Source organism: Caenorhabditis remanei, chromosome V (assembly GCF_010183535.1).
Source record: "Caenorhabditis remanei strain PX506 chromosome V, whole genome shotgun sequence".
Classification (NCBI taxonomy): domain Eukaryota; kingdom Metazoa; phylum Nematoda; class Chromadorea; order Rhabditida; family Rhabditidae; genus Caenorhabditis; species Caenorhabditis remanei.
In genome coordinates this window covers 1,352,799-1,884,568 of record NC_071332.1, presented here as the reverse complement: position 1 = coordinate 1,884,568, position 531,770 = coordinate 1,352,799, and the positions used below count along the sequence as shown (strand labels likewise).

The 531,770-nt window shown below is 39.0% G+C and overlaps 95 protein-coding genes and 1 pseudogene across 96 annotated transcripts; 47 read left to right on the top strand and 49 right to left on the bottom strand.

Moving 5' to 3' along the window:
* Positions 1–25,334: 25,334 nt before the first annotated feature.
* GCK72_016750 (uncharacterized protein) lies at positions 25,335–28,678 on the top strand (the record flags this gene model as incomplete). The annotated part of the gene is made up of 6 exons (XM_003101668.2): positions 25,335–25,405; positions 25,818–26,134; positions 26,194–26,453; positions 27,229–27,693; positions 28,221–28,400; positions 28,448–28,678. The coding sequence occupies 6 exons, from the start codon at positions 25,335–25,337 to the stop codon at positions 28,676–28,678; spliced, it is 1,524 nt and encodes a 507-aa protein (XP_003101716.2).
* Positions 28,679–29,753: 1,075 nt separating this feature from the next.
* Positions 29,754–30,189, top strand: GCK72_016749 (uncharacterized protein; the record flags this gene model as incomplete). The annotated part of the gene is made up of 2 exons (XM_003101642.2): positions 29,754–30,002; positions 30,055–30,189. The coding sequence occupies 2 exons, from the start codon at positions 29,754–29,756 to the stop codon at positions 30,187–30,189; spliced, it is 384 nt and encodes a 127-aa protein (XP_003101690.2).
* GCK72_016748 (uncharacterized protein) lies at positions 29,890–30,201 on the bottom strand (the record flags this gene model as incomplete). Its single annotated transcript, XM_053731664.1, has 1 exon — positions 29,890–30,201. The coding sequence occupies one exon, from the start codon at positions 30,199–30,201 to the stop codon at positions 29,890–29,892; it is 312 nt and encodes a 103-aa protein (XP_053580577.1).
* A 1,406-nt stretch (positions 30,202–31,607) lies between these two features.
* Positions 31,608–35,562, bottom strand: GCK72_016747 (uncharacterized protein; the record flags this gene model as incomplete). Its single annotated transcript, XM_053731663.1, has 10 exons — positions 31,608–31,721; positions 31,773–31,909; positions 31,966–32,113; positions 32,210–32,740; positions 33,130–33,266; positions 33,323–33,470; positions 33,569–34,105; positions 34,621–34,757; positions 34,814–34,961; positions 35,059–35,562. The coding sequence occupies 10 exons, from the start codon at positions 35,560–35,562 to the stop codon at positions 31,608–31,610; spliced, it is 2,541 nt and encodes an 846-aa protein (XP_053580576.1).
* Positions 35,563–35,963: 401 nt separating this feature from the next.
* On the bottom strand, positions 35,964–37,080 carry GCK72_016746 (uncharacterized protein; the record flags this gene model as incomplete). The annotated part of the gene is made up of 4 exons (XM_053731662.1): positions 35,964–36,086; positions 36,139–36,275; positions 36,332–36,479; positions 36,577–37,080. 4 exons carry the CDS (start codon positions 37,078–37,080, stop codon positions 35,964–35,966), a joined length of 912 nt encoding a protein of 303 aa, XP_053580575.1.
* Positions 37,081–51,945: 14,865 nt separating this feature from the next.
* On the bottom strand, positions 51,946–53,910 carry GCK72_016745 (uncharacterized protein; the record flags this gene model as incomplete). The annotated part of the gene is made up of 4 exons (XM_003101670.2): positions 51,946–52,199; positions 53,027–53,317; positions 53,370–53,527; positions 53,744–53,910. 4 exons carry the CDS (start codon positions 53,908–53,910, stop codon positions 51,946–51,948), a joined length of 870 nt encoding a protein of 289 aa, XP_003101718.2.
* Positions 53,911–57,798: 3,888 nt separating this feature from the next.
* GCK72_016744 (uncharacterized protein) lies at positions 57,799–60,740 on the top strand (the record flags this gene model as incomplete). The annotated part of the gene is made up of 8 exons (XM_053731661.1): positions 57,799–57,816; positions 58,514–58,788; positions 58,837–59,085; positions 59,133–59,237; positions 59,952–60,101; positions 60,149–60,458; positions 60,594–60,625; positions 60,680–60,740. The coding sequence occupies 8 exons, from the start codon at positions 57,799–57,801 to the stop codon at positions 60,738–60,740; spliced, it is 1,200 nt and encodes a 399-aa protein (XP_053580574.1).
* A 15,130-nt stretch (positions 60,741–75,870) lies between these two features.
* GCK72_016743 (uncharacterized protein) lies at positions 75,871–78,159 on the top strand (the record flags this gene model as incomplete). The annotated part of the gene is made up of 6 exons (XM_003101582.2): positions 75,871–75,925; positions 75,979–76,108; positions 76,905–77,253; positions 77,306–77,815; positions 77,863–77,944; positions 78,029–78,159. The coding sequence occupies 6 exons, from the start codon at positions 75,871–75,873 to the stop codon at positions 78,157–78,159; spliced, it is 1,257 nt and encodes a 418-aa protein (XP_003101630.2).
* A 2,168-nt stretch (positions 78,160–80,327) lies between these two features.
* Positions 80,328–84,983, top strand: GCK72_016742 (uncharacterized protein; the record flags this gene model as incomplete). Its single annotated transcript, XM_003101647.2, has 5 exons — positions 80,328–80,363; positions 81,713–81,821; positions 82,207–82,495; positions 83,214–84,153; positions 84,837–84,983. 5 exons carry the CDS (start codon positions 80,328–80,330, stop codon positions 84,981–84,983), a joined length of 1,521 nt encoding a protein of 506 aa, XP_003101695.2.
* A 209-nt stretch (positions 84,984–85,192) lies between these two features.
* On the bottom strand, positions 85,193–88,415 carry GCK72_016741 (uncharacterized protein; the record flags this gene model as incomplete). Its single annotated transcript, XM_053731660.1, has 7 exons — positions 85,193–85,380; positions 85,430–85,778; positions 85,839–85,935; positions 86,624–87,198; positions 87,249–87,348; positions 87,419–87,534; positions 88,293–88,415. 7 exons carry the CDS (start codon positions 88,413–88,415, stop codon positions 85,193–85,195), a joined length of 1,548 nt encoding a protein of 515 aa, XP_053580573.1.
* Positions 88,416–91,134: 2,719 nt separating this feature from the next.
* GCK72_016740 (uncharacterized protein) lies at positions 91,135–92,441 on the bottom strand (the record flags this gene model as incomplete). The annotated part of the gene is made up of 5 exons (XM_053731659.1): positions 91,135–91,392; positions 91,452–91,958; positions 92,014–92,186; positions 92,243–92,328; positions 92,374–92,441. The coding sequence occupies 5 exons, from the start codon at positions 92,439–92,441 to the stop codon at positions 91,135–91,137; spliced, it is 1,092 nt and encodes a 363-aa protein (XP_053580572.1).
* A 251-nt stretch (positions 92,442–92,692) lies between these two features.
* On the bottom strand, positions 92,693–93,814 carry GCK72_016739 (uncharacterized protein; the record flags this gene model as incomplete). Its single annotated transcript, XM_053731658.1, has 4 exons — positions 92,693–92,989; positions 93,040–93,370; positions 93,416–93,588; positions 93,638–93,814. 4 exons carry the CDS (start codon positions 93,812–93,814, stop codon positions 92,693–92,695), a joined length of 978 nt encoding a protein of 325 aa, XP_053580571.1.
* An 875-nt stretch (positions 93,815–94,689) lies between these two features.
* Positions 94,690–96,303, top strand: GCK72_016738 (uncharacterized protein; the record flags this gene model as incomplete). Its single annotated transcript, XM_003101680.2, has 2 exons — positions 94,690–95,099; positions 95,724–96,303. 2 exons carry the CDS (start codon positions 94,690–94,692, stop codon positions 96,301–96,303), a joined length of 990 nt encoding a protein of 329 aa, XP_003101728.2.
* Positions 96,304–96,335: 32 nt separating this feature from the next.
* On the bottom strand, positions 96,336–97,821 carry GCK72_016737 (uncharacterized protein; the record flags this gene model as incomplete). The annotated part of the gene is made up of 4 exons (XM_053731657.1): positions 96,336–96,493; positions 96,538–96,862; positions 97,272–97,465; positions 97,515–97,821. The coding sequence occupies 4 exons, from the start codon at positions 97,819–97,821 to the stop codon at positions 96,336–96,338; spliced, it is 984 nt and encodes a 327-aa protein (XP_053580570.1).
* A 795-nt stretch (positions 97,822–98,616) lies between these two features.
* GCK72_016736 (uncharacterized protein) lies at positions 98,617–100,917 on the bottom strand (the record flags this gene model as incomplete). Its single annotated transcript, XM_053731656.1, has 4 exons — positions 98,617–99,052; positions 99,106–99,347; positions 100,053–100,466; positions 100,552–100,917. 4 exons carry the CDS (start codon positions 100,915–100,917, stop codon positions 98,617–98,619), a joined length of 1,458 nt encoding a protein of 485 aa, XP_053580569.1.
* A 1,093-nt stretch (positions 100,918–102,010) lies between these two features.
* On the top strand, positions 102,011–103,069 carry GCK72_016735 (uncharacterized protein; the record flags this gene model as incomplete). Its single annotated transcript, XM_053731655.1, has 3 exons — positions 102,011–102,096; positions 102,148–102,903; positions 102,949–103,069. 3 exons carry the CDS (start codon positions 102,011–102,013, stop codon positions 103,067–103,069), a joined length of 963 nt encoding a protein of 320 aa, XP_053580568.1.
* Positions 103,070–104,236: 1,167 nt separating this feature from the next.
* On the bottom strand, positions 104,237–105,283 carry GCK72_016734 (uncharacterized protein; the record flags this gene model as incomplete). The annotated part of the gene is made up of 3 exons (XM_003101609.2): positions 104,237–104,366; positions 104,412–105,188; positions 105,237–105,283. The coding sequence occupies 3 exons, from the start codon at positions 105,281–105,283 to the stop codon at positions 104,237–104,239; spliced, it is 954 nt and encodes a 317-aa protein (XP_003101657.2).
* Positions 105,284–105,743: 460 nt separating this feature from the next.
* On the top strand, positions 105,744–106,367 carry GCK72_016733 (uncharacterized protein; the record flags this gene model as incomplete). The annotated part of the gene is made up of 2 exons (XM_053731654.1): positions 105,744–105,829; positions 105,878–106,367. 2 exons carry the CDS (start codon positions 105,744–105,746, stop codon positions 106,365–106,367), a joined length of 576 nt encoding a protein of 191 aa, XP_053580567.1.
* A 2,468-nt stretch (positions 106,368–108,835) lies between these two features.
* On the bottom strand, positions 108,836–109,039 carry GCK72_016732 (uncharacterized protein; the record flags this gene model as incomplete). Its single annotated transcript, XM_003101611.2, has 1 exon — positions 108,836–109,039. The coding sequence occupies one exon, from the start codon at positions 109,037–109,039 to the stop codon at positions 108,836–108,838; it is 204 nt and encodes a 67-aa protein (XP_003101659.2).
* A 174-nt stretch (positions 109,040–109,213) lies between these two features.
* Positions 109,214–109,459, top strand: GCK72_016731 (uncharacterized protein; the record flags this gene model as incomplete). The annotated part of the gene is made up of 1 exon (XM_003101639.2): positions 109,214–109,459. The coding sequence occupies one exon, from the start codon at positions 109,214–109,216 to the stop codon at positions 109,457–109,459; it is 246 nt and encodes an 81-aa protein (XP_003101687.2).
* Positions 109,460–110,866: 1,407 nt separating this feature from the next.
* GCK72_016730 (uncharacterized protein) lies at positions 110,867–112,665 on the top strand (the record flags this gene model as incomplete). Its single annotated transcript, XM_003101592.2, has 5 exons — positions 110,867–111,075; positions 111,140–111,271; positions 111,325–111,433; positions 111,481–112,319; positions 112,371–112,665. 5 exons carry the CDS (start codon positions 110,867–110,869, stop codon positions 112,663–112,665), a joined length of 1,584 nt encoding a protein of 527 aa, XP_003101640.2.
* Positions 112,666–115,622: 2,957 nt separating this feature from the next.
* On the bottom strand, positions 115,623–117,020 carry GCK72_016729 (uncharacterized protein; the record flags this gene model as incomplete). Its single annotated transcript, XM_003101653.2, has 2 exons — positions 115,623–115,781; positions 116,841–117,020. The coding sequence occupies 2 exons, from the start codon at positions 117,018–117,020 to the stop codon at positions 115,623–115,625; spliced, it is 339 nt and encodes a 112-aa protein (XP_003101701.1).
* A 7,313-nt stretch (positions 117,021–124,333) lies between these two features.
* On the bottom strand, positions 124,334–125,950 carry GCK72_016728 (uncharacterized protein; the record flags this gene model as incomplete). Its single annotated transcript, XM_003101595.2, has 5 exons — positions 124,334–124,384; positions 124,526–124,648; positions 125,445–125,566; positions 125,614–125,790; positions 125,932–125,950. 5 exons carry the CDS (start codon positions 125,948–125,950, stop codon positions 124,334–124,336), a joined length of 492 nt encoding a protein of 163 aa, XP_003101643.2.
* An 11,843-nt stretch (positions 125,951–137,793) lies between these two features.
* Positions 137,794–143,411, top strand: GCK72_016727 (uncharacterized protein; the record flags this gene model as incomplete). Its single annotated transcript, XM_053731653.1, has 7 exons — positions 137,794–137,826; positions 138,498–139,303; positions 140,641–140,884; positions 140,933–141,059; positions 142,237–143,064; positions 143,121–143,246; positions 143,299–143,411. 7 exons carry the CDS (start codon positions 137,794–137,796, stop codon positions 143,409–143,411), a joined length of 2,277 nt encoding a protein of 758 aa, XP_053580566.1.
* A 404-nt stretch (positions 143,412–143,815) lies between these two features.
* Positions 143,816–149,288, top strand: GCK72_016726 (uncharacterized protein; the record flags this gene model as incomplete). Its single annotated transcript, XM_053731652.1, has 11 exons — positions 143,816–144,034; positions 144,078–144,245; positions 144,294–144,605; positions 144,648–145,085; positions 145,129–145,296; positions 145,343–145,654; positions 145,704–145,970; positions 147,320–147,631; positions 147,733–147,972; positions 148,760–148,927; positions 148,974–149,288. 11 exons carry the CDS (start codon positions 143,816–143,818, stop codon positions 149,286–149,288), a joined length of 2,919 nt encoding a protein of 972 aa, XP_053580565.1.
* A 1,195-nt stretch (positions 149,289–150,483) lies between these two features.
* Positions 150,484–153,937, top strand: GCK72_016725 (uncharacterized protein; the record flags this gene model as incomplete). The annotated part of the gene is made up of 4 exons (XM_053731651.1): positions 150,484–150,696; positions 150,740–150,907; positions 150,954–151,265; positions 153,551–153,937. 4 exons carry the CDS (start codon positions 150,484–150,486, stop codon positions 153,935–153,937), a joined length of 1,080 nt encoding a protein of 359 aa, XP_053580564.1.
* A 2,013-nt stretch (positions 153,938–155,950) lies between these two features.
* On the bottom strand, positions 155,951–156,659 carry GCK72_016724 (uncharacterized protein; the record flags this gene model as incomplete). Its single annotated transcript, XM_003101602.2, has 3 exons — positions 155,951–156,130; positions 156,195–156,368; positions 156,417–156,659. The coding sequence occupies 3 exons, from the start codon at positions 156,657–156,659 to the stop codon at positions 155,951–155,953; spliced, it is 597 nt and encodes a 198-aa protein (XP_003101650.2).
* Positions 156,660–157,193: 534 nt separating this feature from the next.
* On the bottom strand, positions 157,194–159,253 carry GCK72_016723 (uncharacterized protein; the record flags this gene model as incomplete). The annotated part of the gene is made up of 3 exons (XM_053731650.1): positions 157,194–157,396; positions 157,447–157,753; positions 159,176–159,253. 3 exons carry the CDS (start codon positions 159,251–159,253, stop codon positions 157,194–157,196), a joined length of 588 nt encoding a protein of 195 aa, XP_053580563.1.
* A 9,387-nt stretch (positions 159,254–168,640) lies between these two features.
* Positions 168,641–174,258, top strand: GCK72_016722 (uncharacterized protein; the record flags this gene model as incomplete). The annotated part of the gene is made up of 5 exons (XM_003101683.2): positions 168,641–168,789; positions 169,822–170,002; positions 171,824–172,033; positions 172,478–172,638; positions 173,820–174,258. 5 exons carry the CDS (start codon positions 168,641–168,643, stop codon positions 174,256–174,258), a joined length of 1,140 nt encoding a protein of 379 aa, XP_003101731.1.
* A 1,497-nt stretch (positions 174,259–175,755) lies between these two features.
* On the bottom strand, positions 175,756–177,103 carry GCK72_016721 (uncharacterized protein; the record flags this gene model as incomplete). Its single annotated transcript, XM_003101632.2, has 5 exons — positions 175,756–176,039; positions 176,086–176,314; positions 176,359–176,540; positions 176,592–176,744; positions 176,797–177,103. The coding sequence occupies 5 exons, from the start codon at positions 177,101–177,103 to the stop codon at positions 175,756–175,758; spliced, it is 1,155 nt and encodes a 384-aa protein (XP_003101680.2).
* Positions 176,618–177,109, top strand: GCK72_016720 (uncharacterized protein; the record flags this gene model as incomplete). Its single annotated transcript, XM_053731649.1, has 1 exon — positions 176,618–177,109. The coding sequence occupies one exon, from the start codon at positions 176,618–176,620 to the stop codon at positions 177,107–177,109; it is 492 nt and encodes a 163-aa protein (XP_053580562.1).
* Positions 177,110–187,797: 10,688 nt separating this feature from the next.
* GCK72_016719 (uncharacterized protein) lies at positions 187,798–188,193 on the top strand (the record flags this gene model as incomplete). Its single annotated transcript, XM_003101617.2, has 1 exon — positions 187,798–188,193. One exon carries the CDS (start codon positions 187,798–187,800, stop codon positions 188,191–188,193), a length of 396 nt encoding a protein of 131 aa, XP_003101665.2.
* A 2,594-nt stretch (positions 188,194–190,787) lies between these two features.
* Positions 190,788–193,060, bottom strand: GCK72_016718 (uncharacterized protein; the record flags this gene model as incomplete). The annotated part of the gene is made up of 6 exons (XM_003101629.2): positions 190,788–190,863; positions 190,911–191,014; positions 191,063–191,338; positions 192,191–192,247; positions 192,433–192,480; positions 192,530–193,060. The coding sequence occupies 6 exons, from the start codon at positions 193,058–193,060 to the stop codon at positions 190,788–190,790; spliced, it is 1,092 nt and encodes a 363-aa protein (XP_003101677.2).
* Positions 193,061–195,878: 2,818 nt separating this feature from the next.
* GCK72_016717 (uncharacterized protein) lies at positions 195,879–197,193 on the top strand (the record flags this gene model as incomplete). The annotated part of the gene is made up of 5 exons (XM_003101673.2): positions 195,879–196,179; positions 196,226–196,378; positions 196,423–196,604; positions 196,649–196,877; positions 196,925–197,193. 5 exons carry the CDS (start codon positions 195,879–195,881, stop codon positions 197,191–197,193), a joined length of 1,134 nt encoding a protein of 377 aa, XP_003101721.2.
* A 258-nt stretch (positions 197,194–197,451) lies between these two features.
* Positions 197,452–198,799, bottom strand: GCK72_016716 (uncharacterized protein; the record flags this gene model as incomplete). Its single annotated transcript, XM_053731648.1, has 5 exons — positions 197,452–197,732; positions 197,787–198,018; positions 198,065–198,246; positions 198,303–198,455; positions 198,499–198,799. 5 exons carry the CDS (start codon positions 198,797–198,799, stop codon positions 197,452–197,454), a joined length of 1,149 nt encoding a protein of 382 aa, XP_053580561.1.
* A 1,002-nt stretch (positions 198,800–199,801) lies between these two features.
* GCK72_016715 (uncharacterized protein) lies at positions 199,802–201,154 on the top strand (the record flags this gene model as incomplete). Its single annotated transcript, XM_003101678.2, has 5 exons — positions 199,802–200,108; positions 200,152–200,304; positions 200,360–200,541; positions 200,588–200,822; positions 200,877–201,154. The coding sequence occupies 5 exons, from the start codon at positions 199,802–199,804 to the stop codon at positions 201,152–201,154; spliced, it is 1,155 nt and encodes a 384-aa protein (XP_003101726.2).
* A 1,204-nt stretch (positions 201,155–202,358) lies between these two features.
* GCK72_016714 (uncharacterized protein) lies at positions 202,359–204,571 on the top strand (the record flags this gene model as incomplete). The annotated part of the gene is made up of 4 exons (XM_003101623.2): positions 202,359–202,463; positions 202,560–202,622; positions 202,688–203,012; positions 204,450–204,571. The coding sequence occupies 4 exons, from the start codon at positions 202,359–202,361 to the stop codon at positions 204,569–204,571; spliced, it is 615 nt and encodes a 204-aa protein (XP_003101671.1).
* A 296-nt stretch (positions 204,572–204,867) lies between these two features.
* Positions 204,868–205,403, top strand: GCK72_016713 (uncharacterized protein; the record flags this gene model as incomplete). Its single annotated transcript, XM_003101648.2, has 2 exons — positions 204,868–205,047; positions 205,098–205,403. 2 exons carry the CDS (start codon positions 204,868–204,870, stop codon positions 205,401–205,403), a joined length of 486 nt encoding a protein of 161 aa, XP_003101696.2.
* A 5,534-nt stretch (positions 205,404–210,937) lies between these two features.
* Positions 210,938–214,226, top strand: GCK72_016711 (uncharacterized protein; the record flags this gene model as incomplete). The annotated part of the gene is made up of 3 exons (XM_053731646.1): positions 210,938–211,003; positions 213,194–213,371; positions 214,141–214,226. 3 exons carry the CDS (start codon positions 210,938–210,940, stop codon positions 214,224–214,226), a joined length of 330 nt encoding a protein of 109 aa, XP_053580559.1.
* On the bottom strand, positions 211,231–212,139 carry GCK72_016712 (uncharacterized protein; the record flags this gene model as incomplete). Its single annotated transcript, XM_053731647.1, has 1 exon — positions 211,231–212,139. One exon carries the CDS (start codon positions 212,137–212,139, stop codon positions 211,231–211,233), a length of 909 nt encoding a protein of 302 aa, XP_053580560.1.
* A 1,885-nt stretch (positions 214,227–216,111) lies between the features above and the next one.
* GCK72_016710 (uncharacterized protein) lies at positions 216,112–222,585 on the top strand (the record flags this gene model as incomplete). The annotated part of the gene is made up of 6 exons (XM_053731645.1): positions 216,112–216,372; positions 217,988–218,527; positions 219,358–219,727; positions 219,780–220,146; positions 220,767–221,063; positions 221,898–222,585. The coding sequence occupies 6 exons, from the start codon at positions 216,112–216,114 to the stop codon at positions 222,583–222,585; spliced, it is 2,523 nt and encodes an 840-aa protein (XP_053580558.1).
* Positions 222,586–224,010: 1,425 nt separating this feature from the next.
* Positions 224,011–230,932, top strand: GCK72_016708 (uncharacterized protein; the record flags this gene model as incomplete). The annotated part of the gene is made up of 9 exons (XM_053731643.1): positions 224,011–224,167; positions 225,445–225,801; positions 226,830–227,418; positions 227,632–227,765; positions 228,700–228,795; positions 228,854–229,250; positions 229,297–229,527; positions 229,884–230,042; positions 230,866–230,932. 9 exons carry the CDS (start codon positions 224,011–224,013, stop codon positions 230,930–230,932), a joined length of 2,187 nt encoding a protein of 728 aa, XP_053580556.1.
* Positions 226,811–227,105, bottom strand: GCK72_016709 (uncharacterized protein; the record flags this gene model as incomplete). Its single annotated transcript, XM_053731644.1, has 2 exons — positions 226,811–227,012; positions 227,059–227,105. 2 exons carry the CDS (start codon positions 227,103–227,105, stop codon positions 226,811–226,813), a joined length of 249 nt encoding a protein of 82 aa, XP_053580557.1.
* A 292-nt stretch (positions 230,933–231,224) lies between the features above and the next one.
* On the bottom strand, positions 231,225–235,339 carry GCK72_016707 (uncharacterized protein; the record flags this gene model as incomplete). Its single annotated transcript, XM_003092885.2, has 6 exons — positions 231,225–231,344; positions 231,398–231,527; positions 232,486–232,832; positions 233,682–234,002; positions 234,057–234,255; positions 235,272–235,339. 6 exons carry the CDS (start codon positions 235,337–235,339, stop codon positions 231,225–231,227), a joined length of 1,185 nt encoding a protein of 394 aa, XP_003092933.2.
* Positions 235,340–240,543: 5,204 nt separating this feature from the next.
* GCK72_016705 (uncharacterized protein) lies at positions 240,544–244,588 on the top strand (the record flags this gene model as incomplete). The annotated part of the gene is made up of 6 exons (XM_003092902.2): positions 240,544–240,679; positions 241,007–241,138; positions 242,153–242,492; positions 242,549–242,920; positions 243,368–244,121; positions 244,493–244,588. The coding sequence occupies 6 exons, from the start codon at positions 240,544–240,546 to the stop codon at positions 244,586–244,588; spliced, it is 1,830 nt and encodes a 609-aa protein (XP_003092950.1).
* On the bottom strand, positions 243,582–244,211 carry GCK72_016706 (uncharacterized protein; the record flags this gene model as incomplete). The annotated part of the gene is made up of 1 exon (XM_053731642.1): positions 243,582–244,211. One exon carries the CDS (start codon positions 244,209–244,211, stop codon positions 243,582–243,584), a length of 630 nt encoding a protein of 209 aa, XP_053580555.1.
* A 578-nt stretch (positions 244,589–245,166) lies between the features above and the next one.
* GCK72_016704 (uncharacterized protein) lies at positions 245,167–246,974 on the top strand (the record flags this gene model as incomplete). Its single annotated transcript, XM_003092898.2, has 4 exons — positions 245,167–245,207; positions 245,274–245,419; positions 246,235–246,726; positions 246,775–246,974. The coding sequence occupies 4 exons, from the start codon at positions 245,167–245,169 to the stop codon at positions 246,972–246,974; spliced, it is 879 nt and encodes a 292-aa protein (XP_003092946.2).
* Positions 246,975–250,900: 3,926 nt separating this feature from the next.
* Positions 250,901–251,593, top strand: GCK72_016703 (uncharacterized protein; the record flags this gene model as incomplete). Its single annotated transcript, XM_053731641.1, has 3 exons — positions 250,901–251,222; positions 251,266–251,357; positions 251,405–251,593. The coding sequence occupies 3 exons, from the start codon at positions 250,901–250,903 to the stop codon at positions 251,591–251,593; spliced, it is 603 nt and encodes a 200-aa protein (XP_053580554.1).
* A 1,433-nt stretch (positions 251,594–253,026) lies between these two features.
* GCK72_016702 (uncharacterized protein) lies at positions 253,027–254,494 on the bottom strand (the record flags this gene model as incomplete). The annotated part of the gene is made up of 4 exons (XM_053731640.1): positions 253,027–253,041; positions 253,106–253,337; positions 254,110–254,237; positions 254,285–254,494. 4 exons carry the CDS (start codon positions 254,492–254,494, stop codon positions 253,027–253,029), a joined length of 585 nt encoding a protein of 194 aa, XP_053580553.1.
* A 3,920-nt stretch (positions 254,495–258,414) lies between these two features.
* On the top strand, positions 258,415–259,735 carry GCK72_016701 (uncharacterized protein; the record flags this gene model as incomplete). The annotated part of the gene is made up of 4 exons (XM_003092879.2): positions 258,415–258,544; positions 258,596–259,017; positions 259,431–259,509; positions 259,560–259,735. The coding sequence occupies 4 exons, from the start codon at positions 258,415–258,417 to the stop codon at positions 259,733–259,735; spliced, it is 807 nt and encodes a 268-aa protein (XP_003092927.2).
* A 2,848-nt stretch (positions 259,736–262,583) lies between these two features.
* Positions 262,584–265,343, bottom strand: GCK72_016700 (uncharacterized protein; the record flags this gene model as incomplete). Its single annotated transcript, XM_053731639.1, has 5 exons — positions 262,584–262,643; positions 263,968–264,198; positions 264,927–264,991; positions 265,035–265,154; positions 265,211–265,343. The coding sequence occupies 5 exons, from the start codon at positions 265,341–265,343 to the stop codon at positions 262,584–262,586; spliced, it is 609 nt and encodes a 202-aa protein (XP_053580552.1).
* Positions 265,344–270,614: 5,271 nt separating this feature from the next.
* Positions 270,615–271,277, top strand: GCK72_016699 (uncharacterized protein; the record flags this gene model as incomplete). The annotated part of the gene is made up of 3 exons (XM_053731638.1): positions 270,615–270,704; positions 270,904–271,140; positions 271,191–271,277. 3 exons carry the CDS (start codon positions 270,615–270,617, stop codon positions 271,275–271,277), a joined length of 414 nt encoding a protein of 137 aa, XP_053580551.1.
* A 527-nt stretch (positions 271,278–271,804) lies between these two features.
* Positions 271,805–272,213, bottom strand: GCK72_016698 (uncharacterized protein; the record flags this gene model as incomplete). The annotated part of the gene is made up of 2 exons (XM_003092889.2): positions 271,805–272,091; positions 272,141–272,213. 2 exons carry the CDS (start codon positions 272,211–272,213, stop codon positions 271,805–271,807), a joined length of 360 nt encoding a protein of 119 aa, XP_003092937.2.
* A 413-nt stretch (positions 272,214–272,626) lies between these two features.
* On the top strand, positions 272,627–273,035 carry GCK72_016697 (uncharacterized protein; the record flags this gene model as incomplete). The annotated part of the gene is made up of 2 exons (XM_003092899.2): positions 272,627–272,699; positions 272,749–273,035. The coding sequence occupies 2 exons, from the start codon at positions 272,627–272,629 to the stop codon at positions 273,033–273,035; spliced, it is 360 nt and encodes a 119-aa protein (XP_003092947.2).
* Positions 273,036–273,802: 767 nt separating this feature from the next.
* GCK72_016696 (uncharacterized protein) lies at positions 273,803–277,414 on the top strand (the record flags this gene model as incomplete). Its single annotated transcript, XM_003092896.2, has 7 exons — positions 273,803–273,918; positions 275,303–275,625; positions 275,675–275,733; positions 275,790–275,870; positions 275,922–276,083; positions 276,192–276,281; positions 277,301–277,414. The coding sequence occupies 7 exons, from the start codon at positions 273,803–273,805 to the stop codon at positions 277,412–277,414; spliced, it is 945 nt and encodes a 314-aa protein (XP_003092944.2).
* Positions 277,415–279,431: 2,017 nt separating this feature from the next.
* GCK72_016695 (uncharacterized protein) lies at positions 279,432–280,163 on the top strand (the record flags this gene model as incomplete). The annotated part of the gene is made up of 2 exons (XM_003092884.2): positions 279,432–279,700; positions 279,746–280,163. 2 exons carry the CDS (start codon positions 279,432–279,434, stop codon positions 280,161–280,163), a joined length of 687 nt encoding a protein of 228 aa, XP_003092932.2.
* Positions 280,164–280,198: 35 nt separating this feature from the next.
* GCK72_016694 (uncharacterized protein) lies at positions 280,199–283,474 on the bottom strand (the record flags this gene model as incomplete). The annotated part of the gene is made up of 5 exons (XM_053731637.1): positions 280,199–280,345; positions 281,272–281,505; positions 281,549–281,616; positions 282,676–282,798; positions 283,309–283,474. 5 exons carry the CDS (start codon positions 283,472–283,474, stop codon positions 280,199–280,201), a joined length of 738 nt encoding a protein of 245 aa, XP_053580550.1.
* A 2,722-nt stretch (positions 283,475–286,196) lies between these two features.
* Positions 286,197–287,227, bottom strand: GCK72_016693 (uncharacterized protein; the record flags this gene model as incomplete). The annotated part of the gene is made up of 3 exons (XM_053731636.1): positions 286,197–286,394; positions 286,438–286,590; positions 287,150–287,227. The coding sequence occupies 3 exons, from the start codon at positions 287,225–287,227 to the stop codon at positions 286,197–286,199; spliced, it is 429 nt and encodes a 142-aa protein (XP_053580549.1).
* Positions 287,228–291,792: 4,565 nt separating this feature from the next.
* Positions 291,793–292,822, bottom strand: GCK72_016692 (uncharacterized protein; the record flags this gene model as incomplete). The annotated part of the gene is made up of 3 exons (XM_003092894.2): positions 291,793–291,839; positions 291,887–291,942; positions 292,281–292,822. 3 exons carry the CDS (start codon positions 292,820–292,822, stop codon positions 291,793–291,795), a joined length of 645 nt encoding a protein of 214 aa, XP_003092942.2.
* Positions 292,823–296,550: 3,728 nt separating this feature from the next.
* On the bottom strand, positions 296,551–296,832 carry GCK72_016691 (uncharacterized protein; the record flags this gene model as incomplete). The annotated part of the gene is made up of 2 exons (XM_003092903.2): positions 296,551–296,694; positions 296,740–296,832. 2 exons carry the CDS (start codon positions 296,830–296,832, stop codon positions 296,551–296,553), a joined length of 237 nt encoding a protein of 78 aa, XP_003092951.2.
* A 3,141-nt stretch (positions 296,833–299,973) lies between these two features.
* On the bottom strand, positions 299,974–304,727 carry GCK72_016690 (uncharacterized protein; the record flags this gene model as incomplete). The annotated part of the gene is made up of 4 exons (XM_003092882.2): positions 299,974–300,405; positions 301,520–301,600; positions 301,651–301,835; positions 304,433–304,727. The coding sequence occupies 4 exons, from the start codon at positions 304,725–304,727 to the stop codon at positions 299,974–299,976; spliced, it is 993 nt and encodes a 330-aa protein (XP_003092930.2).
* A 1,611-nt stretch (positions 304,728–306,338) lies between these two features.
* Positions 306,339–311,140, bottom strand: GCK72_016689 (uncharacterized protein; the record flags this gene model as incomplete). Its single annotated transcript, XM_053731635.1, has 6 exons — positions 306,339–306,498; positions 306,558–306,704; positions 307,920–308,707; positions 309,650–309,777; positions 309,886–310,075; positions 311,084–311,140. 6 exons carry the CDS (start codon positions 311,138–311,140, stop codon positions 306,339–306,341), a joined length of 1,470 nt encoding a protein of 489 aa, XP_053580548.1.
* An 8,926-nt stretch (positions 311,141–320,066) lies between these two features.
* On the top strand, positions 320,067–323,055 carry GCK72_016688 (annotated as a pseudogene). The gene is made up of 2 exons: positions 320,067–320,181; positions 322,463–323,055. Coding segments are annotated over exons 1-2 (708 nt in total).
* A 210-nt stretch (positions 323,056–323,265) lies between these two features.
* GCK72_016687 (uncharacterized protein) lies at positions 323,266–329,928 on the top strand (the record flags this gene model as incomplete). Its single annotated transcript, XM_053731634.1, has 1 exon — positions 323,266–329,928. The coding sequence occupies one exon, from the start codon at positions 323,266–323,268 to the stop codon at positions 329,926–329,928; it is 6,663 nt and encodes a 2,220-aa protein (XP_053580547.1).
* Positions 329,929–331,000: 1,072 nt separating this feature from the next.
* Positions 331,001–331,937, bottom strand: GCK72_016686 (uncharacterized protein; the record flags this gene model as incomplete). The annotated part of the gene is made up of 5 exons (XM_003092887.2): positions 331,001–331,133; positions 331,182–331,377; positions 331,423–331,623; positions 331,673–331,783; positions 331,826–331,937. 5 exons carry the CDS (start codon positions 331,935–331,937, stop codon positions 331,001–331,003), a joined length of 753 nt encoding a protein of 250 aa, XP_003092935.2.
* Positions 331,938–333,575: 1,638 nt separating this feature from the next.
* On the top strand, positions 333,576–334,999 carry GCK72_016685 (uncharacterized protein; the record flags this gene model as incomplete). The annotated part of the gene is made up of 5 exons (XM_053731633.1): positions 333,576–333,622; positions 334,127–334,313; positions 334,370–334,573; positions 334,692–334,860; positions 334,908–334,999. 5 exons carry the CDS (start codon positions 333,576–333,578, stop codon positions 334,997–334,999), a joined length of 699 nt encoding a protein of 232 aa, XP_053580546.1.
* A 198-nt stretch (positions 335,000–335,197) lies between these two features.
* Positions 335,198–337,205, bottom strand: GCK72_016684 (uncharacterized protein; the record flags this gene model as incomplete). The annotated part of the gene is made up of 5 exons (XM_053731632.1): positions 335,198–335,307; positions 335,376–335,553; positions 336,354–336,554; positions 336,602–336,879; positions 336,923–337,205. The coding sequence occupies 5 exons, from the start codon at positions 337,203–337,205 to the stop codon at positions 335,198–335,200; spliced, it is 1,050 nt and encodes a 349-aa protein (XP_053580545.1).
* A 1,020-nt stretch (positions 337,206–338,225) lies between these two features.
* Positions 338,226–339,849, bottom strand: GCK72_016683 (uncharacterized protein; the record flags this gene model as incomplete). Its single annotated transcript, XM_053731631.1, has 7 exons — positions 338,226–338,350; positions 338,399–338,576; positions 338,626–338,751; positions 338,804–338,881; positions 339,379–339,577; positions 339,627–339,705; positions 339,750–339,849. 7 exons carry the CDS (start codon positions 339,847–339,849, stop codon positions 338,226–338,228), a joined length of 885 nt encoding a protein of 294 aa, XP_053580544.1.
* A 2,750-nt stretch (positions 339,850–342,599) lies between these two features.
* On the bottom strand, positions 342,600–345,490 carry GCK72_016682 (uncharacterized protein; the record flags this gene model as incomplete). The annotated part of the gene is made up of 6 exons (XM_053731630.1): positions 342,600–342,703; positions 342,761–343,064; positions 343,115–343,192; positions 343,758–343,956; positions 344,008–344,086; positions 345,208–345,490. The coding sequence occupies 6 exons, from the start codon at positions 345,488–345,490 to the stop codon at positions 342,600–342,602; spliced, it is 1,047 nt and encodes a 348-aa protein (XP_053580543.1).
* Positions 345,491–346,623: 1,133 nt separating this feature from the next.
* GCK72_016681 (uncharacterized protein) lies at positions 346,624–348,921 on the top strand (the record flags this gene model as incomplete). The annotated part of the gene is made up of 3 exons (XM_003092900.2): positions 346,624–347,144; positions 347,193–347,429; positions 348,795–348,921. 3 exons carry the CDS (start codon positions 346,624–346,626, stop codon positions 348,919–348,921), a joined length of 885 nt encoding a protein of 294 aa, XP_003092948.2.
* A 2,767-nt stretch (positions 348,922–351,688) lies between these two features.
* Positions 351,689–355,232, top strand: GCK72_016680 (uncharacterized protein; the record flags this gene model as incomplete). Its single annotated transcript, XM_003092883.2, has 6 exons — positions 351,689–351,763; positions 351,816–351,937; positions 351,983–352,141; positions 353,357–353,597; positions 354,580–355,044; positions 355,101–355,232. The coding sequence occupies 6 exons, from the start codon at positions 351,689–351,691 to the stop codon at positions 355,230–355,232; spliced, it is 1,194 nt and encodes a 397-aa protein (XP_003092931.2).
* Positions 355,233–358,062: 2,830 nt separating this feature from the next.
* On the top strand, positions 358,063–366,697 carry GCK72_016679 (uncharacterized protein; the record flags this gene model as incomplete). The annotated part of the gene is made up of 11 exons (XM_053731629.1): positions 358,063–358,186; positions 358,980–359,516; positions 359,564–359,665; positions 361,882–362,084; positions 362,611–362,722; positions 363,070–363,257; positions 363,690–364,108; positions 365,364–365,430; positions 365,519–365,638; positions 365,682–365,768; positions 366,527–366,697. 11 exons carry the CDS (start codon positions 358,063–358,065, stop codon positions 366,695–366,697), a joined length of 2,130 nt encoding a protein of 709 aa, XP_053580542.1.
* A 3,023-nt stretch (positions 366,698–369,720) lies between these two features.
* GCK72_016678 (uncharacterized protein) lies at positions 369,721–370,228 on the top strand (the record flags this gene model as incomplete). The annotated part of the gene is made up of 2 exons (XM_053731628.1): positions 369,721–370,052; positions 370,099–370,228. 2 exons carry the CDS (start codon positions 369,721–369,723, stop codon positions 370,226–370,228), a joined length of 462 nt encoding a protein of 153 aa, XP_053580541.1.
* Positions 370,229–372,648: 2,420 nt separating this feature from the next.
* GCK72_016677 (uncharacterized protein) lies at positions 372,649–375,293 on the top strand (the record flags this gene model as incomplete). Its single annotated transcript, XM_053731627.1, has 5 exons — positions 372,649–372,761; positions 373,534–373,904; positions 373,950–374,151; positions 374,819–374,901; positions 375,043–375,293. The coding sequence occupies 5 exons, from the start codon at positions 372,649–372,651 to the stop codon at positions 375,291–375,293; spliced, it is 1,020 nt and encodes a 339-aa protein (XP_053580540.1).
* Positions 375,294–376,383: 1,090 nt separating this feature from the next.
* Positions 376,384–381,969, bottom strand: GCK72_016676 (uncharacterized protein; the record flags this gene model as incomplete). Its single annotated transcript, XM_053731626.1, has 6 exons — positions 376,384–376,712; positions 376,778–376,845; positions 376,894–377,053; positions 378,211–378,727; positions 379,835–380,260; positions 381,766–381,969. The coding sequence occupies 6 exons, from the start codon at positions 381,967–381,969 to the stop codon at positions 376,384–376,386; spliced, it is 1,704 nt and encodes a 567-aa protein (XP_053580539.1).
* A 2,228-nt stretch (positions 381,970–384,197) lies between these two features.
* Positions 384,198–389,522, bottom strand: GCK72_016675 (uncharacterized protein; the record flags this gene model as incomplete). Its single annotated transcript, XM_053731625.1, has 5 exons — positions 384,198–384,750; positions 385,747–386,015; positions 386,587–386,789; positions 387,328–388,351; positions 389,328–389,522. The coding sequence occupies 5 exons, from the start codon at positions 389,520–389,522 to the stop codon at positions 384,198–384,200; spliced, it is 2,244 nt and encodes a 747-aa protein (XP_053580538.1).
* Positions 389,523–390,534: 1,012 nt separating this feature from the next.
* On the bottom strand, positions 390,535–394,891 carry GCK72_016674 (uncharacterized protein; the record flags this gene model as incomplete). The annotated part of the gene is made up of 5 exons (XM_053731624.1): positions 390,535–391,075; positions 392,032–392,300; positions 392,584–392,774; positions 393,630–394,647; positions 394,694–394,891. The coding sequence occupies 5 exons, from the start codon at positions 394,889–394,891 to the stop codon at positions 390,535–390,537; spliced, it is 2,217 nt and encodes a 738-aa protein (XP_053580537.1).
* A 4,910-nt stretch (positions 394,892–399,801) lies between these two features.
* Positions 399,802–400,169, top strand: GCK72_016673 (uncharacterized protein; the record flags this gene model as incomplete). The annotated part of the gene is made up of 2 exons (XM_053731623.1): positions 399,802–399,969; positions 400,017–400,169. 2 exons carry the CDS (start codon positions 399,802–399,804, stop codon positions 400,167–400,169), a joined length of 321 nt encoding a protein of 106 aa, XP_053580536.1.
* Positions 400,170–400,685: 516 nt separating this feature from the next.
* Positions 400,686–401,093, bottom strand: GCK72_016672 (uncharacterized protein; the record flags this gene model as incomplete). The annotated part of the gene is made up of 2 exons (XM_003090881.2): positions 400,686–400,742; positions 400,794–401,093. 2 exons carry the CDS (start codon positions 401,091–401,093, stop codon positions 400,686–400,688), a joined length of 357 nt encoding a protein of 118 aa, XP_003090929.2.
* A 334-nt stretch (positions 401,094–401,427) lies between these two features.
* On the bottom strand, positions 401,428–412,193 carry GCK72_016671 (uncharacterized protein; the record flags this gene model as incomplete). Its single annotated transcript, XM_053731622.1, has 7 exons — positions 401,428–401,826; positions 403,516–403,905; positions 404,964–405,163; positions 407,158–407,670; positions 409,051–409,192; positions 410,784–411,092; positions 412,005–412,193. The coding sequence occupies 7 exons, from the start codon at positions 412,191–412,193 to the stop codon at positions 401,428–401,430; spliced, it is 2,142 nt and encodes a 713-aa protein (XP_053580535.1).
* A 761-nt stretch (positions 412,194–412,954) lies between these two features.
* Positions 412,955–418,367, bottom strand: GCK72_016670 (uncharacterized protein; the record flags this gene model as incomplete). Its single annotated transcript, XM_053731621.1, has 5 exons — positions 412,955–413,078; positions 414,639–414,811; positions 415,611–416,532; positions 417,412–417,709; positions 418,310–418,367. The coding sequence occupies 5 exons, from the start codon at positions 418,365–418,367 to the stop codon at positions 412,955–412,957; spliced, it is 1,575 nt and encodes a 524-aa protein (XP_053580534.1).
* A 403-nt stretch (positions 418,368–418,770) lies between these two features.
* On the bottom strand, positions 418,771–418,989 carry GCK72_016669 (uncharacterized protein; the record flags this gene model as incomplete). The annotated part of the gene is made up of 1 exon (XM_053731620.1): positions 418,771–418,989. The coding sequence occupies one exon, from the start codon at positions 418,987–418,989 to the stop codon at positions 418,771–418,773; it is 219 nt and encodes a 72-aa protein (XP_053580533.1).
* GCK72_016668 (uncharacterized protein) lies at positions 418,882–422,637 on the top strand (the record flags this gene model as incomplete). Its single annotated transcript, XM_003090962.2, has 5 exons — positions 418,882–418,970; positions 419,019–419,075; positions 420,086–420,203; positions 420,444–420,732; positions 422,159–422,637. 5 exons carry the CDS (start codon positions 418,882–418,884, stop codon positions 422,635–422,637), a joined length of 1,032 nt encoding a protein of 343 aa, XP_003091010.2.
* A 1,502-nt stretch (positions 422,638–424,139) lies between these two features.
* On the top strand, positions 424,140–427,712 carry GCK72_016667 (uncharacterized protein; the record flags this gene model as incomplete). Its single annotated transcript, XM_003090964.2, has 5 exons — positions 424,140–424,244; positions 424,294–424,360; positions 424,581–424,888; positions 425,460–426,150; positions 427,372–427,712. The coding sequence occupies 5 exons, from the start codon at positions 424,140–424,142 to the stop codon at positions 427,710–427,712; spliced, it is 1,512 nt and encodes a 503-aa protein (XP_003091012.2).
* A 3,223-nt stretch (positions 427,713–430,935) lies between these two features.
* On the top strand, positions 430,936–432,767 carry GCK72_016666 (uncharacterized protein; the record flags this gene model as incomplete). Its single annotated transcript, XM_003090963.2, has 4 exons — positions 430,936–431,102; positions 431,544–431,870; positions 431,920–432,199; positions 432,435–432,767. 4 exons carry the CDS (start codon positions 430,936–430,938, stop codon positions 432,765–432,767), a joined length of 1,107 nt encoding a protein of 368 aa, XP_003091011.2.
* GCK72_016665 (uncharacterized protein) lies at positions 432,426–432,776 on the bottom strand (the record flags this gene model as incomplete). The annotated part of the gene is made up of 1 exon (XM_053731619.1): positions 432,426–432,776. The coding sequence occupies one exon, from the start codon at positions 432,774–432,776 to the stop codon at positions 432,426–432,428; it is 351 nt and encodes a 116-aa protein (XP_053580532.1).
* Positions 432,777–433,490: 714 nt separating this feature from the next.
* On the bottom strand, positions 433,491–439,481 carry GCK72_016664 (uncharacterized protein; the record flags this gene model as incomplete). Its single annotated transcript, XM_053731618.1, has 8 exons — positions 433,491–433,925; positions 436,308–436,526; positions 436,749–436,914; positions 437,106–437,571; positions 438,455–438,654; positions 438,777–438,953; positions 439,025–439,228; positions 439,384–439,481. 8 exons carry the CDS (start codon positions 439,479–439,481, stop codon positions 433,491–433,493), a joined length of 1,965 nt encoding a protein of 654 aa, XP_053580531.1.
* Positions 439,482–439,820: 339 nt separating this feature from the next.
* Positions 439,821–442,622, bottom strand: GCK72_016663 (uncharacterized protein; the record flags this gene model as incomplete). Its single annotated transcript, XM_053731617.1, has 6 exons — positions 439,821–439,939; positions 440,207–440,420; positions 440,674–440,732; positions 441,127–441,160; positions 442,224–442,454; positions 442,506–442,622. The coding sequence occupies 6 exons, from the start codon at positions 442,620–442,622 to the stop codon at positions 439,821–439,823; spliced, it is 774 nt and encodes a 257-aa protein (XP_053580530.1).
* An 815-nt stretch (positions 442,623–443,437) lies between these two features.
* GCK72_016662 (uncharacterized protein) lies at positions 443,438–448,930 on the top strand (the record flags this gene model as incomplete). Its single annotated transcript, XM_053731616.1, has 7 exons — positions 443,438–443,510; positions 443,560–443,987; positions 445,111–445,242; positions 446,078–446,662; positions 447,696–447,844; positions 447,896–448,109; positions 448,832–448,930. The coding sequence occupies 7 exons, from the start codon at positions 443,438–443,440 to the stop codon at positions 448,928–448,930; spliced, it is 1,680 nt and encodes a 559-aa protein (XP_053580529.1).
* Positions 448,931–473,592: 24,662 nt separating this feature from the next.
* GCK72_016661 (uncharacterized protein) lies at positions 473,593–473,919 on the bottom strand (the record flags this gene model as incomplete). The annotated part of the gene is made up of 1 exon (XM_053731615.1): positions 473,593–473,919. The coding sequence occupies one exon, from the start codon at positions 473,917–473,919 to the stop codon at positions 473,593–473,595; it is 327 nt and encodes a 108-aa protein (XP_053580528.1).
* Positions 473,920–474,577: 658 nt separating this feature from the next.
* On the top strand, positions 474,578–475,147 carry GCK72_016660 (uncharacterized protein; the record flags this gene model as incomplete). Its single annotated transcript, XM_003092060.2, has 1 exon — positions 474,578–475,147. The coding sequence occupies one exon, from the start codon at positions 474,578–474,580 to the stop codon at positions 475,145–475,147; it is 570 nt and encodes a 189-aa protein (XP_003092108.2).
* A 479-nt stretch (positions 475,148–475,626) lies between these two features.
* Positions 475,627–476,598, bottom strand: GCK72_016659 (uncharacterized protein; the record flags this gene model as incomplete). Its single annotated transcript, XM_053731614.1, has 4 exons — positions 475,627–475,844; positions 475,896–476,082; positions 476,287–476,349; positions 476,449–476,598. 4 exons carry the CDS (start codon positions 476,596–476,598, stop codon positions 475,627–475,629), a joined length of 618 nt encoding a protein of 205 aa, XP_053580527.1.
* A 19,182-nt stretch (positions 476,599–495,780) lies between these two features.
* GCK72_016658 (uncharacterized protein) lies at positions 495,781–498,076 on the bottom strand (the record flags this gene model as incomplete). Its single annotated transcript, XM_053731613.1, has 4 exons — positions 495,781–496,065; positions 497,003–497,077; positions 497,129–497,489; positions 498,048–498,076. 4 exons carry the CDS (start codon positions 498,074–498,076, stop codon positions 495,781–495,783), a joined length of 750 nt encoding a protein of 249 aa, XP_053580526.1.
* An 8,454-nt stretch (positions 498,077–506,530) lies between these two features.
* On the top strand, positions 506,531–510,110 carry GCK72_016657 (uncharacterized protein; the record flags this gene model as incomplete). The annotated part of the gene is made up of 4 exons (XM_053731612.1): positions 506,531–506,764; positions 508,112–508,337; positions 509,439–509,649; positions 510,038–510,110. 4 exons carry the CDS (start codon positions 506,531–506,533, stop codon positions 510,108–510,110), a joined length of 744 nt encoding a protein of 247 aa, XP_053580525.1.
* A 1,814-nt stretch (positions 510,111–511,924) lies between these two features.
* On the top strand, positions 511,925–513,225 carry GCK72_016656 (uncharacterized protein; the record flags this gene model as incomplete). Its single annotated transcript, XM_053731611.1, has 2 exons — positions 511,925–512,175; positions 513,093–513,225. 2 exons carry the CDS (start codon positions 511,925–511,927, stop codon positions 513,223–513,225), a joined length of 384 nt encoding a protein of 127 aa, XP_053580524.1.
* A 459-nt stretch (positions 513,226–513,684) lies between these two features.
* GCK72_016655 (uncharacterized protein) lies at positions 513,685–518,869 on the bottom strand (the record flags this gene model as incomplete). Its single annotated transcript, XM_003092053.2, has 8 exons — positions 513,685–513,771; positions 514,290–514,740; positions 515,441–515,766; positions 515,813–515,861; positions 517,003–517,079; positions 517,145–517,237; positions 517,298–517,377; positions 518,635–518,869. The coding sequence occupies 8 exons, from the start codon at positions 518,867–518,869 to the stop codon at positions 513,685–513,687; spliced, it is 1,398 nt and encodes a 465-aa protein (XP_003092101.2).
* Positions 518,870–531,770: the final 12,901 nt, after the last annotated feature.

Here is a 531,770-nt window from a genome sequence, read left to right as displayed (position 1 = left end):
ATAGAAATTTGGGACGTTTTGAAACCCGGGACGTTTCGAAACCATGACTGAAACCGGAAAATTTATAATAGAAACCGAGAATTTTCAGAACTGGACGGTCACGATTTACGATATCAAAAAAAAAAGGTTCCCGGTTTGAAAATGTCTTGGTTTTAAAATGTCCTAGACAAATTTTGAAAACGCGTTCTCCACAAAAACAAAAAGTGCGAACAAAGTTAGCTTTTTAGATTTTTGGAAAGATAGCAACTTTTATAAAAGGTTTTTTTTGAAAAAAAACCAACAAAAAAACATTTTGAATATAGAAACCTCGCTCTACTGTAAAAAATGAAGCTGACTACGAATCCAATTTCTGAGACGCAAATACTCAAGTACTAAAACGGGGGGACAAAACGTTTAAGGTCATCGAAATGAAAAAATGCGGAATGAAAAAAGTTTAAAACTCGCGAGGGCAAGAAAAGAACAATGCAAAGTTGCACTCGCCAAAAAAGGGAAAGGCGAAAAAATATTGCAGAAAACCAAGGACCAGAATAGAAAACGAATCGAAAACGCTTCTCTTTGAACATACGTACACTTGTATGCATAGGCTAATCTAGAATGCTGATCGCACTTTCTAGGTTTCGAGACAAAAAAGTTGTGGACGGGGAATGAGAAAAGAATGGGCGTAGTTTTGAGGAGTGGAGACTTTTCAATGATTGACATACTCCGTCAGCATCATTACTTTTTCTGTGTCTTTTGCTGACACAAAGAATTCTAAAAAAGAATTCTAGAAAAAAGACGACGTCCCCGAACAACGGATTAGTAAAGAAAACCAGAGTTAAGGAAGAGCAAACCAGCAAAAAAAAAAGAGAGAAAAAACAAAGGGAGCCCCGGAATTGGACGAGGGGGCCAAAAGAAAAACACGTTTCTTATTCATCAGTCGAGTCAGACTTGACTGATTATTCAAACAGAAAATACATTCAAGGAGGGAAATTTCATTTATTGTGAGATTGAGTTCTCTTGAATACCTTCCATTTCAGTCTCGACTTTAGTGTCATAACCGGTGGAGAAGCGGATCGGCATCAGCGGGTCGACACGACGCAGACGGTGATGGGCGAATGTTGCTTTGTCGCTGGAAAAAAGGATTTTTTAATTAAAGACTTTTGGTGAGGCACATACCAATAGCAAATGGCACGAAGGACTTGATCATTCGGTGATAATGGTAGTCCGACGAAACTGCCGCCTGGAAATTTGGAAATGGAGAAACTGATATTATGAATTTATTATGAGTAGAAGATGAAGACGTGAGGATTCTGAATCTGTTTTCAGAATTTTTCAAGCTCTAACATAAACTAAGATACATCGGTTTTAGGATTTTAGGTCGTTAAAATTTTGAACCAATCAAAATTATGAAATCCTCAGGATTTCAGTTTTTCAGTAGTTTAAAGCCTAAACCACTTAAAAAAAATGTTTCAGAATCTCAAAAAAACTAGTCCGCCAGGCAGAAATTAACTAAAGTTTTTTGGAAGCAGGAAAATTTTTGAATTTCCGTTGAGATTAGGATCTGAGACGTTTCAAGACCGAGACGTTTTATAACTGGCCATTTTGAAACTACGACGATTCGAAACCGGAAAATATCAGAACCAGAAAATGCAAAATGCTTTGTTCCAGTTTTAAAGTGTCCGGTTTCAAAAAGTCTGGTTTCAAAACGTCCTGTGGCCTAGAAACTTCTAGTTATTGCAAAAAATAACTCTTCCACCGTAAAAAATCTCTTCCACCGTAAAAAACCTCTTCCACCGTAAAAAAAAACTTTTCCACAGTACAAAAAAATACTCTACCGTAAAAAATCTCTTCCACCGTAAAAAAAATTCTTCAACCGTAAAAAACTCTTCCACCGTAAAAAACTCTTCCACCATAAAAAACTCTTCCACAGTAAAAAAAAACGCTCCACCGTAAAAAAATCTACTCTACCGTAAAAAAAAACTCTTCCACCGTAAAAAACTCTTCCACCGCTAAAAAACTCTTCCACTATTATGAAAAACTCTTCCACAGTAAAAAAATCTACTCTACCGTAAAAAAAACTCTTCCGCTATTATGAAAAACTCTTCCACTGTAAAAAAATCTACTCTATCGTAAAAAAAACTCTTCCACCGTAAAAAACCTCTTCCACCGTAAAAAACTTTTCCACCGTAAAAAACCTCTTCCACCGTAAAAAACATTCTTCCACCGTAAAAAAAACTGTTCCACCGTAAAAAATCTCTTCCAGCGTAAAAAACCTTCTTCCACCGTAAAAAACCTCTTCAACCGTAAAAAAAAATACTCTACCGTAAAAAATGTTGTATAGCCGGGTTCTAAGGTTCAAGTTTTTTTTCAAAAGGCACAAAAACATCGTCATCTCGGCGGCATCTGACGTGAGTTGGCTATTTTCTATTCTATTCTCCGAATTCCAGACCGCCTTTACCCCCCAAAGCTCATAAATAACTTCTTCTAGACGTCCCCCCTTTTTCAGTCAACAACTACCTGCAACATGTTCCATCATCCTCTCAAACTCGACGATCTCCTTGACCGCCCGTCTCCGCTGATAACAAAGCCAGAAATATTCGAAGACGTCGATGACGAAGCATAGAAAAAGGAGACCAAGGACAAGCAATAGCATAGAAATCCAGTATATCACTGCAAAAAGGGGGGGTCTGAAAATTTGAAAATCCGAACAGGGAAGCAAAAACTCACTGTGTCTTATTCAATTTATGGAGGAAATAATGTGTTTATAAGGAAATGAGAAAAAGAAATAAGAACGAAATGTGTGGAAGCGTCAAAGAAGAGTCGCGGGTCACGCGTGAGGTCAAAATTCGAAAATTAGCGGAATAAGGAAGGGGGGTATAGTCATCCATTGTGTTTACTATTACTACACTAAAATGTTAATTCCATGGATCTAGACAACATTGAGATGGTTATTATGCATGCTGAGTGACTTTTTGGGGGGTCTGCACACACGGCGAAACGAACGTCTGGAAACTGGAGGAAATGAGAAACGGGATGGGAGAAATATAGAAGGGTATTACATTTTTGTGAGGAAAACCTTTTATGGAAATTGAATATTGAGGAGGGATTTGGTAACACGAACACAAACAATTATTGTATACTTAATTTATTGGTATACAATTTGTAAAGAGGAGTAAACAATAAAAAAGGGGGATCTGGAATAACGATAATTGGGGATTTGAAGGATTTCATTGATAAAAATTAAAGAAGCAAGATTACCAAATAGCATTCTTGTCAAGCCCCGGCCCTGGTAGGCCCGAAGGCCTGGCTTTCAAAGAATGAGCCTTTTTTTTCAGTTTTTCATCGAAAATAAGAATATTTTGATGATTTTTCAGAATTTCCTCTAATTCTGAATCATAGTCGAAACTACCCGGGCCTTAACAAGTATACTTTAATAATTAGAAAAAGTTCATGCTTGTTCTGGTATTTAGCGTCTCACTATCAGACTGAAAATATTTATAGTTTTACAAACAAGTACTGTAAAACCTGTGAGAAGGACACCTCACTCAATATCCGACACAAGAGGCAAAATATGTTTTATATAAGATCATCTAATAATTAATATATTTCTAATCAATTTCAAAATTGCTCGACTTCCTTACCATGTTCCCAGGTCTAAATTTCTTCTGGTGTGTTCAAAATTTCAAATTTCAAAGTTTTTTGTTTTTGACAAAAGTAACAAGCGTTTTTTCCTCAAGTTTGAAATACTATCGTTAAAAAAAAGTCCCTTTGTAGATAATTAGATCAATTAATTAATAACCTACTTTTGACGTATTTCTATTATACAGTACCGTTCAGTAAGCTATACAATTTTGTCTTATTTGTTAAAAATGTCCATCTTTGAGAGGGTGTTACGGTGTCGCTGATTGTCCCACAAAGTTTATTATGTGTAAACCATATAGAACAAAGGTAGAGCTTCATTTTTGTAGTTGACAACTTTTTTGTACGGACACTCCCTAGAGAGTTATGGTCATTTTAAGAGGACAGCTCAAAAATCATCCTATTTTCCACTGAAATACGACGTTTTGAGGTATACAGTAGCGAGCATAAGTGAGCACCCCTTCATACTTTCATGTGTAACTCAGCTGAATCATGTCCGTTTTGTCTAAACTTTTTTTGATAGGTAGCCAAAGTATTCAGAAATACGAATATATGTTTTTTGAAAAAAATTCCAATACTGATTTTTTCGATAATCGATTTTTCCTGATCTTGATTTGAAAATCCGAAAAAAAAACTTTTTATTTTTCTCTTGGAGTTATTGTGTTTTTTGTTTCAAAATGTTGGAAAATAATCAGGTAAACAAAAAATTGTGTTGAATTGGCTCTTCAACTCCTGAGCATCGTGCTAGAGCTCCAGAAGTCAAAAGTAGTGCCCTCGGAAAAATCTTCACAACTCATCAAAAAAGGCTTCAAATTAGCCGAAACATGCACCAAAAGACGTGTCTTGTGTTTTTCTACAAATCAACATTAAAAAATTACAGTTTAAGAAAAAATAATTTTTCTAATTTTTTTCACTCAAATTTTTTAAAATTCTTATTTTTTCTCAATTTCTGGATGAAAAACAAACATAACTTTTAAAAACTGCACTTAAATTGCTTTGTCACACACAATAAAACACATTTATGTGTTCCTTGTTCGTGTTGTAGTCACAAAATACCAGAAATTGAGAAAAAATAGGAATTAAAATAATTATTGAGTGAAAAAAATTAGAAAAATTATTTTTTCTTAAACTGTAATTTTCTAATGTTGATTTGTAGAAAAATCCAAGACACGTCTTTTGGTGCATGTTTCGGCTAATTTGAAGCCTTTTTTGATGAGTTATGAAGATTTTTCCGAGGGCACTACTTTTGACTTCTGGAGCTCTAGCACGACGCTCAGGAGTTGAGAAGCCAACTCAACATATTTTTTTGTTTACCTGATCATTTTCCAACATTTTGAAACAAAAAACACAATAACTCCAAGAGAAAAATAAAAAGTTTTTTTTCGGATTTTCAAATCAAGATCAGGAAAAATCGATTATCGAAAAAATCAGTATTGGAATTTTTTTTCAAAAAACATATATTCGTATTGCTGAATACTTTGGCTACCTATCAAAAAAAAGTTTATGCAAAACGGACATGATTCAGCTGAGTTACACATGAAAGTATGAAGGGGTGCTCACTTATGCTCGCTACTGTAAATTTTCAAAAAATGTTGAGTTCCGACGATTGCTTTCTTCAGAATTTGTGAGAAAAAAAATAACAAATTTCAGCGCTTTCCTGTATATTTTTGAATGAATCAAGCGTATCTGGATTATTTAACAAAGAAACTTATATTTGCACTGAAAAAATTCAAAAATTACGCTACAAAAAGAGAACACAACATTCTTGATAAAAACGATTTTCAGAGACTTTTAAGTGTTTTTTTTTAAGATTGAAAGTATGCAACTGTTATACTTGGGTGCAGAGTCATAACATTACCAATGGATTAAACACTACTCCTGACGGCATTCCCGCTCTTTTTCTAAAAAATGTTTGCACCGCAATAGCCCTGCCTCTATCCATAATCTTCCGTGAATCATTTCGTACTTCAATTGTACCCACTGCATGGAAAACAGCTATTGTCAAACCGCTTCATAAAAAGGGATCTCGAGCTAACCCTAACAACTATCGTCCTATTTCGTTAACCTCCTCTGTCGGTAAAGTTATGGAAAAACTCGTTCGCAAACAGCTAACAAATTACTTAAACAGCAACCGCTTACTTTCTAACTGTCAATATGGGTTCCGTTCGAGCATGAGTACGGAAGCTCAACTTCTGTCCTACCAAGCAGATATTTTAACTAATTATATTTGCAAAAAAACCACCCATAGTGTCTATATTGACTTCAAAAAAGCATTTGATAAAGTTTCTCTATCTAAACTAAAAATTAAGTTGCGCTCCTACGGGATTCATGACGATTTCTTCAACTGATTGTGTGCTTTCTTAACAAATCGTACACAGCGTGTGTGTATTAACAATGTTTTCTCATCTGACCGTTCTGTTCTATCTGGAGTACCGCAAGGCTCAGTTCTTGGACCTCTCCTTTTTCTCCTTTTTATTAACGACATTGGTGACGCTTTCGAATCAAACTACTTACTCTATGCTGATGACTTAAAACTGTTTTCTACTAACGCCGACTGCATCAAAAAAGATCTTGTTAGACTAAGTGTATGGTGTGACAACTGGCAAATGGGTGTTGCGCCTGAAAAATGTGAAGTAATATCGTTTAATCATTCTAAAAAACACTCTAACTCAGCTTCATTGAACTTTTCCATTAATGACGCAATTATTCCTCAAACAAAAATTATTCGAGACTTGGGTATCATTTTCAATTCTGATCTTAACTTCTCAAACCACCTTGATGTCACACTTCGCAAAGCCCATCAAAGAGTCAACATATTTTTCAATGTTCTCCGTCATGCTGACTTCGAAATTTTCATCAAATGCTTTAAAATTTATGTTCGTCCCCTTTTGGAATATGGGTCTACTGTTTTCTCCCCCACATCTAAAGAACAAGTTAGGCTAATCGAGTCAGTCCAAAAAACTTTTATTTTTCGGGTTTTTCGTAAATTTAATATTCCTTACATATCTTATTTTGAATCCATTAAACATTGTGATATTCTTTCTCTTGAACATAGACGCATTATTATTGATTTAGTTTTTATGTATCAGGCTGGTGCATAAGTTTCTTTCTTTTTTTGGGTAACTTCTGGACTGAAATTTCTAGAAGGCTAATAACTCACATAATGAGAATTCTAGTTGGTTAGTACCTATAACTCATTGTGATTATACTTGTCACTTGACGTCCGCCATCTGCTTAATCTCAGCCGTAGACAAGTCAAAACACTTGAGAAACCCTTTTTTGGTACCATTCTTCGTCTCCATTTTTTTCTCAAAAAATGTGGCCGAGAATGGGTGAGCTATTCAGAATTAAAACAAGCAAGAAAAGTTATTTATGAAAAGCAAATAAAGGCATTCCAACTGAGCAACGATAGTTCAGTGCTCGTCTCTGAAGAAAGGTGAAGATCAGCAATTTAGGGATGTGCGAGTATTTTCGATTTTTCTTTAACGTTAGATAGGGTAATCGGTGGAAATGTTTAATATTGAGTAGAGTAGACATTGATGTTTCTAAATTTACTTTGTTTTAGATATTCAGGTCATTTGTCTTTTTTTGCAAGAAGCGCAAAGTCAACTTCATCAAATTCAGATAATTTTTGAGTTTGATAAAGCCTTCTGCTCGTACCTCTAAAGCAATCCACTTGATTTTTTGCATAATTACTGAGAAATGTATTTACTGTTAATTACTTGCCACAAAATAATTCAGACTTGTTTGTGAGCGTTGAGAAGAGACCTTGACCTCACCCAGATCTAGTACACAAAATTTTTCAAAAGCGCAAAAACCATTGCAAGCACATCACCCAAGTTTTATCTTTTAATTTGATGGCTTTGTCATAAATTTTTTTGTGGCATAACTTACTCATGTTACCTTCTAACTTTTACAAACAATTTGGTATAAATGCGCTCTCAAATATTTCTGTAATCTGTTTTTAACCTAGTTCAACAATGATTTCTCGTTGTTGTCGAGAGTCTAATTGTAACTTTTTTGTTTTTAACATGTCGACCGAAAACTAAAGTGTGAGAACAAGATAAAGTATTTTTCTATGAATTCCATTCAACTTCTCGTAAAGATCTTCAAATTTTTACACCAATGCTGCTTGAACCAAAAAACTTTTCAAAACAGGCATTTGGTTGACCACCGAAAAAACTATTGTTTTCACGAGCGGACTGTCTATGCACCAACATGAAACACTATGTGTTAGCCACTAAAGAGGTCATAAAAATGCAGAATAGTTTGGGTTGAAAAACAATCTCATCGCTTAGAGACCGGGGGCCAAAGTCACACCTTCAAAAAAGAAAGAAACTTATGCACCAGCCTAATATAAGATTCTTGTTAGTAAAGAAGTAAGAATTTATAACGACGTGCACATAAGTCTTCCTCGTTTTAGTAATAATTTACGCCGTCACCCCTATTATATCAAATCTAAATTATCAAACAGCACTAAGAACACTTGCCAATTTTTTACCAACAGGATTATCTCCTGTTGGAATAAACTCCCCCCTCATATATTCCCCAGTTTTCCTAATTCCGATGTATTTCGATGTAATATTTCTTTTAATTTTGTGGAACCCTTTTTAATACTTAAACACTCTAATTTTTAAATTATAACTGTTTCTTTTTTTCTTATTTGTATAAGTGGTGAAAGTCCTTCAAATAAATAAATAAATCAACCAAAAAAATCTTTACATGATTTAAAATTTGAATCAGATTTTTTGATTTTTCAAATTTTTATTTTTAGCAAAAGATTTTGACACCGTGAACTTCTGCAAAGTTGCAACACAATCTTCCGTTTTCGGCTTCCGTCTTGCAACTTTCGAATTTCCTGTTGAACTTTGATCACCTACCACTGATCTTAGAAGAACCAATTCTAGAAAAATTGACAATTCCCTAATTGGCCACGATTATGACTGTCGTTTTATACACTTCATATTTTGTTTCATATTTTGCAAAAAACCTTCCCTTTCGATTTCTGATCATCAAATCAAAAATCTAATCCAATTGAATGATTTTCAAAAGTGTCTGGACACTTTTGACATCAAAACCACTCAACTTTTTTTCTTTTGTACATTTTCGCAGTGGTCAACTCTTTGAAAGTCGCGACCAAAACACAGTACCGCCCGACACATGCAAATATTAAGAAGGCATTAGAGTTATTGTCAGGTAGGTGAAAATTTTACACTTTTCGTCTTCCTCCATCTGCTTCGATGCTCCGGGGGCTCACAGCTGGATTTGCCACTTCGTATATTTTTTATACATTTATATTTTTCCTAGCATCATATAGTCATAAATCCTACGCAATAATGGCCATCACAATGATGATGCTTCCGAAAAATAGTGCTAAATGACGTCTTCTTCTCCCGAACCCTTAGTTTCCATTCTTTTTATTTTTCTTCATGAGAGAGGTGGCTAATGAATGAGAAGCTCCCTCTTTTTCTCCTATTCCGAGATAGAGCACAAGCGGTCTACTCGAATTTCACTTTGCGTCGAAAGAGCCGTCGAAGATGCTGCCCCCCGTCTTGTATTTGCTTTTTATTTCGGTTTTATCTGCTCGCCTAAGATTTATCCCAGATTCGGGGAGCACATCTCCACTGAAGTCCATTCATGGAGTGATCGTAGTCCAAATTCCGGGGAATGAACTTTTAGACTCGGCGGGAGCACTATTCAGCTAACCTTTGTCCCCCCGTGTCACACCCCAATATCCAATTCTACTCACTCCCAAGTATACCTGAAATCGACACCTTGACGTGCGAACATGCGTCGGCTCTCTTTGCTCTCAGATCCTCTCTTTTCGTCCATGAATCGATAAGGTGTAAGTACAAGAAATATGAAGTGTGATCCGATTCCTTTTCGTTACCACAAGTTGGCAAATAGAGGGGACAGGGGGAAAACGTGTTAGACTCTGATCAATCACAGTAACTCTTTTTCTTTTTTGAACTTTTTTTGTGTTGCTTCCTCCCACGTTTAAATGTTTTTGAGGGTTAAAGTGTACAAATAGGATTAGTTTGGGACTAGACTTTACTTTTTTAAACTTTTTGTTTTTTTCATTGATTTACAAAAAATATATTTCATGAAGTTATCCCGATACAGATATCTTTCTACGCTGTTATTATCAACTTTACAATAATAAATTTGTATTGGTAATGTCAAATCTATATTTTTGTAGTTGTCTACTACAGAAGTGTTTGTAAATATGAGCCTTTAAAACGTGAAAGTCACATTGATGTGTGAGAAAGTGAAAATTTTGACAGTCTATCCCGGCGTTACCAAAGTACTAATTATTTTCAATTATTGCAAAGACCAAATATAAGGCTTTATTTTTTGTAGTAGACAACTTTTTGATATCTCTCCTAGGTTTCGAGATATGACAGTCGGAAGATATCGACTTGCTTTTTGAGACGCTGTCCCGGCACCGTGAATAGTCAAATTTTATTAAACTTGTGATAATCGTAAAGAACAAACTTAGGGCTTCATTTTTGTAGTTGACAACTTTTTTGTAACTTTCCAAGATTTTGAGATTGACGGCTCTAAAGACGGGCCACCACTGATCGGCGCATTACTCTCTCTAAAATGAGTAATATGAGCTAAAAAATATATCAAAATGTAGATCTCGGGAAGTTCTATATCACTGACTTACTACAGGCCGGATGGCAAGTGGTTGATATCTAACGAGACGGCAAAAAGTGCCAAAAACGCGAAAATTGGAGCATAGTCATCCTAGCCCGGCCCGTGCCTCACGAATAAGCATTTTTAGTAGTATGTAGGTCAGTGGCATAAAACTCGCTGAGATCCACATTTTGGTATATTTATGAGCTCATAAAATTGAGTTTTAAGCGAGTTACGCTTCGGCCTAGATAAAATAACTAGAGCGTGAGAGAGAGAGAGAGGTTTGAAGGGCAGTAGATTTTGTGAAGGGGTGAGCACGGTTAAAAATTGTTGAAAATTATGAATAATTATACTGGCTGTCTAGGTCAAACCATAAACTTTATTTTTGTAGTTGGAAATTTTTTGATAGCTCCGCCCACTTTTGAGATATGCGTCTTCAAAGCTTAGCGACAGAGAGAGTGAGAGAAAGCAGACACTCTCGTTTCTCTGCGCCCACTTCCTCTCGTCTCTTAGGTTCTCACTGTCCGAAAACGTGAATATTGCAAATTTGAGAAAACCTCATTTATCTTTTGATCTCCCTTAATCTTCAAAAAACCACCCAATTCCAAGAACACCATAGTCCTGTGATGCCCTTTCCGTTTATGGTCACAAATGAGTTAAACCCTAATTCTCCTCTGCGGTTCCCAGAAAAATAATACGTTTTTCTGGGTGATGGTTGTGGTGGTGCTCGTGGTGCTCTCTTTCTCCAGCGCAACCCAATTTAGTGTGTCTGTTTTTCACACGCAGATTTGATGGGCTCCCGAAAAACCGCGCCTCGTTTTGGTTTACTCCTCCTACCCCACCCTGTTTTCTCAACTTTTCACACATTTTTTCTTCTTTCTTGTCAAACACATGTATATACATACAAAAAAGTGTTGGGTGGGGGGGAGGGCTCCATCAATTGTGAGATAATAGAGTGAAACATTTGAGTTCGTTTGAAGTGGATCGCATTTAACGCCACATTTTTTGGCGGCAGAGCAAATATTTGAGAGAAGAAGAGAGAGAGAGAGAGACTAACTGGGCAGAACAAGGGTAGAGGAGAGACTGTTTTTCATGTGGGCTCCAAGTTTTTTGAATTGTCAAAAGGCTAATGGTTGTTGGTTTGACTTAATTCTAGTTTGAGATTCACCAGTACTGAAGTCATATGAAGATTCCGTCACTCCAGAAAATTCTAAGAAACTTTTTATATTGACAGATGTGCTAAAAATCGCTCTGATTTTCGTTCTCCTGACTCAAAATGAGTTTTGGTGGAAGAGTTTTTCCTGGCGACCGTGTAGTCCTCTCGGACAAGATTCTTTCCAACAAGTTTTGGGAATTTTTTCAAATTTAGGATTTTGAACATCACAAAGTTGAAATTTCAAAACAAAATACCACTTTTGTGGGACAGGAGTCGTTTTAACAACAAAATATTGCATTCAACAATTGATTATTATGAGAAGCGTTTTCCCCTTTTAGTACCGTACGAGTTTCTATGCCTTAGAAGTTTGACCGGACATCTTTCAATTCTTCTGAAAATCATTTCCAGCTAATTTATACAAATGTGAAGCTGAATTCATGAGGATTCTGAATCTGTACTCCAAAATTTTCTGCGACATAAATGTCCAGAGATACAGGAGTTTTAGTCCGGATCGGGCTACTCAAAGTTGTGTAAATTGGGGAATAGGGGTTCTAGCATTCATTTAAAACATATCCAGAATCCTTGTAAATTCAGTTTGATCAGTCGTATACTTTCGTCTAACAATCCAACCAGTAAAGCTTTTAAATTTGAAATGAGGCTGATGCGCCCTACTGTACTCCATTCCAATTAACGTACAGCATGAAGGTCTTTTTTACTGTCGACAAAGGTACCATGATAGTAAATAAGTTTGACAGAATTTATATTATTAGAATGTTGAGATTTTGAGGATTTTGAATCTGTAGTCAAAAAATTCAAAATCTCTACGTCAGAACCCTTATAAGCCAATTTACACAACTTTTAATAAACTCCGAACTAAAACTCCTATATCTCGGGTGTTATTTGTCTCAGAAAAGTTTTGAGTACAGATTCAGAATCCTCATGAAGCCAGATTCACAATCTTATAAATCGGCTGGAAAATAGTTTTCAGTAAAGTTGAAAAACTTGCGGTTAAACTTTTAAAACACAGAAACTCATAATGGGGAAAACGCTTCTCACAATATTCGGGCAAGATTTTTGCTCGTTCCTAGTTTCCTCTTCTATTGTAGCTTTCTAGTCTTGAAACTCCCAAAATTCTTGAAATCCTGAACCAAAAATCTTGGTCTTTTATTTATCCTTAATTTACATGGGAAACCCCCACGTCAGTTTTCTCTCTCATTATTCTGATTATATCCGGTCACTGGTCCCTCTTCATGAAGGAAAACTCCATTAACTTTTTTTTTGCAAAAAAAAAGAATTTGCAGGGTACTCTTCGAAACTTTTCACTTATCCTTTCGCCCCTTCCAAACAGCCGCTAATCCCATTATCTCCTCCTCCTCTTCGTCCCCACCCCTATACCTATTTTCCCATCCTAATCCATCTCTCATCCTTCTTCTTCTTTCCTAGAATAATCTAGTGAGTTTTTCTCTTTCTAACTCTAATTGTGCTCTCATCACCACTGCAATTATCCCGCACTTTCAGACTCAGTCAAACAAAGTCAGCCAGCTGATCAAACAACATGTTCCATGTTTCTTCTACAAAACTATTCCGTTTTCCATTTAGCAACGAAAAAAGAAAAGAGTTCATATCCGGTGACTAACCAACACAAGTCTTCTGAAGCCCTTTTTCGCGTCGTCAGACACGAGTTGTTGATATATTTCTAGTCCCTGTATATGACACCCTGAGGTGTCATTCACAGAGAGAATATTACATTGTTTCGAGTGTAATTAGTAATTACAACATAGTTTTCAAATCATAATTATATGGAAATTTCATCTATTAAGTTAAAAAATCATTTTAATTGCCTGAGTATCCGGAGTCGCTACTCAGCGAATAATTTTTTTGACGTCCGGGACGTTTTAAAACCAGTTAATTTCAAAATCTTGCATTTTTTTTAGATCCGGTTCAAAAAACAGCACAGTTTTCCGGTGTCTCGGTTTCAGAACGTTCTGGAACCAGTTCCAAAAGCGGAAAATTTGAAAATTAAAGTTTTTATAGCAATCGAGGGATTCTACCGTACTTTTTTGAAATTTTTGAAATTTTTGGACCAAATGAGCTCAAATTCTTTGAAATGTTTTTAAATTTTGAAAAAAAATCGTATTCGAGTGGTCATCAAACAGTTGTCGGTCAAATTTTTGGTTTTTCACTTTAAAGAATTTTTATATTTAAAAAAAGTCTTTGTTTCTAGAATTTATGTTTCGAAATGTGTAGAAAAATATGGTACCGCTAAAAAATTCAAAAACCGCAAATTTTCAGCCCAAAAATGCTTGAAATAGTCCAAACGTCCATGAAGCTCGTTTTTAGTGTTGTCAACTTATCAATCCTGGTATTTCAAAAAACGGACGGGGACGAACTTCCCATGGCCTAGAGACACACAAACAAAAAGTTCGGTCATATTCCCAAATTTCTAAAATCCATGAAAAAAAAAACTAGAGTCCAGTCTGCAGATTTTATATTATAAAAATATATAAAAAGCATCTGGAAGAAGTGTCTCCACCAAAAATCCGTTTTCTAAATCCTTGAGGCGCAAATAATCCTGCAACAAACTTCACTTCCCCACCACCACCATCGTTCTCACTTTTCCTTTTCCTAGAAAAATTATTTACCCTGATTTTCATAACCCCATAAAAGGAAAGCTCATTGATCATTCCATTCCATTCCCAGTCTCCCCCAAATAATTTCTTGTCTTTTATCTTCTTTTTGTGCTCTTTCAACTCTTTGCTCCACTCTCAATCTCTCTATTTTCTCCCCGTCAGTTGTCATGTCTCCTGTTACAATATGCCTATCATTCGATGCGTCTTCACTTCTTTCCCGTCATTCGATTTTCGTCGAAAAGAAGAAAAAGAAGAAGCAAACGAAAAAAAAAGAATTAAAGAGTTTGTGTTCTTCTAATCGAGTTTCCCCCTTGTCAAAGTAAATTTGTGCTAATTTTTGCCATGATTGGAACCAATGAGAGCCGCCGCACCCCTCGAACTACCATTCAAGTCTATTGTCCCAAAAATAGGGAAAAAAGAATTTGAAAAGAAATATTTTTCTGATCAAAAAACACTCTCTATTTTCCCCCCTTCCACGAAGAATCTCCTCCAAAGCTAATGGGTCCGTGAGAAGAAACAAGGAAATTGTAGGTTCTTTTCGTTCCGAGTCACGCAAACCGCTTTTAGTGAGTGTTCTGTTTTCTGAAATTCCCTATAAAGTCATTTTCAATAAAAAAAAGATTCAACGGAGGAGTGTTTGTATAAAAAATATTTAGCCATGTCATCTGATGCTCTCCATTGGATTTTTATTTTTGGATAAATCACGTTCTCTATACTTTTTTAAAGTTTGGTGTGGCCCTACCTGAATATACTTTGTTTTTGAGAAGTACGCGCTTTCAAAATTATATTTGCTCCAAATATTTTGTGACGGACTCCTCTTACCCACTATTCCGAATTCATATTGACGTTGTAGATCAAAACAAGGGCTACATTTTTGTAGTTGACCAATTTTTTATATCTCTACATCCATACGATTTCAACCTACCTAGAAATTATATTTTTTGTGAAAAATTCCAAAAAAAAATTAAAAAGTTTGAAGAGTTGTAACTCCGCCAGATTTTAACCTATTCAAAAAATTTTTATTAAAAATCGTAGATCAAATCTAGATCTTTATTTTTGCAGTTGACAACTTTTTGATAGCAGGTCACACTTTCGAGATACGCGTCTTTGAAGATGAGTACCTGAGCGAGAGAGAGAGGAGAGACGCAGAGAAAGCTGCCGCTCTCGTTTCTCTGCGCCCTCTCCCTCTCCCTCTTTCCCCTTGTCTCAGGGCCTTATCTTTGGGGACGCGTATCTCGAAAGTGTGAAGAGCTATTGAAAAATGTTCAACTACAAAAATAAAGTTCATGGTTTGACCTTAAACACCGACCAAATCATTTACAGTTTCAAACAGTTCTTAACCCATAAAAAACCTGGCAAAAAACATGATCTGTGAGTTCCTATTCTAAAGTATCACAGGTTATTGATTCTCTAATAGTAAGCCACAAATTCTAAATTTCCGGTTGTTCGTGAAGGGGAGAATCCTGAAATCCCAACCCTAATTTTGTTTTTTTTCCACTCCCTCCTCCAGAAATTTATTTCATTACCGCAGGCGCCCCCTTCAAGTTTTTTTTCTACTTCTTTTTTCTTCCTCTTTTCAACCAGTAACAGATTTTCAAAGATTCGATTAGGTCCTTCAACCTGACTCATCGCAAAGAAGTATGTGTTCTTCCAAAAAGGAAAAAATCTCGCCGCCCATCTTGTTATTTTTTTTTGAAATATCTATTTGCATGCAATATATTTCTATTTTCGGGTGGTCCAACGTCATCAGATACTACTATTTTTGGGTGAAAAGGGACTCTTCCTTCTCCTTCTCTTTGCTTTCACCCCTCTCCCCCTTATTTTTCGTCCGGACCGTCGGGTAAATGAGTAGAGGATATTTTTATTTTTCTTCTTCTCTCTCTCTGTCTCTTGAAAAAAGAAATCATAGTATGAATTCTGAAGATGTGGGTGGGAGGTGGACGGATCATTCAAACAAATAGTGGGTTTTCTATAAGCTGGAAATCGTTCGAGACGTATTTCCGTCTGGATTTCGGGTATTTTAGTTATGTGAAATAAGAGGTCGGACGTCATAGGCTATTATTCCAAGAAAATGATTAAATTTTTCAACGGCATATCACGAAATTCACAATAGCTATCATGAAATCGTCACCTACAAAATAATCAGTTTGAAATTTTACATATTTTCTCTGTTGACAACGTTCTGATAGCTCCAATATCATTCGAGATATAACAGTTTGAAGTTAAAGCAACAGATGAAGAGACGCCGAGAAGTCAGACACTCTAGCTTCTCTGCGTCTCTCTTTCTCTGCTTCTAACTTGGAAGGCGCATATCTCAAAATCCTCAATAGCTATCAAAAAATTGTCACCAAAAAAATAATCAGCCTAGAATTCTACATATTTTCTAAGTAGACAACGTTTAGATAGCGCCAATCAGATCAGAGATATAACAGTTCGAAGTTAAAACAACAGATGAAGAGACGCAGTGAAGCCAGAGATTCTCGTTTCTCTGCGCCTTTCTTTCTCATCATCCAACTTTAAAGGCGCATATCTCAAAATCCTCACTAGTTATCAAAAAATTATCAACTACAAAAATAATCAGCCTAAAATTATACATGTTTTCTAAATAGACAACGTTTTGATTGCGCCAATAACATTGGAGATATAAAAGCTCAAAGTTATGAACTTGATGAAGAGACGCAGAGAAGACAGCCACTGTAGCTTCTCTGCGTCTCTCTTTCTCTGCTTCTAACTTGGAAGGCGCATATCTCAAAATCCTCAATAGCTATCAAAAAGTTGTCAACTACAAAAATGGAGAACTAGAATTGGTCTACATAACCAATATAAATTTTCGAATCTAGGACGAGTGTGACATACCGTGACGGGCTCTCAAAACAAGGACCCTTTTTTAACTTCCTGCTGTTCAACTTGAATCTTTGACAAATCAAAACTTCAAAATCCAAAGATAAGCCTTGTGTTTTAGTATCCAGTCTTCTTCCCCTTCCGTTCACGGCTTCCTCCTTCATCACCTTTTTTCTTTTTTCCTTTTTTTTCGATTCTCTCTCACTTCCTAGTTATTCATGGTTTTCAATACCAATTCCTGGTAGATGATCTTCTTTTTTTGTTGGAATTCTGAGGGGTCTAAGTGTTTCTTATTTTTTGAATGAGAGAATGTTCTTTTTTCTTTTTTTTTCCCTTGTTTACGTCTCCATTCTTTAAATATGTACATTGAATCAACCCGAGAGAAATTTATGATTTTCTTGGTCTCTTAGATTCTAGATTCCACCTAAAAAGATTGAATATTCTGAGGGTTTTTCCCGTTTCCGAGGGTGTGGGAAGATCTCTCCGTTCAGTTTGAATTCTTTATTTATTTTTGACGAATAGTTCTTCTGGGAATCGGTTTTGTTAAATGGAAGTCATTCACAATTCTCTCAACTTTTTTTTTATTCCCCAGTTGATTGGGTTTTGAGTTTGGAAAAACTCGAAATCAGACAAGAATTTCTTATTCGAGATGTGGAGAGGCAAGGCAGAAAAGTGCAAGTTGGCCTCGTGGTCTTATTTTCTATGGAATGTGTTAGACTTAGAGACTTGTGTATGTTTTTCTGGAAAAAAGACGGAGATTTTTGTTCAGAAAACTTTGAAAGCTCTCATAGTTTTGAAACTATACATCAACAGTGAGAGAGCGCAGAGAAACTAGAGTGTCTGATTTCTCTGCCCTCTCTCTTCCTCCCGACGGGAGGCTCCCGTGGATATCTGGGAATCTAGAATAGTAAGAAAAATATTGTCAACAAATAAAATGAGTAAAATTTTATGCAGATTATTTTTGTAGTTGACAACTTTTTGACAGCTCTTCACCCTTTTGAGATATGCACAATCTAAACCAGGTACCTCCAAGAGACGAGAGAAAGAGAGACGCAGAGAAACGAGAGTGTCTGCCTTCTCTGCGCCTCCTCATCTTTTGCATTAACTTTGAACTGTTATATCTCTGATGTTAATGATGCTATCAAAACGTTGTCAACTAAGAAAATATGTAAAATTTCAAACTGATTATTTTATAGATGACAATTTTTGATAGCTAATGAGAAGTTTGAGATATTTGCCATTGGAATCCCCCCAGATTTTTCCAACTAATAATGTCATAAATACATTTGATGAAAACTAGGAATTTCGTTCTCGTTGTTACCACCTCCAATTTTAATTATTATTGACAAAAAGAATAAAAAATCACTCAACTCTGAGAAGCTGTGAATCGGCAAACTTTTGACTCACTTTTCCAATAATCCAGTATTTCATAAAACAAGTCTAGATCTTTATTTTTGTAGTTGACAACTTTTTGATTGCTCTTGTAGGTTTTGAGATATGCACGATCTAAACCAGGTACCTCCAACAGACGAGAGTAATAGAGTGCAGAGAAACGAGAGTGTCTGATTTCTCAGCGCTCTCTCCTCGAATTCTCGGACTACAGTAAACTATCCCCCTCCGGACCTCGTTTTCTTGTTTTACCCAAAAAGTTTCTGAACTTTTCCAAAAAAGTTACTCGAACTAAAAGAAGTTTGATAAATGACCCAACAGGGAGCATAAATTTTTGAACTTGTCAGTTTTCCAGTACCCCTAACTATAACTACTCCCTAGTCGACACCCCTCCCTCATGAACTTAAAGTCTAAAAACAAAGTACACTAGACACTAACTTTTTTCATCCACTTTCTTTTCACTCCCTTCATTATCCATTATTCGCCCCTCTTTGACGCCGCGGACGGTGTCAATTATTCAACACGTCGACACACTCCCTTCTCCGACAAAAATCACCGGCTAATTCTTCTTTCTGCCTCAAACATATTGATGTTGACATGCAGTACCACCTGCTGAGTTCATGTTTTTGGGATGGGCGCCATCTTCCGAGTAGTACTTCCTCTAATCATCCAGCAAATTCTGGTTCTATTCTAAATTTAGGTTCATTAGGAATCGCCCAATTTTCAGCAGTGTCTACAAAACGAGTAGTCCTCTCTGGTTATGACGTTGCGGAGGCGGTGTCTTCCTTCTTCATCCCATCCCCACTAAACATCTTCTACTACTCTACTTCCACAACTCAAAACTCTTTCTTTTTTCCCTCATACATTTTTCAACATTTCCACTATGACGGCATCCGACCAACCGGTTTTCGTTTCCACCCCTCCCGTGCAAATCGGCTCCGTTACTGATAAATATAGAATGATCGTTGAATGACTACTATTTCATACCCTTCCATTTGATTATAGCATACAAAATGTGTGTGTGTTTTTGAGAGCGATGATTTTAGGGAGTGTGGGGGAGTAGGTAGACGGTGACAAAAATGACTGATCTTGAGGGGAAGTTTCAGATGACTGAAATTTTTTTCTGAGATTCCGGTTCTAAGCTTTCATACAGCCAGGCTGGAAACAACAACACATTTTTTGAGTTATGTAAAGCGGGTGCCAAGGCAACCGGACAAGATCCGAGGCATTTTGAACATTGTTAGAAAACTTGGAGCTTAGCCGCGAAAATCTAATGTCAGGGTGAAAAAATCAGCGGTAGAGTGGAAGCTAGGTCTGTTTTTTTACTATGAGCCGAGAGATTTTAAGCTTAGGGCATACTGTACGCTGCATGGTCCAAACATTTGCCATGTCTCGCCACTTTTGAGCTAAGACTTCAAATTTTGAGCTTAGATCAGTTTTTTTGAGTTTAGATCGTTTGGGAGCTGTTCCATTAGCCTAGCAAATTTCTCATAAACGCTCCATTTAAATTCCCTCGAATAATGTCACTTTTCTCTAAGTCTTTCAGTTTCACACGCAATTTTCTGTTGTTCAGGTAGAGCGCAGTTGTAAGACGCCTGTCGTCCAAATATGCTTATCCCGTTCATACCGTTCTTCACCTACTGTCTATCTTCTTTCGAAACCACTTATAATTTATAACGTTTACTTTTTTCAGAGGCTCTACTGCACCGCCCATCTCCAAGCCTGAAATCAAAGATCTGTTTCAGTATTTCTTCTCTTTTTTTCCAAGAATCTTGCCGTTCCTTTTTATCTCAAGCGTGTGTGTGTGTGTGTGCTCCACTACCTGATTTTGCGGGTCCCCCTTCTCCAACTTTTTCTCCTCCCTCCTCCCCATCCCACTTACCTCTTTTCGCGCTTCTTCTTCTTTTTCGGCGCCCCGGGCTATGCTGAAATCTTGTTTTTCATTAAAAATGTCTATACTTCTTCTTCGTTCCGTTCGTTTCCCCGTTTTCCACGAACGAAAGGATGTCATCCGATTCGACGGAGGCGACGACATCTTTTCAGACGTTCAGATGTCGTTGCGGAGGACACGGAGTGAAGAAAGTAAGAATGGGGAAGGGGGAGAGGAAAAGAAGAGCTCACATTTATTGTCAGAATAGGGAGGAAGGCGAAAGAAGAAGAAGAAGAAAGGAGAAGCACCGAGCCGACGCGGAATTTCATCCCTCCGTTGCGCTCACTCGGATGTATGCGGGCGAGCTCTCCATCTTGTTCATGCAACAACTCTTTTTATGGCTTTCACACTATAATAGACTATTTAGATTGTTTGTTTTTTTTTGTTTGTTTGTTTCGTTGAGTAGTCTCTTGTGAAGTTTCGAAAATCTTTTGGAAGACCAAAGCCTTTATTTTTTGGACAAAAGTAAACCAACTTCAAGGCGGTGTATCTCGGCAAACTTTGAACCTATATTAATTTCGAAAATAGTTTCAGAATTCTCAAAAGTTCAGCTTTCTAGTTACGCACATATATTTTGGTCATTTTCAAAGCTGGCCCCGTGGTTACTTCGATTTTTTTTAACTTGTCAATTTTCGGCCCGGCCCGACTCAGCCCGTCGGCCCGGCCTTGTCTATTTTGTGACCAATGTTTTAAAATTTTTAAAAACATCTGAAAAATCCAATTTCTTGGCGCATAACTAGTTTTTGGTTGAGTTCTGAAGTATAGTCAAAAATTCGACATTTTCGGAAAAAAAATTCAAAAAAATTTTGAAGCATTTTTTTTAAAAGCCATTTTTTTCATACTTGTCAACGGGCCGAAACGGGCCTACTACGGGCCGGATGGCTATTCGTTAATATGCCGCGGGCCGGGAAAAAGTGCCGAAAAACGCGAAAATGGCCAAAAAAGCCATTCTCGATCCTTACCAGTCCAATTACGTTTTTTTAAAAATAATGTAGTATAAATGGGCGGAGCTTAGGAAAACTGTGCGGCACAGGTTTTTACTCTTTCCATCTCCCATCGAGCTCATCGAGTGTCTGCCATTTTTTTAAGCTTCCGTACTAAAACCGCTGTATTTTGCGTCAAATTAATTGTAGACAAGTTCTAAATACAGATTCAGAATCCTCATGACTTTAGCAATCCATTCATTGAACATTTGACCACAAGTTTTTTTTTATATTCCGTCTTGATCGCTGGCTATTAGCTCAGCACAGTTCTTACAACTGTGCTCCACCGAAATCCCCTATCGTCTTTTCTCTGAGTCTCTCAATTTCACATGCATTTTTCTTTGGTTTCGGTAGAGCGCGGTTGTAAGACGTGTGTCATGTTAATAGTTACCTCAACAAATCCCCAAAACCTTCCACTCCTTCATCTATTCTTTAAAAGAAGAAAAAAACTTGTAGCCGGGCCCCTCTTCTTTATCTCCCGCCGCTGTCAAACTCAGTTAAACTTTAGGCAAAGTTGCAGCAGAGACACAGACAATGTTGCGATTTCCGTTTTAGCAATTTCTCAAAGACCAACTTTAGTAAAGATTTTTGGAAAGTCAAGTAGCACACAACAATTATCTTCCCCCTTTCCACCGTCATAGCTCTCTCCTTCCCTATTCATTCCCCCTTCACAAAAGCCCCTTCTTTTTATAATTGGTGGGAAAACTTCGTCGTCGAGCGCAGCTAGCCTTCTCACTTTTCTTATTTTTCCTCTTCGAGAAATCTTACGGTCTAATTAGTCAAAGGGATACTAAAAACATATCCCTCCCTCTTCTACACTGACGACTCTAATTTACCGAGCTTGCTCAAATTTGGCCAATTTTGAGCCACTCCGCCCCCTTTTTTGCCTTCTTTCCCTAAACTTCGCGCAAAAAAAGTTCATTCCAATTTCCGCCTGGTTTGACAAATTTTTTTTTCGGAAACATTTTTCTCCCTCAGTGTTTGCAAGCCGGACTCCGAATCTATCACTTTTTTAATATTCAAAATCTAGTATATACATATGAAATGAAGAAATTTTTGCTGTGTCTCTGAGAGAAGAGCGGAGCCATCCGGTTGCAATAACACACACACACACACACACACACATACTCGCTTCTCGAATTGAATGAATTCAATTGGATAGAGAAGGGGACTAGCGAATTTATAAAGAAAATATGAATATGGAAAGAAGGAATATTTCATCCCCACCACCCTTGCCTATGAAGTTTTCTTTTCCACCGCACGTTTTCCTTTTTCCACGTCATCTATGGGATAAGGTCACATTTTTTTGTAGGAGTAGGAGGAGGAGGACCCATCCAATGTCACAAATTCGGTTAGCTTTTAAATTTGCATTTTTTTGCCTTCAGTGTTTACATCCTTTTGCGCACGGACCTTTTCAATTCTTTTGCAAACTTTTTTTCTACCCAATTGTTCGTCTTCCCCCCGTCACACAGAGTTCCATTAAAGTGTATAGTGAAGGTATGGTTTTTGAATTGTTAGTGGAAAAAGGGGGATCGTTCTATGAAGCCAATTTTCCGCGGGGTAATACGCGAATTGATATTAATAATGAGGTTTTTTATAACTTTTTGAAATTTAAACTTTTTTGAGAGTCTTGGTGAACTTTAAACAGCTGTGATCTGCAGGCTGAGTAGCGACTCAACCGTAACGCCTAGAGTCTGAACCGTTAAACTTTTTTCAAAGGTTTTGGCCAAAAAAGTGTACCAAAGTTTTCAAAGGCCGTTAAGCTCTTGAGGCTGAGCCAATGTCCTAAACAGGTACGGGCTAACAGGCGGAATTTCACCATCATGATAAAAATGTCTGGTCTCTCTAGGTCTAGATCACTTTTCAATATGGGCTGGACCTTAGGGCTACCAAGCGGACCTACTGTTCAAATTTCCGGAAGACGGGCTCCCCGACTGAACTCTAAGCTGACAGGCAGATTTTAGCTATCGGATGAATTGCCTGCGGTCCAAACTTTGACCTCATTTCGAATACCAGGCCCTCAGGGTCAAAACTGACTATATATTTTGAATCAGCGTTTTCCCAGTTTTCCAACAATATATGTTGCATCCTAAAACGACCCGGACTGTTCTTCCGGATTCCCAAACTTCCTGAACCGATAGGCCGTACCGTTTTCACAGGTCCCTGATTTTTTTTCCCTTTTTCACGACACATGACTCCAAATGTTCTATGCACTACTCTACTTTCTACTTAATTGCTACATATCTACCCATAAACTTTTTCATTTATACACATAAAACACCCCATAAAACCTTTCTCCTTCCTTTTTCAATTTCCAATTTTGTTACATACCTCATTCCTAGATATTTCATGCTCCTACCCCTAAATTGACATGAGACTTCTTGTCTCCCTCCTCCTTCCCCCGGAATGAGGTTTTTTATCCTCTCCTCCGGAAATGGGTGTGCTCTCACCTGACATGTTAGGCTCATGGATCAACACATGACACATAAACACATAACAAGTATTTTTTCGAAACTTTTCCATATTTATCTGTAATTGGGGTGACACCCACGGGAATTTGGTTATGTCTGAGAGTTATGCCCCCCCCCCCTCTTCCAGATCCCATAACTTTTTTTGAAACTCAAAGCTAGAAAAAACAACTTTGAGAGAGAAACAGCTGAACGGAAGGACGCGGATGCTTGTTTTGGGTGTCTCACTCACTTTCTTCTTAGTGATCGACTAGGAAAGGAAGCTTCGGGGCGGCCGAGAGGGGTGAGAGTTTATTGCAGATGTGTATGTGTTTTGAGGTGAAAAAAGAGAGGGAGAGAAGTTGAGTTAGTTAGGGTTTTTTGAAATATATTTTTTGTTTTTCAAACAGCCATCGCATGTCTTTATATGTGACGAAGCTAACATTTATCATCATTATAGACAGAGTTCCCTTGTTGTCTCTTGTATAACTGTGCCGCACGTGGCTCCGCCCACTTAGTGCATGGATGTGGTTAAATCGTGAAATGTTCATTTTTTTGAGTTTTTTGAGTTATGACTTTAGTTATGTGACAAATATTTTAATTTCCCTTTTTTCTAATACAAAACTCTAATTTTGCATACTTGTCAATGTAAAATCATCATTTTCGCTGAAAAACTAAAAAATGTTTTAAAAAAACTAGGTCATATGGTTTTTGAGAAATGTTTTTGAGACTTTAAAGAAAGTTGTCTTTGACAGAGTGTCACGACCCTATATTTTGGTACAATCATAAATATTTTTTGGTGGTGTTATAGATTAAACCTCGATCTTCATTTTTGTAGTTGACAACTTTTTCATAACTCTTCATGCTCCCGAGATACGCTTCTTAAAAGACAAGCGGGAAAATTCAACCGTTCTTTCGCTTTTTCTAGGCGTTCTCTCGCTTTTTCTAGGCCACCACTTGTTGGTACAACTGCTTGAAATTTATATTAATTATGTAGATCAAATCTAGTTCTACATTTTTGTAGTTTATACATTTTTGATATCTTTTGAAGCTTCCGAGATACGCGGCTTCAAAGATTGGTTGACACTGAGAAGCTAGAGAAATATAGGCCAACCTTGACACCTTTTTACAAAGTCAGAACTAAAATTTTACATTAAAATTTTGTTATGACTAAATAGCCCGAGAATAGCTCTAGATTTTTGTAGTTGACAACTTTTTCATAGCTAATCACATTTCCGAGATACGCGCCTTTGAAGTTTTAGGCGCCGAGAGAGAGAGACAACTAGAGTACCTGACTTCTCTGCGTCTCTCCCCCTCTCTCTTTAACCTCTTTGAACTAAACTTGTGCTTTGTGTTCTTCAAATTAGAGCTCTGAAAAGAAATTTGTCACACAGGGAAGCTATTTTTGCACACACACATACACAACACGCCCCTGGATAATTACCGTCGAGGTGAAGAAACGACCATTTATTTTTCCAGGGACACAATTGTTTTGAGCAAGCACGAACACACAATTCTTACAAAACACCCTATCAATGTTTCTTGACAAATCTCTCTCATCCATTTCAAATGACTCTCCTCGTTTTGCATCGAAATCATTTATCATCGCTCTTCGCTCTTCAATATTTTATTTTTTTCCTATTTTCAGATGTTCGAATAGAGGAAGAGAAGTAGCGAAAGAGAAGAAAATAAAACGCGGAAATGGAGTTCACCGAGTGCAAAACAGTCCTCTTTCATTTGCCGGAGAAGAGTTTTTTCTACGATATTTTTATGTGAGTTTTAAAGTTTTTTCTGTTTTTTATTCACCCGTCAGAATAATTTAGTTGCCTTTAGAAGGAAGTATTGTTAGGAGGACTGAAGTCATATTTTCAGAAAATTTCAAGAAACTTACTGAAAATCGCTCTAAACGCCACTATTACCGTTTTCCTGACGCTTTGGTGGTACAATTTTTCTGTGTAGTACTCCGGACAAGATTTTTGCTTAAAATAGAAAAAAACTACTGAAAATTGTTGGAAAAAGCGAAACATCTTGTCCAAGAGGACTACACGGAAAAAAACTTCCGCCTAGGCTCATTTTGAATCAGGAAAACGGGAATTAGAGCGATTTTTAGCATATATTTGAAAGTTTCTTAGAATTTTCTGAATTATCGGAATCTGCAAAAATAAACAATATATAAGATTCCAGAAAAGTATACGATTTCTACCATCCCATCCATGCCTATCTATCAATTTTCCTGTGCGTACTTGGCACCATCGCCAACTTTTGCAACATCGTCGTACTCACGCGACGGACGATGCGAACACCCGTCAACATGATACTCACTGCGATGGCATCTTGTGATACTGTAGTGTTATTCTCGAATTTGATCTACACTACGCATTATTCCTTTGTGGCTTTCAAATTTTGCCATCCCAAACATTGGTCCTACTCGTGGGCCCTGTTTTTGATAGCGCATGCTCATCTGAGTTTAGTGGCACATTCATCGAGTGTATGGTTATCAGGTTGGTATTTTATTTGTTAATCTTATGTACCAAATTTTCAACAAAAAAGTTCTTTTCAGTGATGCTCGCCCTAATTCGATACATAACCCTCCGAAGTCGGGGTAATATGGGCGGAATGCAGGTGACACTGCGACATTCATACTACGCTGTCGCTGTTACAGTATCCCTGGTGGCTGTGTTAAATGCGCCCAACTTTTTGAATTATAAGATCAATGAGCAGCCGTTGAATGAGACTTGCAGTGATTTGGATCCAAAGTTTTGGAACTCACCGGCTTATCTGCCCGGGATAGCGGATATTGCCAAGGCGAATAGTTGTTTGGTGAGTTTTTTTTGAAATGTTTCTGTACATGGTCTGAAATGCTCTGAGGTGTCTAAATTTGCTTTTAAAACGTTTGTAGAACTGAATTTGGCCGAGATTTGGATAGAGAGTTAAAAAATTGATTAGTTAGTAAGGCCACCTTTTTTGAATTTCACAAATATGAATATCCTCAAAACGCTGAGAACATGAGGATTCTGAATATCCAGTCGAGTTTGGTTAAAAAGAATGAAGTCTGCGACCTGATTTTTTTTCAAGGCTTTGAATAATTTGTAATCAATCGAAAGTTGAAGTCATGAGAATTCTAAATTAGTTTTTGGAATGTTTCTAGCTCAAAATTGGACTGAGATACACTCTCACTATCAATTTGCGAGGCGCTTTTGCAAAAAATTCAATGTTAGACGTGTCTAAATAAGCAAACTTTTGAGGATTCTGAATATTTAGTCAAATTTACACAAGAGTTTGCTAGACTCTGCGCTGGGCATGTTGCGGCCTAAGAAATTTATTATGAATAAAAAGTTGAAGGCGTGAGGATTCTGAATCTGTTTTTAAAATTTAGCTATCACAAAATTAGACGGAGATACTTTATGTTGAATCTCCGTGACTAATGACTCCGTCAATTTTGACGCAGTAAGAAATTTGAAAACAGTTTCAGAATCCCTTTTCATTAGTCATAGGACACTTTTTATTATCAAAATAACAAAAAGTGACGAGAGTACCAAAAACCAAGCCAAATCACATCATCCTCTGCAATATATCAATTTCCGTTTCTTTCCAGGTCTTCCGATTATCATATTGGATCTCCGGTCTAGTCTTCAAGCTGTTACCATGTGCACTTCTCTCCCTCTTCGTCTGGCTCCTACTCAGGATCTTACGTGAAGTGCGTGAGAATCGGCAACGTCTTCTCAAGAACTCACAGCACCGACCGCCGACACAAACGACACGAAACGGTCAAAGACTGAGCATCTCGGTGCCCGGAAATGAGAAACTCGGAAGGAATGGAAGTTTACGGGGGAGAGGAGAACGAGTGGACCGGACGACTCATATGTTGTTGGCTATTGTGGCGGTGATGTTGATGACGGAGCTGCCGCAAGGAATCATGGCGGTGTTGAGTGGAATGTTGTCGGAGGAATTCCGAATTTACATCTATAACAACTTGGGAGATATCTTGGACTTGTTCTCGTTGTGCGGTTCATGCTGCTCGTTCATCATCTACTGCTCAATGAGTGGACAATTCAGAAATGTAAGTTATTGAGGATTCTGAAACAGCATTCGAAATTTGTAAGTTGTTGAAATGAGCCGAGTTATAAGAGAATAAATTTTGATGTCACAGAAATGAAATTCTGATGTTCTAAAGATTCTGTTGATATCAAAGTTAACCGAGTTTCAGCAAAGTTAGGTTTTCCAGTAATTTGTCATTACCTAAAAATGGATGTAACTCGGTCAGTTTTCCAATTTTGTAACCAGATTTAGAATCCTCTTGCATTGCACTTTTGAGAACTGTTTTCAAAATTCTAACAGCATAAAAACTGGTCGAGTTGCAAATTCGCTCAATGTTCAAGCCTCTCGGTCAGCTTTCATGCTGTCCATGACTTGAGTACAGATTCGAAAACCTCGAAATTTAAGCGTTCTAACTATATACACTTTTCGATGAAGCTATGCAATCGCGCTCTGTGGAACTTAGCAATGAAGCGCATTTGCATTGTTAGGACTTAGAGTCTGCAAAAGCTCATCAGAGCGCATTTGCCAACTTACACATTCCTTTTCCAGGAATTCCACCGAGTCTTCATTCCCACCAAAATGAAGTGTCTCCGAATGCCATCGTCATCTATCCGCCGCCCATCTGACGCCTACAGTACCACCAAAATGACATTCCTGAAGCCGAACGAGAAAATGAACGGAAACGGAAATGGCAACTATTCGGAAGATACAAGGTCAGCAAGTGTGAAAGTAAGCACTCCCAACGATCTGGTTGTTTAATACTTGAACAGTTTCAGATGGTCGGAATCCAAGTGCGAAGAAATAGTACTGAAGTGACGCGGATGACTGGTTGTGACTCGTTGACGCCGTGCTCCCCGATGCCCGCTTCGTTCCCATCGTCGCCACTTCCACCGATTCGGAGTGGAGAGGACGAGTCGACTGACGAGACATCACACCTTCTTAACAGCTCGGGACCCAATTCGACGGCTAGCGCTGATGGAATTCGTGGACATTTTCAGAATATTTGAATTCATCTCTTCTTTTTTGAAACAAAAAAATGCAATCGAACGTGACGTGTACGAAACAAAACCATTAGTATTTACGATTATTTACGGGTTTCTAACTCTGATTTTTGCTGTCACCATCATGTTGATTTCTTTAATTTCTTCCCCCGAGCGTGTTTTTTTTTCTTTCAATGAATTACTTGTTTTTCTTTGGCGTTTTTGCAGAAAAGGTTACATACGATTCGAAAGCGCGCTCTACTGATAAGTGGAAAATGATATACACCGTGACGGGATCATGTGACTGTACCAGAGTTACATGGAATTCCGACTTCCGACTTCCGGGCATTTTTTCCATTCCGACTTCCGACTTCCGTCATTCCATAACTGTGGAATTTTCGAAAAGTGCATTTCGCAAAACTGCATGGAAAAATGGTTTAAAAGGACAGAAAATAGGCTGTTCTTCAGCCAAAAACTAACTTTTCCACTGATTTTCGCGAATTTCATGATTTTTCTCTTTGAGTTTTTGAAAGTTTGAGAAAAAATCTAATTCCGACTTCCCGACTTCCGACTTCCGGGCGTTTTTTCACTTCCGAGTTCCGACTTCCGGATAAGGAAATTCACTTCCGACTTCCGACTTCCGGATAAGAAAATTTCACTTCCATGCAACTCTGGACTGTACCTATATTTTATTGATTTTTCGGGAAAATTCAAACAAATAAAATACACTTGTTCACGAGGAGTACACGAATGTAGTTATAGTTTTGTATCGTTTTTATTATGGAATTCTCAGATTTTTTCACTACTGATTTCCACAATTTTTTCATGGTCGCAATAGAGCGCGATTGCTGCGCAACCTTTTTTGAACAATTTATTAATTATTTGCGCTGGCAAACTTTTAAGCGTGAATTTTCCGAAAAAATTGTTCTCCAATTCACTCCCATTATTTTCAAATTCCCGCGTAACCTCCCCTCCCTTATCTTTCCAATCTTCCAACTCATCTAGCCCACTAGATCTAGAGCACCGATAAGGGAAACCCCATATAAGGCGCCCTTTTCCACTGAAACCTCACAGTTTGTCAAAAACTTCCCCTACCAACACAATGGCTCAATCCGTCCCACCAGGAGACATCCAGACCCAGCCAAGTGCGAAGATCGTCTTCAACGCGCCGTACGACGACAAACACACCTACCACATCAAGGTGATCAACTCGTCGGCTCGTCGCATTGGCTACGGTATCAAGACCACCAACATGAAGCGTCTTGGAGTGGATCCACCATGCGGAGTGCTCGACCCAAAGGAGGCTGTTCTTTTGGCTGTCTCTTGTGACGCCTTCGCCTTCGGACAGGAGGTAAAACCCCACGGAATCCCTGGATCCCGAATCCCAAATTTCCATGTTTTAGGACACTAACAACGACCGTATCACCGTCGAGTGGACTAACACTCCGGATGGTGCCGCCAAGCAATTCCGTCGTGAGTGGTTCCAAGGAGACGGTATGGTTCGTCGCAAGAATCTGCCGATCGAGTACAACCCATAAACGTGTCGCCATGAACGCCAAAAACAACACTTGTCTGCCCGAGAGTTTGATGTTGATGATGCAATCAATCAATAAAATGTTTTGTAGAGTATGGAATTTTGATTTTTGACCCTCTCACAGATTTATCTATCGTCCGTACTATATGACAGAGATGATTTGGGAGAAACATTTTACCTGAAAGCTAAAATTGTTTATTGCGAGTGCGCTCGACCGCTAACTCTCCGTGCTGCAGTTTTTCCTTCAACTTATCGGGGAAAAACTTGAATTTTGGAAAGAAAAAAACGGTAAATTGCTAGAAATACATGAGAATCGATAAGACTTTGCCTAATTTTTCACTGAGAAATTGCTCAGGCAACTCAATATCAGTCTAATCCTACAACCGCATCAATCTAATCTCAATCTCATTAGATTAGTGGATTTTGCTTGCGCACACTTCGTTCGCGCCAAGGATCCAAGAATAAGTCAGTACAAAACGCGCAAAATTTCTTTCAATTTTTATTTTAATGTTTTTTTTTCTAAGTTTTAATTCTCTATTTTTGTCTCGAAAGTCTGAAATCGTTGCGAACTAATTTCGTTTGCGGTTTTATCGACTTTTTCACGATTTTCAATTATTAAAAATTGTATTTTTCGGTTTCTATGGCTCATCAAGTCTTCAACTGCAGTCTTCACTCTTCCACAACTTCAGTTTGGTTTGGAAGAAAAGGCAACATTGCGATGAAATCATGAATAAATTCTTTGGTAATCAAATTGTTTCGCTTTCAATTAGCCGTGCATAATAGTTCATTGTTCAGGTATAATCGTGTACTTCTTCAACATCAGCGCTCTCTACACAAGCTTCGAAAAAGAGTCTTTTGTGAGTTCCGAAATCAAACAGTTTTTGGTAATTTCGTTCATTTTACAGCAAAATTCGCTGAGTGGACGTCCGGACGACAATGGACAGCAGCGGGGCAGAGAACAACTATGACTTTTTCCACTCCCATTGCAATGGATTTTTGACTAGTTTCTAATTTCTATTTTCTGTATTATTTTCTATATTTTTTGTACATTTCGATTGTAAAAACTCTTGTTTTTAATTTGAATAAATTTACTATTTCTTTTTTACCTAAAGAATTTTCAAATGTTATTACAAGTTACACAAGATTTCACATCAATCTAATGAGACGGCGCATTAATCTTACAAGATTGCTCATCAATCTAATTAGACGCGGCATTAATCTAATCATGCCAACATTCAAGCTAATCTAACTGATGCCGCGTCTAATTAGATTGATATTGAGTTGCCTGAGTGGGATTGTTAGCAGACGTATGCGTTACGCTGATAAATTGATTGAAAAATGAAAACGTTTGAATGAAAAATTGACAGTTTTAGAACAAAAATTAGTAGGCAAACAGAGAAACTTGTATTCTAATAATGAAAATTAACACAGAGAAAGACATTTTTTGAGTAATTCATTAGAAATCGATAAGTCCATTTCATCGGACATCACGGATCGAATATCGTCGATGGATGTGATCTCGGACATGCATTTTTCCTAAAAAGAGTATTTCAAATGAATTCAAAGCAGAGGAAATGTATTTCTAACTTTCAAAACTTTCAAATTATAACGAGTAGACAAATCCAACTTGACTTTCAGAGTCTTCTTTGATTTTTCCACCAAAAATTCTTCACATCGCTTGATAGCAGTCGGCGAATCGTAAAGAACTGCCAAATGAAGGATTCCTTCGATTGTATTGTCTGAAAATTTAAAATTAAATTGGCAATTAATCAATTTTTACCATCGATCGGCGATTCTCCATGAATTAATTCCAGAAAATTTTGAAAATCGTCCGGATTGATATCTTTGAGAACCACTTCCGATTGTTTGGATTCCGCAAAATCTCCGAGAAGAAGAGATTTGAAATATGACGATTGGAATCCGAGGAACTGAAAAAACAGGAGTTCGAAGGTGAGAGAGTGTGTGAATGGGAGAGACGCAGAGAGTGCGATTAGTGATTTTCGGGGAAAAAAAAGAAAATTTACCAATTTCAATGTATAAAACTTTCGATCTCTGACAACCAGCACAATATCCGAGAACTCCTTCATCGATTCATCGAAATTCTTCAAATTTTCCTTTTTAAATCCAACCATTTCCAGAATTCGACTTTTTGCTTGAATCGTAACGTCTCCGTGGATTGCAAAATCGTTTTCCAGCGTATCCCATGTCATAAATTCGGACCATCCCCAGCTTCTTCCCACGGGAAGGCAATCTTCATTTCCAAAACGACAAATTTCTTTCATTGTTTGCGAAGTTCCGTTTTTCGATAATACTTGTATTGTGGTCTCAGTTTTCACTTCAAAAAGATTCAATTGATTTTCCTTCAAACAAAACAAATTGATTGAGAGAAAACCATCTTGTCGGATGATTACTAACTTCCATGGAATATTAAAATGGTCTTCTTCGACACTGCGGTCATCACCTTCTTCCATACAATCAATATCTTCAATTAAACGTTTTATTTCGAACTCCTTTTGTGGAGTGTCCATTGCCGATGATTTGATTACTGCCAGCACCTGAAAAAATCAAATCAGATTTGAAAATATTTTCGGAAACTGATAAACACTCATCAATTAACGAAATTGATGACAAAGTTTCCCAAACAGAATAGCTGAAAACACCAAAAAACAAATCGGAGAGATATTTGAATGAAAAATTGACAGTTTTAGAACTAAAATTAGTAGGCAAACAGTAAAACTTGTATTCTAATAAATAAAAATTCTAATAATAAAAATTAACACAGAGAAAGACATTTCTTGAATAATTCTTTAGAAAGCGATGAGTCCATTTCGTCGATATTGCCCGAAACCAATGATCGAATATCGTCGATGGATTTGATCTCGGACATGCATTTTTCCTGAAAAAGAGTATTTCAAATGAATTCAAAGCAGAGGAAATGTATAACCTTCAAAACTTTCAAATTATAACGAGTAGACAGGTCCAACTTCACTTTCAGCGTCTTTTTCGATTTCTCAACCAAGAATTCTTCGCATCTCTTGATTGCAGTAGGCGAATCGTAAAGAACTGCCAAATGAAGGATTCCTTCAATTGTAATGTCTGAAATTTCGAAATTAAATTAGCATTCAATTAATTTTTACCATCGATCGGCGATTCTCCATGAATTAATTCCAGAAAATTCTGAAAATCGTCCGGATTGATATTTTTGAGAACCACTTCTGATTGTCTCGACTCGGCGAAATCTCCGAGAAGAAGAGATTTGAAGTATGACGATTGGAATCCGAGGAACTGAAAAAACAGGAGTTCGAAGGTGAGAGAGTGTGAGAATGAGAGAGACGCAGAGAGTGCGACTAGTGATTTTCGGGGGAAAAAAAAAGAAAATTTACCAATTTTGATGTATAAAACTTTCGATCTCTGACAACCAGCACAATATCCGAGAACTCTTTCGCCAATTCATCGAAATTCTTCAAATTTTCCTTTCTAAATCCAACCATTTCCAGAATTCTAACATTTGCTTGAATCGTAACGTCTCCGTTGACTGCAAAATTATTTTCCAGCATATCCCATGTCATAAATTCGTACCATCCAAAACTAAAACAAACGTCTGGATCTAGGTTAAACATATTTGCGTATCGATGATAGTTTTTAATTGTTTGCGAAGCTCCGTCTTTCGATAATACTTGTACTGTTATCTCTGTTTTCACTTCCCAATCATCGACAGAGTCTTGCTTTAAGCAATCCAAATAGATAGAGAGATAACCGCCTATTTGTTGAATTTCTAACTTCCATGGAATGTTAAAATGATTTTCTTCGACAGTGTGCTCGATACCTTCTTCCAAGCGATCAATATCGTCAATAAAACATTTAATTTCAAACTCTTTCTGTGAAGTGTCCATTGCCGATGATGTAAACGCCGTTAGCACCTGAAAAAACTAAAGGTAATATAAATCATCTTGAAAACTGAGTAAAATTTAGTAAGTAACAAAATGAACTGCGGTAATTTGCGGAAAATAAGCTAAAGACCCCGAAAAATGAGTCTGCTGAAAAAAACGCAAGACAATCAAAATATTTGAATGAATAATTGACAGTTTTAGAACAAAAACCAGTAGATAAACATTAAAACTTGTATTCTAATTTAAAAACACATAGAAATGCATTTCTTGAATAATTCTTTAGAAAGCGACGAGTTCATTTCGCCGATTTAAACGAAAGCAACTATTTAACAGAAAAATCGTGAAAAAAACAGTAAAAATTGTACAATTCATATGAAAGCTAACATAAATGAAGGAATTTTTGAAGTAATGCATTAGAAATCGACGGATCCAGTTCATCGGACACCACGGATCGAAGGTCGTCGATGGAATTGATCTCGGAAATGCATTTTTCCTGAAAAAGTGGCGTTTCTCATGGTTTTCAGCACAGTGAATCATGATTTAACCTTGAGAACTTTCAAGTTGTATCGAGTAGAGAGTTCCAACTTGACTTTCAGCGTCTTTTCCGATTTTTTCACTAAAAACTCTTCACATCGCTTGATAGCAATTGGCGAATCGTAGAGAACTGCCAAATGAAGAATTCCTTCGATTGTATTGTCTGAGAATTCAAAATTATATTGGCATTCAATTAATATTTACCATCGATCGGCGATTCAGCGTGAATTAATTCCAGAAAATTCTGAAAATCATCCGGATTGATATCTTTGAGAACAACTTCCGATTGTTTGGATTCTGCAAAATCTCCGAGAAGAAGAGATTTGAAGTACGACGATTGGAAGGCAAGGAACTGAAAAAATAAGAGTTCGAAGGTGAGAGAGTGTGTGAATGAGAGAGACGCAGAGAGTGCGACTAGCAATTTTCGGGAAAAAAAAAAGAAAATTTACCAGTTTCGATGTATAAAACTTTCGATCTTCGACAACCAGCACAATATCTGAGAATTCTTTCGCCAATTCATCGAAATTCATCAAATTTTCTTTTTTAAATCCAACCATTTCCAGAATTCTAACATTTGCTTGAATCGTAACGTCTCCGTGGATTGCAAAATCGTCTGTCAGCATAGCCCATGTCATAAAATCGTACCATCCAAAACGATTATAAACTTCTGGGATATCCACATTTTCGTATCGACAAATTTCTTTAATTGTTTGCGAAGTTCCGTTTTTCGATATTACTTGCAGTGAGGTCTCTGTTTTCACTTCCCAATGATCGACATGGTTTTCCTTGAAACATGTCAAATGTATAGAGAGAAAATCTGCCATTCGTTGAATTTCGAACTTCCATAGAATGTTAAAATGACTTTCTTCGTAAGTGAGCCCACCAAATCCTCCGATGCGACCAATGTCGTCAATAAAGCATTTCATTTCGAACTCTTTCTGTGAAGTGTCCATTGCTGATGATGTAAACGCTGTTAGCACCTGAAAACCCAATATACGTCGGAAAATTACTTTGAAAATGAATAAAAATGTATCAATAAACGAGATTAACAACAGAAATTCAGCAGAAAACAACGAGAAATTCAATTGAAATTGAAAAATCCATTGCCGATGATGTAATAGCTGTTAGCACCTGAAAACATCAAATCAGATTGGAAACTCTTCTTGGAAACTGATAAAGACTCATGAAACATGTCTTTTATGAAACAGCAAAATTGCTAACTAACTTTTCCAAAAAAAATAACCACCTGAAAACACCGAAAATCAAATTGTCGAGATATTTGAATGAAAAACGACAGTTTTAAAACAAAAATCAGTAGACAAACACAGTAAAACTTGTATTCTAATAATAAAAATCAAAACATAGAAATGCATTTCTTGAATAATTCTTTAGAAAGCGATGAGTCCATTTCGTCGATATTGCCCGAAACCAATGATCGAATATCGTCGATGGATTTGATCTCGGACATGCATTTTTCCTGAAAAAGAGTATTTCAAATGAATTCAAAGCAGAGGAAATGTATTTCTAACCTTCAAAACTTTCAAATTGTAACGAGTAGAGAGTTCCAACTTGACTTTCAGCGTCTTCTTTGATTCTTTCACCAAGAATTCTTCGCATCGCTTGATTGCAGTAGGCGAATCGTAAAGAACTGCCAAATGAAGGACTCCTTCGATTGTATTGTCTGAAAATTTAAAATTAAATTAGCATTCAATTAATTTTTACCATCGATCGGCGATTCTCCATGAATTAATTCCAGAAAATTCTGAAAATCGTCCGGATTGATATTTTTGAGAACCACTTCTGATTGTCTCGACTCGGCGAAATCTCCGAGAAGAAGAGATTTGAAATATGATGATTGGAATCCGAGGAACTGAAATAATAAGAGTTCGAAGGTGAGAGAGTGTGTGAATGAGAGAGACGCAGAGAGTGCGACTAGTGATTTTCGGGGAAAAAAAATGAAAATTTACCAGTTTCGATGTATAAAACTTCCGATCTCTGACAACCAGCACGATATCCGAGAACTCCTTGACCGATTCATCGAACACTTTCAAATTTTCCTTTCTAAATCCAACCATTTCCAGAATTCGAACATTTGCTTGAATCGTCACCTCTCCGTTAATTGCAAAATTATTTTCCAGCATATCCCATGTCATAAAATCGTACCATCCAAAATGATTATAAACTTCTGGGTTATCCACATTTTTGTATCGATGATAGCTTTTCATTGTTTGCGATGTTCCGTCTATCGATAATACTTGTACTGTTATCTCTGTTTTCACTTCCCAGTGATCACTTTGATTTGGCTTTGAACAAACCAAATAGATTGTGAGAAAATCTTCACTTCGTTGAATTTCTAGCTTCCATGGAATGTTAAAATGATTTTCTTCGACAATGCGCTCATCAACTTCTCCCATACAATCAATATCGTCGATAAAACATTTCATTTCAAACTCTTTCTGTGGGATGTCCATTGCCGATGATGTAATCGCTGTTAGCACCTGAAAAACTCGAATTAAATCAAAGCATTATTTTGAAAATGGATAAAATCTTATTAATACACAAGATTAACAACAAAAATTCACAAAAATTCAGCTGAAAATAACGAGAAAATCAATAAAAATTGCCACGATTAAAAAAATTATTTTGTCAGACTACGGTTGTTTTTGATATCTGCATTTGCTCGTGGCGGTGTTTACGGACCAAACGAAAAAATTTTTATTTTTGATGATGAAAAATGTCGTTTTTCAAGTGATTTTCAGAGTTTTTTTTTCAAATTTTTAACTGAATTGAATCTATTTCGTGTCGATTGTCTCCGCCAGTCGTAATTTTCACAGTTTTTCTTCGAATTTTTATATTTTCTTATGGGCCTACACTTGGCAAGCAAAAAACGTTTTTCACTGTTTTTTTTCGATTCACGGAACCAGAAAATCAGCGAAAAACTCAACTTTTCGCTGATTTTTAAACGTTTTTTGCTGGTGTTTTTACCGTTCGCTTTGGGCAAATACTCATTTGCTTTGGAATCATTTGCTATTTGATCACTTGCTATATTTGTCTCATTTGCTATCACCAGCTCATTTGCTATATCTGTCTCATTTGCTATTTTCTCATTTGCTATAGTTGTCTCATTTGCTATTTGGTCTAATTTTCAAATACTCATTTGCTATGAGATGGATCACTTGCTATGAGTTTGATCATTTGCTATAAAAGGCTCATTAGCTATAAGATAACTACTAAAAAATCCTAAAATCACATCAAGAGCATGATTTCAGTAGAATTTTCATGAAATTTGTGAACAGCACTTCATAATTGATATTAGGTTGAAAGTTTCAGAATTTCCAAGAATTTCAGAAAAATGCCATATAAGTTTCGAAGTCGTGATATTTACCGCTGAATATGAAGAATTTATTCTTGAAAAATTTTTTATCCACGAAAAGGATGCAAATTAAGAGAAAAAAGATGTGCCCTCCTTTGGCATGATAAAACAGAAAACTGGTTGAACGGTAGATGCTCATACGCTATGGGCGGCTGAAGACGAGGTATGAAAATTCTAGTCCCTAGCGATGTGTAGTTCTTGTGGAAAGCTTCCGCTGGTTCATCAACCAAATTTCTATTCATCAAATTTTGCATTTTCTGGCAAATACTCATTGACTACGGTACTCATTGCCTACGACTACTCATTGACTACTCTGTCTCATTGCCTACTTATACTCATTGCCTACGGTCAGCTCATTGACTACGCTTGGCTCATTGCCTATTTATACTCATTGCCTACGCTTGACTCTTTGACTACGCTTGGCTCTTTGCCTACTCTTGCTCATTGCCTACGCTCGGCTCATTGACTCCCTTTTTTTACTTTATAGCAGAGATTCTGGAACTGGTAATTGGTGAATACCTACAGGAGCCCAAGGAACGTTTCATGAAAGTTTGCAATAACAATAAGAAGTACGCAATTTAGAAACTGATACCAATATCCTGAAGGTCAACTCTCAATGCAGATGTTTGATGGCGTAGGTTTCTGTATAAGTTAATTCATTGTGGACTCAACTTCCATTTAGGGAGCTGCGTGATTCAGGCAATGTTTTTGGATAAGATAATACACAGCTGTAAAGCCTAGAATTATTATTATTTCTGGCTATGATTGTTCAATCGCTTCCTATTCACAACAACTTTAACTAGATCATTTGTCTAAAATCAGGACACAATCTGGAAAAATCTGAATTAGGTAGTTAAATTCAACTTCAATGAGTTCTGACAAGAGAAGGTCCCCGAGTGTACCCCCGGATTCGGCTTTTCTTTTTAAATTAAAAGTTCTAGAGTTGGACAGAACTTTGTTAACTCGAACCTATCTGAATGGGTGATTATAAAGTTTACATACGAAACTATAGGGTTCAAATATGAAATAATTTAACCAAGGAATAATTTAGGTATTGGCTATTTATCAAATATAGGAAAGTAGATAAATGTAGTAGTATATGAGTCATCCAGAGAATTGCTGCCGGATAGAGGTACCCTCTTACTGCAAGAAGAAAAGAAGAGGGAGAGCTTCTTTGTTTTCAGTATGAGACATTAATCTTGATCTACCCTATGATAATCCCACTGAAGTACCCATTATCAGAGTTCCGAAAATTACCAACTGGTTCAACTTATTCTATGATCAGGACCCTTCTTCGACTACTTTAGATTATACTTCACAATCTTGGGAAAAACATGCTCTTATGTCCCAACAACAAATCTCAAATTAACCAGAAACCTATACATAAAGTGTAGGTATTCACCAATTACCAGTTCCAGAATCTCTGCTATAAAGTAAAAAAAAAGGGAGTCAATGATCCGAGCGTAGGCAATGAGCGAGAGTAGGCAAAGAGCCAAGCGTAGTCAAAGAGTCAAGCGTAGGCAATGAGCATATATAGGCAATGAGCCAAGCGTAGTCAATGAGCTGACCGTAGGCAATGAGTATGAGTAGGCAATGAGACAGCGTAGTCAATGAGTAACCGTAGGCAATGAGTACCGTAGTCAATGAGTATTTGCCAATTTTTTCTCCTTTACTATTCCGTATTGGATTGCCATTACCTAAAATGTCAATCCTTTTCTTTCCCCTTCACAATGTATTACTTTACTCGATTCCTCAATCACCCGGTTCTAATTTTTTCTTTCTTTTCTTTGCTCCTTATAGTTGTACATATTCACAGATTTTTTTTCTTTTCCCTGCCCCTGTCTCCTATTGCCTAGTTCGTTTTTCCTCTTTTATCTCATTCCCATAACACGGTTTTCCCGTTTTTAGCAATTTCACTTGCCTCATTCGACCCGGTAATTGTCCTGCTCCTTGAATTGTTCTCTTTTTTTTAACCTGAAACTGCCTCATGAGGGACATACTTCAAATCTTATAAACCCCTCCCCCCTGTTATTGATTCCCACTGCGGTTGATAAAACAAACAGCAGGTGTCTTAATCCAATGTGACCGTGTCAACTAATTGTCTCTCCTTCCGTCTATTGTCTCGGCCATCTGCCTTCTTCACATACATGTCATCTGTCGTCATATCTCCTTGGGAAATCTCCAATTTATTAGGTCCCGCCCTCTTGTGCCCTACGGTCGTTAGAGCAGTCTTCAGTCATTCTCCTCTTATTTCGGCCTACAAAAAAGTTCTTCTCCCTGTTTTTTCTATTGCTTACATGTTTCTGCAACATGTTATATCACTTCCGTTTAATTAGAACATATTTATTTCAGCACCGCTTCCCAAGCACATCGGCAGATGAAAAACTTCAGTGAGACTAATCGATTGATGTCCCGACGAGGAGAAGCAAAGTGAGAATCGCAAATCCGTAAGTGCCCTATTAGGACATTCTTTATGTTCTTGACTCCCCCCACCATTTTTATCTGTGTCGGTTCCCTCACATTATCTTCCTGGCTCAGTCGTTCACTTTTTCTCCCTAATGGATGGTGACTCATCTAGTATCTTTTTTATTGACCACCTTTGAGATATCCCCATAGCCATTATTTGTGTCATACTTATATTCCCTATTTGCTCACTAAGATAACAAATTAATGTTTCCTTTTTCAGTGGTAAAGCGAAGCGAGAGGGAAAAAACCGTAGCGAAGAACGAGGAATGGTCGAGTGCGAGCAACGAGTGACAAGAGGACAATGGATCGAGGAGAATCAGTTAACGATCGTATGAAGAGACGTAAGTTATAAGCCCTAGAATATAGATATTTTATTGTTCTTCACTTCTCCTACCATTCTTATCTACGGGGAATTTACCATGGCTGAAGGCTGAATGCTTGCCAAAGACTGTTTACCTTTAGGATTGATTTTCAAAAAATTAGGTTGTTAAGGACGTTCAGTCAAGATAGGATAGAGTTGGGTCACTATAAATTAGTAGTTGTTGACTTTGTATTAGTGATCGGTGAATCATCAAGTAGCTTTGGTAGGGCGTTCTTCGGAGCGCGCCAATACTCAATTTGGTTCACTCGAAAACGATACATTTTTAGAGTTGGGTCACTATAAGTAGTAGTTGTTGTTGACTTTGTATTAGTGATCGGTGAATCATCAAGTAGCTTTGGTAGGGCGTTCTTCGGAGCGCGCCAATACTCAATTTGGTTCACTCGAAAACGATACATTTTTAGAGTTGGGTCACTATAAGTAGTAGTTGTTGTTGACTTTGTATTAGTGATCGGTGAATCATCAAGTAGCTTTGGTAGGGCGTTCTTCGGAACGCGCCAATACTCAATTTGGTTCACTCGAAAACGATACATTTTTAGAGTTGGGTCACTATAAATTAGTAGTTGTTGACTTTGTATTAGTGATCGGTGAATCATCAAGTAGCTTTGGTAGGGCGTTCTTCGGAACGCGCCAATACTCAATTTGGTTCACTCGAAAACGATACATTTTTAGAGTTGGGTCACTATAAGTAGTAGTTGTTGTTGACTTTGTATTAGTGATCGGTGAATCATCAAGTAGCTTTGGTAGGGCGTTCTTCGGAACGCGCCAATACTCAATTTGGTTCACTCGAAAACGATACATTTTTAGAGTTGGGTCACTATAAATTAGTAGTTGTTGACTTTGTATTAGTGATCGGTGAATCATCAAGTAGCTTTGGTAGGGCGTTCTTCGGAACGCGCCAATACTCAATTTGGTTCACTCGAAAACGATACATTTTTAGAGTTGGGTCACTATAAGTAGTAGTTGTTGTTGACTTTGTATTAGTGATCGGTGAATCATCAAGTAGCTTTGGTAGGGCGTTCTTCGGAACGCGCCAATACTCAATTTGGTTCACTCGAAAACGATACATTTTTAGAGTTGGGTCACTATAAGTAGTAGTTGTTGTTGACTTTGTATTAGTGATCGGTGAATCATCAAGTAGCTTTGGTAGGGCGTTCTTCAGAACGCGCCAATACTCAATTTGGTTCACTCGAAAACGATACATTTTTAGAGTTGGGTCACTATAAGTAGTAGTTGTTGTTGACTTTGTATTAGTGATCGGTGAATCATCAAGTAGCTTTGGTAGGGCGTTCTTCGGAACGCGCCAATACTCAATTTGGTTCACTCGAAAACGATACATTTTTAGAGTTGGGTCACTATAAGTAGTAGTTGTTGTTGACTTTGTATTAGTGATCGGTGAATCATCAAGTAGCTTTGGTAGGGCGTTCTTCGGAACGCGCCAATACTCAATTTGGTTCACTCGAAAACGATACATTTTTAGAGTTGGGTCACTATAAGTAGTAGTTGTTGTTGACTTTGTATTAGTGATCGGTGAATCATCAAGTAGCTTTGGTAGGGCGTTCTTCGGAACGCGCCAATACTCAATTTGGTTCACTCGAAAACGATACATTTTTAGAGTTGGGTCACTATAAATTAGTAGTTGTTGACTTTGTATTAGTGATCGGTGAATCATCAAGTAGCTTTGGTAGGGCGTTCTTCGGAACGCGCCAATACTCAATTTGGTTCACTCGAAAACGATACATTTTTAGAGTTGGGTCACTATAAGTAGTAGTTGTTGTTGACTTTGTATTAGTGATCGGTGAATCATCAAGTAGCTTTGGTAGGGCGTTCTTCGGAACGCGCCAATACTCAATTTGGTTCACTCGAAAACGATACATTTTTAGAGTTGGGTCACTATAAATTAGTAGTTGTTGACTTTGTATTAGTGATCGGTGAATCATCAAGTAGCTTTGGTAGGGCGTTCTTCGGAACGCGCCAATACTCAATTTGGTTCACTCGAAAACGATACATTTTTAGAGTTGGGTCACTATAAGTAGTAGTTGTTGTTGACTTTGTATTAGTGATCGGTGAATCATCAAGTAGCTTTGGTAGGGCGTTCTTCGGAACGCGCCAATACTCAATTTGGTTCACTCGAAAACGATACATTTTTAGAGTTGGGTCACTTAAAGTAGTAGTTGTTGTTGACTTTGTATTAGTGATCGGTGAATCATCAAGTAGCTTTGGTAGGGCGTTCTTCGGAGCGCGCCAATACTCAATTTGGTTCACTCGAAAACGATACATTTTTAGAGTTGGGTCACTATAAATTAGTAGTTGTTGACTTTGTATTAGTGATCGGTGAATCATCAAGTAGCTTTGGTAGGGCGTTCTTCGGAACGCGCCAATACTCAATTTGGTTCACTCGAAAACGATACATTTTTAGAGTTGGGTCACTATAAATTAGTAGTTGTTGACTTTGTATTAGTGATCGGTGAATCATCAAGTAGCTTTGGTAGGGCGTTCTTCGGAACGCGCCAATACTCAATTTGGTTCACTCGAAAACGATACATTTTTAGAGTTGGGTCACTATAAGTAGTAGTTGTTGTTGACTTTGTATTAGTGATCGGTGAATCATCAAGTAGCTTTGGTAGGGCGTTCTTCAGAACGCGCCAATACTCAATTTGGTTCACTCGAAAACGATACATTTTTAGAGTTGGGTCACTTAAAGTAGTAGTTGTTGTTGACTTTGTATTAGTGATCGGTGAATCATCAAGTAGCTTTGGTAGGGCGTTCTTCGGAACGCGCCAATACTCAATTTGGTTCACTCGAAAACGATACATTTTTAGAGTTGGGTCACTATAAGTAGTAGTTGTTGTTGACTTTGTATTAGTGATCGGTGAATCATCAAGTAGCTTTGGTAGGGCGTTCTTCGGAGCGCGCCAATACTCAATTTGGTTCACTCGAAAACGATACATTTTTAGAGTTGGGTCACTATAAGTAGTAGTTGTTGTTGACTTTGTATTAGTGATCGGTGAATCATCAAGTAGCTTTGGTAGGGCGTTCTTCGGAGCGCGCCAATACTCAATTTGGTTCACTCGAAAACGATACATTTTTAGAGTTGGGTCACTATAAGTAGTAGTTGTTGTTGACTTTGTATTAGTGATCGGTGAATCATCAAGTAGCTTTGGTAGGGCGTTCTTCGGAACGCGCCAATACTCAATTTGGTTCACTCGAAAACGATACATTTTTAGAGTTGGGTCACTATAAATTAGTAGTTGTTGACTTTGTATTAGTGATCGGTGAATCATCAAGTAGCTTTGGTAGGGCGTTCTTCAGAACGCGCCAATACTCAATTTGGTTCACTCGAAAACGATACATTTTTAGAGTTGGGTCACTATAAATTAGTAGTTGTTGACTTTGTATTAGTGATCGGTGAATCATCAAGTAGCTTTGGTAGGGCGTTCTTCGGAGCGCGCCAATACTCAATTTGGTTCACTCGAAAACGATACATTTTTAGAGTTGGGTCACTATAAGTAGTAGTTGTTGTTGACTTTGTATTAGTGATCGGTGAATCATCAAGTAGCTTTGGTAGGGCGTTCTTCGGAGCGCGCCAATACTCAATTTGGTTCACTCGAAAACGATACATTTTTAGAGTTGGGTCACTATAAGTAGTAGTTGTTGTTGACTTTGTATTAGTGATCGGTGAATCATCAAGTAGCTTTGGTAGGGCGTTCTTCAGAACGCGCCAATACTCAATTTGGTTCACTCGAAAACGATACATTTTTAGAGTTGGGTCACTATAAGTAGTAGTTGTTGTTGACTTTGTATTAGTGATCGGTGAATCATCAAGTAGCTTTGGTAGGGCGTTCTTCGGAACGCGCCAATACTCAATTTGGTTCACTCGAAAACGATACATTTTTAGAGTTGGGTCACTATAAGTAGTAGTTGTTGTTGACTTTGTATTAGTGATCGGTGAATCATCAAGTAGCTTTGGTAGGGCGTTCTTCGGAACGCGCCAATACTCAATTTGGTTCACTCGAAAACGATACATTTTTAGAGTTGGGTCACTATAAATTAGTAGTTGTTGACTTTGTATTAGTGATCGGTGAATCATCAAGTAGCTTTGGTAGGGCGTTCTTCGGAACGCGCCAATACTCAATTTGGTTCACTCGAAAACGATACATTTTTAGAGTTGGGTCACTATAAGTAGTAGTTGTTGTTGACTTTGTATTAGTGATCGGTGAATCATCAAGTAGCTTTGGTAGGGCGTTCTTCGGAGCGCGCCAATACTCAATTTGGTTCACTCGAAAACGATACATTTTTAGAGTTGGGTCACTATAAATTAGTAGTTGTTGACTTTGTATTAGTGATCGGTGAATCATCAAGTAGCTTTGGTAGGGCGTTCTTCGGAGCGCGCCAATACTCAATTTGGTTCACTCGAAAACGATACATTTTTAGAGTTGGGTCACTATAAGTAGTAGTTGTTGTTGACTTTGTATTAGTGATCGGTGAATCATCAAGTAGCTTTGGTAGGGCGTTCTTCGGAACGCGCCAATACTCAATTTGGTTCACTCGAAAACGATACATTTTTAGAGTTGGGTCACTATAAGTAGTAGTTGTTGTTGACTTTGTATTAGTGATCGGTGAATCATCAAGTAGCTTTGGTAGGGCGTTCTTCGGAGCGCGCCAATACTCAATTTGGTTCACTCGAAAACGATACATTTTTAGAGTTGGGTCACTATAAATTAGTAGTTGTTGACTTTGTATTAGTGATCGGTGAATCATCAAGTAGCTTTGGTAGGGCGTTCTTCGGAACGCGCCAATACTCAATTTGGTTCACTCGAAAACGATACATTTTTAGAGTTGGGTCACTATAAGTAGTAGTTGTTGTTGACTTTGTATTAGTGATCGGTGAATCATCAAGTAGCTTTGGTAGGGCGTTCTTCGGAACGCGCCAATACTCAATTTGGTTCATTCGAAAACGATACATTTTTAGAGTTGGGTCACTATAAATTAGTAGTTGTTGACTTTGTATTAGTGATCGGTGAATCATCAAGTAGCTTTGGTAGGGCGTTCTTCGGAGCGCGCCAATACTCAATTTGGTTCACTCGAAAACGATACATTTTTAGAGTTGGGTCACTATAAGTAGTAGTTGTTGTTGACTTTGTATTAGTGATCGGTGAATCATCAAGTAGCTTTGGTAGGGCGTTCTTCGGAGCGCGCCAATACTCAATTTGGTTCACTCGAAAACGATACATTTTTAGAGTTGGGTCACTATAAGTAGTAGTTGTTGTTGACTTTGTATTAGTGATCGGTGAATCATCAAGTAGCTTTGGTAGGGCGTTCTTCGGAGCGCGCCAATACTCAATTTGGTTCACTCGAAAACGATACATTTTTAGAGTTGGGTTACTATAAGTAGTAGTTGTTGTTGACTTTGTATTAGTGATCGGTGAATCATCAAGTAGCTTTGGTAGGGCGTTGTGGAGGCGGGCCATAAATGCGGTCGGAGACAGACCCGCTCCGGATAAAATCTTCCCTAACTGGTTAAAATGTGCGAATAAACGGCTATATGTGTGAGGATGAGCGATGCGACAACAGATCACAAGTTTTAAGACAATGACCCATTTATTTACGAAAGATTTAGATAATTTAGAGAGAGATAATTTAATATTTAGTGAAGCGTCCTGCTGGATGTGCCGCGGGTCCAAAAGTAGACGAAAGAGCGGTCACAACCGCGGATCGCTTGAAAATGGCCTAAAGGGGGCGATTATTCACTATCCCAAGCGTCAGTAGCGCGTGCAATAGGCTAAAATAGTCCGGAAAAATGATAGGATCTATTTTGCCGACACTTTCACATTCGTCACGTTACCGGACGACCGGAAGAGGCAACCTCACTCGTCGGGCTAGACTGAGCAACAACGACGCGCGGCGGCCGCTACGCGGCCGCTCGCGGCTGGGTGAAGCGCGTTTGTCAACAACAACTACTAATTTATAGTGACCCAACTCTAAAAATGTATCGTTTTCGAGTGAACCAAATTGAGTATTGGCGCGCTCCGAAGAACGCCCTACCAAAGCTACTTGATGATTCACCGATCACTAATACAAAGTCAACAACAACTACTAATTTATAGTGACCCAACTCTAAAAATGTATCGTTTTCGAATGAACCAAATTGAGTATTGGCGCGCTCCGAAGAACGCCCTACCAAAGCTACTTGATGATTCACCGATCACTAATACAAAGTCAACAACAACTACTACTTATAGTGACCCAACTCTAAAAATGTATCGTTTTCGAGTGAACCAAATTGAGTATTGGCGCGTTCCGAAGAACGCCCTACCAAAGCTACTTGATGATTCACCGATCACTAATACAAAGTCAACAACTACTAATTTATAGTGACCCAACTCTATCCTATCTTGACTGAACGTCCTTAACAACCTAATTTTTTGAAAATCAATCCTAAAGGTAAACAGTCTTTGGCAAGCATTCAGCCTTCAGCCATGGTAAATTCCCCGTAGATAAGAATGGTAGGAGAAGTGAAGAACAATAAAATATCTATATTCTAGGGCTTATAACTTACGTCTCTTCATACGATCGTTAACTGATTCTCCTCGATCCATTGTCCTCTTGTCACTCGTTGCTCGCACTCGACCATTCCTCGTTCTTCGCTACGGTTTTTTCCCTCTCGCTTCGCTTTACCACTGAAAAAGGAAACATTAATTTGTTATCTTAGTGAGCAAATAGGGAATATAAGTATGACACAAATAATGGCTATGGGGATATCTCAAAGGTGGTCAATAAAAAAGATACTAGATGAGTCACCATCCATTAGGGAGAAAAAGTGAACGACTGAGCCAGGAAGATAATGTGAGGGAACCGACACAGATAAAAATGGTGGGGGGAGTCAAGAACATAAAGAATGTCCTAATAGGGCACTTACGGATTTGCGATTCTCACTTTGCTTCTCCTCGTCGGGACATCAATCGATTAGTCTCACTGAAGTTTTTCATCTGCCGATGTGCTTGGGAAGCGGTGCTGAAATAAATATGTTCTAATTAAACGGAAGTGATATAACATGTTGCAGAAACATGTAAGCAATAGAAAAAACAGGGAGAAGAACTTTTTTGTAGGCCGAAATAAGAGGAGAATGACTGAAGACTGCTCTACCGACCGTAGGGCACAAGAGGGCGGTACCTAATAAATTGGAGATTTCCCAAGGAGATATGACGACAGATGACATGTATGTGAAGAAGGCAGATGGCCGAGACAATAGACGGAAGGAGAGACAATTAGTTGACACGGTCACATTGGATTAAGACACCTGCTGTTTGTTTTATCAACCGCAGTGGGAATCAATAACAGGGGGGAGGGGTTTATAAGATTTGAAGTATGTCCCTCATGAGGCAGTTTCAGGTTAAAAAAAAGAGAACAATTCAAGGAGCAGGACAATTACCGGGTCGAATGAGGCAAGTGAAATTGCTAAAAACGGGAAAACCGTGTTATGGGAATGAGATAAAAGAGGAAAAACGAACTAGGCAATAGGAGACAGGGGCAGGGAAAAGAAAAAAAATCTGTGAATATGTACAACTATAAGGAGCAAAGAAAAGAAAGAAAAAATTAGAACCGGGTGATTGAGGAATCGAGTAAAGTAATACATTGTGAAGGGGAAAGAAAAGGATTGACATTTTAGGTAATGGCAATCCAATACGGAATAGTAAAGGAGAAAAAATTGGCAAATACTCATTGACTACGGTACTCATTGCCTACGGTTACTCATTGACTACGCTGTCTCATTGCCTACTCATACTCATTGCCTACGGTCAGCTCATTGACTACGCTTGGCTCATTGCCTATATATGCTCATTGCCTACGCTTGACTCTTTGACTACGCTTGGCTCTTTGCCTACTCTCGCTCATTGCCTACGCTCGGATCATTGACTCCCTTTTTTTTTACTTTATAGCAGAGATTCTGGAACTGGTAATTGGTGAATACCTACAGCAGCCCAAGGAACGTTTCATGAAAGTTTGCAATAACAATAAGAAGTACGCAATTTAGAAACTGATACCAATATCCTGAAGGTCAACTCTCAATGCAGATGTTTGATGGCGTAGGTTTCTGTATAAGTTAATTCATTGTGGACTCAACTTCCATTTAGGGAGCTGCGTGATTCAGGCAATGTTTTTGGATAAGATAATACACAGCTGTAAAGCCTAGAATTATTATTATTTCTGGCTATGATTGTTCAATCGCTTCCTATTCACAACAACTTTAACTAGATCATTTGTCTAAAATCAGGACACAATCTGGAAAAATCTGAATTAGGTAGTTAAATTCAACTTCAATGAGTTCTGACAAGAGAAGGTCCCCGAGTGTACCCCCGGATTCGGCTTTTCTTTTTAAATTAAAAGTTCTAGAGTTGGACAGAACTTTGTAAACTCGAACCTATACGATCTGAATGGGTGATTATAAAGTTTACATACGAAACATAGGGTTCAAATATGAAATAATTTAACCAAGGAATAATTTAGGTATTGGCTATTTATCAAATATAGGAAAGTAGATAAATGTAGTAGTATATGAGTCATCCAGAGAATTGCTGCCGGATAGAGGTACCCTCTTACTGCAAGAAGAAAAGAAGAGGGAGAGCTTCTTTGTTTTCAGTATGAGACATTAATCTTGATCTACCCTATGATAATCCCACTGAAGTACCCATTATCAGAGCTCCGAAAATTACCAACTGGTTCAACTTATTCTATGATCAGGACCCTTCTTCGACTACTTTAGATTATACTTCACAATCTTGGGAAAAACATGCTCTTATGTCCCAACAACAAATCTCAAATTAACCAGAAACCTATACATAAAGTGTAGGTATTCACCAATTACCAGTTCCAGAATCTCTGCTATAAAGTAAAAAAAAAGGGAGTCAATGATCCGAGCGTAGGCAATGAGCGAGAGTAGGCAAAGAGCCAAGCGTAGTCAAAGAGTCAAGCGTAGGCAATGAGCATATATAGGCAATGAGCCAAGCGTAGTCAATGAGCTGACCGTAGGCAATGAGTATGAGTAGGCAATGAGACAGCGTAGTCAATGAGTAACCGTAGGCAATGAGTACCGTAGTCAATGAGTATTTGCCGCATTTTCTTCCATTGTTTTTTTTTGCTGCAGAGTTCAGAGAAAGATGATTAGAAGTCTCAGTGTATCTTAGACTAACTTTACAATATCTCAATTCTGGATTGAAAAAAAGATTTTCAATTTTATAGCAAATTAGAAAATAGCAAGTGAGACAATAGCAAATGAGACGACTCTCGGTAAGCAGTAGTATAACATTAAGAGATGAATATCAACATGGATATCTTTACTTTGAGGGTATTGTGAACCATTTCAAACTTCAATCTGATATGTATATACATTTTGTTGATAACCTCAAAGTTATACTACTGCTTACCGAGAGTCGTCTCATTTGCTATTGTCTCACTTGCTATTTTCTCATTTGCTATAAAATTGAAAATCTTTTTTTTAATCCAGAATTGAGATATTGTAAAGTTAGTCTAAGATACACTGAGACTTCTAATCATCTTTCTCTGAACTCTGCAACAAAAAAAAACAATGGAAGAAAATGCAAAATTTGATGAATAGAAATTTGGTTGATGAACCAGCGGAAGCTTTCCACAAGAACTACACATCGCTAAGGACTAGAATTTTCATACCTCGTCTTCAGCCGCCCATAGCGTATGAGCATCTACCGTTCAACCAGTTTTCTGTTTTATCATGCCAAAGGAGGGCACATCTTTTTTCTCTTAATTTGCATCCTTTTCGTGGATAAAAAAATTTTCAAGAAAAAATTCTTCATATTCAGCGGTAAATATCACGACTTCGAAACTTATCTGGCATTTTTCTGAAATTCTTGGAAATTCTGAAACTTTCAACCTAATATCAATTATGAAGTGCTGTTCACAAATTTCATGAAAATTCTACTGAAATCATGCTCTTGATGTGATTTTAGGATTTTTTAGTAGTTATCTTATAGCTAATGAGCCTTTTATAGCAAATGATCCAACTCATAGCAAGTGATCCATCTCATAGCAAATGAGTATTTGAAAATAAGACCAAATAGCAAATGAGACAACTATAGCAAATGAGAAAACAGCAAATGAGACAGATATAGCAAATGAGCTGGTGATAGCAAATGAGACAAATATAGCAAGTGATCAAATAGCAAATGATTCCAAAGCAAATGAGTATTTGCCTTCGCTTTGAGACCTGCGGTGTCGAAAAAGGCATGTGCCAGCGAAAAATAGTTTTCGCTGATTTTCTGGTTCCGTGAATTGAAAAGAAGCAGTGAAAAGCGTTTTTTGCTTGCCAAGAATAGGCCTATTATCTAAATTCTAATCATTTATTTTATTTTCTACTTTCAGCACTCATTTTCATCGATTTTTAACCTCCCGAGCCAAGTTCTCGATTTGAAAATAGACGTTTTTCCGTCGAAAAATCAATAAAATCTCATTTTTTAGTCACTCTCTTCGATCAGAGTCTTTGTGCCAACTTCGTGAATTTTCAGCGCCTTTTTCTGTTTCAATGTATATATTTTTGCCTTTTTTCTCTTGTTATTTGTACTTTTATCACATTTTTTACCCAGGAAAGAGTGTGGCGAGAATTCTTGCAGAAAAACTGCAAATCCACGTAGAATTTTCGACAAACTTTGCGTCTCTATGAACCCTATCGCCTATCAGCTGTGTTTTAGTCACATTCCTCGCATATTTCCTTTAGATTTCCGCAATTTTTCAGTTTTTGTGATCTCTCTGCGTCTCTCTGTATCCCATTACCTCTCATTATCTAGTTACCATATCTCTGATGCCCCCATTCCCCTTCCCTCTGTAAATATTTCTTGAAAATTTCGGCGTAGCAATGCTTTATTTGTCAAAAGTGGTGTGGCTAGTAGGAGATCAATTAACCGACAAAGTTACCGGGGTGCCGAATAGAAAAAATGAGAAAAAGCTGACTAGTTTGAAAGCATGAAATGGGAAAAATGACAAAAAAAGAGAGTAGAAGAAAACGCACAACCCGTTTTGGAATGTTCTTTTTTCAGTTTTCTGGCTACGAAAAAGTTAGAAAATTTATAATGAAAAATTAGAAGTAATCTACTTTGAAACAACAGCTCTTTCAGGTGTGGAGATCGTGACGTGGCGTTTCAGTTGGGTGCCCAGATTCCGGATAGGTGACATCGAGCAGTCACGGGATGGCACATTCGAAGCGAACTCTCCAGGAGCATTCGAATTTCCAGCTGGTCGATAGAAGCACACGACTGCCACACAGTTATTCGCCGTGTTCCAATAACGGGCGGCGCCGAGTTCAGTGGTGTCCTTCCAGACGACTTGAGAGAATCGTTGGCACTCTGGAAATGAGGATTTTGTGTGAATTTTTGAAATTGTAGCAAGCTCGCTCTACTGGACAACAAGATTTCTCCAGTGTTTTTTTTGGTTTTTTAAGATATTTGGATTGAGCGCGTTTACATTGACGGTTTTTACAAAAAAATTCGTGAAATTTTCAAAAAAAGAACCAAAAAGTGCGAAAAATCTGAAATTGGACAGTTTTGGGTTGTATTTCTGAATTTTGCTCACTCGAAGACAATCAAATCTGATAAAAATGCAAACGCGCTTTATTGAAGCACAGAAAAGTGGAAAATATGAGTTTTTGAAAAAGTCCACTGGAGCGCATTTGCATCGTCAAAACATCTTAAACGAATTTTTGGAAAAACTTGTGAATAGGTACTTTGAAATAGGCTAATTTTAAAAATCAGTTTGGTTTTCTGGGAAAAAGGCTGAAAACGAGGAAATTCATATTTCGAATTTTATAAAAATTTCTGTTTTGCGAAAATTCGTTAAAGAAAATTTTTGACGATGCAAATGCGCTCATTTTTCACTTTTTCCAATTTTTCATGGCTTCAATAGAGCGCGTTTGCATTTTCATCAGTTTTTATAGTTGGTGATTGAGCAAAATTCGCAAAAATACAATGCTGGAAATGTCCAATTTCAGATTTTTAAGCATTTTTTGGTTATTTTTTTTAAATTTCCTTGAATTTGCAAGTGAAAACCTTGGAAAACGGCAAAAAACTGAAAAAATGGTGCATCTGTCAGCGATAACGCGCCCTACCGAAAAATTATTGGATTTTTCCAAACTCCAATAGAGCGCACTTTCCCACTCCTATCTCCTAAAACTAACTCGGATTCCATCTCGGTTTATCGAAATCAAAGTACTGTGCTTCCTTCTCCCATTCCTGAATAACCTCCTGCCCGGTAGGCAGATGTGACTGCTCATTAGCCTCCTTCAATATCAGATTCTCGCCGATTCCCGGCAACTCCGGATACAGTATTCTTCCCCGATCCGCCAGTTTCACTGCCCATGCATGAGCCATCTCTGCCAACTCGGTGGACCAACACAAATTCTCGTTTCCATATCTCTGCCTACACTCGTTGTGAGCATCTAGACATGCTCGCTGGAAATTTACTTCGCCTGAAAAATAATTTTTTGAATTTAACTTAAATTAAAAATGAATAAAACTCACTTAAAGCGGTATATTTACTATGTTTAATCATGTATTTGACATCTGTAATCGTTTGCATCATATGCTTGTCTAGTTGGGCGTCGAAGTTCTTCCGCGACTCTTCTCCGATTGAGGAGCACACGGCGTCGTAGTCGTCACCGTAGGAGTGGGATACATTGCTGCAATAGGTTACTGTAACTACAGTACACAAATCCCCTGATCCCAGTTTTTGAGATATTAGAGACGCAGAGAAGCTCCCCTCCACTGTACGGTTATCTTTGAAGGCGCGTATCTCAAAACCTAGAAGAGCTATCAAAAAGTTGTCAACTACAAAAATGTAGCTCTCGATTTCGTCTACATAATCAATATTAATTTGAAACTGTAAAAAGACCTACTTTACTATATTCGTCGACTTTGACTGTGGAATCGGCACTGGTTCCGTTGGCACCGGCGCCCCACCCGCTGCTCCATTCTCATGTTCGTGTCTCTCTGGTTCCGTCTTCTCACCCGTGAAATCGCTCTTCGATTTTCGGAGTTTCTTGCGCGAAAAGAAGCGCTTCATGCCTCTGAAACAATCGAATAAATGGGGGAATTGGAAGCGGAAATAGATCGTAAAAGTCGGGGGTAACAAATTCATCTTGGAAAGTGGGCTCATGGAGCTAAGAGCTAAGAGGCCAAAATGTGTACTTGTAGAGGAGGAGTGGTGGAAGTTGAAGAGCAATTCCCCTTGGGAACGATTGCTCCAAACGGAAGGGAAAGGAAATCAGAGAAGTGCGCGCGTTATACCAAAAGTTAAAACAAGATGCGAGAAAAACTTCAAACAAAAAGAATTTTGGGGAGGACAAAAATGTTGAAAAAGAGAGAGAGGGAGAAGGGCAGGCGCCACACAATTTGTTCGACCGGAAAATGGGAATTAGACTTGTCTATGTTTAGCGGCTCTTTTTTGTTGCAGAGGGGAAAAAAACTACAAAAAAATGGATTACAGGGACGCCGCACAGTGCTCAGGTTTATCGAAGTCTCTGGCGCGCCAAGGGCACGCCAGACTACTCAAGAAATATACGAACACAATTTGGAGCAGCGGAGCGATGGAGGGTTCGAACGGAAATGAGCGGAGCAGCCAGATGTGGGAAGTGGTGAGGAGCAAAGAGGGGGGGGGGGGAGAAGAAGGGACCCCGAAGAAATTGAAATGAAGAGGAGGAGGAGGAGAAGAAGACGCTTCATTTTTCGTCCTTTTCGTCAAGAATATGAATTAGAAAATATCAAATTTCTGTTGAGAGAAGGACGGGGGAGTAGGGCTTTCTTGAACTCTATACTTTGTCAAAATGAAAAAAAAAGTATATACTCATATTAATAACGGTGGGAGTATTGGAAGCGCGCTCTATTGATAAAGTATGAATATTACATGAAGAGACGCAGACAGAAAATGGGATTGCGGTGGAGCGCAGATAGTTTTTACGTGAAATTCGTACTTCAAAACAGTTGTTCGCCAGTAAATCTGGTTAACAATCAAGCAAAAAAGAGCTCGAAGGAAAATCAATTCATTTTTTTTCCAATTTTTTTGTAAAAACTGTCAAACTTGGACCAAACGCCGTAAAAAATGTTGGAGAATTAGTCAGATTGTACAACTTTATTATACAATCCCTCCCCCATATGTTACAGTAAGAAACCACCAAACTTCTAAAAAACACGGTAAAAATGTGACTCTCTAATTCAACAGGCCGTAACTGCCTAGTTTCAGCTCGTACACAAAAAACTTATCAACTACAAAAATATAGGTCAAGGTTTATTTGATAACATACTAAAAATTTGGGCTCAAATGAGAAGAGACGCAGAGAAATCAGACACTATGCCTTCTCTGCGCCCTCTCTTCCTCAAATATACAACCATTTTAAGCATATTTGTCAACCGGGCCGAAACGGGCCGACACGGGCCGGCTCGTAACTCGCTTCAAAATGAATATTATGAGCTAAAAAATATACCAAAATGTAGATCTCGACGAGTTCTATGTCCGTGACCTACTACGGGCCGGATGTCTATTCGTTAATATGCCGCAGGCCAGGCTGGAATGGCTTTTTTGGCCATTTTCGCGTTTTTGGCACTTTTTCCCGGCCCGCGGCATATTAACGAATAGCCATCCGGTCCGTAGTAGGTCACGGACATAGAACTCGTCGAGATCTACATTTTGGTATATTTTTCAGCTCATAATATTCATGTTGATGCGAGTTATGCGCCGGCCCGTGTCGGCCCGTTTCGGCCCGGTTGACAAGTATGATTTTAAGTTTGAAAGCGTGTATCTCAAAAACTAGAAAAGTTATCAAAAAGTGATCAACTACAAAAATAGAGACCAAGGTTTGATCAACACAAAATAAAAATAAAAATACAATAATCTGACGTCCCGTACCGCCCGTTCAATAGGGGTTCCTGCCCAATCTTTGAAAACACATATCCCAAAAACTATAAGAGATATCAAAAAGTTGTCAATTGGAAAAGTGAGAATCTAGATTTAATCTTCAAGAAAAATTAAAGTGTTGTAGCTAATAACATTCTTAAGTGTGAGTTATAATGTTTCAAAATGAGGTAAATCGAAAAAACTAGAAGTAGATAACTGACTAATCTAAAATGTATACTTCCTACTTGCCATCAAAAGTACACCCTCCACAAAAACCTACAAAAGCTTGTAAATAAAAGTGTATGTATACACAGAGTGACCGCTCAGAATTGCAAAGTGTTTTTCGCCATGAAAATGGTGTGAAAGCGAAACACAATAACTTACTAAAACGGGGGGAGTGGTCTAAACGAGAAACACATGTACACACACACATACAGCGAAAAGCCGAGAAGAAGAAGAAGCAAGAAAATGTTTGAAGAGGTCCGGACAGCACTCTGCGTCGCTCTGCGGGGGGCGCCCTCTCCGGCTCCGGGAGAAGGGGGGAGAGTCGTCGTTGTGTGCTCCGTCCGCTGAGCCAAACCAATACAACTACTACCACCGCTTTCCTTCTTCTTCTTCTTCTTCTTCTTCTTCGTGGAAGAAGAAGAAGTCCTGGGAGGAGCGGCGCGGAGAAGACATACGTATCGATTTGTCTTCTTCTCCAGAAGAGTAAAAAGGGTTGGCCGGACGACGACGACGACACAAGATGAGTGACCAGCGGCTAACTAGATGGATTGTTGTTTGTGGTTGTGGATGGGGAGGACTCAGTATGTTTTTGCGTGTTCCCACTTTTAGTGGCTCCCGGGGAGGGGTGCAGGCACTAAACATGCTCCACTCTCAATCATGTCAAAGAAAAATGAATAGGGGATAGAGTTGAGAGAGAAGTGCGGTTTTTGGCCTTAATTTGTGGTAGAAGGCACTAAAAATGGTATCTTTTAAAAACTGGTATCAACTAGGCGGAAAGCGGAAAATGTCTTGAAATGGCGGAAAGCTGAAAACGGAAGGCTTAAAGTGGAAGATGAGGGAATAAGAGAGGCACAGTAATTCGGAAATCTTGCCAAAAAAGTTTTTGTCAAGTTTTCTAGGTACCGGTGTGTTAGTACCTTCAACCGAGACATTTTGAAACTAGATTACAATTAATTTCTCTAATTGTGTTTAACCAAATCCCGTTTCAAAAGCTACCGTTCCAAAATGTCTCAAGATCACAAAATTTTGGAATCAACGTTTAAGTTGATCCTCGTTAACGAGTGTTCATTCTGAATCGCTCGAAATTTTGTATTCGCTGAGCAGCAACCCAATTAAAATGTATCGCTGGAAAGCTGACGTTATGAGGTTCCTGAATCTCAAATCGAAATTTTTCTAGCGTTACAACAAACTAAGATATAAGGATTGCAATTTTCATCTACAGGTTCTACACTGCACGCTTCTTACAACGACGCTCTACCGAATCCAAAAAGAATTGTGTGCGAAATTGAGAGATTCAGAGAAACATAGACATTTTTCAAGGGGATTTTGGTGGAGCGCAGTTGTAAAAACTGTGTCGAGCTAATAGAATCCAGTTTTATAGATTTACTAATTTTTTTTTTTGAAATCTCTTATCTTCACACTTGTGTGACCCAATTCATAACCACCAATATTTCTTCTGAATAATTGGGCGCGGCGAATGAGAAAATAAGACTCAGAGGAAACACGAAAGAAAAATGCAATAAAAATAGAGAGGATGTGCTCTCTCCGTGTCCCCCTACCCCCAATACATCTTTACACACAACAACACACCAAACCCAATTCGTTATGAGACCCCGTCTGGTGAATTGGGTTTTCTAAGAGAATGGGATAGAGGGGACCCAAGTGCTGATTCAATTATGAATTTTTGTGGGAGAGGATGGGTTGGGTGTATTGGCAAAAGTGTCGGAGCAAACCAAACAATATTTCTCGAGGGGGGACGGGGGGATAATCTTTCAGGTGTGTTGTGAATGAAGGCAGATCTCTTCTCTCAAAGTGTGTAACGCCAGCTGACCCACCATGGGTCAAGATGATAGAGTGAGTGGCAAGAAAGACGAACTTTTAGTCTTCTCATGTCTCGCTAGGAGGACACAATGCGGACGTTTTGTTTGATTCTAGTCTTGCTGGTATTTATTCTGACAACTGGCAAGTTTTTTTTTGGGGCGCGGGTGTTTATAAAACTTGTCTTGTATACATTCAGAAAGCGCACGACACGAGAAACAACTGAGCAACAACATCCGTTTGGTCAAGAAGAGAATTCATGATGGACTCAAGTTTTCGAGGGTTAGTCGGGGGGTTCGGATAGTTTTAGGGGTTGGGTTAGGAAGAATAGGCTCCGCCCACTTTGAGACGCGGAGTTTGCTTATCTTGGAAATCTATTTTAGAATTTTTTTCTGAATTTTTAAATGTGGACCATCCCGAGGAAACCAAAATTTTCAAAAAATGGGTGGAGTCATAAAGTTTTCAACAAAACTTTAAGGAGTGTCAGTTTACACCGTATGCACCAAAACTGCAAAAGTGGGCGGAGCCATACCGTTTTCACGATGAGGCCAAGTCTTCATTTGCTGTTGCGCTATATTGACAAACTGTACGCAAAAATTCTAATTTTCACCGTCACGACAAGTTGTAACGACATTATCAATAGAGCGCGTCTGCGGAGTTTAGGACGTGGCCTCATGTGTCGATTTACGGCGTAAATCAACCTGTGCCAAAACATAAATCTCACATTTTGCAGGTGATACATTACACAAATGAGACGATTCACGGGATGAAAACCAACTACAACTCGAACAAGACGCAAGAGCTGTCACTCGACGTTCTCGTTGTCTCCGACTTTTTGACATATCAAGCTTTCCTGGAAATGACAAATGGAGATTCGCACAAAGCAGTTCACGATTTGAAAGTTTACCTCCAGGCGGTTTTCGATCAGGTCAAAATTATTTATGACGGAATATCGTTTAACAATGAAACGTTGCATATGGTGTTTGCAGGAACTTATATTTCTACTCAGTGAGAAATTGACTCAAAATACTGAAAATTATTAAAGTTTTGTTTCAGAGAACGAGACTGTCCTCTCTGGTTAAGTTGGGCGGAGGATGAGGAGGAGAGAGTGCTCAACGAAGAGATCCGACGGTTGGAAGAAGACGAAAGCCGATGGAATTCAACAGTTGAAGACGAGGAGTTTATGAACACAACGGCTCTCGATAGCAACTCAACGGAACAATTGATATCCTCGGAAAGGCGGAAGAAGTTGAGAAAGTTTGTAGACGTCACACTGGAGGAGATGCAAGAAAACAATAGTACAGAGTGAGTGGTCTGGGGAATTCCTTTTTTTAAATTTCTTTGTTTCGTAGGATGGCGCTGAAAATGGACTCAAAGAAGGCGGTGGATAAGTTCACGATTTGGTTGAAAGAGCAACAGGGACTTCCGAGGCACGAGCATGCGGTTTTGATCACGAAGTGAGTTTACGGTATTTCATCTCACAGGACTCTGAAAATATTTTCAGGTTTTGTTTTGGAGCCAAAACCTTGTATCTCTCTAAATTTTTGCCCTAAACAACATTTTCAAACAGGCTCAAAATTGCTGAAATTACATTTCTTAAATTATACAAAAGATTACTGAGTCGCTACGCAGCCAATTAGTTTTTGCAAGACGAGCCGGAACGGGCTAACTCAAGTCGTAACTCCTTTGAAGCTCAATGCTCTAAGCTATAAAATATACCAAAATATATGTAAATCTCGGCGAGTTCTATACCTGGTCTTGGTTTTTTCGACAATTTTTGTGTATTTTGGCACATTTTCTGGGTCTGCGGCATTTAATCGACTAGTCATTTGTCTCGTAGTAGGCGACAAAGATAGAGCTCGCTGAGATCTACATTTTGCTATATTTTTCAGACCTTCAAACTTAGTTTGGAGGAAGTTACGCACCAGTCCATGTCTTGGGCCTGATATGCACTAGTACGGTAGTCTCGGTGGAGCGCGCTTGTTCAAATCGGTTCCTGCAGTTATTGTATGAGATATAAATGCTGAGAAAAGGATGGTTCTGAGTCTGTATTTTTAATTTTTCTGACGTCAAAACACGTTGAGATGAACGATTTTTAAAATAGTTCATTTTCGGACTATATGAAATCTGAAAACTGATTTAGACCATTCCCCACAAATCCTTCCTTCCAGATTTGACCTAATCAGCATAAACGGGAACTCCGCAACCCAAGGAATGGCGTATGTCGGTAACATTTGTGAGAATGGGGACTCCAGTTCAGTTGTGGAAGACATTGGTGCGGGACTCACTTCATTGATCGTAGCACATGAGATTGGTCATTCGTGAGTTCTCCCGAATAAATATCGTACCCCTGATGCTCGAATTCCAGCCTCGGCGCTCTTCATGACGGTGCTTACGAGTCAGCGGATTGTGACTCAAATGACAACTATCTGATGGCAGTGGCAGTATCTGGAAGCGCGGATCACCAAAGTTTTCTAAACAGTCGGAAGATGAGTAATTGCAGTATAAACTCGATTATAGAGAATCTGAAGGAACCAACAGCGAGTTGCGTGAAGAAGTGGAAAACCAAGGGTAGTGAGAAGAATGCCCAGAAAGATTTCATGAAGAAACCAGGGGAGACTGTAAATCTGGCAAGACAGTGCCAGATTGCATTTGGACCAACTTTCAAGCCCTGCTTGGTAAGTTCAGGTCGGTCTTGAAGGTTACTGTATGTATTCAGCACATCGGGTACTTCCACGGCCAATCAATCTGTGAGCGGATATGGTGCAGCGATGGGGATAGCGACGAGTGCCAGACCCTTAACTATTTTCCAGCGTTTGATGGTACCGATTGCGGTTATAATATGGTAAGACTCAACATTTCAAGTACCAATGGAAGTGAACAACAGAAGTGATTTCAGTGGTGCATCGAAGGCCTTTGCGTTCAGAACACCAAGAAATGGATGGACTGCAAAGACCTGAATGCGAAGACGTGCTCCCGGTACTCTTCTTCGAAACTGAAACATTACTGCAAGTCGAAAGATTTCCGAGAGATTTGTTGTAGAACCTGTGCGCAGAAGGGAAAAGTTTATTAGAACACAAATTGGTGAATAAATTTTTATTTTTCGTATGCACAAACAAGTTAACAAAGTATAAATATACAATCGTAGAATCAGATCTAGTTGGAGAATCGTCTTCTGAATTTGTTGTCTGGACGAGCTGGGGCAACCTCGACCGGTCCGCTTCTGGCAGGGCATGGGCAGTAGGCCGCGTCGGTTCCTGGAACTCCATCCAAACCATTCTCTCCTGGTGTTCCATCTCCTCCTTTTTGTCCTGGTTGCCCATCTGGTCCGGCGGCTCCTGGAGCTCCAGCTTGTCCTGGTGCACCATCTAATCCTGGTGCTCCATTGTTTCCTGGTGCTCCTGGGGCTCCTGGCGCTCCTGGTGCCCCTGGCGCACCGTGACCGCGTTGACCGTTCTGTCCTGGACGTCCGTCTTGTCCTGGTTGTCCGTTGTTTCCTGGCGCTCCAGCGTCTCCTTGTGGTCCAGCTGATCCTGGAGCTCCTGGTTGTCCTGGGAACCCGTCTTGTCCTGGCTGTCCGGCTGGTCCTGGTGCTCCCGGTGCTCCGTCTGGTCCCTGTGGTCCTGGCTCTCCAGCTGGGCATGGAATACACTCGGAGGTGGAGGCGGCGATGCTAGCGACAACAGCGTTCTGTCCAGCGTTTCCAGGTGCTCCTGGCTCTCCGTCGTGTCCTTGATCTCCTGGTGCTCCCGGTGGTCCTGGTGGTCCGGCTGGGCAGTTGTTGGGTTGGGTGCCGCAGTTGCACGAGGCTTGTCTCTTGTTACGTCCGAAGATGGTGGCTGCGTTGAGGTGGCGGACTGGCTGGTTCATGGTGATCATTGAGTCCCAAGCGTCGTTGGCAAAGGTCTGGAAGTAGGGAAGGCGTGGTTGGGTAAGGAAGTTTAAGGGAGGAAGAGTAAACTTGGATTAGGCTTGGTTGAGCTGTCCAGATGAGCTAGGCAGACCAAATAAGGGTAGTCAGGAGTTAGTCAGGTAGGGACGATAAGGCCGAGTGGGCTCAGTTGGGTCGAGCGGTCCGAAGGTCTAGGTCAGACAGGCCTAGCCCGGTTCGAAAAAGCCTGTACCATGTGGCTGTGCCAGGATCTGGCTCAGGCTAGGCTTTTTGTTCAAGGCAGGCTATGCAGGGTCTAAATTGGTATCATCCATACTTGTCAACCGGGCCGAAACGGGCCGAAACGGGCCGGCCGAAACGGCTAGAATGGCTTTTTTGGCCATTTTCGCGTTTTTTGGCACTTTTTCCCGGCCCGCGGCACATTAACGAATAGACATCCGGCCCGTAGTAGGTCACGGGCATAGAACTCGTCGAGATCTACATTTTGGTATATTTTTCAGCTCATAATATTCATTTTGACGCGAGTTATGCGCCGGCCCGTGTCGGCCCGTTTCGGCCCGGTTGACAAGTATGGTATCATCCTAGGACCTGAGCGGACTGGATAAGGCAAAACAGGGTTTGTTTTTTTCCCAATTTTGTGGGAATCTCAAACTAGACCCGGATCAGATTAGGGACCTAAGCCTACTACGGATTCTGGTAACTTTAAAAACTCCCTTACCTGGAAGTCATTCATATCTCCCATCACATCATCGTAGAGTCCATTGATATCCTGATAAATGGAGCCCAAGAATAGAAGACATCCGAGAATAGCGACGCCCGAGACGGCGGTGACTCCAGCGATGAACGTGTTCGACATGGCTGCCTTATTTCCATCTCACCCCCGCAACCTGTCTCTTTTTATATCGTTTCTCCCGCGGTGCGCGAGGAGGCCCGCCTAGTTACACCGCAGTTTGTATTTTTCTGAGTGAAAAGACCCCCCTTCGATTATTTTTTACAGCTTGAGAGGGAAACGTGTAGTTTCTTTTTATTTCCTGGTCAATTAAAACGGAGAAATTACTACATTTACATAACAATGGTTGTGATCTGGGTGTCCTTGAGACCAATATGAGATTCTTCATTTATTGAACAATTAATACGAATTGCTGATGCAGCTAATATTGTGACGTCAAGAGCATTTCTGTTCCGGAGCTCTTTAAAATGATGCCAGGAAAAAGGAAGAAGGAAAAACAACGCCGTCCCTTGTCTGATATTTGGAATTATAGAAGAATTCTTGCATTCTCTACCCTTCGCTTTTTTAAGGTGTCAAACTTTGAAGAGATATATCTCAAAACGTTGAAAAGATATCAAAATGTTGTAAACTGTCAAAATTTGTAAAATTTTATGCAGATTATTTTTGTAGTTGACAACTATTTGAAAGATCTGCAGGCTTTTGAGATATGCACCTTTGAAATTGACGATAGAGTGTGAGAAGGAAGAAAGGGAGGGCGCAGAGAAACGAGAGTGCCCGACTGTCTGCGTCTCGTCTGTCGCTGTCTTTCCAGAAAGGATCTCAAGTACTAGAGATTGGTATCTAAGAAGTTTTCAACCACAAAATTATAGAATTAATTTAAGTTCATTTAACAAATTCCAATCTGGTAGCGCTGCGCCAAAAGCTCATATCTCGAAACCTAGAAAAGCTATCAAAAATTTGTCAACTACAAAAATGTAGCTCTAGATTTACTCTTTAAAGTAAATCTAAAATCTATACCATGAAAACGTTTTTGGCACGGTACCAACTTTTCAAAATACACCCTCTGTCATCCCCTCTACGTTCGTAACGTATCTTTAAAGGCGAATATCTCGAAACCTGAAAAAGCTTTCAAAAAGTTCTTAGATATCAAAATAAAGCCCTGATACAGTTCTACCACATTAATATAAATCCCATAGTACGGAAGTGTTTCAGACCCCCTTTTTCAGCAAAATCAATTTTTTGGAAGACTTTCAAGTTTTCACAGTATTATTATTATTATCAAATCCAATTTCAATGAAAAGGACACTTTTCTTTTTTCAAAACCCAGACCGGTTCCATAGAAAGTTTTTTTTCGTCTTCTTTGTTTCCACGATTTTTTCTCCCGCATTGTTGTTGCGTAAGATAAGGGATAAGGCCTAAGGATATTGTGTGATACGGAAGTAATATGAGATTTTCTCTTCTTTTCGTTCAACCTCCTGCAGCCATCAGAACAGTTTGTAGTAATTTTTGCGGCGGCAACACCGGTGAACATCTATCTGTCAATCGGGGAAAGGAGAAAGTGAAAGGTCATGTGAATGAAGAAAGGAAAATTGGTTAGGCATATTCAAAAAAAGATGGGAGGAGAAAAACATGTTGGTCCTTCTCCTTCCATGAGCCATCCTGAAAAAATTATTCGTAGTATTTTTTCTCTTTTTCAAAAAAGAGCTCATTTTCAAAAAAGGGAAAAGAAATACATGTCATTTGCAGTCGCGAGTCACTCAATTTTCCTCAATTCCATCCGTTTATTTGTTGTAATCGGAGATGAAATATATATTCCAGCCCGCATCGCTTTATAAATCGGTGCCTAAGACAACGGAAGCCGTCAAATAGTATACAAATGAGTGTTTACTACAGCTGCCCCTTCTTTGCTTATTTGTTTGTGATTTGTCAGTCATTTTTGGGAGTGGGAAAAGGAGAGAGAACTGCCCCGAGTTACTCTTCCAAACTATAGTTGGTTGAACTCTTGAATAATTAATAGCTGGAAAAAACGTAGATGTCAGAGTGTCCGAATTTTTCAAACCGCCCATATGTTTTTAGGTTAGGAGATGATAGATATGTATGTTTACCTATTTTGTGAATTCCGTTTGTGTCTAGACTCAAAAAAAGTTATTAAGTTTTGCTGATTGGATGGTCTAACGTGCACTTAGTAGAAAATTTTTTTGTCTGTTAGCCATAGTAAGCCATGAGAAAGTTAGGCCTTCATTTCTGCGCCTTTTCCAGAAGTTGCACGTTACATTATCCTAAATTTTATATTGATGAATTCTAAAGTTTTCTGCTATGAGGTGAAGATAAAAACAATATTGTTCAAAAGATTTTTGAGTAAAAATTTTCAATCTTTAAGAGCTCGCCGTGACATCCAGAATCAACTCACAAACTGTTTTTTGCATTAGTTATGTAGATAAAGTCTAAAGTTACATTTTTGTAGTTGACCACTTTTTGATAGCTATTCACGCTTTTGAGATACGGACGCGTAAAGTTAAATAACGAAGGAGGAAAAAACGATAGGACGCAGAGAAGCTAGAGTGTCTGACTTCTCTGCGCGCTCTCTCTCTCCTGCAGTCGCCCAACTTTAAACGCTCGTATCTCGAAAGCGTGAAGAGCTATCAAAAAGTTGTCAACTACAAAAATAGAGAGCTAGATTTGGTCTACATGCGCAACAAATTTGGGGACTGTAGGACAATTTCCATCACCGTCACGTGTAAATTTTTCAACTACAAAAAAAAATAAAAATTGTCAACTACAAAAATGGAGATCTAGGTTTGATCTACACAGCCAACATAAAATTGGTTTAGGATTATTCCTTCCATCACTGTGAGGAAGCTCAATTTCTACGTCTTTAAATTTTTAAGAATTCCAAATATCCGAGACCTACAAAACATAAGGTTTACATTTTTTTTTTGCAAGTTTGAACCTTGCTTCCTTCTTTTTTTTTACTCCTCGACCTCATTGACAGATCGGGACGAAACGTTGTGGGGCAGGACGTCCCCGGAGAACTCAAATCTCTGGCCTCCATTCAGTTCACGTCTTCTTTTTTGCTTCCTTCGCCTACATCCGAAATGTTTCTAGTTTTCTTCCCTCCCTTATCTTCCCAGGAAAAAATTCGGGTGTTTCGTGTTTTTGACTGAAATTCATTCTTTTCAGTGAATGGGAGGCTCCTTTCAGGATAGCTCCTCTATTCATCATGGCGAACGAATAAAATAAAACTAGCTAATCAAAAGGCTAAAAAAAACAACACACACACATTGAATAGATGTCTGAAATGACACAAACTGAGTGAGAGAGGGGGGCCTCATTTGGTCTGTTGGAATTGAGAAGAGGCGAACACATACTTTCGTGTTTTCCGTCTTTTTTTCCGTCCAGAAATCAGTTTCCCTTGAGTTGAGTTTTTTGAGATGGTCTAGAAGACCAAATGCCCTGAAAACTAGGCCACAGTCCTGGTAGTTGTGAGGTGTCTCGGTTTCCAAACGTCTTTGAGCCAATGAGTTGTAAATCCGCATAATTTCGAAGCGTGTTTCAAAACGTCTTGGTTATTAAGTGTCCTAGTTTCAGAGTATTGGCTTCTTGTTCCCGAAATTTTTCAGTTTCAAAGTGTCTCGGTTTTAAAACGTCCCTGATCCAAGACACGAAATTCTGAGCTCAGCAGTTCATAATGGACCTCAAAATAGTGAAACTTTAAATGCGGTTATCAGCATTTTGGTTTCGAAATGTCACGGTTTTAAAGTGTCCTAGTTTTGAAATGTCCTGATTTCGGAACGTCTCCAGAGCGTTTTGCTGTAACTACGTTGGCGGTGACATTCATCAAATACATGAGGGACTAATTTCTAAAAATTTTGGGTTGCTCGGTCATCTGCTTGATAAAAGTTCTTCCAACCCAGTCTACTTTAGAAGCGATCTAGTAAGATTGAAGACGTTTTGAGTCGCTGCTCAGCAAATATAAAAACTCATCGTCCAGAAACTTCCGGAACTCCCACATGACGAATTTCACAACCGTCTTCTCCTCCTTTCCCAGGAATTCGCCATCCCCGATCCTGTTCCAGTCATCATCAATGACTCTTCCCTCTCCCATCTATTTCTTGCCGTTTTCATCAGAATCACAACAATGTCCCACGTCTGCGTCTCCACCGTTTTCCACACTCTCTAGCCGAGTGGCACAATTTAAAATGCAAATTCGAGGCGCGCATTCGAGGAGCCTTTCTTTTGCCGAAATTCTCACGTCCGGATTTGTGTGGCGCGGTGTTTATTGAACACGTTACAGCATCCCCGACGACGACGACTTCAGAAGTGGTTCTTCCTTTTGGTCCACTCCTATTTTTGGGAGAGCTCTCACTCATCTCACGTGTTGAAATAAAACTTGGTCTTATTTCTAGGAGATCAGTTTAATATAGTTCAGACACGCGATGATTACCTTGGCGGGCGTTTAGACAGAGATCAAGTTTCTCTGGAAAACAGAATTCGGAAAAATTTGGAAGGTTACTGTACTGGAGCCTAGGATTAGATTTTTATGAAAATCCGAGGTTAGGAGGTTAAAAATCGTAAGGATCCCTTTTCTGACCAATTTTTTTGAAATTAAATTATCTTGCATGTAACCTTGTTATCCAGACATAATTTGCTAATACAATTTTGTTATTCTATGTTTCTGTGATGAACGTTTTTGCACGTATAACGATCCGAACTTAAATTTGCTCAACTTTGACAACGCTAACATTTCCGATATTACATTGGATGAGTAGATCAAACCTAGATCTTTATTTTTGTAGTTGACAATTTCTCGATAACTTTACTAGATTTTGAGATACGAGCGGTCAAAGTCCTATAGAGAGGCGGAGAGAGCGCAGAGAAGCTAGAGTATCTGACTTCCCTGCGTCTCTTGTTTTGGTGGCCGGTGTTCATAACGGTATATCACCAAACCTAGCGAGGCCATCAAAAATTTTTCAACTATAAAAATTTGTAAAATTTCATGCTCTACATTTTTGTAGTTGACAACTTTTTTATAGCTCTTTACCCTACCGAGATATGCGCCTTGAAAGATTAGGGTGAGGGGTAGAGAGCACAGAGAAGTTAGAATATCTGACTTATCTGCGTCTCTTTCGCACTCTCACCAGTCGCCCAACTTTAAACGCGCATATCTCGAAAACGTAAAGAGCTATCGGAAAATGGTGAACTACAAAAATGTAGATCCTGACTTGCTCTATGGAATTGTATTAAATTTGGCCTTGTTAAAGTTTTTTTATGGTACAGTACTCCCCAAATTTTGAAGCGTTCTCATGACCCACGATTCTCTAACCTCTTGGAAGACACGCATCTTTGAAACCTACATAGATACTTATTTCGAAAAAACACTTTTTCTATTCTAAGACAGCTATTTTTAAACAAAAAGAACATTTTCGGGGACTCATCTGCAGAAATGAATTGAATACCCTCTCAAGTGCACAATGCACACCAAAACACACGCATTAGTATCCCATTTCTTATCGCATTTTATCTGAAATTCGAACACTCGCTCCTTTTTGAAATTTGGTACTTTTCTCCTTTTCACCACTCAAATCCACTCAAGACTCTACAATTTTTTTGTCTTCTAGTAATGTGATACATTTGTGGTCATTTCGATCGACTCTCCTCCTCTTCCCAAACAAATCTTTCTTTCGGTGCACAAGTATAACCCAAACCCAATTTGAAAAGAAGGCAACAATGTCTCGTGTTGTTGCCCTACGAGTTCTCCTCATGTTCTTCTTCTCCTCCTTCTTTTCAAATTCACTACTATTACAAACTATTCTGGGGTTTTTTTTTGGGTAGTGGAAGGAGTTGAGAGTGATGTCATTGAGATTTTTCTGGACTCTGCTGTTGGCCTAACCGGTAGCAAGTCTGATTGGCGATTTCTTGATCACTGGTACAGTACCAACAAAAATTGCGTACTTAGCGTTTTTTTTTTAAATTTTGTTATTTATCGTGTAGTACGGTACCGAGGAATTTCTTAATCTGTCAAAAGTGGTAGGCCTTATCAAGATCTCTATTTTTGTAGTTGACAACTTTTTCATATCTCCTCTAAGTTTTGAGATATGCGCTTTCAAAGTCAGTGTAGCAGGGGGAGCCATAAAACGCAGAGAAGTCAGACACTCTCGCTTCTCTGCGTCTCTTTTCCTCTACCCTTAACTTTGATGGCGCATATCTCGAAAGCTAGAAGAGCTATCAAAAAGTTGTCAACTACAAAAATGATCTGCATAACATTTCACATTTTTTCTAGTTTTAAACTTTTTGATAGCTCTGATAGCTTCTGAGGAGTGACGGTTCAAGATATGAACTTGATGAAGAGACGCAGAGAAGTCAGACACTCTCGCTTCTCTTCGCTCTCTTGCACTCTAACCTCCCGATTTCAGACGGTCATATCTCAAAAGCTATAAGAGCTATCAAAAAGTTGTCAACTACAAAAATAGAGAGCTAGATTTGGTCTACATGACATACAAATTTGGGTATAATTGGCAACTGGAAACATTTCCTTTTTAGAACTATAACTTTCCAAGAACCGTTTCTAAAAAAAGCCGGTTTGCTTCAAAAAGTAAAGTTCATAGATTCCTTCCCCGTTATCCATCACCACCTCTTCTCCTTTTTTCTTCTTCATTTTTATTGTCTGCAAATCAAATTTTCGAATCTTCACGCGCCTTATTCCTCCCCTTGTTTTGTTCACTTGCTATTTTAAGACACGACTTATCGTTCCTGTGGATTCGTCATCTCAGCAAATGATGTGTTCCCAATATTTCCAGGAGTCTCTACAACTAAATAGTGTGATTATCCGGTGTCAATGATTTCATTTCTTTTTGGAGATCCTTGGTTTAAGAGGGGTACTATAAATATGGACGCCTACTATCCTTATTGCGGTTTTCTTTTTTTCAATTTCGCACGGAAACTGCACGATTAGAAAATGAAAAAAAAATACCCAAATAAAATTTTGTTTCGGTCAATTCAATTAATCTCTGTGTGAAAAAAAACGAAGAAAAAAGAAACCTTTTTTCCTCTTTTTTCTTCTAAACGAATTCTGTTCGAAACATGTTTTCGTATGACTGCATCGTCATCACTAACACCTTGAATATTTTATCAGTAGCTGTTAACGGATTCCGTCGGTTTCTTTTTTGAGTGGTTTTTAGTCACAGGTCTAGGGGATTATACTTTTTTACTTCCTAGTAAAAGTGATTTTCCGAAAATAGAAGTCATTATTGATATACCAAGAAAGGGCTTCTTCACAAGATATAATCCGTAAGGGTATTCTTGTTTTTGACTTTTAAAAAACATTTGGTAATGGCTTCTATTTTCTTTCTATTTTTGAGAGTTAGTATCTTATGATTAGTCAAAAAAGTTATCAATATAAAAACGCTCTATTTTTGATTAAAATTGACTTAATTTACCATTTTCCCTTATATAGCACTTCTGAATGCAGTTGCTGCAATTTTGGCTGCAACTTTTGAGATTTCTTTCCTAAAGTCTATTATTTTCAGATATTTATATCATGTTTCAGAATAATTATGTGAATGTACGTAAGTAAATAACTGAATAAGACTGATAAACTCATTACCGTCGGAAAATATGATGAAAAACGTGTCAATGTTCGTGCGTTTTTTTGGGTGGGTCCTGTTTATCCGGTTTCAAACCGTCCTAGTTTTGAAACGTCCCTATTCCAAGTTGATTTCTAAACGTCTTGGAACCAAAATCCAGTCCCAGTCTTGAAGAGGAAAACACGAAAGAATACATAACTAAAAAACCTAGGCCAGCAAAATGCTCTGCTCAAACTTGAACCCTTAATAAACGCAAAAAGCACCTAGAAACTTAAAAACAACATTTTCCAAAAAAAATAAGTGATCTTTTATATGTCAGCAACATTCTCCCCTCGAAAAGTCGGGGGTCACCACAATTGCTCTTTGATTGTCACGTGTATTTATTTGAGGAGGGGTTTCGACGTCTTGTTTTCTTTCGTTTTTCAACAAAACGACGACGTCGGCGCACCTCAAAAATATGTGTCTTGCTTCTTTTGCTTCTTGTTCCTCCCCTAATTATCATTCGACTGAATCTGCTATGCCACGTAAGCATTTTTGTTTTTTCAGACAGATTCAGATTCACAGCTTCATCTGATTCTAAATTCGTGACCATTAAATAAGTCTCTCTTCCCAAAATATCCTTCCATCTTTTTTGCAGTGAAGATAATTCGTTTCTTTTTTCCCGGCTCCTAAACATCCTAGTGGTAACTCTTTTGGAAAAACAGAATAAAGAATAATTTTTTTGACAGGAACTAAAAGGAATCCAGAATATGAAAGACAACAACATATTTATTGTATACTATTTTATACTGCGCCGACATGAGAGTTCCGCTTTGTGTTGTTTTGTTTTCAAGCATCTGAATCTCTGACATTTTTGACCCATGTGAGCTCTTCACACTACAGTAGTCCCAGATGGACATCTAGACTGGCAGACAGACAGACATCACTACTAAAATTAAATCTGGTGAAGCTATATAGTCCATACGCACTTTATTCTTTTCTTTGTTCTGAAAATTTTGTCTTTCTATACGAAAGCAAAGTTTCAAAGATTTTTCAAAATCCTGGAAGTTCCCCCTCTAAGCTTCCGTCCAGATTTTAATTACCTTCATTTAGGCGGAGTCGTCTCTACGCTTCTATTTCTCTTCTTTTAGACATTCTAGTTTTGAATTTCACCCCGAAATCCAGCAGACTTACCTAAAAACCGCATATCTTTTTTCTAAGCTATCTGCTTGTTTTGATAAATATACCAAACGGAAGGTCTTGAAATTTTCTACAAAATGATGTGGACAAAAATAATATTAGCTGATGAATTTTGTGACTTCAAAGTTCCAGCGCTACAAAAATAAAGTTTTGAAGACCTTTTTAAAGTAGAAACACCGTTTTTTGGTTTTTATGTCAAAAATAGGAATAAATGTAAAAATAGTGGATATTTACCATTTTTCTTATTAAAAATACAGTTTTCTTGCTTTTATTCTCAAAAATTCCCAATTTTCCCGGCTCAAAAGGAGCCTAGGAGGAAGAGTTTTCCCACGCGAAATTTTGACCCCGTGTAGTCCTCTCGGACAAAATGATTTTTTTTAATTTCTCGGTTTCTCGTTTTCAAAATTTCGTGTTTTTTTCAATTTATATCGTAAAAAAAGAAGAAAAAACGCGAAAATTTGTTGAAAAAAGCAAGAAATCGAGAAATAAAAAGAAATAATTTTGTCCGAGAGGACTACACGTGGCAAAAATTCGCGTGGGAAAACTCTTCCACCGTTTTCCCGGCTCCTTTTGAGTCGGGAAAATGTGAATTTAGGGCGTTTAGAGCGATTTTTAGCACATGCTCCAATGATGAAAGTTGCTTAGAATTTTCAGAAGTATCATAATCTGAAATAAAAAATATGACTTCAATCCTCCTTTAAAGGGTTTCTGAAACTTAAAATCTTAAATTCTTATACCACTTTACTGTCGAATTCCCATCACACCTGTCAAATTTAATTTTTTCAAAGAATGCATATTTTGTAGAGAATTTCAAGAGCTTCATTTTAATATATTAGCTCAACACAGTTCTTACAACTGCGCTCCACCGAAATGCTCTTGAATCTAAATCAGTGTTGTTGGGAATTCCGACTTCCGACTTCCGACTTCCGACTTCCGGATAAGAAATTTCACTTCCGACTTCCGACTTCCGACTTCCGGATAAGGAATTTTACTTCCGACTTCTGTCATTACATAACGGTGAAATTTCGGAAAAGTAAATTTCGCAGAAATACATGGAAAAATGGTCTAAAAGGACAGAAAATAGGCTTTTCTTCAGCCAAAAACTAATTTTTCACTGATTTTCGCCAGTTTTATGAACTTTTTCTAGGAGTTTTTGAATCTTTGCGAAAAAATCTAATACCGACTTCCGACTTCCGGGTGTTTTCTACTTCCGACTTCCGACTTCCGACTTCCGGATAAGAAAAATCACTTCCAACTTCCGACTTCCGACATCCGGATAAGAAAATTTTCACTTCCCAACATCTCTGATCTAAATGTCTCTCAATTTCACACTCAATTTTCTTCGGTTTCGGTAGAGCGCGGTTGCAAGAAACGTGTCGTGCTAATATTCATCATCGCATTACTCCCAAAAGATAAAACCTAAAAATAGTTTGTCAGGGTTTAGTCTTGGATCCTCAAAATTTTTGCTCAAAAATAAAACGTCACCCTTATCACTTATTTCCAGCTATTTTGACACCAGACGTCCATTTCTCATAACCCCGACCGGATCTTCGTCACCACTCTCTTCCTTCCCGTGCCGCTTCTTCCTTCGGTTCCTGTTCCATCTCTAAAAACTCAAAAAAAGAAGAAACGAGTCACTCATTCCAACCTGAACACACTTTTTCTTCTTTTCAACTCTACTCCCATCGCCTTATTTCATTCAAAACCCACATTTCTCTAAATTGCCCCCCTCCCCCCCCCTCCCTGAAACAAGTTTGGGGAGAGGGACCCCGCCCAATCAAACAAATTTTGCTCCTTCCTTCGTCTTCACTCTTCTTCTTTTTTTTCTTCGTCCGTCTTGGAGTTTCGACACGGAAAACTCAATTTGGACATCTTTTCCGGGATCAAATTTTTTCCTGAAGTTCTTTGACCTTCTTATTCCGGAAGAGGACCGAAATAATATGCGAATGGTGTCAAATTTCATTTCGAACAATACACATTGTTAGAAGTCACGTCATTTTTGGAAGTTCTTGAAAGAAATTGATATGGCTAGAAAGCTGAAGACGTGAGGATTCTGAAACTGTAGTCGAATTTTGGAAATAGTTAAAATTAGATGAGATATAAGGATTTCAAAATTACTGTGTTGATTGCGAAACCTTCGATTTTAAAAGCGGAGAAAGGCTACTTTGGCTCAAAAAGTTCTGAAACACTCAATTTCAAAATTGGGACGTTTCAAAACTAATACGGTTTGAAACCAATACATTTTGAAACCGAGACATTTTGAATATCCGCAAAAACCGTAAAGTCCGATAAATTTGTGTATTTTTGGATAGGTAACATGTAACACTGGAAGTTTGTTCACAGGTGAGTCGCGAACGACCCGTTACGGATGTACCGCAAGTCGCGCGCGGTCCGCATAGGAATCATATGTGGGTCCGTATGCGATCAGTAACGGATCGGATCGCGAACGGAGAGAATGTAACGGCGAGCGCTTCCTCCCTTCTATTCTTGTTCTCATTTACTACAAAACCCCGGTTTTTCCAGTCAAACCATACAACATGGATATTTTATTTTGTTTATTCTGAAAAAGATAACATTTAATACATAAATACATGATTAATACATAAATAAATACGTAAAAATCACATAACATTGGGATAATTAGGTTCACAAAAATAGGTTCGAATCTGGGACGGAGACGGCGGATGACTTCTGATTTGACCGTTCTTGTACCCCTGAAATCGGAATATTGAGAGTACGGTACAATTTTGTAGCTCCTTTTACCGTATTGTTCCATTCGAACTCTGCACCATTTCCCTCGTTAACTGCCGAAATTCTGAAAAAAATTGATTAAAATATTATTTGGTATTGGCGATACTTACTTCCATTGTTAGTCGTTTATCCATTTTATGCAGCTGGCGGAAGCACGAACGTCCATCTTTTCCTTCTGTCGCCGTTAATCATTTTCTGAAAAGTAATAAATTTAGGATAATTCCATGGAAAGTCAAATGTATCGACGGCTTCTGATGCAATCCTCATGCGAGTAAAATTTTTTAAACCAAGATTTTGAACGATCGCAAATGAAAAAAGCTCAAAATTAGAAAACAAACAAGAAAAATAAATAATTCAGCAAGAAAAAATTAGATGGAAGAGGGTGCAGTCTTTAGTCCCTCAGACCTCAGCCATCGGTAACGGATCCGTACGCGAATCCGTATAGCATCCGCGTGCGAGGCAATTGCGTTTCTGCGCAAAAGTACAGAGCCGTATTCTATCCGTTCCCGATTTTTGGAAACGGACCGTACGCGACTGGCCAGTCGTGAAAATAGCCGTAACGGATCAGTTACGGACCAGAAACCTGGTCCATCCGCATACGGTTGAAGCGCACTTTACCTGTGTTACAAGTATTAGATTCCGAAATTCGACACCAAGACGGTTTTAAAACCGAAAAAGTTATTCGCGGAATTCAGCACACTTTGAAACCGGGATGTTTTAAAGCTGAGAAATTTCGCAATTAGAGAATTTTAAAGCGACAAAAAAGTGATTTATGTAACTTTTTCCTAAAGTTATCGAAATAACCGGTTTCAAAACGTGCTAGCTGCAAAATGTGTCGTTTTCAAAGGAGGACTGAAGTCATATTTTTTATTTCAGATTCTGATACTTCAGAAAATTCTGAACAACTTTCATCATTGGAGCATGTGCTAAAAATCGCACTAAATGCCTTAAATTCACGTTTTTCCGGCTCAAAAGGAGCCTAGGTGGAAGAGTTTTCCCACGCGTATTTTCGTCCCCGTGTAGTCCACTCGGACAAAATTATTTCTTTTTATTTCTCGATTTTTCGTTTTCTTGCTTTTTTCAACAAATTTTCGTGTTTTTTCTTCTTTTTTTACAATAAAAATTGAAAAAAAACACGGAATTTTGTTGAAAAAAGCAAGAAAACGAAATATCGAGAAATAAAAAGAAAGTCCGAGAGGACTACACGGAGGGAGAAATTCGCGTGGGAAAACTCTTCCATCTAGGCTCCTTTTGAGCCGGAAAAACGTGAATTTAGGGCATTCAGAGCGATTTTTAGCACATGCTCCAATGATGAAAGTTGTTCAGAATTTTCTGAAGTATCAGAATCTGAAATAAAAAAAATATGACTTCAGTCCTCCTTTAATTGTCCTGGTTTTGAATTGTCCCAGGCCCCTTATATTTTTGTCCGTTTTGAAAGTTTTTTGAAATTTTCTTAAATTTAAAGCCCCGCCATTTCTTAAGCGTCGTAACTCGATTCGGATGTTCTTTTTATCTATAATTTTCTTTTTTTTCAAAAAACTTGAACTTATACCAAAGTTCCCCCCGCTCCCTCCCGTCTATTTACTTTTCTCCTCCACATTTCTTCTCCATTCCTAGAAAAAAACAAAACTTTCTTCTTCTCATTTTTGAGTTCTCTTATTTCTTCTGGAAGAATGGAACATAAGTGACCAACTCATCCACTCTCTGCTTGTGACCCCCCTAGGTAATTCTCCCCTCCATTTGCTCGCAGACCGCGTCTAACCGAATTTTCGTTTTGAAGAAGGAGACGTTTCCGAAATCCATTTGTAACCAACAAAAAATTCGATTTCTTTCTTCATCCATTCCATGTCGAAGTTGCTCGAACATCCTTTTCACTTCCGTGGTCTCCATCCAGAAATAAAAAATTTCAAAATTTTTTTTGAATTCTGAATTCCAGATCGTCTTCTAAATGAACAATGGATAATGAAAGCACGTCGTTCGACCTGGATGTCACGACAAATGAAACCAACCGTAAGTCAATTTTCCTTTCAAAATAGAAAAAAAACTTCCATTTCTTCTTTTAGAAGATCCGTGCGCCTACATGGAGCCGGTCTACGTCAAAGAACGCTTCTGGATGGTGGCGATCTTCGGAACCGCAGTGTGTATTCTTAATATCATTGAGAACACATTCTTGTCGTTCATGTTGTTCAAAAAGTGAGTCGGTTCTGGTGTAATGACATCACAAAATGAGAAATAGAAACATTAGTTATTCTGCATTATGACGTGACGGTGTTTGCACAGTGAGACAACCTGAGTACAGTAACCAAGCAGTATATGGTTGATGAGTCCTTATAACGGAAAGCTGAAAGTATGAGGATTCTGAAAATATTTTCAAATTTCGTGGTAACCCAAAATGGGCCGAGATAAACAGTTTTGAGTTGAAGTTTTGTAATAAAATTTTTAAATCCGTGTAGCTCCGCCCATTTTAAGCCTAGAAACATTTCAAAAACGAATTCAGAATCCTTACAAGTTCAGCTGTCTGATAATAAAAACAAAAAAAGTTGGTCTGTCGAAGTCCTAACTTCAAGACGGCGCTTGTCTCTCGTCAAAACAATGAAAAATCTTAAAATTTTCAACAAAATTTATATGCTCAAGAAGCTGAAGTAGTGAGGATTCTAAACCGTTCACAAATTTTTATTGCCATGAATTTGAATTAAGATACATAGCTTTGAAAACCGGAAATATCAACATTCTACAAAACGTCGTGTATCTCAGCCAATTTTGGACGTAGAAAAAGTTTGAATGCAGTTTCAGAATCCTCATCTCTTCAGGATTCTAAAACCATAATATAATTTTCATTAAGTGAAACCAAGTTGATTACCTATCAGCACGAGACGCATTCCGGTGGAGCGCAGTTGTAAAAACTGTTCCAAGCCAGTAGAATGTGAAAAACCGCAAAAACTGTCCTACAGTAATCCTACAAAACCTAAATCTCATTTTTCTATTCCAGAAAATCCTATCGATCCTCCCATATGCTCTATCTCGCCCTATTAGCCTTCTTCGACGTGTGGATGGCAGTCGCCTATATCCCCTTAATGAGTCTGAACCTTTTCGTCGACTACTACAAATCCGTGGTGTTACTCCGCGCGTGGTTCGCCTACATGTTACCCATGATCACAGTATCCCATATCGCAATGACTGCCTCCTCGTTTCTTATGGTAGCCGCTTCACTGGAGAGATACGTCATCACTTGTCATCCAACCAAGACAAGATGGCTCTCGAGGAATCGAGTCTGGATTGCCGCCTCTGCTATTTTATTGGGCGTGGCTTCCAAATTTTCGCTGCCGTTTGAGATGGCGGTGAGTCTAGAAAACTTGTTCCAGTAATTAAGTAATTATGATATTTTTATAGATCCGCTACTCCCCAGAGTGCTCGGGCACCATGAGAGAATACCAACTGAATCATTCCTCGTTGGCTCTCCACGGCGCTTACAGCTACTGGCGTGTGCTTTTCCGCACGATAGTGACCATTCTCATCCCATTCTTCCTATTGGCTTTCATCAATGTCCGGATAGTTTTAGTACTCTCAAAAAGTGAATTCAAGTTCCTGCACTCAACGAAATTAAGCGAAGCAAAACGCAAGTCCGCCATCCGAAATGCGACGAGAACTCTGGTGTTCATCGTGTTCACCTATCTACTATCCAACGTACTCAACGTGATTATCATCCTTTGGGAGTACATTGACATTGAGATGCTCACCGTGCAATTCGAGACGTTTTATATGTTCGCTGTGGATGTGGTGTCCCTATCGACAATTGTGTTCGGAGCACTACGTCTGCCGATTTATGTGATTTGTCAGGCGAATTTAAGAAAAGAAATGTTTGCTCAATTAAAGAAGATAGTATCGTTGAATAGTTATTCGGTGGGTCCCTTAATTTTAGATTGTTTTATTTTTCTTTTAAATTGCAGGGTTATATCTCCTCGCCCACTAAGAACATGACCGTCGAAGATATGGATATCGACCGCCGCACTCCCGAACCTTGTGGCGATGGTGAGAGACAGTATCCTCTGTTACTATCATTAGGTAGACTCCTTGGTTTCACTAACACATAACCTATAACCAATTAATATTCAGGTACCGTCTTGATAGTGGAGTCCGATCAGAAGAGCGAGCCATCGAAGACGTGTACAGTTATCCGGAAGAATAGTGTTCATCGGTTGAACGCAGGATTTAGTGATATGAGCGAGAAAGTTCAAATTGTTTGATTTATGCTGGTTTAATTCCTTTTTTTGTAATTCGCTGGAATTCGGAGTGCTAGTCAGAAAATTTCAGAAATAGGAGAGGTTGTAAAAATTTTGGTTGAGGTTGTAAAACAAAAAAAAATTTCTGATAGCTCGCTTAGCTTTTGAGATATGCGCCTTTAAAATTATAGTGTTAACCATGAGAGGAAGGGTGAACGCAGAGAAGCTAGACAGTCTCGTTTCTCTGCGTCTCTCATAGCTTGAAAACGTTATATCTGAAATTTAGAGAAGCTATCAAAAATTTGTAAACTAATAAAATATTCTTCAAATCCGAATCTACATTTTTGTAGTTGACTACATTTTGATAACTTTGCTATGTTTTGAGATATGCGGCGTAAAAGTTGGCTTTGAAAAAAGACAGTGGAAGAGAGTGCAGGCTTTGAAGCGTTATATCTCAAAATCTTGAAGAGCTATCAAAAAACTTTCAACTACAAAAATGTAGGGCCTAATGTTCTCTACCCGATAAACCACATTTCAAAAAAATCGACATATTTTTGACACCAGATGACGCGCTCTGAAAACTTCCGACCAGCACTCCAATTCCCTCCCGCTTCTACCAATAATCATGTCTCTCATTTCTACTCCCGATTCCAGTCAAGTTTTAACATTTCCTCACGGGTTCATTGTTCGTTGCCTACCATCTCTTCTTCCTCCTCTTCTCACCCCCACTTTGTGTCTACTTCTCCTGAAAAAAAAAACAGAAATAAACTTGTGTGAATTGAAGCGATCTATTGGAGACGGGGGGCTTTGCATTCATAATAGGAAAAAAGAGGGGGTGAGGGTGGAAGATTACTGTAAATAGACAGATAGTGTCGTCCGACATGAAAACATGACGAATTTTCGGGAAAAAAATTTTGCTGTTTGGTTGTTTGGGAAGCTTGGACAATTTGGAACCAAAGGTATCTTAGGCTTCGTATCTACTGTCCAGGTTATAAGTCGCTACGCAGTCAATACACAGTATCTCGGAATGAGAACAACCGGAGCTTATGGAAACATTGCAAGAGCTCTCGATCGATCTTTGAAAATTAAAAAATGGCAGAATTGACTCCGTATCAAAAATTTTTGACCGAAAATGGTGAAAAAAAAAGTTTCAAGAAAATTATCTGAAAAAATGAGTTTTTCGGAGGCAAAATCTTGAATTTGTACGAAAACTGCAGTTATTTTAAGAAAAGACTCCAAATTAATCGAAAAATCACTATTTCTGTAACTTAATTTTTCGAACATTTCAGTAACATTTTTCGAACGGTTTTTTTTCGAAAACTATCCCAAATTTTTCATCGGAAAAACTTTTCGAGCAGCTCTGATCCGTATACGATGTCAAAGTCACAAGTCGCTACGCAGCAAATTCAAAACTTTTGCAGGGCTCCCGGCTCACAAAAATTGCTCCGACCTCAACTTATCTCAAAGTTTTCTGAGCCAAAGATTGCTCCAGCTCAACTTGAAAATGTGTAAATACTGTGTGAACTCTGATTCATCTCTACAACTTTACATAAATTATGAAGGTGGAGGATTATTATTGTGTGTGAGGGTGTTAAACAACTTCCGGCCACTTCAATTTAGACCGAATTCCTTTTTCGGCTCTCACTCTTGACCCATCTTGTTATCACATCACTAAGTGACTAACAACCCCAAAACAAACTTTTCTTGTTTTGTTCCCGTGGGCCACCCCGACTCTTCCCACTTGTATCCTCCCCCTCTCTATCTCTCTCAAAGTCTCTGGCGGCATTTCTTCCTCTCTCAAAGGCGGAGCACCAGAGGGAGCCTCGTCCCCCATTATCTTATTCTCTTCCTTCTCCTCGGAGTCTTATTCCCCCACCGGTGTCTTCTACCTATATATTCCAACGTCATCTCTAGCCTCAAATGGAAAGTGATCAGGTGAGGAGTACCGGGAACTGTCTCTCCCTCTCTCTTTATTTTCTTTCCGCAAAAAAAGCAATTTGTTTAGTCTCGGGCCCCCAACAAAAATTCTCGGAGATTACGATCTTCTTCTGAAGACAGGGAGCGGGGCGCTTGGAGAGGGTATTGTGGACGGTGGCGACACGTTTTTAGACACCCCCCTCCCATTCTTCACACTCTTGTTATTATAACCTTTACTTTACTGCCTAACCTCATCTTTACAAAGTTCTTCCCCGATGATTATTGATCTGTCCGATTTGGACAAGCCAGTGGTAAGTCTAAGTCCAAAGTGGACATATTTATGTCCGTATGATACAAGAGTGTGGACACTGTCCACTCCATTGTTTGCCGAAACTCTTATCACCAGTCATGATGTTCAACACATCTTGAAAAGAGATGAAAAGTTTCCCCTGACAAGAAAACATACAGGTTTTTTGAAAAGAGGGTCTCTTTCCAAGTTCTGGAATTGATAATCATGTGAAACTATAACAAAGAAATAACATGCAAAAGTTTCTATTCAGTGTTCGTTCCGATGAAAAGTTTGAAAATTCCAGAAAAATCTGTGAGTTTTTTTTTTTGCTTTCTGGAGATTATCTAGTATACACAACGTATTTTGTGATCCGCGACTTATCCGGATCAGAGTTTTTACCTCTACAGGGAATTGAAAAAAACGAGACTTCATATTTCGTCACATCTTTTATTGATCTAGTCTTTATTGTGAAATTTTGATGATTGTGAAGAAGACTAAAGTGGTAATTTTAAGAGAGGTGACGTTACAGTTGTAAGTATGTAATTATGAGCATTCTGCATCAGTTTTCAATTTTTTTCCAATGCAGAAACTGACTGAGATATAAGTCTTTGAATGAGTGACATGATTTTTTTTGGGAAACTACCGGAAAGTTTGAAGGCTCGTATCTCGGCTCAACTTGGTTGTAGGCAAATTTCAAATGCAGATTCAGAATTCTCACGTCTTCAGCTTTTTAAAAATATAGAGGTATCTAAAAAAACTTGAACTGTCTACACAGGGTAGGCGCCGTCACCTATATTGGGGCACTACGCTGTAATGTCTGAAAGCGTCTATCTCGGCTCAACTTGGTCGTAGGCAAATTCTAAAAATATATCCAGAATCCTCACGTCTTCAGCTTTCTAATAATGTACATCTTCAAAAATTTCAATTTATGAGCGTGTCCACACAGGGTAAACCCCGTCACCTTTAGCATCAAAATGGTGCAATACGCTGTAATGTCTGAAAGCGTCTATCTCGGCTCAACTTGGTCGTAGGACATATTTCGAAAACAGATTCAGAATTCTCACGTCTTCAGCTTTTTAACAATGAACATTTATCTCAAAAACTCAAATTTATAAGCCTGTTGCTGCAGGGTCACCTATATCGCTGGCGGTTGATTCCAGTCAAAATTGAACAAAACCGATTCAGACTTCAAAGGATTTAGCAATGTGTAGTGACCAGACTCCTGCTATTTTGCATATGTAATAAAAGTGGTTGACCTTCTCCCCCCTCCCTTCAAAAATTACACTGCGCGAAATCCATCCCTCCCTAGACACCACAACAACAATAACTTCCACCCTCCCCCCTTTTTCATTGTAAACCTCAATACTTCAGAACGCCTCACAGCTCATCCATCAGGTGCTCCATGACGCTTTTCTCGCCGCAGACCTTGGCAACTACACAGAAGCAGTCAGCCTGCTCGACAAACCGCCCGCGTGGCAAAGTGAGTTTTGCATGGATGTGTTTTGCGGCAAGACATTTCCAAAACATCTGGAAGTGATTGATCAGTTTCATTGGTTTCTTTCCCGCAACAGCCACTTCCTCTCTCTCTCTCTTTCTCAAGTTTTTGAATCCATAAAAAATTGTACGAACTGATCAGAACAAACAGAGAAAAGTTTTCTTTTCAAAAACCAATTTGATTGTTATCTATTGCGATAGAATAATTCCACGAATTAGTAACATAAACATTAGGTGACGAGATGTAAATCAAACGTGTTCCCCCTTTTCTGTTTCTCTCCCATTGGACTTTGTACAAGAAGACTCAAAAGATGACGTCAATTCTTCAGAATTCTTCAGACAAAATTCAAGATACAAATCTATTGTTTCAGCATGGGGAATCGGTTTCGCAATCATCTCGGGATGCAGTTTCTCCGCTCCACTGGGTATACTGCTCCTCCCGTTTTTATCAAAATCACTATATGAACGGATTATGACATTTCTGGTGGCTGTTGGAATCGGTGCACTTTCTGGGTCGACGATATTCATTATGCTACCCCAGGCATTCCATTTGACCTCGTTTGAGCACTTTGAGTATCATACGAAGTCACTAATTATTCTATGTGCGTTATACGCATTTTTCACAGTGGATCGGATGTTGCAGTATATTTTAGAGTTTAGGTGAGTCGTGGTGTTTGCAGACAAAATGTGTTTTGATTTACGGGAATATAAAATTTTGTAAAAAATCTTGTCCGTGAGGACTACATGACCGCGCGGAAAAACTCTTCCACCAAAGCTGCTTTTGAACCAGGAGAACAGGGCCATAATACTACCTATTTTAAAAATTAAAATTTATTCGTGTTTCACCGGTTTTGAAAAGTCTGGTTTCGAAATATCCCGGAGCTACATTTTTGTGTCAAAAACTTGTCCGAGAGGACTACACGATAGCACGTGAAACTCTTCCACCAAAGCTCCTGTGGAGTCAGGAGAACGTTTAGAGCGCTTTATAGCATACGCGTCAGTGTCAAAAGTTAAAAAAAAAGAATTTTCTGAATTAGCGGAATCCATAATCCCCTTTTAAGCAGTTTTCCAAGAGCACGCATTGACAACGGTCCAAATTTCAGCAACTCTGAGAACCGTCCGACTAAGGCTACCCTGTCCCCCGTTCCTAGCCCCTGTTTCAATCTTTCTTCGTGTGTCGATTTACGCCGTAAATCCACATCAAAACTACTTAAAAAGTAACTAATTTGGGCCCCCTGTCCCATGATCCAAAAATTACTCGCACGATCAAAGTTTCCCGCCACCTTTAAAGATTCTTTTTCGATACCAATCTTTGAAAATGTTCCCAGATGTTTCTTAAAGATAACCGAACCTTTCAAAAGATCAAAAATCATTTCAGACGGCGCCGCCAAACAAAACGACGAATTCACGCCTCCACTATCGCCTCTCTTATGAATACCCCAACCGCAAAACGGAGAGATAACGGTCACAATGTCACGGAGGAGACCATCGCTCCATCGGATCCCCCAACTATTACTCATTTGACTGTACCGGATCTCCACAATCATCATAGATTTCGTCGCGAGTCTGAGCTCTCCGATGTGGAGAGAACTGAGCAGCAGGAGAAGGAGATGGCAGAACTGGCGAATGATTTAGAGATGGCATTGACCAATAATGTGTTGGCAAGAACGTTCTCCACCCGCCGTCGTGTCGCCGTTGTGAGCGGTGGCCTCGACGACATCGAATTCAGAAACCCCAGACACCCCCATCACTCGAATGGACACACTTCCCAATTCCTCGACGTTGTCAACAACGAATTCCACCGTAGAATGACACCACTATCATCGAGACCTGGTAGTCCTGTGGCTATAAATATCGACGACCATAAGGAGAGTTACGAGATGAAACCGAAGCATTCTACACAGGAGGACAACGACGCGATGTCAGTTTCCATCAGGGTAGTAGAGAAAAAAGTGATCGAACCGGCAGCGATGGAAGTGGCCTCTGTAGCCTATATGATAATTTTCGGGTCATCCGCCAACAATTTTGTGGATGGAATGAGTATGGGCGCCGCGTTCTCCGACAACCTCCTTCGTGGTCTCAGTATCGGAATCGCTGTGATTTCGCAACAATTCCCACAGGAACTTGGTGTGCTGGCGATTCTGATCAAGTCAGGATTAGGTATAAAGAAGACGTTGCTGTTCAATATGGTGCCGATTGTGTTGAGCTATTTGGGATTCTCGGTTGGTGTGATGCTGGATAGTGTGGATGATTCGTATGATGAGTACATTTTTGCGATATCGTCTGGAATGTACATGTACATCTTTTTAGGCACTTTGGTGAGTTTGTTATGTTAAGAATTGAGACAGTGAGGGAGAAAGAGAGAGTGCAGAGAAGCCGGACATTCTAGCATCCATTCGATTTCAGACGCTTATCTTCAAAAGCGCGTATCTTAAAATCTAGAAGAGCTAGCAAAAAATGGTCAACTACAAAAATGAAGTTCAGGATTTGAAGAACATATTTGTGGTTTATTACAATTTTCTAGCTTTTGTTGTTTTTGAGATATCCACGCTCAAAGTCACTACCTTAACAGGCGGGGAGAGATAGACGGCGCAGAGAAATCACACACTCTAGCTTCTCTGCGCTTTTTGCGATTTCAAACGCTTATCTTTAAGAGCGCGTATCTCAAAATCTAGAAGAGCTATCAAAAAGTTTTTAACTACAAAAATGTAGATTAAAACTTGAAAAACACGTTTGTAGTTAATTACAATTTTCTAGGCTTTGTTGTTTTCAAGATACGTCCGCTCAAAGTCACTACCTTAACAGGAAGGGAGAGATAGAGGGCGCAGAGAAATCAGACACTCTAGCTTCTCTGCGCTCTCTCCTTCTTTCACCATTTTTGACGCTCATCTTTAACACGCCATTTCTCGAAAGCTAAAACGCCTATCGAAAAATTTCCAACTAGAAAAGTGACTAGCTAGATATTTTCTTTACAATTTGCTAAAAAATTTTTATTTTTCAGATCCCCGAAATCCGAGAATCCACCAACGAGCTCATCAAGGAGAACCTGGCGGAGAGCATACTAGTATCCATCCTTCAAGCCTGTGGCATCCTCTTTGGAACCACTTTTATGTACTTTATGAGTCGGGTGAACTCTGTTGATTTCTGATTTCTTTTTTCTTAAATTGAGCAGTATCTGCTCTGTCCCTCCCTTTCTCTCAAATCTCCATCATCATCCCTGCTTTGTTATATACCGTACGGGTTTTCTAGTCATTGTAGTATTCCTTGTCTATTTTGTTGCTTCTTGAATAAAATTTCTATATATAAACAAAACAGCACCTAAAACAAATGATTCACAACAAAATGATATATATATATTTACATGCGTGTGCACTTGTCCAACCCGTTTTCTAGCGGTGAGATCTTATCGGTCGCCGATTTCTCATTTTCTGTTTCTGACTCTGAAGCTGATGCTTCTGCTCCACCGATAGCATTCTTCATCTCCTCGTCTCCAACTCGTTCCGGTACTACATTGAATATAATTTGCATGAATTTGGTGGTCTCTTCTAAAGAAAAGAATTTGAAACATTTTGTACCAGATATATAACGGCTTACCATTAATACTATGAGAGGCGTTCTTATAAGCGTGAATCGATGGAAGCGCACGATCCCAGATAAAAATAATGAAGATGATAAGTCCACCGAGCAGAATTCCGAGTCCCACTGCAGATGACGTAAAGTCATCAATAATACTGATAACGACCATTGAAGTACACACAAAGAAGAATACAATCGGCATGATGATTGGCAATTGGATACGGTCTGGATGACGTGGACGGCCACGGATACGGAGGTAGAGGAGGGCCGACATGGTGAACGCACGTTGGGACCATTGGGCGAACGCGACGTAGTTGATCAGTTTGTCCGGGTCGCCCATGAACGAAACCGCCATTGAGATAAGGATCTGGAAATAGGGAGGAAGTGATGTGAGAGGAAAGAAGACGGAAGTATTTAAGTCACTTACATGAACCAGTAGAGCGACACGTGGAGAGTCACAGTTCGGGGCGATTCCAGAGATGGCACTTGGGATGTGGCCTTGGCGGGACACGGCTTGGAGGTATCTGAAGCATAAAAGTGGTTACTGGAAGTTTAACAGCCCCAAATTTTTTGAATTTTACATTTTGGAAATTTTCTAGCTTGGCTGTTCATTTGACAACTTTTAAATATCATCAATTTCCAATTTCAGCCGAAAATTTTGTGTCTGGCGAGCCTAAGACGCTTTTTTTGTTATCTGGGGTGCATTTGACGCGTTTCAAGCCAGGCTGAGGCGGGTTTTGAAGCTAGTTGTAACTGTCTGACGCGCCTTTGACGCCCCTCTAATTGTCTGGCGAGAAAAATGTGAAATTTGAAGTTACAGACCACTTTTAGTCCGAAAAACTCAATTATGGTACACTTTTAATTCTAAAAACGGAATTCTTAGTCTATTTTCTTGTTTTTGGGCTACTTTTGGTGTAAAAACTGGATTTTGTGATATTTTAAATCAATTTCAGCCAATTTTGATGCGAAAAATCTTTTATTTGACTACATTGCGTCTCTCATCTGCAACACTATAACTTTGCAGCCGCGTATCTCAAAAGCTGGACCGCCTATCAAAAAGTTGTCAACTACGAAATTGTTTCTCGAATCTAGATCTATATTTTTGTAGTTGACTACTTTTTAGTAGCTGTTTACGTAATTGATATATGCGTCTCGAAAGATAGACACACTCTCAAAACGTTTGAACATTCAACTCAAGCTTAAACTACTAACCTGCTAGCTGAGAACATTGTACTATTCAAGGATCCAACCAAAAGGATAGCCACCATCACTGGCATCACAAAAGCAGCAGTCCCCAACGTCTTCTGAGCGAAATCTATAGCCACCGCATCCGAGGCAATCATCTGAGCAGGCGACAAGACCACACTGTAAGCGATATTCACTGCCACGTAGATCACAGCGATACACGTCATTCCGATGACAATAGCCAGTGGCATAGTTCTCTTTGGATTCTCGATTTCTTCGGCTCCAAAATTCAGAATATCCCAACCGTCATAAGAGAAAAGTCCTGCGAATAACGCGGTGACAAACGGTCCGGGACTCCAATGGGATCCGGTGAATGGGGCTTGGAGATTTTGAGACCAATCTTTGAATATAAGAAAATAGAATCCGGTGACGATGATGAGAAGGGTCGCAGCGATTTTGGCGATAGAGGCAAGGATGGAAAATCGTTGAACAAAAGTTTTTAGTGAGAAGAAATTCATAAACATGAGCAGCATGATTAGGGAGAAGCCAAGAAGCTTCTTTGCCCAGAAGTCAGAAGTTGAATCCAGCTCCACTCCAGCTCCCTAGAAAATGTTCTTTAAAATTAAAAACTTGTACTTTTCTCTCTCGTTACCCGGAAGACATATTCAGCAAATGTCTGCGCCTGGACGGCAAGTGTCGCCGGATAGTTGATAGTACAACCAATACACATAAAGGCGAAGGCGACTGGGTACCTGGAAAAGAATCAAAGAACTGATCAAAATGTTGCTGAATGTGAAATTCACGTGCCATTTCATGAAGCACAGGTATGCAAAGTCTCCGCCGGAAAGGCGAATTGATGTGCCGAGTTCGACGTAGCAGAATGAGCCAAGCATTGAGATAAGAGCCGCCAGGATCCAGATGATTAAGGAGAGACCGACCTAGAAAACGTGGAATTGAAAAATATTTAGCTAAGAGTTATGGAACGTGACCTATATCACTGAAAAGCTGAGAAAACGCTGATTCCAAATATATATTCAGTTTTTGCCCTAGAAACCTGGTATTCAGGAAAAATGAGATCAAAGTTGGGAACCCTTGCAAGTCATTATCGAAAAAGATTTTGAACTTTAAAGTATCATAAAAACAAAATCAGTAAAACAAAAATTGTTTAAAATAAAATTGACTGCGTAGATCAAATCCAGATCTTTATCTTTCTAGTAGAAAATTTTTTGATAGCTTTTCACATTTTCCAGTTTGCGTTGTCAAGTTAGGTCACTGTAACAGGGAAGAAACGCAGAGCAGCAAGACACTCGCCTGCCCAGTTTCTGTCGGCTATCTTTGAACGGTTTTTTCTCAAAAACTAAAAAAGCTATCAAAAAGTTGTCAACTACAAAAATAAAGTTCAAAATATGAGGATAATTTTTGTAGTTGACAATTTTTTGATAGCTGTTTTTGTTTTTGAGATACGCGCTTTTAAAGGAAAGGACGGGCAAACGAGAGATGAAGAGAGACGCAGAGAAGTCCGACACTCTAGCTTCTCTGCGTCTCTCTTGTATGTTTTGTTGATTCTGGATTCACCAAATGTGTGAAAATCAATTTAAAAAGATTCAGACCTTTACTATCTGAAAATGTTTTTAATATTCAACATTTCAATATTTTTCTATTTTCCCAAATTTCATTTCCAAAAAAATCCACTTACTGAGTGTACATTTTTAATAATCGAAGTCGGTGTGATGAAAATTCCCGATCCAACAATATTACCGACAATATACGAAATGGCACCCAGCAGGCCCATTTTCTGGGAACGGGAGTCATCGGGCATCGTTGCGGAGACTCCTGAAAACCTTAAAAATATATTTTTCAGAAATTTTCAGTCTTTACGAACACATAGACAGAAAACGACCTGATAAAGAGACCAAAAGTTTGCGAATTGAGAATTTTGAGGCATGACTTGATGCCGCTTCATCATCTTCGCTTCTACTGGTCATTTTTGGAAAATTGGAAATAAGATTACAGAAAATGGTGACTTTACAAGAAAAAAATTCTCGCGTGGCCTTGTTCATCACGTCTAAAATATCTATCACATGCGCCTCCGGGAACAACGAATTAGTGCAATCAACAAAACGATTAGTTATCATTAGAAAAGAAAAGAGAGCAAGAATGAACAATTTTCAATCAGGGTGCATTTTGTAGTGGGTACTTGATCGATGACATTAAAGGGAAATATATAGTTTAGGCTGTCAAGATAGTCACTAAAATGAAAGGGAGATAAGAGGGTGATGATTTATGGAAAGCTAAAATTATGAGGATTCTGAAAATATTTTCAGATTTTGTCTATACCCAAAATGGGCCGAGATATACAGTTTTCAATTTTGGAGCTTATGAAGTTTCCTGAAATTTTTTAAAATCCGTATAACTCCGCCCATTTTAAGCGTACAAAAATAAAAAAAGGGTATTAGAATTCCTAAAATTTCAGCTTTTAAGATATATAAATAAAAATATTCTTGAACATTTTCTGAGAACTACAGACCTTGGTTTTCAACAGGGGTCAGTTCTAGAAAAACGTATTACCCGAAATTTTCAAAATCGCATGAGGAATATCTAAAATTCAAAAAACTTTTTCAAAAAGTGAAAATGTTGAATTTTAGTATCAAAAATTATTCAGAAAAACTGTTTCTTTCACCACAAACTCAATTTTAGAGGACACTTGCACTCAAATAAACCTTTTTGATGTTTTTTTTCACACCATATGTATATTTTATGTTCCTCTTGTTATTATTCTTGGCCACAAAGAAAACATAAAACCATGTGAATAAATACATAATACAATACGAAAACTCATGATTTTTCCTTTTTTTCTCAGTTTTTGGATATTCTAACAAAGTTTTATTATTGACGCATATTGCTCTAAACGCCTCAATTCCCGTTTTCCTGACTTTGGTGGAAGAGGTTTTTGTAGTCCTCTCGGACAAAATTCCTCAGTTTTCCAAGAAGTAATTTTTTGTAAAAATTAAGGAAACGAGGAATTGACCAAAAATCTTGTCCGAGAGGAGTACACGGCCGCACGGAAAAACTCTTCCATCAAAGCTCTTTTTGCGTCAGGAGATTGTGACGTTGGTGTAGCATATGCGTCAATAATGAAAGTTTCCAAAAAAAAAATTTGAATTATTGGAATCTGATATAAAAATTTGACTTCTGTATAATTTACCTGTATAATTTACGGCACACCTCAAGGTACAAAATTCACTGATAATTTATGAGAAAGAAAATGTGAAAACATAGATCAAAAAGGGTCTAGTTCACAACTTTCCATATCAAAACATAAAACCAAATTCTTCAACCTCCTCCTCTCTTCAAAGAATGCAATAAAGCAAAAGGTGCTAAAACAGTGGAAATGAAAATTGAAACCACGCGCGCGCGTACATCAAGACTGATTGATAAGAAAAGGAGCCACGAATTTCCAATTTTTTGGTGATAAAGTACATGTGTAAGTCGGAGCTAAGCGCCCCCCTCTCGCTTATCAGACCAACGGTTGGTTGGTTGCCTGTCGATTAGAAGACGGGAATGGAGAATGTTTTATAGAAAGAAGAAGAAGGGAAGAGTGGGTTGATTGAAAAGGAGAAAGTTGATAATCTGATATTCAAATAAAACTCACCAAAACAACTCATTAGAACGGATGGGGGAACAAATAGAAATGGACGCTGATGCCGCATGTAAAGAGATGACACTAAAACAGGCGAAAATATTGAACCCAAATACTATATATGATTCAGATTTTAATAGGGAAGGATTAAAGGGATTAAACGGGGTTGTGTTTTTATATTGTAGTGTTTTTGATTTGTTGTTCCTTGCTGTTGAAAGCGCGCTCCATTGAAATTTTTGTTTTGTTTTTTAGTAGAGCGCATTTGCATAGGTAGCTGTATCTGCCAGTACATTTGAAGATTCGGCCACCAGTCAATCAACGTCAACTGCTAAGATTACAGAGTGAAAGATCGCCGATGCAAATGCGCTCTATAGACAAACACTGATTTGTGTGAAGCGCGGTTAAAACAATTGCGTTGAAAAAAAGATCTCACTTCTCAGTGGAGCGCGTTTACCTATGCTGTATCCGTGGAGTTTAAGGATAACCAGGGTTACATAAGTTAGAAAAGTCAGCTTCTTCCCACTTTTCCAAATTTCGCAGAGTATCGACTCTCAATGTGTTGGCGACGATACAAAGACTATTTTTATGAGTTTTCCGGTAAATATAGAGTGAATTTCAACTTCAGACATAACATTTTCTAGTTTTTTTTAGCCCATATCCAGTTACATCAATGCGAAATTTGCTCCCTCCAATGCTCAAAATGAATTTCTCGTGATTTCAGCCTGGCACTACAGTTTTTGGGACGATTTTCACAGATTTTCAACTTCACAACTTCAGCTAGGCCATTTCGCTGAATATTGACTCCCAATGTGTTGGTGACAATGCAAAAATGTAGATTTTCAAACTTGAAAGAGAAAACTTTTTAAAAACAATATTCATTCATTTCATTCATCTTATTTCATTTTCCTGGAACATATCGATACTCGAACTCCAAAATCGGGGTACGGTCGTTTCCATATTTCACAATCACAAACGGATTATTAGTCGAGGATCGTGTCTTGTTCCACAGATTATCATCATCACAGCAGACCAACGGACTAACAATCCGACGATCAGTTTTGTATTTCAACTCCACTCCATTATAATCACAGAAATCATGACAATGGAATCCGTAGAGTTCGGTGATTCTCACCTCGATTGTGGATCCTTCAGGCGCCTAAATATAATTTGAGTTATTTTATACTCTCCCAGGCTGCCTGGTCCAGGCAAACCAACCGTCACATGGAAAATAGTGTTTTGTGGCATAGTGTTCGGATCGATTCCCTTCTTGTTAATAGTCCTCGCTATAACATTTTTCCATTCAGTTTCCGCAGTTAGTACTATTCCATCGAGCTGGTCACACAACTGTCCTCCAAATCCATCAGTACACAGACAAGCATCACAGTTCGCCGGATTCTGATAGCCTCCGTTCTTACAGTCCAGTTTAGTCGGGTGGCTATCACAGTTGCATTTATAGTAGTCATTCAGAAGGATCATATCATAAAACGCGACTCGCAGACTTCCCATGGTGTAGTTGTACTCTGGATCCTTTGGCCAACGGAATCGATCCCTCCAGTACAACATAACGCTTCCATAGTCGAATGGCACTGAATTGATAGTATTCTCTTCTATACCATCATTATGATCATTGGAATCCACTACGATATATTGGTCCCGATCGCTTCTAGCCTGTCCGTGAGCTATACCAAGTGCATGCATTGTTTCATGGAGGGCTACACCGAACTGAAATTTTAGTAGCTTATAGATAAGGGCACCCATTGGACCACCCAAAACTCACCGCCGCACAGTTGTACGCGAAATTCAAGTCCTGCTGAAATCCATAAACCATGCCAAGCTGGGAGTTACACAACCGTCCCTCCTGAATCCGGACTGCAGATTCTGCTGTTTCATCATACTTGAATTTCAGGCAGGAATGACTGCTGAGGTACTGGAAGGTGTCGCGGAACATGGCTTGCATTTCAAGGGCTGAAAATTTCCAGATCTAGATTTTCTGACTAGGGGCTTACGCAAGTTGTGGTAGTAGTAGTTCATAGTGTTATTAGTCCATTTGTTAACATCCGATAGAGCTTGTCGTTTTCCGCGGTTTCGGTTTCTGAAAACTTTCAAAAAATCTTAAATTATGTAGAATCCCTCTTACTTGTGATGTGGCGACCCGGCGAAGAGACCAGTGGCAGCTACCAACAGTAGGATTACTGTCAACTTCATTGTGTTGCTCAGAATGTGAGTGAGTACTGTACTATTTCGCTTTTATAACACACCTCCGTGGAGTAATAAAAAAGTGATAAAACGGTTGTTGGACTCGGTGATATACTTACTCGAGAAAACCAATAAAACACCTTTTTCGGAGGAGTGGTACAGAGAACGCACACTTGCTAGGTATACTGACACGGACCTGACAGGTTTGATGAAGACAAAGAGGAATATGCGGATTTGAAATATTCATTTTGAATGCAATATTAGTCAGAAGCTATTTCATTAGTTACCTCTGAAACAGTTGAGTTCCCTGGCACATATCGATACTCGAACCCAAAAATCGGGGTACGATTGTCTCCATACTTCACAATCACAAACGGATTATTAGTCGAGGATCTCGTAGTATTCCACAAGTTATCATTGTCGCAGCAGACCAACGGACTAACAATACGGCGATCAGTTTTATATTTCAACTCCACTCCATTGTAATCGCAAAAGTCGTGACAGTAGAACCCATAGAGTTTTGTGATTCTCACTTCAATTACTGATCCTTCTGGTGCCTGGAATATGAACTCTTGATATCTGAAAACTTCTCTCAAACCATTCTCACCGTAACATGGAAAAAGTGGTGAACTGGCATTGTATTGTTTTCGATTCCTTTTTTGTTCCAAATTCTTAGTCCATTACTTTGCCACTCTGTGGATGCTTCAAGTACAGTTCCAACTAGCTTGTCACAAAGTTGCCCTCCAAACCCATCGGTGCACAGGCACTCATTGCAGTTAGCTGGATTCTGATATCCTCCATTTTGGCAGTCTAGTTTGACTGGATGGTTGTCACAGTTGCATTCATAGAACTCATTCAGCAAGATCATATCGTAGAAAGCAACTCGCAAACTTCCCATTGTGTAGTTGTATTCTGGGTCAATGGGCCATTTGGTGTCACTGAAACTCACAATTAGAACATATTCTATTTGAAAAACAACTAACTCTCTTGCATATAACATAACACTTCCATAATCAAATGGTACCAGATTAGCAGTGTTTTCTATTCTGTCATTATGATTATTTGAATCAACTACAATGTATTCATCACGATCAGTTCTAGCCTGACTGTGAGCAAACCCAAGTGCGTGCATAACTTCATGAAGAGCCACTCCGAACTGAAATTTTTTGGACTCAAATTAATAAATGTTCATAGAAAACGCTTACAGCTGCACAGTTGTAAGCAAATAACAGATCCTGCTGCTCATCCCGCATTCCATAATATGACCAACAATTATTGCCCAAGTTGATTTTAACGGAAGATTGGGCATTCTCGTCGTAGTTGAATTTCAGACAAGAGTGGCTGCTTAGGTAGTTAAATGCATCTCTGAACATTGCTCTCATCTCGAATGCTGAAATCAGACTTTATAGTTTTTTGAGTTTTGAAGACTTTAAATCCATACGCAAATCTTCAAAATAAAAATAATTCATAGTGTTGTTTGTCCATTTTCTGTACTCTGGTAGTGCTTGTCGTTTATTTCGCGGACCGAAAACAGTTATTAGTTTGCAAAATATCATAGGATCCAAACTCACGCATAACTTCCAATTACAGTACCAACGGCAAGGGTGAGTAGAATAAAATTCATGACAGAACTCATTGAAGACTGTAAACACTCTGAGGTTTATATAGTAAAATTAAACATGAGTCATGTGTGTTTCAACAATAGTTATACAAGAAAAGTCCATTATTTTGTTGTATAAGAATTTGAAAAGCGCTGGCAGGACAATAGTTTTTGACTTTTTGAGTGATGGCATTGTGCTCTATTATGCAGAATTTCTTGCTCAATTGTAATTTAAACTGCATCAGTAAGTCCGATGCAAGCTATCAGCTGTTTCATTTTTTGCGTTTCCTTCTTTTTTCCAATTTGAAACTGATCATGTCTTATTTCAATAAAATCGGTTTTCTTGAATACGCCCTCTCATTGTACTTTGTGCTTTTCATTATTCACTTTTTATTATACCTCCCGTCCCTCAAAAGAGTATTACTGTTGTCATAAAAAAGTATGTATGTATATAAAAAGAGAAAGCCCCCCAGTGAGTACCAAAATGATTCCTCTCCTACTTCTTCTATGCCTTCAAGGAAATATTGCCAGAATTATAGAGAAGCGACAAGTATTTCAACGTGGACCGGACCATGAGCAATTCAAATGGCCTAATAATACGGTGCACTACTATTTTGATGACAACCTGTTTGGTGAGATTAGCAGGGTTTTCAGACAATGAGACTTATTCCAGATCTCTCAATGTCGGAAGCCGTCCTACGTGCCATGGAACTAATCTCCACTCACACTTGCATCAAATTCTCCACTGAACCTTCCGATGTCATGATTCGAATGGAGAGTGACCCCACTCAAAACTTCTGTTACGCGGAAATCGGTCATGTCCGACCACATCAAAAATTTAGCTTTGTGTCCGCATGCTATTCCTCTGGAGCAGCCGCGCATGAGCTCATCCACAGTCTGGGATTCATTCATACTCATCAGCGATCCGATAGGGATCAATACCTGGATTTCAAGATGAATTTAGAGGATATGACGCCGGATATGAGGGATCAGTATAAGATATATGAAGGTCAAACTCTGTATGTGCCCTATGACTATGGAAGTGTGATGCATTACCCCGATGAGAGGTGAGTTCGGATTGAATGTCAGAAACCGCCCGTGTCAGAACCACTCAGAACAGAACAAAAACTGCAAAATGTAGGTTTAATGACTAGTTTTGATCCGGCCGGTTGAATTTTGAATATCTAGGGAAACGCGCTCCACGAAACTTTAACTATAAAATGCGCTCTATCGCCATCTTCGTAGACATACAGCTAACTCCAGTAGAGTGAGATTACAAGATCAGCTCCAGATATTGAATCAAGCCATCATACTCGAAGGAGCGTAACTCGCTTCAAACTGAGTTTTATGAGCTGAAAAGTATAACAAAATGCAGATCTCGGTGAGATCTATGTCTATGACTAGAATGTCTACAATGGGTTTTTCACCATTTCTCTTCTTTTTGGCACTTGTTCCCATCCCGCAGCACACTAACAAATAGCCATTCGGTCTGACCGCCACGGGGCGGGATTTAGAGTCAAAAACTCGAAAAAAGTCGGAAAATGACACTTTAGCCCGGTCTGTGTTGCCATAATATGTCACAGACAAAAATCTCGCCGAGATCTAAAATTTGGTATACTTTTCAGCTCAAAAAACTCGGTTTGAAGCGAGTTACGCACCTAAAAACTGAAACCTAATCCAACGAATTCCAGTGGCAACTACTACCCAATCGAGAAAAACATCCGTATGACGGACACAATGGGTACCGAGATGCTGGCCTTCTACGACTACCTGATGATCAACAAGTACTATGAATGCTCCTGCGACACCGACCTAAAATGCCAGAACAATGGATACCCCAACCCCGCTAACTGCTCTCAATGTAATTGCCCATATGGTTACGGTGGAGATGATTGTAGCCGGCGCGCTGAGCCAGGGCAGACTGTAATAGCAACACTGGAACCCCAGACAGTAACCATAAAACTGGATGCAGGGTTTAGAAATGGAGATGAACGGCAAGTGGATTTCATCTACAGTTATCTGTGGATTGAGGCCCCCGCTAACAAATCTATCGTAACTCGCATCGAGCTTGTCTCCAAAGAAAAATGTGTCCCTGGATGTAGTCGTGGAGGTCTGGAAATCAAGATCAATGATGATGACAGGTTGACAAGTCGACGCTTTTGTTGTGGTACTGGACAATTCGATCGGTCATTTCATTCACCAACAATTGTCATGGCGTATAATTCGGTTGGTATGGATGAGTACATTATTCATTATAGACATGATCCATAATATAGAATAATATAATATAAAGAATAAAGATGTTAAGCCATTGTTCTAGAAATACTCTTCGCTGATGCAACTTTCCCAGTCGTGAAGGTTCCTGTTATACTATCACGAATGGGTCTTGTGAAACATATCATGATAATTGTGGCGGCAGTTCCATGGTATGGCATCAATATGAGAACTAATTGGAAATGACCTAAAATTTGAATTCAGGTGCGATAGAGCGCGTTTTCCACTCACCACCATCCGTTAGTTCGTTCCCAATGGCAAACTTCAAAAACTCGGAAACTGGGAATATAAAAAACAAGGAATTGATTATTGCTTGAAGAAAGACGCTAACAAAAAACATTTTCTGCACTTCTATAGTTTTTTTCGACGCTGTTTTCTTAAGAGCCCGAATTCGGAATGGTATAGTTATAACTGAGATAACGACCAGGAATAGAGTGGTAGTGGTGACAGAGCACATAGATACAAGTGACGTCATGTATTGGTTATCTGTGATTGGTGGGAAAATGAATACATTTGGGCATTGGATGAGGTTGGAGACGGGGAGAGAAGGGTAGGCCTGAAAATTGGAAGGTGTTTTTTTAAGTACGCTCTACCGTACAGGGTTGAGCGGAATGCAGTTTTACCCAGCTACCGTACTCTCGTTTAGAGACAGCGAGCTACCGCATATTATAGTATCCTTGATTCTGTCTCCATGCGTTACGATTTTGAAATAAATTTTGTCCAAAACAAGAGAAAAAAGAGTTCTAGACTCCTCAATGCATGACAAACACGATAAAAACTATGACTGAAAACCCAAAAGTATGAGTTCATTGGTTTTTCTCGCTTCTCAACCGTACATTTTTGTAGTTGACATGTTTTTTTTGTACGGGAGATTAGTTTATCTCACAAAAATTGGGAACTGGGTCTTTGACTACAAGTTTTGCCATTACCGTACTCGGAGTGGTACCGTACCAAAACATACATACCTGAGAAAACTGAAACTTGTACTCCTTCTGCTTCTCAATTGCATGTGGTGTGCTGCTGGTCAGATATAAGAAAATGACTATTAAATTCAACCGGAATAAGTAGACCAGAACTTTAATTGGGTCAAATTTACTGCGGTCCGGTCTTGCTGCCTCGAGACGGAACCGTAATAGCTCAATGGTGGATAACGCGGAATCTGAAATTTCATCAACTAGGTTAAATTAATAAAATCTAAAAATCCTTACGTGTTATAAGTATAAGTTCCAGATTCATTACTAAGACACCTGGCACGTCTAAATACATGAAGACCCCAGCGCTTCTGTATACTGGATAAGGGAGGTAGGACACTGGTAATGCAAGAAATGAAAAATACATTTGCGACACAAAACTTCCAATTGTGTGCCATAAAAGGAGTCGACTAAACGAATGGAAATTCTCATTTTGCTTTTTGCAAAGAGCTCTGAAAGCTAAGGAATACAGGATTATAGATAGAATATGAGGGTATCTCATGAGAGATGCATATGGCTCGGGTGCTGACTCGTAGCAGTTCATTTTTTGTGTACTGGAAGAGTGTTGAAATTGTCGGTTTTGTCGCATTGATCTAATCATCCTAATCCAATCAATTTACCAGCATGACTATTGAGTCAGAAGGAGGGAGAGGGGGCAAGTCACAGATTTTGTGCTTGATGTTTTGACTCTTGGCGGTGATTAACTTTGCAAAAATTAGGAATTATGAAATTTTCAGTCAAAAAAGTTTGAAAGAGTGTCACCAGGTCCCATGAGCATATTTATATTAATTAGATAAAGCAAGGATAGATCTTTATTTTTGAAGTTGACAACTTTTTGATAGTCCTTGTGGTTTTTGAGATATGAGCCGTGGAAGTTAGCGGTAGGGGGAGAGAGACGCAGAGAAGGTAGAGTGTCTGACTTCTCTGCGTCTCTCTTGATGCTCTCTATCGCTTTCAGTGGCTTGTCTTTGAAAGCGCATATCTCGAAAGCGTGAACAGTTATCAAAAAGTTGCCAACTGCAAAAATCTAGCTCTCGATTAGATCTACACGAAAATATAAAATTTGGGTCCCGGTCACTCACTCAAACTTTTTGTTGCGGTTTTTTTGAACAGAGCCATCTAGTATCTATAACTTCAAACAAAAATGAAGACAGTAAACTCATAAACCTCATTCGATAAAAAATGTTGTCTGGGACTTCTCTTATCTCAATTTCAAAACCATGCATATCAAAAACTATGAGAGCTGTTTAAAAACTTCCAACTACAAAAAAGAAGATCTATTTGTTATCTACACAACCATAGAAAAAACTACAAAATTATATTCAACTATTTATTAAAATCAGCCAATGCATTTAGCAGTATTGTTAGCCTGACATTCAGTTCCAATATGTATGGTTCCAGCTTCCTTCTCACATTCCTCATTCTCAAATGTCTCCTCAGTAGAGGTGGTGCACTGGCATGTCTCTGTTTCGGTAGATGTGAAGTGACACTCCTCAGTGCATTGGCATGAAGTTTCTGGCTCTTCTGTTGTAGGTGATCGAGTTGTAGGTGCTGGTGGAGGAGTAGTCCTTGTTTTAGTTGTGGTGGTTGGCTGAGTAGGTGGCTTCGTCGTGGTACTGGTAATGGTCGTCGTTGTGACTGGCGGCGTATCTACATATTTATAGCTGATTGTCACTCCACTCTTCCCCCTCCTTTGATGCATAACAATCGGAGTTGGGTTCAGCTTACTCAGCACCACGGTCTGCATCATACTTGTGTCGGTATTGCAGCAGTATCTGAAACAAGCCCATATTGTTTAAGTACAAAGATTCTATAACTTATAACCCACATCGGATTCACAATTCTCGGATCCTCATCGACTTTCACCTCCACTCCATTATCATCACAACTGTCGAAACAGGAAACATTGACAAGTTGCTGGATTTTTACTTCAATTTGTTTGTCAGCTGGGGCGCTGATCCAAGCATAAGCCATAAGGTAGGTGTTGGTGTAAGAGCCATCGTTATAACCGAACTCGATGAAGTCTTCAGTCCAGTTTGGAGTGGCCGTGTAGAGGAGGGCGCCGGGTGGCTGGAAGAGTAGAGGGTTGAGTCGCTACGCAGTCAATTTCTTTATGTGGAAGATACATAGCATAAACTATTATTGGAATGACAATTTCTTTGCGGTGGAGAGCTTCATTGAGATTTCAACAACAAAAAGTTCAAAATAGAGAGTTTTACTTATGGCCCGCATACTTGCAAACAGGGCCAAAACGGACCGACACAAGCCGGGTCAAAACTAGCTTCAAACTCAATATTATGATCTGAAAAATATACTAAAATGTAGATCTCGGCGAGATTTTATTCTGTGACATATTATGGCACCGCAGACCGGACTAAAGTGCCATTTTCGGACTTTTTTCGAGTTTTTGACTCTAAATCTCGCCCCGTGGCGGTCAGACCGGATGGCTATCTGATAGTGTGTCGCGTGATGGGAACAAATGCCAAAAAAAGGAAAATTGTGAAAAAACCATTCTAGCTCGGCCCACGGCGCATTTATGGATAGCCTTCTAACCGCTAGCACGCCAGTTACATTGATCTCGCCAAGACCTACATTTTGGTATAAATTTCAACCTATACGATTGCGTTTTAACCGAGTTACGCCCCTGCGAAAATAATGGCCTGATTAACTATCTGGCACTGATGATGTAATCCCGCTCTGCGATAGAGCGTAGTTGCTTACTTCTCACAGGTGTTCCGTAGAGCGCGTTTTGAATACCCAGATTTAATCACCTACCGCTTCATCACACAGCCGCCCTGCATACCCAGCAGGACAAACGCATTTATCACAATTCGACGGATTCGTGTATCCTCCATTCTTACAATCCAAATTCATTGCACAACTACATGAGTACAAAGTGTTGATATTCACCATATCATAAAACGAGATACGCATATTTCCCATGGTCTTCTGATATCTCAACTGCTTTGCTGTAAGTGATCCTACTCCCAGTGAACTTCCTCTATAATGCATCGCACTTCCATATTCATAGGGAACTGCGTTGAAGGTGCCATATTCAATTTGCATATTGTGAAGGTATCTTTCCGGGATCATTGTGAAATTCACGGTGACATACTCATCCCGATCGGATCGAGACATGGTGTGATGTACACCTAAGGAGTGCATCACCTCGTGCACGAAGATACCCATCTGAATAATTATCTGATATGGAATTTCCGCGGGAACTCACCATTTGACACTCGTCATCCAGAAACAACTCTTGTTCCCCACCAACCATTCCAACGAAAGAGGAACATCCACCTCCTTTACTCACAAATTTGATTCGGTTTCTTTCTGTACTACTTTCCACGAATTTGACGCATGTTCGATTAGAGATATGCTCCAGGGCATATTTCATCAAATCTCGTTTTGCTTGACTAAACGCGTCTTCAAAGTAGTAGTTAACCACTCCACCTGTCCATGTTCCATATCTTATTATCTGCCGTTTAACTCGGTTTCCATTGAGATTCTGGAGTTGTTCGTCAGTCATCCGGATGTCTCCCTCAACAAGGCCTTCAACTCCTTTATTGGCTTCCATTATATCCACATCTCGTCGAATTGCAGAACCAGCTACAGTAATACAAAAGAGAAGAAACAGCATCTCGGAGTGAGCTTTTTCTCAGCTTTCCATATTTTTATACAGTCATTTTCTTGAGAGAGAGAGAAAGAGGTATTGAATATTCATGAGGTTCCCATGATTATGCGATGGTGGATTTTGCAACTTGATTTTGTGACGATGAGAAATTTGAAAAAAAGCGCTGAACTTGGAATTTAAACTCTGAAGTTCATTATTAGAAGAAAACTTTCTGAAATTTTGCAAAAGTTTTAACTGGAAAAATATTATCTACATGATTTAGAAGACATTTTAAGCACAAAAAAGTTCGAAACAGTGAGATTTTTGCATTGAGAAGCCATAGAAACGCAAATAACTTTTTTCACTAGATATTTAGCAAAAACAACAAAATTCAGACTTGAAATCGGCGCAAAATTTCCGTTCTAGGGATATACAGTACCGTGCAGTCATACAATACCCCTTTTTTCAGTTGAAAATGCCCAACTTTGAGAGTGTTGTTATGGTAAAACAAACATTCCCACAAAATAAATTTTTAATGGATTGAACAGACCAATAATAGAACTACATTTTTGTAGTTGATCACTTTTTTGTACAAACCCTCCCTAGAGAGTTGCATATCGACAAATTCGACCAATTTCAGTGCAAAATAGAGCGATTTTTGAGCTGTCGTCTTGCAATGCCTATAACTTTCTATGGAGCATCCGTACAAAAAAGTTGTCAACTACAAAAATGGAGCTCTACTTTTAATCTGTATGGTTTATACCTAATTTACTTTGTGGGACAATCAGACATACCGTAACACCCCTGGTCATTTTCAACTGAAAAAGAACAAATTTTATAGCTTACTGCACGGTACTGTATATATTTTGGCCTGTAACTCTATCTCGACCTGGGACATTTTCCCAGAGAGGCAAATTGTCCAACAGCAGGTTCTATTTGTCTTTTCTTTCCTAATTGCCTTTCGTTATTCAGTTGGTCAGCAATAGGTGAGAAGAGCAGTCAAATACAAACAATAGGCAGACTATCCCATGACCTAATCTCACTTGTCTCTTCTAAACGATTCTGTGGCATTCTATTCTTTCTATCGATTTTTTTCTCTTTTTGGTTGATATATTCAATAATGAAAGATCCAACTGAATTCCCCCTACTTCATCTACCATTGCTTGCTATAAAGGAAGTTTTGAGCACACTGAGCCCATTAGATCTGTAAGTTTTTTGTTTTTTCAGCGCCTTTGAAAACAAAAAGATAAATTTTAGTTTCAACTTCTCCCTGGCCTCTTTAAAGTCCAAAAAAATTGCAAAGTACTTTTTCAAACAGCACCTGAAATTGCAATATAGGTTGTGGTTAGATATTGAAGAAGAGCTCGCAGTGGGAATCATTGGAACAGAAAACATTTATTACTTTAAGTTAATATCTGACAAAACTAAAGATGGACTTTGTGAAGAGAGAAAATTATTCAAGTATTCAGAAGACCCACTTTCTGATTTCAAGAAATACGTGGAGTATGCAATCGATAATTTTTGCTGGCCAGTCAGTAGCCTTTATTTTAATTTGGGGGCATTCATAGCTCAAAACATCTCAATTATTGATTGGCTCAAATTTCATGTCGAGCCTTTCAGCTATTTTTATTTGAAAAGTAACATTGTATCAGATGAATATGTGTCATACTTCTTAAATAATATCGAAGTTGATTCAAATTTAGTACTAGCAACCAAAATTAGTGATAACTTCCAACTGGTTTTGCCTCGGAGCATTGAAATATTGGAAATCCATCAATCAGATTTCGTCACACTCGATCAACTGTCTAGCTTTGATTGTGAATTAATCACACTTTACAACACTAAAATATCGAATCAAGAGCTCAACCAATTCTTCAAAAACTGGATGACATCGAAGTCTAATATCAATCTTCAAACTTTTTCAATTCACATTGAGAACATGGAATCACTCGAAACGATTTTTGATCTACCCCATGAAGTTGTGGATCCAGGAACTGTTCGAACATTGCGCAGGTAAGTTTCATGCTGGGAACAATAGAAATTCAAGAGATTTTTCAGATGGATACATCCATTTACTGTCACTGGAGGAATCGATATTAAAAGAGACGATGGCAGAATTGCTACTTTTTTCATAGAGCCCTATATGGAGTTCTTGCATCTTGTTATGCTTGCTCACTAATTGTTTATATTTGTTCTTCCATGGTCTTTTGATAATATTTCTAATAATAAACATTGTGGGACAATCATGAAGGATATGATCAGCAATCTACAGTACCGTGCAGTAAGCTTTACAAAATGGCCATTTTCAGTTGAAAATGTCTAAGGGTGTTACGGTATCACTGCTTGTCCTCCACAAAGTAAACAATGTATGAACCATACAGAACAAAAAACGTGCTTTATTTTTGTAGTTGACAACTTTTTTGTACGGGCACTCCCTAGAGAGTTACATATGAACAAAGTGATTTCTCCCTCAAATCGTCTCATTTCAGTGCAAAATAGTGCGATCGTTTTAAAGTGACCATAACTCTCTAGGGAGTGTCCGCACAAAAAAGTTGTCAACTACAAAAATAAAGCACTACTTCTGTTCTGTATGGTTTATACATAATTTACTTTGTGTGGGATAATCAGTGACCCTCTCAAAATTTGCCATTTTCAACTAAAAATCCAAATTGTTTAGCTTACTGCACGGTACTGTACATATATCTCCTTAAGGAGTGCTTGTACAAAAAAGTGGTCAACTACAAAAATGGAGATATACTTTTGATCTATATACTCTATTGTCAAAACAAACTTTCTTGACATTCGGTGTTTGCGGATCTAAATTCCCGAGCTTAAAATAAGCCACGCCCTCTTTCCATTGTCTCGGCCATGATATTAGTCGAACTCGCCGATCTTTTCTAAGTATATAGACGAGACAATGGAAAGAGGGCGTGGCTTATTTTAAGCTCGGGAATTTAGGTCCGCAAACACCGAATGTCAAGAAAGTTTATTTCGACAATATAAATATTATAATCATGGGACAGCCAGATGTGTCATGACGCCTTCTCAAACTTTGTATTTTTCTTTCGAAAATACTCTAGATTTATTCCAATCTTGTCTCATTTCGATAATTTTGTTTTTTTTTTAAATTTATTTAAATTTAATTATTAGAACAAAAAAGAAAAAAAACAGAGGATTCAGGTTTACAAGGTATGATTTTAAGGAAGGTAAGGAAAGGATGAAATTTTCAAAACTCTCTTTTCAATTTCAAAATTGAAAACAAGACTTCTGAAAAAAATTTTAGACAGTAAAATTATTATGAGAAGGTTCAACACAAAACGATGATTGCATAGGAACAAGAAAATTCTTAGAAGTTCAAATGAACAAGCATAGCAAGATATAAAGACCCGATACAAACCTGTGTGTAGCAAGTGGCCACGACACCGTCATCCCTTTTTATATCGATTCCTCCAGAGACAGGAATTGGATGGTTAAATCTGAAAAACCTATTTAATTTCTACTTTTCCTAGCATAAAACTCACCTGTGCAATGTGCGGACAGTTCCTGGATCCACAACTTCGTGGGGTAGATCAAAAATAGTTTCAAGTGATTCTAGATCCTTGATGCCAATAAATAAGTCTTGAAGATTCTGATTAGACTTCGACGTCATCCAATTTTTAAAGAACTGGTTAAGCTCCTTGTTAGATATACTGGTTTGGCGAAGATGGATTGATACACAGTTGAAAGAAGATAGTTGATCGAACGTGACAAATTTTGAGTTAGTAATTCCCAAACATTGAACAGTGTTTGGAACTGTTAATTGAAAGTTATCACTCATGGTGTTAACCAAATCGAAATGCCCAGAAACTTCTAAATTTTCTAGGAAGTATAAAACATATTCATCTGAGACTCGGTCACTAAATAATGACACTGAACAATGATTAATAGAGCGAACACGAAGTTTCAGCCAATTAATAATCGAATAATTTTGATCATTCAAATCGTCAAAGTTAAAGTATAATAGACCCAGTGGCCAATTGAAAACTTCCATTGCATACTCAACGTACTTCTTGAATTCCGTAACTGTGTCTTCTGAATATTTTGAATATTTAATTATTTCGTTTTCTTCTCGAAGTCTTCCGAGATTTTCCGTTTTGTAAGAAACTATTTCGTATTCATACAAAACTTCTCCGTGGAATATTTGAACTCCAAGTGGTTCATAGATATTCAATAGTAAATCATATTTTGAAATCGGTGGTTGTTTAGAAAAGTGGCGTGCGATGAGTCTGGTTTTCAGGGAGACCATTGAGAAGTTGATGCTGCAATCAATAAGATATCCACCAGAATAAAATTTAAAATACACTTACAGATCCAGTGGAGTCACTTCGCTCAAAACTTCTTTTATAGCAAGCATTGGTAGATGAAGTAAGGGAAATTTAGAAGTATTTTCCATTATTGATTTTGTTCAGGGAGATAGAAACGAATGAGAATCTTGTAGGAGGTCCACTGTGTGATTTTGCAGTGTAGCAGACTATTTGCCTCTTACTATTTGTCATGAGACCTGACAAAGTGGATTGCTCCAGGGATAGCCTTCTAAATAAGTAACAGATGTGCTGTTCTCACCCGCTGTTTGCCTTAACCATCATACTGTCACGTTATGGGTTTTCATAGAGGGGGGGGGGGGGGAAGCAAGAACCGTATCTGGCAGTTGTTAAAATTAAGACAGCAAACAACATCTTCCAGTCATCGACCCCCACCTCTCTCTTTGTACCTTCTCGAAGGTTCTGTGGCCATCTATCCATCCAACTTATTGATTTTCCGCCACTCGTTTCTTCTACTTATAGTCAGGCCCTTTTCCTTCAAACTTTCTAATAATGGAAGTACCTAAAGTTCTTCCCATACTCCGACTATCATATCTGGTTATTAAAGAAGTTTTGAGCATAATGGATCCGCAGGATTTGTAAGTTTTATTTATTTAACTGAAACATTTAAAAAACTGCAATTCCAGCATCAGCATCTACAAAATCTCACTGAAATTCAAAAAAATTGCGATTGTTTGTTCGAAACAGCATCCGATTTTCAAATATTGTCTAGAACTTGTTATTGATAATAAGCCAATGATTGAAGTCAAAAGAACAGACAAAGACTTTGTGTATAACATCGATTTGGAAGATGAACGTCCCGAAAAAGATTTAATCGACGAATTCAAAGAATATGCGGAATATGTAATGGAAGTTTTTGGTTGGCCTGTAACTCACATTGATTACTCGTTGGATGATTTTCCAGCTCAAAATAAATCGATAATTGACTGGTTCAAACTTCATGTCAAGTCTTCGGATAATTGCAATTTATGGGGTGGCAAATTAGCAGAGGAGCCTTTAACTTACTACTTGCACAATATGGAAATTAGCAAAGATTTGACCATTGGTGTCCAAGTAAAAGATGATTTCAGACTAAACTTACGTCAAAATATTCCATGTCTGGAAATAACTAACTAATTTTTTGACTTTTGACCAACTCATATCTATTGACTGGACACAATTCGTGATGATCTACCTCATGAAGTAATAGAACCAGGAACTGTTCGAACCATAGAAAGGTACAAAAGTTTGAACTTATTTGAAAAGAAGAAGAAGTGAATAAACTTAACTATTTACAGAGGAGATCTTTCATTCCATGTAAAAGAAGGATTTGATATCAAGAGAAATGACGGTGCAGTCGCAACTATATTCACAGAAATAACTAGGAATGGTCTCAAAGTTTATATGCTTGTTCTTTAATTATTTGTTGTGTGTTTTATGGCTTCATAACCGAGTTCTACTTTCATCAGAGCACGAACTTGCAGAATATAACGCGTTCTCTGTAAGACTCGAGCACGGTCACAGTACATAGGGGCCTAGAGTCTGTAGAGAAGTCAGAGTTATGATTTTAATATAAACAAGTATTATGTGTCTTGGGTAATCCATATGCATAATATTGGGTCGCTGCTCCTGGTTACTGTAGTACGGTAGGTGCTCAAAGGTGCAAAAATGAAATTTTTTCAACGTTGTCGTAGGAAGCTGAAATTTTTACCACATAATGTAGGCTCATAAAATAAACTTTTCACAAAGTTTCAAAAAATATGAAAAAAATTTCCCACGTTATAGCGAAAAAACACTTAATTTTCAATATTTTTTGGGTTTAGAGTAAAAAAAAGTGTCATTTTTGAAATAACACCTGTGAGGATTTTTTTTCGAAACAAAGTACGTTTAGTTATCATTGTTTTAAAAAATTACTCAACTCATATCATCTTGTCCGGACGGTCGAAAACTGGCAAAGTTTGAAATCGTGTTTTTCAAAATTGCAATATTTCACATTTTTTTAACAGAAATGAATAGCCCGCGTTTTACTGATAATTTTTTGTATTGGTACTTGCTACTTAATTTTACTGTTTTCTACTGGAAAATGTCATTTTATAAAAAAAACTGAAAAAATTTTTGCTCAAAATTTTTTTTAATTCTTCGGAAAAAAGTGAAACATGGCTTCGGATAACTTCGGATAATAATCAAATGTTCTAATTCTCAAATATTTCTGATTCATACATCGTGAAATATATGGTTCGTGTTTCATTTTGGAGACTTTTTCCAGTTTTTCAAGTTATAAAGCCATTTCAACGTACCCCTATACGTTCGAGTTTTCTACTGAAAACGCAAAATGACAAATAATGGTCAAATGTTGTTAAAACATGCCAAAACACAGTTTATGAAAATAAGAATCATGTTTTGGTAACTCTACGATTGCCAGAGACCTTTTTTTCGAAAATAGCCACCTTATGATTTCATGAGTGCTGTCAAATTTTAGGTTTTCATTTGTATCTTTCCAGATTTCAGGTTTGGTAATTTTGTCCAATTAGTTATTTTGTAGTCCACGTTTTAAGCTTTTTACAACATTTTGAATTTTATGGAATCTTCCAAAAAGAACAAAGTTACAATGTCTCAATGTGACCCGACCAAAAAATTTTGAAAAAAAAAGAAAAATGTTTGTCATTCGCTGGAAACGAGTTTGTTGCACCTGAAACATATAGTGTTGTTCTTGTCTTGGTAAGGCCTATCTTTGGTGAAAACCTCGTTGGAAATATAACGTATCACTCAGGGTCATTCCCTTGTCAGAAGACATTTATGACAACAACAGTGAAGAAAACAATGATTTTGAGAATCTTATTGCTCTAATCGAGAAAGAAAAATCAAAAATATTTAAGAATTAGAACATTTGATTATTATCCGAAGCCATGTTTCACTTTTTTCCGAAGAATTAAAAAAAATTTTGAGCAAAAATTTTTTCAGTTTTTTTCATAAAATGACATTTTCCAGTAGAAAACAGTAAAATTAAGTAGCGAGTACCAATACAAAAAATTATCAGTAAAACGCGGGCTATTCATTTCTGTTAAAAAAATGTGAAATATTGCAATTTTGAAAAACACGATTTCAAACTTTGCCACTTTTCGACCGTCCGGACAAGATGATATGAGTTGAGTTATTTTTTAAAACAATGATAACTAAACGTACTTTGTTTCGAAAAAAAATCCTCACAGGTGTTATTTCAAAAATGGCACTTTTTTTTACTCTAAACCCAAAAAATATTGAAAATTAAGTGTTTTTTCGCTATAACGTGGGAAATTTTTTTCATATTTTTTGAAACTTTGTGAAAAGTTTATTTTATGAGCCTACATTATGTGGTAAAAATTTCAGCTTCCTACGACAACGTTGAAAAAATTTCATTTTTGCACCTTTGAGCACCTACCGTACTACAGTAACCAGGAGCAGCGACCCAATATTATGCATATGGATTACCCAAGACACATAATACTTGTTTATATTAAAATCTGGCCCTGGGGCACACGCTGCTCGAGTCTTACAGAGAACGCGTTATATGCCAACAGTTATTTATTCATTGAACAATTCATTTACTCAGAATAAAAATATCTCAATTATCCTTCTGTCTGCTTCACAAACTTTGGGTTTCCAGTGACACCAAGCGGACGAATCTCTCCGGGCTCGTCCATGAAGGCTCTCTTGGAGAGGTAGTCGTTGACTGGACCCAATCCGTGTCCAGATTCTCCTTCTTGTTCGGAGGAGATGACACAGGTTGCCATACCAATGATAAATAGAAGGGAAAAGATGAGGAGACGCATTGTCGAATGCTTTCTTTGGTTTCTGTTTACCGAGGTGCTTCTTTTAAACGACAAGTTTTTCACATGGTTAGCATTTTTGCAAAATATGCAAATATGAATTTTGATGCTATGCTAACCATGTGAAAATCAAGTAAAATATAAAGCTTGTTCAAAACTTCAAAAGCGTCATCCACCATGAATACCCTCTCCATTCTCTTCATCCTCACCATCGGATTCTCATCTGGAGTCATAAGTCTCCAACTCGTCAACGACGAGCCCCAATTCTTCATGGACCATGGAGAAGTCGCAGTAATCTCTCAAGACAGACCAGATGTTCCAGGAGAAATCTTCGGACGAAACGGCGAGTTTCCGACTCATGTCACGTTCAACGACAATGAGGTCAATAAGGAGAAACCTACTACCAAAAAGATTTATCAGTAATTCTTGGGTTTCTTGTAAGAAATAAGAATAAATGTTTCATATCCAAACTTATCATTGCCATTCTGCGTATATTCCAGTTTCGTTTCCCCTCTCACTTCCTCTTTCCGCGTAATTGCGTATTGTGTTGTGTAATTTCAATGCCCCCTCCCCCCAAACCGCCCACTTCACAGGTACAACCTTGGAAACGTATTCTATAAAAGACGACTTGCCCCCCATTTCACCGTCAGTTCTCTCTGTAGACATGGAGTTCGAACAACGCATCAAAGCCTACCGCTTCGTCGCCTACTCGGCTGTCGCATTCTCTGTTGTTGCCGTTCTCTCGGTATGCATCACTCTTCCAATGGTGCACAACTATGTTCATCATGTCAAGAGAACCATGAATCAGGAGGTGCAATTCTGTCGTGTAAGTTATTCTTCTAGAAGTTTCTTTCCTTATCAAAAGGTTTTGTAGGGATCCGCCAAGGATATCTGGTCGGAGGTCAACCAACTCAAGAGCATCCAACACGCTAACCGTACCGCACGTCAAGCCGGTTATGACGCTGGAGTAACCGGAGGATCCGCGTCCGCCGGAGGATGTGACGCTTGCTGCCTTCCAGGAGCCGCTGGACCAGCCGGAACCCCAGGAAAGCCAGGACGTCCAGGAAAGCCAGGAGCACCAGGACTTCCAGGAAACCCAGGACGCCCACCACAGCAACCATGTGACCCAATCACTCCACCACCATGCCAACCATGCCCACAAGGACCACCCGGACCACCAGGACCACCAGGACCATCCGGAGATGCTGGAGGCAACGGACAGCCAGGACAGCCAGGACAAGACGGACAACCTGGAGCGCCAGGAAACAAGGGACCATCGGGACCAAACGGAAATCCAGGAGCACCAGGAGCACCAGGACAGCCAGGACAAGACGCACCATCCGAGCCAATCACTCCAGGAGCACCAGGACCACAAGGACCAGCTGGACCACAAGGACCACCAGGACAACCAGGACAACCAGGACATGATGGACAACCAGGAGCACCTGGACCAAAGGGACCAAATGGAAATCCAGGACAGCCAGGAGCCGATGGAAATCCAGGAGCACCAGGACAATCCGGAACTCCAGGAGGTGCTGGAGAGAAGGGAATCTGTCCAAAGTACTGCGCCATCGACGGAGGAGTCTTCTTCGAGGACGGAACTCGTCGTTAAGCTGTCCAATTTTTCTAAATCAAATAAATATTTCGAATCATCTAAATTTTGTGTTCTATTTTATAGACATCAACTGCCCCATTAAGACTTTTTTCAGTTCTAAAACGTTTCGTCCGTCTTTTCATCCTGCTTCCTCACAAGATTGATATCTAAAACTCAAAAAAAAAGTTCATGAAGGAAATTTTCGCAAAAATCCTTTTATTTCTCTATTCGTTCAAATGGACAACATGATGCCACGACTTCCTAGATACTACTATAAAATTCTAGCCGCACTTTTTGTAATTTCCCTGTTTGCATTCAAATTTTATTCACTTAATCATCACATTAATAATCTGGATAAGACAAAAACACTACCCGGTAAAGTAGATGCCTACCAGTTTACTCATACATTCGTTCATTCCGCGTATTACTATCCGAGTTCCAAGTCGTAAGTCACCCTAATTAAGTCATCCTAATTAAGGGGGGGAGCCAATTAATGTTTTGTGTTCTAGACTTGGTGACAATGCGGTAGCCCTGGTCACCACAATGAATAAAAGAACCGTCTGGAAGATTACCGATTACAAAATAAATCTGATTGGAACAAACCAATCAACTTCAGTAACAAGACAGGCATCGGTTACAACGTAGCCCAATTTTTTTAGGTATAGATTCGAAATCCCGTTTATTTTTCTTTCAGAGAGCACCGGCTATTTGAGAGATGCGACTATCTACTTATTATGGCTCAATCAAACTTGTTGGATAACATGGATAAACTGGAGATCGAGGCGGAAGGAGTTGTAGTGGAGGTGACAAAAGTGCTCTCTAATGATAAAGTTTGATGATAAAGTTTCAGATCCCTATCAAAAAACCTATTTATATCGCCCCAAAACCTGTTGTCTTCTGTGTCTCCCCACAGTTTGCCGCTGAGCAATGGCAAACTTTTTTGGTGCAAGTTCACGTCTCTAAAAAGTATGGCGCTCACCTCCACCTCTACATAGTGTCCATGGTGGAGTCCTACTTCAACTTGATCCGAGAATACGAAAAGTTGGGATTAGTCTCCATAGAGCCGTGGCTCACTATCAAGTTCCCTGTGACAGACGGCCCATATCTGGAGCCAAATCGAAATGTGGAGCTCCGAAATCAGGCGGCGGCTCACACGGATTGTCTTCTAATGTACAAGGAGTCTGCGAGTTTTGTGGGGATTCTGGATATGGATGATATTCTTATCCCGTATAATGCCAATTCTTATTACGAAGAGTTCGAGAGAGAATATGCAGGAGACTGGCTGATAAGTGCACTTCACTATGACAAGTATGACTACAAAACTATAAAAATGGCGGATTTAAACTCTCAAAGTTTATCCGCTATAGTTAAAAACGCTGAGCGTCTGAATACTAAGGACACTGGGAAGTCATTTTTACGACCTGAAAGATTCAATTCGACATGGAGCCATTGGTCGAGGGCGGCTGAGAAACAACCAATTTATTTTGATGAACATGGACAGAAACTTGAGAAACCATTGTTTAGAAAATTAAAAACTATTGGAACCAATGGGATGTTTCATTTAAAAAATATGAATCTGAGAAGTCTGGAGGACTTGAAAGGCTCAAAGATCCCTCTGAACCCAACGGATAATGCTACTCAAGTTATTAGTGAGACGGACTTAGCAGATATCGACGAAGATATGAAAAGGTATGTATAGTAGGTATAGTAGTCTTAAACAAGTAAAATGTCTTATTCCAGAATGCTATCCCTCCCACAAATCTCTCAATTCGCCACTTACCTTCCCAGAGAAGAATTCTACATGCCGATCATTTTCAACTGCTATAACCAATCCTTCTATCACATCAGGGACATGAATCAAATGCGTCCGGATATTCTATGTGTGAACGCTTATAGTTGTGATCTACCACAACGAGAGGATATGCCATGTGTACATTCGGATGCTAACTATCACTCGGGTCCCGCAATGTGGCCGATTACTTATCATTTTGCGACAGAATCTTACTTTTCGAGAGATATAGGGTGTTATCAATAAAACAGAAAATAAAACGTTTGGAATGAAAATTGATTTATTTGATTGGCAAGAATTTGAAAGCTTAACGACGAGTTCCGTCCTCGAAGAAGACTCCTCCGTCGATGGCGCAGTACTTTGGACAGATTCCCTTCTCTCCAGCACCTCCTGGAGTTCCGGATTGTCCTGGTGCTCCTGGATTTCCATCGGCTCCTGGCTGTCCTGGATTTCCATTTGGTCCCTTTGGTCCAGGTGCTCCTGGTTGTCCATCACGCCCTGGTTGTCCTGGTTGTCCTGGTGGTCCTTGTGGTCCAGCTGGTCCTTGTGGTCCTGGTGCTCCTGGAGTGATTGGCTCGGATGGTGCGTCTTGTCCTGGCTGTCCTGGTGCTCCTGGTGCTCCTGGATTTCCGTTTGGTCCCGATGGTCCCTTGTTTCCTGGCGCTCCCGGTTGTCCGTCTTGTCCTGGTTGTCCTGGCTGTCCGTTGCCTCCAGCATCTCCGGATGGTCCTGGTGGTCCTGGTGGTCCGGGTGGTCCTTGTGGGCATGGTTGGCATGGTGGTGGAGTGATTGGGTCGCATGGTTGCTGTGGTGGGCGTCCTGGGTTTCCTGGAAGTCCTGGTGCTCCAGGCTTTCCTGGACGTCCTGGCTTTCCTGGGGTTCCGGCTGGTCCAGCGGCTCCTGGAAGGCAGCAAGCATCGCATCCTCCGGCAGACGCGGATCCTCCGGTTACTCCAGCGTCATAACCAGCTTGACGGGCGGTACGGTTAGCGTGTTGAATGCTCTTGAGTTGGTTGACCTCCGACCAGATATCCTTGGCGGATCCCTACAAAACCTTTTAATAAGAAAAGAAGGTCCCAGAAGAATGACTTACACGACAGAATTGCACCTCCTGATTCATGGTTCTCTTGACATGATGAACATAGTTGTGCACCATTGGAAGTGTGATGCATACCGAGAGAACGGCAACAACAGAGAATGCGACAGCCGAGTAGGCGACGAAGCGGTAGGCTTTGATGCGTTGTTCGAACTCCATGTCTACAGAGAGAACTGACGATTTGTGAGTAGGTGGACACTCCTTTTATACATCTTCTTTTTTTCTTAACATCGTCAAAATATTACACCGTCGGCGGGGCGGGCTGTTCATCCCTCCTCCTCGACTTCCTTTTTCTTGGCGGGTAGTGTCGCCGCCGCCGCGTAAGGAAAGTCATATAAGTGCAAGTGAAATTTCTCATTATGGCAGCGGCGGCAAGTTCAGGTGGCGCTATTCATTGTGTCTTATGCAATTCAATTCGCAATGAAATATGTATACTGGATTGTTGTTGAGGTTGGGGACACACAAAGAAGTTAGTCATATGTAGAGAAAAAACATATATCGGAATTCAGGGACGAATTCATTAGGTGTACGGTTGATTAGCTATCAGGAACATTGATTCTTGATTCTAGAGACCACCCTAGGTTTCATGTTTCTGAATGCATCGAACCGAATTCTAATTAGTTATGTAATACGGTTCCTTGTTGCGTTTTAACCTTCAGAAAAATTGAGGAATTTTTCAATTACTGAGAGCTTTTTTGATTTAAAATGCGGTTTAACAATTGAAGAAAAAGTGGAACTAGAAAATATTTCGGGGATTCTCAAAGCACCTCTAAAAACACGGAATTTTGATTAAAATGGCTGAAATATGGACAAAATTGGCTGGCCAGAATTTGAAGAAAATTACTGAAATACCAAAATTGGGTGTAAAAAGTCAGCAAAAAATCGCTGAAAACTGATTAGACCAAAAAATGATTGAAAACCCCCGATTTTTGGAATCTGTGCGTGTTTCTGGTTATCCGGAAATCCAAATTTGGGAGACTCAGTTGAAAAATAATAAAATTCGAAATAAGCTGAAAATCCGACTGAAACTACAAAAATTCGAAGGGATTCGGCTGAAATTCTTTCAAAATTTAGCACGAAATTCGAAAGCTTACCACGATGTCATTTTTTGTCTCAGTTTTTCAATTTTTACAGTTATTGGTAGATCAAACTTAGATCTCCATTTTTGTAGTTCACAACTTTTTGATAGCTATTCATGCTTTTGAAATATACAGCTTCAAAGCTAGCGTTAGGAGAAGAGACGCAGAGAAGTCAGACAGTCTCGCTTCTCTGCGCTCTCTCTGTCCCTCTCCTTCTTAGTTCCGGCTATACATTTTCAAAGACTCATATCTCAAAAGCGTGAATAGCTATCAAAAAATTTTCAACTACAAAAATAAAGATCAGGATTTTATCTACACAACCAATCTGAAATTAAAGCAATAAAAGTCAAAATTAAATCATGACGGAGGGTCAAATCTCGCTGTTTAATTTTCCGATTTTCACATTTTTTAACTTGCTACTTCGCGTTACTGTTTACTATTTCTTGCAAAATTTGCAAAATTCAAGGAATCTTTAACTTTCATACTCTTTTATTATTTCCTTTTTCCCACCAACCAGTAAATATTCCCACCAGACTGACGTAATACGAATGCATCACACCGTGTTCAAATCTCTTATTCCGATTTCCGAACGAACAACCTTCAAAGTGAATGCCATCGGCTTCTTCTTCCTTTTTTGGCATCTTCAAATCCAATTAGCCACCTCTTTCCCCAATAAAAATCTGCTAGCCTAGCAGGTGTTTAGTCGATTTTTTTATTTCCTTTATATCTTTTGTCGTATTGGAAAAAGGAAAGGGAAAAACGACCACAATGACGAGGGATCCAATCTAAGAAGGTCATCTTTTGAATTGAAATGAAAATGAGGCGAATTTCCGATCAGACATCAAGTTTCAAAAAAATTAAGTTTATTTTTAAATTTATGTACACCATTAGAATGCAGTAGAATATTATTATGTATAGTAAAAAAAAATTATAGAAAAAAGATGAAGAAATGTATTGTAAAGAAGAAGTGAACTGATTCTTTTTTTTTCTGATTATTTTAATTATCAATTACCAATTACACCGGGTAATTAAAGAGTGTTAAGTTGAATGATGAGCTCATCGAGGAACATGATTATCTTATCCATCGAACACGGGCAGTGTGCCTTCTGGAGCTGCTCGAAGGCGTACTTACGCTTGCCTGTCACGTCCTCCATGTCTTGGATCACGTCGAGATCGATGTCCACGTTCTGGAATTCAGTATGGTGTCACATAATTTGAAATTCCGCTCAAGAAAATAGAAAGAGGAGAACCTTGTGAATTTTTTATATTAAATGGAGTTCGTGTGTTCTTTTGAACAAACTTTTTGCAGAAAAAAAACGGAATTGAAAATTGAATTTTTGCGGAGGAAATGCTCTGGAGGTCAGGAATGCAAAAAAGGGAATTTTTTGTAGTTGACAACTTTTTTGTACAAATTTTCACTGTGTCTTTACCAAAAAAGCAATCTGAAACTTTAGATATTTCAGTTGGCACTAAAATCTGGAACTTCCAAAAATTGAATTATTTTATGTCATTCAAAAGTTGAAATACTGCAGAATGTGAATATAGTTTTAAATTTCCACAAAATTCGCAGAGATTTGAGAAAAATAGGCTGAAAGTCGCGACTTCATGTTCAAAATAAGGTCGGAATGCGGTCTACTTTGAGACCTTCTCCCGATGCCACAATATGTCCTACTGTTTTAACTTTATAATAATTGTGTAGATCAAGTCTTTGTCATCATTTTTGTAGTTGACAACTTTTTGATAGCCATTCACGCTTTTGAGATATGCGCCTTTAAATTTACGCACCTCGTTCTGGGGAGGAGGAGAGACGCAGAGAAACGAGAGCAGCTGTCTTCTTTGCGTTTTTCCCTCAAGGTACCAATCTTTAAAGGTCTTTAAAGGTGTATATTTCAAAAGCGTGAAAAACTATCAAAAAGTTGTCAACTACAAAAATTTAGGGCTAGGTTTGATCTCCATTTTTGTAGTTGACAACTTTTTGATAGCGATGCACGCTTTTGAGATACACGTCTTCTAAGATTCGGAGCGGAGATGACAGACGCAAAGAAATGAGACACTCTAGCTTCTCTGCGCGCTCTCACTCTCTCATCTTTACCTAGCCGTCTTTGAAAGCGCATATCTCAAAAGCGTGAATAGCTATCAAAAAGTTGTAAACTACAAAAATAAAGAGCGAGATTTGATCTACATGACTATACAAATTTTGAAACAGTGGGGCTAAATGTGACAACGTGGCAAACCGTTAAACTCACATTATTCTCATTTCCATTGAACAACTTGGTCACCTCCGTCTCGATCCAATTCTCCACCTTCATCCGTTTCCTGATCAACGCCATCTGCTGCTTACCGTACTTCATCGTCAAAACACGACTGCGATCCTCCATTCGTGACTTGGAATCGCCGAAACGAGCGTGCTTCTCACCAAACGGCATTTTGGGTATCTATTCGGATTCTGGAAAGTAGGGGGTATCGATGAAGGAAAAAAAGGAAAGAAGAAGGAGAGAAATCAGATGAGAATACAAAGTGAAGCGAAGTAATTGAGTGAAGTAGGCACATGGACTATAATCGAATCGTTTTTCTCTCTTTTTTTGGTGTTGATTCGGGAAGGGAAAAATAAAAATAAAGAAAAAGGGGAAGGGAGGTAAACATATGAAAAAAAAATTTTGGGAAAAAGAGAATATCATCTATTCTGGAAAAAAAGTTATGTAAATATGACATGACATTTTGAGTCAAAACAATTTTGAAAGATCATGTCGCGAGAGTTAGCTCGCTGAGAGAGACGCAGAGAAGCTAGAGTGTCTGACTTCTCTGCGTCTGTTCCAGATCGCGTTTTCAGGGTGTTCCCTTTGAAGGCGCATATCACGGAAGCTAGAAGAGCTATCAAAAAGTTGTCAACTACAAAAATGGAGGTATAGAGTTAATCTACATAACTAATGTAAGACTGAAAAAGTGGGAACAAAATTGGCAAAGTTACAGTCGTTCAATTAAACGTTTGAGATTTGAAGGTCTAGTTTTTTGCACCTTTTTTTAATTGATAGCTACTAGTTCGATTTGAAAAAAACAAGCAACTTTATACTGGTTGCATAGAACAGGTCAGAATCTACATTTTTGCAGTTTACACTTTTTTGATAGTTCTTCAAGCTTTCGAGATATTCGGCTTCAAAGATAACAGTGGGAGAGTGAAAAAGGAGGAGGGCGCAGAGAAACGAGAGTGTCTGCTTTCTCTGCGTCTCGTCCAGATCGCGTTTTCAGGGTGTTCCCTTTGAAGGCGCATATCTCAAAACCTAGAAGAGCTATCAAAAAGTTGTCAACTACAAAAAGAAGATCTAGATTTAATCTATAAGAAAATCTAAAAATTAGAATAAATAGGGCAAACATGAAAGCGGGACGTCACGGTCATTTTGGAAATCTAGGAAGAACTAGTATCTTTGTATTTTTTAACAAGTTCTGAAGTTGAAAATCTGTGAAAATCAGTGAAAATAAACCCAAAATCTCATAAAAATGGTCAAAACTGGAAAAACGAGACTGAAATTACGAAAAATCCATTTAGAGCAGCGGAGGAATGAAGCAAAAGTATATGGGTGAAAAAACTGAAAATTTTCAATTCCCAAAAACTAATGAAATTGGTCAAAACTGGAAAAGCGAGGCTGAAATTTCGAAAAAAATCCATTTATGTTCTAAAAAATGTCTTTTCCTCAAAAAAGTGAACCTTCAAAAGCCAGCCACCCCCATTATTCAAAAAATGAAAAAAGAAACCGACTCTTTTCATACATAGGTAACGAGCACTCTCTGAATAGTTTAACTCATCCATTCATAAAGGACACCCTTCCCCTTTTAAACTCTTAAACTCACAGGGGGGACTTAAAATCAAAAGAATCATTCGAAACTAGAAAAATCGAGGCAAGTGATCAATGTATGCAAAAATATGTGTGTGGTTAAGAAAGAAAAGGTGCGTTCGTTCACTCTCCATCGCCTATTTGTTCATAAGATTCTCCACATTTTTTTATTTGATGGAGGATGAACGAATCGCCTCATTTCTCTCATTTCATTTCACACAGCTAACCGTTTTTTCTCTTATACATCAGAAACGGGATAGAAAAATTTGTCGAAAACAACACCACAAAAAAATGTATTCAAATATATAAATTCGACGACATTTTTCTTTCTTTTTTGTGGCAGGCTGATTCACCGCAATTGAAGGAGGAAAGAAGAAGAAGACATGAAAAACGGCTCCATCTCCAGTAAAAACATGTAACATATACGTGGGAAAAAGGGAAAGGGGCCATTAATTAAACATTGTTCAATTTTTTGTGGTGGGGAATAAAAGGTCCGTGAGAGGCGGAGAGGTCATGTGATCTACGCCTACGTTGGAAATTGAAGTTTGAGAGAAAACTGGGTTACTGTAGTTGGACGTGTCGGTGTTTGCACAGAATGCATCATACCTTACGACAAATTTTTAGCAGAGTTACTTTTCAGAGTACCGTAGTGAATTACTCGGGAGATATCAATCCGTGGTGGTGTTTGCAGAATATGTATTAGATCTCACGACAAGCTTCAATTATAACTACAGTATCCTAATGTTGTTTGTGAATTTTTACGTCACGGTGTTTGCACAGAATGTACCGTATCTTACGCGCATGTTCTCTATGACTACAATAAGATTGGACGGTACGTTTGGTGCAGTCAACAACGTTTGCACAGAATGCGTAATATTTAACGATAATATTTTAAATAACAGAACATTTATTAAAATTAATTTTCAAAAAAACATTCTGTGAATTCTGACGAAACAGTACCTGCAGACAATGCATTCTATTTCACGACAATTTTTTTTTGTTCAAAATCTTTACGACGAGACAAATGACCTACTAAGTAACTAGGCTTAAGAGGAAAGTAGGGAGTGGGTGGAGTAGAAACCCCCTTAGGATTAAATTTTTGACCAATTTGTCAAAAAAAAGACGTCACTTTAAAAACTGTTGCCTTTTAGTAGGGAAAATGCTGAAAATTGCGCGATTTTCAGCCAAAAATCATCGATTTTGAGCGAATTTGAGCGATTTTCAAGGAGGGGTCAAAATGTGTTAAAAATATGGAAATTAGAGGAAAAACTGGCTGAAAATCGAAAAAATCTGAAAAAAAGCCGAAATCCAAGCATTTTTGAGAGAAAAATGCTGTTTTCCACATGTTTTTCGTTCATATTTACCAAAAAATAACAGATTTTTTAGGTTTTTGAAATTTCCCAATCTGAAAATGTCAAAATAAAATGTATCTGGGGCACCTTTGACGCGTTTTAAAAATGTTTTGTAATACTCGAAAAAAATACTCAAAAACACTGAAAACTCTTCAAGCCGCTAAATATGGTCGAAATTCGAAAGTGGTGTAGCCGAACTTTTTTGTATTTGTGTTTCTAGGCCACGGAAAGTTCTTCCACCAGTTTGTTTTGGGAACCAGAACGTTCATTAAGTTCATTAAAAAAAAACCCACCCGTCTGTGTCGGGAATCGGGACGTTTAGCAACTATGATAACATGGAAAACTACCTGTTGAGTTCATTGATCAAAAACTAAATTCTAGAGAATCTTCCAGATTCTCTAAATGGTCTTTTTTTTCTTCAAAAAGTAAAATCTAATCCAATTCGAAACAAAACGAAAATAGAAGGGGCTTAAGCTTAAAATAGAAGGCCAGATGCACCAAGTGGGGGAGTGAGCAAGTGAAAAAAGGAAAATAGAGGATCATCAATTGTCTTCTCGTCCTTTCCAAGAAGACGTCACATCTTCCTGGAGCAGGACGCAGAGAAGAAGAAGGGGACCATCAAAATCTTGAGGAGTTGGAGGAGGGGGATGTGTCTGATTGAAACTTTGGCGACAAAGAAGATGAAAGATGGGAGAGGAAGTGTACACACACGTCGTTTTCTTCCCTTTTTCTCTTCGTTGACTTTTTGCTTCTCAGCCACTCTGCTTTTTGAGCCTTTTTTGAGTAAAGAAAGTCAGTTGGCTGAAAATAATGTGGGGGAACACTCTGACAGTAGGCTAGTAGAGGGGGTTACGGTAGTTACCCTAAGGAGGCAAGTGCGCTCTACCGAACATATAAAATTGCAAGCTGGGAGGTTATGAACAAGTTTGAATCAACGGTAAGAAAAGTGCGCTCTATTGAACACTTACAGGGCGTATCACGTCACCAGAAACATTACCCCTATTTGAATATCATTGTGACCCCCCCCCCTTTCTCTGAAACCACACAAACATAATAATAGAATATCACAGACAGTTTATGACGTTGGGCAAAACCTGAAACATCAATATTGAGAGATAGAGAGAAATGATTCATGCTTTATGAACACTCATAATACTTTTACTGTTACAGGCAATGGGGGGAAGGGAGCTCACAAAAAATGAAATGGTTTAAAAAAGGGGGACGGTTTATCAGGGAGAAAAGGGGATTAATTTTGGTTATGTAAAAAGGAAAATGATAAAGTAAATTAACTTTTGAAAAAACTTCAAAAAAATGAAACAAAATTTTTTCGATTCAACTTACGTTTTTTTTTGCAGGTTTGAACCTTTTTAAGGGAATTTTTGCAATTGTGGCCTAGGAATCCAAATTTTGGGTTTTTAGGCCACCATCCTCAAATGCTCCTAAATGATAATCAGGGCTCAAAAATCGAAAAAAAAAAAACAAAATTCAGAAATGTTGCGGAAGTTTACGATACTATCATGGTCCCTGTTTTTGCCCCTATTTTTCAGTTTTTATATTTTACATACCAATTGCTAGGCGCACAAAAATCTGTGACACAACTCAATAAATAAGAGAACTCCAGGAAAGGGGTGGAGCCTAAAAATGATTAAAAAGAAGACAGAAATGTTATAAATCTAACGGTCCCCAAGTTATTGGAAATTTATATATATAGAGTCACTATTTTTGTGCTTTGAAATTAAAACCATTGTGTAGATCAAATCTAACTCTCCATTTTTGTAGTTGACAACTTTTTGATAGCTCTGCTAGCTTTTGAGATACGCGCCTTTGAAGTCAAGCACCTGAAATGGAATGAGAGAGACGCAGAAAAGTCATACAGTCTTACTTCTCTGCGTCTCTCCTCTCTCTCGTTTTCAGACGTTTATATTTAAAGACGCATAACTCGAAAGCGTGAATAGCTACAAAAAAGTTGTCAACTACAAAAGTGAAGAACGAGGTTTGATCTACAAGAAACTATAAAAAATTGTAATAAAAAACATGAATAAAACACGATTTTCTCAAAAGCTAGAAAAGTTTTAAAAAAATTATCAACTACAGAAATGAAGATCTAGGATTAATCTATAAAACCAATTTAAATTAAAACCCGTCAAACTATATACCGGTGCTCAATAATAAGAAGTCAATACTCCAAAAACATACAATTTTTGTTACTATTTACATATTTGACTTCCAAAAAAAGTATTGGTCATTCTCATATAATCCACAAGTAGGTTTACGACGGCGGTTTTACACCACCTGGCATAAAATATACGGCGATGGAAGGTCACTTCTCGAAACACCTGTCCCCTGACTAAATCGGTTTTTTTCACGAGTAGAAAAAAAAAGTCAAAAATGAAATAAGAGAAAAAAAGACGAGGAGCAACATGAGATATCTGACGAGATGAGCAATGATCCCAAGGGGCATTTATTGAGGTTTAATTGGATTGTGACTTCACATCCGAGCTGATCTGCTCGAGGGGCACATCGCCAAATGAAGTGAGCGGCTACATATTTTTTTGATGGAATCTGTTCCCCCCTTGATGGGATTGACGTTTTAGTGTTTTAGATTCAGGTGGAACTCTTTGTGACGGGGGACAGGAAAAAGCTTTCAGGGAAAAAAGGATGGGAAATTTTCTGGAATTCTTGTTTTCTATTTTCCTACCAACCTGCTTAAGATTCTGATTCAATTTTTTTCGAAGGCTCTTCAGAAGGAAAGGAACTAAATTTCTTTCCAAAAAACAGGCACAGATACAAAAACGATACATTTCTCAAATATTGACATACATATATATATCTCTTAGCGCTCTTGAGACTTTGGGGGGAAAAGGATGGGGAGAAAAGAAAAGAAAAGAGAGATGAGAAAAGGTGAATTGGAAGGAAGGAAGGCAACATGAAGAATATAAACGTAAACAATGGAAATTTTTTTTTGTTTTGTTTTGGGATGTTGGGAACAGGAAAATTCACTTTTTGTAAGCATGGGAGGGGTACTGTACAAGCAACAAATCTGAAATTTTTTTAAAATATGGCTTTGGGTCTATGTTACGGTCTCAATTTTTATCCAATTCTTTCAATTTTTACATTTTCATACAGATCAAGCCTGGAGCTCCATTTTTAAAGTTAACAACTTTTTGATAGCTCTTCTAGGCTTTGAGATATGCGTCTTTAAATGTAACACTCTGAACACGCGATATGGAAAAGACGCAGAGAAAACAGACACTCTCGTTTCTCTGCGCTCTCTACTTTTTTGCTTTTTGAAATTTAAGCAGTAATAGCTATCAATGAAAAAAAGTACAAAATCTGGGTCTGGATCAAATTTTCAAAGCTGAAATGTTTTGTTGAAGACAGGTCAAATTTTGATAACCACCATTTTAATGGGTTCCCGCAGTCCCAAATCTTTCCCGATTTTTAAAATTTTTATATTTTCTTGTAGATCAAACCTTGGTCTTCATTTTTGCAGTTGACAATTTTTTGATAGCTCTTCTAGGTTTTGAGATATGCGCCTTTAAAGACAAGCAGCCAGAAAAAGCGCGGAAAGGAGAGAGAAGGAGAGCGCAGAGAAACGAGACTGTCTCGCTTCTCTGCGTCTCCCCTAGAAGTACTCATCTTTCAACCCTCGTATCTCGAAAACTTGAAGAGCTATCAAAAAAGTGTCAACTACAAAAATGGAGATCTAGACTTGGTCTACACAGCCAATATAAAATAGAAGAAATCAAATCTAAAATGAAATAATGACGGAGGGTCAAAACTCTTGCTGAAACTTGCAAAAATCATGAATATCTCAAAATAAAATGAGATCTCTGAAGCCTATCATTCTTAATTCCAGTAAAAAAATAAATCAAAAAGAAAAATGGGATTACACTAATCAGTGCACTCTTCCCATCTATTATTATCTGAAATCCCCATCTGTAAGCCCCGCCCATAAAACATTTTTTGCGGGAAAAATATTTCATAAAGCAAGAAAAAAAGGTATATAAAGAAAAGATTGTGAGATTCATCGTGTTGAAGCTGGAAAGCTGGCATGGCGGGGCGGGAGACGGATTCAGAATTCAGGATTCAGAATCATCACACCTTGACGACCATCTTCTCGTGGATATCGAGTGTTCCCACAACCTGAATATGCCGTTTTCAGACCTTTCACAGATTCTTGGGACCTGACACAAAATCAAATCACAAATATCCAAAAAAAACCTTTTTACTGTGTTAAAATTATTAGAAGAAACAATTGAAACGCACGAAAAAGACAAAAAAAGGTTAGAATTATATATATAAACGCACGATGACTAGATTTTTAGGAGAGAATAAATATATATTTATAGCAAGATAGTGACAGAAAGAGAGAAATTGGGAGAGGGGGCTGGAGGACATGTACAAGTGACAAATCTACGGGGGGCTCAAAAATGGGGCTTAAAATTCTGATGGACTAGAAGTCATGTTTGAACGGGGGGAAAATAGGAAAAGGCCGGGTTAAAGCTGAGGGGGCGGGGCGAAGTTTCAGGATCAGGGTAATGGACAGTCCATCGCTTAGATGTTTTCGAGAACCATCTTCTTGTGCACCTCGGTGTGCTCAACGACCTGAATTTGAATGTTAGCGAAAAAAAAACTCCAGGGTTAGTGAAGCAGCGTCACTTCACCAGTCACTTCACTTCACTTCAAATATCAAAAAAAGGAAAAGAAAAAAGGAAAAACCACAAGACGATTCGGTAGGGAACTTACATCGCAGAACTCTTGGAACGAGATTTTGCCGTCGCCGTCCTTGTCGTGGAACAAGATTGTCTTGTCGACGATTTGTTGGAGTTGAGAGTCTTTCAAGTTGTTACCAACCATCATTTTGAGCACCTAAAAAGATATAAAGTTAATGGGAGAAAAATGTTTCACGAACTTTGACACTTTGTTACAGAATTAGATCAGATGGTTTTTCAAAATTTTTTTGTTGCATAATATAGATAAAGTCTTTGTCTACATTATTGCAGTTGACAACTTTTTGATAGCTCTTCTAGGCTTCAAGATACGTGCTTTCAAAGGTAAAACCCGGTATGGAAGAGACGCAGAGAAAGCAGACACTCTCGTTTCTCTGCGTCTCCTCTCCCCTCTCCTCGCCTTTAAAGGCGCATTTCTCAGAAGCGTAAAAAGCTATCAAAAAGTTGTCAACTACAAAAATGTAGAGCATGAAATTCTACACATTTTATTAGTTGACAACTTTTTGATAACTCTTCTAGGCTTCGAGATATGCGCCTTCAAAGGTAGCACCCTGGAAACTCAAGACGCAGAGAAAGCAGACACTCTCGTTTCTCTGCGTCTCTCCTCTCTGCATTCTCTACGCGTCTATCTTGGACACCACGTATCTTGAAAGCGTAAAGTGCTATCAAAAAACTTCCAACTACAAAAACATAGAATTAGTTTTGATCTACAAAACTAGCCTAATTTCAACATTTTTTAACATCACACAAATTCATGACGCGCTCTCAAAGTTTCTTACTAGTTTGTTGAAGAGCTAGTTTTGTTCTATAAGACGTCTCCATCTCATCTCAAAGATGGTGGAAATTTTCCGATTTTTCGACTAGAAAAGCCTTTGAAGGGATAATCCCTAGCTTGCCAGCTCGCGTGCCACCCACTGCACCCCTCTAATACCCACCTGGAAGAGCTCCCCATTCGAAATATGTCCGTCGCGATCCATATCGTAAATGCGGAACGCAAAGCGCAGCTTCGTGTTCTTATCGCCCTTCACACTGAACTGTGAGATGCCTTGGATGAACTCTGGAACATTTTTTTGAGTTTGAGACAAATTTTTTAAATGGGGGTACCCCTGAAATCGACTTCTCCATTGCCATCCTCATCAAAAATGTCGATGACTCGCTGAACCAACGGATTCTGCTGGAGCTCCGGAAGAGACATGAACTCCTCGACGGATAGAGAGCCGGAGCCGTCGACGTCGAGCTTCTTGAAGCGACGCGTGAGACGACGGAGCTCATAAGCGTCGACTGGAAATCAAAAAGTTGATATTAGCACGCCACGCGTCTTACAATCGCGCTCTACCGAAACCAAAGAAAATTGTGTGAAAGGGCATTTCGGTGGAGCGTAGTTGTAAGAACTGTGCCGACCTAATACAAAAAAAAACTCACAATTGCTGCACATTTCCATAGGAAGAGATGCGTCGGCTCCCTGTAACATTTGACAGTGTTTTACATTATTTGGTTAGCTGGCAATACATTTGTATGTAAATAGTAATTCTTACCATGTTTTGTTATTGGAGAGTTGTTCGGGCAATCGGCGCGCTGAAATAGTAAAATAAAACAAAAATCAACAAAGAGATCAAGAGTGAGCGTAAAAAGGACTAATTTGTAAGCTAGAAAGGCGGCGTCGGGACTCGTTTTTCGTTTTTTTTTTCTTCCCGACGCAGTCACGAAGGCGAATGAAGAAGAAGAAGAGAAAAGGAGAAACCAGGCAGGTTTGAATGAGAAATTGATAAGTGTGAGACGCAGAGATCACGCAAAACAACGAGACGCCAGACGGCAGAGATGAAGGAGAGAGTCTGAGGGACCTTGCGAGAGACCCGAGAGACCATGAAGCGCCGTGAGAGACGCAGAGATTCTGCGGCAACGACGACGAATCGATAGGCGGCTCCTGGAGGCACCCGCCGCACGGACTCTCTCCGGATGACGCACTATTTTTTTCTCTGGAGTTTGGCGGGGGGCTCGCGGAGCAAGAGAAGGGGGAGAGAGAGAGGAAGAATAATTACTTAACAACTCTACTATGCAAGACGCCGATTGCTTTGATTTTTTGGTGTATAGAATTGAATTGAATTGAGAATATAGAATGTGTGAGAGAAAGTCATTCAGGGTTTATAGAGCTTGAGCGTCCAAAAATCGCAGTGAAGGGAAAAAGAAAGGGATTTGATAACGGGGAATGAATAAAATGGAAAAAGGAAACGTGATTTGGGATTTCAGGGGAACGCGGTTAAAAAAAACATAAATGTGGAAAATTATCAGGAGTTTTATGAAAAAAAAAGTCTCGATCTTCATTTTTGTAGTTTTCAACTTTTTCATAGCTATCCACGCATTCGAGATATGCGCCTTTAAAGATGAGCGCCTGGAAATGAGAGATAAGAGACGCAGAGAAGCGAGACTGTCTGACTTCTCTGCGTCTCTCTCACTCCATTTCCTGAAAACAACTGGGAAACAGAGTTTTTTGCTCCTTAATGCGAAATTTGAGTGTCGCAAATGTGGTTTTTGCAGAGATTTACCTATTTCAGACGGAAATGTGTCAAAAATGGCAGTTTTTTGCTCAAAATTTGAATTCTGAGCTGAAATTTTCAAGTTGGAGCTCAAAAAAAACGACGTTTCTGAACGAAAATGGGATTTTACACGAAAAACGAATTTTTACTCATTTTGGCTCAGAAATTCTAAATTTGCATGTTCCGAGTAAGAAAGCGAGAGAGCGTAGAGAAACGAGAGTGTCTGCTTTCTCTGCGTCTCGCGTTTCCAGGGTGCTACCTTTAAAGGCGCATATCTCGAAACCTAGAAGAGCGATCAAAAAGTTGTCAACTACAAAAATGGAGTATAAGTCTAGACCTATATAGTGCAACAAAAAATTTTGAAAAACCAATCGATCTGATTCTGTAATTAAGCGTCAAAGTTGGTCGATTTTTTTGAAAATGTTCGGGATTTGGTAAGGTTGGTTGAATCGCAGAGCTTTTATAGTTTTCAATAGTTTAATATATTTGAAACTGTTGCTGAAAACCATGCTCAAACCCTGCGCCCAAGGCGCCCCAGATTGTTATTTTCCTATGTAAGGGGGCTCACAATCTGGGGTACTGTAATAAAATACAAAAAAGTTGTCAAAAGAATCTAAAAAGCTTCCAGACACGATGTAGGTCTCAGTTTCAGAGTTTCACATTTTTTGCTATCAACATTTTTTTGCGATTTTTTAACTACGCCTTCATTGATGACTAACCCAAAATCAGTCAGCTGTGCAAAGTTGGAAAAAACCGCATACTTCTTTCAAAATGTTTCAGAATCCTTCCAGATTTTTTCTCCAAAAATTTGATTAATTGTAACTTTGTCAGATTTTAATATTCTTCATTGATTTTTAGCTCACAATACACGGAATATCATGATCTACACTTTCTCTGTTGACCAAATTTCAATCAGACTAATCTTTGAGTCAGTAAATGCGCTCAAATGATAACATTTATAAAATTTCAGTTCTAAAAGTTCAGACATGTGTAACTTTGTCAGTTTTCAACATTTTTTACTGATTTCTAGTTTAAAAAACGGAGAATTTTATGATCTCTTTAAAAACTTCTGAAAACTAGCATTTATGTGTTTCTCTGAATCACCCCCCCCCCTTTCATCAAGATAACAACCTTCTAGGTCTTCCCATTTCCCAACGGATATGTTTTTTGATTTCAAGGAAGTTGTATGTTGCTCAGAGTATGTGTGTGTGTGACCATTTTATGTAAGTGATCATACATATTTTGTAAAAAAAAACGTGAGATCTTTTGCCGAAAACTTTTTTGGAATGTCCATCCCCATGGGTCCACTTCTCAACTGAACCCAATAAAATTCTCCATTTTTTTTATTTTCGCTGGTTCGGGTTCATTCTCCACCAAAAATCTCTATACTCCTTGTAACCCGACACACCCTGGCCAATTATTTCAGCTCTTTTTCTAGATAAATCAAAAATTCCAAAAAAGAATTGGTAACCAGACTCCGCTTTTGTCAAGACACGGACTTTGGAACCAGCAGCCCTCTCCCCCACCCTTCAAAAAAGTTCCCGGACAATGGGTTATTGAATTCTTCGAGGGCCCCCTGTCTTACCTTCCCTCACTTTTTGCGTCTTCTCAAAGCCTTCTATGGGCCCTTCAAGTGTCTCCCCTTAATCGGATGTGACATTCTTGGATATTTCTATAATTCAATTTTGAAACAAGACGAGACGACACAACGCTCTTAATCAATTAGTCGTGTCCCCTCATTGCACGTCATTTTTGACTCCTTCGGTTTTTATTTAGCCCCCCCCCCTTTTCCAGAGGAGCAAGACGAAATAAAATGAGACTAGGTTGTCAGCAATGCATGAGAAGTTTTTTTAGTGGAGCCCCACCGCCTATTTATGCTGCTCGGGCTCTGGGCTCATCCCCAACTCGAAGACACCAATACCAATTTCGATTCCCCCATTTTTTTTTGCTCCTTACGACGGTCGCTTAGGGATCATCAAATATTCAGTAAGAGCGGCGCTTTTTTCCTATTTTTTGTTCCGCAGAGGTACCACGTCATCATTTTTCAATAAAGTCAGGAAATTCTCATTCCCACAAATCGAATCGACTAACCAAGTTCCTGGTTTTGTTTAGATTGATTTCCATTTTCTAGTGTATAATCCATCTCCAAAAAGTTTTTGTGGTTAGTTTTCAAGATTTCGATTAAAAATACAAACCGTTTTGTACAAGTACATTTGAGGCATATCACGTTTTTACACAATTTTGTACCTAACTTCAGATTTTTGGAGAATTGAGAAAAATGAAGAAATCTGGGAAAAGTGGTTAGAAAAATAAGATTGATAGGCTAAAGCCCCTTCGATTCTGCATAGTACGGTCCGTCATATCAATATGGCCCTATTGAAACATATTCTGATATTGTCTTGCAGAAGGGCTCCTGCACGGAACGACCTGATAAGTCATAGGGTGCCAAAGAATGGTCTAAAACGCATCCTACCGTATCTTTGTAGTTTGTAGTTCACAAGTCATCAGAGTGCAATTTTGAAAACTAACAGATTTGGGCGGTTTGAATGAGTATAATCATGGCGTGTTTTGCAGATTTTCGAAATTTTCAAAACATATTCATGATTATACTCATTTGAACCGTTTTGAAACCCTAAATTTATAGATACTGTCAAAATTTGATTTTGAGCAAAACTAACCAAGCTATGCGCAGTTTAATAAAAACCAGTTTTTGCAAATTTTCGAAATTTCATTACTTTCTCATTTTTCAGTAGTTTAACTTGATTTATAAACAGGAAAACAATCCGTCTGGGATCACCGGAGGCGTTTAAATCGGTTTTGGCACGGTTTGACACGGTCGGAAACGGTCGAACCTTTAAACTACGGTTGGAGAGTGTCTGGTACTGTCTGGAACGGTCGGGCACAAGTTCTTAGATATGGAGATTGTCAGACACGGCAGGAAATGCTCGGTCGGAGACGGTCGAGCCGTTCAAGTACGGTCGGAGACCGTAAAGTCGTACAACTATGGTTGAAGACTATCTGGTATTGTCTGGAACGGTCGGGCACGAGTTTTTAGACCTTGAAACGGTCCAGCTTAGTCCGACGAACTCTGTGAAGGCCTGACACGGTCAAAGACGGTCTGCTAAAGACTGACATTACACGGTCCAGCAAGATCCTTGACGAGTTTTTGACGCTCGCCGCCAAATATTACAGCTAGCGCGCTCTACCGAACCTCTCAAAAGTTTCAATAGAGCGCCCATGACAAACTTCTTCATCAAAAACCGTACAAAACCGTTCATCGGAATGTATTTTTTCTCTCACGTGTGTTTGCTCACCTTATCTCCACCTCCAAAAAACTTTAATTCGAACTTTCTTATTTTTATTATTTTCTACCACTTTTACCAAAAAACAAGGCTATTTATACCCCAACTAATCACATCACCTCATTCTTTTGAGAAATCTGATATTTATCCTCTCCACGTGAGCGGCGCTCCTGAATTTTTTATAAATGTATAAATAAGGTTTTGCAAAAAAAGAGAGTGAGAAAAAAACGTGTGTGCGTGGGAGAAGATTCAGGAAGAAATTGAAAAGAATATATTCTTTTCTTCTTTGCACCCGGCCCCACAACCAACCCAATTTGTATCGCCTCATCATTTTTTTCCCCTCCTTTACACCAATCTTTTATATTTTTTATATGTATACACGTTTTCTCAGAACTCTCAGAACTCTGAAGGCACTAACCTTCCTTTTTTGCGGCATTTTCAAGTTTGAGTAAAGTAAACTAAAAGGGGGAATTCTCATTTCCAATCATTTCAATTTCCCCCTCTCCTCTCAAGTTTGCCTCTCATCCCTTTTCACTTGAATCAATTTCCTCGTGTGTTGTCTCTGCTCATTTGAAGGTCCGCCCGCTTAGTTCAATTCGAGGTTTAGGAGTTTAGAACGCCAGCTTTTGGTTGGTTACTTGCGGTTAAGATCGGTCAGAAAATTTATCTTTTTTTCAAATTTAAAAGCCGAAATCGTGATTTTTCCATTTCTGTGCTCAAAATTTTGTCTAGGCAAAAAAATAGCTGAGAAACAAAACGGTGTATTTCGATGAATTGTGGTCCTAGTGAAATTATAAAAAAAGATTTTGAATCCTCAGGACCTCAGTTTTTAGCAATATGCAATATACCAGATTTGAAATACTCATTATCAAAACCATACTTGCAAACCGGGCAATTCGCTTAAAACGTAATTCTATGAGCTCAAAAATATGCCAAAATGTAGATCTCGACGAGTGCTATCTCTGTGACCTAATACGGGATGTGCCGCGGGCCGGCCTAGAATGGTTTTTCGGCACCTTTTCCCGGCCAGTACCACTTTACCAATCCGCCACCCGGCCCGTATTAGGTCACAGAGATAGAACTCGCTGAGATCTTCATTTTGGTATATTTTTTAATCCATAAAGTTGTTTTTTCAGCAATTTTTCGCTCATTTTTATGTTGAAAGAGTGTTGAAACTAGATTCAAATTCCTCACGTCTTCAGCTTTCTAACCGTATATAGGTTGACCTAACTTACCAGAAACCCGATCTAGGCAGAAACTAAACATATTTCTGAATTTGGACCGTTTCCAGCTTTATATGAGTATCATAAGGGTGAATCGCAAATTTTATGCAAAAAAAACTCTGAAAAATGAGCTGAAAATGATTATTATCGTCTGAAATCGTGGATGTTTGGAATTGAGAAAATTCTACTTAAAATTCTTGATTTATAAGAAAAAAAACGTCTGAACCGTTTGAAGTCGCTGATTTTGACTAAAAACCTGTAAAAATTTGCTATTTTTTAAGCAGAATCCACTTTCAAAATGATCTCAGATTATTCCCTATGTCTATAACGTTTGCAATAATCAGAATCCAAAAACTTTCCTGTGCAAAAAAGATAAAAAACATAGTTTTGAAGTTTGAACTTCCCTGAGTCCCAAAACTTCTCCAAAACGCCTTCCCTCACGTTCAAAGTATTACAGTAGCCTCGATTTCTCAGCTACCGTAGCCCCTAAGCTACCGATTTTGAGATATGCGTCTTTAAAGACAGTTAGGTTAAGTTGAGAGTGCGCAGAGAAGCTAGAGTGTCTGTCTTCTCTGCGTCTCTCCCTCCTCAATTCCTATCCCTAAGCTACCGTAAATACCACCCAGACAAAACCTTGTTTTATTTTAACACAAAAAAAGTGAATAGTAGTAAAAAGTCGCTCCCTCCTTCTCGACCATCATGCTTTATTCATCACGGGCTCGGCTCGTTTTGTTCCTTTTCGTATTTCATATTTTGGAAGAAAAGGGAAACAAAGGGAGTCTCCAAGTATATTTTTTTGCAAACCTGTTGTAAAAGTGCTGGCCTAACTTTTGCATCTAGTTCCACGGCCACCGTAAACACTTCCTCAACGTCATTCCTTTTTTCTTTGTATGATGTTTTCTCGTTTTTTTCTTTTTCTGAAATCTCATCATGTACATGTCCATTCGGTCTTAGTACACTCCGTTCCTTTCTTTTCTTGTTAACGGAGGAGATAATCCTTAGTTGAGGGTGGCAGTGGCTTTGGAAGGAAGACGTGAGAGAGAATGAGATGCGCCTTTAAAGGGGGAAACGAATTACCATAATTTCTTTCCCATGTTTGTTTTTCATCGAGTAGTAGTCGAGTAGTCTGGAAGAGAGAGAGAGGGGAAAGGAAAAGTTATGATTGTATTCATGTGGTCGCGTGATACGAATAACTGTTTCTGTTTCCAATACGTCTATTTTTTGTCTATAAGAATCAAACACCACTTTATTAGCTACCATTTGAAGAGAGATAAACAAAAATGGTTTATTGAGCTCTTTTTAAGCGGCTAGTTTTTATTCTTTCGGAAATTTTAAGATCTGTTTTTTGAATTGCCAAACTCTCCATTTCTAGCTCTACATTTTTGTAGTTGACAATGTTTTGATAGCTCTCATGGTTTTCGAGATATGCGCCTTTAAACATTGCTTACCGAATTGAGGGAAACGAGGCGCAGAGAAGCCAGACACTCTAGCTTCTCTGCGTTCTCCTTCTCTCTCCTCTCCGCGCTTTAAATGAAGGTCCAGATGTGATCTACACAGCCATATAACAATTGTGAAATTTGAATTAAAGAGTGAGCCATTATGAGCTATCAAACTTTATCAATTTTCAAATTATGAACACTCTAGCTTCTCTGCGTCCTCCGTCTCTCTCCTCTTCCCACGTTATCCAGTTGCTTGTCTTTAAAGGCGCATATCTCAAAAGCTAGAAGAGCTATCAATAAGTTGTCAACTACAAAAATGAAGGTCTAGACTTGTTTTATCTGAATTTCCAGAAATTTTTTATATCCGCCAAACCGTAACACTCTCTCAACCTAGTCGATCTGAAAATCACAGGTACTTGACTTCGAATAGGTTCCTCTATCCTTTCCTCTTTTTTTCAAAAAAAATTAAACTTTTGAACATTTTGTTTTCTGTTTTTCGCCTTCTCTCTGCACTTCTCCTTTAACACCCGACCCTTTTAAATTAAAATTCCTTTTTTTTCTATTTTCCCTTGAAAACTTTCTCACTTTTTCTTCAACTAGAGAAGATGATCACCAAAAGTTCCAGAATATTTCTGAACTATTACTTGAAACTTCTTCAGAAATTCATGTATTTTTCTTATTTTTCGGTGTTTTCCTTTTCCAAGACTCTTTCCGAATTCTCGGAATACTGGAAGAGAATGTTATGAAGATTTCATTAGGCGTGGGAGAACGTCCTGGTAGGCTTATCAAAGATCCGTTTTTTTCTTGGTGGATTAGGCAAAAAATATTGATAAACTTTTATGAAAATAGCAGAGAACTGTACTTTTAGTTATTACGAGTGACATCAACTAAAAAAAAGAACTTTGAGAGTCCGGAATAGGGTCAGGAGGGGTTTTGGAGTCAAAAGTTTATTGGAACGTATTAAGCTAGTCCTGATCTCTATTTTTGTAGTTGACAACTTTTTGATAGATAGCTTAAGTTTTAAGATATTCGTCTTTAAAGATGAATAGTTGAGAGAATGAGAGAAAGAGAGTGCGCAGAGAAGCTAGAGTGTCTGTCTTCTCTGCGTCTCCTTTTTCTACATAGTGCATTTTGGAAACACAGAAAGATATTAAAAGTTCATAAGAGGCAAAGGGAGATTAAGAGAGCGCAGAGAAGTCAGACACTCTCGTTTCTCTGCGCCCTCTCACTCTCTCACCTCCACCTGCCTATCTTTGAAGACGCGTATCTTAAAAGCGTATAGAGTTATCAAAAAACTGTTAACTACTAAAATGTAGCTCCAGATTTTATCTACACAGCAATATACAAATTGTGGGATTTGTACCTTTCAAACTTTACCAATTTTCAGCCTATATTTTGATTTTAGAATTTTTGGCAAATTTTCAGTAATTTGTGAGTCATATTACCACAGCAAGTCAGAAATTAGCTAAAATCGCCAAATTTTATATCAGACTATCCTAGCTGCACCATACCTCACGGCAAAATGCACAATTTTCCGAAAAACTCAGAAAACATGTTTCGAACTAAAAAAAACGTCAGAAAACCAGTTTTTCACGTTAAAATCGTAATTAAAAAAGCTGAGAATCTCAAAGTTCCACTCTAGGCTACTGTAGATACACCATATTCCACGACAAAATGCACAAGTTTTCAAAAACATGTTTCTAGACCGAAAAAAACGTCAGAAAACCTATTTGTAGCCTGATTTTTGCTGAAACAGTCCCTACTGTTCCAAAAATTTTCAATTTTATGTATTTTTCTTTTTCACTAAACGTCTGTTTTCATTGTTCTCGTAACCCTAATGCATTTCGAATCCAAAAATGTTGTCATCATTCTAAATGTATGAATAAAACATAGAATACCTCCACACATTTCTTCCAAAATTCTATTTCTGGCACATAATGCATCTAAAAATAGGTCGGCCATTGGACCCTCCACCCCCACCCTCTATGTTTGTATATAAAAATGAATCATAACTGAAATTTGAAATCTTTTTCTTTTTTTTTGTCCCCTTCGAAAAACACTTGTGGACGTCTTCCGGAAGGTGTCAAGTAGCACGCAATCGGGACTTTTTTTTTCGTTTTTTTTTGGTTTTTTTTTTTGAGATTCCTTGTCTTAGATTGATAGACATGACCCTGAGAGTTGCGTGAGCATCGCTCAGATTTAGACACCTACATGGCGTGCATGTCAATTGCATCCGTTATAGGAAAACGTGGTAGATATCTTGTTTCTTGTTTCACTTTTCCCGCCCAACTCATCTCATCTTTTAATTCTTGACTCTTGCATTTTCCATTTTTCTATTCATGCAGCCTTACATGTGTTTTTTTGTCATCTGGGGGGTTTCAAGGTTTCAAGAAACATATCTCCACTACGACGACAACACAAATTCATTAATCCCGCGACGCGTCTTCTCCGTCCCCTCCTGAAAGCTAAAGCTTCTTAGCCGTCGTCACATATAAGACTAATTCACGGCTCGTCGTGTCAGTAAGAATGTGTTCCAGGGGTTAGGTTTAAGAGGATCATGACTTCTGCAAGCTTGTGCTAGGATTCAGAAAACTTTGGTATCGAAAAGCTGAGAGTAGCGTATTCTTGATATTGCGCCACGTTCCACGGATTGAGCACTTTTCTTTTTTCAAGTTGTTTAAAATGAGCATGTAGATAAGTTTCAGATCTCCCTTTCTTTAGTTGACAACTTTTTCCAGCTGTTTTAGTTCATGAGATATCTAGTCCATTTGAATTCAAATTATTTTCCCGCAAAATCGGAAGTCTAGTGAAGCGCGTTTGCACACGACTTAGCTGATTGCCAATTGAGCCGCTGCTCAGCCAAATTGTGTGCTTAAAACGTGGACGAACAATAGGGAGTTAAAATTTTTGAATGAATCTCTTTTTCTTTCATTTTTCTCGTTTTTTTCGGTAAAACTCGACCCAAAAAAATCGAATACCTCAAAAAAAAGGAAAAATACTAATTTTCAAAACACAAAAAAGTTTTGGATAGTTTTTTGAATTTCGCGCAAATTTTACGCAATTTTTTTTTGGAGCGCAGATGTTTTATATGAACTTTCTATGAGCCTCTGGGTTTGCGTGCGCCTTTTAACCCTATCACTCTGTCAGTAGGCAACTTTTACAGTGTTTCACAGCCCTGAAACTAATTAAGAACTTAATTTTTTATATAAGCAAGAAGATTAAATCTGGGTCTACATTTTTGTAGTTGACCACATGTTTCCAACTCACCTAGGTTTTGAGATATGCGCCTTTAAACCTAACTACCTGAAATTTCTGCTGAAAATTTTTTCAATATTTGGAGGTGCCTCACGGTCTCAAAATTAATTTAAAATGTGAATCCTTTATATTCGAGCAAGTAGATTAAATCTAGGTCTACATTTTCGCAGTTAATCACTTTTTCTAGCTCCCCTAGTTTTTGAGATATACAGCTAAAATCTGGAACACTTTTTTTAGTTGTCTACTTTTTTCTAGTTTTTAAAGATTGGTACCCGAACCGAACGGGAGAGTCCAGAGAAATAAGGGTGTCTGACTTCTCTTCGTCTCTCCTCTCCCTTTTCCGTTTGCTTTTCTTCAAATGCTTATATCCTTAGAACGCAAACAGCTATCAAAATATTTTTAACTTATAAAATGTGTGAAATTTTATGCTCTACATTTTTGTAGTTGACAACATTTTTCTAGCTTTCCTAGGTTTTGAGATATGTGCCTTTAAAGATAGGCTACGGTGTGGCAAGAGAGTGAGAGAGCGTGAGCGTGCAGAGAAGCCAGACTGTCTCGCTTCTCTGCGCTCTCTCTAACTCATTTTTTCAACTGCAAAGTATCGGCGTTCAAAATTCAAAAAATCAAAATATTTCCAGGGGGAAACTTTAAGAAACCTTACAAAAAATTGCGTGTAGATCAGAAAATTAAAAACAAAACTAATCCCAAATTCATTCAGGGCTTTCCCCTCCTGGGATTATCACACAAGAAACAACATTCAAATTCCGAAAAGTGTCAAGTCTTAACCTATCCTAACCTCCCCTATCTCCACCCACCCATCTCCTCTCATCTCTGATCCTTGAACCCACACACTTTACTATGATGATTCAAGATTCAAACGTTCTATTTTCGATTCAGGATTTTTCAGCAAAGCAAATATTAAAACATTTTACGTCCCTAGGCTAAGTTACTCATACCGCCCCATAGGGCGGGCAGAGAATTCGTATCATCATCTCATTTCTATTCATTCATAGCGGCGGTCATGCGCGGCAGCCAGTATATAGAACTTGGTCTGGAAAAAAGGAAAAAAAGAAAAACCGTGAGAATTTACTCTAGCTCGAGAACATGAACTTTTTCTCTATCCCCCCCCCCCCATTCTGCCTGCCCTCATTCAATTAAGAGCCATCCTTTCTATGTACACTCCCCCCTCTACCCCCCATTTCTTCACACCCACTTCTTGTCCGCTCCGCCAAGCCCAGAGCCCTTGAGCCTTTGCACTGGCTCCGCCGAAAAAATATTTATTTGTTGACTGACCACTGGTCCTGCTCCTTGACACCTCAAGCCTTATCAGATGACGTGATGGGGGGTTTTTTTCTTTGAATGTTTTGTCTCAACTTGCTTGCTCACTCACGACTTACTTTCAATTAGTCGACGGGGTTCCGCCCCATAACGTTTTCCCTTTTGCTCAGGGAGTTTTCAGCCAAACTTTTTTCCCAATTTTCAGCTCTACATCTGCAACAATGCCAAAAACATAAATTGTGTGTGTCAAAACATGTTTTCTAACGATACTCAACAAATCCTGCAGGTATTTTTAAAAATTTTTGAAATTTTTGAATTATACGGCGCGTATCTCGCTTGAAACGCTACATTATGATCTGAAAAATATACCAAAATGTAGATCTCGACGAGTTCTATGTCTGTGACATACTATGGGTTGGTTGGTGGTTCGGTAATGTGCCATGGACCGGGCTATAATGACGTTTTTAGAAATTTTTGCGATTTTTGCCGTTTTTTGTGTTTTTTGGGCGTTTTTTGCTTTTTTGGCATTTGTTTTTAGGCCGCGGTACAAACCGGTCGGATGGCGGATTGTACACGTGTCGCGGGCCAAAAAAGGGACCAAAAAACGCCAAAAACGCCAAAAAACGCCAAAAAAATCTCAAAAAACGCAAAAGTAGCCAAAAAATCCATTCCAGACCGGCTCGCGCCGCATTAAAGATACGGTATCAGGCCTGTTGTAGGCCACAAATATAGAACTCGTCGAGATCTACATTTTGGTATACTTTTCAGCTCATAATATTGCGTTTTAAGCAAGTTACGGGCCGGCCCGTGTCGGCCCGTTTTGGCATACTTATGAAATTTTTCACAATCTGTAGATTGTGATTCCTCTCAAAAAAAGTGAAGCCTAAAATAACCTTAAAAACCTTTAAAAACATTAAAAACCTTAAAAAGTTTGCTTAAAACTAAAAAAACTTCCAGGATGACCCTACAACATCCTTCCAATACAACGCGTTCCACGCCTTCCTCCTACTCCTTATCATCCTGGTAGTCTTCGGCAACACAATGGTCATATTCGCGGTGGCCGTAGACCGCAAACTTCGGTCCGTCACCACTAACAAGTTTATCGCCTCGCTAGCAGTGTCTGATCTTCTGGTCGGGTTGATCGTGATGCCCCTTTCTCTCTACTACAAAATGCACAACGATCATTGGACGTTGGGTTACACCTGGTGTCAATTTCACCTGGTTTCAGGAGTCTTCTCCACTACAGCAAGCATAGTACATCTGGTGGCGATTAGTCTGGACAGATATTTTGCGATTATGTTCCCAACAGAGTATCAGCGACATTCAGTGTCAACTTCTACCGTGCCATATGTAGTGATGATCTGGCTGATGGCTCTCGCAGTGAGCTCCACTTTGTTCATGGAGCAACGGGATTCTTTCGATGGTATTTGCTGGATCTCCAACCCTCAATACATTGTGTTATCCTCATTCTTATCATTTTTCCTTCCTGGCGCTATCGTCGTCTACCTCTATATGAAAATCTTCAAGAAGCTACGCAACCATCAGCTCTACATGTTCGGCCAGTTGACGCATCGAGGCGGAGACCGCGAACGTCGTCACTCGTTGCCACGTGTCATCATCGAGGAAGTGCGATCACGTCGCGGCTCACGGATGTCACAAACAGGATCGCAGTCTGGCAGTCCCACGAGAAGACAGAGCGGCGGAAGCAAGGAGCGATCTCCGAGCCAGCCGGACATCCATATTGTGGCGAAGCCTCAACAGAGGTGAGTTGATTGGATTGGTGCTTAGGAAGCAGGCTGCCTAAACTCTCTCCCAATTTTATGAGCTTTCTCTTATTTGGTGGAAGAAAAGAAAAGGGAAGGAGGAGAAGGAGAAAAAAACCAATCAAGAACAAATTGAATCGGTTCGCCATAGAGTTGAGTTGAGTGGATAGATGAAAAGGAGGCCCTTGGGGAAATTTATCGCCTGTTATATCTTTTCTCGCACTTGATCACGTGTTGAGGAGAACAAGGATGAATTGAATATGGAATAGGAGAGAAAAAATTGGGAATGGGTACGGTAGCACACTGAAATTTTGAAAATTGAAGGAATCGGAATCCATGCAATTGCGCCCTACTGCAAAAGTTAATAGATTTAAAATCCGCGTTTCTATTTTATCGATCTAAATATAATAGCACAGACTTGACAAAAACTGATTGAATAGAAAGTTCACTGAGTAGCGACTCAAGAATGGTTGGAGCAAATTCAAAACAAATTCAAAACAATTTACGTGTATCTCGGTTCGTTTTACTCTTAGAAAATTTTTGAATGCAGATTCAGAATCCTCGTGAAAACAGCTTTTCAAAAAAATGAAATACTTTTTTTTAAACTATCTTTACTCCAGTTTTTTTCATAGTCGATGCCAATACCTGTTAAACATGAATTTCTCATTACATGGCTAAAAAGCAGAATTTGTAAGGATTCTGAATCTGTTTTCAAATTTTGTCTAGATCAAAAACGTGTGGAGTTACAGAACTTTTAGTGTGAAGATTCAAGACTCTGAATAAGAGTTGTGTAGCTCAGGTTAAAAACGTAGCTCGAAAAATTTGAGACCAGAATCAGAATCCTTATAATTTCAGCATTTTAGTCATATGCTCCATGATTTGCTCCAATCATTCCTGAGTCGCTACTCAGTGAACTTTCTTTTCAACCAGTTTTTTTCAAATCTGTGCTAATTTAGATCTTTGAAATACCCTTCATCTGTCAGAAATCAAAAACCGCATTCCAAGAATTTCTATAAATTCCTATCTATTCAAAATTCGCAGGTGGTTTTCCATTTTTCCACGACACAAATAAGAATGAGGCTCTAAATGCCATCTAGACTAGCAGCAAAAGAGAAAAATTGCAACTTCAACTTTTAATTAAATTTCTCTTTCTCATTCTTGCTTATTTATTCAGCAATACTGCCCTCGCTGCTAGATGAACCACCACAAATTCGCAATTTTCGACTCAAAGCACATACACACATAGAAACTGACATAAATGACATTAGGGCACCAAAATTGGGGATCAAAATTAAAATTGTGAATTTAATTTCAAATTTCTCACGTTTCACTTCCAGATGGCGATCTCCCACAATCTGTGCAGAGACTCTGGCTCACGACCGGCTCCTGGCAGCCAAGAAGCGGGTCTCAATAGTTCCAGACCCACCATCGATGGATGTCTCGGTGAATATGGCGTCGATGGATCAGATGAAAGATGAACATCATCATAATTTAATGAGGGAAGAGGAGCTGTTAGGGTGTGAGGCGGGAAGGAGAAAGCAAAGTGAGGAAGAGGTCCGGAAGTTGAGCGATGAGCGGAAGGTATTCCAGTCAGAATCAAGAATCCCTTGGTTTACAAATATGTTGCAGCGTGTGATCTACGAGCGCCGAAGGTCGAGCACCTCCGAGAATCCGAACGGTGTGCCTATTATGCAAGCGTTTCAAAAGGCTTATCAAGAAGTGCGCGCGGGGAGAAGGAGATCTACGATACATGATAGTGAGTCAGAATTTGTATTCAATTCAGCTAGTGAATGGGATCTTAATGAATGTGGGAGTTTTCGTGGAGTTTATTTCCGTGTCTAGTGTAGTCCTCGCGGAAGAGCAAACGGATTAGGGAGAAGGTCCCCGAGTGACCGAAAAGTTACAAGACGTGACCTATGTCATTAGAAAGCTGAAATCACGCTGATTCCATATATATATTCAGTTTTTTTCTCTCGAGGCCTGGTATTCGAGAAAAATATCGGCAGCGTGGTCTATGCGATAGTGAGGCGGTGTGGCATGGGGAAGGGTCAAAGTTCACCACCACCTAAACCATGCATTTTTCACACTTCGGTAAAGTAATGACTTGTCAGTGATCGAAACCTTGACCTCATTTTTCTCGAATACCAGTCCTCGAGGGCAACAACTGAATATATATTTAAAATCAGTGTTTTTTCAGCTTTCTAATGATATCGGTCACGTCCCATAACTTCACGGTCACTCGGAGCCCTTCCTTACAGTATACCATGGAGTAAGGGTAGGGTGTCAGATATATTTAAAAACCTGAAAACATTCCGATTTTAAATATTTTATAAGTTTTCAACGTTGATACATGGCTTTTGAAAAAAACAGGATCAAATGATCGGAGTTGGTTCTGAGTAAGAATATCACGGCTCCGATTTTTTTTTTCAATTTTTAACACTTCAAAACTATTTCTCTCACAGGGTATTGTGGAAGTGAGAGGAAATTTCAATAGACATGACAAATTGCAGGAGCAAAATGAGCAATTTGAGCCAAAAAACCCGAAAAAATTGCTGAAAATGGCGACTTTTTAGCTGAAATAGTAGAAAAAACGACTAAAAATGAAAAATTGCAATTTTCTATTAAAATTGGTGGATGTAACCTAAGCTTTAGTATTTTTATTCATTAAAACCGAAAATTAAAAAAAGCGTTCACCAGAGTCCGTTTGGCTATGCGCCAGATTACATTTTACTTGTACTGGCGCGCATTTGAAGCGTTTCCATTGAAAATTACTGAAAATGAAGATTCTTAGCGGAACTCAGCAGCAATGACAAAATTTCAATGCATTTTTGAAATCAGCGAGTTTTCAGCTTTCCTAAATCTTATATCACATAGTTTTTGCTCCCACGGAAAACTTAGGACTACACTCGAAACCCGCACACAATCCCCTTCAGTTACAGCGTACCACTTCCCATCGCTCACCACTGTCAACGAGCCAACTACCCCACCACCCGGTGAAGAATCCGAGGAGAAGGACACCGAGGGATCCGCCATCATGCACAAGTTATCCAGTGGCTCTAGCATCGCTGAAACTGTGATAGCGATGCTCCCCAAGACCTCCACATCGCTCTCCAAAACCGATTCTCATGAGGACTCGGTGTCCACTGAAGCAAGCCAGAAACCATTGCTAGGACCACCTACTCATCACTACACAAAGAAATCTCAACAACAAAAGGAGCCGCGGTACTCGCCATCAATTCCTGCGCCAACATTCCTTATGGTCCCTGCGATGATGTCGGTGAACACGCCACCAGCGACACCTAACACCAAAGAGGCTCCCACCAACTGTACTTCACTTCTTCAAGTGCCAAGACTCTTCGATTGCCCATCCCCTTGCAGTGTACCCAGTAACTCCAGCCACTCTTCCTACACCTCTGCCAGCGGGTCCAGTGACACCTACCGTAGGATTTCAATGAATAGCTACGGGAGCAGTTTGACAGATGGGACCGAGTCCACGTTCGAGTGTGACTCCAGAAGATCCTCTGCGTGGTCCACAATCCGCGCTGCTGTATTCGATAGGCAGCAAGTGCGAGGTGGCAAGGCTAGTGTGGATATTACGGTGGATCGTACAGGCTCTCCACAGAAGAAGATGTCAACCATAAGTCGGGGGAAGTTACGGAGGATTGCCACCCAGGTGACAAGAGCCATCAGAAGAAAGCGACGGGAATCCATGGCGATTCGTAGGGAGTCAAGGGCTACTAGGGTGGTCGCTGCTATTCTAAGTGAGTCCTGAAAACTGTGTCTCAATAAAAAAACAAAAAATAATCTAAAATTCCAGTCGCCTTCCTGATCTGCTGGATTCCCTACTTCTGCATTTCCATCTTCCGCGGTGTGCTAATGGGATTCCATGTTAACATCAACACCCCATTGCATCTCACATTGTTCGTCTACACCTCATGGCTAGGTTTGTTTTTTAATAAGACCCCCCACCTCCAATACATGTTTTCCTTTTCCAGGTTACGCCCACTCCTGCTTCAACCCTTTGATCTACATGTGTCTTAATAAGAACTTCCGGAATACGATGAGAAAAATGATGCAGAAAACGAAGGCTACTGAACATGAGGGTTGAGAAGTTTGCTTCGTATCGAAGCCCATTGATCTCACTTAATTTTATTGTGTGTTGCATTTTTGCCGATTTGAATTTGACTGGTATATTTATTATGTTTTTTTTTTAACATACGGGAGTTTTATTTGAAAGTAAAGCTAACTATGAAATAAATCTTTTTTTTGAAATACTTTTCTTCCCAAGGCAAACAATTATTCTCGATGACTGTCACCGTGTCAAACGACTATTTAGTTTGGTTGATTCACTATTATTTCATAGATATGCGAAAATCGGGAGATTAGAATGAGAAGAGATTAAATGTTGCGGTTATTTACAAGTTGCAGGTCTCTCATTGATCTTTTGAACAAATCTGTAAATTTTTTGTATAAATATCGCACGCACGGAGGTCGAACTAACTATTGTTTGAAATGATCAAGTTAGTTCTCATTCTTTTAAGTCCAGTTCTGGTGAAGTCTTCGATTGTTCGCAGCGACGGCACTCCTCCAGTTTGTCTCTCGGAAACTAACAATGCTTGTCAAGAAGAACTGAAGCAGAAAAATGAAACTCTGATAGAAATTACTAACACCTACTACCCTCCGCTAACAGATTCGCTCAAAAATTATACGGAGCAATGCCGTAATGTGATGGTAAGACCATGATTCTAAACGAATCAATTTAATTTAATTCAAGGAATGCGCTTCTGGGCTCGAGTGCTTCCAAGGGAAATCACAGAGGGAAATTTTTGAAACGTCTTGCGATATGGTCGGTTCAAGATGGTATTATTTCGATTCATGCTTCTTTCGAATTTTATTAAAGATTTATTCAAATGATCACAACTGCACAGCAGGGTTTAGCTTTGTTAGTGAAGGAGATGTTACATTGTTTTCCATTTATTCGTCGTTTCAGGAAAACTTATTCACTGCTGATACAATTTTCAAAAAGGAGAAACAATGTGTTTTGAACATTGGTCTGGGTGTCTGCAAAACCGAGTTTTTTAACTATTTACAAAATAACTACGATGAATTGATTGAACTATACACAAACAGGCCTACTTCGGATATTGATCTATGGGATCATCCCAGTGAAAAATTCTACATGCTGCATTGTGATGTTTTGCGAACCGATTTTGAACAGAAATCAAAAAATATTAGTATATTATCCGTCAACCAGGAAAATGCTGATGTTCAAAAAGTTTCAGTGATTGGTCAATCCGCTCAGGTAACTGATTCATATAAATTTCTAAAAAATATCAAGTTTCAGAAATGCATACAAAAATCTTTGATTATTCATGGAAATGACAAATATTACAAAATATTCAAGAATATGCATGCATTCGTTGCCGTTATGTCCAATATTTTCAAACATCGTCCCAGACTCTTAGAATACCCGTGTCTTTCTTCGGTCAGTTGGTTTACGGTTTATTATGAAGTGTGTGAATGTATGGATGTCGGAGATGCAAAGAAATGTGTATGGTCTTTCATCACATTACATTGTCAAAAGGAAATGATGACAGACTTCAAAAATCAGACAGTTACTTTGACACCACGCAATGAATCTCCAATTTGTCGTTCGGAAACTAATAATGCTTGTCAAGAAGAAATGAAGAAGAAAAATGAAACTCTGGAAAGAATTTATCACATACACCATCCGCTAACAGAATTATTCAATATTTATACGGATCAATGTCGTAATGTGATGGTAAGACCATGATTTTGAACTAATTAAATTAAATTTATTCAAGGAATGCGCCTCTGGACTCGAGTGCTTCAAAGGAAAATCGCAGAGGGAAATTTTTGAAACGTCTTGCGATAATGTCCGCTCAGGGTGGTATTCATTCGATTTTTGCATATATCACATTTTGGAGAAGATTTATTCAAATGATCACAACTGCACAGCAGGTTTTAGTTTTGTTAGTGAAAGAGATGTTCTCTTGTTTTTATTTCTCGTCGTTTCAGGAAAACTTTTTCACTGCTGATACGATTTTCAAGAAGGAGAAACAATGTATTTTAAACATTGGCCAGGATATCTGCAAAACCGATGATTTTAATTTTCTACTAAATAACTACGATGAATTGATTGAACTATATACAAACAAGCCTACTTCGGATGAGGATGGATGGGATCATCCCAGTGAAAAATTCTACAGAATGCATTGTGATGTTTTGGGAAGTGATTTTGTACACAAATTGTATAACATTACGACACTATCTATAAACCAGGAAAATTCCGATGTTCAAAAAGTTTTAGAGACTGCTCAAATGGCTCACGTAACTGATTCATGATAACTTCTAAAGATCTAAAGATATTAAGTTCCAGAAATGCCTACAAAAGTCTCTTGTTGTTCGCTTTGACAATTATTACAGTCAGTTAGTCAGGAATATTCAAGCATTCGTTGCAGTTTTGACCAATATTTTCAAACATCGTCCCAGACTGTTGGAATGCGTGTTTCTTGACTTTTACCGTTTGGAGGTTTTCCGTGGAGTAATGGATTGTATGGATGTCGGAGACGCAAAGAAATGTATATTGGCTTTTCTCCACTTACGTTGTCCAAACGAAGTGTTGGCACATTTGAAAAATCCCACAGTTCCTATGACACCACACAATGAATCGAATTTTCCCGACTTTTCATTTTCAATGTCTAAGAATAACCAGAGACGCAAATTTGTTTTCACTGTGAACAATAATTAATAAAGTTATGAATGAATGAATAATACTGTTATATAATTCTTTGCATGAATGAACAGAGTATTGTACAAGAAAGCACTAACCAGGGAGGCAAACGCTAGAATTCTCACTTTATTGACTAGTTCAATGAATAATATCATACTTGCGAACCGGACCGAAACGAATGATGAGAAATAAGTTGCATTCGGAACATTTCTTCGCATAGAACCTAATTTTAATGTGTGTTGCATTTCTGCCGACTTATTTTGACTATTATATTTATTACGTTCTTTTTTTTTTACTTCCGGGAGGTTAATGAGTCATGAAATAAAGAAGCAATTAGACAAAACATACTTAAGGCTGCGAAACGAGCGGAGAAAGTTAGTCATTCATTGGGACATTTCGTGAGAAAGTGTTAATTCGCGTTCACTCCCCGGTACTAGAAAATAGTCATGAACTATTACTGTTCTTTTCGGAATGAGTCAAAGTGATCTCATCTAAAATATTCTGAATATTCTGCACGTTCAAGCAGATTGGGTGGGCGCTAAGCTGGATTGAAAACGAAATTTGACCGAGGCAAACAATCATTCTCGATGACTGTCACCGTGTCAAACGACTATTTAGTTTTGTTGATCTACTATGATTTCATAGATTTGTGAAAATCATGGAATTAGAATGAGAGGAGATTAAATGTTGCGGATATTTACATGTTGCAGGTTTTCACTGATCTTTTGAACAGATTTGTGAATTTTTGTATAAATATCGCATGCATGGAGGTCGAAGAAATGACTGTTTGAAATGTTCAAGTTAGTAATCATATGTTTGATTCCACTTCTGGTGAAGTCTTTTATTGATCGAAACGGCTCTCCTCCAATTTGTCTTTCGGAAACTAATAATGCTTGTCAAGAAGAAATGAAGCAAAAAAATGAAACGCTGAAAACTATTCCTTACTACAACCCTCCGCTAACAGATTTATTCAACAGTTATACGGAGCAATGTCATAAAGTGATGGTAAGACCATGATTCTAAACCAATTAAATTAAATGTATTCAAGGAATGTGCGTCTGGGATCGAGTGCTTTAAAGGGAAATCGCAGAGGGAAATTTTTGAAACATCTTGCGATACTGTCGGCAAACACTGGTATAATGTCGATTCATGCCTTTATAAAATTGTGATGAAGATTTATTCAAATGATCACAACTGCACAACAGGTTTCAGTTTTGTTAGTGAAAAGGATGTTCCACTGTTTTTATTTCTCGACGTTTCAGGAAAACTTATTCACTGCTGATACAATTTTCAAGAAGGAGAAACAATGTGTTTTGAACATTGGCCAGGGTGTCTGCAAAACCGATGATTTCAATTTTCTACAAAATAACTACGATGATTTGATTGAACTGTACACAAAAAACCCTACTTCGGATAATGATCAATGGGATCATCCCAGTGAAAAATTCTACAGAATGCATTGTGATGCATTGCAAGACGATTTTGTACAGAAATCATTAGGTATTATGATAACCTCTGTCAATCAGAAAAATGCTGATGTTCAAAAAGTTGTTGAGATTGGTCAATCCGCTCAGGTAACTGATTCATATGTACGTCTAAAAAGATCAATTTTCAGAAATGCACACAAAGATACCTCCCTGTTCAAAATGATGACCATTATTACAACATGTACAAGAATGTGCAACCATTCGTTGCAGTTATGACCGATATTTTCAAACGTCGCCCAAGACTATTGGAATACCGGTGTCTTAGCTCGTTCGGCTGGATTGACTTTTTCGATGGAGCAATGGAATGTATGAATGGCGGAGACACAAAGAAGTGTGTATTGTCTTTGATCAGAAAATATTGTCAAGATGAAATATTGGCTGATTTCGAAGATCTGACAGTTACCATGCCACCAAGCAAGAGATCGAATGTTCCGGGCGTTTCATTTTCAATGTTTAAGAATAACCAGAGACACAAATTCGTTTTCACTGTGAAAAATAAATTGATAAATTTCTGAGTGAATGAATAATATTGTTATATGATTCATTGTATGAATGAACAGAGTATTGCGGAAACGGACGATGTGAAAAATAATTTTAAAACTCTCATATAAAGCTCAAGGGAGCTTTATTTAAAAATATAAACAACTATGAAATAAATCTTTTTTTAAACACATTTGCAGGTGCTTTCAGAATCTTTGAAATTTCAAGACAACAAGCAAAAAATCTTGACCCCGGCAAACAATCATTCTCGATGACTGTCACCGTTCTCATCAAGTATTTAGTTTGGTTGATCTACTATTATGTCACAGATTTGTGAAAATTATGTGATTAAAGTGAAAGAGATTAAATGTTGCGGTTATTCACATTTTGCAGGTCTTTCATTGATCTTTTGAACTGATTTGTGAATTTTTGTATAAATATCGCACGCATGGAGGTCGAACAAACTATTGTTTGAAATGTTCAAGTTAGTACTCATTTTTTTAATTCCACTTCTGGTACACTCTTATGTCCATCGCAGCGACGACCGTTTTCCAATTTGTCTTTCGGAAACTAACAATGCATGTCAAGAAGAAATGAAGAAGAAAAATGAAACTCTGGAAAGAATTTATCACATACACCATCCGCTAACAGATTTATTCAATATTTATACGGATCAATGTCGTAATGTGATGGTAAGACCATGTTTCTAAACTAATTGAATCAAATGTATTTAAGGAATGTGCGTCTGGGCTCGAGTGTTTCAAAGGGAAATCGCAGAGGGAAATTATTGAAACGTCTTGCGATGATGTCGGCACATTACAGTATTCAATTGATGATTGCTTACGGAATATTTTGAAGAAGATTTATTCAAATGATCACAATTGCACAGCGGGGTTTAGTTTTGTTAGTGAAAGAGATGTTCCACTGTTTTTATTAATCGTCGTTTCAGGAAAACTTATTCACTGCTGATACAATTTTCAAGAAGGAGAAACAATGTATTTTAAACATTGGCCAGGGTGTCTGCAAAACCGATGATTTCGATTTTCTACAAAATAACTACGACGAATTGATTGAGCTGTATACAACAGCCCAACTTCGGATATTGATCAGTGGAATCATCCCAGTGAAAAATTCTACAGAATGCATTGCGATGTTTTGCACAACGATTTTGTACAGAAATCAAAAAATATTAGTATACTATCCGTCAACCAGGAAAATGCTGATGTTCAAAAAGTTGTTGAAATTGCTCAAACTGCTCAGGTAATTGAGTCATATGAACGTCTAAAAAGATCTAGTTCCAGAAATGCAATCAAAAACCTGTCATTATTCCTGGATATGAAAGATATATCAAAATGGTCTCCGAGAATATACAAGCATTCCCTGCAGTTATGACCAATGTTTTCGAACGTCGTCCCAGGATGTTGGAATACCGGTGTCTCACCTCGTTCAGTTGGTGGGGGGTTTTCCGTGAAGTAGTGGAATGTATGGATGGCGGAGACGCAAAGAAGTGTGTATTGTCTTTCATCAGATCACATTGTCAAGATGAAATATTGGCAGATTTCCAAAACCTGGCAGTTACTATGCCACCACGCAATGGATCGAATGTTCCGGGCGTTTCATTTTCTATGTTTAAGAATAACCAGAGGCGCAAGTTTGTTTTCACTGTGAACAATAAATTGATAAATTTCTGAATGAATGAATAATATTGTTATACGACTCATATCATGAAGGAACATAGTATTATGCAGAACAAGGGGAAGAAAAGTACAAGCTCAGGAAAGCAGAGTACTCAGAGAAAACATGAATAAGGCTGCAAAACGAGCGAAAAAGGTCAATCCGTCTATAGGATGTTTTGTGAGAAAGAGTTTTAAGTCAATAATGCCAAGAATAGCGTATTGAGCAGATCCCCTCAACGCTCCCTTCTAATCAGCTCTCGTTTCCTATAAGTTCTCCCGAATGGTGTTCTTTATAATTATTGCAGTTCCAATCATATCAATTATTGGAATGACACAGGCTTTCTACATTGAAAAGAAACTATTTTTACCTTGGAAGTTTAACACACTCAATACTTGAATAATTCGTTTTTACTCCCCGGTACTAAAAATTAGTCATGAACTATTACTGTTCTTTTCGGAATGAGTCAAAGTGATCTCATCTAAAATATTCTGAATATTCTGCACGTTCACGCAGATTGGGTGGCCGCTAAGCTGGATTGAAAATGAAATTACAGGCGACAAACAATCACTCACTCTCGATGACTGTTACCGTGTCAAACGACTATTTAGTTTGGTTGATCTACCGTGATTTCATAGATTTGTGAAAATCATGGAATTAGAATGAGAGGAGATTAAATGTTGCATTTATTTACATGTTGCAAATTTTAACTGATCTTTTGAACAGATTTGTGAATTTTTGTATAAATATCGCATGCATGGAGGTCGAAGAAATGACTGTTTGAAATGTTCAAGTTAGTAATCATATGTTTGATTCCACTTCTGGTGAAGTCTTTTATTGATCGAAACGGCTCTCCTCCAATTTGTCTTTCGGAAACTAACAATGCTTGTCAAGAAGAAATGAAGAAGAAAAATGAAACTCTGGGAAGAATTTCTCACATATACCCTCCGCTAACAGATTCGCTCAAAAATTATACGGATCAATGTCGTAATGTTATGGTAAGACCATGATTCTGAACTAATAAAATGAAGTTAATTCAAGGAATGTGCGTCTGGGCTCGAGTGCTTCAAAGGGAAATCGCAGAGGGAAATTTTTGAAACGTCTTGCGATGATGTCGGCACAAGACGGTACGATTTCGATTCATGTCTATATAAAATTGTGACGAAGATTCACTCAAATGATCACAACTGCACAGGAGGGTTTAGTTTTGTTAGTGAAAAAGATGTTCCCTCGTTTCCATTGCTTGTCGTTTTAGGAAAACTTATTCACTGCTGATACAATTTTCAAGACGGAGAAAACATGTGTATTGAACATTGGCCAGGGTGTCTGCAAAACCGATGATTTCAATTTTTTACAAGATAACTACGATGGATTGATTGAACTATATACAAACAACCCTGCTTCGGATATTGATCGATGGGATCATCCCAGTGAAAAATTCTACAGAATGCATTGTGATGTTTTACGAAGTGATTTTGTACAGAAATCATTGAATATTAGGATATTATCTGTCAATCAGAAAAATGCTGATGTTCAAAAAGTTTTAGAGATTGGTCAATCCGCTCAGGTAACTGATTCATATGAATTTCTAAACATATCAAGTTCCAGAAATGCCTACAAAAATCTTTGATTGTTTATGGAAATGACAATTATTACAAAATGTTCATAAAGAAAATACAAACATTCCCTGCAGTTATGACCGATATTTTCAAACATCGTCCCAGACTGTTGGAATACCGGTGTCTTTCTTCGTTCAGTTGGTTTGAGTTTTTCCGTGAAGTCGTGGAGTGTATGGATGGCGACGACCCAGAGAAATGTGTATTGGCTTTTATCACACCAGGGTGTCAAGAAGAAATATTGGCGGATTTCCAAAACCTGACAGTTACCATGAGACCACGCAATCAATCAAATGTTCCAGACTTTTCATTTTCTGTGTTTAATAATAACCAGAGACGCAAGTTTGTTTTCACTGTGAACAATAAGTCAATATATTTCTGAATGAATGAATAATATTGTTAAATGACTAATTTCGTTAATGAACAGAGTATTGGGAAAAATGTGGACAAGAAAGCAGTAACTCAGGGAGGCAGACGCTGGAATTCTCACTTTACTGAACAGCGCAATGAATAATATCATACTTGCAAACCGGGCAGAAACGGACGATGAGGAAAGTTACGAATAAAACGAAGGCCACTGAACATGAGGTAAGAACTTTGCGTTGTATCAAACCTAATTTCATTGTGTGTTGCATTTTTGCCAATTTCCAATTGATTTGTATACTTACTTTGTTCTTTTTAATTCACGGGAGCATCTCACGGAGTGAGCAGGTGATCAATGTCAAGGAATTATTGGGCGAAACTTAGGCAAGACATACGTTATAACGGATGGAGAAGACCAGTCAGTCTTTAGGATATTTCGTGAGAAGTGGTTTTAAATCAATAATTGTACCTTATTTCTCAATTCATAATGTCTTCTATTTATTCCCCTCATACCGGTCATTCTTTTATTTGTTGCCCCACATCTCTCACTTTAACCCACCCTTTGAATGGTCTCGTGAGGGACTCATTCTCAGCCTCTCGCCCCATATATATTGATAATATTTGATAAGAATAAATGCAAAATACAAATTCCGGGGACAGAGCATCGAGCGAACCCTCCCAACGCTTCCTTCAGATTTTCCTCGTTTCCTGTTAAGACAGCTATGGTGTTCTCAAGAATCACTGTGATTTCAGTCATAACAACTATTGTAATGACACAGCTTTTCTACATTAAAAAGGAATCATTTTAACAATCTTGACCAAAGTGAACAATCACTCTCGATGACTGTCACCGTGTCAAACGACTATCTAGTTTGGTTGATCTACTATGATTTCATAAATTTGTGAAAATTATGAGATTAAAATGAGAAAAGATTAAATGTTGCGGTTATTTACATGTTGCAGGTTTTTCACTGATCTTTTGAACAAATCTGTGAATTTTTGTATAAATATCGCACGCATGGAGGTCGAACAAACTATTGTTTGAAATGATCAAGTTAATACTCATTTTTTCAATTCCACTTCTGGTAAACTCTTGGATTTATCGCAGCGACTACTCTTTACCAATTTGTCTTTCGGAAACTAACAATGCCTGTCAAGAAGAAATGAAGAAGAAAAATGAAACTCTGTCAAGGATTTCTTACTACTACCCTCCGCTAACAGATTTACTCAATAATTATACGGAGCAATGTCGTAATGTGATGGTAAGACACTGATTTTGAACTAATTGAATTAAATGTATTCAAGGAATGTGCGTCTGGGCTTGAGTGTTTCAAAGGGAAATCGCAGAGAGATATTTTTGAAACGTCTTGCGATAATGTCGGCACCAGAGCGTATTCATTCGATACGTGCATATCTCAAATATTGAAGAAGATTTATTCAAGTGATCACAATTGCACAGCGGGGTTTAGTTTTGTTAGTGGAAAAAGATGTTCCATTGTTTCTATTTCTCGTTGTTTCGGGAAAACTTGTTCACTGCTGACACAATTTTCAAGAAAGAGAAACCATGTGTTCTGAAAATTGGCCAGAGTGTCTGCTACACCGATTATTTTAATTTTTTACAAAATAACTACGATGAATTGATTGAACTGTACACAAACAACCCAACTTCGTATATTGACCAGTGGAATCATCCCAGTGAAAAATTCTACAGAATGCATTGTGATACTTTGCAAGACGATTTTGTACAGAAATCATTGAATATTAGGATATTATCTGTCAACCAGAAAAATGCTGATGTTCAAAAAGTTTTAGAGATTGGTCAATCCGCTCAGGTAACTGATTCATATGTACGTCTAAAAAGATCAATTTTCAGAAATGCACACAAAAATACCTCCTTGTTCAAAGTAATGATCATTATTACAAAATGTACATGAATGTGCAAACACTCGTTGCAGTTATGACAGATATTTTCAAACATCGTCCGAGACTGTTTGAATATCGGTGTCTTACCTCGTTCAGTTGGTATGAGTTTTTCGGTAAAGTCGTGGAGTGTATCGATGTTGGAGACGCAAAGAAATGTGTATTGGCTTTGATCACATTACGTTGTCAAAAAGAAATGATGGCAGATTTCAAAAATCAGACAGCGACTACGATACCACGTAATGAATCGAATGTTCCGGTCTTTTCATTTTCAATGTATAAGAATAACGAGAAGCACAAATTTGTATTCACCATGAACAATAACTCAATATACTTCTGAAAAATGAATAATATTGTTATATGACTCATTTCGTGAATGAACAGAATATTGAACAAAACGTCGGCATGAAAAATACACATTCAGGAAAGCAGACGCTTTCATTCTCACTTTTAAGAGTTTTGTTTCTTATCGAACCTAATTTTTTTGTGTTTTGCATTTTTCCCGATTTAAAATTGACAGTTATATTTATTATGTTTCATTAACTCACAGGAGCTTTATGAATAATGAATTTAACTGTTTTTGAGTATATCTCACAAGTGTGAGCAGGTCATTTGTGTGAAGGAATCATCTGGTAAGACACATGTGGCCACCCCTTCTGTCTCCAGAAGGCCGCCGGTAATGTGTCGAGTAGGGTGGGAACATGAGCCCGATTTAAGTGGTTCAGGGTATAGGAAGCGCCCGAGGTGCTGATAACTCAAGTGTTTACAAGAACCGTTTTATTAGGATAAAAAGCATGTTCCGCGAGGAACTGCACACATAAACCTTTTCGGTTCTGCCTTTTACAATACAAGAGAGAAATAGGGGAAAAGAGTTATCGAGGGAACACAATAGAAACTCTGCAAGGCTCCGATACACATGAAGGAGGCTCTCGAGTGACTACAGAACGCTCTCAAACTACTTCTCTTACAAAACACAATAACAGAGCGGTTAGAAGAACACACTTAAAGCGACACAACACTAAATTATAAAAAGCTTAGGCCAGTCGAGGGGAGTCGGTCGGGTACGGTCACAGTCGTTGAGTAGGTGTGCGCGTGGCGAGACCTGCTCACGTCGAAACAGCGTGCACCTTGACTGGAGAGACGCAGACACGATTTAGGCGGCGATTTGAATGATGGAAAATTACTTCCGCCTGAAATTGGGTTAAAGAGACAGGGAAGAAGGGAGTTAATTAACAGAAAGTAAAATACGTAATAAGTAGTAACTAAATTCGAATAATTTAGTGATACAAATTACATTTTAGTTTGGAGTGGGACAGGAACCTGATTCGGGGACCAGGAGACTGTCTACAACACACACATATTAGTACGGCAAGCAGGTTACAACCGCGCTCTACCGAAACAAAAGGAAATTGTGTGCGAAAATGAGAGATTCAGAGAAAAAGAGATATTTCTCAAGGAGGCGCGCAGTTGTAACAACTGTGTCGAGCTAATAAAACTGCAAAACCGGCGGAGAACGGCAGTCAGTTAATGGGATGTTTTGTAAGAAGGGGTTTTAAAGCAATAATTCTGGGGGAGAGCGCATCAAGCGGATCTTCCCAACGCTCCCTTCAGTTTTTCTCGTTTCCTGTAAAGCTGGCTATGGTTTTCTCCGTAATCATTGCAGTTCCAATCATAACAAGTATTGGAATGAATGACACAGTATTTCTACATTGAAAGGAAACCATTTTTACGATGAACACTACCCATACTTTGGTTTGTTTTTGTTCAACACTACCCATACTTTGGTTGTTGATGTTACCTCCTAAATGAATAATAATACCTCCTTGTTCAAAGTAATGACCATTATTACAAAATGTACATGAATTTGCAAACATTCGTTGCAGTTATGACCGATATTTTCAAACATCGTCCCAGACTGTTGGAATACCGGTGTCTTTCCTCGTTCAGTTGGTATGAGTTTTTCCGTGAAGTCGTGGAGTGCATGGATGTCGGAAACGCAGAGAAATGTGTATTGGCTTTTATCACACCAGGGTGTCAAGAAGAAATATTGGCAGATTTCTAAAACCTGACAGTTACTATGACACCACGCAAAGATTATAATGTTCCGGACGTTTCATTTTCTATGATTAAGAATAACCAAAGGCGCAAATTTGTTTTTACTGTGACCAATAATTAATAAAGTGATGAGTGAATGAATAATATTTGGTCTAAACTACATACATCTGTATAGAACAATTTAGAATTTATTTTGACATTCAAATTTTTTTTAAATTTAATTTCGAACAAAACAGAAATGAATGAAATTCAAAAATAAGTTCAAGATGTTGTAACAATCTGTATACTACTACTGCAACTACTGTTTTACGTCCAAAGTATCATAACGATGTACTGTAGTATGATAAGCTCTTGCGTAGTCCGTAAACCCAGTTCTCGGATATCTGCAAAACAGTCGGAATTCCTTTGTGTAGTACCAGATGGATGTTTCAATGGAGAGAAGGTAAAGGTAGACGTGGATTATGATATTGGCGGTGGTCTGAAAGTTCTAAAAATTCAAAAAAAAATTTCTTAAAAATCAACATAACCATTTTCAAACTTACACAGTATGGCCACAAAAAGTGTCCAGTTAAACCGAAAAACAGAGTGATAAAGTTCATAGATTTCCAATGAATTCTCAACGGTAACTTTGGTAGCAGTATAGTTTGATACCAAACCATTCGAATCGCTGCATAAATTGAAAAGACCAAAGACATGATTCGAGCGTAGTACAGATTCTGAAACAATCAAATTATTTTCTGAAATATCTCTTATCTTTTACTCACCCATCCATCTTGAACATGCAAAATATTTAGAATATTACAGATGAAACCACATTGAACCATTCCAAAAAGAACAGTAATAGTTACATGACTCTTTTCAAGTACCGGGGAAAGAACCCCAATTACTAAATTATTGATTGTGGTGTATTCCCAGAATACCAATGGTTTTTTGCCCTCGATATAGACGTGTTGAGTCATTGCGATTAATACAATGATTGGAATTGCAGTGATAACAGAGAACACCATCGGGGAACAACTTACAGGAATAGACGAAAAATGGTTTGCAAGTCAGTAAACGTAATTGTCGACGGACTGTGCTAATCCTTTGCTCACTCTATACGTGCAATTTATTGATTTCAACGGTTTCCCAGGGGACAGTACTGTAACCAGACAACAGGTTCACACTGTCATGCAGTGCTCGATAGGGGACGACGTACCGCGCGTCCCAGATGGTCTAATGGATCTCTTTACGTGAAAAATCGCGTCTCTAGATATGTCTTTAAATTCTGTGAAAGTTTGACTATTATACGACGGAAATTGTTATAGCGCTAATTGCACGTAGACCAACTTTCAAAATTGTCTCAAACGGGCACCACAACTTTATTTTTGACTGGATTTCTTTGAAATTAGGTCGTATAGATAGAGAAAAACGCGGGCTTTCTTATGGTATAAACATCTTTAAGATTCGTCCAAAACTGACCGAGTTATGATCCAAACCGTTTTGGCAGAAAAAAGGAAAACATTTATTGAACAAATAGCAATTTATCCCTTACTTTAGAGTCAATGAACATTTTGACCTACAAGCCTTGCCGAAGAAACTATAACAGATATCGGATTAGTGCGGATAACATTTTGACGTGGAAATTTTCCCAATGTTATCATTTTGACCAAATGATTCCTATAACTCTTATGCACCAGAATCATGCAGGTGGTTCCAAGCAGCCCATGAAATGAAACAATGAATATAAGATGATTGTTGATCTCTGAAATTCAAAAATTCAGAATTTCAGAAATGTCATGACTCAATGCACACCTTGATTATAATATCCAGTATTTACCGAAAACCAAATATATAAAATTGGGTTCATAAACAATGTAGATGGAATCATGATCTGCATCAACGAGCCCAATAAAAACCGGAATTGCATTTTTCGAGTCTCCGCTGAGACTCGAGTGCTATGAGCGTAGACAAGGTGGTACCAAGTGTGAAGAACGTAAAATGTGCCTTGAGGCAGTAGGATGATAGATTGGATCGCCATGAGCATTGTAGCGAGAGATGGCTTGTTGGTGACAAAGAATAGGCGGGGGTCGAAGAATTCCGGGACAGGGCAGGGGATGGTCTGGAAAAATGTGAAGTATGAGTTTGGTTTTTCGATTTGAGGCAAAACTATACAAATTTGGACTGTGGTATGTAAATTTATCAAAACAAGAACTTTTACTGGGGGGCTTTTTAGGGAATGCCCCCGAGTGGCCTTTTAGTTATAGGACGTGGCCTATATCATCGGAAAGCTGATAAAACGCGGATTCCAAATATATATTTAGTTTTTGCCCTCGAGGTTTGGTATTCAAGAAAAGCGAGGTCAAAGTTGGCAAGTCATTACTTTACCAACATGTCAGATGGTCCAAACTTTGACCTCTTTTTTCTCGAATACCAGACCTCGAGAGCAAAAACTAAGTATATATTTGGGATCAGTGTTTTCTCAGCTTTCTAATGACAAAGGTCATGTTCTATAACTCCTTTCCTAGTAAAGCGATAATGCTCAAAATTATAAAAATGAGAGAGCGCAGAGAAGCTAGACTGTCTAACCTCTCTACGTTTCCTGAAGAACCAAACAAAAGTGTAAAGCTACAGTAACCATTAAGCATCAACAAATCGTAAAAGCAAAAAAAAGAAGTTGAGAGAGAGAGAGAGAGAGAGACGCAGAGAAACTAGACTGTCTGACTTCTCTGCGATCTCTCACTCACTTTCTTCGAGTCTTTCCTGGTAAAACTGTGATTTCTCAGTGACCTTGTTATCAAATTCTCTGAAATTTGGCAGAAATACAAATTTGAGTAAGCTGAATCAGATGCACTTTACCGTTTATCAGTATCTCCTCTAGAAAAAAAGTTAGAGCTCATTTTCTGTTTTGACTTGAATCACTATAGGAAGGTTTCTTTAAAATGTGAAACTGTGATTTCTCAGTGATTTCGTTACAAAATTGCTTTAATAAGTATTTTTTCAAATTTCAGGCAATTTGACAACGAAATCACTGAGGAATCACAGTTTGAAGTTTTTGAAGAAACCTCCCAATTAGGCCAAATCAGAACGTAGTCTGTAACTTTTTTCTAGAAGACAAACGGTAAATTACATCTGATTTAGCATGCTTTAGTTTGTATTTCTGCCAAATTTCAGACAATTTGATAACAAAATCACTGAGAATTCACAGTTTTACTAGAAAAGGGTCATGTGATCATTACAACAGTAAGAGATTACTGAGAAGTTAGGCAGTTTAGCTTCTCTGCGTCTCTTTTTTAACTAATGTTTTCACTTTTGCGGTTTTTGATATGTACTGTAGCTTTACACCTTTACCTTATTTCGTTAGTGAGGAAACGCAGAGAAGTTAGACAGTCTAGCTTCTCTGCGCTCTCTCACGTTTCAAATTTTGAAAATCACAGATTTACTTTCTGAAGAAACCTCAACTTTGATTTTTGGTACATTTGTTTGACAGGAAAACTAAGAACATAAGGATTTTCAGAATCTGTTCTGAAATTTTAAAAAATACCTTCAAAATCTCCATAGCCATCGCTTGCACATCAAACTTCTCCAAATACGGTGGTATCACCGTCACACATGCCACCATATAATTACAAATATTAATCACAACCCGCACCCATCTTCTTTTAATCTTCCATCTAGTCTGCAACGCATTTTGTCGGTTTTCCAACAACCCGATCGCCGCCGACGCGAAAACTGATACCAACGCTTGAATGAGATAAAGTAAAAACCAGGAAGGGATTCCTATATACTGCCCGTATCCCAACATGATACCGGAGACAGATGGGAAAAAAAGAAATGGTAAAGATAGTACATTAAATACAATATCTAGCACAACAGTCCAAAGATGAACGTTTAAAAGCGCCCATTTCGCATTTTTCAGCTGTCTTGGAGTGATTTTTATAACACAATAAGACCCATATAAAGACAATGGAATAGATATAGATGTAACAATATGGACAGAAGTGCTAACATAATCAGAAGAGGAGAAATAAGAAGACTGAGAAGGGCATGAGGAGCGGTAAGTTGTATTGTAGTATTGGTTCATGTCATTTTGAAAAGTAACTTAAAGAAAATTCACCTGACAATTCAAAAAATGAAAAAAAAAATTCAGCTGCTTTGAAACAAGATCTTTAGCCAGAAAAGGGAGACTATTTCTCTGAAAACCTCAAAAATTGAATTTGGAACAAATATTCACCAAATAAAATTTGATATAAAAGCCACCCTTAGAAAAACAGATTCCAAAATTTATGGCACAGTCCTGAATTTTGTAAATCAGAAGTCCCAAATTCACAACGCGTCGAAGATACGCCAGACTCGAAAACCACTAGAAAGTCTGAAGTGGGGACAGCCAGAAATCTGCGCGCCAAAGGCACGCCAGATCATGAAATTTCAAGTCAAAAATCCTAACGACCGAATGCGCCAATGGCACGCCAGCATCCATACATAGGCTAAAATGTTGAGCTAGAAGTGTTCATAACAAACATCCTACGCGTCAACGTCACGCCAGAGCCAATATTTTCAAAGCGTCAAAGGCACACCAGACTCGGAAACCAGGAATTTAGACTTAGAAAGTCAGACATCCGAATATCACAGATTCGAAATCCGTCCGCTTAAAAGCTTGAAATCTCATAACAAACATTCTACGCGTCAACGTCACGCCAGATTCGAAATTAAAGCTGTGTAGTAATTGAGAAGCCGATATCTCCAGAATCAAAATTTTCAAAGCGTCAACGGCACGCCAGACTCGGAAACCTGAAACCAAAGTGACATCATGCTACCAAGATTGGAGGTCTCTCTCCTTCTCATTATCATAACTTTCCATGAAATCCGACCCCTGCTATACAATTTATGTACATCTGACCAACCACACACCACTTTAGTTTTCGAAAGTCATTTTACAAATTTTGAACCCATGATTTGATCCTTTTTTGCATAAAACATCCACATCCGGTATAACGAACGGAAATTGATATTTTCCGTTCTTATCATCCAGTGAACTTTCGAAAATCATAAATCCTTTAGAAAGATTTGATGCACTGAGGTCAGCTGAAGGTCTTCTATGTATTAGAAAACATATATGTAGATAAAAAAGGAATTACGTGATAATGTATTCAATTTTTGTGTTTTGCTTTGATTATGGAGTGTCTCGAGTCAATCGTTTTATGATTTTGAATGAGGTTTGGCAAAAATAATGTCTAAATATAGTTTTGTTAGTTTGGCTTGACTATAACCATAAATTGCCAAAATTCTGGATTAAAAATCTGGATAAAAATCACGAATCATGATTTTCTTGAGATTACGCCAAGTGCCGCATGAGACTTTTTTAATACGGTTGGTATCGGCTCTTCACTTTTTTCAAATTAAAAAAAAATTAAAATGGCTATTAAAGATCCAACCTAGATGTTCATTTTCGTAGTTGACATCTTTTTGATAGCAATTCACGCTTTTGAGATATGCGTCTTTAAAATTAGTTGCCTTAAAATGAGAGAGCGCAGAGAAGCGAGAGTGTCTAACTTCTCTGCGTCTCACTTTCAATCTATGCTTTCAGTTTTGCAGTTACTGCTCTTCATGTGTACTGTAGTTGTTAAATTCGACAGTATTTAGTGAGAGAGGAGGAGACGCAGAAAAGCAAGACACTCTAGCTTCTCTGCGCTCTCTCCCTCTCAAGCCACCTATCTTTAAACGGGTTTATCTCGAAAGCTAGAAAAGCAATCAAAAAGTTGTCAACTGCAAAAATGTAGTATGAGACTAAAACTATATAATGCAACAAATTTTTTTAAACAATCTGATCTGATTCTGTAACAAAGCGTCAAAGTTGGTCGATTTTTCGAAAATATTTGGAATTTGGATAATATTTTTTGTCAGTTTTTTAGTGCTTTCGTAGTTTTTGGCCATCTGACCAAGTTCTTCATGCTCTAAATGTGTAAGGCTTCCCGATTCAAATGTCTCACCCTCCCAGTACAAAGATCTCCCATCCTGCAAAAAATTATGCATTCTGATATGTAGTCTGTCCATATGAAATCTTCACATGACTCAAAGAAAAAACTAGTTATTATTTATATTATTACTACCAAACCTTTTTCCCACGCCATACCTAATGACTCAGTCTGTAATTATTTTCTTTATTTTCAAAAATATTTTCTGCTGAATTTCTGACCATACACCAGTAATAATAGATAAACTTTTGGAAATTGCATAAAAAAGTGCGTCTGAAATTCCATTCTAGATTTTCACATTACGTCTGGCAATATATTCTTTGGAATCGCCATAATTATATATTGCAGGGATTTTTGATCTAGAAATTCAAACATGTTTCAAATAAATTATTACCTATATATGTATACTTCCTCTAGATCATAATCTTACACTTTTTCACCGACCACATTTCATCACGTGCTCCATACCCAGTATCCCAAAAGTGTCTGTCCACCAGATTTTTCATATATTTGATTAAGGTTCTTTCTTATTTTCAGTAATCATAAATTCTTATGGGAAAACTCCCCCTAGCTATATATTCGATTATTATCAGTTGTAATCCAAAACAAGATAATATTTTCATATAGTATTGTTTTTAAGTAATGTAGGTGGCGAAAACAAAATCAAATCATGGTACTGATAGTCTAGACACGTTCCTTAGAGGGAAGCCTAACCGTAGAACATGCATACTTAACGTTCCACAGAATTCCAAATGCGTTTAGTTAGCAACGAAATGTTAAAAGTATGAGGATTCTGAATCAGTTTTCAAGGGCCCGCCAAATTAAAAAAAAATTATTCGTATTTACACAAGTCGCTTCATTTTGACAGTAGAGAAATCTTGAAAACAGATTCAGAATCGTCACGTCATCAGATTTTAGGTACATCTCGTAAAAGTTTTTGGGCCTGATCTCTAAAAACCTGCCAGATCATAACTGTGAGTCGCTACTTAGTAAAGTGGACAGCCCCGACCCGGTGAATCGAATCAGTATGTTATGTACGTAGCCGTCAGAATACCAAATCGGTTACCAAATCGGCGTAACTACATATTTCGAAATTCTGATCATCCGGTTGAACTAACTGACATATGTACTATACCCCTCGAGTCCTGTGCGCACTATTAGCACGGTACGCTTCTTACAACCGCGCTCTACCGAAACCGAAGAAAATTGTGTGCGAAATTGAGAGACTCAGAGAAAAAGAGACATTTTTCCAGGCGATTTCGGTAGAGCGCAGTTGTAAAAACTGTGCCAAGGCTAATATAAGTTCTGCTTGAGTTCCGTGGCTAGTGACCGAGATTTTGTAATAATCCAAAACTAGGCCAGCACAACCTAGGCCACCTCGGTTTCCGTTCCTAGATCTGCTAGCAAACCGAATAAATGTGCATAACTTCTGGCAAAAATATGAAACCAGAAGCCCGAATCATTTTGAGCCCCCACCCTGAAATTCCTTCAATTTTCAATTACTGGCGTCTTTGTCAAAGACACCACGCTATCTGAAAAAAACGGAAATTAGTCGCCCAACTTTTCAGCTATTTTGTTTTTGTTTCATTACCCTAGTCACGCCCTTTTTCTTCCCAAACCCCACAATCAAGACACCCCTTTGGAAAAAAAAGTGACGTCACCCCAAAAAGTTCATGGGAATGTATAAAAATACGGACGGCGCAGATTCCTTTTGCCGCCCGACTCAACTCCCACCCAGTCAAGTCTCTCCGAAAAAAACGTAATTATTATTCGGGGGGCTCTTCTCATCTTTTTCTTCTTCCCATCAACCTTTTCATCATCCAACTATTCCCCCCTGCCGGAGGATGCTTGGTGCTTAGAAATGTCATCAGCAACTATTTGGTTTCCAGAAACATCTCGTGTTTACCTGGGCAATGAATTATTTAAGGATATGAAAGGGGGGGGGGGGGGGGATTGCGTGAATCTGCACTTCCACCTGTCTCTTGACACCTACCTGTTTTAGATTTAGAAACTTGGTGTTTATAAATAAAAACAAAATTCTGAAATTCACGTTTTTTCCCAACTCCACTAACCTTGGTCCGTGATGTGAATCTTAATACTCGGTCTAGTCTTGTTTTGGTGGAAATGGGGTTGACTTGGTTCAACGGATATAAATAAGTATTGAGAATCTAACTTTCAGTTTTTTTTTGATTTTCAGATAAATTTTGATTTTGGACATGTCTATATTGTTTTCTAAGCGTAACTCGCTTCAAACTCAATATTATGAGCTAAAATATACACCAAAATGTGGATATCAGCGAGGTCTATGTCTGGGTGGGATCTACTACGAGCTAGAATGACTATTTGACCTTTTTCGCGTTTCGGCACTTTTTTCCCGACCCGGCGCTTATTAACGTCCAACTAATTGACCCGAGGATATAGAACTCGCCGAGATCTACATTTTGGTATATTTTTTTCTGGGGACCAGTGTAAAGTCATAAAGTCATGGGGTCATCCCCTCCCGTCAGGACGTCAGGACGCGTATCTCCAGACAGCCAGTTGTCGAGAAGTGTCAAAACTATTTTCTGGGAACATGTGTCTTATCTTCAGGTACACTGATATGACATTGGTGACTGTGAGGTATTGGTCTAGATTTACGGTGAGGTTTCGTAAATCTACACGTTTTTTTTTGTGAATGACGCTAGCTATATAGTTGAAAAGCTAACGTGGTGAGGATTCTGAATCTCGTTTCAAATTTCAATCGGAATTTTGGTGAACTGACTAGAGAAGGCCTCCAAGTGATCGCGGTTTATGGAATGTGACCTATATCATTAGAAAGCTGAGAAAACGCTGATTCGAAATATATATTCAGTTTTTGCCCACGAGTCCTGGTATTCTAGAAAAACGAGGTCAAAGTTTCACACGTCGGTAAGGTAATGCCATGTCAGCGGTCCAAACTTTGACCTCGTTTTTTTTGAATACCAAGACTCGAGGACAAAAACTGAATATATATTTGAAATCAGCGTTTTCTCAGCTTTCCAACTATATAGATCACGTCCCTTAACTCCACGGTCACCTTACGGTAAGGTCTATTAAATCGACACAATGTCACCATAAAAATCCCCTTAGTTGGCTTCATGGTAAAAAGCTGAAATTTGGAAAATTTCGAATAAACAAGGTACAATAGTTTTTAGTTGAACTTTTCTAAATCTTTGCCAATTTTGTAATTGGCTAAATTTTCAATTTTGCTGAGTAGCGACCCATAAACATTTTCAATGTTCTCTACTCTCCCAGCCCCCCCCTTTCTAACCCTAATTAAGTCCACTACGACTCAAAAAAGCCCTAATTAACTTGACCTGGAGCAACGTTTTAACTTTTTGAACCCTCCCACAAAGAACATATAAACTCCTCAACTCAAAAACTTTCGTTCAAAAGAATCAAGTGATAAAATCAAGACGTCAAAATCAACATTTTCTTCTTCTTCATCCTCTTGTCACCCATCATTCATCTCTCAGTGTGGACTCAGAAATTGTCATGTTGATTCTTTTTTTCTTGTTCTCCTCCAATCCCATGTTTCGGATTCCTGTCACTTTATATCCTTCCGTTTTCTTCTCCCTTTTTTCAGCTAAATTGGTAGGAACGGATACTCGAAAACAAATCTAGTTTCTTTTCTCTCGGCTTGTTCAAATATTTTTAGTGTGATTACTTCTTCCGTTTTCGTTTTGCATGTACGCTTATGAATTTGCAGTACGCTCTACCGCTAATGGTTAAGTACACCAAAAAATCAACTTAAAATCTTCTTCTGGAAGTAACAACAATATTAATGACGCCTATTCACTTATCTCAAAAAAGGGCAAAACAAGAAAACATAGGTAGGTTGATTTCATCTGGCGTTTGATCGTTTCCTTCCCTTATTTATATAAGACGCGAATAATATAAACAAGACATCGTTGTTGTCTGCTCTAGTAACTGCTTTCCTATGTTCCTTTTTCAAAAATAAAGCGACGAAAAAAATTAATTCCGCTATTCAGGAGGAGGAGTATGGATATTGTTGTGCATCACACTTCAGAGGAGAGGCCTGAATCATTGTTGCTTTTGCTATTGAGAGTGATCAGAATACCAATTGCTCAAATTGATTTCAGTGCCGAAAGCTTTGCCCATGTCTTGCCCATAGTGTTTACCTGAGACTTGTACCCAAACTGTACCACTACTTACGGAAGGCTAAATGATGATTTGCCCGCCTACGCCTAATTGTAAGATTACCCATCCGTTATTTAGTTAGAGCCATGACATAACTGTACCGCTAGTCAAAACCGTGGAGTCTCAAGTTTTTCAAGGTAGCAATCTCACCAGCGTAACCCCGGACTTTTCCTATACTTTAGTGTGTCATAACTCTGCAGATTAGCTCCGCCCACCATTTTTTCAAAATCAAACTCCAAAATATCTTTTTTTTTAATTCCACCTGCTGTTTTCAACCCCCCTCACTTTTAAAAATAAAAATTCTTACATAGACATTCTTAAATTCGATTTGTTATTATATATATATATATATATATATATATCAATTTAGGTCAGAAAAAGTAACAGATTAGATTGACCAATTCGCAATGTTCTGATGTTTTTTTCTAAGATTCTAAAATTCAACTGCGCTCTTACTAGAACATTCTATTAGCTCGGTACAGTTTTTACCACTGCGCTCCACCAAAATCCCTTGAAAAATGCCTCTTTTTCTCTGAGTCTCTCAATTTCGTACACAATTTTCTTGGTTTTGGTAGAGCGCGGTTGCAGCTAGCTACGCAACTACGCTCCACCGTTCTGGAACATTCTATGGCGTGATCAAATTACTTCCTTCATTTCCTTTTTTATTCATTTCCTCCTTCCTCACCAAAAATATCTCCTCTCATTCTATATTAATTTACCGATTGTCTTCCTCCATCTATCTTCTCCCGAGAAACTCATAAAACCGAAGGCAATTGTTCTGTCAAATGGCCGTAGCTCCTTAAACTCTTTTGGCTTATCCCTATCCTTCTCTCTCCCCTTCGCCATTTTGTTCTTTGTGTATGTCTTGGTTTCCTTCCCCCCAAATAAGATTACCTGAAAGCGAAACAAAAAATAGACTCCAACAAGTTCATAGTTAATCAGATTGTGTTTCTTTTACTTCGGATCCGTTTCACTGGGTTTTGGAGAAAGCTTTTGTTTCACTTTTAGAACACAAAAACACAAATGTTTGTTAGAAAGTTCGAGAGTTCACTTTTTGAACAAAGTGTTATCATTAAGCTAATCCTGATTCTTAGAACATCTGGGGGATTATGGAAATTTGTTCGTTCTGATTTGAGTGGGACTAGATTCATAAGAAAGAACATTTTAGCAAATGAACAGCGGCATACTGTACCTGGCATAACTCTTTACCATGACGAGCGTGAGTAACGTTAAGCATACCAAAATGGAGGTCTTGAAATTTACAGCACAATAAATATATTTGAAATTTAACTATCACAGCTTCAGAAGCCAACCTATGGCTACGTACTGAACTGTTTGGGTCCGGTTATCCTTACGGTTCAATATGTAGTATTTACGGCATTGGTTGACTTAATTTTGAGCTTTTGGTCAGTCTGGAACACGTATTCAGTAAGGTCCGTCAAGCAGAAACCTCCATTTCTGAAATTCTGAAAATATCAGAAATCTGACAAAAGTTTGACCTTCAACGTGTTTTGGTTCTTATTCTCAGTGCTGTCAGAGTCTCATGACCTACTAAAAAACGAACGTCATGAGAACCTTGAAATTAAGATACAAAATTCTGATTCCGAGAAATAATTCTTACGGTTTGGTGTATCTTGGTGCTCCGGGGATTGCTGGTCCCGAAGCTGAAATTCTTAGGACTTTTTTCTTTTTTTCTCAACCTATCTAAGTCATCCTTACTGTAAGCTCTTAGGTGCCAATTGAGTCGGGTCTATCCGAATTTGTCCTATAGTTATCAGGATCTGGGAACTTATTTCTGTAAAAAGCTGAAAATGTATAAATTCTGAAACTGAAACCAAAACTTGTCTAGTTTGAAAGGATAGCTGATGTCGTGACTAAACCGACACTTTTCACACGTCAGTAAGGTAATGTCAGCGGTCCAAACTTTGACCTCGTTTTTTTTCAAAGACCAGGACTCGAGGGCAAAAACTGAATATATATTTGGAATCAGCGTTTTCTCAGCTTTCCAATTGGATAGGTCACATCCCTAGTAAGACTTCCCCAAGACTCCCAGTTACGATCTATAGACCAAACCTCATAGACAGTACTCACCAACATTCTCAGAATCCTCAAACAAAACACTTCCCTATCCAGACAATCCCCTGGCGGAGAGTCTGCTTTGTCTACTATCATCAATCTTTGGTCCCAGATGTTACCTAAGTTTTCCAGCGTGCCGTTGCTGACCTCAAACTTCTATCCCCTTTAGTACAATCCCCACAAGTTAAAGCCTAGACCTCAAAAATCTATTGTCCATGCCTTCATTAGGGGACAGTGATGTTGACCCTAACCCCAAAAAGGCATTCATCATACTTTCCAAGTACTGCCCCTGTCTCCCTTACTAATCCTTGTGCACCTTTTTCTTCTTTCCTTTTGTTTTCTCTGAATTCCACCCACCTTCATATGTACATTTACTTTTTTTCTTTTTTCTAGTTAGCTCCCCCCCCCCTCTTTTCAGCAAAACTTCCAGCAAAATGTGTCATCTCCAGAAGCTACTGCATACTTCCAGCCTCTTATCCATTCTTCTCCCCCTTTTTTTGCTCCATCCCCCACTTTTTCCGTCAGAGTACTTGGGCTCCGCCTCCTCTCCTCCACTTTTGGGAGGCTCTCCTCGTCATTTCGCTTCTTCTTCTTTTCACTCGACTTTTTTTGCATTTTCTCGTCAAAAATAGCTTTTTGACTATAATTGTTTCCTTTTCATTGTTCTTTTTCAGTTTTCAGGACTAGGAATAACAAAAATTTACGAAATCTTTACTTCCCATCTCTCCTTAGCCATTTTAATTGAAAAAATTCAAATTTTTTGTTGAAACCTTTTTCAGATGAATCTCACCAACTCCAGCATAGAATTCCCACCGCCACCGTTAGCGGGCGCCTCGTTTGCCAAAACGGCGATACCGTACTCGATATGTTTTGTTGTGGGAACACTCGGGAACACCGCTGTGCTAAGCTACGTGTTTTTCATCACGAGGTGCGTTTCTGCGTTTTTTTGGGTACCATATGGGGCCAAGAGGGACGATTAAAATTTAATGAATGAAAACAACACACGCAGTTCTTGGAAAAGTAGGAGGAAGTTCAAAAATGAGAAATAGAAAAACACTTCCTGGCGAGACATAATTGGGGTCAGATGGATTCAAATGTTGCGTGCTTTTGAGGGGCGTGACCTTTCGAAAAAAAAAATGAAAAGGGGGGATTTTTTTGCACTGGCCTAACTTTTCAAATGAGGGAATCTCGGTCATCATAATCACTATTGTCGCTTTATTGTTATAGGCTCACTGTAACAGGTGGCCGAAGACATGAAAAAGTTCGGCCACCATTTTTTGGCGCTTTTGCACGCAAACGGCTTTCAGACGTAAAAATTGGTAAAAACGGCGAAAAAACGAGAGAAATACCCAAAAAAAAAACTCTGAAAACTAGCCAAAAAAACTACAAATTCTGGAAAAAATCGCAAAAAACCGCTTTATCATTATAGGGGTACTGTAAGGTGGTCGAATGTGTGAAAAAGTTCGGCCATCATTTTTGGTGCCATTAAACAACAAAAACTCAAAAACCCCTCTAAAGCACCCTAAAACTCGAAAAAAACCGAGCTAGAAACGCTCAAAATAACCGAGAACTCACTCTCCCCAGTTCATAACTTTGCTGCGTAGCGACTCCAACGGTCAACGCAGCGAGGATCACAAAATCATCAATAGAGCGCACTTACACCTTCCCCTACCCTATATTAGCACTACACGCGTCTTACAACCGCGCCCTGCCGAAACCGAAGAAAATTGTGTGCGAAATTTAGAGACACAGAGAAAAAGAGACATTTTCAAAGGGCATTCCGGTGGAGCGCAGTCGTAAAAACTGTGTCAAGCTAATTCTCAAATTGACCGTAAACTCGCTCTCCTCATGGCGTACATTCCCTGCGCATCTACTCAATTACTCTTGGCGCCAAAATTCATCGAGTCATTAATGGAGCGCATACACCTCCCCCCCCCTTTTTACATTTCCCATATTCCAGATCCCTGAAATCCTCCGTCACCGCACTCGGGAACACCTTCATCTACATCGTCGCGTTATGCGCCGTCGACTTGTTGGTCACCGTGTCCATCCCATTCTCCCTCTCCAACAGTATCCTCAACAATTGGGTATTCGGAGAGCTGGCGTGCAAGATTCATTGGATGCTCGAGCTATCGAATAAGGTTTGTGTGTGTGAAGTTTGGTTTCTTAAGGATTTGTGGGGAGGGCCACCCACACCGAATTGTTATCCTTCATGACTTTATGACACTGGCAAGAAAGTGAGAACAAAGAATTTGAAAATGGCACGCAACTTTTGTGTTGTGTGTGTGTGTGCTTTAATTCAAACAAGATCCACCCCTTGCTCATTGCTCTTAGGCGAGCTTCCGCCTGCAGAGGGCTCCGCTGTGCTCATTTTATGTTCCTGTCCCCCCCCCGCTCCTTCTCGGAAAAGAAATTGAAATTGGATTCTTCTGACGAAAGGATAAAAAGAAGAAAAGAGAATGAATTTACATTGGGGATACTAATTTCGATGTGTCATCATCATCATCAAAACGTTTTTTTGATTCCTTCAAGATTTTGAAACTTATAATCTTGATGGATGATATGAATGTGCGAAAATTGGGGGGCCGCCTATTGAATAGGTCATTTTCATTTTTATGAATAAGTAACGGAAAAGTGTATTCCGGAAAGAAGAGGAAAAGGATGACTGCACTAGTAATTATTTTTTCGCAAGTCGTCACATTCAGAATCCAGAAGCACACACACACGCACACACAGAAATAGAAGAAAGGGGGACGCGGATTGTCCTGACAATTGAATCAGCCAATCTTTTTTCTTACTCGAATCTCGTCACTTTTTCTGGATCTTTTCTGACAAGGATTTCCGAAAAGGGGGAACTTTCTGAAAAGGGGGGGGGGGGGGGAATAGATAATGGGTTAATTAAATTGTGGAATAAGCAAGGGGGTAATGATCAGAAAACAATATGTATAGCCGCTCTAAAAATAAGTTACTGGTGTCTTCATTTTTGTAGTTGACAACTTTTTGATAGCTATTTTAGGTTTTGAGATATGAGCCTTTAAAGATAGGTGCATGAGCATTAGAGAGGAAGAGGCTGCAGAGAAGCGATAGTGTTTCGTTTCTATGCTTAGTTACTATATCTCAAGGTTTTTTCAGAAATTTGAAGTTTGTTGGTTGAACAAAAATGGTTGAAAAAACAAGGATCATCGGGAATTTCAGATTTATTCGAATTTTTAGTGAAAAATCGCCCAACTTTGACAAGATGACACGCTATTAATAATTGTTCAATTAGTACAAAACTAACATGGTTTTATAGATCGAATCTAGATCTACATTTTTGTAGTTGGCAACTTTTTTTATAGCTATTCACGCTTTCGAGATACGCGTTAGCTAAGATAGGCTACACGACAAAAAGAGACGCAGAGAAGTCAGACGCTCTCGTTTCTCTGCGTCTCTCCCTCTCGCCTAATCTTTAAAGGCGCATATCTCGAAACTTTGAAGATCTATCAAAAAGTTGTTAATTACAAAAATGAAGATAAATTCAAGCTAATTGAACCATAGGTGACATCATGACTCATTTTCACCGTTTTCCATTCATAAGTCTTCCAGGAAAGACCACCAACTTAAATATTTGTTCTCCCTCATAGGACACATATTCTGAATACCTAACTATCTTGACCTATGTTCTTTCATAAAGTATTTTCTTACCTAGTCTTTCCTAGACACCCATATTCTATGGGTTCATGATTTTTGGACTTAGGCTCACTATTTCTTTAGTACGCTAACCCAATTATTAACAATGTTCACTTATGCATTCTGACATGATATGTACGAAGTCCGTACTACGGACATATGATACGTTACACGTTGGCAATTGGGAAACTTGATTCTAGAACTTGATTCCAGAACTTGATGACTATAACTTCTAAATATGGGATTCCAGAGCTTCTAGAAATTCTGAGACTTTTTTCAGTTTTTTTTTTCAGATGTGCTCCACATTTATCCTCACCGCGTTAGCATTCGACAGGTACATGGCTATATGCCATCCTGAAATCAAAAGGATACATGAGATGCGTCACACCATCTACATCACCACAATCCTTGCATCATTGTCATTTGTCTTAATATCTCCATTCTTCCTCTACGCGAGAGTCACAAGTTTTGGAAACTTGGGATACTACATAAGCTCGAAAAATGTAAGACTGAGATAAAAACGGAAGTCTTTGGAGACGCGGCTTTCAACCGATCTAGAAATTTTTTCATAAGTATTTTCGACTACGGGGAGTCCATTTCTGCAGGCAAAGCTTGCTAAATGTCTCTGCGAGCCGAGTTATGAGCTCTCAAACTTTTTGACATGGAGTTCCAAATCGGCCGCTTATACGTCACCGCTGCGGTTTACCTGTGCTTGTACGTTGCAAAAACGAGTATCTCTTGGGTATACTATTGGAATCCCATGTGAAAAAGCTTAAAGTTAGAGAGCTCATAACTCGGCTCACAGAGACATTTAACCGGTTTTGATGGCAGAAATGGACTAGTCGAAAGTACCTATAATCAAATTTATAGATCCTTTCAAAGCCGGACTTCCCTTGTAAGGACTGCCGAATAGAACAACAATCTTTAAATTATACAATTTCTTGCAGGAACGACATCCCGTCACTCGCCTAATGTGCACCGACGGGCTGGGACGTGAATGGAAGCTGTGGGTGTCCGCATTTCTAATATTCTTCGCGTTCGTCTTGCCGTGCACTCTACTCACGTATTTCTACGCGAAAATCGTGCTTCGTCTGAGGAGACAAAGAAGGTACTTTTCTGGAAGACGATGATGAGTCAGAGCTGAGAATAAGAATCAAAGATTTATGGAGACTAGGGGTGGTGAAAAGAATGGGAATGTACAAAAAGAGGGAAAAACAAGACAAGGGTTACAATGAGTATGAAAAAAAGAAGAATTTCAAAATAGAAAAGAAATAGGGGAAATTACTTTTTTCGAAAAAGGGGACACACAAAATTATTTCTAGGAATTGGGGGAAAGGGGGTACAGTAGTCCTTGGGAGAAAATAAGGTAAGGATTTTGAGATGGGGCAAACGCGCTCTATTGATAGCTCGGGAAAATGAAGGCTAGGAGTTCAGTGGAGCGCACTTGTAATAGGATCGGGGGCTAACTCGGTCGAATTTTTTTCGATTGACAGTTAGTCGACCATGGTCTGACGGCTATATCGGGACTTTTACCTCATTTTTGAAGAATGAACTTAATTTTTTGAAGGACGGACTAGATTTTTTGAAGGAGGACTAGACTATAACAAAATGTTGTCTACGTGACTTATTGGACCGTCTCTGACCGGATGTTTTTAACTTATCACCGGTTGAAACGGCATGTTAGATCTTGGCAAAAATTTATTGGCACAAGGTTGCCATCTGGCATTAAAATACCTATTATTCGAAAGCTCATGTCTTGAGAAGTCTGAATCTTTCTAGGATCAAATCAGGTCGAGATACATTGAGCAGGCGTGTCACAGCTTTGAATTCCTGTTTTCCGTGATTCTGTATATTGCTGGAATTCTGACGTCACCCGGATTCTGAATCTGTATTCAAAATTTTGCTAGGACCAAATTGGGCCGAGATACAGCTCCACAAAACTGCTTTCAAACCTTCGAGCACAGTATTTAGTTTCATAGTTTCAAAACACATTTAAAAAATAATAAATACCGAAAAATGTTACATTTCAAAAAAGCTGACGTCAAAAGGATTCTAAATCTGTATTCAAAATTTTGCTGGCACCAAATCTGGCCGAGATACGCACGATTTCATTTGGATACCGGAAAAGTCCTATGAATCGTTCTGCCAGGTTCTACTTCAACCCATTGTATCTCGGTCCACCTTGGTTCTAGAAAAAAATTGTATACAGATTCGGAATCCTCACGTCTTCAGCTTTCTAATCATCTAAATCCCTTGATAATACCCAATCTCACACTTTCTTTCTTCCAGAACAATGCTTCAATCCCGAATCCCCCTCCGCCGCATCACCATCTACACCATGGCGGCCACGTTCTTCTACCTCTCCTGCCAAATCCCCTTTTGGCTCCCACAAATCTACGGAATATCCTCCATAGTGCTCGGCTTCAAAGTCAACCCAAGATTCATGACATTCACCTACTATTCACACCTTCTTCCGTTCATCTCTGCCGCATTCAATTGGATATTTTATGCAAGACTTAACAGTCAATTCAAGAAAGGATTGGTGTTGGTGACGGAGCGGATGATAAGGAAACGGACGAGAAGTTTACATCAGAGTGAGAAAGGGGGGTACAGTGAGGCTGCAGTGGAGCTCACGAGCAAGTTTGACGACGTTCCATTGATGTGCCCACACTGTGAAGCTCAGCTGTCTATAAGGTCGAGCAGCAACGGGAAGAAGGCATCGCGTTGAAAGAATCGAGTTAATTGGTTTCTTAATTGGTGTTAATTAATGGTCTCAGCTCTGAATCTCACATAATATCGGGAAGTGTCATTAAATTCCATTTTTTGTTCTCTGTGTGCGGGTCTTTTTCAAAATAAATTTTTTGATCTTTTTCACGGAGAAAGTCATCTGGAAAGATATATAAATAGATATATAACATTTGCAACATTCGGAAAGTCTGCGAACCGCATAAATGATGTCATTTTGGAACAATTTAGTGTGACCGGGGCTATAAAGTTACCAAATGGAAGTATGCTACCCAATTTGAGAGGCAACTTTGAGAGAAATCCAAGTAGGAAGTGTTTGTTTGAAAAAAGTCATTTGCAGGAGGAAAGGGGACCAATTGTTCATTGGAAAACTTTTTTCTGAAGGAGGAATGTTTTTAGTTTGGTTTGGAGATGTTTGAGGTATTGAAATGGGTTGAAAAGATTGACCAAAACAAACTTTTTGTTGTTCTGAAAAGTATTTTTCCGATTTTGGGTGTTGGTGCCTAACTCAGAACATTTTCCAACAGGTGCTCAGGAATTTTCAGAATGTCAGTCATTTTAAGGATTTCAAACACATTTTTAGGCACAATCGTAATCTGGAACAAAATTATTCAAAGCTTGGTTACACTCTCTTTTTGCAGAAACCAGAGGGGACTAACTTTTAAAAAAATTTGCGGCTCTAAAAAACTTTTTAAGCTCTCCATTTTTGTAGTTGACAACTTTTTGTTAGCTGTTCAAGATTTTAAGATAATAGTCTCCAAAGCTAGCAAGTTGTATTTCAAGACGAGAAAGCGCAGAGAAATTAGAGTGCCGGACTTCTCTCCGCGTTTTTCAGTGCAATCGCATTTTTTTAAAGAAAATGTCAAATTTTCGATCGAAAACTAACTTTTTAAGCCGAAAAGTGCGTGAAAATCAATTTTTAATTCAAATTTTGGAGTTTTTGGCAAAAAATTGATAATTTTATCTCATTTCTCGGTTTAAAATCTCGTTTTTCGCTCTGAAACCTCGATTTTGCAATATAAATCATGGAGCAGACTCAAGATTAAAAAATATATAGTAGCTAAAAAAACTAAGAAAAGTTTTGTTCTTGGTGAAATGATTCTAGTAACATTTAATCATGGTTACAGCTCCAATTCCACATAAATTAGATTTGTATCACCGCGTGATTATCTGAAGCTTCACTCCTTTGTATACGGATGTATCTTGTAACTGTGATAGCCAAATAAAATTGAATAGAACGTAAAAGACAAATATAGTGCAATTAAGCGTGGTTGCAAACAATGTTCTAAAATACCATATACTTGACAGTTACATTTTTCAAATTGAGAAAGTTGAAGGCTTTCGGTAAGGGTTAATTAAGCATGATGACAAAATCATGTCCTTTGTTTTCAACACGACATCTTCCTTATGGATGTATATGTGTTATCAAAACATTACTTCAAACAGTCATAAAGAAATTAATGATTTATTCCAACTTGATTTAAATAACAGCGTTAATAAGAACAAAACCAATTTGATCAAGTGGAGCGAATCCCAAATCCTTGGTGGTCACTTCCCAGTTTCCAGAACTAGTCAACTCGGCAATCTTAGCTGGATCGTTTGCATAAGTGAACTGATTCACAGCTGTCTTGTGCTTAAACTCCTTCAACGCAGCCAATCCCTTGATTCCTCCGCATGCTGGTACATTCTTCTTGAATGTCCATCCGCCCTGAGCAATAGCTTGCATTGGAGCCACGACGCCACGGGCGATCAAAACACCGTATGCTGAAATAAAGAGCATGTAGAATAAGGCAAGATCAATAAAACTTACATTTTGCAGAGTCACTTGCTACATAAAGGGGCATGAGTTCCCCGCAGACTGCGCTCATTCTTGTTAAGTCGGCGGATATCCCTTTTCCGATAACAAAAATTCCAGTGTTCTTCGGAATGAATCCAGGTTTTGCAGCATAGGCGTCAATAGATGGTGGAGCACCTAAGGTATACTTGTTGTTTCCAGAAGTAAATTCAACAAGTTGGTAGGCAGGGTAGAATGAATGGGTCTGAAATTTCACTTTTTCTAACATTCCAACATCTCGCCCCTTACGTAGTTAGCTTTTCCAATCGGCTTCACAAAGTCCGGAGCGGCGTTTGAGAGAACAAGTCTATCTGTTTCTCCAGAAAGGGCGTATCCAACGAGACGTGTTGGGTTGTATCTTGAAGTGTCGATAGTAGTGGAAGCGATGTTGACCAATTGGTTTGGTTGCGCCTTAGACCAGTAGGCGTATTCTAGAATTGGTATCTTACCTATTTTGTTGAAACTGTGTGAAGTAAACTAACGTTGCAAAGCATCTGAGTACATCTCAATGATCGGGACGAGATCGTTGGAGCTACAGTATCCTGGGTATGGAGCGACGAATCCGATTGGCTTGGCGGTGGTGGCGGCGGTGCTAGTCTTCAAGGCAGAGTCGATGAGGCGAGTGGTAACTTTTCCTGGAATTTTAAAACTGGTTACTGTCTATAACTCTGAAATTCCGGAACTTACCATTGAGGTTAGTGGTATGCTCGTAGATTCTTCTCAGCTTTGGACACTCGGCGGTGGTACACGAAACAGTGTCAGCAGCATAATCATCCTCATAAAGGTATCCAATAGACTCGGCGGCTGTCTTGAAATTGTCTACTTGAACTTGATCGTAACTATCCTTGACATAGTAGGTGAAGATCTTGTCATTGCCGGCTTTGTTGGTGAAGGTCTCAATCTTGATCCGATTGACATAGAGTCCCGAGTCCTCTTGGGCGGCACAGAGTGCGAGGAGTCCAAAGAATGGAAGGAGTTGGAAGAAACGAGTCATTTCTGATGATAATGGGGTGATTTTCGCCCCTTATATTGGGTTTTGTGGCGTGTTGGCTTTCGATGAGTCGATTTGAATAATTTGAATTGATAATCAACTGTTAGTTGATTTGAATAACCAGCGAGCAGAGAGCAATCGGGGAAATCAGAAATGAAAGAAGGTTTCGATGAGGAAAATGAAAAATCTTGTAGGTCATAAATGTTGAGAAAGGTGGAGACAGAAAGTTGGAGTTTTAAATGTGAGAGTTTCCAGAATATAACTTTTTTCGTGACACAAATGGATGTAAATGCGTTCCCTGGGCTTTTTGACCCTAGAAACGGTACTTACAGAAAGTTCTCAACTACAAAAATTCTGAAACACTGATTCTGAAAGAGTCCTGTAATTCAAGATTTTCCAATTTTGATCAAAAGTTCAAAATAAAATCAAGAGATCAAAATACAGTTCATTTTTGTTCACTGATCTTTTATGCAAGTGTTCAAAAAGTCAATTCATTGGGAATGATTTGAATTTTCGAACAAAAGGAGATCAAAGTAGATTGATTTTTGAATAGGAAAGGATCACTAGAGTCCTTGGAGACTCTGAGTCAAGTTTTGTGAAGGAAATCTAGAAAATTTTGGGAGTTTGAGATACTAAAGAATAGTTTATTTTAGCAGTTATATTTTGGTTCCGTTTTTGATGGGTTGAGAGAATCCGAATTCCGGTAATTTTCAGTTTGCTTGGATGAGTCAGTCTGTGAAATGTTTCAGTTCTGGTCAAAAAATTGCACTCTAGAACATGTTTGTCGTTTGCAGGATACTGTACTGCTCAGAAAGTTATATATCAGGATATATGGGACATGACATGTCGTATACAGTACTGGCCATAAAGAATGCGACACTTGCAGTTTTTAGTTGAAAATGGTCAATTTTGTGACTGTGAGATGGTCTTCCTGATAGTCTCACAATATTGATTGTTTATGGAGTGTATAGATCACAAGTAGTGTTTCATTTTTGTAGTTGACAACTTTTTTGTACGAGCACATCCTAAGAAGTTATCAATCGTCAAAGAATTTTCTCAAAAATTTTGCCCTTTTTCAGTGCTAAAAGAAGACATTTTTGAGCTGTTTACATTGACTGCCTGTAACTTGCTAGGGAGTATCCGTACAAAAAAGTTGTTAACTACAAAAATGAAGCTCTACTTTTGATCTGTATAGTCCATAAACAATCAATATTATGAGACTATCAGGAGGTCCGTCACACAGTCACAAAGTTGACCATTTTCAACTAAAAACTGCAAGTATTGCATTCTTTATGACCAGTACTGTATCATTGAAAAGCTGAGAAAACGCAGAATCCAAAATTATATTCATTTTTTGTCCTCGAAGCCTGGAAAAAAATTTTTCTTGTGTTTTTTTTCTCATTATCATTAAACGGGAAAACTTTTTTGGACGTTAGATTCGCTGATCAAGAAGTTACTAATCACGCTACTTCTAATCACCGGGGGATAATCATATTCATGAATTCTGAGTATAAATCGGGTGCCGTTCTATTACAGGTGTCGTAATAATACAGTATTTACTGTACGTACTGATTGATTTTTAAGACGTGTAAGGGTTTTACTGATGATCCCAACTTAGGGTCGTGTAGATTGAATATTGATTCAGTTTTTTTTGTAAATATACATACCGTAAAAACTATAATAGAAGCGCCCCTCTAATAGAGGCGCACTCTGTAATAGAGGCGCCCCCATGATATGATTGAAATAGTTTTTCTGCTTTTCAATCATTTTTTTCAAAGTTCATAAAAAAACATAATAAACCCCAATTTTTTCGTTCAAATGGTGCAAAATTTGGGGTTTTTGTGAAATTTTGTCAGAAAAAATGTTGGCTTGGTTGAAAAATAAAAGCGCCCTCTGTAAGAGAAGCGCACTTGCGAGAGAGGCTCGAAAAATTGAGGCGCATGCGCCTCTATTACAGTTTTTACGGTATATAGATTTGTCCACCCTACAAATATTTTCGTTTTGAGACAATTTAGAGCACCATGAGACACTTTTTAAGTTTGAAAATTTGCCCTGAAGCCAATCCTCCAATTCCAAAACCATCTGTCACTCCATGTACTCCCAGAAAAAGTAGTAATCCCGAAGACATTTGAGAAAAAATCTTCCAGATGAGCACATCCCCCTGTTTTTCCTTCATTCGATAGCACGCAATTAGCCATGCGTGCATTGAAAGAGAAGCCAACCGCACAGTTTACGGAAAGGATGACCATTCCCCGAGAAAATTGGCGGTTTCGATAAATGTGCACTAATGGATGTGTCGTCGAATCGAATCTGGTAGCCAGTTGTCACCATGTATAAAAGTGTAGAAGTGTATTTTCAAAATACATAGCTAATTTTCCAGTTTCCTGAACTCGTACCTCCATGAATTACATAAGGGGTGGGGGGCACTATGAATATTTCAATATGGGACACTCGAGTAGTACGAAATTCGTTTGAGAAATGTCCCTCTCAAATTGGCATAATAATCATCATCGTCTGTCTCGAGTCTAGAGTCACAAGTACGTATTTGCCCCCCCCCCCTTTTTTTCTGCCTTGTATGGCCATTCGTTTGCCTTCCTCATCAATCACACACCACCTTCCCTAGCAGCGTCTCAATTGACATCTAGTGACCACTTCTTTCTCTCTCTCTTATACTTTTTGCCGTTATTGACTCAAGCTGCTGCTCCAAAAACCTTCTACTTGGTAAATAGTAGAAGGCTTACCCTTAGGTAGGCTAACTTGTACCTGTGCAACCGTAATCCCTGTATACCACATGTCTTTGAAGTCAAGCGGAACCCCTCTAGACTGTACAAACAATGACTGACTCTGAATTTTCAAAGATTACAAAAAAACGGGAATGAAAACCGTGACCTTCCAAAAAAAGCGTCCCCAAATATGTGTGGATGTAGCTGTTCGTATGGAATGGCAGGTGTCTAAACAAACCGGTGCTCTGACACATTGAGGGCTCCGAGTGTTGATGAAGCTGAAATATGATACGTTATGGCGACCCGCTGTTCGAGAAATGGATGAGTGGGATGGTATAGAGAGGTGTTCTGATTTGAATTTGGATGAGTTGGACCTGTAGTTCAAACATTGTGTGTACGGAGCACCTACAGGTACTATAGTGTAAGCTAGGCGCCTGAAAAGTAGCTAAGCTCTTTTTCAGCGCTATGTACTAGCTCCCAGTCGGCATTTCATAAGAATTCCCCTCGAAAATTGAATAGGCGAGAATAATCGGTTTTCAGCAAATGCCCAGGGTGTCTGAAGTTAGGTATTCGGAATAAATTAGTTGGCTTATTACTTTTTTGGCAAGATTGGATTTTTCGAGGAAAAATATGTAGAAAATAGCGGCTAATAACATTTTAGGTCATTTTTTTCTGCATTTTCGCGGAAAACCAATTTTCTTATTTACAGCCAGCCAAATATAACACTTTTGGGGCTTTTCACTAAGGATTTTACATCGCGACCAATGTAAAAACGTCGTTTTTCAGTTGGACAAGTTACTTTTTTATTTAATTTTTTTTTTTGAAAATGTTATACCACTAGAATGCTGATATCTCAAGGATTCTGAAACTGTATTCAAAACTGTTCTGCGACAGAAACTGACGGATATACACGAATTTTGGCGAGCCAAGCTTCGAAAGTTTGACCTGAAACGCAGTCAACGCTTTTCCAGACTAATCAGTAGCGCATTTTGAATAAAATGACGTGAGGGGGAAGCTGGAATCTCAAGGATTCTGAATCTGTATTCAAAACTTTTCTGCGGCAGAAACTGACGGAGATACACGAGTTTTGTCGAACCAAGCTTCTCAATGATTTGTATAGGCTTTAAAAGCTCATGTCTCGAGGATTTTGTATCTGTATTCAAAACTTTTCTGCAATTATCTGCAAAACTCCATAAACACCCGTATTCCTCCCCAAAAACAAGTGTTTCTTTTTCAAAAATAACTCAATTACCTACCTTTTGTCACAAAAGCTCCAATTACCCCTTACCTCCCAAGTCCCCCTTTTCCTTTTTTGAAGGAGGGGGACCGGACCGAAAAGTCAAGATAACAAACACATGGAGCCGGCTGAACAAACACATCTTCATCACCACCATCATGATGGCAACATGATACTTTTGTTAGAACGAAAACGAAAAAGAGCCTCGCGGAACCGGATGACGTCCTCTTTTGTCTCTATACGTCGAGATAAGCGGTCCAATTAGTGTGCTGGCTAGTCGGTTTGATCCCCCGTCCCAGCAATTACAAGGACACCAAGAATGAGCCCCCTAGTAAATGGTGGAGAAGGAGGACACAATTCAATTTGGTTGTGGTGCGCCTTCGGAATTGAAATTTTCATTTCTTCATTCTCCGGAATGAGACAAGAGATGCGCGCGCGGCGCTAAATGATGAACCAATGAATTGTTAATTGAAACTTGAGAAGGCTAGGCTTTTCTGTAAAATATGTATTCCATATGAACTTGGATTAAGAATCGAGAACGGGTATGTCCTTGAGAATTCATTTCATCCGGAAGCGACCTCTATTTCCGCCCGGGTCTCGATTCCTGATCCCCCTATCCCTTTTCACGCCTTTTCCTTTGACACCCTACCGCCACACACACGGATATAACAGTGTGTGTCACTAATCCCTGGACCGACCGCCGAGGGGAAAATGTGTACTAATTGCCTCAATTATGCAAGTTACGTCAAAAAGAAAGAGGAGAAGAATTGGAGATGATGATGATGATAACGGGAAGAGCAGCTGGCTTAATGGGCGGTTATGGGATGCGCGGAAAATTTGAACTGTAGATTTGATTTGTTAGGACAGGTTTATTTCTTACATTCTGTAAAAAAAGTTTTCGTAAAATTTTCTAAAAGTTATACGAATAGAAAGCTGAAATTATGAGGATTCCAAATCTATTTTCAAATTTAATCTACAGTCAAAATGAACCTTATATGTCTCGGCGGGTTTTGTTTCTAGAAAAATTTTGAAAACGGATTCAGAATCCTCAGGATTTTAGCTTTTTTACAATATTTATAACTTTTTTAGAAATCTTTAAAAGTTAACCCTTTAGCGCACCCGGTAGTAGTCTAAGCCATCTTGCCGACGGCAGGTTTTGGCCTGTACAAAATAGCTGTCAAAACTAAAGTAACCTCAAAATTTTTCAATTAAAAATTAATTTTGCAAAAAGCTGAGATCATAAGAATTCCAAAACTATAAATAAATTTAATATATCATCAAATTGAACCGAGATGCAAAGCTTTTTAGTTAAACATGAAATTTTGGATGGGACGAATTTCGCCTCTCTATCTCAGCACATTTTGACCCGAAACAAATTTTGAGCACAGATTCAGAATCCTCACGTCTTCAGCGTTCCAACAATGTTTATTTCATTTAAAAAATCTGAAAATCCTGACCACCACAGGAAACACAAAAACTCAATGTTAAAAAGATTGGTATCTCGAATTATCTCCAATATTTTCAAAATCTAAAAACAGATTCAGAATCTTCTACTTCATCACCATTTTTATTACATTCTTCAATTTATGAGACATCCCCCCTGTTGCCACCCAGATGTTCCTAAACGGCAACTATCGCCCCCCCCCCTTTATGTATGAGTCGCCAATTAAGTCTATATCCGGCAATTAAATAGTATACTATATATTCTTCCATTCCCCGCACTCTAAATTTATGTCTATCCTAAACTAAAGGATCCATCCGCCCTCCTGGCGCCCACATTTTCATTTTCATCTCGGTTTCGACCATCCCACTTTCAAATTCAAGGGCTTAGGGTCTCATCTTTCCAACACACATTTTGTATTTCTTAATGTCTCTCGGGAGAATGGGATAGACAGGTGTCAATTGCCCCAGCCTAATTCGATGTTCCCTGACTGTAAGATGTCGTCCCCCCCCCCTCTCCGGTTCAACCCCTTAATTAGGTTCGAGAGCATTCGACACGTGGAGAGACGGCAGACACATACAGCTACTGTAGTCAAGGATTTTTTGGATGATGCTGCATGTCCTCCCCTCCCCCTCATATATCTTGCATACTCATCTCAATTGTATTGCTTTTTGACCATGTGTCACTTTTTTCTGCGATGTCGCTGTGTTTGACACGACGCCTGAAATCTTCATTCTCTATTTTTCGAAAGATTCTTGAGCAGCAACAACAATGCCAATTCAAAATGCAATTTTGAAAAGAGAAGTGCACTCGGTGAATTCTGGATTCCGGTGTTTCGTTGCGGTTTTTAATGAAGACTTCTGTCGTGTTGGATTAAAAGTGATGTGTATGATGCGTCAGGACTGGTTTTACTTTTGGGATGAGTCAAGGGGTGATATTACTATTTTGGCAAGAGTCGGTTATTTTTGAGAACGATATGTTATAAAACAAGTCTAAACCTTTATTTTTGCAGATGACAACTTTTTCTCATAAATCCTTCATGTAAAGATATGAGCCCAGGAAATGTTTCGCATACCTAATTTTTGAATCATATTTCAGAACATAAACTTTGAAGTTATGCTACACTTGCCCCAGGTTTACAAATTCTTGATATTTGGTAAAACAAGTCTTGTTCACCATTTTTGTAGTTTACGACTTTTTGATAACTATGCTATTTTTTGAGATAGAGACGCAGAGAAGTCAGACACTCTAGCTTCTCTGCGCGCGCTCTTTCTACTAGTTTTTAAAGGCGCATATCTCAAAATCTGAAAAAACTATCAGGAAACCGTCAACTACAAAAATAAAGCTTGAGACTTGTTCTATTTAGATATTGTAAAATTTCAATATGAAAGTAAGATTTGACAAAACGACGAGGATTTGAAGTTTGAGCATGCCTCTGTAGAGGACGGCTGTCCTTAAAGGCGCATATCTCAAAATCTGAAAAAGCTAGCAAAAATTTGTATATAGGAAAAATATACTTCTAGACCTGTTCTTATTAGAAATGTAATTCTGTCAAAAGGAGGAGACGCAGAGAAGCTGGAGCGTCTCGTTGTCTGCGAACTCTCCCTCTCTTCCTTTTTGGTGTCTATTTTTAAAGGCGCATATCTCGAAAACGTGACGCACTACTAAAAAGTTGTCAACTACAAAAATGCAGCTCTAGATTTGTTCTCCTACCCCTGCCTTTTCTTGTTTTTTGAAATACCCCAATTCATCGCCCCCTTTCATTACCACTTTCAAACCCTCCTTCATGTGTAACCCAAAACCCAGCATATAGTATAGCACCCAGCACTTTTTTTTGTTTGATCAAGTTGTTCTTTTCCTTTTTTCTCCCACCATCACGCAACCTTTTCCCCATGTTTGGTATAACCTTGTCTTTTTGACACCTTCGAGCCCCCTCACACACACTTGTAGAGGGACGTCTTCTTTTCTCAAGAAGACTCCTTCCTCTCGGTCATACATTGTCCTTCATTCTATTGTTCTGTGTTCGTTTCGAGTATTATGGTTTTACTATCCCCCAATGCCGACGGGGAGGGGATTTTTAGTGGTGGTGGTTATCCTTTTTTCCCTTTTGTGAGTCATTGATTCCGATTCCACCTTTCAAAAACAGGCGCCTCGACAAACAGGACAAACAGAGCTCTCTCATATTAGGGTGGCTAAAGTTTCCCTTCCATCTAAGGCCCCGAGATTTGACCTACCTCCCTCTAACAAATCAAATAAATCTCAACCTTTTCAAGTGCACCATCGGCTACTCAAAAAGAGAAGCGACCCCAAAAACATCTCCCTCTCTGTGTCCACAAACTAGCCCCCCTGCCCCAGGCCTATTGAAATGGACACCACTGTCTTATTTATATTCTCCGTCTTCTTGTTCTTCGGGGTTCTTCTTCCAACGAATTTTTCATCGCGTTTCCGACACATTGTTGTCTCGCTGAGGTGTCAAGGAACAGCAGGTGGCAAGTCGAGGTCAAACTATTTTTTTTTGTTTTGCAATAGCTGACATGAAGCATGTTGAGAGAAGAAGCATGTTTTCGAAAACAGAAAACAGGAAACTCATTTTCTCTCAGAATCATAACTTTTTTCCAGACCCTTCTTGAGGAAGTCAGAACGCGTCTTTTTCATTTTTTCCATTTTTTTCTTCTTCTTCTTAGATGGGTTTTGATGTGACCAGGCTTTCTTGTCTCAAAAAGCATGGCCCGAACAAAAAAGTCGTAAATTATTATTTTTCTGGTTTTAGGATAGTGTTGCAGGACCTTAAAAAGCTTAACATTTTAGTGATCCCCCTATTTTGAAGGTTGGTGTAAAAACCGTCTTTAAGCTTGACAGTCCAGTTATTTCCAAAAATTTGCAACCGTAAAATCATACTTTTGAATATTTATTTACAAAATTTGTTTTAAGTTTTTAAATTTTTTTCATTATCTGTTCACAAGGAACTTTAGGCCATCTCAATCGTTATTCCCAAATCGCGAAATTAAAGTTTCCGACCCAAAACTTTGCACCACTGTGCCTGTAAGCATAAAAATGCTCCAGATTTTTTTGTGACAGAAATTGTGTTCCCAAGTTTTGGAAAGTCGATTCCCCGCTATTTCATGGTACCGTCCAAAATATTTTTCCTTGGAATTTGAAATTTCCCCCCACCCGCCAACGATCCCCGTAAAACAAATCTAGCCTTCCCCCTTTTCGGTTATCATCTTTCCCTTCCCCCCTTCTAACGACCCCCGTGTCCCCCCGGAAGTGTCAACAGTAATTGAATGGTCCTCTTACCTTATACGCCATATTTGATCAGTACCACACCAAGAAAGGTCCAACCGGTTTCTATGTGTGCTTATTGGATTAACCTGTAGCTCTGGAGAGCCATAGCTAGATGGCTAGCAGAGACCCCTGTATGTAGATCAAAAGTTTTTTGTTGCAACACTAACTTTTTTTCGGAGCGTCGTATTTCATCGAACTTTGGCTCGTTAAGAGCGAAACGACGTTTTCTTGTGGGGTCCTGGGGTCCCACGAAGCGGCGACGACGTCCGTCTTCCCCCTTTTTTTACTCCAACTGCTTCTTTTTTTTCTCTTTTCCATTTCCACACACACACATACCAAATCCCCTCCTCCCGCAACATTAGCATTTTTTTTCTATTCAAAAACGTAAGAAAACACATGAAGAGACCACTCTCCGTGAAGGCTGTTTTCTGGTATTCTTCTGAAAGTTGTGAAGACGTGACTCACGTCATCCAATTCGTCAAAGTTATGCAATCCGGTTATCACTACACAGTTTAGGTGTCCTAAGTTGATAAGGTCTCTAATCTGTAATGGGTGGTAATGAGACAACAACTAATAAAGATTGTGATTTTTGGTTTGTGGTGGTTTTGTTGTTGACGGATAGGGGAAATCCGGAAAATGAGAAATTTATTGAAAGTTGTGAAATAAGGAAATTTTTGTTGAGAAGAGGCTGTCATTAAAGGGTCAGGGCCTAGGAGGTCAGGAAAATGTTGTTTCGAAACTTTTCTTAGATGACGTGACCTACATTTTTGACCGGAGACCCGGGCTGAAGTCTTACGGAGTTTCAAGTGTTTTTGTACAGAGCCTGGCAAGGTACTCTTTAAAAAATTTGTTTAAAAAATATCTCACAAAATTTATAACCCTTCCAAACTGGAACTTCTGTCAGAGGCTACTAAAAACATAGAAAATTTTTTAAGGGAGCGTAGAAAATTTTTTAAGGGACCGTAGAAATTTTTTTAAGGGACCGTAAAAATTTTTGCAAGCGCGCTCTAGGGAACCTTAACCTCCAATATGAAGCTATCAACTTCAAAGCTAATGATATAATGCCGAGGTCCCCCTGTACCCGACTTCAGAATCCCTAGACACCCCGCCGTGCGGATTTTTTGAAATCCGCACATGAATAAGAAAATTAAGTACACCTCCTCGTCCTTACTTTTTATTATTCATAATTTCAAATCTTCTTTATCCCTCTCCTCCCGCTTCTTCTTCTTTCTCCATCTCTCAAAAACTTTTTCCATTCCCCATCCTAAGAAGTTGTCGTCGACTCGTCGATTAACTTTTCGAAATCATCCCGTTCCGCTCAGAAGACAGAAGGGCTCTATTTCCTGTGAGAGGGTCTTCTCTTCGTCTTTCGAAATTCTTCTCCCCTATTTGGAACAAACTCAATTTCGTTCGGGTCCCCCTCCCCTTCTTGTGTGCAGAGGGGGTAACAAGACACACCTCCTCTATCCCTCTCTCTCTCTTTGGCATCAAGCCAGCTGCCCACCCATCTCGGGCACACAGGCTCCGCCCCTTCTGTGCACTTTTTGTTGCTCTGTGCTCGCGGAGAGAAGCTCCGCGCGATTGAGCACCACCACCACTACCACATTTAAGATTGTGGAGTCGTCGGTTGCATCATCACGCGACACATTCATTTTTTCTTCTTCTCTTTTCTCATTTCATCTCTTTTCGCGCAATTCGCTCAAGAAGAGTTCATTTTTCAAACAGCGCGCCATCTGCTCTCTACCCCCTATTCCAAAATTTTTGGGCTCCATTACTCAACCTTCCGTTGGTGACACCCACTTCTTTTCTCGCCTCATAAATATTTCCCCTTTTCCTTTTTCCACCCTTCTTACACACTCCTGAGACCCCCCCCCTTCTACCCAAAAAGAATTTTTTTTGCTCATATGAGAGCACTGAGCTCTTCGCATAATTAAATTTTGCTCCCCCTCTTCTTTTTGCCTCTATCTACATAAAATTCTCATCTTTTTCTTTCTCTGTTTCCAGAAAAGCCATGAATAGCCGACTCGTGTACGCCTTCGCCATGCTCGCCGTAGTTTTTGTGACAGCCGACGAGGACTGGGATCCCACTGTCCGGGACCATGCGCAATTCTGCGCCACCATGGCAAAATACGCACCGGATGGAGACGTCTACTGTGAACATTTCGCACTTTGCTGTAACAACAAGTTCGACCCAAACAACGGAGACAAGTGCCAGGTTAAGGAGTCGGAGTGCACGATTACGGATGACGGACGGACCGGTGTGGGCACATGCAAATTGTTCAACTGCACCGAACTCGTCACGACTACAACCACCACGACTACACAAGCCCCTCTCTACGAATCGATCAATGCCGCTTACCAAGGTAATTATCCATTAATCCTTGGGGTTGTTCCGTTGTATCATTAATCAAGACCATTTATTTATGACCGAACCGGAGGGCAGGTGCTGCACCACTATGTATAGCATATCTCGGTATTCCATCTAAGAAAGATGAGCACCGGAAGGCTAAACCAAACCCATTGGGATTTCGGAGAAGGCACATCATTAGAATTTTGAAGCTCTAGGAGGTGTCCCCCCTTTTTCGACGAAGAAATTGAAGTGTGGAAACAGAGCGTCCCCTTTCCGGAAATTGCGTGACAATTGACTATCGGGGACGGGGGGAAGACAAAAGGACATGAAATAGACTGGCTAATAAGCCCAGACCCCCCCCCCCCCAAACTGTTTTGCCGCATGATCAGTCTCGTTTAGTCCTATAGGGGCCAACACAGTACAGCCTAATTAGGACGGTATTGAAATGGTCCAGGTGGAAAAAAGGGGGGATTTTTTGAGATTGCATGGATTAACGGTGGCCGAACCGGATTAAACGGGGGGACAGGTGAATGGTCATTAGTAGTGGATTTAAGGGGAGGGGATGGATTGTATCATATTTGGCTCATTAATAAAATTGAATAATTTTTTTTCCAGCTGTCACTATCTTGGCCCCAATCGCCGCCGCCTTGTACTGCGTGATGTAAATCGAGATGAATTGGATGAGATAAGAAAGGTAAGGATTTTTGAGTTTTTCATAGCCAAAAAAGTGGAAATTTCTGGAAATCAGACCAGTCGTCGTCAAAAATTGAGTACCTGGCGCTTTAAACGGTACCGTTCGTTTTAGACTTAGGCTATTGTAACTTTGCTTAGGGTACAGGCACCTTCTGAGACATTTTCTTGAAAATTGCGTAGTTTTTTTTTAAGTTTTGCGGGTACAAGTTCTGAAATAACTGTGTGCAGTACTGTTTTATCAGATTGGCCTTTAGGCTTAGGCTAGTGACCTAGGATACAGGAATTTAGGCTTAGGCTAGTGACCTAGGATACAGGAATTTAGGCTTAGGCTAGTGACTCGGATACATGGATTTAGGCTTAGGCTAGACTTATGATACAGGAATTTCAAATTTGACTTTTTGTGGCACTAAAACTTCCAGTAGCTTACGTCCAAACTACTTGATCCCACTTTTCACAAAAATTTCTATTTTGACAGTCTTACGGCATCGTTGAGTACACATTTTTATGTAAGCTGTAACGATTAAATGGCTGGTCACCAAAATGTTTGGAAAATAGATCTTAGTGAGATTACAGAAAATTTGTAGTAACCAATTTCCAATATTTCCAAAATATTGTAGCCTCTCCTATATCCCAATCTCAGATTTTCCATTAGTACCTTCCCTTTTCCATTTCCCTTTTCCTTCTACACTAACCCTAAATTGAACATATGTCCACAGCCCTGTCTAATCCGACTCCATCTAAGGGGCGAAGACGTCTAATGTTTCAAGCCTTCCCCCCTTCATACATATGTCATATCTTTCAGATTTCCGTCTCTTCATCTTCATTCAAATCGTCAAACTACATCTTTCCAAATCAGTTCAGGGATCTTTCATTTTCTTTATTCTTTAACAACAAAAAACCGAACCCATGTTATAGTACTGTTGTGTAGCCTCCTCATCCACTCCAAGCGTCTTCAGATTCTCAATGATTTCGCATTTTGTACGGTGCAAGCACCGCTCTATTTTTCTAGAGCTGTGAATTCAAATTTATTATTCTGAATACCAACAATATATCAAATGCTTTCTTATATTTATCGTTCACTTTTTTCTTACTTTTTTGGTTAACCCTTTGTATTTCCTGTTTTTTTTTTAAATTTTCTCTTTCAAATATATGTGTGCTGAATCAAAAATAAATAATTATGCGATATATGAATGAAATCTTCTTAATCAAGACCGGGGACTAGTTTTCACATAAAATTGGTTTCCTAGGCCACCATGTTAGGCCATGGCTGAATTTTGACGGAAATTCAAGATTTTTTCATCAAAAATCTGTCCAAAGTGCTCGGGGACTAGATTTTTCAAAATTTGGGTTTCTAGGACACCTATGTGGAAAGTTAGGTAGTTTTTAGTCGTTTTGTGAGAAATTTTCAGAAATTTTCATCTTGAAAAACGTGTTTTTTGACGTTTTTGGGTAAAAGGGGTGTTATTTTCATGATTTTTGAGTGAAAAATTTTATTTTTTAAGGCTTTCATACGTTTTCAGGCAAAGATATGGGGAATCCAAATCGACAAACACGCTTACATCTGACGGGTGTGTCCTAACCATAAGTGAAACTTATAAATACAAATTTACATACCTGAAAAGCCAAAAACATCAGGAGTATGAATCTGTGTTCTATATTTTTCCAGGAGCAAAATGAACCGAAATACGCACGATTTTAATTGGATACCGGCACATTTTACTTCAACCCTTTGTATTTCAGTCCACCTTGGTCCTAGAAAAAATTTGAATACAGATTCAGAATCCTCACGTCTTCAGCTTTCCAACCATCTAATTTCCGTTTATTAAGCAAATCCTTTATTATTAGTTTTGTAGAAGAAAAGAAATGACTGAAAAACAGGAAAAAAACACATAACAAATTTCCTTTCTATATTGCACTTCGGGTTTTCGAATGAGATGGTATTTCCTTAATCGTTTTCCTTACAATTGACGATAGGTGTAACACGAGATGTCTCCTTTTGTCTCTTGGCAATAGAGCTCAGTGTTGGTCACATAGCTGCAAATGGTTTAATGTAATGGGTCATAAAAATCAGCCTCTCTCACCTAAAATCGCCATTTGCGCAAATCACATCAAATCGTCCACCGAATTGCGCCTCAGCTGCCAATTGGATCATTCTCTTCGAGCTGTTCAATTGGTCGTCAATGTTCTAAAATAGGTCTTGGGGTCAAACACCTTACAAACTACTATAACTCACATCGATCACAACTTTTCTCAAGTCATCCGAGTTGCAGAGTGGGTCATCGGTGAGATGAAGTTCGCTGATATCAACCTCCTTCTCGTTGGTGTCTGGGACGACTTCCTCTCCAACTGGGAATTCGGTGGAAGTGGAAGTAGAGGCGGTCTTCATTGCGGAAGAAGCAGATGGGGTTTTGACGGTCTTCATCATTGTGGTCTTTCCTTCGTCCTTCTTCTTGATTGGCTCCTCTTCATCCTCGATGACTTCGGCGTTCTTCGCGGCGGCGGCGGCGGCCTGGAGATTTTGAAAATTGGATAAAGAACAGTTTTTAGATTTTCAGATTGTCCGAAGTTTAGTGATCTGTTCACCGTGTTACGGAAGATTATCTTAATTTTTTTAGTTGTTGATTTCTTAATAGATCTTCAAGATTTTGAGAAATGCAACTTTGAAGTTAAGAGAACTCGAACAAGAGACAAAGAGGGCGCAGAGAAGCTAGAGTGTCTGACTTCTCTGCGTCTCATACTCCTCGACGTTTATTTTCAACGCTTGGTGTCTCATTAACCTGCAGGGCTATCAAAAAGTTGTCAACTAATAAAATATAGGAAATTTTTCGGTCATTATTTTTGTTGTTAAAAGTGTTTTACTAGCTTTACCCATTTTTGAGATTTGCGGCTTCAAAGTTTGGCGGTCTGGTGACACTCGCTTCTTGACTTTAAAGGCTCATATCTCAAAAGTGGGCGGAGCTTTCAAAAAGTGATCAACTACAAAAATGTAGCTATGTGAGCTTGTCACGGCATTCCTGAGGATCCTACAGTTTTAAATGTAGAATGATCGTGTAGATCACATTTTCAAGCTACTTTTTCGTAGTTGACAGTTTTTTTGATAACTTTTCACGGTATCGAGATATGGATCTTTGAAGTTGAGAGTGATAGAGTGAGAGGTAAGGAGAGCACAGAGAAGCTAGAGTGTCTGACTTGTCTACGTCTCTCGTGTAACCTTAACTTTCATAGCGCATATGTCAATAACAAAAAGAGCTATCAAAAAGTTGTCAACTACAAAAAATAAGATCTAGGCGTTATTTTTGAGAATGTGCAAAATCCCCCATATTTATGCAAGAATTGTTTAGTAAGTTCATGCGAGTGTTACCTGATTTCCAAGCTCAGAGGCGTGCTGGGCCGCTTCGACCACATTGGTGCCAGTGTTCTGAAAGTGAAAAAGAGAGCATGCAGTTAATAAGCCAGGAAAGGAAATCCTTGTTCAGGAATCATCGGAAGTAGTGTGCGAGTGGTTTTGGCAGATTCTGGCAGATTCAGGCAGATCCAAGCAACAGAGAAAGCGAAAATGTTAATTAGCAAAAAAAGCCTAAAATAAAAAGCAAGCACTCATACCTGATAGTTTGGCTCTTCACGCGCGAGGGAGGCGACTACTTCTTGTTCCTAAACAATCAATCAATAATTTTGATCTACCATTACCACCTCAACTCACCCCGGTATAGGCAGCAGTGTCAGTTGGCGCTGGGGCAGCAGCAGTCTCTTGTTGAGCCGGAGCGACTTGAGCTGGAGCTGGAGCATCCTGGTAGTTACCTCCGGCTTGTTGAACTTCTTGGACTTGAGCAGACTCCACTGGTCCTTGAGTGTTGACTTGTTGAGCTGGCGCCTGGTATCCTCCTTGCGGTACCTGCTGCACTGGCGCCTGGTATCCCCCTTGTGGAGCGATTTGAGCTGGAGCTGGACCGGCTTGATATCCTCCTTGTGGTTGGTATGGTGCTGGTGGTGGTGGTCCTTGTTGGTACCCACCTCCTTGCTGTGGGAATTGTGGAGCGGCGGCGTAGCCTCCTTGCTGTGGCGCTCCGACGTACCCTTGAACGATGCTACCTCCAGAACATGGAGCTGGAGCCGGGTGTGGCGCACACGCTGGAGCTGGCTGACATCCACAACCTCCGCCACCGCCGCCGAAGAAGAAGGCAGAGGTGGTGTGAGCTAGGAGAAGTGAGGAGAAGACAAGTCGGAATAGCATATTCTGGAAAAGTTGTGAATGAAAATGACAGAAGAGAAAGAAGGTGGAGAGAAGGCGCTGGCCGACATGCCAATTACTTTTACAACTATTGCCACATATCCTCCAGAATCCATCTCATTATTGAGAATTGAGGTGAGATGGAATCTGGGTCAGAAGCATTGGTCGCTAGCAAAGCCGAGTGAAAGGAGGGATCGGTTAGCGGACGGAGACTTGATTGATAGTGATAAGCGACGATTGTCCGGTTTTTTTTGGAAAAAGAAGAAGAAGAAGAAGGGATTAGGATTAGAATAAGGAGGACGGGAACGACATCCTAGGAGGGGGGGGCGGTTATGTAATAGAGATAGCGCAAATCAACGACTACTCATTATACTCAAGATGAATGGCATGGCAGAAATGGTGGTGGAAGAAGACGAGTTTGTTTAGACCGAATGGTTATGGCTTCAATTTAATGGGTTGGACACGTCATGGACGGTTTTGGGTAGGAGTGCACTGCTACTTTCAGATATTTCAGACATTGACAGAATTTTTGGACAGCAACTCTCCGATAACAGGGCGAAAAGACTTATAACAAGGCCCCTGGTTCTACGGCACCCTGTAAACAAAGTGTCCTAAATTCTGGTACACTAACTAGGGAAGGTCATGGACTCAATTTGGAGTTATGGGACGTGACCTATTTCATTTGCAAGCTGAGAAAACGCTGGTTCCAAATATATTTTCAGTTTTCACCCTCGACACCTGGAATTCGAAAAAAACGAGGTCAAAGTTTGGACCTCTAACAATTACCTTACCGATGTGCGGCTTGTACTTAAGTCATCCGAAAAAAAGCGAGAAAAATGGAAAAAAGTGAGCGTCATTCGAAAAATTTAAAACCGTATCGTTCGTCCACGTTATAAGCACGCGATTTGACTGAGCGGCGACTTAATTGGCAACCTGTAATGTGGTATGGAAACGCTTCCGGTTTCGCGGGAAAATAATTTGAACTCAAATGGACTACTTTAGATTATCAGCTATTATCCATGAGCGTGATTTCTTCTCCAAAAAAAAGGTTAGCATAAATTACCTTAAAATTCTAATAGCGTAAACTACCGTATGCTCTTGTTTACAGTAATCTATTAAGACTAAACCTAAATAGGCCCGTTATTTAGTTTGAGTATGTACCGGTCCTACAATAACTTAGTCAATATTTGGGACACTTGTTACCATTTGCCGCAATAGCAAGAAAACTCCATTTGAATAAAACGTGAGCGAAATATTCTGTGGCCATTTTATTAAAAATGTTCTAAACTACTTACACATTTATTTTCAGCAAATTCTACTATACGAAACTTGCTAGCCTGATATATCAGGCTAACTAAGCCTATCTCATGATATATAATACAAATAAAACAAAAATTTTCAAAAAATCCATCAACGGCATTCGTCGATTACATCTCGTTTCCAGGTGAATCCCGAATGCTTTTATATACGCCGACCGTCAAAAATGCGTTATCATTTGTAGTCACCAGTGGCACTCCTCCTTAAAACTTGCTAGCTTCCTCTCTATCCATTGTTCTCGATTTTTCATTATTTTTCGGAGAAAGAAGATGTTGTCGGTGACTTCTTCCTATCCTACCTGCGCAATCCCGCTTGGTCTTATCGGGGGTTGCTAACCGATGCTTAAGAGACATGCAATATTCGGGAGGGATATGTGTTTTTGATCAAGATATCTTTCCCCTCTCTCGTATAATGGTCGAATGGCAACAACAGGTTTCATATTGGCATATTATAGAAAAGAAGCGATGAAAAAATACAATTTTTGAAACTGTTTCGGTTAAACAGGAAGGGGGACGCTAATGTTATTGTTAGGTGGGGGTAAAGAAGACCAGGAAGAATATTTTTGTTTCTTGACAAGGATTCGTACAAATTATGCAATTGGAGGAACCGGTGTGGATTTGCAAAAGGTACGGAAGCGGGGGATCAAAGGAGGGAATATTGTAATTTGGAGTTTTGGAGAATAATGTTAATACCGCTGGAAACCTTTTTATGCAAAAGCCCGTACATGAGCCCCCATACCAGGCCGATTTCCTAATTTTCACCTACCCCGGGCCGGCAAACAACTTTTTTTTCGGCCCTGACCGTGAAATGACAAGTATGACCACAGCAAAGAGACCACGCCGCCCATTTTATCAGCAAGATGGATACCAACAAGGACCACCACCACCAACACCATACCAACCACAAGAAGTGTATCAAGCCGGTCCAGCACCAGTCCAAGCTCCACAAGGGGGATACCAGGCGGCAGCTGAAGAAGCGGTAACTCTGATGCTCCAGCTTCAGGTGGAGATGCTCCATTACCACAAGAAACCGCCCTGAGTTCCCCGTTCAGTGGCTGATCATTTCCTAGAACCTCTCCATGAAACCCAAGCCTAATGGTTTGATGATCATGACACAACACGCACACACACATCAATGTTATCTCATCTTCGGAAGAATGCTATTTCAAAACCGGTTTTTACAAATCTGATTGAGGATTTGGATCTTTTTTTGTCAATTTTTCCCAAACGGAAAAAACACTGACAAGAGATCTAAATCTTTTTCTGAAACTAATTCACTTAATTCATTGAATTCCTTTGATTCAACTTTTACTGAAATGATCCCTATCCATCTGATTCTGTCGCTCAATTTCACAACCATATCATATTCAATTGACTTCTGCTCATTTATCCCTATTCTTATCAAAAGAACAATTGAATATTCAAATATTCAAATTAACTGATATAAAGCCAACATCCCTCAAACCCCACAAAAAGGGTGCAGAATCCTTCATTCAATATTCAAAATGAATCGCTCCTTCGTATTCTTACTTACCCTTCTCACCATTTGTGTTGCCCAAGAGGACTCCGGCCTCTATGTCAGCCGGATCAAGATTGAGACCTTCACCAATAAAGCCGGCAATGATAAGACGTTCACCTACTATGTCAAGGATAGTTACGATCAAGTTCAAGTAGACAATTTCAAGACAGTCGCCGAGTCGATTGGATATCTTTATGAGGATGATTATGCTGCTGACACTGTTTCGTGTACGACCGACGTGTGCCCAAAGATGAGAAGAATCTACGAACATACAACTAATGTCAATGGTAAGTTATTTGAGCTATCAGATATCTAAAAAGTCTTAAATCTCAGGAAAAGTTACCACTCGCCTCATCGACTCTACCTTGAAGACTAGCACCGCCGCCACCACCGCCAAGCCGATCGGCTTTGTCGCTCCATACCCAGGATACTGTAGCTCTAACGATCTTGTCCCGATCATTGAGATGTACTCAGATGCTTTGCAACGTTAGTTTACTTCACACAGTTTCAACAAAAGATACCAATTCTAGAATATGCCTATTGGTCCCTGGCCCAACCAAACCAACTGGTCAACATTGCTTCCACCACAGTCGACACTTCAAGATACAACCCAAAACGTCTCGTTGGATACGCCCTTTCTGGAGAAACAGATAGACTTGTTCTCTCAAACGCCGCTCCAGATTTTGTGAAGCCGATTGGAAAAGCTAACTACGTAAGGGGCGAGATGTCGGAGTGTTAGAAAAAGTGAAATTTCAGACCCATTCATTCTACCCTGCCTATCAACTTGTTGAATTTACTTCTGGAAACAACAAGTATACCTTAGGTGCTCCACCATCTATTGACGCCTATGCCGCAAAACCTGGATTCATTCCGAAGAACACTGGAATTTTTGTTATCGGAAAAGGGACATCCGCCGAATTATCAAGACTGAGCGCAGTCTGCGGGGAACTCATACCCCTTTATGTAGCAAGTGACTCTGCAAAATGTAAGTTTTATTGATCTTACCTTATTCTACATGCTCCTGTTTTTCAGCATACGGTGTTCTGGTCGCCCGTAGCGTCGTGGCTCCACTGCAAGCTATTGCTCAGGCCGGATGGACATTCAAGAAGGAAGTATCAGCATGTGGAGGAATCAAGGGATTGTATCCGTTAATGGAGTTCAAGCACAGATACATTGCAAACCGGTACACTTATACGAATAGTATTGGTGGGATTGACGAAAACTGGGAATTGACCACCAAAGACTTGGGATACGTTCCACTTGATCAATTCGGTTTTGTTCTTATTAACGCTGTTGTTTAAATCAAATTGGAATGAAGTATTATTTTCATCTTTGCTGTTTCTGGAAACATTTATAGGTCCGTATTGGTTTTTCTTAAATTTGGCATACTTGTAGAGGTAATGAGGCTCTTTCGATTGCACCAAAGGGATTCTCAATATTTGACCTACTGACCAAGTTACGTCAGAATAAAAATGTTAGAATAACAAGAATGCTGATCTTATCTGTGTAATTAGCATCACCGATGTAAACATTAAAAGAGAAGCAACACTTCATTGGATTCAAATAGTAGCGTTAACAAGAAGAAAACCAAATTGATCAAGCGGAGCATACCCAAGATTTTTGGAAGTCATTTCATATGGATCAAATTCAGGTGTCGCAGCAAACTTTGTTAGATCGTTTGAATAAGCGAAGGAATTTGTTTCACGGTGCTTGAACTCCCTCAACGGGGCTAATCCCTTAATTCCTCCACAAACTCGTCTGTTCTCTTTAAACGTCCATCCCGATTGAGCAATAGCTGTAAACGGAGCCGGAACAGTACGTGCGAATATGGCACTTTGGTCTGAAATAATATCAAGTCATTGCACGATGCGAATCTGTAAATTGTATGACTGACTAGTTTGAGCGTTCATTGCAGTATAAATTGGCATCAGCTCTCCACAAACGGCTGAAAGTCTCGTGAATTCGGCAGCAGTGCCTTTTCCGATAACAAAAGCCCCATGGCTTTGAATACTTGCAAAGTTATCTTTCTTCAGAAAAGCATCAATTGCGGCAGGGGCGCCCAAAGTTACCCTGGTGTACCTATTACCAAACCACATGTATTGGTAAGTAGGGAAGAATGAATGAGTCTAAAATAATATAGGATCTCCCTTAACTTTGGTAAATTCTTGTTACGTAGTTAGCTTTTCCAATTGGCTTTACAAAATCAGGAGCAGCGTTATAGAGAAATGTTCTATTTGAGTCTCTAGAAAGTGCATATCCAACTAGACGTGTCGGTACATATCTCGCAAAGTTCTCACGATAGGACCCCCAATTGAACACTTGATTTAATTGTAATGGAGACCAGTAGCCGTACTCTGAAATTAGTATCTATGTTTCAGTATATAATAACTTTGGTAACAGTTGGACTAACGCTGCAAATAATCGGAGTACATTTCAATTATTGGAACAGTATCGTCGGAGCTACAGTATCCTGGGTATGGAGCAACGAATCCGATCGGCTTGGCGGTGGTGGCCCCAAGACTAGCTTTCAATGCAGGGTCGAGGAGGCGAGTGGTGACTTTTCCTGTGATTTTTATTACTGACTAGATATAACTCCTGTAAATTACCATTGACAGTAGTGGTATACTCGTAGATTCTTCTAAGCTTTGGACACTCGGCGGTCGTACACGAAAAAGTGTCAGAAGTATAATCATCCTCATAAAGATATCCAATTGATCCGGATTCTATAGTGAAGTTGTCCTTTTGAATTTGATCATAACTATCCTTGACGTAGTAGGTGAAAGTCCTATTGACCCCCCAAGCGTTGGCAAAGGTCTCAATCTTAATCCGATTGATATAGCGGCCGGAGTCCTTTTGGGCAGCACAGATGATGAGAAGGGTAAGTAAGAATACGAAGGAGCGATTCATTTCTGATAGAATGGAGGATTCTGTGTTGGGGTTCTAGGGTGGTTGATTCTTTGATTTGTTGTTGGTTTCATTTATGAGTTAATTTGAATATTTGAATATGTGAGTGTTCTTTTGATCAGAATAGGGATAAGTGAGCAGAAATCTGTTGAGAAACAAATGAGGGAAATGGGGGATCATGTATAAGACTGTACTGAAAATGATATTGTTTAAGACGTAAAAGAGAACTGTCCGAGCTATTCTGCAACAACGTTCAAACAACTGCGCTCTATCTTACTACAGTTTTCTTTAACGTCTTAAAAGTAAACCTCCAGGGGTCACAAGTTTGGAATCGTTCCAAATTGCTACCAGGCATTGAGGACAGTTCGAGTAGGCAGATCCAAAATTGTTGTTTTATGCTCGTCACTTGCCGCTGAGAAAACCGTCTCAAAGTTTTACCCCTGTAAAACTTTGAGACGGTTAAGTTATTCCTTTTTTTGGCCTTTCCTTTTTTTTGGCCTTTGTTACGGTTTTCTCTTCCCCCTTGCCATTATGTCTGTATTTTCTACCTTCCGCTTTTCTTCCTTATTCCCTCGATTCTTTATTTCATGTCCCCTCTCTTTTTCTTAACTCGAAACTGTCTCGTGAGGGACCGTTTCTAGTCTTTTGTATCTATAGTTTTTCCTTTCGTCCCAATAAATAAATAAAGTCCACAAAACAAAAATTTGGGATCTGACTAAATAGAACTGCCCTCAATACCTGGTTGCAATTTGGAACGATTCCAAACTTGCGACCCTTTGAAGTTCCCTTGTTAAATAATATCATTTTCAGTACAGTCTTGTACATGGTCCCTGATATCCATCAACCACCGATCTCTGCTCCTTTATCTCTATTCTAGTTGATCAAAAGAACAATTACATATTCAAATATTCAAATTAACTGATATAAAGCCAACAACCAAATCAAAGAATCAACCCACCCTCCAACCTCATAAAAGGACACAGAATCCTTCATTCTCCATCAGAAATGAATAGCTTTTTTCTATTTTTACTTACCCTTCTGACCATTTGTGTTGCCCAAGAGGACTCCGGCCGATATGTCGATCGGATCAAGATTGAGACTTTTTCCAAAACCAAGTTTGGTCTTATACATGATTCCTACACCTACTACGTCAAGGATAGTTACGATCAAATTCAAAAGGACTACTTCCCGTATGAATTTCTATCAATCGGGTATCTTTATGAGGATGATTATGCTGCTGACACTGTTTCGTGTGCGACCGACGTGTGCCCAAAGCTAAGAAGAATTTATGCGCATACCACTACTGTCAATGGTAATTTACAGGAGTTATATCTAGTCAGTAATAAAAATCACAGGAAAAGTCACCACTCGCCTCCTCGACTCTGCATTGAAAGCTAGTCTTGGGGCCACCACCGCCAAGCCGATCGGATTCGTTGCTCCATACCCAGGATACTGTAGTTCCGACGATCTTGTTCCAATAATTGAGATGTACTCCGATTATTTGAAGCGTTAGTCCAACTGCTACCGAAGTTATTTTATACTGATCATAGAAACCAATTTCAGAGTACGTATACTGGACTCCGTTAAGACCACACGATTATACAATTTGGAATAACTATCCTGACGACCTCTCCAGATATGTACCAAAACGTCTAGTTGGGTATGCACTTTCTGGAGACTCAAATAGAACAGTTCTCTATAACGCTGCACCAGATTTTGTGAAGCCGATTGGAAAAGCTAACTATGTAACAGGAATTTACTAACGTTGAGAAAGATCCTTAAAAATTTTAGACTCATTCCTTCTTTCCTACTTACCATTCCATGATTTTTATTAAAAACCGCACCTTAGTACACGTGGCCTCCCCTGCCGCAGTTGATGCTTATTTAAAGAAAACAGCCGAATTCCCAATTAATCAAAAATTTGGAGTTTATGTTCTCGGAAAAGGAACTGCTGCCGAATTCACGAGACTTTCCGCGGTTTGCGGAGAGCTGATGCCAATTTACACTGCAATGAACGCTCACAAAAGTAAGTCCTACAATTTACAGAATTGCTTTTTGCTATGACTTAACATTATTTCAGACCAAACTGAATTTTTCGCTCGTACCGTTGCTGCTCCGTATACAGCTATGGCCCAATCGGGATGGACATTCAAAGAAAACAGACGAGTTTGTGGAGGAATCAGGGGATTAGCCCCGTTGCGGGAGTTTAAGCAAAAGACATCGGGACACTTCGTTTATATGAACGATCCAGACATGATTGCTAAGGAACTTGGAGATCTATATGAAGTGACTTCCAAAAATCTTGGGTATGCTCCACTTGATCAATTCGGTTTTCTTCTTGTTAACGCTACTATTTGAATTCAATGAAGTGTTGTTTCTCTTTTCTTTATTACACAGATAAGATCAGCATTCTTGTTATTCTAGCATTTTTATTCTGACGTGTTGTTTCTCTTTGAATGTTTACATCGGTGATGCTAATCACACAGATAAGATCAGCATTTAAGTTTAAGAGTCATCCTGTTCAAATCGTCTAGCTAGCGCTCAAGGCTTTTCCCGTAATTAATTGGACTTTGTTTTCTCAGAAGTGATTTGATTTTTTTTCAGCAGCAAGTTTATTTTGGATGTCTTCCTATACCATCTCGTAACAAAAGTGGCCCTCTCACAGAATCTCTTCTGGAAGCTTCTAAGCATATACACTTTATTGATAAATCTCATTAGAGCGCATTTGCAATAAGAATACGACTTATATGAATAAATCGATAGTAGTTGTTAGTGTAGGCGAACACTGTAACATGGTATTATGGCCGAACTTTTTTCTAGGCCACCATTCCTCTGAAAAGTACTCAGTGCAACCCGACCGCCCATGCCCTAGAGATGTGCTCTATCTCAGAAAAGTCCGGTAGAGCGCATTTGCAACAACACTCTGAAATTGGCTGAAAATTTGTTTATAGACACTTTCGAATACGCTGATTCTAAAAATCACAATAAGTTTTTGTGAAAAAAGTTCTGAAGCCCGAAAAAAGAAAAAAAAACGATAAAAGTGGACCGATGCACCATCTCTAAAATTTCGGTTTTTCGCTATCTACTCACTTATATACTGAAAAACCGCTGGTTATGACAATTTTGTGAAGAACACTGCATTTTAAAAATAGAAAAATTAACAAATATCGAGTATTTATGCAATTTTCTTTTTTTTTCCTCCATTTTTGAATTTTCCAACAAAAATTACATGAATAACCACTTAAAATGTGTCAAATTTTTTGCTGATTTTTTCTATTAAAGTTTTTTCCAATTTTCATCTGAATCTCCATTTCCACGTCTTCTGAATCGGAGTTTCCGCTCAAAAGGAGTACGGTCGACAACGCGGTGTTTGCGGATGCGCACGATTTTACGCAAAACTGCATACGCCGCGTTGGTTTTGATGGCCGATTTTTATCGCGATTTTTATTGGTTTCATCGATTTTTCAATACTAATTTTGATCGGAAAAGTTAAATTTTTGCTGAAAAAAAATTCTTTATAATTTAATCAATTGATTTTCCGCAGGTAATCATCCGAAACGGTATGAGATCGCTCGTCATCTTGCTATCCGCGGTGGTTCTCGTGAACTCGTTGAGGTTCTACGTGCCGCCAAAAGAGAAAAAGTGTTTGAAAGAGGAAATTCATAAGGTAATTGTGGAAATTTTTAAAAATTTTTGGAAAAAATCGTTGAAAATCGAAAATTTTCGCGAAAAATTGGTTTTTTCACCAAAAAAATTATTTCAGAACGTCGTTGTCACCGGAGAGTACGAGTTCAGCGCCGGAATTCAATATACTGGAAGTATTCATGTTAGTTTTCCCTTTAAAATTCGATTTTTTGGTAAAAAAATCGAATTTTTACCTTTTTTTTCCAGGTCACCGACACCCGTGGCCACACTCTCTACAAGCGTGAGAATTTCGCCGATTTGAAGGGAAAATTCGCGTTCACCGCCGACGAGTACGACATCTTCGAGATTTGCGTTGAGAATCATCCACCGGCCGGCCATCCCGGCGAGAAACGCGAGGTCTCTCTGATTCTGAAGCACGGAGTTGAGGCGAAGAACTACGATGACATCGCCAAGGCGGAGAAACTGAAGCCATTGGAGGTTGAGTTGAGAAGATTGGAGGATTTGGCCGACTCGATCACTAAGGATTTCGCTTTTATGCGGCAGAGAGAGGAGGAAATGAGAAATACCAATGGTAAGGGTTTGATGTAATGCTCATTTTCAGCATTTTCAGCGTTTTCATCTGGAAAACGACAATTTTATCAATTTTTCCGTCTCAAACTTGGATTTTCGGCTTAAAAAACCTGTTGAAATCGATACTTCTTGCTCTAATTTTGCAAATCCGCCAAAAAGACTTTTCGGAGTCGATTTTGAAGTGGAAACCGAATTTTCAGCACTAAAAACGCGTATTAGCTTGATTTTTGGATACTTTCATCGTAACAATGATTCAAAATGCAGTTTTGAACCGTTTTGGAGCGAAATGAGATCTCATTGTCTTCCAGAACAGCTCTCTGGTGGCTTACTGCGTTTTGTCATATTCTCAGCTCCATTTTTATCAGAAAAAGCCAGAATTCGTCAAATTTTCCATAAATTACTGTTTGGAACTGTTTTTTTTGCAGTTTTAGCGACTGATTTCACAGTTATTTTGTTTCGATGTGAAAATCGTGGGTTTAGGATGAAAAAAAACTCAATTTTCGGTCGAAAATTAAAGTTTTTTTACTGAAAATCATCGCTTTTGCGCTGAAAATCATCAATTTTTTGTCAATTTTTCTTCCAAAATCATCGAATTTTCATAAAAACTGGTCATTTGGACTGAAAATTGCCCCCTTTCAACGCAAAACCCGCTGAAACGAGCTGAGTTCTTCTTTTTGACTAAAACTCGTCAAAATTTCTGTTTTTATCTCAAAAATGTCAAGCAACTGATTCGGAGAACAATTTTCGTCAAGTTATGACTCAGAAATCTTCACTATAATTATAAATCTAATCACCGCTTCGCCAATCACAAGTAGTTTCTCTTATACTTCCGTATTCATATCATAAACTGCTGGAATTAGAGTTTCTGACGGTGAATCACCAACCAAAAACCCCCCAGGGACCTCTAGAATACACACTAAAATCGAATCTCGCGTTTTTTCGTTGAAAAAATGTCAAAAATACAGAAACTTCGATGACAGAGTTGTTTTTTTATAAAACCGCGCCGCAGTCTTGAAAAAACTGGGCGGTGCCTAAATTTGCAAGTTATTTTGAAAAACCTCAAAAACAGCGAAATCGCTGAGAAAATGGGAAAAAATTGGCGTTTTCATCGAATCGTGCCCCAGAAATTGCCAAAAGGGGCGGAGCCTAAATTAAACTTGTAAATCTTAGCTTGAAAACATCAAATTCCGCCGAAACTACTGCCGTTTTCACATCATAAACTGCTGGAATTCGAGTTTCTGACGCTGAATCATCAACCAAAAACTCCCCAGGGACCTCTAGAATACTCACTAAAACCAAATGATCACATTTATAATGCTCTAATTGAAGTCTATAGACTATAGTCTGAGTTGTTTTCCTCTGGGGGAAAAATCGTATACTCTGCCTAATCACGCCCTCATTCACCTTCTCGATTTCGCCCCATTTTTTACGTTTTCAGAATCGACAAACAGCCGTGTCCTCTACCTGTCGGTCTTCTCGATGCTCTGCCTTCTTGGTCTCGCGCTCTGGCAGGTCCTCTTCCTCCGTAATTATTTCAAGTCGAAGAAGCTCATCGACTAAATTGATCCCCCCCTTCCCTCTTATTTATTTTTTTTCTAATTTATATAAATTTAATTTTTCGGTTTTTCTCTTCTTTCCCCCAAATCCTCTTGCTTTTTTCCCCTCATTTTTCTTTACTAGATGAGTGTTTTTGTTGGATTTATAGCTACATCCGCCAATGGGTAATATGTATAGTGTAATGTTTTTTTTTCTCCCCGCCGTTATTGTTTCCTCCCGTTTTTTCCTTTTTTTGAACGAAAAAATTTTCCAATTTTTTCACTTTTTTAGAGATTTTTCCAATTTTCCAAAATCCCCCAATGCTAATCCTCCACCTATTCCACTATATCGGATTCACCGGCGCCCAATTATTCAATGCGATTCTAGTGCTCCTGATCCTAAAAAGAGCCGGAAAGCTCTTCGGAGCCTACCGCCACGTGATGCTAGTCTTCACATTCTGCTCAATGCTCTATTCGGGCGTTGAGATTGTAACACAACCTGTAATTTTTTTGTTAACTTTTATATTTCAGACTATTTTCAGAATTTCTAGGTGCTCCATATGAAGGGACCAATGTTCGTGGTCTACCTGGATGGTACCGCATTTCCAGAATCACTCGGATCGTTTATAGCGTGCCTTCACTGCGGAACTTTCGGATTCCTGATTTCCGTTCTAGCCGCACAGTTTTTCTATCGATACGTGGCATTGTGTAGATCGAATCTTCTGAAATTTCTAGATGGAAATCGCATATTTTTGATATTTCTCCCATGCATTTTCATCTATATTTTATGGTTTCAATTGGTTCGATGGGGAATGTCGGCGACGATCGAAAAACGCATTTATTTGAAGTTTGTGTGATGAGAAAGTGCGCTCTACCGAACAGACAAATTTCAGAGATGATTTGGGCGGTGCGGACTCGATGACCGCCTCGTTTATAGCTCCGTTATACTGGCAAATCGGGGAGAATGGAGAAAGAATTTGGCGATTTTCAGATGTGACGTCGGCGATGATTTGCACGCTGATTATTGTAAATGAGAAGAGAAAAAATCTGAAATTTTGAAATTTTGAGTCGAAAAATCTGAAAATCTCTGCGTTTTTTAGTTTAAAAATGTCAAAAATGCCGATTTTTTCCAAAAAATGACCCAGTGAAACCGCGCCGCAGAAATTGCAAAAAGGGGCGGAGTCTAAAATTGCAAGTTGTTTCGAAATACTTCGAAAAACGGCGAAATCGCTGAAAAATCGGAAAATTCGACGTTTTCATCAAATCGTGCCGCAGAAACTGCAAAAGGGGGCGGAGCCTAAACTGAATTTTTTCGAAAAACCTCGAAATTCGAAATTTCGAAATTCTTAGTCGAAAAATCCAAAAATCTCGCGTTTTTCGTTAAAAACTGTCAAAAATGCTGATTGTTTCCAAAAAATGACCCAGTGAAACCGCGCCGCAGAAATTGCGAAAAGGGGGCGTGGCCTAAAATTGCAAGTTGTTTCGAAATACTTCGAAAAACGTCGGAATCACTAAGAAAATCGGAAAAAGCGACGTTTTCATCAAATCGTGCCGCAGAAATTGCAAAAGGGGGCGGAGCCTAAACTGAATTTTTTCGAAAAACCTCAAAATTCGAAATTTCGAAATTCTTAGTCGAAAAATCCGAAAATCTCGCGTATTTTTCACTGAAAAAATGTCGAAAATTATCATTTTTCCAGAAAAAACGACCCAGTGAAACCGCGCCGCAGAAATTGCAAAACGGGGCGGAGCCTAACAGAATTCAATTTTTAATCGAAAAAACGGCCGAAAACTGCTGAAAATTTTCGAATTTTTCGTGAAACCGTATCGTGGAATTTGCGAAAAGGGGCGGAGCCTAAATGAAATCTGATTTTTTTTTCGAAAAACCACGAAGAAATACGAAATCGCGACTAAAAACCGGAAAAATGGCAAAACATTTTCAAAGTTTTAGAGAAACCGTGCCGCAGAAATTGCAAAAAAAAAAAGGGGCGGAGCATAAATTTGCAAGTTGTTTCGAGAAAAACCGCGATGTTTCGAAATTTCGAAATTCTTAGTCGAAAAATCCGAAAATCTCGCGTTTTTCGTTAAAAACTGTCAAAAACGCTGATTTTTTTCAAAAAATGACCCAGTGAAACCGCGCGGCAGAAATTGCAAAAGGGGGCGGAGCCTAACAGAATTCAATTTTTAATCGAAAAAACGGCCGAAAACTGCTGAAATTTTTCGAATTTTTCGTGAAGCGGCGCCGCGGAAATTGCAAAAGGGGGCGGAGCGTAAATGAAATCTGATTTTTTTTCGAAAAACCTCGAAAAATACAAAATCGCAACAAAAAATCGGAAAAAAATGGCAAAAACATTTTCGAATTTTTTGAGAGAAAGCGCGCCGCAGAAATTGCAAAAAGGGGCGGAGCCTAACTTAAATTCAACATTTTTACAATGAATCACCGAAAACGTACAAAATTGCTAGAAATTTGGAAAAACCCGTTTTTTAAACATTTTTCGTAAAATCGTGCCGCAGAAATTGCAAAAAGGGGCGGAGCCTAATTGAAATTTCAAAAAAAAATCCAATTTCAAGCTTTTTACGCCGCAATCTTGCAGAAAAGGGGCGGAGTTTCTTAACACCAATAATAATCTTTTTTCAGGTGACACTATCCAGCCTCATATTTTTCTTCGCTCTCAAAATCTTCTTCCACATGAAAGCCGAAAAAGATCATATGAGTAGAAGGACGTTGGAATTGAACAGACAACTTTTTATTATGCTGACTGTGCAGGTAACCGCGCTCTACCGAAACCGATGAAGCGAAATTGAGAGAGACGCAGAGAAAAAGAGACAAGGGGCGTTTCGGTGGAGCGCACTTGTAAGAACTGTGCCGAGCTACAGTACCGGTATCAATTTTGGCTGTTTTCAGTGGAAAATGACCAACTTTGACAGTGAATTTCGGTGTCATCTGATTGTCCGATAAACTCAAGTTCATATGGGTTGGATAGAGCAAAAATAGGAGATCATTTTTGTAGTTGACCATTTTTTTGTAGGGACAATATCTTGAAAGTTACAGGTAAAGAAACTATTACGGTAGTTTTGTACCTAGAGCCCCCCCCCCCTGAAAACTTCGAAAAGTTACCTCAATTGCAAATCTCTGTATCTCAGTCATTTTTTGTCCTAGAAATTTTTTAAATATAGATTCAGAATCCTCACGTCTTCAGCTTTTTGGGAATGTAAATTTTATAAAACAAAAAGCAAAATGAACCAAGATACACCGTTTTTAGTCGGGGTTACCCTTCTAAGATAGCACCTTAAATTCATAGCCCTGTATCTCGATTCATTTTAGTCCTAGAAAAAGTTTAAATACAGAACCGGAACCCTCACGTCTTCACCTTTCAGATTATATATATATTTCACGTAGATAACACATTTTATAGAAGAATTACTGTACCACTGGTAGTTGTCGTCACTCAACTACTGTACCGCTAAAAAAGTTATCAACTTTGACAGTTTTCAGTGGAAAACCAACTTTGACAGTGTATTTAATAATAATAATTTATTCATATTTTTGTTGTGGGAGAGAAAAAGAAAGAACCGGGCAAAAAATATAAGAACATACAACAAGAAAGGTGAATAAATATGTAAGATGAGCTATAGGACCCGCAAAGAGTCCAGTGCTCAAATTTTAGGAAAAATGGTCTGTAAAGGCAGTTGGCGGAGTCGAGACGCAAAAGTTTGTTCGGTTACGGTTTTAGGGAAGAAGGGTACGATTTTATCCCAGGTCGAAAAATGTTTATGGAGGAATGAATCGTTTTTCTTACCGCAAAGTACTATTCTATATGGGAACCGGGGGGATAGCGCGGGTTTTACATATAAGGCAAGATTGGGGAAATGACACTGGTGGGTTACAATTTTAAAATAGGTTTTAAGAATTAAAATGATGCGTCTATAGTACATGGACATTTGGGAGGAGATTGCTAAGCGTCGCTCATAAGGGGAAAGGTGAGCATTGGATGAAATTGGTTGGAAGGATAAATTACATCTATGGAAGACTTTTCGAGAGAAGAAGCGAAGGGGAGATTCTAATTGATTTGTAATGTGAGAGGTTGAAGGGTGAAACAATTCGCAAGCGTATTCGAGTGTTGGACGAATGAAGGAATTGAACAGCTTGAAGTAGAACTTTGGATTGTTTGATCGGAAGCTATTCAAGATTCTTCTACAATTGAATTTTGCGTTGTTGACTATTTTTGCTATGTGGGTTTCAAATCTCAGATCACAATCGACAAGAAGACCAAGATCTCTGGCAATATTGGTAGACGCTAGCTTAGCGTTTCCTATAAAATAATCTATGTGTGGGTTGCTTGCACCAAGATGCAGGACTACTGTTTTATTTTCAGCTAGTTGTAGTTTCCACTTTTCGCACCAATCAGAGATAACGTTAAGAGTTTTCTGGAGACTGGAGGGGTTTTCGCTGTAGATCTTGAGATCATCAGCAAAGGCAATAGAGTAAACATCTGTTGGAAGGGACTGAATCAAGTCATTGATATACACCAAGAACAGGAATGGACCCGTTACTGTACCCTGGAGAACACCCGAAATGTTATGAAAACTGTTTTCTGATATGTAGTCATCTATTTTGATTTTGGATTTGCGATTGGACAGAAAAGATTTGAACCAATCACATAGAGCCGAGTCGAGTCCAAAGTTCATCAGTTTCAATAACAGCAGATCATGTGGAACCGAATCAAAGGCCTTGCGGAAATCGATTAGAATGACATCCATACATGCTTTAGGTTTCGAGAGGGTCAGATGGTATTGAGAAACAGCATCGATGAGGGCTAGTGGGCATGATCTGTTGCTTAAGAATCCGTACTGTTTCTTGGATAACTGAGCAGCGAGTTCTGATTTAATTGGTTTCAGAACAATTCGCTCAAACAGTCTGGCTAGTGGATGAGTTAAGGAAATTGGTCTAAAATTAGATGGATCCAGTTTACTACCTTTTTTGTGCAACGGAATAACCGTTGCAGTTTTCCAGCAGTCGGGAAACTTCCTGGCAGACAGTGATTCTGTAAAGAGTAGCGAAAGTGGGACGGAGATAGAGTTTGCACATTTCTTGATAATATAAAAGTTGATCCTATCTGTTGAGTATCCGATTTTGGGCTGTAACTTAGAAATGGCTAGGAACACACTAAGGGGAGAAAGATCCACGAAAATGTTTTTGGGTTTTGGATGAGGGAGGGCAGGATGCGGTGGGGACGGAATTGTGAAACTATCTGCAAACGTTTTGATAAATTGGTCGGCAATTTCAGAAGGTTCAGTGACCAGACTACCGTTAATAAGGAGCTTTGTAATGGAGGAAGAAGATGTGAGCCTTCTTTTAACGAAGCCAAAGAGCCTTCTAGAATTTGCCGTTCCAATTATCTCGTTTTCAGATTTCCTTATCCTTTTTCGTATGTTTTTCAGACAAGATTTGACTTTGGATTTGAGCTTGATAGGATCAAAGGATTTGTTCCGACGCTTCAGGAGTTTATAGGTATACTTCCGACTTACTACCGCGGACCTAGAATTTATTTTCATTAGAGGGGTAAACATATCGATGCTTTCATTAAAGATTTTTAAGAAGTGAGAAAGCTTTGTATCGAGAGTTGCAAAGAAAGAAAACTGTTTTGCCCAATTGAAACCAGCTAAATATGAATTCAGTGAATCAAAGTCGCATTTACGGTAGTTCAGCAGTTTCTTGACTTTGTGACGCGAACTTGCTTCTTTTGCGAGGTCGGTTGAGAAGAGAACGGAGTTGTGGTCTGACATCATCAAGGGCTCACTTACTTCAACGTCGAAGCAGGCTTTAGGATTGCTGGAGAAAATAAGATCTAGCATGTTTTCTGCGCCATGTTGGGAGATTCTAGTTGCGGATTTCACTAGCTGAATCATATTGTGAGATTCAGTCAAATCTGATAGACCAGTATTATCAACACGAGAATGGTGCGCCCATTGGATTCCCGGGAGATTGAAGTCTCCTAGTAATACATACGACTTTTGGGGACAAACCATTAGAGTGTCAAGTTGGTTGAATAGGTTCAGTGTCTGAGAACTTGAGGTGTCTGGTGGGCGATAGATAAGAATGTAACGGACGTTGGATTCAGTGTGGTCCACAACGAGAATGTCGCAGAAATGGGTGGAATAAACGTTATCGTCAAGATCTATTTTAACTAAGTTTATGAACTTACGGTAGAACAGTGCGCATCCGCCTCCTCTGATTTTTGGATGAGAAGAAGAGCGATCAGACCGAAGACACGAGAAGTTGCTAGAATTGCAAATGGATTCGGGGACGGCGGACGATAGGAAGGTCTCCGTAAGGAAAGCTAGGTGAATACCCTTTTTTTCCAGAAGGTTTTGAAGGAATGTTATTCTTTCAATGGTGGCGATTGATCGGATGTTTGAGAGAACACAAGAGAGTCTGGATGATTTGGAAGAGGTTGGGGTATGGGCCTTGGGAGGAGGATGGTAGGATGAATGCGATGAGGAATGAATGACAGATAGCGGGCAGGGAGACTGAGAATTAGGCGGTGATGAGAAAAGTACATGTGAGATAGGGGCCGCCTGACAGTAGGGAGCGGGGAGATTGGAAGATTGCGATGAGGTAGAGTGATATGAGGGTTCAAGTGATTGGGTTTCAGAGGAAGATGGTGATGAGTGGCGGCCGCGTTCCTAGGCAAGGGAAGCCGGAGCTGCAGGAGCAGCGGTTGAAGAGGCCGGAGGCAAAGGCTTGGCTGGAGGAAGAGGGCGCGGGGTTTTGAGTTCCACGATTTTTAAATCGTGAACGACAAACTTGATTTGACCAGCCTTTGTGTTGGCATCGTAGACCTCCTTCCGAATGGCGTATAAAACATTGAGTTCTTCCCTAGTCATATCGCGCCGCGCTTTAACAGGACGGGGCCCCATTTTTCGACCTGCGTAGTTGACCCAGCTTCCGTAAAAACCTTTCAAGAAATCGTCTCTTTCCACTTGGCTACCAAAACGGACCTTAGTGGGTCTTGAGATACTGGACTCGTTTTTGCATTTAACACGAAAAATTTCTGTGGGAATAGGGAGAGAACAATCTGAAGAAAATTTAGAAATAAGAGACTTATCCTGATCCTGTTGATTTTCTTCCTTGCTATCCGGCAAATTCTCTATGACAGCGGTGCAGCTTTTCTTGTTGAATGCAATAATATCAGTGACTAGATTCAGACGGTTCGATACCTCCACGACTTTTGGATTTCTCTTGGCAACCTCATTATACAGTGCACATTGCTTTGGGCTGGTTTTTCGTGTGAGTGAACTCATGAGCGGAGGAAATTCGCGGAGGAAATCCTCATTATCAATTCCAGTGATCTTTGACATTCCTCGAATCTCCGCGATTATCTGTCCTTGCTCTGTGATAGTCTTCCGTTGCTCTTCGATAAGCAGTTTCAGCGATATGACCGTAGATTCCAGAGATTTGAGCCTAGCGGGTATTGTTTGGCTGGTCTTCGCGGTTCCTGCGCCGAACTTTCTTTTTTGTCCTCCACGGGGTTTTTTAGCCGTTGGCGATAACAATTCCCCTTCGGGATCCGATTCATGAAAATCACCTGGCATATTTTCACAATGTATCCAATAATCCGTCGATATTTATAGCACAATAGATGATGATGGTATTATAGCACAGGTAAGAATAATTAAAAATCAATATAGGACGGCAGACGGAGACGGCGTTCTCGCAGGGAGAAGGGAGACCGTATATTTCGGTATCACCTGATTGTCCGATAAACTCAAGTTTATATGGGTTGGACAGAGCAAAAATAGCACATCATTTTTGTAGTTGACCATTTTTTTGTAGGAACACTATTTTGAAAGTTACAGGTGGTCAAAGTGAAAAACTCAAAAATTTCGCGTCCAGGGAGAAATGTCTTTGACAATCTGTAACTTTCATGGTAGTGTCCCTACAAAAAAATGGTCAACTACAAAAATGATCTCCTATTTTTGCTCTGTCCAACACATATAAAATTGAGTTTGTCCGACAGTCAGGAGACACCGAAATACACTTGGAAATACTCAATTTTCCACTGAAAAAGGTCAAAGTTGATAACCTTTTAAGCGGTACTGTATAGTTGATCACTGGTACTGGTACTTTTTTTCTGAATATTTGTAGTTTGTGCCTTATGATTTGAACACGAAGGGTCAGTCTGTGTGTCTGTCATCAAACTAACGGTCTCACTCACTAACGAATACCTTCAGTACCGTTCAAAAAGTTATCAACTTTGACTGTTTTCAATGGGTCACCTGATTGTCCAATAAATTCAAGTTTATATGGGTTGAACAGAGCAAAAATAGAAAATTATTTTTGTAGTTGACCATTTTTTTGTAGGGATACTACCAGAAAAGTTACAGGTGGTCAAAGTGAAAAACTCCAAAATTTCGCTAATATGACTTTGACATCCTGTAACTTTGATGGTTGTGCCCCTACAAAAAAATGGTCAACTACAAAAATGATCTCCTATTTTTGCTCTGTCCAACACATATAAAATTGAGTTTATCGGACCATCAGGTGACACCGAAATACACTGTAAAAATTGGTCATTTTCCACTGAAAAATGTCAAAGTTGATAACCTTTTTGTCCGGTACTGTAATACAAAAAAAAAAAATTTCCAGACCATCGTCCCTGTGGTTACCATGTATATCCCGGTTGGCTTGTTCATTGCTCTCCCATTTTTCAATATTGGTCTGGGATCATTTGTGAATTATCCAAGTGGTAGTATGGCGTTGTATCCGTGCATCGAACCGCTCATCGCTATTTGGTGTATTAAAGATTTTCGGATGGTTGTGATAAGTGAGTATGCAAATATGCTCTATTGATAAACCAGAATTGCAAAAAGGGGCGGAGACTAACATCACGGGGAAATCACTTCTTATCGCTGAAAAATACAGTCAAAAATACAACAAAAAAAAGACACCGTGCCGCAGAAATTGCAAAAAGGGCGGAGCATAGATTTGCAAGTTGTTTCGAAAAATAATTCCGAAATTTTGAAATTTTGAGTCGAAAAATCCGAAAATCTCGCGTTTTTCGTTGAAAACTGTCAAAAATGCTGATTTTTTCCAAAAAATGACCCAGTGAAACCGCGCCGCAGAAATTGCAAAAAGGGGCGGAGTCTAAAATTGCAAGTTGTTTCGAAATACCTCGAAAAACGTCGGAATCACTAAGAAAATCGGAAAAAGCGACGTTTTCATCAAATCGTGCCGCAGAAATTGCAAAAAGGGGGCGGAGCATAAACTGAATTTTTTCGAAAACCTCGAAATTTGAAATTTTTTTAAACAAAAAAAATCCCCAACAAAACACACGAAATCGCTGAAAATTTTGAAATTTGAAATTTTTTTTAAAATCAGATTTTAAAGTTTTTGCGCCGCAGTGTTGCAAAAAGAGGCGCGGCTTACGGCACAGTTCTTACAACTGCGCTCCACTGACATCCCCTTCTCGTTTTCTCTGTGTCTCTCCTAATTTCGCACACACTTTTCATCGGGTTTCGCTAGAGCGCGATTGTAAGAAGTGTGGCGTGCTATTTGGAGCGCATTTGCACACACAGCCAGTATACATATTTCAGAACTGCTCCCTCGATGCAAAACTCAAGTCACCGAAACCGTGAGAAGTGTCTACAGCTCGAATGGAACAAAGACCATTGTCCAGTGACCAGTAATCCTTTTAAAAAATTGAAATAAAAATTTGTTGCACTTTGAAACTTTTTCTCGTCATGAAATGTCTAGGGTGTTTTGGGATTTGTAGTCTAGTCTGAAGAACCCGGAAGTGTTGCTTTAAAGTTTTTATACTGATGTGCCTCAAGATCAAAGCCACGTATCTCTGTTCATGTCAATCCTAGAAAAACTTTAAATACATATTTCGAATGTTCACGTCTTCACCTTTCATATCATACAGTACCGGCAAAAAATCTATCAAATTTTGCCTTTTTCAGTTGAAAATGCCCAACTTTGAGAGGGTGTCATAGTAAAACTAACTGTCCTTCAAAATACATTTTTATGGGATCGAACAGAACAAGAATAGAACTTCATTTTTGTAGTTGACAACTTTTTTGTACGGGCACTCACTAGCAAGTTACATATCGAAAAAGTAATTTCTCCCTCAAATCGTCCCATTGCGATTTTTTGAGCTGCTGTCTTAAAATGACCATAACTCTCTAGGGGATGTCCGCACAAAAAAGTGGTCAACTACAAAAATGAAGCTCTACTCTTGATCTCTACGATCCATTAAAAATTTATTTGATGGGACAAAAAGTATCACCATGACACACTCTTAAAGTTGGGCGTTTGTAACTGAAAAAGGCAAAATATGATATAATTTTGGCCGGTACTGTATATGTAGAGTTCACGTAAGCAAACTATTTCAATAGAGAAACCGTACCACCGATAGGCAGGGTTGGGAAATCCCGGGTTGGTCCGGCCGGGCTGACAGAAATTTTTTGCCGGCCCGGCATTTTTTTTTCGAAATTTTCATTGAAGTAGCCGGGCCGGGCCGAGGAAAATTTTTGAGTCGGCCCGGCCCGGCCATAGTTCGATATTTCAATATCGACATTTCATCAATCCTAAATCAAAAATAAATAATAGCATACTTGTCAAGACACGGGCCTTAAGACTCGAATTTTGGAAATTTTTTGAATTTTTTTGTTGCAAAAAAGTCAAAATCATGGGTCGCGCCTTGACAATTATAAATATTAGTGAACACACAGACAGTCTCACGGCCTCCCTGTCATGCTAGTCACAACCTACAAAACCACAAACCAGTGATAAAGCAAACATGACAAACCATTCTCCAACAAATGATGACAAGTTTTATTTTCTTCCCGTTCGGGTTTAGCACTTCCCGTCAAGACCCCCCCCCTTTTGCTCCTCCAATCGATTTCGTCGTCTGCGTCTCTCTGAACTTTCTCTCTCTCTTCTTCTCCCGGCGGGCTCTCTGATTCTCTCCCACCCTCTTATTACTCTTCTTTTCTCAATTTTCTCAATCTTTCTCTTTCGAGTGTAATTTCTTTTCCTCCATCGTTTTATCTTTTTTGTTTTTGCCATCATTTGCTCTCGATTATGGAGGAGAACCCTTTACGATGTACGATTTGCAAAAATGTGAGTTTTTTTGTTTTGAAATTTAAAAAAAAGCAAATGAATCATCTACACGCTTCTTACAACTACTGAAACCGAAGAAAATTTTGTTGCCCACAAATTGGGCCATGCGGCCCTCAGAATCGGCATGGTGTTTGATCGAGATTCTCTATTATCTTCTGCTTGAATTAGTAGCATAAAATAAAAAGACGATAAAATTGAAAAAGAAACGAAATAAATAAGAAAAATTGTGGCGGAAAATCAGAGTGTGCAGTAGAGCGCGATTTCTCAACTTGTGCCCACTCCGTGCCCATGCTGCGCCCATTCATCCTCACCAAGCGCCCAATCTGTGCCCACATCCACCAAGTATTTCCTATCTCTCAACCTGTGGCCCAACCTGCGCCCAACCTGTGCCCACTGGGCCATGTGGCCCTTTTTGCGGGCTCTGTGCCCTATTCACGGGCCACATGGCCCAATCGAAAGTTTCGTTGCCCAATCCCTGCCCAAAAATACCTGAGAACAAGATAATTCAGGAATTCGAAGAGCCCATCCTCCTTAGCTGCCAGCACACCACGTGTAGAAAGTGCTCGAATGGGTCGCCGAGTTGCAAGACGTGCTCCCCGGGGCCATCTACGTCAAGGAGCCACACACCACAACCGGATAGACTCGCCGCGTTCTTGTTGGACGCGTCGAAAGAGGAGATGGAGGAATGTGCGAATTGTGAAGAGGTTAGTCTGGATTTTTTCAATTTTCGAAAATGATGAAACCCTTCCTCTCAAGGAATTTCAAAAAATATGTACATTTTCCCAAGATATTACGGTAGCACTGTGCCGCGTGACGTCATTTTCGTGGTTCAGATCCCACGATGGCTCCTCTTTTTATACCGAACTAACAAGAATATAAGAATTTTGGTCACTGTAGTAATTTGGTCAGTGTAGTTTGTCACTGTAATCGGCTGGTTGGTGGGATGGCCGAGTTGACGGATCCTAGGCCACGACTCACCTTTTTATACCAAATCTATAAGTATATAGGAATTTTGGTCATTGTAGTTTGTCACTGTAATCGGTTGGTCAGTGGGATGGCCGAGTTGACGGAGGCTAGGCCATTGGCTATTGTTAGATATCAGATATCAGAAAACAGAAAAAATTAGTTTATTACAAAAAATTAAAAGACCTGACTCTTGAATTTTTCCTAATGACTGTCATGGCGTCGAAAATTACCTTTTTTTTCAAACTTTAGTTTTTTGAAGAGATTGAAACTAGACCGTCATAATTGTAGTTGACAAGTTTTTATAACTTTTACAGTTTTCGAGTTAATCGGTTTTTAAGACTTCTAGAATAACCCTGCAGATACACTCTTCAAAAAAATACCACAGAAGATGTTAGTTTTTGGACAAATCACAACAAAATAAGAAAACGTTCTACAGACTTGAGTTTTTAATATGTTATAGAAAAAGTCATGTTCTTCATTTTTGTAGTTGAGAACTTTTTGATAGCTCTTATAGTTTTTGAGATATGCGTCTTTGAAGACAGGTAGTCGAACCGCCGAGGATCCCGATTTTTGGACCAACTTTGACAGATTGCCACAACATAAAAAATTATTCAAATTACTTACATTTTTAATATGTTATAGAAAAAGGATTGCTATTCATTTTTGTAGTTTCCAACTTTTTGATAGCTCCTATAGTTTTTGAGATTTGCGCCTTGGAAGACAAGTGACTCAAAGCTAGAGTGAGGGAGGGCGCAGAGAAGCTAGAGTGTCTGGTTTCTCTACGTCTCTTGCGTTGCCTATCAGTTAAAAACAATAAAATACGTCAAAAAACCATGTGTTTTATAAAGAAGAAAACCAGAAATTTCCAAAATTTTCTAAAACATAAATTTTTTTGCTCATCTTTGAAGACGTGTCACGAATTCAATTATTGTACAAGCATATTGATGTTATATTCATTTTGTAGATCAGATCTCGATCTCCATTTTTCTAGTTGACAATTTTTTGATAGCTATTCAGGTTATCGAGATATGAGCCGTCAAAGATGCGATATTAACGGAAGACGGAGAGACGCAGAGAAGTCAGCCACCCTCGGTTCTCTGCGTCTCTCCCCATCTCTTCTCTCCGCGCTTTATCCATCGCAATCTTCCAAGGCGCATATCTCGAAAACCATAAGAGCTATCAAAAAGTTTTCAATTGGAAAAATATAGCCCAAGACTTTTTCTATAAGGTTATTCAAAAATTGAGTGACCAAAACTTTTTGTCGCTGAGATACAATCTTTCAAAGTTGACCATAACGGAGACCCCGATGTCCGATAGTTAAGCAGACCAAATCCCAAACAACTCAATTTCCAGATTTCCCTCCCCATGTTCTATTGCGAAACATGTCAACAATCACTCTGCCTTTCGTGCCGAAACGTGACTCATCAGGCCCGTATGTTCTCCACTCACAAAATAATCAGTTCAGACGAGCGGAGTAAAGTGTACAGTTCCGCGTTATGCAAAGAGCACAACGAGCCGTACATCCTTTACTGTTCGGATGTCAGAAAATTAGTCTGTATCCAATGCTTCAACGGGCGGCCCCTAGAAGAGCGTCACAGTTTCATTTCCATCGAACAGGGCCATCGAATGTGTCTCGAGAAGATCGAGCAGTCCGCTGCGAAGCTCCGATTCTATCAATCGGAGAGACAAGAGGAATTGAATGTCCGGCAGAGGATTCTAGATGAGAACGCGTCGAATTTCGATGATGCGAAGACGGCGTTGTATCAGTTGTGTCAGCAGATAATGGATACTGTAATGACTACGAGGGAGACGTTGGCCAAGGAATTGGTGAGGCAACAGGAGCAGAGTGATGAGCAGTGTAAGCGGCAGATCAAGGAGATTGAAGCGGTTATGGTGAGTTTTTTTGAGGGAAATAGGCTCCGCCCCTTTTTTGGGTGGGGCCAAGAAAAGCCAAATGAGCAGGCAGTGTCCGGTTCCCGGTTACGAAAAATGAACCATTAATTTTTTTATTTAAATGTGAAAATTTAAAAAGATTTTTCAGAATTTCCTCTAATTCTGAATGTTAGTCATCAATTTGACCATTTCGAAACATTTTAAATTTCAACTTTGGCGCCAAGTTCCATAGAGCACACTTCCAAACCAGGTTTTTTTCTAGAAAAAAGTTCAAAAATATCCTTTTTTCAAAAAAAAAACGACCCAAAATAACGATGACAGAATTTTCTTGTAAAAACGCGTTTCGGCATTGTAAAAAGGGGAGGAGCCAAAAATCTCAGAAAATTAAAAAAGTTTTCTTCAAATCGTGCCGCAGAAATTGCAAAAGGGGGCGGAGTCTTAATTTAATTTTTTTTAAGGAGCCTAGCAAAACTTTTTTGTTGAGAAAACACCCGAAAAACTGCAAAATTCGACAAAAAATTTTCGAGTTTTTGAGAAACCGTGTCTTGAAAACTGCAAAAAGAGGCGGAGCCAAAAAGTTTGAATTTTTCGAAAAACCTCGAAAAAATACGAAATCGCATCAAAAATCGGAAAAATGACATTGTGTGATAAAATTGTGCGGAAATTTTTGCAAATGTGGGCGGAGCCTGTTTGAGCTTTCGGCTACAGGATTTTTGGATAAAGACAACTAGACTGTATCTGAACATCTCAAATTTTCAAATTTCAAAAGTCCGAACAAGACGTAAAAAACGCGCTCTACCGTACAATTCATGAAATTTTCCAACTTCCAGGGCCCAGTCCGTCTCTGTCTCTTCTCCGCTCAAATCCTGTGCACTTCCGCGTCGAAACTCGACGTCCTCCAACTTTGTCCTCAACTTCAAAAGCGAATCTCCATTCTTCTCGACAAGACAGTCGACAAACTTCCCGTCTCCTCAACTCCAGACAGTATAGAGGTCAGGTCGGATCTTGCAAAGTCGTTGGAACCTTATCTAGGCATGAGTGCTGCCTGGTGTCCTATCAGTGTGTCCCGTGAGGGGAGCTCATCGAATTCTTATAAGAGAGGCTCCGGGTCTCACAAGGGTCCAATGCCAATGCTGTCAAAGTTTCAAGCGACTATCGACTTGGCAGGAGCGTTTGGACAGTTGTTCGGAAAAGTTGAACGTAAGATTTACTTTCATAGCAATATGTAATAAAAAAACGTCTCTCTTTTCAGACCCACTGCGTCAGTTGATCGTGGAGCTCTCCTCCATCAGTCAACAAGTCCTCGAAACCCAACGAGACTTGACCATTCGGCGATGTATAATCGAGAAGGAGGACGTGGAGAAGCTTGTGAAAATCTGTAAGAAAATCGAGGCGAGTCTAGGCATGCACTCGGCAGCTCTGGATGGAATGCAGAGTGAAATGCAGGAGATTTGGCAGGAACAACTGGATCGAGTGAGACGGCAACAGATTATATATAGGGAGAAGGTGGAGGAGATTCTGAATTTGAGAGAGACGGCCAGACAGATTCTGACGGCGGCGAAACAGCTGGTACCCTATGTTTCGTGTATTTTGAATATGAATGCGATGATTGATCCGAAGTGAGTCTTTTTGAGTTTTTTTGTTGTTTTTTATAAACCGCAACAAAATGAGAAATTGTTCTACAGATTTAAATGTTTAATATGTTATAGAAAAAGCCTTGCTCTTCATTTTTGTAGTTGACAACTTTTTGATAGCTCTCATAGCTTTTGAGATACGCGCCTTTGAAGACAAGTACCTCAAAAAGAGAGGAGGAGACGGAGTGCGCAGAGAAGCTAGAATGTCTGCTTTCTCTGCGTTTCTCTCTCTCTTCCCGATTATCTTTGTGATGACTTTCGTAACGTACGAGTCAAAAGTCTATGAAAACTGATGAAGAAGAGGGTGCAGAGAAGCAGACACCCTCGTTTCTCTGCGTCTCTCCTCTCCTTCCTCTCGCACGGTGGCGCCTCCAACTTTGAGCCCCGATATCTCAAAAACGTAAAGTGCTATCAAAAACTTTGTAACAACAAAAATGTAGAGAAAAAGAAGGGCTACATTTTTGTAGTTAACAACTTTTTGATAGCCCCTCAGGCTTTTGAGCTACACGCTTCCAAAGACAATCGCCTGTAGGAAGAGACGCAGAGAAGCAGACACCCTCGTTTCTCTGAGTCTCTCCTCCCCTTTGTCATATCAAAATTTCCAGACGCTGCCATCCACCCGACCCGGCACCAATGGAGAGTATCTGCCTGGAGATCACCGGTATCGAGCCAAACAGTCAGAATCGAATTTTGGCTATCGAGAAAGAGGAAGAGAACCGGCGGCTCAATCAGGAAGCGAAGAAAAAAGAGGAGTTGGCTGGTCAAAGTGCGGTGATGAAAACGTTGAAGCATGGGAAGATAAAAAGGAAGGAGATGCATCATCGGATGATGTTGAACACGAATCGAGAGAGGAGTCCCGGTGGAACGGATACCGCTTTGACGAGTCCGTGTATAAGAAGATTGTGAGTGTTTGTATTGAGAGAGAATGAGTAGTTTGTAGTTTGTAGATGGTAAACGAGTTATTCCTTTTAAAAGAATCACTTTTGCCGCAGCCGTGCTCTCGTGACCTACCGCCTTCCGTTCCAAGCCGAAAATATTTTTATTCCGGTAGAAGCTTCTTGACACTCTCAAATTTTTTCGAGTAAACAACTTCCAGTGAGCATTTCGAGACCGCCAATTTGGTATATTTGTCATAAAATTATGCCAAAAATTAAACAAATTCACATTCGTCAGAACGATTTGAGCCAGATACTCCGGTCCTGTGGCTCTCTGCTCCAAAATTTCCAGTCAAATTATGATGAACATGATTGATACTTTTATGTTGTAGAACTTTTAAAGACTTTCATTTTGATAAATTTATTAGATCAGGACTTCAAGACGTTTAATTTGGTATATTTGTCGTTACATATGAAGTTCCCAAAAGGCGGAATTTGGTGAGCCCATATGTGCTCAGAACGACAAACGTGCTATTACCCATCCGCCGGTGGCTGACACGCCCCGGGGACGAGGTGTGGGTCTCTCTCTACCGTACTTTACACATTAAAAAAAGTTTTAATACTACGGTAATCGCAACGCGACCCACACCTCGTCCCCAGGCCGAACTTTGAGTGAGCGGTCAGCCACCGGCGAATGGGTAACAGCGGATTAGAACTTTTACGCCTTCACATCTTATTAATTTTCAATCTTTGATTATATCATATTATAGAGATTCTCACGAGCTTTCATTTGGTATATTTACTGTTAGATAACTCCCAAAATGTCAAAAGTTACGAACATGTCTATGATTATTTTTTCAGAACCACCACCGCTGTCAAAGAAGAAACCGCTTCGGAACTCGACGCCGAGGAGTTCTTCGACGAGATCTTCGAGCTCAGCGGTGAGCAATACGAGGAAGTGGTGGACGGCACGCTCACCGAAGAAGATCGTTGTAGCTCCGCCCTCCTTCTCTCTCTCGAAGACTCCATCTCCCCACTACCATCTCTCGAACAACTACTCGGAAGGATGCCACTGGCGACACGTGTCACTTCAGACATCGGCTCGAGTCGTGGTGCAATGTTGCAAAGTTTGAATGACGTGTTCGCCCTACAAAAGCCACCGACACCCGAGAATATAAGCGTGTCGGAGGAACGGAATGTATTGGCGTCGGCGGTTCGGAATGCGGAAAAACGAAAAAGTTTGCCGACGATGTTGGAGGGGATGATTGAAAAAGAGGAAATTGAAATAGCGACACAGGATAAGTCACAAGGACAGGAAAAAGAAAAGAAGAAAGTGATCAGACGACGAGTCAAAAAACTAAATGAGCAATCCGAGGAATCCGAAGTCGTCACGTTCACTTTCAGCGCACCGCCCGATTGTCCTTTCGTTCCGCAGGATATCTTTGAGAATAATGATAATGAGAAATTGGGGACGTTCGAGGCGAAGGAGAGGGTTTTGCAGAGTTTGAAGCAGAAAATGAATCAGAAGAATGGAAGTTTCGAGGAATAGGCGCAGAAAAATTGTTATAAGGAAATAATTTAATATGTAATATGTGAACGATTCGAGATTTATTATAGGTCATAAAACTAGAAGCCGGTTATTCTTTTTTTTTCTGGAAATTTTGTAATTTGAAAGAATAAAGTTACGATGCATAATGTTGGATATTGTGTTCAAAAAAAAATTCTTTAAAAATCGCAAAAGTTTGAAAGAGAATAACTACATAGTGTGATGTCCAACAATTTCAAAATTAGGCTAGTTTTGTTGATCAAAAATAGGACTAAATTTTTGTAGTTGGAAATTTTTTGATAGCATTTTACGCTTTTGAGATACGCAGTGTCAAAGATGGACGCTTTGAGCAGGCGGAGGGGAGAGACGCAGAGAAACGAGAGCGGCTGACTGTCTGCGCTCTCTGCCCCCTCCCTGTTTTTCCGCCGCTAATCTTTGAGGACGTGTATCTCAAAAGCAATGAGAGCTATCAAAAAGTTGTCAACTACAAAAATGTAGGGCTAGATTTTTTCTATAACATACCAAAAATTTTAATTTCTTGGAAATTTCCTGATACTGTGGCATGCTGTCAAAGTTGGTTCAAAAACAGAAGCCTTCAGGGTTAGACAACCTGCCTTCAAAGACGCTTATCTCAAAACCTAGAATTGCTATCAAAAAGTTTTCAACTAACAAAATAAAGATCTATATGTAATCTACATTATATCAAAAATTCACATTTATAGATATACACCTGATTTCATAACTCTTTGTTAAAAGTGCACAATTATTTTACTTATGGTACTTATCCAAAAAGTACCGTATCTCTTTAGGAGCGCTTTGTACAAAAAGTCGTTAATTACGAAAATGAAGATCTAAGTTTTTAGTATAACAAATCACAATTTTGAGATTATAGGACAATTTTGGCCGATGATGAAAATTTCTGAAAATTTTCAAAAATCGAAAATTTCTTGGTTTTCCGAAAATGCGCTAGCTTTCAGTTTTCTCAAAAAAAGTTATCCTTTAAGAGTGAAAATTATTTAAATGTCAATCTTATAACTAAGATTATGCAAATGCGCTCTACAGACAATTTCATATCTAGTAAGTTTAGAGCGCATGACCTCCCCAACATAACAAAAGTGAAACCTTTACCGCTACTTTCTTACAAAATGTAACAAATTTATGCAATTGTTTACCCCCTCCTCTCCCCCTTCTTATTTCGAAATCTGCACCTATAAAACCATCGAGCCGCGACCACCATCTTCTTCGAATCCATTTCCAATCGTAAATATGGCTACCTGAATGATAAAAGGCTAATGTTTGCCGAGGGTAAAAAGGATTTCATTCAATTGTGACTGACCCACAATAAGAAAAAGTGGGCGGGGCTTGATTTCTTTCCGGATGGTATTCTTTTTCCGCGCAAAAGTTATAATTCTTCATTTCTGTCTTCTCATGATATTGCGTCGCCTCCTTCCGCTTTTTATTCTAATCGCTACCGCCTATGGATGTCAGGATACGGAGACCGTGACGTTTTTTGTGAATGGAGATGCAAAGTTGCCCCAATCAGCGACAGCATGCTTTAATTCGTGTGCTCTTGGCAATTGTACAGGTACATTAATCCCAGAATTGAAAAAAAACGGTTTGACCGTTTTCAGTTGAAAATGTCCAACTTTGAGAGTGTGTTATGGTAATACTGATTGTCCGACAAGTAAAATTTTTAATGGATCCTACAGAACATAAGTAGAGCTTCATTTTTGAAGTTGACAACTTTTTTGTACGAGCACTCTCTAGCAAGTTACGCTCTCCCTAAAATCGACCAATTTCAGTGGAAAATAGTGTGATCGTCTTAAAATGTCCATAACTCTCTAGGGAGTGTCTGTAGAAAAAAATTGTCAACTACAAAAATGAAGCTCTACTTTTGATCTGTAGGATCCATTAAAAATCTACATGCGGTAAAAGTTTCGCTATTATTAGGGAAGAATGTTAGGAAGGAATTAGGCGCTCCACCGATAGTCCTGCTAGATATGAAATTATCTATAGAGCGTATTTGCATAATCTTAGCTATACGGTTGACATTTAAATCATTTTTGCCCTTAATGGAAAATATTTTTTGAGAAAAACTGAAAGATAGTGCATTTTGGGGAAATCAAGAAATTTTTTTTTTTTTGAAAAATTTCAGAAATTTCAACATGTTGCCACAAAATCAATAACTGTCCTATAGGTTCAAGATTTTGATATGTTATAATACATAAGAAGATATTTATTTTTGTAGTTGACAACTTTTTTTTGTACGAACACTCCCTAGGAAGTTACGTTCTCTTTTAAATCGACCAATTTCAGTGCAATTTTTGAGCTGTCGTCTTAAAATGACTATAACTCTCTAGGGAGTATCTGTAGAAAAATGTTGTCAACTACGAAAATGAAGCTCTACTCTTGATCTGTATACTTCATTAAAAATCTATTTAATGGGACAATCAGTATTACCATGACACACCCTCAGACATAATTTCCTATGTGTGACAATCAGTCATACCGTAACACCCTCTCAAAGTTGGACATTTTTAACTAAAACCGGCCAAAACTTTTGATGAAAGTCATTTTGGCCCAAAACACCCTTTGAACCAATCTCAAAGATGGTCCAAGCGTTATTAAAACTTTATTTTTCGCGAAACTTTTCAAAAATTAGGCCATATCGATAGAGAAAAACGAGAGCTTTCGGATGGTATAAAATATTCGCTGATCCGACCAAAACTTATAAAGTTTTTATACTTTTGAGCAGTACTGTACGTAACTTTGTAAAATGAAAATTTACGGAATCTTTAGTTACATATACAACCTTTTGACCAGTACTGTAGGTACGCTAACCTCCATGATTCCTAATTTTAGGTGTACTCTTCCAAGACGACAAATGTATAGTGATGGACAAGACCAACTATTTCGGACGTGTCGAGGAGAAAAACTACATTGAGAAGAAATGTGTCAAAAAAGCACCACATAAGCTGCTTGTCATGGAATGGGACGATCGTATACTGGTTGATAGAAGTCGGTCTGTGAAGAAAGCGGATACGAAACTCGAGTGCCTGAGTCTTTGTGCACAGGAGAAGAGTTTTCCGTGCTTGTCTGCAATGTTCTACAGGGAGAGCAAAGATTGCCTGCTGAATTCTGCGTCGAGTAGCTCGGCGAAGCTGAAAATGGATACCGGGGGATTCAAGGTGTCGTATATGGAGTTGCATGGGTTGAAAGGTAATTGCTAGTTTTTTTTAGTAATTGTAATTCAAAAATAATTCAGAAACTTTGCGTTATTTTAGTATAAAAATCTCAAAAATTGAGTAAAAATTGAGAAAGTTGGAAAATTTTGACTTTTTCAAAAATACAAAAATTTTGAAAATTTTCGATTTAAGTCAATTTCTCACCAATTTTTTGGATTTTTAGCTTAAAATAAAGGTCAGAATCTGAATTTTCAGAAAATTTTACTCTTAAACTTTATTTTCTCAAGCTCTCTCTTCCAGGCGTAGTAATATGTGACCTTTGACCAAGACATTTATAACTAGGACAGATCGAAACTGAGACATTCTAAAACCACAAAGTTACTGGACGTTGTGAAACTATGAAATTTTTAAAGCGCAATTGCAGTCATTCAGAAAATTTGCGTTATTTTGGTATAAAAATCTCAAAAATTGAGTAAAAATTGAAAAAGTTGGAAAATTTTAACATTTTTCGATTTAAGTCAATTTCAGACCGATGTTTTTGATTTTTAGCTCAAAATAAAGCTCAGAATTTGAATTTGCAGAAAATTTTAGTTTTGAACTTTATTTTTGAAACACTTCGCAACCCGAGACGTTTCGAAACTCAAAAACTAAGAAATTTCAAAAACTGTTTAACCAAGCCCCCCCCCCTTTAAAACCAGAAAATTGAGATTTTTTGGCCCGGAAAGTGTAAAAATCGCAAAATTTTGGCACTTCTGAACTGAAATCGAGTAATCCCGATTTTCAGACGATTTTCAACATTTTTATGTGATTTTGACCCTACTTTTATTGTTAAAATCGTGGTTTTTAGCTCTGAAAGTCTCCAAATTTTTACTCGTCACGCTGTAGATTTACGGCGTGAATCCCGTAAATCCACAACAACCTCTTCTATTTACATTCCTCCAAAAACCTATCCATCAAATTCAAACCGTTCCGTCCCCCTTTTCCTTTTCACACCTCTCCTCCCTCGCCCCTAATCCGGTCCCCCCTTCTTCCAAGCCTACCAACTATACAACAATGTTGCAGAAGCGGTCCACTGCCTCAATTCGTTCAAGATGATCGCCCACGACGCCATCGAAATCCGCGGCGAATCGCGCATTTACAACGGCTCCGACGGTCTCGCGGCGTGCATTCAAAAGTGTGCCGACTGTGACATTGTCATGTATAACGAGGCGTTCGCCGAGTGCTACTCGGTATGGTATGACCCATCTGGACAGGTGCTGGATTTTGTGAATGATGAGTATCAAGTACTCACAAATGCTTGCTCTGACTACAAAAAGGATTGCAAATCCAAGAATTCATTGTACATCTCTTATGGGAATCCGGACCAGAAGTTAAAGGCAGAGTGTCTGGAAAAGTGCACAATGTCTGAAAATTGTCAGTATGCATATCAATCTAAGGATCTTAACACCTGTGTGATATCTCGAAAACGAAAATCTCTGCCATTGCTCGCCCAAAAATTATGTATTGATGTGGATGGCTTGACTGATGGCTCCGCGATTTTATTTGATGAAATCGGAGGCTGTAAGACACAGACATCCCAGGGGGGACACCAGATGTCTAACGTAGAGTTACACGAATGTATGCAGTTGTGCACGACACATCCGACGAGAAGGTAAAAAATTTGCGTTATTTTGGTATAAAAATCTCAAAAATTGAGTGAAAATTGAGAATGTTGGAAAATTTTTGACTTTATCAAAAATAAAATTTTTTATACTTTTTGATTTAAGTCAATTTTAGACCGATTTAATTGATTTTTAAATCAAAATTAAGCTTAGAATCTGTATTTTCAGAAAATTTTACCCTTGAACTCCAGAATTTTTTCCAGTTGTGAATCCATCAGCTACACCAAATCACGCGAGTGCTACTTGCATGACGGACCCGTTCCAACTGAGGAGCTGAACTCGGAATGTTCAGTGTTCACACTGAATGTTATTACTTTTGAGCAGGAAGTTGAGACTAGTAAGTGTGTTAAAAAAGCCTTGGGCTATATTTTTGTAGTTGACAACTTTTTTCTAGCTTTTTTAGTTTTTGAGATATAAGTGTTTAAAGATAGGTTGAACTGGAAAAAAATAAAGGGAAAAATTGCAAAAGTTTGAAAGTGTATAACTTCTCAGTGTGATGTTGAACAATTTTGAAATCAGGCTAGTTTTGTAGATTAAAAATAGGGCTACATTTTTGTAGTTGGAAATTTTTTGATAGCAATTAACGCTTTTGAGATACGTGATGTCAAAGATGGACGCTTTGAGCAGGCCGAGGGGAGAGACGCAGAGAAACGAGTGTGTCTGACTTCTCTGCGTCTCTCCTCTCCCATCTTTCCAAATGAAATTTTTCAAACGCTTATATCTTAAGAATGCAAAGAGCTATCAAAAAGTTGGCAACTAATAAAATGTGGGAAATTTAATGTTCTACATTTTTGTAGTTGACAACTTTTTGATAGCTTCTTTAGTTTTCGAGATACGCGCGGTCAAAGATAGATACTCCAATTAGAGAGGAGAGAAAGTGAGAGACGCAGAGAAGCTAGAGTGTCTCTCTCCCACATTGGTCTTCGGCATCTATTTTCAAGCGATTTTATCTCAAAACCAATGCTATTAGAAATTTCAAAAACTACAAAATATAGCACTTTCCTGACATATTTTTTGTCTGACGTTTTTCGACAGCTCGCCAAAAAGCTAAAACTTGTCCCACAGCTTAAAATTAACGGCTATATCAAGCAAGTCTAGCTCTACATTTTCGTAATTGACAACTTTTTTCCAGCTTTTTTAGTTTTTGAGATACGCGCTTTCAAATACGGGTACCTCAAAACAGGGAAAGAAAGAGAAGGACGTAGAGAAGCAAGACTGTCTCGTTTCTCTGCGTCTCTCATTTTATCAATCTCAAAACCTTGAATTTCCAGCCACGATTCCTCCAGGCGATTCGAAAGTCAAAAAACCTCACAAAGCGAAAACATTCTCCAGTGGCAATAAGAAGGATCAGAAGAAAGTTGAAGAGAGTAAGAGTCGATTTACGCCCGTAAATTCACATTTGATCGCGTAAATCCACAATTTCAGAAAAACTGTACGTCAAGAAGTCCCCAAAAACTTCTTCATCTCTAGCCGATATCAAAATCCACACCCAATGCAATTTCGGTCACATCTCCGTCAAAATCACTCCTGACACTCCAGGAAATCCACAGATGACTTCCGGCGAGATTTACGTTAGAAACGGTCACTCAAACTGTTCTGAAACCATCGATTCCAGAGGGGAGGCCACTCTGAAAATCTATCACAACGATACCTCGTGCCCTATTACAAAAAATGGGGAGATCTACGAGACCGTGGTTGTTGTAACCCAAAATATCGAGGGGAACGCAACGGTGATCACGATCGACGATCAACTTTTTAAAGTTCGATGTGATTACTCGAATCAGAAGAAAGCGGTCGCCGTGGCAAAAACAATGAATTTGAGGTAGGTAAACAATTTTATATTGAAGAGTTCACTAACCACTTTCCAGAACTACCCAATACAACAAACTTGATATTTACGGAAAAGTAAATGTGAAACCTATGAGTATGGAACTTCGAGGAAAACGAGAAATCGTCAAAGCGCAGACTGTAAAAATCGGTCAGAGCCTGGATTTGGTCTTCACCGCGGAAAATTCCACCTCGGCTAGACAGGTTTTCGTGCAAAAGTGTACAGCGTTGGATCGAGATGGAGATGAGAAGATTGTGCTTATTAAGAAAGGGTGAGCTTTTATTACGGTAGCAAAAAAGAAAATTAAAAGTAGCCTCAGTTAGTCAAACCTCAAAGGGTGCTTCTAATCAGGGGATTTCAGCTGACACGCATGAAACCATCATAGGCGGGAGGGGGGGGAGGAATCGAACCCGTGGTGTGTTGCGCGGCGAGCGAACGCGCTAACCACTCGGCCACGAGTGACATCATCGAGAGAGGGTGGAAGGGGAATGACAAGAGTGCGAGATGGCGAGAGGGAGAGGGGAGGTGGAGACGCAGAGAAATGACTAATAGTATAGTAGAATAGGGTTTCTCATGGTTTTTATAGTTTTTTTTTAAATGAAAATAAATTGTGATTCGAATTAACAGATGTGCTACCCAACACGCGAAGGAATACGTTTTACGAGACGAGATCAAGGAGACCGAAACGGGTTTTATTCTCCCGTTCCGCGCGTTTCGATTCAAACAGGGAGACGCGGTGAAGATCGAATGTGAAGTTAGATATTGTGAAAAGTGCAAAAAGGTAAGGTTTTTTGAAAGTTTGGACAGCGCGTCGCGGCTCGACCACGCGTCGCGGCTCGATCACGCGAAAAGTGATTTTTTTCATTTTCTGAAATTTTTTAATGTGAATTTTCTCAAATTTCCATAAATTTTTGTGAAAGATAACTGTGATTTTTGAAATCAGTGTGTTCGAAATTGGGTATACACAAAATTTCAGCTAAATTGAGAAGGTTAGACCGAGACGCGACCGCAACTCGCGGTCGAGACGTTGCGTTGCGGTCGCGTCGCGGTCTAACCAAAAAACTGGATTCTTGATTTAGCTGTAACTTTGGGAATATGAACTTCGAGACCTGCTGATTCCGAAAATCATACGAAAATTCAATAAAAACCACTAGGAAACAATATAATTCGCGTCAAAATTGTTGCTTTTTCCAGTATGTCGTCTTTCATCAATTTTAAAGTGAATTTTCTCAAATTTCCCTAAATTTTTGTCAAAAATAACTGTTATTTTTGAAATCAGCGTGTTTGAAATTGGTTATACACAAAATTTCAGCAGAATTGAGGGGCGGGTTTTTTGGTTAGACCGCGAGGCGACCGCAACGCGCGGTCGAGACGTTGCGTTGCGGTCGCGTACGCGTTTCTACAGTAAAATACAGTCCAATTTTGTTGAAAATTTGTGCATAGGTACTTCGAGACCTGCTGATTCCGAAAATCATACGAAAATTCAATAAAAACCACTAGGAAACAAGATAATTCGCGTCAAAATTGTCGCTTTTTCCAGTAAAGTGAACTTTTAAAGAAAAAAAAACCGCAACGCGACCGCGCCGCCTCCATAAACTCAATTTTTCAGCCAAACTGCTCCTCCCGAAACCGCCGTTTCGCCAGTACTGAAGACGTCGACGATGACTCCCTGCTAACTGAAAATCTTGAAAAAGTCCGTGCCGAACTTTTGGTACAGACCAATTCCATAGACTCCGAGCCCCTAGGCCAGTACTGTCTGGGAATCGGATATTGGATTTCTCTACTTTTAATTACTGTGTTGATAATTGGTTCTCAGTTAATTGTGGTAATTTACTTATGCCTTCAAAGTAGGTTTGCGGGAAAGGGGTTTTGAGGTGATGGGTCCCGTAATAATTATGTAAGTATAGCTAATTTAATAAATTGTTTCTTCATTTTTCATTTTTCTCATACTTATATACAACAAATTTTTCACACATTCAAAATCTCCGCTGCACAATTGATTTTCACTGGGAACCACGTGTTCGATGGGTTCGTGAATTTCAGTGTGTACTCTCCAGGTGTCACACATCTCTCCCCGTATTCTGGTAGCTGGAAAATAAATGGTTGACAATGATGTCAAAAACTAAAACAAGAAGACGAACCTTGAGACTTGTGACAGTAATCTTTGGCCAGATTGCAATCTCCTTTCCAGCGTCGCGGCGGACTATTTCAAAGTCGATGTCGCCGCTGGCCGTGTAACTCCAAACTAGTTTTCCCGGCGTTGTTGTTTTACTGAAAACGAGTGGGAACTTTTTTGGGGAACGTTATGATGGTAGGGGTCTAAGACTATTGAAAATTGTTCTTTACTTTGAAACCGTGTAACTCAGGCAAATTTTGTTTTATTTCTTTGAGATTAATATCATCGTAAAGTACAAATCAAGAGCTACATTTTTGTTGTTGACAACTTTTTGATAGCTATTCAGGTTATCGAGATATGAGCGGTCAAAGATGCGCTACTGATAACAGAAGAGACGCAGAGAAGTCAGCCGCCCTCGTTTCTCTGCGTTTCTCGCCCTCTCGTCACAAGTCGCTTTTCTTTAAAGGTATATAATTCAAAGGCCAGACGAGCTATCAAAAAGTTTTCAGATGCAAAAATATAGCCCAAGAGTTTTTCTATACGTTTATTCCAAAATTGAACGATTAAAACTTTTTGTAGCTGAGATACAAGCTTTCAAAGTTGATCATTTTTCTTTGCGTCGTGCATCCTACTATTTACTAAAAGACGTGTATCTCTGTCAGTTTTGGTTCCAGAGAAATTTTGAAAACAGATTCGGAATCCACACGTTTTCAGCTTTCAAATAATATAACTTCTAAAAAAGACTCGATTTTAACCGGACCGAGAGCACAGAGTTTCCAAGGAACATGCGGTGGAGATGTTCAAAACTCTGTCCTGGCACAGTGGCAAAATCTAACAAAACCAAAACTTTATACATATAGTTAAGTTAGTTATATTAACTATGGTTAGGCAGAAAAATCTCATTGACTGATCTTCATCAGGGCTGAGCGGAATTCCACCATTCCGCAGTCTACCAAACAATTTTGAAATTCCGCCTTCCGTCATTTCAAAAACCGCAACACCCCACCCTTAACATTGAGCTAAGCACAATCCTCGCGGCCTCAGCTTCTCATGACCGTGGCCTAGAATTTTCCTAGGCCACACCATCTCCCCCCGCCCCTCTTCCAAACTTACACCGAGTATTCCACTGTCTTAAACGCCTTCACCGAGAAGCTCTCGCCCTTCGGCGCCTTCAACATCCCGTTCTCATTCCATATGTACTCCTGAGCCTTGTACTCTTCTTTCGTGATTTTCTTTGGTGGTTTACATGCTCCTTCTGGCGGATCCGCATAACCCGTATCGTCACGATAGGTGCCTCCATATTCGACTGGAATCGAGTCCGGCTCGAGATACTTTTTCAGGTCCTCCACGTTGTTTAGAAAGGCGAGCTTCTCGGCTGTATTGGAATCGACAAGACGTTTTGTGACTTGCCACATGACCGAGATGATACCGGGTGGGTTGATTAGCAGCAGTTTGCAGAGCTGAAAATATTTTTTTCTGTGAAAAATTAGTCATTGAGAAGAATGCGTCACTGGGTGTCAATTCTTTCAAAATGTAGCTTCTAGGTATTGAGATATGCGCCTTTAAAGATAGAAACCCCCGAAGAAAAGAGACGCAGAAAAGATAGAGTGTCTGTCTTCTCTGCGTCTCTCTACGATCAGAATCAAGTCTACTTTAAAGGCTCATATCTCGAAACCCAGAAGAGCTATCAAAAAGTTGTCAACTACAAAAATGTAGAGTTAGATTTGTTTTATCAAGTTTCAAATTTTCAGATCAATAGAGTCAATTTTGACTAAGGGACAATCCTTTTTACCTTTTTCACAACTAACAATTTTCACCCATACGGGTTTTTCTAGAGTTAAGAAGCCTTACAAAGTGAACAAGTTACTTTTTTTCAAAACAGTAAAATAGGGTGAGAGACGGCACAGAGAAGATAGAGTGTCTGTCTTCTCTGCGTCTCTCTCCCCTACCATTCTCCGAGGTCCATCTTTGAAGGCGTATATCTCACGACCTAGAAGTGCTATCAAAAAATGTGCAACTACAAAATTGAAGAGCACAAAATTTTACAAATTTTATTAGTTGACAGCTTTTTGCTAGTTTTCTAGGCTTTTGAGTTATGAAGCTTCAAAGATAAGCGCCTTCTAATGAGAGAGTGAGGGGGAGAGACGCAGAAAAGTCAGACACTCTCGTTTCTCTGCGTCTCCTCTAAGGCATCTTTAAACGCTTATATCTCAAAAGCAAAAAGAGCTATCAAAAAGTTGTCAACTACAAAAATGGAGAGCTGGAATTTATCTACACAGCCAATATAAAATTAATGCTCAAAAACTCACATGCTCACTAAAATACTCTGCCCAAATCTGCACAACAAGCCTAGCCAACTGCGCCGGTCCTGACAACGGATTCATAAAATCCATCAAATTCAGCCCCTTCAAATCCAGAATACACACTACGGACGACGTCTTCCCGGTCTTCCGTTCCGTATGTGCCATAGCTCTCGAGAAGTTCTCTTGGAGCATGAAATACGAATGGAGCACGTAGCTTAACGGCATAATTTTCAGAATCTCTTTTATATCCATCCCATCCATTCGCTGGACGAAAACGTGCAAGTTTCGAGACGTGACTTCATAGTTGAGTTGAGAGATGTGGAAGCGCTGGAAAACAAGACATTTTATATCAAAAATTACACAATTTTTTGGTTTTCTCACCTCAAAACACTCTCTGCCAATGTCAACTGTCGTAAATATATCGAGATCACTGATTTTGTCATAACCCATTAGCTTCCGGTGCTCGAAGAGCTGCAGAATCTTCTGACGCGTCTTCTCGACATCTCCGTTATTGGCGTTTAAGAATCTGGCGAAGAAGAAGGGGGAGTCGAGTTTTTCTGGTACGGTGGGGATGGCCAATCTGAAAAAAAGTGAACAATAGAGATGGGGGAAAACCGGTCTGTTATAAAAAACATGGTGATGATTGCGTTGAATAAAAAATATCGGATGGAAAGAAAAACATAACTGTTCAAAAATCGTTTTTTTTTTGAACAATTGAATATTTTCATGTAAAAAATTGACAATCTTTTGGGTCGGTTTTATAACTTTTCACTGGAAAAGTGGAAATTTTTAATTCTAATTAAGTTTAATTAACTTGATTAATTAAGTTAGGTAGTGAAAAATGTTGAATCGGTTAAACTGATTAACTCAATTGAATAAGGTTTGGCCCAGCTAGTTATATTTAACTAGGTTCAAAATTAAGTCCAAAAATTTTCAGTCGCGCCGGAAATGCGCTGAAATTTGACCAAACAACATCAGACTAACTCGAAAAAAAGCTGAAAACGTGAAGACTCTAAAACTGTATTCAAAATTTTTCTCATGTAAAAACTGACCGAGATACGCAGCTTCAAAAAAATTTCACCTGACTTTCTAGGGAAAACCTTCGCAGTGACCAAAATCCCCCGTATCTCGGTCAGTTTTAACGCTACAGAAAGTTTAAATAGAGACTTAGAATCCTCACGTTTTCAGCTTTTTAGTCATATAAAATTTATATAATCGAAATTTCAAAAAGTGTTTCTTCGGCCTCAAAGGTGACTTTTTTCTTGGTGTCGGGCATCTTCTTATTTAATAAACAACGTGCATCTCGGTCAGTTTTGGTGCTAGCAAAATTTTGAAAACAGATTCAGAATTCTGACGTCTTCAGCTTTTTTGCAACATAACTTTTAACATATATACGTTTTTCGACAAATCGGGAACACGCATAATAGTTTCAGAAAATCACTGCAAAGTTTAAAAGTCGAAATGACCAAGCTGGGCCAAAAACCTCCATCTTTAGGCTAAAAAAACTGCAATTTTGCACCAAAAACTCCATTTTTTAAATTCTTGGAAATTTTCAGCGTTCAACTGACCCCCAGAGACCAACAAACCAAAACTCACTTCAACTTCTCGGCCTTGTCCAAAATCTCGGCGCTAAACTTTTTTGCAATGATCATCTCGTCTATCATGTTTGCTTCTTTGGTCGTTGTCTGTCTCAGTCTCAGATAATCAGACACCGTCTTGTCACCACAGGGGGGGTGGTCTCCTAAAAAACACAGAGAAAGATATAAACCGGTTGTGAAGAAAGAATAATAATAATAAGCAAAAAGGGGAGAAAAAACATAAGTGGTGGTGGGACAACTGTTATCAGGGCAAGCCACTTGATTATATTTGATTATATGAAATAGTTATGTTATCAGTCTTATCGATATGACGTGCCTATATAGACATGATATTCGGCGAAGCATCAATTCTGTGTTTTGTGATTTTGGAAGTGCGACAATTCTCTAGAAAAATTGGAGGCGTCAAACCTCAAGGTTAGACCCGAAAAAAAAGGAAAAAAAGTGGGCAACCGAGAGGAAAGTAAAAGAACAATTTTCGATTACTACGCCGACCAGTACTTCCGACTGAACAGTAAACAGGAATGGCATGATGGTCAAGTCAACAATAGGTGTCTCGTTTAATACGGTGGTCATACATAGAAGCGGCGGCTATTGTTTGTGTGTCAGTGTCTTAGAAAACTGAAGAAAGGAGAAAAGTATGACCGTAATACTATATAGTAGAGGGGGCGGACTCACTTTCAGATTGTTTTTGAGATTGTTGAATTGAATTGATGAATTGAATACCTGAATCACGAGGGTGTAATTGGATGAGAGAATACGAAAATACGAAAAAAATAAGGGTCACTGATGAAGAGAGAAGGGAAAGGAAGTGGTGGTTGGGTTCTGGACACAGAGATAGCGGGGAGGTTGGAACGGATGTTTGCAAGGGGGGATGTGGAAATTAATTGGCTTGGTTATGAGGGGGAGCATTTTCAAAAAATAAAGAATAAATAGAGGCTGAACATCTGAAATGCATAACGAAGTGAAGTTTTCATACATTTTCTTTGATTTTTGAAAACCGGCTCGCTCTAATTTCAATATCATGGGCTGAAAAGTATACCAAAATGTAGATCTCGGCGAGTTTTATGTCTGTGACCTACTACGGGACGGATTTCAAATTGTTTACGTGCCGCGGGTCGGGCTAGAATCGCTTTTTTGGTCATTTTTGCGTTTTTTGGCACTTTTTCCCAAGCCCGCTGCACAGTAACGACTAGACATCCGGCCCGTAACTCGCTTGAAACGCAATATCTGAATGGTATACCAAAATGTAGATCTCGGCGAGTTCTATGTCTGTGACCCACTACGGGCTGGATGGCTATTCGTGAATGTGCCGCGGGCCAGACTAGTATCGGTTTTTCTGCCATTTTTACGTTATTAACAGTTCGCTGTCCGACCTGTCGTTAGTCACAGACACCGAGATCTACTTATTGGTATATTTCTCAGCTTATAAAGTTTAGTTTGAAACGAGTCGGCACGGTTAGCGAGTATGGATTTTCGTGACCGGCAGTTCTTAAATTCGTACGTTTTGTACTTCAGGAAAATTGATAACCAACAACCAATGCTATCGACAATGTAAACTATCATTCTCATAATGGAGAAATGCTGTAATTTTTCCTTGAAATGATATTGACAAACGGTAAAATGTATAAGAGACATCATATTTAAAATATCTCTGTGCCAAATTTCAGAACAATCGATAACAAATTAAGTGAGAAATCAAAGTTTTACTTCTTCCAGTACTGTGACACAGACCAAGCTGTGCCTCATTCTGTCAACTTTTGTGTAAAAACAAATGAAAATTCTTTAGAGAGTTATAGATCGAGAAGTTATTTTCTCTTAAATTGATCCAAGGTCACAAAAATTGTATCCAGATGAAAAATTTCAGACAGCAAATCCCCCCGGACCATACAACACAAAATATTCTTACTAATCAATCTTATCCATTCACTTTCCCATTAACCCAACCCAAATCCCAGAAAAAAAATTATACCGGAAATTGGACGTCTTCATGTTATACCACCACCAATTTATCTTCCCCCCCCCCCCTTTTCTAATCCTATTCCTTTTCTTCCCCCATCCTTCACTCAAGTAGTAAACAAATCTGAAACCTTTTCCCCCCATCTTTCCCACATCCCAAAAATATTCCAAGCCCACAGGGTATTCTCGTCCCTTCTTCTTACTCGACACACACTTTTTCACGCCTTTCCCCTTCAACACCACCACAGAAATATAAGAATTTATGAAAAATTGGCGCTCTCCATTTTTCTCTTACAAGGGGGGGGGGGGCTTTCACCCCCAGAATTTCTGAATTCTTCGCCACTCAAATTTATCCGTTTTTATTTTTTCTCCCGTTTCTTTCTTTCAATTGCCTCATTTATTTGGAGATGAGCACATACTTGTGTATGCCTATGGTTTTGTTGTGAATATAGAAATTTGGGCGAGGAGGAGCAAAAATTCAGAAGAGACATACATATTGAAAGGGGCGCTCTATGAAGAGAAAATTGCATTTGGTATTTTTTGAGCCCTAAGGTTAGATATAGTTGCAATTGGGTGATGTTGAGACGTTTTGAAACCGAGACATCTCGAAACCAGTCTTGGTTTTAAAATGTACTGGTTTCAAGATCTTCTTAATATAATTATTGGTTCAAGGACGTTTCAAAACCGATTCATTTCAAAACTGACTCAATTTGAAACAGGCCGGAAAAAATGTACCAGTTTTGAAATGTCCCTGTTACATATTTTTGAATCTGGGACGTTTAAAAACCAAGTCGATTTCAAACTTTTAAAAAATTACTAAAGGGTCTTCCTGTGTAGTTTTAAAGAGTCTCAGTTTCCAATTGTCTCGGTTTTGTAATGTACCAGTTTTGAAGGTTTTGAAATGTCCCTGGTCTCAAAACTCTCGGTTTAAGCTTGGTTATAAAAAAAGTCCTACAATATGAAAATTCAAAAATGAAAACTTTTGGTCGAACTTTTTTTCCAAGTTTTTCGTCACTCAGATTTCATGGCCCTGTAGTTCTCCGGATTACTGTAACTACAGCTTCCCCTTCTGAATTCCATCAACATACACCCTTAAACTTTTCATCTCTCTTCTTCCTCTCCCATCCGCGATTCATAATCTTCAAACTTTTCTCTTTTCCTATACCAAACTTTTTCACCCGCCCGCTCCCAGAAAATCCAAAGGGGGGAAGACCCATTGAGATACTTCAAAAGAGCCCACTTTAAGCCTTTTATTGTATTTATGGTCTTTTCTTTTTCGTATGCATCTTTTTGCTTATACACATAAAGTAGTGTAAAGCGTATAACATTTTTCATCAAAACTTTTTTAAGGAGAACAAATTCTGAGGGAAGGAAACTGCGCTCTAATGAAAACCTTTAGAAAGGAGGTGAGGGGGAGAGCGCAGTTGCAGTATTCTTACAGTAAGACACAGTCGGCTCGTGCGGTAGAGCGTAAATGCTATAGTCTTGCAGTGAGACTGTCAAAACCATACTTGCAAATCGGGCCCGCGTGTAACTCGCTTAAAACAGAATGTTATGAACTGAAAGATATACCAAAATTTAGCTCTCGGCGAGATCTATGTCCATGACCTACTAGAAATGGGATGGCAGAGCGTTAATGTGCCGTGGACCGGGCTAAAATGGTTTTTCGGTCATTTTTGCGTTTGTGGTCTTTTTCCCGACCGGCGGCACATTAACGATCCGACATCCGGCCCGTGTTAGGTCACAGAGATAGAACTTGCCGACATCTACATTTTCGTTCGTTTTTGAGCTCATAATATAGCGTTTTAGGCAAGATACGGGCCGACCCGGTTCACAAGTATGGTCAATACCATGTTGATGTGCAATCGTGCTTTATCGTACCACACCCTTCTGTTTAGTGGAGCGCGTTTGCTCAGGCTTTTGAGATTACTTGTCAGCATGACTAATCCCATAGGATCCCGCTTTCAGATAGGACGCAACTTCCCCCTTAACCTGTATGTACGCAAGACCAGAACACCTAGGTCATGACCCATGTGACACCCCGGGTTCGGTTCCCCCCCCCAACAGCTCAACCCATCTGTCTCCTCCATCTTCCCCCTTTCCCTCACCCTCCTTCATTCCCGTCGGGAAGCACACAGCTGCTCCCGCGCCGCCCTCTGTGCTCCACCTCTGTGTATGTCACTACCCGTTTCTTCTTCTTCTTCTTATCTCAAAGCGGGACCCCAATCTCTTTCCCTCATCATCTTCATCAGTAGTGGGGAGGAAAGCACTTTTCATGTGCATCCCCCTCCCATTTCCCACTAGAAACCATTCACGCCCATCCTCTTCATCTTTTTGTGTCGTGTCTTTGTTTATGTCAACGAAGCCACAAACTGCTTCTTCTCACCACCAGAAGTGAGAGCCCTCAGTTGATTTTGTAAATGAATTGAGAGAGTAAAGCCTCCCCCCTTGTCTCCTAATGCCCTCCGTGTTGTCTGGATGCACTTTGTGAGCAAGTAATCATTAAAATGTGTGGTGGTGGATGTAGCAACACACACATAATCTCATTGAACTCTCATTTTATTGATGGGATTTTTGTTGGCGGCTGTGTTTAGTATAGTCTGGAAATTTTTTATTCCAAATCCTGGTAGGCTAGGTTGAAAGGCTTGTAGATTTTTCGAGATTAGGAATTTCAACGGGCTTTTTGCATTTTCAGTAATTTTTATACCGTATTGAAGATTTTGAGATCCTCTATAATGTAAATATGCCCAAGACTTCAAATATCGTATCGCCACGGAACTACAACCTTACCAAAATGCCTGTCCCCCAATTCTGAGTCCCCTGTTCCTAGAAATTCAAAGTTATATGTATTTTTATTATTTCATCTTATAGAAACTCTTAATACCTCTATTTTTATGTAAAAGCCGTTTTTGAACTCCTCAATTAAAGGATTTATGATAATTCTTGAAGATCTGATCTTTTATTTCAACTCTTTAAAATTTTAATCTATATTTAATGTCGACCGTTTCAAAACCTTAATTTTCATATAAAAACTATTCTCTAAGTCTTTTTCCACGGAAAGTTGTAAGACTTGACCGGCAATGTCGAGATTATCTTGGAATCCAGGTCTTTGTAGTCTCAAATTTCTAATTTTCTAAATTTTTTATATTTGCATTTTGTAGAAAATTTCCAGACCTTTGATTTGGTATATTTTCCACCTCCTAACTCCGATTTTCCACAAAGTTAGGAGAATTCTACCGTACCCCATTTTTTCAAGTTTTCATCAAAACCCTATCAATTCCAGTTTCCCCTCTAATTACTAATTACAGGTAATTATGGTAGAGGCCGCTGCGGTGGCCGAAAGGGAGCAATGGTCCTCGTGGGCCGATTTCATAATGAGTTGTATCGGCTACGCCATCGGACTCGGCAACGTCTGGCGCTTCCCGTATCTCTGCTATCAGAACGGAGGAGGTATGGTGCTGTTTTGTCAAAATATCAATAAGTGGGGGGACCCGAAACTTGATCCCGGGGCTCTCCCCTGCTCAAAGATTATCTCTCAGGGAGAGAGTCGTCAATCATCTTTCCTCAAAATATATATGTCTGTGTGTGGGGATTAATGAGACAGACAAAAGGGTGTGAAATTTCGTAAAGATTTGGAAGAAGAAGACAATTTGTCACCGGAGACGAGGCTATCCCCACGCAATTTGTCACTCCGGGAGATATCCTATCCCCCTCTCCTGTCATGTCTTGCTCACCGATTGCTCCAGAGAATCTCATAAATCACTGAACAATTTGCAGGCGCGTTTCTCATTCCCTACTGCATCTCGTTGGTCTTCTGTGGCGCGCCGCTCTTCATTCTGGAAACGTCATGGGGACAACTACTGTCGGTCGGCGGTCTCGGCATGTTCAAGATTTGTCCGATTTTCAAAGGTACTTGGGGGGGGGGTATTGGATGTGGAAAAATGGAAAGGAACAGTTGTTGTATAGGGGGGACAAGAAACACAGAGTATGATGGGAATGTGTTTTGGAGGTTTTTGTGGAGAGGTGTCAAGAAATTTAGGATCTTTAAAAACATCTCAAATTTTTTGGCCCCTGACACGATGCCAAACATTGAAGTTTAACGAACCGAAATGTTTGCCGGAAAAGCTTTAAAGCGTCTAGCAGAGCGCATTTTCTGATTCCTGGCACAGTGCCAAACACTCAGTTTTGATAAATTGCTAGGAAAAGTCCGGTAGAGGACATTTTCAACTGCGTCAGAGCCAACCAACTCAAACATTTACATCATGGGCTTACTAGGGAAGGTGACCGTGGAGTTATGAGACGTGATCTATATCATTGGAAAGCTGAGAAAACGCTGATTCCAAATATATAATTAGATTTTGCCCTCGAGGTCTGGTACTCCAGAAAAACGAGGTCAAAGTTTGGACTACGCTACAGCACGCTGCCGGTATAATATTTTTATGCGTTGGAAAGCTCCAAACTTTGACCTCGTTTTTCTCGAATACCAGGCCTCTAGGGCAAAAACTGAATATATATTTGGAATCAGCGTTTTCTCAGCTTTCCAATGGTATAGGTCACGTCCCATAACTCCACGGTCATTCGGAGGCATTCCCTAGTTAGAATATGCGCTTTTATATGTACCTCGAAAAAGTTTTTTGGCACTGTGCCAGCTAAAAATGTCTGCGCACATTATTTGGCACGGTGCCAGAAAAATATTTTAACCAAACAAATAGCACATATGGTACTGACTACATAGTGAGATTGGACTTCTGGTCGCGTTGCAAAGTGCTAGAACTTTTTTCTCGGCTTTTCCAACAAAAAAAATGCAGTAGAGCGAAGTTGCAAATCCTGATAAGCTCGTAATGTTGACACCACGCCTTGAATTTCTGGTGATTTGTCTATTTTTGAAAATTTTGAATTGCTGCTTAAACAGCATTTTTCCAGGCGTCGGAATCGCGGCCGCCGTCATGGCCTTCTGGCTCAACATCTACTACATCGTCGTCCTCTCCTGGGCGGCCACCTATCTCTACAACTCATTCACAATGTCGGATGTACCATGGAAGAACTGTGATCATGAATGGAACACCCCAAACTGTCGCTCGGAATACATCAAGATTCCGTGTGACAGTAACAGGACAATTGCTGATTTCTTTAATGTGAAAGTGCTAACACACGACCATATCCATGAGTATAAGAAGCAATTTTTCGTGGGCGACAAGATCAATTGGACCGTCTGCTCTACAGCGGACCTATCAGTGGTATCGCCAGTCAAGGAGTTCTGGAAGTGAGTTCTGGAAGTCTTCATTGGTCTATATGTACTTAACCCCTCCAAATGTTTAGCCACCGCGTACTAGGAATCTCCGCTGGTCTCGACAGCCCAGGTGGCATCCGTTGGGACCTTGCATTCTTCTTGCTCCTCGTCTGGATCGTCTGTTACCTTTGTATTTTTAAAGGAGTGAAATGGACAGGAAAAGTTGTATACCTCACCGCCTCCTTCCCCTACATGATGCTTTTCTGTCTCCTGATCCGTGGACTGACTTTAGAAGGCGCCGGTGTCGGTCTAGAATTCTATCTGAAACCCGATTTTAGTAAACTTCTGGAATCCAAGGTATGGGTGGATGCAGTGACTCAGGTCTTCTTTTCATATGGTCTTGGGCTTGGAGCCCTTGTTGCATTGGGAAGTTACAACAAGTTCAATAACAATGTTTATAAGTGAGTTTGCCTAGAGCGCACTTGCTCCATACTTGCAAACTGGGCCAAAACGAGCTGCCGCACAACTCGCTTAAAACACAATGTTATGAGCTGAAAAATATACCAAAATGTAGATCTCGCCGAGTTCTATATTCGTGACCTGTTACCGGCCGGATGGCGGATTCTTAAGGTGCCGCGGGACGGGCTTTTTCGACCAGTTTTGCAGTTTTTGGAACTTTTTCTCAGCCCGCTGCGCATTAACGACTAGCCACCAGGCTCGTAGTAAATCACGGATATAGAACTCGCCGAGATCTACATTTTGGTATATTTTTCAGATCATAATATTGCGCTTTAACCGAGTTATGCGCCGGCCCGCCTAGACCAGTTTCGGACCGGTTTGGAAGTATGATTAGAGCGCATTTGCTCCATCTTACATATTCTGCCAAAACCCTGTCTTCTCCTTTTCAGACAAGCCCTCACCGTCTGCTTCGTCAACAGTGGAACCTCTGTCTTCGCCGGATTCGTAATCTTCTCCTTCATCGGATTCATGGCGACCCAACAGGAAAAAAGTGTGGCCGAAGTTGCTCAAGCCGGTCCTGGACTCCTCTTCCTCGCCTACCCTTCCGGTATCCTTCAGCTACCGTACACCCAATTCTGGTCTGTCCTTTTCTTCCTGATGGTTCTATTCCTTGGCGTCGACTCTCAATTCTGTACTATGGAAGGGTTCTTCACCGCCATCATCGACGAGTTCCCACAGATCCGTCGGAAGAAATATGGACGTGAGATATTCGTTGGTGTGATCTGTATCATCTCCTATTTGATCGGTCTGACTACAGTAACTGAGGGAGGATTCTATGTCTTCCAACTCTTCGACTTCTACGCCGCGTCTGGATGGGCTCTCCTCTGGCTTCTCTTCTTCGAGTGTATCGCTATCTCCTGGAGTCTTGGAATCGATCGTTGGTATGAGCACATGAAGAGCATGATTGGGTATTATCCGAGTGGTTGGTGGAAGTTCTGCTGGGTCTTCGCCACTCCATCCGTCTGTTTCGGTGTCTTGCTCTTCGGACTCATCAAGTATCAACCACTTCGTATCGACGCTTACAATTATGACTACCCGGTTTGGGGACATGTGTTCGGATGGTTCTTGTCTCTGTCTTCGATGCTTTGTATTCCTGGATATGCGATTTGGATTTGGTTCAGAACTCCAGGAACTGTTCAAGAGGTAGGATATAGGTTGGAGAGAGAGGCAGACAGCAAAAGTGTCTCGTTGTCTGCAACTCTCATAATCGTCACAAGAGAGTGTGTCAAGCATAGAGACGCAAACAGTAAGACTGTCTCGCTGTCTGCGCCTCTCACCTTGATCACACTTCCACCAATCTTTGACCGCTCATATCTCAAAAGCTAGAATAGCTATCAAAAAGTTGTCAACTACAAAAATAAAGCCCTAGTTTTAAATTTTACTTTTGTAGTTGACAACTTTTTGATAGCTTTTCACCTTTTTGAGTTATGCGTCTTTAAAGTCAGGCAAAAAAAAAGGAAACGCAGACACCTAGACAGTCTCGTTGTCTGCATTTCTCATATCTCTTTTTTCAGAAAATCAAGCTCCTCTGCCGACCGGATATCGAGATCAAAGGTGCCATGGAAAACGCCGAAAACATGGAACTCGTTGAAGACTTCACACGTACCTAAATCTTTTTTTTCTTTTTTTTCTAATTTTCAATTTTTTCTCTTTAAATCTAATCTAATCACTTATAGGAATGGATTTTACTTGATCCTTGACTCCGCCCACATTCTTCATCCTCCTCCTCCAAAACCCCCTCCGATTTCTTCTTTCTGACATTCCGATGCCAAACACTGTCTTTTTTCGTTTTGAGTCGCTGCTCAGCGAGCTCTTCAATAGATTTATTATACTGCCACGTTTTATGTCGTATCCTTAATTAGACTAATTAGATTATTTCCATTTTTTTTTCTCTTCTCCATCAAAAAAATTGATAAATTTAACTTTTTTCTTCCAATTTTTTGAAAACAGGTGAAAAAAACTTGACTCTACTTATGCTCAACTTATACTGCATGTTTCTGGAAACATGGCAACGATGCCAGAACTGCAAAACTATTATTTGACCTACTATCTGTTGCAATGCCCGCGGAAATCAAATTTTTTCGAGACTGAAAAATTTTTGCAAATCTCTGCGGCCACACTATTCTCTATTACCACACCTATCAACTTTTTTGGGATTTACTGCATTATTTTTAAGACACCGCCGGAAATGTTGACTATCAAGTGGTGTATGTTATACCTTCATACGTTGTGAGTTTTTTGTCATTGGAGCGCACTTTCAAACTTTTTTTTTCAAAATTTTAAACAAAAGTTCAGAGCAACATTCTCCAGCATATGGCTGACTGGCGCCATGATGCCATTTGTTTATTTTCCGGCGTGTGCTGGGTTTACTGTTGGATTACTGCCCTATTTAAATGTGTCGACTGAGATTCAGGGGTACATTGGTATTGGGTGTTTGGGGAGTGAGTTTTTTTTTTGGTTTGATGAATTTTGGAAAAAATATATGAAAAAATATACAGCTGCAAAGAATTTTTTCGTATGATCACTGAAATTTTAGTGCCCTTTTGAAAAATTAAGAGCTCTCGAGACTTTATCGATACTATACAGAACGGACGGTTTACTGTAGCTTACTGTAGAATTTGTAGAATTTAAATTCGTTGCGAGACCCAAATGCTATCAATAGAGCACGTTTGCATGCTGGAACTGAAAAATTTCTAATTTTGTCGTTTTTTTTTAATTTTCAGATTTTTTCACAAAATTACCCAAATTCAGCGGTTTCTATCGGAAAATTCGTTATTAGTGGGTTTTTTTTTTTGAAAATTAGGTTATTTTCAGCTCCGAAATGTCTGAAAAGGTCGGAAACTTTAATTTTCTAAAAAAAAAGCACGTTTGAGAAATCGGATTCTGTCAAAACTTAAAATTTAGGGAATCTGAAAAATTTACGGAATCTGAAAATTTAGGGAATCAGAAAAATTTACGGAACCCGAAAAATTTACGGAATCTGAAAAATTTACGGAATCAGAAAAATTTACGGATTCTGAAAAATGTACGAAATCTGAAACATTTAGGAAATCTGAAAAATTTACGGAACCCGAAAAATTTACGGAATGGAAAATTTACGGAACCCGAAAAATTTACGAAATCTGAAAATTTACGGAATCAGAAAAATTTACGAAATCTGAAAAATTTAGGAAGTTTAGTTACATCAATGTGACAACGTCTTACACCTCAATAACGACTATAAGTCGCTACTCAGTGAATTTGACCTAATTTCCAGTGCTTGCCCTCTCCCTGCCCATCCTATTCGAAAACCGTCAACGCTACCTTGTCGACAACTACAAAATCACTCATCCGATATCCCGATGCCTATTCTACACCCTCAATGTCCTATTCGTTCCCTTATCACTATTCGGTGTCTTCTCAATAGTGCCCGAACAAGTCACCGCCCGTCAGGTAGTACTTCAACATCTACCATGCCCAACGGACAATTATTTTCTTCATTCTGTATTCGTGCTGAGCCTTAACCATATCCCTATTATAACCTATTTGAGTGCTCTTTCTACAGTAGCCGTTGTTCAGATTCTGTTTTTCGGTGGTCACTCTTTAACTTATCTGAAGACAGACGCTAAGAAAATCTCTGTGGCGACAAGGAAACTCCAAAGAAGATTCTTCATGGTTATAAGCGTACAGCTAGTGGTTCCATGTATTATACTACTCATTCCAGTTATTTATTTTATATTTTCAATGCTCAGCGGGTATTATAATCAAGGTAAGATTTTTCAGACCGGTTTTTTGATAGTGTTATATAAATTTTCAGCCCTCAACAATATCAGCTTTGTCACCATGTCACTCTACGGTGCCACCGCTACACTCACCATGTTATTTCTTCATAAACCTTATAAGAAATTTGTGATGGGTGTCTTCCCAACACGTGATAAGACACTGGTCGATGTGAGGAAACCACGAAGATGGGTTAGGAGGAATGCGGTGTCAGTTACAACACCGGTCTCATTTTGAACTTGTGGTGTCACTTCATAAATCATTTTTTACTACTATCATGTTGAATGGGGTGGCAGCTGCAGAAATATGTATTACACAGTGAACGAATGTTCTTAGGAGTTGGTGTCGTTCAAAATGCAATAACTTTCACAAAAATTTGAATTTTTGGATAAATGTTTTATGAATGGAAAGCTGAAGACGTGAGGAATCTGACACTGTTTTCAAAACTTTTTGTAAAGTCTCAAAAAACCGAGATACAGTACTTTAAGACACACTCTCTGTGAAACTCGAGCATGGCGATGAACAGAAAAAAGTCAAATCGGTTTTTATGAGTTGGTATTATGCATAGGCGGTACCTAGACACTTAATAACACATTGGTCCATATTTCATTTGGCTCCGCCCCCTACCGTCTAAAATAGCCCCTATGGGGGTGAAAATTCTTTTTAAAAATCTGAAAGTTTTTTCGATTAAATTTTGACGGGAACCAATAAAAAACCTTATTTTAAGCATTTTTCGTGTTTACCATATTTTTAGCACTCCATTTTCACCGAGAAAAAATGTCATTTTTGTAAAATTTTCCGGTTTTTTTCAAACTTTTGTTTATATCTCAAAAATCTTACGTTACGGGAAATGAGATCTTTTCAGATTCGAAATCTTCATAAAATTTGGAGTAATATAGGCAGTGTCCGGTCAAAAATCTCGGGGTACCTATTTTTGCTACAGAGCAAAATATGCAATTTTTTGAAAAATAACAACTTGGTACTCGAGTTTCACAGAGAATGTGTCTTAAACTTTAGGTACTTCATCGCAAACCGTGTAACTCGGTCAGTTTTGGTGCTAAGCAAAAGCTGGAAATTGGTTCAGAATCTTCACATCATTATCCTTCCAGTCATATAAGAGTTATCCCAAAATTCCTATTTTAAGTGAAAATTATTGCATTTTGAACGGCACTATCTACAATAGACATTCATCCTCCCGATGTAATACATGTTTCTGCAGCTGTCATGTGTTTTATGTTGGTTAGACTTTCAGGCACTACAAATGTTTTTGAAAACGGATTCAGAATTCTCACATTTTCAGATTTTTATAGTTTTAATTTTGGTATGGACCACTTAGACGGTGAGGCTTTGTTTGACAACACCAAACCATTAAAACAACATCGATCTCCGAGCAGTGTTCAAAAGTTCAAAATCCTTCCTTAAATTTATGCAAAACGGGATGCGTGCCATTTGGACAATATAAATGAGGAGCATGTTTTATCGCTATAGAAACCCGGGCGGTGCACAAAATATATTCGATGGAGTGAGTGTTTCATGTTCATTTGACATTTAATCCGGAGCCAAACCCCATGTTTCTCTTCCTCCTTTTCCATGTTATTCAATTTTCTAAAAGTTACGAGTTATCCGGAATCTCTGCGGCCCGTTATGATGTCCCATTTGAGTATCTTGTCACGAGAACCCCTATTTATACGGCATCGGCTGATGAAAGCTTTAATTGGAGGGATTTGTTGGTGAAGAATTGTAAAGAGCACATATGTTTTGCAGTGATTTATGAAGGGAATACGGTATGTTGACGCCATGAGGATTCTGAATCCGTTTTCAAAATTTTTTGAGGTCTAATTTGATAAAGGTTTAAGGTTTTAAGGGGTTTTTAAGGTCTAAGGTTTTAAGGCTTTTTAAGGTCTAAGGTTTTATGGTTTTAAGGGTTTTTAAAGCTTAAGGTTTTTAAGGGTTTTTAAAGCTTAAGGTTTTTTGAGGTCTAATTTTTTTAAGCATTTAAGGTTTTTAAGGTTTTTAAGGTTTTTAAAAGGTTTTCAGGTATTTTTAAGGTTTTAAGGTTTTTAAGGTTTTTAAAGGCTTTTGAGGTTTGTTTTTTAATGTTTTTAAAGTTTTTAAGGTTTAAGACGCACTCTCTGACTCGTTCGATCACCCATGTTCACCCGAAAAAAGTCGACCATCTCCGATTTGCCAATCCTTTTGATCAAAGATAGTACCAAGTGTTCTTAGCAAATTGGGGTACTTTTTGGTCAGGTCCGTCACCTGGGTACCTAGAAAAATCAAAAAATCGATATTTTTCGAAAATTTTTCCTGAAGGAGTTAGGAATGAAATCTCAACGGGAAATTAATGTAGACACTATTTTAAGCATTTTTTGTGTTCAGAACAAAATTCCAGCTCAACACCTTCATAGTGAAAATTTTGAAAATTTATGAAATTTTCGGGTTTTTTTCATGAAATCGCTTTTATCTCGGCAGGGACACGAGAAGACGGGCTTTTTTATTTTAAATTCGGAATCTACATAAAATTTGGTATTGGATCCATGTTGTCCCTACTGGTATCTCTTTCTCCAAAGAACACTTTTTACGGGAAGTATGAAAAAAACTGCGATTTTAACTTTCAAGTCCTTCCAGTAAATTTATTTTGATGTTTCAAAATAATGGTTTTTTGAAGTTTTTCATTCAATCATGCCATTTTTATTTAGTTCCGGTACAATTTTCGATCATACCACAAAATTTTTTTTCGAAAATATTGAATTTTTTGATTTCTGAAAATTTTCTCCCGAATTGAATCATTCCGACTGAAATGTTAAGGATAGCATTATAAAATCAGGAGAATATAAATGGAATATTCTTTAGGTTCATAAAAAACTTGATTCCCACTGTCGGGTCACCTGCTACTTACGTGTTCATGGTGAAAATCAGCGAAATTTTCAACTTGGGAAGTTGGTGCAAAGAAACTTTATACTTGCAACGTTATTTGACAGGGAATTATGATGAATATGACAGGAATAGTGAGAAAACGGCAAAAATTGATAGATTCTGCAAGATTTTCAAAAAAAGCTTCAAAAAATTAGGACTCATAAATGTTCAATGGTCTGACCTTTTTATGGATATCAGGAAAAAACTATTCAAGTTTTTTTTTTGAAAATCTTGCAGAATCTATCAATTTTTGCCGTTTTCTCACTATTCCTGTCATATTCATCATAATTCCCTGTCAAATAACGTTGCAAGTATAAAGTTTCTTTGCACCAACTTCCCAAGTTGAAAATTTCGCTGATTTTCACCATGAACACGTAAGTAGCAGGTGACCCGACAGTGGGAATCAAGTTTTTTATGAACCTAAAGAATATTCCATTTATATTCTCCTGATTTTATAATGCTATCCTTAACATTTCAGTCGGAATGATTCAATTCGGGAGAAAATTTTCAGAAATCAAAAAATTCAATATTTTCGAAAAAAAATTTTGTGGTATGATCGAAAATTGTACCGGAACTAAATAAAAATGGCATGATTAAATGAAAAACTTCAAAAAACCATTATTTTGAAACATCAAAATAAATTTACTGGAAGGACTTGAAAGTTAAAATCGCAGTTTTTTTCATACTTCCCGAAAAAAGTGTTCTTTGGAGAAAGAGATACCAGTAGGGACAACATGGATCCAATACCAAATTTTATGTAGATTCCGAATTTAAAATAAAAAAGCCCGTCTTCTCGTGTCCCTGCCGAGATAAAAGCGATTTCATGAAAAAAACCCGAAAATTTCATAAATTTTCAAAATTTTCACTATGAAGGTGTTGAGCTGGAATTTTCTTCTGAACACAAAAAATGCTTAAAATAGTGTCTACATTAATTTCCCGTTGAGATTTCATTCCTAACTTCTTCAGGAAAAATTTTCGAAAAATATCGATTTTTTGATTTTCCTAGGTACCCAGGTGACGGACCTGGCCAAAAAGTACCCCAATTTGCTGAGAACACTTGATACTATCTTTGATCAAAAGGATTGGCAAATCGGAGATGGTCGACTTTTTTCGGGTGAACATGGTCTGTTGATCGATGCTCGAACGAGTCAGAGAGTGCGTCTTAAGGTTTTCAAAGGTTTTAAAGGTATATTTTTTAAGGTCTTCTTAAAGAAAACTTGAAAACAGATTCAGAATCCTCCTTCCAGATGTTTCAACTAATCTCCGACGTCCCCAACAACTGCACCACTCACCCACACTGTCTTGGCTTCACACCAGCCACCTTCAACCATTCCATAATTTTCATGAATACGGCTAACCATGCTTGTACTCAACTTCTGGATGAGAAATTCAAAATGCCAAAGTGCCCAACCGGCTGGAATTCCTGGACCCGTCCAACTGGGAGACTCTGGTGCTATATGATTTCAGACGTCGCTCAAGTTTGGAATTCCGCTGAGTCTTACTGTAGAGATACGTGGAATGCTTCGTTGAATGGATTTCAGACAAATGAGGAGCGTGAGGACTTTTTTGGTAAGTGTTCAGTTGGGAGACAGTAAACTTTTTTGTACTACAGGAAAAATGGAAAAGCTGGAGCTCACTCAAAAATGGCTGTATCTCGGAGCAAAGAGATCCTGTGAGACTGAAACCTGTCCGAAGTCTGTAGAGGTAAGGAAACGTGCTCCATTGAGAATTTTCTATATTTCTTCTTTCAGTTCCTCTGGCAAAACGACGTCTCCACCGACCAATCCTTGGCCAACGACAACTTCTACGCTCCCTATTTCGATGGAAGCGGCGACTGTTTAGCCATGATGATCGAAAATGGACAGTACGACGATATCAGTTGTGTAGAAGCCAAGCAGACTACATTTTCTTGTGGAAAGTGGGCGGATGTTTATGATTAGAATTTTTTTGTGTTGGAGATGATGATGAATAAATTGATAAATGGGTTATGACAGTAGTTGACGCTGTCCTCACGCACGCAACGCGAGAAATGGGCGAACATTTTTTGTGTCTTTGGATATTATGTTGAATGAACTGATAAATGAGTTACAGCAGTGAGCCTTACGCACGCAACGCGACCGCAACGTCTCAATCAAATTTTGTAAAAAATGAATCATGTATACGCGTCTACAAATCACACGGGATATGTTGGGACGGATGATGCGCGCGCGCTCTCCTGATAAAAGCAAACAGTAGGGTTACTGTAGAAGTTGGCACCGTGCCAAAAGCTGTTGTAAAAAACAGAAGCTGTTGTAAACCCGTGTATTATGAGAGTACTCTTTTTATTGAGCTATAACAAAAAATAATGACAGAAAACAAAAAAAACGGTCGAAAAGAAAACGGACAGATGAGGCTTTAAAGGACGGAAGTCACTGATATCTTTAAACCATGCTGAGCCCATAATCCAAAGGTACATCGAAAAAGGGTACATCTAGGAAAAATTTGATCATAGGGTACATTGAAGCAGAGGGTACATCGAGAAGCTATGGGGTAATCATAGGATACTTTTTTTCTTAAGCCTCAGAGTTTTCATTAATTTTTGAGAAACGCTTTACAGACGGAGTCCAGGGAACATGTAACTGCTTTTCTCAAGAATTGATGAAAACTCTGAGAATTCTGAAATTTTATGAGAACTCTAACTCAAGCTGTCAATTTTTGTCGGAAAGTAGTCAAACTTACACAGAACCTGAAGACATAGCTGGGGACGAGATTTCCAAAGTTTCAAGAATAAAGGTTTATTTTTTACCGTTTTATGACTACCCGGGACGCGCGGGACGCGGACGTCCCAACTCGTCCCATTTCGTGCGCTAACCCTATAATAACCCCATGAGCGTACCCCATGATCATAACTCTTCGATGTACTTTCTGATTCAATGCACCCTCGGATTATAGGTCACCACGCGGCCATGTGAGCAGTCGAAGTCGGACAGAGTTGAATCCAATTTAAATTGGGTGCCGTGTGATGATAAAATTTGCGGAAATAAACAATGTGAGGAGAAGCGGGGAGATGGCAATCTGGAAAAAGAAAAACAACTGAACTGAACTACACTTGGTGACAAATTTTTCTTTGATTTTCAGTTTTCGAGATACACGTTTTATAAAGATCGAGTGAAATAAGTTGAGAGTGTTATTCACTTTGGCCCGGCTTCGAAAAATGAATCAATTTTTTCAACAAAAAAATTTCTGAAATTTTTCCAGTTTTTCCTCGAAAATGTGACCATTTCTGATGATTTTTCAGAATGTCTTATAATTCCAAATGGTAGTCGAAAATTTGATTTTTTGGCGCCAAAATACCCGGGCCATGACAACTATGCTTTTAGGAGAGAGAAAGCTATCAAAATTCTGTCAGCTACAAAAAAAATTATTTTCTGATCTAACAAATGGACCCAAACTAGAGGAAAAAGTACACTTACCCAAAAGTCATTGGAATTCGCCACGGTGTTATGTTGATAGTTTAGTGGGGCAACATCATCCATATAAAACTCTAACAGCTCTTCTCGACTTTCTTTCAAATTTAAAATTGACGATTCATTGTTATCATTATTGTTAGTATCAAAAACATCAGTCACCACATCATCTGTATCGAAATTGCTGATCCACTCGAACGCATTTTCAGTCTCTTCCAGCTCAGCATATTTTTGTTTACTGCAATGTTTGAGGGTGTATTAAAGTCGTTGAATGTTATAATTTTCCATATCATAATGTACAGTACCGCTCAAAGGGCTTTCAACTTTGGCTGTGTATTTCGGTGTCACCGGAATGTCCGACAAATTTAATTTTGTATGGGATAAACAGAGAAAAAGAAGCACATCATTTTTGTAGTTGACCATTTTTTTGTAGGGACTCTATATTGAAAATTACAGGTCAACAAAGTTATTTCTCCTTGTTTGCAAAATTTTGGAGCTTTTCACTTTGACAACTTGTAACTTTCAAGGCAGCGTCCGTACGAAAAAATGGTCAACTACAAAAATGATCTCCTGTTTTTGCTCTGTTCAACCCATACAAAATTGAATTTATTGGACAATCAGGCGACACCGAAAACACTGTCAAACTTGCTTATTTTTCACTGAAAACAGGCAAAGTTCATAATTTTTTGAACGGTACTGTACGCGTTCTCTTGAGTTCATTTCTATATTTTAAAACTATTTTGATTCGGTTAAAATCTCACTAGGAGACGAGTAACATAAACACTCGAAGTTATAGCAAAAAACTACTGAATAATTAGTTATCAGTAAATTGACCAATTATAGTAAATGTTCATTAAATTTCTCAAGGGTCCATTCATTGCCAATACAGCCCCACAGGGTCATAGAATGTCCATATGAAGCAACTGCGCTCCAAAAAAATTAGCGTAAAATTAATGCGAAATTCAAAAAAAAAACCAGATTTCTGTTCTAGACCCCGCACCCTGACTCACCTTGTTTGAAGCGTCGAATAAACACCATATCCGAAATACGCAATTGATACAGGTATCGCCAACAAATAACTGTTGCAAACAAAAAGTCTCCAAAAAACAAACAATAGCATAGTTTGCAGTACGGTCATCTGAAGGAAAAGTGAGAGTGGGTCTATAGTGTAAAACAGAAACTTACAATACAGTAATCGATGATTTGAGTCTTTACCAAGTCACGCTCACCGTCCTTCCACATCTTAATAAGGGTGAACTTCAGTCTTCTCAGTTCTGAACTTGCTTCTACTCTGGTCAGATCTTGGCCGAATCTCTTCTCGTATCGCTCGACTTGTTCCATCAAACGCCCGACGGTTTCTTCCAATTCCATTTGTTTTGGACCAGAAAATAACATTTCTTTGAAAAGAAATGAGAACAGGCTTTGGTTTTCTTCATCATTATTGGAAATGTCAGGCATATTTGGCGTTTCTAGAAAAAAAAACTATTTTCTTTAGGTCATGAGCGTTCTGTTTATTGATTCTTTAAGTCAACACAGGAGTGCGAGGGGCAAATTTAGCAACGAACATAATTGTTTTCGAGTCGCGGTTTATATTGTAAGATACGACAAGCTAAAGGTAAAATCCTTGGCACTGTGCCAAATTACGGAGCGCGTTTCCGCAATCTACGAAGACTGCCCAACGCTGTCTACGACGGAGTGTACAGAAAAAAGATTACAATCATGAAAGAAGGACTATGGGAAAGCAAACAAATAGGGCGAGTTTCTCTGTCATCTAGCTATATCGAACGTCAAGGACGGCACCCTATCACTCCAAAAATTTACTTTCGAAGCGTCAGAGCGACGGAAAAAGCGTCAGAAGTCTATTGTGAGCATAAGCTGATAAAAATGCTTCACAATCAGCTACTTAGTGGGGACGAGCGTCGATTGACTTTTGTTCTTGGCGGAATAGCGGAGTTTCGTTGCGAAATATTTGAAGGTGCAGCGCGCTAAGTTCATAGGCGGGAAGTGGAATAAAAAAATGCCGAAAAGCAGAAGACTCTTCATCACAATTTGGAAGAAAATGACGGTTGCGAAACGTCCGGTTTCAAAACGTCTGGTTTATTTGTTACCAAGAGAAAAAAAATCAATAGTGAACACTGGACCAGACAGGGGTGGGACAACAATGGTGTATGATTGAGAATAATAGTGGCAAGATAGAATCGGAGAGAAGGAAAAATAGACTGACCGTTATGAGTGTAATGGGGAGCAATGAGGAGGAGAGGGGCAGATTATAATCCATACACTGATTTTTCAAGAAGGGAGATGAAAAAATAGTCATTTACAGTACTGGCCATAAAGAATGCGACACTTGCAGTTTTTAGTTGAAAATGATTAACTTTGTGAGTGTGAGACGGCCTTCCTGATAGTCTCACAATATTGATTGTTTATGGACTATACATATCACAAGTAGAGCTTCATTTTTGTAATTGACAACTTTTTTGTACGAGCACATCCTAAAAAGTTATCAATCGTCAAAGTAATTGCTCGCAATTGTTGCCGTTTTTTTTCAGTGCTGAAAGGAGAACTTTTTGAGCTCTATATATAGACAGCCTGTAACTTCTTACGTTGTGCCCGTACAAAAAAGTTGTCAACTACAAAAATGAAGCTCTATTTGTGATCTATACACTCTATAAACAATAAATATTGTGAGACTATCAGGGAGGTCGTGTCCCAGTCATAAAGTTGACCATTTTCAAAAATTTCAATAAAAATTTTTGAAAAAATGAGTTTTTTAAAAATCTTGAATTTGTATGAAAACTGTAAGTATTTTAAAGACAGACCCCCCAGAAAGCTGTTGTTGAGTACAAAATTAGAAAAAAATTCACGAGAAATCGAAAATCTCTACTTTTGTATCGCAAACTTTCACAAAAAATTTTTGGCCCACTGGCGGCCCATTGACGAAACTGACATATGACTAAATATGGTCAGCCAGAATGGGAGATACGAGACACACAACAAACTACATTCTCTTATTAGAAGATGTGTAGACACATTTTGTTTTTTTAAAGATGACCAAGAATAGTAGTCATCCACCCACCTTTAAAAATTTGGTGACACCGAAAAACAGGTGAAATCTCCTCCTCGATTTCACAGCTCAAAGATTTCTGCTATTTTTTGTTTTCAAAATTTTCGGTCAATGTTCTCTAACAGACTTTTCTGACATTTTCATCTCAAAATCTCCCCACTCCGCTAAATTAAATCATATATATCACTCAAACTCGTAGTTTCATTTTTTGTCATTTTTCTTTTTCATATCAATCCAAAAAGTATGCCAACGAACTCATGTATCCAAGAAACTTATCTCGATACTGCCGAATTTTTAAATTTATATTCACATCTTATTTCTATTGTTGCATTGCCGGTGAATATATTGGGTATTTGGTTGATATATTATAAGACACCTGTCCGGATGAAAAATATGAAGGGTGTGATGTTGAATTGTCATGTTTGGTGAGTTTTGGAGGGGATTTGGGTTACTGTAAATAGAAAAAAATTGTTTGGGTTTTGGATTTAGAACGTTTTGAAATATATCCTGTACACAAGTTTTGAGTAAATCCCAAAAGCTAGGGGTCCGGCTTATTTTATTTACAGTATCCGAAATGAAGTACGTGAACTACTGTCGAAAAAATAAAGTTTGGCCAAGGATTTTCAAAAAAAAAATTCGCGCTCAAAACGCAAGTGCGGCTGGAAGTTGTGGGCGGAGTCAAGGCGGAGCTTAACGCAAGCGCCGCACCTGAAATTTCTCTTGATTTTTTTTACGAGCGGCCAACAACAGTAAGAGGAAGTCGTGTTTTAATCGATTTTTTCACCGTTTTTTGCCGTATATTTATATTTTTTAAAATGAAAATGTATAAAGTTTTTACTTTCGCCAACAATTTTCGCTTTCGCTTACAAATTTTTGTCATTTTTTCACATTTTTTCACTTCAGTTATTCATTTTTTCAGGAAACAAGAAAACGACGTCCAAGAAGTGCTCTAAATCAACGATTACATCATTCTTCGATTTTTTTCGTTTTAGTTTTAGAATAAACAAAGTGGTTCTCTCCGGTCGAACGTTTTTTCAGGTTTCAAAGATGATGGAAATCAGGAAAAAGCGACGTCATCGTCATTCACAGCTGTTCGGATTGTTGTCGAGTTAGTTTTATGATTGAACTAAAACTGTTTCTCTCCGTCTGAATTTTCAGATTTCCCCGTGCTGCCTCTCCAGGTCAACGACAACAACACATCGTCAATCGCCAGTAACCAGAGATCTGACATATTTGTTTAATTATTATGATGTTATATTGTTGTTATTTATTATGTGTTGCGATAAATATCTTTCTGTAGACATACGGCAAAAAACGGTGATAAAATCGATTAAAACACGACTTCCTCTTACTGTTGTTGGCTGCTCGTAAAAAAAATCAAGAGAAATTTTAGGTGCGGCGCTTGCGTTAAGCTCCGCCTTGACTCCGCCCACAACTTCCAGCCGCACTTGCGTTTTGAGCGCGAAATTTTTTTTTGAAAATCCTTGGCCAAACTATTTTTTCGACAGTACAGTCTTCCCACGGAACAAGATATTAGTTTTTACAGAAATTTCTATAAGAAATCATTAACATTTTCGAATTCCGCATGTTTAAAAGTACCTGCACACAAGTTTCGACAAAATTACAAAAATTAAGGACTCGATTTTTCATTGTACATAAGTCTTTCTGGCAATGCTGACGCACTTGCTGACAATAATTTATCAAACGGAATCCCGCGTAGTCTGAAAATTTATGTAAAAAACAAAGAAGTTTTTTTGAATTCAGCACGTAGCTGTACTCAAAATTTAAGAAAAATCCAATGGCTCGGGGTCCCAGTTTTCTAATTTAAAAAAATCAAACAAATTGTGTTTACTGCCGTCCTACCATTGAATGAAATATCAGTATTTCCAGGAATTTCTATGAAAAGTCAATGGAATTTTTGAATTCAGCATGTTTAAAAGTACCTGTACACAAGCCTTGAAAAAATTGGAAAATCCGGGAGGTCCGAGTTTCCTTTTCAAAATTTTTTTTTTGAAAAATGCGTTCACTGCCGGTGTCCCACGCTATGAAGTATCAGTTTTTATAGAAATTTCAGTGAAAAATCAGTAGGATTTTTGAATTCAGCATGCTTCGAAACTTTTTGATAGCCGGACTTTGAGCAGTCGCCGAGCAGGACTGTCCTACTGACTAAATCCTCCCAAATTTCAATAACTTCTCCTATCCTCCCCCCCCCCCTAACATTTTCATTTCCAGGGGTCTTCTCGGAGACGTGATGCTTGGAACCCTCACCATCCCCTATGTATTCTTCCCTGTTATATCCGGAACACCACTGGGGATTCTCACACGGTTCTTTGGTATAAACGCATTCCTTCAAACCTATGTAGCAGTGGCGTGTATTGCAGGTTGGTCACAATTCGATTATCTTTAAGTCTTTGAACTTTCCTAGTTTTCAGAAGTCGGTTCCTCCATAGTATTTATGTTTGAAAACCGCCAGAATCAAACAGTAACCTCATCATGGAAAATAACTTCAGAGAAAGGTCGCAAATCTTTTTACACCATCAATCTCATATTCCCATGGCTATCAGCCACTATCTCCTTGTTACGGATACCCGACCAGGTCTGGGCGAAACTAGAAATGCTCAAAACGATACCATGTCCGACAAAAGAGTTTTTCGAGCTTCCCGTCATAATAGTGACGACTGAGGCAAAGTCAATCGGGTTGGCATTAATGTTACTCGTGTTGTTCTATGCAGTTCAGATACTATTCTTTATTGTTCACTCCTCGTTATATCTGTGTATTTCTACAAAGTCATATGCGGTCTCAGAGAAAACGAAGCGGTTGAAAAGAAAGTATTTTTATGCGGTTTGTATACAGGTGAGTTGAAAAAAACTTGTATTTTCGGTAGTGAGCGCGCTCACCTCAGTTATAATGCGCTTCTAGACGAAGGCTTCCGAGTGACCGTGGAGTTAGGAGACGTGACCTATATCATTGAAAAGCTGAAATCACGCTGATTCCAAATATATATTCAGTTTTTTCCCTCGAGGTCTGGTATTCGAGAAGAACGAGGTTAAAATTTGGAACGCTGCCTCATTACCTTACCGACGTGTGAAAACCAAACTTTGACCTCCTTTTTCTCGAATACCAGGCCTCGACGGCAAAAACTGAACTTATATTTTAAATCAGCGTGATTTCAGCTTTCCAATGATATTGGTCACGCCCAAAAACTCCACGGTCAGTCAGAGGCTTTCCCCAGTTAGGCAACCTGTAAATTCTCTATTTTCTTCCAGATCATGATCCCATTTGCTATCATGGCAGCCCCTGTCAACTACTACGTGTTCTCCATTGTCACAGACTACTATAATCAAAGTGAGCCACCCCCTCCCCCCTTTTTCCATATCCAATATCTAAAATTGCAGGCGCCAACAATTTCTGCTTCCTCATCATGAGCATCCACGGCTTCTTCTCCACCGTCGCCACCATCGCCATCTACGAAAACTACCGAAACTACCTGCTCCATGTGCTCCGAATCCGACGGAACCTCAAAGTGACACTGATTCAATCAAGAAGCATTGCGGAGACAACCTATATTTAACTTTATTGGATTTGGGTGAAGTAGAGAAATGAAATTTTTGAGGAATTGATTATTCATAATTACTGATTGTGGGAGTGGATAGACTTTGATCAAACGCGAAACAAAAATATTGAAAAAACACCGATGATAATTGTTTCTACTCAATTGATATGGGTGCTTGGTCAATCAACTTTGATCTCGGCTGGAGGGAAAGAAGGATTTGATTATCTTTGAGCATTTTGCACTAAACATTTTGTTTTGAACAAAAATTTGTATTTTAAATATTTTAAGAATTTTCATCTATTTGCTTGTAAACAAACACTTTTTTGCGCTGATCTTGAAAATACTACAGTAGTCCAGCTAACATACAGACTACCATCAATGAGGCTGCCAAAATTCGAATAATTCTTTTTTTTTAATCAGACGCCGACTTTCCAGCATTTGTCACTATGGCACGGGGTAATGAAATAATTTAATTTTATACTCGACGAAAAAAATAACACTTTTTGATAACTTTCATAGGTTTTAAGATATACGTTCATTTGGAAATTGAGGGTGAGACGCAGAGAAGTCAGAAACTCTAACTTCTCTGCGATCTCCCTCTCTCTCTCTCTCTCTCAGTTACAGTGTCCTATCTTTAAAGACGCATATCTCAAAACCTGGAAGAGCCATCAAAAAGTTGTCAACTACAAAAATGAAGCTCTTGATTTGATCTACACAATAAGTCTAAACTCAACTAAATGTGTTCAAACATGGCATAACAACATCCTTTCCACTCCAAAAAAAAGTGGCAATTTGTACATGAACAAAATAAAATAATAATTGCCAAAACGACTTGACTCACAACCAATCAAGTTTGCGCTCAAAAACAGGTGTATTTTTCGCAATTTTTCACAAATTTTTGATTATTATTTTTTTCCTTAACTTTTTTCCCTTCTTTTCAAACTAATTTCAACTACATATTCTACATGACATCAATCTCCCCAAATTGCCCATTTCATAGCTATTATGAGTCAGCACAATTCCATCAGATTTTTTCATATTCCTTATCCTTGATGACAGCGCCGGTCAACTTTTACGGTGTTTACCTGATATTGTTCAAGTCAGAAAAAACACTGAAAAATGCAAAATGGGTAATGTTAAATTCTCAAGCTTGGTAAGCCCAAGTTCCCCTTTTCTAATACTATTTTTATTTACAACTTCAGGAGCACATTTGCCAGTCTCCTCCTTAACACATTCCTTATCCCATTTCTAATTCTACCAGTCGTTGGTGGCTACCCTTTAGGCTTATTCACTCACTTAGGGATACCTGTGACGTGGCAAGTGTTCATTGGATTCGGCTCGATAGCGCGTTAGTTGTTAACTCTCAAAACCGAATTAAATAAAAGAGTGTTTTATTCTTATTCCAGAAATTGGTTCCTCAATGGTAATTGTGTTTGAAAACCAGCAAAACCATTTAGTGGGGAATGCTATCAAGTTGGAGTCTAAAGTGCATCGAAGAATTTTTGCAGTGGTGAATATTATTTTGGGTTTCTCATATATCCTACCAGTTTTGTTACAAGTGCCAGATCAGGAGAAAGCGAAGAGGAATGTTATGAAGGTAATTCAGGTTGTGAACGGTGGTCTAGACTGGGAGGTGTTACAGTACCGTGCAGTAAGATATACAATTTGGTATTTTTCAGTTGAAAATGACCAGAGGGTGTTACGGTATCACTGATTGTCCCACAAAATAAATTATGTATAAACCAGAGTTGTACGGAATGCCATTTTTCAGTTTCCGGAATCCGGAACCGGAATGAAAATTTTCATTTTCCGGAATCCGGAACCGGAACCGGAATGCCGAAAAAACCCGGAATTCCGGAATTTCGGAATCCGGAATCCGGATTCCGGACAACACTGGTCTGGACATCCGGAGACCCCGTGCACACAGACAGACCTCATTTTCATTGAAAACCCTCTTAAAGTAGGCAACGGTTGGGCATCTTGCCGGAATCCGTTGGAATCCAAATTTGGTCATCCTTATCCTGCTTTTCCAAAACTGGGATTCCGGATTCCGGACAACTCTGGTATAAACCATACAGAAAAAAGGTAGGGCTTCATTTTTGTAGTTGACAGATTTTTTGTACGGACACTCCCTAGCAAGTTACATATCGACAAAGTAATTTCTCCATCAAATCGTCCCATTTCAGTGCAAAATAGAGAGATGTCAGCTTCAAATAACCATAACTATCTGGGGAGTGTCCGTATAAAAAAGTTGTCAACTACAAAAATGAAGTTCTACCTTTGTTCTCTATGGTTTATAGATAATTTAGTTTGTGATGGACAATCAGTGATACCGTAATACTCTCTTAAAATCGGTAATTTTCAACTGAAAAAGACCAAATTGTATATCTTACTGCAGAAATCGTCATGGGGACCATGCGGGCTGGAAATGGTTCGGATCAATTTAAAAATTGTAATAATCCTATTTTTGTTCTCATTTACTACAAAACCCCGGTTTTTCCAGTCAAACCATACAACATGGATATTTTATTTTGTTTATTCTGAAAAAGATAACATTTAATACATAAATACATAATTAATACATGAATAAATACATAAAAATCACATAAAATTGGGATAATTAGGTTCACAAAAATAGGTTCGAATCTGGGACGGAGACGGCGGATGACTTCTGATTTGACCGTTCTTGTACCCCTGAAATCGGAATATTGAGAGTACGGTACAATTTTGTAGCTCCTTTTACCGCATTGTTCCATTCGAACTCTGCACCATTTCCCTTGTTAACTGCCGAATTTCTGAAAAAAATTGATTAAAATATTATTTGGTATTGGCGATACTTACTTCCATTGTTAGTCGTTTATCCATTTTATGCAGCTGGCGGAGGCCCGAACGTCCATCTTTTCCTTCTGTTGCCGTTAATCATTTTCTGAAAAGTAATAAATTTAGGATAATTCCATGGAAAGTCAAATGTATCGACGGCTTCCGATGCAATCCTCACGCGAGTAAAATTTTTTAAACCAAGATTTTGAACGATCGCGAATGAAAAAAGCTCAAAATTAGAAAACAAACAAGAAAAATAAATAATTCAGCAAGAAAAAATTAGATGGACGAGGGTGCAGTCTTTAGTCCCTCAGACCTCAGCCATCAATAACGGATCCGTACGCGAATCCGTATTCCAACCGCGTGCGAGACAATTGCGTTTCTGCGCAAAAGTACAGAGCCGTATTCTATCCGTTCGCGATTTTTGGAAACGGACCGTACGCGACTGGCCAGTCGTGAAAATAGCCATAACGGATCAGTTACGGACCAGAAACCTGGTCCATCCGCATACGGTTGAAGCGCACTTTACCTGTGTAAGCTCCTTTTCATTAACGTTCCTTTAGATGGCGCTGGTCAAAAGCATACTGAGTCTAGATTAGAAACCCTCATAATATGATTTTGCTGCGTAGTGACTCATATCAGTAGGGGATTGTTCCTGGCTACTCCAACTCTTTGCATATTCCAGTGGCTCATCTGTCCCTCCACGGAATTTTCAAACTTACCCTTATTCATCCTTGCCGAAGACTCATACATCTTCAGTTGTGTTTTATCTAGTATCCTTGCTATATACATACTCGAAGCGTCGTTTTTTATATTCCACTGTGCCTACCACTTGGTATTGAAAACTAGGAAACTATCAAATCGTACCAAAACCCTCCAACGAAAGTTTTTTATTGTTGTATGCATCCAAATATTTCTTCCATTTTCTGTAATTGGTATACCTGCATCTTATATGATATTCTCAGTGTCAAGCGGGTATCATAATCAATGTGAGTTCAATTTCCAGTGCTCCCTACTTATGTTGAAAATTTTCAGTTCTCAACAATATCTCTATGATTCTGATGAGTCTTCATAGCTTTCTAAGCACAATATTTATGATTATTATGCGGAATAATATGAAGAAGGAAGGAATTTTATGTTGCTCACGGAATAACGGAATCACTAGTAGTTATCAATCCACCTAATCTTCAATTTTCTATCCTTCAATCTTCCACACCCCTTTGAATTGATTAAAATGTTCCATTTGCGTTTTTTGTCGTTGATATGTTTCTGACACACTTGAATTCCGAGTCGACTCGATTTTTAGAAAACTCATCAACTTTTGTTTTTTCTTCGGGTGGAATATAATAAAGAACCATGGAAACAAAGTGCAGTCGAGGTTCCAGAACTAAAAAACTTCATCTTTTTTGATCACTTCTACATGGACTTACCACATTCATCACAAAATAAAACGGCGGTAGGTCAGCTGGGTCTTTCAGTATTGCGACAACGGTAAAGAATACCATAACTGTGAATTTTAGCGTTAAGCCGCATATAGAAGCGGGTAAGAAACAACGGATCATGGAGACAGATGTGGATAGCTCGAAGCGGCGCTCCAAGGGGACTACACCGACAGTGTTGGTGAAGACAACACTGGTGTAGTGGTAGAGTTTTAATTCTATCTGGAAATTTGATTAGAGATGTGTTGAGTGGACTGGAGAAGTGTGAGATGCACTAGGAAAGGCTTAAAGGACCTGGAGAACTCAATGGAGTCGAAAACACCTAGACTTCTCAGGAAATCAGTACTGGCTCAAAGTTGGTCAAAAATGCCCAGGACTAAGAACTTAAAGAGACAATTGCAGCATAGGATTTTCTAGCAGATCGATCAAACCTAGACACCCTTTCTTAAACCGGCAAGGAAGGCTTTGAGGATCTCGGTACCACATGGTCATCCAGAAATTTCTAGGTAGTGCATAAGCGTCTCAGAGACTGAAAGACCTCTGGGTGAGGTGACAATACAAAATAACCCGTAGCTGGTTTATGGCGCTATGATGGAGCCTAAAAACTATGAAACGGCCTAGAAACCGTGATAATCTAAATGGCCGCGGAATATTAGTACAATATGAACCATCAGATTGGCACTGCCAGAAAGCTCAGATACCCTAACTAGGGAAGGCCCCGAGAAATCGTGAAGAAGCTATATCATTGGAAAGCTGAAAAAGGCCTGGTATTTGAGAAAAATGGGGTCAAATTTTGGGCCCCTAGCAAGTCATTACCTTTCCGAAGTGTGAAAAACATCGGGTGCGTAACGTAAAAACCCGAAGCCTAAACCCTGGTCTGGTCTAAGAATCCAAAGAAAAACTAGTCCTTTCAAACGTCCAGAATTTTCAAATTTCCAAATTCAACCCACCCACAAGTTCATCACATTAACCAGACATATCGACGCGAACGCGATGGACTTTCGAAAGTCCTCATCTGGAAAGTAATTCAATTTGGTTGTGATTACGTCACCACTCACGATGAGCCCATTCCACATAGACTGCGCTCAGAATAAATGAAAGAAAAATAGATGTATAGAAGTAAACTTTGGTGCCCCGGCTTTGTGATCGGAATGGACGGAAGGCGAGGAGCAGGCGGTCTGAAACAAGAAAATTGATGAAATGGTAAGTGCGCTCTATTGAACTATTGACAAACCTAGATTAACAAGCAAATGAAAAATGACCACCGTAAACTCCCCATAGTTATGGAGCTTTAGAGGAATCATTCTGGCTTCCCGGCACTCTTCAACTTCGAACATTGATCCATAGTGCAGACAAATTACAGTCATTCCCAAGAACGTCACCAGAATTAATTGGTATCCAAGAGACAAGAAAAATAAGTGAACCCTTCCAGTGACATAAATCTTCTTATCAAACGCAGTGGTTTTGATGAATATTAGTTGAGAGAACAGCCCGAAAAAGCATAAAATAACTTGGAATATGAAAAAGAATAGCCAGGGAATAGAGGTGTCTTGTTGCATTATATGAGAATAATGAAGGAAAGAGAAGAGTTGGACAATGGCTGAGCAGAGATGCGTGAAAAACTTCAGAAAGCAAGACCGATGTTGATGATGAGATATAGGTCAGGTTGACTTTACAGATGGTTGGGTTTTCGTGATAAGTAGGGAAGGGATAACATGAAAAATAAAATATGTGCTTTTTTTGTTTTGGTCAAGGCAATGTACTTTTTCGAGTACTTACTAGGGAAGGCCTCCAAGTGACGGTGGAGTTATGGAATGTGCCACATATCATTGGAGAGCTGAAATCACGCTGATTTCAAATATATATTCAGTTTTTGCCCTCGAGATCAAAACTCAAAAAAATGACAAGTCATTACATTTCTGACACGCGAAAAACCGATTGGTTAAGAGAGTTTTTGCATATCTCTTTCAATGTTAAAGGGGAATGCAATAACTTTTACTAATATTTTAAATTTTTTAAAGGAGGACTGAAGTCATATATTTTTATTTCAGATTCTGATACTTCAGAAAATTCTGAACAACTTTCATCATTGGAGCATGTGCTAAAAATCGCTCTAAACGCCCTAAATTCACGTTTTCCCGGCTCAAAAGGAGCCTAGATGGAAGAGTTTTCCCACGCGAATTTTTGCCCCGTGTAGTCCTCTCGGACAAAATTATTTCTTTTATTTTCGCGATTTTTCGTTTTCTTGCTTTTTTCAACAAATTTTCGTGTTTATTTCAATTTATATCGTAAAAAAAGAAGAAAAAACACGAAAATTTGTTGAAAAAAGCAAGAAATCGAAAAATCGAGAAATTAAAAAGAAATAATTTTGTCCGAGAGGACTACACGGAGGGAGATATTCGCGTGGGAAAACCCTTCCACCTAGGCTCCTTTTGAGCCGGGAAAACGTGAATTTAGGGCGTTTAGAGCGATTTTTAGCACATGCTCCAATGATGAAAGTTGTTCAGAATTTTCTGAAGTATCAGAATCTGAAATAAAAATATATGACTTCAGTCCTCCTTTAATTTTTGGATACATTATTATGACTGAAAATTTTAATACGTGAGGATTCTGAATCTGTTTTAAAAAGTTTTGTGAAGTGTGAAAAAAACCTAGATGCAGTACTTTAAACTTTAGGTACTTCATCGCAAACACCTTTTACAACATTTAACTCCGTGTAACTCTGTCAGTTTTGGTACATAGCAAAATCTGAAAAGTGATTCAGAATCCTCACGTCTTCGACTTTGCAGTCATCGAAAATTAATCCAGAAATTGCCAGAATTATTGCATTTTAAACGGCAAAGAACATTGATCCTCCTCGATGTAATACATGTTTCTGCAGCTGTCCTGTGTTTTATGCTGGTTGTACTTTCAGACACTGACGTCATATTTTTTATTGCAGATTCAAATTCCGATACCTCAGAAATTTGTAATAAACTTTAATCATTGACGAATAGGCTAAAAATTGCTCTAAACGAGCTTGGGTGAAAGAATTGTTCGCATTGCCGTGTAGTCCTCTCGGACAAGATTTTTGCTCCATTAAATTTTCTGACGTCGTTTCTGAAGATTCTGAATCTGGTTTCACGACTTCCAAATTTTTGAGTGAGTTCCCGCTCGAGATATTTGGTAGTTCTGTGAGTTAACACATCAGAGAAACATTTAGAAGAACAACATCAGAACCACATTTAATAATTGCTAGTTGGTCAGTTTTTTTTAGAACGGAAAATACCGAATTCCTTCTAAGATAACATTTATATTCAGAAAATCTCTCTCTTGTTTCCTTTTTTTGTGAATTTTTATTTTATTGTAAGCTTTATTTGTATTGATCTGAACGAGATTTTTTGATAGTCCTAATTTCGAATGTTATGTTTTTGTCATCACAGAAAAGCAAAATCTCTTACAAGGGAAGTCTTTGGAGACGACACTTTCAAACGACTTATAAATTTGGCTATAGGAATTTTCGACTACGGGGAGTCCATTTCTGCAGTCAAAACCTGCTAAATGTCTCTCTGAACCGAGTTATGAGCTCTCAAACTTTTAATATGAATAAGCCTGTTCACATGGAATTCCGAATCGACAAGTAGTATACGCAAGATATTCTTATTTTTGCAACGTACGAGCACAGGGTAAACCGCTGGGGGACACAAATGGAACTGGCGGATATACCGACGATTTTGAATTTCATGTGAACAGGCTTAACCATATGAAAAGTTTGAGTGCTCGTAACTCGGCTCGCAGAGACATTTAGCAGGTTTTGACTGCAGAAATGAACTCCCTGTAGTCGAAAATTCCTGTAGCCAAATTTATAGGTCGTTTGAAAGTGGCGTCACCAAAGACTTCCCTTCTCAGGGAATTTTAGGCGAGGTTTCGGCGCCTTGCCGGCATTTTGCCTCTATTTTCGGCGAATTGCCCTCACTTTGGGCAGGTTGCCCACTGGGCGAGGGTTGGGCAAGAGTTGGGCGAGGGTGAGGTGGAAGGAGTGGGGGTGTGCGTGAGGATGGAGTAGGGCAAGTTGCCCATTTGTAGGGCAATTCGCCCACTTTATAAACATGCGCTCTACTGCACTCTGAAAATCATCAAATTTTTTGCTGCGTCATTTATTATTTTAATTTATTCGTTTTAAATACACTATTCTATCAAATGCATGTTTTTAAAATCCCAGAAAAGATGCTATTCGAAAGTAAAGGAGATCTTCGTAAGTGAAAAAAACTTATTAATCCAGAAGAAAATAATTTGGGACTTCAGAACACTTGTTCGATGGAAATAAAAACCGTCTCTCTACGGAACTTCTCACCGCCAGCTATTGATCTGACTGTCAGCACTTCGACTTTCTGATGCTAGCCACATGGAGTTGACTCATTCAAGTAAGTTATCTTATAGTGGAAACGACAGCTCATGATTCGACGTCTCCCTTCGCTAAACCGTCTCTTAATACAAGTTTTATGATGAAAAGCGAAATCTTTTCGAAGACGAGGATCACTGCTGCTACTAACGAATTCTACTATTATAAATATCATTTCAGGTCCCTCGCCTCGTTATTATGAAACGTCGAAACACCTCCTGCCATCCGTTCTCTCCACTCATATATAACTTGTTTCCTTCTAACCCTTTCTTCGTTCACCAACTCTTCTCACATACATATTTTTGATTTTGATTTTTTATTTTTGAAAAAATTAATAAATGCTGATTAAATCCATAGATTTTCTTCTGTTTTTCACTAAAATGAATATATTGCCACGAGGGGAGCAAGCGAAGCGCACGCTAGAAACAACATAAAATGGGCGATTCGCCCTCGATTTGGACGGCCTTGCCGCCATCGTGGCGGCAAGCCTGCCCAATTGGTGGGCAAATCGCCCAAAACGGTGGGCGAATTGCCCAAAATTCCCTGAGTTGTTAGGTTTGTCACTCAACTCTGATTAGTCTTCACGTTTGACGGAATTTCCGTGTTGCAGGTAGTGGTTGTTGACGAGTCACCAAAACAGAGAAGCATGGTGACTAGTTCTAAACTTTCACGAAAAATAACAAAGATTTTCAAGTTTTTCTCATTCTTTGAAGGTTGTGGTCAGAATTTTTATTGCAGATTCCGATTCTTTAGGCAATTCTAAGAAACCTTTATTATTGACGCATTTTCAAAAAATCGCTCTAAACGCCACAATTCCCGTTCTCCTGACTTGAAAGGAGCCTTCGTGGAAGAGTTTTCCCACGCGACCGTGTAGTCCTCTCGGACAAGATTTTTGCTTAATTCCTTGTTTTTTATACTTTCAAGTTGAAAGTTTCAACATTTATATTTAAAAAAAAAGAAAATACTACGAAAATTTGTTGGAAAAAGTGAGGAATCTTGTCCGAGTGGACTACACGGCCGCGCTGAAAAACTCTTCCACCAAAGCTCCTGTTAAGTCAGGAGAACGGGAATTCTAGCGTTTTGAGTGATTTTTAGCATATGCGTTCATGATAAAAGTTTCATAGAATTGTCTGAAGTATCTGAATCTGCAATAAAAAAAATGACTTCAGTACTCCTTCAAACACTGCCTAATGAACTCCAGTGCCTAACAAATCTGTTCAGATAGCAACAGGTGAAAACTAGAAATTTCTGAAATTCCTGCAAAACCTTCTCGCGCCTTGAACCTTAACACATTCTGCCCATTTTAAACGTTCAAAGCCCAAAGTTTTTTTGCAGCTGCAGTGATCCATTCATAGCACCAATTGCCTCAATGACCTGGGACTACCTCCTTATCCTCCAATATCTCATTATTATTTTTGGTATAGCTTCTCAATGCTTACTTATCAATTATTTGGTACTGAAGCCGGTATTACAGTCGTGTGCGAGGTTTGTTTACAGTACCGCTCAAAAAGTTAGGGCTGTTTTCAATCATGAAAAATTACCAAGTGTATTTCTGTGTCACCTAATTGTCCCACAAATTTTATTTTGTATGGGTTGGACAGAGCAAAAATAGCACATCATTTTTGTAGTTGACCATTTTTTGATAGCTCCACCCACTTTTGAGATATGCGCCTTGAAAGAAAGACACCGGGAGAGACTCTGCGTCTCTCCTCTTAGATGCACTCGCTTTAAAGACGCATATCTCAAAAGTGGGTGGAGTTATCAAAAAATGGTCAACTACAAAGCTGAAGCCCTTGTTTTGATCTACAAGAAAAATATAAACTTGGGACAAGTGGAGCACAATGTGACACCAAGGGGACATGTCAAAGTTGGACAGTTTTTTCAAAAATTTCGAAATAAAAACGCCTACATATATCTCAAAAGTGGGTGGAGCTATCAAAAAATGGTCAACTACAAAAATTATGTGCTATTTTTGCTCTATTTAGCGCATACAAAATTGTGTTTATCGGACAATTAGGTGACACCGAAAAACACTGTCAAAGTTGGTTCGTATCTTTTTGCACGGTACTGTACATACATACGATGTCTTTTTTCCAGAACCTGCATAGCCATCCTCTCCATCTCTATGGTCTACGTCTTACTATTCTATGGCTGTGAAACTTTGGTGTGTTTGATAACCGGAACCATGTTTGAGGAAAAAGTTTGCACTGAACAACTCGGAAAACGTTTGCTTTATTGTATCCGAGAGTATTTTCAAATGGTTATAGTGCAATCTCATCTTACTCTCACTATCGAACGGCTCATCTCAATTAAAGCACCAGAATTCCACAAGAATCCAAAATTCAGGGTATATTTCTATCGAGTCTTACTGGTGGAGCAGTTGTTCGCCCTGTTTTTTACATTCGCTCATAATTATGACTCGCAAATTTTTAATGGGGTTTGGCAAATAGTATTTCATTTTTTGATTATTGTGAACTGGCCGGTAAGTTCTGAATCTTCTAAAAGTTCTGAATGAGTTCAAGAAGCCACATTTGTTTTTCTTACAGATTGTGATCTACACCAAGAAAACATGTCGTAGCATGTATAAAGCGGATGTAAAGTTTTATGACTTGGCTAGGAAGCATGAGCTCTACAAGTCTTATGAAATCACTAAAAGCTTGGTGACCGCCCTTATAGCAAATGCTATCCAACAAATGCTCACTTTTCTATTTGTCGGACTGCAATACCAGGGGTTACTGTTTCCAAAAACGGATTATTATAAGACACTTTTCATTTTGCATATGGTAAGCTTTTTAAGTTTCTAAAATGTGATGTATATTTTCAATATTTTCAGCTCTGGAACTCAAACTTTTCAATTTTTGCCTGGGTCCTTCTACTATCCCACCGATCAAGTCGTCTTAAAATTTTAGCCGCTTCCTAACCAAAAATCAGTATTACCAGCATAGATGGAACGAATATTACTCAGATGCCGACACAACAGGAGCATTTTCGGGAGTTGAGAATTGCATGGTCGTGACTTTTTTCTGATAAACTGTAATATAAATTTGTTGCATTATAAAAATGAACTGTATGCATGAAATGTGGGACCCAGAAGTCAAAACCAGGAGACCGCAGATTGAAATTCGGTATTTGGAATATAGAGTCTGGAGTCTAGATTTCTAAGTTTTAAGCCAAGAATACAAAATCTGTAATTTGAACTGCGGAGCCTGAAAACACTACCAAAGCCGAAGAAAAAAGTGCGCGAAATTGAGAGGCCCAGAAATCGGAACTTTAAAAGTCTACACTGGAATCTAAAAACTCAAATTCGAGTTCGGAATACGGGATTTTGAAGACACAACTCAGATTACCGGAACTCTGAACGCTGGATTCCTGAATTATTCAAGTTAGCCTGTTCGCAATTTAAAATGATTTATTTGTTCCAGAATCACAACATCACACATTTCAAATTTATTTATCAATTTCCTCAATTCTTCCTGCAGCAATGTTAGCATCAAAGTTGGCCTTCTTCTTGGCGATAAACGCTTCATAAGCGGCTTGATCAGCTGGCGACTGAGTCTTGATGTACTTGTCAACCTGGTCAAGGAATTGATGGAACACGGAACGGACGGCTTCACGATCATTTTCCTCTTTTTTGGTGAGCTTCTTAGCTCCAAACTCATTGGCAATCTTCAGAATACCATCAGCAGCTTGTGGAGAGATTCCGGCAGCTGCCATTTCCGCTCTGTCTTCCGCGGCTGGAATTTTGTACATATGTATGTTATAATTGGTTACTGTAGATCTTACCGTTAGGGAATCTTGGCGGAGCACTGTAAATAGCGAGAGTGAGAGCAGTGAGGGCGAGGAGTACCTTAAACATTTTTTGGATGTGTTGTACTATTCACTTATCCATTTTATACTGTTTAATTTTGTGACTAAAATCACAAGTATAACAAGTAATCATTCACCAGTACCCAATTAATTGAACATTTGAAATTTATGACTTCGAACACAACAAACAGTTACTAAACAACTGTTCAAACATATCTTGCTACTACATTTGTGATTTTCTGTTCACGCGGTCACAAATGCAAACAAAGTTTTGTAATGTTCTCTGCTGGATAGTATTACTCATGAAACTGTTGTTTAGACTGTTTGTTGTGTTTGAAGTCATAAATTTCAAATGTTCAATTAATTGGTTACTGGTAAATGATTACTTGTTATACTTGTGATTTTAGTCACAAAATTAAAAAGTATAAAATGGATAAATGAATAGTACAACTCATCCAAAAAATGTTTAAGGTACTCTTCGCCCTCTCTGCTCTCACTCTCGCTGTTTACAGTGCTCCACCGAGATTTCCTAACGGTAAGATCTATATTACCCAATAATAACATACATATGTACAAAATTCCAGCCGCGGAAGACAGAGCGGAAATGGCAGCTGCCGGAATCTCTGCTCAAGCTGCTGATGGTATTCTGAAGATTGCCAATGAGTTTGGAGCTAAGAAGCTCACTAAAAAAGAGGAAAATGATCGTGAAGCCGTCCGTTCCGTGTTCCATCAATTCCTTGACCAGGTTGACAAGTACATCAAGACTCAGTCGCCAGCTGATCAAGCCGCTTATGAAGCGTTTATTGCCAAGAAGAAGGCCAACTTTGATGCTAACATTGCTGCCGGAAGAATTGAGGAAATTGATAAGTAAATATGAAATGTGATTGTGATTCTGGACTGCTGAATAAAGCATTTTAAATACGCGATTACAGTCTGTCCCAACTCCTTTCCCTAATTAAGTTAAAGAATTTTGATAGAATTCTTATAATTTTTATAATTTTAAGGAGAAGGCATGCGTGGAAGACCGCGAGTGTATCAAATGTCCACGACGGCACAGCGAATTGAAATCCAGAGAAATCAAGTTTTCAGACATGTCTAGTGGAGCGCAATTGCTAATCGGTGCTAACTGTCTCACTGGTTTGCAAATTTTGAAAAACACGAGAATTTTCTGTAACTTCAACAATCTTTGATTGTTGAGCTGCGTATCAAATGTACACGACGACGCAGTGAATTATGAATTGTGGAAATACCGCATACAGCTGCTCCCTCCTAGAATGTTCCAGAACACACTATTTTGATAGCAAATGAAAACCTCACAGACCAAATTTCTTTTTGACGTGTGCAAGCAGTGATGAATTACGTTCGTTTTCTTTGATTTCATTTCTTCGTTTTCGTTTTCTTTTTCCGTGTTTTGACAATTTTCCCACCAACTCATTCCCACTCTCTCCTTTCTCGTTGTCAGAACTTATTCGTGTATTTTTTCAAATAGAAGTCAAAAAAATATTCTCATCTTTCCTGTCTACCCAGAAATCCCTTTCGCTTCATCAACTCTGTCCTCTCATTTTCATTAGCGCCAGAGTAGTTCTGGTTCTACTCATTTGTTTTTTTGTTACATCAAAAAAGAATATTTTGGTAGTCATGATTTGGTATTTTCTTCTTTCTCTACACTTTGTCGTTGAAATTGTTGGTGTACTGTCACATTTGATTTTTCTACAGTTGGTGGTGTTTCGAGGGATTATGGATGTGTATTGCAGGTATTTATAGATTTTTGGGATTAAAATTTTAATGGTTTGGTAGATCAAGAGTAGAGCTTCACTTTTGTAGTTGACAACTTTTTGATAGCTCTCATAGCTTTTGAGATATGCGCCTTTAAAGATACGGTAGCTGAGAGAAAGAGGGAGCAGAGAAGCCAGACTGTCTGGCATCTCTGCGCTCTCTTATCTCTCACGGCTATTGTGAACTTCCCAATGATATCGAATGATATCGAATGCATCGCTGCCGGATACAAAACCTTATTTTTGAAAATGAGCCAGCTCTGACTTAAAAACTCAAAGCCTTGATAACTTACAGACCTAAATCACATTAAAAATAACATTCTTTGAAAGTTACATTGGTCGGAGAGAGACGCAGACACTCTCGCTTCTCTGCGTCTCCCTCCCTCCCCCTCTCTCTCCTTCTCCTTTAAAGACGCATATCTCAAAAGTGTGAATAGCTATCAAAAAACTGTCAATTACAAAAATGTAGCCCTTGAATTTATCTACATTTTTGTAGTGGACAACGTTTTGATAGCTCTCATAGCTTTTGAGATATACGCCGTTAAAGATAGGCAACTACGGTGGCTAACTGTTTCTCATGTTGCATGTCTTCAAAGGTGCTTATCTCAAATTTCAGTGGACCTATCAAAAAATTGTCAACTGCTAAAGTCAAGGTCCTAATTAGTTTTATCACTACAACTTAAATGTCAAATGTCTCCATTTCTTCTTCAAAAACTAGAATGTATCAATAGTTCCTACTAGATGATCAAAAGCACAGGATGTGACTTTTCTAAAAATTCTTGCATGTTACCAAACAACAAACAAAAAGTGAAGTTAGTCAACTGAAACCTGGGGCGAAGGGGAACCAAAAATCTTTTGAATCTGACTTTTGACTTCTAGAAAGTGATCGAACGAAAACCCTTTTTTTGACAAAACTAATATTGTCAAATAAAAAAATCATACCGGGCCAAATGGGCCTGCCCGTAACTTGCTTGAAAATGAATATTATGAGCTTAAAAATACACCAAAATGTAGATCTCAACGAGTTCTATGTCAGTGAGCTAAAACGGGCCGGGGAAATGTTCCAAAACCCGTTAAAATGTCGAAAAAGGTATTCTTACCCGGCCCGCTGCATATTAACGATTTGCCATACGGCCTGTAAGTCACAGATATAGAACTCGTCGAGCTCAAAATATTGCGGTCTAAGCGTCGAGCTCAAAATATTGCGGTCTAAGCGTCGAGCTCAAAATATTGCGGTCTAAAAATATTGCGGTTTCAGCTCAAAATATTGCGGTCTAAGCGAGTTACGCGCCTGCCCGGTTTACAAGTAGGGTCTGTAATAAAGTCGGTCCTGTGGCACATTCCTAAACTTATAATATTCCAGAATAAGTCTCGGTATGATATCCATCTCTATGATTGTTATGCTTGTCTCTTATCTCGTGGAAACCCTTGTCTGCTTATCAATCGGCACAATCTATGAAGATGCTCAGTGTGCAGAGCTTCCCCTGAAAACCATCTTGCTGTGTATTCATAGATATGCAGAGGCATTTTCCCTAGCCGCTCAGATGTTTTTCACAATTGAGCGTGTCTTGTCTATCCAGTTCGAGCATATCCATAGATCCATATTTTTCAAGATTTTTTTCATTGCGGGATTTCTGTTCTCCAATTTCACAGGTCTGGCTTATGTGTATACAAGTGCTATAAAAGGTAAGTTGGACCTGGTAACTGGTGCAAAACCTACAGTAATCCTTTCCAGGGGAGTACGGTACGTTCTGGCTCATCGCCTTCCAGCTATTCGTCATTGCCAATTTTCCGGTAGGCTAGTCTCTAATCAAAATAATCTCTACTCAAATATTTATTAATCATTTCAGTTTGTTCTTTACGCCAAAAAGATTAGCACCGTGAAATATAAAGCTGACGTGAGAACATACTCGTTGAAGAGAAAACATAATGTACGAAAATAAGTCACCACTGAAGAATTTAGACCAATTTTTATTTTTCAGCTTTACAACTCATACGAAATCGCACGAAGTTTTTTGTATGCCGCTGCGATCTACATGATCTCCCAGTTGGCGTGTTTCGGATTGCTATGGGCATTCCAGTTTGGACTTTTGTTTGATGGGAACCGCGCGTACTTTCCCAGGCTCTTTTTTGTTATTTCCTTGGTGAGTTGGTGTCAGACTACGTACTTCAATGATGTAGTTCAAAAAGAGGTGTCTGGCTCATTGGCTCAAAAACTATGACTCATTTTAAAAAAGTTTTAAAAATTCCAGATCTGGCACGCAAATCTCACTACCTTCCCATGGATTGTGATGCTGATTCACCGGAGTCAGAGGGAGCGAATTTATAAAGTTTGGATGCAGGTGAGCTATTCTCATGATGGTATTAACACGGCACGCTTCTTACAACCGCGCTCTACCGACATCAAAGAAAATTGGGTGCGAAATTGAGAGATTCAGAGAAACAGAGACAGTTTTCAAGGGCACTACGGTGGAGCGCGGTTGTAAGAAGGGTGCAGAGCTAATAAGATGACGAGGAGAAAGGTATAAAGTGCGCTCTAATGACAAAAATTTCAAAATTTGATTTGGTGTAGTCCTCGTGGACAATCAGATAGTTTTGGGCGTTCGAAATGTTTTCAGTTTTTAGTTTTCTCGAAAAAATGACGATTTTTGACTGAAAAATTGTGATTTATAGTCATTTTTAAGTCGATTTTTTGAATTTCTAAATTCCGGATATCGAAAATATGAAATATTCTGGATTTTTCGTAATTTTGGGTTTTTTTCTGAAATATCAAGAGTGAAACCAATCTTTTTGGTGTTTTCTAAATTATTTTCAGCAAAAACCCAAATTTCGATTGACTTCCGTTTTTTTGACGATTTTTTTTTGAATTTTCAGCAAAAAATATATAAAAATATATAATTTACAATGTTATCAGTCAAAGTCTGTCCACGTGGAGTACACTTTGAACTCGATCTACTCGAATCGTCGACTACACCGTGAGGTTTCAGTAGAGCGCACTTGCTAGAATTGTAAAAATGGTCAAGCAAGTACGCTCTACCGAGAATTGGCGTGAAATTGTTTTGCAAAGGGACATCCGGACACCTGAATACACAGATTGACAACCAACATGATAACAATAATGTCCGCCTGTGCGTCCGGATGTCCAGAAATTTGCGAAACCACAGTTTTCGGGCATTTGGGCACACAGAGAGGTTCAAAAGTCCAAAAAATTGAAAGCAGCGGACATCCGGTCATGACGATACACAGACCGACAATCATCCATATCAAATCGTTGTCTGTCTGTGTGTCCAAATGTCCGGATGTACAAATCCGAAATTTTTGAGACGGTTTGTTCGTTCTTATAAGAATGCTAAATTTCCAGATGTTTCCTGAAACCAAATCTCCAGCGAAAATTCTCGGAATGAATGGAAAAGAGCTTGTGGCCACACCAACTCAGAATGATTATTTCGACCAACTTCAGCAGTCGTGGAAGTGACAGGTGAAACTAAATTTCTTGTTTCGATGGAATAAGGCCAAAATATTTTTTTTTTTAATAAACCAATGTCTTTACACGAAAAATTGTTCGAATTCCTCGACACTCATAGAAAATGTTTAATGTTTTGCGATACCCAACTAGACTATTCGAATCTTTCCGACATTGTCGAATTCCACGAAACAAATTATTTCACTGCCTACCGTATTATACTATATACCATCGGGGTTTTAACCAACATTTTTTTTATTTCCACCATGTTCATATTGCTGCATTACGGTAGGAGTTTAAGCAATACTTATCGGAAAATTATGATATTTAATACAATTCTCCCTGCGATCATCTCTAATTACGTGTGTTTCGGTTTCCAGCCATATGTTATTAGTCCTCATTTTATTATCTATTGTGTGGGCCCAATAAGGTAAGAAAAACATTGTCACTAGGGCGTATTTGCATTTTCCACATTTTCCAGAATCTCCTACTACTCCACCATCATCTGTGTCATAGTTTTGGTCTTACTGTTAGCTCCGTTCACGTTTGTTCTATCATCCCAGCTGTCTTATCATGCATTTATAGTAATTAGTCCGCAGAATACATTGTAAGGATTTTTTTTTTTGGAATTCGGGATAATTATTCATGTGTCTAGCTGCTATTATCCATTCGCGTTTCTCATTGCGAAATTTCGATTTACGACGGCTCTCTACCGTACTTTACCCATAAAAAATTATATAGGTACGGTAGTCGCAACACCTCATCGGAGAACTGCTGATAGCGTAGTTCACGTGAACTACACGAAACAGTTTACTTGAAATTCAACCGCGCTCTATTGATTTTGTTAAAACTCAACTCCTGGATTCTGGCGGAATTTTAGTCAATTTTAGCCTAATTATACTTAAAAATTGAAAAATTCGAGATTTTCAATGAAAACTCGACAAAAAACCAGCGAAAGGTGCAAAATTCTCGAAATTTCAATATTTTTGGGATAAATCTATCAAAAACGCGCCAAAGGCACGCCAGATATCACGATTTTCGGAAGTTCGGATAGCCGATCGTACTTCATTCAGAAACGGGCCAAAGGCACGCCAGACTGCAATATTTCCAGATGAAAACTGACCGATTTCGAGCGGAAAAAGCGCGTCTCGGTCGCGCCAGACATCCAGAAACCAACTTATTGGCTATTCTCTCGTAATTCTAGAAATTCAAGGAATTTCGGTTTATATGTACAATTTTGTATTTTTCAGTTAAAAATGACCAACTTTGACAGTGTATTTCGGTGTCTCCTGATTATCCGAATATTTTCAAAAATCGCACATCATTTTTGTAATTGATCATTTTTTGTACGGACACTATCTTCAAAGTAATAGGCCATCAAAGTAGTTAATTCCTGAAATCGACTGCTCATTCACAAAATTTCGAGCATTTACAGCCTGTAACTTTCAAGATAGTGTCCCTACAAAAAAATGGTCAACTACAAAAATGATGTGCTATTTTTTCTCTGTCCAACAAATACAAAATAGCATAGTTGTCAAAGCCCGGCCCGGCCCGGGCCGGGCCGGGCCTTTTCAGCGAAATCAGGGCCCGGCCCGAAGGCCCGGGCAAATCGGCGCGAAAGTCAAATTTTCAAATTTTTTCAAATTTTTTGAATTTTTTTGAATTTTTTCGCGAAAAAGTCAAATTTTCTACTATCAGTCAGAATTAGAAGAAATTCTGAAAAATAGTCAAAAATGGTCACATTTCCGATGAAAAATTGAAAAAATTTCGAAAAAAAAATTGGAAAAAAAAGGGTCATTTTTTGAAGCCGGGCCTTCGGGTCGGGCCGGGCCTTGAAAATTTTCTACCGACCCGGCCCGGCCGGGCCTTCGGGCCTTGACAACTATGCAAAATAGAGTTTATCGGACAACTAGGTGCTGAAAACAGCCATAACCTTTTGAGCGGTGGTACTGTACGTACAACCATTGGAGCGCACTTACTGCCAACCCAGAACACTCACAAACGCGCTCCATTGATGAATTTCAGAAACATGTTCTGGGTGAACACCGTCTGGATCACTGGTACCATCCTCTCCATTGTTTTCAACGCTATTGTTATGTTTCTGGCCATCGACCGTCAACATCATCGGCTTGAATCTAACATCCTGGTGGTAGACCCAAAATTCCAATATGTCATCGACACCTACGCCCCTTATATAATTGATATGAAATCTGCAACTATTCCAATGAATATTCTATTGCTAGAAGGGCTCTGGGCGTTTTTTTTGTTCGCTGTGATAGTTTTTTATACAATATATCGGTCGGTCTACATTTCGAAGTTACCTCAAATAATAAGATGTTTCAGAGTGTTCTACGCATTGTACACAAACCGAAGAATTGTGTCCGAGAGGGTTACAAAAGCCCAAAAAAGTATAGTGATCACCCTATTTATCTATGGAACAACATTTTTTGGACTCATCGGATTCCCTACTGTCGGAGCGAGTTCCGCAATCGTTGCTGGTGTGGATTTGCGTTATTTACCTTTGGGTGGAATATATTTTATATCGATTTCAATACCGGCTATCTTGTTTTGTCTAATCAATATTTTAACGGTTAGCCCTTATCGGAGAGCTATCAGGAATCTATTCAGACGGTTGATCAGCCCACTATCCCTGCAATCCTCTATAGCAACTGTATCTGATAACCGACAAGCAGTGGTGGCACCGGTGCCACAGTCATTATTTACAAGACCACGGGAGACGCCGCAACAAAATAATTATTAATCAAATTCAAATTTAACATAACAATTAATAAACATTCATGACCATGACAACTGCAACTGCTCGAAGTATTCATTCTGTGTCTGCGTGAAACTGATACGGTGTCCGTTGAGTTGTCGGACACCGTCGAAGTTTTGATCCTCCTTCATTTCAAACTGTTGGTTGAACGGGTTGATTTTGACGAACTGGAAATGTGAGAAGCTTTAGGACAGCGTCTACTAGGCTATGAGTAACTTCGGTGTGGCGCAGTTGTAAGGCCTGCGCCCCCCCCCCCCCCCTTAAGCGATAGTGCATTGCCCCTTATTAGATAATACTGTTCTTTTCACCTATTATTTGTTCCCGAACTCTTGCTGGATCGTGTTAAAGGCGCATGAAATTTATTCTGATGGGTCTCGTAATTGAAATGGATGAAATACCGTATTGTACTACGGTTTGACATGTTATCCACTGCAAGACCCATTCGAACAAATTTCATATTCTTTTCAGCTCAGCACAGTTGTTACAACTGCGCTCCACCAAAATACCCTTGAAAAATGTCTCTTTTTCTCTGAGTCTCTCAATTTCGCGAGAAATTTTCTTCGGTTTCGGTAAAGCGCGGTTGTAAGAAGCGTGCCGTGCTAATAACATCACTCAGCAAGTTTTCCCCAATAATTCTTACTAGGGAAGGCCAGGGAGTCAGTTTGGAGATATGGGTCGTGTCCTATACCATTGGAAAGCTGAGAAAACGCTGATTCCAAATATATATTCAGTTTTTGTCCTCGAGGTCTAGTTCGAGAAAAACGGGGTCAAAGCTTGGACCACTGACTCGTTTTTCTAAACTTTAATCTTGTTTTTCTCGAATACCAGACATCGAGAGCAAAAACTGATTATACATTTGGAATCGTCATTTTCTCGCCTTCTTTCTAATGATATAAGTCACGAGCCATATCCCCAAACTGACTCCATGACCATCCCTAGCTAGACTTCATGTACCAATTCACTGAGTAGCGACTCACCTTCCTCCTTATCCTCCTTGACCCTATCAAAAACAAGATTGGAAACAGTGTAGCAGTAAGGTTCAATGTCTGAAGCAAAATTTCTAGTCGAACAAACTTCTAGAAATCCAACTCACCATATTCGCCAAAACAAAAAACTCATTCCACCTCTCCTGCGGTATAATATCAAAGAGCAGACACCAAAACGAGATGAACAACACTATATTTATAGCAAGACTTGAAATTGTGGCGGGAAGTGAGCTGCGACACAACTCGTAGCTCTCGGATAGCATGTAGCGTCTGGTCAAAGAGACCATGCCAAGTGTCTCGTAGTATCGACGACGTGCCGCACAGAATAGGTACATTACAAGCTAAAAAATAAAAATGGAAAATGAAAAGTTGTGAAAAGCTTACCAGAAAAGATAAAAGGTAAAGAGCAGATGCGAAGACTGTGGAAAACACCACCGCGAAGGAGGATTGTGCTGAAAATATAGAACTAGTTATTTGAAAATATGAGAATTTTGGGCTCTATTCCAGTTTAGATGTCCTTTAAAAACAAGAACGTCCCTTAAAACACTTAAACGTCCCTTAAAACACTTAGACGTCCCTTGAAACACTTAAACGTCCTTTCAAACTCTAATTTTTTTTAAACGTCCTTTCAAAAGTTTAGACGTCCCAAAAAACTTTTAAACGTCCCATAAAATGTTTAGACGTCCCTTGAAATCCCAAAGTATAGTTCTGAATATTTAAACGTCCCAAAAAACATTTAGACGTCCCGAAAAACATTTAGACGTCCCACAAAACATTTAAACGTCCCAAAAAATATTTAGACGTCCCTCGAACACTTTCAGTGGCTTTTAGTGTTGAAAGGACGTCTAAACATTTTTGGGACGTTTAAGTGTTTATTGGGACGTCTAAATGTTTTTTGGGACGTCTAATTTTTTAAAACCAAATTTCCGGACTTCAAGGGACGTCTCAATATTTTATGGGACGTCTAAACGTATTTTGGGACGTCTAAATGTTTTTTGGGACGTTTAAACATTTTTGAACATATTTGGGATCCGAAAGGACGTTTAAATGTTTCAAGGGACGTCTAAGTGTTTCAAGGGACGTCTAAGTGTTTTAAGGGACGTTTAAGTGTTTTAAGGGACGTTTGAGTTTTCAAAGGACATCTAAACTGGAATAGAGCCGAATTTTGAATGTGCCTCTAGTTTTACAATGGTTTCTGTAGAAAATAGAAATTAGAAAATAGATTTTGAATCTTCTTGTCTTCAGCTACCTAATCATGTAAATTTCTCTAGGAAAAATTGTGAGCTAAATACCCTGAGTCGCTACGCAGGGAGCGCGATTCGTAGGCGACCCCGTTTGTAAGTGTTGTATCTCGGTTTGTTTTGATCGTGGAAAAATGTTGAAGACAGATTCAGAATCCTCACAACTTTATCTTCACAGCCAAAAAAAAACGCACGATAAGTATCCAAGACTTACATAGATTATGCTAGTTTTTCTTGTAAGACAATGGATCTGTAAAAAAGAAGACTCACAGGCATTCATCATGTACATGTAGACAAAAACCAGCACCAGCCAAATGACTATAATCAGGGAGAACCATAGTTTGTAGGTCTCCGATAACCGGAATGTTGGGAAGAATACGGATGCGTATCTTTCTGGAAAAAAACTGTTTTTGTCTGGAAACAGATTAGGGGATGTTTTCAAACTCGGTTACACTTGTTTATTTCAGTTCACATTGAAATATGAACAGATAGCTGAAATTTTGAGGATTCTAAATTTGCTTTAAACTTTCGGTTAGGCTACAGATGAACCGAGATACAATGTTTTGAAAATGTGAAAAGTTCAAATAGTGAGATAAACACTTTAAGCCGTGTATCTCGGCTCAAATTGATATCTGATCAAATTGAAAAACATATTCAGAATCCTCACATCTTCAGTTATCTAACCATATAAGTTTCTTAGAATGTCCTCAAGACACTGAGTCACTGCGCAGTGAATACACGGAAGCCAGGCTGAAAATGCAAGTTGAGCCCATCTAGTGGCATATCTCGGCTCAAATTGGTCTCAGATCAATTTCAAAAACATATTCAGAATCCTCACGTCTTCAGCTATACGGTCATAAAAGTTATTTATCCGAAACCCACCAAAAACCAGTATAAAAATACCGCAAACAATCGAAATCTCTCCATAGGAATGTAGTAGGAACATGAAAATGTACATCCCATTTTCCAGACATGGTCCGGAGTTGAAGTAAGAGCCATAAGCCAAGCAAATGGCTGTGGACGTCACATTGGAGATTATAAGGGTAGTGGTAGCGGAGGCTATGACCATAGAGGCTATTCTGGAAACAAAATCATGTCGCAATGATTATTTTCTTACAACTGCGCTCCACCGAGATCCCTTCTTTGGTTTCGGTAGAGCGCTGTAGTAACAGTGCTAATATTGATGGGTCATCAATTACCTTATATACCCATCGAAGGATGTGTTAAACACCACTAGTTTCAAATACAGAATATTTGCAACAAAGCCAACAAGCGCCAAAAGATAATTACTCACAATTATGACCTCCCAGAATACCATTATACAATTTTTATAAAGTTCCAGTTACCACTGGCAGTATATGTAATTTCCTCCTTGAAACCTTTGCACCTGGAAAAAGGTAGAGAGGTTATTCAATTAAATGTCAATCACGGAAGGAAAGTAGAGACACACGCTGGCATGTGATTTATAAGATTTATAGCATGTTTGATTAATTAAATGGACTTTAGAGGGAAATGTGGGGGAAGACCACAATATGTCTGTCTAGTTTTGAAAAATGAACTCATTATTACAAGTACGCCTACAATTAAAGTCTAACCTGCAAAAAACTAAATCTCTGAAATTCAGAGCTCCGCCCACTTTTTTCTAGTTCCTCAAAAATTCCATAATCCCAATGAACTCTCTCAAATGATGAGTCTTAAATTCGAAACAAATTCTGGTCGACCGAGTAGTGATGAGTCTAGTCTACTATAGAACACTTGCAGACATTAATGATCAGAATCAATGAATGAACAATATTTGAAAGATGACAGAACAGTGATTCACTTTTTTTTGTGAATAACTGAAAAATATTACGCCTGCAATAGAGATCGAACATTTTGTGTATTGGGGTAAATAATATTAGGAAAATTTATAGTGATTTTTATTTTTTGGTTGTCTGGGAAAGTTATTTTCACCTGTGGTTTACTAAAAGTTAAATTTCGAAAATTCCACTTTTACCAAAAGATGGTTACAAGTGATTGTCCGACAAACTCAATTTTGTATGTGTTGGACAGAGCAAAAATAGCACATCATTTTTGTAATTGACCATTTCTTGTAGGGACTATATCTTAAAAGTTACAGGTTGTCAAAGCCATTTCTCCCTGAAACCGGCTAATTTCAGTGCAAATCAGCGAAATTTTGGAGCTTTTCACTTTGACAACCTGTAACTTTCATGGTAGTGTCCCTACAAAAAAAATGGTCAACAACAAAAATTAGGTGCTATTTTTGCTCTGTCCAACCCATATAAAATTTAACTTATCGGGCAATCAGATGACACCAAAATACATTATCAAACTTTGTCATTTTCCACTGAAAACAACCAAAATTGACAGCCTTTTGAGCGATATCAATATAGGTGTGAACTGAATCCTTTTTAAATCAAGTATTGTCTGATATTGAATTTATTTATTCGAAGTCAGATGGAGTTCAAACAAAAACAAAACGAGACCATCCACAAATTCAAGTTACGCCGAATCAGGTATTAAACCGTTCTAGTGAAAACACTACGTTACTGAAAAACTGAAGTTATAAAGACTCCGAAATAGCTTTATGGTTTAATATGTACACCTAAGTGAAAGAATAAATATAACGATTCAGGAATATTTCAATCGAAAAACCGGAAGATGAACAACATTTGACCGTAAATACTGTATTATAACTGTATGTCTTTATATTTTTCAACTGCCTCGGAGAGGAGAAATTTTGTGGTTTCAGAAACTCATTAAAATCAAACGAATCAACTTTTTTGGACGTTCTATTCTTTGATCAGGAAGTTACTAATCACGCTGCTTCTAATCAGAAACAAGAAAAAACGGCACCGCGACAATTCGCAACTGCGACATTCCGCAACTACGACGTTTCGCAACCATAGAACTAGCAATAGTTTATCCTAGTTTTGTCTAAAAATGGGTCAGATATCTTTTTCTTCTATTTAATTATTTTCAAATATGTTCCCAGACCCTTCGGTTTCAACATTTTCAACTGACCTAAATATGCAAATGCGGTGTGGTTGCGAAACGCCGTGGTTGCGAAACGTCGTGGTTGCGAAATGTCATAGTTGCGGAATGTCGCAGTTGCGAAATGAATAGTTGCGAAATGTCGCAGTTGCGAAGTGTCGCAGTTGCGAAACCTACGTGAGTTGCGAAATGTCGCAGTTGCGAATTGTCGCGGAGCCGAAAAAACACCGGGATAGTCATATTCATGAATTCTGAGTATGGATAGAGGGCCCTTATAAAACAGGTGCCGTTCTATTACAGAAATTGTAGTGAAAAAGAGCTGGACCGATCCGGAATTTAACAAGTGTGTATATAACTTACAAAACAAAACATTCTAATCCACCTAATCTTGACGCTATCACTAAACATACTTCCGGAAATGCCAGGTTCAATCTCTATAATCTACTTTATATTCTCCGCAATTATGACTTGAGATCGCACATTTCTCAATTGAAAACTAACAAAAAAAAACAAAAAAAAATGGAAAAAATCTTAGTAGTAGGATGTATGTAGGTTGGGTCTATATATCCATATCCTCTAATTAGTAAATAACTAATAACCAGACACTCCCCAAGACCTAAAAACAAAAGGGGAGGTTATTTTTGAAATATTTAACAATCAACACGGTTTTTGAGTTCTGAGGAAAATTCGAGAATTTTCCGTTTTCAGAATCAAAGCAAGTTTATTTCAGAGTATGTTCTCACCGCTAACTAATCAAAAAGAAAAAAAACCAAACACGAAAATTGAAAAAAAAAAGGCTAAGCCCACGAAGACTGCAACTGTTGGAAATACTCCTCCTGAGTCTGAGAAGTGCTGATCTTGTTTCCATCCAGTTGACGGACTTCCAGATTTCCAGACTGATTGTGTCCACTTTTTATAGATGTTACCTTGCACCTATACTTTTTTGCGTCTCGGAGAAATAGTATAGGGAAGAGAGTCGCCGAGATGTTGAGGGTCTGGAAATTAGGGAAATGCGCTCTATTGAGAACTCTGACTCACCATGTCATAAACCATAAAATATTGATATAACACGTTGTATGGAATAATGTTAAACACAAAAAGCCAGAAGGATATAAACAAAGCAATATTGATAGCCAAGGCGCAGAAAGTGGCGACGAAACAGGTTTGGCATAGTTGGTAACTTTCGGATAGCTGAAAATACAACGGTTTCGTTAGGGAGCTGCGTATCGAGTCACCATGGTGGCGCAGCGCAACAAGTTGAATTCTTGGTCTACGGGAGCGCGCTTGCTTCCTGACTCACTCGATCTCTATGAACCTGTGCTAACTTCCTATATACCAACTAAAAGTGTCCATGGTCCAAAATCTAAATTGTTACATCTGCGCCCCACTGAAATTTCCTTGAAGCTCCGGTAGAGCGCGGATGTAAAAACGACTGCTTAGCGGCTAAATTTTTACTAAAAATCATATTTCTAAAAGTCCAATAAAGCGCATTTGCATATCACCTTCAAAGTGAAAATTCGCGCCGCAGGCACCCCAGATTTGTCTGCCGATCTCAACTTTCAATATACCACAGCAATGAAATTTTTGATCCATTTTTAAATTTTAAATCATTTTTTGTATGTCTAGATGTCCCCCAGCCTAGATAGCCCCACAAAACTACATTGACCAAGTTATATTGACCAACTCAAAAAGTCTGATGCGAATTTTGTTAAGCTTCGGTAGAGCGCGGTTGTAAAAAACCATGGCTTACCAAATATCTCTCCTTCAGTGGCAACTTCCCCAACGTCGCATAGTATCGTTTCTTAGCCGTAAAAAATAAATGGACCATTATGAAAAATGATAAGATGAACAACAAACTGACAAAGAAGAAACCAGATAGCTGATTGACTGGGTTGGGGTCTGAAGTGTATTTTTTTCAGATTTTTTTTTCATTAAATCCCACTTCTTATTCTTAAATAAATGTATGTGTATACTCCTATCAAGTAGAATAATATGATGCATGAGAACAAGAATTTGTATTTGGAAGTTAGCCGGAATGAAGGGAGCAAGACTGATCCGTAGCGTTCTGTGAAGTTCAATTTTGTACCGATGGCCTAACTTTCCCAACCTAGGCCACCATGCTTACCAAAAACCATTATGAAAATCCCCGCGGCTACTGAGAACTCTCCATAGCAATTGAGGTATTCCATATATTCATAAAGTGCTGAAGTTTTTTTTTTAATATTCGATAAATATGTTTCCCCTTAAAACTTACCAGTTTTACCACAATGCTTTGATGCAAAATATGAGCCATCGTACATCAAACAAATAACCGATTGCGTGATATGAGACAAAATGAAAAGGTACATTCCAGAGAAAATGATGAAGGAGGAGATTCTAAAAGTGTCCGGTAGAGCGCACTTACCAAATTTGTTTTCAGACGTAACTCGGTCCTTCAAATTCGCCTAAACTCTATAAGGTACTTCTGAACACGCTGGTTCCGAATATGTGATCCATTTTTGCAGATCGCTTCACTGAACTGACAAAGGAAGTCTTTGGAGACGCCACTTTCAAACTTCCTATAAACTCGGTTATAGGTATTTTCGACCATGGGGAGTTCATTTCTGTAGTCAAAACTAGAGTGTCGCCTCGCGAGACGAAACTCGCGAAATTCCCGATTTCCCCGTTTCGGCTCGACTCGGTTCGTCCCGGTTCGTCTCGCACTCTGTCTCGGTTCGGTTCGGTTCGTCTCGGTTCGGTTTGTCTCGCATTCGGTTCGTCTCGATTCGCAAAAAGTTCGGAAAGTTCATTTCCCGCAAATTACTCGCAAAGTTCACAAGACAAAGTGAACTATTCGTATTTCACGCGTTGACCGTTGATTTTCTGAAAATAATAATTTGGTAATAAAAATCGTGAACTTTTACTAATCTCATTTCCATTTATTTTTTCTGAAATTTATTTCATTATTTTGGAAAAGTTCACGACTTTAATTACCAAATTATTACTTTCAGAAGATCAACGGTAGAAATGATCAACGCGTGAAATGCGAATAGTTCACTTTGTCTTGCGAACTTTGCGAGTAATTTTCGGGAAATGAACTTTCCGAACTTTTTGCGAATCGAGACGAACCGAATGCGAGACAAACCGAACCGAGACGAAGCGAACCGAACCGAGACAGAGTGCGAGACGAACCGGGACGAGCCGAGACCGAATTCACGCGGGATTCGCATGAACTCTTGCTACTCGCGGGACAGGGTATCTTGCGAGGCGAGACTCTAGTCAAAACCTGCTAAATGTGTCTGTGAGCCAAGTTATGAGCTCTCAAACTATTCAAATGTTTAAGCTTTTTTTTCATGGAATTCCAAATCGGTCGTATATACGCCACCGCGCGGTTCAGTTTCTGTTCCGCAGCGGTTTTCAAAAATGAGAATATTTTGCGTATACTACTTGTTGATTTGGAATTACATGTGAGAAAGCTTATCCACATGAAAAGTTTGAGAGCTCGTATCTCAGCTCGCAGAGACATTTAGCAGGTTTTGACTGCGGAAATGGACTCCCCGTAGTCGAAAGTACCAATAACCAAATTTATAGGTCGTTTGAAAGTGGCGTCTCCAAAGACTTCCCTTGTGAGATATATGCATTTTGAGTCATATTCACATCAATGCAAAAAACACGTATACACAAAGAAAATTCGAAAAACTGGGTCTAAAATTGATTTTGAATTTTTTGAAAATGTTGCATACATCTCGGTTCAGAGAAGAAATTGAATCACATATTCGGAATCAGCGTGTTGAGAAGTACCTTATAGGATATGAGCCAATTCGAAAGACCGAGTTACGTCTAAAACAAAGTTAGCTTACCTCCAATAACCATCATAAAACTTATTAAGAACCACCAACTTAAAATAAACCATATTTGCAACTATCCCAATCGCAGCAATAATATAGTCAACAATCAATACAGCGGCCCAGAAATCCATCGCTTTCTAGAATACAAATGAGCAGAACTTGTCTAGCCAATAGCACGTGAGTAACTATACTAACTATATAATTTATCCTTAAATGGGGATAGTCTATGGCGTAAGTAGTGATAAACAAGATTTGATCAGAAAAAAGTGAATAAGAAGTGAGTATTTGTGTTGTTTTCGAATTCAAGAACTCCAAAATGACCGCCTCAATTACTACGACAAAATCGTAGTAATTGAGGCCTTCCGGGGGAATGGAAATGTTAAAATCAGAGATCATAGGTATCAAGCAACAAACATCGGATTGCAGATAATTCATTTTTGGAAGAGCGATTATGGTAGAAAGAAAAAAAGAAAATTGGGATTATGTTCCAAAATGTATAGAACATTATGGACATTCCTATGGCAATACGAATTGTCAGCTTGAAAAATGCTCGAAACAGTCAGTGTTGACCGAATTTTTTGTTTTTGTGTACTTCTATGCCATTTCGATTTCATCCTTAAATTTTAGCTTGTTTTCAGTGTTTTAACGGAGAATAGGTCCAGTGCGGTTCAATCAGTCAAAAATGATCTCTAAAAATGATCTCTAAAAATGATCTCTAAAATGACCAATTATTTTCAACTTTCATCTCACAATACCAGACGAGGCCACCTCTATCATTGGAAAACTCCAAGATCTAAAATTCGTGAGCATTTTTTCACTCACCGCGTCCTCAGTAAAATAGTTAGTCCTACGGCTCCATAAAACATTAAGCTTTCTCCAGTATTGCGGTACAACTGACATGAATAAGTAATCGCCCATTCAATAACATTAACAATTCATTTACCTTCCACGTGTTCACTATTCTCCCTCTATTTCATTTCAAGTTTCCCCCCTCCCCCCCCTATTGACCTTGCCACGTACTCTCACGTACGTATTTTAAATAAAAATAAATAAAAATAAAGTCGTACATTGCTAGTCGTGTGACTTGTCTGAGTCTTCATTTTTGTAGTTAGCCACTAATTTTTTTGTACTTCCAGACACTGTGGTGACAGCAGAATGACAAACTGCGCTGGTCTGAGAGCAACGGAGCGATAACTTGATATACCGTAAATACTGTATTATAACGGCATGCCGTTATATTTTTCAACTGCCTCCGAGAGAAATTTTGTGGTTTCAGAAACTCATTAAAATTGAACGAAAAAACCTTTTTGGACTTTCTATTTGCTGATCTAGAAGTGACCAAACACGTTGCTTCTAATCAGAACCGAGAAAAAATCCCCTGATAAACATTTTAAGTGATTCTGAGTAGAGATGGGGTGCCGTTATAATACAGGTGCCGTTCTATTACAGGTGCCGTTATAATACAGTATTTACGGTAAATTGTTCGTGATCTGAATAATCCAAGACTTTTTTCTGACTGTATAAAAGTCTCACAAGGTGAAGTTTTTGAAGACGTCACTTTCAAACGACCAATCAATTTGGTTATAGGTATTTCCGACCACAGGGAGTCCATTTCTGCTGTCAAAACCGGTTAAATGTCTTTGTGAGGCGAGTAATGAGCTCTCAAACTTTAAGCTTTTTCACATAGAATTTCAAATCGGCGGTATATACGCCACCGCGCGGATCCATTTGTGTTCCCTACAGGTTTACCTGTACTCGTACGTCGCAAAAATGAGAATATCTTGCATATACTACTTGTCGATTTGGAATTCCACGTGAAAAAGCTTAAAGTTTGAGAGCTCATAACTCGGCTTGCAGATAGGGCTGTTACTTGCGGCAATCGCCGGCAAGCCGGCGCCGCTTATTTTCACGTTAATTGCATGAAAAGCAAGTTCATTTCCAAAACGTGCTTCCATCGCCGGTTTTAATTTCCAAACCGGCGTCCAACGCCGCTTTTTTGAGTAGAAAATATACTGAAAATGAATGAAAATGATAAAAACCGGCGTTAAACGCCGGTTTAAAAAATTGTAATTGCCGAAATCGCCGGTTTCATTTCCGGCGTGGGCGGCAATCGCCGGTTTCATTTCCGGCGATTGTCGCCCACGCCGGAAATGAAAACGGCGATTGCCGCCCGAAAACGCCTGTTTTAACAGCCCTACTTGCAGAGACATTTAGCAGGTTTTGACTGCATAAATGGACTCCCCGTGGTCGAAAATACCTAAAAACCTAATTTATAGGTCGTTTGAAAGTGGCGTTTTCCCAAGCTCAAAGTTTTCTTGTGGTCAAAGGTGATATCTTTTCAAAACCAGATCTTTGAAAAATAAAACTTCCAAAAATTTTAGAGAAGTGACATTTGTCAACTCAGCTTTGGGCATAATTGCTGGTATCCACAGTGCGTGACGTGAGTTGACGTATTATGTCTAGTTTCATCAGGTGGACTAGAATTCTGGATTTCTAGGCCACCAAGTGTACAAACAAAAACTTCAGATGACCAAACCAATTTATCTTCTCAATGTATAGACTTAATTTACAGATTTATAGAAATACTCGGCACCACAATCGGTCTTCCCTTATCTGAAAAGTTACTGTAGTTGGATAGACTAAATCAGTCGCTGACATACTTCCACTCTTCCAAATCACCAAACGCATCTCTCGATTTGACGCGAAGATTATTATTCTGAAAATTTCCATTGAATGGAAATCTTTTTTTAAAAATCACAAAAAATGGTCGGAGAAATCGAGTTTTCAGCTAGGAAACCTTGAAAACCCCTATTTCTGCATCGATATCTACTAAAAATTGTGATTTTCGATAGATTTGGCAAAAAAAAACCGAAGAAAATGCGTCTAAGGCACCCCAGGTCTGTTTTTTTGGTGACAAACTTTGGTGACAAACTTTGAAAACGCGCAGAAGGGGCGTCGTTGGCGCGTTTTCAGACAAAATTTTAAGTATCTGGGGCACCTTTAGACGCGCTTTTAGGAAGAAGAATCTGACGCTTGTTTGTGAAAGCCACTCACCCCTCCAACGCTTGCATAAATGCCCAAAACGTGGAAAGAACACATAAAACAACATCATTCACAAATAACGGAGCCATCACATAATAAGCGGCCAACCCCGCAAAAACCGATGTCCCTTGAAAGAAGGTCTGCTTGATGAAATAAATTTCTCGTTGCCTCTGCTGCTTAGTCATCTGAATCTGATTCCCGGGGGAGCTCAATGATCTCGAATTCCTGCCCGCTCTATAAGCAGACACCAAATTCACGGTTACAATCATCACGCCCAAAGAGTTATTCGGAATGAAATCGGTGTACCAGTTGACGTCATCACAGAAGTCTGACGAGAGTGATGAGAATGTCCAGAACGATTCGTAGTACTGGAAATAGCAACCGATGATTTCATAGAAGGTTAGACATTTGATAAATGCCAGGAACCAGATTGTTGTAGTGGTGATGTGAGTCAGTAAGTTGGTAAAGATTTTTCGGTAGTAAAGAGGAAAAAAGACGGCGCAGAAACGGTTGAAGGCGAGGTAGAAGTGGAACATGATAGAGGCATGGTACATTGTAGTGGCGATGACTCCGATATAGTGGGAGTACGGTATGAGCCAGTGGAAGAGTCTGGAAGAAATTAATTATGTTGGTGGACTCAACTCAGCTGAACAACAAAAGCGCGGCAATTTGAAACATCAAAAATTCCGGTTTGCGTTACTAGCCTCCCATCACTAGGCTCGCTGCGTAGCGACTCAGCATTCTTTTTGAATTTTGCTAAAACCGAAGACGTGAGAATTCTGAATCTGTTCCCCAAACTTTTCTATGACGAATTACAGCCGAGTTACTCCAATTTTAGACAGAGACCAAGTCCCTGTTCTACTATTCGGGCGTTTCCTGCGTAGCGACTCAGGATCTTCAGCACAAAAAATTTTTGGAGAAACTTATATGGTTGGATAGCTGAAAACGTAAGGATTCTGAATCTGCTTTCAAAATTGATCTAAGATTAATTTGAGCCAAGGTATGCCACTATGAGCTCAACTTGCACTATCACCCTTATCTCCATGTGTTCACTGCGCAGCGACTCAAAGCCTTCAGCACAGATTTACTTAAAGAAAAACTTATATGGTTAGATAGCTAAAAACGTGAGGATTCTGAATCTGTTTTCAAAATTTCGCTATGATCAATTTCAGCCGAGATATGACACTTTGAGTTTAGACGACTGTCAGCCTAGTTTCCGTGTATTCACTGCGCAGCGACTCAGTGCGCTCAACACAGAATGTTTCTAAGAGAAACTTATCGGTTAGATAGCTGGAAATGTAAGGATTCGAAATCTGTTTTCAAAATTTCGCTATGATCAATTTCAGCCGAGATATGACACTTTTAGACATAGACCAAGTCTCTGTTGGGCGCCTGTACGCCCCCTGCGTAGCGACTCAGGGTGTACAGCACGCAAATTTTTTAGAGAAACTTATATGGTTAGATAGCTGAAAACGTGAGGATTCTGAATCTGTTTTTCAAATTTTGCTGTGATCAATTTGAGCGGAGATACACGGAATGGGATGTACATTTTCATGTTCCTACTACATTCCTATGGAGAGATTTCGATTGTTTGCGGGATTTATATACTGGTTTTTGGTGGGTTTCGGATAAATAACTTTTATGACCGTATAGCTGAAGACGTGATGATTCTGAATCTGTTTTTAAAATTGATCTGAGACCAATTTGAGCCGAGATATGCCACTAGATGGGCTCAACTTGCATTTTCCGCCTGGCTTCCGTGTATTCACTGCGCAGCGACTCAGTGTCTTGAAGACATTCTAAGAAACTTATATGGTTAGATAGCTGAAGATGTGAGGATTCTGAATATGTTTTTCAATTTGATCAGAGATCAATTTGAGCCGGGATACACGGCTTAAAGTGTTTATCCCCCAATTTGAACTTTTCACATTTTTTGTATCTCGGTTCATTTGTAGCCTAACCAAAAAATTTCAACTGACTCAGAATCCTCATAATTTCAGCTAACCGTCCACATTACACTTACCCCAACTGCCACGGAAATGCACACAGTAAAAACACGAAACAAAGAATAGTGTTTGATGTCGCTTGATTTTTTGTTATAATTCCAAACGAGCTATTCATAGACACAAGTTTTCGAGCAGCATATAACACGAGTATGTTAGTCGCAACGCCTAACAGGGAGATCTGAAAAAAAGGTTTTTAAGAAACTGGTAGTGTATTAGCACGGGACGCTTCTTACAATCGCGCTCTACCGAAACCAAAAAAATAGTATGCAAAATTGAGAGACTCAAAAAAAGAGACATTTTTCAAGGGCATTTCGGTGGAGCGCAGTTGTAAGAACTGTACCGAACCATTCAGTACCATCAGAGTGATAATAGCCACTGCGCCTTGGTCGTCCATTGGTATATGAATATGATGCAGGTGTAACTATACTAAACGAAAAAAAATTTGAAGACAAAAGATAAGCTGAAAACCAAAATTATACGTTGGACTAATGACATGTTTACTTTTTGTTAGAATGGTCTGGAGATTTGAAAATTGAACTTTTCGCGCCAAAACTAATTCTAGAAATAGAATCTTATCGACTGAAAGTTAGTTTCGTCATACATATCAATATCGAGTCATCATGTTTTGAAAGTTTTGAAACAAAAACAGCAAAAGTTAACATTTTGCTAAAAAAACATGCGAAATGATAATAAGAAGTAAGGTTTTTGCCAAAAACAAATATTTTAATGATAACCGTAGTCCTTAATCCCAAACGGGTAATACTTATCGCAAAGGACAAGTCTGGGTTGGTGAACTGGTTTTGTCTATAAGCTAAAAATAAATAAGAACTTTTTGGAGCAATCACGCTCTACCGTATGTAGTCACAGTCTGGTAGAGGGCGATTGTTACTCTTTGAAGTTAAAATGAAGCATGAAGTACTTTTGCTTTAACTTCCTGCAGGCATCTAGGCAACCTGAAAAATAAATGAATGAAACCTTTTAGACATTTTCAGGTGCAAACTTTTAATTGAAACATATTTCACTTGCAGTTATTACAAATATTTCCTCTTTTTCGACAATAAAAACCAAGAAGTCAAATAAATTGTGGATTTTGAAAAATGCTGTAAAAAAGATTCTGGAGAATTATGAATATTTTCTGCCGTCTTTTTTTCAAAGGATTCAAGAAATCCGCTCAACAAAGTTTTATGAAAAGCAATTACAAAAAATTGCAAACTCTGGTGCGCCCATTGAAAGCTATTTTACCTTCACTAGTCAATTCTTGAACTTTCAGAGAACTGTCGGCTGCTATTGCTATAAAAAAGATCTTGGCGTTTTCAGAATATTAGATTTTTCCATTTCCAGATCGTTCGCCGTCCCCTCCTTATTACCTATCTCCTTATAGTTAACATTGAAATAGGGCTGTTTCATTCATTTTTAGAATGGTTTGAAGTGTTCATTGTTTGAATGTAAAAATAACAAGTGTGAAAAATTGGGCGTGTTGCATGTTCCTATATGTTATAAAATTTGATAAGGCGCGCCTATGGCGCGTTTCATTCTACATGTTTTTTATCTGAAAATAGTTTCTTTACGAATTTTTACCAAAAAAATGATAGACCTGTGCTTCTTGTGGAACTTATCATTATGTCAGACGAATAAAACAGTAATCCATATGAAATAACCATTGTTAACCTCTTCCGGTTGGCGAGAAAGGTACCAGGGCCGCGCATTGTTTTCTGGACTAGGACAGGGCATTGTTTGAGAGGTCAAATAAATGGAAGGAGGAGAGCGGGGATGGTGCAGAGGGTGATGAAAAGGAGGAAGACGAGAAGACACCGGGGGAGGTGGCAGATGGTCGACTGAGAGCAGGAGGGGAGGGTGCACCAATGTGTGGCACTATAAAGATACATCCACTGCGCAATATTCTAATACAACAACTTTTTTATACACTGCCATTTTTATTAATTGGGTTCATTTTGGATATCTGAAAGCCTGAGAAAACGCAGTCAGTTATGTTTTGTACCAGTTCTGATTTGTATGGTTCTTATTATGTTACCACCTGTCTACCGGACTAACGTTCCGGAAACATGGGTCTCTAGGATAACGCCGTAACTCGGTCGATGTTGATGTAAAAACCATCATAGGTGTATTAAATCAATCATACGACTTGTCAATAAGTGTAACCATGGCCTAACTTTCTGAAACTTGGGATTTTATCCCATTAGCTTTGTCAAAATTGAAACCAGAAAGATTCAAAGTCAAATCATTTTATTATTGTTTCTAGGATAATGTGCTACATATTAAGCATGCTGCTGCAGAACCTCATTATCTTGATACGACTGATATGCATAGTTGTTCACCAATCTCCCCGTCCAGACATGATATAACTCAAGAACTCCGGAAACAATCAAAAACGACCACATGTTGCCCATATAGTAGTAATTCTGGAAAATTAAGAACAAGTTTCAAACAAAAAACCGAAAACTAACTTGTTTCAATACCGACTGAACACCGTATCTCACAAACCAGAAAATGATGAAAGTGGGGATAGTGAGCCAGTTATAATCGATGAAGCACGTCATAGCTGTGTTCCCAGCGAAATATCCGGCTATTAGGGCAAGTAGACATCGGGAAGTCGTTGATATGATGGACCTCGTCTGAATATTTTCCATTCACAGCCCGCAAACATTCCAAAAAATAGTCTAGGATTTCTAGGCAACCGACTTTGAATTGTCATAATTTCGTATCAGTTCGTCAAATTTGAATTAAAAAAAAAACTAATTTATAACGCGTTCTAGGTGCCCAAGTCTCCTTCCGGTCAAAAGTTTAAAATAGTGAGAACGCGATAAAAGTACGCCAGATTGTGTTTTGTTTTTCAATTGTGACATCTGACGTACCTTTGACGCGTTGCAAAACTATGTTTTAAAATAAATTTTTTTCAAAATTAGGTCATCAATTTCCTACTAAAATCAACGAAACTACAGTCTGGCACGCCTTTGTCGCTTTTCAACTAGACCTAGTTTTCTATAATAAGGTTTCTCTCCGTTTTTTTCCTTAGTTGTCAAGGCCGGTAGAAAATTGTCAAAGCCCGGCTTCAAAAAATGACCTTTTTTCCAATTTTTTTTTCGAAATTTTTTCAATTTTTCATAGAAAATGAGACCATTTTTGACTATTTTTCAGAATTTCTTCTAATTCTGAATGATAGTAGAAAATTTGACTTTTTCGCGAAAAAATTCAAAAAACTTCAACAAATTTGAAAATTTGACTTTCGCGCCAATTTGCCCGGGTTTGACAATTATGGTTTTTTCGAAATGAAAGACGTAAAAATAATAATGCGACGTGGCCTAACATTCTCAAAGTTTAGGTTTCTAGGTCATCGATCTCACTGATTTGTTCAAAAAATCAACCACGCCTACCTCCGTATGCGGCTCCATGAAAACTGCGCACAAAATACCAAGAACTGCATAAAAAATTCCGTAAACATAGGCGACAGTCATCTCATTCCGACACTTGACGAATCTCGCGGGCACATTCTCATTTTTGAAGGAATATGCACCTCTAACGGCGAAAAGAATAATACAGACAAGGAACAGGACAAGTTGATGCCAGATGTGTGTGGGCGCGGTGTTAGGGGAGAGATAGGTGTCTGATATGGTGAACGAGGCGATCGTAGCAAGAAAGAAGAGAGAGAAATATTGCATTTTGGGGGGGGGGAGTGAGCAATAGTGGTGAATTAGAATATGAAGAGGGGGGCTTGGGTGGAGAGGGAGGGAGACAGAGAGGGTAAAAGGAGTAGTATACAAAGAATGAGGCAGATGTTGCTCCCACGGAGGTCACATCGACCATCTGTCGAGCAGAGATGTTGGGAAGTAAAAATTTTCTTATCCGGAAGTCGGAAGTCGGAAGTCGGAAGTCGAAAGTCGGAAGTAAAAAACACCCGGAAGTCGGAAGTCGGTATTAGATTTTTTCGTAAAGATTCAAAAACTCTTAGAAAAAGTTCATAAAATTCGCGAAAATCAGTGGAAAATTAGTTTTTGGCTGAAGAAAAGCCTATTTTCTGTCCTTTTAGACCATTTTCCATGTATTTCTGCGAAATTTACTTTTCCGAAATTTCACCGTTATGTAATGACAGAAGTCGGAAATAAAATTCCTTATCCGGAAGTCGGAAGTCGGAAGTCGGAATTGAAATTTCTTATCCGGAAGTCGGAAGTCGGAAGTTGGAAGTGAAAAAAAACCGGAAGTCGGGAGTCGGAAGTCGGAAGTCGACACACACTCGACTGAAAAATTCAAAACTTAATATACTTTTGAGCGGTACTGTTTCTTTCAGTTTTAGGCGAGTGCAGCTTCTCGACCTCGGTTCTTCCTGAAATTCTGAATCGTCTACCTTTATCTCCACCCAAACACTCCCTCTAATTCAATTCATTTTCCAACATGAAAAAAATTCCCTTTGATTCACATATTCATAATAACGTAGACATCTCCCCCCCCTTTCGCTAATTACAACTCTCGGGAATCGGTTTGTGTCGTGACTCAAAGCTCATGTTTTCGCGGCTCTCTTTATACTCCCTGATTCCCTGATCGACGTCAATGAGTGTCTCATGTAGACAGTTTCTAATGTTTGGTTTTTTTTTGGCGATAAGTTTATTATAAAATCAGTCGGGAGTACACAGACAAGAAAAGAAGATGAGAAAGATCTGATTAAGACTGGAATACTGGATGTTACTGAAAGTATTGGAAGTTATAAATGTGGTGGTGGATAGTCAATAATTCAAATTATGATGAACAATAAAAAGATGCACGGAAAAAAGGGCCTGACAGTAAAAGTAGGGACACGTGGTAGCAAAAATTTAAACTGCGCGACGACCCCAAAAAATATCGCATTTTTTCGAATTTAGGCTAGTTATGTAGACCAAAACTAGATCTACATTTTTGTAGTTCACAACTTTTTAATAGCTATTCTAGCTTTTGAGATATGAGCGGTCAAAGATGTGCCACGGAGAAACTAGGGTGTCTGACTATATGCGTCTCCTGCCTCCCCGTTTTTTTTCTTGTCTGACTTTAAAGACGTATATCTCAAAAACGTGAATAGCTATCAAAAAGTTGTCAACTACAAAAATAAAGTTTGAAACTAGGACTTCATTTTTGTAGTTGACAACTTTTTGATAGGAATGCTAGGTTTTGAGATATAAGCTGTCAAAGATAGGTGCCTTGAGATGAGGGACGGGAAGAGGGAGAGGGCGCAGAGAAACTAGAGTGTCTGGCTTCTCTGCGTCTCTTTTGTGGAAATAGTTTAGTTTAGGCGCTAACATCAGGAATATTCAAAAATGATCAACTAAATACAAAGATGAAAGTAGATTATAATGAAATGGAATAATGACAGAGAGGACGATGGTGGGACAGAAAATAACAAATTTTGAGATAGTAGCACAATGTCAATCACTAGAATTTTATATTTATTGTGTAGATAAAACTAGATCTACATTTTTGTAGTTGACAACTTTTTGTTAGGAATGCTAGGTTTTGAGTTATAAGCGGTGAAAGATGGGCCACGGAGAGTGAGAGAGGGGGAGGGGAGAGGGGAGAGGGCGCAGAGAAACTAGAGTGCCTGGATTCTCTGCGTCTCTCTCCCTCTCATTCTCCGTGGCCCATCATTGACCGCCCATATATCGAAAGCTAGAATAGAAGTTGTCAACTACAAAAGTAGAGATCTAGTCTTGCTGATTCTACTCCAATATCTCATGTGACTCCAGAAGTCGTTGCTCACTGATAGTCACCGCCTTCTGCTTCTTTTCCTTCTTCTCCTTGACTGGTCCTGGTCCCTTGAATAGATTCGCCAAATACTTGTAGTACTCCTCAGCCAGCCATTCTTGAGCCAATATCTCTCCTTTCGTGCTTCTGGGCTCCTCATTTTTAGCAGCTCCCCGTCGTTTTCTCTCGACATGACGCTGAATTCGTTCGTGGTAGAAGAGGAAAGCAGTTGGGAAACTGATTGATTCGAGGCCACGGAGGAATCCAAAGATGAGATGGGCGTTGAGAATGGTTTGTGGGGGGAATTGGATGGGGAGTTGGTGGAAAGTGATCCAAGAGAGACTGATCAGGAATCGGAATGTGGTGACGAACAGGACAACGGAGAGGGTCTCCTTGGCTTCGAAGATCTGGAAATGTGGTGGAATTGGGATGTTTTGAAACTAAAAACACAGAAAGTTTGACATCTCGAAACTAGGACGTTTTACAAAATCACAAACTCATCAGCTATGTGTGTCGGGAGACCGAAACTAAGTCTTTTTCCAATCGGTCGGTTAAGAACTAGGTGCAGGACGTTTTCATAACTAAAGCCCTCTTTCAAACGACTCAAAAATTTGGCCCCTGATAATTTTGAGTCCGCTGATTCCGAATCTGAAATCAAATTCTGCTTCTGAATTCTTCCGTGAACCGAGTTAAGAGCTTTTTTCACATGGTATTCCCAATCGGTCGCATATACGTCACCATTCATTAAAAAAGCTTAACCATAGGAAAAGTTTGACGGCTCATAATTTGGTTCACAGAGACATTTAGCAAAAATTGTATTTCAGATCCAAAATGACGGACTCGAAAGTATCAGTGATCAAATTTTTGAGTCGTTTGAGAGAGGACACCTTGAGGATTCCCATTACAAGGCATTCTGCAACTGGTATGACTCAAGCGATTACGTAAGATAACGCTCTTACGACTAACGTGGTTATGACGTTTATCAACCGGGACGTTTTGAAACTGATCCGTTTCGCAACCATCCCGTTTTATAACTATGACATATCGTAACTTTCTTGAAACCCTAAACGATGTTAAGATGATACAACAAAAAAACGCTACAAATTTTTTTTGTCAAAAAAATTTGTTTCTCACTTCTGACTTTCCTAGTCAGAATCAAGGCTATGGCCGTTCCGTTTCGCAACTATACCGTTTTGCAACCAATTTGCTCTACTGCTTCGTTCAAATGTTAGAGAAAGAAACGCAGAGAGGTTAGAGTGTCTGGTTGTCTGCGCTCTCTCCTCAACTCCTCAACTTCAGAGCGTTTTATCTCAAAAACGAGCGGAGCTAACAAAAAACTAAAAACTACAAAAATGATCAGCATAAAATTTTACACATTCTGTTAGTTGACCACTTTTCTCTAGCTCCGCCCCTTTTTGAGATGTAACGCTTTGAAGTTGAGGAGAGAGCGCAGACAACCAGACACTCTGACCGCTCTGCGTCTCTTTCTCTAACATTAAACTGAGACGTTTCGAAACTCACCAAGAACCTCGTCTGCAAATCCACCTTCCCATGAGTTGTGATGATTGCCCTTTTCTTGGAGCAGAAGACGATGACATTCAACTGAAAACATCAAAATTTTTAGAATTCTTAAAATTTCTACGACCACGTACCACCAAATTCAAACTGGTTATCCCAAACAAGACATAAGCGGATGGGTGGTTTTCATCGAATCCTCGATACGTGAACTCAGGAATCAGAAGGCTCATGTAGCCGAGGAAAATCGATAAAAAGACAATAAGGAATCCGAATTTCGGGTGGTTTTTGAAGATTCGTTTGTAGTCACCAAAGTAGGCGTCTGAAGAAGATGAAATTGCGCTCTAGCGAACTTACCCTATATCATTGGAAAGCTGAGAAAGCGCTGATTCCGAATATATATTCAGTTTTTGTCCTCGAGGTCTGGTATTCAAGAAAAAACGGGTTCAAAGTTTTTTTTTCCTGAGACCCAATGCTCCAAGTACCATAAAACGTAGCTTATATGAAAAATGAAAAACCAAGTCAAGACCTTCAAAATTGTATTAATACCTTAAGATTTGGTTGTGTTTTCAGAGAATTAGAAGGATTTGAAAAAAACGCAAAATTTTTTTAAGTACAAAAAATTTCGTTACACCTGTTATGCCCCGTGAGTCACTATAGATCATTTAGTGCTCCTTACGTAACCCTTCTCTAGAACTTTCCATGTATTGACGTAGCTCCTGTGTGCCACTGATAAGAACTACTATTTAACCGTTGCTCCCGACCATTCGTGGTCGGTTCCCTTATCATGTTTTAAGAGATGATGATGTTTCTATGAATAAATATCACACATTCGAACCGCTACACCGAAGGCCGCAGAAGCCTTCCATTACATGGAGGTACCACCTTCGCGTTGAGTATACTTCTCAACGTGAACAAGGGAGCAGAATCCATAGTCCAAACTGAAATGAAATTTGAACACAACTGTTCAAATAATTCATTATCAGTAAGAAACTACATCTACGAGGGGCACCCATTGAAGGCTGCTTCTGCTAGAACTAGTGATCTGAAAAAGAAGTGAAAATTGCTTCTAATCAGAAAAGGTAAGACCACTTCTATAAAAGTTTACTCTAGTAACCTAAACCAGAACTGGCAGTATAAAATGAAGAACGAGCTTTCTCCGGAAAAACTCCGTAACTTCATATACCAAAAAAGGTAGAGAAATGAGACATCCAGATGCTCAAATTCGAAGTGAATTCTTTGATTGAAGTGACGTTAAACTTGTTCAACATACCTCTGTTCTCTTATTGGGAAGTTCTGAGGAACTGTTGAAAAAAGGGGCGAAGCAGGAAGCTCGTAACCCAGCAGAAGGAATCTGCAAGCTCACCGAAGATGGTGCAGCCGAGTTATGTTGAATCGCGGTCTCTGAGCGCTTGTACCCACTACACGGGGCGGCAACCGTACCAGCCTTGACTCTGGTCAAGGTCTACAGGCTGAAAAGTCCGACGACTTTCTCAGAGATATCTCGTGACCATTCATGAGAGTAATCGATCCACGTCAGAGATGAGAACAAAAATTTTTTGTTATCATGCTCGAGCGAGATGATAACGGTAATAACCTGATGTGGCGAGGGAGACCGAAGCTACAATCAGAGGATCAGCCAAGATGACGAGCACTGAAAAGTCATTTCTGAAAAACCAGACAAGCTAAAGCCTTAAAACGTAGCTAATGCACAAAAAGGCCGGAACCCGACCAAAAAAAAAAGATTGATGACCGTTCAACCTGTCTCCACTGACAGCAACGGAAATTCCACTGAAGAAATACTCTGAAATATCAGACTATTGAACTTCAGTATAACAAAAGGAAAATATTCAAAATACTGAAAACTGATATTCAAGTCTCAGCAAGATAATGTGTAATTCTCAATCATTCATCATACTTGATGAAACCAGAGAAAAACAACTTGCCACCGTGAGACGTATCGGTAAAGCATTTTGAATTATTCCAATACTCGGACAATAGCAAAAAGCTATTAAACGAGGGAGAGACTGACCGATTCTAGATAAGAAAGTTTTCTAGATAATAAAGCGGCAGCAAACAATGAGACTGTATAAAACACTCTCAAACAAGACATCATTATGGACATTCTCTGGAACATCGCTGCTGCCAAATCATCGACAACAACATTTGAGTCAAATGCGTGTCGTCGAACCAGAGCAACATCACGAGCATGGTAACAAGAAGCTGCAGGGTGGTGGAAATAGTGATGCTGACAGAGAGCTGCATAGTCAAAGGAGGTCAACGTATCAAATGGCACAAACTGACATCAACAACAAATGCGAGAACACCTACAACTGGAACTATGCTAAGTGACTGACTTTCTATATTTTATTTGAATTCATTTCTTGTTATTTTATTTTAACGCTCGGGACGAGCTTTCCGAAATGAGGGGGATGTTATGCCCCGTGAGTCACTATAGATCATTTAGTGCTCCTTACGTAACCCTTCTCTAGAACTTTCCATGTATTGACGTAGCTCCTGTGTGCCACTGATAAGAACTACTATTTAACCGTTGCTCCCGACCATTCGTGGTCGGTTCCCTTATCATGTTTTAAGAGATGATGATGTTTCTATGAATAAATATCACACATTCGAACCGCTACACCGAAGGCCGCAGAAGCCTTCCATTACACACCAAAAACACAAATTTTGGGGGTTATCTGTCTGAAAAATTTAAAAATTCATCAAAAAATGGTGCAAAAAATTTTTCTTCTTTGATTTTCGCCTAACTTTGACCTTGTTTTTCTCGAATACCAGACGTCAAGGGCAAAAACTGAATATATATTTGGAATCAGCGTTTTCTCAGCTTTCCAATGGTATAGGTCACGTCCCATAACTCTGCAGTGGAGCGCGCTTGCATCCCGATGGATCCCGACTTACCAATAAAGAAGAAAAGCTTCAAAAAGTTTATGATAAACTCGACGTGAACATTCGTAGCCTCCAACTTGAGTCTCATAAATTCCGATTGTCTCAGCTGAGCCACTATCATGGCCAAATTCCCGGCTACCGTAATCACGTAGCCGCCGGAAATCAGACCGAGTAGAGCACGTGAGAACGTCGTGAAGTACTCTCGGATAACGGCGATTTTGATGAATTTGAAATGGAAATAGAGGCAGATGGGCAAAGTGAAAATGGCACCGACCAGGAATAACTCCTGGATTCCTTCCGTTGCCATGTTCTCTGAAAAATCGATAATATCAGTTTTTTTTTGGAAATGAGAAAACGCGCTCCATCTCACAAAACCACGTAGCACGCGCCGCGACCGCAGCGCGCGGCTCTATCACGCGGGCTCTGAAATTCTTAGAATTTCAGCGGTTTTTTTTTTAAATAACCCATATAAAATGTGCCTTGTGACCTGAAATTCTAAGAATTCGAATTCGGAGATAATCCTCTACAAAAAATGATACAAATTTTTTTTTGAAAAAATTTTGTTTCTCACTTCTGACTTTATCTTCTTTATCTGACAATAAGTCAGAACCCCGAGCTCAGCACGTTTTTCAGTGAAATATCGTCGAGCAGAGTAAACGCGCTTCATCGCACACAGATGAGATCCGCGAAAAAGCGCGCACTTTTAAAATTTCTAGAAGTTTACGCATTTTTCATAGAAAAAATGGTTAGAAATTGCCGAGCTTGAGCTAATTTGCTGAAGGAAGAGCAATCGCGCTCGGTGAAAACCGCGACGCACGCGCCGCGACCGCAGCGCGCGCTTTTTACGTTTTTTGAATTTCTCAGATTCTAAATGCAAATTCGTTAAAAAACCGACTAAAATGTGAATTTTGACATAAAACTCCGAGAATTTTAAAAAATTACAAAAAAAAAAAATTTCGAAAAAAATCTCGAAAACTCCCAATCAACTCTTCTGACTACATATATACAAGTCAGAAGCGTCTCAAACTCAAAAAACTCTTTTTAAGTCACCCACTGATTATCACCCTCGGGAGCTCCTAAATAGAGCTCTAGATAAGAGAGCGTGTATCATGGCAACGGGTGCAGGGGGCGGAGTCTCGGGTGAAAATTGAGGAAACGATAACAACCAGGAAGGCTTTACGTTCGAAAAAGCGAAAAAAAAACAAAAACAAAAAAAAGTTTTGTCGGAGGAAAAATCGAACCCGCGACCGTCCGCGCGGAAAACGATAGCTTTAGCCAGTCGGCCACGCGGACGTCTCGAAGGATTTAGGTCGGAGGGCATAGAAATGATTGCGTCCGGCAGGATTTGAAAAGCGCGTTGGAAAGTGCGTCAGCTAATGTGTTTTCGTTGTTTTACATCACAATTTGAATAAAAAAATAAAAAATGTATTATTACCCGGCACACTTTAAAGAATACCATTAACAATTTGATGGAAAAGAAAGAAAAAATGAGCAAGAAACAGTGAAAAAGCGGATGTGTGTTTGTGTTTGTATGTGAACAAGAGGGAACCCGTGTGTGGTAGAAAAAGTAGTACAGTCTCATTATGCAACCGGAGAGAGGAAATGGGGGGAAAACACCAATTTTTACAATAAAATCAGGAAAATTAGCACGGGAAGCTTCTTGCAACCGCGCTCCATCGCAAAAAAACGAGAGAGTATCGGCAAGAGAGACGCAGAGTTAGGCACAGTTTTTTTTTTCTTATTTTCGCCTAATTTACCAAAAAACCTTTGAAAAATAGCGAAAATAGAGAAAAATCTGTGTCTAACTCTGCGTCTCTCACCGATACTCTCCCGGGTGCGGTGGGGCGCAGTTGCAAGAAGTGTGCCGTGCTAATAAAGGCAAGAAAAGGGAAAGAGAATCGATATGATTGAGAAAATTCTATAAATTCTGACTATTCGATGAGGTAGTTGAGGTGAAAGTGGGCGTGGTCGTCGTGTTGAATTGAATTTTCGTGTTGAGCATCGAATGGAGCACCGATGGCTGTTGAGCCGACACCCGGACTAGTGGCGTTTTGTTGATCTCGCACAGTTGGCGGTCTCTAAAAATTTTCGAAATTTTTTTGAAAAAAAAAATTCAAAAAAAATTTTTTTTTCTCACCTAACATCACCCCAACCACCGTTCTCCTTCGACGGCTTCAGGGATCTTCTGGAGGTGTCAGTGACTGTCATACTACTTGGGAAGAGGAGATCCTTGTACTGTTGGAAGAGGTCTTGAGTGGATTTCAGCGCTTTGTGGGCTTCGCATCTGCAAAAATATGGAAGATTTTGAAGAAAAGGGTGATTTTTCGAAAAAAAAAAGCATTTTTCGAAATTTGAGAGACGTAAATTCCGGAAATCAGAAAAAAGAAATCTCTGGATTTTTCGGGATTTTTTTCCCAAAATTTCAACAATAAACCACTTTTTCAGTCGATTTTTTTTAATTTTGGGCAAAAAAATCGAATTTTTGAATAATTTTCCTACTTTTTTCGAATTTCAAGTGCTCTTTCGGCTAAAAATTTGACCAAACTGCAATTTCTTCGAAAATTTCAGCATTTTATGTCTAAATATTGGAAAAAAACATCGACGGAAAAAGTGGTTTTTTGCTGAAATTTTGAGAAAAAATCCCGAAAAATTGATTTATTTTTTCCGATTTCCGGAATTTATTAGCACGACACGCTTCTTACAACCGCGCTCTGCCGAAACCCAAGAAAATTGCGTGGGAAATGGAGAGACTCAGAGAAAAAGAGACATTTTTCAAGGGGATTTCGCCAAAAATCGCCATTTTTTGCCGATCTCTGAAATCTTTGAAAAATCACAGAAAATAGTTCAAAATCATCAGTTTCTATTAGCTCAGCAGAGTGCTTACAACTGCGCTCCACCGAAATCCCTTTGTCTCTTTTTCTCTGCGTCTCTCAATTTCGCACACTATTTCCTTCGCTTTCGGTAGAGCGCGGTTGTAAGCTATCTGTCTAGCAGAGTTGCATGGAAGTGAAAATTTCTTATCCGGAAGTCGAAAGTCGGAAGTGAATTTCCTTATCCGGAAGTCGGAAGTCGGAAGCGATTTTCCTTATCCGGAAGTCGGAACTCGGAAGTCGGAAGTGAAAAAACGCCCGGAAGTCGGAAGTTGGAAGTCGGAAGTCGGAATTAGATTTTTTCTCAAACTTTCAAAAACTCCAAGAGAAAAATAATGAAATTCGCCAAAATCAGTGGAAAACTAGTTTTTGGCTGAAGAAAAGCCTATTTTCTGTCCTTTTAGACCATTTTTCCATGCATTTCTGCAAAACGCACTTTTCGAAAATTCCACAGTTATGGAATGACGGAAGTCGGAAGTAAAATTCCTTATCCGGAAGTCGGAAGTAAAATTCCTTATCCGGAAGTCGGAAGTCGGAATGGCAAAAATGCCCGGAAGTCGGAATTCCATGAAACTCTGCTGTCTAGCAATCGCGCTCCAGTGAACTTTTCCCAAAAGCGGGGCACTTACCGATGCGTATGCACTCCACAATCCCCAATATGAATCACCCGTGGACTCTTCGTAAAAACGACTCGAAACCTTTGCGGCAAACATTTCGCCGACACCTGCATCAACGACCAATCCCAATTATAGTCATCCCAACTACAAAACATCCCGGAGCATCCCTGAATCTTCTTCCACGTCGCTTTTTGCAGTGCCATTCCCATGTTATGTTTGCTACTGTACCACGGGTGAACACCGAGGTGCGCAATGTCTTGTCCATATTTATTAGTAGATTTCAGATAGAATCCAAGTGAGATTATCTCACACGAGGCGCAATACGTCGGACGGTTCGAAACGATTATATCAAGAACGTGCAACGCGTCTGGAGCCAACATATGGTCCTCTTCTAAAAGTAGTACCCATGGATCATTCATTTCGAATTTATCCACAATTCCATCGAACACAAAATTCATTTTCCACCACCAATGGTGTTTAATTTGTGTTAATTGGGCGACCCGATAATTGCCGTACTTATCCGGAGAGCTCCAATTAGAGCAATTAGTCTCTTGCGCACGGTCTCTCTTCATTTTCTCCGGACAGTCTGTGGGCGACTGACCGGGAAAAACAGAGGGGAACAGTTGGAGATTATAGGGATAGAATATTTGATAGACACGGGCGAATGTGATGTTTCGAATCAGTTCGTTGTTGATTCCAACGTTGATATCGTGGGAGAAGACGAGCAATGTTTCAGAGATTCCTTGCGTATTTCGCATTGATTCGATGAGGTATTGGAGGTAGACGGGACGGTCGTGCACCTGGAAATTTGAATTTTTTAATGAAAATTTTCAGAAAAACCAAAAAATTCCGGCAGAAAAGAGTGCTCTTCAAATCTGAACAAAACGCGTCTCAGGCGCGCCAGATAACAATTTTCAGAGGGTGGAATAGTTGAAAATTCCCATTTTTCCATCAAAATTCGAATTTTTCAATGGAAAAAAAACCCGTTTTTCTGGGTGAAAACGTAATTTTTAGGGATATTTATGAATTTTTTCAAAAAAAATCTGATTTTTTGATCAAAAAATTCCGTCTCACTCGGTCTGGCGTGCTTTCGGCGCGTTTCCCAGAAAAAAGCGTCTTAGGCGCGCCAGAAAATAAACTGACGCTCGGGGGTTCCGTTGACGCGGTTTGTTTGAAAAGATACTCGAAAACCGCGCGTCAGAGGTGCGCCAGTCCCTAATTTTGTCATCAACGCGTCTGGCGCGCCTTTGACGCGTTCAAATCGTAGTTTGTTGGTTTTTTTTCTCGAAAACTCTGATTTTTCTATGATTCTTCAATTTTTCGATAATTTTTGACCGAAAAATTCTAATTTTCTGCACAAAAAACCATATTTTATATCGAAAAATTGAAGAATCGTGGAAAATCAGAGTTTTTCGAGGAAAAAACCAGCAAACTACGATTCGTTACGCGTCAAAGGCGCACCAGACGCATTAATGACAAAATCGGAGGCTGGTGCACCTTTGACGCGCGGTTTTCGACTATTTTTCGAACAAAACGCGTCAACGGAACCCCCGAGCGTCACTTTATTATCTGGCGCGTCTGAGACGCGTTTTTCTGCGAAACGCGCCGAAAGCACGCCAGACCGAGTAATTCTGGCGCGCCTGAGACGCAAAAACATTCATTTTCAGCCTAAAATTCACGAAAAACCCATTTTTGGGGTCCTGGACCCCCAAAATGACGATTTTTCACTGAAAAACGCTCACCTGAATGACGAGAATCGTCTTGACACTGCTCAAATCTCCAAACTTGGCCGTATTCAAAATATCGAAATTCTCATTGAGAAAACTGACGGATTCGACGATATCCGCACCGTTGAGTGGTTTTCCGTCGGCTGGAAAAATCGGCTTAAAAATCGTGTTTTTAATGGAAAAATATACCAATTTTGCCATTTTTTTCAAATTTTCACCAGAAAAATTCCGATTTTCTCCAAAAAACTCACCCTTAAAATCCCATCCACTCAAATCGGATCTCTCCGATTTCGATTCGTTTTTCAATAAATCCGCCACTTCTTTATTCACTCCGTCCCAATCTTTCGCCGACCAACCCGCATTTTGTGACACTATCGGAACACCGTCACGTATTCGTTGCTCTTCTGATGGGGCTTTTAGGAAGATCACAATGAATCCGAACTGGAAAAAAAAGGAACAAATGAATTTTCACAACAATTTTCGTTAAATTTCGACATTTTTAAGCGTTTTTTACGCAGAAAATCACAATTTTTAGGTCAAAATCATCGAAAAAATCAAAGTTTTCGAACACTTCGAAAAACGCGTCAGAGGTGCGCCAGCCTCCAAATTTGCATTAGTATGGATTTGCACTAAAAACCCAAAATTTACCGTTTTAATGCATTAATTCTCATTAGAAATGTTGGAAATTATTGAATTTTGACCAAAAATTTTCCAATTATCCAATTATCATTTTGCACTGAAATTCCAGAATTTTAAGGTTTTAGCTGTGAACGCGTCTCAGGCGCGCCAGCGTCTAATTTCTGATTCAGTTGTTTCTTTCAAAATAGAAAAAGTGTTTTTTTTTCGTTTTTTTTTCTGAAAAAAAAAGAAAAACTAGAAAATTTCATGTCTGGCGTGCTTTCGGCGCGTTTCGCAGAAAAAACGCGTCTCAGGCGCGCCAGACAATAAAGTGAAAGCGATAACATCGTGTGACGCTGGGGTTCCGTTGACGCGGCGTTTTGTATGAAAAATATTCGAAAAACGCTTCAAAAGAGCGCCAGCAATCTCCAATTTTGTCATCAAACGCGCCTGGCGCGCCTTTGACGCCTAACGAATCGTAAATAGTTCGAAAGCTTCGATTTTTCATGACAAAATTGGAGACTGGCGCACCTTTGACGCGTTTTTGGAATATTTTTCAAACGAAACGCCGCGTCAATTCCACTACAATCATAAAAATTTTATTTACGCGTCTGAGGCGCGCCAGATAATAAAGTGAAAGTGATAACATCGTGGGACGCTGGCGTTCCGTTAACGCGTTAAAAATATATATTCGAAAAACGCGTCAGAGGTGCGCCAGTCTCTAAAAAAACACATTTTATCAGTGTCAGACACCGGGAATTCCATTTTTTTGTTCATAAAATTAACAAAAAAATCGATTTTTTTGAATAAAAATGATATAAAATGCCTTACCAAACAACACACGATCACCGCGTTCGCCAGCCGATGCATCCGTCGATAGACCATCATAATGGACTGGACTAAACGGCTGGGGAGCCGTTGTCGTGGGATGGCGCACAGCGAGGGGGCGGGGCTTCTAGAAAAAAATATATATATTTGTGTGTAATTTTGCTAATTACAGCAATAAAAAATATACGAAAAAGAGGGAAAAAATAATGAGAGGGAGGGGAAGTAGAGATTTTTTCTATTTTATCAAAAAATTTTTGCCTAAAACGCGTCTCAGGCGCGCCAGATAATAAATTAAAAGTGATAACATCGTGCGACGCTGGGGTTCCGTTGGCGCGTTAAAAATATATATTCGAAAAACGCGTCAAAGGCGCGCCAGCAGCCTCCAATTTTGTCATCAAACGTGTCTGGCGCGCCTTTGACGCGTAACGGATCGCAGTTTGCTGGGTTTTTTTCTCGAAAACTCTGATTTTTCCATGATTCTTCAATTTTTCGTAAATTTTTTACTGAAAAATTGTGATTTTTCGCACAAGAGGCTCCATTGCTCATGGCAGAGGAGGAGGAGTTTTCTAGGCCATGTTGCTCAGCGCGGAGCTCACCGATTTGCACTGAAAATCCGAAATTTGTCGTTTTAATGCATTAATTCACATTAGAAATGTTGAAAATTATTGAATTTTGAGCAAAAATTGTGAATTTTGTTGAAAAAATCACATTTTTTGACTCAGAATCACTGAAAATCTAAAATTTCCAGGTTTTAGTGCAGAAAATCACAATTTTTCAGTCAAAAATTTACGAAAAATTGAAGAATCAAGTTTTCGAGCAAAAAAACCAGAAAACTACGATTCGTAACGCGTCAAAGACGCGCCAGACACGTTTGATGACAAAATTGGAGATGGCTGGCGCTCCTTTGAAGCGTTTTTCGAATATTTTTCATACAAAACGCCGCGTCAACGGAACCCCAGCGTCACACGATGTTATCACTTCCAGTTTATTATCTGGCGCGCCTGAGACGCGTTCACAGCTGAAACCTTAAAATTTTGGATTTTCAGTGCAAAATGATAATCGGATATCTGAAAATGTAATCCTGAGCCGAAAAATGTGAATTTTCTAACCAAAATTCCCAATTTTCCGGCTGAGAATTACATTTTTTATGTGCGGGGACAGTATATGGTGCATCGAAACGGCTGAAAACCGAAAATTCTGGAATTTTCAGGTTTTCAGCAGTATTGATGCACCATATAAATGGAATTTAGCCAAAAATGTGAATTTTCTGACAAAAATTCACAGTTTTTCGACTTTTCAAAAGAGAATTGATGTATAAAACCGCAAAATTTCAGATTTTCAGAGTTCTGGATTTTCAGTGCTAAAACTCAATTATTAAACTAGTTTCATGGTTTCCTAGAATTTCTAAACGAAAAATCATTGAAATTACGTGTCGCGTCGTGTTGCGGCGCAAAAAAAAGTGAAGAAACGAGATGTTTTTCGTCGTCTCAAAAGAAGAAAGACACCAATTAAAAAGGCTTCTTCTCCCTTTTTTTTCGCCATTTTCCTCTCTTGGAAACACAAAAAAAAATGGTGTCTCATCAGAAATGTAGAAAATTGGATTCTGGCGCGCCTTTGACGCGTTCATTGAGCTGAAATTCGACGCAAAATTATTAGAAATCGACAAAAATCGGCTGAAACCCGTTGATTTTAAGCCAAAATGCGCAAAAATGAGTGAAAAATGCTTGAAATCTACTAAAAAACCTGCCAAAACAGTCGGAAATTTAGTGTCTGGCGCACCTTTGACGCGGTTTTCAGCCGTTTTGATGCACCATATAAATGGAATTTAGCCTTGGCTCAGTAGAATGTAATTCCGAACCGAAAAATGTGAATTTTCAGACCAAAATTCACAATTTTTAGGCTCATAATTGCATTTTTTTACAATTCTAATGCGCCGAGTCTAAATTTCATTCATATGGTGCATCGAAACTGCTGAAAACCTGAAAATACCAAAATTTCAGGGCAAAAGAGAATCGGATAACAAAAAACGTAATTCTGAGCCGAAAAATGTGAATTTTCTTTTCTTGGAAACACAAAAAATGGTGTGAACCTCCTAGTGTCTAGTCCTCCACTCATCAGTCCTTCCTATAAAGCGGAAAGAGACGAGAGAGATAGAGAGACGCAGACAGAGAGAGATGGAGACAGCTGCCCTAAGCCCGATCGACCCCTCTCCGTCCAAATGTCTCGTAAATCGACACTGGCTTGTTTGTAAACTAAACCGAATCGAAAGACGTATTGCTGGGTGGCTAGAGACCACCACGGCGCGATTTTCTGATTGATTGGTTTTTTCTTTTTCTCTTTTCATTCCTGCCGTCTAGAAGGTTAGAAGACGTTCTATAGACGCAGCAGGTGAAGAGAAATTTGAAACGTTGTCTGTCGACGGGGGAGAGGTGAGGTGAGAGAGGGCGGATTAGGTTAGACGGCTAGTTGGCACCATGCCAGTAACATCGTTATTCGGAATGTAATGGAGAAAGTGGTAGCTTGAAGACGTGAGGATTCAGAATCCGTCGTCAACTTTATTAGCACGACACACTTCTTACAACCGCGCTCTACCGAAACCGAAGAAAATTGTGTGCAAAATTGAGAGACTCAGAGAAAAAGAGACATTTTTCAAGGGAATTTCGGTGGAGCGCAGTTGAAAGGTGACGACGTGAGGATTCAGAATCCGCCGTCAAGTTTAGAAGTACTACGAAAAATTTCAGAAAGTTTCATGAAATTTGTGAATTTTCCATCAGAAGTACAGCTGAGTTAATGTTTAAAGGGTTTAGCTGTCTGAAATATGGTTTTTGTGCAGAAAATCACAATTTTTCGGTCAAAAATTATCGAAAATTTGAAAAAAAAAAACTACGATTTGTTACGTGCGCCAGACACACGATTTCATTTGATGACAAAATTGGAGACTGGCGCGACTGAGACGCGTTTTGTTCAGATTTTAAGCGCTCTGTTCTGCGAAACGCGCCGAAAGCACGCCAGACCGAGCGAGACGGAATTTTTCAATTTTCGATTAAAAAATCAGAATTTGAAAGCTAAAAAACAGCGAAATGCTACGTTTTTCTAAAACAAAAATCAGAATTTAATGAGAGAAAATTTATAAATTTTAAATTTAAAAAGAAAAACATAATTAAACATGTATAACTATGGGAGTTTGAAAATAGATTCCAAATCCTCACAGTTTCAGCAATCTAGAAGCACAAGATTCTTTCGGGAAGTTACAAAAACAATTGATGGAGCTTCGAGACCCTTTAAAAAACCGACAAACTCAATTCTACAAAAATCTTGAAATCTTGTTCAGAATCTTTAAAATTTGAACTTTCCAAGTCAACTTTAAAATCGGGCGAAATCTCACTGAACGTATAGAGTTCAATTCAAATCCTGGACAAAAATCGGAAGTAAATTGAGAATTCACACGACAACTCAGCTTTGTCTGAGAATTTCGATTTCAGCTCGTAACTCGCTTCAAAATGAAAATTGTGAAGTGAAAAGTATACAAAAATGTAGATCTCGGTGAGCTCTATTTCTATCACCTATTTTGAGGCGGATTACAGATTGTTATTGTGCGCTCATGACATTATAACCATCTGGGATTCGGCTCATAATAGGTGACAGAGATAGACCTCGTTGAGATCTACATTTTGGTACATTTTTCACTGCACAATTTTCATTTTGAAGCGAGAATTACGAGCCGAAATCAAAATGTTCAAGTTCTCGACAAATCATCATGCCGGAGTCAATTCAAATCCTGGACGAAACTCAGAAGTTTATCGAAAATCCTTACGACCTCAGCTTTTCAGCTCATGAACGGAAACACTCACAACGACTGCGGTGCTAGACTATTATATTCTATCGAAAATATTATCCAACTGAGCATCACAAAACCAATCTATTATCCTCCCATCCACCTAGTAAACATCACTCCCAGGTGACACGAACACAAAAATATTTTTATTTTCTAAACATTAGAAACTTTACGTTTTCCATCCGCGCCATTCGACGACGGCTATTGTTCTCTTTTCACTTCTCTCATAAAATCAAAATTGGCGTCCCAGGGGGCTTCTACTAGTGGTGGTGGTGAATTGGTTGTTGCTCTCGAGGATTTGTTTTTGCAAGAGAGCTATTGGAAGGAAAAAACTAAGAAATTCATGAGAAACTGACTAGATTAGCAGTGGAGCGCTGGTGCCAAAACTAGGTTAGGGAAAAAAAAACAAAAATTTGAAAAAAACTCTCGTAACTCCCGTCAAAATGAAAATTGTGAAGTGAAAAATATACCAAAATGTAGATCTCGACGAGCTCTATCTCTATCACCTATTTTGAGCCGGATTTCAGATTGTTATGGTGCTATGAGCGCACAGTAACAATCCGGATAATCCGTCTCAAAATAGGTGATAGAGATAGAGCTCGTCGAGATCTACACTTTGGTATATTATTCACTTCACAATTCTTATTTTGAAGGGAGTTACAGGCTGAAATCAAAAATTTGAAATTTTCACCAAATTTTCCTGGGAACGATTCATCGGAATATCGGGAATCCGGGTTTTCCAGAAAATTCAGACATGAAGATTTGTCGAAAATTTCGATTTCAGCCTGTAACTCCCGTCGAAATGAAAATTGTGAAGTGAAAAATATACCAAAATGTAGATCTCGACGAGCTCTATCTCTATCACATATTTTCAGCCGGATATCAGATTGTTATTGACTCCATAACAATCTGTAATCCGGATCAAAATATGCTACAGAAATAGAACTCGTCGAGATATACATTTTGGTATATTTTTCACTTCACAATTTTCATTTTAAAGCGATTTACGAGCGGAAATTAAAAAAAACTCTCAAATTTTCGACAAATCTTCTTGGGAACGAATTTTCGGAGTATCGGGAAATCCGGGTTTTCCAAAAAATTCCGACATGAAGATTTGCCGAAAATTCGAAAATTTCGATTTCAGCTCGTAAATCGCTTCAAAATGAAAATTGTGAAGTGAAAAATATACCAAAATGTAGATCTCGTCGAGCTCTATCTCTATCATCTTTTTTGAGCCGGATTTCAGATTGTTATGGAGTCAATAGCAATCTGTAATCCGGATCAAAATAGGTGACAGAGATAGAGCTTGCTGAGATCTACATTTTGGTACATTTTTCACTTCACAATTTTCATTTTGAAGCGATTTACGAGCTGAAATCGAAATTCTTGGATAAATCCAAAAACAGTCGGAATTTTCTAGAAAACCCGAGTTTGTCGAATCTAAATAAAACACTCATTTTTGACAAAAAAATTGAAAATTTAGAGAAAGTGCTTAAATTACACTTATGATTGAATTTTTTAAATTTTTAGTCGAAAACTATACATTTTTGCTGAAAATCGAGTTTCAGATGTTTTTTCAACGGGTTTGGCTGTAAAAATGAGGCTTTTGAGATGGAATAGTCTGAAAATTCAGAATAAACTCCGTTTCCAACTGAAAATTGAGTTTTTTGACTAAAAAATAGGCTGAAAACGCTGAAAAATCTGATTTTTATCACAAAATTTCTGTTTACCCCTATGAATCGATCAAAAATCGAGTTTTTTTCGACAATTTCAGAATATTTTCAGCGTTTTTCGATTTAAAAAATAGGTTTCTATAGAAAAATGCGAAAAAGAGACATTTTTCAAGGGCATTTCGGTGGAGCGCAGTTGTGAGAACTGTGTCGAGCTAATATGACTCAAGAAAAAACTAAAACAAGTTCCGGTAGAGCGCTCTTGCTAGTATAGCGTCTCGAAACTGAAAACTGAAAACAACGACATCAAAATTTCAAGAAAAGACAACATTGTTGTTCGTCTTTCGTTTTCTTTTATACACTCCTCCCCAATGGATATATAAATTTTTTCTGTTTTTCGTATTCACATTCCATTCAGAGATTCTTAGGGGAGATATCGACGGATGAAACGGTCTCTCGGATAGAAATTTCTGGAAAAAGATAAAAATCGGAGGGAAACGAAATAGGACGAAGAAGGCTTAAAGTGCTTCAACCTGTTGGAGGGGGGAAAAGAAGCCGTGAAAAATGTCACATTTTCAATTCAACCACGCCCTACAAACTTTTCGTTTTCTCGAGAGGAGAGTGTGTACTCGTTCGAATAAGCTCAATTTACGTAAACGGGCGGCCCCCTCGCTCTCTCTCTCTCTCTTTCTCCTTCCCCTTCATCGAATATGTATGCAAATTTCAAATTCGCCACGAAAGGGGGATTAGGGGGACTAGGGAGGGGATATATATGGCTCGGGAACAGCCATGAAATGAGCTGAATGAGTGAAAGGAATGGAGAAAACATTTGGTGGCCTAGGTTTTGCCGAAAATTGGTTTTCTAGGCCACCGAGTCAAAACAGCGATTTTGAGCCGCTACTTTTCAGCGACGCATTTTGAATCTAAGAACCAGAGTTGCGCGGAAGTCGGAAGTCGGAAGCCGGAATTCAAAAAATGCCCGGAAGTCGGAAGTCGGAATTCCGCGCAACTCTGCTAAGAACTTTCCTTTTCGTGGTGGCCTAGGTTTCTCCAATATTTGGTTTTCTAGGCCATCGAGTCAGAAATATTAATTTTGGGTCGATTTTTCGGATTTTCACGATTTTTAGTGGAATTTTAGTGGAAGAGTGAAAAAAAAGACGAAAATTGGCCCGTTGGCTCTGGAAGTTTGCTGTATACACCAAATTTTCCATCGGTTTATTGTGTTGCCTACGACCATCAACGATGGGAGAGTGAGGTGTCGTATTACAAAACGAAATAAAATAAACTACACCACAATTTTGCAGACTTTTTGCACAAGAATTTTATTTTTGGCACAAAACTGGAAAGAAATCGTTGAAAATTATCGAAAAAGTGGAGTTTTTGTCGAAAAAACTTTATTTTACGCTTATGAATGCTCAAAATCACTGAAAAACGTCGAAAAAATCTTCAAAATTGGTGAAAATTCAGTGAAAAATAAAAAATAAAACAAAAAATTGTATTTCGTGGCGAGACCCGGGGACAGAATTTTCAATGTTCCTTTAAAAGGGGTACGGTAGGTTTCACATTTATTTTTCAGAAAAAAAATCAATTTTTGGGTGTTTTCAACAAAAATTTGGTGAAAAAAAACGGATTTTCAGACAAAAACTAATTTTTGAACTAAAAAATTATGTAAAAAATTAGAAAAATCGAAAAATAACAATTTTCGTGGCGATACCTTCGAAAAAAAAATTTGAATACTCCTTTAAAGAATTACGGTACGAGAATAAATTTTTTTGCGATTTTTAAAATGAATTTTCAGGTTTTTTTTTCAGCTCAAATTCAGCATTTTCAGATGGAAAATTAATTTTTCGGTTGAAAAAATTATTTTAAATGAAGAAAACGATTTTCGTGAGAAGACCCGGCTAAAATAAGCCATAGAAAAAAATCATGGAAAAAATTGAGAAAATTTTGAAATTCGACACTTAGGAAGACTAAGGTTGAGCTTACAAGAAAAGTATTAAAATCCACTTAGGACGAAATTCAGAATTTGAATGAAAATGTTTAATATTTATTTATGACATAAAAAGTTATACAGTAACCAAAACTCTCCAAACTACACACACACTCCAAATCCCCCCAAAATCCCTTCTGATATAAAAAGAAAGCCCTACAACAAGAGACACGGATCATCACATACACACTGGTTAGTCATCGCATCGTCCTTATACACGAAAATACAATAGACATGACACATTTCGGGGGAAAAATAGGGAAAGAGAAAGAGAAAGAAAAAGAACTACAAAAAGTAACCAGCAAGTGAGAAAGAAGAAGGGGGAGAAAGAGATAATTGAATAAGATAGAGGCAGACATTAGTTAAAAGAAAAGAAATAATGAGGATGGCGTCGGAAGAAGTGTTTCTTTTTTCTTCGTCTTCCTAAAAACACTTTGAAGAAAATAGACACGGAAGCCAAAAAAAAAGGGGGTGGAATAAATATTTTAAGAGAAAGATTTTGGTCTATGTTTTGTTTTTGGGATGTTCTAGTCGAGGAAGGGTCCAAAAATTGGATTAAAAAATTTCCTTGAGATGCGCTCCGTACGCGTCGCGGTTTTACTTAAAGATACGTCAAATAGGCTAAAAATTTGAATTTGGTTTCCGTTGTGCGACGGAGCGCGTTTCCGCGACCTTACGCCTCGCACTGCTGAAAAATCTTTCATTTTCAAGCAGCCGCGCCCTACTGGACCCAGCAGAAACTTTAGCGCGAAATTTTTAAAATTTAAAATTTATTTTTAGTATTTCAGTAGTTTTGGTATCAATCTCAATCGAAAGACGACAGTTTCAAATTTGCCTGAAAAATGAACGATTTACAAGTAAGCTGCGTATCGAATATCCACAAGCGCGCAGCGAATTGAAGCTTGTCCGGTGGAGCGCGTTTTTTCAACAAAAACAATTTTCCCATCTATTAAGGGCTATTAAAGAGGCAAACTTGTTACAACTGCGCTCGACTGAAATCCCCGCTCAAGCAATTTTAACAGTTTCGGTAGAGCGCGATAGAAAATTTAAAACTTTTCACTAGCCACTATACATATAATTTTTTTCCACACAATATAAAAATTCTCTGAAAACAACGACATAATCTTCTGAATAGATAGATGATCCGCTTAGTTTTCCCCCTACTGTTCACATTGAAACTAAATAATGTGTACATATTTACACAGAAATGATGTCAGGGGAGACCGCCTAATTAGTTTTATAAATAAAAACTATCTTTAGAAAACATGAGAGAAATGGCAGTGCTCATATGTTTCTATTCTATGACATGACACACCAATGACAAAAACCAGTTCCCGTCCTTGCGCCACAGACCAACAACCATTGTCCTCCTGGGCGCTCGTAAAAAAGGCACTTCCATGAATCGGATATTCCCTTTCCGGCTTTTAACGACTTGGTATAATGATGTTCAAAATTACGAATTCATGAATACTTTATCATTGAGAAGAGTATATGGTGGTCCTACTTTCATTACAATGTATCATTATCAGTGGTCTCACGGCGGACAAACATCCGGTAATCGAGCACAAAGAGCCGAATTGCTCATTCCATAGGTCTGCTCTCCGCTGTCGCAACGTGTTGAGTACAGTTTTCCATTGTTGACCGTAGGAGGTGTGTTGATCAGTATACCGACACATCCTTGCGGTAGGGTGGAGAATCTGGAAATGGGAATCTTGAATCTTGGCCCTATTCAGAACTGTTCTGATAAGGCAACGGTTCCAAAACGGAAGACACTCTCTAACAGGGTTATGAATGAAAATGAGGTCTGTCTTTGTGTTCGCAGTGTCCGGATGTCCAGATGTCAAAATTTTGCGATTTTCGCATCAAATAGTGCCGAAAATTGAGATTTCTGTGTTTCTGCAGTGTCCGAATGTCCAGAAACTCGAATTTCTGAGCAAAACGAGCCAAAAATAACAAAGACTCATCGAGGTTGGCCTAACTAATACCGATCAGCCACAAAAACTGGGCCGTGCGTAACTTGCTTCAAACTGAATTTTTTGAGCTGAAAAATATACCAAAATGTAGATCTCGATGCGGTCTATGTTTGTGATAAGTAAGACATGGGCCCGATGGCTAGTCACTATTAGGCCGCGGGCCAAGAAAAAGTGGCAAAAAATGTAAAAAATTCATCCCGCCCGAAGTAAGTCACGGACATAGAACTCGCTGAGATCTGCATTTTGGTATATTTTTCAGCTCATAGCATTGCGTTTCAAGCGAGTTACGTGGCATCCAGTATCTGCTCGGTCGATAAGCATGCCACCACTTCTTTTCAGCCGATTCTGACACCATAACTGGAGTTGACGTTGTCGACTTAGTATGCCGACCAAATTTCAGAAACTTACATCACTGGCTGCCCGTTTGCCCATAAATTGTTATGTTGAAGGATGTCGATGTAATAAGTTTGCCCATTGTCCTCGAACTCGTATGCCTTAATTAAAACCTCACTTTTTAGAGAAAAAACCCTCTGAAAGCTATTACCTTGAACAAGTAGCAACTATCCGTGGAATTACTGGAGATACAATAGGATTTCCTCTGCAACGCGATTGTCACCAACACCTGATTGTCGGTGGTTGAGGAGAAGTTCACCGAGTTCTGCGCGAGTTGGACTATCCAGTTGTACTCGGTGATGTTCTCGATGCCAGATAGGTATCCACCGTTCTGTTGGCACAATGCGGATGATTGGTTGTAGGTCATGTTTTGCTGGTTGAGCACTTTGAAACAATACGGGCGGTACGTGGTTCGATTGAACATTGACCAGCCGTCAGCACATTTCAGTTGACTTTTAAGGCAGACTTCTTGAAAATTTAATTTTTTTTTTAAAGTTCAAGTTAAAATCATGCTTGCAAACCGGGAGGGACAGCTCACTTCAAACGCAACATTATGAGCTGAAAATATACCAAAATGCAGATCTCGGCGAGTTCTATATCTTTGATCTATTACGTGCCGGGCCGATTTGCCGTCCGGCCCGTTGTGGGTCATCTACATAGAACTCGCAGAGACCTATATTTTGGTATATTTTTCAGTTCATAACATCCCGTTTTAAGCGAGTTAAGCGCCGGCCCAGTATGCAAGTATAACTCACTCTTGGTAGTTGTCGTGGGTGTAGTTGGAGTCGTCGTGGTTACTGTAGTCGTTGAGAGAGTTGTGGGCGGAGTTGTAGTCGACCCTTCCGGACAGACACCTTCATGTCCACACACCACGAGTTTCAGCACAACTCCTGAATAGGACACGGCGGATTCGCAACTCAATGACCATAGCAACTCCTCGGATCGTCTGTCGACGTTCGGGAAAACCTTGATTCCAACACATGCTGCTGTTTGCTCGGCGTCTCTGAATTTATAGAATTCAGAGATTAGTCTCAATCCCGACTCACGTTTGCACTCCAATTGAATTGAACTTGTTATCGAAGATGTAGTTGCCGGTGGTGACACCGTCGAGCCAGTAGAATCCCTAGAGGTACGATTTTTAGTGAAAAGTTGAAAAGTCGCAAAGTCTCACATTTGGCAATGCGCATGGCGGATCCGTGGTGTTGACACAGTTCATGGTTCGTTGTGCTCCTAGAACCATGATAACTTGTTGGTAATTTGTCAAATGACCAACAATGACTGGGTCCGTTCTGGTTTGATCTGAAAAATCAAGGAAATTCACAATTTTCTCCCAGAAGGTCTCCTTACCCAACAACATGTTGTATTCCGAATTATCTTGCGGACCGGAGACCACCGATTTGACGTTTTCACAGAAGTTAATGGCATCTTGGTAATGAGTGATGAATTGGAAGAACACTCGAAGACACCACACTTTTCCATCTCTCAGTGTTGGAGTGAATCCGTATTGACAGACTTTCACAGGACAGTCCGTGGTTGTAGTGGGTAGGTATGTCGTCGTGGAAGCAGTTGTCGTTGGAGGAGGCGGTCCGGTAGTCGTCGAAGGAATAGTAGTGGAGGTAGATGGTGCTCCTGTCGTGGAAGTAGAGGGAACTTCAGTGGTTGAAGTTGTCGGAGCTTCGGTTGTTGAGGTCGAAGCAGTTGTGGTTGGTGGAGGTGGTGCTGTTGTTGTGGTTCCAATTGTCGTCGAGACCGTGGAAGGAGGAGATGCAGGACACTGTCCACGTTTTCCACATACAACCATTCGTGATTCCAAACCGTCACTTCTCTTGGCATTGTTGCAGTCCAGAGAGTACACTTTGTTGAGAGAATTAGTCGGGTTAGTTTTGAAGAACTTGATACCAGCACAAGCACGAACTGCATATGTTGAAGTTTCCACTCCCGGATTTGAATTGAAGTTGTTGTTGACCAAAGTGTTTGAAGTATCTCCGAGTCCGTCTTGCCAAATGAATCCTCGTGGAAGAGAACATTCAGGTTTAGTAGATCCATCATTGTTGGTTCCATTGTTACTCGTACATTCTTCTGTTCTCTTCAATCCAATCATAATCATTGAATAATCATACGATGTCATGTTGGTGACCACATCCGGATTGTTACGAGCTTGGTTCATGATTTCTGCGTATTCTGGATCAGTGTCGGGTCCTGTTAGGAATGCTTGTTGTACATTGTAGCAGAAGAGCTCTGCATCATAGTAGCTGCTTGTGTCGTGGTAGAACAACTGCAACCATAGAAATTAGCATCACTTAACAGTATAACAACTTACTCTCATGCAAAGCGGTTGTCCTGGATTTCCTCTGACTGTTCTGAACCATCCTTCATCACATACTGCATTGGCACACCCTTGGGTTGTCGTTGACTGGATTGTGGTAGATGTTGAAGCAATAGTAGTTGAAGTGGATGGGTATCCTGTCGTAGAAGTAGATGGAGCTTCGGTCGTAGAAGTAGACGGCTCTTGGGTAGTCGAGGTCGATGGAGCTTCGGTAGTTGAAGTCGTCGGAGCTTCGGTAGTCGAGGTCGATGGAGCTTCGATGGTCGAAGTTGTCGGAGCTTCGGTTGTAGAAGTAGACGGTTCTTGGGTAGTCGAGGTCGATGGAGCTTCGGTAGTTGAAGTCGTCGGAGCTTCCGTGGTTGAAGTTGTCGGAGCTTCAGTGGTCGAAGTTGTCGGAGCTTCGGTTGTAGAAGTAGACGGAGCTTCGGTAGTTGAAGTCGTCGGAGCTTCGGTAGTTGAAGTCGTCGGAGCTTCGGTTGTCGAGGTCGATGGAGCTTCGGTAGTTGAAGTTGATGGAGCTTCGGTAGTTGAAGTCGTCGGAGCTTCGGTCGTAGAAGTTGTCGGAGCTTCGGTAGTCGAGGTGGTTCGAGCTTCGGTAGTTGAAGTCGTCGGAGCTTCGGTAGTTGAAGTCGTCGGAGCTTCGGTAGTTGAAGTCGTCGGAGCTTCGGTAGTTAAAGTCGTCGGAGCTTCGGTTGTTGAAGTAGACGGAGCTTCGGTTGTCGATGTCGATGGAGCTTCGGTAGTTGAAGTCGTCGGAGCTTCGGTAGTTGAAGTCGTCGGAGCTTCGGTCGTAGAAGTTGTCGGAGCTTCGGTAGTCGAGGTGGTTCGAGCTTCGGTAGTTGAAGTTGTTGGAGCTTCGGTAGTCGAGGTCGATGGAGCTTCGGTAGTTGAAGTCGCCGGAGCTTCCGTGGTTGAAGTCGTCGGAGCTTCCGTGGTTGAAGTTGTCGGAGCTTCGGTTGTAGAAGTTGTCGGAGCTTCGGTAGTCGAGGTGGTTGGAGCTTCCGTGGTTGAAGTTGTCGGAGCTTCGGTAGTCGAGGTGGTTGGAGCTTCGGTAGTTGAAGTTGTTGGAGCTTCCGTGGTTGAAGTTGTTGGAGCTTCGGTAGTCGAGGTGGTTGGAGCTTCCGTGGTTGAAGTTGTCGGAGCTTCGGTTGTAGAAGTTGTCGGAGCTTCGGTAGTCGAGGTGGTTGGAGCTTCGGTAGTTGAAGTTGTCGGAGCTTCGGTAGTCGAGGTGGTTGGAGCTTCCGTGGTTGAAGTTGTTGGAGCTTCGGTAGTTGAAGTTGTTGGAGCTTCGGTAGTTGAAGTCGTCGGATCTTCCGTGGTTGAAGTTGTTGGAGCTTCAGTAGTCGAGGTGGTTGGATCTTCGGTAGTTGAAGTTGATGGAGCTTCGGTAGTCGAGGTTGTCGGAGCTTCGGTCGTAGAAGTAGACGGCTCTTGGGTAGTCGAGGTGGTTGGAGCTTCCGTGGTTGAAGTTGTCGGAGCTTCGGTCGTAGAAGTAGACGGCTCTTGGGTAGTCGAGGTGGTTGGAGCTTCCGTGGTTGAAGTTGTTGGAGCTTCGGTAGTTGAAGTTGTTGGAGCTTCGGTAGTCGAGGTGGTTGGATCTTCGGTAGTTGAAGTTGTTGGAGCTTCGGTAGTCGAGGTGGTTGGATCTTCGGTAGTTGAAGTTGTTGGAGCTTCGGTAGTTGAAGTTGTTGGAGCTTCGGTAGTCGAGGTGGTTGGAGCCTCAGTGGTCGAAGTTGTCGGAGCTTCGGTTGTAGAAGTAGACGGTTCTTGGGTAGTCGAGGTCGATGGAGCTTCGGTAGTTGAAGTCGTCGGAGCTTCCGTGGTTGAAGTTGTCGGAGCTTCAGTGGTCGAAGTTGTCGGAGCTTCGGTTGTAGAAGTAGACGGAGCTTCGGTAGTTGAAGTCGTCGGAGCTTCGGTAGTTGAAGTCGTCGGAGCTTCGGTAGTCGAGGTGGTTGGATCTTCGGTAGTTGAAGTCGTCGGAGCTTCGGTAGTTAAAGTCGTCGGAGCTTCGGTTGTTGAAGTAGACGGAGCTTCGGTTGTCGATGTCGATGGAGCTTCGGTAGTTGAAGTCGTCGGAGCTTCGGTAGTTGAAGTCGTCGGAGCTTCGGTCGTAGAAGTAGACGGTTCTTGGGTAGTCGAGGTGGTTGGAGCTTCCGTGGTTGAAGTTGTCGGAGCTTCGGTAGTCGAGGTGGTTCGAGCTTCGGTAGTTGAAGTTGTTGGAGCTTCGGTAGTTGAAGTCGTCGGAGCTTCCGTGGTTGAAGTTGTCGGAGCTTCGGTTGTAGAAGTTGTTGGAGCTTCGGTAGTCGAGGTGGTTGGATCTTCGGTAGTTGAAGTTGATGGAGCTTCGGTAGTCGAGGTTGTCGGAGCTTCGGTCGTAGAAGTAGACGGCTCTTGGGTAGTCGAGGTGGTTGGAGCTTCCGTGGTTGAAGTTGTCGGAGCTTCGGTTGTAGAAGTAGACGGCTCTTGGGTAGTCGAGGTGGTCGGAGCTTCCGTGGTTGAAGTTGTCGGAGCTTCGGTTGTAGAAGTTGTCGGAGCTTCGGTAGTCGAGGTGGTTGGAGCTTCGGTAGTTGAAGTTGTCGGAGCTTCGGTAGTCGAGGTGGTTGGAGCTTCCGTGGTTGAAGTTGTTGGAGCTTCGGTAGTCGAGGTTGTCGGAGCTTCGGTCGTAGAAGTAGACGGCTCTTGGGTAGTCGAGGTGGTTGGAGCTTCGGTAGTTGAAGTTGTCGGAGCTTCGGTAGTTGAAGTCGTCGGATCTTCCGTGGTTGAAGTTGTTGGAGCTTCGGTAGTCGAGGTGGTTGGATCTTCGGTAGTTGAAGTTGATGGAGCTTCGGTAGTCGAGGTTGTCGGAGCTTCGGTCGTAGAAGTAGACGGCTCTTGGGTAGTCGAGGTGGTTGGAGCTTCCGTGGTTGAAGTTGTCGGAGCTTCGGTCGTAGAAGTAGACGGCTCTTGGGTAGTCGAGGTGGTTGGAGCTTCCGTGGTTGAAGTTGTCGGAGCTTCGGTAGTCGAGGTGGTTGGATCTTCGGTAGTTGAAGTTGTTGGAGCTTCGGTAGTCGAGGTGGTTGGATCTTCGGTAGTTGAAGTTGATGGAGCCTCAGTGGTTGAAGTTGTCGGAGCTTCGGTTGTCGAGGTCGATGGAGCTTCGGTAGTTGAAGTCGTCGGAGCTTCGGTAGTTGAAGTCGTCGGAGCTTCGGTCGTAGAAGTAGACGGTTCTTGGGTAGTCGAGGTGGTTGGAGCTTCCGTGGTTGAAGTTGTCGGAGCTTCGGTTGTAGAAGTTGTCGGAGCTTCGGTAGTCGAGGTGGTTCGAGCTTCGGTAGTTGAAGTTGTTGGAGCTTCGGTAGTCGAGGTCGATGGAGCTTCGGTAGTTGAAGTCGCCGGAGCTTCCGTGGTTGAAGTCGTCGGAGCTTCCGTGGTTGAAGTTGTCGGAGCTTCGGTTGTAGAAGTTGTCGGAGCTTCGGTAGTCGAGGTGGTTGGAGCTTCGGTAGTTGAAGTTGTCGGAGCTTCGGTAGTCGAGGTGGTTGGAGCTTCGGTAGTTGAAGTTGTTGGAGCTTCCGTGGTTGAAGTTGTTGGAGCTTCGGTAGTCGAGGTGGTTGGAGCTTCGGTAGTTGAAGTTGTTGGAGCTTCCGTGGTTGAAGTTGTTGGAGCTTCGGTAGTCGAGGTGGTTGGAGCTTCCGTGGTTGAAGTTGTCGGAGCTTCGGTTGTAGAAGTTGTCGGAGCTTCGGTAGTCGAGGTGGTTGGAGCTTCGGTAGTTGAAGTTGTCGGAGCTTCGGTAGTCGAGGTGGTTGGAGCTTCCGTGGTTGAAGTTGTTGGAGCTTCGGTAGTTGAAGTTGTTGGAGCTTCGGTAGTTGAAGTCGTCGGAGCTTCCGTGGTTGAAGTTGTTGGAGCTTCGGTAGTCGAGGTGGTTGGATCTTCGGTAGTTGAAGTTGATGGAGCTTCGGTAGTCGAGGTTGTCGGAGCTTCGGTCGTAGAAGTAGACGGCTCTTGGGTAGTCGAGGTGGTTGGAGCTTCCGTGGTTGAAGTTGTCGGAGCTTCGGTCGTAGAAGTAGACGGCTCTTGGGTAGTCGAGGTGGTTGGAGCTTCCGTGGTTGAAGTAGACGGAGCTTCGGTAGTCGAGGTGGTTGGATCTTCGGTAGTTGAAGTTGTTGGAGCTTCGGTAGTCGAGGTGGTTGGATCTTCGGTAGTTGAAGTTGATGGAGCCTCAGTGGTCGAAGTTGTCGGAGCTTCGGTAGTCGAGGTGGTTGGATCTTCGGTAGTTGAAGTCGTCGGAGCTTCAGTGGTCGAAGTTGTCGGAGCTTCGGTAGTCGAAGTTGTCGGAGCTTCGGTTGTAGAAGTAGACGGAGCTTCGGTAGTCGAGGTGGTTGGATCTTCGGTAGTTGAAGTTGATGGAGCTTCGGTAGTCGAGGTCGATGGAGCTTCGGTAGTTGAAGTCGTCGGAGCTTCAGTGGTCGAAGTTGTCGGAGCTTCGGTAGTCGAGGTGGTTGGATCTTCGGTAGTCGAGGTGGTTGGATCTTCGGTAGTCGAGGTGGTTGGATCTTCGGTAGTTGAAGTCGTCGGAGCTTCAGTGGTCGAAGTTGTCGGAGCTTCGGTAGTCGAGGTGGTTGGATCTTCGGTAGTCGAGGTGGTTGGATCTTCGGTAGTTGAAGTCGTCGGAGCTTCAGTGGTCGAAGTTGTCGGAGCTTCGGTCGTAGAAGTAGACGGCTCTTGGGTAGTCGAGGTGGTTGGAGCTTCCGTGGTTGAAGTTGTCGGAGCTTCGGTAGTCGAGGTGGTTGGATCTTCGGTAGTTGAAGTTGATGGAGCCTCAGTGGTCGAAGTTGTCGGAGCTTCGGTAGTCGAGGTGGTTGGATCTTCGGTAGTTGAAGTCGTCGGAGCTTCAGTGGTCGAAGTTGTCGGAGCTTCGGTCGTAGAAGTAGACGGCTCTTGGGTAGTCGAGGTGGTTGGAGCTTCCGTGGTTGAAGTTGTTGGAGCTTCGGTAGTCGAGGTGGTTGGATCTTCGGTAGTTGAAGTTGATGGAGCCTCAGTGGTCGAAGTTGTCGGAGCTTCGGTAGTCGAGGTGGTTGGATCTTCGGTAGTTGAAGTCGTCGGAGCTTCAGTGGTCGAAGTTGTCGGAGCTTCGGTAGTCGAAGTTGTCGGAGCTTCGGTTGTAGAAGTAGACGGAGCTTCGGTAGTCGAGGTGGTTGGATCTTCGGTAGTTGAAGTTGATGGAGCTTCGGTAGTTGAAGTCGTCGGAGCTTCAGTGGTCGAAGTTGTCGGAGCTTCGGTAGTCGAGGTGGTTGGATCTTCGGTAGTCGAGGTGGTTGGATCTTCGGTAGTCGAGGTGGTTGGATCTTCGGTAGTTGAAGTCGTCGGAGCTTCAGTGGTCGAAGTTGTCGGAGCTTCGGTAGTCGAGGTGGTTGGATCTTCGGTAGTCGAGGTGGTTGGATCTTCGGTAGTTGAAGTCGTCGGAGCTTCAGTGGTCGAAGTTGTCGGAGCTTCGGTTGTAGAAGTAGACGGAGCTTCGGTAGTCGAGGTGGTTGGATCTTCGGTAGTTGAAGTTGATGGAGCTTCGGTAGTCGAGGTGGTTGGATCTTCGGTAGTTGAAGTCGTCGGAGCTTCAGTGGTCGAGGTCGATGGAGCTTCGGTAGTTGAAGTCGTCGGAGCTTCAGTGGTCGAAGTTGTCGGAGCTTCGGTAGTCGAGGTGGTTGGATCTTCGGTAGTTGAAGTTGATGGAGCTTCGGTAGTCGAGGTCGATGGAGCTTCGGTAGTTGAAGTTGATGGAGCTTCAGTGGTCGAGGTTGTCGGAGCTTCGGTCGTAGAAATAGACGGCTCTTGGGTAGTCGAGGTGGTTGGAGCTTCCGTGGTTGAAGTTGTCGGAGCTTCGGTTGTAGAAGTAGACGGAGCTTCGGTAGTCGAGGTGGTTGGATCTTCGGTAGTTGAAGTTGATGGAGCTTCGGTAGTCGAGGTCGATGGAGCTTCGGTAGTTGAAGTTGATGGAGCTTCAGTGGTCGAGGTTGTCGGAGCTTCGGTCGTAGAAATAGACGGCTCTTGGGTAGTCGAGGTGGTTGGAGCTTCCGTGGTTGAAGTTGTCGGAGCTTCGGTTGTCGAGGTCGATGGAGCTTCGGTAGTTGAAGTCGTCGGAGCTTCCGTGGTTGAAGTAGACGGCTCTTGGGTAGTCGAGGTGGTTGGAGCTTCGGTAGGTGAAGTCGTCGGAGCTTCAGTGGTCGAAGTTGTCGGAGCTTCGGTCGTAGAAGTAGACGGCTCTTGGGTAGTCGAGGTGGTTGGAGCTTCCGTGGTTGAAGTTGTCGGAGCTTCGGTAGTCGAGGTCGATGGAGCTTCGGTAGTCGAGGTGGTTGGAGCTTCGGTAGTTGAAGTCGTCGGAGCTTCCGTGGTCGAAGTTGTCGGAGCTCCGGTTGTAGAAGTAGACGGAGCTTCGGTAGTCGAGGTGGTTGGAGCTTCAGTGGTTGAAGTTGTCGGAGCTTCAGTAGTTGGAGTGGTCGGAGCTTCAGGTGTTGTAGACACTGAAAATTATTACATCTTAGTTAAATTTACATGTGTTGATTCTTACCTCCTGGGAAGTCAGGACCGGGTGGTCCAGGAGGGCCATCAGGACCAGGAGGTCCGGGAGGTCCGTCAGGCCCTGGGGGACCTGGAGGTCCAGGCGGTCCTTCATATTCCTCACTGTCTGCTGTAATAGAGAAATTTGTTATTGAGGGAGGGGAGGGTAATGTTAGCATGAACAATTGTAATCGATTAAAATATTGAGTCATGTAGTACATTATGAAGATCCTGTTGCAGTAACAATGTCACCTAGTTGAAAGTATTATAGAAAAAAACTCACGTTCATAATATTCATATATCATATCGGGCGGTGGTTGATAAACCGGTGGTGCAGGTTTGTTGTACCCATTGTGTCGGTTGTATTGGTTCTGGTTTCCGTATCTAGCAGCGATAGTGCATGAGATGAATAAAGCAAATAGTATGATACGTCTAACCATGATATTTCATGATGCTCCTCTAGTTTTCTTCTTGTTTTATACCCTTTGGGTTATATTGATATTGCGTACGTGATCCAATCACTGAGACAACCACAACATCTGAAAAGGCGAATCTGATTCAATGATACCTAGTCGTATTTTGTGTTGTTTTGGGATGAGGGGATGAAGAAAGTCAGAAAGTCACGTAAACCTTTGTGACGAATGTTGCTACCGTAATCCTTTGAGGGGAATCCCTGGAGGTAGCACGTACGAAAATGATGAAAAACTCTATAATTTCTTCCGGGTAGTAGAAAAGCGAAGGGGGGATACTGTAGCCGAGTATTTTTCTGTTTGAGCAAACTATAAAGATCCGGGTACAGCGGGTACTGTAGCTAAGATTAAAAATTCAAAAAACAATTTTCGTTTCCAAGATTACGGTAATCGGATATCCCCGAATCACAATACACATTAAAACATGACAAGTTTGAATACGGTAATAAATTTCTCAGTGGAGCGCACTTTCACAACTTCAGTTTTGAAGCTTCTAGACTATTTTAAACCGATTTTTACGAAATTAAAGCTATTTTTAACATCTGAAAATCAAAAAAATCAGAAAGAGACCCTCTTACTCAATTCACGCCAATTCACTTGGTTCAGAGCAATCTTAGCGTCTAAAAATAACTCGAGACGGATTTTTACAAAATTTAAGCTAATTTTCTGCCAATAAAACTAAAACAAATACTGTAATACCATTTATTTTTCACATTCGGTTAAAAAAAAGTGAATTATTCAAAAAACACAAGGCGCCAGCTTCCCGCACATGAACAATTTCGCCGGTCTGTAATCCCAATCCGAGCATTTATAAGAGTACAGCTTGTTGTCCTTCGTCCACACTCCGAAACACATTTTTTTCCCGACATCTCTGGAAAAAATTTATTTCATTCGGGATTTACCCCCCTTTATGACTCACGGGTTCGGTTCCCGGTTGGCAAAAAATCCGGGCGTCTCAAAAAGCACTGTCCCACTGGTGACTCCATCCGTCCATTGATTCCCTTGAGTGTTCGAGCATGCCGTGGTGATTTTTGGGCACGAATCTTTTCTCCTTGCACCAATTATCACCATTGGCTTGACGGTACTGATCCATGGGAAGTTGGATTTAAAGTTGTCTGAAATTTTTTTTTTTAAATTTGAAAATTTCCTAAAATTCTTACTGTACACCGCCATATACTCTGTATGATTCTGGAATCCTGTCAACACTGCTCCATCCTTTTTACACTCAATATCCAGATTTCCAAATAAGTTCATGGTATATTTAGTGGTGGTCCCTTTCATCTTGATACACCAGATGTGCTCAGCGCCACCGTAGTTTCGAGACGATGTGTAGTAGCCGGTAGGACATTTGTATTGGCAAGCTGAAATTTTTAACAAATTTTATAACTATTGTACCTGAAATAGGCTTACTAGACTGCCCCGCTGGTCCTGGAGGCCCCGCCCCTCCTGCAACTCCGCGGACACCGGCTCTCCCTGGTGGTCCAGGCTTCCCTGGGGGTCCACGGATGTAGCGGATCTCGGCTGGAAGGAATTATCGTTAATTAGCCAATTAAATAATCTTACGCTCAAAATTCTCGGGGTAGTACATAAGATTGTCGGATGGAGGGTGTGGTCCGTAGGCTGCCGCTGCGGACAAGAATACGGTAGCTGTGAAAACCAAAACTTTTTGGAGCATAATTTTTGTTGGAAATATTGAATCCCTTGGCCCCCAAGTTTGTGTCCTTTTATACTGTGTCGCTGATCTTTCGAGTCTGTTCTATTGCGCTTACACACGCATTCGATAACATTTATGTTTTGATTGGTTTTTTTTGATAGAAGACATTGTCAAGAAGGAGATATTCTATAGCAAGTCACGTATGATCTTGTGGCGGAGTTTGTGCTCAGAGGGGGACTTGAGAGGGGGGGGGGGGAGGACTTGGAAAGTTTTCGAGGTTTTTTTCTCGACTTGATTTTCAAATATGTTCTAAAACCTAAAAAAAACAAGAATTTCAGAAAAATTTCGGTTTGGTCGGTTCGTTGTGAGGTAGATGGTGCTATTTCTTTAGATAAACGCGTCAGATGTGCGCCAGACAGTCAAAACTCGGTTTCAAACGGAATTCCTTCAGCCTCCATATTGCAAACTTTTTGTACTTTTTCAGAAAAACGCGTCCAAGGAGCACCAGCACAGAATGCCTTCAAAATCTGTCAAGTTTTTCAACTGATCGACTTGGCATCGTACGAACTTTTCTCTGATAGAATATTTTTCATAAAGTTAATAAGAATAAAAAAATTGATTAAAAAAAGTTTCTTCAGTGCAAAACTGTAACTAGGAATTGTTTGACAAGATTTTTGGTTATTTTCGTGAAATTCCTTAAAAATTGAAGTTTCCTTTAAATTTCTTTAAATTTCTTAAAGTCCCTTAAAATTTTCATTCCTTAAAATGTTTTTTCCAAGGGGATACCGTACTAGTAACGAAAAAAGTGTATATTTAATGAATATAACAGTAGTACTCTGTTCACAAGTGCGCTCTACCGAAATCCCATTATCTGCGTCTCTCACGTTTCAAACGTCATCTTCATATCAGTTCCGGTTGCTCAAGGTTTGTGACATTTCTCGAATTTCAGCAGTCATCCATAAATTCTTTAAACCTGACATTTCTAATTTTAATCCCAGCTTAAAAGTTTTTTGATCCCCTAACTTCTCCCTGACTCACCCAACATTTCCAAAGTAAATATGCACACCCCTCAATTAATCTCAACTCCCTTAAGTCTTATCCCCCCCTCTCCCCCTCATACTCTAATTATGCACACAGCAAAAACGAAAAAAATATTCGATTTCCCCTTCCCCCATTTTCTCTGCGCCGTCTCTCTCTCTCTTATATATTTTTTTCGCTTTATCTTCACGAGCACCACCTGCACACATAAAAATTTTAAAGCATGTCAACTTTATTGAACATTTTTCACAAGCTAAGCGGTGTTGTTTTGACACTGACCTTCGTCATCAACTACACTCTGATCTACCTAACAATATTCCACGCGCCAAATTTATTCGGCACTTATCGCAATTTTATTGTCACCTTTGCAGTGTTCGGTGTACTTTTTTCCAGTTTGGAGTTTCTCATTAAACCGGTGAGCCATCAAAGAAATTATTACATATATCACAGTCAGAATTTCAGATACTATACCTTAATAGTTATTCCGTCGTGATTTTCTCAAGCGGATTCTCGATTTTAGAATCTTACTCGTTGTCTACACTAATGTTGTGTTAGTTTATAGGAGAAAAATATTTCAAAATATCCCAATTTTCAGCACTATTCACCGGGTTTCATTGCTCAATGTTGAGTCTTATCTCGATTCAATTTTTGTATAGATACTGGTCGATGTAGGTTATCACAAATGGGACACAAGAACGTGGCCTAACTCACGAACCGGTGGTAAAAGCAATCGCGCTCCACTAGACTCGGCGGGGAATTCAAATTGTGTTGAATAGAATTCGCTGCGTCGTCAAGGACTTTTGATACGCAGCAAATTTCTTTGCGCTCAGTCCAGTGGAGCGCGAATGCAAATGACTCACCTTTATTTGAGGCCCTACGGAGTCCGTGGAGGAAATTTTTCGTAGAAATATGTTCTGTGGTAAATGGGCGGAGTCTGCTTTGCAACATCACCGCACAATTTTTTCTGAAAAGAGAGTGCCGCTACTTATTTGTGAAATAACTATAACAAAATTTCATTGCCTGAAAAAAAAAACGCGGTGATGTTGCAAAACAGACTCCGCCCATTTTCTACGAAACTTCCCATGGAAAATTTCTTGGATCCAACATTTTGAGTTCCGCGCTTAAACCAGTCTGGTGGAGCGCGGTTGCCTACTACCAATTTTCTATTTCAGTAGCTCCAGCGTGCTCATATTCGAGGCTCGCCGATTTGCCTACTGGATTCTCGGCGTGATTTTTGGTGGATTTCTCTGGGCGGTCTTCACTTATAACACTATTTCTTGTGACTCATCCGACAAAATTTTGCTGAAATATGAGCTGGAAAAGAGCCATGATATGGATATCGGGCAGTGTATTAAGCTGGTGAGTTTTTAGATGGATGGTACAGTAGGAAAGTCAAAAATTAATTTTTAAATCAGGAGGTCAAAAACCGGGACGTGGCTGGTTACAACCTGGCTGGTCTTATTTATCTGGTTGTATTCAGTATCATTCTGGTGATAAAATTATTGATTATGATGTTCTGTGGTGTCAAAATGGCTATTCACGTTTATAGGAGGTCAAATTTCCAGTCATCGAGACACCATAAGCAGCACTCATTGTTTTTGAAGTCTTTGTTGGTTCAGGTAAGGAATGGCCGAACTTTTGTAAAACTCGGCCATCAAAAATCTGCTTTTTTCTTCAAAAATCTCTGTTTTTTCTTCAAAAATCTCTGTTTTTTCTTCAAAATTTTGAATTTTTCAGATCCTGTCCCCCCTCCTTATCCTCTACCTCCCTACATTCCTATTATCCTACCTACCATTCACCAACTTTTCTACCAACGGAATTATCATGCCAGTCCTTACAGTATACCCATTCATCGACAGTATACTGGTACTCAACGTGATATCTGAATATAAAATTGCCATGAGAAGTATGTTTTTGAAAAAGTTGGTTTTGATAGAAAATGTTTTGTTTCAGATGTGTTGAATCGAATGTTTTGGTGTCTGGGCAAGGAGAAACAATACGAGACGACACCTGTCACGATGAACACTTTATTTTCAGCGATTTGAGAAATAGAGCGTACTTTTCTATTATTGTTGTTGTATATAGTGGTAAACCGGAACCAGAATAATGTTAATGTCTAGAATAACATCTCATTAGGAATTTTAGTTTTTCCTTTTACCAAGAAATGAAAAACAAGATATAAAACTATAATGTTAGTCCTGAGGGGCATTAAATTTTTAGAAAGATCTCTGATATAAGCAAGTCTATATCCTCGGACTGACTGTTGAGCTCCTCGGTCTTCTTGGAGTCACCTCATAATTCTGAGAATCCGTAGACGACGATCTCCAAGTAGACGGGCGTAGACACACCAAACCTGAAACAACAACAGAATATGGCTCCAGGACCCTAGGGGCCCCAGTGCCCCCAGGACAAATTACTTACTGCACAAAGTTTTTCGGTACGCCGTGATAAGGAATAAAACGGCGAGTGGGTCGACACCTGGATATAACTGCCCCATGATTGTTTGGTAGTTGGCGAGGGGTCCGAGTTGAAAGTTGAATAGCGGGCAGGCGTAGAGGAAGAGGAGGGGAATGTACATAAAGATAGTGGGGATTGTGGCCTGGAAGATTTAGGGAATGGGGATGGTAAAATGAGGCCTAACGGACGTGACCTATACCATTGGAAAGCTGAGAAAACGCTGATTCCAAATATATATTCAGTTTTTGCTCTCGAGGCCTGGTTTAAGAGAAAAATAACACGCAAAAAATGTTTTTAATTTCAAAAACGTAAAAATTTGCCATTTGTCAGAACTTTGACCTCATTTTTCTCTAATAACAGGGCTCGAGGGCAAATATTGAATATATATTTGAAATCAGCGTTTTCTCAGATTTCCAACGATAAAAGTCACGTCTCATATCTTCACGGTCACTCGGTGGTCTTACCTAGTAAGTCTTTAGCACAGTCTGTGAGTCGCTACGCAGTAAAAGTATTAGTTCAAACAACGATACTAATAAACTCTTAATATCGACAATTTTGGAGCAACACACTCCGTTTTGAGTCGCTACGCAGTTTATTTCTAATGACTAGCGAAACTGTTAGTTCGGTTTATGTACAGCAAGTATTTTGAGCAATCTTTCAAAATCACCTAAATCTGAAAATCCATCAACATTGAAACCAATTGGATAGCTCTGTGTAGAACTAGCCAATTTTACTGCGTAGCGACTCAGAACTGCCCTTTCGGTAAGCTACTTGATTATGGTTTTACAATGATAAAAATGTTGTCTGTAACATATCAGCACTACGTTAGTACGCGTGACACGAATACCTTGAAAATTTTCAAATCTGCAATTCCCAATTCGAGGTGACTAGCTATGTATCTTATATCACAATTTCAACTGCGTAGCGACTCAGAATCCATACCTGCACCACCAACGCCCTAAAAAGTTGCATTTGCAGCTCCTTCGTCTTCACCGACATCCCCTTATGCTGACTAATCGTTGAATATGTTTTAAAGGCGCAGTAGAGCAATGTCCCAAAGGAAATCGCCATAATTATGACATGCTGTATAATCCCAACAATATTTATCATAATGATTCTCCGGACACCCTCATCGTTTTCGAACTTAAAATGTTTACTACATAATGAAAGATACCTGAGGTTCTACTTACATATCGATAAGGCACATAATCCACAAAATTGGGGTCCAGACCGTAAGAATGCTTCACGATATGAAGAAACATTTTTTGGGTCCGTGAGCTCTGTGGGAACAAGAAGAACGCCGCCGCTTCCCAACTAAGAGCCACACAAAATGCACCGAAAATCCAGAAAACAAAGCGTACACCTTGAAATAAATCGGTGTATAGAGGCTTACAGGTTGCCACGTAGCGATATAGAAATTGGAGAGCAAACAGGACAAAACTCATGGCGTAGCACCCGCAGTACATTGCTAAAATTTTTAATTTGGTGTGGATTTACGGGCGTAAACCTACTTGTGGTGAGATGAGAAACCATCGCCGACATTTCAAACCACTTCCTCTGCATCACAAAAAGTGTGTCGTCATAGATATGAATAATCGGGCGGAGGAACAACTCGACAAACGAATAAAACATGGTGAAGGCGCAGAAAAATATAAGAATATTTTTATAGGCACCTTTTACCGGCGACATTTTACACATCATTAGTGCAAGGAGGGTACAATTCGAGGAGATGGATAAGACTAGTCCAAAGGTTCCAGTGGTGTTGGTCACCTGAATCCAGACGGCGTCAGACATGGCTATGGAGTGGAATAGAATAAGTGGAGGGAGGGAATTGGTTTTTGTGATTGTGATTATATTGGAAATGTTATTACGTCTATGGGGGACACTGGTTCGGAGAATTGGTTGGTGAACGATTAGAGATTAGCACGATGGACTAGAAAGTGTACTTTCGAAAAAAGAAGGGAAAATAGTAATTAAGGAGTTTCCACTGGAGAGTAGAGATTACGCGAGGTAACATAACATAGGACTTGAAGATTGTGTTGATGCTCACCAAACAAATTTTGGTATTTACGGTGTCACATGGTTAAAATATAATTCAGAGCTGCGGAGCGGTTGCGTCACGGTTAACCAAACATTGACATTTCAAGTAAGAACTCATCCTGACGGCGGAGCGTGTTGCGTCGCGGCTGAACTTTTGTCTGCGACTAAAAGTATAAGAACGGCTTTTTGTAGGGTGTCACATGGATGTCCGCTTGGAACTTGTTTAAAAAATCTTCTGCAAAGCGTTCAGCTAATCACCAGTTTTAAAGTTAGAAGTCATCCGGAACGGTCGCGTCGCGGCGGCCGGAATCGCATATTGATAGCAGAGTTGCATGGAATTCCGACTTTGCCGTTTTTCATTTCCGACTTCCGAGTTCCGGGTAAGGAAAATCGCTTCCGACTTCCGACTTCCGCATAAGAAATTTTCACTTCCATGGAACTCTGATTGATAGCTGGCAAGATGCCAGACTTTCCAAGTTTTAAATCTTTGCGGAGCGGTTGCGTCGCGGTATCGTAATATCAGACATGAATACAAAATTGTTGGCACCGTGCAAACCCCAGTAATTGGTTCAGCGTCTTATGTTTGCTAATCAAAAAATATCCATAGAGAGCACTTATTATTTACCCTTTTTCACCTTCTTACTCCACTAAATTGATCATTTTCTATTTTCCACCACCTTCACGAGACATGACACTATGTTTTGATTCTATTATATTTTGTCTACATTTGAATGTTTTTATTTCAAAGAGACCAAAATGATTTCTTAAAATGAATCATATGTTTAATATCAACACACTCGACGTCAGGGATGGCTTGACCTTCACCAAATTGATACTTGTGGATAAATTATACACAGATGTTTCACTCCGAGCGTAGATAAACCGCGGGCAGAATTTCGCTGAAATTCCGACGCTAAAAATTGTGTTATTATTTTCTACAATCCTACAAAGAATAGTCTTCCTGTAGGAATCTATAATAAGCAACACCACAAATGGATCAATGCCAGGATAGAGTTGCGCCATAACTGTCTGATAATTAGTGATCGCGCCGAGTTGTAAGTCAAAATACGGGCAGGAGAACATGAATCCGATTGGGATGTACATCATGAACATTGAGAGGCAGGTCTGGAATTATTTTTTTTGTATCGAATGAGTCGCTACTCAGGTTGGTTACCTGCACCACAAGCGCCCGGAAAAGCTGAAGTTGGAAATTGCGGGTTTTCGCCGACATCCCTGCGTGCTCCTTAATGTAGAAGTATGTCTTGATACCACAGTAGAATAGGGTGCCGAAGCTGAGACTCTGAAATAATAGAGCTGGTGACATAACTTATTTCTTATTTTTATGCACTCACTATAACAAGACCGTGTTGTAAGACGCCAAACAAGCTGAGCACATTTACCCATCGGACATGATTCTCGTCGGTGTCGAACTGAAAGAATGGAGGGTGTAAAAGCTAGGACGTTTTGGAACCGAGACACTTTAAAACCGGAGAAATTCGACAGTGTGGATGGTCAGGTGTCAAAAATTCAAACTTCGAGTTGTCACAGTTATGAAGCGTGTCGGTTCATATTTAGGTGTTTTTAAATGTCACAAGGCTAATGGCCGAGAAACCGAGAAAGTTAGGCCACACATTCTTGGCACTCGACGTCCCCGCTTGCCACCATAGGTACTGTGGATAGCTTGGTGGCCTAACTTTCCCATATCCCCAAACACCAACCATCCCTCGTCTAAAGACTATAGACGCCTTTGAAGCCAGACCCATCTGAATAGGTTCCTAACTTTTCCAACCTCGGCCACCAAGCCCAGCCTCTTGACATGTTCAAACACTACCGACACTGTAGATAGGTCCTTACAAAACCTTGCTGGCCTAACATTCCCCATCCTTGACCTCCAGCCATCCCCTCTCCTCTTGTTGGGGGAACTCACATATTTATACGCCACGTAATCCGTCCAATACGGATTCAAATCATACGAGTTCTTGATAACATATAGAAAACTTTCCGTGGTTCGATTTGTCTGGGGGAACATGAAAGCGGCAGTGAGTCCCCAGCTAGTGGCAAGTGACAGGATAAGTGCCAACCAGTAGTAGAAGTAACCGCCCGTGAAATAGGTGACGTATTGGGGTCTGGAAAAGAAAAAGTGAAAGAGAGAGGGTCCCGGAGACAGCAACTCACTTGCAAACCGCTACGTATCTGTATAAGAATTGAAGGGCGAACAGGCAGAAGCTCATGGCATAGCACCAGCAGTAGGTACCTGAAATTAGAAACTGCGCCCTATTGCACCCGCCGTAAACTCACTCGGTATCAACCTGGTCAACCCCTTTGCCATATCGAACCTCTTCCTCTGAATCAAGTACAACGTGTCATCATAGATATGAATGAGCGGTCTTAGCAACATCTCCACAAGTGAATAAAACATTGTGAAGACACAAAAAACCACTAACATTCTTTTGTAGGCACCCTTGATAGGGGAGCTACGTGAAAATATAAGGAATAGAAGGACTGAACTTGAGAGGATTGTTAGGGAGAACCCGATGGGGCCAGCGATGTCGGAAATTAGGATCCAGTGGCGGTCCGACATGGATATGTGTGACTAGTTGTATTTTTGAGTGTCACTGAAATAAAATGGCTGAAATTTATTAAATTGGGAGCTATTCAGGTGAAGGACTAGACTAGAACACAATGACGAACACGTCTGGTGCTGCGTCATAAGTACTAAAGACGCTAAAAATTTCCCAGAAAAAAACTATACAAACCAGAAATTTCGCGGATCAATACGACACTAATGAGGCGGGAAATTTGAGAAAACGTGTCTCTTGATAATAAGACCCCTACATAATTATGATGTCTGTTTTTAGAGTTTGTGACGTGTACTAAGGTATACTGTAATTATGTTAGTCAGAAAACCGACTAAAAACATGAGGACACAATATCCTTTGATAATAAGTTGAGATTTGGCTCAAAATGTGGGAAAACTGTGAACTTTGTCGTGAAAAACTACAGTAACCCGGAGTCCTGATTTTTCGAAATTTTTCAAACCTAGGCATGATTATACTCATTTGAACCGTCTTTGAGAGCTGATTTCAAAAATATTCAATTTACTAGTCTTGGATCTAATCTTACCAAGTTACGGTAGTTTTAGCGATTTTCGGACTTTCGAAAAGTTTCGAAAATCTATAACTTTGTTAGTTTTTTTACATTTTCAGATGTTTTTCAGCGTAAAATGTTTGAAAAGTGTCGAAAATAAATTCCACCGTAGTATGACAACGGAAACTACAGTAACCCTAACGTTTTCGCTGTGAGACCGGATTTTTCAACTCCTGACGAAGTCTGAGTTTGTGACGCCCAATGTATACTGTAACCAAAACATTTATTAGTTAGATTAAACTTTATCAACAATCTTTACTAATAATATTCAACAGAGTATGTCTGTCGATTTATTTGTTGCATGTCATAACTCTCTCCGTAGTGGACCGATTGTTATAAAAACTAGATAGATAGATTGGGAATTTCCCTTAGATGATGCCCGAACTTTTCTTTTTTCAAAAATATCAAATTTGACGTCTTCTGGAGACGATGTCGATTTCAACAGTAGAAATCGTTCAGAAAAGGTGTGTCCCGACAGGGTGGTAGAAAGTTCAAAAAATCAATCATACTCGGTGTTTCTTGACTGCACTCTCAAGAGCGCCCCGGCCGCGCGTATTTGGTGTAGCGGTCTACGCAGATGACACTCACCCATGGGGTAGTGAGTTCGTTCCCGCCAGGTCCTTAAAGTTTTTTGGTTTTTTGTTTTGATAAGAGCATAGATAGTCAGCATATGAAAGTTGTAATTATGGTCGAGATTTTAGAACAAAAGGGTGGAGTAGCTATCTTTCTGTTGACTCTGCACACACCGCTACAATTCTGTCAGAAGGGATGATTGAGTTCCAACAACTTTAAAAATTCACAATCCTACAAACACCGAGTCAGAAACTTGATAGTAGTTAACAATAAACCTTTCGTCCGAATCTTCATGGGGAAGTCATGCGGCATTGTCGCCGATCGTTTAAAACTCAAAAAATGTTTCTTTGTTTTTTTTAGTTAGTTAGTTTTTATTCGAGATGATGGACCAAAAGCCACTAACACAATTACAATAGAGAAAATAAAAGAAAACAATCAGGAACTTAGTAGGTAGACATGTTAAGAGTGAGATATTTCGGGGAATCAAGAAGTTTTGTTTTCTTTAAGAACTTTGAGAATTTTTGTGAAGCACTCAGGTACGAATGAAAAGGATTGAAATCGAAATAGACTGAATAAGGGGCTTCTTTAACTTTTGAACTTAGAAATATGTGAAATAGTTTTAGTTTCAAAGTATTCTAGAGAAGAGAGGCGGCATCGCCGCCGAACAGTCCAAAATTTAGGAAGCAGAACGTTTTGGATTAAATTAAACTAAGAGAAAATTTCCGTGTATATGAAAAAAAATCTTTAAAGAATTTGGGGGAGGGAGGCGGCATCGCCGCCAATAAGTCAAAAACTTCAAAAGACTACTTTCAACGCATCTTTTGAAGATGTGAAAAGGAAATTCTCTTTTGGTGAGGGGTTTCTCAGTCAGACAAAAAACACATTCCCTGTATTTAGTACAGTTAATTCTGAGACCCGTGATTTCTGAATGAGGAACTTTGTCGTAGCTCTGTTACCTTCAAAAAAGAAGCAAATTCTAGAATAAGAATTTGTTTAAATATGGCCTTAGTTTGCCATATTTGCCATATTCAGAGGAGGGCGGCGGCATTGCCGCCGATCAATCAAAAGTTGAAACCTTATATTTCGAGGATCACCTGCCTTTTGATGAGGGGAAAATAGAGTTACCAAGTCCCTGTTCTACTACAGTAATTTGTCGAAATATTTTCAGAAAAGTAGGAGTGTTTAAATTGTTCTCTCTGGAACGGGTTGCTCAGCTAATAAAAACTACCAACAATCGAAGAAAAGTTACAGGACCAGAAGAGAAAGAGAATTCTGATACCCCGATTGTTTGTACCATGTGAGAAGCGCCGCAGGCGCTGTAACACCTAGAAGGGTGGAGTTGAAAAGGAGGTTTAGTCGCCGTTAGGCGACGTGAACCGACTGGTTCAATATGTTTGGGGATTGCGCTCCACCGCACTCAAAAATAATTTAGTCAACCGATATCAATGCGTTCGACGAGACCGATGGCTTCACTTTCACCGTTGTTGTTGAAAATTCCACCTGAGACGGCATCCCACTTTTTATCGTATTTCCTGAACATATGAAACCTGAAATTTTATATTTTTCGGATCTCATTCAAGTGAACTCACTGCAAATAGTTCGTCTATACGAATCTATCAAAAAAAGCACAACGAATGGATCAATGCCAGGATAGAGTTGCGCCATAACTGTCTGATAATTAGTGATCGCGCCGAGTTGTAAGTCAAAATACGGGCAGGAGAACATGAATCCGATTGGGATGTACATCATGAACATTGGCAGGCAGGTCTGAGCAACTAGCGCTCGGAAAAGTTGCAGTTGTAAGCTTCTTGTTCTACTGGACATTCCAGTATTTTTCTGAATGTTGACATAGGTTTGGAAGCCACAGTAGAATAAGGTCCCGAAGCTGAGACTCTGAAAAAAAAATTATATGGCTGGTGACCTAACTTCTTTTGTGCACTCACTATAACAAGACCGTGCTGTAAGACGCCAAACATGCTGAGCACATTCACCCATCGGACATGATTCTCGTCGGTGTCGAACTGAAAGAATAGATGGTGGCCTAACTTTTGCATCTACGGCCACCAAGTCCAGTTTTTAAAAAACACTTCCATATCGGCAAGTCTTTTTTGGTGCTTTTGTGGGTTCATTCATATTGTTAATTTTAAATGAAACTCGTGGTTTTGCAAAAAAAAGTGAGGGTTTTTAGGTTTACCGGGATCCTATATCTGAGTTAACAAAGTTTTTCGGATTTCTGACCTCTTAAAACCTCCATTAAAAAAATTAAAAAAGTTTTGACCCCATGTGGAATTGAACCCTGGTACCTTAGGGTGAATTGGTTATTGTCTACCTTAACCACTCGGCCTACACTGAACTTTTTGAAAATTATGGAAAATTCAAGATTTTTGTGGGAATATGGTGTTTTAACCTCAAAAAAGACAAAATCCATAGCAATAACTCTGGTTCCTTGCAACACTAAACCTTTTTTCTCGTAATTTCCATTTTTTCTATTCCCCAATCACTCAACAATTGTAGATAGCTCCTTACAAAACCTTGGTGGTCTAACTTTCCCTATCCTCGTCTACCCAGCGATCCCTCTCCACTCACATATTTATACGCCACGTAATCCGTCCAATACGGATCCAAATCATACGAGTTCTTGATAACAAATAGAAAACTTTCTGTGGTTCGATTTGTCTGGGGGAACATGAAAGCGGCAGTGAGTCCCCAGCTAGTGGCAAGTGACAGGATGAGTGCCAACCAGTAGTAGAAGTAACCGCCCGTGAAATAGGTGACGTATTGGGGTCTGGAAAAGAAAAAGTGAAAGAGAGAGAGGGTCCCGGAGACAATAACTCACTTGCAAACCGCTACGTATCTGTACAAGAATTGTAGGGCGAACAGGCAGAAACTCATGGCATAGCACCAGCAGTAGGTAGCTAGAAGTTTTTATTAGAGGAGGCTCACTAGGGAAGGTCACCGAGTCAGTTTGGAGTTATGAGACGTGCTTTATATCATTGGAAAGCAGAGAAAACGCTGATTTCAAATATATATATTCAGTTTTTGCCATCGAGGCCTGGTATTCGAGAAAAGTGGGAAAAAAACTTTTGTTGCTATTTTCAAATCTTTATAACTTTCTGAAAATAAACCAAATTTTGGGATCTTTGAACATCTAGACATTCAGACACACCGACAGACAGATAGACACAAAATGTGTGTTTTTGGTGCTAGGCCTGCCTTAGGCTGAAAAGTTGAAAAAATAAGTTTTTTCAACGAAATTTTTTGTACAAAAATTTTTTTGCGTTTTTTTTCAAATTCATCTAACTATCTGAAAACTCAATCAAATCTTAAGGTATTAATAGACTTTGGAAGGTCTTGACTTGGTTTTTCAAATAAACAAAGTTTTAAGGTACTTGGACCCTGAGGTTTATAAGCCTTAGATCTAAAAATGTAACAACTCTCTACTTTCACAAACTTTGACTCCATTTTTCTCGAATACCAGACGTCGAGGGCAAAAACTGAATATATATTTGAAATCAGCGTTTTCGCAGCTTTCCAATGATATAGGCCACGTTCTATAACTCCAGACCAGCTCGGTGACCATCCTTAGTCAGTTATGTGTACCAGAGTTGTACGGAATGTCATTTTTAAGCTTCCGGAATCCGGAATCCGGAACCGGAACGACATTTTTCGATTTCCAGAATCCGGAATGCGGAACCGGAATGAGATTTTACATTTTCCGGAATACGGTATCCGGAACCGGAATCAAATTTTTGAAATCCGGAATACGGAATCCGGAACCGGAATGACAAAAAAACTCGGAATTCCGGAATCTCGGAATCCGGAATTTGGAATGAATTTGCAAGGCCAAGTCATTTTTTCGAGTGTTTTCGATGATATATAAAGTTTTAAACTACTTTTGAAAAAAAGGAGGCTCAAAAAACCGGAATGCGGAATCCGGAATCGGAATAAAAATGTTCATTTTCCGGAATCCGGAATGCCAAAAAAACCCGGAATTCCGGAATCCGGATTCCGGACAACTCTGATGTGTACCACTCACTCGGTATCAACCTGGTGATCCATTTCGACAAGTCAAATCTCTTCCTCTGTATCAAGAACAAGGTGTCATCATATAAATGAATCAACGGCTTCAACATCATCTCCACAAATGAATAGAACACAGTGAAGACACATAGAACTATCAGCATATTCTTATAGGCACCCTTGATAGGGGAGCTACGTGAAAATATAAGGAAGAGGAGGATGGAATTTGAGAGAATTGACAAGGAGAACCCGATGGGTCCAGCAATGTCGGTGATAGTTATCCATTGGCGGTCGGACATTTTTATAAGTGGAGGTTAACCTATAACAAGTCTCTTTTTATACTTTTTTTTCTTTTCTGCAGTGAAGTTTGTGTTCTATGACCAGGTAGGCGGTTAGGAAGCTCAAGGAAATTAGTGCGCTATTCAAATCTCAAATTCTGGAAACTGGAATAGATTTTAGGAGGAGCAATGTAACAATCTGATGAAATGATCAATGGAAGATTGTTAGCTAATCCTTTCCGGAAATAACTCTTAAATTTTCGGTGATTGATGGGTTGTGGGCCACTGGAGCAAAGTTTGACTAGGTGAAAAAACATATATGTGAGTAGCTTCTTAAAAATAATATAAATGTTTTCAGTAAACGGAGACCAGGAAAATCACTTATAATTAACCCCATGGGTACCCCGCAGACCAAATTCCAGTCGCATTCAGTTTTTAGTTCTTGATATACGTATAGTTTTCTGACTGACAAGAAACTACAAAAATATGGACTAGAGACAGAAAATGATCACATATACATACTGTCTGGAAGGTGAAATCCTGGTGATTCTGAATCTGGATTCAATTTGCGTTTTAAACTTCATTAAATATTGAAAAAGTGAGCATTTGACATAAAAGTACCTATTCATACTTCACAATAGACCATTCTCACTCTTTGTCACACTCCGCAACAAAAAAATCAGAATTTTCAGACGAAATTTACATTTTTCGAAAGCTGAAATCATGGGGATTCTGAATCTATTTTCAAAATTTGAATCCAATTTCACCATAAAAAGTTACAGCTTCTTCTAACCCGTACTCTTCCCAAAACCCACTAGTTAAAAAATGTGAAGATGTTGACTATATCGTAAGCCATAAATTGAATTGTCATCATTACAGTATACTGCTTCGGTATAATATAAGCATACTGTATAGTCATCATAACCCAGAGGACCGATAAAGAGTGTACAGTATACCCAATACAGTATACTCAAGTCACAACTGGATACCCAATGACAACAAGACCTCAGCTTCTGTTTTATGGCTTCCCAGAACCTCTGCGTCTGGAAAGGGGGCGGGGCTAGAAGGTATCGTGTCCGACCGATCCTCCATCTATTCATTCGTCTTCATTCGACAGTCCCCATCACGTCGTCTATCTATTCCTCTCTACCGGAATGTCCTCCTCCATCCGAGTTATTCTCTTCCTCTATTCCCTCTATTCATTAGCCTCTGCCACTGGACATCTCCGTCTCGAACTGACTGCTTCCACCAACTGTAACCTCCGTCTTCTCACTGATTCCAGTGACGAGACACTCCAGTTGCTTATCGGAGAGAAACAGATCACAAGCTTCCATCCTCGAGGGCTCATCAGAGACACAATTCGTATTGGATTCTCCATTCCCAATGGGAAAATGGGAAAAGTCTTCCAGTTCTCCATGAAGAATTCCGGTCAACCCCAACTTCCAAATGTTTTCGAGGATGCCGGAGTCGTTGTGTTGATTCAATCGATCTATGAGTGTAACCGAGGATTCCATGGACTGACTTGTGAATTCGTTGGGACTTCTACTACTCCAGGTATTTCTAGTAGCACCACTACAACTACCACAACTACAGTAACCACCACTACCGAGATGAAGAAGGATACTCCATCATCTACTATCACTCTTCCAATCAAGTCATCCGGAGACTATGACAAGTAAGTTCACTTCTTTTTTAGTAATAATAATTACCTATTTGTTTTCAGCACCATCATCATCATCCTCGTCGTCCTCATCGCCACTCTCACCATCCTCATCATCGTCTTCGGAACCCTTCTGATCACATCGTCTCGCTCTTCTCAAGAACACATCATTTACCCTGGAATTGCAATGAAGAAAGTAGAAGACTCAAAGAAGTGCAAGACTCTTTTGGAGGAAGGAATCTATGAGGAAGTTGGAGAAGAGGCAAGATACACTGCTGCTCCATTCAAGGCTTCGGATTTGTAAGGAGCAATAATTTTGTGTTCGTATTCATTTGTACTTTTTCATGATTTTTTTTGCTAATTTCAAAGGTTTACTATAAAAATATTTTTAAAAAAAACAATACCAAAAGTTTAGCATTATCATCTGTGTACAATTTTCAAATTGTTTTTGAGAAAAAAAAGAATTGGGGATTACTCATAATATTTCAGTCATGTGTCTTTCAATTTCGCAGACTAAACTTTACTTATATATTTTTCAACTCCCAGGGAATATCTGTGGTTTCAGAAACTCTTTGAAGTTGAACGGAAAAACTTTTTCTATTTGTTGATCATGAAATTATTATGCACGCTGCTACTAATCAGAACCAAGAAAAAAACAGCGGGATAATCATACTCTGAGTATAGATTAGGTACCTTTATAATACAGGTGCCGTTATAATACGGTTTTACGGTACTTGCAAACTAAGCCGGGTCGTAACTCTCTTAAAACGCAATGTTATGTGCTGAAAAATATACCAAAATATAGATATCGGCGAGATCTATGTCAATGACCTACTACGGGCCGGATGGTTATCTGTTAATGTGCCGGTAAAAAGTGTCAAAAACGCAAAAATGTCTCGAAAAACTCTGGAAATAGAGCAACAACTTCCGATAAATCTTCAAGTCATATCAAATTTGCATTTTCTGAGAATAGTGCTCAGAATTTCAAATATATTTGACTTCATTGCGTAATTTTTTTCAATTTTGGTCTCTCTTATATTTTTACGATTCCATACTCATACTCAATAAATTTTTAACTTCCAGATTTTCATTTTTGTAGTTGCCGATTTTTTAGAGCATTTTCAGATATTATTTCTCTTCTTACTTACTTACATACATGATCTGAGAATACCGTAAAAACTGTAATATAGGCGCATGCGCCTCTATTTTTCAACCTCCTTCTGAAAGTGCGCCTCTATTACAGGGTGCGCCACTATTATTCAAACCGCCTTTTTGGGTGCGCCTCTATTAGAGGGGCGCCTCTATTAGAGGGGCGCTTCTATTACAGTTTTTACGGTATCATCAGGAAGTTGCATTCTACCCGAATCCGGAACTTCTCGTGTTCTTTAAAAACCCCTGGCACCACAGACACTTGAAGAATACGCTACTTTATTTTTTATGTTTTATTCGGGAAAATCAATTTTGATTGACAAATATTCTGACTTAAAAAGCAATGAAAAAAAAATACAAATGATTATGAACACGAAATTATTGCTCCTTACAAATCCGAAGCCTTGAATGGAGCAGCAGTGTATCTGGCCTCTTCTCCAACATCCTCATAGATTCCTTCCTCCAAAAGAGTCTTGCACTTCTTTGAGTCTTCTACTTTCTTCATTGCAATTCCAGGGTAAATGATGTGTTCTTGAGAAGAGCGGGACGTTGTGATCAGAAGGGTTCCGAAGACGATGATGAGGATGGTGAGAGTGGCGATGAGGATGATGAGGATGATGATGATGGTGCTGAAAACAAATAGGTAATTATTATTACTAAAAAACAAGTGAACTTACTTGTCATAGTCTCCGGATGACTTGATTGGAAGAGTGATAGTAGATGATGGAGTCTCCTTCTTCATCTCGGTAGTGGTGGTTACTGTAGTTGTGGTAGTTGTAGTAATGGTACTAGAAGTGCCTGAAGTACTAGAAGTCCCAACGAATTCACAAGTCAGTCCATGGAATCCTCGATTACACTCATAGATTGATTGGATCAACACAACGACTCCGGCATCCTCGAAAACATTCGGAAGTTGTGGTTGACCGGAATTCTTCATGGAGAACTCGAACGCTGTGGTTTTTCCATTGGGAATGGAGAATCCAACACGAATTGTGTCTCTGATGAGCCCTCGAGGATGGAAGCTTGTGATCCGTTTCTCTCCGATAAGCAACTGGAGTGTCTCGTCACTGGAATCAGTGAGAAGACGGAGGTTACAGTTGGTGGAAGCAGTCAGTTCAAGACGGAGATGTCCAGTGGCAGAGGCCAATGAATAGAGGGAATAGAGGAAGAGAATAACTCGGATGGTGAAGGACATTCTGGTAGAGAGGAATAGATAGACGACGTGATGAGGACTGTCGAATGAAGACGAATGAATAGATGGAGGATCGGTTGGACACGATACCTTCTAGCCCCGCCCCCTTTGGTTCTGGGAAGCCATAAAACAGAATCTGAGGTCTTGTTGTCATTGGGTATCCAGTTGTGACTTGAGTATACTGTATTGGGTATACTGTACACTCTTTATCGGTCTTCTGGGATATGATGACTATACAGTACACTCACACTATACCGGAGCAGTATACTGTAATAATGAAAATTCAGTTTATGGCTTACGAGATAGTCATCATCTTCACATATTTCAACTAGCGGGTTTTGGGAAGAGTACGGGTTCGAAAATGCTGTAACTTTTTATGCTGAAATTGGATTCAAGTTTTGAATATAAATTCTGAATCCACATGATTTCAGCTTTCGAAAAATGTAAATTTTGTCTGGAAACCTTTGTCGAGTGTGACAAAGAGTGAGAATGGTCTATTGTGAAATGTGAATAGGTACTTTTTGTCAAATGCAACCCTTTTCAATATTTAGACGACAAACTTTTGTATAGAAACTATTTTGAAAGGACATGACTTCTTTTTAGATACTATATCAGTAACTCCCAAGATTCAGAATCCTCACATTTTCAGCTTTCCAGTCATGTAACTTAATTTCTGGTACCATCGCTGAAAATGCGTCAAACCCGGTTCACCATTTTTAGTCTTTGTACATACAGTGTCCATGTTTCAAAGCCTGGTATCTCGGTCAGATGAAATCCTTTTCGAAATTTAAACATTGGTTCAGAATCCTCATAATTTCAGATTTTTAAGCATATACTTTATTTTTTGATACTACACCTATAACGGCCAGGTCCACCACTTCCAGTCGGGTAGTCTCTGTGTACAAAATTTCTAAGGCTTGTATCTCGAGCAGCTAGAGTCTTTGTCAAAATTTATAGACAAATTCAGAATCCTCATTATTTCAGCTTTCCAGTCATATACAGTACCGCTCAAAAGTATATTAAGTTTTGCCTTTTTCAGTTGAAAAGGTCCGACTTTGAGAGTGTGTCATGGTAATACTTATTGTCCCCTCAAGTAGATTTTTAATGAGTCATACAGATCAAAAAAAGAGCTTTATTTTTGTAGTTGACAACTTTTTTGTACGGACACTCCATAGAGAGTTACATATCGAAAAGGTCTCCCTCAAATCGACCCATTTTCAGTGCAAAATAGTGCAATCGTCTTAAAATGACTCTAACTAAGAAAAAAGGTAAAAAGAGATATCATTTTGGCCGGTACTGTATAACCCGGTACCAACCTAAAACGGCAACTTCACAGTTCACATTCTACACCCATCTCCTCCCTACCTGTGTCCGGAATTCGGTGTCTGTGTCCACTTTCAAAAACCTTCTCCGTAACTTTTTTTTTGATTAAACAATTAATTGTCTCTGCCACTCAATTATTTTCTAATTTTCCATGATAACACTTACCAAATGCCATGTGCTGCTGGCTGCTGCTGTACGCACTACTGATAAGCCGGTTTGTCCTGTTTCATTTCGCTTCCTTCTCTTTTCTCATAAGCGTCTGTCTCCACTTTGATCAAAAATGGTCAACTGGACCAACGCTCGAGATATTGTGGCGTTTTGGTGAGTTATTTTCAAAAAATCAACCAGAGACGCAGAGATATCAGACACTCTTGTTTCTCTGAGCCCCCTGCCCATTTTAAAGGCGCATATCTCACAAGCGTGAAGAGCTATCAAAAAGTTATCAACTACTAAAATGTAGAGCACAAAATTTTACACATTTTATTAGTTGACAACTTTTTGATAACTCTGCTAGGCTTGGAGATATAACGTTCTGAACTTCGGGCCCCGAAACAAGAGACGCAGAGAAATGAGACACCCTCGTTTATCTGCGTCTCTCCTCTCCGCCTGCTTGAAACGTCCATCTTTGACACCACGTATCTCAAAAGTGTGAAATGCTATCAAAAAATTTCCAATTACAAAAATGTAGCCCTATTTTCGATCTACAAAACTAGTTTAATTTTAAAATTTTTGGACATCACCCTATAAAGTTATACTCTTTCAAACTTTTGCAATTTTTTCAAAAATCTCATAAACTAAAAGAGTTATCAAAAAGTTGTCAACTACAAAATCAAGAAATCTTAATTCAATAATTTTGAGGCTCCTCGGGTTATGCAACAATTACGGGTATGTGATTATGCTATCGGCTGCCGAGGACATTTTGGACAATCAGAAGGGGACGACGAGCACGAATACCACTAGTACCTGTGAGGTTTTGAGTTCCAGATAGGTTTTATCAAAAAAATATCTTTAATTTGTTTCAGACAAGTCTGGATAGCCGACACTGTAATTCGATATCTGCGGGTGCGGTACTCCTGGCGGATAACCTTCCCGCCTTGGTGGTTCAAACCACTTTTCCATTTTTTATGCATCGATTTCCTTTTGGGTACATAAGTTTAGATTTTTTTCAACTTAGAAATCAATATTCTAGATTCCGTGCCATCCTCGTCTTCATTCTGCAAGCCGCCTCATATTTTGTCGTGGCGTATTCTGGAAATATAGCAATGTCCCTTGCTGGAGTGTGCATGGCATCACTGGGACAGGGAATTGGGGAGATCACGTTTTTGGCAATGGCGGCACATTATGTTCCGTGAGTTTTCAATTAAAAGCGGATTAAAAAGTGAAAGTGTCTTTTTATCGAGGTGTGGCCGGTAGTACTAGATAAGAAAAATTGCTCCGGGTTGTGGGAGCCGGAACATTTCTGGTTTAAGACAACTCAAAACGAAATTTATATGAATAAACAGCTGAAATCATGAGGAATCTGAAAACGTTGACAAATTTAGATTTGGACCTGAGCAGACCGAGATACAGCTAGCTATCCGAGTTGTTAGTAAGTTTTTGTACTGAATCATCCGGAGCTGCTAGACTAAAACGCTTGTTTCTCGGCGAGTTTTTATGTTACAAAAATATTGAAATCAGATTCAAAATCCTTATTTTTTCAGCATTCAGAAAAATAAATTTTATTTGAAAATAATGGGAATTCGAGATAGTAGGAGCTGACAACGTTTTGGCAGCTACTTGAGTTAGTGGTCAAGCAAATCTGAAGTACCTTGGTTTTGGGTGTAATAACTACATTATTTTTAGCGTACCAAAAATGAATGTTATATGAATAAAAAGCTGAAATCATGACGGTTCTGAAAATGTTTAAAAATTTTGATTTGAACCAAAAGGAGCCGAGATACAGCTATCTGAACTTTTTGTAAATTTTGGTATTGATTCCCCCCGGTAGTGACAGACTAAAACGTCTGTATCTCGATCAGTTTTTGTTCTACAATAACTTCGAAAACAGATTCAAAATTCTCATTAAATTTTCTATCTGCTCATATAAATTTCATAATTGAAAAAAAAAACTAATTCATGTGAAATTAAGGTCAATAGCTTGCATACGCGCTGTAGGAAAGGTCAAATAGAAGAGCCCCGAGTTTGAAATGTCGCCACTTTGTCATTTTTGATCTGATGAAAATAAAAATTATATACTTAAAAAGCCGAAACTATGCAAATTTTGAAAATGTTTTCAATTTTTTGCCAGTGCAAAAACTGATCGAGATACACAGCTTCAAACATTTGGAGGTTTTGGGCGGAGAGCGTATATCTCGGCGGATTCTTGTCCGACACCGATTTTGAAAATATATTCAGGATTCTTATGATTTCAGCTTTCTAACCATATAAAATACATTGCAAGTGTCTTATCGATAATTTGCGGCAATCCAAGTGTGTCTCGCTAAGGAAATTTAAAAAGACGGCGTATATCTCTCATTGATAACAAAAATGTATAACTTCCTCATCTCATAATTGTGACCTTCAGAGAAACCATCGCTTCCTGGTCATCAGGAACTGGCGGCGCCGGTCTCATCGGATCCTTCTCCTACGCATTCATCACTCAGGCTGGACTTTCCCCGTCGAACACTCTACTCGCTCAACTGTTCATTCCAGTTCTCTTTGCAGCCGCATACTTTATTCTGTTGACTATTCCAGAGACAGTGTATTCACCAACGTTCCATCCAAAAACATGGATCATACCGGAGAATTACGATAAGGATGTTTTCGTGAGTTTTGGTTTTTTTTGGAACACTCTTTTCTCAAATATTTGAACAGCTATCAAAAAGTTGTCAACTACAAAAATTTAGAGCACAAAATTTTACACATTTTATTAGTTGTCAATTTTTTGATAGCTCTTCTTGGCTTCGAGATATTGGGGGTCAAAGTTGGCACTCTCCCCCACAAGAGAGTGAGGGAGGAGAGACGCAGAGAAGTCAGGCGCCCTCGTTTCTCTGAGTCTCTCGCCTTCGCCGCGCCCATCTTTCACACCACGTATCTCAAAAGCGTGAAATGCTATCAAAAAATTTCCAATTACAAAAATGTAGCCCTATTTTTGATCTACAAAACTAGTTTAATTTCGATATTGCTGGACATCACACTATAAAGTTATACTCTTTCGAACTTTGGTAATTTTTTCAAGAATTTTTCTTTTTCTTTCAATTTAATAATAATAATAATATTAATTTCTCATTTCTAGATGGAAACTCTTGTTTTAACTTATGCAATTTTCACTTTTTTTTGAAAAATGAAATAAATTTTTTTGTCAGTGACCTCTTCCAAGTGGTAAAATTGGTGAACGTTGAAGTGGTGTAACTTTGTTATTTGGTGTCCAAAAATGTTGAAAGTAGGCTAGTTTTGTAGATCGAAAATAGTTCTACATTTTTCTAGTTGGAAGTTTTTTGATAGCAGTTCACGATTTTGAGATATCGGGGCGCAAAGTTGGAGGCGCTACCGAGCGAGAGGAAGGAGTAGGTAGAGACGCAGAGAAGTCGGCAGCTCTGGTTTCTCTGCGTCTCTCACCTCTGCCGCCTATCTTTCACACCACGTATCTCAAAAGCGTGAAGTGCTATCAAAAAATTTCCAATTGCAAAAATGTAGCCCTATTTCTGATCTACAAAACTAGCTTACTTTTGAAACTTTTGAGCATCACTCTTTAAAATTATACTCTTTTAAACTTTTGCAATTAATTGAAAAATAATTTTCTTCCAGGAAGCCGCCGAAGCCCGTGGCGACGTGATGAACACCAAAAAAGTGCCACAACGGGAACTAAGCCCTCTCGACCGTCTGAAACTCATCGGTCCCCTGCTCTACCTCATGATCCCCCTAGCTACAGTATACTGTGCAGAGTACATGATAAACCAAGGGCTCACCGAGCTTATCATATTCAACTGCTCTCAAGGCCTGAATCTCCCTCTTTCCAGTCAATATAGATGGTACCAGGTGTTGTATCAACTCGGCGTGTTTTTGTCCAGGTCATCCGTGAAATTCTTCGAAATGCCGTTATGGATGATATGGTGTCTTCCGGTTCTTCAGTGTGCCAATATGATATTTTTCTTCTTTGAAGCAGTCTACTGGTTTACCCCAACAATTATTTTAATTTTTGTGCTCATTGTATTCGAGGGGCTCCTAGGAGGCTCTGCCTATGTCAACACCTACAATAAGATTCATAAGAAGGTACGTTAGGGCGCACTTTCCCCCCTGAATTCAAAAACTAAGAAATTGTGTTGCAGGTGAGTCCGGATGTCCGTGAGTACTCGTTATCCGCTGCGTCGATGGGCAACTCGCTGGGAACCAACATCGCCGCATTCCTCTCGATCCCCCTTTACAATTGGGTGTGCTCCATGAATGCTCCGCATCGATGACGTCCTAATTATTTTGAATTCTATGTAATTATTAATTAATTGATGTCTGAAAAGTGATTACCAACCAAAAACCAGTAAAACAACGGACAGATGATATTTTTCCAGCTTGATTCTGAGTAGACATGTAATTAGGGGAAGTAGAATACTTGGAAAATGGAAAAGGAGATCAAAGTTTACTAGGAAAAGGTCAGAAGGCTAAGTGAGTTATGGGTATAATGTGTTCAGAGGAAAAATTGATTCTGTAACCGAAAAAAACGGGAAAGAAAAAAAAAGCAAAAAAAGTTTGCCACCGGTGGGGGTCGAACCTTCGATGCTTTCCTCCCCAGCCCTCGCCAGGACCACTCGGCCAAAAGTGCATTTTTTGAAATTGGTGGAAAATTATGGGAAATTAGGGTTTTTGGGGTTGAAAATAGTTGAAAATTGTGTTTTTTGAGATATTTGTTAGGGAGACGCGGTTTTTGAAAACAAAAACAACTCCAATTCACTAGAGAAGGACATGAAGCCAGTGTGAAGATATGGGACAAGACCTATATTGTTGGAAAACTGAGAAAACGCTGATTCCAAATGTATATTCAGTTTTTGCTATTAGAGGAAAATGAGGTCAAAGATTGGTTTTCACACGAGAAAAATGCAAAAAACTCAAAAAAATTTGCGTGTCAGAAAGGTAATAATTTGTCATTTTTCAGATTTTTGACCTCATTTTTCTTGAATACCAGACTTTGAAGACTGAAACTGAATATATATTTGGAATCGGCGTTTTCTCCGCTTTCCAATGATAGAGGTCACGTGTTATAACTCCATGGTGACTCCACAACCTTCCCTAGTCAGAGGTATGTTGTCTATACCTTCGGAGCCACGCTCCTCTTTGGTGAGCTCGTAGATTAGCTGCTCTACTGGAATATAAAAAATAATTGGTATTGTTGGAAAGCTGAAGACGTGAGGATTCTGAATCTGTTTTCAAATTTCTTTTAGAGCCAAAATTAGCGGAGATACAGAGCTCTTAATGGAAGTAACTTTTTCACTCAGAAATTCGATTCGAGCTTCAGGAATCAAAGTGTCGTATCTCGGTCCATTTTGATCCTAGAAAAGTTTTGAAAATAGATTCAAAATCCTCACAATTTTAGCTTTTAAATAATGCAAAATTTAACTTTTTTGAAATAAATTTTGACAAAAAAATTGGCATGCAATATAGCACGCATTTTGGCACAGGTCGGAATGGGATTAAAGGTTATTTTTTCTCAAATTTTGGTTAAACTCAAGTAAAATTTATATTACCAAAAAGCTGAAGACGTGAGGATTCTGAATCTGTTTTCAAATTTATGCTCAGAACAAAATTGACTGAGATACAATACCGTTCAGTGTCAAAGTTTTCGAGCAGCCTCGTCATTGATCCCGAGTCAAGATGGAGTTAAAGGTCGAGAAATATATCACTCGAACGGAAATTTTGAGCTGATTTCAAATCTGCATTCTGTTTTTGCTGGACGATCTCCTGAAAAAAGTTATTCGCGTTTTTGTGGCTTCTCAGTGCAAAAATGAGCTTTTCAAAACTCCCAAAATTAACGTTTTTCATATTTTTCTCGAATTTTTTTGTTTTGTACGTTTGTGTAAAGATGATTTTGTCATAGTTTGATTTCAGAATTTATTTTCAGAAAATTTTTTGTGGAGTCTCTTAAATTTTCAAAAATGACGCATCTACAAAAAGATTGTCTGAAAATTTTCTAAAGTTCCAACACAAACAACACAATTTACATAAGTGGAAATACACGTACAACACAAAAAAATTTGAAAAAAATAAGAAAAACGTTACTTTTGGGGGTCTTGAAAATGCTCATTTTTGCACAGGGAAGCCACAAAAACGCGAATAACGTTTTACACAAGATCGTTCAGCAAAATTCGAACACAGATTTGAAATCAGCGCAAAATTTCCGTTCTAGTGATATATATCTCGACCTGTAACTCCAACTCGACTCGGGATCAATGACGAGGCTGCTCGAAAACTTTGACACCCTAGTTAGTTCCAAATTTCACAACCCCAGAATAGATTCAAGCATCTCCTATTTTCTTATATTCTGAACAAAAAATTTAAAAATAAAAAACCCATGAGGACTCATCCTTATCCCGTCAGAACCTAATGAGGTGAAGCCATGCAGAAGGAATGATATACAACAAAAAAAACACGAAAGCAAAAAATATATATATAGACACAAAGTAATCTTTGAAAATTCGTTGCCTTCCTCCCGCCTTCTTCCTACAAACTATTAGAAATATAATTGAATTGGTTTAGTGTCAAGACACCTGCATCTCTAAGTCATTCTTTTCCATTCCACATATTTCATTATTCAAAAAAATATTTTGCGTGTCTCCATTTGATGGAAACCCCCTTTAACCTAAAACTAACATCATGCAATTTTAATCAATATAAACATTGGCAAAACGTCGCTGTCCTCTGGGCACCGGTCTACAGTTTTCCAGTTTATGCCGCGGCGGTTTTTCTGTTAAAGTATTATTCGGACACACAAAGTCAATATATTCGGGCGGCACAGTTCATTGCGGTCATATTGTGAGTCCTTATGGTTCAGGCAACCGCGCTCTACCGAACTAAGAAAATTTATTTTGATTTCGGTGGAGCGCTCTTGCTATTAGCTCGGCATAGTTCTTACAACTCCGCTCCGCCCCTTTAAAAAATATATCTTTTTCTCTGAGCCTCTCAATTTTGCACACTATTTTCTTCGATTTCGGTGGAGCGCAGTTGTAAGAGCTGTGCCGAGTCCATACTTTTCTGCGAAAATTTAAAAACATTTGTTCCAGAAATTTCCTGGAACTCATCGACATGTCTACACTATTCTACCCACAATTCGTGGTTCCCGTGTTGGGACTCCAAGTGGGCGGAGTCTTGGGAGATGTGTACCCAAGGGTGATAACGTATTTGATAGCAGCGTTGGTGATTCATCATGGTGAGCTTTTATTTTTGAAAACTGAAAGTTCGAAAAAAAAATCCAAAAAATCCTTTAAAACCCAAAATTTTTTTTTGAAAATCCGAAAAACCTTAAAAATCCTTTCTGAAAAACCAAAAAATTCAAAAATCCCAAAAAGCTATGAAAGTCCAGTAGAGCGAGTTTTCATTACAGGGAATTTTTGAGTTCTTGGGTGGCCTAGAAATCCCTCGAACTTTGGAAAACTAGTCCCTCAAGCAGCAAATAGGGTTTTTTTCACAAAAAAATGAATTTCATGTAATTTCCAATAGAGCGCGGTTGTACCACAGGAGATTTTTAAAAAATTTAAAATTTTAGTATTAGTTTTTTCAGTTACCAAATCTAAATTTGCAAATTCGCTCTATTGAAGTCGTCTGAGAAAAAATCACTGATTGTCTGTGTCTCTCAAATTTCTACGCTCTATAAGCTCGGCACAGTCTTAACAACTGCGCTCCACCGAAAAGCTCTTGAAAAATATTTTTTTTCTCTGAGTCTCTCAATTTTGCACACAATTTTCATTGGTTTCGGTAGAGCGCAGTTGTAAAAAACATATCATGCTAATATTCGTCTCTCGATTTCAATAGAGCGCGTTTACTAGCAATTAGCAATTAGAGTCTGTAATCGCGCTCTACCGAACATTTTTGAAAAATGTGGGTTTAGCGCGTTTTCTTACGCCATCATTTACATAATGACCAGACCTTCCGCTGAAATTTTTTTGTTCTCCGAACTTTGCCCAATTTCTCCTATTTTATCGGCGTCAAACTTCTCCTTGCAGGCATTAACACAACTACACTATTCATTGCTCACTGCCGTCTAATGCTATTATCTCGTTCTCTAATTCTCCGAAAAAACTCGACGAACGTGTTATTAAAACGCGCCCACCAACTGGCGGGTATCAATTATTTTCTGATGATTGTCAGTGTTGCAAGTATACTTTTATTGTTCAACGTGGATAGTCTAGAATATCAGAATACGTGGAAGCAGGAGTATTATCAAAAGTATAAATTGGATTTCATCTGGTGTCCAAAGTACTACGTCCTCGACCCAACCGTTTGGGAATTCGAGGTTATGATGGGCGTGGCTTGCTCCGTCACCGTACTATTTGCTTTTGTATTTGTCCTATGTAGTATTACAACCATCGCCATCGTCCAATCTGCAAAAGATACCATGTCTGTCCAAACTATGAGATATCATATGCAGGTTGTCATCTCATTCCTCATTTCTTGTGGGATTCAAGCGTTTTTTGTTGTACTCCCAGTGTTTCATATGCTGCTATGTGTTTATTTCGAATTTGTGAAGACTTATACGGGTGGTGAGTTTGGAATGGGGAAAGTACGCTCTAATAACTATTTTTTAAAGGTTTACTTTTTTATTCGGTGTTCACTCAAGCACACCAGGGAACCGCATTCACGTTGTTCTATGTGCTATCGCATAGAAAGACAAAGAAGACTTGGAGGAAATGTGAGTTTTTGAAACATTTTTAGAAAAATAAATGCAAAAGTTTGAAAGAGTATAACTTTATAGTGTAATGTCCAACATTTTCAAAATTAGGTTAGTTTTGTAGATCAAAAATAGGGGTTCATTTTTGTAGTTGGAAATTTTTTGATAGCATTTTACGCTTTTGAGATATGAGGTGTCAAAGATAGGCGGCGGAGGCGAGAGACGCAGAGAAACAGGAGCGGCTGACTTCTCTGCGTCTCTCTCCTCCTTTCGGTGACACCTCAAACTTTGAGCCTCGATAACTCAAAAACGTGAAGAGCTATCAAAAAACTGTTAACTACAAAAATGTTAAGCAAGATTAGATCTACAGAGTAAACGTAAAATCAAAATTGTGGAGCAAAATGCAAAAAAGTTATGCGTCTTCTAAGTTGAGCAATTTTTTACATGTTTTCACTGGAGTTTTAGCAAAACCTAGACACGCTATCAAAAAATTGTCAACAACTAAAATTATCAGAAAAATATATTTTTTTTAGTAAAAAACTTTTTTCTAGCGTTTCTGAGTCTTGAGATATGACGCAGAGAAGTTAGACAATTGTACTTTCATCACTCTTTCTCGCAACCTGTTTTTCAAAGTCTATATCTCAAAAACTAATTCGAAGATTGTTAACTATAAAAATACTAATTATAAAATTTCACACATTTCGTTTATTGACAACAATTTAGTAGCTGAAATGCATTTTAAAAACTTTCTGGGCACCTCCCTTTAGAGACACATATCTCAATACCTAGTGAAGCTACTAAAAAATTGTCAACTACAAAAATGATCAATCTAACATTTTACGTATTTTTTTAGTGGACAACTTTTCTAGAAATATTTTAGATTTAGAGATATAACGCATAAAAGTTAGTCACCCCCCCCTGTTCTCTGTGCTTCTCTCACTCGCCCAACTTTAAACCTCATATCTTAAAAACCATTTGAGCTATCAAAAAGTTGTCAACTATTAAAATAAAGCCCTAGGCATTTTCTATAAAATAAGCCAAGAATCAAAAAATTTGGGTCGTATTTGACAGAGTTATCTCTGGTCAAAATTTACCAAAATTCAATGTTTTCAGTTGCCCGAGTCGCGCGGAAAATCAAAACGGATCGATTGTTCAAGCGGAGTATATGACATTTAACATAACTTTTTTTCTTTTTGCTATGCAACCGCGCTCTATTGGATAGTGCGATAGAGCGTAGTTACCACTTTCTAGAAAATCGTGTATCTTTGTTACATATCTGAATTTTTTCAATTTTTTTTCTATTTTTTGTTGTTTCTCACTTCCTGTTTTTCTATTTTTCTTCGAATAAACTTTGTCGACACCCATTTCTTCCCATCTTTCATCTCAATCATCAGAGCTCAGACACGGCTCTTCCAACACCACTTCCCAAGGGACCGTTCACGCCTTTCAACGCCTTGATTTCTTGCCGCACAAGAGAGTGTGTAGATGAGAGAGACGCAGAGAAACGATTTGTATGAAAACTTTCGGCGAATGGAAGGCACATTTCTATTTTTGACCTACACAAATGCTACACCTCCGAGAGCTATGCGTTTTCCTGGCTATTGGGAGTGTGGCGGCTGAAAATTCGGCTGAAAATTTCAAATTTCGAATCGAAAACGTAAAATATCAAAAGCCAGGCAGCACACGGATTAAACGGGATGCTTTTGTGAAACGGTAATTATTTTTTAAATTAATTATTTTTGAAGTTTGAATTTCAGAGAATCCGGTATCGCACAAAACGTGACACACCTGCTGAATGATGTCCTCAAAAATTATGATCAACATTTTCGACCGGGATTTAAATGTAAACTTCTGAGTAGCTTTTTTAACGGTTATATTTTCCTAATATATCAAATCCAGGGCTACATTTTTGTAGTTGACAACTTTTTGATAGCTCCGCCCATTTTTGAGATATGCGCCTTTAAAAATAAGTACCTGGTAAGGTTCGCGCACAGAGGAGTCAACTTTAAAGGAGCGTATCTCAAAAGTGGGCGGAGCTAATGAAAAATTGTCGACTGCAAAAGTGTAGCCCTGGATTTGATATAGTAATAAAATATAACGTTAAAAATTTTAAATGCAATGAAGGGCCATGAAGGGCTCTTAAATTTTCAAAAATTTTCGAAAGTTTTTTTTAACGTGTAGTACTCAGTACATAGGTCAAAACCTGTCGAATTCTTACTTTGCCCATAAATTTTCAGCCGGAAAACCCACAAAAGTCTACATAGACCTATTCATCCGGACTATGGGCCCAGTGGCCGACCTGGCTTACACCTACTCGTTTAATTGTTACTTCCGACAAATGTGGACGGATGATAGACTGGTTTTCAATAATAGTGGGATTGGGTTCAGGCAGTTGTCGTTGAGTATGGCGATGCTGGATAAGATTTGGAAGCCGGATACGGTAGGTTGACGCAGGGAGAGCCGCAGAGAAGTCAGACTGCTCGAAGCGTCCATCTTTGACGCAACGTATCTCAAAAGTGTAAAATGCTATCAAAAAGTTGTCAACTACAAAAATGTAGAGCATGAAATTTTACACATTTTATTAGTGGACAACTTTTTGATAGCTCTTCACACTTTTAAGATATCGGGGTTCAAAGTTGGCCAAGGAGGAGAGACGCAGAGAAGTCAGCCGCCCTAATTTCTCTGCGTCTCTCCCCTCCGTCTGCACGAAGCGATCATTTTTGAGCTCCCTATCTCAAAAGCGTGAAGTGCTATCAAAAAACTTTCAACTACAAAAATGTAGTGCTAGAATTGATTTATACAATGATAGTAAATTCAAAAACTTTGGACTTAAGGTTATAAAGTTACATGGAGTTAAAGTTGATTAACCTCACCTGATTCGCCGCACTCACAGAATTTCCAAGCTCCGTATCACATGCCCATGATGACGCAGCAATAATAATTTTTGAAAAATATCCAATTTTCAGTACTTCTGGAACGGAGCCGGTAGCTATGTGCACGGCATCACCACTTCGAATCGATTGGTACGGTTGGAGACTGACGGGACGATACTGTACTCGAGTAGGATTACGGTAAAAGGTTAGTGTCTAAGTGAAAATCAGATATTTGGAAAACGAGACACTTCGGAACCATGAGATTTTCGAATTTTCACGTTTTTCCATTTAGCTGCATATCAGGGTCGATACTCAGCAAATTTAACGTCCCGGAGCCGTAAATCTACATGAAACTGAAAAAAACGAAATGTTTGGCATTTTTTGACCTAAAAATCAAATTAAATTTTTTTCAAAATCAGACCTCAAACCAAAAACGCTTCTTACACTCTCTTAAAACTTGAAATTTTCGAATTTTCAAGTTTTTCCATTTAGCTGAGTATCAGGGTCGATATTTAGCAAATTTGAATTTTACTTATCTCCTATAATTTCCAGCCAAATGCCAAATGGACATGAGTCGCTACCCCCTTGACAAGCAAGCGTGCCGCCTTATCATCGGCTCCTACGCCTACTCATCCGACGAGGTTCAATATAAATGGAGGATAATGGGAGAGGATAACGGAGTGAAGATTGACTACGAGAGTATCGCCGATCTTCCACAATTCTCACTTTCTGGATTTAAGGTTTAATTTACAGTACTGATCAAAAAGTTATCAACTTGGCTGTTTTCTGTGGAAAATGACTAAGTTTGATAGTGTATTTTGGTGTCACCTGATTGTCCGATAAACTCAATTTTGTATGGGTTTGACAGAGCAAAAATAGGACATCATTTTTGTAGTTGACCATTTTTTCGTAGGAACACTATCTTGAAAGTTACAGGTTGCCAAAGTGAAAAACTAGAAAATTTCGTTAATATGACTTTGACATCCTGTAACTTTGATGGTAGTGCCCCTACAAAAAAATGATCAACTACAAAAATTATGTGCTATTTTTGCTCTGTCCAACCAATACAAAATAAAATTTGTCGGACAATCAGGTGATACCAAAAAACACTGTCAAAGTTGATAACCTTTTGAGCGGTACTTACGTTTATGGTTTAACGTTTAACGTTTAAGGTTTATGAGGCGGCGAATTTGACGAGAGACAAGGAGTACTCCGCGCTGGAAGTGCGCTTTTATTTCGACAGACACTTTGGGTACTTCCTGATGAATTTCTATGTTCCGTGCGCCCTGGTGGTACTGTTGTGTTGGGTGGCGTTTTTCACGAAACGAGAAGCGACTGCCGAACGGATTGGCATTGGAATTACCAACGTCCTTACCATAGTTTTGATCTCACTTGATAGCAAATCGGATTCCCCCAAAGTTGACAGTCCGACTGCGCTGGAAGTCTACATTTGGATATGCTATCTGACCCATTTGATATGTATGGTCGAGTTTACCGTAGTCCACTATCATACCAAGTACAACACGGGCGATCCGGAGATTCAGGAAGTGGAAAGGGAACGCTTGCGACAGATTATTAAGCAGATTCCGAAGTGAGTTAGAAGCTGAAGACGTGAAAATTCAGAACCCGTTGGAATTTTTGAAATTGGATGAAAATGGTCTGAGATAGGCAGTTTTTGTCTAGACCGTAGGGCTGGTTAACTTTAAAGTCCTGTATTTTAGTTTATTTTGGTCGTAGAAAAAATTTGAAAATGGATTCAGAATCCTTACCTCATCAGCTTTTCAGTCATATCAACATTTTTAAAATTTGTTTAAAATGGGCGGAGTTACAATGGTTGCAGCGTCCCTCACCTAGAGGCATAAAAATAGATACCTGTTAATTTGAACCGGTGTATCTCCGCCATTTTATGTCTTAGAAAACTTTTATAAACAGATTCAGAATTCTTATGTCTTCAGCTTTTCAGCCATATTAATATATTTCAATTTGGCTAAAAATGGGCAAAGGTGCAATGGTTGCAGCGCCTGTTACTTTGAGGCATGAAAAGACACCAGCGTATCTCCCCCAGTTTTTGTCCTAGAAAAATTTTGAAAACAGATTCAGAATCCTCACGTCTTCAGCTTTTTCATGATATCAAATTTTATTGGCATATATATTTTTATTCAGTAATACAGTAGCCTGACTCTAAGTTACCTTCCTTCAAAAGGCAGTGTGAGTTAGAGTATATGTTTTGCTAACGAAACTTTCCTTTCAATTTTTTTTAAACAAATTTTAAACAGCTAGAAAGATAAAAACATAAACATTCAGAATCCGCTTGAATTTTTGAAATTAAGTGAAAATTAACAAAGTTACAGAGGTTTCAGTCCCAAGCACCCAGACTTTAAAATCCGCTCGGATTGAAACTCTTGTATCTCCGTTTATTTTCGTCCTAGAAAAATTTTAGAATCAGATTCAGAATCCTCACGTCTTCAGCTTTTAAAAAATATAATTTTAATCTAGAATATGTCAAAATCTAAAAAATTTCAGCTCTGTTTTCTAACCCGCTGATGCAAACACCAGTAACCCGCAGCAAAACGGGGAATGGTGTAACTCCGCCCATTTTTACCCAATTCTAAAAATTTTGATATGACTGAAAAGCTGAAGACGTGAGAATTCTGAATCTGTTTATAACAAGTTTTTATGACAAAAATTGGCGGAGATACGCCGTTCGATTTCCATGCCTCAAAAAAAGCATTGTAACTCTGCCCATTTTTACTCAAATTCAAAAATTCGAACAGATTCTGAATCCTCACGTCTTCAGCTTCCCAGATATGTAAATTTTACTTCTGAAAATTTTCCATTCATTCCAGAAATTCAAACAGTCGTTCCTATCCGTCGATGGAGCGTCGGAATGCAGCGAAACCTGTGTCTATTACGGTAACGATCCAATTTTAAGTGAATTTTGTTAATGCTGGCCTAGAAATACTGGCCTAGAAAAATAGCTAGACCACCAAAAAATTTTCAGCGCTCCCTTCCCAACAAGGCCACCAGATTTATGTCTGTCCGTCACCCCAAGAAAAGTGAGCAACACGAATCGATACAGCTGATGAGGAAGATTAGTCATATGGAGACAACGAATACTCAGGTTTCAAAAAATTTATGAATTTGATCTACCGAATAAATTTCAGAACGAGGCAGAAAACAACACGACGAATATGGAGTCGTTCCGACAGGAGAATGTGGGATGGAGATTGTATTATTGGATGATTGATCATGTAAGTGCGCTCTAATGATAATGACCGTAGAGCGCATTTTCTATAGCTTGTTATTTTGCACTTTTGTTTTTGAAAACACAATAATTCGAATCATCATTTTTCATTTCTGAAAAACCGTCTTGTTTTTGAAATTTTAGACATTTTCTGTTTTACTTGGTGGCCTAGAAACCTCAAGGGATGTCAAAAAGCGACTGGAGACGCTGAGAAACCAAATACTCATCTTTAACCCCTTATATCTCAAAAACAGGAAAAGCTATCAAAAAGTTATCAACTACAAAAATGTAGAGCATGAAATTTTACACATTTTAATTGTTGACAACTTTTTGATAGCTCTGCTAGGTCGTGAGATATCGTATGTCAAAGTTGGCGCTCTCCTCCCAAGAAAGAGTGAGAGCGGAGAGTCGCAGACGAGTTAGCCGCCCTCGTTTCTCTGCGTCTCTCGCCTTCGCCGCGCCCACCTTTCACACCTCGTATCTCAAAAGCGTGAAGTGCTATCAAAAAATTTTCAACTACAAAAATGTAGCCCTATTTTTGATCTACAAAACTAGCTTAATTTTGAAGTTTTTGGACATCACACTACAAAGTTATATTCTTTTAAACTTTTGCAATTTTTTCAACTTAAAAAAAATTTAACCATCTTTAAACACTTATATCTCAACAACTAGAAGAGCTATCAAAAAATTCTCAACTACAAAAATGAAGATCCATGTTTGAGCTACATAATGTATATAAAATTAATAAAGCCTGAATTATTTCAGAACATCAAAACCGACCCATTCGGTGTCGCCCAGAACTCGATCAGCCGAATCGACAAGATCTCCGTGGTGGTCGCACCACTCATCTTCATTCTAACCATTGCGTTGTATTATGATTTTTATGTAAATCGAAAGTTTACATTCCATTTTGATAATGATTTTAGGAACATATAGAATAAGCATTTACGCTCGTAAATCTACACCTGCTTGACTACAGTAACCTTTGTCAGAAATAAATGTTTATTTTCTATAAAAAGAATTGGTATGTGTAAACCTTAATGTCAGGCAATGCGTAATTCAATTTTTCTCATAAATTATTAATTTATCAATTGGCTACGTGACTTTGAGTTCAGCCCGCTTTATTTTAAAAGGTAATGTACATAGCCTGCACTAATTTTTCCCTTTTTTGAGTAAGATCACTAAAAATTTTGTCAAAAGTTCAAAAATCTCAAAAATCTCAACAAAAAAAACCAAAAACCTATCAAAACCAATCAAAAGATCACATATTTTTTGACTTCCGGTTTTTGATGGCGAGTCCAATTTTTTTGATTGATAAATTGATATAATCAATTTGTGATAATTGAGTACCCTGAGGGTTATATTGGTTTCCATTTAAGCACTTTTTGGCTACATTCATTCTTTAAATGATCGCCGCCAACCACCTGCCACTGGCCCCTATCGCATTGTTCTATCTACTATGTGCTATTATTGGAATTATTGGAAATGGAGTTATGGTAGTTGTGTTCTTAAAAGAGGCCAAACTCAAGCTACCTGTCAATTATTTAATCACCCTTAATTGCTTGGCGGATTTGTTTCATGTATCCGGGCACTTTGTGTTTAATTATCAGTTGTTCATGGGTGGTGAGTGGATTGGTTTCCCGTTTTAGTTTGAAAGAGTCTAACATTATAATGTAATATCCAAAATTTTTGAAACTAGGTCAGTTTTGTAGATCAAAAATAGGGCGACAATTTTGTAATTGAAAATTTTTTGATAGCACTTTACGCTTTTGAGATACGTGGTGTCAAAGATGGACGCATAGAGGATAAAGGGAGAGACGCAGAGAAACGAGAGCGTCTGACTTCTCTGCGTCTCTCGCTCTGTGACGCCTCCAACTTTGATCCCCGATATCTCACGATCTAGAAGAGCTATCAAAAAACGGTCAACTAGAAAAATAGAGAGCTAGACTTGCTTGATCGAACTGGTGTGAATTTGAAAAGATTGGACTATTTCAGAAACCTCCAGCCAAGCGTCTTGCTACTTCATGCTATTCTTCACGGTTATCGGTTACTGTATCAGTGGTCCCTTACTGTTAGCTATCGGGATCGATCGACTTATTGCATGCCGGTTTCCAATCAGTTATAGGACTCTGCTGAGTCAAGGGACGCTCTATTTATGTGCTCAATTATTGTTTCCCATTGGTTTTACTATAGTTCTAATAGGTTATGGGTTTCAATTGATTGATTATAACAGGTAGGGGTTTTGCGACAGACAGTCAGACACTCTCGCTTCTCTGCGCCCTCTCTATCTCCCTCAGGAGGAAGAACCATCTTTAAAAGCGCATATCTCAAAAGCCTGCAAAGCTATCAAAAAGTTGTCAACAGTTGCCCGCGTACGAATACGGGGTTATAGGGTCCTGATAAAATAAGACGACAAATACACAGTTTCTTACAATAAATTTACTTTATTGCAAGAAAATACAATAAGAGAGCGTAAAACTTACAAAACAAAGGTAAAGCACCAACGCTAAAATTAGAACTAACTCTGAGAAGCCAACCGACTTCAGAAAACTACTTGTTGCCACGTGGAGTACACGTGTCCACGTGAACTGACGCGCTGAGGTTACGGTAGGCGCGTGAGCCTTTGGCGGAGTGTCGTTGCGTATTTATTGTGAGGACTCGGAGACTACAGGGTTATGAGGGTACCTTGCCACCGGCAACTTCCCCCCCTTTACAGAAACCGGGCCCCGACCGGTTCGAGTACTCTCACAGATACGACTTACATTCTTCTCCCCTTATCTCACACCACCTAGCCTAAACTCAGTCACACCACCCTAACATCAAAATAAACAAAAGTTGTCTTTAGGAGACCTCAATGCAAAATGCTACCCTAATTTTACACTGCTACTAAAACAAACAATTAATTAACAATTTGGATTGTCCACCAAGATGACATCACTGATGACTCCATTTGTCCTCCTTTATCCGTGGCTCCGAAGTCACCGACTCCTTTTTCAGTTGGGCCACCACCACATTCTCCGTCGTCCTCGCGTCCAGGAACTCCAGCAGTTGTTCCCACGTTTTGAACTTTTCGCCCGCACTCGCAGCCGAATCGCTCCACTTCACATGACCGGCAGTTATCCAACTTTCCAGTTGGATCGAAATCGCCTGGGTTTTATACTCGCCCAAACGATAAATTCAAAGCTTCACTAAGAAACACGAATAACCGGTTCGGCCCCCAAGTTGCCCGCGTACGAATACGGGGTTATAGGGTCCTGATAAAATAAGACGACAAATACACAGTTTCTTACAATAAATTTACTTTATTGCAAGAAAATACAATAAGAGAGCGTAAAACTTACAAAACAAAGGTAAAGCACCAACGCTAAAATTAGAACTAACTCTGAAAGCCAACCGACTTCAGAAAACTACTTGTTGCCACGTGGAGTACACGTGTCCACGTGAACTGACGCGCTGAGGTTACGGTAGGCGCGTGAGCCTTTGGCGGAGTGTCGTTGCGTATTTATTGTGAGGACTCGGAGACTACAGGGTTATGAGGGTACCTTGCCACCGGCAACTCAACTACAATAATATAGAGCATAAAATTTCACATATTTTAGTAGTTGACAAGTTTTTGATAGCTCTTCTAGGTCTTGAGATATCGGGGCTCAAAGTTGGAGGCGCCACAAACGAGAGAGAGGAAGGGGAGAGGCGCAGAGAAACGAGAGCGGCCGACTTCTCTGCGTCTCTCCCCTTCGGATTCTTGAGGTGCCCATCTTTGAAGTTTTCTATCTCAAAAGCGAAAAGTGCTATCGAAAAATTTCCAACTACAAAAATGTAGAGCGATTTTTGATCTACACAACCAATCTGAATTTAAAAAAGTCATGTCACAGGTAACGCTGTAACGGGCTCTCAAACTTTGGGTATTTTTTTGATTTTTTTTTTAAGTTTTTTGAACCTTTTCCAGCCAAATAATCTGCATGGCACCTCTCGCCCTCCCTCGTCAAGCATTTGGCTATTTTACCTATGCGAGTAATGCAATAAATATAGCAATAGTCATCATTTATATCTACACCTACTTAGTACTCCGAGGCTATAAAGAGCGAGATGTCAACCGAATGAAATATGTTTTCAAGTCGATATCCCTTACAGTTATCATTGTATTGGTTGGCTGGACTACTGTAACTATCGGGAATACGGTAGCGATAGGGTTAATTGAGAATCGAAGGATTTCTGAAATTGTGTCGATTCATGCTGGATTTGGAGTGAATATCTCTTGTTCCATTAATGTCTTTGTGTTCTATGCTATCAAGTACGCAGATTCTAGAAAACAAAAAAATACAGTAATCCATTTTCAGTTCCGAGTACCGATCCGGGATACGAAGACTATTAGGATTGAAAGTACACTCTACTGATATCAGCAAGAGTGATCCATCTGGGACTACGAAGCGAATGAGTCTTGTGGCCCCTACTATGTTGCAGTTTTAATTTTCAATGTTGTGTAGATCAAAACTTGATCTTCATTTTTGTAGTTGACAACTTTTTGATATCTCTTCACGCTTTTGAGATACAACCGTTTAAAGATGATTGTTTTAAAAAAATTTGAAAAAAATTGCAAAAGTTTGAAAGAGTATCACTTCTCAGTGTGATGTTCAACAATTTTGAAATCAGGCTAGTTTTGTAGATCAAAAATAGAGCTACATTTTTGTAGTTGGAAGTTTTTTGATAGCATTTAACGCTTTTGAGATACGTAGTGTCAAAGATGGGCACCGCGAGAGGGAGGAGAGGAGAGACGCAGAGAGACGAGGGCAGCTGACTTCTCTGCGTCTCTCCCCTCCGCTCCCTTTCGCTCAGTGCGCCTTCAACTTTGCGCCCCCATAACTCAAAAGCGTGAAAAGCTATCGAAAAATTTTCAATTACAAAAATGTAGAGCTATTTTTGATCTACACAGCGAATGTAAAATCAAAGTTGCTGAGCAAAACGTAAAATAGTTATGTCCCTTCAAAGTTGAGCAATAATTTTTCACACTTCACGGTGTTTGGTGTCGATTTACGGCGTAAACTCAGACCGAACTCATCAAAAAGTTGTCATTGATCTACCAAAAAAAATACAAAATCAAAGCTGTGGTGTGTTAAATTTCATGTTATTTATTCTATATGTTATGTTGTTCCTATTAACCTTTGAGACCCTAGAAAAATAGTATTTTGTTGTTTTATTTCTTTTTTTCCCCTCAATAAATTTTATCTAGACATTTTTTATTCAATCAATCAATTTTGTAATCAATTTACTTTATATGAGTAACCTCACGTATGTATGCACGTTGGTCACTCTTTTTTTACTTATTCATATTTTTATTTAAATTCTAAAGAATGTATTTTTCTATAGGGTCGTTAGGAATTTGTTATAATAGTTTATGACAGGGATATGCTATTTTAGAACTTTTTCTCAGTTTTTTGATTCTTAGGCTTAGATTTTTGGTTAGCTCATCCTGTTACCGGGAAATGTTAATCTTTTTTAAATTCTAGCATAAATAGTTATAAGAAATAGAAAATTTCCAAATATAGTGATTTGGCTTTTGAGCATATGAAAACAGTGAATTATGTTAATTTTTGATAGTGTGTCATGATATCACATAACATTGTTCTGTTGTTTAATTATATTGATTGTGTAGATCAAAAATAGTTCCACATTTTTGCAGTTGATCATTTTTTGATAACTATTTTCCTTTTTGAGTTATGCGCTTTCAAAGACAGGTTCTTGAAAAAGGAACGTTCTGAGAAGAGACCCATTTTCAAAGGCGCATATCTCAAAAACTAGAAAAGTCATCAAAATGTTGTCAACTACAAAAATGAAGATCCACTTTTGATCTATACAACCATATTAAATTCGTACTAATTGGAAAATCACAAACTCCGTGGCACAGTGTCAAAGTTGGACGATTTGTCACTAAAAATTCAAAAAAATCTGAAATTCTCATGTTCCTTGTTTTCTGAAACTAATTTTCACAAATTTCTGAACGATTGTAAAAACAAAACATCTACACATAAGCGGCAAAAACTGAAAGGAAGGAGACGCAGAGAAACGAGACACTCTCGCTTCTCTGCGTCTCCCTCGCTCTTCCTCTCGCCGTCTAAGCCTCTGATCTCTGAAGCTTTATATCTCAAAAACTAAAAGAGTTATCAAAAAGTTGTCAACTACAAAAATATAGAACATAAAATTTTACACTTTTTATTAGTTGTCAACTTTTTGATAGCTCTTCTTGTCTTGGAGATATAATGTAATGAACTTTGGGCATTAAAACAAGAGACACACCCTGCTGTTTGAGGCACCTTTAAAAGCTCATATCTCGAAAGCGTGAAGAGCTATCAAAAAGTTCTCAACTACAAAAATGTAGCCCTATTTTTGATCTACACAATGAATATAATTTAGAAATAGTGGAACAAAGACTTAGACCGTGACACCTCGGGTAATTTTGGCAGAAAACTTTTTTCGAGCATCATCATAATTTCATAACACTTAGTAAGTGGGTTTCCAAAGCTCAATTGTATTATATTACTCATTCACTTTTTGCATGACCGTAAACTCAATTGTGTCTAGCAGGGGGTTTGCAGCTCTCTCAATTTCAAATCTAAGCATCACGTGCTCCGCATCACCTAACAACTTGTGATTTCCGTTTTAGCCTACCATGGGGGGCCCAGTGATGACCAGTATTGTTATCCTACCTAATGTTTCTAATCGTCTACTGGAATAGAAATATTCCCAAAGTGACTTGTGACGGCGGCAGGGTGTCTAGGAAGAGACAATATAAAAACGGGCGGTGCATACTTATTTTTTTTCCATCTTATCTATACCTTTTCTATAAAAAACCTGGCATAAAGCTTTTGTCTCAATAATTTCAGAATTTTACAATGATATCTGAAATTCCGCCACCACTCATCCCGATCGCCTTGTTTTATTTTGTGTGTGCAACTATTTCACTTGTTGGAAATATGATTATGATCGTTTGCTTTTTCAGGGAACGGTATGTCTCAAAATATTCAACTGCTTTCCAAAAAACAATTTTTCAGAAAATTTAACTCACCCTGTCACTATATGATTACACTGACTTGTGCGGCAGACATGCTCCATCTATGCGGACATTTTGTTTTCAATTTTCAGCTTTTTTATGGAGGTGAAATTGATCAACTTTGACTTGATGTAACTTTAACACCTGAAGTCCAAAACTTTCGAAAAAACTGCAAAGTTTGAAAGAGTATAACTTGATGAGGTGTCGTCCAACAATTTCAAAATAAAACTAGTTTTGTAGATCAACTCTAGCGCTACATTTTTGTAGTTGAAAAAATTTTGATAGCACTTCACACTTTTGAGATAGAAAGCGTCAAAGATGGGCGCTTCGAGGAGGTGGAGGGAAGAGACGCAGAGAAACGAGGGCGGCTGACTTCTCTGCGTCTCTCCTCCCTCACCCTCGCGCTGGAGGAGCGCCCATCTTTGACCCAACGTATCTCAAAAGCGTGAAGAGCTATCGAAAAATTTTCAATTACAAAAATGTAGAGCTATTTTTGATCTACAGAGCAAATGTAAAATCAAAATTATTGAGCTAAACTTAAAAAAGTTATGCCTCTTCAAAGTTGAGCATATTTTACTTTTTTTTTTCCACTTGAAAGTGACGCCACCAACTTCGAGCCCCGATATCTCAGCAGTGTGAAGAGCTATCAAAACATTTTTAACTAAAAATGTAGAGCTAGTTTTGATCTACAAAACTAGCCTATTTTTGAACTTTTTTCAGGCTCCAGCTCCCAAGAACTCTGCTTCTGGCTCCTCCTCCCTTCTTGCATCGGACTCTGCATCAGTGGTCCACTTCTACTATCCATGGGAATCGATCGATTCCTCGCCTGCCAATCCCCTATGATCTACCGAAAGCTTTGCTCAAGACCCGCCATGTATCTACTCCTCCAACTATCATTTCCAATTCTCTATACCGTATACCTCAATGGGTCGTCATTCATCCAAAGGGATTCAGCGACATCTGTTATTTGTCAAGTCCCGTTGGCCATGTCTGGGGACTCATTTGAGAAATTTAATGAGGGCGGACTTTTTATCAATGTTGGAGTGGTTATCACCTACTTTATCACGTTTTTGAAGCTCAAACGTGTCACCGGGAATGGTAGGTCAAAAAAATTTTTAAAAATCAATCAATAAACTTTTCCAGCATCCCAACTAAAAGTGGTCTTCAAATCTATCCTCTACACCGTAATCTTTGTAATCCTCGGATGGTGTACTGTAACTGTGGTGAACATTTTGAGTATCCACCTGGTGGCGAATATCGATACGCAGCATATCATGATGATCTACGCTGGGATTGGGTTGAATATGGCGTGTGCTAGCAATGTTTTTGTGTTTTATAAGATAAAGTAAGCAACTTTTGAAAGCGCGTCTTGGATTTGTGTTTTGTCCAAAATATTTGAAAATAGGCTAGTTTTGTAGATCAAAAGTAGGACTGCATTTTTGTAGTTGGAAACTTTTCGATAATTTTTCTAGTTTTTGAGATATAAGTGTTTAAAGATAGGTTTAATTGAAATGAAAAAAAATTAATGCAAAAAGTTTGAAAGAGTATAACTTTATAGTATGATGTCCAGCAATTTTGAAATTAATCTAGTTTTGTAGATCAAAACTCGTTCTACATTTTTGTAGTTGGAAGTTTTTTGATAGCACTTCACGCTTTCGAGATACGTGATGTCAAAGATGGGCGCCGCGAGAGGGAAGAGAGGAGAGACGCAGAGAAACGAGGGCGGCTGACTTCTCTGCGTCTCTCCCCCTCCTCTCGGTGGCGCCTCCAACTTTGAGCCCCGATATCTCAAAAGCGTGAAGAGCTATCAAAAAATGTTCTACTACAAAAATGTAGAGCGAAATTTGATCTACAAAACAAAAGTAAAATCAAAATTGTAGAGCTAAACAGTAAGAAGTTATGCCTCTTCAAAGTCGAGCAATTTTTCACTTTTTTTTTAACTTTTTCTTGGGCGTGACGTGTCTAATTTCCAATAGAGCGCGTTTTTTTCACCCTTATATATTCTTTTTCAGCTCCGAGTATCGAACGGCTATCCGAAGACTGTTTGGAGTCAAGGTCCCCACTCAAATCTACCCAACGACGAGTATGATTGGAAGTATGTCGAAAATGTCGAAAGCTAATTTGACCAAATATTGATTAAACTTTTTTTGATCTACTTTTCCATATCAATAGATAAAATAAAATAAAATAATTTGGGTTTTGCAATGCTTCATTTCACAAGTCATATCTTAAACAGATCCATTATCCAGTCTTCACCATCTTCCCGTACTTCTTGAACATCTCGTCGACCGTCATACAGTACCCATCGTCACACACCTCCTCGACACCGCACTGAGCCTCACGTTGGCAACGGACACGTCCACCGTGGACTACCGTAATCGGAGAGAATACGAAGAGAAGGAATACGAGGAGAAAAGCGGAAAGATTCATCTTTCGATGGTTTTGGGAAGGATGGGCGCTGATATTTATAGGAAAATTTTCGTATAATTTTGTGGTTTTGGAATGGGGGAGGGTAGGGTATGAGAAAAAGTTTTATTGTTTTACATTTCTTTTTATTATGACCAAAAATCACATGAGTCATATCAGGAAGAAAACTGTATAATATTCCTGGAAAAAATGAAAAATTGCAAAAGTTTGAAAGAGTATAACTGAATAGTGTGATGACCAACAATTTCAAAATCATGATAGTTTTGTAGATCAAAAATAGGGCTACATTTTTGTAGTTGGAAATTTTTCGATAGCACTTCACGCTTTCGAGATACGTGGTGTCAAAGATGAGCGCCGCGAGAGGAAGGAGAGGAGAGACGCAGAGAAACGAGAGCGGCCGACTTCTCTGCGTCTCTTAATCCTCTCGGTGGCGCCTCAAACTTGGCGCCCCGATATCTCAAAAGCGTGAAGAGCTATCAAAAAACTTCCAACTAGAAAAATGTAGAACTATTTTCGATCTACAAAACTAGCCTACTTTTAACATTTTTGGACACCAAATAACAAAGTTACACCCCTTCCACGTTCACCAATTTTACCACTTGGAAGAGGTCACTGACAAAAAAATTTATTTCATTTTTCAAAAAAAAAAGTAAAAATTGCACAAGTTAAAGCAAGAGTTATCACCTAGAGATGAGAAGTTAATATTATTATTATTTTTAAATTGAAAGAAAAAGAAAATTCTTGAAAAAAATACCAAAGTTCGAAAGAGTATAACTTAATAGTGTGACCTCCAACAATTTTGAAATTAGGCGAGTTTTGTAGATCAAAAATAGAGCAACATTTTTGTAATTAGAAATTTTTTGATAGCATTTAACGCTTTTGAGATATGTTGTGTCAAAGATTAGCGGTGGAGGGGAGAGACGCAGAGAAACGAGGGCGCCTGACTTCTCTGCGTCTCTCCTCGCTCACTCTCTCGTGGAGGGGGGGGGGGGCGCCAACTTTGCGCCCCGATATCTCAAAAGCGTGAAGTGCTATCAAAAAACTTCCAACTACAAAAATGTAGATCGATTTTTGATCTACAATACTAGCTTAATTTTGAAATTGTGGGACAACACGCCATAAAGTTATACTCTTACAAACTTTTGGTATTTTAACACTTGTTAGAAGTCACTTTCAAATTATCAATAGCCAACCACTTGAATCGTTTCCACTGAATCGCTTTTATATAAACTTTGAGTGTCCCCTTTGGAATCATGAACATCTGTCCCTCCATCCAATTCGTCTCTTTGTCGAATGGATCTATGGTGTAGGGACAGTAGAATGGTGTGTCTATGCAGATTTGGAGAGTGATGTCATTTGATCTACGGTAGATGTCCATCGTCAGGTGGAAGTCCTCGTCGACGGAGAGGTCAGGCGATTCAAGAATGTAGTTGACAAGTTTCGAGTTGGCGGAGCTATCGGTGCCCACGTACAGGAAGCCTGGAAAGATTTTTTATGTCTCGTAAATCGACACCTCGTAAATTTACACCTAAACTCAAACTCACCACTGCCCTCTCTCACTCCTGTATGCGGGTTGCCGATCCGATTGTTCCCAAGTTGCCAGTTGGCAATGCTGAAATTTTTTCAGTTTCCAAAATCTAAATGTTGTAATTTGACCTACTTCATACTGTCATTCACGTAATTATTATAATTACACATGTTCTCGTCAAAATTGCAATTTAACAACTTGCAAACTGTCTGCGGTTCATCTCGATCCTCTGAGTCCTCGATAACTTCGGAGCCACGCCCCTCTTCGGTGAGCTCGGAGATTAGTTGCTCCACTGGAATAAGAAAATGATTGGTATGGTTGGAAAGTTGAAGACGTGAGGATTCTGAATCTGTTTTCAGATTTTTGCTGGGACCAAAACGAGCGGAGATACAGAGCTCTTCTCGGGGGTAACTTTTTCCCTCAGAAATTCGATTAGAGGTTCAGGATTCAAAGTACCGTATCTCGGCTTATCTTGGTCCTAGAAAAATTTTGAAAATAGATTCAGAATCCTCATGACTTCAGCTTTCTAACACTATAAAATTCAGTTTAAGAAACAGAATTCTGACAAAAAACGGTCTGCAAGATGTCGACTCCAGCACGCACAGGCCCGAGCATTATTAAACTTTGAGTAAGGTCATTTTTCTCAAATTTTGATCAAAATCAAGTAAACGTTACATAAACGGAGAGCTAAGGAAGGGAGGATTCTGAATCTGTTTTCAAAATTTTGATATTACTAAAACTAGATGAGATACACGACTTTCAACTTCAACTCCCTTGGAACTTTGGGTGCGTCAAACTAAACGCGCCGTATCTCAGCTCATTTTGGTCGCAGAAAAAATTTAAAATTAGATTCAGAATCCTCATGATTTCAGCTTTCCAACAATGCAACATATAATTAAAAAAAATTAAATTCTGACAAATCAGCGGCATGCATGATATCGCCTTTGGCATGGCACCAGCCGGAATGAGATTAAACTTTGAGTAAGGTTCTTTTCCTCAAATGCTGACCAACATTAAGTAATAATTAGATGAACGAAAAGCTAAGGATGTGAGGATTTTGAATCTGCTTTCAGATTTTGAATAGAATAAAAGATTGCGAAAATACGCGACATTCAAGTTCAACACCCTTGGAACTTAGTTGCCAGAACTGGCGATGGCTGATGTTAGGCTTCATGACGAGTTTACTTGCACCAAAAAGCTCAAAATTTTGACTAAATCAAGGATGTTTATATATTACTGAAAAGCTGAAATCATGAGGATTTCGAATCTGTTCTAAAAAATTTTCTAGCGCCAAAAAGAGCCGAGATGTACCACTTTCAATTTGGAGCACCATGCTCCAACGTCAAAGTCTCGTAACTCCGTTCATTTTCATTCTACAAGAAATATGAAAACAGATTCAGAATCCTCACGACTTCAGCTTTTTAGACATGTAAATTGTATCTAACTCACTCTCCGCTCTTCTCGGTGACAATCGAATCGGTCTCGTTGGCACGGGGTTCGCCAATAACTCTGATTTCTCTTCTGAAATTTCCCCTTTCTTCTGCTCCCCAGATGGATCTTCCTTAGACTCCTCCCTCTCCTCCGCCTCAAAAAACGAGTCAACCGACGCGATCGGCTTCTCATCTACAGTATCCTCCGTCACTTTTTGCTGATCCCATTCACACAGCTCTGCTTTATACTCAATGTTATCATAGACAATTACAGCAGGGTCCACAAGATTCGAGGCCACAATTTCCAACTCGAAAAACGTGGAATTCGGATGGACGACTTCGATGGCGATGGAGGCACTCGGGGCGTTATAGGCGATGGATTGGGTGCAAGACCTCGAGAGATGATTCTGGGTGCACACCCTGAGCATCACTTTGTCTTGTTGTCCCACTATCCAATAGTTGAATTTCAGAACTCCGTTCCCTTTTTGACATGTTATTGGGGTGGACATGATGAACTCGTCCTCGGCGTCGGTGCCCTGGAAATTGGGGAACTGAGAGTTTCAAATTTCGTAGCGAAACAGCTGTTTGAGGTGGGAACAATAAAGAGAGCAAATGACCTGTTAGGAAGATTGTAGCACATAATTCTTGTAACTAGAATTGTGGTGTGTGGAAGATGCGCTCTACCGAAATGTTGGAAAACTTTCCGTAAATTGTCACAAAAAGCCTCGTATATCTTTACGGCGATTAGTGTCGATTTACGGGAATTGGTGTAGATTTACGGGATCTGTGCCGTGACGTTACGGGGAACTACTGCACATCTACGCAGTCTACTGCAACCCTAGTGTAGTATTACGGAGCCTTATGTAGATTTACGGAGCCTAATGTAGGTTTACGGAGCCTAATGTAGAATTACAGGATCTGATGCACATTCACAAAACTTTGTGTTGATTTACGCTGTCCACAGCAGCTCTAGTGTAGATTTACAGGGCTTACTGTAGATTTACGGAGCCTTGTGCAGATTTACGGAGTCCGTATAAGGAATTACGAGATCTGATGTAGATTTAGGCATTTTAGTCAATATTGATGCGTAAAAAAACTTGCCAATTTTTAGCACTTGGCACTGTGCCAGGAATTGCATAATTTTTTTCAAATTTATATTAGTTTTGTAGATCAAGGATAGTTCTACATTTTTGTAGTTGACAACTTTTTGATAACTCTTCATGCTTTTGAGATACGTGGTGTCAAAGATAGGCGGCGGAGGTGAGAGACGCAAAGAAACCAGAGCTGCCGACTTTTCTGCGTCTCCCCCTACTCCTCCCTCTCGCTAGGTGGCGCCTCCAACTTTGCGCTCCGATATCTCAAAAGCGTGAAATGCTATCAAAAAACTTCCAACTAAAAAAATGTAGTTCTACTTTTGATCTACAAAACTAGCCTACTTTCAAATGTTTTAGACATTACACAAATCCATAACGCGCTCTCAAAGTTTGCTTACATTATCTTGTAAACTGACCATCTTTAAAGGTGCATATCTCAAAACTTAAAGGAGCTATCAAAAAGTTGTCAACTACAAAAATGTAGCTCTTGACTTTTTCTATAAGTTTCACAAATTTTCAAAATAACATCTAAATTCCTATCGACCTTACCCGATGCTCAATGAAGAACACAAAATTTCCAGATGGCTGCTCCTCCTCAGGACGTCCCGCCAAACTAGCAAACGTCCGATAGTGATCAGCATTCGGGAAGTTTCCAACACTCAATGGACTGGAAATCGATTTGAATCGACACCCGGAGTCCTTTTCGAAATCACACAGCATATTGTGCTCATCCAGGGTTACTGTAGACAAGCGGCGGACGCATGTCAGGAAATCAGTGATGGAGGTGAGTTCAGAAGGACACGAAAAGTCACGTCGGGTATCTGAAGACAGGATTTGAAGAGGGGTCTCCGAGCGGTACGTGTTGGAGGATTGCTGGTTGACACGAGATTGCGGGGGGAGGTCTGAATTGTCGATGAGAGTTGGGAAGGAGGCGGCAGGTGGTGGAGGAGGAATGTAACCAGGGTAGGGGGTGATCTGGAAAATTGGATGAGATGGTTGTGGTAGCAATGGAAAAAGGAGGTCATGAGGATTTTGAATCAATTTTCAAATTTTTGATAGGATGAAAATGAACGGAGTTACACGACTTTGAAGTTGGTGACCCTATTATCGAAGGTGTTCCAAATTGAAAGGGGTATACCTCCGCTAATTTTCGGTTCTTAAAATTTTTATCCTTGAACGATTGTTATATGAATAGAAGGCTAAAGTCATGAGGATTCTGAATCAATTTTCAAATTTTTGATAGGATGAAAATGAGCGGAGTTACACGACTTTGAAGTTGGTGACCCTACTGTCGAAGGTGCTTCAAATTGAAAGTAATGTATCTCGGCTCATTTTGGTCGTACACAAAATTTAAAAATAGATTCAGGATCCTCGCAATTCAAACTTTTTAGCAACATAAAGTTTAATTTGAAAAACAACAATTTTTTGTCAAAAAAGCGGCTTGCAACATGTCACCATTTTTTCCAACTTCAAAGTCGTGTAACTCCGCTCATTTTCATCCTACCAAAAATTTGGAAACGGATTCAAAATCCTCATCACTTCAGCTTTTCGGTCATATACTATTTGTAACAAAAAATTAATTTCTGAACTGTTTTTTGAAGCATTTTTTCGAAGATTTTTGGCTCCCGTTCATGGTTCAAGGAATGTCTAGCAGGTCGAAAACAACTTTCTCCCGGACACTCCGACTATTCGTTCTAAAAAGTACAAACTTGTCGGTATTTTCTCTAAAAACCGGTTTTTTTTACGAAGACCACTAACTTTGTGACCGATTAGTCACACCGGAACACCGACGTCTGTAGTTTGAACACCAGCGCTTTTCAGGCCGAAGTTCAACCTGCTAGAATATGATCTTGTTAAAATTTTAAAAACATCAAAATTATATGGTTAGGAAGCTGAAGTCATGAGGATTCAGAATCTGTTTTCCAAATTTTTCTAGGGCTAAAATGAACCGAGATACAGCACTTTGAAAGTGATGTGCTGTCAGTTTCGGTGGTTTCAGCTTGAAAGCTGTGTAACTCGGTTCATTTTGTTCCTAGAAAAATTTTGAAAACATATTCAGAATCCTCATGACTTCAGCTTTTTCTTCATATAAAAATCAATCAAGAATTCTGATTTTCAAAGAAACATCGTGGCTCACAAACACTTGGGACTGATAATGTTAGGTTTCATGAATGCAGTAAAAATTTCGAAATTTTGACTAAACCAAGAATATGTATATATTTCTGAAAAGCTGAAATTTCGAGGATTCTGAATCTCTTTTCAAATTTTATCCTGGACTAAAATGAACCGAGATACACACCTTTCAGTTTGGAGCACAGGGGCTCCAACTTCAAAGTCGTGTAACTCCGCTCATTTTCGTCCTATCAAAAATTTGAAAACAGATTCAGAATCCTCATGTCTTTAGCTTTCCGACAATATACTTTTTGTACAATTTTGAATTTCTTTAGCATTTTCTGAAGCATTTTCGAGAGCCTTCTCACCTCTCGACTCTTGTCCACCTTATTATCCGGCGCGTTGATCATTTCCAACTGGTCCAAACCTCCGGCGCTATTCACCGCCGGTGGTGGTGGTGGTGGTGGGATCGGAGCAGACTGGTCTATCGGGGCGCCATTAGCAGGGATGTATTGTGGAGAAGAGGGTACTGTCATGGAGACCCCATTACTTTGAAACGATGAGGCTGGCATCGGGGGCTGACACGAGTGGAGGGGTCCTAAAATGGTCAAGTTGATGGCCGAGTTTTTGCAGAAGCTAGGCCATGGGTGGTCCTGTGGGTTTACGGTCCTGTGGATTTACGGTGCCGTGAATTACTTACCCGGTTGCTGCAGCAAGAATATGAGAAACAGTAAGCGACCGATCATTGTCTCGTCTTGGGACACCAAAACTGTAAGACAATGGGATAACGAATAACGAATAACGGATTTCAAAGAATGTAGTCAAGACACGCCTTTTTCGGAAAATAAGAACGGATTTCCAAAAAAAAGGAATACTAAATTATACGCATGAGAGGTGCTGTGGTGGTGGGTGTCAATGAGTCGGAAACAATTGAGAAACTTTAAGGAATTTGATTTCACATAGAAAACCAAAAAAAGAAGAAGAAAAAAAGTTCCGGGGTGAGGGGCAAAAGCGAACTATCAACCGGCCGGGTGACAGACCAGCGCGCACCCAGTTGAGCCACACCGCCATTTCTGCAGAAGGGAGGGCAGGGTGTATATTTGGCGACACTTCTTCGCCTAAAATGCGGAACTTTTCGACTACTATTTTTTGAAAAAAAGTTTTTTTTTCGTGTTTTTCACTCTGACCACAACAAAAAGTGGGCAGTTGTCGTTGTTTTGCAAGAAATCCGAAACGTTTGTATCCCTTTTCCTATACCTATTTTCCAGTATCATATCATCAACGGACCGCATCCGAAGGGCGGCAAACAAAGTGAAGGAAATCTGGGTTGGGCAAATAGAGAAATGCAAATTTTTTCCAAGTTTCGAGATCTTAGCAAACGGAGTGTCCTAAAAGAGAAAAAAACGAAGGAAAATTAAAGGAATTTGAGAGAAAGAGAACAAAAAAAAGTTCCGCCCGTGGACAAAACCAAACCTTCAACCCACCGCGTTGCAAACCAACACGCACCCAGTTGAGCCACATCGCCACTTTCTTGACAATGCTTGCAGGGTGTATATCTGGCGCCACTTTTCGCCAAAAGAAGCAAAAGGGAAGAGGAAAAAGATAATTATAAATTACTAATTAAACAAGCTAATTGTTATAATCAAAAAGAGAAAAAGTTTTCCGGGAAGAGGTGAAAGTAAACACACCGGACGATTTGAAGGCGACGGGGGGGCATTGCTAATTGTAGAAAAGGAAAAGGAGACAAAACTGTATAGGAGGATATAGGACAGTCCGGGGTGCCGTGTGCCCCGGATAAGCCGATAATCTTCCTTTTTCTTTTCTTCGCCTTTCCCTATTCTTCTTGTGGAATCGCCTCTGAATAGCCAGAAATGGATCCGCTTGGCAAGCAGCTGAAGGGGGGCGGGGACACCTAGGGAAATCTCAAATTTATTGATACATTGGTATAGAAAATGCGAAATTTAAATTTTACATACAAAATCGGTATTTTTCAGCTCAAAAATCAGAAAAATCACAGAAAAAACAGATTTTTGTGACATTTTGGGGCTCGGAGCACAAAAATTTGCGTTTTTTTTTTTGAAAAAATGCTGTCGAAAATCGGGATTTTTACCGCCAAACTCGTTTTTGGTCGGTTTTTGACAGTTTTAGCTCAATTTTTGGCTGAAATTTCCGGTTTTTTAACTCAAAATCGAGAAAAAGTGCTTCAAAACTCGAATTTTACGCGAAAATTAGATGAAATTCGGCTGGAAACAATGAAAAACATTGTTTTCAGGCAAAATCCGTGTTATTTTTGTGATTCTTAGCGATTTTACCGATTATTTATCAATTTTTAATGATTTTTAGCTAGTTTTCGCGCAAAATTCGAGTTTTGGAGCACTTTTCTCGATTTTGGGACTCGGAGCACGAAAACTTGAGTTTTTTCAGAAAAAATGCTGTCGAAAATCGGAATTTTCACCTCAAAAACACTCAAAAATTGAACAAAATCATGCGCCAAACTCGTTTTTGACGGTTTTAGCTCAATTTTTGGCTGAAAATTCCGATTTTTGGTCGATTCCGATTGTTTTGTACAAAAACCTGAATTTTCAGCCAAAAATTGAGCTGAAACCGTCAAAAACAGATCAGAGAAAAAACGGGTCTGGGGCGCCTTGGGAGCGTTTTATACTCAGAAATGTCGGATTTCCACGATTTGACTGTCTGGAAATGAGAAAAATCTGCAAAAAGTGTGCAAAAATTCGAGTTTTAGAGTTGATATGATAAGATATGACACAGAATATAAAACATGAAAAAGTAGGTTAGTAGTTCAAAATCTTCGTCGAATTCTCCTCTCCAGATTGTCTCCAAGCTCTTCATATTCCCTCTCCAATCGATTCAAATCCAGATTCTTCTGAAAAATGGCGTCCGGCACATGGTTCGGCGCGTAGTGATTGACTGCCAACACGAAGAATCCCGTCGCGTAGTGAAAATCCAAAACTTTGTGTGCCATGAAGATCTGGCAAATGAAACAGGCAAACGCAAAGGCATGCACAATTTCTCGAGTCGCTTGTGGAGCCAATCGTTGCGACGAGGCGAAATGTCCGATTGCACAAATTCCAGTGACACACATGGCGCATCCAACCCAAATCTGACGGCGTTCCGGTGAGAAAGCCGCCGAGGAATCATAGGCTGCGTAGAAGTTGGGAAGATGAGAGAGGATGAATGGAACGGTCAGGAATAGACGACTTGAGACACTGAAGAGAATCACGGCGACGGCGGCACCAACTGACGATGAGTGGATATGGGCAATGACAGAAATTATCATATATTTGAAGAAGTTGTTCCGATAATGGGGAGTTGTGTAGCTGTCCAGATTCCGTCTGAAAATTTCAGACTGAAATTCAAAAAATAACATAGAGTTACAAGCATACTGGCACGTAACTCGCTTCAAACTCAATGCTATGAGCTGAAAAATATACCAAAATGTAGATCTCGACGAGTTCTATGTTTATGACCTACTACGGGACGGATGGCGGATCCTTAATGAGCCCTGGGCGGGGCTAGGATGGCTTTTTTTTTGTGTTTTTTGTTCATTTTTGACATTGTTGGCCATATTTGTGTTTTTTAAACAGTTTTTTTTTGCGGTTTTTGTCCATTTTGTGTTTTTTTAAACCAGTTTTTGCGTTTTTGCCAGTTTTTTGACGTTTTCTGGCCATTTTTGCAATTCTTGGCTTATTTGGCCATTTTTGTGTTTTTTAAACCGTTTTTGCCATTCTTGGCCTCTTTTGTGTTTCTTCCCTTTTTTTTTGCGATTCTTGGCATTTTGGCCGTTTTTTGGCCATTTTTTCGTTCTTTGCCAGTTTTTGCGATTCCTGGCTTATTTGGCCATTTTGATGTTTTTTTGCCTTTTTTTCGTTTTTTTTGCCAGTTTTTTGCCATTTTTGCGATTCTTGGCCTTTTTGGCCGTTTTCTGGCTTATTTTTCGTTTTTTGCCAGTTTTTGGCCTTTTTTTGCGTTTTTTGGCAACTTTGCGATTCTTGGCCTTTTTGGCCGTTTTCTGGTCGTTTTATTTGTGTTTTTTGGCCATTTTCGCGTCTTTGCCGGTTTTTGGCCTTTTTTGTGATTTTTTTTTGCAAATATGGGGTTTTTGGGCCATTTTTTAGTGTTTTTTTGGCCATTTTCGCGTTTTTCTTCCACTTTTTTTGCCATTTTCCTGTTTCTTGGCCCGTAGCACATTAACAATCCGCCATCCGGTCCGTATTAGGTCACAGATATAGAACTCTCAGAGATCTACATTTTGGTGAATTTTTCAGCTAATAATATTGAGTTTTAAGCGAGTTACGCGGTTTGCAACAATGATTACAAACTTCACCTACTTTAAATGCCTATTAAAGTAGAATTCATCGACAAAACTGGCAAAATAGTGCAGCGTCAACGCGAAACCACCACCGAGAACGATTCCCGCTCCAGATCGTTCAAATCCAAATCTATCGAACATATGATATCTAACAGCCAGCATAAACGCAATATATAAATAAAAGTGATGTTCCAGCCGGAATGATCGTCTGTCACTTTCCAAAACGAACAAATAGATTGACACAATTTGAGCGCCAACCCAGAAATAGTGAGGATCGGTGACGACTGACTGAAAAAGAAAACATAATCAATGGGATTTTGAAGGAGGACTGAAGTCATATTTTTTTATTTCAGATTCTGATACTTCAGAAAATTCTGAACAACTTTTATCATTGGAGCATATGCTAAAAATTGCTCTAAACGCCCGAAATTCACGTTTTCCCGGGGCAAAATGAGCCGGGAAAACGATGGAAGAGTTTTCCCACGCGTATTTTCGCCCCCGTGTAGTCCTCTCGGACAAAATTATTTCTCAATTCCTCGTTTTCTTGCTTTTTTCAATTTATATCGTAAAAAAGATGAAAAAAACACGAAATTTTGTTGAAAAAAGCAAGAAATAGAGAAATGAAAAAAAAAAATTTTGTCCGAGAGGACTACACGGAGGCGAAAATTCGTGTGGGAAAACTCTTCCACGAAGGCTCATTTTGGACCGGGAAAACGGGAATTTAGGGCGTTTAGAGCGATTTTTAGCATATGCTCCAATGATAAAAGTTGTTCAGAATTTTCTGAAGCATCAGAATCTGAAATAAAAAAATATGACTTCAGTCCTCCTTTAATGGGGATTTTCAGACAAAAAAACTGACATAATAAAAGCGATGAATGCCGACGATTAACCAGTGAGGAGCGTACGAAATCTCCACATTACACTCGCCATTCGATTCCAGTAATAATTTCATTGGTTCAAACTTTTTCACTTGAAAAATTCCAAATTCGATAAGATTCGAGTCCACCTGTTTTTCTTTTCGAATGACGTATTTGTTTTGACGGACCAGAGTAGCAGATGACACTGAAAATGAAAAATCTAGACATAATTTTTTCATTTTCAGGCGAAAAACAATCGAAAATTTATCGATTTTCAGACGGATTTTGGCTGAGAAATGGTGATTTTAAGCCAATTTTTCCCATTTTCAGGTGAAAAACGCTAATTTCCCATCATTTTCACCTCAAAACCAATTATTTAGTGCTAAAAATTGATTTTCAGATGGTTTTTTGGCTGAAAAATGACAATTTTATCTCATTTTCAGCCGATTTTTCGCATTTTCAGGGGAAAAAACACTCAAAATTTTCCGATTTTCAGTCGGTTTTTTGGCTGAAAAATGACGATTTTTCCCATTTTCAGGTGAAAAACGCTCAAAAAAACGCTAATTTTCCATCATTTTCACCTCAAAACCGATTATTTAGCGCTGAAAATTGATTTTCAGATGGTTTTTGCTGAAAAATGACTATTTTAATCTCATTTTCAGCCGATTTTTCGCATTTTCAGGGGAAAAAACACTCGAACATTTCCGATTTTCATCCCATTTTCAGCGAACACTCTCACTTACAGCAGGATCCAGTGATCATCAAATAAAAGTGTTCGGCTCGATCTGTAGATATATCCAACCAGATGGTTTCATTGAAGGGAAATTGAACTTTCATCCCGTATGTTAATACAGCCCTCGGATCTTTCGGATCTTTCTCCCATCCATCCGGCAACGTCGCCTGCATCTTTTTCTCCCATTTCTCATAAAACGCCTTCGCAATCGAAGCTCCCGTCTCATTCGCCTGTTTCTCAGCGTATGAAATCAAAAGCTCGGCGATCTGGCTCAACACCGGTTTACAAGTGAGCATATTCTCCGTCGTCAACCCGTTATCCGGTACCCCGTCAATCGTCCAAACCGGTATCGGACTGAAATATCTGAGTTTCAGCCAAGATGGATCAACAGTGGTGTCGTCATAGCCAGCGTCGAATGAAACCATTCCGAGCGAGTAGTTGGCTTGATTTTTCGCCCAATCTCTAGAACTAAGCCTCACCATCTCTTGCATAGGCTTTTCATAGTACCCAGGAAGATCCGTGGGTACAGATTCGAAAATAAAAAGATCCGGTAGATCAGCAGGGTCGCGATTGAGTTTCTCATATGTTTCAATCATCGAATACTGAGACATTGGGATAGCAAACCCCACAGGGCCCCCGAACGCATGACAAATCCTTATCATTTTGTGTCCCGGATACAATTTCTGCACATAATCATACGCCATTTCAGTATACAGCCGGATTCGCCGATAGTGTGGCCATGACCAGTGCGCCGCTTCAGCGTGCAAATGAACAGCATAGAAGCGGAAGTAATAATCCTTGCGCTCTGTGAGATCCGTGACGATTTTCGCGAGTAATAGATGACTATCCACCAAATCGCCACGACCGGGAGTGATGAATACGGGGACTTCGCGTCGTTTTTGTGGCGCGCGAACTTTTCGTTTTTCTGGGTAATTATCATCCGGTCCGACACCGTCCATTATATATTGAACCAGGAAGAAGCGAGGAAATTGAGCTTTGAAGTCGGGAGAGACGTAATCCTCGAACTCGATGTGCTGGAAATGAAAAATTATGGGAAAACTGATTTTAAATAGCGAAAATCTAGATTTTTAGCGATTTTCAATGATTTTTCACGATTTTTAGCTAGTTTTGCGCAAAATTTGGGTTTTGGAGCACTTTTTCTCGATTTTGAGTGAAACAACTGGAATTTCCCATCGATTGAACGGGAAATGTGTCAAATTTCAAAAATTTTCGACTATTATTCCGGTCAAATCGTTGAAAACCGAGTATAAAACGCTCCCAGGGCGCCCCAGACCCGTTTTTGGTCTGTTTTTGACGTTTTTAGCTCAATTTTTGGCTGAAAATGCCAGTTTTTGGTCCAAAACAGTCAGAATCGACCAAAAATCGGCATTTTCATCCAAAAATTAAGCTAAAACCATCAAAAACCGACCAAAAATGAGTCTGGCGCGCCTTGGGAGCGTTTTACACTCAGAAATGTCGGATTTCCAGGATTTGAGTGTCTGGAAATGAGAAAAATCTGGATTTTTGGCTGAAAATTGACTGAAAACTCTGCAATTTCAGGTGAAAATTTTCTCGAAATTTTTTCAATTTTTTAATCGAAAATGTGACCATTTCTGTTGATTTTTCAGATTTTCTTCCAATTCAGATTAATCGTCGAAAATTTGACTTTTTTGCAAAAAAAAATCAAAAATTGACACATTTCCGGTTCAAACTATGAGAATTTCCAGTTTCTTTATTCAAAATAGAGAAAAAATGCTCCAAAAATCGAATTTTGCGCGAAAATTAGCTGAAAATCATTGAAATCGCTTTTTTCGAAATAAAAAACACGGATTTTGGCTGAAAACATCGTTTTTTTCACCGTTTCCAGCCGAATTTCATCTAATTTCCGCGTAAAATTCGAGTTTTGAAGCACTTTTTCTCGATTTTGAGTCAAAAAACTGAAATTTTCTCAAAAATTTGAACTTTCGCGCCAATTTACCTTGACAACTATGATTTAAAAAAATAACTAACATCCATTTCGATTTGCGCTCTGTAGACGGCACGCTCGCACTCCTTAATACCAGAAGGCGCATAGATTTTCGGTGATTTCAGAAAAGTGTAGATAACTATCGATAGGAAGACGAGAGTTGCAATTAAGCCGACGAGTTGCGAGCATTTTTGGAAATAGTGGTTGGGGAATCGCCATTCTTCTTCTTCATCTGCCATTTTTCGCTGAAAAAAAATCCAGTTAATTTACCTAAAAATCGCAAAATTTTAGGGAAAAAATGGAAAAATGCAAAGAAAACGTGCAAAAACTCAAGCGGATGCGGCGTTAAAGCACAATTTTTGAAAAAATTCGGCGAAAATTGGTTTTAAAACACAAAAAATGAAGGAAAAATGCCGCCACTACCGTAATCCCGCATTTTCGCTTCGAGACCCAACATAAAAATTTAATTGCATGTCCCTTTAAACTCCGTAAACACCGTCACGTCAGAATGCGGATTTTTAGAAAGGGCGGTGCATATTTTGCGGATATTTTCAGAAAAAGTGGTGGATTTTGACGTCTTCTGGAGGTTTTTGGCGCTAAAATAAACAAAAAAAATGTATTTCGCTCCTAAAAAAAGTAAAAAGCAGGTGAAAATCAAAATCAGAAAGAGCGCGAGAAAATTTTTTCGAAAAATGTGACGAAAAAAGGCAAAAAAAGAGAGAAAAACATCAGCTGACTACAATGAAGCGCGAAATTTCTGAGATCAAACAAAGCATAAAAATGGGGGGCGAGTCTGAAGGAAAAACACTCACTTCTCATTTTAATTTCCGCTTTTTCTGCATAGAATATGACATTTTTCGGTTATTTACGCACAATTTTTCACAATTTTGGGAAGAATTTCGCAAATAAATTGAGTGAAAATTGAAATTCAGCTATAAAAAAATTTAAAAAAGCGAAAAATTCGCCGTCGTAAATGCTCCCACTACCGTAACCCTACTTTTCGCTTCGAGACCCTTACGATTAATTCAATGTCCCTTTAAAAATGATGACGAAATGTGTGATTTAAAATCTGAAATTCGCCTAAAATCGATTGAAAAGCAAATTTAAACTTAATTTTTAGAGCCTAAATCGAGTATCATCATGTGAATCATATATTTACTGGTACAAACATAGGAAATTATGCGAAATTATACAATTTAGAGCTGACAGAATATGAAACATGAAAAGTGAGTATATATCTTTTTTAGTAATTTAAACTTCTTCATCTTCCTCATCGAGTTCTTCATATTCCCTTTCCAATTCATCCAAATCGAGTCGTCTCTCTTGAAGAGCAACCGGCACATAATTCCGAGCGTATTGACTATAACTCAACAGTGCAAATCCAATCGAGTAGTGAGTTTCCAGAAGTGCGTTTGCTGTGCAGCATTGAACAAAGAAACAGAAATAAGCGAGATTTCGGAGAAAAGTACGTGGTGGTGGCCGCATCTTGTTCGCCACTTTTCTAATATTGGCGACGATCCCCACAAGCGAATATATCAAGACGATAGGAGCAGTTCCCACATGAAAATTTTGAGAACCGGGTGTGAAAACAGAGTCATAAGCTGCATAGAAATTGGGAAGATAAGTGAGAATCAATGGAATTATCAAGAATAGACGACTCGAAACGCCAATGAGCACTGTAATCACACAGGCGCCAACCGCTGGAGAGTAGAGAAATCCAGCACAAGCGATTAATGTATATGTGAAGAAAACGTTGCGTAAATGTTCACTTGTGTAGCTGTCCAGGTTTCGTCTGAAATTAAAGTTTCGGCAAATTCTTTAAAAGAGGACTGAAGTCATATTTTTTCAAATTCTGATACTTTATTTTTGAAGGTTTGAAGCACTTTTTCTCGATTTTGAGTCAAAAAACTGGAATTTGTCGATTCTGACAGTTTTGGACAAAAAACCGGAATTTTCTGCCAAAAATTGCGCTAAAACCGTTAAAAACCGACCAAAAACGAGCACCCAAATTTTCGTGCTCCGAGCCCTAAAATGTCACAAGAATCTGGTTTTTAGCATATGCTAAAAATCGCTTTAAACGCCCTAAATTCACGTTTTCCCGGCTCAAAATGAGCTTTCGTGGAAGAGTTTTCCCACGCGAATTTTCGCCCCCGTGTAGTCCTCTCGGACAAAATTTCTTGCTTTTTTCAACAAATTTTCGTGTTTTTTCAATTTATATCGTAAAAAAAGAAGGAAAAACACGAAAATTTGTTGAAAAAAGCAAGAAAACGAAAAATCGAGAAATCATTTTGTCCGAGGACTACACGGGGGCGAAAATTCGCGTGGGAAAACTCTTCCACCGTTTTCCCGGCTCATTTTGCCCCGGGAAAACGTGAATTTATGGGGTTTAGAGCGATTTTTAGAATATGCTAAAAAAAACAGATTTTTGTGACATTTTGGGGCTCGGAGCACGAAAATTTGAGCTTTTTTCGAAAAATGCTGTTGAAAATCAGGATTTTTACCTCAAAAACACTAAAAAAGTGACCAAAATCATGCGCCAAACTCGTTTTTGGTCGATTTTGACAGTTTTAGCTTAATTTTTGGCTGAAAATTCCGGTTTTTTTGACTCGAAAGCGAGAAAAAGTGGGAATTTAGGGCGTTTAGAGCGATTTTCAGCACATGCTCCAATGATGAAAGTTGTTCAGAATTTTCTAAAGTATCAGAATCTGAAATATGACTTCAGTCTTCCTTTAAGCCATTTTACCTTACCTTAAATACATATTGAAGAAAAATTGATCGATCATGCTAAAAACGTAATATATCGACATGGCGAAACCGGCTCCGAGAGCCATTCCAGCACCAGAATGATTCATTCCAAACGTGCCGAATATCTGGTATAATACTGCAGCGATAAACGAAATGTAACAATAAAATTGGTGTTCCATTCGAAATGAGCGTTTCTCACTCTCCAACATGAACAAATAAGTTGACACGATTTGAGCGCCAACCCAGAAGTAGTGAGGATCGGTGACGACTGACTGAAAAAGAACAAAATAATGATTTTATTTGATTATTTCAGTCAAATTTCAGACATTAAAACAGGGATGTGCCTATGGAGGCGCTTTGGGAGCTGAAAGAGTTCAAATTGTGCAAAAATGCGACGAGAGAGAGAGTGTGTCTGCGTCTCTCCAAATCGCACACTCTCTCTCTCTCTCTCGCCGCATTTTCGAATTTCGGCTAGAAATGCGAGGCGCTCAACGCCACCCGGGCACATACCTGAATTAAAATGACAGTTTTCAGTCAAATTTCAGACAAACTCACATGATAGAAGCGTTGAGTGTACGCAACCCACGAAGGAGTTGTCTCAATCTCCACATTACACTCTGAACTCGATTCCAGTAGCAGCTTGATATCTTCAAACTGTTTCGTTTGGAAAATTCCAAATTCGAAATGAATCGAGCCCTCTTTTCGGCGGATGAACTTGTTCTGGCGAATCAGAGTAGCGGATGACACTGAAAATGAGAGAAATAGGTCAAAAACCATAAAAATCGACATTTTTCATCTGAAAAATCACAAAAATCAGTATTGTTCAGCCAAAAATCCAAAAAAAAACCCTGTATTTTTCAGCCTAAAAGTCACAAAAATCGGGTTTTTTCAGCTCAAAAACCACAAAAATCCGATTTTTGTGACATTTTGGAGCTCGGAGCACGAAAATTAGCGTTTTTTTTCAAAAATATTTTGTCGAAAACCTCAAAAACACTCAAAAATTGACCGAAATAATGAATAAAAAAGGCTTTTTTGGGAAAATTTTGAGTCTAGTAGAACGAAAATCACCGTAGAAAATAAAAATTGACTGAAAATCTGGAAAAATCTGAAGTTTTGGTTCAAAAATCACAAAAATCGGTATTTTCATCTTAAAATCCAAAAAAACCTTATTTTCAGCTTAAAAATCACAAAAATCGGCATTTTTAAGCTCAGAAATCGCTGAAAATCGGTAATTTTCAGTTTCGAAATCATAAGAATCGGTATTTCCATCTTAAAATTCACAAAAATCGGCATTTTTCAGCTCAAAAAACCACAAAATCGGTATTTTTAGCCTAAAAATCACAAAAATCGGAACTTTTCAGCTCAAAAATCACAAAAATCGGCATTTTTCAGCTCCAAAAACCACAAAAATCGGCATTTTTCAACTCAAAAATCACAAAATCGATACTTTTCAGCTCCAAAAACCACAAAAATCGGCATTTTTCAACTCAAAAATCACAAAATCGATACTTTTCAACTCGAAAATCGGCATTTTCCAGCTCCGAAAATCGCGAAAATTCTGTTTTTTGTGGCATATTTGTGACAAAAACGTTCACACTTACAACATGAACCCTTGATATTCAACCAAATATTCTCGGTTCGTTGTAACGAAACATCAATCCACCGAGCGCCATTGACAACGAATTCATACTTTTCGCCACTTCGAATCACAAAATCATAATTTTCCTTCTTCCATTCAATCGGCACAGTTTCCTGCATTTTCCTCTCCCATTTCTTGTAAAACGCCTTCGCAACTGAGTCTCCAGTCTCGTCAGGATCCTTCTCAGCATATGAAATCAAAAGATCAGCGATTTGATTCAAGAACGGTTTGCAAGTGAGCATTTTCTGTGCACTCAGGCCAGTATCCGGTACCCCGTCAATCGTCCATACCGGAATCCGATCGATATCCTTTCCTTTGAGCCAGGAAGTGTCAACAGCGGTATCATCGTATCCAGCATCAAACGAAATCATGCCAAGCGAAAATCTTGTCTTAAATTCAACCCAATCTCTCAAATTAGCCCGAATACTTGACTGAATATCCGTTCCGTAATAACCTGGAAGCGTGTGTGGCGCAGATTCTCGAATGAATAGATCCGGTAGATTACCGGTTTCTGTATTCGTCATTATTCCCCTAGTTCTTGCATAATATTGCTCCATCGCTGATCTCACACCAAGATCGCCACCGAATAAATGACAAATTTGAATGATTCGCGATTTCGGGTAAAGTTTCTCCAAATGGAAATGAGAGTACTCGGAAAACGTGCGCATATACAGATAATGTGTGGACGACCAGTGCGCGGCTTCCTGGTTCGGATAGAGCGAATAGAATCGAAAACGATAGTTTTTAGCCATGGTGAGATCCGTGGTAATCCTCGCGAGTGCTAGATGACTGTCCATTGAATCGCCGTATCCGGGATTGATGAAAACCGGAATTTCAGTACGATTCGGTTGACGCATTCTACTTTTCTTATCCGGATTGTTATTATCGACAGGCATCACACCGTCTAGAACATACTCCACCAACTGGAACTTCGAGTAGGTTCTGTCTCCTCTGTGAAAGATTTTTTTGAAGTCGATTATCTGAAAAACAAATTTGAAGCATTCAGAAACGATGAGAATCACTAACATCCATCATTACATCTTCTTTGTACTCTGCGGGTTCACACTCCAAATTTTTCGCGTCAAAAACGAATTTTTTCGGCGAAAAATGGTGGGTGGAGAGGACAACTGCGAGGAAGACGAGAGTTGCAATGAAGCCGACGAGTCGCGAGCATTTTATGAAATAGTGGTTGATAAATGGCCATTCTTCTTCTTCCTCCGCCATCGTTCGTCTGAAAAATAGTTAAAATCGCAAAATTTTAGAGAAAATTCCAAAAAATTCTAGAAAAATGCGAAGAAAACGTGCAAAAACTCAAGCGGATGCGACCATAAGAGCCATAAAAGTCCAATTTTCGTAAAAATTCGGAAAAAATTGGCAAAAACTGTTCGAAATCGAGTTAAAATGAATTTTCCCTAAAATTCAATGAACATTTTAGGGAAAATAAGAAGAAAACGTCCAAAAACTCAAAAAGATGAGCCATAAAGCATATTTTTCGAAAAAAATTCGCGAAAATCAACAAAAATTGGTTAAAAATGTTCAAAAACTAGCGAAAAAACTTTTTTTAAATCACAAAAAATGAGAAAAATGCCGCCACTACCGTAACCTTCGCTTCGAGACCCACTAAAAATTTAATTCCGTGTCCCTTTAAATTCCGCAAACACCGTCACGCAAAAATGCGGACCTTCAAAATTTTGATGATTTTTGAGAGTTTTCGCTGAAATTTTCTGAAAATTGCTCAATTTTGACGCTTTTTGTGCGTTTTTTTCACTAATTTTTTGATTTTCACCCCTTCCGATCAAGATTTTCACATTTGTAAACGCTCCGCCGGCCGTTTTTTCATTGTTTTTGCTGATTTTAATCAGGGAATTTATTTAAAAAATATTAATTACTGTCCGCTACTTTTCCGTTGTTTTACAAGATCATAATGCTCATTTTCTGAGATATGTATCACTTTTAGAGTAGAAAATGACAATAATGAGAAGTTGTCGTAAGATATTAGACATTGTGACGACACGGTCGTGAACACCGTCATGCAAAAATGCGGGCCTTCAAAATTGTGATATTTTCTGATAGTTTTCGCTGAAATTTTGTGAAAATTGCTAAATTTTAACGCTTTTTGTGCTTTTTTTTCACTAATTTTTCCATCTTCACTCCTCTCGATCGAGATGTACTCATTTTTAACGTTTCTCCGGCCGTTTTTTACACAGTTTTCGCGGATTTTAATGACATAATATGTCCACCGCGTCTCCGTTGTTTTTAATGATAGTCATGTATTGATTACTACTTTTTCGCTGCTTCTTCGTTGTTTTTAATGATTATCATACTCGTTGTCAGAAATGTAGATTTTTTATGACTGAAAACTAGCTGAAAAGAATTTTGACATTTTTTTGAGTTTTTATTGAAATTTAACTGCTCATATTTTACACTTATTCTCCTTTTTTTCCACTAATTTGTGAATTTTCGCCGGTCGTTTTTAATTCAGTCTTTGTCGAGTTTAGTTATTTAGAGAGCTTCAAAATATTGATAATTACTTTTTTGTAGATTCTTCATTGCTTTTAATAATCATCATGCTCGTTGTCAGAAGTAGCGATCATTTTTTACAGTAGAAAATGACAATAATGAGAAGTTGTCGTAGGATATGAGACATTGTGACGACACGGTCGTGCCCACCGTCACGCAAAAATGCGGGCCTTCAAAATTTCGATTTTCTTGATAGTTTTCGCTGAAATTTTCTGAAAATTGCTCAATTTTTACGCTTTTTGTGCATTTTGCTTACTATTTTGTTAATTTTCGTTCCTTCCGATCGTGTTTATCTCATTTTTACCCGTCACCGACCGTTTTTTCACAAGTTTCGCTAATTTTAATCAGAGAATATATACTTTCTAAATATTAATTATTGTCCACTGCTTCTCCGTTGCTTTTCATGATCATAATGTTCGTTTTCTGAGATGCCGATCACTTAAAAATGCGGAACTTCGAAATTTTGATATTTTTTGAATTTTCGTTGAGGAATACTGGTTATCACGCTAGTTTTTTGTGAAATTCTATCCTTCCAATCAAAATTGTTTTTTTTAACGTTCCGCCGATCGTTTTTAATTCAGGGTTTGCCGAGTTTAGTTAAAGAGCTTTAAAATAATGCTTATTATTTTTTCCTGCTTCTCCGTTGCTTTGAAATCGTTCATTGTCAGAAATGTCCATCACTTTTGAAAGTGAAAACTGACAAAAATTGTTGTCTCTTTTTCACTAATCTCCGTTCCTTCCTATCAGTATGTGGTTTAGGACTTTTTCGAGAAATATCACGAGAAATTTCTCGGTAAATTATTCGATGCGGTCTCGAAACCACACACTGCTCCTATCGAGTTCATCTCATTTTGTTGCTTTGGCAAAGCTGCAGTTGCCCGCGTATCAGGGATGTGCGGCAACAAGTTGCCGGTTGCCGAAATTGCCGAAATTGCCGAAGTTTTAGTTGTTGCCGTTGCCGTTGCCGAATTCGGCAACTCATGTTTCGGCAACAGTTTTTCGGCAACTCGGCAACAACGTTAAATTTTCTTTTCGTGATCAATTTTTGCAATTTTACAGAAAAAATCAGTGAAAAGACATAATCAGGGCAAGACCCGCGGAAAAAAACTAGTCATGCAAATTTCACACACTGTAGTCGAATTTCGGCGGTAGCTTCAAAAAAGTCTTGGTTTTGACAAAAACCATAGAATTAATGGAAAATAGTTGATTTTAAGAATGTTTAGTGTTTTCACAAGCTCTCTTTATGATTTCTTGTCTCATTTGTAAATTTTTGTTATTAGGTTTGAGTGAACATAACTTTTTATGAGACTTTAGTAAAAAATGCAATTGTTGCCGAAAGTTGCCGAAAGTTGCCGAATGTTGCCGAGTTCAAATTTCGGCAAGTTGCCGAGTTGCCGAAAGTTGCCGAAGCATGAATTGGCTAGTTGCCGAGTTGCCGAGTTGCCGAAAAAAGCTGTTGCCGCACAGCCCTGCCGCGTATAAATACGGGGTGGTAGGGTCCTGATAAATATAGACGACAAGTACACAGTTTCTTACAATAAATTTACTTTATTGCAAGAAAACAATAATGAAAGCGATAACTTACAAAACAACAGTCAAAAGCACAAACGCTGAAATCAGAACTAACCCTGAAAGCCAACCGACTTCAGAAAACTACTCGTTGCCACGTGGAGTACACGTGTCCACGTGAACTGACGCGCTGAGGTTACGGTAGGCGTGTGAGGCTTTGGCGTAGTGTCGTTGCGTATTTATTGTGAGGACTAGGATAACTACAGGGTTACGAAGGTACCGGCAACTCTGCCGTCATTTTTTTTCGGTTGCTCCAGTTGAAGGAATCGAGTCGCGATTCGCGTTTGATTAGTGGGCCCGTGCGCCAGGGATGTGCCTGGGTGGCGTTGAGCGCCTCGCATTTCTTCAAAGTGTGATGAAAAACCTCGAAAATGCGAAAAAGAGAGAGTGTGTAAAAATGAGAGACGATATCTGGCCAATCTCGCGCTGATTGGCTGATTGAAAGGGGCGGAGTCTCTCGCTGAACGCTGATTGGTCGCTTGCAACTAAGAGTGAGCAATATTCGCATTTTTGCCGTGGCCGAAGCGGAAACTAGTCCCCCTCGCCAGATATCGTCTCTCGATTTCACACACTCTCTCTCTTCGCGTTTTCGCACACTTTTGATTTTCTCAGCGCCCAAAGCGCCTCCGAAGGCACATCCCTGCCGTGCGCGCGTCTGGTAATCGTGAGGCTATGGATTCGTTACTGCAAAGTTTTCCCAGTTTTTTATCCCAGGGAACATTCTCTTTTCAAATTCAAAGTTCTTGTAGATTTATCCTCATTGTAATTGAAAACTTTACTTTTTTGCTTTAAATCGTTGAAGTTCTGTTGTTTTTTTGACAACAGCTTTCTTCCGTTTTCTGCCGTTTCTAGTTCTTTTTGTCAAAGTTCTTTATCGCTAGCTGTAATATTGTATTTTGCTCGTATGTTTTGCCAAACTCTAATTTCAACTCTAGTTTCCTGATCATCCAAAATTTTTTTTTGTTTTCTAGGATTTTTTTTGTGCTGAAATCCGTTTCGCTACTTTTTTTGCGCTCCATTGCTTTCTAAGTTCATGTTCACTGTCTCCTTTGTTTTCTTTCATCCTTCTTATTTCTTTCCAAAATCTTTAGCAAAATTCACATTTTTCAGAACAGACGCCAATAGTTCTCGAAAACTTGAAGAAAGAAGCAATGATGAGTGTATACAACAAGCACTTTAGCTTTTTTCAAGTCGGAGAACCCCCTGTAGTTCTTCGCACGCGTGGTGATGAGGACTGCTCCGGATCAGAGGCTCTTTGTAGTCTACTGTTCCATGCATTTAGGAGTTGGTTTTGCCCGCACTGAAGGTATGCGAACTATGTTCGCGAAGTCGAAGAGCCTCTTACGAGAGGCCTTCGCACGCGTGGTGATGAGGACTGCTCCGGATCAGAGGCTCTTTGTAGTCTACTGTTCCATGCATTTAGGAGTTGGTTTTGCCCGCACTGAAGGTATGCGAACTATGTTCGCGAAGTCGAAGAGCCTCTTACGAGAGGCCTTCGCACGCGTGGTGATGAGGACTGCTCCGGATCAGAGGCTCTTTGTAGTCTACTGTTCCATGCATTTAGGAGTTGGTTTTGCCCGCACAATTCGCGATGATTACATCCACTCCGGTGATTAGATTTATGAGCGAATTAAGGATAAAAATATAGAAGACAACGACAGAGCAGAAGGAATGGAGCTGATGATGGCAACTGGAAACTGGAGGAATTCAATCAGATGAACACGGTGCGTTTTGAGAAGTTAGTCCACAAAAAGGGGCGGAGGCGGCCAATGAGACGCGAGAAAGTTATTGCACCCCGGGCACGCTTTTTAGCAGTTACAGAGCACGCATTATCTAGTTTTGTAATAAGCCAAGTTTATAGTAGTAGAGCATTGGTTTGTCCGTTTTTAGCGAAAGCTTTTAAATATGAAACATATTTGTTTCATTTTCCGGTGATTAGAGGCATGTCTAAAAATGATTATTTAAGGCGGAAAAGAGTTTCGAAGCACGAACGAAGCCATAATGGAGGTGCACGCGACTCGTTTAATGGCTCAATTGGAGAATTCATGCTTGGCTGGGACCTCTCTGACGCACATCAATGGCACAAGAATTCGACGGACAGTTGGCTGCGTAGGAGCTGGCTTGCGCGAAAGCTACTTTTCAATTGGACAGTGAGAAACCGAGAAACTATTCGTCAAAGATGTCAAGCTGGTATGCCAAGATGGTATGGACAAGTGAGTACTGTTTGTCATGAAAGTTGTTTAAATTTCTAACGTTTCAGACGGCTCCAAATACATACGATAGCCTTGAATATTATCTTCGTTTGGGTCCCGATACATTGTTCTTTATTCTCAATTATATGGCACTCGAGCTCAACTTCTTGCTGCAAAAGCCCTCAAGAAACTATCTTGGCGCTTCCACACTAAATATTTGACGTGGTTCCAACGACACGAGGAGCAAAAACAAACCACTGACGATCAAATCACTGACGGTTACCAATAACTACAGGTGAGGATATAGTGGATATCGCTGAAAATGAAATGAGAAATTATTTCAGAGTGGAGATGGAGAATCGATAAGTGTAGAGCGACAACGCCCAACAAATTAAACAAACTTTGAAAAACTTGATTGATTTACTTTTCTGAATAAACAATTTTTATTGTTTGTTCCTTCTTTCTCTTTTTAATTCCACAAACGCGTCTGCGGCGCGCCAGACTTAATTGTTTTCAGTTTATACATCGTTTCGTTTTGGTCATAAGCCAGGTGTCCGAGAGGATTATAGAGTCCCGACTAACCTATGCAGATGCGCTCTATTGCCAAGGGGGTTACACATTTTTAGCGCTAAATTACATTCGAAAAAATCTGAAATTTGCTTGAAAATCTCTGAAAACAAGCTTAAATTGATTTATCTTATAAAAATTCAGATAAATACATTATGATTTTTCCCCATTTATTGTGGCTTTGCAGACGCCGCCGCCGCTTCTTTCTTCGCTTTCAGACGAGCAATCTGGAAATAATTCGATTATTTAAATAAATCAACACAATTTCAGCTAAAAACCTCTTCTCTCAATTTCGCATTTTTCGCGTCTTGCTGATTAATTTCAGCTGACAACGCGGCACTCTCCGCGTGCCCTTTTTCTATCGTTTCGATCGCTTTTTTGAGAATTACAGCTCTCGACGCTTGAACTCTTTCTCCATTTGTATCGGGCACGACTTCTCGAAGACTTGTATACATATCCTTGATATTGTCACGTCGACGACGCTCTAGAGCATTGTGCTGCTCACGGGCGTGCCGTTTCGGGTCGAATTGCCCTTCGGATGTTGTGGGTTGGTCTTCGGTATCACTCATGTCGGACATCTTTGAAATTCCTAATTTTCTGGTTTTTTCTGGTTAAAAAATTGCAAAAAAGTTAGAAAAGAAATTCTTGAGAAGGTATGAGAGTCCTTATCCACAGAAAAAAGAAAAAAAAGGTGAAAATCGAGTTTTAATTTGTATTTTCTTTTTCGGTGACTAGAAAGAGATGAGAGACCGGATAATAAACTTGATATGGCGGACGGGGAGAGAATTAACAAGAAGTACATAGTTCTACCGGGAGAAACGAAAATAATCACATAATTATTGCATAAATTGAAACTGAATCAAGAAACAAACGAGAATAAATAATGTGAATAACTAAATAATTGGAAAATGTTTATCGTCTTCTTCTCAGATTGTAATTATTCTTCTCTTGTCGTTGTGATGATTCAGCAGGTGCCGGCGGGGCTACCGGTCCCCTCTTCGTTCCATACGGTACAAAACGAGCGGCGCTGAAAATGAGCAGAGCGAATCCGGAGAATAATTCGAGCGGTGAGTTGAGAAGATACATAAACGCCGGTGTGAGACCATAGATGATACTTCTCATGGTGATTTGACCGACGTTTACAGAGGAAAACAGTCCCCAGAGGTACAGTAATGCGGCGTAGAATTGTGGTTGGTATTGTAGTTCGTAGACGGGAAGAGGGTCGATACTGAATAGTCGGGCACCGACCACTTTCAGTCCGAGTGGGAGGAGCGACGGGAGCGCCAGGAGAACCGCTCGGCGATGGTGGCGCTGAAAAAAGGCATTTTTAAGGTTAAAAACGACTAAAATGCAGTGGTTTTCTATGATTTTCAGCGATTTTCTATGATTTTCAGCGATTTTTAGCGTAAAATTCGTGTTTTGGAGCACTTTTTCTCGATTTTGAGTGAAAAGTTTGGAATTTCCCATCGTTTGAACCGGAAATTAGCCTATTTTTACTTAAAATTCGTGGTTTTTTCGCTATCGCTGAAAATTGCTGAAAATCACCTAATATCGCTTAAAACCGCTTTTGATAGGCAGTTTTAAGGTTAAAAACGACTAGAATGCAGCGATTTTTAATAATTTACATGGATTTTCCGATTTTCAGTGATTTTCAGCGAATTTCAGCGAATTTCAGCGAATTTCAGCGATTTTTTTTGCGATTTTTTGAGAATTTCAGCGAATTTTCAGCAATTTCCAGCGATTTATCGATTTTCAGAAAAAAATCGCCAAAAATCACTAAACATCGTTGAATATTATTGAAAATCGCTAAAAATCGCTGAAAATACTTGAAAATCCCGATGTATGTGGCCTAAAACCCATTTTCTTTTCTAAAAATTTATAATTTTCGCAATGGTCAAAAACACCGTTTTTCACTTTTTCCAGCCGAATTTCGATCGATTCTCATGGAAAATCACTGGAAGTTTGGCTGGAAACAGTGTAAAAACGTTGTTTCAAGCATTTAGAGACTAAAACTTTCGATAAAACCATCGTTTTTTGCGAAAAAGACACGGATTTTAAGTGAAAATAGGCTAAAACTTGCTAAAATTAACACATTTCCGGATCAAACGATGCGAAATTCCCGTTTTTTGTCTTAAAATCGAAAAATAGTGCTGCAAAACTTATTTTTCTCAAATTTTACGCGAAAACTAGCTGAAAATCGATAAATCCCTGTAAATTGCTGAAAAAATCTCGTAAATCGCTAAAAATCGCTGAAATTCACTGAAAATCACTTAAAAATCACTAAAATCGCTGCATTTTCGTCGTTTTTTAACCTTAAAACTGTCTATCAAAAGGGGATTTTCAGCAAGTTTTAGCGATTGCGAAAAAAAACCACGAATTTTAAGTAAAAATAGGCTAATTTCCGGTTCAAACAATGCGAAATTCCAATTTTTCGACTCGAAATCGAGAAAAAGTGCTCCAAAACTCGAATTTTACGCTAAAAATCATAGAAAAATCACTGAATTTCGATAAAACCATAGTTTTTTGCGAAAAAGAAACGGATTTTAATTAAAAATAGGCTAAAACTTGCTAAAATTGACACATTTCCGGTTCAAACGATGCGAAATTCCAGTTTGTTGACTCAAAATCGAAAAATAGTGCTGCAAAACTTATTTTTCTCAAATTTTACGCGAAAACTAGCTGAAAATCGATAAATCCCTGTAAATTGCTGAAAAAATCTTGTAAATCGCTGAAAATCGCAAAAATCTCGTAAATCGCTGAAAATTTTAAGTAAAAATAGGCTAATTTCCGGTTCAAACGATGGGAAATTCCATACTTTTGACTCAAAATCGAGAAAAAGTGCTCCAAAACTCGAATTTTACGCTAAAAATCGCTGAAAATCATAGAAATTGCTGCATTTTCATTAAAAAAATAGCCGAAAACTTGCTAAAATTAACACATTTTCGGTTCAAACGATGGGAAATTCTAGTTTTTCACGGCTGAAAAACGGTGGAAACTTACATAAGCCAAGACGGTAATCAAGAACATAGTTCCCTCATTACTCGCCACCAGAGTAATCGCCACACCAATCAAATAGAGTCCATTAATGAGCATATCAGCTCTAAGAGCTCGATGACCTCTCTGAATGAATCCCATCTTTGAAATCAGCGCCGCATCGATTCCAAAACAGATCGCACGCCATCCGAGTGCCAAAAAGTATCCAATTGCCATAGGGAGAGCGTAGATATTGTCAGGATCCACACATCCGTGAAGAACTGCGAGAATTGAGATCAAATTGACGATTAGGAGAAGACCGGCGGCTTTTAGTCCCGGCTCGCGGAGCAAAACGGCGAAGAAACAGCAGGTGACGATGAATGTGGCGATGACTTCGTTGAGATATGAGAACATTATCTGGAATAAAAAAGTTGGGTAAAAATGGGATTTCCAAGCTGAAATTTCAGACTGAGAAACCCCAAAAACTCAATATTTCTATCCGAAAAATTCGGTGGCCGAACTTTTTCGGTTTGTGGTTTCTAGGCCAGCGTTCTCAAGGTGTGAAGTTCTTCGCTCTAAACTGAAGGTGGAAGAACTATCCACCTTGAGACCGCTGGCCTAGAAACCCGAAACAGAAAAAGTTCGGCCACCGAATTTTTCGGACTGAAAATTCGCGCTTTTTCAGGGTTTCTGAGTGTTAACATCAGAAATTTTCATACTTTTCTAGAAAATTTAACACAAAATTCGAGTTTTTTTCATCTAAAAATTCATGCTCATTTTCAGACTCAAGAGTCTAGAAAATCGATTTCGTAACTTATTTAAGCTCCGCCCACTTCAGAGAAAGGAGACGTGGCCTTAAAGGGGGCGGAGCTTAGCATCTATCGTAACAGATAAAGGCTCCGCCCACTTTTAGGTCACGCCCACTGCAGAGAAAAAAATCGAACAAGTGGGCGGAGCCTAGGATTGATTTTCAGGGTCTAAACATTTTTAAAGTAGGCTCCGCCCACCTTTAGGGTAGACCTATTTTCAAAAAAAAAACATATTTAGACAATGAAAATCAACTCCGCCCACTTCTAGGACACGTCTCTTTTTCTGAAGTGGGCGTGACCTAAAAGTGGGCGGAGCTTTTATCGTTACGATAGGTGCTTAGCTCCGCCCATTGCGCTCCACCGAAATGCCCTGTCTCTTTTTCTCTGAGTCTCTCAATTTCACACACTATTTTCTTGGGTTTCGGTAGAGCGCGGTTGTAAGATCCTCTTCTCATCGCGGACTAGTTTCCCCCATAATCGAGATTTCTAGGCCACGCTCAAAAAGTGGTCGTGGCCGAACTTTTTTCAAATGTTTCTAGGCCACGAGAACCAGCTAAATTCACATTTTTTGGTTCTGAAGACCAAAAATGAAGTGTTTTTTCCATTTTTCACGGATTTTGTCTTGAAAAAATGTGAAAAAAAATGCAAATTTCCACACATTTTTACCTCATAAAACCTCCAAAACTGGACAATATACGGATGAGTCATATAGATATCAATACTGCACGGCAGGGTGACATCGAGAAGTAATCGAACTTTTTCGTTCTTCGCCGCACGATAAATCCACGTTTCAACGATTCCGTCGGCGGTCGCGTTTTCAAAGTGAAATTGGGATTCGTGATGGCGGACGGTGACCATTGAGTTTACTGGAATTATAGATTTTAGAATTTTCTGGGTTTTTGAAGGAATTTTCACTAAAATATTAGCACGGCACCTTTCTTACAACCGCGCTCTAGCTAATAACGGAATTATTACTAAATTAAAAGATATTTTGCCTTTTTTGGCTGAAAAATAGTTAAATGTAAGCATGTTTTGACAAATTTTTCTCCAAAGTGAGAGATTTTAGCCATTATTGGGTGAAAATCAACTATTTCCAGTGTTTATAGAGCAAAAAATTGGTTTTTAAAATGAAAGTTTATCTAAAATATGTGATTTTGCGTCAATTTCGGACGGAAAATGTTAAAATTTCAGGATCTTTCAGGCAAAAATGGGTTTTTTGCATACTTGCAACGGGCCGGGCCGGGCCGAGAATTTCCAAGGCCCGGCCCGGCCCGGCTGAAAAATTTGAAATGAAATTTTGAACGAAAATTTGAATTTTTTTGAATTTTTTCCCAAAAATGTCGAATATTAGATCGGCGCATTTCTTTCAACCGCGCTCCGCCGAAACCAAAGAAAACAGTGTGCGAAATTGAGAGACTCAGAGAAAAAGACACATTTTTAAAGGGCAATTCGGTGGAGCGCAGTTGTAACAACTGTCCCGAACTAATATTTGTTTGAAAAATACTGTTTTTTGACGGAATTTTCAGGCATTTTTTTTAGCGAAAAGTTGGGTTTTTTCAAGTAAATTATTGAGAAAACCCGACTTTCCCCGTTAAAAAACTGACTAGGGAATGGCTCACACAATGTTTGGAGATACACAACATGATGTATATCGTTGGAAAGCTGACGTTTCCCTGATTCCGAATCTATATTCAGTTTTTGCAACGGTGCTCCCAGTTTCGAGAAATCCGGCTCCAAAGTTTGGGTAAATTTTAGTGCTAAAACTCAAGTTGCCAGCCCGCGTGTTGAACTAACACGTAAACCCATTCGGATAATAGTTAAACCAGCGGTCGAAGGGTCTAGGGGGTTACATGTAGGGTAGGAGGTGGACACTCTATGGTTCGATTCCTTGCTTTTTTCCTTCTTTTTTTATTTTTGTAATCCTCGTTTTTGGGTCCCATGGTCATCACAATGTGCCAGAAATGGAGGTTTTGAAGATTTTCTAGTCCATATTGACCGTCTACGACGTTTTAAGAAAAATAATTTTTTCAAGAAAATTAACTTTTCTGTGAGTTCAAGGCGAGAAGGCACTTGGAATTTTTTTGAACAATTTTCGTTAAAAGTTAGAAAAACAATATAAAATGTTATAGCAAGCTTTGAAAATGATTTTTCCAAAGTTTACTTTTCTTGTTCCGCCGGTAGATACTTTTTTGAAGCAACTACTCTGCTTCATATTTGGTGATTCAAAGTTGGTCGTAGTCAGTAGATCTCTGCCATGTAAACATTATGGAATCAAATACCAAACAAATTTTATATTGTTTTTCTAACTTTTAACGAAAATTGTTCAAAAAATTCCAAGTGCCTTCTCGCCTTGAACTCACAGAAAAGTTAATTTTCTTGAAAAAATTATTTTTCTTAAAACGTCGTAGACGGTCAATATGGACTAGAAAATCTTCAAAACCTCCATTTCTGGCACATTGTGATGACCATGGGACCCAAAAACGAGGATTACAAAAATAAAAAAAGAAGGAAAAAAGCAAGGAATCGAACCATAGAGTGTCCACCTCCTACCCTACATGTAACCCCCTAGACCCTTCGACCGCTGGTTTAACTATTATCCGAATGGGTTTACGTGTTAGTTCAACACGCGGGCTGGCAACTTGAGTTTTAGCACTAAAATTTACCCAAACTTTGGAGCCGGATTTCTCGAAACTGGGAGCACCGTTGCAAAAACTGAATATAGATTCGGAATCAGGGAAACGTCAGCTTTCCAACGATATACATCATGTTGTGTATCTCCAAACATTGTGTGAGCCATTCCCTAGTGAGAAATTTTCAATTTTTCTCTCAAAACTACACATTTCCCTTCTCTGAAACTCACCACACGTCCCATTAATCCTAACACCAATCACTTCGAATCTCTGCGGTTTGACGAGAAGCACAACTTGTTTCGATTTCAACACGATTCCCTCATATTTCTCTCCTAATTTGATCTCTTTCGTCGGAATTTCACTGACATGACTAACGAGTTTAGCCCGTTTTATATGCCCATCGATCTCTGTTTTATAGTAATTCTGTACCACTTCTCGTCCGGTTTTCTCATTTAATTGCTCTCCATACGAATACAATACTCGTGACACGTGGCGTACAAACTCATTACACCAGAGAATCGCCAGATGATCCGAACCGAGATCCGAGACGTTGTCAACTGTCCAAAGTGGTCGATGTGTCACATTTTTGAGAATCGACCACTCATCGGGTATCAGATAATCACGGAGACCGCCCGTGTACGCGACGACGCCAACATGTGACAGAGAAGATGACGATTGGAGAGAATTCCATTGAGTCGTGAGGAAACGGTTGAGTTTCATTGTCAACCAATCGTTCATCACAGCTGCAAATTTGGGGGGATTTTTCTTAATAAAAAAGAGGAAAAATCGGTTGTTTTTCTAGTTTCAGATGACTTCTCGTCCTTTTCTAGCTGAAAATATGGAATTTTTGGAAAAAAATCGGTTTTTGTGACAAAAATAAGCAATTTTCAGCAAAAAAAAATCGAAAAAAGAAAAATCTTCTTTTTTTTCGGTTTTTGATAACTTTTTGTCTTCTTTTTAGCTGAAAATGTGGAATTCTGAAGGTTTTCAAAGGGGAAAAATCTGTATTTTCTGATTTTTAAAGGCTTTTCGTCTTATTTTATAACAGTTCAGCACAGTTCCTACAACAGCGCTCCACCAAAATCCCCCTTGAAAAATGTCTCTTTTTCTCTGCGTCTCTCAATTTCACACACTATTTTCTTCGGTTTCGGTAGAGCGCGGTTGTAAGACGTGTGTCGTGCTAATATATCTAGCTGAAAATATGAAATTTTTACCGTTTTTTCAGGAGATTTCCAAAAATACAAAAATACCACTGGGAATCGTGCTTAAAATAATAAGATTTTCAGCAAAAAACTTGTATATTTTCCAGGAAATTCATGGTCAAAAATCATTCAAAAACCGGGGTTTTCGACTCTTAAATCAGAAAATTTGAACTTTTTGAAAAAAAAACCCGATTTTTATAACAAAAATCACTGCTTTAGGCCACTTTTATCGGGCTTTGCAGCGATTTTTAGCGATTTTCAGAAAAAAAACACACGGCGCTCCATTCAAAATCGGAAAATCAAAATTTTTGGAAAAAAATACCCTGTTTATGGCAAAAATCACAATTTTAGGCCACTTCCGTCGGGATTTTCAGCAATTTTCAGTGATTTTAAGCCACTTTCATCGGGATTTTCAGAAATTTTCAACAAAAAACTGCTCTTTTCCATCTGTTTCCACTTAAAAACTGGGGTTTTCGACTCGAAAATTAGAAAATCTTAATTTTTGCGGAAAAAAACGGGATTTTCAGTGATTCTCAGTGAATTTTAGGCGATTTTTTGCGATTTCTCGATATTTTCAGCGATTTTTCGAGATTTTTAGCATACTTGTCAAAAATCGGGCCGGGCCGAGCCGAAATTTCTCTTGGCCCGGCCCGGCCCGGCGGCCCGGATTCAAAAATGGGTACCCATTTTTACCAATTTTTTTTTTGAAATTTTTCGAAAAAAAACAGTAAAAATGCTCAAATTATCATACATATTCACATTTTGATTCAATTTTAAATGTTTATTCGAAAACTATACTTTTTTTCAAAAAATTTCCAAAAATTTCCAAAAAAAGTTCAAAAACTCAAAATGTTTCAAAACGGCCCGGCCCGTGACAAGTATGATTTTTAGCAGTTTTTAGCGATTTTCAGTATCCCTTACGCGTCTTATTCAACGGCGCTCCTTTCACAATGACCAACTCAATCTGATTCTGGAATTCTGGATGAATCGTCGTCAACAACGCAATCATTCCTCCATACGAGTGTCCAACCAACACAATTTTTCTCTTCACTCTCATCAACGCCTGAAATTACAATATTTCAATGGGAACCCCTATGCAAACACGCTCTGTTGACACTACGTGCTCCACCGCAAAAGAGAGAGTATCGAAGCGAGAGACGCAGAGTTTTTTTCCTTTTTTTTCTCGCGCCGACTCAGATTTTCACAGTTTTTGACCTTTTTTCGCTAAAAACTGTCGAATCAATGCGAAAAAGGGTCAAAACCTTTGAAAATCTGTGTCGCCACGAGAAAAAAGGAAAAAACTCTGCGTCTCTCGCTTCGATACTCTCTCGTTTGCAGTGGAGCGCATTTTCTCACATTTTTCACATTTTCAGTGATTTTTTGGGTGAAAAACTTCGAAAATGCTAATTTTTCTTGTCAAAAATGTCAAAAACAGGGCTGAAAATATGAATTTTAAGGTGAAAAATGACGATTTTTGCCAGAATTGTTGCTTTTTTCTATTTTTTGAAATTCTTAATTTTGAACAAAAAATTTGGGTATGCACAGTCATTCAAAGTGATAATGCGCACAACAGACATAGCTGGCGCGCTTCCCGTTTTTTAAAGTTTTGTGTCTCCTCCCTTTAAATTCTACCGTAATCCGAAATTCAATTAATTGAGCTTGCGAGCAAAATTGCCGAGTTCTATGATAAAACGAGTGAATTCGTCGAAAAGAAAGGTGTAGAAGTGAATAAGTGTCCATCAAACCTCGAGATGCAGCTTTTCAACGCCAAAAAGTCTGTTTAATTTTTTTTTGAAGAAACAAAAAACTTCCAAATTTTCAATAAAAAGTGCATTTCTCCTGCTAATTAAGTCTTTCCAGTTGCTGTTATGCTATTTTGAAGTGTTTCAAGTACTTCTAGACCAAAAAATTAACAAAAAACAAAATTTTTAGAAAAAAGTTGAATTTAAAAATTGATTCAATAATTCCAGTTCTGGATATTATAACACGTATTTACGCTTAAAATGTTCGCAACAGTCATCTTCATAAATGTTACTAGACGAGAAGAAATGAAATCGCTCCAATTTTTCGTATTTCTTCTGAAAGTGGCAAAAAATGGCTTTTTCAGTTGATTTTCTTTAAAGTCTTTCAACTTTTTATTTTTTGACAATATGAGAGAAGATTACACTCAAACGATGTATTTTTGCCCGCTGAACATTTGTTACTACTTTTGAACCAGCGAAAACGCTGAAATTTCGAGAAATCGGTGAATAATTGGGTTTTAAGCTTAAAAACGAGAATCGCGCCAACGATCGGCGCAATCGCGCTCCGCCGCGGATTATCACTTTGAAGGACTGTGGTATGCCATAGTTGTCAAGGCCCGGGCAAATTGGCGCGAAAGTCAAATTTTCAAATTTTTTGAATTTTTTTGATTTTTTAGCGAAAGAGTCAAATTTTCGACTATCATTCAGAAATGGTCACATTTTCGATGAAAAATTGGAAAAAAATGGTCATTTTTGAAGCCGGGCCTTGACAATTATGGAAAATGCTGGTTTTTCTTGTCAAAAATGTCAAAAATAGGGCTGAAAATGTGAATTTTAACCTAAAAATGATGATTTTTTCAATTTTCTGAAATTCTCAATAGGGCGCGTTTGCATATAGTTTCACTTTGAAACCTGAATTCTTCGAATCGAATGCATCACGTAATCCAATTGTCGATTCACGATATTTCCACTCATAAACGTCATCTCCTCATCGAAATCGACGGCGAAAAAACGGAATCCGAATTGAGAATGACGCATTTCCGTCTTGTTCTGCATTACTGATGCAAGAGAACGAACTTGTTTCGATGATCCTTTCGATCCTGGAATAAAGAGAACCGGGATTTGATTCGAATCGATTGTCGATCGATTCCACCATCGATATCCTTCATTGTAGACGACGAGACTGTATTTGGAGGACGGTGGATAGGAGAATGAGATATTCTGGAATTAGAAAAAAAATAGGGCATTTTGAGCTGAAAAATGGTGATTTTTCAGGATTTTTTGTAGAAAAAATATTTTTTTTGTTTATTAACACGGCACGATTCTTACAACCGCGCTCTACCGAAACCAAGGAAAATAGTGTGCAAAATTGAGAGACTCAGAGAAAAAGAGACATTTTTAAAGGAGATTTCGGTGGAGCGCAGTTGTAATAACTATGCTGTGCTAATATTTCGTATTTTTTTGAAATTATGAAAATTTGGGCTGAAAATGGACATTTTAGGCTTAAAAATTGTGAAAAATAATGAATTTTCGGTGATTTTTTGGGGGAAAAGCTTCGAAAATGCAATTTTTTGCTAATTTTTCGCCAAATTTCAGTCATTTTCGGATGGCGGGTAGGAGAATGAGATGTTCTGGAATTGGAGAAAAAATTGGGCTGAAAAAGCTCAAAAATGGGCATTTTCAAATAAAAAAAGTGGATTTTAAGATCAAAAAAGTGGATTTTAAGATCAAAAATGTGGATTTTAAGCATAAAAATGGACATTTTGAGTTCAAAAATGGTGAAAAATAATGCAATTTTTCTAATGGAAAAAAACAGATTTTCATTCATTTTTGGCTGGAAAACCTCGAAAATACGATTTTTGCCAATTTTTCTTATCATAAATGTCAAAAATAGGGCTGAAAATTGGCATTTTTAACTGAAAAAACGTTTTTTTGTAAATTTTCTTATCAAAAATTATTTCTTTTTTGTAAAATTCCAGTTTTTCAGGATTTCTTGATAAGTTTTTTGAAATTTAAGATAAAAATTGACATTTTCAGCTCAAAAATGGGGAATTTAGGGATAAAAATGTGATTTTTCAGTGATTTTTTGGGTGAAAAATGCGATTTTTCTCATTTTTCCACTAATTTACCCACCAAAAACTGCAATTTCCTATACATATAGGTCATCGAGCACGAATTATAGCTATGCGCAATGGTATGAAGATATCCGCCGGCTAGTACGCCAAAAGTGGCGATAGTGAGTATAATTGTGAGAGTGATGACCTCGAACACCGCGCACGTCTCCCGATTTCGGCGGTCTTCTGCCGCCGTACCCGTTTTCATTTTTGGACTAGAATCTGAAATAATTATTAATATTGAGAAAAAAAAGTTATTAGCTCGGCAAGCTTCTTACAACCGCGCTCTACCGAAACCAAATTAAGAGAGACCCAGAGAAAAACAGAGGGGATTTCGGTGGAGCGCAGTTGTAAAAAGTGTGCCGTGCTAATGGTAAAATTAGAAAAAGTTAGAATTTGATATGGTTAGGTACTCAGAATGGTAAACCACAAAAATTAAAGAAAATTACAAAAAAATACAACAAAAAAAAACAGCGACTTTTCAAACCTATGCCTTCATTTACTAGATAGCGCTGTGTTAAAGCAGAATAAGATTAAATATGAAATAAAATTTTTAAATTTCCAGTGAGAAGAGAGAGAGAGAAAAGCATTTAAAATGACAACTTAGTATGAAATAATATACAATTTTAGGTGATTTCAGCAGATATTCGCACGACACTCTTCTTCACAACCGCGCTCCACCGCAAACGAGAGAGTATCGAAGCGAGAGACGCAGAGTTTTTCAAAAGTTTTTCTATGAATATTCATAAAAAACAGCGAAAATCTGTGCCTAACTCTGCGTCTCTCGCTTCGATACTCTCTCGTTTGCGGTGGAGCGCAGTTGCGAGAAGGGTGTCAAGTTAATGGAAAAGAAAGACCGTAAAAAGCAGAATTGTACAACGGAAAAGAATGTGACTATGCATTGAGAGAGAGAACCGAAAATGGAGAGAAAATCTAAAAATGAAATCTAAAAATGAGTTTAAAAATGAACTAAAATGAGAAGGGAGGAGCGGCGGGAGTGTTGCGAAGAAGCAGTTCGATGGTACTGTCAATTGTGCTGTGTGGCTGATAATCGGAGGTGGATGTGGCGATTTCGTCGTCGTCTGGGTAGAATCTGAACAGAAAATATTCGAAAAAATGATTAAATTTTTAGATTTTATTGGGGGAAAATCACTAATTTTTAGGCTATTTGTAACGTAAAAATGATAGAAATCGGTTCAAAAACTGACTTTTTGAATTGAAAATTGTTCTTGTTCCAGCCGTATTGTTTTTTATGGGAAAATGATAAAAATTGGTTCTAAATCTGAGAAAATTGTTCCGAAAAGCGAAAAAATTGCTCAAAAACGGAAAAAATCTCAATTTCTAGCAGTCTGTGCTGCGTATAATCAAGAAAAGAACTAACAAACTGCTGAAAATCTGAAATTTTACAGTTTTAAGCCGAAATATTGCTTAAAACTGTCTGAAAATGTCATGAAAATGAGTAGAAGACGCTGAAAATGCTATGAAACTAAAATTTTTCGTTTACTCAGTTTCTAGCGATTTTCAGACGATTTTAAGCAAACTTTCGGGCAAAATTTCGGGTAAAAATTCAGATTCTACCTTCGTCGTCCGGGTAGAATCTGAACAGAAAATATTCGAAAAAATGATTAAATTTTCACATTTTTTAAGGGAAAACCAAGTTTTTAGGCTATTTGGAGTGGAAAAATGACATTTTTCGAGCTGTTTTGCCCGGTAAAATGATATTTTTCCAAAAAACAGAAGAGAAAATGTGAGAATTAGAGTAAAATACTCGAAAAATGATGAAATTTTCACATTTTTGGAGAGAAAATCATGTTTTTAGGTTGTTGAGAGTGGAAAAATGTTAAAAATCGCTTCAAAAATGTAATTTTCCTATTGGAAAATGACGAAAATCACGTCGAAAACCAGATTTTTTAATGGTAAATTGATGGAAATCGATTCAAAAACACGATTTTTATTAGTAAAATGATGAAAATTAGTTAAAAATCTATCAGAATTGGACCAAAAAGTGAATACTTCTAGGTTTTTCACATTCTGAATTCAAAAAAATGCTCAAAACAAGAGCAAATCTCAATTTCTAGCAGTCTGCGCTGCGAGTAATCAATAAAAGTAGCAACAAACGAATATAGAGCTTAAAACTGCTGAAAATCTGAAAGTTTTCAATGAAAAATGATCGAAAATTTGTTTAAAATCGTCTGAAAATCGCCCGAGAGACTTGATTTTAATCATTTCCATTCTAGAATTGCTTAAAAACGGGAGAAACTGGATTAGAACGGTTTTGAGCCGAAAATGTGCTTAAAATCGTCTGAAAATCTCTTAAAATTGAGTAGAAGAAGCTGAAAATGAAATGCTATGAAACTTTCAGAGCATTTTCAGCGTTTTCTACTCACTTTCTAGAGATTTTCAGACGATTTTAAGCACATTTTTGGCTCAAAACCGTTCTAATCCAGTTTCTCCCGTTTTTAAGCAATTCTGGACCGGAAATAATCAAAATCAAGTCTCTCGGGCGATTTTTAGACGATTTTAAACAAATTTTCGATCATTTTTCATTGAAAACTTTCAGTTTTTCAGCAGTTTTAAGCTCTATATTCATTTTTAACTTTCGGCTCAAAATCTTTCAAATCGAGTCTAATTTTTTTCCCGATTTTCTCCTCACCTCTCCAATATGGTATACGCCTTGGCATGTATATCACAACACTGACTCTCCACAAGAAACTCCAACTTCTCCCGGCATCCAATCTCTTCAAGTTTCACAGCAACCGGATTACTTCCGTCTTGTGACGAGAAGAGTTCGCCGAATTGGAGTAACGACAGAATCGCGTCGAGGATCTACAAGAAAAATCGGGTGTTCTTGGCTTTAAATGGCTTTAAAACAGAATTTCACCGGCCCGGATTTTCAGCACTGAAAAACTTTACTTTTCCCGATTTTTTTTTTGGAAAAAAAATTCTCAAATTTACGATTTTTGATATGAATCGATTCCGGAGGTCAGGGAAAAGAGAAATTTCTCTTGGTGTCATGCCTGAAAATGCGTCTGAAACGAGTTATGAGACCTCAAAATGCCAATAATTGCTCGCAAATTTTTCAGTACATTTTAATAGAAATTCTCCTCGTAAAAGAAGTATTTTCAGGAGGAGAATTTCTATTAAAATGTACTGAAAAATTTGCGAGCAATTATTGGAATTTTGAGGTCTCATAACTCGTTTCAGACGCATTTTCAGATATGACACCGAGAGAAATTGCTCTTTTCCCTGGACTCCGGAATCAATTCATATCAAAAATCGTGAATTCGGGAATAGATGGGTCCCCAAGAGTTTTTGTCCGAAAAAATCGGAAAATTTATCGTGTTTTTAGGCTATTTTCGATGGGAAAATGATGAAAGTCGCTTCAGAAACTTGATTTTTAAATATAAAACTTTTCTTTTTCGAGCCGTATTGCCTAAGTGATGAAAATTTTTCGAAAAAATGAACAGGTTTTGCCTGAGAATTCGAGTAAAATACTCAAAAATTGAAGAAATTTTCACATTTTTGGAGGGAAAATCATGTTTTTAGGCTATTTGGAGTAGATACAGGAAGATTTTTCAGTAATGAAAATCATTGCCGGCTTGTTGCAACTCTACAAAATCCTTACATAAGAAACGAGCGAAACATCCATACACGTCAACAAATCGGTGAACGCGGTGAGCATTCCCAGCTCGATGACATATTCCAAATGAGCGCGTTTCGAACTTGCACAGCAGTGACATATAACAAAAGCTGCCTCTTTCCGGGACCTATATTCCGCTGCCTCCATAACTCTGGCCACTTCTCTCAGGACACCAGAAGATATTAGTTTATCGATTGTGTGCTCTCCTTCCACACAAATATTGGATATAATGAAACAAACTTCTTGTGACATATAGCTAACATTCACAAATCCTTTGAGGACTTCCAGCAATCCAGCCTCAATCATTTCCTCCGTAAAATACCCGGTCGCTTGGATAATATAACTGATGCTACATTTGACTTTGGGCCTCGCGTTTCCCTTATCATTACTCAGATTCGCCACTAGCATTGAGCACAATTTCAGCTCTTGCATACACTCGAAAATCGGTGGCCAATCTGAGAGCGCGGCGCACGCCGAGGCAGCGTCTGTCTGCACCATGGCGTCTGAAGAGGTGATTCCCGTGGCGACGATCTCGAGGAGCGGCGACACTTCATCGACATGAGGACTATATTTGTCGAGTTTTTCGCAGAATAACGAGACGAGCCACATAAGAGAACGATGGAGGAGAATACTCATAGATTTGGCTGAAACTTCCAGCAATTCCGGCACAATTGCAGCGTCCAACGCCAGATTTCTATAGGTTAGGCTACGAATAATGAAACAAGAGATCGACTGGAATGTGTCAATGAGAATTGATTCTTCTTGAATATAGTTGGAGATGTTTAAGACAAGCGCCTGGATGCACTTGTCATCGTTTGAGTATGACTGATATTTGATGAGATCCAAGTTGCCACCGAGGATTAGAAATGTTTGGGCGATTAGTTGACGGGTTTCCAGGCGGATCGGGCTGAAAAAATTTAGTTTTTGTTCAACAATGTTGATTTTCAGCTCAAACATGATCACTTTGAGCCTAGAACTGACCATTTTAAGCAAAAAATGGGGATTTTAAAATCAAAAATGGGTACTTTTGAAGTCAAAAATGAGCTTTTTGGGGTCAAAAATGTGGATTTTAAGCAAAAAATTCACATTTTCAGCTCAAAAATGAGGATTTTAAGCACAAAAACTTAACATTTCAGCTAAGAACGGTGATTTTCAGCTAAAATTGTGAATTTCAAGCCTAAAAATGGGCATTTTAAGCTCACAAGGTAACATTTTGGGGTCAAAAATATGATTTTTAGGGTAACAAATGTGATTTTAAGATCAAAAAAAGGGTATTTTTGAGTCAAAAATGTGAATTTTCAACTCAAAAATATAGATTTTAAGCTTCAAAATATGATTTTTAAGCTCAAAACCCGTGAAAAAAGCATTTTCAGCATTTTTTCTACTCGGAAAACAGATTTTCAGGGATATCTTGGCTGAAAAATGCGTTTTTTTGGTTAATTTTTGTTACAATACCCCCGATTTTCACTTTGAGCTGAAAATCCACATTTTTGAGCTGAAAATCTCACATTTTTAGCTAAAAAATTTGGATTTTAAGCATAAAAATTAACATTCTACGCCTAAAAATGCGAATTTTAAGCTCAAAAATGTGGATTGTAAGCTCAAAAACATGAATTTTAAGCTAAAAATGGGGATTTTTATCTCAAAAATGTGATATTTCAGTTCAAAAATACGGATTTTAAGCTAAAAATGTGGATTTTTATCTCAAAAATGTGATTTTTGGGGTCAAAAATGCGCATTTTTAGCGGTTTTTGTTGTCAGAACCCTTAAAATTCATAATTCTTACCGATTACAATACAAATCCGCCATCTTATTCAGAATCTGTGCTTTCGCCACCACTTGAATCGTCCACACTCGATTTCTGACATTCTCTCCCAACTTTCCAATCGACTCAAAAATCATCGTCTCATTCATACTATGCAGTCCGTCGACCACCGTTTTCAGCATTTCCGACGTCTCCTCTTGGCTCAGAGATCGCTCGACGGTCACCCGCCGATTCCGTTCGAAACGGTCTTCTCGGTGATTTTTACGAATTTGGACTTCGTCTTCACGCCGCTTTCTGCGCATTTCGTGCTGGTCTCGGGCTGCGAAAATTTAGAATTAAAAAAATAATTTTTAGGCTCAAAATGGTGGATTTTTAGCTCAACAATGTGAATTTTAAGCATAAAAATGGGCATTTTAAGCTCAAAAATGTAGATTTTTAGCTCAAAAATGTAGATTTTTAGCTCAAAAAGGTGATTTTCAGCTCAAAAATGTAGAATTTAAGCTCAAAATGTGGATTTTCAGCTGAAAATGGCCATTCCAAGCTCAATAATGAGAATTTTCAACAATGTTTTGAGGCAAATTCAAAAAAAACACTAACAATTGTACATTTTTCATCCAAAACTGACAAATTAATCAAATTTGAACATTTTTCGACCAAAAATGACCATTTTTAGGCTTCAAAGTCTCATTTTTTAGCTTAAAATTCACATTTTTTAGCTTCCATTGCCCATTTTTAGGCTTAAAATGCCTATTTTTAGGCTTAAAATTCACACTTTTCAGCGGAAATTTCAAGTTTTTGAGCTTAAAATGCACCTTTTTACGCTTAAAAATGGGAATTTTCAGCTCAAATAAGGCATTTTGAGCTCAAAAATTGGCATTTTAAGCTTTTTTCTGTTTTTTATAAATAATTTTTGTATTACCATTAGCTTTGTACATTCGAGACCGCCCTTCATGTGATGGTCGATGTGGATCGTCCATTCTGGAAATAATAAAGAAATCTTGTGGATTCCCCGACAAGTTTCCGTCACGTGACCCGAGAAAAGGGGAAAAATTTGAGTTTTCGCAAAGTTTCCACGCAATTTTCTATTCAAATACTATTTTTCGCCTTGATTTCAGTCCGAAAATTCAAAAAAATACGAAAATTTTCGGAAAATCGATGAAAAATTAGAGCAAAAGTTTTTGTTTTCAGGTCAAGGCAAAAATGTTTTTGTCGCGCGGAAAACCGTGCGGCAAAACTGCGAAAAACGCGCGCGCGCATTGCGATGTGGATTTACGGGGCACCGCCCATTTATTTATTTATTTTTATTTTAGTTTCTTTTAACAAGAAAAATGACAATAAAAACACAGTTTTTGATGGAGAAATTTATTAAATAAAATTCCTTCAAATCGATTCAGTATCACACGCGTTATTCTCCTCCTCCACAGTCAATTTGCAGTACTCCACACGCTCGTACGGCCTCCATCGATCGTACAAATTGAGCCACCACTCGTGATGACGGGCGGCTCTCTCGTTGACCCGTCGTTTGAACTCCTGGATCCGTGCCCGGATATCCATGCGTTGTTCGTGCAATTTGACGCGCGGTATCGTGAAATTGAACATTAAATGAATAGAAAATTGAAAAATTTTAGATTTTTCGGCGGTTCTCTCGCGTGTTGTGAAGTGAAATGGAGTCCGAGAATGTATTCGTGAGTGAATCGGAAGGGAAACGTTGTCCGTCGTGTTTCCTAGCAACATGAAAAGTGGAAAATGGGAAATTTTTTTTCAAAAAATGACGCGAGAATGTTGGGAAAAATGAAAAGAAAAAAGGAAAATACATAAAAGTCGTCATAAAAATTTTGTTTTTCAATAAAAAACCAACATTTTTCGATTTTTCTTGGAAAAAAGGTTTGAAAAGTGATTTTCTGGTCGAAAATATACAAATTTATCTGAAAAAGTCGATAATTTTCATCTCAAAACACGTAGATCTTCACGAAAATCTCGTTTCATCGTTATTTATTGAAAAATTTGGAATTCCTTGGAAATTCCGAGAAAAACCCTCCTAGAAGTCATAAAAACACATGAGATATATCTAAAAATCGCAAAGATATTCGAATTTGAGCGAAAATACTGCCTGAAATCCTCAATTTTCCAGATATCGAGTAAAAAATGCTCCAAAACCCTTTTTTTTTAACAATTTTCAGCTGAAATTTGCATGAAACTGTGTGAAAACGCGAAAAATGTCCTAAAAATTCGTAGATGTTCGTTTAAAATCACCGAAAAAGTTTTTGTAATCATTTTTTAATGATTTTAAGGTTGAAAATTTCTTTAAAAACTCTGAAAACACAGTTTTTGCTCATATTTACAATTTTTTGTCACATTTCCAGTTTTTTGTACCTTTTCTGCTAAAAAAAAACTGATTTTTTGAAAAAATCCTCGTTTTTTGCGTAAAATCTCCGAAAATGGAGTTATTTCCTGAATTTTTGAACGAAAAAAGTCAAATTCTGCGCTCCACCGAAATTCTCCTGAAAATTGCTCTTTTTCTCTGCGCCTCTCAGTTTTCTACGCTATTTCTTTAACTTTCGTGAAAAAAATTCAACTTTCCAGTAAAAATGAAGCGTTTTCCAACAAAAAACCCAATTTTTCACTGAAATATTGTTAAAAAACACCATTTTTTCGCAATTTTTAAAATTTTCAATTTCTATTGAAAACTTTTCAGATGCGCCGGAATCTGTTCGTACGAAGTGCGTGGCGGTCGTGGCGGTCTCTGCTCAATTCGACTCAGCAAGCCACTTTTAGCGTTGAGACCACGAAAAGATCTTGTTGAGACTCTATTGGTACTAGCCGAGCATTTGTATTACAACTGCGCTCTACCGCAAACGAGAGATTATGGACTCTGGATTTTCACCGTTTTTTTTGTTGTTTTTGACTTATTTTCGCTATTTTCCATAATTTTTTCGGTGAAGTATTATGAAAAACAGCGAAAATAGTTCAAAATCTGTGTCTCTCTCGCCGATACTCTCTCGTTTGCGGTGGAGCGCGGTTGTCATGTAAATGCTAAACTAATAAATTTCCAGCACGAAATGATCCATGCGTATCTATTCGTCAAGGAGCGAAACCGCGACCGCGACGGTCACGGTCCTCACTTTCAGTCGCATATGCATCGAATCAATCAGGCGGGCGGTACGAATATCACAATTTATCATAGTTTTCATGACGAAGTCCGTTTGTACAAAAAACACTGGTGGCGGTGTACGGGACCGTGTAAAGATAGGCGACCGTTTTTTGGTTATGTGAAGAGAACGTGTAATCGGGCACCCGGACCCAATGATCGATGGTGGGCACAGCATCGACAGACGTGTGGAGGTGAATTGGGGAGAAATTTGCAATTTTTTAAATAAAAATTCATTGAAAAATCTTTTTTTTCAGATTTTAAATTCAGGAAAAGTGCACCAAAACATTTTTTCGAATTTTACGCGATAACTAGCTGAAAATCGCAAAAAATCACTAAAATCACTGCATTTTTTGCCGTTTTGAACGTTAAAAGTGCCCTTAAAAAAGTTTTTTGACTGAAAATCGAGAAAAAATGCTCGAAAACATTTGTTTTTCGAATTTATCTGAAAATCTCGAAAAATCCCTGTAAATTGCTAAAAAAATCGCTGAAATCGCTGAAAATCTCGAAAAATCCTTATATTAGCACTGCACGCTTATTACAACCGCGCTCTACCGAAACCGAAGAAAATTGTGTACGAAATTGAGAGAATCGGAGAAAAAGAGACATTTTTCAAGGGGATTTCGCTGGAGCGCAGTTGTAATCACTGTGCCGAGGTAATACAACTGCGCTCTACCGAAATTCTCCTGAAAAACGCCTCGTTTGTCTCAGCGTCTCTCAATTTCCTCCACTATTACTTTGAATTTCGGTAGAGCGTGATTGTAAGAACCTTAAAAATAGGATTTTTCTCATTTTTATAAAAACTTTTCAATTTTTGTCAATTTTCCAGCTTTTTTTGTAGAAAAATTGTCAAAATTAAAAGTTTTTCGAAAACTTGTCATCGAAAAAATGTGATTTTTCAATTTAAAATCCCAGTTTTTTGCTTAAAATCTCAAAAAATTGAGTTTTTCCTGAACTTTTGAACGAAAAGAGTCAAATTCTGCGCCTTTTTCTAAAAATTTCTCTTTTTCTCTGCGTCTCTCAGTTTTCTACGCTATTTCTGTTGCTATGGTTGCAAAATCGGTAATTGTGACAAAAATTTGCGTTTTTAATGGGTTTTTAACATAAATCAAAGTATTTTCCCTCACAAAACCCTTCTCTTTTTCTCTGTGTCTCTCAATTACGCACACAATTTTCTTTGGTTTCGGTAGAGCGCAGTTGTAAGAAGCTTGCCGAGCTAATAAACGAGTTTTGATAAATATTAGCACGGTACACTTCTTACAACCGCGCTCTACCGAAACTTAAAGAAATAGCGTAGAAAACTGAGAGACTCAAAGAAAAAGAGACATTTTTCAGGGGGGTTTCAATGGAGCGCAGTTGCACAGTTCTCACAATTGCGCTCTACCGAGATTCCCTAGAAAAATGCGTCGTTTTCTCTGAGTCTCTCAATTACGCACACTATTTACTTTGGTTTCAGTAGAGCGCGGTTGTAATACCAGTAATTGTGACAAAAACAACCGTTTTTACTCATTTTTAACGCGATTTTTCGAAAAAAACCTATTTTTTCATTGCTAAAAAAGCATTTTAAACCCCATTTTCCCAATAAATTCCCCCATGAAACTCTAATTTTCTTTTTTCCAGGTGACTTCATCAAAGTGAAAGAACCCGAAGGATTCGGTGCCAAGAAACCCACAAAAACCACTCCAGGCCCCGCCCCCAAAACCAAGAAATCGCCACCGCCGAAAGTGACTCTAGATGACTATTTCAATAAACCAGGCACATCTTCTTCTTCGTCTCCTAAAAAATCTCCAATTACCCCATTTTCCGGCGGCGGTCAGAAGTTGGGCGGAGCTTCCTCGACGTCATCACTTCTGAATCCTGGATCTGGAGGCGTCCGTCTCGGCGGCTCCGGTGTCAGTCGGCTCCTCCCACCGATTCATTTCTCGCCGACACCTTCTTCATCGGCTCCAGAAGTCGTGACACTCGACGACGACGACGAGCCAGAAGACGCGCTGGAGATGTCATTCGTGTTGAATTCGACGACAGTCATCTGCCCATCGTGTAACCAAGAAGTGCTCGAGAATCTCATTCATGGACATCTCGACTATTGTCTCGCCTAAATCGTCTCGTTTTATGAATTTCATATGTATTTTTATCTTTTTATTAGCTCCGCCCAGTTCTTACAATTGCGCTCTACCGAAATCCCCCACTCTTTTTCTCTAAATCTCTCAATTTCGCACACTATTTTCATCGGTTTCGGTAGAGCGCGGTTGTATGTGCTTTCCTGTCAAAACTACGCTTTACGGTTCCAACTGTCATATCTCAAATCAATAAAACTCGCCATTTCTCACTAGTCAGTTTTCCAGAGATTTTCGCAAAAAATGGTGAAGATTTTCGAATTTAGCGTAGCAGAGAATACATATTAACAACTTTTTCAAATGAAAATTCAAAAACCGCGACGCGTGGCCCGGCGCGCGCGTCGCGTGCGAATTTCAAAAATTTGTTGAAATTTGCTGAAAATTGGTGGATAGAGGTTTCAGAACACGCTGATTCTAAAAACCGTAATCATTTCCCTCAAAAATATCGAAAATATGATATTTCACTATTAAAAAAAGTTTTTAAAAAATTTTGAACTGAAATATTTTGGTTTTCCAGAGATTTTCCTGAAAAACGATCGAGATTTTTAAAAGCAGCGTATCAGAGAACACCTATGAACAACTTTTCAAGCGTAAATTCAAAATCGATAAACCGCGACGCGTGGTCCGACGCGCGCGTCGCGTGCGATTTTTAAAAATTCGTTGAAATTTGCTGAAAATTGGTGGATAGAGGTTTCAGAACACGCTGATTCTAAAAATCGTAGTCATTTTTAGCAGAAAATCGTGAAAACCCATACTATTTCTCTGAGAAAACAAATTTGCACAAAATTTAGTTTCTTCAAAATTTGAACTGACATTTCTTGGTTTTCCAGAGATTTTCTTAAAAAATGGATGTGATTTACGTAATCAGCGAACTTGAAATGCCTAAGAACAACTTTTTTATCAAATAAATTCAAAATCCTCCTATTCCTACAGTGCGGAACCGCGACGCGTGTCCCGGCGCGCGCGTCGCGTGCGATTTTTAAAAATGCGTTGAAATTTTTTTAATTGGTCAAACATCAAGAAAGTTGTTTTTTTCAGAACGTTCCAACTTTAAAAACCACTTTAAAACCAGTCTGAATTTCTGAAAACGTGATTTTTCGAAAAAAAAAAACATTTATCTAAAATTCTTAAATTTTTCACCTGCCCACTAACTTTTTGAACTTTTCCCAATGCCTCTCACTCAATAATGACAAAGTTCACATCTCGCAACGTGTGGGGAGAAAATTGAACAATTGAATTGTAGCCATTTGTAGCCAAAAATGATCAAATAACCTGTCTCTAACCGTCTCCGTCTCCCACATATGTTATCTCTCGCCACTTTTTTTCATACAAAAATCACATTTCTCTTCTCGAAACCATAGTGTATTGGGTCATTTGATCGCTCGTTTTTTTTTCTAATATCGTTATCATTTCTGGACAAATAAATACTGGTGTCTCGGTGACTGATAAGAACGACATTGACCGAACCATTCTCTCCGTAGAAAATGACCATATTTATACCAATTGCTGTCGCTGTCGTTTTGATCTACCTGGCAACGTGGATACCCACACTTCGGACGTATAGAAGGCATTGGGAGTATGGAAATAAGGTTGGTTACTATACGGACTACCGTAATCCCAATCCCTGCCATTATCCAGATGCCGGGACCCCCTGCACATCCAATCTTTGGAAACCTCAAACCTATCATCGGGCTTAGTACTGAAGGTACGTTTGGTCGCAGCGCCCTTTTCCCTGTTTCCCGCGGAAACTTCATGGCAAAGACCACCCCGGTTTTCCCGTGCCGTCGATAGCTCAGTTGGTAGAGCGGAGGACTGTAGCGTCAGTGGGTATCCTTAGGTCGCTGGTTCGAATCCGGCTCGACGGATTTCTTTTTTTTTCTTTTTTCTGATATTATGAAATTAATGTAGTTTAAAGTTTCTTTCAGACCTCCCATTCCTATTCAAAAAGTGGGCAGAAGAGCAACGAGACAAGGGACACTCTATCATGAGGGTTATAATGAAAGGTGTTGTCTACGTATGGCCATTGAACGGAAAGGCGGCCGCTGCGATTATAGATTCAACGACTGAAACGAATAAAGGAGATGACTATCGATTTTTTAGTCCGTGGCTTGGAGGTGGTCTGCTTTTGGAGGGATTCGGTGAGAGGTGGAAAAGCCATCGGAGAATGTTGACGCCGGCGTTTCATTTTGCAAAGTTGGACGGGTACTTTGAGGTCTTCAATAATGAGGCAAAGGTAAGACCATTATGAGAAATTTTTATTTTTATAAGAGATATATGGTTAGAAAGCTGGAATTGTGAGAATTCTGAATCTGTATTCAAATTTGGCCTAGGATGAAAACGTGCCGAGTTACACGACTTTGAAGTTGTAGACCCTATCATCAAGGATGCTCCAAACTGAAAGCGGGGTATCTCGGTTCATTTTAATCCTAGAAAAATTTTGAAAACAGATTCAGAATCCTCATGATCTCAGCATTCAGTAACACATAGATACTCTTAATTTAGTCAAATTTTCCAAATTTTTCGGCCCTTCGTGTTCTGGTAACTTGGTGACCCACGATGTTGTTTTGTAAACCTGATTTTTAAGCGATTTTTATATGAATTAAAAGCTGAACTCATAGGGATTTTGAATCTGTATTCGAATTTTATCTAGGAGGAATACGGACTGAGTTTGAAGGCGTTTTTTCTCTAACTGAACTGGAAAGACTTTGAAGACATGTATCCAAGTTATCCCTATCAAAAACTTGTAGTATTATATTCAGAATCCTCAGAATTTCACCTATCTAGTTATACCTGACACATTCCAGATCCTCATTGACCTCCTCAGTGATTTCTCTGATTCTGAAGAAACCGTGGACATATTCCCTTATATAAAGAGATGTGCGTTGGATATTATTTGTGAAGCAGCAATGGGAATCAAGATCGACGCTCAACTCAATCATGACCATAAGTACTTGCAAGCTGTGGAGGGATTCAATAAGATTGGAGTCCTGGTATCATTCAACCCTCACTTGAAGAACCCTTTCATTTTCTGGGCTCTTGGATACAAGGCTCAATATGATGATTACCTGAATACCCTCAAGAGTTTATCAGAAAAAGTAATCGAGGAACGACGGGCCGCCCATGAATCAGGAGAGGTTGAAATGGAGACTTCCAAGCGGATGATGAATTTCCTGGATATTATGCTAAGCATGGAAGAGTCTAACCAGTTGACTTCAGAAGACATCCGACAGGAAGTTGACACCTTCATGTTTGCTGGACATGACACTACGACGTCTTCTACTAGCTGGGCTTGTTGGAACTTGGCACATCATCAGGATATTCAAGAGAAGGTTTATCAGGAGATGCTGGAGGTGTTTGGAGAGGATACGAGTAGTGATATCACTTTGGAGGCGTTGGGAAAACTCAACTATTGTGATAGGGTTCTGAAGGAATCGAAGAGGATTATTGCACCGGTTCCAGCGTTGCAGAGGAAGCTGACTAATGATTTGGTTATGGGTGAGTAGATCATAAGTAGGTATCTATTTTTATAGTTGACAATTTTTTGATAGGATTTCTAGGTTTTGAGATACATGCGTTCAAAACCAGGCGAAGGAGACGAGGGAGCGAGAGAGACGCAGAGAAGACAGACGCCCTCGCTTCTCTGCGTCTCTAAATTCCCCCCGCCTGCCTTTAAACGCGTGTATCTCAAAACTTGGAAGAGCTATCAAAAAGTTGTCAACTACAAATATGAAGTACTCGTTTTAATCTATAAAGGTAACCAGGAGTTTTTAACTAAAATTGACAAAATAATGTTTTTTGAATTGGCATATCTCAAAAGCATAAAGAGCTATCAAAAAGTTGTTAACTACAAAAATGGAGAGCATGAAATTTCACACATTTTTTTAGTTGACAACTTTTTGATAGCTTTGCTAGGTCTGGAGATATAACGTAGTGAACGTAGGTCACCAAAAAAAGAGTCGCAGTGAAGTCAGCCGCTCTCGTTTCTCTGCGTCTCTCCTCTCCTCCCTCTCGCGGCGCCCATCTTTAACACCGCGTATCTCAAAGGCGTGAAGTGCTATCAAAAAACTTCCAATTACAAAAATGGAGCCCTATTTTTGATCTTCAAAACTAGCTTAATTTCGAAATTGTCTGATATTACACTATAAAGTTATACTCTTTCAAACTGTTGCAATTTTTTCAAAATTTAAAAAAATTATGATTGTCTGAAAACAAATATTCTGAGATTTCCGTGTTTTGAAAAACACAACGCATATTTCGCACATTCAGAAAATAAAAACAAAGCTTTTGGCTAGGCTCCGCCCACTTTTGCAGATTTGCCGAACTTTTTTTCTTAGCAACTGCCTAGCTAATATGAACATTGAATGGCACATGGTGCATCGGAAAATAGAGTTTTCAGTTTTTTCTTGACGTTTTCACGATTTCTAAATTTAAAAATCGTGAAAAACTCTAAATTTTGGTCTAGAAAACGACATTTGAGACCAAAATTAGGAAAAAAAAAAGTTTTTTGAAAATGTTTGAATTAAATAGCTATTACCTATTTACAGTTCTTACAACTGCGCTCCACCGAAATCCCCTTGAAGAATGTCTCTTTTTCTCTGAGTCTCTCAATTTCGCACACTATTTTTTTGAAGTTTCGGTAGAGCGCGGTTGTAAGTAGTGTGCCGTGCGTATACCTATTTTCTGATTCGAAAACTTACTGATTCTTTTCAATTCTAGACGGCTACACAGTACCAGCTGGTGGCAACATCACCCTCTCCCCAATGGTCCTCCACAGTAACCATCTCATCTTCAAAAACCCCGAGAAGTTCGATCCAGACCGATTCCTGCCCGATGAAGTCGCCAAACGACACCCCTACGATTTCATGCCTTTCCTAGCGGGACCCCGGAATTGTATCGGTCAAAAATTCGCGCAACTCAATGAGAAAGTCATGTTGTCCCATATCATAAGAAATTTCCGTCTGGAGCCACGTCTCGGGTATAACGAGACGAAACCGTGTCTGGAAGTGGTGACGAAGCCGTCGAAGGGAATACCGGTCCGCTTAATTCGCAGGAACTAGAGCCTATTTATCTTTTTTCCATTCAATAAACACATTTTTCTGTCAGGGCGGGGAGACACCCATTGTCATCATTATCGTGTCTTCTTTTCGAAACAAGTACCAATTATTGTGTATGACTATGACCGTTGTGTCGTTTTACCGGATTGTCCGCGCGGTGGAAGTAGGAAAAGAAGACCGGCTCGTTTTACTAGAGGACTATAAAATGGATGGGGCTGGGTAATTATTGTGTCTTCATGGTGGTGGTGGTGTTCGTTTTGTGGAAGGTAATTGTGAACTTTGTTAAATTCTTGTTGCTGCTTAAACTAACCAGGGAAGGCCTCCAGGTGACCGTGGAGTGATGTGACGTGACCTATACCATTGGAAAGATGAGAAAACGCTGATTTCAAATATATTTTCAGTTTTTGTTCTCGAGACCTGGTATTCGAGAAAACGAGGTCAGAGTTTGAAAAAATGACGAAAAATTGCAAAAAAATTTGTCATTTTATCAAACTTTGACCTTGTTTTTCTCATATACCAGACCTCGAGGGCAAAAATTGAATATATATTTGGAATCAGCGGTTTCTCAGCTTTCCAATGATATATTTCACGTTCCATAACTCCACGGTCACCTGGAGGCCTTCCCTAGTAAGTCCTGCAGAATTCGCGGGCTTGAACACCGGCACCTTTGAGATCCCGTCACGGTGAGATGTTTTGTCCGATTTTACTGAAAATTAGTGATTTATGTAGATTACAACTAGTACTTTATTTTTGCAGTTGACAACTTTTTTGTGCAAACCATCCCTAAAGAGATATGACAGCTGTGGCTGTGCTCCCTGGGAATCTCACGTAGATTGGAGAAAATATCGTTTTTCTTCTTATTATCAGTTTTCAGAATTGGCTATGTAACAATTAAAAGTTAGCACTTTAATACTAAGTAAATTCTCTTAAATAATACCCATTTGTTCCTGGATAACCGCGATCGCTGGTTATCTCACCTATTGTCTTATTCAGTCAACTTCAATAGCCTGTGATGATATCAATGTTTAGTTTTACTATTTCATATTTACATTATTTATGCAGACTAAACCTAAGGCTTCATTTTTGTAGTTGACAACTTTTTTGTACGAGCACTCCCTAGCAAGTTACATATCGACAAAGTGATTTCTCCCTCAAATCGTCCCATTTCAGTGCAAAACAGAGCGGTTTTTAAGCTGTCCCTTCAAAATAACCATAACTCTCTAGTCCGTTCAAAAAAGTTGTCAAATAAAGCTCTATTCTTGATCTGTATGGTTTATACCTTGTGGGACAATCAGTCATACCGTAACACCCTCTGGTCTTTTTCAACTGAAAAATACCAAATTGTATATCTTACTGCACTGCAGAGTTGCGCGGAATTCCGAAATTCCGACTTCCGACTTCCGGGCTGTTTTTCACTTCCGGCTTCCGGCTTCCGACTTCCGTTTTGAAAATTTTACTTCTCACTTCTGACTTCCGACTTCCGTTTTCGGATGTTTACTTCCGACTTCATTCATTCCATAATTGTAGAATTTTCAAAAAGTATATTTTGCAGAAATACAAGAAAAAATGGTCTAAAAGGACAGAAAATTGGCTTTTCTTCAGCCAAAAACTAATTTTTCACTGAGTTTCGCGAATTTTATGAACTTTTTCTAGGAGTTTTTGAATCTTTGCGAAAAAATCTACTTCCGACTTCCGACTTCCGTTTTGAAAATTCAACATGTTACACCTGTTCCGTACTAAAACTGGTAATTTTTACTTTTTTCCCTTACATGTCCAAATATATTTTCATTCGCCGAAGAACAGGTGAATCTCTTCCCCCCATTATACCATCGACTAATCGAATCTTATCTCTTTTTGAATCGTGTATTATTGTAGCGCAGTCGAGAGAGAAAAAGAGAGATAAGATTTTGTTGCAATTGTTGTTTTTGTGTAGTCAGAGATTGGGCCATTCTGATGGTCTTTGGTAATCTTCTTTTCTTTTTCGCCTCATGCAAAAAAATCCTAAGTTTGGAGCAATGTAACTTTTTTTAATATTAATTGACAAAATCAAATTTTACATGGCTATATAGATTAAAACAAGTACTTCATTTCTGTAGTTGACAACTTTTTGATAGGACTTCTAGGCTTTGAGATACATGCGTTCAAAGCCACACGAGGGAGAGGAGAGACGCAGAGAAACTAGAGTGTCTCGCTTCTCTGCGTCCTCTCCCCTTACTCTCTCTCGCTCAGTGGTGCCTTTAACTTTGAGTCTCGATATCTCAAAAGCTAGGAGAGCTATCAAAAAGTTGTCAACTACAAAAATAATCAGCGAGGTTTTATCTACGCAATCCATATAAATTGATTTCAATTGGATCAAAAATTGCTGAGTTATAACGTTTAGAAGATTTTTGAAAAAAAATCTGACGCTTCATCTGAAAATTTTGCCCTATGTCTGATCTTTGTAAAAAATAAAAAATCCTGCAATTCAGCTATAAACCCGGTGTAGTTTTTTTGTTTGTCAGGTAAAAACGCATGAAATTTCCAAAAACCCCGCAAACTTTGAGATCCCGTCTCGACATCCAAGACAGTTCAATTTCAACGCTTTTTATTTTTTGTATAGACCAAATCTAGATTGTCATGTTTGTAGTTGACAACTTTTTGATAACTATTCACCCTAGAGAGATATGACGGTTCAAAAAATGGCGTTTTTTAATGTTTTGCTTAAAAAACCCCTTTTTTGACGGGATCTCAAATTTTGCGGTTTTTTTTGAAAATTTTATTTATGTTGTTCACGTTTACCTGACAAACATTACACTGAAATCTCCAGAATAAAACAAAAACTACAGTGAATCACACTACATGACTTAGTCATACTTTTGTATCCCCCCTCTCCGTGATATCACCCTATCCATTTTTTCTTCATTTCACTAGTCCTTCCCCTCGAAAATCCGGTTCTTTCAGACACACCTCTGTCTTTAAATGACGATTTGTGTTCATTTCTGTTATACATACACACACACACATCCGCTTTCATGTTTTCGTCCTCCCGTCAGGTCGGTTATCGTATTTATATCTAAGGGTATCTTCTCAACGATAACCCCATTTTCGACAGTGTCGCCCATCCATCTTTCCTATCCAATGTGTGTGTGTGTGTTGGGTGTCTCACTTTTGATTTGCCCTCCTTTTATATCGATTCGATTTCTATAATCTTTTCTAAAACATTTTCAAAAAAGCTACTTTTCAGGTAATGCTACTCCTTACCATCCTTTCCACCTGCGTGGCTCTGGCCATCGCACAGGATTGCTCGACGCCAGCGGGCACCCGAGCTTCATTCGGAGCATACCTGCAGTGTATCAAGGAGGGACTCGACGCCGACTATGGAAATTATGAGAATGAGATCAGGGAGCACTCAAAGTAAGAGCCATTGGATCGAAGTTTTGCAGGCTTAAGTCTCTTAGGCTTAGGCTTAATGATCTTATGCTTAAGCTCAAATCTAAGGGCCTGAGGCTTAAAGTCTGACTAGGGAAAGTCCTCGACTCGGTCTGGAGTTATGGGACACAACCTATATAATTGGAAAGCTGAGAAAACGCTGATTCCAGATATATATTCAGTTTTGACCCTCGAGGTCTAGTATTCGACAAAAATGAGATCAAAGTATAGATCGTTCACACGCCAGGAGGGTAATAACTTGCCTTCTCGATTACCAGACCTCAAGGGCAGAAACTGAATACATTTTTGGAATCAGCGTTTTCTCAGCTTTCCAATTATATAGGTTATGTCCCATATTGACTCCATGACCTTCCCTAGACAGAGTTCTTTAGTGAGAGAACCCCTCCTACATATATAATGTTCCAGAAAAGCCGCGGCCACCTGCTTCGCGTCGTCCATCGAGGAAGGGAACCAAAAGGATCGTTGTGTGTTGGCTGCTAGCGATCTCTCCCACGTCGCCTGGGACAAGAACGGCCCATTGAGAGAGTGCTCTATCTGTAGAACGTTCGCCGCTGGAGCAATCAAGGCTATCAAAGCGACGCCAGCGGAAGACCAGAAATGTATCAGAACTGAGGTGTCAAAGGCGATCGCTAGAGAGGCGTCCTACTGTCTTCAGAAGAAAATTCCAAACTTCGCGGGAGTCCCAGAGATTCCGGATCTTGAGGAGGGATCCTTCCAATATAAGGATTCTGTGTAAGTCTATAGAAAGATCAAACCAACAATTGATCAATCTCACGTTCAGCATCTCCTCAATCTCTGATCACATCCTTATCCAGTCTCGTCTTTCCTTCTGCGGAGAACGCAAGCCACAACGTGCTGCCTCCACTCGCGCCTGTCTTGCCAGTCCATTCGTCGGATTTTTGAGCGGTCACTGCAAGGTTTTGGCCAGTTGCGATGCCAAATTCACCGGACAGTGCGGGCAAACGATTCCGGCCACTCGTAAGGCCACTTGTGAGTGTATCACCGAGGCTAGAGATGACTTGAAGAAGCGTATCGGATCCATCGCCAACGTTTTCAATGATGTGAGTTTCGAGCATCAGTCTCAGGAAAGTGAGCAGGCTGAAGATCGTTAAGCCTAAGCCTAAAAACCTTAGCCCGCAAACGTTTGATCCAAAATAAGTAGGCCTACGTCTAAGCCTCAGACTCCTTAGATCTGAGCTTAAAAATCTTATTTAATCCTTAACCTATGACCATCGAGACAACAATATTTGAGTCTTACACCTATGATCCTCAAACCTAAGCTCCGCCCTATTCCAGCTCCTTTCCGGAGGCCGTGGGCTCGCTATTGGATCCGCCAACAAGGTCGACATCTGTACATCCCAAATCAAGAAACAAATGATTACCCCGGTCAACGATTGGGTCAATGTCATCGACACCGCCCTCTCCTCGTGCATCCGTAACAAGCCAGCCGGACAGAATCTCGCAATGGAAGCCTTGTTGAATGTGGGATGCCGTAAAGTGATTGCGGACACCACTGGAGCCGCGACTAGCCAGCTGAAAACCGGATTCGACTTTGTGAACAATTTGATCGACGCGATGGTTCAACGCAGTGGACGCTTCTGTGGTGGAAGTCATTGCCTTCAGGGATAGAGAGAGCATCACCAAATTTAATATATAATTCATTATTTATTTCTTTCTTTACCTTTTTTTAATTCTGAACGTGTATCTTACAAATAAAAGTAATAATTAGAATCCACAATTTGAACAGTTAAGATTTATACCAACTATACTGTGCATATTTGACTTACCAAGCTGGACAAGCTATTATCCGAGCAGCAGCGGGACCGCTAATGTGAGTTTTTATTTATTACCAGCTTAGGCTGACGCGCCTTCGGCGCGTTATTTGGAAATGAAAAAAAAATGCTGACATTGTGCGGACAAACCCCATATGCGTTTTATATATAAGAACGATTTTGAAAGAAAAATTCTGACAAAAACTACCGTAACTCGTTCGGATTTGCTCCAATTTTTGAGAAAATTATAGATTCGAAATCAGCGATTCAAGACGTTTTGAATGAGTATAATAATGACAAGACTGCCAAAAACTCGGAAAATTCAGGTCTCACCGCGAAAAGTTTGGGATACTGTAGTTCATACTACAGTGTCGACACTTTTCACACATTTTGAGCTGAAAAACGCCTGAAAATATCAAAAACTGATCGAGTTACTGATTTTCGAAACTTTTCGAAAATCTGTAACTTTTAAGCCTTAGATTCTTAGACCTGAGCTTAAGAATAAGATCCTTAAGCCTATAGCCAACGATAAAAATTTATATGCAAATCTTTATTGTTAAGTACAAAAAATAACTTAGAATCACTGCTCAAAATGAAAAACGGGATGATCGATAAAATCGGCGACACACGCATTCGTACTGGTACACGCGTCGCCAGCTCCCTCCAACTCCACCATCATCACCAGATTCTCTCCGATTTTCAAGAATTCGCGAGGCACGTACAACGTCATTTGTGGCCCCTCTGTTGGCCAGTATCTTCCAAGATTTCTTCCATTCACTACGGCGATTCCCTTACCCCATCCGGTGGTGTCTAGCCAAGTGTCGGCGGGAGCCTCGACTGGAAGCACGCCAACGAAGACGCCTTGCTTCTGATTGGGTAGGAACTTTTTCCGTTGAATGGTTTTCTTGGTTTTCCGGAGGTAGAAATTGTCGGCGTTTTGTAACGGAAGCTTGATACCACATTGGGTCCAGAAGTGGATAGGAGCATTGTTGATGTAGACTTCGGAGAGGATTCCCTGAAATGGAATTTTGCCTTATTCTATTTCTGTACTTAAAATTTGCGGAAAGTTGACTTATGACTCTGCGCAATAAGCTGGTGTCCGGGGTGAGCTAAATAGCGCACAGCAGTCCGAGGCTTAGGCTTAAGGATCTTCAGCTGAAAGCTTTTAGGCTTAGGCTTAAGGATCTTCAGCTGAAAGCTTTCAGGCTTAGGCTTAAGGATCTTCAGCTGAAAGCTTTTAGGCTTACTAGGGAAGGTCACCGAGTCAGGGTGGAGATATGGGTCGTGACCTATATCATTGGAAAGCTGAGAAAACGCTGATTCCAAATATATATTCAGTTTTTGCCCTCGAGGCCTGGTATTCGAGAAAAACGAGGTCAAAGTTTAGACCGCTGGCAAGTCATTACCTTACCGTCGTGTGTAAAATATCGGCAGCGTGGTGTAGGTGGTAGCAGAGATGCTCAATGCACAACTTTTTGGTTCAATTCCGTCCGGTCACCAAGTTTTTTTTGGTTTTTATAATTTCTCTTTTTTATCTACTTGAACAGAATTTAGAAAAAAAGCAATTCCCGATCCAAAAAAAACGAAATTCAAAAAACCAAAAAAAAACTTGGTGACCGGACGGAATTGAACCAAAAAGTTGTTGTGCATTGAGCATCTCTACACAGGTAGTCCGCCACGGACGCAATATGGGCGATATATGGGCCGCGCGTGGACTCAGCACGAATTCGCTGAGGATTGTATGTGGTCCGTATACGGTCCGTTTTGAGTCCGCGCGCGGACGTTGTCGCTCGCACTGCCAGCCCTCTCCCTACTTTTTTTCCGGTTGAGATTGTCATTTAACAAAGAAGAATTGAGATAAAATTACTATTTTATTAAAAGAAAGATAGAAGTAACATTAAAAATAATAAAAAAAAAAGAAGAAAACGCAGCAAATTAGACTTAGAAATCAGAAGTTTGTCCGGCAGTCTTGCCCTTGAAATCCATCGAAAATCAATTGTCGTAGAAGCAGTTTTCAGTCGTTGACTTCTGTTTTCCCTTCGTATTTCTGAAAAGAAAATCAATTAATTGCGGAATAAAATATAATTGTTCAGTTAACTTACTTTCGAAAATGGGTTCCTCCCTCCGGAAAAATACAGTGTTGTGCTTGGGAAGTGGCCAATTTTATCGAATTACCTCACTGAAGGAAATGTATTTTTAATAGAAAATGCTGAATACTATTACAAACCTTTGAGAAAAGCGATGAATTGCTTCCATATTAGCTGTCGCTGCTGCATCTCTTTTTGGGATTATCGGACTGACTGAAAACACAATATTTTTCTGATCATTCACAGTAAAATGAGAGAATTTTTCACGAAAAATTTAATTAAGAGAAATTTCAATAGAGAAAAACATAAAGAAAAGCGAAACTTCGAAAAAATAGGGAAAGAAACGTAAACGCTCCATAAATGATTAAAAATTATCGTTATCCGAGAGAAGTCCGAGAGCTTCGGAAGAGCTACTGCATGCCGCGGCCGCGGCCAGCGCGCCCATATACGGTCCGCGCGCGGACGCCTGCCGCCCACTTCCACCTCTTTTCCCGAAGTCCACGCTGCGTCCATATACAATCCGCAGCGGACCAAATTTCCGCTGCGGACTCTACGTGGACGGAAAATGGGACTGAATCCGCACGCGGTCCGCACGCCAACTACCTGTGTACTACCACCTACACCACGCTGCCGATATTTTACACACGACGGTAAGGTAATGACTTGTTAGGGCTCGAAACTTTGACCTCGTTTTTCTCGAATACCAGACCTCGAGGGCAAAAACTGAATATATATTTGAAATCAGCGTTTTCTCAGATTTCCAACGATATAGTTCACGACCCATATCTCCACCCTGACTCGGTGACCTTCCCTAGTTAGCGTTAAGGATCTTAAACTGAAGATTTTTAGGCTTAGGCTTGAGGATCTTCAGCTGAAGTTTTTTTTCTTAGGCTTTGGCTTTGGGGTCTCAGATGTAGCCTTAATCCCTTTGGATCAATGTTTTGCACACTGTGAATTTGTCCAATTGGTTGGCCGCATCAAGGAACTAGCTTAAGATAAAAGTTGTCGTAATACACGGTATAGAAAAAACGTAAAATTTGAGTTTGGCACTGTGCAAACCGTTGTGCGACGGAGCGCGTTTACACAACCTTATGCCTCGCACTGCTGATGCGCACAGCACACTTTGGCATGTCATAACTCGCCTATCTGTCAATTGAATTTGATTACAGAATTCTAAGCCTAATTAGGTCTAATTAGTAATATGTCAATTGTCAGAAAAAAACCAATGCCGCCCTCAATATCACAGAGCCCCATCTGATTTCCCTTATTCCCCCCCCCCCCCCCCCCCCCAAAAAGTAAAAATAAATAACCTTGGGATCATTAATCGTCTCAAACGTTTTTCTTCCTTGGTTTTCGACCAACAAGAAGAGTCGATCCTCTCCATCATTTTGGCACCCGTCGAGCATCACCGAGTGGCTGCTCACATTGTAATATCGGCGGGTCAAAGTGTCAATATATTTTCCATTGAGATATACATAGATGAAGTCTCCGAATGATGGGATTGTCAGGTTGCCGCATGTGGAGATTTTCTGAAGGAAAAGGGAGTTTGAAATGTTGGAAACGATATTGGGAAGTGGCGTCGTGAGGATTCTAGATCCGTTTTCAAATTTCATCTACCAAGAAAACTGACCGAGATACAAGCGGTTTTAGCCTCATTCTCATCCTACAAAAATTCTAAAAACGGATTCAGAATCCTCACGACACCCTCTTCTCAACCACACCAAAATCAAAAATCAAAAACGATAACCTACCGCCTGATAAGCGACCAAACCCAACGGATGCTTGAGCGCCTCGAAACTCATCGGCTTCTCCGAATCCACACAATCTCCTGGATCCGAAAACTCCTTATCGATGAAACTATTCAGTTTTTCAGTGGAGTGGGCCAGTCGCATTTTGATTTTTCCGAAGCGTGATTTTCTGGAATATTTTAGGCTTAGGCTTAAGGATCTTTGGCTGAAGTCTTTTAGGCTTAGGCTTAGGAGTCTTTAGCTGAAGTTTTTAGGCTTAGGCTCAAGGATCGTGAACTGAAGTCTGTTAAGCTTTATTGTTCAGGTCCTAAAAACGCTCTTTTCTGGAAGACATAGTTGTTAGTACGGTAGCCTACTCACGGTGAATTTCCTGGAACATCTTGTGGAGGTGTCGACCAATCCTTCAATCCCTTCACCCATTTCCTTATCTCCAAATATTTGGTTGTAACATCTCCGGCCTCACTTATCGGAGCATCGTAGTCATAGGAGGTGATGCATGGTGCCTCCACCTCTGCACCATTCCAGAATCCGAAATTAGTGCCTCCGTGAATCATGTAGAAGTTGATACTGGCTCCAAGGGAGTATATGAATTGCGCTCCATTGATAATTGTTTGAGGGGACGGGAGATCTTGACGCTTTTGACCCCAGAGGACTAGCCAACCGGGGTAGTATTCGGAATTGACGAGTGGTGCGTTGGGCGCGAATTTTCGTTGGAGATCGAAATTTGATTGAATTTCTTTAAGATTGTCGGTTGGGCCGAAGTCGATTGTTGGGAATACGCCCTCGACGGTACCACATTTTAGAAGGTTTTCCGCGGAACCATCGGCTGGAAGCACGAAAATTTTAGTTTTGAAGCGGGTAGGCGGGGTCAGAAACGGTCAGATGGTCAAGAATTTTTAATGGTTGGATAGAAAATGTCTTGATCTTCATTTTTGAAGTTGAAAGTTTTTTGATAGCGGTTGAGGCTTTTGAGATATGACACTTCAAAGCATACAGGATTTTCAAAACTTCCCAAAAGTGCCCGACTTTGAAAGTATGTGCCTCCTTGCTTCAAAGCGCAAAATTTTAGAATTTACATTTTTTGAATAGATCAAGTCTAGTGCTACATTTTTTCAGTTGACAGTTTTTTGATTGCACTTCTAGATTTTGAGATATGCGCCTTTAAAGATTGGCGGCTCAAAAAGAGAGAGCGGAGAGAGGGAAGACGCAGAGAAACGAGTGTGTCTGATTTCTCTGCACTCTCTTTCTTTTTGCTGTTATTCCTCTTCTCGTGATTCAACATTATTTAATTTCAAAATTTGAATAGAGATCAGACAGAGACGCAGAGAAACCAGACACTCTCGCTTCTCTGCGTCTCCCTTTCCCTGTAACCAATATTTAAAGCCGGGTATCTCAAAAGTGTCACCCGCTATCAAAAACTTTCAACTACAAAAATGTAGAGCAATTTTTGATCTACAAAACCAATTTAGTTTGAACAATATTGGTCACCACATAACAAAGTTATATCCGTTTAAAGTTCATCAACTTTACACTACCCTTTTTGCTGCAAGCAATCTTTAACGTCGCATATCTCAAAAGCGTCAAACGCTATCAAAAAATGTTCAACTACAAAAATGAAGATGAGGACATTTTCTATCTAACCATCATAAAATCCTGACTATCCGACCACTTCTGGCTCCGCCCCCACACGCTTCAAACCCGAGACTCACTCGTAAACAGCAACACATCATCGCCAACATGAGCTCTCGTCAAATCCCTCAGAAACCGGAGATACTGCTTGTCACACGCGTCATAACTACCGTACTCGTTCTCAATTTGAAGCATCAGAACGGGCCCTCCGTTCTTACGGAGAAGTGGTTTCACACGTGGCAGCAGCGTCTCGAACCATTTCTCCACTTCACGGGTGAAACTGGAATTCTCACAATCAGAATTTTAAGGATTTTTTGTTATTTTTGAAAGTTAATGGGGTACGGTATGTTAAAAGTGTGCAATTTGCACAGGGCAGTGTGTCCATAGAGCGCATTTACTTACACCGGATCGCTGCTTCTCTGTTTGGTGACATTTTTGGTGAGAAGCCATGCTGGAAGACCTCCGTTCTCCCATTCACCACAAATATACGGTCCGATTCTTAGGATAGTCCAAAGATTGTACTTGTGGAATGCCAGAGACGAGAACTCGGCGAAATCGAGGATTCCCGAAAAGTCATGGCTGGAAAATGCGAAAATACAATAAGTTGCAAATTCGCTCCACCGGTACACAGTCCATTAGAGCGCACTTACACTCCCTCCTCCAACTCGTGCGTATTCCACGGAATATAATATTGAATAGCGTTGAAGCCGAGTGCTCGAACCTTCTGAAGTCGCTCATCCCATCGTTCACGTGGAATTCGAAAGTAGTGGATTGATCCGGAGATGTAACGGAATGGAAGACCGTCCAGAAGGAATTGACGGTTCGGTTCATCGATTAGAAATGACGGCGAGTTTCTAAAATTTAAAATCATGAAAATCAAAAAAGAAAAAAACGATTTGCCGACGCAGGGAATCGAACCCCCAACCCGGCGCGCCACGGGCAAAATCGACACCGCCTGCGCCACACCTCCGCTAAAAAGTATACCACTGAAGACAGTGATAAAACCAACCTGTCGCCGAGTTTTTCCAAGCTCCAATTCCCATAACTCGTTCGGACAACACTTTCAGCTACTAGCAAATTCAGAAGTATCAGAATCCATAGTTTCATCTGAAATTTTCGAATAGTACTAGTGTCTAAAAATGCGTCTATTTTTCGATTGATCAAATGCCATTAAAATTGATAAACAATAAGAAAAAGAGACGCAAAAATAAATAGAGTCATCGCTATCTGCCAATTCTGCCAATCATTTTGTCAACTGTTGCTACCCCTTGCTACCCCGCTGTAAACCACACACTCTTCGTAAACAGAGAAGATCCTTCGTGGATTTATTATATAAAACACATGTGAAGACTCAAAAAGTTCAAAGATTAGAAGGAGAAATTTTGTAGAATATAATGCAAGAAGTGGTATTGATTATTGGAGATCAAAAGTCACAATTATTAAATTTTAGAAGCGTTGGAATCCGGCGGTGTTTCCAAAGTTTCCCTGATTCGCTGGGTTTCCGAATGGCATGCCTCCTCCTCGTTGTTGTTGTTGTTGTTGTGGTCCGCCGTTGAATCCTCCTTCTGGAAACAAAAAAAATTTAGAAAAATGATGATCCACAGATGTTATTAGCCGAGCATTTTTATTACAACCGCGCCCCATCGCAACCGAGAGAGTATCGACAAGAGAGACGCAGAGTTTTTCATTTTTTCTCGCGCCGAAAAATGCGAAAATATATCAAAAACTGTGAAAATCTGTATCAGCACAAGAAAAAACTCTGCGTCTCTCGCCGATACTCTCTCGTTTGCGATGGAGCGCAGTTGTAAGAAATGTGGACTGCTAATACTAACGTTGCTGTTGCTGCTGCTTCTCGTTCTGTCCGGCGAGCGCATCATGAATCAGATTCATGATTCGATTCTGAAGTTGATCGACGAGCGCACTGTCCTGAATCTGCTCCATCTTCCGCCAGATCATCTTGCCGAACAGTTCGTGGATGTTGCTGTTCTTTCCAAAGCCTGGAACTTCCATTGCAGACGGTTCAGCACCAGAGAATGCTTGCATACCCTGAAAATTAAGAATTAGGTGATGTGCTGAAACTGAAAAAGCTGAAAAACAAGGATTTTCAGCGAAAAATATAAATTTTCAACTGGAAAAATAAGTTTTTGAGTGGAAAAATAGACAAAATCCGGCTAAATCCGGTTTTTTTCTAATTTTAGCTGGATTTTGTCTTTTTTATTACCACTCAAAAACTCATCTTTCCTGTTGAAAATTTTTATTTTTCGTTGAAAATCCTTGTTTTTTTTTGCTGTAAACTCACACTCAAGCCATTTCCAACAGCTCCTTGTCCCACATTGTTCGCCGACGGTCCATTGTATCCTAAAAACAAACATTTTGTATAAATAATGGATTTTTTATGACAGGAAGGCCGCCTGCATGCTATTCTACGTTAATTTGGCCTAAAATTTCGGGGTTTTTGGGCGAAAAATCAAAAAATATCGTTTCTGTTGCACTTTGGGGACACTACAACGACAGATGGGCAGCTGGAATCAGAAAGATTCATAGCGAATTCAAAAATATTGAAAAATTACAATTTTCAGCGATTTGGAGCTTCTTTTTTTCTAAAAATAGAGCCATTTCCCTTGTCGGAGTGTCCCTCTCAGCACAATTTTTTAATGAAACGATCCAAAATTTTCACTTTTTCTAAAAAGAAGGCACCCGTTCGTTTTTTTCATTAATTTGTAGGAATTTTCATTAGGAAAATCAACTAGACCTGAAGGTGGCGCTCCATTTCTATTGCCGTTGTTCTGCAAACGTCTTGTTCATTACACACATCGATAGAGTGAGAGGAGAGAGAGATTGGTTTCCCATTAACTGCGCGGAACACTATGTATGACACTGTAGTCGATACTGGTTCCACTTTTTCAGAAAATTATGTTTTCCGAAATGGAAAACATCGAATTAACAAAGAAAATTGTTGTTTTTTTCTACACCGTTTCCCTCCAATAGACCGGCACCCGCTAGACATTTTAAAAAAATGGAGCGATATGCAAGTTTGACGGAAAATGACTCATTTCACCTTGAAATGATTGGAGAAACGCGATTTTTGAAAAACTACTCTTTTCAGTGTGTTTATTAGCACGGCACGCTTCTTACAACCGCGCTCTACCGAAACTTCAAAAAAATAGTGTGCGAAATTGAGAGACTCAGAGAAAAAGATACATTTTTCAAGGGCATTTCGGTGGAGCGCAGTTGTAAGAACTGTGGCGACCTTATATATTATGAAATTCGTGTGTTCTGATGCTTGACACCGGTGTGCCGGTCTAAAAGAGTGAAAACCGGTGGTTTTTTTTCGCTTTTTTCATGAGATTCTATGGAGAAAATCATCGATTTTCGAGAATTTCTGAAAATGAAAAGAAACGTATGAACGTAGCCAAGGTCCGATGACAAGAGAGCCAATTCGCCTGAATAAAGGAATGAGGTATAGAAGAGGAAACCGTGGGAAAATGGAATTCCCGATAGGTTTGACGTCACTCCGAGCCGGTCACTGATTGAAAAGATTTTAGGGATTTTCGAAAAAAAAGGCGAATTTTAGGAGGAAAACGTTGGAAATAACAAGATTTGAGCTCATAATTTGGCGCTGAATGGTCGGAAACCATTCGATTAGCCCATTAAGGCTCTGTAAACCGCATTTTATTGATGAAAAATGCATGGAAAATGAGAAAAATGACCCGTTTTCTCAAAAAAATTTATGAAAAACTGAAAAAAACTACTTTTTCAGTGACCGGACTCGAGAGTATATATACTATTTCGAATAAGAAAGACGGCGAGAAGAGTCACGAAAACACCACAATTCTCTGAAGTCAATACCTTTCCTCCACCACCGCTACGACGGTTCTGTTGCGGTCCACCACCGTTGAAGAATCCAGCGTTGGGTGCTGGTGGTCCACCCATAAAGCCTGGTCCTCCTGGACCCATTGGGCCGAATGGTGGAACCATTGGCATCATTGGTGGCTGTTGTTGGTGTGGAGGACGCTGTTGGTTGCGGTTTTGGTTTCCGCCTTGGTTGTTGCGATTGTTGTTGTTGTTGTTCTTGTTTTGCTGGAATAATTTAAAAAATCGATAAATTTTAATTGAAAAGTATATAATTACGTTATTATTTCCTCTCTTTTGATTATTTCCGCCCTTCTTATTGTTATTATTGTTGGCTGGGGCTTGGCGCTTGATTGGTTTGCCATTGGCATCGATTCCCATTCCGGATGATCCCATTTTCACTTTTTTCACGAAGTTTCTGCAAGAAAAACAGTGAAAATCGTTGAATTTCGAGGAAAAAACAAGAAAAGAAAAGTGTATAACTGAAGAAGACGAACGTCGTGTCCCTCCTCTTGACTCAGATCGATATAAACAAATAGAACGCGTCATCGAGAGACTGCAGACATTTCGCTGCGAGACCCGCCGCTCGCGAAATTGAATGCGCCTTGAAAAAGTCTTGAGAAAGTAGCGGGAATTTGAAAAATAAAGGGATTTCAAGGAAAATTTGCTGAAAATTAATATTTCAAGCAAATAAAAGATTAAGAGGGGTTTCAGCAGAGAATTTCCGATGAAAAATGCATGAAAACTCTGTTTTTTTCAGAAAATTGGTGAAAAAACTGGAAAAATTACTTAAAAAGGTGAAAAATTGAGAAAAATCGGAAAGAAATGACAAAAAATGAGCGGTTTCGTAAAAACTATAATGCACTATACTTTACGCAAAAATGCACAAGATTACTGTAGCGAAAATCTGTAATTAAAGATTTTAACAGGTTTTTGACAGTTATTTTTGTTTTTTAGGTGTTTGAAATTATTTTTTTTGTATATTCCAGTTAAATTAATTGAAATGAATTTTAAAAATTGGTTAAAAACCTGAAAATCAGCATTTTAAAGAATGTCTTACATTTCACGCAAAAATGCACAGGATTACGGTAGCAGCAAAATCTGAAAATTATTTTTTTTCTCGCATGTTTCCAATCTTTTCGCCTTCAAAAATGATGGAATAGTGGCTCAAAATGAATAAAAATAGTTATTTTCAGCATAAAATCATCAAAATGAACGATAATTCGATGATAACAGATCCATGCGAGCCAGGAACCACGGAAGACACATCACATCATGTTTTGAGTACTAATTAATTTAATTAGCAATTAAAATAATGGTTTCAAAGTTTCAGAAAGTATCAAAATACTCATCGAAATGTCAAAAAGATTGAAAGAAAAAGAGCGAGAAAGCGATTCGCTGCGAACCGAAAACGAGAATCTTTTGGAAAAAATCGAAAAATTCGAAAAATCAAAGAATTCCGACAGCCACGAAAAGAGATTCGCCATGAGAAAACTAGAAGAGGCTGAAAATCGTCTGAAAACTAGAACAGAGTATTTCGATAAGGAACGAAGTATTTTCGTGAGAAATATGGAAGAAATGAGGCGTCGAATGGAGGATTCGGAGAGTTTTAGGAGATTTAATGAGAAGGAAATCGAGGAATTACGAAAAATTATTGAGAGAATTCCATCGAATGTTCGAATGGAAGCGGTGTGGAGTCCGGTTGAAAAGGAGACGATGGAGACGTTGAAAAGGGAAAATAAAGAGATCACGAACGATTTGGTAGGGGATATTCAGCATAAAAACCTCTTTTTGCATTGTATTTTTCAATAAAATCTTCTTTTTTTGCTTATTAGCACGCCACGCGTCTTACAACCGCGCTCTACCGAAACCGAAGAAAATAGTGTGCGAAATTGAGAGACGCAGAGAAAAAGAGACATTTTTCAAGGGGATTTCGGTGGAGCGCAGTTGTAAGTAAGGTGCCGAGCTTATAGTCAAGCTGAAAAAGAGTGAAAAATTCTCATTTTTCGAAATTTTTTCGAATTTTAACATGAAATTTTGAATTTTGCCTCTTGAAATTTCATGAGGTTTCCTATAGTTTGGAGGCTCCAAATTATCCAAATTGAAGCTGAAAATTTCGAAAAAAAATTCATTTTTCGTGATTTTTTGATATTTTTACTTTGAAAAATTAAAAATTTCGAAGTTTTCCAATAACTTCGAGCTGAAAAAGATTGAAAATTTTATCATTTTTCGTAATTTTTTCGGCATTTTCACATAAAATTTTGCTGAAAATCATGAAAAAATCACAATTTTGAGAAGTTTTCTTTGAAAATTTGAATTTTTGCTCAATTTTCCGATTTTCACATCAAAAAAATCTAGAATTCTCGAGATAAAACTACAATTGTAGAAATGAACGATTTTTCCAATATTTTGGAAACAAAAATTGATGAAAATCATGATGAATTCTAGATTTTTTGATGGGAAAATCGGAAAAATGAGCTAGAATTCAAATTTTCATAGTAAAAATCTCAAAAAATTGTGATTTTTTCATGATTTTCAGCAAAATTTCATGTGGAAATGCCGAAAAAATTACGAAAAATGATAAAATTTTCAATCTTTTTCAGCTCGAAGTTATTGGAAAACTTCAAAGTTTTCAGTTTTTTTTTCAAAATTGTGATTTTTTCAAGATTTTCAGCAGAATTTAATGTGAACAAGCCGAAAAAAACCACGAAAAAAAAGATTTTTAGCTAAAAATCTCAAAAAAAAATCACGAAAAATGCCAAATTTTATCGAAAAACTGGTAATTTTTTCAGTTTCTGCATCCATTTAAAGTATTTTTTCAATGAAATCTTCTCTTTTTTATCATTTTCCCATTAAAAATTGCGAACATTTTCCCATCTCACAGAAATCGGCGGAATTCCAACTGACATTGCTGAAAAGTCAGCAACAAATGGTGGCAGATGTGTTGGCGACAGAGCAAAAAGAGAGAGAAACGGCTGAAAATCAAGTCAGAGATTGGAAAATGCTCTTGGAACAGGTAGAGTTTTGAAAATTTCGCTTTTTCCAGCGAAGAATCGGTAATTTTCACTGAAAATCGTTTTTTTTTTCGTGAAAAAGCAGATTTTATTATATAAAAATTTATTTTTTGCAGTTTTTTTTTCATGCTTTTTCACTGAAAACTCACTAAAATAGTCATTTTTTGCTGAAAATCTCTATTAAATTTTGCGAAAAATTGCAATTTTTACCTGTTAAAAGTTTATTTTTCGCTGTTTTTTATTGTTTTTCAACGAGAAATCGTTAATTTGCACATTGAAATTTGGATTTTTTGAAAAAAAAAGAAATTATGAGCAAAAACTGGACAGCCATTTTCGCTAAAAAGCACGGAATTTTCAACAAAAAATTGTAAAAATCACTTTTTTCGAAGTTTTTTTCACTCAAATTTCACCAAAATCGTTTTTTTTTTTCTGAAAATGTCCTAATTTTCAATTAAATTTTGCGAAAAATTACAATTTTTTCTTGTTTTCAATGAGAAAAGGTTGAATTTTCAAAAAAAAAGTTCCCCATTTAAATTATTTTTCGACGAAAAACCAGTTTTTTTTCAAGAAAAGTCAAGTTTTTAAACGAAAAAAGTGTCTGAAACCACATTTTTCGCTAAAAATCAAGAAATTTTCAAAAAAAAAAAGAAGAAAAATCACAATTTTGAGATGATTTTCAGTGATTTTCATGATAAAAACTCGCAATTGTTGAAGAAAAAACTGAATTTTTAACCAAAAAAGTGTCGAAAACCACATTTTTCGCTAAAAACACGAGATTTTCAAAAAATAATTTTCAGCGATTTTCAAATTTTTTCACTGAAAATCTCTATTTTTCAGCAAGAATCTCAACTATACCAAGAGCAAGCTTACATCCGAGTGTTGGAGCAAGAGACTCTAGAAATCGATTATTTGAGAAGCCAAAATCAAATTCTGGCGGAAGAGAATTTGAATCTGAAATTGATGGCTGAAAATCAGGCGAAAGAACTCGAAATTCTGTCGAAAAACTCGGAAAAATCCGATAAAACTGAGTCGCAACTCTTCAAAAACCTCGAAAAACTCACTCATCGCATCTCGGAGCTCCACGAAGGACGTCGACTCGAGCAGATTCCAGAATCCCTGCGTTCAGAAGCTCCGCCTAAATTTCAATCCTCTGAAACTTTCTATCAAATCGCAAAACTTCTGAATATCATTCTAGCCGGCCATACAGTTCCACCGAAACTAATTTCAGACTTTTGGAATTTTCTAGTGAAACGAGCGGAGTTGACAGAGGAAGTGATTGAAGAGAAGATTCGAGAAGTGGAGAAAATGAAGGGGGCGGAGTTTCAGAGGGTTGAGGAGCAGTTTCAGAAGGAAAAGATGACGATGAAGGCGGAGTTTGATCGATTGAATGGGATTAAGAAGATGGAGAAAATGGGCAATGAGGTAGAGCGATTTCACGAAACTAAGCTCATTTCTTCAGTAAAAAACCCTAGAATTTCAAAAAAAAATTAATGATAAACGCCACATTTTTGGACATAAACGTACTTAAATTAGCCGAATTTTTCGTTTTTGGTGAAAAAGTTCTACCTCTTTTTACAACTGCGCCCCACCGCAAACGAGAGAGTATCGGCAAGAGAGACGCAGATTTTCACAGTTTTTGACCTATTTTTGCTATTTTTCTGAGGTTTTTTGTAAATTTTCATGAAAACAGCGAAATTTGATCAAAAACTGTGAAATTCTGAGTCGGCGCGAGAGAAAAAAAGAAAAAACTCTGCGTCTCTCTCGCGCGATACTCTCTCGTTTGCGGTGGAGCGCAGTTGTGAGGGCGGCGGACTGCTAATAGAATTTCAAAACAAATTAATGATAAACGCCGAAGTTTTTGACATAATACCTCACGAATTTTTCGTTTTTTAGTGAAAAATTTCTATTTGCAGCCCACTTCCTCTTGCAACTGCGCTCCACCGCAAGCGAGAGAGTATCGGCAAGAGAGACGCAGAGTTACGCACAGATTGTCATAGTTTTTGAACAATTTTCGCTATTTTTCAAAAATATTTACAAAAAATACTTTGAAAAAATGCGAAATTTGGTCAAAAACTATGAAAATCTGTGTCGACTCTGCGTCTCTCGCCGATTCTCTCTTGTTTGCGGTGGAGCGCAGTTGCAAGAATTGTGTCAAGCTAGTATTTTGACTTCGGCCCCGCCCGGCGTCGAGAATCCAAAAATGTGCTGAATAATTTTGAATTTCTATCAAAAATCGACTTTTTTTTTTGCAAAAAAAAAATAAAAATTCGAAATAATTCAAACTTTCAAACTTTCAACCGCGCTCTATCGAAACCAAGGAAAAGTGAGTGCGAAATTGAGAGACTGGCGATTCCGGTGGAGCGCAGTTGTAAACAGTGTGCCATGCTAATAGCTGGAAAACTTAAAGAAATCATTCAAAAGTGGTAATTTTTCGAAAAAAATCCCCGATTTCTAGACGATCCCACCTGTACCGGATACCAATATGTCATCCCTAGCACTCCGCTTCAATTCTCAACCTGCCCAGCCTGAAGAATCAGAATCTGTAGAAGCGGCGGTGCAAAAACTGAAAGAAATCAAGAAAATGGCAGTGTGTCCCAGATTTTCGTGAGTTCGAGGTGTCGAAAACGCGCTCCAATGACAATTTTCAAATTTTAGGGCTCCAAAATCGAAAAGTGACGATGGAGTCAAAAATTGGTCGTCTTCTGACATGGAGTCAGAAGAACACGAACGATCGGAAGCCGAGTTGCGGTACAAATTGAGAAAAATCGAGTTGGAATTGATGGCGGAGAAGGAGGAAAACAAGATGAGATTGGAGAAAATCGAGAAATCGATGAAGAGATCGGAGACGCGGGAGATCAGAATGTCACGAGTAAGTAGTAGCACGACACGATTCTTACAACCGCGCTCTACCGAAACCGTTGAAGCGAAATTGAGAGACGCAGAGAAAAAGAGACACTTTTTCAAGGCCGTTTCGTTAGAGCGCAGTTGTAAGAACCGAGCTAATAAGCGGTGCGAATGTGTAGGCATCTCGTCTGCTGTCGGCAAGAGGATGCGTGTGGTCGAGTGGTTAAGGTGGATGATTTTGGCGCGTGGGGTTGGTGGTTCGATTCCTCCACAGTGGAATTTTTGTTTTGTTTTTTGGTTTTTTGGTTTTATTGTAATTGCGCTCTACTGCAAAGTAGATATACCGATCCGTGTAGTCCTCTCGGATTAGTCTTTCCTGATTTTTCACTTCGTTTGCATAAGGAAAATCGGAATTTTTTCCAAAATTCAATCAAAACACGAATTTTATCGAAAAATTGCTTTTTAACATACTTGAACCAATTTTTTTGAAATTTTTTCAATTTTTCATCGAAAATGTGAACATTTTTGATGATTTTTAAAAGAATTTTTCTAATTCTGAATGATAATCGAAAATTTGACTTTTTCGCAAAAAAAAATTCAAAAAAATTGGAACTTTGGCGCCAAGTACCCGGGCCTTGACAAGTGTGGAAAATAGCGATTTTTGTAGTCCTCTCGGACAAGTTGAATCATTTTTACAAAATTTATCGAAAAACGGTTTTTTACATTTAAAAAAATGCTTATTTCCAGAGTGACGTCGTCTACGAAGGAGTCGTCTACCACGCCCACCCAGAAGACCCAAAAGACAAAAATTGGGTTTTGAATCGATTTTTGAAGAATGATATGTAGTATAATATATATTTTTTCGCAATTTTTGACATAATTTGTATTAGAGTTAAAAAAAACTGATTTTCATTTTGTCGCACTTTTTTGTCGCATTCTCTTATACATTTTCTCGAATTTCTGTCATAATTTGTATAAATTGATTTTCATTATGCATGTGTCCCTTCCCTCTCCTACCCCGATAACTTCCCCCCTTTCCCCCTCATACCGTGTGAGCACTTGAAATCATACGGAGAACTAGGAGAGAGCAACTAGAGATATATATGTTATAACAGGGAGAAAACAGGCTTTTTGATAAAAGTGTTCGCGTTTTTGCAAGTTGTCTCTTGCTGTCCTTTTTCCAAATTTTATATCTTTCATGACGATGAAAACGGAAGGCGTAGAAAGCAATTCATCACTTTTTAGACAAGTTTTTTTTCGATTTTTTCATCTTTTTTATCGTTTTCGGCGATGAGAATGATTAGTTGAACTTTTAATTTTTCGTGTGGATTTACGCTCGTAAATCGACATCAAAACGCTGAAAATGGCTACTTTCTATCAGAAAACGCTATTTTTCCCATTTTCTGACTTTTTTTTTAGTTTTAAATGCTCAAAAACCGGTTAAACTTTTGATATTTCGTTTTGGTGTGGATTTACGCGCGTAAATCGACACCAAAACGGATTTTTACGGTGAAAACCGTATTTTTTCGGGAAAATGTCAAATTTTCGGCTTTGAATCAGAATTAGAAGAAATTCCGAATTTTTTTTTCCATTTTTGATGTTTTTATTTTATTTTAAATGCTCAAAAACCACCGTTTTCGTATTTTATCACATCATTTGCATTTTTATTCATTTTTTTTTGTCCAAATATTCAAATTTTCCGATTTTTTGGTATTTTCGACACGTACTGTCAATCAAATTCAGTTTTCCTGAAAAAAAAAAACGATTTTTAGTATTTTGTCACTCAAATGGTGCATCGATATTGTGGCGATGCACCATTTGGAGTGTTTTTTGCGATTTTTTGGTTATTTTTGATAGAATAATTCGTTTTGCGTTTGAAATAAAAATATATTCGAAAAAATTTCATTTCAATTGGTTTATTATGCAAAAAATCAAATTTTTTTTTGATTAAAAAAAAAGCTGCTTGAAAATATCCAAAGTTTGCCATGATGCCACAACAACATTTTTTGTCTGTTTTTACCGAATTTTAGTGGATTTTGTAGATCAAATCTAGGGCTACATTTTTGTAGTTGACAACTTTTTGATAGCTTCTCTAGTTTTTGAGATATAAGCCTCCAAAGATAAGTGATATGAGCTTCCTGGAGGGCGTGCTCTAAAAGGATACCTCTTTTTAAAGGCGCATATCTAAAAAGTGGGCGGTGCTATCAAAAAGTTGTCACCTACAAAAATGTAGCCCTAGATTTGATCTACAAAACGCGCTAAAATTATTATGAATTCATTTTTATCTGTGCATGGGAAGACCGCGCCGCACTCGCGCGGCGGCCACGCCCATTTTTTGCGACAGTGTTCAAAAATGGAACGCAGCGTTAAAATGGGAGTGGGCGTGGCCGCCGCGCGAGTGCGGCGCGGTCTTCCCATGCACAGATAAAAATGAATTCATAATAATTCGGTAAAAACAAATTAAAAATAATATTGTGGCAAACTTTAGGAAAAAAAAATTTCAAGCAAAAATGTAAAAAAAAGTTTTTTTTCCATTTCCAACCAATTGAAATAAAACTTTTTAGTAAAAAAAGCAAATTTCAAACATAAAATGTGCTCTCCTATCAAAAATGACCATGGTGCATCGCCTTGAGTATCGATGCACCATTTGTGCGACAAAATATGAAAAAAAATTTTTTGGTTTTTTCAGGAAAACTGTTTACGGTTGCACAGTCTCCCAGACTCCGAGAAAGAACTGCAAGGAAATTTTTGATCTACCCTCATGAAACGAAAAATTTGAGAAATTAGCAGGTCTACAAATTTATTTATTTGATTTTTAGCTAAAAGCTCTATGTCAGGAATGAGAAAATTTCAGTTTTAGAATTATTCTGAGAACATTATCCACCCATTCAATCCAAAAAGTCCTGGTTTTATATATTATTTCAGGTCGAAATGGCAATTTTTTATTTTGATTTCGGGAAAATCTACGGGATTTGTTCATTTCTCAACATTATCCAACGAATGATACAGTACCGCTCAAAAGTATATTAACTTTTTGTTTTTTAATCATAACTTATCTCAAATAGGTCCGATTGAGCTGGAACTTTGGGAAAACATTTATTGTAGAGTTTTTAATATATTTACACAAAATTTGAGTTAAAAATCATGTTCCAAAAGTTTTTTGCACAATTTTCGAAAATCTCAAAAATGCGAAAAAATGGCATATTTTTGTTTAAATGATCAGTGTATCGAAAACAGGTTGTAGAAACAGTGTTTATGATAGTTTTCCGTAAGACATAGTCTACTTCTTCAATTTTTGAGTACTGGTCCGCAATCCTAGGCATGCTTTCCATGTATCCCATTCCGGCAAAGTATGGTGATTGAGACATTTGGAGTTTTGAAGTTCGAACTACTGTAAAGTAGTTTATTTTCGTAGAAAACAGTAGCGGTTTACCCGAAACTGTTCAAAAAACAATAAAGAACAATTTAAAAATAACCCGATTCTGATACAAGCTTTCAATCAGTTTTTGGAGACGCTGAAACGTCAACTAGAGGTTTTCCGGAATGGCAATCTGACACGTTCCGGATCTAAATTTCATAATTATCTGGAACCCTTGTCATCAAAACTTCAGACAATTATTATTTCAGTATCTGTCAATATTTTGAACCATATTCTGAAGCACAAATTTGTAATTGAGAGTTGTGCCATTCTCTGCAAATTAGTAAATGGCATTTCAAAAAACTCAAAATTTTTTAATTCTTTATTTTCTCAAGAAATAGTGTCTAGCTGATTATTTTTTAGTTTTCCACATCAGAAAAACACTTCAATAGATTTATAACAATTAAAAACCTATTGACTCACGTTTTATTATATTTTCATACTGTAGGCAAAAACTGCAGTTAGAACGTGGATACTGCGTAGTTATTTTTTAGTGTGCACATACTTTCAAACAAATTTGTGCTTCAGAATATGGTTCAAAATATTGACAGATACTGAAATAATAATTGTCTGAAGTTTTGATGACAAGGGTTCCAGATAATTATGAAATTTAGATCCGGAACGTGTCAGATTGCCATTCCGGAAAACCTCTAGTTGACGTTTCAGCGTCTCCAAAAACTGATTGAAAGCTTGTATCAGAATCGGGTTATTTTTAAATTGTTCTTTATTGTTTTTTGAACAGTTTCGGGTAAACCGCTACTGTTTTCTACGAAAATAAACTACTTTACAGTAGTTCGAACTTCAAAACTCCAAATGTCTCAATCACCATACTTTGCCGGAATGGGATACATGGAAAGCATGCCTAGGATTGCGGACCAGTACTCAAAAATTGAAGAAGTAGACTATGTCTTACGGAAAACTATCATAAACACTGTTTCTACAACCTGTTTTCGATACACTGATCATTTAAACAAAAATATGCCATTTTTTCGCATTTTTGAGATTTTCGAAAATTGTGCAAAAAACTTTTGGAACATGATTTTTTACCCAAATTTTGTGTAAATATATTAAAAACTCTACAATAAATGTTTTCCCAAAGTTCCAGCTCAATCGGACCTATTTGAGATAAGTTATGATTAAAAAACAAAAAGTTAATATACTTTTGAGCGGTACTGTATCTCAAAACGTGCTCCGGAGATTTTTACACATTTGTGTAGGACGGTTTTTCAATTTGCTCATTAGTTTTTGAGAAATCGATCAAATTCCGAATTTTTTTCAATTTTTTGTTTTTTTCTCGAAAACTAATGAACAAATTAAAAAACCGTCCTACAGAAATGTGTAAAAATCTCCGGAGCACGTTTTGAGATATCATTCGTTGGATAATGTTGAGAAATGAACAAATCCCGTAGATTTTTCCGAAATCAAAATAAAAAATTGCCATTTCGACCTGAAATAATATATAAAACCAGGACTTTTTGGATTGAATGGGTGGATAATGTTCTCAGAATAATTCTAAAACTGAAATTTTCTCATTCCTGACATAGAGCTTTTAGCTAAAAATCAAATAAATAAATTTGTAGACCTGCTAATTTCTCAAATTTTTCGTTTCATGAGGGTAGATCAAAAATTTCCTTGCAGTTCTTACTCGGAGTCTGGGAGACTGTGGGTTGTGAGACTTAAATCTCCCTCTCAGGGTTCACATCCCAAAAGTGTTCCTCGATGACGGCCAATCCAGCCGCGCTCTATTGATAATAATGGTACATTTTTGCGTCATGGTGAATATTCGTGCATACTATACCAGGCTATATGAATTCTAATGTTCACCGTGACGCGAAAAAAATGTACCATTCTTGTCAATAGAGCGCGAATGCATTGGTAGCCCTGCCCTCCTCATTTCAGAACTTTCTCCTTCTGTCATATGCCTATTTAGCTATCTATCCATAATTCCCCAATTCTATCAAACACCCATAAAATCCCCCTATATATCTCATCAACACCCAATGTACTCGTCGTCATCCCATCCCCATCTAGCCGGAATAGTGCAAGTGATCGCGCATTGGATTTATATAAATAGTTTGCCATATATGAAAAAATACAAGTTTTTTCATATTCCCCCCTTCATATCTTTTTTGCCGAAAAACGGAGAGATTATGATAAGAAAACATTGATGAGAGGGGGAACGTTTGTCCTTCCCCACTTTTTCCTTCAAATGTTTTGTTTCCAACAAGTTTCTAAGGGGAAGATGAAGATAGTTTGTCTCTCTCTGAGAAGGAGAAGACCCACCCTTCTCTCCCTCCTTTTTTTTCGTGTTTCCTTATGATGATGGGCAGATTTATCATTTGTGTTGACAACTGTCTACACTATCAGTTCATGATTTGGTCTCGAAGTGTGAATTTGAATTTAATAAGGTGGCAGTATTAATCATTCTGCATAGTTAACATTAACAGTTTACGTTACAACAATGCTTTCATTTCTGACATTGAGATCCCGTACCTGGATAATAGCTCTACTTTGAGATTGCGTAACGACCTTATTTTTAGCTCGAATGACATGAATTTAAATGGGTTCGATAGATCAAGGATAGGTCTTCATTTTTTAGTTGACAGTTTTTCGATAGCTATTTTAGCCTTTGAGATACGCGCCTTCAAAGGAAGATACCTTTCATACCTACCTGAAGACATCTTCAATGATTTATCAACTTTGAGATTGCGTCATGGCGAAATTTTTTAGACATGAAATTAAATGGGTTCGATAGATCAAGTCTAGAACTTCATTTTTGCAGTTGACAGTTTTTTGATAGCTATTCACGTTCCTGAGATACGCGCCTTTAAAGATAGACACCCAGTTCTGGGGAGGGGAGGGACGCAGAGAAAACAGACACTCTCGCTTCTCTGCGCTCTCTCTTTCTTATACGATGTCTGACTTGTTATATTGGTTATGTAGATCAAAACTAGATCTTCATTTTTGTAGTTAACCATTTTTTGATAGCTATTCACGCTTTTGAGATATAACGCTTCAAAGATAAGAGGTGTTGAGTGAGAGAGAGAGGACGCAGAGAAGCGAGGGTGTCTGCCTTCTCTGCATCTCTGTTTTCTTTGAAGCCTTCTATCACAGTGGCTATTGTAGCTAAAAATGTGATTTTCATATCAAGTTCTAGAAAATGTTGAGTAGAATATTTTTGTAATTAACAACTTTTAAATATCTTTTTATGTTTTTGAGATATAGTGGTTTTTCTGAACTGTATCTTCACTTATATTTGAAGCCTTATATCTCAGTAACGTGAATAGCTATCAAAAAGTTGTAAACTATAAAAATGTAGCTCAAATCTTAATCTTCATTTTTATAGTTGACAATTCTTTGGTAGCTATTCGCAGTTTTGAGATATCTGAAACTCTGAAACTGAAACTGAAATTTAGAACCTTTTTACCTTCTTTTTCTTCAAAAAAACGTACTTTACCCATCCAATCAGCTTAGCCCACCTACTTCCCAGGCTTAAACCATTTTTATCACTTCCCTTATCAGTATTCTTTTTTTTTGTTTCAGAACACTTTCCGATTATTTATAATCTATCAGTATCAGTCAATCAAAATAATTCTTTGAAAACGCACTTTGCCCTATTTGTTTCCATAAAAGGGAAATGATAACATGATAACACATCTGACTCTCGTTTCTCCATATTTTTTGTGATGTCTAACTTTGGAAGCTTGATACAGGACTACAAATTGTTTTAGGCAAATTTAATTTAAATTGGTTGTGTAGATCAAGGATAAGGCTATATTTTTGTAGTTGACAACTTTTTGGTAGCTTCTTTAGTTTTTGAGATATAAGCCTCCAAAGATAAGTGATATGAGCTTCCCGGAGGGCGCGCTCTAAATGTGTACCTCTCTTTAAATGCGTATATCTCAAAAGTGGGCGGTGCTATCAAAAAAGTGTTCAGTACAAAAATAAAGCTCTATACTTGATCTGTGCAACCTGTATACATTCAAAACAGTGAGACAGTGTATAAAAGTGAGAGAGCGCAGAGAAACCTGACATCTCTGCGCCCCTCCCTCTCCTCACTGCTCCAGGCGCCTAACTTCAACGGCGCGTATCTCGAAATCTTGAAGAGCTATTGAAAAATTGTCAACTATAAAAATGAAGCTCTTGACTTGATCTATCAAACCCATCTAATTTCATGTCTAAAAATATCGCCATGACGCAATCTCAAAGTTGGTAAATCATTGAAGATGTCTTCAGGTAGATATGAATGGTATCTTCCTTTGAAGGCGCGTATCTCAAAGGCTAAAATAGCTATCGAAAAACTGTCAACTACAAAAATGAAGCTCCTGACTTGATCTATCAAACCCATCTAATTTCATATCATTCTTTCTAAACATAAAGCTATGACGCACTCTCAAAGTAGACCTATTATCCAGGTATCAAAAATGTCACCATGGAACCTTTGATTCCTAAGTTTTTTCTGATCTCAAAAACTTTGAAAGGTAGGTATCACCCTCATCCTCCCCCCCCCCCCCATATCCTCAACAATGGAAAGTAGGTATATGTATCTGGAGGAGGGGGGAAATTGGAACATGTATGGTCGATTGTGTAATAGGATTATTGCGTCCTGCAGAGAGCGTCGCGGAATCTCTTTCTTCTTCTATCCGCAATTCTCTCACAATGTTTTGGCCTCTCACCGGGATTTGATTCCCGAGAGAACTTTTCGAATTCATCACGCTTCGTTGATACATTTGGACCAACCGCTCGCTTCTCCAGGCGCTTCTGATTTCCAATTTTCTGCAGGTCAGATGCTGTGTGGAGACTTTCTTTTAGATTATGGTCGCTGGAACATAAAGAATCAGAAATACCTATGTAGGTACTGTAAGTCTTCCAGATTTGAGAAACGCATTTTCCTTTTCTCGCGCGGCTCGACCGCCTTCTTATATGCCCTCAGCACCCGTGCGCCACTTTGCCCCCGGATGGCTCAACTGGTAGAATTTCCGGCCACCATTCTCGCATCCAGGGTTCGACTCCCATTACTCCCAAATTATTTTTTCTTCTTTTTAAGAGCACACCAGTGTATTACATTTCAATTCTAGCCAATTTTAGAGCAATTTTTCGAAAACTCTCACGTCGAAATGTCTGAACGTACTTTACCCGTCATAATCAGCTTAGCCCACTTATTTCCAGGGCTTAAATCTTTTTTTCTCACGTTCTTATCAGTTTTCTACGTGCAATTTTGTTTTCAACGAGTTTTATCAATCAATCAAAATAAGTCTTTCGAAAGGAGAAGAAATGCATTATGCCCTGTTTTTATATTTCAAAATTTACATTCATCTTGTAGATCAAACCTAGACCTTCATTTTTGTAGTTGACAATTTTTTGATAGCTCTTCACGCTTTTGAGATATGAGCGTTCAAAAATTAAATAAAATGAAAAATGCCTAGCTTTGACAGCTTATAACTTAGTCCGGTTTAGTCCGAATTGAGAAAATTATTTTCGAATCTGTAGATCAAACCTGTATCTCCATTTTTGTAGTTGACAACTTTTTGATAGCTCTTCATGTTCTCGAGTTATGCGCCTTTAAAGGTAGCCGCCCCTGAAAAGAGAGGGAGAGACGCAGAGAAGCCAGACACTCTAGAATCTCTGCGCCCTCCTCCTCTCTCTCTCCCCCTCCATCAATTTTTAAAAGCGCGTATCTCGAAAGCGTGATGAGCTATCAAAAAACTTCCAACTGCAAAAATGAAGCCATTAACTTGATCTACAAAATGAATACAAATTTGTTTTAGGGAGACATCATCTGACCCCGTGGCGCCACCTCAAAGTTTCTTAGTGATATCACTAGTATAAATACAACATTCCAATATGTGGTCCGCCTCCCTAGTTTCTCACACTTTTATATGTACATTATCATAAATCAACAGCTTCTCCTTATCCTCATCTCCTTCTTCTTCTATCTTCTTTTTCACGTCTTCATCCCAACCACGGAACACCTTCTCCTCCTTTTTCGACCGAATATTTATCACTGTCTCTTCTTCTTCGTTGTCCACCTGCTGCTTTCCTTACTCAAGGTCGTTTCTTCCCTTACTTTCCGAATATATTCATTTGCATGAACATATCTTTTCTCTCAGTGTATCATTGTATAGTTTTTTTGGGGGCGTCTCCGTTTTGATTCCGTTTTTCGGGCTAATGATTCAAAAGTGACAAAGTATAGTAGTAATAATAACGAGAATGAAACGGAAAACTCACAATTATCTTTTAGTGGTTTTCGATTTTCGAGTGGTTTCGTCTTCTTACTACAAGGATTACATTTAACTTCCATTTCCACATTTTTTGAAGGCTAACTTAAACATCATGTAGTTTTTTAGTGTATAAACCTAAACGTTCGAAATTTTGTCAGTATATACAGTATGTCTAACTTTCCACTTTTGTAGGTGACAGTTTTTTGATTGGTACCCAAACTTTTGAGTTATGCGCCTTTAAAGTAAGGCAGCAAAAATAAGCAGTGTGCAGAGAAGTCAGACACTCTAGCTTCTCTGCGCTCTCTCACGATCTCCGACTGTCTCACTATACCAGATTCAATTTAATGTTACATATACAACAAGTCTAACTCTACATTTTTGTAATTGACAGTTTTTTGATAGCTCTTTCAGTTTTTGAGTTACGCGCCTTTAAAGATGGGCGGGTCACAAAAAATGAAAGAGAGCGGAGAGAGCCCAGAGAAGGTAGAGTCTCGATTTTTTGAAATTTTTTCTTAGCCTCTTTAAATTTCAGAAATATACACAATTTTCGCAACAAGCCACAGAAGAGGCGAGACGCAGAGAAGCCAGACACTCTCGCTTCTCTGCGTCTTCCCCTCTCTTTTCCTCTCGCTCATGTTTAGGCACCCAACCTTTGAAAGCGCGTATCTCGAAACCGTGAAGAGCTATGAAAAAGTTGACAACTACAAAAATGTAGAGCATAAAATTTCACATATTTTATTAGTTTACAACTTTTTGATAGCTCTTTGCGTTCTAAAGAAATAAGCGTTTGAAGCAAGACAGCTGAAAAGAAGGGAAGAGACACTCAGAGAAGCAGACTCGTTTCTCTGCACCAAATCTTTGAAGACGCGTATCTCGAAACCGTGAAGAGCTATCAAAATTTTGTCAACTACAAAAATGTAGCTCTTGAAATTATCTACAAGGTCCATTCATGTATATTCAAAATTGGCTTATTTCAAAAAGTTGTTCTTCAACTTGTTTCGCAATGCTCTGAAGCTCCAATTACTCATATTTTCAATCATTTTTCTAGTCTAGTCTCTCTGAAACTTCCAGACATGCTCCGATCAGGCTACATGTATTGGCTAGAAACCTCCGTGACCAAGTATTTAAACTCATCTCAATTCTTCTATGAATTGTCCCTTTGGAAGCAAATTGATAAGAATTACGCGATTGTTTATCAATCACTTATGCAATCTGTTCATTTCATTTTCCTTTAAATTTGACCTATCACCTGTATTCTCCTCGAAACTTTCTCTTTTATCGGAATTTCAGGAGATCTGATAAGCTTTGATTTAGGGAGAGAGAGGGAGACACAGAGAAGACAGACACTCTAGCTTCTCTGCATTTCTCACTCTCTTGTAGTTTACTTTAAGGACGTGTATCTCACCAGCGTGAAGAGCTATCAAAAAGTTGACAATTAAAAAAATGTAGATATTATTAAGGTCTACATTTTTGTAGTTGATCATTTTATTCTAGCTTTTCAGGTTTTTGAGATATGATGGGTGGGGAACGCTTGTCTTAGAAGGCGCGTATCTCAAAAACGTGGAAAGCTAGAAAAAGTTGTCATCTACCAAAATGAAGCTCTTAATTAGGTCTATACAACAAATATACATTTGAATCAGCCAAACAGTGAGACAGCGCAGAGAAGCTAGAGTGTCTGACATCTCTGTGCGCACTCTCTCATTTTAGGAGACAATTTTTAAAGGCGCATATCTCAAAAACGTGAAGAGCTACCAGAAAGATGACAACTACAAAAATGAAGTCCTTAATTTGATCTATACAACAAATCAAAATTCGGAATGATTAGACAATAAGGAAACAAGAGAGACCGCAGAGAAGACAGGGTGTCTGGCTCCTCTGCGCACGCTTTCTTCTCATCTCTTGTTATTGGAGGCTACATTTAAAGGCGCATATCTCGAAAACTAGAGGAGCTACCAAAAAAGTGTCCACTACAAAAATGAAGTTCTAGACTTGATCTACGCAACTGTATAAAATTTGAAAATAGTCATAAAAAATATCAAAAAGTAACGGGCTCTCAAAATTTACCTATATTCTATTTTTTTTTTCCTGCCTCATTCATCAAAGTTTTTTGCAATCTTCCAAGACAATTCAACTTGACATCCATCTCACCTTTTTTCTCTTTTTTTCCCGCACTCCCTCGCCACCTCCCCTCTATTTCCATTTCTTCACAAAAGATTTAGGCGTCGATAATAATCTCGAAAAGTCACACACACTACTTCGTTGAAAACCGCCGAACCGCAACCCCTTTTCTCTCGTTTTTCTACTTTTTCTACGTTTTTTTCTATTCAGATTCCTTCCACATAACATCGTGATGGGTCGTCTACTACTACCTCTGCTCATTTTTCTTGTACCTACCGTAATGGCGGATGACACGTGTCTTAGCCGGGGTCAACTGTTTGGAGTCATCTTTGGAAGTGTTGCAGCGGCGTTTTTGATCTCCGCCACGTTGGCAATGATTATGTATATTTGGTATAGAAGATCTAGTGAGTTTCTTTGCTATTTTTTAATTTTCTGAGCCTGGCTCCAATCCGAATTTATAATAGTTGTATAAATCAAGTTAAGGGCTTCATTTTTGCAGTTGGAAGTTTTTAGCTAGCCCTTTACGGTTTTGAGATACGCGCCGTTGAAGTTAGGCGTCTGGAGCAGTGAGGAGGGCGCAGAGAAGCTAGAGTGTCTGACTTCTCTGCGCCCTCTTTCTCTATGCCTCCTTCCTTGCGATGTTTGAACGCTCATATCTCAAAAGCGTGAAGAGCTATCAAAAATTTGTCAACTACAAAAATATACCGCTAGATTTGATCTATATAGCCATGTAAACTTGCAGTTTAAAAACTCAAGCAGACTTGACGACACTTCTTCAAAGTTGACCAATTTTTTTTCTGGAAACTCGATTTCAGGTTCAAATCTACATTCTGGTTTCGATGATTATCTTTTGTATACAAAAACATTAAAAATCCGATTTTTTGAATAAAAATCGGACAACTTTGACACCTTGCATCAAAGCCAGCTTTAAGTCTAACTGTTTGATTTTTATATAGCTGTGTAGATCAAATCTAGATCTCTATTTTTGTAGTTGACCACGTTTTGATAGCTTCTCATGTTCTCGAGTTATGAGCGTTTCCGCGAGGCTTGTCGAGAATGGGAGAGAGCGCAGAGAAGTCAGACACTCTAGCTTCTCTGCGCCCTCCACTCTCTCATGGGGGGCAGGCGCCTAACTTCAACGACGCGTATCTCAAAACCTAGAAGAGCTATCAAAAAACTTTCAACTGCAAAGATGAATCCCTCAACTTGATCTGTACAACCAATATAAATTTGGACAAGTTGGATCTTAGTGGCGCTCAGTCAATTTTTCTTTGTGGAATCACTCTCTGAGCCAGACGGCCATCATTGATGACGCGTATCTCAAAAACGTGAACAGCTATTAAAAAGTTGTCAACTACAAAAATAGAGGGTTTATTCTGGTCTACAAAACCCATATAATTTTGAAATAATATCTAATTTCCTTATTCCCCAGGCACCCTCCGTGAAACCGATGAAAAATCTGCCTACGCCAATGACGCTTGCGACGTGGAAGACAAAGGATGCGACGCACCAAAATCAATCAATAAAGACAAAATGACAATGATCGACTCGTTTAAATTGAAGCGGAAGATGGAGGACACGGGAACCCAAAAAGCGTATTCCATGGAGTTTTTGAATGAAGTCGAGGGGAAAGTTGGTGTCCAACTACGTGGAGCAGACATTGGAGGACTCGGATTCAATATTCAGGGAAATATGAATGAGGGAATTTTCGTCAAGGAAATCATTTCCAAGGGTATCGCCGAGCAGTGTGGGAATATTCTGGTTGGAGACAAAATCAAGTCGTTGACTATCAATTTTGAGAATATGGTCTATGAGGATGCGGTCACTTTGCTCAGCTACTCGTCACCGTATAAAGTGAAATTGGAGTTGGAAAGGAAGCTGGCGGATAATGTGTCTGCTAGTGAGAGTGATGATGGTAAGTGGTGGCTGAGAAAATGCAAAAGCTCGGCCATGAAAAATCATTTGGTGGCTGAGTTTTTGCATTTACAGGGTGCGGCAGAATTACCCGCACAAAAGTTTGACGACGTAAAGCAAGGCGATTGGTGCAATTCTGGTTCGCGTATTATTTAAATTTTTGTTAATTACATTATTTTTTATCAGTCTGCCAAAATTCAGATCGATCGGTTTTGTTTTAAGTAAATGGCACCGCCGAGTAGACATCGCTCTTCCATTTTGAACCTTTTCAAAGAAGGAGTCCTACCGGTTGACATCATTAAACGGCTCGTAGTCCTAAGTAAAACCGTGTATGACTTGATTTCTCGTTTCAAAAAGCTCGGCACGTTCTTGGATAGACGTGGGAGAGGGAGAAAAGCAACTGTTGTCACTCCAGATCGGATCAAAGCTGTGAACCAGGGAATCGGAAGAATCGCACATCGGAGCATCAGAAAGATGGCGAAAGGTATGAAAATTAGTCGGCGTTTGTTGGGAAGGATTGTCAAAGACAAGCTGAAGCTTATCTGTTATCGTGAAAGAAAAGCGGCCATTCTCTCGGAAGCTACAACCAAGAAACGGCTCGAAAGATCGAAAAAGCTCCTTCAGCGCACGCTCAATGGTGAACACTTGGTTACAGTGTTCTTTGACGAGAAGCTGTTCACGGTACGGGCTGAATTCAATCCTCAAAATCATCGAGTACTTGCTGAGACATCTGAGGAAGATTTTGCCAACGGAAAGGCGATTCATCAAGGCTCTCACCCCGCTAGTGTGATGGTTTTTGGAGCAGTGTGTGCTGATGGCAAGTCACCATTGCTTTTTGTTGATCAAGGAGTCAAAATCAACAAAAAGTCAACATTTCGCAGATTTTAAAAAAGACATTTCTTCCCTGGGTTCTGAAGCACTTCAATGGACGTCACTGAGAGTTCTAACAAGACGGTGCTCCCGCACACACAGCCAAGTTGTCGCAACAGTGGTGTGAAACCCATTTGCCTGCATTCATACCGAAGGACGAATGGCCTCCGTCCTCGCCAGACCTCAATCCTTTGGACTATTCCATCTGGGGGTTTTGCAAAACAAGGTCAACGCTAAACCCCACTCAAGTATCGAGGCCCTGAAGAAAACCCTAGTCAAGGAATGGGACGCTTTGTCGCCAGATTACCTGCGTGCAACCATCGATGCCTACCCTAGACGTCTTCGTGCTGTCATCGAAAAAAGAGGAGGTCGGATGGAACAAGATTAGTTGATAATTGTTGTTATGATTATGAATAAACTTTTTGTTGATTCCCATGGTTTTCTGACTTTTCATTTTTTAGATATAGCACTTAGAGCTTGTGCGGGTAATTCTGCCGCACCCTGTACTAGGCCACTAGTCTTCTTTGATGAAAAAAAAAAACGAAAAAAAAAAGACTGGAGTCTGACAAAATTACGTTTTTGACACTATTCTTTGCGAAAATGAGAAAAAATCGACAAAAAATCGCGTGGCCGAACATTTTTTCTAGGCCACCAACATGTTATATTCTATATATATGGACGTTTCAAAAGTTTTTCACCGAATAAACAGAAAAATAACAAAAATATAGAAAAATATCACCAAAAAATGTGGTGGCCGAACTTTTCCATTTTCTAGGCCACCGCTCGTTTCTGCGGGTTTTTTGAGATTTTTTACGATTTTATTCTGAAAAAATGTTACTTACGTCGATTTCTTGCTAGAAATGTCGAAAAACAGCTAAAAGTGACAAAATTGACAAAAAATCACGTGGCCGAATTTTTGCATTTTTTCGGCCACCAGTCATTTTCAAGGTTTTTGTCATTTCGCGACGGAAACACTTCATGTTTGACCCCCTACAATCATACATGTGTAAGCGGATCCTTATTTTTATACTTTTCCAGAAAAAGAGATGAGATACCACCCGCTATTCCGAAGCAACACGTTGACTCACGTCCACTTCAATCCACTCGGCGGTACCATCTCCACCCCAGCCACGACACCCCAGAGATGCACTTCGGCGGATTCCAAACAGAAACATGCGCTGCCGACGGCCAAAGTCGTGGAGCCCGACTCGACGACGTGCGCCGATGACAGTAGTCAGGGAGCGAGAGACGCAGACAACAGTCGAATGGATAGTAGTGATTACGGTAGTGACGGAGTCTCGGATTGTCGGGAGAGCACCGCCAGCGATGGGACACAGAAAACGTTGAGCGATCGGATTGAGATCACTGATATCATTTTCGATAAGGTCAAATCGCCGACACCACCGCCGGCGAGAAAGTTGGAGCAGTGTACGGAGTTGCCGCCGAAACCAAGGAAGATTGTGTCGAGGGTGAGTGTGAGGCATGACTGGAAAGTAGAAGATGTGAGGATTCTGAATCTGTTTTCAGAATTTTTCTGGCGTCAAAATGAACCGAGATACATCACTTTTAGTTTAGAGCATCCACCGTCATAGAGTGTCCAATAGCAAAATTACAAATTTTCGAATTTTTTATACAAAATATACATCGCTAGAAAGCTGAAATCACGAGGATTCTGAATCTATTTTCAAAATTTATCTAGGATTAAAATGAGCGGAGTTACACGACTTTGAAGCTGGAGACTCTTTTACGGTAGGTGCCCTGAACTGACAGTCGTGTAACTCCGCTTATTTTAGTCCTATCAAAAATTTGAAAACAGATTCAGAATTCTCGTAATTTCAGCTTTCTAGTGATGCTTGTTTTGTATAGAAATCTTGAAAATCAGTGATCTTGCACTTTTTTACCGTGTGTGGATTTACGAGAGGAGGCATGTCGATTTACGGAGTTATGGTAATCAACCCCAAAATAGAATTCTTCACTTCTTCACCCACCACAACACCGTAAATCCCACAAACGCGTAAATCGACACACGACCGTAAGATTTTGAAAATAGTATCACGTGTCGATTTACGAATTTTCGCATTGCCGTAAATCCACACCAAATTCCGATTCTTTGTGCAAAATCATGTTGACACCTATGTGACCGAGGTTTTGCAAAAGTTCGGCCATAAAAAAATCGTATCGTAACCTCGTAAATCGACCCCTACCTAATGTCATATGGATTTACGAATCAAGTCTCGTGGCCGAGTTTCGAGATTCTTAGGCCACCGGGGGCAATCAGGCTCTACCGTAATATTTTTTCAGTGGAGGGGTGATGAGATTCTCAATTTTTCACGAATTTTTGTAAAAATGACTGCGATTTTTGAAACCAGCGTGTTTTAAAACTTCTATCCACCGATTTTTAGCAAATTTTCAAAACTCCACACATTTTTCAAATTCGCACGCGACGCACGCTCCCCTGATTTTTTTAAATTTGAAAAAGTTGTTGATAGGTACTTTCGGATACCCAAAAATTTGAAAATCATAACCATTTTTTGCTAAAATCCCTAGTGAGCCAAGAAATTTCAATTCAAAATTTCGTCTATTTTCAGTCCCCATCACCAATCCACAAACCACCACCATCGCCAAAAGTGAGCCGTGCCACAAGCCCGAAGAAGACTCAACAAGTCGAAGATTCCACTCAGACGCCACGCATCCCAGCCGAAACGAAACCCACTCAAACCTCAGCTGCTGTCCCGATCCCCCCACCGATCAGCTCGATTCCAGTGAGAAAAGAGATGGAGACGCAGACAAAGACACCGTCTCCAGTGGTTCTTGTAGAGGAGAGAATTGTTGAAATCCCACCGGTTGAGATAGAGGAGGACGGACCGAAGGGACCGGAGATCACTGAAGCAAGGATTTCAAGAATTCCGAAAAGATCGGATAGTATTAAGACGCCGGTGGTGGAGAGGAAGTTGCCCGCACTGCCGAAGAGTGTCACGCAGAGAAGTCATAGTGCGGATAAGGTGGGTTACGGTAGTCACGGTACTGTACCGCTCAAAAGTATTAGGTTGAGTCATAAGTTTCTTTCTTTTTTTGAGTAATTTTTGGAATGAAATTTCTTAAAGGCAATTACTCACATAATGAGAAATATTGTTGGTTGGTACCTACAACTCATTGTAATTATACCTGTGACTTGACGTTTCTTTTCTGCTAAAACTCAGCCATGGGCACATCAAAACACATAAGATGCTCTTTTTTAGAACCATTCTTCGTTTTCATTGTTTTCTTAGAAAACGTTGGCAACAATTGGTAAACTATTAAAAATGAGATTAAGCAAGGAACATTATGTGTAAAAAACTACTGAAAACAGTTGAACTAAGCAACAATACTTTGGTGCCGACCTCTAAACAAATGTGACGATTAGCAAAATAGAGATGCGTGACTATTCTTGATTTTTCTGATAGGTTATATTTGACAGTTGGTCGAAATTGTTTTAATTTAGTAGAGTAGACATTGATGTATTTAAATTTATTTTGTTTTAGATACTCACATCATTTGTCTTTTTTCGCTGGAAGCGTGAAGCCAACTACACCAAAATCTCGTAATTTTTAAGTTAAATGAAGCCTAGTGCTCGTACTTTTAAATCAGTCCACTAGATATTTTGTGTAATTCTAGAGCAATGTATCTAGTGTTGATTATAGCACAATAATTCAGACTAGTTTGGGAGAGTTGAGAAGAGTCCTAGACTTCATCTAGATCTACTACACAGATTTTCTCAAAATTGTGAATATCATACGAAAAATATCAGTCATGTAATATTACGTATTTGAATGGTTTTGGTTAAAATTTTTTATGACATTATTTACTCATAGTATCTTCTAACTTTTACAAACATTTTGGTTTAAATACTTTCTCAAACATTTCTGTAATCTGCTTTAACCCAGCTGAACAATGATTTCTAGTTGCTGTCAATCGTCTGATCGTAACTTTTTTGTTTTTAACATTCGAACCTAAAACTAAAGAATAATAACAAGACGAAGTTTTTTTCTACAAATTTCCATTATTTTCTCATAAAGATCTCAACATTTCCCTACCAATGCGACTAGTATCAAAAAACTTTCCAAAATAAGCATTTGGTTGACCACCGAAAAAATCACCGTTTAAAAGAGCGGACTGTCCAGGCATCAATTCAAAACTAGGTTTGTTAGCCACTGAAAAGGTCATTAGAATGCAAAAAAGTTTGGGTTGATAAACAATCACAGTACCAAGAAACCGTGAGTCAAAGTTCAACCTCAAAAAAAGAAAGAAACTTATGACTCAACCTAATATATTAAGTTTCGATTTTTTCAGTTGAAAAGGCCCAACTTTGAGAGTGTGTCATGGTTATAATGATTGTCCCATCAAGTATATTTTTAATGGATCGTATAGATCAAAATTAGAGCTTCATTTTTGTAGTTGACAACTTTTTTGTACGGACACTCCCTAGCAAGTTACATATCGACAAAGTAATTTCTCTTGCAAATCGAGCAATTTTAGTGCAAAGTAGTGCGATTTTTGGGCAGTCGTCTAAAAATGACCATAGCTCTCTAGGGAGTGCTCGCACAGGAAGGTGTTCAACTAAAAAAATGGAGCTCTATTTTTGATTTGTACGATCCATTAAAAATCTACTTGATGGGACAATCAGTATTACAATGACACACTCTCAAAGTTGGACCTTTTCAACTGAAAAAACCAAATCTCAATATACTTTTGAGCGGTACTGTAGGTACTGTAGGATACTGTACGTAGCAGTGGGAGGTGCGCTCTACTGCACTACCATAGTCAATCAAAAGAGCGCGTAGCCTTGGTTCTCAAAAATTGTGTGGAAGTACTTTGGAATCTAAAAATCATAGTCAAAATTCACGAAAACCAAAAAAAGAAAGAAATATATAAAATTCAATATTGAGTTTCTCAATTTTTCAAAATCGTATTCATTTTCTGTCAAAAATGAATACGATTTTTGGAATCAGCGTGTTTTAAAACCTCTATCCACCGATTTTCAGCAATTTTAAAAGAATTCCACGCTTTGTTTTAATATTCGCACGCGAAGCGTGTGCCGCACTACGCGTCGCGGTTTACCGATTTTGAATTTTTTTTGAAAAAAGTTCCTTATAGGCAATTTCTGATACCCTAAATTCGAAAATCATAATCATTTTTCAGGAAAATCCTTGGAAAATTAAGAAATTTCAGTTGAAAATTGTGAAAACTTTTTTAAATAAATAAATAGCATGGTTTTCCAAAACTTTCTGAGATAAATAAGTATGATTTTCAAAATCAGCTTGTTCTTAAACCCCTTAACACGAAAATTTATCGGATTTTCACCAATTTAAAAAAAATTTAAAATTCGCACGCGACGCACGCTCTAACCACGCGTCGCGGTTCCTCACAGTGAAAAATTTGAATTTTTGAATTTTGGCAGAACGACAACGTCTGGAGTCGATTATACCAAGAGAAGAAGGGTCAGTTGAGGAAGACACGTGACGTCTCCTCGCCACCGACCGCCCATATCTCCGGAATCCCCACACCTTCACGATCAAATAGCATCACGACGACGGCGCCGCCGGCTCCGAAGCCAGTGAACACAGAAAATGAAAAGTGAGCTCTGGGCACATGGTAGATCAAAAAATGAAAAAATGTTTGCAGATACGGTACATTGACACGCGAGAAGCGTGACCGTTTGATGGCGAACGACGCGGAATTGGAGAGGCAGAGGGAGGAATTGAAGAAGTTGGGAATATTATAATTTTTTATATTAAAAATTTCAAATTTTGGGTTTTTTTTGTTATTTATTCCTTCTTTTTCTCTCCAATCCCCTTTACCGATCATAGACACACAAGTGCACTTACTCTTGCCTTTCCTTACATCTTCACACGATTTTGAAAATGCAAAAAAAATTGAATAAAGTTTACAAAATTTACAAAATTTTGCACCGTGAGTCACGGTAGTCCGTGGATACTGTAGGGTACTGTAGTTAGCAATGACGCTCTACCGGAAAACTTTTGAAAACTTAATAAACGTTTTCTTTATTAACCTTAAATGGTGCATCGAACTACTGGCGCCCGTGTAGTCTTGAAAAGATTTGAAAAATTGTCTAAATCTTCCGTAGTACTGAATCAATACAATTGAACAAATATGAATGTTACTGACTGGGGAAGATCATAGAGTCAGTGTGGAGATATGGGACGTGACCTACAGTAACGCTCAAAAGTATAAGTCATAGAAGTCATAGTGCAGATAAAGTGGGTTACGGTAGTCATGTACAGTACCGCTCAAAAGTATATTGAGATTTGGTTTTTTCAGATTAAAATTCCCAACTTTGAGAGTGTGTCATTGTAATACTGATTGTCCCATCAAGTAGATTTTTAATGGATTATAAAGATCAAAAATAGAGCTCCATTTTTTTAGTTGAACACCTTCCTGTGCGAGCACTTCATAGAGAGTTATGATCATTTTGAGGGGACAGCTCAAAAATCAATCTATTTTGCACTGAAATTGGACGATTTGATAGAGAAATTACTTTGACAAAATGTAACTCTCTAGGGAGTGTCCGTACAAAAAAGTTGTCAACTACAAAAATTGAGTTATATTCTTGGTCTTTACGATCCATTAAAAATTTATTTTGTGGAACAGTTAGTTTTACTATGACACACTCTCAAAGTTGGGCGTTTCTAACTGAAAAAGGCAAAACTTAAAATACTTTTGAGCGGTACTGTATATCAGAGTTGCATGGAAGTGAAATTTTCTTATCCGGAAGTCGGAAGTCGGAAGTCGGAAGTGAATTTCCTTATCCGGAAGTCGGAAGTCGGAAGTCGGAAGCGATTTTCCTTATCCGGAAGTCGGAAGTCGGAAGTCGGAAGTGAAAAAACGCCTGGAAGTCGGAAGTCGGAATTAGATTTTTTCTCAAACTTTCAAAAACTCCAAGAGAAAAATCATGAAATTCGCCAAAATCAGTGGAAAACTAGTTTTTGGCTGAAGAAAAGCCTATTTTCTGTCCTTTAAGACCATTTTTTCATGCATTTTTGCGAAATGCACTTTTCGAAAATTCCACAGTTATGGAATGACGGAAGTCGGAAGTAAAATTCCTTATCCGGAAGTCGGAAGTCGGAAGTCGGAAGTAAAATTCCTTATCCGGAAGTCGGAAGTCGGAAGTGATTTGTGTTATCCGGAAGTCGGAAGTCGGAAGTCGGAATGGAAAAAATGCCCGGAAGTCGGAAGTCGGAAGTCGGAAGTCGGAATTCCATGCAACTCTGCTGTATATCTTTATAAAGCTGAGAAAACGCTGATTTCAAATATATATTCAATTTTTGCCCTCGAGGTCTGGTAATCAAGTAAAACGAGGTCAAAGTGTGCAAGTCATTACCTTCCTGAAATATGTAACCCTACTGAGAACAGTTCGAACCAGAGCCGACCCGAATAAAAACTGTCCAGATCGAAACTAACATAACTGACGAAGACAGGAGTAATCGCATACTTGTCACGAGCCGGTTTCCACATTTTCACCGGCTCGGGTGAAGCGACTTTTTCCCGAAAAACATGTTTTTTTCAGCTGTAATTTTTGAAAAAGTAGTTTTTGCGGTATTATGTGTAAAAATTCGATTGAATTGACGGCTCCGGCACATTTCAAAACCGGACGTTTCAAAACCAGACGTTTCAAAACCGGACATTTAAAAACCGAGACATTTCAAAACCGGACATCTAAAACAGTTCTAAGCAACTTTATAGCCCAAACACCTGCTTTGAAAATACCGGTTTTGAAACGTCTGGTTTTGAAACGTCCGGTTTTGAAATGTCTCGGTTTTGAAACGTCCGGTTTTGAAATGTCCCGGAGCCGAATTGACGAATTTAGTTAGTTCTACAGTGGCATTAGTAATAAAAAATCGCTTAAAAATTATTTTTGGGGTGTAAAATTTCAACAACAAAAAATCCACCCGGGCCGTCCCGTGAAATGACAAGTATGACTAATTGTAATTTCAAAGCCAATTTACCTCAAATTAAGTGATTTTGATTTGTACGAGTTCTAGTTCTCATTCCCCCAATTACCACCGTCATATCTTATTCTTTTTCTAGTATTCACAAAGCCATGACCACAAAGCAAACATATATTTATTCAACGTTTCCAAAGGTGACATGAAAAATTCAAACCTCTATTCACAACTTTCCCTCTCCCCTTAATTACTGAGCTCTTGTGTTCCAAAAACCCTTCCAAACAATACGAGCAGCTGTGAATACCCAATGAGTGTGCTCTGTTCTCCTCCTGACCTCTCAAACCACACAAGCATACCAGACGACTTACCGAATAGTTGTCAAAAAATGATGTCTCTTTATTTTTATTGAATTCTAATTTCTATTTTTCATTCTACTATTGGATCCCTTTGACACCTGATTATAGAAAAATGAAAATTGTAAGTAATACATACAGTACCGGACAAAAAGCAAAAGTTTATTAAGTTTTGCCGTTTTCAGTTGAAATCGCCCAACTTTGAGAGTGTGCCATGGTAATTCTGACTGACCTATCAAGAAGATTACTAATAAATCATATAGATCAAAAGTAGAGCTTCATTTTTGTAGTTGACAACTTTTTCGTACGGACACTCCCTAGAGAGTTATGGTCATTTTAAGGGGACAGCTCAAAAATCGCACTATTTTGCACTGAAATTGGTCGATTTAAGGGAGAAATCACTTTGACGATATGTAACTTGCTAGGAAGTGCCCGTACAAAAAAGTTGTCAACTACAAAAATGCAGCTCTAATTTTGATCTCTATGATTTATTAGTCATATATTTGATAGGTCAGTCAGAATTACCATGACACACCCTCAAAGTTGCGCAATATAAACTGAAAACGGCAAAACTTGATAGCTTTCCGTACTGTATACAGATGCCATTTATAAAACATATATTTTTGTCAACAAGAAATACAGTAATATAAGCTCCGCCCCCTGACTTTGCCACGTCATCAATGAGCATTCCATTGGATCCCGACTACTCCATCTTTTTAAAGAGAAAACGTAAGTTTGCAATTATTTTCTTACTCTATCAAATTGGAACTTTAGAAGAATCAAGTCTTGGATCAATTCCACACATTTGGGATATCGAGAAGTCGTCCAATGCACAAATTGAAGAATTGAACAAATAATTCAATCGTCTGGAATTGCTTGAGTGGAACCCGTCTGGATACACCGGTACTAACAAGGTACGTCGAATTTGACCAACTTTGGCAGTTTTTAAACTTTTAGATACCGAACCACAGGGACTAGCCTAAACATGTGGTTAAGGGCGCCTTGAAAAACATCTGTATACTACTATTGTAAGTTTTTGGGTACTGTACTTGATGGAAAATCATATTTTTTCTAGGAAAGATGGATTGACAACGGAATATCGACAGCATGACTATCTAATGAGATTAATCTCATGTTCAATAATGCCATCGTTTGTAGTTCTCTGACAAGCGTTCGACTAGATACACCAGTGGTTACAAAGTAAGTTAAAATATGTCTTGCTATTAGCACGGCACGCTTCTTACAACCGCGCTCTACCGAAACCGAGGAAAATAGTGAGTGAAATTGAGAGACGCAGAGAAAAAGAGACATTTTTCAAGAACGTTTCGGTGGAGCGCAGTTGTAAGAACTGTTTTGGGCTAATAACCGTTTTGACTTTTCAGATATCGTACTGCTGCAACGGAAGATTCACCTTTTGGCGGCGAACGCCGGAAGGACTACTATTCAGCAAACTTTGGAGCTTTGAACACCTCTTATCTCCAATAGTCATGGACAAGCTGGTCTCCCATGCAATAGAATATCTTTGGATTCAAACGTCTGTTAGTGAAGAAGAGGAGTATGAATTTTGCAAATAACATTTTGAAAAATTTTCATTATAAAAAAAGTGTTTCAATGTCTGTTAAAGTTATAATAAAGCCCTTATAAAATATATTCAAACAGTTAGTTGTCTAACTTGAAAGGCGCATAACTCAAAAACTTGAAGAGTTACAAAAAAGTTGTCAACTACAAAAATAATCAACTTGAAATTTTCTATATTTAGTTTCTTAATTACTTAATGATAAAGTTTTCAATTCATGAGATACGGCGGCACAAAGTAGACGCAGAATGCGCTCTCCCCCATTACTGTCAGTTCCCAGTCTTTAAAGGCGCATAGCTCAAGAGCTAGTGCTAGAAAAGTTATCAAAAAGTCGTCAATTACAAAAATAATGAACTTAAAATTTCCTACATTTTGTTTTTTAATTCCTTTTTGATAAAGTTTTCAATTCATGAGATACGGCGGCACAAAGTAGACGCAGAATGCACGTTTCCTGTCTTTAAAAGCGCATAGCTCAAAAACCAGGAAAGCTATCAAAAAGTTGTAAACTGCAAAAATGTAGAGCACAAAATTTCACACATTTTATAAGTTTACAATTTTTTGATAGCTCTTCACGCTTTTGAGATATGCGCCTTTAAAGACGAGAGCGGGGAAAGGAGGCACAGAGAAACGAGAGTGTCTGACTTCTCTGCGTCTCTTCTTTAAAAGCGCATAACTCAAAAACTAGAAGAGCTATCAAAAAGTCAACAATTGTAAAAATGTAGAGATTGACTTTTTCTATATATCTAAATAAAAATTTAGACTATCGTACTTTTGGGGTGTCTACAACACTTCTTTAAACTCCCGCCCACATACAGACAATTCCTGATATTTTCATTATCTTTTATTACGAAAAGTTAGAAAGAAAAAGAAAAAGAGAAGATCTATACCCTAACAAGACTTAAAAGTTTGATTACATACAGTATCCCAGGTGATTTTGGAGATGAAATGAAAATGAGTCTGGAAGACGGAGAGAGGGAGACATCACCCGTGAAGGTAACGGAGAGAAGTAGTGAGACTAGAATGAGTAGAAAAAACAGTTCAGTGGTTTGTGAAGATCAAGGGGATGAGAAAATTTAAGAGAAAAAGTTTAAAAATCTATTCCATTGGCTCATCGACACTGGTCACCACCATCGGCATCTCGACGTCTTCTGGAGTTGGATCACAGATTGTTGGGTTGTAGTAGAAGAAGGCGAAGGAGTACTCGACATTCCCCTTCTCAATGGTCATATCCACATATCCCTCACATGGCTCGATGACGAACTCGGTTTTCGCTCCAATCTCGTTACAGTGCTTCAGAGCGAACTGCATTCCTTGAAGCAGGTAGTTACGGGCGATCTCGTCGGTTGGACGGATTTGGGCACAGCAGATTGAGATCTGAAAGATTTTTGATAAGGATAAGATTGGTACAATAATAGTATTCATGTGACCTGCTCCAAAATAGTTGGGTATTTTTAACAAATATATAGAAAAAAATCTAGGACTACATTTTTGTAGTTGACCATTTTTTGATATCTCTCATAGTTTTCAAGATATGCGGCTTCAAAGAAATAGTAGGAAGAAGAGAGAAGACAGACGCTCTCGTTTCTCTGCGTCTCTCCTCCTCTAAGTACCAATCTTCAAACGCTTATATCTCCAAAGCTAGTTGACCTATCAAAAAGTTGTCAACTAATAAAATGTGTGAAATAAAAAGTAGAATCTGTTTGTTGTTAACAACTTTTTGATATCTCCTTCAGATTTTGAGATAAACGTTTCTGAACTAACACTCATGACCATGACCTGTAACTTTCTATGCATTGCGGGTCAATTCGTGTTACAGTGTGACTCCTTCTTCAATTTCACCAGAACTGTCATATGGTCGTAAACACAATCTGATTGCCTGAGAATCCACATAGTACATTTTTAATTACGTGAAGATACTGTACTGTGACGTGTGACTTCTAGAGTGTGAACGCGTCGTCGAGCCCCGCCCTCTCATTCAGAAGAGCTCTCCTCAGTTATTCATTCGCACTGACTAAACTACCTCTTGTCATACCACATTTCTTATTCCTACCGTCTACTTGAACTACTCTACGTTCTAGTCATGGCTCCTACTGTTCTCGCCTCTCAATCTTTTGATGCGCAATTCGACTCAACACGAACCCAAACCAAGTTGTTTGCCGGAAAACCAAAGAAAACTACCTCTATCACTCCAACGATCTCTGAGGAGGAACTTTTTGAAGAGAAGTTCAAAAAGGCGTTCCCCGAGTACGTCGAGAGAAAGAAGGAGAAATACACATGGAAGCAATATTATATGAAGCAAATGGAGAAAAAACAGAAGAAACAAGAGAAAAAGATGAAAAAGTTGGTGTCGAGAATCGGAAAATCTACTGCGATTCAACGAAGTGAAACCTCCAAGACAAAACTCATTGATATTGCTGGTTCAACTTCTGGGAAGAATCCATCGAAGATCCGCCCACTCCCTGCCAAACAAGCAATCCAGCGAACTATTACCGTCACCAAAAATCGCCAAGTCACTACTACTCTTCACGGACCAACAAAAATTCGTCGAGTTCCTCTCGTTGCTATCACAAGGACATTCACTCAAAATGGAGCATCTACGAAGAAAACCACTCCATTGATGCGAAAATGTCTTCAGATGATGAAGAAATAATAGTTCATACTAATAATTTTGTCATTTTTCAATCTTAACTTATATAATCCTAATTGTTTTGAACTGAATAAACCGATTTTTGTGTTGCGAGTCGGGACAAGTTCTAACAATTTTGCAACGCTATTTTTGCAGCCCTGTATCTCAAAAGCTAGTCGACCTATCAAAAAGTTGTTAACTAATAAAATGTGTGAAATCAAAAGTAAAATATTTTTGTAGTTAACAACTTTTTGATATCTCTTCCAGATGTTGAGATAAACGTCTCTGAACGGAAGGAAATAACTGTGAATTATGAACACCAACTTCGCTGCGTTATATCTCGAAATCTAGTTGAGCTATCAAAAAGTGGTGAACTAATAAAATGTGTAAAATAAAAATTAGAATATTTTTGTAGTTAACAACTTTTTGATATCTTTTTCAGATTTTGAGATAAACGTCATTGAACGCAATAATGTCAACCACATGACCCAAAGGCTTTTGGGCTAAAGGCTCACCTGAATAAACGAGTTGAAATTCGCATTGATCAAATGATTCATCGAGAAACTCAAGTCCTCTGTAGGGCACTGCAAACTGTACACATCCTGCAACGACTCGACCATAATATCCACGTGGAGAGAGAGTTGTCTGAGCCGGAGCTCTGCCGGGTCGACTCCGTTGAAAAGTTTGGCCAGATAGCCTCCAGGGGTGTACGGTGTGTAGTCTGGAAATTATATGAGATGAGACGTCTCGAATTGCAAATTTCGTAAGCTACCTGTGAGCTTCGCCTTCTTCTCGAGGGATTGAGCACTTTTGATGTTGACATCCTTCATGATGACAGTAATTTCACGGAGGTTCTCAAGGGATCGAATAAGCACCGAGACGTTGTTGGCCCTGAATTTTCGTGGAGCCACACGACAACGGGTGTCCGAAATCCAGCATTCGTCTTCTTCGTCGCTGAGCTGAAAATTTTGAAAATTCAAGTTCTTGTACAAGTTTCAAAAGGCGCCCCTTTCATCACCACCTTGAGGAACCTACCCAATGTGTGCGCCTGTGGCGCAGTGGGTTGCGTTTTGGCTCGTCTCACAATGGGTCGGGGGTTCGACTCCCCCGAACATTTTTTGTTTTTTTTTCTTTTACCCTCAACAAAAACTATAAGAACTCACATGAATTTTGTCGTAATGGATCAAATTGCTCGTCAGCCGGACGTCGATGAGTGGATGTGCTGACTGAAAGAAACATAGTATAATCGTGGTGGTCTGTCAATCACCAGTCATATCCGGTGTCTATCAAATGACACAAAATGACTATTACACAAAATAAGATACCTTAAAGTTGGTCGAATCCTCAAAGGAGAGATGCGCGTCGACTTGGTCGAAAAGTTCGGCCGGCATATGCATGAATCCTTTGCTTCCACTTGGAGTCGTCGAATCACTGCTGCTCATCTGAAATTCGAGAGCAATTAAATTAAGAGCCATTTCGCTGGAAATCGCATCGCGTTTAACGACAACGACATCCCTTCGCAAACGATGAAAACGACGACGACGACATTAAAGACGACGAAGAAGAAGAGACTCTTTTCTGTTTCTCATAAAATTCAAATGTCCACGCAATAAACAAAGAGAGTTAATGAGCCAGAGAGACGGGATAGAGAAGCAGAGAATGGATGGAGAAGGGAGCGCGCGAATAAAAATACATAGTTGAAAGTCATTAGGGGGGAAGGATGGGAAGATGGAGAGGAGGAAGATGAAGAAGAACCATTAAATCTGGGATGAAGTGGATTTTTATGGTCTTCATTCATTTCGTCTTTGCTTTCTTCCTTCTTTATTTCTAGAAGAATCGTCAAAAACCGTCAAAATTTTGACTCAAAAATGGTTGGGGGACTTGAAATGGTGCATCGACCTTTGAAGGCGAAGTGCCGCTTTTATCACCGACTTGAGGAGTAGACAAAAGTGTGGCAGCGTGGCGCAATGGGTTGCATTTTGGTCCGGCGAGCCGCAGGGCGTCAAGGGTCAAGAGTTCGACCCCCACACCGGGCCAAAGGTTTTTTTCCTTTTTTAAACCGAAAAATACCATTTATGGGTGTCGGGTCAACAATAGGAATTTAATGTACATATAAAAGAGAGAAAAATAAAACCCGGCGGTGAGTATTATTCAAAGTGACAGTTCGATTTGGCAATCGATTGAAGGGGGAAGGAATGGAATGAATTTGGAATGGAATTGGATGGAAAAAGAAATAATTCGCGGAATGTGGTGAGTGACGATGATGCCGCTAATTTGGACGGACGACCCCCCTCCCCCCAGTCATCCACCCTTCCGCCATTCAACCAATTTGACCATGTGTTCAAAAATCGTCTGTTTCCGCCTAGCACCTTGTCTTATCGGATTAGAAAATCTACACATTGTATGTTCACATTGTTCATATACTGCCTGCTGACATGGGTCCCTGACATATGTTACGATAAGAAATGATAACGAAGAAGATGTGAGAGCGGAAGGGAAAGGGATTAGTAGCGTAATAGCGTAAATGGGGAAACCTTTGAAAAATGTGCAGACGTAGGTCTTTTTAAATGCAAAACATAAGCAAAACACAAAGATTTTTTGTTGTTTTCCAGTTTTTTGCGAAAAATTAAAATAATTCGAAAATATAGTGCATCGGAAATCGTTACCCACCACTAGCAGTCGCACCTCCTATTTATCACAGTCCTACGCCACACCCCTAATGTGTGCGCGTTTGGCGCAGTGGTTATCGTTTTGGCCCGCCACCCCGGGGGCCAGGGGTTCGATTCCATCCCCCGGCAAAACCTTTTTTATTCTTTTTTGTAATAAACAAAAGACTCATAAAAGTGTGTACCTATTCACCCGAATGTATATCTATGGTGGCGGTGGCGGTGGTGGTGCGCAACAAAAATGCAACCAAATTCGATGATCGAATCAACAATTAGAATATAAATTTGACGGGGCAGAAAATGATTATCGTCGGTGTGTGTCATTCGGGAAGAGGGGTGGGGGAGATAAAATCTATGATGATGATGATGCTGGGGCGGTCCGGGAGCGCTCCAAAAAGTTGTTGGGCCGAGTGCTAATTTGATTACTTCCCAACCCCCTGGGTCGCCCAGACACGGTACCTGTGAATCGAATTTTTCGCGGAGCGATTTTCACGCTTCTACAGCACGGAGAGTTGGTGAGATGGAAAAAAAAGAATGAGCACAGGGTGTCCGTGTGTAACTAATGAATATTTATGACAGCAAGAGAAGGGAAGGGAGCAACAAATCAGGGGCTCGAACTTTAGAGTCAAATTCGCAAATTTAGGAAAATTGGGCTGCAGAGACTCTTCAGACTTTCAATTGCTCACACTTGAGCTGTCAAGTGAGATCGAGATGCGTCTGCGTCTTCGCACTCTCCCTCGTACAGTCCGTACAGAAATTTATGACCATTTTCATGGAATCGTTAAATAAGGGGTCCCGCCAGAGAAAATTTTGAAGAAAAGAGCTCTGATACTAGGGGAAACGAAAGGAGAGGAGGACGAAATGTGATGTGGCCGATAAAGTTTTTGATTGGGTACTTTAATTTTATATTCCTTCTCTTCCCCCTCTCTGCTCTCTCTCTCTCTCCTAAAGCCATTTACCCAAATGGCCGCATAAAAATGGGCGTGGTCATTGGGTTCCGACTCCAATAAACTAAAAACTGGCAGAGAAAATTTAAGCCATGAGGTGACGCTATGAGTGTGTGTCTGTCCTGTCAACTCATTAAAAATCTAAAAATTTTACGATTATTGCCCCCGGTTGGAGCAGCGAGCAGGAGCACACCGATGAGCACATCGGAGGACTGTAAAAGAGGGAAATAAAAAAAGTTTACTCTCCCCCCCCCCTTTCCTATACAACACAAATATCCTATCTATATTACCCTACCCCGCTCTCCACTACTTTTTATGACCACCTAATAAACAGGGGTATGACTTTCCCCATTCCTCCACCAAAACTACTCATAAAAATCGGTACTATACTTTTGAATACAAAATGTATAATACTAATAATAATAATGATAAACAAAAAAATTTTGGGTCGAGGGGCAAAACCGAACCATGGTAGCTTGGGGTGACAAACGGAAGCCTCCACCACTAGACCACACGGGCGCCAAGGGAACCGAGAAGGGAGTGGGTACAAGTGCAGGAGCTTCAAGGGTGAAAAAGAGACTTACCATTTTATCAGTAGAGCGAAGTTGCAAGGTGGTGGTAGGTCAAGTTGAGAATCTGGAAAATCGAAATCAAAACGTTTAATAAAGAAGGGAAACGAAAGAAACGAATAAATACCTGCGAGGGGAGAGCTGTCATCAAGAGAGGTGGGCGGAGTCAGAGCCGACTCTCTCTCTCTCCCCGAGGGGGCGGAGCCTAACGGGAGAAGAATGGCGGATTAGTGTAGAAAAGTCAGGAGGGGCCAACTAATTAATCGTTTGACGTGTTATATGATTAAATAAAAGGATAATAAGTGTGAGGGGAGATCTGGTGGAACAAGTGGAGGAAGAAGAAAAAAAGTGATGAAAGGATTAGAAGAATTAAGGATTAAAGATTTGAGTCATTGACTTTTGGAGGGACGTTGACGTCGTCTACTCTTCCACGATAACAATCAGGAGTGTGAGTGACGAGAGAAAACAGTAGGTGTGAGACGGAAAATGTGAAAATTTTCTCATTTTTCGTTTTTGGCAATGTTCCAAGTATGGTGACCCATTAGCGCAGATACTGACCTATTAATGATATTATTTATTGAATTTTACGGCTTTTACGGAGTGGCGGTTTTAGAGTGAGATAAGATTATGTCAGACGGGTGCGAGCAAACTATCTCACCATCAGGTCGCATGAAATATTTTAGAGGGCTATGGAAAACCGTCTAGTAGAGGTCAATTCAAAATAATTTTCTGATTAAAACTTATATTTTTGGAAAGCTAAATCAATGAGGATTCTGAATTAGTTAAAATTTTCAAATAGGGCCGATATGAACCGAGATACATCGATTTAGTTAGGATGATCCTATCACGGTTTTAAGACAAAATTTAAAGTCAAAATTCAAAGCCGTGTATCTCTGTCAATTTCAGCATTTTGAAAATTTTGACAACAGATTCAGAATCCTCACGTCTTCAGCTTTCCAGAGATGAGGCTCAAAACATGTAAAGTTTTTAGAGATTTTTCAGAACGGGGGCCATAGAAAAACCGAAAACCGCAAAAAAGTTGCCACTAGACAATTTTGCATTTATTTTATTGTTTTGCTACTATTTTCTAAATAAAAAAAGGTTTAACCCAAATTTTCTCAAAACCTTATGCAATAGGATTAAAAAATCTGAAAAATTCTGAAAAATTGGCTGAAAATCAATATTTTCACTCGATTTCGCATCAATTTTCGGGAAACAAGACCTCCATTAAAAATCCAATTAAAATCCGGACGGTTTGCTCAAAACTGATTGAGAGCTCCTCATGGTAGGTCGGAGTAAGGCTAAAACTTAACTAAAACTTAACAGGGTCGCAAATTTTCCAAAAGAGGGCGGAGGTTGAAATCCTTGGAAACCTAAAAACTCCAAATTTTGCACTTTTTTGGCTCGGGCTAGTTTGGCCTATCGATCCGTCTCAAAATACCCTTGGAAGGTTTAAAAATGTCAGAAACCTGGAAAAACCTTTCGTAACGCAAAAAAACCTTTTAAAAGTTTCCATAGAGGCATAGCCAAGGCAGTCGTACGGCCGGCCGCGGCTTTTTCTTGAAAATTTCAAAAAGCCGCGGCCAGCCCAAAAAAGTTTTGGCACCAGTGGGGGGGGGGGGGTCGAACCCTGGTGGTCAGAATGGTACCAAAAAGTCAAAAATATCAATTCATGTTTTCAGTTGAAATTCTAGAAAGCCGCGGCCCTTCACGGCCGGCCGCGATTTCTGGCATAACTTTGACACAAGCCTTACAAAAATACCGCCCATTTTCTCGAAGTACCCCCCCCCTCTTCAAAAGGTGCAAATTCACCTAGGCCTCCTGCCCTCTCTATCCATACCCATCCATCACTTTTAAGGTCCCCCTCAAAAATTGCCCATCCTCTCTTTCTCTTTCTATCCCCCCTCATCCACCCTCACCCACACACACACAAAACGAACCATAAAATTGACGTATTTTTATAGTGATTTTATAGGACACTTGTGTATGTCTCTCTGCCTTTTTTATCCCCCCCCCCCCCCCCCTAGCTGTCGCCTTGCATTTGCGCGCTCCACGGGTCCCGGCTACTTCCAACTTTTTGAGTTTTACTATCCAGTTATACCGCCGCACCCGTCTTCTTCCAATGCCATCGACTCAAATTGCTACTAAAACCCGGGTCCCCCTCGCTTTATGGTTATGGTTACGGCTTCTGACTCCCCTCCTCCAGCGCCTTACGACGACAATGATGGGATTGCTGAACGGGCGGTGCGGCGCCAGAGACGAGAGACGTAAAAATAATAATCTTACTGGGGATGGGATGGGTAAAACCACTAAAAAATTGGGGGAAAAAACTCAACCGGACCGGAAGATTACGGGAAGGGATAACCCTACGCGCGACCGAGCCTTATGGAATGCATGACCTGTTCTGTCAATGCGCTCAGATGAATCCGAAAAGGGTGTTGTGTGTCTTGCCGAGCAGAAAAGGGAGGATTCCTGGAGAAAAAATGGAACAACTACATAACTTACAAACAAACATTTTCGCGCTGAAACTAAATTTTGAAAAAAAAAAAATCAATGCAAGTGCGCTCCACCGGAATTCACTTCACTGAAATTCTTGAAGGAGCATTTTACCATCTTGCCTTACAGTATCTATACGAGCTTCCGAGCTTATTTTGAACCTAAGAATGCAATCGCGCTCCACCGGACAGAGCGGAAAGCTGAAACAAGGGAGCCTGAGCATCTGAATGATGACGAAATCCCAAGTAGACATTTATAGAAAAATGGGCATAGGTACTTTCAAACCTGCTGATTCCAAAAATCACAAAAGTTTTTCTCGGAAAATTTCGGATTTTGAGATACTTTGCTTTGAAACTGAGCCCTTGAAGCTATTTGTGAAGATTGAAGGGATCGTGGTGATACGAGGCTCTTAAATTTGCCAATTAGTACTTTCAAACCCGATGATTTCAAAAATTGAACCCATTTCTTGTAGGAATTCCTTAAAATCGAGAAATTCTTAAAATTGTGAAAATCTACAATTTAACAACTTTCAGAGCAAAATATCTTGTTTTTCGTGAGTTTTCACAAAAATTGACAAAGATTTTCAGATTCCGCATATCTGAAATTACCTAAACACAAATTTTCAGAAAATTCTGCAGCGTTTTCAAATCGAGGGGAGCGACACGACTTAACCGCGCAAAAAACTTCTTTTTTTTCAAAAAAATGGGAAATTTTGCTTTAAAGCAAATTCATGAAAAACAAGGGACCTATGTATACCCAAATTTTGACGTCTAAAACGTGCAAGAAACGTTTTTTTTTTTTCAAAAAACTCAAAAATTTCGCTTTCCAGGCTCCGCCCCTATTTGCAACACAGCCGCACAGTTCTAAAGTGGGCGGAGCCTTCCTTATAAGGTCTCAAAGTGCACATGATGACACATGCCAAAAGTACAAATAAATTATTAATCTGCTCGCTTACAATTAATATCTAATCGAGGTGCTCTCTCACACCTCATCAACTTGCGTCAATCAGTGCCCCCAGATGTCTCTCTGACCAATTTGCAGTTCTAATGAGCTCCGTAATCTTTCAATGAGTATGACGACAATAATGGGAAGAGGAAGGGATTGAGCTAATCTTTAAAAGGGGGGGGGGGGGGCAACGGCTTCCAGTAGTTTGTGATCAGTAAAATGGGGGGAAATGTTTGAAGTTTGAAATCAGAGATATGGTAAAATAGACGAAATGTTTTGTTCATTTCCCTTTCCCCCCCCCCTTTTTTATCGCCCTGTCTTTTGACAGTGAGAGGCTAATTAAAACACCCCGAGGGGTGGACCCCTTTGGAGTCGTTAATTAGGGAAATAAAGATAAAACTAAACGAGGTCCAAGAGGCGGCAACACTTTTGTTAGGCGCGCGCGCGCGCGAAATCGGTGTCGAAAATCTAGGAATGTTGGAAATGTGAATGTAAACATTTCCGATTTTCAGTGGCTTAATTGAATCAATTATGGGGGGTGGGGTGGGATAACCGTATCAATTTTGGGGGGAGATCACGTGTCAGTGATTAATGGAATAGTTGCAAAAAGTGAATGCCTTTGAAATTCGATATACCGTGGACCTCAAAGGCGGGGGGGGGGGAGGGCGTAGGGGATTAAGCCACCCCGGAAATTGGATTCCAAGAGGACAGGTGATAGGGGGATACAGATTCTAGACAGAGCCGTGTGGCATATTGAACAAAAAACCCTGCTTTTTGGGGTCCGACCGGTCATGTCTAAAGGATCAGACAAAAAAGTAAAATTTTGAAATACAATTTCAACTTTGAAGACGTGCCACGGTGGGTTGGGATGATCCAAACATTTGAAATTGGGATATGTTATAGAACAAGTCTAGAACTCCATTTTTGTAGTTGACAACTTTTCAAGGTGAGCTCATCCTGGAAAGTTATGGCACGGCAAACTCACAAAGCCACGAACCGCGTACCTATGCACCCCCTCAGCGGACCATATCTCTCCAGGTAAGGCTCCTACAAAAAAGTTGTCAACAGTAACATTGTAAATCTGAATAAGTGTTACACACTCAATAAATTTCATAAATATTCAAGCTTTCAGTAAAAAGTTAGAGCATGATGAAGTTGTGATAGTCAAACAGTCAAGTGCGCTTACTGAAGTCTACAGTATGACCACATTTCTACATTTATAGGTTAAATTAATACCAAGATGTGGTCAACTAACAAATTGTAACACTAGTCTACACAAAAAATTTAAAAAAAAACTAGTTGCCCTTCCTTAATATGCTATCACAAGGATAGAACTAAGTTGTGACCCCAGTCACTCACCTTCAAAGCCTCATATCTCGAAAACTAGAGTATCTATCAAAAAGTTGTCAACTACAAAAATGTAGCCCTGGTTTTGATCTACACAACTAATGTAATTTCTAAATGAAACAAGCGTTATAGAGCAGTGTGACGGCCTCTCAAAATTTGTAAACCAATTTTCATAAAAAATTGGAAAAAAGTGTCAATGTCAAACCACTGTTTCTCAAATCCTAGTGGACCGTTTTAAACAAAAGGTATACCGTTTTAAAGAACACATTATTAGCTTTGATAGAATTATAAAACTTAAAATTTTCAACAAAAATGGAGGACATGGTGGTGTCAGTCAATTTTTCAAAAACGGAAAGGATGATTACACCTTTTTAAAGGCGTATATCTCAAAAGTGGGCGGAGCTATCAAAAAGTTGTCAACTACAAAAAAAGAGCCCTATACCTCTAGCGTACACCTACCAACTTTAAAACCCTTTATTACAATACCTGAGGTCGCATCGTCACCTTAAACATGACTAATCACAACCGACCTATGAATAAGTGAATAAGCCGCTGTCAATTAGTTTTCAAACGGGACCATCATATTTCTTATTTGCACATAATTTGACCTACTCACCGCACCTCTACCCCATTATTTGTTGACAGCTGTTTTCACGTCTTTACCTCACCAACGCGCGCACCCCACACAGCCACACAGTAGGCGGTCACATCAAAAACGGTATTCTGTCAAATTGACTGTCTATGAGCGTACAAATACCAAATAGATGTCTAACAGAGGTGGCTCAAAAGGTTTTGTGTATAGTAGTTGGTGAAAGGGGAAAAAAACGGGAAAAAAACGCTATTTCCACCTCATTCCCATATTTCAATTTTAATGCGACAATTTTGCGAGCGCGCGGCACACCAACATGGTGATCGACGACGTCAATGGCGACAAAAGGTATAGCTTGTCAAGAATAAGTTTTAGATGTAGACCCCCCTTGGGTCTGGGGGGGGGGCCCGCCTGAAGGGATGGCTAAGCGGAAGGATAAGGGGCACACCGTCAAAGGAAACTAGGGGAGTACTGTAGAGATTCTTGTCACACATCATTATGTTAAACGATTACCTAACTGACAGGTAGTTTAGAGATGTGTTTCCCGGATAACGTCTCGTTCACTCAACCCTTCAATTTTCCGGTACCCTTGTTGTCGCCGACCGGAATCGATGGGTAATTAATGGTTAGGCAACTAAAAACTTGGTCAAGGAATTTAGTAATTCAGGCTGACACTACTTGAAGCCTTGTAACTCGGTGCGTTGTGGGCCTAGAAAAAATTTGCAACCAGATTCTGAATCCTTACATCTTCAGCTTTCCAGTGATATCAAATTTTTAAAAAATATTCTTCAGAACTTTCATTCTTTGCAGGAAAGTTGTGAGCGATTAGGAGAACACCAATTTTCCCTAAATCACGCTAAACTGAAAGTTTTCTCCAAGCAAAAGGAGAGTGATCCGTTAACAAGTTTTATGATTTGATAGCTGAAAACGTGAAGATTCTGAATCTGTTTTCAAAATTTGTCTAGGACAAAAATGGACCGAGATACGACAGTTTGAATCCGGAAGCTTTATTCGAATTTCTGAGAAAAAAAGTTACTCGCACAGAAAGCTTTGTATCTCCGCTCATTTTGGTCATAGTCAAGATTTGAAAACAGATTCAGATTTATCATAAAATTAGCTTTTAAAACTGTTAATGCAATTTAATTTTACTGTAGCCGGGTCAACGTTTTCTCGATAGGTAAATATGTGGTAAAAACACCATATCTCGTTTTTAACATATCTTCAAAATGAATTTTCAAAAAGTAAATGTAGAGTTATTGTACCAAAATTAAGATAATCAAAAAGCAAAAGTCATGAGGATTCCGGAACACTTTTAAAAATTGATCTAGGACTAAAATGGGCGGAGTTACGACACTTTCAGACTTGTAGACTTTCAGCACAGGTAGACGCGCGACAGAAGATTCAAGAAAAATTCTAAAAATAGATTCAGAATCCTCTTCATCTTTCCAGCCATGCAATTATATAATATATGTTGTTTTTGACTGATTTTTTGTTAGTGGCCTAGAAACCCAAAAATGCAAAAGTTCGGCCACAACCAGAAAAACCGTGTTTTGAACTATTTCTAGGCTGAAAATGAGTTTGTTTGTGGCTAATTAGCTAGAAATCCGAAAAATTGGACGAATTCCGGCCGGTGGCCTAGAAACCCAAAAATGCAAAAGTTCGGCCACCACCACAAAAACGCGTTTTTGAACTATTTTTAGACTGAAAATAAACTTCTTTGTGGAAAATTAGCCAAAAATTCCAAAAATTGAGCGAATTCCGGCAGGTGGCCTAGAAATCCAAAAATGCAAAAGTTAGGCCACCACCACAAACACGCGTTTTTGAACTATTTCTAGGCAGAAAATGAGCTTCTTTGTGGAAAATTAGCCAAAATTTCCAAAAATTAGGCGAATTCCGGCCAGTGGCCTAGAAACCCAAAAATGCGAAAGTTAGGCCACCGCTCAAAAATCAACATTATTAAGAAAATTAAGGATCCATTTAGCAAAAGAGATAGTCAAGCGAGAAGTTGTGAATGAATAGTCAAAAATGGTGGAAAATAATCCGATTTCTAAATATCAAATGTGTGTCTGTTTGCGTGTTTACCGACTGACACAGTAAACCATTAAGACGCGACTAGGAACTCAAAGTAGCCCTAAAGTGGAATCCGATTATGAGTCTATACCGAAGCAAATAGTCTTAAAATGGTATACTGTACATATGATGACGTGGCTGACTAGTCGTCGGCGTTCAAAGAGTTATAATCCGGTCATTACGCAACGCCAGTCAAAATAGTTTCCGATACGACAGACAGTTGGTTTTCAGAGGGTTCCCCCCCCCCTATCGGAGCGGCACTTTCCTCTTTGAACGGAATTGCGCAATTCGACCCGAAAGAAAGAGAGCAACCTGCCAAGTCGACTCTCGTTTACACCTCGTAAAACCATCACGTCTCGATTTATGTGGTTTATTGAGCGAGTGTGTGTGTGTGTGTGTGTGTGTGTGTGTGTGCTCCATTGGTAATACGATAATTTGCTCGGGGGAAAAGGTTCTTCGAGGAAGAAGGGACCGGGAGGGAGGATAAGCGGTGGTTATTATTATGTGGGATATAGACGGGGGTAGATCAAAAGGTGGGGATGTTAATTAGGATGGAAGCTTTTATTGAAAAGGAATTAGGGATGCATCTAGAATGAATATAGCAGATGCTATACCTATCTGAGAAAGGGGGAAAAACAATTTGGTACATTTCAAGGCCTGGCCCGGCAAGGCCCAAAGGCTGGGTTTCTAAAAAATACTAATTTAAAAAATGTATGTAAAAATTGACTTTTTAGTGAAAAAATTCAAAAATTTACAAAATTTTGCCTTTTTGGCGAAAAATTTCAAAATTTCAAAAACTTGGCTTTTGACTAAAAAATTCAAAACTTTAAAAAAATTCGGTTTTTTGGCGAAAAAATTAAAACATTTTCAAAATTTTGGAATTTCGACGAAAAAATTAAAAAGATTTCAAAAACTAGGTTTTTTGGCGAAAAAATTAAAAAGTTTTCAAAAATGTGGAATTTTGGCGCCAACTCCTGGACCTTGTACAACTATGAAATCTGGTAGTTTTTCCTTAAAACCGCCAAAACGACTAAATTCTCATTGGAGCGCACTTACAGAGTTTTTATTCCTGGTTGGAGATACCGCGTGGAACTACCTTGCCGCAACTGACAAAACCGTCAAAACGACTAAATTCTCATTGGAGCGCATTTGCAGTGAAATCTCTACCTCCCGGGATCCTCCCCTGAAGAATGGCCAAAAATTTGACTCTATCGCGAAAAAATTAAAAAAATTTGAAAAATTTGGAATCTTGGCGAAAAAATTCATACATTTCCAGAAATATCGCATTTTGACGAAAAAAATCAACAAAATTTCAAAAATTTGGAATTTTGGCGTCAACTCCATATACGACTATGCAATACGGTAATTTGCCCTTAAAACGACAAAATTCTCATTGGAGCGCATTTGCAGTGAAATCTCTACCTCCCGGGATCCTCCCCTGAAGAATGGCCAAAAATTTGACTCTATCGCGAAAAAAATCGAAAAATTTCAAAATTTTGGAATCTTGAATTTTGACGCCAACTCCCGGGTTTTGAGTCCGGGCTTTCACAACTTTGCGATTCGCTTAAACGACGAAATTCTCATTGGAGCGCTCTTGCATCTCCCGGGATCATTTCGAATTTAGGCCAAATTAAAATTGCTCTCCCTCACCTTTGATTTCTTGCTCTCTCACTCACTCCACAAGACAAAGTTCCAAATTTTCTCAAAATTGATAAGTTAATGAGAGTGACGCCGCGGCGAGAGGGGGCTGTAACCATAAAAACCCGCTCATAAAAATTGTGTATATTTTACAACTGCTGATGAAGCATATTGGGTCAAAGTGCCAACTACAGATTATTAAAACTATTTTAGAACCAAAAAACCGCAATAATTAAGGGGTAAAAAAAACAAAAGAATGGATGAATGGGAAGACCTCTAATTGGTAGGGGGAGAGAGAGAAAAGAAGTAGCTCCTAATCGTTTGATGGTCATAAAAAGGTTGATGGGAAGGAAGAGAGATGGAAGGAGGGGGTGCAAAAAGGAGGCGGGGAAATTTATGGAATGGGAGGGGGAGGCAGAAGAGATTTGACAGTGTATTGAGGGTAAATAAGTTATGTACAAGATTAGAGGAGAGGGATTACGGGGATAGGTAAGAGTGAGCGGTCTGAGGTACTAGGCTTAGGTACGTCTAATCAAGAACATGTCATGTAATTTCACACGAAAAAAGACCGGAGAACCTAAAAATTGTGGACAAACTTTGAGCCATAGACAGACTTAATCTATACCTTACCAAAACGGGCCGACGCGGGCCGAAAATGTACCGAAATGCAGATCTTGGCGAATTCTATGGCAGTAATCTGGTATGGGCCGGATGACAAATCGTTCATGTGCCGCCGGCCGGAAACAAGTACCAAAAACGCAAAAATGACCAAAAATTCATTTTAGCCCGGCCCGCGGCAAATGAACAAATAACCATCCGGCCCGTCACGGACATAGAACTTATCGAGATCTACATTTTCGTATAGTTTTCAGCTCATAATGTTGCGTTTTAAGCGAAGTACGCGCCGACCCGTATCAAGAGTTCAGAACTTACTTTAAATTAGTGTCTTGGTCCATTCTAGGTACAAAATTTACAGTAATTTTTCAAGAAAACCTCTTAAAACTATATTTTTCCTCAATTAACTTCGATTTTCTCTTCAGCAATGATTTTTTGTATTTTCTCAAAGTTTCCAAATTTTGCAGGCATTTCCCGAACTCATTCTATCGGTGAGAGGACGCCACGAAAAAGAAGAAGAGAGAGTCTGGCGCGCTTCAGGCGCGTTTTCATAACAATGTTTTCAGAAGCGTGAAAATGTATACCTACGGCTGACTAACATGTCGTCCCTCAAAAAACTTTCCAAAAAAATTCAGGAGAATAGTCTTCAGATGACACATAACACCATTATATGGTAAAAAGTTGGCCAAATTTGCTCGACCAAAGTCAAATAAGCTCATTTTCAGATTTTAGGCTCAAAAATGGGTTCCCCATCTATCCACCAATTTCTTTGTTTTTCAGAACCCATAACCCTCAGAACCCTAGAATTTCAGCAAAGATACCCCAGCCCTCAAACAAGTGTCAAGATTCTTGACAGCATCTTCTTTCTCATTTCTCATTTCTCAGCCACACCAAATGAAACCTGTCTCTCTCTCTCTGTGATAACCGAGTGATTTAGTATCCTTCCCCATATACAAACCAATCTGCGGGACAATTTTCCAAGTAGAAAAAAACGCATAATTTTCTATCACCACACACAACTAATCAAGTCTCTCATTTTCTAGAACCCAATCAAGCCCATAAAATCGGGCGCGCGTGCTCGTAACGACCTGTCCTAATCTACAACTCGCCTCCAAAATTTCCATTTCGGCACACATATAATTTATGACAGTCAATCAGGGCACACGCGCCCCAGCAGCACACAAAATTTATGAGCCTTCTAGATCAAAAGTGGAAATGGGAAATGAAAAACTTAGAAACAAAGTTTTTTGGGGGTAGGGGGACGCTAGCGATATCGAGTGAAGAAATATAAACAAATTATTGGAAATTTGAGATCGAGAATACGTAACACACCGCGGGAGGTGAGAGCAGAAGTGATGATGGGTGGGGGAGAGGAAATGATGAGCACCTGCAGATGGGGGGAGGAAATTATATAGAGGAGATGGGGGGAATAGTTATTTTATGCAAATAGGTATTCCTAATAGATAGTGGTAGGGAAATTGGTTATGAATATTGGTTGGAGGACACTTTTAGATTTGATTATTCTTGATTTGAAATTGTGAGGCTGGGGAATTCGCAGTGAAGATAGCGGGACTGGAACTTTTTGTCTTTTTTCTCTATCCAAATGACATGATTTCAAAAAATTCCGGTCACAAATAAAGTTTTGCTGCCGTTTGAGACAATTCTGAAAGTTGGTCCAAAGGGAGTTTTCTAAAAAAAAAGGTTTTAATCATAACTTCGTCAGTTTTGGACGGATAACGGAGATTTTTATACCATTAGAAAGCCCGCTTTTTTTTTGCCCGTTTTACTGGAATTTTTTTGGAATTAGGTCAAATAGATAGAGAAAAATGCGGGCTTTCAAATAGTATAAAAATCTTCGAGATGCGGTCAAAACTGACCAATTTATGATCCAAACCGGTTTGAATTTTAGATAGTTTCAACATGCTGAATATGACATTATGTTGATTTACATAAGGCCCGGCCCGGCAAGCCCCGAAGGCCCGGTTTCAAAAAATGCACCAATTTAAAAAAAATGTTTTGTTGTTGAAATTTTTGAAATTTTTCATCGAAAATGTGAACATTTTTGATGATTTTTCAGAATTTCTCCTAATTCTGGATGATAGTCGAAAATTTGCCTTTTTTTAAAAAAACTTTAAAAATTTGAAATTTGAATTTTGGTGCCAAGTTTTCGAGCCTTGACAAGTATGCTTTTCAAAAATTCTCCTTTCAAAAATCATGCTGGCTTTCAGAGAAGATTTTCTGAAAATGAGATATTTCCCTCGAAATTTTGAGTTCTTTTCTTAAAGGTGAATTCCTTTCTTAACGGTAAAAGTTCGAATTGACATGCGCGCCAAAAATGTTTTCAAAAAATGTTCAAAAACTGGTTTATATACGCTGTTTGACATGTTGATTTCTAAAATCATATCAATTTTTCTGATAAAACTCTGAATTACAGATATTTCTGGAATTTCCGGTAACGTGTCATATGTTGCATAGAACTTAGACCCATGACAATGTCTAGCCACAAACTTTTTCCGTGATCAGACTCTAAACTTGAACCTAGACAAGGTTCTCTTTTTGATATCAGACTCAAAAATTATCCGGTTCAAAATGTCGTATTTTCGAGTTGGTCACAACCACCTGTCCCCAGAGACACCAAGTACGTACTAGAGGTCACCCAACATCCTCTTTTCAGCGTCTCGTTCCCGAAAAGGACCCCGATACATAAGACAATTCTCTTTTGAAACCTTTTTGTATCAAGGTGTAGGACAAGTGGGCACTTGAGTAGTGGGTATTAGTGACTTTTCGAGTGGATCCCCCTCTATTCTTGAGAAGAGACTTCTTACGGTGGTCAGTTCTATTGAAGGGGAGATGGGTAGAAGGGAGATGTAATCAGACACCTGTTAATCCGCCTATAGAAACAAATGAGGGAAAATGAAGAGTTTGCAAATATTATGAGGTTGTTACTGTTTGACAAGAGGAGAAGAGGTAATGTGGAGAAAAGGTCCACGATCTGTTACAGTAGGATTGGGTTTTAAATTTCGGGGCTTTTGATAATGCTCCAGACGACCTAAAAGCTCATTTCATGAGAAATCTGAATCTGGCTTCAAATTTTGACTAAGACCAAAATGAGCGGAGATACAAAGCTTTTAGTGTGGTTAACACTTTTTTCGTCAGAAATTCTATTTGAGCTTCCGGATTCAAAATGCCGTATCTCGGTCCATTTTGGTGCGAGTCAAAATTTGAAAACAGATTCAGAATCTTCAAGAAATCAGTTTTTTAATATTGAGCGGACTGGACATCCGGACAATTCAAAACACAGACATGCATACAGACAGACATGCAAATTGAGAATGAGCTGGCTCCGTTGGTTTTTTGCGAGTTGGACATCCCGACCAACCAAAACACAGACAAGACAAACATAGACCGACAAGCTGTGCTCGGGAGACAGTGATCGTTCCCAGGATTCAATAAAATTCACGCGGACTGGAAAACCGATACACAGACAGACGCACAGATAAAACAGCTACCAAGGTACATCCGTTTCAACAAAGACGCATTCGACCAAAACACACAAGTGCAAAAATCTTATATTCGGATATCCGGACATCCAGAGACACAAGCAGACGGACATACAGTAGGATTCTCTGCTAGACAGACATACAGGAACATGATAAGTTACAGTACTGATCTACATCTCTGATTGTGAGAGGAGACACTCTAGATTCTCTGCGCCCTCTCCTCTCTCCACATAATCTCTAAATGCGCATATCTCAATAGCTAAGATAGCTATCAAAAAGCTGTCAACTACAAAAATATAGAGCGCAAACTTCTCTATAACATATCACAAAATAAGAAATTTTGAAAAACCTTCAAGACCAGTAAAATCAATCAAACTTGCCAATTTCTAACTTTGAAGGAGCATATCTCGAAAACGTGGATAGCTATCAAAAAGGTGCCAACTAACAAAATATGTAAAATTTCAAGTAGGTTATTTTCATAGTTAACAACTTTTTGATACCTTTTCGGGTTCTTGAGATATGCGCATTCAAAGTTAGCTAGCAGAAGCAAGGAGAGGTGGAGAGCGCAGAGAAACAAGAGTGTCTGCTTTCCTGCGTCTCTCTCTCTCTCCTCATAATCTTTAAAGGCGCATATCTCAATAGCTAAGATAGCTATCAAAAAGCTGTCAACTACAAAAATATAGAGCACAAACTTCTCTATAACATATCACAAAATGAGAAATTTTAAAAAATTTCCAAGACCACTACAGTAAGTGATACTTTGCCACTTTCTACTTCCTTTTATTTCAAGAAATCCAAAAAGAAACACTAAAAAAGTAGTCTGACCTAAATATGTGTAACAATAAAAGTTCCTTATCGTATCTTCGGCAATTAATAACCATAAACCCGGATCGAAAGATAAAAATACAAAGAGGGGGGAGAAAAGAAAATGAATAGATTTATGGTACGGTAAGATAGGAGGAGAAACCCGAAAAAAGTTATTCTTCTCCCATTCTTCTCAAAAATGTCACACAATTTCTTATCTCTCTATTTACAGCCGGGTCGTAAATAATACTATTCCCCCCACTCATTATCGCAGTGGCGAGAGTTGGAAAAGGGGGGTGCAAAGTGACGATTAGTTCGGTCTCCGGAAGGTAATAAAAAATTGTGTGTTTCGAAACATAAAATTCCATCTCTCTCTTTCCGCTTTTTGAAACTCAAAAGAGTATCATTTTTCGCACATTGAATTTACATGACAATGTGCATATTGAATTGAGGAGTGGAGGGGTACCGTGTGAAAAGTGAGGGAGGGGGGAGAGCACATTCAAATAAAATGGGGTACAGGTGAAATCAATGTGATTCTTCGTAGTACCCGATACATCTGTCCCCAGGGATCGGGGAATGTACTCGAGATCTGAAGATTCGAGAAGTTGGTTTCAGGGTTTTTAAGTTTAAGGTTTAAGGGTTTTAGGAAGTTTAAGCTTTAAAGGGGGACTGCGGTATTCCAAAAATTGAGACTTTTTGATATGAATCGACTGAAAATTTTGTAGAAAAGAGAAAAGTCTCTTGGAGGCAGGTCCGAAAATTAGTCTAGAGCGAGTTATGAAGCCTCAAAGTGGTGTCAAAAAAGGGCCTCTCGGTACAACATACACGTACAACACAAAAAAATTTGAAAAAAATCAGAAAAACGTTAATTTCGGGTGTCTTGAAAATGCTCATTTTTGCACTGAGAAGCCACAAAAACGCGAATAACGTTTTTGCACGAGATCGTTCAGCAAAAACAGAATACAGATTTGAAATCAGCGCAAAATTTCCGTTCTAGTGATATATATCTCGACCTGTAACTCCATCTCGACTCGGGATCCTTCCCTAGTCAGTTCTGATTTGTAACAGTTGTATTCCGAACGGTTCTTATTCGGACCGATCTTAAAGAACCTATTTTTACTATTCAAAATGCAAAAAATTTAGTAATTCCTTGTTTTTGTACACCTAGATTTGTACAGTGACTTAAAAATACAAAAATTTGTATTCAAAACTACATTTTCATCAGATATAACTTTGCTTTCGCCCGATTCTCAAGAATACAAAACCACCGTCAGAATAAATATTATTGTTATCTTAGAGCCCCGGGGGGCTCTAAGGAAATGAGGGATCTAGCTAGAGAATTTCAGCGTTCATGTCTAAAAAAACTAGAGATAATAGCATCATGACGAGAACTCATCGAACCATAAACGATGTGCAGTGATTTTTGAATTTTCGTTCCCTCGGGGTGACGTAGAAGGATTTTTTGGACATATTAATTTTTGAGATATGCTCAAGATTCACGACGGTAAATAGTTTCTACAAGTTCCGTTTTACTCGGTTTCAAAAAATCACGGTTACATAAATGACACTGTCGGAAATTACCGTACCTTGTTTCATATTGACCCACATCAGTGAGAGGCGTAAGCGCGTTTTGTCGCACAACGGTTGGCACGGTGCCAAAAGAGACTTGGCTTGTCGTATCTTTTAGTATAAACCGCGACGCGCACTCAACGCGACTCGGAAGACTTCAAATGCGGACCCTACGCCTCGCACTGCTGAGTTGGCCCACGATGAGGCCAGGACAAGCATAGTTCACTTTTTGCGTCACGGTGTACAGTACCGCTCAAAAGTGTATTAAGATTTGCATTTTTCAGTTGAAAATGCCCAACTTTGAGAGTGTGTCATAGTAAAACTAACTGTCCCACAAAATAAAATTTTATGGGGTCCGACAGACCAAGAGTAATTCTCCATTTTTGTAGTTAACAACTTTTTTGTACGGACACTCCCTAGCAAGTTACATATCGTCAAAGTAATTTCTCCCTCAGATCTACCAATTTCAGTGCAAACTAGTGCAATTTTTGAGCTGTCGTCTAAAAATGGCCATAACTCTCTAGGGAGTGCTCGTACAAAAAAGTTGTCAACTACAAAAATAAAGTTCTACTTTTGATCTGTATAATTCATTAAAAATCTACTTGATGGGACAATCAGAGTTACTATGAGACCTTCTCAAAGTTGGGCATTTTCAATTGAAAAAATCAAAACTTAATATACTTTTGAGCTGTACTGTATATTCGAACTTTTGTGCCCACTATACTGGTTATATAAATTCTAATGTTCACCGTGACGCAAAAAATGTACCATGCTTGTCAATAGAGCGCGACTGCAGTGGTAGTCCTGGCCTCATCGTGTTGGCCGTCAGCCTTCTATCCACAAACAACAAATAGAAAATTATAAATCAATTAACGTTTATTCAATGCCCAACTTTTGATCTCTCAGAAATTCTTCGCCACGTCACGACCTCCCGATGTCGAATTCGCCCTTTCACACTCCTTACTCTGCTTCATTTGAACTGCAAACGGATCTCTCATAGTCTCTCTACTTTGTCGTCGTCCCGCAGCCGGTAGAATCTCTTGACTTGCCTTCTTGACAGCCGGAAACTCTTTGCTCTTTTTCTCTGCCGACGCTGGTTCATGGCTGGCTTTTTTGAATTGTGGGATTGGTGGTGGTGGTTTCTTAGCAGGACTCTCGGCGATGGGGAAAGTGATCATCTCGATTCTCTGGAAGAACATGGAGAATTCTAGAATCGCTGGAATTAGAACTGACTAGGAAAGATCATAGAGTCAGTTTGGAGATAGGGGACGTGACCGATATCATTGGAAAGCTGAAAAAACGCTGATTCTAAATATATATTCAGTTTTTACCTTTGAGTCCTAGTATTCAAGAAAAATGAGGTCAAAGTTTGACACTCCGGACATGAGAAAAGTAACAGCAAACTTTGACCTCGGTTTTCTCAAATACCAGGCCTCAAGGGCAAAAACTGAATATATATTTGGAATCAGCGTGATTTCAGCTTTCCAATGGTATAGGTCACGTCACTAGGGATCTGGTAGGTCACGCTGCTTTTTTAATCATTATGTATTTATTGACTGGACAATAAATCATTAAAATTATACAGGAGACCGGATCAAGCCCCTCACGAGGCTATAGACCTGGTAGGAGGGGGAAATAAAAGGAAAGCAAGATATTAGGTCCGAAGGTATAGGGGAGAAATGGGGAACTGATGATGCAAGTTCACAGGGGGAGATCATAGTCTATTAATTGAATTAATGAGCAGGGAGACAAATTTACCGGGGGGAGGAAGTCATGGGTATTACATATGATAGAATTCCAAATGGGAATTGTAGTAAAGAAGAAGTAATTAACGTCAGGCCTAACACAAATTAAAGTCATGGGTCGTCTAGCCGAATTGGGCAGTCTGACATACGACTGGATATTTGGGATATACTTTGACACGCGAAACACTTTTTTTTTGCAATTTTTGCGTCATTTTTCAGATTTTTGACTCTATTTTTCTTGAATACCAGGCCTCGAGGCCAAATACTGAATATATATTTGGAATCAGCGTTTTCTCAGCTTTCTCCTTGTATAGGTCACGTCCTGCAACTCCAAACTGACTCCATGACCTATTGCTCAAACTTAAGCCTTAATCCTTACCGCAGTGCCAACTGAATCCGGATCAGAAGAAGATGCCAGGGAAGGTTGAGTTGATTGAACCGGTAGCACTGCATCCTAAAAAAATCACCAAAACGTGTAAATGCGCTCCACCGAAACCCTTCTTACCTTCTCAACCGACCCTCTCCTCGAAGATCTCCTCGACCCCTCATCCTTCTTCCCCGACTCTGCTGACTTCTTCTTCTTTTTTGTCTTTTTCTTATGTTTTCTATCCGCCTCCTCAGCAGACTTCCGATGCTTCTTACTCGCTCTACTCGCTGACGATCGTTTTGATGGGCTCGGTGACATTGGTGACTTGCCGGGAGACTGGGAGACCGAGTGACTTCTACTTCTGGAATTGGTTATTGTGGGAGACCGCGCATCGTATTTCATTTGTGGTGGTGGTCCTGGGTTTTTCTTCGGTGGACAGCATTGGAGAAGAGTTAGGGAGACGGCGAATAGAAGAAGTGCATCAGTTAGTTTTGGGAGGCTGGAAGGAAGAGATGGATTTGAACTGGACAGTTTAGAACTGACTAGGGAAGGTCATGGAGTCAATCTGGAGATATGGGACGTGACCCATATCGTTGGAAAGCCGAGAAAACGCTGATTCTAAATATATATTCAGTTTTTGCCCTCGAGGCCTGATATTCGAGAAAAACAAGGTCAAAGTTCGGAAATATAGAGAATTAGCGTGTCAGAAAGGTAATTTTTATTAGTGGATCTCACTAGAAATGTCACCGAGTCAGTTTGGAGTTATGGGTGGTGACTTATATCATTGGAAAGCTGAGAAAACGCTGATTCCAAATATATATTCAGTTTTTGTCAGCGAAGTCTAGTATTGGAGAGAAATCAGGTTAAAGTATAGATCCTTGGAAAGCTTCACACGCCAGTCGGGTAAAAACTTCAAACTTTGATCTCATATTTTTTTCGAATACCAGGCCACGAAGGCCGAAACTGAATAAATATTTGAAGTCAGCGTTTTTTCAGCTTTCCAATGATATAAGTCACGTCCCATATCTCCACGGAGGCCCATATTGCAGAAACTAACCAGTATTCAACGAGCTTGCCGGAATCCATGGAATGCTTGAAATTACGAAATTTTGAAGACTGGAAAAATCCTGAAAATCTGGTACTGTCAAAATAGAAAACCCCAACTTACGTCTTCCCTATCCAAATGTAAAAATGAGCATTAATTAGATTTGGTTCGAAGATTAATTTTCAGATAGGGATAGGGGAAAAAGGTGACGTGATCTTTTGAATATAGTTTACGTTGACGGGATTTTTTTTTGTTGTTGATAAGTGGTTGGGAAAAATAAGGAGAATAGAAAGCTGAAAACGTGAGAATTCTAAATCTGTGTTTCAATTTTGTCTAAAATCATAATAAACCAAGATAGGACACTTTGACTAATCGCGAGGAAAGACTTGTGCAGAATTCTAAAACAGCGAGATCAAAAACAACGCTGTATCTCGGTTCCTTTTGACTTTGGAAAAGTTTCAAAAACAGATTCAGAATCCTCACGTAAACTGTTTTTTAATCATGTAAAGTTTGTACCATACATTTTTGAATTAGGACGTTTTTTACGCATGCGGCGCTATCGACCCCAACCAATAGACTAGAGCGCGAAACTTGGAGTCCTCTTCTGAAAATAGCGTATCGCGGTGCGTTTTTTCTTTGGAAAAAAATTGAAAACAGTTTCAGAATCCTCACAAAGTCAGCTTTCGAGTCATATAAATTTCATGAGGAAATTCTGATTTCAAAGTGTCGTAGAGGGCAGTGAAACGCATCAACGACGGGGGTACTATTATGAAAATAATTTGGATTTATTTTTTATTTTTTCGAAACGTCCCAGATCCCGTTATAACTGTTTCAAAACGTCAATTTGAAGTAAGCAAGTAGTTTTAATAGTTTCTCAGATTTGGGGTGTCCCCGGTTTCATCCGCAACAGATTTAAACTTTTTCCCAGTCGCGTTGCGTACACGTTGCGGTTTATACTGAAAACAAACGTAAAAATTCTTGGCATTCTTCTATTTTTTTGCCACGATCATACGCCTCGCACTGCTGTGCTGGGTACGTATTTTCCTACAAATTTTTTTCATTTTTTTTTCAAAAACCCTGCCAATCCGACCACTTACATATTTTCCTTTTTGTTCCGCTCCTTCTCCATCACCCTTCCAATCCAAATCCCCATTGCCTTCTCAGATTTCAATCTTCTTCTTCCTCCGAATCCCCCTCTCTACCTATAATACCCTTTCGGAATGTTTATCACAATACAATCTAAGAGTTTCTATGTCTCTCTGAAGACATTCAAACATTTTTATCGCTCCCGACAACGACGCGTTCATTCTTCTCAACACACACACACACACCGCATGGTTCCACACCTATCATTACGATATAACGATGAACATAGGGGCGGAAAGGAAAAGAAGACGTCATGTGGATTCGGAATTCGGAACGTCGCGTCTTCTGTTTCCGGAACACCTCCTCGATTCAGATGATCCATCCGTCACAGTCACTGGCGCGACCTTCATCAGTTTTTTTTAGCGCTTCCATCCGTTTTGCCATCGTTTGCCTCCCGTTTCAAGGTCTCAAGCCATTCGAACTGTTTGGTGGTTACATCGATTTTATTTTCTTTTGACTGACTATGTTTAGGTACTTGTGTAAGTGACATTTCAAGTGTGTGTGTTCGGTAGGTGTGCGGCGGCGCACGAACGAATTGACTCATTTTCATATAAAGGAGGGGGGTGTTGATTAGCTCGAGTTGACCGAGATTTTCACTTTGCCCCGGATGTTAAATTTCTCTTATTTATGTTCATCTTTTGTTTCCTTGTTCAGTATTTGTATTGTTGCTTATGTATGTACTGACTACTGTAGACCGTTCACCACCTTAGGAATTTTTACATAAATTATAGCAAATTAAAGACCCCGGAGCTATTTTCAGCAGTTTTTTTGTCTGAAAAGAGGAAAAAAACCCCGATTTCAGACGACTTCAGTCAAGTTTTGATGATTTTCACAATTTTCAGCGAATATAGCTTTGGTCAGAATAAAAGTTAGTTGAAGAAAATCATAGCAAATGAAAGGTCTTGAAGTTCTCTAGGATGTGATTGAAAAAAAGTATAACAGAAGCTTGTTTTTAGTGATTTTGATATCCCCTTTGTAACCTTTTCCAGATAGAAAATTACGTAATGAAATATATATCAAATTGAAGCTGTTAAAATCCTCTACAATATAGAGTTTTTTCATAATTAAATACTAAATCAAGGTTTCCGCAGCAAAAATATATCAAATAAAAGGCTTTAAAGCCAGTGAGATGTGTGAGTTCTTTTTGGAAGTCTTGTATCTTGGCTTAAAAAGATCCTCGAGAAAATTCAAAACCCAATTCAGAATCCTTACGACTTAAGCTTTAAAACCATATATTTGATTTTTAATCAAATTTCACAGACTGTGCTAGCAAGATTTGTCTGATGCTTGACAGTCAAACAGCTCTAATTCCAATCCACTACCCTTTACACAGGGTGCAAAGCGTAAGGTCGCGAAAACGCGCTCCGTCGCACAGCGGTTGGCATGGTTCCAAAAAAGAATTGGCCGAGCGCCAAATTATAATTTAATGTATATTTGCAGCATTTTTCAATAAAAACCGCGACGCGCACGTAACGCGACTCGGAGGGAAAAATTCAAAACTTTTCGTTGCGGACCTTTCGCCCTGTGCCCTTACTAATGTTCTTTGTAACAGCTGTGCTTTTATTGTCCAAAATTTCCCTATTTTTCAATTCTCCGATCTCCCAACACCTTCCCCTCGTTATTGTTCGTCCCTTACCTTAGATTTTCAAAATCTTCCATCTGCATCCCAACCTCAATAACCTTCCTCCACCCCTCCTGACATACAAATGATTCACTCCCCAGTTGATCAATGACTTCTTCTTCTCCATTACCAAAATTCTCCCTCTTTCTTCCATCCGACACATTTAGATTTCGGAGAGATTACTATCAAAACTTTTTTGGTGAGGAGGCCACTCCTCTCTTGGTAGAACGATAAAAAGGCGAGATTGGAAATTTTTGGAATTTCGAAACGAAATAAGGAGAGGTTGCGGCTCACCTGGAGCCGCCGAGAGGGGAGGGGGGATTATTAGAATGTGGGGAAGCCGTGTGTCGGGAAGTATTGAGATAGAAGGAGAGGGGGAGGGGACAGAATTCAATTGTAATTAGACATGCGCACTTGCACCACACCTTCTTCTGCAACCAACCACACCACCACAACAACAAGAATCGAACCAGTCGGCTGTCACACTAGCGGATTCTCTTTGATGGGAAACGAAAGATGTTTCATATATCCTTAAAGGGAGACACCGGTATTTCAAAAATTGAAAATCACCACACCGAGGGGCCCTTTTTTGGCACGTAACTCTCTTTAGGCTAAATTTCGGAATGACTCCAAGAAACTTTTCTTTTTTGTCCAAAAATCTAACAAGCGAAGTCTTCGGAGACGCCACTTTCAAACGACCTATAAATTTGGTTATAGGTACTTTCGACTACGGGGAGTCCATTTCTGCAGTCAAAACCTGCTAAATGTGTCTGCGAGCTGAGTTATGAGCTCTCAAATTATTCATATGGATAAGCTTTTTTACATGTAATTCCAAACCAACAAGTAGTATACGCAAAATATTCTCATTTTTGCAACGTACAAACACTGGTAAACCGCTGCGGAACAGAAAATGAACCGCGCGGTGGCGTATATACGACCGATTTGGAATTCCATGAAAAAATAGCTTAAACATATGAATAGTTTGAGAGCTCATAACTCGGCTCGCAGGCACATTTAGCAGGTTTTGACTGCAGAAATGAACTCCTCATGGTTGAAAATACCTATAACCAAGTTAATAGGTAGTTTGAAAGTGGCGTATTCAAAGACTTCCCTTGTAAGTCAATCCATACCAAACAAATCTCAATTTTTGGGAATGCCGGTGTCCCCTTTAATATGGTTGACTAATGGTACAAGCGGTTCAAGAACCTTAGGGAACCTTACGAATAGCACTTTCGACTCCGTTCGATGTTTCTTATCGAATTAAACTATTATAGTTAAACATTTGTTTCTTTGGTGTAATTTCTGACGGACGGACTTGAAAGACCCACATTTTTGTTGACACTCATTTGGCACTCAGCCAAGTCTTTTTTGGCACAGTGCCAACCGTTGTTCGATGGAGCTACTGTGGGCCAATATGAAACAAAGCTCGGTAGTTTCCGACAGTATCATTTCGCAACCGTGACGTTTTGAAACCGATAAAATCGGAACCTTATTGCCGCTTTTAACGGTTCCTTGAAAATCAGGGCTCCCCGAAAACTTTTGCTTCCTAATCACATATATTCATCTCTGATATTCCAACTTGTCAAATAAAAGACGCATTAATACACAATATTTAGTTGCGAAACCTACATATTTCGAAAGCTGAAGTCACGAGGATTCTGAATCTGTTTTCAATATTTGTCTAGCACCAAAACTCACCGAGATATATAGCTTTGAAGCAAGTGCACATGGTCAAATTTGAGCCCCCTTTATTGTTGAGTCCCAATGTTTTATATTTTAGGATTTTGAATCTGAATCTGTTTTCATATTTTGACCCGGACTGAAATGAGCCGAGATATACAGATTTTGAGCCCATGGACGTTTTTCCTAGACTAAAATGATTTCAGCACAAACAACTCATTTTCAGCCGGTTTTGAATGATTTTCACTCAAAAAACAAAACAAAAAATTGGCACTTTTCGCCAAAATAGCAATTTTGGGTCATTTTTCTCGTAAATTTTGCTTTTTTCCGGTGAAAAACGCGGGTTTTTAGCAGTTTCAATAGATTTTTTTGGGATTTTTGTCCTTCAAGTGAAACTCCCGTATCTCAGTTTATTCTAGTCGTAGGCAAAATCTGGAAACAGTCTCAGAATCTTCAAATTTTCAGTTTTCCAGTATAACAAACTTATGATCTCTACATTTCCTATGGATCGACTTTTTACAACTTCTTAAAACAGCTTATCCCACATCAGCTCTAACCAAAATTCGAAGCCAGATTCAGAATTCTCACGTCTTCAATCTCCCGTTACCGTTCCTACTTCAATTCACTAATACCTTTACCTGAAGGCGTCAACCTCTTCTACCTCCTCCGCCTTCCCTCCAAAAAGTATTTAGTAACAATTTCAACTCCTTTCCTCTTCCTTCACACCGAAGGTCAGTTCTCTCTGACCTATTTTGGAATGGAAGCATCTTCCTTCTTCCAAAAAGGGAAGATATTATTCAAATTCGCATAGAAGACAGAGACCACCGCCGCCGCCACTGTCCTGTCGTCGTTTGCGTACGTCTTCTGCGACAATGCGCCTCCCTCCCCCCACTTTCACTACATGGACAATGCGGAGACCCCTCTTCTTCTGAATTCTTCATCGTTCATAAGTCAATGACTCATTTACGTTCCGAGCGGCGGGAGTTTACCAACAACAACAAGGCCCCCCCCCCCCTTTTTCCCCAAGGGGGGGAATAGAAAATTTCGAAATCCTTTCGGTCTCTGTCTCCATAACAACCGAAAGACAGCACAATGAGCCGGGGTGCTCTCTCATTTCCCTGTGCTCTCTCGGCTCAGCTCGTGTTGCATAAAGAGTCCATTGAGCATGAGTGCTCTGTGAGCCGCTCGCGGATTCGTAATACCTTTTCCTTTTCCTTTTAGTTTTGAATATTTGCGTGTATATTAAGATTTGTGGGCTATTATTTATATCTATACTGCTTCTTTTGAGGTTGTGTGTTTTTGTGGCCTAGAAAACCTAACTTTCAGAAATTTAGTTCATCTTACATTGACATGTAGAATATAACTTGGATTAGTTTTCCATAAATTTCGTTTTTCTAGGCCACGAACCAAAAGTTTAGGGTTCCTTAAATTTTTTTGCCATGTTTTTTTTCTCTGCTCAAGTGATTTGCCAATGTTTGGACTGTACCTATGTACGTACTAAGAATTTTAAAGGGACTAATTTCTCATAATCTGGTATTCTAGGCCACCCACATATCACTTGAATTTCACATTTTTTCCGCCAAATTTTCCAGTGTCTACAAAATTGAACTTATTGAACCTTATGGCCTATTTTCCCTGTGCTTTGGTTTTCTAGGCCTCCAGATTTTTACGGTAATGCACTTTTGAGCCAAATCCTCAAATCTATTACCCTGAGCTTTCAAGCTGAGACTGATGTAAAGCTATGACCTAGTTTTTCGGACTTTTCTAGGTCACGCCGAATTCATTTGTGACGGTATTGAGACTTTTTTACGGTTTTGCAGACATTTTAAAGTGGTTTGAGACTTTTAAAAGGTTTTTAGACGTTTTTGACTGTTTGAGGTGTTTTTTTGACGGTTTTGAGGGATTTGAGACTATTTTGAGGGTTGAGACTTCTTTGACAGTTTTGAGACTTTTTGAGGGTTTTGAGAGTTTAAAAAGGTTTTTAGGCGTTTTTTGACTGTTTGATGTTTTTTTGACGGGTTTGAGACTTATTTAAGGGTTTTGAGGTTTTTTTAACGGTTTTGAGACCTTTTTGAGCGTTTGAAACTTTTTTGAAAGTGCTGCACTTTCCGATATCCAGTAAGGTCGCAGGACCTCAACATTTCCGGTCAGTCTATTTTTCCGACGTACTAACTTTCTTACAGTACTCAGGTACTCATCTGACACCTGATCACCCAAAAAAGTAACAAACAAATAAACACTCTACCTGTCCAAATTCAAAAACGTCATCTCCTCCCCCCCCCCCCCCCATCTCATCCGTCCATCTTCTCACGCTTCGCTCGCTCCCCGCTCTCTCTTATTCTTAGTCTTCTTGCCAAGCTGCAATTCACCTGTCTCTCTCTAATTCTCTACACGTCTCTCCATCCCGCATACTATTTCGTTTCCCCCATGGCCTAACTGTCAACAGTAGGAGAGAAGAAGACGATTTCAAGGTAAAACCCTTCTACCATTTCAATTCTACTCTCCACCCTTCCCTTCGTTTTCCGTTTTCCATCTGGAGAGTGAGAGACCACCGTAAAAGTTAATCGTTCGGTCACAGGTGGGGATATCCATCCGATTAAGTTAGCATTGTTCTTCTTCTTCTATCAATTCTTGTTCGTTTTTTCTTTTTCTCTGATTCTGATTGTTCATGAATGCGTCGAGACTTCACCTCTTTCCGATTTCCGCTCTTCAAAAACCAGTTCTCTACTATTTCCATTTCTCCCCATTGTCTATTTTCTACTATTTCCTATTTCTGTTGCATAATAGTACACACGTGACTTACTTTTTATTGATTTTAGCTTTTGAAATTATCCTTTGAATTATCCCTGCGCAATTTGTTCCTGCAGACTTAATTGCCCTCGAAGTAATTGATGCCCTGAACTGAACACCCTTCAGGTGACCCTGAGAATTTAAAAATGGAGGTGGTTTGTAATGTCTTTGAAATGTTGTTTAGTTTTAGGAAGTTAGTTTTTGAGTTTTGCAACAAAAAATCATTTTTTAAGGTTTTTGGAAAAACTTTGGTTTTCTGCGAATTTTCTAAGATAGTGTGTACAGACATTTTAAAGCATGCTGATTTCAAAATTTTAACTTATTTCCTATGCAATTTTCTAGAATCCACGATATTTGACATTTTTTGAAAAAAATATTAAAACAATTTTTTTTGATTTTCCACTGAAAAGTTATTTTTCTGAAATTTTCTACAAGTAAATGTACAAACACTTTGAAACACACTAATTCCTAAAGTTATAACTATATTCTGCTGGAAATTCCGAAACTTGAGATATCTCACTTTTTGCCGAAAAAAAAGTTTTTGAAACAATCGATTTTTTGGATTTCTTTGTGGCCTGGAAAACCCAACTGTTGGAAAACTAGTCCGTTGACATGACACAGCGGTTATATGAACCGCGATACCATATTTGGCTTCATTTTTCGAAAATCATCGTTTAAAAAAATTTTGAACATAAGATTCTTAAAAAATTCGAAAATTTCTGCGAATTTTGAATCAAAAAATCAACCCAAATTGTCAAAAGCGGACAAGTTTACAGAATTTCGAAAATACTAAAAACCGCTAAAACTGCTGTAACTCATTTATTTACACTTCAAAATGTATATTAAGGTTCATATTATGCCAAATTAACACAATCTAAAAGTTCATTAGAGCGAACATTCTCGTTCTCATTTTCCCTGATAAAGAAACAAAAAAAATTCCATTAATCTCCATCTCTGCAATATGTACATCTCCTTTTTTCAAAAGAATCTCTACAATTTCTTGTTTCTTGCCAAATATCATTTTCATAACAGCTGGCAGCATAATTTCGATGATTATCTTCTTCTCATATTAGCGCCTCTTTGATCTCCCATCGACATACATATGTACTATTGTGACTCATACGTTTTTATTCTTTTTATTGGGGCACTATGTATTCTATTCAAATTTTTTTTCCTATTTTCGTTTTTGTGCCTTCTCACCAAACATGACCAGTTCACCATTTCAGAAACTTCTCAATTTTTTCCTTTTTTCCAGATCATGGGTAGTACGGCAACTCAAAAGTTGCTCCTCGCACTCTCCATCGTCTTAATCCTCGTCGGAATATGTCTCACGTCGGCCGGTTGCTTCTCACCTGCGTGGCAAGTCGTGGATATCCGTGAATTCCGGGCGGAGCACCAGCACGGACTCTGGTGGGATTGTATTCGTGCCGAGAAGCATGTTGTGTCGGTTGGCGACTTTTATGATGAGACACCGCTTCATTGCATGTACAAGGTAAGGGATTTGGGTCATCGTAAAAACTTGTCAGTGTACTTTTCCTTAAAAACAACTTTTTTGAGATTTAGTTGTAAATTTTTGGGGAGTACATAGCTTTGAATGGAAACACCTGCTCAAACCACTTTTCGGAAAACATTTGTTTAACTGGAAAGCTAAAATTGTGGGGATACTGTATCTGTTTTTGAAATTGTTCAAGAATAGAATTAAATCAAGATACAAGGCATTTAAGAAATGTTGCATACCGTAAAACCTGTAATAAAGGCGCATCCCACTAGGAGAAGTTTGGAGCATCCTATCTCGCCTGTCTTTAAAGATATGAAAATTTTATAAACTAAAGAAAGATTTTATGAATATTGAGCTATATTTTGTCAGTTTACAGTATTTTGATATTTCCTTTGGGAACCGAGATATACCGCTGGGAACAGGGACCGCTAGATGCGCCTCTATTACAGGGTTTACGGTAGTAGAAGGGGGGATTACGGTCATCGTAAAACTTGTGAGTGTAGTTTTAGACCACTTTTTTGAGATTTAGTTGTAAATTTTTGGGGAGTAAATAGCTTTGAAACCACTTTTTTGAATATTAAAAGAGAGTGGAGGTTGTAAAACATTTGTGGAAAAAGCCAGCGTACTCACTATAGCAGATTTGAGCCTGAATTAAAAGATTGCGTATAAAAGTTTATATTAGCTGGTAGCTAAAGTTGTGAGAATTCAGAATCTGTTTTTGAAATTGTTCTATCTACAACCTCAGCCGAGATAAAAGGGATTTAAGACATTGCTTGTTCAATCTCGGTCCATTTTGACGCTAGAAGGGTTTCGAGAACAGATTCAGAATCCTCACGACCTGGCCTTTTTGGTTATATAGTAGATTTCGTATAAAAATAATAGCTCAGACTACTATACACAGGTCAGGTAAGATACAAGGTAAGGGATTGGTAGACGGGGGATTAGGGTCATCGTAAAACTTGTGAGTGTACTTTTAAACCACTTTTTTGAGATTCAGTTGTAAATTTTGAGAAAAAAACCAGCTTACTCAACTTCAAACCACTTTTACGAGAGTGTAAAATTTAGATGATAAAGTCGGCTAATTCGCCACGGATGGTTTAGGCCTGAATCAAAGAATTAGTGGAAAAAAGTTATATGGCTGGAAAGGTGAAGTTGTGGGGATTCTGAATCTGTATTTACAATTATTTAAGGATAAAAATGAACCGAGATACAACACATTTTGTATGAAAGGGTATCTCGGTTCATTTTTATGCTTGAAGAATTTTGAAAACAGATTCTGAAGTCTTATAACTTGGTTATATAGATTTTGAAAAAACTATTATAAACCCCAACTATTTTCAGTTCGACAACTCCGCTGAGCTTGTCATCCAAAACACACTCAACAATATTGATGAAGACGGAGCCGCTGGGGAATCCGAGCATCACAGATTCTGGGCGTGGCATAAGGCCATCCTTTTCTTCATCATCACTTCAGAATTCCTTGCTTTCATCTCCATATGCTCAGGAGTTTGTGCTCCATGTGTTCCATCAACAGCATTCGCTTTCTCGATCTCCTTGTTCATTGCTAGTAAGTGGATTAAAAAATTGGATATGAAGAAGTCAAGGTCGGAAAACTGATCAAAAAATATAATTAATAATTTGATGCGGTTCGAAATAGATCGGGTTACTGTACTGCGGGTTTTCAGTGCAGCAATCTATTAGCACTGCACGCTTTACCGAAATCCAAGAAAATTGTGTGCGAAATTGAGAGACATTTTATCAAGGGGATTTCGATAGAGTGCAGTTGTAAGAACAGTCCCGGCGAATTTTCAGTGCGGTAACTTTAAAGGTGTCCTGGAAAACTCCTTTTTACTCTGTTCAATTGAAGCCTAGTGAAACTTTGAAAATGGATTCAGAATCCAAATGAAAACATGAAAATTTTAAACCTGTTCTTGAAACTTAATTTGGATATAATGTTAAAAGATGGTCGAGTTATGTACAATTCTGTTCATTTTCAGAGCAAACGAAAAACTCTTGTAACTCTGTTTATTGTGACACTAGACAAATTTTGAAAATAGATTCGAAATCCTCAGGATTTGAGCTTTCAAGAAAGTTACTAATTTATTATTTAACTACTTACTGTTGAGCTAAAAACTTCACATGGCGCGTAACTCCCTTAAAACGCAAAAATATGCGCTGAAAAATATACCAAAATGTAGATCTCGACGAGTTCTATTTCACTGATGTACTACGGGCCGGATGACTATTTGTTAATGCGCCGCGGGAGGAGAAAAAGTGTCAAAAACGCAAAAATTGCAGATAGTAGACCACAAACATAGATCTCACCAAGATCTACATTTTGGTATATTTTTCAGTTCGTAAGATTGCGTGTAAAGCGAGTTATTCGCCAATCATGAAAATTTTAAGGCACCGTAAAACCTGTTTTGTAACGGCACCTCCTGGATTTTTCATAATTCTGATCAAAATCAGCGTGATAAGAATAGTAAGATAGCGTTTTAAGCGTTTTAGCCGCCCGTATTGCTTCGTTTTGACCCGGTTTGCAAGTAACCTTTAAAGTTTAGTACATACATATGTATCTCGGTTGATTTTGACACCAGACAAATTTTGAAAACTGATTCAGAATCTCCACGACTTCAGCTTTCTGGTCATATAAATTTATTTATTTCAGTGCTCTGCTCTCTCCTGGCCGACGGTGTCTTCTTCCTTGCCGCCAATCGTGTCGATAATCGATTCGTCCAAGGAATGGTCGGTACTTATGAACAGCGTATCGGATACGCCTTCTACCTCCACCTCATGGGAACCCTCTGCTGGATCGGAGCCTTCGTCTGCACCCTCTTGACCACCTACAAATTTATCGCCGGCGATCAGGATGATGGAAGGTACGACGATTTAAAGAAAATTGAAATTGGGAATGCCTTTTTTGCTTCTTCTATCCCTGTGCATCTAATTTTCTTTCATTTTTCTTTTTTGTAGCAAGGAGAACCTATTCACATGGCAACAGCAGACGCAACCAGTTACTCTAAACGTGTAATTTACCTTTTTCTTTTTCTTTCTTTCAGTTTGACAAGTGCGCTCTACTGCTCTGTGTGTGCACCAGAGCGCATTTGCCACAGGTGTGATTCACTAACCATGCATGGTATAGAGTGCTCTCAAAACCTTATAGGGTTATTTTTCCTGGATGTGTCTGCTGTCGTCAAGCCCCTCCTTAGTTTTTTTTTATAGTTCGTGCTTTTGTGTTTGTCCCGCCCCCTTCCAACTAAGTTTCAGAGCGTACGAAGAAAACCGACGTCAACACCAGCAACAGTATCATCAGAACAGCCGATCGACGTGGATCAACTAATCAATAATCAACCCCGCCCCCTTCTATTTCGTTTTGAGAGCACTCATACCCGTACCCCCACTCATCTATATTAGTTGGTAGTGTTTTACAACCTGTGGTTTTGATTTTTTGTTGGTTTTTTTGAAAAGGATTGATTGGTGACGGTTGAGAAGGTAAGTGCGCTCTAGTGTCAAATTTTGAGGAGCTAGGCTTAAAAAGAACTGGAGTCTTAGGTTTGACCAATTTTAAGTTGATAGGCTTAGGCCAAACGGCAATTTCTCCTAGGTGGATTTAGGCTTATGGTACCCTCAAGCTTACCGCTGTCCCGATTTCTATTTTTTGGCGTTTAGCCTGAAAAAGAACTTTAGGCTTAGGCTTAAGTAATATCTAGACCATGACTCTTAGGCTTAGGCTTCAGGGATTTTCATAATTGAGTTTAGGCTTAAATCATTCTTATATATAAAAGACAATTGGGCGTTGTCTGTCTGTCTGAGGCCACAGGTGAATCGCGCAAGCATATATGTAGGTGAAATGTTGTTCGCACGTTGGTACGAGGGGTACCGCGCTTCATTGATATTATAGACATATTGTAGACAAATCGCGAAAAAGTTGTTCTGATGCGACCTATTCTGGACTTATCGCGATCGAAACTGTCAACATATTTGTTGATCGCGAACAGCTGTATGGACATATCGCGAAAAAATTATTTGGGAAAAAAATTTATTATAGGAAAAAAATTATACAGCATGAAAGAAACGGATAAATTTAATAGATCTGTCGCTGTGTCCTTGTAGATTGGAATCGGTCAGTTCTTCGATTGAAATATCGAGGCGATTTGAGTCGAATAGAAGACGTTCTCTGAAAATTAGGAATCCATAAGAGACAATGTCTCGCTCAAGGCACTAGACCTTTTTGCACACCAGACAAACTTGTCCTTTCTGGCTAATTTTTTAATATGTAGTATCCTTAGAATTCAAAAAAATTGCATGCCATACCCTATACTAGGCTCTGCCCCTTGACATAGCGAAACGTTCGATTGAAGGTGAAAAATGTACAAGTTTCTTTCGAAAGATAGGATTGACATCAAATCAGATGTCAACTAATAAAATATTTAAAATGACACCGAAAATTCGTTTTTGGAAAGATTTCAATCCTATCATTCGAAAAAAAGTTAACTTCAATCGAACGTTTCGGTAGGTCGAAGAGGGCAGAGCCTAGTAGGGTATAGCATATAATTTTTTGAATTCTCAGGGTACTAAAATATCAAATAATCAGTCAGAGCGAACAAGGTTGCCTGGTGTGTAACAAGGCCCAGAGATTGTCTCTTAATAAGTACCTTCTCAATAGCTTTTCTAGTTGTTTCCTCCTCCACTGATTCCGCGTCGCTTCCATTTTTGATGCTTTGCTCCAAGCTCCGCCTTCATTGTTCGACATTTTTCTTTGAACTGTAAAAAAACAACAATCTTTACCAATTCTAAATTAATGTTGATACCTCCACTCCCATTGGGTGACAGACGAAAGTCTTGACAATGGACTCGTGACGTTGGGCCGCGTTATCACTTCTCACCTAAAAAATTAGTTTTTGAGATGATAACCGAACGGATCAAGTTTTCAAATTTTTCCAGAATACGAAATATTATAATAAAACATAATAAACTTTCAAATAAGTGCAATCAAAAATAGTTAACCAGTTGGCTGAAAAATAAATTTGCCGTTCGCGATATGTCCATAGTATGCATGCGATATACAAACCGCGACGTAGTTCGCGATTTGTAAATTATAGATACGGAAGTTCGCGATATATGAGAAATCTGGTGTTTTGTAGGCGATTGTTGATGATAGACAAGTCGCGATTTACCTGTGGCGCTGTCCGCAACGATTTTGGAAAGAGAAGAGAAACTAAGCCAGCGGGCAAAACCGAACTAGCGTGCTTTGGACACGACCGCCGCTTTAGACCACTCGGCCATGCGGGCACATTTGAAAAAGGTTGCCACGTGAATGAAGAGAGACCAGCCGGCTCAACCGCCGAAGGCGGGGGAGACATGCTGGTTATCGTAATAATCTTACAAGGGAAGTTCATGACGAGGTGAGTTGAACTTTTTCTAAAAATTGGACCCCTGGTACTTTCGACCCTGTTGATACCAAAAATGCAACAAAAATCAGCAAAATGCTCACGTGAACCGAGTTATGACCCGTCAAACTTTACAATTTGTTCACGTGGTTAAGCTGTTCACGTTTTCATCGACACTTGTGCTGTAGAATTGCAAGTTTGACGGGTCATAACTCGGTTCACGTGAGCATTTCGCTGATTTTTCTTGCATTTTTGGAATCAGCGGGGTCGAAAGTACCAGGGGTCCAATTTTTAGAAAAAGTTCAACTCGCCTCGTCATGAACTTCCCTTGTTAGATAGGTCTTTAAAAGTTTTGAAGCTTGGTACATCCAAAACGCCAGAATGCCAATTTTCAGACATTCCCACGCTTTTTTATTAAAACATTTCAATTTTCTGGACATTGAGAAAAGTAGAATTCAGCATAACTGGTCATGGCTAACTAAGGCTCGTAGAGCATAGAAGATTTTGGTTTAAAAAAAAATTATGAAATTCTCATGGTAGAAAAGGTGCACTATATCAGGTAGAAAGGGTGCACTATATCAATATACCATATCGTATCAAATTTTTTCTAAAACCATATCTTTATATTATCGATTCACGAACACTTGCCAAGGGGTATTAAAGGTGCATCTAATTTGTATGAAATGGTCTCGAAGCGGAAAATTTGATTTGTAGTTCTTCTCAGACCTGCAAAACGCAAAAATGAGACATTTAACCTTTTTCAACGTTCTGAATAAACAAGATGCACCTTTAATACCTCATGGCAAAAACCGATAATAAGTTTGCGTTAGAGCGCCCTTACCACCTCCCAACCTCTTACCAATCAATTCCAAAATTTATTGTGATTTACCCGCAAACTTTCCAAACTCTTCACTAACCCAATCCATTTCCAGAAACGAACTCCCTTACCGACGTGAAGAACCCCTTCTCCACGACAAATTCGCCGCCCCCGTCGGCTACCGGCCGAGCCCACAAATCCCATATCGAACGACCAGTATAACCCAATATCGTGAGACCAGTGCCTAAAATTTACTGCCTTTTTTAAAAAGAATTTTGTGCTCATTTCTCATTTTCGCATTTTTGTACATTTTGGCATTTTTCTAGGGTATTCCCGCCATTTTGTGCTCTTTTTTGTGCTCTTTTTTTATAAAAACTTTGAAATATTCGAAATTCCTTCGCTCCTCCTTTCCCATGTATCTCATTTTCTCCACTCCATCCATTGCTATAAATTTTTGAAATGAAATAAATGAATGCTTTTTTAATAGAAAATTTTGATCACAATTTACAGAAAACTGGGGGAAAACGGATGGCATAAGTCGACATTATTTTAAGACCCGAAAATTTTTTGAAGGACGGAGACCGAAGGATACAGAAAAAAAATTAGAAAAAACTTGGATACAGATTTCAGAATCGATACCTACGGGCGGTTCCCTTTTGAAGGGTATTGGTCAGAAAAATGTGGAAAATTTTGGGATTTTTTGAGAATTAAGGGAAGCTTTGACGATCTTCGTCCAATTTCATTGCGGCTGCCTTTTCTAATTTCTTGTTGTAGTAATAGGACCAGTAGACTATCTGCAAAATTTTAGAATTTGGGTTGTGTGTCTTTCAACAACTTGTGTTTTTCAACAAGTTGTGTGTGTGTGTTTTCAACAATTTGTGTATTATCAACAATTTGTATGTTTTTCAACAAGTTGTGTTTTTATTTCAACACCTTGTGTTTTTTTTTCAACAAGGTGTGTTTTTGAAATCTTTTTTTTCAACAATTTCAAAAACGTGTGTGTGTGTCTTTTAACAAGTTGTGTTTTTTTCAACAAGTTGTGTTATTTTTCAACAAGTTGTGTTTTTTTCAACAAGTTTCAACATGGGGAATAAAACACACAAATTGGAAAATAAACAAAATTGCTGAAAAAAAAACACACCTTGTTAAAAAAAACACATGTTGTTGAAAACACACACACATAGACGATTTTGAAAAAAAAATGTTGGAAGAAAAGAAATGCTGAAAAACTCAACTTGTTCAAAAAGTTTGACAATTTTTCAACAACTTGTGTTTTTTCAACAACTTGTGTTTTTTTGAAACTTTTACTCACATTAAAAATGGCAAAACACGCCGGGAACAATATCGCCGAAACCCTGTCAATCTTCTCGGGACTCCAATTCCAGAAGTCGTGAAACACTTGAAACCTGACAAATCCTCCCCATCTGGCGGAGCGTCTCTCGACAGGCAACATAAATCTCTTTTCGTATCGACATAATCCGGCTGGAGACGCTTCGAAGTTGTCGATCAACTTCTTGTGTGGACACTTCTTTTTCGCGCCTTCATCGTTTTTCGTTTTGTATCCGACGATGGCCAACTCGAGGAGTGATAGGAAGATGAATGTCATTGAGACGAGCATCCAGACGTCGATGGCTTTTACGTAGGAGACACGTGGCAGGTTACGCATGATATTTCCGAATTGGAATATCATGGCGAGTAGGGCGTTGACACCCAACATCGTTCGTGCTGGCATTGCTTTTGTTCCAAGGGAGAATGAGATCCAGCTGGAAAAATGGTAAGTTTTAGAAAATTGAAGCATATCTCAAAAACCTGTAGAGCAATCGAAAAGTTGCCAACTGTGAAATTATTCTCCTTGAAATTTCACAAATTTTGTTATTTGACACCTTTTTGATAGCTCTTAACGCTTTTGAGAAAAGCGTCTTCAAAGTATATAAGGGAGGGAGAGAGACGCAGAGAAGCAGACTCGCTCGCTTCTCTGCGCTCTCCTGTTCTTCTTCCTTCTGATATCGAACTTTAATGACGTTTATCTCAAAAACCTGTAGAGCAATCAAAAAGTTGTCAACTGTAAAAATATTCTACTTGAAATTTTACACATTTTGTTAGTTGAAAACTTTTTGATAGCTATTCACGTTTTTGAGATATGAGCCTTCAACATTTATTGGGGAGGGAGAGAGACGCAGAGAAGACAGACACTCCGTTTCTCTGCGCTCTCCACCTCTGCTAGCCAACTTTGAATGCACATATCTCAAGAACGTGAAGAGCAATCAAAAAGTTTTCAACTAATAAAATGTGAGAAATTTCATTCTCTATATTTTTGTAGTTGACAACTTTTTGATTGCTCTTCTAGTTTTTGAGATATGCGCTTTCAAAGTTTATAGTGGGGGGAGAGAGAAGCAGAGAAGACAGACACCCTCGTTTCTCTGCGCCCTTTTATTTTTTTCGTTTCAACTTCCCCTGACTCACCTAATAAAAATGGTGAGATATGTCGGCAAATAGGCTTGCATAAAATACCAAATATATCTCCTCTCGAATACCAATTTCACGTGTAACTCATCCCACATTCCAGCCGGATACGGTGCCGACACCCGCGTCGGCTCAATTTTAATCAACTCAAAATCGGGAAGTCGAATCCGATTCGTGACGGACACAGGGATCGCCGTCTTCTCGTTCCATCTCATTCGAACCTCTTGGTTGTTGTAGTTGAAACTTTCGTAGATGAGATGACACTCCTGGATGTCGAGTGGGAACAACTCGAGTGATAGATCACATGGTCCTTTGACATTGACACGCTGAAAAATAGAAAATAAGGAAGAGAACGGGCGACGGATTACTCACGTAGTTGACCCATACTGTTCCATTCGGGTAGATCATGAGAAAGACGTTTCTGGAAAAAAGTAGAGGAATTGGGATTTGAGAACTTTTGACAGTAGTCAATTTTCTGGGTTGGGCGGTACACTGGGCTTATGAAATTTTCAAAAACGTTAAGAAGTATGTTGTCTGAGCACTGGTACGATTTTTTAAAATTTTTGAGGATTTTTAAGGTTTTAAGGTTTTTAAGGTTTTTTGAGGTTTTAAAGTTTTTTTGAGGTTCAAAGGTTAAAAAAAAGATTTTAAGAGGTTTTTAAAGGTTTTTATGGTTTCAAGGTTTTTAAGGTTTTTAAAGGTTTTTAAAAGGATTTTAAGGGGTTTTTGAGGTTCAAGAGTTTTTTTTGAGAATCAAAGGTTAAAAAAAAGACTTTAAGGGGTTTTGGAAGGTTTTTTGAAGGTTTGAAGGTTTTTAAGGCTCTAAAGTTTTTTTAAAGGCATTTTAAAGTTTCTGTAGTTTAATTGTAAAAAATTTATTGTACTGATGGAGTATAGGTTCGTTATTATTGAGAAGGGCTAGATCTAGACTCAAAAATTTTATAGCACCACAAGTGAACTTCGGTTAGACAGGTCGGACGATACTGTAGGCTAGCAATTATTCAGATGGGCGGTATTCTTGTCTAGCGATCCTTACGATTGGTTCAGTACGCTAGGTTCATTAATTTTCAAGTACTCCCACCCAAAGAGTTTCCAGGCGGACGGTATCTAGGCTCAAAAATTTCTGTACCGTAACCTTGACCTGTTTAAGGGAAACCTAATTTTCCGTGTACAATTTTTGACACAGGCGGTACCATAAAATGGAAATTTTTCAGATGCCAGTTACAGCTTATGGCCAGAATTCCCCATTAGCGCTCAGCCTTAGTCCAGAATTTTTCGTCTTGGTTTTTTTAATGATCGCTAGTCTATTAGCTCAACACAGTTCTTACAAATGTGCTCCATCGAAATGGCCTTGAGAAATGTCAATTTTTATCTGAGTCTCTCAATTTCGCATGCAATTTTCTTCGGTCTCGGTAGAGCGCGGTTGTAAAAAGCTAATACTTTCCTTGAACACCCTTCCAAACCATCACCTCTTTTTGGAACCCCTAGCTTTGCACCCATCAAGTACAATCCCCCCTTTCCCTAAGACTCCCCCCTCCATTCCTTCGTCCCTTCTCCCTTACTTGAAAGGCGAATCGTGAATTTCTGCAAACTTGCTATTGATAAAGCAGCTATTCGGTGTCCAAAGTCGTTCGAGGACCTGAAAAAGAAAAAAAAAGATAGATACGACTCTCCATTACCAAAATTGGAAGAAGGGGCACTCACTTGATGACTAACTGACAAATTCTGTTTACACGGATTAAGGTGGTCGAATTTGAGTGCCGGATCTAGCCACATCTCGTTGATGTATATATCCATCTGAGATGATTGAGAATTACGAAAAAAAAACATAGAAAAAAAAATGGAAGGAAGACTCACTTCAAAATCATTGGTAATCTCGTTGATTGCTGTGATCGCTTGGACCCAGAATTCAACTTGCACATGGACGCCGTCGTCGTCTAGAATTATAAATGTAGAAAGACTAAAAAACATGATAATTCGGAAAAAAGTTTTCAGATTTTTTCTATAAAGGGAGCTAGACGACTTCGAATTTGCTGAAACCGATGTTATTGACTGAAAGCGGTGTATCTCAACCAGTTTCTGCACGAGAAAAATTTTAATTATAGATTCGGAATCCTCATAGATTCAGCTTTTTAAATATATAAATTTTGTACAAGAAATTTTTGAACGGGGACGTTTTTCACGTATAACAACATCAACCAAAAGTCTCACGCGCGAAACTAAGAGTCCTCTTTTGAAATCGACGTATCTCTGTCAGTTTTTGTCCATATAAAATTTTGAAAATAGATTTGGATTCCTCATGTCTTCAGCTTTTTAGTCATATAAATCTTGTTTATAAACTCGATTTTAAAGGAATAAGCGCAGAACCAAAACGGAAAATTTACAGAACTCCTGCCACATCATAACTTGTCAATGATTCTAATCGGGAATCAACAAGAATTAAAATTAATTTATATGGCTGGAAAGCTACAGTAATGAGGATTCTGAATCTGTTCTTAAAATTTTGGTACTCGAAAAATTGATGGAGATACAACGCTTTGAGCTTGGAGCTCCTAAATTCACCTATAGCAGAAAATCTCGGATTTTTAAAATCTTGTATCTCAGCCAGTTTTGGCCCGAGAAATTTTTGGAAAACAGAATCAGAATCCTCGCGTCTTCAGCTTTTTAGAAATAAAAAATTTGTACCAAAAATTTCGGAACTAGGGCAGTTTTCACGCATGCGGCGCTATAGACCCCAAATCGCGAGTGAAACTAAGAGTCCTCTTCTAAAAGTGGCGATATGTGTGAAAAAGTCTTGATTTGAAAAATTTTGGTGCAAATTTTATATTGCTAAAAAGCTGAAGACGTGAGGATTCTGAATCTGTTATTGAAATTTTTCTAGAACAAAAACTAACTGAGATACAGCAAGTTCAAAATCTGAGACTTTCTGTGAAAGGTGAAGTTAGGAGCTCCAAGCTCAACGCGTTGTATCTCGATAAGTTTTTATCCGTGAAAATTTTTGAAAACAGATTTGGAATTCTCATGGATTCAGCTTTCTAGGCATGTAACATTTTATTTAAAAAAATTTGTTACCAGCGAAGAAAAACACTTTCGAATTTTAACTTTTTTGCAAGGCGTGTGAACCCCTTCTCGGATTATGCAAAAACATTTTCTATTTTTGAAAAGTATTTCTATTCTCGACCATTTTTACCCACTTGGTATCCGGAACTTGTTGTATCCGGTGCCATTCAACAACTTGTCGATGATCGCCGGCTGCCGAGTGCAATTCCGTTTTCGGGTGGACGACGCTTCTGTCACCGGCTCGTCATCGGAGCTCACATTATAATCACTATCAATGATGACTGCACACGCGACTACTTGGAATAGAAGGATAAGGATGAGATAGATGAAGATGAAACTACTCGATGGATTTCTGGTGGTGATGTGCATATTGGAGAGGAAAACTGAAAAATATTTTTATAGAAATTTTTTTAATAGAAATAAAAAAAGTTTTGGCTCTATTCCAGTTTAGATGTCCTTTGAAAACTCGAATGTTCCTTAAAACACTGAAACGTCCTTTTAAATGTTTAGGCGTCCCAAAAAACCATCAAATGTCCCAAAAAAACCATCAAATGTCCCAAAACATATTTAGACGTCCCTTGAACACTTTCAATCTTTTAGTGTTGAAGGGACGTCTAATTATTTAAAACCAAATTTTTGGATTTCAAGGGACGTCTAAATGTTTTTGGGACGTTTAAACATTTTCGCGCATATTTGAAACCCCAAAAGACGCTTAAATGCTTAGAGGGACGTCTAAGTGTTTTAAGGGAGTTCGATTTTTAAAAGTCATCTAAACTGAAATAGAGCCAAAGTTTTTTATAGAATAAAGACAGTCTTGTGACGGACACACAAAGTTTATAGGGATTAGCACTAAAGCTCGAATTTCATATGAGAAATTTTCTTCGTATTTGCTCATTCACCCCACCAAACCAAATCAAAAAGTTATCATAAATAATTAATGGATGAGAAAAGAAGCCTTTTGCGGAAAAAATGAAAAAGAAGAAGTAAAGGAAAAGATAGAAGGAGGAGAAGAAGAACATCAGTTTGTGTGAAAAAGAGGGAGGAGCGGAAGAGAGGGAGATGGAGCCAAAAAAAGGGGGAGGGGGGAGGGAAATGCAGAACAAACCGGGCGGCACAAATCGCCTCCGGTTCAAAAAGGGCGGGGGGTAGTGAATTTTGAAAAGTCGAAAATGTTTCTGATTTCTTGGTCATAGTCTAGGTTACGCATGTCTGGAAGACACGGAGTTTTGGTACTTTTGTGAAAACTATTTAAAAAAAAACCTCAATAATTCCAAACACCGTTTACGGCGTAGCGACTCACGATCTAGAAACCTGGCACCATGGAACTGTACCAACGGCTTTTTCGATAGAGCGCGATTGCATCACTGGCACTCAGCGTAGCAAACGCTCTAACAGATTTTGGTAGTTTTGAAGGTCTGCAAACGCGCTCTAAAGCAAACTTCAAAACATTTTGAGATTTAACGACTTTGTCAAACAGGTGTGAAAATGCGCTCTAAAGGTAATATCCAAACATTCTGTTGTTATCAGAAAAACCTTTTGATTAGGTTTTGTCAGGGAGGTCTGCAAATGCGCTCTAATAAAAAACTCGTATATTCTGGGAGGAGTTTTCACTGCGTAGCGACTCACGGAACTTGATACTGAGTGACATTTTCTTACTGGAAACAGAGACCTGGCACCACGCCAATCTGAGTACTATACCAATGGTATTATGATTTTCAAACTTTCTGAGGTATTGTGTTTTGCTTGTGTGTTAGTCACAAATTAAGGGTCTTGAACGGGTTTCGCTCTGAAAATAAACCAAAAATAGAATTTTCGGCCAAAAAATGAGTTTTTCAACTTTTTTGACTGTGCAGATGCACCATTTCATCGCAAAAAATTTTCGTGCCCGGAAATGTATTTTTAGTTTAAAAATCTGAGATTTCGAACATTTTCAACTGATTTTCGATCAAATGCACCATTATCACCATTTTTGCGCAAAACTTTTTATTTTCTAAAGTTTTTAGTCGAAAAAATGAGTTTTTGAGCAAAAAAAGCGGATAAAGCTGAAAAAATGACTCAAAAATGGTGCATTTGGTCAAAGCCTATTTTCCAGCCACTCAGGGAATTGCAAAAAAATGCTGCGTAGCGACTCAAAGGCGATACTGAGTGAAGTTTATCAACCTTGGCACCCTGGTAGTGCGATAAGGTGCAATTTCGCTGAGTATCACGTTTCAAGTCGCTACTCAGTGAATTTTATTTTTGCCATAAGCAAGTTAAGCCTGTTGAGCGTACCTCTAACTCCGCCCCCTTTTCCTGTGATCCTGATTTCCTGATACCTCTCAATGATTCCCATTCCACGTACTTGACACGTTTCCCGTAAAAATACATAGTGACTAGAAAAAACTCTACTCAGAAAACAAAAACAACTGAACTGAAAACCTTCTCTAGCCGTCTCTAGACAGAGCTTTTAATACGGAACTTATAATTTTTTTCACTCTTTTTTATCTTGACAAAAGTCTAGAAAGAAACAAAAAATAGTTTGTCTAGCTCAAACTACACGACTTTTTGAGTCATCCAAGTCAAAAAAATGGCAAAAAAATAGGGAAAAAGACACGCTTCAGGTGTCTAATTAAAGTTGAGAAGTTTAGTTTTCGGGCGGGTTTTAGTCTGGCGAAAAAATATATTGACTTTCGTTTTAATAGGTTTGAAACGAGGGGAAGACTACACGTCATCTGGATAATATGGAGCCACTGAAATTAAGCAATTAGGAAGTTTTTTTTGGAAGTCAAAACAAAAACCCCTCTAAATATAAATAAACATTTCCTGATTAGATTGGGGAAAAAACCGGAAGAATAACATGACGTTTGATAGGTGAATCATAGAGATGCGATTTTTGATGTAGGGAACTCAATTACCCGGCGGGCAATTGGACTTTGTCATGTCTGGATGGAACGGAAAGAAGGTTTTTTGGGAAAGAGATTGGTTTACTACAAGGGAATAGACATTAGCTAGTGAGAGACGCAGAGAAGCCAGACACTCTCGTTTCTCTGCGCACTCTACATCTGCTACCTAACTTTGACTGCCCAAATCTCAAGAACGCGAAGAGCAGCCAAAAAGTTGTTAACTATAAAAATAATCTACTTGACATTTTACACATTTTGTTAGTTGACAACTTTTTGATAGCTCTTAACGCTTTTGAGATATGCGTCTTCAAAGTTTATAGGGGAGGGAGAGAGACGCAGAGAAGTCAGACACTCTCGCTTCTCTGCGCACACTACCTCTGCTACCTAACTTTGAACACGCGTATCTCAAAAACCTGAAGAGATCTCAAAAAGTTTTCAACTAAAAAAATTTGAGAAATTTCATGCTCTATATTTTTGTAGTTGACAACTTTTTGATAGCTCTTAACGCTTCTGAGATATGCGTCTTCAAAGTTTATAGGGGAGGGAGAGAGACGCAGAGATGACAGACACTCTCGCTTCTCTGCGCTCTCCACATTTGCTTGCGAATGCGCAAATTTCTTGAAAACAGAATATAGACAGCTGGTGACAGTCGGCTAGAAATTGCTAACATTTTCCGTTTTTGACAGTTTTTCGAGGTTATTTTTGACCAATTTAAAAAGATTCGGGTTTCCCGTTAAAAATAGGATAAAATCAATGAAAAATTGACTGGAAACCGGAAAATGAACGTTTTTTGTAATTTTTCCTAGTTTTTGACCCAATTTCTAGGATTTACAGGTGAAAATAGGGTTTAAAAAAGGGGCGAAAAAAATAAGGGGAAAATTTTTGAATCATCAGTCTGTGAACCTAAATCTCCAGTTGATAACTTTTTGGTTATTCTTATAGCCTTTGAGATATACGCAGAAATCTGCAATAAGAAGGAAATAGAGAGAGCGCAGAGAAGTCACACACTCCAGCTTCTCTGCGCTCTCTCCCTCGCTCCTCTCCCTCATCTCTTGGTATCTTTAAATGCGTGTATCTCGAAAGCTTGAAAATCTATCAAAAAGTTGTCAACTACAGAAATGTAGTCCTTGATATTTTCTACAAAAACCATAAAAAAATTTCAATTTTTGACAATTATTTGAGTTTGTAAATTACAGTCAAAAAACGACACTTCACAACGCTCGATCGTTCTAGCACTAACTTTACAGGGTCATATCTCAAAACTCTGAATAGCTATCAAAAAACTGTCAACTACAAAAATGAAGCTCTTGAGTTTATCTACTCAAAATTTTTTTTAAAAAATTAAAAATTCACAAATTTTTTCCATTCCCGAGAAACGTCCAAAATCTGCAAATTTCCTACAAAAACAGCTAAAACTTGCATTTTTAATTTACTGGGAAAACAAAAACATGACGTCCAATTATATAGTTTGAATAATATCTACTTTAACTGATTATTCCTTGTCACGCTATTGATAGATAGTGAAAGAAATAGAGAGAGAGACGCAGGGAAGTCAGACACTCTAGCTTCTCTACGCCCTCCTCTCTTTCTCTTGGTATCAGGCGCCTAACTTCAACATCGCGTATCTCGAAACCTAGAAGAGCTATCAAAAAACGTTCAACTGCAAAAGTGAAGTCCTTAACTTGATCTACAGAATGAATACAAATTTGTCATATGGAAACATCATCTGACACCGTGGCGCCACAGTGAGGAAATATTTTGTGCAATATATTTAGAGCAAAACTTTACATTTCTCCAATAGACAAAACTTAAAAGAATAAAAGGACAAAATATTCGAAAAGACCAAACAGCTTTCTCTCTCGGGATGAAAAATTAAAATACGTCAAAGTACAACTGGAGTTTTTTCCGTTCCCCAATGGCGTTCCTCCCTCTCCCGAAAAATTCATTGACGGTGTGAGAGTGAAACAAAAGAAAATGAAGATGTCCCAGAGGCGTCAACGGATGACGAATGGCTTGGCACCCCAGAAAAAAGACAAAAAATAAATAAGAGGCCGACAAAGAGGGGTTCATATGGAACATACACGAACAAAAAGTTGCCACGGCTCAAAGGCTTTCCCTTTTTCTCCTTGGTGATATTTTGTACTAGTCACGGAGTTGCTCTTTGAGCACACTTGACAGGTTTGCTATGTCTAGATGTCATTAATTTCAAGAACAAGACGAGGTCGTAGATCAAAAAGTTTTTGGAAAAGACGGAGAGGTGCTTAGAAAGTTTTGAGCTAAATGAGTATTAGTCGTTCCCTCCATTTCGTTTAGTTGTTTGACTGAGTGGTCATCAATGCCTATTATTATTCTTAACGGCTGCTGACGTCTCTAATGAGTGAGAGACGCTTCTGGAAGCAGGGGATGAAGGCTTTTCGAAAATAATGGGTGAATAAGCAATGAGCATTTTTATGGTGCATCGGCAAACATTTATCACAACCCTTTTAGTGGCGCCTGGGATTTCACTACCATAGGTCAGGCGGTAACAAAAATTTTATTGAAATTAAGTTTTATGAAAAAAAGTATTTAGCGATAAATAACTACATTTTTAATGCGATATATGAAAATGACAATCGTTTTGACCACAGTTCTCACTGGTAGTCAAAATAGACTTAAATGTAAAAAATCCAAAAAAAGTTTCCGACAATTTTGGACTTTTTGGGCAAATGGTCCGATTTTCGAAGTTGTCGGAATATAGTCAAGATGGAGCTCAAAATTTTGGGAATTTTGTGGAGATTACGAACATTATCTTTATTTCTGACGTTATTGTTTCAGATTTCTGATTTCACCTTTTTTTCGAATTTTTTTCCAAAAAAATGTCATATAAATGGTGCATCGACATAGAAAAGGCGCGCTACCTTTACATTTATCACAACCCTTGCGGCGGAGCCCCACCCTCACTCCTATGGTGCAACTGGTAACAACGGCGGCCAGCAATCTGATGGTCGGGGGTTCGACCCCGACTTGCGCCAATTATTTTTGCATCTTTTTATTGGTATGGTTAACTAGAAATTATTGAGGTAAAACTTGAAAATTGACGAAAAATAAACTTTTTTCAGGGACTCAAATAAATTTGGTGAATAAAGTGTAAAGAAAAAACAAAATATATATCAAATTTTCAAGATATGATGAAATACATATATATATATATATATATATATATATATATATATATAAATGTATAGATAATGATAGAGCTGAGAAAAATTAGAATTTTCCACCAACTAGCTCAAAATTCTTAACTCGAAAAAGAGAAAATGAAAAAAAAGGTTTCAAAAAGTTTCTTTCCAAAATTTTTAGGTAAACTTTTTTAAGGAAACGGAAATCCACATGACGTGGAGGTCTAAACGAAGAAAAAGAAAACGATCAAGAATCTGCAGGAATACGAAAAGAGAAGGTGTTGGGAGTGAAGAGAAGTGCGTGAGAAGGAGTAATCAATTTGGAGGGTGTTTTTGGATTAGATGGGCGGAAAATGGAAAAGTAGAAAAAGAAGAGTTCAAAATGACTTAAGAACACCGAAAAACAATTTGTCAGTTCCCTAGTTAAAATGTTGGTCTATTTTGAGAGTGCGTCACGAGGACGGAAGACTTGAAACTTTTTTTGGTTTTAAGCTGAAAATGTAGGAAATTTCAAGAACTACATTTTTGCAGTTGACAACTTTTTGATAACTATTCTAGGTTTTGAGATATAGGCGGTTAAAGAGAGCGAGGTGCCTTGATATGAGGGAGAGGAGAGAGAGAAAAAGAGAGAGGAGGGCGCAGAGAAGCTCGAGTGTCTGACATCTCTGCGTCTCTAATTTTTGATAGAATGATAGTAAATCCTCAATTTAAATGCAGATTTTAATAAAAATTAAAGCAGTCTTTGGAGATAGAATAACTGGATTAAACTTCAAGTTTGAACTTTTTTGGGAAAAAACGACAAAGTTTGAAAAGCTCTAGTTGATTCAGAAATAACTGGATAAGATTGAATTTTAATTTTTTAATGTAGATCAATCCCTGCGGTTTATTTTTGCAGTTGACAACTTTTTGATAACTCCTATAGTTTTTGAGATATGCGTCTTTAAAAACGAGAACACTTCTCAATTTAGACGAAACCTTTCTATATAGGAACGTGCTCCACACCGTCAGTTTTTATCAAAATTCTTAAAATTTTATTTTATTTTGTAGATCAAACCCAGATCTACATTTTTGTAGTTGACAACTTTTTGATAGCGCTGCAAGCTTTTGAGATATACGCGTTTAAAGATAGGTACCTTGAGATAAGGGAGAGAGAGCGCGCAGAGAAGCTAGAATGTCTCGTTTCTCTGCGTCTCACCCCTTCTCGACAAGCCCGCGGGAACCCTCATAACTCGAGAACGTGAAGAGCTATCAAAAAGTTGTCAACTACAAAAATGGAGATCTAGGTTTGATCTACACATTCAACAATGTATTTTTCAATTTGGGCTAAACCGGATTAAGTTATAAGCTGTCAAAATTTAACATTTTTCCAGTAAAATTAAAGTGCTCTATCACTAAAAACATGCAAGAATCTCAGTAGCATTTTTTCCAAAAATAAAACAAACATATTCTAGAAGTCAGAAGGTCAAATAAGAAATGTGTCTACACATCTTCTTTTCTCCTTCAGAAGACCTTCTTGGGGTGAGCGGAAAAGCGCAACACCGAGTGATTTGCTCAGTGGACACAGGGAGAGAGCTCATCTGATCGTAATTGCTTCTGATGCCTACTACGTCGGTCCCCCCTCCTACTTCGCCACCTTTTTTTTGATGCATGAATGTTTTAGGTGACTTGAAAAAAAATTGTCACTGCAAATTTTACAACATTTCATCGGAAACAAGTTCACAGGGTCAGTTTTAGTCCATATGTCTAGTGGAGCGCATTTGCACACAATTTGATAGGTTGAGTCGCCACTCAGCCAAATCGCGGGCTTGTAACGTGGACGAACAATTGGGAGTTAAATTTTTCTCGCTTTTTTTCGGTTGCAAAAAAAATTTTGGGTAGATTTTTCGAATTTAGCGCTATTATCACGGAAATTTTTTAGGGACCCTGTGAAACAAGTTTTATGAAAAAAAAAAGTAAACATTCGTAACTATTTTTTTCATGCGAAATGTGAATATAACAATAGTTTTGGCACAGGTCTCACTGGTAATCAAAATGGACTTATATGTTAAAAAAAACCAAAAAAAGTTTTCAGGACTTTTTTGGGAAAATCTGAAGTCTGAGACACAAATAAACACTAAATTTGGATTCTCCATAAAATTTGCAACATTTTTCACCTTTTTTTCGCTGAAAACGGAAAAGTTCAAATTTAGACACCCGGGGTGTCTAAAAAATGGACCGATTCTCGAAGTTGTCAGAATATGGTCAAGATGGGGCTCAAAATTTTGGACATTTTGAGGAGATTACAAATATCATATTTATTTCTGTTGTAAGTGTTTCAAATTTCTGATTTCACCTTGTTAGTAAAAAGTTGAAAAAAAAATTTTCGAAAATTAATCACCATCGCGGCAGCACCGTTATGGCGCAACTGGTAACAATAGAACCCACCAATCTCACATCGGGGGTTTATTTTTTACACCTTATTATTAGTATAAGTAACTAGAAATTATTGAGTTAAAACTTGGAAATTCTGGTATTATGAAAAATGTGAATTCTCAAAATAGCACGTTTGGCTCTGGCACCACTTCCCGCCAGAAACTTCCGATGCAAGAAGTACACGTCGAAAGTTCAGAAGCGGTGAAGCAGCAAGAAAGAAACATGAAGACGGAAATCGGGACATCATAGAACTTTCTTTTTTTATTTTTTCGAAAATATTTTGGAAAACGAAAAAAAATGGGGGAGGTAAAAAGGTGTAGAGAAGTGGATAAAGAGAATTTTTATCCGTTTTTTATATTGATATGTGCATACATATGTATACTCACATAATATTGGCGGAGAGGGTTTTTATTGGATGTCAGGGGCGAGGGAAAATAAGAAAAAGAAGAGAAAAGAAGAGAAGAAGAAGGTAGAAAATTGGTATGATATTCGGAAGGAATGAATAGGGTACGTACGTTGTCAAAGAAGAAATGTCCCATAGGAAGAATGTCATCATTCGTTTATTCTGGAGAAGAAGAATGAACGAGAGCACATAATCGGCGTCAGGTGATGAGAGGAGAACCAGGAAATGGGAAAAGGGATCAAGAATGAATTTTTAGTTAAAGAAAAGAAGGGGGTGACTTAGTTAAGGTTTAGGGTACTTCAATTTTTGATACTTGGTAGTTGGTACTTGAGCTGTCGGGAATCAAGACGGTAAGAATTAGAGTTCAGGAATTTTTAAGCAAAAAAAGTTTTCGGGTCGTTTTCTGTATCGCTAACACACATACACAAGGCTGTCACTGGGCTGTCAAAAAGGCCGTGGGGCGTCCGCGGCTTCCTAGAGTTCCGACTGAAAACAAGACTTGATATACTTTTGACCTTTTGGTACCAATCTCCACTGGTGCCAAAATTTTTTTGGGCCAGTCGCGGCTTTTTGAAATTTTCAAGAAAAAGCCGCGGCCCGCCGTACGACAGCCTTGCACACACAGAAATGCGATGCGTACGCGCTCCGTCGCACAACGGTTGGCACGGTGCCAAGGATTCTTACGTTTACTTGTCGTATCTTTCAATATAAGCCGCGACGCGCACGCAACGCCACTCGCAAATTTTTTTGAAAATATGTATGTTGTGGACCTTACGCCTTGAACAACTACTCAGGAAGCTGCAATAGTAACATGGTACACACATACTGAAATAGTTGATGATTAAGAATTCCCAAAAAATGAAAAAAAATCATAGTGGCCGAACTTTTTCTAGGCCAGTGTTTGGGACATCCCAATTAACATAATTAGCATTGAAATTAAACAATTGCTTGATTTGATCCTCTACATCATTCTGGTTACAGTAGAACAAATGTTTTTGCGGTGAGATTGCCCGGAATTCAAAATTCTGACTTCAAAAAAGTAACTTTTACGAGATCTGAATCCAAATCGACGTGGTTATGGCAAAAATTACTTTAGAATATTTTGAAATTTGCTTTAACTAAATTTTTTAATGCAAAATATGAATATGACAATCATTTTGGCCACAGGTCTCACTGAAAGTCAAAATGGACTAAAATCCAAAAAAAAGTTTCTGACAATTTTGGACTTTTTTTGGGAAAATGTGAAGTCTGAGTCACAAATAAACAATGAATTTGAATTCCCCATAAAATTTGCAACATTTTTCTTTTTTTTTTCGCAGAAAACGGAAAACTTCAATTTTAGACACCCGGGTGTCTAAAAAATGGACCGAATCTCGAAGTTGTCAGAATATAGTCAAGATGGTGCTCAAATTTTTGGGAATTTTGTGGAGATTACGAACATCATATTTATTTCTGATGTAGGTGTTTCAGATTTCAGATTTCACCTTATCAGTAATGATGAAAATAAAATTTATGAATTTTTTTCTAATACAAAAAGTTTGTTTTTTTATTTTCAAAATAAGTTTCTCTATCTAAACCCAAATAATAAAAATTACATTTTTGACACATCTCTCTCCCCTTAAAACCTCCTCCACCAAAAATCTGTTATGCCCATATTTTTGCACTTTTTCATTCTGACTAACGGGGGGCAGTCTGGTGGATATATATCATGAATTTCTTATCACGGCGATGAGTTTTCATGATGAATTTTCGGAATTTTTGAAAATGAAGACGTCGTGCAGTGATGGCGTTCGGGGGGCTAAAATAAGAAAAGTCGTTAGTCTGACTAAACTTCAAAAGTGAATGAGGTCACAAAATGAAAATGAGTTTTCATGCGCATTAAGTGAAACTCATCACGCGGATCAATTATGTGGAGAGATAATTAAAGGAAGTGAATTGAGAAAGTGGCTGGCGTGCCTTTGGCGCGAACAGCATTGACTTTGGCAAGGCATAGGGTCATAGAAATTCCATACGAAACATCTAAAAAAAATTGCTTAAAATCAGCGCGAAATTCAAAAAATTTACCGATTTTTTTGTTTTGAAAATTTGTACTTTTCTTTTTTGATGAATTCGATAATTTTTTTTGTGAGGTTTAACCAAAAAAGCGAAAAAAATGGAATTCATTCTGTTGTGGCGTGAACTAGCATGGCCTAGCCTAGTGAACGTCCAACCCCGAGGTCACACGTGGCAAGAAGATCTGCCTATATAAGATGTAGAGAACTCTTAGTTGTTGATTCTCACCATGTAAATAAATGGTTTTATAAGTCCCTTCTCCTCCACCAAAGGACATAACACATTCGAAAAATTTAACTCTATATCGTTCGTCCACGTTATAAGCCCAAAATTTGGCTGAGCGGCGACTCAAGTGAGCAAACGCGCTCCACTAGACTTTCGGTTTTACGGGAGAATAACCTGAATTCATAAGGACTAAAAAAATGTCCCTGTGCCGTAAGAAAATGATTTTTTCGAGTGTTCCGAAACCAAAACCCCGAAAATTCAGGCTGAAATTTAGTATTTTTCATGTTCATAACAATTTTAAAAGATGAAATCAAAAATCGACTAAAAATCAACATGGCTTCTAAAACTATGCAAAAAATGACCCTGTAGCAAGGTGTAGCAAAAGTTTGATTTTTTTCCACATTTTTTTGGAAATAAATGTTTTATGCGTGAAGAAAGATTGCTAATGAATAGGAACAAGTGGATTGTTTTTGGAGGGTGGTGGGGGGGGCCCAGAGCTCTTGAACGAGCAAAAAATAAATAAGCGGAAAAAGAGTTCCTTCCCCCCTTCTATACACACACCTTTTATCTACTTATTTTTGTATTCTGTGGGGTAAAGGTTCGCGGAAGAAAAAAAATGAGAAAAAAACAAGATGTCTCGTTTTCAGGAAGGCGGAAGACACGGACACGAGATATGAAAAAAACAAGGTTTTTTCAAAGTCAACACACACACAGGTTCCTGTGTGTTCAAATTACAAAGAAGACGAATGTGCACAATGGGGAAGATTCGCTGAAAATCGGAAAACGTACTTGAATATGAAATCCCGGGAATCATAATGTTATTCTTATTCTGAACTATTTTTATTCAAGCTTTGAGGGGTGTTCCTAGAAAACTATCTGAATGCTTGAATCCTAGAGTTGATCAAGAATCTTTTATGGATATTAGCACTGCTTACAACCGCGCTCTACCGAAACCCAAGAAAATTGTGTGCGAAATTGAGAGACTCAGAGAGAAAGAGACATTTTTCAAGAGGATTTCGGTAGAGCGCAGTTGTAGGAACTGTGCCTTTGTATCCACTTCACTTGAGTCGCTACGCAGGTGAAATTTGACATCTGTTACAATGCAAATGCGCTCCAGTCGCTCTTCAGGAAGTTGTGCAACTGCGCTCTATTGATTCCAGCAACAAAAAGAGACATTTTTCAAGGGCAAACATGAGCTGTCAATTTCATCGCCGTTCTGGCCGAGTGGTCTAAGGCGCTGCGTTCAGGTCGTAGTCCTCTCCGGAGGTTCGAACCCTGCGGACGGCAAATCATTTTTTGTAGATTTTTTTTTTCATTCTTGATAGAGTGATATTGGTTTCCCACACCTGCGAAAAAGAACTGCAAGAAACGTTATGGCGATTTTTTTCCCGTTTTAATTCAATTATGTTATAGAAATGGATAAAAATGAAACTCTCTATCTTATGAGACAGATAACGAAAATTTTGAGGAAAAATAATTTGCGACGTCTGAAAACCTGAAAATACTGCATTTTTAGAGCAAAAATAAAAGAATTGAATTAAAACGGGAAAATTTCGACTTCACTTTACTTGCAGTTCTTTTTTTTCTGAAGCAACTTCATTTAATATATACATTTATATCCGCTCAGAAGAGCTGGCCACTACGGCTCCAAAAATTCATCGGCTCCGTGCGGTCATCAAGTCCTCGAAAGGACTGTTTCACGCTCGCGGCCCGCCCGTCTCCCACTCATCGCGGATGGCATCTCTACCAATTTGATGGGAATTACGAGATACATACTGCAGAAATGATTCTGTATAGTATGGTCTCGTTGGTGACGGCACGGCGACGGGAGGTGATTGCGCGCAGCAGCCGACATCTCCCGGGTTCCGCCGCCCGCTATGTTTTGTGTGCGCCGAGACTCCGCCCACTTTTAAGGGGAAGTGGGGAACGGGGGGTTTTTAGACTATTCCAAGCTAATTTTCAGCAAAAAAATGCTATTGGGTATAGAAAAAATTATTGAATTCCAATTCTTTCACCAAATCCATCAAAATTTGAGATAAATATTCAAGTATTTTTTTCTTCCAGTTAGAAAATATTCGAAAATACTTTCAGCCTGAAAAAAGTACAAAATTCTGTCAAAAAACAAAAATTTTGTTTTT